General features: G+C 48.3%; 13 protein-coding genes, 2 long non-coding RNA genes, 1 other non-coding gene and 1 pseudogene across 42 annotated transcripts in view; 5 read left to right on the top strand and 12 right to left on the bottom strand.

The window, feature by feature from the left end:
- Nucleotides 1-88,787: 88,787 nt before the first annotated feature.
- Nucleotides 88,788-95,646, top strand: LOC123626133. 5 transcript variants are annotated; one of them, XR_006730753.1, is made up of 7 exons: nt 88,788-88,871; nt 89,023-89,143; nt 89,420-89,585; nt 90,584-90,687; nt 91,039-92,217; nt 92,440-92,701; nt 94,969-95,646. It is a non-coding gene; the product is annotated as an uncharacterized LOC123626133 (long non-coding RNA). The 5 variants fall into 5 exon arrangements; XR_006730754.1 differs by having other exon boundaries at nt 91,039-92,701; nt 94,969-95,155; nt 95,459-95,646; XR_006730751.1 differs by having other exon boundaries at nt 89,420-89,513; nt 91,039-92,701.
- A 16,472-nt stretch (nt 95,647-112,118) lies between these two features.
- Nucleotides 112,119-113,452, bottom strand: LOC123626134. The gene is made up of 2 exons (XR_006730755.1): nt 113,414-113,452; nt 112,119-113,120 (listed from the first exon to the last, which is right to left on the bottom strand). It is a non-coding gene; the product is annotated as an uncharacterized LOC123626134 (long non-coding RNA).
- A 69-nt stretch (nt 113,453-113,521) lies between these two features.
- ZNF664 (zinc finger protein 664) lies at nt 113,522-147,945 on the bottom strand. 12 transcript variants are annotated; one of them, XR_006730749.1, is made up of 6 exons: nt 147,407-147,525; nt 146,714-146,845; nt 134,798-134,891; nt 116,087-116,152; nt 115,633-115,993; nt 113,522-113,543 (listed from the first exon to the last, which is right to left on the bottom strand). XR_006730749.1 is itself a non-coding variant. In XM_045534995.1 (5 exons), the coding sequence occupies exon 5, from the start codon at nt 115,393-115,395 to the stop codon at nt 114,610-114,612; it is 786 nt and encodes a 261-aa protein (XP_045390951.1). In that variant the 5' UTR covers nt 115,396-115,993; nt 116,087-116,152; nt 134,798-134,891; nt 146,714-146,845; nt 147,927-147,945; the 3' UTR covers nt 113,802-114,609. The 12 variants fall into 12 exon arrangements, 10 of the variants coding, with proteins under 10 accessions (XP_045390951.1, XP_045390954.1, XP_045390952.1 ...); XR_006730748.1 differs by lacking the exon at nt 113,522-113,543 and adding an exon at nt 113,802-114,449; XM_045534995.1 differs by lacking the exons at nt 113,522-113,543; nt 147,407-147,525 and adding an exon at nt 147,927-147,945 and having other exon boundaries at nt 113,802-115,993.
- A 205-nt stretch (nt 147,946-148,150) lies between these two features.
- On the top strand, nt 148,151-175,785 carry CCDC92 (coiled-coil domain containing 92). Its single transcript, XM_045534987.1, has 4 exons — nt 148,151-148,237; nt 169,375-169,521; nt 170,078-170,119; nt 174,417-175,785. The coding sequence occupies exons 2-4, from the start codon at nt 169,392-169,394 to the stop codon at nt 175,187-175,189; spliced, it is 945 nt and encodes a 314-aa protein (XP_045390943.1). The 5' UTR covers nt 148,151-148,237; nt 169,375-169,391; the 3' UTR covers nt 175,190-175,785.
- A 617-nt stretch (nt 175,786-176,402) lies between these two features.
- On the bottom strand, nt 176,403-277,651 carry DNAH10 (dynein axonemal heavy chain 10). Its single transcript, XM_045534988.1, has 79 exons — nt 277,438-277,651; nt 273,909-273,995; nt 271,772-271,872; nt 270,586-270,694; nt 268,196-268,311; nt 267,787-268,006; nt 265,452-265,609; nt 264,202-264,432; nt 262,579-262,769; nt 261,566-261,764; nt 260,245-260,439; nt 259,430-259,600; nt 257,891-258,067; nt 256,944-257,069; nt 255,571-255,743; nt 254,976-255,127; nt 252,612-252,776; nt 251,820-252,027; nt 250,498-250,654; nt 248,920-249,396; nt 248,648-248,806; nt 247,814-247,930; nt 247,630-247,732; nt 246,105-246,283; nt 245,402-245,613; nt 244,519-244,672; nt 243,687-243,920; nt 241,426-241,548; nt 239,285-239,518; nt 238,194-238,417; nt 237,010-237,279; nt 236,722-236,905; nt 235,570-235,704; nt 234,772-234,924; nt 231,999-232,187; nt 230,633-230,779; nt 229,759-229,950; nt 229,436-229,554; nt 227,975-228,133; nt 225,714-225,849; nt 224,366-224,488; nt 223,243-223,377; nt 222,725-222,941; nt 222,001-222,120; nt 220,557-220,702; nt 218,230-218,382; nt 217,003-217,263; nt 215,608-215,780; nt 214,505-214,598; nt 214,034-214,201; nt 213,309-213,497; nt 211,241-211,412; nt 208,977-209,180; nt 208,264-208,344; nt 205,441-205,638; nt 204,760-204,921; nt 202,036-202,210; nt 197,044-197,225; nt 195,845-195,981; nt 194,728-194,945; nt 193,451-193,672; nt 193,073-193,220; nt 191,060-191,339; nt 190,172-190,401; nt 188,926-189,199; nt 186,685-186,789; nt 186,145-186,299; nt 185,500-185,654; nt 184,398-184,581; nt 183,067-183,267; nt 182,182-182,391; nt 181,989-182,084; nt 181,202-181,373; nt 180,640-180,771; nt 180,256-180,467; nt 179,994-180,161; nt 178,516-178,696; nt 177,293-177,438; nt 176,403-176,807 (listed from the first exon to the last, which is right to left on the bottom strand). The coding sequence occupies exons 1-79, from the start codon at nt 277,649-277,651 to the stop codon at nt 176,661-176,663; spliced, it is 13,776 nt and encodes a 4,591-aa protein (XP_045390944.1). The 3' UTR covers nt 176,403-176,660.
- A 1,416-nt stretch (nt 277,652-279,067) lies between these two features.
- On the bottom strand, nt 279,068-307,770 carry ATP6V0A2 (ATPase H+ transporting V0 subunit a2). Of its 2 annotated transcripts, XR_006730746.1 has the most exons (21): nt 307,409-307,745; nt 302,440-302,518; nt 300,249-300,346; nt 298,646-298,783; nt 297,841-297,929; nt 296,203-296,329; nt 293,989-294,071; nt 293,359-293,452; nt 292,389-292,601; nt 291,236-291,386; nt 290,846-290,982; nt 290,394-290,581; nt 290,200-290,290; nt 289,014-289,132; nt 287,949-288,159; nt 286,918-287,037; nt 285,506-285,625; nt 283,295-283,412; nt 282,034-282,205; nt 279,984-281,414; nt 279,068-279,895 (listed from the first exon to the last, which is right to left on the bottom strand). XR_006730746.1 is itself a non-coding variant. In XM_045534986.1 (20 exons), the coding sequence occupies exons 1-20, from the start codon at nt 307,523-307,525 to the stop codon at nt 281,309-281,311; spliced, it is 2,571 nt and encodes an 856-aa protein (XP_045390942.1). In that variant the 5' UTR covers nt 307,526-307,770; the 3' UTR covers nt 279,068-281,308. The 2 variants fall into 2 exon arrangements, 1 of the variants encoding a protein (XP_045390942.1); XM_045534986.1 differs by having other exon boundaries at nt 279,068-281,414; nt 307,409-307,770.
- A 2,537-nt stretch (nt 307,771-310,307) lies between these two features.
- On the bottom strand, nt 310,308-331,419 carry TCTN2 (tectonic family member 2). The gene is made up of 18 exons (XM_045534985.1): nt 331,282-331,419; nt 331,045-331,155; nt 330,539-330,627; nt 329,497-329,692; nt 326,458-326,558; nt 324,694-324,890; nt 324,100-324,226; nt 323,160-323,304; nt 322,041-322,106; nt 320,655-320,789; nt 320,331-320,408; nt 317,895-317,975; nt 317,196-317,307; nt 315,419-315,525; nt 312,561-312,717; nt 310,999-311,124; nt 310,774-310,862; nt 310,308-310,508 (listed from the first exon to the last, which is right to left on the bottom strand). The coding sequence occupies exons 1-18, from the start codon at nt 331,361-331,363 to the stop codon at nt 310,390-310,392; spliced, it is 2,118 nt and encodes a 705-aa protein (XP_045390941.1). The 5' UTR covers nt 331,364-331,419; the 3' UTR covers nt 310,308-310,389.
- On the bottom strand, nt 314,575-314,682 carry LOC123626309. The gene has a single exon (XR_006730797.1). It is a non-coding gene; the product is annotated as a U6 spliceosomal RNA (small nuclear RNA).
- Nucleotides 331,420-336,485: 5,066 nt separating the features above from the next.
- Nucleotides 336,486-353,072, bottom strand: GTF2H3 (general transcription factor IIH subunit 3). Of its 2 annotated transcripts, XM_045534983.1 has the most exons (13): nt 352,982-353,072; nt 351,216-351,295; nt 347,466-347,572; nt 345,855-346,021; nt 344,146-344,208; nt 343,209-343,238; nt 343,037-343,065; nt 341,585-341,659; nt 340,388-340,441; nt 338,038-338,106; nt 337,686-337,821; nt 337,545-337,581; nt 336,486-337,460 (listed from the first exon to the last, which is right to left on the bottom strand). In XM_045534983.1, exons 1-13 carry the CDS (start codon nt 352,992-352,994, stop codon nt 337,391-337,393), a joined length of 930 nt encoding a protein of 309 aa, XP_045390939.1. In that variant the 5' UTR covers nt 352,995-353,072; the 3' UTR covers nt 336,486-337,390. The 2 variants fall into 2 exon arrangements, with proteins under 2 accessions (XP_045390939.1, XP_045390940.1); XM_045534984.1 differs by lacking the exons at nt 347,466-347,572; nt 351,216-351,295; nt 352,982-353,072 and having other exon boundaries at nt 343,209-343,246; nt 345,855-345,872.
- A 96-nt stretch (nt 353,073-353,168) lies between these two features.
- On the top strand, nt 353,169-366,344 carry EIF2B1 (eukaryotic translation initiation factor 2B subunit alpha). Of its 2 annotated transcripts, XM_045534981.1 has the most exons (10): nt 353,169-353,272; nt 354,110-354,211; nt 355,379-355,515; nt 355,629-355,745; nt 357,476-357,588; nt 358,468-358,536; nt 359,563-359,638; nt 361,275-361,400; nt 362,139-362,351; nt 366,008-366,344. In XM_045534981.1, exons 1-9 carry the CDS (start codon nt 353,260-353,262, stop codon nt 362,301-362,303), a joined length of 918 nt encoding a protein of 305 aa, XP_045390937.1. In that variant the 5' UTR covers nt 353,169-353,259; the 3' UTR covers nt 362,304-362,351; nt 366,008-366,344. The 2 variants fall into 2 exon arrangements, with proteins under 2 accessions (XP_045390937.1, XP_045390936.1); XM_045534980.1 differs by lacking the exon at nt 366,008-366,344 and having other exon boundaries at nt 362,139-363,072.
- DDX55 (DEAD-box helicase 55) lies at nt 358,116-377,607 on the bottom strand. 2 transcript variants are annotated; one of them, XR_006730745.1, is made up of 15 exons: nt 377,425-377,599; nt 374,933-374,983; nt 374,752-374,838; nt 373,825-373,916; nt 373,683-373,745; nt 372,683-372,832; nt 371,442-371,631; nt 370,299-370,381; nt 368,259-368,390; nt 367,250-367,342; nt 365,960-366,074; nt 365,293-365,461; nt 364,448-364,740; nt 363,610-363,907; nt 358,116-358,945 (listed from the first exon to the last, which is right to left on the bottom strand). XR_006730745.1 is itself a non-coding variant. In XM_045534979.1 (14 exons), exons 1-14 carry the CDS (start codon nt 377,530-377,532, stop codon nt 363,731-363,733), a joined length of 1,803 nt encoding a protein of 600 aa, XP_045390935.1. In that variant the 5' UTR covers nt 377,533-377,607; the 3' UTR covers nt 363,172-363,730. The 2 variants fall into 2 exon arrangements, 1 of the variants encoding a protein (XP_045390935.1); XM_045534979.1 differs by lacking the exon at nt 358,116-358,945 and having other exon boundaries at nt 363,172-363,907; nt 377,425-377,607.
- A 2,947-nt stretch (nt 377,608-380,554) lies between these two features.
- Nucleotides 380,555-391,131, bottom strand: TMED2 (transmembrane p24 trafficking protein 2). Its single transcript, XM_045534978.1, has 4 exons — nt 390,834-391,131; nt 389,203-389,395; nt 386,131-386,238; nt 380,555-382,099 (listed from the first exon to the last, which is right to left on the bottom strand). Exons 1-4 carry the CDS (start codon nt 391,011-391,013, stop codon nt 381,975-381,977), a joined length of 606 nt encoding a protein of 201 aa, XP_045390934.1. The 5' UTR covers nt 391,014-391,131; the 3' UTR covers nt 380,555-381,974.
- A 15,853-nt stretch (nt 391,132-406,984) lies between these two features.
- On the top strand, nt 406,985-436,367 carry RILPL1 (Rab interacting lysosomal protein like 1). Of its 3 annotated transcripts, none has more exons than XM_045534975.1 (8): nt 406,985-407,531; nt 413,495-413,645; nt 417,586-417,704; nt 418,292-418,513; nt 425,771-425,943; nt 426,950-427,042; nt 433,822-433,845; nt 435,495-436,367. In XM_045534975.1, the coding sequence occupies exons 1-8, from the start codon at nt 407,223-407,225 to the stop codon at nt 435,637-435,639; spliced, it is 1,236 nt and encodes a 411-aa protein (XP_045390931.1). In that variant the 5' UTR covers nt 406,985-407,222; the 3' UTR covers nt 435,640-436,367. The 3 variants fall into 3 exon arrangements, with proteins under 3 accessions (XP_045390931.1, XP_045390933.1, XP_045390932.1); XM_045534977.1 differs by lacking the exon at nt 433,822-433,845 and adding an exon at nt 433,436-433,523 and having other exon boundaries at nt 435,495-435,582; XM_045534976.1 differs by lacking the exon at nt 433,822-433,845.
- A 2,536-nt stretch (nt 436,368-438,903) lies between these two features.
- On the bottom strand, nt 438,904-442,506 carry SNRNP35 (small nuclear ribonucleoprotein U11/U12 subunit 35). 2 transcript variants are annotated; one of them, XM_045534972.1, is made up of 2 exons: nt 442,389-442,506; nt 438,904-439,758 (listed from the first exon to the last, which is right to left on the bottom strand). In XM_045534972.1, exon 2 carries the CDS (start codon nt 439,753-439,755, stop codon nt 439,015-439,017), a length of 741 nt encoding a protein of 246 aa, XP_045390928.1. In that variant the 5' UTR covers nt 439,756-439,758; nt 442,389-442,506; the 3' UTR covers nt 438,904-439,014. The 2 variants fall into 2 exon arrangements, with proteins under 2 accessions (XP_045390928.1, XP_045390930.1); XM_045534974.1 differs by lacking the exon at nt 442,389-442,506 and adding an exon at nt 441,850-442,038.
- Nucleotides 442,507-450,246: 7,740 nt separating this feature from the next.
- RILPL2 (Rab interacting lysosomal protein like 2) lies at nt 450,247-468,823 on the top strand. 3 transcript variants are annotated; one of them, XM_045534969.1, is made up of 6 exons: nt 450,252-450,844; nt 457,540-457,691; nt 458,869-458,907; nt 462,230-462,340; nt 468,238-468,574; nt 468,807-468,823. In XM_045534969.1, the coding sequence occupies exons 1-5, from the start codon at nt 450,497-450,499 to the stop codon at nt 468,266-468,268; spliced, it is 681 nt and encodes a 226-aa protein (XP_045390925.1). In that variant the 5' UTR covers nt 450,252-450,496; the 3' UTR covers nt 468,269-468,574; nt 468,807-468,823. The 3 variants fall into 3 exon arrangements, with proteins under 3 accessions (XP_045390927.1, XP_045390925.1, XP_045390926.1); XM_045534970.1 differs by lacking the exon at nt 458,869-458,907 and having other exon boundaries at nt 450,263-450,844; XM_045534971.1 differs by lacking the exons at nt 458,869-458,907; nt 462,230-462,340 and having other exon boundaries at nt 450,247-450,844.
- Nucleotides 451,876-457,405, bottom strand: LOC123626209 (annotated as a pseudogene).
- A 2,567-nt stretch (nt 468,824-471,390) lies between the features above and the next one.
- Nucleotides 471,391-478,389, bottom strand: part of KMT5A (lysine methyltransferase 5A) — a 19,816-nt gene continuing 12,817 nt past the window's right edge. For 2 of the 3 annotated variants that reach the window (XM_045534966.1, XM_045534968.1), the window contains 3 exons: nt 475,337-475,396; nt 473,933-474,123; nt 471,391-473,327 (listed from right to left, as the gene is read on the bottom strand). In XM_045534966.1, the coding sequence (XP_045390922.1) occupies nt 473,117-473,327; nt 473,933-474,123; nt 475,337-475,396 (462 nt within the window). In that variant the 3' untranslated portion in view covers nt 471,391-473,116. The remainder of the gene's footprint in view (nt 473,328-473,932; nt 474,124-475,336; nt 475,397-478,389) is intronic. The other variant, XM_045534967.1, reaches the window with a different exon arrangement.

The raw sequence follows: 478,389 nt of genomic DNA, 5'->3' as shown, positions 1-478,389 counted from the left end.
GAGCGTAGCAGATGCAGAACCTTGTATGGGCGGCCTGCCCCCCGCTCCTGGGACCACACCCCTACACTGCTGGGGTCTGCTGCCGGGGCTGCCCAGGCGGCATCAGCTCTCTCCCACTGAGCCCTAACGATTCCCACCTCTCATGCATGAACGTCTGTGCCTGTGCACATGCATGTGTGCACACACGCACACACACGCACACACATGCACATGTACGCACACACACACATGCACACATGTGGCTGTGCTCCTATCCCCCTCCGAACACACAACCCAAACCACGTCCACAGGGAGAGGGTTTTCCGAGTGACACCCACGATGACGCACATGCAGCAGCGGCCCCGCGGGAAGCGTCGCATCTGTTGAGGGCTGTTTGCGGCCAGGGTGGCGGGCGTCTGGGCGGGGAGGTCTCAGGGGCGGGGAAGAGGTGCAGGCCGCTGGACCAGCCGCGGACGTGCGATGTTTTCCTTCTCGTGGCGGGATGAATGCAGCCTCAGACAGATGCTGCCCCACAGCTGTTTGTGGCAGGGGCCCTGCGGCAGGCCGGTGACTTTGAGGGGGGCTGGAAAGGAGTCTGACAAAGGGGCCACTGTCTTTGCGGGAGCTTGACATGAGCCTGGCGGAGCCCGGGCAGCGGGAGTTTGCACAGCTGCGGCCGGGAGCAGACGTGCGCTTTCAGCTGACCCGGGCCCGTGGCTTTGGGCATTAAACCCGACACTTTCCAGATGTACGGGGCCCTCCCTTTGGCACCGTCCACAAACATTCTGTCCCCAGGTACACGCACGCACACACACACACGCACACACACGCACACACGCAGCCGCTGGCAGCGGGGCTGTAAATGCCGCTTTGTGCTGCAGCCCCCGGGCCCCTCTGCAAACCCCACGCCCAGACCTTAGGTGAGGCCCCAGGCCGGGCTGGAAATTTACGAGCTGGATTTCAAAATAGTTCAAGTTCAAAGTCGGCTCAGCAGCAGCCGCCTCTCTGACCACCACCACTCTCCATACCTGGCTCCAGGCTGGGTGGCAGGAGGTGCTGAGCATGCTTTCCAGAAGGTTCTTGTCAACCCACATGGGGGTGAACCTGGTGGGAGGGGGCTCAGCAGGAGTTCGGGCACCGAGGGGCACCCCTAGCCGGCCGCTCTCCCTCAGTGCCCGTCGGGGCTTGAGCGAACCCCCGTGGCCCTGGGTATGTGGCAGGCGCAGGCCACAGCGGCCCCTGCCACAGCACGAGCCTTCGCCAGCCCCGTGTGCTCTGGAAATTGCTGTGCCCCGAAACACAGCCTTCTAGCTGGAGGATGGGAGGAAGCAGACGTGCCAGGGCCCCACGCTGAGGGGGGCCACGTGACGGCAGGCAGGCGGGACACGGGACATTCTCTCCACTCCAGGGAGGAGGAGGAGGAAGGGGAGGAGGAGGGGGAGGAGGAGGGGGAGGAGGAGGGGCAGGAGGGAGGGAGGGAGAGAAAGAGCAAGAGACCACACAGAGGGGCGACCCCACCCCTGTGATAATGACATTAGTCCATTCATGAGGGACTCTCGTGACCTAAACATTTCTTAAAAGTCCCGCCTCCTAACATGGTCACAATGGCAATTAAATTTCAGCGTGAGTTTTGGAGGGGACACACATTCGAACCGTAGCAGCTCCCCGCTCAAATCCGTCTGTCTGGATCCAAAACGTCCAGATTAAACAGCCCAGCCTGACTGTGAACAGAGGACGAGTATTTCCCGCCTAGAAGAGCGGCGCTTGGGGAGGGCCCCGCACTGGTCTCGCTGGAACTTCCAGAGCTGCCCGTGGGACCGGCGTCTGTGCAAACCGCGGGGCTGCAGGCGTCGCGACCCCCAGGTGCAGGGACCCTCCCGGTACCGTCCGCCCCTTCCCCACTCGCCACACCCTCCATCGCCTCGGGGACGGGAAGGAAGACGACAGAAGGAAAAGAAAGGAGAAAAGGCAAACAAAGCAATCTGGGGGCCGGCGAAGATGGCAGCACGTCTCCACGTAGCCTCCCCGCTGAGCCGGGTCTTTGAGGATCAGTGATATCTTAGTGATATGTGTGTGCCCGACGTGTGCCCCGCGCCACTCTAAGCACTTGGCACGTGTTACTCCACGTAGCCTCACCACGAGGTCAGCGCTGTCACTATCCCGTTTACAGGGAAGGGGCAGGGGGAGGGTGAAGAACACGTCCAGGGCCATCCAGTCTTAGGGCCGGGCCTCCGACCACACCCGCTCCCAGGACACTGCTGGCAACACGCCCCACACCCGCCTGCCCCGGGCACTTGCTTCACAGCATCCCTCACACGCGAGCAGGGCTGCGGCCCTCTCTGTTGCCACCGTCTAAATCTGGACCTATGAGGCCTCCCTCACACGCCGGCGGTGGAGAGAGGGAAAACAAATAAACAAGGAGGGCGGAAGCAAACCCTCTCCTGTTTCTTCTCATAAGGGCACTAACCCTGTTCACGAGGGCCCCACCCTCGTGACCTAATCACCTCTCAAAGGCTCCACCTCCGAACACCATCACCTTGGGGATTCGAGTTTCAGCGAATAAACTTGGGGAGGACACAAACGTTCAGCTCATGGCAGTCGTGGAATCTTTCAGAAAAACAATCAAAAAAGTTCTTTATTGAATTGATTAGGGTTAACCCTTTCATGTCCACTAACCTCCAGGGACGAATGAGGTGGCCCCCCAGATGCCACCGCAGCGCCCCGAGCCTCCCCCGTCAGCCGAGGGCTGCCACGAGCCAAGGACTGCTGGATGGATTCTACCCAGAGTCACCGAGGGCCACACCTTGACCTCGGACTTCTAGCTTCCAGAACCGTGAGAGAAGACACGTCTGTCACTTTGAGCCACCCAGTTTGCGGCACTTGTACCAGCAGCCCCAGGACACTCATGTGGCATCTGAGATACTTCACCATGCCCTCTCATGAACTGTCACCCACATGGACAGGGGGCAGCCAGCCACGAAGGTGGAAAATGCTTGGTCCCTGACGTTAGAGGTCCACTGTGGAGGACCAATGTCACCAAACGCCACCAAAAAGCAAACCTCAGGTCACTAGATTCCTGCTCAGCTTAAAATCCTGAATTGTTATGTCACCTGAACACAATCTAGGTCTGGCCCCTCAGAATGAGGGACTTCCACATGCCACAGGTAGGAGGCCACTTTCTTTTTTTCCATTTTTAAGAACTGTAGTAAAATATACAATGACATAAAAGTTAACCATCTTAGCCATTTGTAAGTATACATTCGGTGGCGTTAAGAACATTCTCGATGTTGTGCAGCTGTCACCACTGTTTCCAGAACTCTTTTGTCATTCCAAAGAGAAGCTCTGTCCCCATTAAAAACCAGCTCCCCCTGTCCCCCTGCTGGGCCCTGCTCACCTCTGTTCCCTTTTCCCTACAGATTCGCCTGCTCCGCACATGTCACATACACAGAGCCTGCTTTCACTAGGTGTGGTAGCTTCAAGCTTCCTCTGTGTCACGGCGCATGTCGGAACCTCCTTCATGACCCGGCTGAGCAGTATGCCACTGTGCCGAAAGACCGCGGTTTGTTTGCCCGTTCATTCGCCGACAGACACTCACGTCACTTCCACTTTTTGGCTCTCGTGAATGGAAGACCTTTGCCAATTGTATCGGTCGGTAAGACCCCAGCGTGCCACCAACTGCTTGGACAGTTTGATAAAACCTGTAGACTCCTCCTAAGAACAATGTTTTTAAACACATAGCATAAAACTCATAGGTTTACAAAGATAACGAACTGTACTAAACCAGTTACCACAACATTAAACAGACTTCTATAATAATACAGTAACTACCTGGGCTTCTTTATAGATGCATTAAAGAATACAATCTAGCAGCAGGTCTGGAACTTCTGTCACTTTGAAATAGCAACGAGAGGAAATGATATTTAGAGATACTTGCAAACGCTGTAATATGACATGCAAAGACCTCTGATTTTTTTTTTAACTGGGAACAAAGTCCCAGGCTCTGCTGATGACTGAGGTTTGTTGCCTACATGCATAACCGAGGGGAACATGTTACAGGCTGGAGAAATGCAGATAGAGGATTTTCCCCCATCTGAGTTCTTTGGCCCCCGGTTCCGAGCCCCTGTGCAAGGCCTCGAGCCTTGCTCGTTCCTGGACCCCAGGTGGGGACACGGCCCTGCAGGCCAGACCCTACTCGGGCAGCTTCCGAGGATGAGGAAGGCAAGCCCACAGCCTGACTCCCTCCCTCCTCCCGGCTCTCTCTGCCGACCCCTTTCCTTTCTTAGCCGGGGGAGTGGGTGGGCTTTTACCTCCTGCCTGCAATTGCTGCAATCGGGCTTTTTCAGGCTGGGGTGGAAAAATGAACAAGCCGGGCCTGTCCACTCCGGCCCCTTCCAGCAGCGATGAAGCCAGTTAGCGTGTGTGGAGCGCACGGTAGCGCCGGGTGCCCTGCTAAGGGCTGTCCCTGGGACGTCTCACTCCAGCCCCGCCGGCTTCCGAGGACGGGGCTACCGCGCCCCACCGTGCACGCAGGGGCGCAGGCGCGGAGTGTACAGCGCATGTGCAGGTGTGTACCTGGCCAAGGGGTGCACCTCGCTCCGGGGAGTCTGTCTGTTAATCGCGTCTGTACCCTGCGTTCCCACCCCCTTAGACACCCCGACCTCTGTGCTGCCTTCCTCCAGGGAAGTCCTGGCCCCAGTTTCAGCCCATTGGGGCAGAGCTTTTGTCCCTTGAGCTGACGCGACAGTGCTGACTCAGTAGCTTGCCTGTGCTGTCCCGGTCACCCGGCAAGAGAACCCAGGCCCTCTGAGGCCTCGGGGAGCAGAGACTTCCCCGGCCACACAGCTGGAGGACCGGATCACCAATCCAGATGTTTCGGTGGGAGGAGGACACAGGCAGGACAGCAGGCCGGCAGCCCGGGAGGCCGGATCCCTAATGAGACCAGGCAATTTCTAGGCAAATGGTGGCGTTCCCGGACGTCACCCTCACTGGCCACAAGAGAGCCACATAACATAGGGGCAGAGGGCACGAGTCCGGGGGTGCCAGGTCAGAGCCGGCCGACCCCTTCCCGACCCACCCGCTGCCGGGCGTGTCTGCACGCTCCTCCCAGCCTCTAAGTGGGGCCTTATTTTCTGTGCTTGGAAACCTTCCAGAACCCTCCTAAGCTGGGTCATTAAGTAACGAGACATCCCACCTTAATTTGCTCTCCGAGGAGACCAGATTGTGCGCACACATTCTTGTTCCCTCCCTCAGGTGCTTTAGCTGCTAAGTCAGTAATTTATTCCCCAGTAGCCGGCTTTGCTGTCGGTAAGGCCAGCCGGCCGCGGGGCCTCTGTGCTCCGGTTCCCCGTGAAACTTTTTAAAAGAGACCTGGAAAGAATCTGTTGGAGGCCAAAGGCGGGAGCAGAGGCACAGCAAATAGCTGAGCTCCCCCACGCCCCGCTGCTTCCCTTGCTCCCCAGGCCATTAAACACGGCAAGCGCTTGGGAATTAACACTCCACAGCGGGTGACGCGGGATGCGTGGGCTGTGCTCTCTGGCTCCCCCAGGCAGCACTTGTCATTTTACATTTTACAAAGGGTTTGGGCAAATTCTTAATCAGGGCTGGGATGTAGCAGGAACTCCTCAAACCAGGGGGAAATTGGCACGTTGGCACCCGGAATACCAAGAAACCAGCTCTTCAATCTTATCTTTTGTTGGAATTTTTTTAAAAAATAAAAACTTCAGATGATCAAGGAGATTTACTTATGTAGCAAAGAGACACGTACTCTCCACTGGGTTAGGAAAGGAAACGTCACCAGACGAAACGATGGAAGCCCTAGATTCCCACCAGAGTTAAAGTTATCCTGAATTTGGTGCTAATTATTCCTGTGCATTTCTTTCTTTCCTTTCTTTCTTTCCTTCCTTCCTTCCTTCCTTCCTTCCTTCCTTCCTTCCTTTTTCTTTCTTTTCTTTCTTTCTTTCTTTCTTTCTTTCTTTCTTTCTTTCTTTCTTTCTTTCTTTCTTTCTTTTCCTTCCTTCCTTCCTTCCTTCCTTCCTTCCTTCCTTCCTTCCTTCCTTCCTTCCTTCCTTCCTTCCTTCTTCCTTTCTTTCTTTCTTTCTGTTGAGACAGAATCTTGCTACAGTGCAGTAGCATCATCATAGCTCACAGCAACCTCAAACTCCTGGGCTTAAGCGATCCTCCTGTCTCAGCCTCCTGAGTAGCTGGGACTACAGGCACGCGCCACCACGCCCAGCTAATTTTTCTATTTTTAGCAGAGACGGGGTCTCACTCTTGCTCAGGCTGTTCTCAAACTCCTGGTCTCAAGTGACCCACCCGCCTCGGCCTCCCAGAGTGCTGGGATTACAGGCATGAGCCACCATGTCCAACCCAGGTGTGTTTCTTGAAACGTGTCTACATATGTATGAAAATCTCCCTGAAATCTATGTATTATATGTTTTTAAGCTGTAAAAATAGATAGATGGTATCTTAACTGTATCTATTCTTCTACAACTGCTCCTTTCCCTCAATACTATGATTTCCAATATCGTACAGTCCACACATTTTTACTGCTGCATAACCTCCCCCTGTATGAAAACACTGCACGTTATTTCTCTGTACCCCTGTTGACGGCTACTTAGGCTGTTTCCTGTTTCCATCGTGAACGATGCTCTAGGAATACTCTTGTCCCTGTCTCCTTGTTTCTCAAAACACAATTTCTCAGTATTTTTCAAAATTGAGGGTCATGACCATTCATTAGTATTGAAATCAATTTAATGAGCCATGACCAGCATGAAAAAAAAATAGAAAAAAGAAGCATTAACGTGCATCACACATAGGAAAAGTGTTATGTCATGAAACTTGTTTGAGGAGCCCTGCGCTCGGGAATAGATCTAGGACAGGGACTGCAGGGCACAGAGCGTGCACAGCTTAAGCTTTGCTGGATGCTCCTGAAATGCTTTGCAAAGGGTTATACCGACTTAAGCCCTGCTTTCATTACATTTTCATAGCTCCTCTTTACTGCTCTAAAGCATGAAGCTCACTAATGAGCGCCAAGACCAATCTTCTCGCCCCACAGAAGGCTGGAAACCGAAATCACAGCATCCTGGGCAGCATCACAGACCACAGAGATCAGTCTCCATAGCCATTAGCCAACCATATTTCCTGGACAATAGAGCACCCAGGACAAGGGGTCTTATCCCGAGAGAGAGAGAGAGAGAGAGAGAGAGAGAGAGAGAGAGAGAGAGAGTTCCTCTCTGGCCATGCCCTCTCTTGGCAGGAAGGCCGAAGGTCAGGGAAAGAGGATAACAATGACATGTACTTTTCCCATCACCAGCCCCGTGTTATCGCCACCTGCCTACAACCTACAACACAGGGAGAGAATTTGAAGGTTCAGCCCAAGCAACGCAATTCTCCGTTTAACAACACAACAAGAATCTTTGGAGAAATATCACTGAGCCCAAAGACTTCACAACATAACTTTCATAATGCCCAAGATGCAATCCAAAATGAATCAACAAAAAAAACCACAAACACGGGACCCATCTTCAAGAGAAAAGACAATCAGTGGAGACCAACCTTGAGATGAGTCAGATTTTGCAATTATCAGATAATGATTTTAAAGCAGCTATTAGCATTGCATTCAATAGCATAAAGGAAAGCACGCTCACAATGAATGGAAAGATGGGCAAATCTCATCAGTGCGATGGGAACTATAAAAAAGAACCAAATGGCAACCCTAAAACTGAAACATACAACCTAGGAATAAGACCATGGAGGTCAGTCTGTCCTCTCACCTGGGAGCAGGTAAACCAAGTTCCCTGTTGGATTAACTCCACCCCAGTGTTACAGAATGACTTGTCCTCAAGGTCAGTGGTCCCCAATCTTTTTGGTACCAGGAACCAGTTTCATGGAAGGCAATTTTTCCACGGACCCAGGGAAGGGGGTGGGGGGGATGGTTCTGGGGATGATTCAAGTGCATTACATTTATTGTGCACTTTATTTCTATTATTAGTCCATTGTCATATATAATGAAATAATTATACAACTCACCATAATGCAGAATCTAATGCCGCCACTGATCTGGCAGGAGGCGGAGCCAGGTGGTGATGCGGGTGACGGGGAGCGGCTGTAAATACAGAAGAAGCTTCACGGGCTCACCTGCTACTCACCTCCTCTGTGCAGCCCGGTTCCTAACAGGCCACAGTCTGGTACCACTGGCCCGGGGGGCTGGGGACCGCAGCTCTAGGGAATGTGTCTCAGTACTTCGCACAAACCATTTGCTCTGCTGGAATCTCTCCTTCTATGACCCAATTTTATCCCTAGAGAAATCAGACCAGTTTAATTTCCCCTTCCTGAAGCTTCCCCTAGCATTTCACTCTTCTCTCAGGCACCTGCTCGCTCCTCTGTGTCTGTAACAGGCATCAGTTGTTTCCACCTGCTCAACCTTTACTCCCTGTGCCTGATTTTCCCTTTGTGGGGAATCACTGCTTCTCCGCAGTCAATCCCTCCAGCTCCAGAGGGCCGGCTCCTCCCCCTGGCATCCAGGGGCCCCGGGGCTAGACCTGACCCTCTGCTCTGTTTCCAACCCACGGCCACCATCACTGGGTCACTGCACAGGGGTGTGGCTGAAGCCAAGCCAAAGAGAACCCCCCACAGGACTCTGCTTGGCATTTGGGGCAAAAGATTTTGCTGCTGGGTTCCTAAACAAGCATAGTACGAGCTGGGAGCAGCTGGCAGCCACCTCGTCACCTGTCTAAGAAGGACCAGCGTAGGGCGAAGCAGAACCAAGGGGTGGAGAGGGCTGAGTTCCTGACAGCAGTGTGTGAGCACCCATATCCAGCCACGCCTGAAGCCATCCGCCCTCAGATTTTTCAGTTAAGTGAGCCAATAATTTTCCATTTCTGCTTTAGTCGGTTTGAGCTGGATTTCTGTCACATATACCTGAAAAGTCCACGTCTGCTATAATTCCCGTAGCCCTAAGGACTTTCTGTTTACTTGTAGTGCTGACCCAGCAACAGTCCTGTGATGAGGGGTAGGGAACGTTCCAATTCAATTTGCATTGCAATACCTGGGACATGGCAGGACAGGCGGAAGGTTCTTAGTTGACCAAATGAACCAGCAAATTCCACGCATCTCGGTAAACTCGGTCCCTTCATTTTCAGGTGGCCTGGATGGTGCATTCCGTGCATTACTTTAGTCGGGTCTCGCAAGAGGTTGTCTTCCCCATTTCACAGCTGTGACACTGAGGCTCCTGGGTGTTCAGCGACTCACCCGAAGTCTTGCAGCTAATACGTCGCGGGGCAAAGACGGTGAGGCTGGGGTTTACCCAGGCAGCCGCGTTCCCGGCCATGGAGACAACTGCTTTACACCTGCTGAAACTGGGCTGAGAAGAGGGAGGTGTCATTATTCTATTTAAGGCAGTGCAGGAAATGCAAAGGAAAATTCAATGAAACGCACGGTTTGGACGAGAGCAAAGAAAGCGACTTGTTCCTCGGAGAGAAGAACACACCACTGCACGCCACAGCTCCTGTATCAGCCCCTGGGGCTGCCGCCACAAATGACCACAAATGCCACAAGTGGAGGGGCTCAAACAGCAGCGATGTGTGGTCCCGCGGCTCTGGAGGCTGCACATCGGGGACCCACGTGTCAGCAGGGCCACGCTCCCTCTGACGGTGCTAGGGACGGGCTGGGTGGGTGGCAGGCCTCTCTCCAGCTTCTGCCTCTGGGTCCACATTTCCTTTCCGATAAGGTCCCCAGTCCTACTGGATTAGGGGCCACCGTGCTCCAGCATAATCCTACCTTGACTAATTACACCTGCAGTGGCCGCATTTCCTGTCACTCGGGGGTACTGAGCCTCAGTACTTGCACAGATGAATTTGGGGGAGGCTCGGGATTCAACCCAGAACACTGTTCCTCACTATGGAATGACACCATGTCAACTTAAAAGAAAACGTTTCCAACGTATCCTTGTGGAGTACCAGTGGGTGATGGAAACTGAGATGAATTTGTTGCTCCTAATTTCTCTATACACGGTGCCAGTTCCCATGACATGCACGTGCACACACACACACACACACACATGTGTGCACGTTCATGCCCACACAAAGGTTAAATCTCCACAGAGCTACATATAGGGTTAAATCGCGGAGAAAAAGCATAAGTTGGAAAAACTGACTTTGGGTTTTAACCAAGCCCCCAATGTTTGTAAAACAGTCTGAGGATTTCAGGGAGCCCAGAGCCGGGCCAGCTCCCCGGCCCTGCCTCTCGGCTTCGCTCCAAGCCTCGCACAAGAGCCCAGTGTGGCGGGCGGACATCTGGGGCGAAGACACAGGTATCATTATTCTGCCCCTCCGCACTCCTGCCGGCCCCCGAACAGCCAGACTGCAGCTCAAAGCCAGAGGTGCAGCCAGTGGACCAGAGTGGCAAAGATGCCCCATTTCCCTAAGAAAATACCGCATTGTTCCTGCGCCGTAGCAGGCCAAGGGCTTGCCAGGTCCCGGCCGGGGGAGATCTCGCAGCGACAGGCCCCGAAGTCAGGAAGGGCGGCCCCAGACAGGCGTCTGAAGAAATGCGCAGATAGTTCTAGGCTTTTTCACTCTTCAAAACTTTGCTTCAGTTGAGAACATTCATTTTTAACTCATGTTTTTCTAGTTGGTGGAGCAAGCTGGGGTTTTGCCAAAGATCAACTCCAACTCAAGAATATAAACTTCTAGAGATGAAGGAGAGACTCTATGTGATTTTTTTCTTTTGTCGCCAGTATTCCTGGTAGGTTTTGGTTTTGGTTTGACCGGGCGGAGGAAAATAATTTCCACCTGCGACGCCCTGTAGGGCGGTTGAGATGCACTCACCGCCGTTCCTGCTTCCCTGGCCGAAATGCCTGTAACGCATCCTGGCCCCGCCGGGACCGTGGGCCTTGTCATAGTGCAGACACGACGTGGTGTTTGGTGAGGTAGATGCGGTGTCGTTGCCACTCTGCTCCACGGTTGTACCTGTGGATTTGAGTTCTCTGCCACCCTGTGCTGTGAGTTTGCGTGGCAGGCTGGGAGGTGTTTATTCCCCTCCCTGTTGAAGGCCTTGGCCCTGTGACCGGCCTTGGCCAGCGGGACGAGGGTAGAGTGACAGCTACTTCCACGGCCTCTGCTTCCGCCACTCCCAGGGTGTTGCCGTCCATTTGGCCTGAGCGTCAGCCGACTCTCGGGCCAGCGGTGAGCGGGCAGCAGGTGGTCCCAGCCCTCAGCCTCCGTCCGAGTTACTCTGGCCGATGCCCAGTGGCGCAGAGATGAGCTGTCCCCACCAAGCCCTACCGGAATAAATGCCAGCAAAGCCACACGGCTTCCTCCAGGCACATCCTGCGTGTGAGCGCCAAGGGGTAACAAGCGTCCTGCCGGAATGTCGCTTGAATCTGTTCCTCCCCCGATTCAGCCTCCTCAGCGACAGCTGCTGTGGTGCTCGTGGCTCCAGGAACAATCTGGAAATCTAAGTGGCTTAACAGGAGGGAAATGTGTTCCCCGTCCATGCTGGCCTGTCGCTCGCTTCCACATGGCTGTTCAGGGGCCCAGACCCCTTTCATACTGTGGCTCCGACCCAGCAGCCTCCACTGGGTCCCCCGCGTCCAGCTGGGAGACAGAGAGGAGCTTGGGGCTTCTCTCAGGGCCTTCAGGGACCAGGCCTGGAAGCGGCCATATTCTTACTGCTCACAGTCCATTGGCCACAACTAGTCACGTGACCCCACCGAGCAGCAAGGGGAGCTGGGAAATGTAGTCTGGGGGAGGGGCCCAGGATGGAGAGGAGTTTAGGGGTCACTGGCAGTCTCTGTCCATCAAGCCCCCAAATTCACTCTCTGCTCCACTGAGTGGCTCATGTGCGATGCCAGGATGGACAGGACACCCTTCTCCTTAGAATCCTTCCATGGCTTTCTTGTCACTTGCCAGACACTGACCCAGGTCCTGAAAATGGCACCACTTCCTGCCTTGCTGTTTCATGGGCAGCAACACCTGCCCACGCGGTGAGCGCCGCCCTCACCTCTCTTCCCCCGAGCCTGGCCACGCCCCCCCTGCCCCTGGGGGTCTCTGCTGCTCCACTCACCCCCACGGTCAGTGCCCCCAGCTCAGTCCCTGTCCTCGGGGTGTCCTCTTAGGAGATGCTCGTGATTCTGTCTCTGTCTCCAGACGGAGAGCCCCTGCAGGGCAAGGATGGGACTAATCCTCTCGTGTCTCCCTGCCCAGTGCCCGGCACATAAAACATGCTTTAAAAATGTCCATGGATTGACTGGAGGGGTGAGTTGGCTTCTCTCTTGCAGAAAAAAAAAATTGTGCCAGCCCATCCAAAGTGCCCCCCACACCCAGGTCCCCCTGCCAGGCCACAGCAGCTAGAGCTCCTGCCAAGGGAAGGCCTGACAAGCTTCTCATGAGCAGGGACCAGCAGCCCCACAAATTCTGTCCCCGTAATCTGAGTCTCAGCATTTCCGGCCAGGGACACAGAGGGAGTTGGTCCATCAGACCTGAAGCAGAAGCCAGAGACGCAGAGGGAGAAGGTGGCAAGCTGGGGCCACTGGCCGTGCAGCCTGGGTGGCTCGGGTGCTCGAGGGGACAGAAGCTTTGAGTACTATTATGAGTAGAATGAAACAATAGAGCAAAGGAAAGGTCATCAGAGAAGGGGGTGAGGTGGTGAGGTTGTGCAGGGATGGAGTGACAGAGGCCAGGTCCCCATGCTGGCGGGGGACCGATGACCCAGCCTGCTGAGATGACACGACACACATCTCTAGGGCCCCCAGCATCTCCTGGGCCCCCAGCTCCCCCACGGGCCCAGCATGCCGGGATGTCCCCTTTTCTGGGTCTCCGTGAGATTCAACTTGCCTTTGTTTTTGAAAGCAACATGTGACAGGCCAGTTTTCGGTTGGGAAACTGGTGAGGTCGGCTTTTACTCCTAGATGCCTCGGCCCCTGGGATTTGGAGCTGCTGGGAGCTGCTGACAGGGCTGGGAGTCCTTCCTCCTCCCTCACATTCAGAAACCAAAACCCTGTGGCCCGCAGCCTTGGAATTGGGTTTGTTTATTAATTTAAATTGGATTCTGGCATTTACTCATGTTTGTTCTCTCCATAAAGAACTTTTTATTTGGGTCCTGGAGAGCTGTATACTGCTTAGCGCATGTGGCATGCAAAAGGGATTGGAGGGGCTGGAGGCTCGAATGTTCCTTGCTCTCCAGTGACTGAGGCGTGGAGGGGCCCTGGACTGGCTCTGCCCCCACGGGCACCTCTGGCCTGCGGGCAGTTGGGGAGGGCTCCGCCCGGCTGAGCACAGCCGTTGCCAAACAGCAGGGTCCTCACCCCGGAGAGCAAGGAGGTCAGAGATTTCCAATGCAGGCACCTCCCACCACCTCCGGGAAGATGCCCAGTCTCAGATACCAACTCGGAGAGAGCCGGATTGTAGTAATTAAAAGTATTTTTAAAAGAGCATTCCTGACTGTTGTTGGTTTGGGTTCTTTTTTTAATTCTAAAGGGCAGAGAAGGATGAAACTGGGTACAGGGCCTTGGGCGCGGCGAGCTGAAAGTCAGTCGCAGGCGGATTTTTAGGGATCGTTTCAGTCCAGCGGCGCGGGCAGGAGTGGGGTTTGCCCGGGACCCCGAAAGGACGAAAGGATGAGTCAAAGCGAAGTAGAGAAACGCAGGTGGCTCCCACAAGCTGCGAACGGAAGGAGAGAAATCGGGCGTCGGTAGTAAAACAGGTACACACAAAGGTATTTTCCACCGTAAGAAGTGGGGACGGCCAAGCGTCTTTGCAGATGGAAGAGTTTTTCGGGGAAAGAGGGGGAGATGCTACAGAGGAGCGATGGGCGAGAAAGCAAAGCTTCAAAGGAAAGGAACCAGAATCAGATTCAAGAGTAGGCAGAAGTGAGGGGTCTAGAGATGAAAAATAACATTTAATTTATTTATTGAAGGCTTAAGATGCAGCCAGCAAGGTGAGAAGCGTTTTACACATTTTGTTTTTAATTTCAGCACATTACAGGGGTACAAATGTTTAGGTTACATATATTGCCTTTGCCCCGCCCGAGTCAGAGCTTCAAGCGTGTCCACCCTCCAGACGGTGAGCACTGCACCCCTTAGGTGTGAATATGCCCCTCCCCTCCCCCACCACCTGCCTGACACCCGATGAATGTTACTTCCATATGTGCACGCAAGTGTTGATCACCTAATACCTAATTTAATCCTCGTAACGTCCCCTGGACGTGGACACTATTATAATAACCACCGACCGGATGAGGAGAACGAGGCGCACGGAGGCGGGCACGGACCGGTTCGTGGCCACCCTGCGCGGATTCAGAACAGCATCTGACGTTGTCTCCATCAGTGGGGAAACATCTCGTCCTCCGAGGGTGGAGGAAGGACGCCCTAGAGCCGCACCCGGCCCACAGCAATCAAATTCAGACGCAAATGCGAGCCACGCGTGTATTTTAAATCGTCTAGTAGCCACATTAGCAAGGGTAAAAAGAAACAGGTGACATTCATTATGATAATTTATTTTATTTAGCCCAACATATCTGAAATATCATTTCAACATGTAATCAATACACACAAATTATTAATGAGATGCATTGCATTCTTTTTCCATACTAAGGGCTCGAAATCCGCCGTGTGTCTTGCAGTGTGGCGTGTCTCACTGTGGCTCCCACGTGGGTAGGCAGGGGGCTGGAGAGCGACTCCTTCGAAAAGTACTAGGCGATATCGTGGGGTCATAAAATAGGGAATCTGCTGGTTGGCTTCGTGCCCGAGACGTGTTACATAGTTTTTCTTAAATAAACTTTTGAATTGGAAATCTGGTTAGATTTACAAAAATGTTGCATCGTTGTGTGTCTTGAACTCCACACTCCTCTTGTGGCAGCTGAGGGTGTATCAGTGGCCCACAGGGGCCAGCACAGTCAGGGCTTAGGACTTTTGGGGTTTTGAGCAGTCAGACCTAGGCTGATCCAATTACTTGGTGATCAAAGTCGAAATTCCCCCCAAATTACTCAAGGAATTGAGACTCTATGGAACGTTCCAGAGTCCATGATGACAAAGGGAGTTGTAAAATGTCTGACTTGTGATTCATTTTTCTAAATATACCATACTGCCTCTCCGGGTGAGCAACACCCTCTCGGCTAACATTTCCTCCTGGGGTGGTGGCTGGGAGGGGGCACGGGACAGCGGGCACGGCAACAAGTGACCGGTGTCAACGCCACTCCGGCAGTCCTGAGGTGTCTGCCGACTTCCAACCGACTATGCCACCCTGTCCGGTAGAAACAGAATTTGAACTGCCTAAATAATTTCAGATTTTCTAGTGGTAGCCAAGTAAAAAGAAGTGGGCGAAATTAATTTTAATATCATATATTATTTAATCCAGTATATCCAAAATATTACCATTTCAACAGGCCATCCATATTTTAAAAAATGAATGAGACAGTTTACATTATTGTTTTGGTACCAAGCCTTTGCAATCTGCCCTACACTTTACACCTATGCATATGTGAATGGGCATGTTACATTTCAATGAAAAATTTGCAAGTTTGGTAAGTTTTGCAGTTTATTTAAAAAATTGTAAATTTTATTTTAAAAAGGCAGCTGAAAAGCTAGATTCACCTTCCAAAGTTGTTCCAAACAGACTTCGAAAGTTTTCTAATAACAGAATCAAGTACTGGTTTTTAAATTTAAGTTGACGAGAATTAAATTAAACTAGAAATTTGATAGCCACATTTCAAGTGTCCGGTGCCCACGCGTGGCCAGTGCTACCACAGTGGACAACTGCTAACAAGCTGGGCGCGTCCCCTCAACATCCGAGTTCTTCATTCCGCTCCAGCTGTGCCTCCTCGCCTCTCACGCGTCCGAGTAAACATTCAGACCTGGTTTTCTCATCATCTTCGTGTCCCCGCCTTGCACTTTTCACCCAGATGTGGCTCTGCCAATGTGGCTGGCTCAGGCCAAGGGCTTCCGCCTCTGAGACGGAGGTCTGTCTGGGGCAGGCAGTGCCGTTGTTTTTCTAGTGCCTGTCAGCGTGGGTCCCCGTGGGAGCCACTCACAGGGCTGTGATGTCAGTCCCGGATCCTCTGCCCTTAGGAGGGGCACAGGAGGGGAGGGGGGAATTGTTCTCTATGGCACCAGCCTGAATTTGTTTCCTGTCCCCCGCGTTGGCATTTGAACCGCAAGCCAGCACCTCTGTGGCGATGCTGAGTGTGCTTGTCTTGGCGTCGCCACTATGGGGCCCGCCGAACCTTGGTCGTACTGCTCTGAGCCCAGCACGCCTGCTTTCTGCTTCTGGTGGCTGGTGGGGACCCACTCACCAAATTTTGGGTCTTCTCTATGTGCCTAAATTAGAGTAAGCAAATAAACAAAAGGGGAAAGGGAGTTTTAGAAAATGTATCTATGAACCACTGAAACTTAATATACAACTTCCTCAGCCACAGGTACTTTCCTGGGGAACTTGAGCAGAGGCACAAGAAGTTTATCTTTGTGGCAGGGACAACCGGACCTGTTCTCAGCCTGGTGGACACTGCACAGGGGGGTCGTGCTACGACAGGACAGCAGTTCCCGATGTTCTCGAGAAGCTTTTCCTCTGGGACCACTTGTGGCACCCTTGGGGTACTTCAAGCATTGAGGCACTTTAAGGTTGGTTCATTCCTGTGATGGTGGCAATGGTGGTGGTGATGGTGATGATGGTGATGATGGTGATGATGATGGTGATCACAGTGGTGATGGTGGTGATGGTGATGGTGATGGTGATAGTGGTGATGATGGTGGTGATGATGGTGATGGTGATGATGGTGGTGATGATGGCGATGTTGATGATGATGATGGTGGTGATGGTGGTGATGATGCTGTTGATGATGGTGGTGGTGATGGTGATGATGGTGATGATGATGGTGGTGGTGGTGATGGTGGTGATGGTGATGATGATGGTGGTGGTGGTGATGGTGGTGATGGTGATGATGGTGATGCTGATGGTGATGGTGGTGATGGTGGTGATGATGGTGATGGTGGTGGTGGTGATAGTGGTGATGGTGGTGATGGTGGTGATGGTGGTGGTGGTGATAGTGGTGATGGTGGTGATGGTGGTGATGGTGGTGATGATGGTGATGGTGATGGTGGTGGTGGTGGTGGTGGTGGTGATGGTGGTGGTGGTGATGGTGGTGATGGTGGTGGTGGTGGTGGTGGTGGTGGTGATGGTGATGGTGGTGATGGTGGTGGTGGTGGTGGTGATGGTGGTGGTGGTGGTGGTGGTGGTGATGGTGATGGTGGTGATGGTGGTGGTGATGGTGGTCGTGGTGGTGGTGGTGGTGGTGGTGATGGTGATGGTGGTGATGGTGGTGATGGTGGTGGTGGTGGTGGTGATGGTGGTGGTGGTGGTGGTGATGGTGATGATGGTGATGATGGTGATGGTGGCGATGGTGGTGGTGGTGGTGGTGATGGTGATGGTGGTGATGGTGGTGGTGGTGGTGGTGATGGTGGTGGTGGTGGTGGTGGTGGTGATGGTGATGGTGGTGATGGTGGTGGTGATGGTGGTCGTGGTGGTGGTGGTGGTGGTGGTGATGGTGATGGTGGTGATGGTGGTGATGGTGGTGGTGGTGGTGGTGATGGTGGTGGTGGTGGTGGTGATGGTGATGATGGTGATGATGGTGATGGTGGCGATGGTGGTGGTGGTGGTGGCGATGGTGGTGATGGTGATGGCGATGGTGGTGGTGGTGGTGATGATGGTGATGGTGGTGATGATGGTGATGGTGGTGATGATGGTGATGGTGGCGATGGTGGTGGTGGTGGTGGTGATGGTGGTGATGGTGATGGCGATGGTGGTGGTGGTGGTGGTGATGGTGGTGATGGTGATGGTGGTGGTGGTGGTGATGGTGGTGATGGTGGTGATGATGGTGATGGTGGTGATGATGGTGATGGTGGCGATGGTGGTGGTGGTGGTGGTGATGGTGGTGATGGTGATGGCGATGGTGGTGGTGGTGGTGGTGATGGTGGTGATGGTGATGGTGGTGGTGGTGGTGATGATGGTGATGGTGGTGATGGTGGTGATGGTGGTGATGGTGGTGATGATGGTGATGATGGTGATGGTGGTGATGGTGGTGATGGTGATGGTGGTGATGGTGGTGATGATGGTGATGATGGTGATGGTGGTGATGGTGGTGATGGTGGTGATGATGGTGATGATGGTGATGGTGGTGATGGTGGTGATGGTGATGGTGGTGATGGTGGTGATGGTGGTGATGATGGTGATGGTGGTGATGATGGTGATGGTGGTGGTGGTGGTGGTGGTGACAGTGGTGTTGGTGATAAGCTCCCTAAGATGTGAGTTGCCCACAAGGACAGGTGGTGTCTTTCATTTTTGTTTCTCCAACTCAGTGTTCTGCTCAATGAGTGCGTGTCCAGTTGGAGGCAGATCCCGTAATTAAGTAATTAACTGGAAAAGAGGTTTGCCCAGAGCTATCAGTGAACTACACGGAAGACCAGGCCTAGGTCTGTAGCCTAAGTTAGGAAAGAAAATTAAAGTCTGACCGCACATAGAAAGAGAGGGAGAAGCCGGGCATTTGCGCCAGCCAATTCACCCAGCCACAATCCTTCTGGAACCAGGAAAGGACACGCAGCAGCCTGAATTCCAGCTCAGGTAGTCATCACAGCGTGTCGCAGAGTGATAGTGACCAAACAGCCAGGCGTGCAATCTGGAGGTCATCGGTCATCGTCTGCGATTACCCAGGGCCCCTCCCGAGGGAGGGCACACTTAGCTTCTTCAGTGGTTTCCAGGTCTCTGCAGGTACTCCGGTCATTTGCATATCGCCTCCGTGTCTCTGCTGTGTCAACACGCGGCTGAGGCACCGCCTGGACCTACACGGCACTACCCAAACCGCAGATTGGCAAACTTTTTCTGGCAAAGGCCAGGGAGTCCCTGTTTCAGGCTTTGTGGGCCAGATGGTCGGTGACGCCACGGCTCACTCTGCGCTGAAGCAGCCACAGTCCTGTAATATGCAATGCTGGGCGCGGTTCACGAAGTCTTATGGACCAAAACATGCTGCACACCGGGCCCTGGGCCGCAGTTTGCCAACCTGACCCATACTGTTGCCTACAAAACGTACTAAAGACTCATTGTTAAGAAAAATACAGTAAATTAAAGGAAAACTTCATATCACTCCCACAAATGGAAAAGCAGGAGCCCATGCCATGAATAAACAACTGAGAGTCTATTTGATGAGAGCAAGACACGGCTGTTAAATTCTACCCGGAAGAATGGACTGTGCAGAGGTTGGGGCCTGGGGCGTAACCTTTGCTGTTTTTTAAAAAAAGAAGGCAATTAGGAAATCCTCGAGAGGCATAAAGACTCGTCAGCACCAGGCTAAGTCCTTCTCTTCGTGATAATCCGGAGGATTAAAGCCAACCGGATCGGGGACAGCTTTTTCACGATGCGACTTGATCTCATTTAAGTCTGATCAATTTCCCACCTGACGCCACCTGGCTGCCCCCGGCAGTGCCTGTGTCTGAGGAACCTGCTTTTGTTTCTTGCAGAGCCTGAGCTCAGATGGTGGCGGGGCAGCACCCAAGCCGTAGGCGGCCAAGGCGATGCCGCCTGAGAGGCAGGGAGGCCCCCAGGGGACAGGGCTGGGGCTCACGCATTCGCCCTCCCGAGTGGTTACTACTGGTGACAGGCTCTGCTGGTGTGGACCTCGCTGGAAGGATGACCCGGGACACGGGCCCACCCTGGCACCTGGATGGCCATAAAAGGCCAAATTGGCCCCGCCCGGGGCAGCAGGCTGTCTGGTCGGCGCTGGTGAACAGTCCACCCGCCCGTCCTCCCAGATCCGCCGGGGAGGCGCGTAACCAGGCAGCAGACGTCGTAAAGCCTGAGCCCTGGGGCCCCAGCTGATCCCCGGGCAGGAGGGACCAGGGTTTCCATGGGCAGCCCCGGGACTCCTAAGCCTCACCCGGTCAGAGATAATAACCGGGACTGCAGAGCAAACACGGCCGGGCGGCCAAGTGCAGCGCGTGTTAGCTCAGGAGTTATCAGGGCGCTTTACTGTGAGTGAGTGAAACACTTGGTTCTGAGAGCAAACTCAGGAGCTGGGCGCGTGCACGCTGCGCAAACAGGTGGGGCGCAGGGGGAGGGCCCCGGGGACACGTGGGCACCAGGCCTCGAACGACTTTGCCCAGAGCTGCAGACATCCCTGGAAGGTTCTGTGGGGCTCATGAAACCTGGATATGGAAGATTTCAGAGGGCTCCAGGGGAGGGCGGAGCCTTGAGACCCCCGAGGTGTCCCTCTGCCTACACAGGGGTCTTGGGTTGTTCCGTCTTGTTCATCCCACTGGGAGAGAAGGAGACCGAGAGCAGCACCCGCTGTCAATGCAACGTGCCCGTCCCCTCGCGCTCGGCAGCTGCACGTGCAGGGGGGTTCGTGCCCTGCCCCCCCACGAGCAGCCGTGAGTGGTGACGGGTGAAGTTGGCCCCGTAGGGAGCTGACTCTAAGGGCTGTTCTACTCTGCCTTCCAGGGTTGCCCACTGGGTTGAGCCTCGTGGCCAGCAATGACCTGCTCTGCAAACTCTTCCTTTATTGCTGCCTTCCCTTCCCAGTCTCACTCCCCAACTTCCCTACCGGTGTTCCCTGGGATCACCTATCAAAATGCGCTTTGCACTCAAATCCTCATCTCATGATCTGCTGCCAGGGGAAGCAGCCCAAGGCACGGTGTTCACGGTAAACACAGAAATATCCCAGAACAGCTAGCTCACATGCCACCTTTGTATAAGTGAAGAGAAGGCGTCCCTTCCCTTGGGTGGACCCAGAACACATGCCAGAGTAAAGGGCTTAGAGAGCAGAGCATGGGCTGCATTCAGCTCCCATCACCCTTGGACACTCTTGAACAGTGAACAACCTGCCCAACCTTACACAACAGCCCTACATTGTTTTTTTTTTTTTTTTTTTACCTGATTGCATTTTCTTTTTTCTTTTCTTTATTTTAATTTTAATATTTTTGTCACCTGACTAATTTTTCTATTTTTTGTAGAGATGGGGTCTCACTATGTTGCCCAGGCTGGTCTTGAACTCCTAGCCTCAAGAGATCCTCCCACCTCAGCCTCCCAAAGTGCTGGGATTACAGGTGTGAGCCACCACACCCAGCTACATTCTTAAGTTAAAGGAAGAAGAGCTCATCTTCTTGAAGGACCAGGAGAAATGATTTCAAACGCAATTAAAAACAGTTAGAATGACCCCTGTGGTGTTGGATTGAAATCAGAGCATTAGTATGAACTCATGGTCACACATACAGAGATGGACAGACACAGAAATAAACGTAAGAGTGTCCATGCACGGATTAGTGCACAGATACAAATTCCTAGCTCTGTCCCCGAGAGGCCCAGAGCAGGGACACTCCAGTAGCAAAGAGCCCGCTTGTGCTCAGGTCCTGGTTGCCATGCACCGTTCTCCAACTAAGGCACAGTGGGCACCTGGGAAATGCCGGTCCCGGGCCTGGGCAGGGAAAGCGAAGAGGAACCTGCAGTGCCGGGACATAAGGAAGAGCTAAAAATACTGACAGCATCATGTCAGAGAGACACAGGAGCCAACTAAAAGAAGGGCCTGAAGCCCAAATCTGGGAAAATGTGAGCCAAGGAAAACAAATAATTATAGCAAGAGACTAAAATAAATATCCACGAGCCCACGCTGCTATAAATAAATGATTGATCTAACAAACGCAAGGGGGAGAAGGGACAGCGCTTCCTTGCAGGAGAATTCCAATAAACGAGTGCAGAAGGAATTACGGACTAGAAAATCACCACTGGGCAAATCTCACGGTACTGGTTGCTACGGGCAAGAATCGCTGGCAGGAGCTAAAACCAGTAGGTGAAAATATGAGGAGAGGTAGGACATTTGGAAGGTCTCCAAGTATCTCCCCATGCATCACTTATTCGTCACAGAGGGAAAACAGCAACTTTGTAGCGGAGACTCTTGGCAGTCACCACCTTAACCAAGGTGGACGTCCCCAGTGATAAAGTTAACACCATCCCTGGTGACACAGATTTAATATCCAGAAGGGCATAACATCACTTCTGTGGTATTCTTGCCTCCCCCCAAAATAACGTCAATGTGATCACGAAAAAACATCAGATCTAACCGAATTGAGGAACACTCCGTATAATCGGCCAGTGTTCTTCAAAAGCGTCAAGGTCGTGAAAGATACACACAGACCCGGGAACTGTCTCGGGTGGGAGGAGCCTAAGGAGACAGGGAAAGCTGGATTGGATCCTGGAACAGAAAAAGGACATTGGTGGGACAGCTGGTGACATTTGAACACAATCTGTCAACTGGTGAATAATATTACGTTGATGTTAATTTGCTGGTTGTGATCATTGTGCTAAAGACGTCAACATTACAGGAAGCTGGCTGAGTGAAGAGTGTACAGGAATTTTCTGTTCTGTTTTTGCAATTTTTTGTTAGTCTGAAATTATTTCAATGTAAAAAAGAAAAATAGAAATGTTAATTAGAAGCAGCCAGGATGTGATTCTTTAATTTCTCATAAGGAGCCCACGGGGTGCATCTGCTCCCGAGTGCTCCCCATCTGGGGCCTCGTCAGTCTCTGAGTGTCACCCGAATTGTTTAAGAACACGCTGTGATGTGAAACCCACGTGTCGTGTAGAAAGTGCTGGAAAAGGCAAAGAAACAAGAGAGGGCAGAGGATGGGAACTCAAGGGATGTCTCAGGGAAATGGGCCAGCAAAGACAGCTGCCAGTCATCACAGGTGTGAGCCTGTGTGGGTCTCCGGAGACGTCTGTGAATAAATGAATGAGAAACGAATGAATGAATGGCTCACAGCACTTGCACGTAGGTATTTGGATGTACGTATTAGAAGTAGACCAGTTACAATGTGAACCTTTTGAGGACCGGGACGACATTTTTCTATCACCGTAATGCTTAGTGAAATGACATATTGAATACTAATATTGCTACTGCTAATTATAACCGGACGCTGTGTTTTCTGTGGGGCCCTGTTGCTACATATGTGCTTCTCTCTTTATAGGCTTTTTGCCTGGAAGCCATTTTCCCAAAGTCGTCTTCTCAATGGTGATTGGCCTTGTCAACGTGATTGACATGTGAACTCAGCCACAGGGGGTGGAAGGGGCCAGGCAGTGGGGCCAGGATGGAACCTCATTAACTGTCCCCTAGAGGATGGGGACGGATTGGGTGAAGGAACGTCAGTGACAGGCTTGGTGGAGGAAGTCAGGGTAGAAATGGAAAACCGTATGGGGAAACCGAGGCATAAATGACCAGGGTATGGCCAACCCTGAGCCCCAAACCCTTAGGTCAGGTCCCCCTGCACGGTCCCTCACAACATGGCAAACATTTGCTTTGTAGCACTTGTCACAGTTGTAAGGTATTTGGCAAATGGCCGTCCCCTTCCTTGAGGATCAAATGAGCTCATGAAGATGCTTAGAACAGGCCTGGCGGAGAGCCAGGGTAAGCACAGCCCATCTCTTGGCTTCAGTTCTTCTAACGGTCAGTCGGGTGTATCCGTTATCGATGGCTTCAGTGCTGCTGAGTAACAAACAATCACAAAGGCTCAGCGTCATACAGCAATATGTGTCCACTGTTCCTGCATTTGAAGTCAGCTGGGGCTGCAAGGTGGCTCTGTGGATCCTGGCGTGGCTTGTTCACCTGCCCCAGGGTTGGCCGGACACTGGCTGAGTTGGGGGACAACTGGGTCCACTCAGCACTGCTGCACGTGTGTCACCTCCAGCAGGCCTGCCCAGCCACACTCTCAGGGGCATGGCAGAGGGCAAAAGAACAAGCAGAAACACTCAAGGTATCTCCAGACCCAGGCGTGGAGCCGACACGTAGTTACTTCTGTCCCATCCCGTTGGCCAAAGCCAGTCACCTGGCTGAGCCCAGAGCCAGGGCGGGAGGGAGCTGCAGACACACGAGAGTTAAAACCGCAGGCACACGCCACAACACACCCGCTGGAAGGACTAAAATGAAAATGACTGACAATACCAAGTGTTGACAAGGACGTGGAGCAACTGGAACTTCTACACACTGCGGACAGGAACGCAAAACGACACGTCCACACTGTGGAATTCCACCGAGCAATTGGAAGGAGTGGGTTACCGGTGCACGCAGGAGGATGGATGAATCCATAAAGCATTCTGCCAAGTGAACAGACCTAAACGCATGAGGCTACATATTGAATGGACCCATTTCTAGGAAACGCCAGAAAAGGCAAAATTATAGCAGCAGAGAGATCAGTGGTTGTCTGGGGCTGGGGGTCGGGTGAGGTTTGATTGCCAAGGGCCACGAGGGAGCCTTTTGGGGCCCTCTAAATGCTGCAGATCTTGTTTGTCGGGGTGCTTACATGGCTGTATACAGTTACCAAAATTCATCAAACTGTACCCTCAAAGCCCAGTAAGGCTGGAAACAAATAAGTTCTACAGCAAAGGACGTGGCCAGAAAAAGGGTGGTGAATTAGAGGCATCCCCGCAATTCACCACGGAGGGGACACAGGACACGCCGAGAGCTCCCCAAGATCCGCGAGGGTGTGTGCCCCAGAGCAGAGTGGGTTTGAGAACAGTGGGGCCCGTCCGTGACGTGGGCAGGGCCCGCGGCTGGCCAGGGCTCCGGGCTCCAGGAGGACGAGGCGGAGAACATTGTCACCTGGAAATCCTACGTGCTTAGAGCCAAGGGCTTTGCGTCTCAGCCCAGCTCCAAAATGAGCACAGATGACATGTCGGCCCATACAAACCCAGTCCCCCCCCACCTTCTCTGACAGGTTAAAATAAACCAAACCCTCAGGGTGTCCAGACTCTGCCAAAGGTCCCCCCATTCACCTTGTCACCCAGACGTGAAACCTCCAATTCCGCACTCGCGTTGGCGCCAACTTCCAATTAGCTGGGAGGGCTGACAGGGTCGCCTTTGAAATGTTTCCACAGCCTTTTTGTTCTCTGATTCTGCCCCTGCCTCCCGCCACTGCCCCCCACGTGCCGGCTGCAAGGGTGGCCTCCCTGCCTCGGGCGCTCCCCACGGCCTGGGGTGTGTGGGTCACAGGCAGAGTGACACAGGGAGCCGTGTCCCCTGGCCTGTCCCTGCGTAGGACACCCAGCGCCCCCCACCCCCGTTGCCACCTGGGCAAGAGTCCAGGCTCCACTTCAAAGCGCCCCGTCCCCTTCAACTTCCTGGCTGCCAGACACACCTACCTCATGCCTTCCTTCGTGACGATGGTGACATATCGCAGACGTTCCAGAAATGCATGCGTCACACGCACCCGTGCACCTCCCACCCGTGCTTAGGAGATTTGCGACCCTCAGGGCGCTGTTCTCTGATGGCGTCTGCATCCTACCCCCCACCCAACGCTGGCAGCGGCCACCCCTGAACTCGGCGTTCGATCATTCTCCTACGCGACTCTGCCAGGTCACCACCTGTGCACACATCCCCCGAGCAATGCATCTGCTGAGACTTTGCACGGGTTAGCACCCTGCGTGCGTGGCGTGGTGTCACGTGAGCCAGTCTCAGTCCGGCTTCCCCTAAAAGCAGTTCTGGGAGGATTTGGTGCGAAGAGGTGAGCCCGGGAAGCCCGGTGAGGGGCGGGGAACAGAGGGAGGAAGGGCAGGGAGCTCGTGGGGAGGGTCCACTGCGGGCAGGGCGTCCTGGGGCCCTGGAGACTGTGTAGGACACTCCTCAGCCTTGTCCCCCTGTGCCGGGAAGCTGGAGTGACAGCTGCCCCTGTGTGTTCAGTGCTCCCGTTGGTCCAGCCCTGCTCGCCTGGGCAGAGAACGTCCTCAGCTCGGACGAGTCGGGTGCCCGACGTGGAAGCTGCGGTCGCATATAGGAGCCGGGCACGGCGGCGGGGCGCTCGGGTGCGCCGAGGAGATGCGGGCACGGCGGCGGCGTCTGCCACAATGCTCTTCTGCAACCTGGTTTTCCCTCTCGACGTTGTTCTTCGCGATGTATCCACGTTGAGTGAGACGCAGCTCTAGCTCGAGTGTCCCTTTTGTTTTACGCTTTTGGAAATTTTATTCATTTATTTTGATTGTGGTAAAATACACATAATATGCAACTTACCATTAGTGGCATTTAGTGTATTCACAATGAGGCACCGTCATCACCTCTATCTAGTTCCAGAACATTCTCAGCACCCCCCAAGGAAACCCCCTCCCCATTAAGTAATCACTGCCCGTTGCCCTGGCAACCACCAATCTGCTTTCTGTTTCCACAGACTGACCTGTTCTGGGTATTTTATATAAACGGAATCATACGACACGTGGCCTCTTCCATCTGGCTTCTCTCGCTTAGCCTGATGCATTTGAGGTTCGTCCGTGTCGCAGCGTGTGTCGGGCTCACTGCTCCTCACGGCTGGATGACACTCCGACACACACACACACACACACACACACACACACCCCACGTTCGGTCCCCCATTCATCTGGATGGGCACTGCGGTCGTCCCCTCCCTTTGGCCATTGTGCCCAGTGCAGCCGTGAACATTCGCGTGCGAGTTTTTGCTAGAACACTGTTTGCCATTCCTTTGGGCATGTGCCCGAGTGGCACTGCCGGGTCGCGGGGGACTCTGTGTGTGACCTATTGAGGAGGCACTGGACTGTCCTCCATGGTGGCTGCAGCATGTCACATCCCCACCAGCCACGGACGGGGGCTCCGTCACATCCTCACTGACACTGGCCATTTTCTGCCTCTGTGATTCTGGCCGTGCCCCCGGGCGAGACGTGTACCCAGCTCACCGGTCGCTCCCCTCCTATTGATGGACACGCAGGTGACTTCCGATTTTTGTGACTCCCGCCACAGCGCTGTGAACGCCCTTGTACGTGACTGCCGGCTAGCACCCCCTGACTGTGGATCGGGCTTCCGTGTCGCTCCCATTCGGAAATGTCTTTCCCGCCTCCTTCACGCCGTTAATGTGAGGTCACATCACGTTAAAAAATGTGCAACAGCTCATTAATGACAATCGATATTGATTACATGTTGAAATGAAAATGCATTAAATATATTGGGCTACATCACGTATGTACTAAAATTAAATTTTCCTGTTTCTTTTTACTTTTTAAAAAATGTGGCTACTAGAAAATTTAAAAGGATGTCAGTGGCTTGCATTGGTAGCTGGTGCCTTATTTCTAGTGGACGGTGGTATTGTAGACCGCCCCTTGCCCCCGGCTCCATCCACCCTTCACATCTGCGGATGGTCTCGTTTGACTTTAAGATAAAACACAACACATCCATGTGGCTGTGAGGCCCTGTGGGGTCTGGCCCCTGCTCGCCTCTCCACACTCCTGTCACCTTCTGTGCCCCGCCACCCTGGCCTTCTTCCCTGCATGCTCTTGCCACAGGGCCTTTGCACATGCCATTCTTTACTAAGGATGCCTTTCCTTTGTCACCTGGTAACTTCTGTTCACTCCTCCAATGAGAGCTCAGTCAGACCAGGCTGCCTCCTACCAAGGCTCAGGGCCACGCGTAGCTCCCACACCCAGACCACGGCAAACTCTGCAAAGTACCTTCTTGAGCTCACTTGGTGGCCCTGGGAATCCCTGGCCCTGTTCCCCATCCAAGTGCCGGCCCTGCACATGCTCCCCTCGCCAGAGCTGGAGGAAGACGTGAACCAGGGGGCTCTATACCTGGGTCTCCAGTGTCTCTGAAATGCAATTTCAGCCCAAGAATAACAGTGGTAATAAGACGCTTCGTGTCAATTTTATGGACTGCAAATACCTTCCAGTTTGACCCTGAGGTCAGCTACAGGCCCTGGCAGACCTGGAGAAGCTGTCAAAATGTTTCTCGGCCTCTCTATTCTAAAAATGGCTTTGTCCTTGACTTTGGGGCTGGCCCCCGCTGGCTGCGGGGGGAGGAAGCAGCCTGTGCCACTGGGATGTTGTCGCCAGGGCTACGAGGCAACCTGACCAGCAAGCAAGCTGGAGCCGGGCAGCCAAACTGTCACTGTTGTCCAAGATCAGGACAGCTGAGCCACGCTAGGGACGTGCGCTTCTTTCAGGCCGCCAGCTCCGGGCGGAATCGATGCCACCCTTTGCGCAGAGACAAGGGAATCTTTTACGTGAGGCCTAAGGACTAAACGGGCGAGCTGTTACCCTACCTGTGCTGAGTGCAGGTGGAAAGACACAATCCCCAAATCAAGTCGCAGGCAGCACGGTGCCACCGCAAAATGCCCTGTGGCTCTCTTTTTTGCATTGTCTATTTTTTGAAAATGTTTTCTTGAAATAGGACACATACAGAAAAGTTGTACAGCTCCTACGTGCACAGCTCAGTGAGTGTTCGTGAGTGAACACACCACGTAACCCGCACCAGACGGAAGCTCAGCCCCTTCCCGGTTCCCCAGATGCCGTCTTCGGGGCCCTTCCGGGTCCTGTACAGACCCAGCCACCTTCCTGAGTCCTGACTCCACGGGACGCTTGCCGGTCTCCAAACTCTGCGTAGTGGAACCCTGCAGTGTGCGCTCTCGTGTCTCGCTCAACGTCGTGGTGTGTAGGCACGTCCTGCCGTGTGAAGCCGCCGCTGGGCGATTGTCGTTGTTCTCTGGCATCGCACGGCGTGAATCCACCACATTTGTCCTGTTTGCCTGTTGATAGATCTTTGAATGTTAATAATTGTCCAGTTCTGGGCTGTTACAAAGAGTCCTGTTAGGAATGTTCTAGTACGCGACCTCTGGTGGACATGTGTACACACTTCTACTAGGCGCACACCAGGGGTGGGACGGCGGGACCACAGGTGTATGTTTAACTTTTTAAGAAACCGCACAACTGTCTTCCAAAGCGACAGCGTCGTCCTACACTCTTGCGCGCAATGCACGAGGGTTCCGGCTGAACCACGCCCTTGCCGGCACTCGGCGAGGTCGCCCTTCTTATTCCAGCCATCCTTGCGGGCGGGCGCCGGCGGGTGTGCGTGTTAAATATCCGCAATCACAGCATCCGAGGATTTGGCAAGTTTCGAGGAGGGCAAGATTGCTTCCTCGGTTGCGGGGACTCAGGAAGGCACCTGGGGGACTTCTTCACATTTGCTTGTAATTCTAAATTTATTCTTTGAGAGGGTCACATACTCACGTGGTTCAGGCCTCCACACGGATAAAAGGGAACTTGATTAAACCACCCCAGGGCCATCCTTCCCTCCCGCCCCTTCGGCAGCTGCTCTCCCCGGGACAGCCCACCCGCTGGGTCAGGGGGCCCCTGGCCAGGCGCCCTGCCCTGGCCCCATCCTGCTGGGGGCTCGGGAGCTGTCCCTGTCCCGGGCCAGGGGAGCACAGGCTCACTGTCAGCTCGTAAACGTGTCCCTGGCATTTACAGCCAACGTTTGATGTCTCAAAGGAGCTTCTCTCCGAGCGCCCCGTTTCACGGGGTTATTTACGGCCCTTCCACTTGCCGTTCCTCCACCCGAGTTAGCTAGTTAGTTACTTAGTTAAACACACAAAGAGGTTTTTTTTTTTTGCAACTGCATTTGGCGCCAGGGTGATGAAAACAAAACAGGTATGACCTCATGGGTGACAGGAGTCTGGGCGGCAGCTGTGGTGGACTCCGGGACTCTGAGCTGGCAGGGTGGCCCTTCCTGGGTCGCTCTCTGGCCGGCAGGGGTGCAGGGACGGATTTGAGACCATGGGTGCCGGGGGCTTTCCGGTCTGATCACGAGGCAGCCTGGCAGTGGGCACACGGCCTGCACCGCGGAGGGGAACCTGCCTCTACCCACGACCTCACTCTTTGTGCCTCAGTGTCCACGCCTGCTAAATGGGACCACCACGGGAATTGCATGAAGCGATTCATATGATGTGCTTGGAGCAACGTCCGGCTGTACGAGCTGCTGGGGGGAGCTGCCGTCATCACAGCGGGTAAGGATAAACAAGACCAGTGAGGTTTTCTTTCTGAGGCGTTTGTGTTGGGCACGCAAAGGTTGTTGGGTGGCTGGCGACAGGATCAGAGAGACAGGGGGTTGAGCGGGCGGAGCCATGGTAAGCCAGGAGCAAGTCAAAGCTGTGACCAAGATACACAGGGAGAAAAGCAGGAACAGAGAGAAGCTGGGTCCTGGTGGTGAGTGTGCCGGCAGGGAAGCATCCTCACGACCTGCAGCTGAGGTCTTTGCACCTTCCTGGTAATTCCCAAGGGTTTCCCAGTCCCTACTCCCGAGAGGCCCTATGCCCCAGGGTTGCTGCACCTAGCCATGGAGAGTGTGCAGTATACATCCTGGGGAGGCGGAGTGCGTACATAAGTGACACAACTCCTGCAGTTGTGCAGTGTACAACATCGACAACCGTACACGACAGCCCTGACCAGGGCTCATCTTCTTGGCATTTGGTGGACTGCCAAACATCTGTTGTATATTTATTTATTTGTTTATTGAACACATAATGTTTAGGCATATTCAAACTGCCTGGCACTGTTTAAGACACTGGGTATTCAGGACTGAATAAGACATACATGTTCTCGGTTCTCATGAGGAGGGGAGACAGAAAATTAACAAGTAAACAAGGTAATTTCAGAGTGACAACTGCTATGAAGGCATAACGAAATGGTAATATGACAGAGAGTGACCTACAGGTGAGAAGGCTGTATTCATTAGGTGGTCAGTAAAGGCCTTTCTAAGGAAGGGACATTTGGTCATGGCTTTAAAGAGTGAGTAGGAACCTAACCTGTGAAAACTGAGGGAAAGGTGTTCCATGTGGAGGAACAGCAAGTGCAAAGGCCCTGAGGCATGAATTGCCCCAGACAGGGACTGACCATGAGGGGTTTACACTAATTGTGATGAAAAGCATTTGGAGAGCATTTAGCATTTATCATAGCCTTGCTATACTCCCATTACGTGAGCAAGCCAGGATAGGACTCTTTTCTCTGCAACTGAAATAGCTAAAATAGCACAGTTTGCTGGAATCTTAATATCACTCCTCCTCTCCACAAAGTCCATCTTCAGAGCAAATCAGGCCGCAGGAGCCTTCGCACTTGAGCCATGTCAGATCAGAATTACCTTAACCAGACTGGCTTTTATCCCAGATTATTTCAAGAAACCATCATGGGAATTCTATATTCTCATTTGAATTGTCCAGAGCAGTGTAGTTACAATGTTCTCGATCCCTTATACAAAAGCCAACATAAGAATTTATTTTAGAACTTGGTATTGAAAATAAACCAAGGGATTTCTGTTTCTTTCTTTCTATAGTGAGAGAGATGATACTTCCTGTGTTTCTCTTTTTGACCTGGCTACCAGGAAACTCGGGGCTGATTCAGAAGCTTCATCTTGGAAACTCTTAATTCTTAGGGTTGGCATAGTTATTGCTTCTTTCAGTGGACCTGACTTGCTATTTCTGTTACACTAATCTTTTTTATTTTGTTATTTAAAGATACTCTTTGTTCTAAGCTGCCTCAAGTTCTTTTTTAGGGAGAGGTGGAGATGTAAATAAAGACTGTATTCATCCAGGGTATAAGCATATGCAAAGGCTGGCTGACCGAGTTCCCTAAGATTTAAGGCTTGTAACTTCAAACATACCTAAAGAAAAACAAACATGAATTTCACTTCTTACGATTGGCTTTGGGGTTAGAAATGAAAACAAACATATCTCCTGGAATAGCTAATTATTCTCCCCTGCCCTGACATTCTTGGCTGTGTGTGAGCTGAGACAAGCCCACTCTGTTCCTGACGCTGCCTCCCTGTGTCTGTCCCCACCGCGTGACGTGAGCCTTCTAAAAGAGAACAGGGGCCCGGCAAGGAGGACAGAAACCAATTTCAATTAGAAAGTCACTCGTGGCTGGACTGACAGCTCAGCGAGCCACGCTGACAGTCTGGGACCACGTCGTATTTTCACGCTGCAAGGACGCTGAGCTCCGCGAAACGGCGGCGTGACTAACCGGGTCTGGGGCGGCCTCCCGCCTCTGTGTACGTCCGCTGGCTATTTCCCCAGCCGGGGCGCAGGCAAGGCCTGTCGCTGGGGCCTCTAATGAGCCGCTCAGAGAAAAGGCCACTCAGGCTGCCTGCGGGGCTGCCTGTCGCCAAGGGGACAGGCTGTGGGTGGCATTTCCTCTGGCACGCCATGGCACCAGGCTGTCCCTGCACTGCCGCCTCTCAATTCTCACTCCCGGGGAAGAGATTTGCTCCAGCAATTCCACTATACTCCCGAGGCTGCTATTCTTTTATCTTAAAAATGCCCAAAAAGATAAAAAAATAAATAAGCAGGCAAAGTAGAAGAATATGCCCAGAGTGCACACCGTTGGCGCTTAAGAAGCAGACAGTGGTTCCCGGGGTGTGGTCCCCGATCCACAGCATCACCTGGGAGCTCGGCCGCCCCCGACCCGCTGCGTCAGAAGTTCGGGGCTGGGGCCCGGCAGTTCACGCTCTGCTCTCACAGGCTCCAGGGGGTGCTGAGGCTCGCTAGGGAGGCAGGCACGCTGGGATCATGGAGGTGACGCTGAGCCTGGACTCTGGTCCCCAGGGGGCTGGGAGACGGGTCCCAAGCGGGAGGCGGGAAAGAGAAAACAAGTGTCCAGGAACATGCGGCCACGTTTTAAAACCTCCACCCTGATCATCAGAAGACACATGATTACACAAGAAAATTTCTGATCATGGTGAGTGCTATGAAAAAGGAAAAAAGAAGGAAGGGAAGGACAGGAGGGCAGAAAAGAAAGCGTCTGGGAGAGACCAGATTCCACTGCGCTGCGGTGGGTCTCCGGGGGCTGCATGTGCCGCCACCCCGGCCCCCAGGGCAGTGTCTGGAGACATTTCTGGTGGCGTGTGTTGGGGCAGACGGTGCTCCTGGCGTCTGGCGGGTAGGGGCGGGGTCGCAGCTGAGCATCCTGCAGGGCAGAGGGCGGCCCCCGCCACGACAAACATCAGGGCCTGATGTCCCGGGCAATGGATGAGAGGGACAAGATGCAGGAGGTGCCCTTGACGGGAGGTCACCGGGGCACTCACAGCCCCTGAGAGCTCAGTGACCCCCTGGGGACTGAGGAGCTCAAGCACCCCCCGTGGAGCCAGGCATCCTTCCCTCGGCCACACACAGACCCCCAAAGGAGAACTGGTCCCCTTCACACACCAGGGAGGGTGCCAAGAGCCACTGTCCTGAATTTCACCAGCCACCAACACCGACCAGAGAGCCAGCACGGCCACCCAGGCCCTGCAGACGCTGGGGATGAAATCCAGCCCTCCGCCACCACCTGTCACCTGTAATATCGGGAGGCATGGAAGCCGGAGAGAGCTGCGTGTGACTCTCACGTTCATTCTGCAGCTCGACGCACCCCTCCCCACCCGGCCCCGCCACTGGAGTCAGCCACGGTGCTGGGAGGCCTTTTACAAAAAAAAAAAGTGGACTTTTCCATTTCTTTCATTGCCCTAAAATCGTACGAACAGGCTCTGGCCCACGTTTGAACTTTCCGGAATAAGGCGATTATTGTTTTTCTCTTTTGTTTTTCTTGGTTACCTGCTGCTCGGTCGCTGGGCTGGGCCGTTTGGAATTTTTGCAGCAGGATTTCTAAGCCCGTTTGTCGGTTCTGGTCTGGGGTCACATGCGCTGGGGAGAGAAGCTTCCACGCCAGGTGGTCCTGCTCAGCCCCAGCGGGGCAGGTGTCCCCGGCCCCACTGGTGTCGAAGTCAGACTGCAGAGCGTCCCCCTCGGGCCGTCGAGTGGGCCGCGTGCAGCCCGGGAGTCGGTCGGAACCCACCGATGTCTCCATCCTCATCGTCTCCATCCTCATCGTCGCAGGCCTTGCAGCCCACGGAGGGGGAGGGACCCGCCCGACACCGCGCAGCAGAACGGTCTGCACACCTGCTCGGTGCTAGGCTTGGTGCTAAGGAGGGAGGGACCCCCCTTCCCCAGGGAAGTCGTCAGTCAATCATGTTTCATGGAGGAGTTTGATATAATAATAACGGGAACAGTGGAAAACAGCGATTACATGTGCAGCTCACTTCCTGTGTCACACTCGGGAGAGTCTGACGGGAGGGACAAGGTTCCCCGGAACTTTTGACCTGTGGGAAGAGACGTCACCTTTGCGGTAGAGACAGTAAAAAACACGTCACTTCTGGGAAAGAGGCGGGTGGAGACCTGGGCATTTTCCCCCACGGCTCTGTTCTCCACAGACAGTAAAGAAGTTTCCAGAAAGAAGAAACAAATGGTTGCCGCTCACCATGTTCTAGAACAATGTTCAAAACCCACTTTACATTCTTGTGAAAGAGCTGCGATGCTGACAAATCCTCAACTTTCTGGAAGGTGGACCGGGTTTTTGTAAACAGCCTAAAGTATGAAGGAGCTCCGTGCGGCGAGCAGGCGCAGTGATCTGTCTTGTTAATGATGTCACTATTAAGGCAGGGACAGCCCGGGGAGATTGATTTCCACGCGTGATTTATAGGCAGCCTTGAGAAGGAATTTATAAAGATGATACTCATAGCAGCGTCCTTGCTAGCGTAAGTGCAAAACACTCCAAGGTCATTACTTTGAAGGAAAACGCTTGTTTGAGTGAAAAGACTTCCTATATCGTTCAAAAAGTTGGGTTTTGTTACTTTATAGATTCTCTCGTGCTTTTAAAAATGGAAAAAAATTGCTATTGAGTTTCCTCTGATTATAAAAGTGTACGTGGATGTAATACATTGAAAAAAACAGCAGGGCACAAATAAGGAAGTGTCACCGTGTTTAGATTCCTAGTTAAAACGTCGGTGTGTGCCATTCTGGATTTTGCCTAATTTACCGACTTCTCATTGGGAAGTGGATCTCAGAAGAGACTTTACTTCCACGGATTTCTTTCTCCTTTGTTGTAACATGTAATTAGTGTAGTGAGTAAAGATTTTTCTTTTCAGTAAAAGCAAATTTTACGTTTATTTTCAAAACCCATTTTGAGCTCACCTTTAAGAAACAACGTGTTTCGCCTCAGCGTAGCGGCAGAATTGGCTTGTCTTTGTTTATCATTAGGACAAATGTTGGAAGGCGATTCTTTGGCATGTATTTCTTTTGAAATTGTTATTAAGATGGGAGGTTTTTTTTATAATATAGTTTCTACAAAGATAGATTTTTGATAGACCTAAATTGTGCATAATATTGTCTCTTCCTTACTCACAGTATTGGGACTAATTTGCCTTATAATTATTATTTTTCAACACCACGTTTAGGGATTGCATGGTACTAGCCCATCACGAAGATACGCCATAATGTGTACAACCATCACCTGCTGCTGTACATTTTAGGTTGTTTCTCTTTATGGAACTTTCTTAGAAACAAAAATGCATCAAGCACTCTTAGAAATAAATCTTTGTGCACATTGGTATGGACTGAATGTATCTCCCCAAAACTCATGTCTAACCCCCAGTGTGATGTCCTCAGGAGGGGGGGCGTTTGGGAGGTGATCAGGTCATGAGGGTGGAGCCCCCAGCAATGGGATTCGTGCCCTCATAAGAGGCCCCGGAGAGCTGCCTTGCCCTCCTTCCGCCATGTAAAGGCGCAACAAGACGCTGTCTGCAACCCAGAAAGGGGCCTCCCCAGGCCCCACCACGTGTGAGCAAAAGACGTCTGTTGCTATAAGCGACTCAGTCTCCGGTACGTGGTCACAGCAGCTGAACTGATCGAGACACACGTCTGTGTCATTCCTGAAGATGCATTTCTAGAAGTGGCACCAGGTAGTCAAAGATTACAGACATTTCAAAGTTTTGTTGTTTTACCAAATGATCTTCCAGAAACATCTCATATTCCACAACCATTGTGTACAGAAGGGGCCCGTTTTCCTGCACCTTTACCTAAACCGGGGGTCCACGGTTAAAAGCTGAGTTTGCCAAAATATCATTCTTGCACCACTACTGGGACGGAACCATACTTCATGTGTTTATAGGCAGTTTGTATTTTTATGTCTAAAAAGTTACATAAACAAATCCCTTCCTCTCTGTCCTTCACAGAGTCCTGGGACATGCCCCCTTACCTATGAATATCAGTTAATTGGTTGGATTTGGCCCAGTTTCCCCGAGGCTGCCCGGGAGACGGGAGGCCCTGGGCACACACTGTGGGCAGGAATCCCACAACGACGTGGCTCGAGTGGCCCACGGGACACGTTGGGCACCATGCTCAGGCCTTTACCAGCCTTTTCTCGTCTTACCCTCAAAACAACTCGATGAGAGCGATGACATTGTTTTGTCATTTTACAGGAGCAAACAGGGCGAAGTGACTTGGTCCATCGTGTGGCTGGTGCAAAGTGGGGTCTGGATCTCGGGGCAAGACAGTCTGACTGCAAACACCCCGAGATCCATCTTCCTGAAACCCTCATCTGTGACATCCGTGTCCCCCGTGGCGCACAGTGCATCTGCCTGTCAGTTCTGGACTCCTCAGAGTGACAAGCCTCCTTCCCAGCGCGGACTCCTGCTTCCCAGCAATATGCCCACGGGGGGCTCAGACCGGCTGATACCTTAGTCCCCCACTAAATAATGTGCCTCGTGCCTCGTCACTTCTGCACCCCCCCCCACACACCTTCCAAGTCCCCACAGCAATCCGGCAAACCTTCCAGAACCCAGAGCCGGCTCACTGCTTTCACGAAGCCAGGTCTCTCTGGAGCCCCACCTGCTCCTGAGGACTTCGGGGCATCTCTGCCCACCGGGACAGGGAATGTAGCCATGACACTGGTGCCACCCCAGCGTGGCGGCCTGGTTGGCTCTCGGGCTGGGAGCCCCGTTTTGCTAACCAGACGAGGAGGGGGAGGGGGAGGTTAGGCCAGGGGTCTCCCAGCCAGACTCAAGGAATGAGGACAGCTGGCTTTTGGCGTCCAGGTCACTATCAGTGGGATGACATAAGACTCCCTAGTGGCTGCCTTAGGTACCACAAACTGTGGGAGGAGCTGGAACCTACGTGTTAAATGCTTTTATCCATCCTGACAGGAAGGTTCTGGAAAAATACAAGTAACAGCAAATAACAGGAAAAACATTTGGTTATGAGAGCAGAGTCTACATCCCGGTGTTGCCCCATAGAACTGTCGGCAATGATGGAAATGTCCTAGCAATGTATTGGGACCGTCCAATACGGTAGCCACCGAACACCTGTGTCCACTGAGTCCTCGAAATGGAGAAGCCAAATTTTTAAAAATTTAAATTTAAATAGCCCCACGTGGCCAGTGGCTACTGCGTTAGACAGCATGGCTCTGTTCGGATATCTGAGCCTGGGACGGCAAGCTGGAATTGCAGAAAACTGCCGACTTGAGAATTTGATTCCCTGATGTAGATGTGTCCCCTTTCAAGGAATTTCACTAGGAAAATGTCCTTTTGAGTTTCCTTCCAACACCTTTGAAAAATCACAAAGACTTTATTTAGAGCTGCAGCTACAGAGCGTACTCATTTGGACTTGCATAAACACGGGTTTCCCAAGTTAGACTCATTATTGCTTAGGAAGTTTAAACCCATTGAAAGAAAGAAACCAAACCAAACCAAACTCTGAATGTTTCTAAAAATGTGCGCCAGCCTCAGTTCAAACGGGCAGCTGAAACATCTGAGCGACAGGATGACATCCGAGGCCGGCTATGGACGGCGTAGAGTTCTTGTTTTGCATGAATCTTTCTGATTTTCATTACGGAGGTTGCTTTTCATTTCCTTTGAAATAAGCACAGGGCTTCAGAGAAAGAACAAAAGCCACATTTTTCTTGAACTGGACCTGTTAGTCTGGGTTTGGGCGGACGAGTTCATAAGGAATTCAAAGCCTGAGTGGGTGAGGCTCAGATCCCAAATTTCAGCCTAGAACTATGCTCAGTCAAAGCATTTCTTTGTGGGGTGGGGGAACGTGGATGGGGGGTGGGGGGACACGGATGGAGGTGGGGGGACGTGGATGGGGGGTGGGGGAACATGGATGGGGGGTGGGGGGACATGGATTGGGGGTGGGGAATGTGGATGGGGGTGGGGGGAACATGGATGGAGGTGGGGGAACATGGATGGGGGGTGGGGGAACGTGGATGTGGGTGGGGGAGCAGGACCCGCCCCCCAAGCCCCCGAGTTTCTGATCCAGTTGGTCTGGGATGGAGCTGGAGAATCTGCATTTCTAGCAGGTCTCCAGGGGACGCTGAGAACCACTGGGCTGCACAGCTGCCGCCCACAGCAGGTGCCCACTAACTAACTGCTCATTAAGTGAATGCCTGAGAGCCGGTTCTAGAGTTTCAAAGGGGAGAGAGACGACTGTGTGTCACACCGTATGGTGTTTGACGTTGAACATGAGACTGTATCCAAAACGCCTCACCACGAACTGCCCCAGTGGTCACTTAGACCATTGCCCCAAGTAACACATTAATCTCCCTGGGGCAATCCTGGTGGTCGATGCAGTAGCTTTGTGATGGAAACAAGCTCAATGTCCATGAATTGGCAAACATAAATGAAATGTGATCCGGCGTAGAGTGGAATACTACGCAGCAATAAAAAGGAAGAAACTACTGAGTCACCCACACAACACAGATAAGCTTTAAAAACATGCTAAGGAAAGAAATCAGACATATAAGACTACATACATAATGGCTCCACTTATACGAAGCTTCTGGAAAAGGCAAAACTATAGATAGAGACAGAAAGTAGTCAGTGAAAAATCATGAGGGAAATTTCTGGGGTGATTAAAATGTTCTCACACTGGATGGTGGGGACGGTTGCATAATTGTATACATTTTCTAAAACTCACTCTGTAAAACTGTGTACATTTTCTAAAACTACACCTAACGTGAATGAATTCTATGGTTTGTAAATTACTCCTCAATAAAGCTGTTTTAAATGTTTACAAAAGCAAAACAAAACGTTGTGAAGTCTCGTGTGTTGTAAAATCATATGCCACCTTGGAAAATGGTTTAACAGCTTCTTAGAAGTTGCATGTACACCTCGCACACAACCCAGCAGCTCCAGTTCTAGGTATTTACCTAAAGAAATGGAGACATAGTCCCCACAAAGACTGGTACACAAATGTCGATGGCAATTTTATTTATAATCGCCTAAAACTAGAAACAACCCAAATATCCATCAACAGGTGAATGGACAAACTCATCGTGGTCTACCCATACCACAGAATACCACTATTCCAAACACTGACTTTATTCTAAAAAGCAATAAACTATTCATACATGTGAAAATATGGATGAGCTGGGCGTGGTGTGCACCTGTGGTCCCGATACTCGGGAGGCTGAGGCAGGAGGATCGCTTGAGCCCAGGAGTTGGAGGCTGCAGTGAGCTATGACTGTGCACTCCAGCCTGGGTGACAGCAAGACCCAGTCTCAAAAAAAGAAAAAAAAAAAGGATGAATCTCAGAATAATTATGCTGAGAAAGAAGCCAGTCGACGAAGAGTGCACACTTTATGTATGTGTGATTTATATGAGATTCTAGAAAAGCCAGATCCAATGGGGTGACAGAAAGCAAAGCAGCGATTGCCTAGGCTGGGGGTGGGTGGGGGACTGGCTGGAGCCGGGTACCAAGGAACCTCTTGGGGAGGCTGTGACATTTTGAATCTTGATTGTGGTGGCGCTCAGCTGGGCGTATATACATTTGTCCAAATTCATTCAACCGTGCACAGCAAATGGGTACATTTCATTACACGTAAATTATATGAATATTTTTAATAAAAATGATTTAAATTTAAAAAATGATTAAATCATGAAATTTAAATCCTGAACCATGACAAATCCTGTCCCCCAATCCTTCTTATTATTTGTTAGCTATGGAATTAAACAGATGTCCGTCTTTCTACGTTGGAGAATTACTGGGGCAATTTTTCTCATGGAGAGAAAAAAAAAATCAATAAGAGAACAGGAGGCATCTTTCCAAGGTTTCATTTCCTTCTGCCCTCGCTGCCTAAAACGTCTCCCAGGCAGGCCGAATCTGCTGGAGAAATGACCCTCAAAAAAAAAAAACCCGAGTTCCTCGCTTCTTCAGCAGGTGGAAATACGCCCGAACCCGCACACGGCTGGGTTCAAAGCAGGTGCTGAGTTCACTGCGGCTCCTGCTGTTCTGAGAGGGTTTCGATGTCCCTTGTAGAATCAGCAGAGGTCGCTCCCAGCTGCCTCGCCGCCAGCCTTTGAAGATGAAAAAGAACAAGGAGGTTGGAGACGCCAGGTGACAGGTGACGCAGGCAAGACAGTCACTTAGATGCTCAGCCGAGCAAAGGCCGCGTTCGGGAGGGACGACTTTCTGTGTCTGGTGTGTCGCTCCGGGCCCCGGGGGCGAAGCAGCGCGTTGACGCGAGTCTGCGGTGGTCACGCATGGCAGAGAGGCCCGGCAGTGGGTTTCGGGGCTGGCAGGGCTGGAAATGGACTTGGAATGGCAGGAAACCAGGCTGTGTGGTCTGGGCTTGGGAGTCACTGCAGACAATAGATTTCTGGCCCCAGCCCGGAGAAGGACTTTCACGGGGCAGTGTGTGTTCTGTTTTGGGCCACTTCGCCACACGGTGACATTCCCGGGTTTGGCAGGGCAGAGGCCAGGCTCTCTGGAGCCGCCTGGGCAGGGTTTCGGCTCAGGACACAGCTGTTCTGTCTCCCGCCCAGGACGAGAGCAAACTAGGAAATGGCTTCTTCAGGCCCTGCTCGCTCCAGGGCAGCTCCTGGTGGCCGACGAGGAGACCCAGGAGATGGAGGTTTGGGTGTCAAAGCGGCAGCAGCACCGAGCACAAATGCCAAAGCCAATGCCTCTAAGTGAGGTTTGTAGCTCTGAGATGAATTAGCAAGGCTTTGCCCTGGTACCTTGCAAAATGTACACCCTAAGATACTCACCAGTGGAAGGTGGTAGAGGTGACAGTAAGCCCGTTCTGAGCCTTGGATGCCACCTGTGCTGTGGGGACAAGCTACAGGTAGCCAGCAGGAGGAGAAGAGACCCTGTGAAACTGAGTCAAGTTACCCCAGCTGAAGCCCGGTTAAACCAGCCAGCCCCCAGCCAACTCCCCGGCTGCCCAGAGAGGCACGGAGTTCAGCTTAGCCAGCCCAATCCGAAGAACCACCCAGCTGACCCACGGACTCATGAGTTGTAGTAAATGGCCGTTGCTACAAACCATTATGCTTTGGGATGTTTTGTTACGCAGCACGTGTAACTGCTACGCTGGCCTCGGGAGCCAAGTGAGGAAGGAAGGTCTGTAGCACACAGCGCATGTGCTTGGAAATGTTACGCACAAAGAGAACAAGCCAGACAGGTGCAAAAGAAGTCATCATCCTGTCCTCACTGCCTGCCTTCACACTACCAGAACTTTGGTGATATTGCCTGTTTCTTTGTACCAATCTCACCCCGGGGCCCCAGACTCGAAAGGACAACATTATGGAAACGGCTGGTGGGGTTTCTCAACCCTGGCGGGGTGTGCAGGAGGACAGAATACATAACAGGCTCTGCAGGCAACTGGGACTGACCAGTGTGGAGTGAGGGGGGCAGCCTGGAGTGGGCATCTTACGGGAAACGCGGCTTAGTCTCCTGGTCTGTAACCACCCAGCCGCTCCCCCATCACACACGTCCACACCTCCCTTCCCATGGATCTGCCACGAGACAGAAAGCAGACACGGGCTCCAGGTCTCTGCAACAGAGCCAGAGCCAGGCCCCGGGGAGGCTTTGCCCGGCCAGCAAGGTTCACGCAGGGGACCGAGGGAACAAGGCTGCACTGTGGGCCCCAGCGCGGAGGAAGGCCCAGCCCGGCCGCTCCTAGGAGCTGGCACACGGCTGCATCCCAGAAGATGTGAAAAGCAACATTGTGGACGGGCTGGGCAGGAGGGGGCCCTGGGCGCCTCCCCTTCCTGCCTTCGAGCTCTCTTGATCCCGAAGAACCGCGGTGCTGCAAGAGAATCTGAGACCCTCCGCCCAGGCCTCTATCTCCAGGCAGGTAGGAGGAAATACCGCTCACTCAGCAAATATTGACCCAGCGCTTACGCACGCAGGGCCCTGTGTGAGGTGTGGCGGAGAATGCAGTCTCACAGTTTACTGGGAAGCCGGCCGACGGTGCAGGGCATTCAACAGACACTTCCAGAAAACATTCATTGCTCTACCCTGGGCACCGTGTTAGGGACAAAACGCTGAACAGGAAAGAGGCGTTTCCTGCATCAGGGCTCACACCGCAGCAGTGCGACAGAGACAACCAGCAAACACACACACGAGAGCATTGCTAGGTAGTGGTAAGTGAAGACAGCCGCCCTCCCCAGGTGACAGGCGGGCTGAGGCCTGGGGACTGACGTGCACTCGGCCCGGGTTCCCTGAGTGTTGACAGGTGACGGCCTCGGAACCGATCGGCGAGGGAAATTGACACAGAGCCCCGATCTCGCGGAACCGGCACCCGCAATAAACCATGACCTGAACATACACTCTAGTGCATGCTAGAAGGTGACAAAAGGCAATGGAAACAAGAAAAAGTGCAGCAGGAGGAAAGGGGCTGGAGTGCGGAGGCCAGAGCAAGCCCCGCTGGGTGACAATGGGAAGGATGGAGTCACTGGTATGTGGGGACAGTGTCCCAGTGAGCACAGGCAGCTCACAGAACTGTCAGAGGTACGATGGAGTGATGTCCTTAGCCGCCACTGGGGTGAATCTGGCTGCTTGTCACACAGTAGTGGACAATAGGAAAGTCAGACCAAGCCCACATCACCCACCACCAAACACCCAGCTCCCCCCACTGTGCTGAGCCACGTCCACACTCTGAGTTCCATAGGTGCAACTCACCTGTCCTTGGGCCACATGTCCTGCCCTCTACTCTCAGGGCCCTCCCTGCCGATCTCCTGCAGCGACTCTCCCCTGAGCCCACAGCGGGACCTGCCAGTGTCCGGGTCTGCCCCACCCCTGACATCTTAGACTCTGCTGTCCCCCGGGGTGGCCACAGCCTCTGCCTCCTGCTCCCCTCATTGCTTCAGCTTCTTCCTTGTTGGAACCTTGCTCTGTCTCTTCAAAGGCCCCCCAGCCCCAGCAACGCTTCCGCTGCCGCTGGACTTGGCAAACCTCTCTGGTTCTATCCCCTTTTCTCATTCCCACCGCTCCATCCTCAGAACAAGCCTTCCCCCGGGTTATTGCAATAACATCCCTCCTGGGCTCCATCCCTGGCAAGCTCAGCTTTCTAACGGCTGTGAGTGTGACCTTCCTAAGGCACAGACGTGGACCTCACACACACACACACACACACACACATACACACACACTGAAGATGTACAAACACCGGTGATCCCCTAATCAGAGTCATCAATGCATCTGCATTATAGTCCTGATCATATTGATTTGCCCTTGCTGTTTACTTGTGAGTCTCCCCCATTACACAGACCAAGAGCATCCTGAGGACAAAACTATTGCCTTGTCCATCCACAGCTTGGTGTGGCATCCAGTGTAGCTAAAGGTTTATCTGAGTGAGAAGTCAGCACACTACAGCCCACTGGCCAAGTCCAGCCTGCCCCGCTGGCTCGTGGCACGGCCCGCGAGCTCAGAATGGATTGTACACAAACATTTGCAATTGAGCTGATGATAAGGATGCTAACTTTGAACTTCAGTTCAGCAAAATGCTATCTCCCCTGCCTTCCGAAAAGAATTCCATTCTTCTCACTTGCAGACTTTTAGTATAAAACATTGTATTCGATTATGATTATTGTATTGTTAATTTTTTCAATAAAAAGTTCATGGAAATTTGCTCTACCTCTCGTTGTATGAGAGTCCGTGTGACACTGTGCTTGCTTTGGCAGCACGTACGCTCCAGCTGGAACGATGCAGACAGTGGAACCACTCGAACAGAAAGTCCAGTGTCGCGTGTTCTCGCTCATACGTGGGAGCTCAATAACGTGCACACGCAGACACACAGTGTGGGGTGAGGGACGTTAGAGAATCGGGAGCCTGGGAGGGTGGCGGGGAGAGAGAAAGACGAGAAACCACTTGGTGGGTACAATGTACATTACTCGGGTGACGGTTACACTATAAACCCAGACTTCACCACTTGGCAATCGATCTGTGTAACACAATTGCACTTGTACCTCTTAAAATTATACAAATAATTACAAAAAGTATCCATGTAATTTCCTTGATTTTGTCTCCTGGCTCTTCATGTCTAACATATTATTTGACCATTTTACGAAACAAGTTTGCTGACTATACTGTGAAACCTAAAATTTCAAGCGCTGCCCTGACATCTCCGAGCATCCCAGGGCCCCAGAGGCCCAACCTTGAGTTCTCCTGCTCCCCCCGATCACTCGCCACCTGACGGGAAAGGCCCCCTCCCACGCCATCCTCCACCTGACGGGTTTCCCCTCCCTGCCAGCAGGTGACATTATGCAAACAAGGCAATCACATCCTCCCACGGAACCGAATGTCACCTCGCTCTCTAGTTACCGCAAAGCCTGCCTCCCACGGCCCCTGCCAGTTCACCATGCTCCTGAGTGCAAACCCACATGGCCCTGAGAGCCACGGAGTGTCCTCCCCCCCAGGCTGCGATGAGTGAATGAATAAACTGCTGCCACCCTCGTCTGTCCAGCATCAGGTGTCGGGTGTTCCGCCTCCTCCCCCCACAGGGTGACTCAGAGGTGGTCAGAGACTGAGCCCTTGTCTAACCGAATGAATCTGCCTGACTCCGGAACCTGCTCCATTTCCCTGGCGCCGTTCTGCCTCCCTGCCCCCCACAGCAGCCTACAGGCCCCCCCCACCCCGTGCCCCTGCCGGCTCTTCTGACGGCCCCACGGCCTCTCCTGTGCGATCCGTGCCTGGCAGATAAACCGCCACATCCTGCCAGCTCCCTCTTAACTTCTTAAAAGCTTGACTCAGCCCCTCCTGTGCCCAGGCCCCTCCATCCAAGACAAAGAAGTGGCTCTGTGAGTGCTCTGGGGCTGGAGGCACCCGACGGCCGGTGTGTCCACACGCCGCGCCCGCAGCCGCCCGCTGCCATGAAAAGCCCCGTGTGCGAAGGCGGCCGGGTGCTTGCTTAAGGCACGGCCGCCAGCTTCCTTCTCAGCAGAAGCCTGACGGGTTTGCAGGACACCTGAGAAAATAAAGTTGGTGCTGTGCCTGTGGCGTGTTGATAAAGCGCTCCGGAGGGGGAGAGTCCGTGAATGCGCCTGGGTCTCGGGGACAGAACATTGGCCCTTTGTGTTTCCTTACGGCCCGGCGGCCGGCGCAAAAGCAACAAACAAAACTGCTCTCCACCTTGGCCAGCCCGAGAGAACCCGGGCAACCGCCGTGTTTATTCTGGAACAAATGCTGAAGGGACTGTTGTCTGCAACGTCGAAATCGTGGGCACTTATCAGCCCTGCCCTGCCAGGTCCCCGAACGAGACAGGCTACTCTGTGGCTGAGAGAAGAGCGTGGCGTGTTGCACGTTCCGGTGGATGAAGCCGTCGGGAGAGAACACTCCGGGAAGATGCCAGTGTCATGGGGCCAGGACGGGGGCCCTGGGACCCCATGTAGGTGTGTGGGGTGTGGGGGGGCTGGAAGGGGTGCAGGAGGAATGCAGAGAGGCGTCCCTGCTCTGCCATCCAACACGTCCCCCGGTGAAGGAGCGAGGCTGCCGTCCACGAGGGGAGCTGACCGGATGGCCCTGGTCGGGGGTTCTGCAGGAGCGGCCAGGGCAGGGGCCAGACCAACCCCGTGCAAGAGAAACGCAAGGCAAGCCACCTTTGTCCTTCTAGATCTTCTAGTAGCCACATTGAGAAACATAAAAAGTAACAGGTGAAATTCATTCTAACAACACACTTTATTCAACCCGATGTATCCAAAATATCATCCATTGCAATATACGATCAATATAGAAGAGATGAATGGGGTTATTTTAAGTCTTTTTTTGTACCAAGGGTATGAAATTCGTGTGCGTTTTGCACTTTAGCACATCTCAGTTCCAAGGAAACGCAGCTCAGGTGTCCCCATTGTCACTGTGGCTGGCAGCTCCCGCACTGCAAAGGCGGCTTCGGGCTGGAGCCGGAAGGTGACTTTGGAGGGCGGAGACTAGAGGTGGGAGGATGCGGTGGGGAATCTCAGAGAGGCTCAGACAGATGACAAAGCCTGAACTGGTGTCCCGTGGAATGGACGGATGGTGACGGGTTCCAATGACGTCTGCCGACAGCAGTGACTGCGAGTAGAACGTGTGAATGTGACCTCATGTGGGAAAACGGTCTCTGCAGATGTGTCTAAGGATCTCGAGCTGTGACTCTCCTGAATTCCCCGGGTGGGCCCCAATGGCAAGTGTCCCTAGATGAAGAGGAGCGGACACGCAGGGAGACACAGAGAGGCTGCAGGAGGACAGAGGCGAAGGTGGGAGTGATGCCGCCACAAGCCAAGGAGCACCTGGAGCCCCCAGAAGCTGGAATCGGCAAGGAGGGACCCTCCCCTGGAGCCTGCGGCCGGAGCGCAGTCCTACAGACACTGTGACTGTGGACTGTGGCCGCTTGAGCTGCAGAGAAGGCATTTCTGTCGCTGCAAGTGACCCCTTCTGTGGCCGTCTGCCACAGCAGCCCCCGGGGAACCAACACACCGGCCTCCCAGGCATGGGTGGTCGGCAGACTCCAGCCCTCAGGGCGCATGCGTGGGCGATGGTGACATCTCGAGCTGAGACAGGAGCCGGGGGTCAGAGGAGCTCAGGAGGGGGAGGGCGCTCCGTTTGGCCACCAGAATAAAAACAGCCGGCGCTGAGCAAACGCACATATACTGGGTGCTATTTCATGCGCTTCGTTTTTATCTGCTCCCTTTGTCCCCTCAGCAGCCCTCTGAGGTGGGCACCACTCTCATCTCCATTATGCAGATGAGGAAACTGAGGCACAGAAAGGGTGCCTTGCACCAGGTCACACCTCTGGCACATGGAAGAGCCTAGATTTGAACCCCAGCTGTTTAACCACGGTCACGCCTGTCCCCAGTGCGAGGAGGCTCAGGGAGGGACACACAAGGGACAGGCGTGACAGGGAGGAGGGGCTGGAGCCGAGACCAGCAGAGCTTGGATCTCCGTGGGCTGCCCGTGGCAAAGGACAGTTCTATCGACATGCACACTGAAGTCCCTCACACGGGTTCACAGCTTACCACTTTCCCACGTCCACAGGGCGTGACGGGGGGTGGTGCTCAGAAGTCATCGCTGAATGACAGGAAGCACCGAGGGACGTGGGGTGCAACTGCTGCTCCTGGCGAAGACCAGCCCCGACAGACCCGGCTGCAAGCAGGGCTGCATTTCCCATTTCCAGAACGCAGCCGGGGCCCCAGCTCCGCTCCCTCCAGGAAATCCTGTTTGTGCTATTTCAGGAAAATTGATGGCTTTTTTCTGGGCCTTCCAGGAGCCTGACAGATGGTCCCAGATTTGTGCGCTGTGTTTCCAGAGCGGCGTCCAAGGGACCCTCCAACGATTCTTTCCAGCGTGTCAGGCATTGCAATCCAGTGTGTTCCTCCAGCAGACATTTACTGAAAACCTGCGGTGTGTGAAGTGCACTAGGTGCCGGGAGATGAATCCGAACGTGTCGACTGGACGTGTTTCCGCACCGGGGCTCGTGGCAGCAGCAAGACCGCAAAGGGGACCCAGCGCCATCCCAGGGGGGCTTTGGGGTCCCCAAACAAAACACATTCATGAGTAGCTCCTCACATGTTACCCCACAACACACGCACACCCTCGCAATACTTTTACACAAGCGAGACCAGGTTGAAAGACGTGACCGTGGCAGCCTTAAAGCGGAGCAAAATCACCAAAGGACACAAAAACCAGGAGGAGAGGGAGCGATCTGCAAGCAGGAGCTGGGGGCCCTTCTTGCACCTGCTGGAGCCCCAGCTCCTTCCCCTGCCCCTGGGAGGAGGAGGAGGGGGAGGAAGAGGAGGAGCAAACCAAGTGGGGCGGGCAGGAGCCCGAAGGCAGGGACTGCTCTGTAGGGTGACAAGCAAGGAACTCAGAAAGTCCAGCGCCACATGACAAAAACATTCTGTGGCGATCAAGCCGGCAGCCACAAGCCATCGGCATCATATCTGTCACAGTCGCCATGGCTGACATAACCACACGGCAGCGAGAGAACAGTTTGGGGTCCCCCAGACCAGACCCCACAGCTGAATCCCAGCCCCACCTACCAGCTAACATCACGGGAATAAATGCTGTCTCTGGGCCTCAGTTTTCCCTCCTGTAAATGGGGGTGATAACGGCACCCACCTCACAGGGCTGGGTGGGTTGAATGTGGCAATGCACATGTCCCTGGCACATGCCGAGTCCCCTGCCAGCTCATACTCACTGTTGAAAGGCAGCCTCTTCCTTCCGGAAAATTCCATCTCAGCTCTCTTGGATGCGTCCAGGCAGAGGAGACCAGGAAGCAAGTCCCAAGGGCCACCTCCACCCCTGCTTGTCCCACCTGGTCCCCAGGGCCGCCTCTCCTCCGGCAGCTTCAGCCCAGGCCTGCTCCCAGGGAACGGGGGGTGAGGGGGGGGGTCCTGTGCTTAAGGTTCTCCATTAAGAAAACCCCAGAGGACTTTTATTCATGCAAGACATTTGATTTATTTTTTTTTTAAGTATTTTTCCCCAAAGCATTTCTTTAAGAAGACATTGTACTTTGGAAAGGTTCAATTAGTAGGGCAGGTAAAATGACCTGCTCCCCGGAGTCAACAATCGGTAACACTTCGCCACCTATGCGTGCTCTCTCTCTCTCTCTCTCTCTCTCTCTCTCTCTCTCTCTCTCTCTGGCTAAACCACTTTAAGGTGAATTACGGATACGACGACATTTCAGTTCTCAATATTTGGGCACTACCTCCAAGGAGAAACAAGGACATTCTTCTACATATCTGCAGCTCTTGTCTCATACGTAGGTAAATTAATAATAATTCCCTGGTAGCACCTAAGCCCCGGTCCACATCCAGGTTTCCCCAAACTCCCACGTTATGCTCCCAAATGATCTCTGAGTCGAGTCCATACCAGCAGACGTGGTGATGAGGTTCACCGGCCACGGGGCCAACTCTGGGTCTGACTTCAGCCTGGGCAGCAAAGAACTGTCCACAGGGGCCGATGTCGCAAAACCACGGCAGGCCACGCCCCCCCACGCGGTGCCTGGAGTCTGGGCAGAGGGAAATGTGGGGCATGGGGGGCGCTATTTCATTTTTCCTTATGACTTCAGTTGCCGGGGAACCCGCGTCTCGCACAGGCCTCGGCCCAACCCGCCGGCTACGAAACCAGACCCTTCGCTTCTGTTTTGTGTTAGGAAGGTAGAGCCCACGCTAAAGGGTACTTTTCTTTCCCCGCCTGTAGGAATCCAAACAAAATTCTTTGGTCATCAACTTTCTTTTCTGTGGCTGAACTCCCCTGATCCGCCACACCCCGCTCTCCTGCACGGCCTCAAATGGCTGCTCCCCGGTCCCCAGCCGTCCCTAACTGACACATCCAACACACACAGGCACACGCATGTCAACACACAGACACGCACGTGCACCGAATGCACAGGTTCCCCCGTCCAGGGACAGACGGAAACTCGGGCTCCCAGGCTGAGTCTTCCCACCTCTCCCTCCTCCCCCAGCTCTGCCCCTACCCCAGGTCTTCCCCCAGTGCCAATAAGCCCCCAGCACCCTCCCACCTCAGGGGAAGTTGCAGCTGCCAAGCTCTGGTGCAAACAGGCGGAGCTGGGTTCACAGCCTGGCAGGGGAGCCAGGCCTAGGGAACAGGAGGGACTCGGTGGTTTCATTGACTCAGCGGGCCCCCTCAGCCTTCTGCCCCCTCCCTGGACCCCCAACACTCTCCAGTCCGTTGAAAACAAGAGAACGCTGAGCCCTTAGGTGCAGCCAACATCCTGTAAAAGAAGAATTATGACAGACGCAGCAGGCCAGGGGGTGCGGGGTGCCGGAGGAGCGGGGAGAGTGGCTTAAGAGGGGCCCAGGCAGGCCAGGGAGGATGTAGGAGAATGTAGAAACTTGAGTCTACGTTCCTAAAGAAAATTTAATCCAAAACGGTCTCATTTCGAGTCCCCATCTTTGCATAAACTGTCCTAGTCCCTGTCTTTGCACGCGGTGGCCTGCAGGACACGTTGCAAAGAGTAGTTCAGGCATGTGGTGTGACAGGCACTTGCAGACTTGGCTTTACGGGGCTCTTAGCGGTTCAGGATCAGCTTGGGTACGTTACTGAACTGTCTCCCTCTTACGGAGCCGGTGACACTCGGCAGCCCTGAGGGAAGAAGTGCAGATGGCAGCTGGGGAATGTTCCAGTCCATTCCAGAAACGAAGGCGCACGCTGACTTTAATTCTCATTATTCCCAGTCGTTACATTCTAGGAAGTCGCCAGGAACAGTGACTAGCGAATGCCGAACCAGTGCCCCAGGGAAAACACAGGGTTACGTTGCCGCGAGCCTCTGATCACAATATTTCCACCAACCCGTCAGTGGGGGACGTTGTTTTCTGTGTCTCCGTGCAAGGACACCGTACTGAATACAGACTGTGGGCTCACGCACATTCAGCCCACAGCCAGGATTTCCGTAACTCGCGCCTGAATGAAGCGCCTCCAGCACATGCTCCACACGGGGCCACACCGCAGCCTCCTCACGCCCGGGCACACGGGACAGAACTTCAGCACTGCACGGGCCCGTTCTAAACGGCCCAATCACCCGCGAAAAGCACAGAAGTGCCAAGCAGATGACATCAAACAGGTGTGAGAACGACACTTGTCAGAAGTGTGAGAGCCGACACGAGAAGGCGGGGTCAGAGCTTGCGGGGACTGATCGGGCAGGAGTGGAGCGATTCTCAGAGACCCCCCAACACCCCTCTGTCAAGCTCTCAGCGGCCACGTGACCTGCTCTTGAGCGTCGGCAGCTGGGACAGACCCCTCGGGTTCCTGCTTTGTTCTACTGGGAACAAAATAAGAAAGAACGAGAAGTTCTTGGGCAACCGGGACCCCGCGGGGCTCACGCAGCTGGGCCTGGGGAGGCGCAGACGCAGCAGCGGCAGGGAGCCAGCGTGGCGCTGCCTTCCCGGCCCGGGCTTCCCTGGCGAGGGCGCTTTATGACACGGCGTGTCGATGGGTTTTTGGCCACAGTCAAAGGAGCTCTAGTCTCACTTACCCAGGGCGAGGCGGGAGGGAGGGCTTGCTGCAATGCGCTTTCGCTTTCATCAGCTGTGCCAGAGCCCTCGGTTGTGGAATTAATTACAGCCAATTATCTCCCATGTAACAGTCGGGCTCCGGCTTGCTGAAAGCCTGGGGAGGTGGGAGGAATCCGCAGCCGAGTGGCCCAAAGAGGCCTCCGTCCGTCCTTCCCACCACCCAGCCTCCTCTGAGTCTGCCCTTTGACCTCAGCACTCCCCTTTAAATAGATACAGCCTCAAATCGCTGCTTAAAAAGCCCCCTCCCCTCGAGCAAAGATTATGGCAATTAACCCACAAACACACGTGTCAGAGCCGCTTAAGATTAAACGTTGCCTGTATTCACCTCCCTCTGTCTGTGCTTGTTAACAAATGTGAGAAGGTCCTCTTAAAAACACACCTAAATCACAAAAACCATAAAACATGTAATGCAACCATCAAATAGCAAAGTGATAACAGTAAAAATAAAGGTCGTCTGTAACCAATAATGAATCTGTCTCTTTTCAATCACTTTATGTTCTTTGGAACATTCATGTCTTATTGCATTGGCTCACTCGCCTCATCTAGAACAGCAAGCGCTACCTAACGCAGCAACAAACCTTTAATCTGATACTGACTGTTTAGCAGATGAATCATCCTTATCACAGAAAGAAAGAAGGTTTTTCTGTCTCAAGGCTTTTCTCTCTTAATTTACTTTTTATCTTATGAATATAAATAGAGCATAAAAGCATATATACTGAGAAACTGCTGCTTTTGCCCAATCCCCGAACAGTTCCTCTTCTCACAGGCGATCTCCGTTATTAGTTCCTTTTGTATCTTTCTAGAGAGTTTCACACTCACGCAAGCGTGTCACGCTGCCAAGCCTGCCTCAGCCACAGAGTGCAGACTGGGCGGCTCCAACAACAGCAGTTTATCTCTCACGGTTCTGGAGGCTGGAAGGCCAAGATCAAGGTGTCGGCGGGTTTGGTTTCTCCCGAGACCTCTCTCCTTGGCTTGCAGATGGCGCCTCCTCTCTGTGTCCTCACGTGGAACATCACGTACCCCTGCTGTTCCCTGTCTTCTTAGGAGAACACCAGCCGTACTGGATCAGGGCCCCAGCCTCCCAGCCTCATGGCCTCATTTAACCTCAGGGACCTCCTTAAAGGCCATAGCTCCAAATAGAGTTAAAGATTCACGTTGGGAGTTAAAGATTCAGCAAATAAGTTTGAGGGGGATACGATTCAGTCCTTAACAACGAGCAAACATACCGATGTAGCTATAGCTGTAGATATAGGCACATATTCCTTTTTCCTTCTTCTCTTACAGATGGCAGTGTGCTTGCTATCCACATCTTGCTTTTTATAGTCAACACTCTACCTGGGAGATCTTTCCATATCGGTACATAAAAAGTTTTCTAGCTTTTGATGGACCGTAATTTATGTAATTAAGCCTTTACGAATGGACTTTAGGTTGTTTCCAATATTCGGCTGAGGAATAAGCTTCACTGTGCAACCTTGCGGACACGTCATTGTGCACCTGTGCGTGTCTCTGCAGCATAAGCTCCCGGGAGGGGCATGTGCATTCGTCATGTTGACGAATTGCCCCGGGTGGGGGTGAAGCCCCCCAGCCCCCCACCGGCAACATACAGGAGCCTCAGCTCTGCGCCTGGTCGTCGGCAGCACACACTCTGGCATGGGGACTTTGCCAGCCGGGTGGTGGGGACCTGGCAGCGCAGTCTGGTTTTGATTTGCAGTCCTCTTGTTGTGAGGGAGGCTGGGATCTTCTTCATAAATTCAAGGGCCATTCGAATAGTATTTTCCTGTGAATTCTGTCCATACCCGTTGCCCCTTTTCCCAGCGTGTTATTGTCTTTTTCATACCGATTTGTCTGAGACGGTGACCTGAAGCGGATGTTATTTTCAGTTTGTAGCCCAGACTTTTTTCCTAGCTTCTATTACGTCTGTCCAGGTTTTGTTCTGAAGAAGAAAACAGATAACAGGGAGCATCAGTGATCCGTTGTTAGACTCTCGTTTGTCCACGGCCCCACGGTGCGTGTGGTCATGAGCATCGTGTGCGGATAAGGTAACGTCCAACAGAAGAGGAGGGAGCTTCTTCCCACGTGTGAGGACAGCCTTCCACAAAGTCCCCAGCAGAGGTGACCTCCCGAGTCACCCATGACCAGGCCTAGAACAGTCGCTGATGAAGGGGACATGGTTGGCGTAGATTGACCAACATTCCCATCCTGCGGCCGAGGAGGGGCCAGTGCCCACCACCCCGCGAGGGCACAGGCTCACGGAGCGACGGGTTCTGCCAGCCTGGCAGCGCTGGACGGGGGACACGCTCCCGGTCTGCCAACAGTAGATTCCCCTGTGTTTATGGACGTCATTGATTCGGTTTTCGACTGTTTCAGTTGCGTTTTCTGCTGCTTCTAACGCGGATTTCCATTTCCTGGGTATGTTTTTAGTTCCCTGCTGGCCTTTCCAAGACACCCCAAGCTCCCTCGCTGTCCCTGTCCCCATTTTCGTCAGCTCCTTTCATTGCGACCTCACGTCTTAGGGTCTCATCGTTGTCTAATTCTAAGGTCACATTTCCTTGAATTTTATTGTGAACACACGACAGCTTTCTACAATTCACCACCGTTTCCTGCAGTAAATCTTCCGCAAAAGCTTGCGTTTCCTCCCGTGGGCAAAGTTCTCCATCTTTTCTATTGGGGGTCTTTTCATGCCACGTCGGGGTTTTTATGTCCTGCTGCTCTTCCTCGGATGAGCTCGGTGCGGGGTTTGGGGGGCCCTCCCTCACCCACCTGGTTGCCATTAGAACCCTCGTCGCGGATCTCCAAGCCAGAGCCGTGGCTGCCGCGACCCACCCCGGAGCCAAGTTCCCGGCGTCTGGCAGCCGTGATCCCGGAGGGGCTCTGCTGGCTCCGGAGGCATCTTCCTCTCGGGCTGCCTGGTTGCCGCCGATCCAAAGGGAAATTTATTCAGAGATAATTTGAAACAGTCTGAAGCCCTTCCCATGCCAGAGAGAGCGCATAAAACCGACAAGTCCCCCGAGGGTAGCACCGCCAGGGCTATTTCTGTCCTCACCCTTCCTTTCTTCCAACGTGACGCCCCTGAGAGCAGCGAGCCTGTGCGTGAACGAGGCCACGCCCGCCTTCCCACCTGGCGGCCACTGTGCCCCACGGAGCTTTGTCCTGGGAGCGTCTCGGGCGGGGCCTGCTATCCCGGTGGTGGCCACGGCGACCATTCTCCCTGATCCTTCGGGACTGAGGACGGACAAAGCGGTTCCTTTGACTCTATATGTGCATTTTCATTTTTGTTTCTCAAGAGTTCATTAAAGCTTTTCCCCTCTCTTGTTTGTTTGTTTTGCTAACATGCTAAGAGAAGAGAGAAAATAAATCATCAAGACCTTTGTTTTGCTCCATATGAATCTCCAGCTGGTTCCTATTTCGGGATCCTCTTCCTGTCAACATAACCAACTTCTGATGGCTCCGCAGGCAAAGCTGCTGGTATTTTTTTTTTTTCCCATTAAAAAAAAAAATTTCAAACAGAAGCCCCCAAATTGCTCCTTCCCCCAGGACATCCACAGCCCATCTGAAGTGCCATTTGCCCAAGTTCCCAAGGGTGGCCCTCGGGTGGCTCTCACAGTCACCAGCACACCCACACTCAAGCCCACAGCGTCTTGGTGGCAGCTGGAAGCTTCTCGTTCACGCTGTGCTTTTGGCAGTGCCCCTCGCAGCCCAGCCACATCTCCGGGTGGGGTGGTTCCGTCTCCCCCTTTCCTGGTCTCTGTTGGCGAATTTTCCAAGGCCGTGCGGTCGGGACGGGTCCACCGGCTGCGGAATCGTTACCGCCGGCCGTGAAGGCTGGATCTGCCATTGCAGCTGACCGCTGGCGTACATCCTCCTCCGGACCCGGCTGAAGTTGCTGCCTCCCGGCCAGCAGGGTGGCCACCTTTCCTCCTCCTCAGTCAGCCTCCCGGCCCCAGATCCCCCGTAAACCTGTGTCTCTGCAAAAGGAAGCTGCTGGTTTTATGCCAAGACGGCACAGCCTCCAAGGTCAAGGTTGGGTGCCGCACAGATGAAGGCTTCAGTCTCTGGGACTCTGTGAGTAGCCACTCCTACCTGCCTCGGGGTACTTGCTCAGTGCGTGTTATCAATGAGTGCATGGCGACGACTGTGGTTGATATTATAATTAAAAGACACTGATTTCATTTCCCAGCCCCCCAGGAAAAGCAGATGCCTTTAGAGAGAATTTATAACATATGCATATCCATAAAGCTTTTAGAAACCAATACTTTTCTTTTTATATTATACCTGATTTTCCAAAGATCACTACCTTATTTTCTTGCATATCCTTATGAGGTCAGAGTGACAATTTTTGTCCTCAGTTTACTCATGAGATCAGGAAACAGAGACTCTATTGAATAAAGGAAACATCCCCCAACAGGAGGGAAAGAAACGAGCACACATTGATCACCTTGTATGTCGTAGAAACTCCGAGAAGCACTTTCTCAACTGTTTTCATCTTCTGTCATTTAAAGGCTCAGATCAGAGAGGTTAAGTAACGAGACTAAAGTCACACAGCTAGTAAGAAATAGAGCTGGAGTTTGAACACAGGGATATTTGATGCTGAAGCCAGAGCCCCCTCCCTGAGCCACCTGAGCTCACCACGGTGGATGGATTTTGGAGAAAGGAGATGAAAAAGAAGTGAGTAGAAAAGTAGGCCGGGAGCAAGTGGCTCACGCCTGTAATCCCAGCACTCTGGGAGGTCAGGGTGAGAGGATCACTTGAGCTCAGGAGTTTGAGACCAGTCTGAGCAAGAGTGAGACCCCATCTCTACAAAAAATACAAAAATTAGCTGGGCATGGTGGCACATGCCTGTAGTCCCAGCTACCCGGGAGGCTGAGGCAGGAGGATTGCTTGAGCCCAGGAGTTGGAGGTTGCTGTGAGCTAGGCTGACGCCACGGCACTCACTCTAGCCCGGGCAACACAGCGAGACTCTGTCTCAATAAATAAATAAATAAATAAAAAGGAAAGTAGGCAGGTCAGATAAACCAGTCTCCGAGACTCAGGACTCAGGTCTTTGCCTGCAGTTAGACCATCGCGCCTGCCACGGAGCAGAGGGGAAATTCCCTTCCCAGAGGAAGCAAGGAACGAATTCTCTCCTAGAGCCGCCGGAAGGAACAGCCCTGCGGCGACCTTGATGTTGGCCCCATAATACCCATTTTGGACTTGTGACCTCTAGAACGTGGGTAAGATAAGTTTGTGTTGTTTGAAGCCACTGAGTTGGTGGCAACTTGTTACAGCAGCCGTAAGAAACTAGCACACACAGCCTCGCAGACGGAACTCGGCCACATGGTGTCAAGTCCCCTGGCTGGGTGTCCACAGCCCACAGGCCATGATACGTGGGCAGGTGACCCACGAAGGACATTGCCAGTGTCAGCCACACCAGATGATGTGACAAGTCCCACTTTGAGGTTGAAATACTCCCAACTAAGTTCACCTGGTGGCACCACCTTGCGGCCAGAAATCAGCCATTTTCCCTTAAGCAACAATTTCAATCCTTCTTTTAAAAAATTTTTAATTTTTTAAAGATGGGTCTTAATACGTTGCCCAGGCTGGACTCAAACTCAGGGGCCCACGGGATGCCTGCCTCAGCTCCCCACGTCGCCGGGACTCGGGGCTGCTCCCGGCCAACACGTTTTATACGAATTCTTCTGAGAAAATATTTCCCCCTTAGTTTTTCCACCAATGTGGTCAGGCTTCGGTCCAGGAAACAGAAAAAAAATAAAAGTATCACACTATTTCAGAATGCAAGAGAAATTAATTAAATCCAAATTTTCATAGAACGTTAAAAGTTGAACGCAACTCAAAACACACTCGAGATTCAGACTGGATTTCAAAACACGTTCTGAGAAGGCGACAAAAACAGAAAAAAAAAACCCTAAACGACTTTTCTTTAGACGGCTCTGCCTGAAGATACCAAAGGGAGCTCGAACGATCAGTGAGGGCGGGTGCGAAGGCGAAAAGAAATCTGGGGCCATCTCTTATTCTCGGTAATCCTGGGGCTCCACAGACACGTGGATGGCATGGAAGCCGGGAACCACGGCCGGGGATGTGGACCCGCAATTTGACACGGGCGAGGGGTGGCGGCCGGGGCAGGTGGTGCTGCTCATTTGCAAAGTGCGAAGAAAACGGAACAGTTTCACCCCGGGACCTGGCTGAGAACAGGCACCTGTCGCTGGAGCTGCTCTCTCCGGAAGGGATGTCGCCAGAGCTTCATTTCACACGGAAAAACGCAATTACCGTCTCGAGACCCTCCTGTGATTAGAATGTCTCTCTGGAGGACACTCGACCTCTTAAAAATCATGCCCGCAGTGGCCGACGTTTCTCGATTCTTTATTGAGCTGGTGGCCCGGCTGCCACGAGGCGGGTACAACCCGCCTTCTGCTCTCGGGGTGAGGGAGGGACGCCCAGCCCAGCCCACACTGTCTTCACTTCAACCGCCCCGTGCGGAAAACCCACTTGCCCACCGAAGGAAGTCAGTTCTCAATTATCCGCGGAAATGGAAGCAATAAAAGAGGCATAAATAATCCACAAAGGTGGAGATATATAATATTATTAATACTTCAAGTTCCGTTCCAGCTGGTTGTAGAATGCACTTAAGTCCTGCCCGCCCTCCCCCTGCCCCCAACTATACCATCTGGTGATATTGGCTACCTTAAGTCTTAAAAAAAAATTTTTTTTTTCATTTTTTAGAGACAGAAAGTCTCGTTCTGTTGTTGCCCAGGCTAGCCTCGAACTCCTGGCCTCAAGCGATCCTCCAGAGGAGCAGCATGAGCCTGGGGCAGGGCGTCTCAGCGCCCGGCACCCTGGAGAGAGCCCCGGTGCTGCCGTGCTCAGTCATGCCTGCGTGCATTCGCCAGCAAACGTTTACTGGGCAGCGTGAGGGCAGCGTGTGTGCCAGGTGCGGGGACACTGGGGTGCCTGGGGCCCCCTGCCTCCTACTGGGGACGAATGTCCCAGGCTCTGTTCTGAGCCACAGGGCATTCGTGGAATGCATTTAGGGGGAGCTTCCCACAGGGGAGGGGCACATCTGCTTCTTGTTTCTAAACAAGATGGTTGGGTTGGGGGCAGCAGGCCGAGGGGCTAGAAGGGGTGGACGATAGAGCCACTGGGCCCTCCTGGAGGGACGGGAGCTGTGGGGCAGGGGCCAGGGAGTGGGGCGGGGCTGGAGGGAGGCAGGGGCTGGCAGACAGGTGGACGGGCCAAGGGGCACGTGGAGGCCGGGCAGTCTGGAGTTTATCCTGATGGACGTGGGGTGGCTGTCAGGGAAGAATTTTAAGCAGGAAAATGACATGAACCACTCTGTACTTTAAAAACACTCTCCGAGGAATAAATAGTTCCCAAATCGTCAGTTTTATGTGTACTAGGATCTCATTCATATAAAAATTTAATATACTATAAATGTGGCATTACAAATCAATAAGGAAAGGCAGAATTAGTCACTGGTGCTGGGACAATTGCTTAGCTATTTGGGGGGAAAAACATGGAGTTGGCTCCTCAATACCATAAACCAAAATAAAATCCAGATGGACAGAAGACGTAAATGTAAAGTAACCATAAATCTCCAAAATAAGCAGGACAAAATAGAGGTAAATAATTATCTGATTTCTGGATGGGGCAGAACTTTCTAAGCACCAAATAGTGAACAAAATCTGAGAGGTTGATAAATTTGATCATCTTAAAGCAAAACCTCTGAAAATCAGATAATGTCACTAACAAAAGTTAAAAGCAAACTGGGGAAGAATATTTGTAACACTTATGAGGGATATATGATTGATATCCTTCATATATAAAAAGTTCTTAAAAATAAATAAGAAAAGGGCAATCACTCTAATTAGAGAAATGGGCAAAAGGGAAGCTCATGTTAATAAACGTATAAAAAAGGTTCACCTGTATCATCTGTATAATTAAAGATATGCAAAGATGTACAAATAAAACATCATTTTTAAAAATCTTACCAAACTGAGAATTTTTTAATGAAAAAAAAAAGCAGTATTGGCAAAGATGCAAAAAATGGCTACTCAGACTGATAGAGCTGTAAATTGATCTCTCTACTGGAAAAAATCTTGGTACCAGCAGACACCTCAAAAATATTCTCACCCTTGAATCCAGCAATTCCACTTCTAGAAATCCATTCTAAGGAAATAATCAGAGATGTAAGCAAAGGTTCACACAGGCAAATTACACTGCAAAATAGTAATGTTTCAAAATCAGAAACAAGCCAACATCCCAAAAAAGGAGAGTAAACAAAGAAGTCGTGGTATATTCATGTGTTTGAATATTATTAATATGTAGCTATTAAAATCACGTTTCTAAAGAATATTTAAGGACATGAATAAGCCTGAATATGAATTAAATAATATTATATGAAAAAGCTGGATATGTAATAGTAAAGATTCTATATGATTCACTAATTTCGTATTAGGAGAGACTGGAAGGTTATGTTGAGGAGGGTGATCAGCACCGGGCTTTGGAACCAGACCAGTTTCCAGGGACCCGCCCTGTCTACACTCCATTGTCTACACTCCATTGTCTACACTCCAACCCTCATTTTCTCACCTGTTCCTGTGAACTTGGTTCAGAACCACAGAAACAGGCCCAGCAGGTTCCACGGGAAGAAAGCGCTGAGGGTTAGTCAGACCTCGTGGCTCCGTCACACACTCAGAGGTGACATTAATCTGGACTGTTGGAGGGAGGCCCAGCTCCCTTGCCAGGTAATTTGTAAGCTGCACGGCCAGGAAGCATCTCTGCACCCGGGGACCGTAGGCTGCCCGGCCGGGCTGGGAAGGCCGAGCCTTCCTCGGGAGCGTTGCTGTCTTCCTTTCAGCTGCGAATTCAGCAGCGGCGTTTAATAGGAAAAACAGAAGCCGTGGGAAGAAGGAAGCTCTGGAAACAATATACAGTGCATGAGCCTTTACGTTCCAGCTGCTCCCAGGCAGGGGACACCCGACTGGCTCCAGGGCCGGAGCAAGACATGCACACGTGTGCTCGGCTCCCCGGGAATGTTCTCTGCAGACCAGGGCTCCCCTATTCTGGCCCCTTTTTCTTCCTCCCCTCGTCTCCTCCTGCCCTCTCTCCTCTCCTCTTATTAAATATTTCCTTCTCTGTTGTTGGTTCTTGAGTCCTCTTAGGGGACATCCCTTGGCACTGGGGACTGACAGTGTGGCATTCAAGGGCAAATGCAGCCCGGCTTAAGACACTGCCCGTCAAAGAGAAGAAGAATTGGTTATAACGACAACAGTCCCATTTGCAGCGTGCTAATTATGTGCTGGGCACAGGTCTAAGCACTTTACAATCGCACAAGGCAGAGGGCCAGCGCAGGCAGCATTCAGGGAGAAGGTCTGAGGAACTGAGCGACTGCTGCCTGTTCTGTTTCCATGGGGGGTCCTCGTGAAGAATCTCATTTCCTTCAGGAGGCTGGTGGAGGCTGGTGCTGGCGCTGTCGTGATTTGGGGATAAGAAGGAAGCAGCATCCGTCACGTTATAGGCACAGGCTGGTGAGGCAGGCAGCGTTGGGTTGGTAAGTATAGGATTCCACCTAGACCCCACTGCCGGACCAGCTGCCCCTCCTGCTCCCTCTGTCTGGCACAACTGGCATCATCGAGCTTTGCATCAGTTGGAATTCACTTGGTCGCGAATAACAAAAAGCACAACCAAAGTGCTTGGAGGATGAAGATGTGTATCATCTCCCTCCCTGCAAAGGCATCCAGAGGTGGAGCAGGGCCAGAGCTGGTTAATTCTGCAGCTCGATGACATCCAGGACTCAGGTTCTTTCTGTCTGTCTTCACTGTTATCTCCAGTCTCTCCTCGTGGTCACAAGACGGCTGCCACGGCTCCAGGCAGACATCCACATTCCACATCCAGGGAGGAATGTGGGGGCCATCTTGTCCTTGTATCTCTTTCTAGGGGCCAGGAACCCTTTCCCAGAAGCCCCCAGCAGACTTCTCCTCACATCTCATTGGGCAGGACTGGGTCACATGTCCCTGGCTAAGCCACAAGCAGGCAAAAGGGGTGGAGCCACATGTTTGCTTCAACCAATCGGAATTTTCTCATCTGCTGGAGGGAGGGGTGGACATGGAAGAAGGGCCCCTGGCTGTTGGGTTGGAAACCAACGTTTTTTGCCTTAAGCCTCCTCCTTAATGACACGTTCTCAGCCACCGTCCCTTACAAGGAGCCTTCGCACCAAGTCCACATTCGGCGTCCTTGCCGGGGAGGGAAACTACCTGTTCTAAATGCAAAACACGTGAAATCCATCTTTCCCCAAGCCTTTGGTCTTCCGCCTCGACAAACAAAGCTTTGCCCTGCCAGTCTGTATCTGATCGAGTGCCAATAACGGTGAGGTTAAAACAAAAAAAAAGGAGGCCCACATTCCTGGCCCGATTCAATTCGGAGATAACTACGCACAGACTTTCTGGGTGTTTCTGTAACGGATTTTGAGCTCGGCCTGTGTTTAGAGAAGACTGGTGTCACACATAAGCAGTGGGGTCACACAGAGTTTAGCCTGACTTAGAGGCAGGTCTGGAAGGGAGAGGGAGCCAGAGAAGGGGCCAAGAGAGCCAGAGAGATGCAGAGGGGACGATGGCAGAGGACTCAGCCTGGCCTTTTGTCTTCATCCGCAGACAAAGGTATGGAAATGTCACTCCAGAGAAAGTGACAGTTGAACACCTCACAGCATCCCCAAACATGTTACAGTATCACCCCACAATCATCCCAAATCCTCCCTGCAAAACCGCTTTTGCAAACTCTCACAGCTGGTCCTGAGTAGCGAGCTCAGCTCCGACACCAACCCCGCCATTGTTAAAAAGTCAGAATAAGAAAAAAATCCCGTCTGTGATGAGCTCTCGCCTTGTCCTGGGCATTGTTCTCCGGATTTTCTGTTTTTCACCTCGTTTGCTCTCCCCAAGAATGCTGGGAGGGAGGTGGCTGTGATTTTTAATGCTGGGTTTTCAGATGCTCACAGCAGCTTGGAGAAGCTGTCAAGTGACTCCGCTACCCAGGTGGTAAGTGGCACAGCCTGAAGTTTAACTGAGGTCTGTCTGTCAAACGATAATTATTTGCTGGCTTTTCGGCTGTCCCACCTCCGTGACCGTTCCAAGCATCTTCCTAGCACTGGAATATTTTATTAGCAGGGATGGCGGTGGCAGGGGGCAAAGACCACTTAAGAGGCTGGTTAGGCTGGGCGCGGTGGCTCACACCCGTAATCCCAGCACTGTGGGAGGCTGAGGTGGGAGGATCGCTTGAGGCCAGGAGTTTGAGACCAGCCTGGGCAACAGGGTGAGACCCCTGTCTCTACAGAAACATTTTAAAAATTAGCTGAGCATTGTGGCGCACATCTCAGCTACTCGGGAGGCTGAGGTGGGGGGGCGGGGGGGGGTTGCTTGAGGCTGGGAGATCAAGGCTGCAGCGAGCTGTGTTTGGGCCACCAAAGACACAACTGAACGCAGTGCGGGGTCCTAGACGGAGTCCTGCAACAGGAAAGGATGTCAGTGGGAAATGGGTGGAACTCAGATTAGGACCGTCATCCCCCTAACAGCGTCACATCAGCGTCCAGTCCCTGGTTCTGGCCCTTCTCCAGTGCTTGTGTGAGATTTCAGCAGGAGGGGAGGCGGACAGAAGGGTACATGGAAACTCTCAGTTATTTCTTGCACATTTTTTGTAAGTTTAAAATGATTTCCAAATAAAGAAGTTTTCTTAAAAAAAGGTTGGGGTCACTGAGGAGTGAGGGAACTGGGCTACTTATACATCAACTGCCTGGAGCCATGGGTTGAGGGTTTCTGGGGTCACTAGTGACCCCCCAAAGGGGCCTTCTAAAGTTCAGGGGAAAAGCCTTCGGGCGCTGGTGGCTGGAAGCTGATAAGAGCCCGGTGACCACTGGAAAGACACAAGTGGGACCCTGGCAGCGTCCACTGCAGACTGTCACTCTGAGCAGCAGCCCGGGGACACGTCAGAGACCGGGAGGTGCCTTCCCTGCAGACAGAGCCTTTCCAAACGCGTTTCAGTCTAACCCCCGTGCCCTCGGTCACCCGGCAGCGACCCCTGCCAGCATGTGCCCGTCGGCACGCAGGGAAGGGAGTCTGCCTGGTGTTCAGAACAAAATCCGGTACAAAGTTCAGTAGAAAATGACGGCTGAGTTAAAAACAAAAAACAAAACCATACCTCCATGTATTAGTGATGCCGTTTCAGCACGTGAGTGTGACCTACATTCCGACGTGACGATTGGTGATGATGCGTCGGTCTTTCTTCCCAGGGTGAATGGAAGAAGGTGCCCCCACTTCATTCCCGCCCCACAGACGGCAACCACGCTGTGCTGTCGGCTTCCCGCACACGGCACCCCAGGGCCCGCACTCCCAAAGGGACGCTCTTTTCCTTAGGAAAAGCCACCTTTTTTGTGGATCTGAAGGTACATTTATTTCGTTAAAGAAAGGAGTTCCTTCCACACGCTCCCAACCTCTGTTTTAAATTATGGCTCGGACCCTACTGCCAAACCTGTCAGGTATAAAGGGACTCACAGCTAAGTGCGTAAATAATTTTTAAGATTCCACAGGTAGTGATTTGGAAATAAGAGGGGTTTCATGCCTTTCCTTTTTTCTTTCTTTCTTTCTTTTTTTTTTTTTTTTTTGCCCCTGCTGGGATTACTAAGGAATTTAACATTGTTTTAATTTGCAACACAAGTCGAGTCTATTAAAACCTCTTGTGTCCTGAATATGAAACTTGCACTTACAGCATCAAGAAGCTTTAGGGTATTAAGTAATTGATTTAATTAAACAAGCACCTTTTTCCATCCTCGGGCCCCACCCTGAGTGTGAAAAGATCCTTATAAATTTCAAAGAATGTGGACACACGGGGTGGACCTGTGACCCTAAAAATCAAGGTGATCATTCACGCGGAGGTACCAGTGGACCAACTCCCGGGCGCCCCAGGTTTAGGCAAATTTGAGAGCCCTTCAGTGTCCTTATCTGATCACGACAGGGTTTGCTGAGCTGGCGGACATCCACTGTTTTTCCTGCCCAGAATCGTTCATTTCCTTCTAGAACAGCATCCCAACTTCCCGCTGGGGACCTGCGCCTGCCAGGGGCTGCCCAGAGAGCCCAAGGACAGGCTCAACGTGCAGAGATGAGGCCAAGAATGACAGGGAGAAAGAGAGCCCGGAACCGCATCCTGGTGACACTGGGGAGCCCCTACATCCACCGGTGCCCTAAGCCTATTTCAGGCACACAAGGCAATAAATTATTTTAGTGTTCAACCCAGTTAGGTTTTCCGTTGCTTGCAACGGAGAGACGTGAACGGATGTGTCTGGAACAGGAGCAGAGCAGCACCACACCAGTTAAAAGTGACTCCCTGGATGCGATGGTGCCGACCCCTCTCCTCACCCGCAGATGCGGCAGGATAGCTCCTGGGACTCGCTGTCCTGTGACCTGACTCAAGAGTGACTTTGGACTGTCACTTCCTCTCTCTGGAATTCAGTTCCCGAATGAGGAGGAGAACGTGGTCCTAAAACCCCACCTCCCTGCTAATTTGCTTGACTGTAATAATCATGTTACGATATATGTATACAGAATCATCATGCTGTGCACATTCATGTAGATATATAAATACACACACAATGAATAAACAAATACATAAATAAATCACCAAAAACAAATCTACCAGCTAGGGATGGTGAAAAGTTCATTATCTCAATCGTAGGGACGGTTTCATGGGTACATATGTCTGTCAAATGCCATCACATTGTGCTCCGTAAATATATGCAGTTTATTGAACATCAATTATACCTCAATAAAGCTATAAAGAAAAAAATATTTCTCAGTAATATAGATACCTGTAGATGTCCAGAAGCATCAAAGTTCTATAATAAATTAGGAATTTATCATTTTTCTTATGGTAATGGGAAAAAAATAAATTTAAGCATACTCTGCAAAAATAAAAATTTTTAAATAAAATAAAAATAGAATCCCACCTCCAGAATGATCTAATCTGGCTTTTCTTTTTTTTAAGACATAGGATCTTGCTACATTGCCCAGTCTAGACTCAAACTCCTGGGCTCAAGTGATCCTCCTGCCTCAGCCTCCCCCTGAATAGCTGGAACTGCAGGTGTGCGCCACCACGCCTGGCTCAAATCTGTGATTTTAGTGACTGTGAAGAGAGACCACAAACCTCAGGACACACACACAGAGTGGCTCGTCCCCAGTGGACCTCTTTGCCCCACAGACTACTCCAGGTTCCCTTGTAGGATCCGCCTGTCCCTGGAACCTAAGGACCAGGTGCCCCATCGGACCCTGCAATTGAGCAGGAAAAGTAGGACACTACTCACTCCACACGAAATCCCCCCACCACGTCTTAGGACGTCACCGGGAAGAGCAGGGGCCTGCATACCTAGTGATCCGTGCCTGGATTCCTGGGAGGCCACTGTGGAAAGTTAAAGCGAGTGCTGAACTTCAAGGGAAAGAGCTCTCCTTTTGGAGCACGAGAATAGTTGCAGCAACAGCAGCGCTTTGTATGTGGATGATATTCAATATCTTTCCAAGTGCTCTCTGGTTTTCCTACTTCGGTTTGTGTGCAGAGATCCAATAACCCTAATACTAATAACTGCTCTGCTTTCAAATATTTGTAACGCATATAATGCTCTCAAAAGACATCAAGAGGCTGGGTGTGGTGGCTCACACCTATAATCCTAGCACTTTGGCAGGCCAAGGTGGGAGGATCCCTTGAGCTCAGGAGTTCAAGACCAGCCTGTCTCTTCTAAAAATAGAAAATTAGCCGGGCACGGTGGCGCATGCCTGTAGTCCCAGCTACTCAGGAGGCTGAGGCAGGAGGATCGCTTGAGCCCAGGAGTTTGAGGCTGCAGTGAGCTATGATCACACCACTGCACTCCAGCCCGGGTGACAGAGCAAGACTCGGTCTCAAAAGAAAAAAGAAAAGAAAGAGAGAAAAGAAAAGAGAGAAAAGAAAAAGACATGGGGCATTAGAGAAACCCAATTCATGATTTAAACTTTTTTTAAACTGAGGAGAACAGGAATCAAAGGATACTTCTCTTTTTTTTACTTACTTCCAACTTTTTAAAACTTATTTTTTATTTGTATCTATTCATGGGGTACAGGTGCAGTTTTGCTAAACTGACATATTGCATTGTGGTGAAGTCAAAGCCTTCAGTGAGAATGACACTTCTTCAGCATTTACACACACACACACACACACACACACACACACAAACACACGCGTGCACACACACGCTGCACATGAGCATGTGTCCTGCACCACAGGAAGCCCCACGCGTGTGCAGGGACACCCCAGCCCGCACATCCACACTCCGCTCACCTCCCCGCATCAGCCACCTCTCGACCACCCCTCAGGCCTAAGGATGCTCACACCAGCTAGGTGGTCTGGGGAGGGGAATTCCGGGGTCCCAGGTACCGGGAGCTGTCTGGGGCCAGGCCTGGGAGGAGGATGAGGCGGGGAACCAAATTTAAGCAGGCGGTCACCCTCAGGCCACCCTGGTGCCTGCACCGCCTGGAGCGTGAGCGCCTCCTTAAATCTTGCACCCTGGGCTCTGTAGTCTGACCTCAGCCTCTGGGAGCTCTGGGCGGCCTCCTCGCCCTGGGCATGGGGCACAGCCAAGGGAGGGCCAGAGCAGGCTCCCCGATCCAGGGCAGCCCCCAGCCCCCAGCCCAAGTTCAAGGGCACTGCTGGGCCCAGGTACCGCCCTCCCATACACCCTCATAAAACAGAGTTTGGAAACCGCAGCCCTTAAATACACACGTCCCGCACAGCATCCCTCAGATAGCCTTTCTGGGAGCCCTGCCCTTGTTCCCCTGGGCAGAAGCAGGCCCTCCCCTCTGCTCTCCAAAACAGAGCTCTTTTCAGGCACTTGGAGCACAGTGGTTTCCTCCTACTTGGAAAAATAGAGTCGCAGCTTCTTCTGTCGCAGCCGCTTCAAAGGCATGGGGACAAATTGATTTTCCCAGGGCTTCATTAATAGCCCTGGAGAAGCCCTTTAATCTCCCGCATCCTGTTCTATTTCTAGGGATCTGTTTCTCCAGCTGTCTCCGGCCACTCACCCCCTTCCTGAGACCTTCCAGAAGGCTGGGGCGAGGTGGGGGGCCTGGAGGAGGAGACGGCCCCCTGGGTGACAGGACTTGGGGTTTTCAGGAGAAGGGCTGGGCCCGAGTGACACCTGCCACACGGTCAGATGTCCCCAGCTCAGTGTGACTCCTGATCTCACCTCGGGTTTGTAAAATTCTACCCTGCCCAGGACCTTGCAGCTGGCTCCTGTGTATGTCACACACATCATGTACCTGCCCAACCGTCACAGGAGGGATAAGGCATTTTAATGAGTGAAGCCAAAAAAATCAGCAGCAAGGCAGGGGCAGACCCCAGACCTCGAGTCCCCGGGGTCCGGTGCTGGCCGCCTGGGAGGCACCGCAGAGACCCCACGTGCCCCTGGCTCTTTTTAATGGCCCGTCCTGGGAAAGGCACACGTTAGAAAAGCAATTCTTTTTCTAAGTCAAATACCAATGCCACTTTCTTGGGACTTAAACAAAATTTGGGTGTGACAGCAGTCGGGGGCCTCAGGCCAGGCAGGGCCAGGGGCGGACGGAAGAGAGATGCCCGGGCGGGCGGGGACGGTCCCAGGCTGTGCTTCCCCATTTCTGAGCGAGCGCACGATTATTTCCACTGCGGTGCACAGACGACTGAGACGTTCAATTTTCCTACAGCGCAGGGAGCGGACGGAGACGCTTAGCTCTGGTTCATTCGTTTCAGTTCAGAATCTCTCTGGTTGGAAAACTCCAGTGGTTTTGTCTGGCTGAATTTTTTCTGCCTTTATTCCCTCCAACTCCCCAGGCTTCGTGCTCCATCTCTTTCTTTTCTTTCTTTTTTATCTCCTTAGTCTCCAAATTGTTGTTGCAAAATCATCCTTCGGTTTGGGGGTTCTGATTTCTGTTTCCAAACCCGCGTCAAAGCTCCTTCATCACAATTCACGCACGGAAGGGACGTGAATTCTTATTGAGACATCCAGGGTGCTACCAAGCACTGTACCCAGATCTGTCCCTTGGTGGGCAGGAACCCAAAGTCACTTACGTAAAGGGGGCTGTCCCCTCAGGGGAGGGAGAGGAAATGCGACTGGTCTGCAGAGATTATCACATTTGCTTCAGATCTGCGCAAATTCCAACCCTTCGCAACCTCCAGACACACCCCCGCGGACCCCCGTCCCGACCCCACAGACCCTCCAGCTCACAGCCCCCGAGACCCTCCAGCTCACAGCCCCCATCACTCCTGTCACCCACCCACAGTTTCTCAACAAGGAAACATGTGCGCTGGGCCACCAGCTTCCGCCATCAGAAGACAAGTGGGCAGTGGGCAAGACTGACTCCTTTTCATGCCAATTGCCTCCTTAGTAGAAACATAAAACAGGAAAAGAGTCTCTTTGGACGGAGGGGAGAGGCTGCAGGTGGGGAAGGTGGGGGAGAACCTGTATTGCGGACAATTGCAACAATTGCCATTTCCTGGAACAGAAGGTCAGACCTGAATCTCACCCCTGTATCGGCCACACTCACCCTTCCCCCGTTGAGCCTTCCCTTGGCGGCCACCCCCGGGAACACAGTCCTGTCCAAACTTCCGAAACCTCCTTTAAAATACGCTCAGTGTTCTGCTTAAATGTCAGAAGGCCACAGGGTCCCCACCCGGGGAGAGAGCGAGCTACTTAAGAACATTCTTATCACCGCCCCCTTCGAACCCACCTGCTATGGAACAAAGGACATCGGCAGTTCCCTCCGTGACAGACAACGTACACCGTGGGCACCTGACACGTTTGTTAAAGTGACTTTCCTCCTCTGGAAAACGGGCATAAAAATATCTGCTCTGCCAATCCAGAACTGCACGGTGCACAGAGACGATTGCAGCAACGCCGCACATACAGCCGACCCTGGGACCATGCAGGAGTCAGGGGCGCTGACCCTGCCTCACAGTTGAAAATCCACATATAACTTTGGACTCCCCCAAAACTTAACTACCAGTAGCCTAACTGTTGACCGGAAGCCTCACCAATAACATATGCAGTTGATTAACACGTATTTTGTATATCAGACATATCATGCACTATAGTCTTACAAATATTAAGCCAGAGAGAAGAAAATGTTATTAAGAAAAACCATAAGGAAGAGAAAATATAATTACTATTATTAAGAGGAAGTGGATCATCATAAATGACTTCATCCTCCTGGTCTTCACGCTGAGCAGGCTGAGGAGGAGGAGGGAGGGGGGGTGGTCTTGCTGTGTCAGGGGTGGCAGAGGCGGGAGAGGTGGAGGAGGAGGAAGGGGAGGCAGGAGAGGCAGGAGCACTTGGTGTAACTTTCGTTGTTGTAAGAGTGGGACCTACACAGTTCGAACCAGTGTTGTCCAAGGGACAGCTGTACTACCAACCTCAACGAGATACCTTTTTGTCACTAGCTTGGTCAGAATCTGTTGTGGTCACATATTGCCGCATACTAAGCAAGCCAAAAAAAAGTGACTTAACATAAGAGCCATTTGATTATATCTCACAGTTCTGTGGGTCAGGAATTCAAGCAGGGCTGGGCTGCGTGGTTCTTCTGTTCTAGACAGCGTTGACAGAGATCACTCAGTAGACCCCAGCTAGCTGACATGCTGGGCTAGAGTGTCCAAGAGAGTCACACACCTGGCACCTTGGAGGAGATGGATGGTCAACTGAGGGTCATGTGTGGTCAGCCCAGCATGGCAGGCTCAGGATAATTAGTTTTCTTACATGGTGGCTCAGGGCTCCAAGTGCGAGTATTCTCGTGAACAAAGTAGATGTTTCATGGCCTCTTATGACCTAGCTTTGGAAGTCATATGGAGTCACTTCCACTCTAATCTACTGGTCAAAGGACTCACAAGGCTACTCAGTTTACAGGGAAGAGGACCTAGACTCCATCTCTGTGGGAAGAGTGTCAAATAATTCACGGACATGTTTTAAAACTGCTCCACTGTGTTAATCATCTTCCTTTGCCCCTAGTGGGTTGGAAACTCCACAAACTAAAAGGTGGTCGTCCTGGAAGATGAGAGAGCATTTATCTCCATGCCGTGGCCCAGTCTGAATTGTTTTACACTTTTCCAAATGGAAGAAGGACATGGTAAGCTGAATCCCTGAAAAAATCTGTGACAGGTGAGTTAGTTCATGAGAATAGGCCCAACCAAGATGGGTAACAATCGTCTCATGTGCAATCCAGGACCCAACTGCTAGTGTTTAATCCCATCGATGGCCTCAGTTTACCCTATTGACAACTTTGAATGAAGCTCAAAAAAGAAGTTTAAAATACTGAATGAGACAATGAAAACAGAGCATGGGCACTTAACTGCAAAGATCAGAATGTCTCACATCACAGATAACCACAGCAATGCCTACGCTTTGTTCCTTTTTTGTCTTTCTTTCTTTGATTCCCTTTTGCTTTCTTCTCTTTTTCTTTTTTTTTTCATTTATTCAACAAATTTTATTGTGCAACTGCCAAGTGCTAAGCACTGGAAACATGGGGGCATGGGGTGCATAAGACCCAGCCCCTGCCCACTTGGAGCCCAGAGTCTAGAAGAGAGAACAGATAATCAAATAATCTAATGACAAGTGTATCGTTACAAACCAAGATCAATGCTCTGGAGCAGAGGTTGGCAAACTTTTCCATAAAGAGCCAGACGGTATTTCAGGCTGCGTGAGCCATGCAGTCTCTGTTGTAACTACTCAACTCTGCCCTTACAGCAAGAAAGCAGCCATGGATCATTCAGAAATGAATGTAGCAGTGTGCAAATAAAACTTTATTTACAAAACCAGGCAGAGGGCCAGACTTGGCCCATGGGTTGTCGTTTGTTTACCTCTACTCTGGAGGAAAGGAACCTTGTTCTATGGAGATGTACAGCAAAGAAACTGTATCTACTTTGGGATGCAGTCTTTCCCTGAGAAAGTGACTGTTAAGTAAACAGGCATGAATTAACCTGGTGACGAGGCACATGGATGGCGGGGAGGGAGAGTCATCGTACATTGGAAGGACTTTAAAAGGGTCTGTTTGGATGGAGGAGGGAAAAGGTCAAGGAAAGCTGGCAAGAAAAGAGATTGGGGAGAGGGTAGACTGTGGCCAAATCATGCAGTAGTCACGTTAAAATTTAGGGGGTTTTGATCCCAAAAGCAATGGAAAGCCAATACAGGATTTTACAAGTGAAAAAAAAAAAAAGATGTATGTGTAATTTTCTTTTCTCTTAACTAGGCTGCAGATTGACCTATTTGGATGAACTGGGGTTGCATTTTGTCACACACACACAAAATAATAATTCGTTAGAGAAGAGAACGTGAAGGTAACGCTAGACAGCTGGGGTGTCACGTTTACAACCTTGGAGCAAGGTCATAGAAACAGTCATGCATTCCAAGGGATCAAAAGGTACTTTTTCAAAGTATTAAAATGCTATTCATACGTAAGGTCTTATTATTATTCAAGGTTGGTACTCCAGAGGGGTTCCTTGCATAATTAACTAATTGGTCTCACATTTCTCACCATGGATTTTGAATTTTTTTTTTTTTTAAGTATTTGGCTTCAAAGGTTTTTAAACTATTCTGTTTCATGGTGTTAATTTTTCCATTGTCTAGACAGCTGGAGAGTCAGACAGGATTATCAAGAGGAAAGAGCCGATTTAAGACCAAAAGTCAACCTTCTCAGCCAATGGAATTTACATATTAATGACCACCGTGGCAGCTGTCAGAAGAAAACCTGTAAAAACCAAACCTTTCACGTTCGTGCATCTCTGAAATTTGGCATTGGGTAGGTACTTTGCATTTGTAATACACATGAAAGATCTTTTAATAAAACCACAGAAAAAAGAGATTGATGAGTGTGTGCCTCGTGGGGGTGGGGATGTGAGCTCAATTTTAAGGGATACATCAACCAATTTTCTGAAATCTTACAAGAAATAAGATGAATCCTAATGTCCTTGTTCAGACGGGGAGTCACACGGCCACCGTTCAAGCTTTGACAGAATCAAAAGACAGATGTGCCCACTGGAGTTGAGTCATAAAACCACAGGCAGAGTAGGTAGGAACCTCAGAGGTGACACTGCTTCATGCCTGTGTCCCTTCCATGTTCCTCCCAAAGGGGCATTTCACTCCTGCGAAGATCTCTGGTGACAAGGGATTCACTGACTTCCTAATTGGGATAGCTTCCTTCTAGAGACTCAGTATCTTCTTCCTTGAAATTCTTATTTGATAGTCCCAGATCTGACCTTTGAGGCCAGTGGAATATGCCTGGCCCCTCGGATAGATTGTTCTAGTGTCACACTCTCGTGTACAGATGAAACATTCTTAGGTTCATTCACTGTTTGCCCGAAGACACAGTCTTTTCATCAAGAGCATCCCCTCCGTTGGGGATTGTGTTTGGCTGCGTGGACAGGAACCTGGGTCCAGTGGCCGTCACCCTCCTGCCAAAAACATCACGTAGTTGCCCCCTGCAATAGGATAAACTCCACACTAGGTAACGTGGGTTGATATTGCGTGTAAGATACGCTGCAAATGCATAGCAAGTGCTGCACGAGCACTAGTTCTCACCCATTCAGGCAAGGTTTCATTCATAAGGATAAGAACGTGAACCAATGTGAAGTCCTATTCTTCATGACATGAGAAGTTCCTGCAGTTACTTCTTGATGTCATCAATGCCACAGGCTCCTTCTCTCTTCCTGCTTCCCTGTCTAGACGGGGGAATGTCCCTACGAGGTCACAAGATGGCTGCTGCAGCTCCAGCCCCATGCCCCTGGTTGAAGCAAGAAGACACAAGAGGAAGAAGCGGCGCTTCCAAGAGGAAAGCCAAGCAATCCCAGATGTCTCCTCTGGACGTCCACTTATAGCTTATTGGCCAAAACTGTGTCATGTGATCACCCCCAGGCATAAGGAAGCCTGGGAAGTGTAGTTTTATTAGCTGGAAAAGGGAAGAATGGTGTTGGGCAGACAACTGGTAGTTTGACGTTTGCTAAAAGCTCTTCTGATAATGTTCCCCTAGAAGTCAGGGGTCCAGAATTGGACACCATGTCCCAGGTATGGTCTATACAATCAGAATATTAAAATGAGATGGCTCCTAACTCTGGGCTTAGTTTAACTCACATGGACTTGGGCTGGAATTCCGACTCTAATACTTACTACCTGGGTGGTCTTTGTCAATTTATCTCCCTTTTCTAAATATCAGTTTTTCCACTTGTAAAATGAGAATAATCATGACACTTTGTAAGGTCTTCGTGGGAATTACAGCAAGATTGATTATGATCCATGACTAGCCCATGGTAGGTATGGCTAGGCACTCGATAAATGTTAGTTTTCTTCCTTTCTCTGGAGCCAAGCAAACTGTGTCCAGGAAGTGACGCAGGAACTTTCTAGTTTGGTTGTACCCTTTTCCCCTGATTTGGCACAAATTTCTGCCCCTTCATCATCTTTCCTCCCTTCCTTGTTGAACTGGCTCACGGGAGCTGATTGTTAAATTTTCAGGAATTTTGCAAGGCTGTTACTAAGCACAGCCACGAATCAAAATTAAATGAAATAAATTATATTAAAAACAAAGGTAACAGATACTCAAAACTCATCTCTTCACAATTATGTTACCACATTTTATTATTACCCATGCTCTTGAGGTTGTTTACGTCCACAGCGTCTGATTGGGGGAAATACTATATACTAGTGTGTTGCATGAAGCCCTTCCTAATGCTACATTCAGGGACATCACCTTGGTAGCTTGAAGTTGACCACGGTAGGAACATTTACACCATGGAAATTGGCAAATAGAGCAAATCAGGGCTCTGTTTATACTGGATGATTCCATTTATTTGAAGTTCTAGAACTTCAAAACTAATAGAAATCAGGACAGCGGTTGCCTGGAGTGGGGGAGGAGCAGACTGCCTGGAAAAGGGAACTTTCTGGGCTGCTGGAAACAATTTCGGTCTTGACTAGGGTAGAGTTTACACAGGCATATACATTTATCAAAACACATCACCCTGTACCTTTAAGATGAGTATATTTTATTAATGTATTAATATATTATACGACAATGATGTTGGTATAAAATAAACCTTTTTAAAACTAAGTGACAAAAAAAATCAGGGTGCAATATTGGAAATACAGTAATTAACTATATTAAAATAGAAAAACGGAAAGAAGGAAATATATCAAAGAGTTCATAGTACGGGTTTTATTCCGGGGTGATGGAAATGTTTTGGAACTAGATGGAGGATGTGATGGTACCACACTGTGAATGCACTAAGTGCCACTGAATTGTTCACTTTAAAACGGTTAGCTCTATGTCATGCAAACTTCACCTCACTAAAGAAAAAAGTGAATAGTCATCACCTCTCAGGGGAGGGGTTCTAAGTGACTTCTAGTTCCATTAGATCCTTTGAATTTTCTGCAATGAATGCTCATGAGTGTCACAATTATTAAATGACCGGGCATGTGATCAGTGAGCATCTTCTTACAGCCAGGCCCCTGCCACCTCCCCTTGCCCCATGGGGTCCTTCCACCTCACAAAGGCCGCCGGAGATTTTTCTGGTGTGCAAGGTGAAATGTACATTGCAGACATTTTCCCTGGAAGATGGAGAAACAACGGCCCCAGGTCCCTGCCTGGGTGTTGCAGGAGCAGCCTGCTCGGTGGAGGTTGCCAGCTTGTCTCTGTCGATGCAGAGTCGAGGCTAATGCGGGCGGGGACAGCTCTGGTTATTTCAGCAAAATGTCACGCAGCTGGGAGACAGGGCAGGGCTTCCAGCTCTGAATTGGTAGATGGGGGGCCGCGCCTGGGACTGGGACGGCATTCCTGGGGAGATCCCTTCATCGGGGGTGGGAGCAGCCCGGCGCAGAGCTCCACGGGATCTGGACCGGGTCCAAGCAGCCTTCGGCGGCGGCAATGGGCTCTGAGCGGAAACCCAGGGGAGAAGCAGGCCTAACGACAGCGCCACATTCCTGATCCTCACAGGCTCTGGGGCGGGCAGTGGGGGTACGGTCTTGGTAACAGGCAGCTCGGTTTCAGCAGGCGTTGCCCTGCGGGAAAACACGGATTTCTACAAAAGGGGCATTGTGTGGGCCGTGAAGTCTTTGCGGAGGCATCAATCTTGTGTCGCCCAGAGATGTTCGTCATGAAGACAGTGTCATGTGGCAGGGAGCTGTGGCGTCGTGGGCAAGCGTATGCATCCCGGAGGCAGGTGAGGGGAAGGAAGGGCATCAGGAAGCCAGGAGCACCGGGCCCGGTCCCCAAATAAGCAGCCACCCAAGAGAGCGCGTTTGAGATCTGAGAGAAGGGAACTCGCTGGAAGGCGAGAAGCAGAAAGACAAAGAACATGAAACAACTTCTGGTGGCTTCATCAGCAAGGACAAAACCCAAGTCAAGCTCAGCATGACCTTGGAATCAGTGGCAACTCAGAACTGCCCACGGATAACAGTTCCCATCCCTTACGGAGAAACACAGGGCACGTCCCCCATCAGGGGTTTCATCGGAAGCTCAGAGGGTTTTATTCCTAGGCAGAGCACTGGCAGGTCGGTAAGAAGAATGCAGCCTCTTCCCTCCTTTGAAGATAAAAAGACCTGGACTTACCCTCCCACCACAAAGCCAGAGCCCGTCTCCAGGGTGGCTGTCCCCACCCGGCCCAGAAACAGAGCCAGAGACCGAGGAGGAGGCAGCAACCGCGCAAGAGGCCCGTGGGCAGCTCCTGACGTTGGCGCCCCTGGGTTCTAACGGGGGGCAGGGGGTGGAGGCACCAAAAGGGGGAGTCAGTTAGCATTGGGACCAGATTCCGTGATCCAGGTCTCAGAGCTGTTCTACCTCCTCCCTCCGCAATGCGAGAGTCAAACGGCCCCAGCTGGCAGAGGACACCCGTGTGCCCAGGCGTCAGAAGCCCTGGCCCCTGGTGCGGCACCAACTGCTGACTATCACGTGACACTGGGCATTCGACCCCCCTGTGCCCCAGTTTCCTCCCGGCGCTTTCATCACCCATCAAGGTCACAAGGGCAAGTGCCACCGTTGGTGTTTTTCCTTTGTTTTTAGCATCCGGCTGAAAAACAGTCCCCCCCGTAGGACAGAATAAACCTCCAAGAGAAACTGTGGTCTTTGCAAACTAACAAGAGTCCTTTCAATAACTCAGCAGCTGCACCTTTCAGCCAGGGAGCAGCCAGCCGGCTCGTGTTTTTCCATTTGGGGGCACCGGGGTGTATTTGGAAAGAGAAGCCACTGGGCGGCACTTCAAGTATCCTCATTTTACACGCCTGGCTCCAAGCAATACATTGTTTCAGTTTGACTTGCTGAGCCCCAGGCAGGCTGGGCCACACCGGGGAAGGGAGGGAAGAACGTGGAGGGAGAGGGAGAGGAGGAGGGAGGAAGGGCCGGGTATTTCCTATAATGAAATCCAATCACACGGAACTTAGAAATGGCCCGTCTGCTCTCCCCCCACCGCCCGACTGTCCTTCCGCAGCCAATACCTTCTCCCCTTCCTCACTCCCTGCTGGCGGCGCCGTCCTCTGAGGCACCAATTCTGTTTCATCTGTGCTTTGAGACCCGGTGCTGATGAGTGGGCTGATTGTTTAATTTACTTCTCACCCGATCGCGCTCTCCTGGCCCCTCCAAGGTTAATTCCCGGCCCGACCTTCAGTCTTCCAGCTGCCCTCGCGCATCTCGCCATCAGCCCACCCGCTCTCGGCTAATCTCTGCCCCGCGCTGGTTCCCTCTGCTCGGATTATGAAGTGCCCGAGTCTCTGCGAGAGCACAGTGACGACCCCCAGCCCTTCTCTCTCCTCGCCGCCACTGCCAGCCTTCCCACAGAAGTCCTGGCCTCGCTGCCTTCTGCCTCCCCTGGCCCTGGCGACATACCTTTCCGCGATCTGTGTCCCCAGCCACCCGGGTGCCCTGCGCAGACCTTGGAGATCACCTGGCTTTGCAAACGAGGAGACACAAACCCGGAGCACACAAAGGGCCGGCCCAAGGTCACACGCATATTTAGTGGCACACTTAGGTCTAGCACCGCGCCATCCACGACAAACAGGACGTGGCCACAGATGCCATTTTAAATGTTCTAGTAGCCACATCTTAAAAAGTAAAAAGACTAAGGTTAATTTAATACATAGGTTTCATTTAACCTGATCTATCCAAACATCTTACCGTCTCAACATGTAATCAACATAACAAATTACTAATAAGATCATTGACCTTCTTATTGTTCCCTGAGTATGTGAAACCCGGTGTGCATTTTATACTTACAGCACAGCCACCTTTGCACGAGCCCCGCCCCAAGTGCTCCACGGCCACGTGAGCCTGGTGGCTGCCGGGAGGGACAGCCCAGCCGTGGAGCTCAAGAGCCGACTCCTAGTCCAGTGCTCGGTCTGCACCCTGCCAAGTCTGGTGGGGCCCTTCTGCTCTCTCTGCTTGTCGTGCCTGCCCCACCCGACTTCCCCACAGCACTTGCCCTTTACCCTCACCACCTCTGCCCACTCTCACCTCCCGTGACCCTGCGACCCCACAGCCTTTGGGTTTTCATTGTCACCTTCTTTCTGCCCCCCTCCCTGACTCCCCTTTCCTCTTGACACCCTATAAATGGGGTCATCCCTCCAGGTAAGTATATTTATATCAATGATAATAATAAAAGATCGTCTTCTCCATCATCATCATCACCATCCCCACTGCCATCATCACCACCATCACCACTATCACCACCATCGTGGCTTTCACTGCCATCGGCATAATCATCACCACCAGCACCATCATCATCCTCGATTGATTGTAATTCCTTGATGTGTTTCAGACCCGACTCTGCTGTTAGTCCCCCCGCTGACATCCTATCCTGGAGCAGGCTCTATGCCTTAGGCTTCCAGAGACGTCCAGCTGGTCTTGGTTCCCTCCACAAACCCCCCCACCAAAGCCTTTCCTTCCAGATCCGGCTTGTTTGCAGCTGTATCTCCCGGACACCGGATGCCACATCCATGGACAGATTCAGAAAGTGTAAAAAAGGCCGGATTCTCTGAAGTACCATCCAGCGGAAACAAAAGTCCTTTGCAAACAATTTAGCTGGGATAGCTTGCTCTCCGTGGCTGTGCATGCGCCTGGATTTGAGCTCTGGCAAGAGACTTTTCTTCCTCACCTGTCCCCATCCCGACGGGGCGGCCTTGCTTGAACTGTGCCCCTCAGTCGAGGCACCCCCTGTGTCCCCCCAGCCAAGAGCGGCAGTGGGCGTGTCCGGAAACCAGCAAGTACTGTCCCCCAGCAGCCTGGTTTCCTTCGTTTTTATGTACGACCTGTTTGGAAGCGAAAGAAAACCTCAAGTTCATTCACCCTCTGCTGTTGAACGTTCCAGAAAGGGCAACTTGGGACAAAGTGGGGTCCCCAGTCTTTTTCAGCCTCTGTGGCTCCTCCCATTGGTTTGGAAGCCCCCCGAGCCCCTCATGGATGGACAGACAATGTGTTGCTCGCTCTCCCCCGCTGTCCCCGCTGATTCCCAGTGCAGGACGCTGAGACCAGTGGAGAGGAGCCGCCCAGCCCCTGACGCATCCCCCCAACTGGTCAGGCCCAGGTCCTTGCCCCACACGTGACGCAAAGAAAGGCCCCTTTTAGAGGTGGAAGGGGCCGGAAGCTGCACATCTGCTCCAGTGACATCTCCGGAGCAGTCACAGACCCCACTTCTCCACCGGGACGGAAGACGTGGGTTCCCTCTGCTTCCCAGCTCAGCACCCAACACCGTGCTGGTGGTGGCCCAGGCCGATGCCCAGGCTGAGTGACTCAAAGAGCTGCTTCCCCCGGCCCCCACCGGATGCCGGGGCTCGTGGGCAGCTCGGCCCGCAGTCACCGCGTCACGGGAGGCTGCCCGCCTGACGGATGCGTGCAGACTGGCCACGGATCCATCTCGCTGCGCGTCTGGGCAGCTTTCTCATCAACTCCGTAATCAGAGCTCCGCACCCAGCGCGGGCTGAGCCCGCGTCAGTTCCATCTCCTCTCGCTTATTAAATGAAAATAAATGAAGACTGAATGCGGCAAGGGATGTGAGAGCACTTCAGATGGAGCCCCGCAAGGTCAAGCCCTCCTTCCTCAAATTCTTTGTTCCCCGTAGGCGCGCCTGGCGGGGGGCCCGGTCACAGAACCCAGGAATGAGTAGAGAAGAGAGGGCACCTCCGTCCGAAGGACATAAATATCAGATCCGTGTTGTTTGAGCAAGCTAAGAAACCTGAAAAGGGAATAAATGTAGAATGTAGCATGAAACAGTGAGCATGAAAGCATGAAGGGCCCAGTGACAGACAATCAGACACACACGTTGTGCCCATGTTGGTTTCCTGGTTCCGATGTGGCACCGTTGTCATGTGAGGTGTGACTGTGGGGCCGCTGGGCGCAGGGTCCCCGGGGCTGGCAATCCTGCAGCATGTTTGCAACTTTCTGTAATCCCTACAAGATTAACAGGGGTCCCCCCAACAAGGTGAAGGGCTTGTGAGAGAAGGAGGTGGGGAGGGGAGGGAAGGAATGGGAGAGACAGACCCAAAGAGGAGAGAGGGGGAGGGCAGAAAGACAGAGAGAGCCACCGCGTGCTGTCACTGGGTCACACGTGACAAACGCAGGGGCGGACGTCCTTGGCGGAGCACGCTGGGGCATCCGCTGCCTTTGGCTTTGATCCCCTGGTCTCTTCCGCATCCATCTGTGGCTTCCGACTGGTCTGAATTAAAATCTATTTCCAAGTAGTGCTTGGAGGAGCAGATTTGGTTGTTTATTCTGGGCCCACACCCAGTGGAAAAATGCCTTCTCCGCATTCGCCTGGGCTCCGGGGCCTGTTTTATTTGGAGAACAATTGAAAAGGATGAGCAGCGTTAACATGCACAAGCTGAGGCAGGGACGGCTGCATGTCCCCTGCGTGCGGCCACGTGCAGGGAGGAGCCGCTCGGGTACACGCCTGGCCTCCGGGCGCCGGATCCACGAGGCAAGATGCTACCGGGTTTGCTGGTTGTTCTCCAGTCAGGAGGTGGATCGTTCCAAAAGCTCCCAGACCGACTTCCAGCAATGCCGATCTGAGAAGGTCAGTTCCAAATTCTGCAGCCTAAGGTGAAGCATTTGACTGTTCTCAGCAAAAACTAGTTTTCTGTGACTTAGAGGAACACGGGCCCCAGAGGCTGGGGGCTGCGGGTCACGAGTGGTGGAAAATGGCTCCCAAAGCTCCATGTCTCATCTTAAAAAAAAAAAATCTCAAGCCTAAGGAGACATCTGTTTTCCTGACAGTGGGGAACAGAAAGAGGCATTACCCAGCCGTAACTTTCAGATCCTATCCACAAGGTAAATAAAGCATAAATTAACCAATTACAATAAAATACCGGATAAATGCCTCTGACAACTCCGAATTTCCCATGAAAATGTTTCCAGCTGTGACCCCTGGCTGGAGCTGCCAGGGCTGACGGAGGCTTGAGTTTGTTTATAAGGGATGTTTCAAACTCACTGTCCGGAACGCGGGGTCCTACACCACGAACTGGCAGAAGCCGGGTCTTCGTCTTCGTGCCCCAGGGGGCCTGTCCCTCCCTCCAACAGAGTCAGATAGAAGCAAAACGTTTTAAAAGTCACCGTCGAGGAGAGAGGTGGGCCTGGATATTCCCGGGGTGCCCCATTCCTGCACATCAATCAGAAATTTGCTTTTCATAAACTGGAAATAGATTCCTAAGGATGGAGCCGAGGGTTCGCTGAGGGTAACAGCCTTGATCTGGTGACAGCAACGGTTCCCCAGACACAGAAGGTCGAGTAGGAGCCTGGAGGGTGGATGGGCTCTGTCTCTCTCTTTTTTTTTGTAAATAAAGTTTTATTGGCACACAGCCATGCCCAATTGTTGACATATTGTCCACGGCTGCTGTCTTGCTACAAAGGCAGAGTTTAGTTTCGAAAGAGACCATATGGCCCACAACAATGAAGATACCCACAGCTTATGAAATGGGGTCCTGGAGGATCTGCCCTTGGCAGCTGGAATGAGAAAGGGACATGGAAGACGAGGTTTGAACTTGCAAAGGCGGCTAAGGTGCCAGTACAGCTAGGCTGGCCAGGGCACTGCAGGATAATGAGGAATGGTGTGACAACGCAGTCCTTACACCATCTGACGCACATGTATTAAGCACCTACGCTGCAAGACAAGTCACGAACTTAGAGGCTCAAAACAACACTCAGGAGCCCTCAGCTCTGTGGGTCGGGAGACCAGGCACAGCGTGGCTGGGTTCTGTGCTCCGGGTTTCGACTCACGAGGCTGAAATCGGAGCTGCATCCTTGTCTGCAGCTCGGGGTCCTCGTCTGCAGTCACGTGGCTGTGTCAGATTTCAGTTCCTTGGGGCTGTAGGACTGAGGTCCTCGTTTCCTTGGTGGCTGTCACCTGGGGGCACCCGCAGCTCCTTGCCATGTGGCCCCTCCATCTTCAAGCCAGCGACCGAGCACTCTTCGCACATCAAATCCCCCACCTGCTCCGAATCTTTGATTCCCTCCGTGGCTGGCTCGAGACCCAGGCATGGAGCACTCCCGTGTTAGGTCAGCCCCGGCCGGGTATCTCCTGTCTTAAAGTCCAGTGATTCGGGACCTTCACTGCCTCAGCTGCACCCAGCACAGCGTTGGGCTGAACAGTGGGAGAAGGTATGTGTGCACGGGGGGGCCGGGGTCTGGGGCACCCTCCAGTTCTGCCTGCCCCCCACCCCCGCCCTTCACCACCTGCAGAGCAGGGGTCAGCGGGCGATGCCTGAGGGGGGTAAACCCCAAAGTAGCCACAGAGCCTGCCCTTCAGAGGCACGGGGGCGACACGGGGGCCGAAACCTGAAACTGCTCCCAGGAGGTTTCCTGCAGGAAGCAGGGCCAGGAGATGGGAGTGGGAGGTGGGGCCGAGGAGCCCCCACCCCCCCAAATCGCTAGACCACTATTCTAGACTACTCGATCCTTTTAATTAGGTGGATGTTTTACTTTGATAATGATTTTTTAAAGAGGGTGAAGAAATCGATCCTACTGGATTTCTTTCCCTGGAGGTTCTTATCTCAGTTTTCTCGTTTGCTAAATTGCCCCCGTCCACAGCCATCTTTATGTTCCTTGCTCCACCCCGAGTCTTCTCATCAAGGCCAGCTGCCCCACCTGTGCCCTGGACCCCACGCCGTCCCCAAGCTCCCCCGGATGCTGCTCCCCCATCCTCTGCCAGCTCCCCAGCTCTGTCTGGGCCACCCCAGAAGTAGCTGCTGAGATCAGGGAGTGAGTGTGAGTACTTATTGGGGATAACCCCAGGAAGCACCGGCGGGGAGCTGGGAGGGGAAGGAAGTCACCAAGGGCGTGTGTTCAAGCAAGTTACCACGCAGGGCACACCTCAGAGTCAGCCCAGCCACGGGGGGCGAAGCCAGTGTGTTGATCCCCCAAGCCCCGATGTTGGTCAAGCTGCGGTGGGGCCTCGGGTCTCTGGCCCGCCATGTGCACCGAGGTGGAACATGCTCCTGCAGGCACTCGGGTGCCCACGGTGACTCGAGTGCCCACAGGGACGCAGGCAGGGCACCTGCAGTATCCATTGCCCCCACCCTCGGTACGGCCTCCCCTTCCACAGCGATGGCCCTGGGGCTTCCGTAACAGACACCCACAAACTGGGAACCTAACAGAAATTTACTCTCCTGGTTCTGCAGGCCAGAAGTCCAAAGCCCAGGTGTCAGCAGGGCCACACGTGCTCTGGAGGCTCCAGGGGAGATGCCTGCCCTGTCTCTTCCAGCCGCTGCTGGCCCGGAGCTTGTCTGGGCTTGTGGCTGCCTCACTCGGGGTGGCTGCCTCTGTAGTCACCTGGCCTCTCCCCTGGTGTCTCTGTGTCCAAATCTCCTTGTCAAGATACCAGCCATTGGATTAAGGCCCACACCCCCACCTGAGGGTCCACAGGGATGGGTTTGTGGCACTTGGTAGACGCCTTGGGTAGAACGGGCACCAGCCAAAAACCAGATTCCTGGGTGAAGCAAAATGGAAACTCGAACCATGATTACTTAGGCACTAAAAGAACACGGTGTCCGAAGCCCAGAAACATCAGGACGCCCTCCCTCTTCCCCTCCCTCCTTTTGTTCTCTGTCCTGCCTTGTTCCAGAAGGGCTTTGAGGCAGCTGACCGGGAAACACACACTGCCTCATGGCAGAGCATTAGAAGATGGAGAAGAAAACGAGAGAAACGACGGCAGAGACTCGATCCGAGAACGAGGCCCATGTTGCCCTGCGCACTGGAGCCGGCGGACACACGGATCTGACTCGACGTTTCCTAGGAGCCAGAGTGAAAATGAAAATCTGGTTGGTGACACAGTTCCACTCAGAGGGGCCCTGACAAAAGATGAGTCAATTGCTCAGTGCGCACAAGTGTTCTGAAAAAGAGAGGGGTACAAACTATCAGGGCAGATGTCCCCAAAGGCATCTGAAAGGGTGACTTTGACAGGGCAGTTTCTCCATCAACCACACCATGGTTCAATGCAGCCTGCTCCTTGCAAGTCAGTAAAGGCAATTAATTACAGGTTAGCGGTAATCACGTGAGTTAATTAATTGTGAAGGGAGACATGCCACAGTCCCGGGACAGCGCTCTCTGCAGTTTGCCTTAATCTGTCCAGTGTTAGACGGTACCGTCTAGAGCACTCTGCGGTCAGCAAACTGTGGTGGGCACACCAAATCCAGCCCACAGCCTGTGTTTGTAAATAAAGCTTTATCGGCACACAGCCATGCCCATTCATTCCTTAATGTATTGTCTGGCTGCTTTGGAGCTACAACCGCCTTGTTGAGTAGTTGCAACAGAGACTGTCTTGCCCGCAAAGCCTAAAGTCATTGCCATGTGGCCATTTATAGAAGCATGCCAACCCCTAGCCTAGAAGCATGGGAGGACCACACGCCCTTCAGGCCAACCCTCCACAAAGACTGTTCTCAGCCAAGTTCCTGATAGGCGTGTGGCAGCGAGTTTACGATCACACTCCCTGGCTAGTACCAATGTCTAACCACGTTCCTCTGAGTGATTTCCCACCTGCTGACCCTCCCCTCTGGCTATAAATGCCCGGCTGTCTTTGCCGTAGGCTGAGTCGAGTTCAATCTCTCGCCTGTGCAGTAGTCTCAGTCGGCCTCTTTTGCAACAGTCTTGAGCCTTCCTTGTCGTGTTTAACAAGTATTCAGTGAATATTTTTTTCTATTACAAAGTTAAATCTTCACAGATGTACGTCAGAAGTAGATCTTCCAACATCAGAAGGAAATCCAATTCTGGAGCCTCGGGGCCATCAGAACAGGTCGCTGCTGTCAACGTGGTAACTGGTTCCATCCGTGTATTCATGCCTGCTGCAAGCATGCTTGGAGTGCGCGCTACACAAAACAAAGAGGGACAGGACGAGGCTGCACAAGTCTAGGCAGTGACGTGTGTCAGAGTCCAATGCATGATGACAAGGGTATACCCGGGGCTGAAGAAGGACCCAGAGAACACAAAGGAAGGTGAGGCAGGACACTTCACAGAAGGGGTGACAGTTGAGCTGGGACTTAAATCCACAGTTTCGACGACTAGAGGGTAAGGTTCCAAAGAGAGGTTCTGCGGGGGAGGCCCAGGGTGCAGAGACAACACAGGCCGATGTGAGCTACAGCACGCCAAGGCGCGAGGGGGGCGTTCAAATCCTCTGCTTCCAGGATCCCAGAGGCATGGTCTCATTTTCAGATGAGGGCGGTTAGTCACTCCAGCTACCTTCCAAATAAACCTAGACGGAGAATAAAGACAACGATGGCGGAGGGCGTTGCAGGGTGGAGGCAGGAGCTTTCGCTGGCTCTTCCGATCCCAGCGTATTTCTCCCCGGAGTCGGCCCTGCAGGGCATCGCGATAAGCCGTCAAGCAGAACGTGGTGAAACAGCAGGCGATTTTCATTTCTTTTTTGTACTTTTTCACACACTTTTTTTTCTTTTACAAATATTGTGACTACTAAATAATTTTTTAAATTATTTATAATAAAGGAAAATGTGGTTCACATGAGGAGGCAGGTTGGGCGGGGGGAGAAGAAAGGGAGAATTAGGCCTTGGAGAAAAACTGATTTATGGATATTTCAAACTATGTTGAAATCCAAAGAGCTGAGAAGAGGTAGGTCTGACTGAAGTTGTCGCTCCAGGAGAGTGTGGGGATCATGTCACCTGCAAAAGCCTTTTGGCTCTTTCGCAGAGCCCGTGTAACCTGATTAGTCCTCTCTGCGTAAAGACAAATGCTCCGGGAGGCTCCAGCCCCAGGCTCACAGCATCCAAGCTCTGCTTTCCCTCCCTTTCCTCTTTCCTTGTTGCAGTCAACACAGCATTCCCGGTGCCGCCACGGTTCCCAGAAATGCAGCTTTCCACTTCCATGTTACACCTAACCATCTATTTTAAGACCGGCCCCAAAGGCTAGAAATCAGCTCACACTGGAACTTCTAGGAAAGATTTACTATTGGCTGCGAGGATACACAAGGGCTTTCAACTTGGCACCCCAAGCCAAGATTTTCTCATTTTCTTGGTGCTTAAAAAAAATCTGACTGTGAGGTTCAAGATTTTCGTCAAAATATGTAATGTTAATTCCATGCATTATACGGTCTCCAATAAATAATGTTGGAATGTTCCCCACGGTGGACTAGAGCCTCGGATATCCCAGGCCTCCCTCCTGAAACCACGTCCAAGCCTGCTGGAATGTTTGAATTAACAGCAGCAAAGAACCCGGGCCAGGCGCGGTGGCTCACACCTGCAACGTAAGAAATAACACAGAGATCCCCTGTAGCCTTTACCCAGTTTCCCCTAATGGTAATTTCTTACAAAACTAGGGGACTGTATCACAACCGAGATACTGACATTTGTACAGTCAGGATACAGAGTATTTCTATTACACGAGGATCTGTCATGTGTGTTCTACTTCCAACCTCTCCTTAACCCCTAGCAACCACTAATCTGTTCTCTCTATTCCTATAATTTTGTCGTTTTAATGTTATATAAATGGAGTCATACAGTTTGTAACCTTTTGGGATTGGTTTCTTTCACTCGGTACAATTCTCTGGAGATTTGTCCAGGTTGCCACATGCATCAATAGTTTGTTCCTTTTCATTGCCGAGTAATATTCCATATATCACATGCAGGTACCATGGTTTAACTACCCACACGTTGAAATACATCTCGGTTATTTCCAGTTTGGGACTATTCTAAATAAAACTGCTGTAAATATTCATATACAGACTTTTATGTGAATACGTATCTTCATTTATCTGGGATAAACAATGGAAGTGCAATTTCTAGCTCACAGGATAGATACATGTTTAATTAAAAAAAAAAAAACCAAACCCGAAACTGTTTCCCAGAGTATCTGTGCCATTTTACATCTCTGCCAGCAATATATTATATAAGTGACCCAGTTTCTCTGCATCCTCACCAGCATTTAGTGTTGCCACTGTTTTTTATTTTAGCCATTCTAATAGGTACGTAGTGATAACTCCTTGTGATTTTAATTTGTGTTTTCCTAACGGCTAATGATGTTACATATCTTTACACGTGATTATTTGCCAACTATAATCTTCTTCCTGATGCAGGACATTTATGATTTATTAAATCAGAGAAGAACCTATAAAATATCATATAAGGCATCCTGTTTTCACTCATATATTTATATGCCTATGTATTTATTACAAATACATATTTCCATATATGTTTATATGTATATATTTGTATAGCAAAAGGCCTAGAAAGGTGTGTGGCAAGGGAGGCAGCCTGGTGCAGTGGTTAAGAGCTCCGTCTCTGGAGGCTGGACCCCCCACTTGTAGGCTGCAAGACCTTGGTAAAGGTAACTAATCTTTCCATGTGTAGTTTCCCATGTAAAATCGGGATGATAGCGGTGTCCACTCCATGGCAATGCCCTGGAGGTCCAATGAGTTGATATTTGCAAAGCCCTTAATGACACCTGCTCTTAATGTTTATCTCTGGGTAGTGGGGTTTCTTTTTATTTTACTCAACTTTTCTCTATGGTGCACCACTCGTGTGATTTAAATAATTTGGTATTTTGATTTTATGTATCAGTCTCATGAAAGCCCTGGGGACTGGGGATTGGGGAAAAGGTCACAGAGATGTGGAATTGAAATCTTGAAGGAGGAGTAGAATTTCAACAAGAGGGCAAGGGACCCCGCCCCCAGTCCAAGCCCTCTTGCTGCTTCTCTCTTTCTCTTTCTCTTTCTAAATGTTGCTCCCCTCTCCCGTCTTGATGTCTGACCCCTTACAGAGAGGGAAGAGGTGACAGGAGCCCAGAAGCCGTGATGTGGCTGGCACCATCATGGCCATCTGGCGTCAGGCTCTCTGGACTGGGTATGCTGAAAGCTGAGCCCTTCTCTCATGCGTGCCTTTGTGGGGTCTCTCCCAGAAGCCCCCCTGGACCAGGCTGATGCATCTCTATTCTAACCGGTCAGGCCTTTCTTGGCCCTGGGATTCCTATGGCACCTCCCACTTTTGACTGAAGGCCGCGCAGCCTCTTGGTGAGGTGGCCTCTGTAGCAAGACCTAAGACAACCTCACACCGGCAGACATGCCCATGGCCCACTAGCTGGCCCAAGAGATGGCATTCAAGCACCCTTTACCCCAGCAAACTCTCGGTGAGCAGAACATCCAATACAGATACCTCACCCTAGCTGTGCCCAGAATAGCCTGCCAGCCCTCCTCTCAGCCTTTAAAGAGCCAGACACCAGGCCACTATGTCCCCATCTCGATGAGGCACGTACAAAGCTCTCTGATAGGTCTGACTGAGCCCCTCTCCCACTGGGAAGAGACAGGAGGGACTCAGAACAACTATATCCAAAAGAAATTCTCTTCTTTTGGTGTTGGACCATTTTATACCCTTGATGTGTGTGCGGGTTTATAAACACCCAATTTACAGACACCTCTGTGGAACATTCTGGCCACAGCGGCAGCCCCTCCTGTGGAATGTGGTGTCTGTTGTCCCTTGGTGCTTCCGCCCAGGCCTCCATGAACGCCCCTTACACCTGTGCCCGCCCATGCGTCTGGCGCTCACCTGTGGTAAAACGCGAGGCGGGAAAGGCAGGTCAGATCAGACAAGACCGTCCAACAGCGGAGGAGAAAGGGTCAGAAGGGCAGAGTGGGCAGGGCAGGGTGGAGGGGCGCTGGGCCTCAGGGGAGAAGGCCAAGGCTGGGAAGAGCCACGCGTGGAGGTGCTGTGGAGCCGTGGCAGACAGACTTGGGCCTCCTTTGGACCCAAATTCCCAGGTCCTTGGTACAGACCTCCTTGGCGAGGCCACACGCAGGGCTCACGCATCCACCAGGTACAGTGGCCACAACAGTGGCTCAAAATACTTGTAGGAACGCAACAAATATTTCATTTCTTTTGAAATCAGAGGGAAAAAACCCAAACTTTCATCAAAGATAATGCTCGAACACATCATATTAATAGATTTGCCACTACACCAATGCAGTTCTAAAACGTCTTTCTTCATTTTTTTTTTTTTTAATGGAGGAAGGGACCCACAAAGGCAAAAGCACCTAAAGCCCACGAAAGTCACGAGCGGCCCAACCAGCATTGCGCCTTTCACACCTTCTCCCTGAACACGCGGTTCCTCGGACGTCTGGAACCCTGACTCGGTTTCCCCTGCGGCCTTCGGTGCTGGGCCTCCGTCTTGGGCCACCGGCCTCTTGGCCCCGGGTCAGCAGCCGCAGCTGGGACTCGGTCCGCTGCCCTCACTACTCATGGGCGCGCAGCCACCCGCGCCCTCTGAGCACCCCAGCCTGAGGGGGTCGAGCCGCCTCTTCCTCTGCCCTCAACCCCTCCGGCTTCCTCCACCTACAGGCGCCGCCATATTGCGCTGCCGACGCAGCCACAAACGAGCCCAGGCGTCCATCCGGGCCTCCGCGTTGCCTGGCAACCTTCCCCTCCGGCCTGACCTCACTTCCGGGAGCCCCGCGCCGCCCCTCCGGCGCCCTCCAGGCTTGGCCTGCTCGCCGGACGCCGGTCGCCTGTGGCTGCGCGGAGTCGCGCCTGCAAGGTGGCCCAGCCGGCCTCCCCGCCTCAGCTTTGCGTCCCTCTCGCCCCGGCCCCCCCCTGCTGCCTGAAACAACAACAAAACCACCACCCACTGCCTCCCTTCTACCGGAGTTACCTCCACTGACAGTCCCTCTCTCTTTTCTTCTCCTCAGCCTAAGAACATTCTCGAATCTTCTCTATCCAGAAATCACATCTCTTGACCCAGATTTCCTCTCAAGCTAAAAGTCCTGCATAGGAAATCTCTAGCAGGATGACAAGATCGTGGATGCACCGGTTGCCTCTGCAAGGGGGCTGCGGGGCTGTGGGGCTGGGGGACTGGGGGGCTGGGGGGCTGGGGGCCTGGGGACAGAGAGCGAAGGAGGCCGACTGTGAACTGTCGCCACTGTATCTCCTTTTGAACGAGGCACCTAGTCAAGGGGTAGCCTTCCTCTCCCTGCCCTTCACTGCTAAGCAACCCCCTGGGAGATCTTTTCTTCAAAAATATCATTTTTCACGTGCCACATACTGCTCTATTCTTAGACATTTTGTGTGTCCCCAAATTTTCGACAGTATAAGGATGTCACAACCACCACCTTTGTATCCAAGATCTAGACCGTACCTCTGGTGATTTCCCTGGGATAAATAGCTGAAAGCGACCCACCAGGTAGATTCCTAAAGGTGAATTACTGTATCAAGGACGTTTCTCATCTACGGTGTCAAACTGTACCTCTAGAAGGTAGTTATAAACCCAGATGTCCACAGCAGTGCCAAGGAATGCCTTTTTCCATGCAGCCTCCCAGATTTGAATATTTTCAATCCTTGCTAATTTAATAAGTTAAAACATGTTGTCTCATGGTGTTAATTTGCATTTCTATTATTGCTGAAATGGAAATTTTGTTCAACTTTTCACTAGCAATTACTTATTATCCAATTATAGTTCCTCTTCCATAAATTGTCTATTCACATTTTGCTCATTCTTTTGAGGGGGGATCCTAGTCTTTTTAGTTAGTTCAAGCATTTTGTACTTTTAAAGATTAGACTCTTTAATACATTTGAACAACTATTTTCTAGTTCATCTTTGGCTTTTCATTTTTTAATGTATATTATTTTTATGTATACGTATGTAGAAATTAAATTTTAAGTGGCCAGTATATTAATTTATTTACTTAAGGATTTCTTGCTGCTTTTACACTTGAGAAGAAAGACGTTTTTATTCAGGGAGCACATAGACCCCATCAGCTATACTGTCTTCTAATTTATCCATAATTTTACTTATACACATATTTTCTTGATGCAACTAAAATTTATTTGGGATTTGGGATGAGGTGAGATTCTTACCGGATTTTTTTCTGAAGCATCAATTTTCCACAAACCACTTGCTATGTATTAACCAAGCCAGCCCTTCCATTCTTTGGGATGTGTCCTTTATTGTAATTAAACATATCAAGGCATCTGGTTTGAGCTCTCTCTTCTGTCCCTTGATTTACTTGTATATTCTTGATTTAATACCTTTTGCCATAATTATTATAGCTTTACAGTATGTTTCCTGTCAGTAGGGGAAGTCCTCCTCCCTTAGTCTTCTTATCAAATATTCCCACATACCCTTGACTATTTATTCTTCCTAATAAGCTTCAGGATCATTTTGTCAAGTTCCTAAAACTCTAATAGGTTAATTAGTTCAACTGATTCTATTGCCACATCGTTTTCTTTTTATTTGTGTTGTTACTCCTCTAGGACTTCCCATTGCTTCGCTGGTAAATAATTGATTTTTCTCCTGGTGAACTTACGAGTTCACCCTGAGACCCTGTTAAGGACGTCAGCTGGTATTTACAACACAGGTAAGCCAGCTCTTAGCCATTTCATTTCATTCAGCGAACGTTTCCTGACCCCTGCCGTGTGTGATGCTCTGTGTTAGGTTCTAGGGGTAGAACAGAGGCTGAGGCAGACAAGGTCCCTCCCAGGGTGCAGTGGTGAGACTTGGGTGGCAGACGGCGGAACAGTAACACCAATAAGCATGGCGAGTGTCTCAGTAAAGCCACACTCGGCAGACGGAGTGTGGGGAAGAGGCCCCCCCATTTCCACTGGTAAAAACCTATTCATCCATCTCAGTCAGGATAAAAGACGCTACTTGCTGTAACAGGCAACCCCAGCATCTCCGTGGCTTAGTCCTGCTTTTCCCTTTATCCTAGCCTGACGCTGGTGGGGCAGCTCTCCTGGGCGGCTCTTTCCAACATCCACGCAAGGATCTTGGCTTCCACCACTTACCTTGAACACACGGCCCCCACGTGGAAAAGGACGGATGTTGGACGACCATTCACGGGGGTGTTACAGAGAGGCCTAGAAGGAGCATATTGCACTTCCACAGCATCCAGCTGGCTGTGTCACATGGCCCAGTCACCGACCCTGACCTAACTGCCGTGCAGGCCCAGGAAGATAAAATGGGACAGAAGAGCATCCGGCCGGTCTCCGCAGCACCACCCTTGGAGGACCGTCCCCAGTGCTTCCAACTCCAGGAAGCACTTCCTGTCCCCTGATGGCACATGTCTCCCTATTAACACTTGTTCCGTGCCTTCCTGGTGACTGTGATGTGCTCAGCTGTTACAACCGTTGGTGACTCTGTCTGCCCTGTCCTCACCAGAGGGAAGCCTCTTGCAGGCAGAGACCGTGTCTAGGTCACCTTAGTGTCTCCACAGCATCAGCCCCGCCAGCAGGTCATAGGGGGCCCACATATTTATGTTGAATAGGAGAAGGCAAATTTCCATCACTGGTCTGAACAGCAGAGTAAAAGTTGGGATGTTCTTTTCCCATTCCTTCTCCCAGGCCACCCTGAGAGCCATTCTAATTCTAAAAATAATCACAATGGCTTTCAAAGGGGAGATTTCCATGTGCCTATAAAACCCCATCATTGACATTTATACCTATGTTCCATTTCTTTCCACAATTCATTATATTTTTCCACCCTTTACTTCCAGCTAATGGAAAGTAGATTTAAAAAAAATCAGCCAATGCATTACAGGAAAATTCTTGATCCTAGAAAAAAAACAGAGAGGGGCACTTGAAAGGAAGTGGGTGGTGCTGCTCTCCTGCATGCCGCGAGGCTGGAGGACCTTTGTTTCCGATGCGCTGTGTGTGACTGCCCCCTTGCTGGTGCTCGCCACAGCAACCAAGTCCTGGTCTAGCAGAGACTGAGAGAGGGAGAGAGAGGCTTTGAAGAAATAACCTTCACATGATGCATCTCCTGAAACGTCTGCACAGGAAACATACAAAGGGAGAAGGAGGAGAAAGAAACATGGAACAGATCTAGTTTTTTCTCAGTCGACACATCACGGGGAACATTTTCTGTCGTGTTTCCTTGTTCAGCATGGGAGGTGGGGTTTCCGGCCCCCCCCCTCCTGTCACCTGCCTTGATTTTTCTGAGAAGGCTCCTTCTACTCCCTTCCATCCCTTCCCATTAAGCTCCCTTCTTCCACTCTCCCTCCTGGAGTTATGGAGACCTTGACTTTTAGAGCTGGGAAAACACTAATCAATAGCTTATAGAGCGTTTCCATTTCATGGAGGCGCATCCTGATAATTCCTCTCCTCCCTTGCAGTTCAGAGCTTCCACCGAAGATTTTCAACTGAAACCACAGGACTGCAGAATCCGATTTGGGAAAAGGCTCTCAGCCAGAGACCTGGGAGGGGATTTCTGAGCTTGAAGGTTCCTTTCTAATCTTGAGTCAACATCTGCATGACCAAGGGCATCCCCGGAGCAGTGGGGTGTCTCCCCAGACACGGGGAGATGACACTTGGGATCACCAGTGAGCATTTCCACAACGCCTTTTCCTGTTCATCTCCTCCCCAACGAATGACAAGGTAGGGCAAGTATTTTTTTCACTTAAAAGAAAACCACATCTGTGGGAGACGAAATAATTTCTGAAGGCCGTCATCACGTTAGTGCTGGACCGGGGTTCATCCCTTGACATGCGCGTCCCTAGTGCTGGGAGCACAAGAAACGAACCCACTTCACCCTGCCCGCTATGAAAATCCCAGCTTCCCCTGGAGACATAAATACCTCTTGGAGGGGGAATCATACCGAAGAATTCATCTGATTTCTTCATCACGGGAACACTCAATCCCCGATGACTCGGCCTGGATGTTCTGAGAACCCTGTGTCTGCACCTCTGTCCGTAAACCAAGCTAAGGACACATTTCCATCCCTCAAATCCTGCCATTTCTTAGAAGTAGACAGATTTAGCAAGAGTTTTCTCTGTCCTCACTAAATATTTTTTCTACACAATAACTTTACTAAGGAGTGAAACACCAATGTCTTCATTTAACCCAGCCGTCTGGGTCAAGGATGAACTGGGCTGAAGCCATTTCATGAGAGAGGTGAGACAGCCTCTTCCTCCCATATCCTAGCATGTACTTAGAAATAGATTCCAACTCCAGCCCGACAGGGTCGTACTTCCACAATGTCTACAAATGCCACGAAGGAGATAATGAACAGGGGGGAAAAGTGTTTACTTCTTTAAGTTAGGAATAACCATACACACGCCTGTAATCCTAGCACTCTGGGAGGGCGAGGAGGGAGGATCATTTGAGATCAGGAGTTCGAGATCAGCCTGAGCAAGAGCGAGACCCCAACTCTACTAAAAATACAAAAATTAGCCAGGCATGGTGGCACGTGCCTGTAGTCCCAGGTACTTGGGAGGCTGAGGCAGGAGGATTGCTTGAGCCCAGGAGTTTGAGGTTGCTGTGAGCTACGCTGACGCCACGGCACTCTAGCCCAGGGCAACAGAGTAACACCCTGTCTCCAAAAAAAAACAAAGAATATATGTATAAAAAAGATAACTATACACAAACAAGCACACAGACACATACAGTGGCTGATGGAGACAGATGATGCCTAAAAACTAAACACCACTTCTTGTTACAGTTGTTTGAAATCCAGAAGATCTAGTTATTGGGTTTTCTAGCATCAGCCTGCCTCCTTAAGGGAAGGAGTCAAATAAACAAAACTGAATTCACACAGACCCCAAAATTAGTTGGGCTGGACTAAATTCTTAAGACCACACTGAAGTCCAAGTTTGTGGATACGCATTGCTCCTATAGCGCGAGGCACCAAATAGTATGTTTTGAGCGTGGAAACCGAGGCATACAGTGACGGTACAGAGCCAGGAACAGTCGCAGCGAAGTCTTACCTCTGGGGCTGGCTCTTATCACTCACTTTCCAGCCACAGGACAGAAAGAAATGTTTTTAATGTCACCTACTTATTAAACACATGTGCCCAATTTTGTGGTGACACTAGGAAAAGCCATTTTGCCTGGGAATCTTCTAGATTCCAAGTCAGTTTGAGGCCAGATAATGTTCTCAAGCCTCAAAGTAAAACTTGAAATTGTTTTTACTTATTCACTCAATGAACAAACATTTACTCTGATGGGCAGAGTTTTATTTTGTGAGAAGAGACTAACGAAAATGAAGATTTGCTGTCCTTGAGGAACCTTAGTTTACCTTAAGAGACAAAAACAAACATTGTCTTGATGACTTGAGAACAGTAACATTCAGTGTATCTATAAATGGAAAATGTATTTTCAAAGGTAACACTGTAGCCCTTGGGAATAAAAGAAGAGCAGTGCCCCGGCTGAGCAGGGTGAACCGCGGCCCTGGGGAGGCCAGGGAACGGGGGAGGAAACAGACATCTACAGAAGGAAAACGACACAAAGACCCCCAGGGGTCACCTTCCTGTCTCAGTCCAGAAATCACATTTGTACATTTTTCCATCCCCACTTCCAGACCTCTGGTTGCCACACAGCCCGGGCAGTCTGGGCTGCACCGTCCTTCACAAGGAGCAGGAATGCCTAGCTCAGCAGCTGGGGGACAGGGGGAGTTTGACCAAAGGTAGCTGCTGCCATCAGTATACCGTCGTCATTGTCATCAGGCACAAGCCCAAGGTCTGCTGTTTCACCTGCACCTTTCAGCAGACGCCTCAGGTCGCCCTACCTTTCCAGCAGAGGCGACTGCAGGAGCAAGAGGCTGGGTTTTAGCTGGAAGTTGGTTAGGCAGCAGGTCAGCATTTACTGAACATGGTGTGTCCCGTTTTCCCTTCTCCTCATCTTCCTTTCTGTGTTTCATTTGTTAGCGACGGACTCTGGACCAGGCACGAGAGTGAGCAAGATTAACGTGGCTGCCGGGAGAGCAGCGGCCGGGTGCAGGGTCTGGACCGCAGCCCAACAGCGGGGATCGGTGCTCACTGCTTTCTGGGGACAGACCAGAGTCCCAGCGCTGCGGAAGGTGCTCAGCTGACGTCTGGCTCTTCAGAGGGGGAGGTCAGTTGCTGTCGCAGATGAGAGGGACGAGGTCAAGGGCCCTCGGAAAGCACAGAAGGCCCAGAAATAACACCAAGAGTCTGTGCTGCCGGGACTGGAGGATGCTGGAAAGGAGAGAATGGAAACCTGCTCCGGCTGACCCTTTCACTGGCCGTGATGAACTTCTTTTAAAAAGATCGAAGAGCAGAGATGTTTTTAAAGGAAAAGAAACTCAGGGGCTGAGCTGGGAAGGACACTTATTTCAAAAAGCTTCTCTCCAGGTCAGAGAGCAGAAAGTCTTTTTGAAATAAGTGTCCTCCCCAGCTCGGCCCCGAGACGTGTGCGGGCGGAGCGACCGGGTCTGTGCCGTGGCGCCGTGCACCCCAGCTGCTCAGGCCCAGAGCTGCCGCCGGCGGGAGCGAGAAAACAAAGCGAGGTCTCTTCCTCTGCCCACTGACCGCCCTTGGGACCCTGGTCTACAAAAATAAAAATCGTCATCATCATCGTTTCCATTTTGGAAACAGACCAGCCTACTCTTGTGTTCACTAAGCTCCCCAAGCCTGAGTCCTGAGGCCCACTGTCTCTCGGCCTATGAAATGCCAAGTAGCAAAATCTCTGGACTCCCAGGTTCCCCACCTGTAAAGCAGGCGTGGCTGCACCCCTCCCTCACTGCATGGGTACGTGACAGAGGGTGAGTGAGGTTGCACGAGCCAGAAATTATCCTCAACACCCTCCCTTCCCCGTCTAACTGTCCCCAGTGCCCTCTGTACCATGGTCTCCAAGTATTCTTAATTGTGCATCCTTACCAGGACAAACAAACGAGCACAGCGTCAGCTGGGCCCTGCAGGAAACAGACACTGAGATGGAGTTAGGAAGGAAAGAGGTTTATTGCGAGTGACGCCCATAAAAGATAAAACGGAGAGGGACAGGCCTGGGCAGGGAGAGCCTTGGACGCCACTGGTCTTGGCCAGCCCCACCCGGTCTCCAGGCTGTTGGAGGAGTTCCCCGCTGCACAGAAATGGCCAGGGCCAGGGACACCTGCCATGCTTGGGTACGGCCAGGGCGACAAGGCCAGGGGAAAAGGCCCGTGGGATGTGGTCAGGTGGATTAGGCACGGGGGGTTAAGGCACAGGGGAATAAGGACAGGAAGATGAGGCCAGTGGGATATGGTCGGGGGTACGGCATGGCGGGATGAGGAGAGGGGACAAGGCCAAGGGAATAAGGAGTCCAGCACAGGAAATGCCCTTTGCAGTCGTGAGTCCTGCAGTGAACGTGAATGTTTCATTCAGACTGCGCGTCCTTCCCGGGCCCTCTGGAAGAGACACGCCTTCGTGTTTAACAGAAGACGTTTCCTACGCATCTCACCTTTTCACTGATCACCATTAAGTCACAGGCGGGGATTCTGGCGGAATCTGCTTCCACCTTCCCAGTCCCATATTTGGTCATGTCCAATTATGTTACTCCCTCAAGACTTCAATCAGCAACTCTTGTATTGTGAATTGAAAGACCAAATGTGCTTACAGAGAAACATATTAGGCCAGGTGCAGTGGCTCATGCCTGGAATCCCAGCACTTTGGGAGGCTGAGGCGGGAGGATCACTTGAGGCCAGGAGTTTGAAACCAGCCAGGGCAACATAGTGAGACCCCACCTCTACAAAAAATTGTTTTAAATTAGCTGGGCGTGGGGGCACATGCCTGCAGTCCCAGCTACTCAGGAGGCTGGGCAGCAGAGCAAGACCCTGTTTCTAAAAAAAAATAAGAAAGAAAGAAAAGAAATACATCAATTAAAAAGTGTTAGTACTTCATTAATAGTTATCTACTATAATGATGTATATTACATTGAACTCAGCTAGTTGGGGGAGAAAACATTCCTAAAAATCATTATCTTTGACTTTGAGAAGGATCCCAACCAAAGCCATCAAATCTCATTCTCCCACCGGCTGAACAAAGAACCCTCCGGGTAAAATGACACTAAACTTTTGGTTCTTATTCCCTTTTCCTGCCCTACCAGGAGCAAACAGTATCTGGCTGCTTTCACTCATTTTCCTTTTTCACCCTTTCAGAGTCCTCCCGATAAGCTGTCCTGCGGGTGAAAATGTTTTCCAGACAGAGGATAAGGTCGTTCTGTCCTGCTGCAAACGCGCCCGGCGCCCGCTGGCCCGGCTGCTGAGTCAGCGGTGTGGAGCCGTGAACCATCACTGATCGCTTCCGACAGGGGCTTCCCGGGCCACGTTGTTCGGCCTCCTTCCAAGTTAATTCTCTCTCTGCAAGTGTGGTGCTCGAGATGGAATGTGTTTCCTCAGTTTATGCACCCTTGTTCTGTTCTTGACATCTGTGGGTTTACATCTAAGGGCCAAATGGATTTTAAAAGTTGGACGATCCCATACAAAAGAAGGATTAACAGGGTCTTTAGGATTCTTGGGTCAAGTAAGTGCCGCTAACTCCCTCTCAACCACATGATACAAGAAAAAACTCAGGGACACACCAAAGCTCTGTGGGCAAGTTGAAAAAAATTAAGATTTCCCTTTTAATTGGCAAAGCAGAGTTAACTGGCTGGGCTTCTGTCTTACATAAGCACACCTGAGTCAAAGACAAGGGCAACCAGACACATCGGCTGAACCTGAGCATGGCGGCAGCTGTATTTTCTCCTCCGACCCCAGGAGGCAGCACTGTCATCAGCCCCATCGTCACACAGCTGACAGGAGATGGTGCTGGATTCCAATCCCCAGCCTGTGGCCGAACTGCCACAGGCAGTTATCTTTTAGGGATGAAAAAGGGATTTTTAAGGGGAATGAAAAACAAAGAAAAAATGTAAATTTGGGGGGAAATATTTGTACCTTTAACTTAATAAAGTGAGTGGGGGAGGATGGATGTTTACAGAAATCAGCGTGTGCTGACGGAGCTTGTTTGGAGGTTCTAGCAGGGGACCGCAGCTACTCGTACACCCTTGACCGAAGAACGGTCCTCCTCTATCGGGGAAGCTCGTCGTGCAGGTTTGGGAGGGACGCACGTGGAGCGGCGAGGAAGGAAGGGGACACCCACCTACCCAGCCAGATCACCTGAATCCACCCTGGTGATCCATGGGGTGACAGATGTCACAGCCAGATCACGCCTACAGCCAGTGTGTGCTAAGGGAAATCAGCCCATTGATGGAGGATCTAGTAGTAACTACAGGTATCACTTCGTTTCAATGGACCGAAAAGCATTTTATATTTTCATTTTAGTTTATAATACAAATCAAACAAACTTGTCCCATTGACTCATAATATCAGGAATGCTTTATGTTTGTATAAAAACGATCTGGTGCTTCCTCTTGCTTAAAATAAGTTTATTTATCTGTTTCACCACTATCACGAACCCATTTAAATAATCAGAATACTTTCCACTTTAAAAACACATCCCACTTTAGGTACTGGAATTTGCATTTATAGAGGATCTGATTAATGCCTGAGGCTCCTCTTAGTAACTTTCCATCCATCCCCGCCCTGGCCCTGCCAGCTGTCTCCACTGTATTTGGAGTGCAGACTGATCTTTCTCCCCTATTGCAACAGTCTTCACCTCTCAAAATAACCCTGAATAAAGTCTTCCTTACCGCTTTAACGAGCGTCAGAATAATTTTTTCTTTAACAGGCAAAACAACTCACCACTGACCCTACTTGGAAGCAGCTGAGTGAAAGAGTATTCATATCATGCAAAGGTATTCGACTTTGAAAACCAAACTTCAAAACAAGTTCCAAGAACATTCCAGAACGTGCCTCCTTTTCCTCCTCTCCCCAGGCGGTCTGGCTCCTTCCTGCAGGATTCAGAGGCAATTCTCAGGCATTCAGCCCAGAGCAGGCGGCCTTTCTCTGCTAATTCACCGCCACTCACTTCCCCACTGAGGACCCCCGCCCCCCCCATGGCATTCGACACAACAGATCCCGAATTCCCTAGCTCTGGAACACCTAATCCCTTTCAGCCTCCCTAAGCACAGCCTACGTTCCAGAACCTTCCAGCCACTCCACTTGCTCCCGGCATCATCGCTTCCTGGAATGTCCCAGTGCGAGCTCACACCCACATGAATTCCTGAAACTTCCCGCCGAGTTGTGCTGTGGCCGCCTCTCCTCCCTGCCGGGGCAGAGGAGCCATGAGGGCAGGAGATATTTCATTTCTTCATCACCCACAGTGCCTGGCACAATGCGTTAGATGTGGTGGGCATTCAGCAAATATTTACTGAACAACTGAACAAATGTCGACACTGAAGTCAGTAGAACGGGAAACACTGAGGGGAAAGTCTTAAAAGACTTATTTTCTGGAACAACGTTTTATCTTCTATTGCCGGCCCGAAAAATTTAAATCGGACAAAGCAAACAAGTGCCCCTTGTGCCTGCAGACTGGCAGCACAGCATCGCCAACAAAAATGGCCGCTCCCAGGGAGAGAGGGAGGGAGGAACTGGTTTAATGACGGAGTTCTGAGGTTTCCTGCCTGGAAACGCTCTTCCCTCGGACCACGGGCAGGGGCACCATTAAACCCTTCCAATCCTAGGCCTAAGGTCCGCACGAGTAGCCCAGTGGCTGTCACTCCTCTTCGCGCCCCCAGGAGTCAGGAGCTGTGGATGCAACAGAGAATCTGATGGGGTCCCTGCCACTTAATTAAGAGTCATCAGAAGCACCACAACTAGCTGCAATGTGGGGACTTTGGATTGTGGTTAAAATAAACGAGCAGTAGGAGACATTTGGGAGAGTCCCCAAAACGACCTGCAAACGAGTGATTATAGCAGCTTTATTCATAATCGCCGAAAAGAAAGCAGCCCAAGTGCCCATCGATGGGGATGGATGAGGAAGTGGTGGGACAGCCTCACCACGGGACACGCCCAGCAGTGGAAGCAGGGGCGTCTGAGACGCGCACGACGGGGATGAGCATCAGAGGCCACGCTGTGTGAGGGAAGCCTGACACCACAGTGTGACTGTTTACATGAGGCTCTAGAAGAGGTGATAAGAGGACCAGAACAGGGGCTGCCAGGGGTCGGGGGGCTTGTCTGGGGAGTAGTGGAACCTTCTGGGGTGATGGTAGTGCTCTGTATCTGGACAGGGACTTGGGTTAGGTGGATTTACGCATCTGAAGCGGAGGAGGACGTGCTCTCAGTGAGCCTGGGCGCCAACAGTTCGGGTTCTGGCTAGGAGTCTGGCCAGGGGGGAGTGTGCCTGTCCCCGCGGCTCCGGGCAGCCTTCACGACCTGCCCCTCCCGCCCCTCCTGCCGTGGTCACTGGCCTCGCCAGGTGTCTCCCTCAAACTCAAGACGTAGATGTCGCGCACCACACCCCGACAGTCGGCGGGTCCTGGGTCTCCCCTGCCTCGCCTTCCCAATCTGCCTCTCCCGGCTCCGCACACGTCGCACGCTCAGCGTCTCCCAAAGGGTCGCCGTAAGCCCCTTCGAGCCTCCCGTGCCCCCCTGCCCACGAGACCCCGTCCTGTCTCCCGCCAGTGCCTGTGGGGTGGAGTTTCGGTTTTAAGTGCCTTAGCATGGAGCCTCCGGCAAGGGAGAAAGAATGGGCTTCAGGGTCACCCAGGCCCGGCTTAGAACCCCGGCTCCATCATCTACCCAAACGGGGAATCTGGACAAACCAGTCAACCTTCTGTGCCACACGTCCCCATCTGGCAAACGGGCGTGCTGACACCTAGGCCCCGCTGTTGTTAGGACTGACTACCACGGTGCGGCAGCGCCCCCTGCTGCTAGAATGCCAGGATGCACAAGTGTGCCCGTCCGTATTTCACCGGCCCACAGCTCAGCGTTTAAAACCATTCAGACACTTCAGATTCCAGCAGTACTGAGGTCCTTACAGTTCCCCAAACACACGCTTCGACTCCATGCTTTGGTCCTTCGTGTAAATCAGCAGTTTTCAAGGCGTGGTCCCTCTAGCGGCAGCACCAGCATGCCCTGGGAACTTGTTAGAAACACACATCCCCAAGCCTTACCCCTGACCCAGCGAACCAGAAACTCAAGGGTGGGGCCCAGAGATCTGTTTTCCCGAGCCCTGCAGGTGATTCTGATGCATGCTTGATTTTGAGAACCACAGGTATTTATTATCTTCTCTGCTTAAAGTGCTTTCTCACTGTGCCTGTCAAGTGAACTCCTAGGCATCCCTTAAAACCCTCCTGCAGGAAGCCTCTCCTGACTCCCATGACCCTAGCCAGGGTGATTCATGCTCACCTCTTAACTACTGCTATATTTTGATTATACTTCTCTGGTTGTCTTTATGACACTGTGCTATAATTATTAGTTTGGAAGACTCTCCTAACCATAGGTAGCAAGGGCTATGTTATTATTCTTTGTATCCTCAGCGTCCAGCAAGGCAACTCTCACTTCTTTGGGGCATATACCCAGCAGCAACATTTGCTGGGTCACAGGGCAGTCTCGGGACACCTGGGTTTCGAGTTAGCTCTGTCCTCTGACTTTGGCAATGCACTGAGCACTCTTTCCAGCTCCTGTGCGTTAATGGGGATGGAGTACCTTTTTCCCTTTGAATTGCTATGACCATGCTGATGATGATAGGTTAAGACACAGATGTCAGCTTCTAAGATACAAAGATGGTTTAGGCCGGGCGCGGTGGCTCACGCCTGTAATCCTAGCTCTGGGAGGCCGAGGCGGGTGGATCGCTCGAGGTCAGGAGTTCGAGACCAGCCTGAGCAAGAGTGAGACCCCGTCTCTACTAAAAATAGAAAGAAATTATCTGGCCAACTAAAAAATATATATACAAAAAAATTAGCCGGGCATGGTGGCTCATGCCTGTAGTCCCAGCTACTAGGGAGGCTGAGGCAGTAGGATCGCTTAAGCCCAGGAGTCTGAGGTTGCTGTGAGCTAGGCTGATGCCACGGCACTCACTCTAGCCCGGGCAACAAAGTGACACTCTGTCTCAAAAAAAAAAAAAAAAAAAAAAAAAAAAACAAAGATGGTTTACATCTACACATCGTTGCCTCGAGGGGAGAACAGGAGGCAGAGAGAGAAGGAATTTTCCAACCACTGAATGCTGAGCGCCTTCCCAGTCTCTAAGCTAAAATCTGCTTTCGCAAGCTGCTGTGTCATGTAACCATCTTTTCCATCTTCTCGTATTCTCAGCAGAACTTTCTTTGCTTAGATCATGGTCACTGATGAAGCCCAGAGGGAACAAAGAGAATGGAAAGCCATGTTCATCCGCTGACCCACGTGCTCGGGATTTTTAGAGCCAAAAAGGATCGCTTTATCAACCAGCTCCCTTATTAGAGATAATTCTTGGCATGCTTCACCAAGCATTCTTTAGAGTTTTTTAAAACATTACCATTTGTGGTATGATTGATGTGCAATGGTCCGAGCCCTCAAAAGTGAGCCTATTTTTTCAATCCACAGCACAAATGAAGTAATGGTTTGTAACTTGAAGTATACACTAAACTGTCCATTCCATTTTATATCCTCCCAGAGAAACTGCCCGATGAAGTCACATCATGCTTTTTTTATAGCATACTCTTAGTATGAAAAGTCTTATTAGCATTATTAATTATATCTTTTTTACCTTGTAAATGAGTGATCACTAAGGAACTAGCCTTGCTATAGTTAATAAAACTTGGAAAGAATTTACAAAGAACTCAAATAAGAAGAAACAAAGTAAATGGAATCTGGTCATCAGGTTCAACATTTAAATAAGAAAGGCAAAACACAGAAAGAGAAGGGGTTAAAACTTGGGACCACAGAGTTTTATGATACCCACAAGCGGCTGCTTTTACAGCAAGTGTGGTGAGTCAGAAAAATGTTTTATAGACCAAAAAACTCTTTTAAAAGGAATTCAGAGAACAAGTGGAGGGTGGCAGTTTTTGTCCTTCCTTCCTCCCCCCCCCAAAAAAAAATGTTTAGAAATCTGTAAGAAGCTGCGTGTAGAGAATTACAGGAATCGGTAACGCAGCCTCCCACGTCCCGCCTCCCTCCCCACCTGCAGTAACCAAGGCCTTAATCTTCAGCCTCTGTAGTCACGTCACAGAACTGTCAGGCCTTTCAAATGCTCAACATCTCTTATTTCCTGTGGTACAGTAACTTTGGTGTTTAACTCTGCGGTGCTAATCAAATGTACCTCCTCCGGGGTTTTGTTTTGTCTTGGTTTAAAATAGACTAACCCTAATAAAGGCAAGAGCAACCCTAGTCCCAGTGAAAAGGTACAAACCAAATTGCTCTTCAGCCTTAACCTTGTCTTGTTTTGTAAAAGAAGAACAAACACCTCTCACTAGGTTGCGATTTTTAAAAATACCCCTATGCAAAGCACATCAACTCTTTAGTGTGTGACAAATGCTCAACTCTCCACGAGTGAATCAGCACCTTCTAGATCACTGTTCCTCGCAAAGGAAAAGGAAAATGAACCCCAGGTTGGCTTTTTTTCCATTAGATTATTGGCTCTTTCCCAGCCACCTACGCAACTCAAATTTGCTTAAGGAACGTAAGCTCATTTAATTGTATTATTGAAAACTAAATCATGAAGGCAAATAAAATATAATTAATTCTGCAGCAACATATTTTATTATTCCCTGCCTGTGGGGACTATTCAAGTCACTGCTTCCCACCATCCTTCTGTGTATTAAAATTGTATGTTAAAATTGTGTCAATACTCAGAGTCAGTTATCAGAGGGACCAGAGGACTTTGAGGGGCTTGTAAACTGTTCTGTGCATGTTCTCTGGGAGCGCCAGAGAAAGAATGAGATGAGATGCTGGCTGAAGCCGCAGTGCTGAGGAGCACAAATCATTTGACTGCGGGGCCCCGATGACAAATCCTCTTGAGATTTCAAGAATTCTCTGCACTGCCCAGTGTGGTGGCTCAACCTGTAATCCCAGCACTTAAGAGTCCGAGGGAGGAGGCTTGCTTGAGGCCAGCAGGTTGAGACCAGCCTGGGCAACATAGTGAGACCCCATCTCTACAAAAAAAAAAATTAAAAAATCAGCCTGGCATGGTGGCATGCAGCTGTAGTCCCAGCTACTCAGGAGGCCAAGGCAGGAGATTTGCTTGAGTGCAGGAGTTGGAGGCTGCAGTGAGCTATGATGATGCCACTGCACTCTAACTAGGGTGACAGAGCAAGACTCTGTCTTTAGAAAAAAAAAAGGGGGGGGTAGAATTCCCTGCTTTGAACACGTGAGGTTGACACCTTCTCAGGTTCTATTGTGGTTGAGAAACACATCGCAACGTGCACGGTTATGAGTGTGGGTCAGTGCAGACAGACGCAGCCTGGATGGCGTGAAGGGGGAAGGGCATTGCTAAATTGCTCTCTGTGAGACAGAGTAGGAATTATGGGATTTGGGAGAAAGCAAGTGGGTTAGGAAGGAGAGACGACGTCACGAAAGGAAAAGAGGCCCAACACCACGGTGGCAGGTTAGGGCCTGGTGGGAGGGCAGCTGTGGGCGCCCCGGGAACAGGGATGGCCAGGAACTTCAAGAACAGGAGTCTGCTGTTCAACACAAAGCTGCTGTCTGCAGACAGAACCCTTCTTGTTGCTACCAACACACACACGCACACACACACATGCACGCGCATTTGTGATGTCCAGGGAATGAAACCCAGAGCGGCAGGGTCCACGGAGTCAAGATGCAGAGCTGAGAAAAATAACTCAAACAGCAGAAATGTGTCAGCCATGGGCACCCTAAGAAATGGAAACACCCTGTCCCTGCCTCCAAAACAATGGGATTTCCCATCACATGAGGAATTGGGGTTCACGCTTATCTCACTTAAACTGTAAAGGAAACAGTGATGAACTTAACAAATAAAAATGCGACCATTCTTTTTTGTTCAAAAAAAAAAAAGAACTATCCTGTGTTGTTTACAAGACACACATCTAAGAAGCAATAACACTAAAGTTTAAAGGGAAAGGATCAAACATTTCAGAAAAGATGAGCAAACTCTGGGAGGGAGTAGTAGGGGCTTGGCCTTGCAAATATCAAAGCACACAAGGACACAGTAATTAAAAGTTGATATTTGGCTGGAACATAAATGTTATAGATCCAAAAAAAGCAGCAGATGAAAACATGGGAAGAATTTCCACCAACAGGAGACTAATGACATACATTAAGGTCTTCCATGAGGTGGGAAATGATGCCGCCATTGAAGAGGCAGGTCTGAATGCTGATAGCTCACGGTCACTGACAGGCGTTACTAATTGAAAATTAACCAGCCTACAGCACACCTACAGAATGCAGTGACGTCCTCGGGGAAAAAGCAAAATATGGGTTAGTAGATGTATGTGAACCAACACATTAGAAAGGCAGCTACTTTGGGGCAGGAGACCCAGGGGTGAGAATGGGTCGGGCTTGAGTTTTTGATGCTGTTTGGATTTTCTCATATGTGCATGTCATATCTTTCCCAAAATACAAAATTACAAAAAGATAATGTTAAGGGCTAAGCATATCTTAGGCAAACACAAGAAAATTATAAGTAAACAGTTTTATCAATGTAGAACTCAAGCAAACACCATTGAACAGGATGAAGACTGGTATTTTACACACGCAAAAGGTCCAACTGAAAACAAGGTCATGGGTATTTACAGGATGAACAGCACAGAAAGAGGAAGACAGGGAGAAATTAACCAAATCAGAAGCACAGTGGGAGAGAGTTTCCACAAACGCTTTTGAGATCAAGTAGAAAAAAATACAATACACAGGATTTGGATAATACAATTAATAAGTTTAAGGGTGTCTGCCCTTTTAGTACACAAGAATGTTTCATTTCTTTATTTGTCTAAACCAGATTAAGTCCCTCCCAAGTCCCCTCGCACCGGGTGGGCTTCCTGGGCAGTACCAGGGCTTACTCTGGGAGAGGCCCCTGCTCCACGCCATCCTGGGAGTGCCGAGAAGCTCGTGCTGAAATCTGTGCAGCCCACGCAAATGCTGGTGGCCAGCCAGGAGGGCCCTCCTGCCGCCAGGTCAGGCTTCCATGTGGACCTCTCTTCCCACGGGCACAGCCTGAAGTCCCATTCTGGACCCGTCCCAGCCCTCCCACTTTTGAAGCACCTCGAATAAGGGGGCTCAGTCCCCAGCACTCACGAAACCCCCCTCTCCTCCTAATCTTGGTAAACCCCCCTTTGCACTTCTATTTGTCTAGGACACCAGCCTCCCTCTTTTCCTTCTCCGGACCATTCCAGCCCGATTGTTACAACTGACTCAGAGACGGGGAACTTCCCCAGTAAAAAGCCAGAGAGTGAATATTTTAGGCTTGGGGTGGGCATTCAATTCCTGTCCGTGGCGACCACTCAGCTCTGCTGTTGCAGTGCCAAAGCAGCCACAGACAAGGCATAAAGAGGTTAGAGTGGTTGTTTTCCAATAAAACTTTACTTATGGACACTGACATTTGAATTTCATAAGGTTTTCACGTTCACAAAATATTTTTTGTTTTTTTAAAATCATTTAGAAACATAAACATTCTTAGCTTGTAGCCTATACAAAAATAGGAGGCAGGCTGGATTCGGCCCAAGAGCCATAGTTTGCTGACCCCTGAACTTGACCATTGAAAATAAAGGCTGTTGGTATTATCTCATGGGACTCTGGCAACTACAAACAAATTTAGAAAAAGAATAGCAAGATAAAACTAAAGAAAGGAACAGGATGTGATTAATGATAATAAGAGTAATGAATAAGACAGGAAATTACCCAGCAGAATTGATAATCAAATCCAGTGTCTGGTTCTTTGGGGCAGTGGAGGTAGGGGGTGGGAAACAGCACAATAGACATACCGGGGGCAAGTTCAACTAAAAAAAAAAAGGAAAATATAAACACACAAAGGAAGGTATTTCCGTTACCATCAAAATGCCAGTCAGACTTAAGAATTTAGAGTTACATACATCTCTAAAATATTATTTGAAGGTCTTCAAAAAAAGGATAATTTTTCTAGGAAACTATAAACTATCAAAAAAGAAAGGCGAAAAAAATCTAAACTGACGTGTGAGTCTTGGAAAGAGTGAAAGCACTGGCCAAGTTCAGCCAGTCCCCCCAGGGACCCGCGTCATTCTGGACGGTTCCGCCACTCTTCAGGGCTCCAGGTGATCGGTCTGACCATGAACATGGGATGTTACCTTGATTTCATACTCCAGGCAAGTGAAGTGGGGCACAGATATTAATCCACGTGCCATTTAATTTCTTCTAGAACAAGGAGATAGAAAGCTTCAAAATCCTTTTAAATGAGAGAACATAACTGAAGAATGTCTCTGAAGATTACAGACGCATAAATTTTCAAAAATTCACCAAAGGGTGGGCTATTCTCTGACCATAAAATGGGTTGTCCTTATTTTTCAAAACGACTCAGTACATTAACAAGTGGAAAGAACAGGAACATACAACGGTCTTGATAAGGCTGAAAAGTCATTTCATAAAATTTTAAAATCCGACATTCTTTTTGTTCTAGCTTGCTTGACTCCTTGGTTTAATCTCTTATCCAAGACATGAATTTAAGGCCATGAAAGTTTTTCCTCATTTCAGCCCATCCACGGGATGTCCCATGACATGCCATCACTGCCACTCATCTCTAACAGTTTGCACTTGCTTTGATGTCTTTAGTTGTGAAACTTGAGGCAGGGGGGTTCGTTTTGCTTGTTTTATAAAATCTCCAAGTGGACAGGATTTTTGGCTCTCAGTAACTTCAGTTTTTATTACATTATAGTCAAAGAATGTGGCCTGTGAGATTTCTACATTTTGGAATCTGGTAAGATACTTTCTGTCATAAAACATGGTTAATTTTTGTGACTGTTCCAAGAGGGTTTGTTGGCATGGAGCTCATTTTCAGCTGATGGATCAAGTCTAACGGTGCTAGTTAAATAGCTAGACCCATGTCTAGTTGATCTTCACATCCTGAGAGACGAGGATTAACATATCCTGCTGTGATTGGGAATTACTTTATTTCTCACTGTATTCTAAAAACTTCTAAATTATCTTTCAAAGCTATGTTGTGAGCCAAATAAAGGTACATAACTATTTATTTTATCTTAACAAATGATCCCTTTCATAAACTGAGGCTTTTTACCTTGCATTCTGTCTTGATTGGCAATACTATCACCACTCGCTTTCTTTCTGTTAGCATTGTGCTGATATATTTTTCCATCTGTTTATTCTCAGCCTTTTGTGTCATTTATTGTAAGTGGTCTCTTGTAATCAGCACATACACATATCTGTGGTGACGTTATAATTCAACTTGAAAATGTCCATAAATGGCAGAATTTAACCCATTCACACTTATTATGATTAACCATATGTTTAAACTTACTTCTACCATCTCACACTTTCCTGTTTTTCTTTCTTTTCCTGATGTTTGCTGGATCAAGTGAGCTGTTCTGGTAAGCAACACAGAGAATTCAGTTCTTCGCAGATGCTGTTTTCAACAGCGACACTATGTGGCCACAGCAGCCACGGGAGCAGGGCTTGCTGGTCTACCAGAGCCTCCACTTCACTCTCCACAAGGCCATAAACATGACTTACCCACCGGACTGAGTGCCTGTGGATCCTGACCTCATCTCAGAAAGGGGAGTGGGGACACACAGGGATGGAAGACTGCCAGGGCTAAGACAGACATTTTGGGGACAGACAGGGTGAAGGCTCAGGAAGACTAGCTTAAACAATCAGAGATGTTACCTACTTTGGTACTCCAGGTGAGTCAAGTGGGACACAGGAATCAGACATGAAAGAACACAATACCAGGCGATATGAACAGGTTTATTTGAGAACCTAAATACAACCACCCCAGCCTGGGGACCTCATTTCAGTTTTACAGGAAGGACTGCCTCCTCTGTAGCCAAGACACAGCCTTAGCTGTAGATCTAGTGTTTCCATTCATACAGCCAGTTCTTTCCACTCCCAGCCAGTGCCCTCTGAAGACCCAGTTGTCCTCACCTACAGACTTTGTACATTGTTCACGTAACTGTTCTTTTAAGCACGTTAAACCATCACACGGCTTACCCACTGAGCCCAGTGTAACACGTGCGTGTGGATCTTTCCATTTTATGCCAATGTCTTTTCCTTTCTTCACAACATAGCACAGCATTATTTTTTCTTCCATTCATCATACCCATCACCACTCGTTCCACTGACCCACGACTGTCTGGAACTCCAGGCACCCCTCTGCCTGAGGCCCGTTCCATGAGTAACTGCGTGGCTGGATCAGAAGGCATTCCTCAGCCAGCACTCCTTATCTGTGAGAGTCACAAACTTAAGGAAAGCCCCTTTCCTAGAAAAATGTACACACCAATACACACACAATTTTGTGCACAATTTGATAAGGTTCTAGACTTCCCTGAAAGCCGCCTACAGATCCTAGGTTTTAAACTCTCTGAACACAACCTCCCACCATAATTCATGACGCAGGGAGGACCTGGACCAGGGCCCACAGAGGACTGGCGGGGGAGGGACAGTCAGTCTCCGAGTGAGCCATTTCCAGCAGCAGCAGGAAGTGTAACTGGCAGGGTACACATAAAACCGCGTCTATAAAATACACACATTCAGCTAAAAATAAGAGAAATCTATATATATTGTTACTCTAAAAATGTATTTTATCTGCATATGCCTAAATCTGAACAATAAAACAGCTTTGGTATAGTAGTCATCGTCCATTGAGATGTAGGCCAAGTTCTCACTGGCAAGTACAAACAAAACGCCCTAGGATCTCTGGATTTGTTCATGTGTCCTTTGATACTTCAAAATATAATATGGGAATAACCAAAACAACAGTAATTAGTAAGTGCTAATTTACATATGATAAGATTATATTACCTATGTACACTGGGGTGGTAACAAAGGTACCCCAGCAAGGCCTGCCTGCCCCTTAGTGGTTTGCATAAACTTGGCTCAAAACTCCTTTAGCTCCACGGCCCATGCAAACATGCTCTCCCACACTTCTGCGTCTTCCTTGGAGCTCACTGTCCTATGACCACCCTGCCCCGGCTCCCGCATTTATTTAATTGTGGTGCTCATGCTCTGCCCATTTCAGACTGGACACAGCACTCAGTCCTTCCACCAGTTTCCATAAGAAATCCACTCGCCCAGAGTCCCTGGCCACTAAGGCTTCCTACACAAGAGCCCACGACGACGTTACACCACCCCAGCCCACCGGCTCCCTCCATCCTCCCTTTCCAAGTCTGTCCTCTGTTTTCTTGTCTCAGATGATTCAAGTTCTCTCTTATTACCTGGCATAATTCAGCTCTCTCCAGGTCCCACCCCCAATTTTAGATGACCAAAGCCATCACAGTGCTCAGCGGGACAAAAAGAACTCCACATAACATGACTTGTCTTCCTGAACACATTAACTGCCATGTGAGTTGTATTTAACTCATGCTAGTTTTGAGCCCAGAGCTTGTGAAGCACATGTAACTCACATGTCTCTTCACCTTGGGAGCCGTGTGAACTACTTTTCAAGTTGCATATAACTCACGCACAGAAAACAATAAAAAATGACCAGTTTTTCATTAAATTAGAAAGGATCGTTTTGTTTTTGAAGTTTTTATTCTATTTTCATAATAAAACGCCGTGGCCCTAAGGAAAAAATTTTTGCTTCTAGTGTGGCACTCAACGTGTCAACAGGCAACTGGGAGTAGTAATTTTTACTATATTGCTGAATGCTATGCACTTTATACATGCTTCTTCTATTTAGTTCTCCCACCTATCGCACAAGTTAGGTATTTTCAAAACCATTCTACAAATGAGCAACTTGAGATTCAGAAAAATTTAAAAACTGCATTAGGTCAGACTAAGTGCTATGTATCATCTTCACTTTTCCTTTTTTATCTCGAACCCATACAGCTCAGCTTAGCTATGCCGTTTACAGTTGGCTCCTGCCCACAGTGGTATCGACCTGTCTCACCTCTTCCCTCGTTTGATTTTACCACTGAGTACTTCTCCCAGCTGCTTCTGACATCTGCTTTCCATTCACCTCTTTTTTTCAAGTTCTTAAGAGTAACAGCAAATCATACAGAAGGACTGCTTGATAAATACTTTTAAATTTTGTGGAGTAGAACCAAGAGTTAGAAGGTACCTTGGAAGGCCCATGTGTCCCAGCTCACGCAACACAAAGGAATCCCTCTACAACTTCCAAGACGGCCTGATGAGCTGTGCCCACGTCCCCACGTGGCACTGGCTGCACGCTGGGCTCTGATGTGAAGAGTCCTTCCTATCTGAAAGATGCAATTCGCCATTTATTCAGGCTCCTGAATTAGAAACCGTGAAGTCATTCTTGACTTCCCTCTCTCTAAACCCTAGTGGGCACTAGGAGTGACCCCATCACAGGTGACCTCTCCTTCCCACCCTGCTCACATCAGAAAGGCTAGTTAGGGTTGCTCCCACCCGCGGTGGAGCCAAAATGCAGACGTGCCCCTCACAGCTAGTAGATACCACAGCCACTGTCAGACTGCGGCACAGAACACGGGCCACTGCTTCAGCCAGGAGCCCTTCAGGCCTTACGGGTGGGCTGCCGCGGCCAGGGACCAGAGCAGGCTGACGAGGGAACAAATGTGTAGGGGCCCCAGGGAGACGGAAATGGCCGACATGGGTTGCACAGGGAACATGAATTAGTTGCCAACATCTTAATATCATTAAACTTTGTGTAAAAATCTAGGTTGGTTTCTTCTTAAAAGAGCAGAAATAGGAAGGAAACTTAGGCCTGTACTCTACTGAGAAAACAAAGAGAAACAGCTGCGCAGAAGCAGCTGTCCTACCAACGGGGTGTGCTTTCTCCAGTCTGCCACAGACCTCCACTCTGAATTACTCCTGACCTAATTCAGTCATCTGTTAACTGCCTGGCTGTGACCTCTGGGCCAAGATGCCCTCACACCTTGGTTTGCCTGGGACAGTTCCAGTTCAGGCCTGTTGTCCAGACGTAAGGATCAGCATCACCTCTCTCCCTCTACTCTCAAGTGCCCAGTTTGGACAATATAACGTACAGTCACCCTACGCATAACGTACATGCCATTCCCCACCACACACACGCACAAACCACTGAATTCACACAACTACATGTCAAGCACAGAACCCTGTTATAAAGTGATTTTATTAAACTGATTTGGACATACTGTAGGTCAAATAATATTTTCTGAAGATAACAATTATGGACTTTAAAGCTCGACATAAAATTAGTAGCTTCAAAAGGGTTAGTCATATTCCCCAGTAACAGCATGATAAAATAATTCAACTATGTAGAAATATAGAACTCTAGGACTAGCTGGAAACTCGGAAATCATTTAGCCTAATGTCCTCGTTTTGAGAGAAAACTAGACTCAAAGATTAAGCGATTTGCCCAAACTCACATACCTAATAGTAATAAAGCTAGAAATCAAACCAATGTTTCCTAAAACTAAAATTCTATCAATGATATTTCAACTGGCTCTCTATCAACTAAAAGTCTAGGCTTTTCTCTAATGCTCCACACTACTGTGACATGAAAGAGTGATAAGACACTACAGTAAATCGTACTTGTGGAATTCTGGCCTGGAAGGGGCTTCAGCAAATAACCAAGCCGGCCCTCACGCGGTGAGAAGGAGGGAGGCTGCGCCGTGACTTGCCAAAGGCTGTCAGCAGAGACGTCTGCATTAACACCCAGATACTCATAAATTTATGCCCAAATCCCACCTCTAGTTTCACGGCCCACCCACTAAATCATGATCCTTTCAAATCTCCTTTATGCGCTGAGGTTTAGTTATACAAAAGCCCCTTCCAGTCAAACAGAAGAACTTAATTCAAACATGGAGAGAAAAATCCAGCTTTGTTTCAACATTCCGTGACTATTCTGAGTTAGTTCACTTTCCAGCCTCTGAGACAGTTGACAGATACCATAAAACCTGATCACCCATTTCAGAGCTTCAAAGATCCTTAATTTCCCCAAAGACTTCCTGAGCAAAAGGACTACATGTGGGAAATCAACGAAAATAGGAATGAGAAGAGAAACAAAACTTGGTTGCTTTTTTTTTTTCCTGTCATTGGGGACTTTTGGTCTTCTAAACATTCCTTGAGTTCCTCCACATGAGTTTTTAATATCTAGCAAAAAAAAAAAAAAAAAAGCCCTATGAAAGGATGCTGAGCACCTCAGTATCCCTCCTCCCCGCCGCCACCTCCACACGGGCGCTCCTGTCCCCAGGCACACGCCTGTGCTCTGCAGCGGGTGCTCCTCCTCCTCTGGCCCCAGCCCCAGCGCCACCCTTGGAAAGGCCTCCCTGACCGCTAGCTACTGCCGCCCCACCCCCGCCCACCCCACCGCTAAATCCTCACCCTAGTTTATTTTCTTCATAGCACTTAATCACTATTTCAAACTACATTAGTTATTTGTTTACTTGCTTATCATCTGTCTCCTCCACCAGAAGTAAACTCCATGAGAGCAGGGACCTCGTCTGTCCTAGTCAGTGGTATTCCCAGCACCTAGCACAGTGCCTGGCACATAGGAGGTGTTCAAATAAATATTTGCTGAATGAATGAAGAAAAGAAAAGAATGATGGATTAATAAGATGTTCACGCCTAAAAAGGAACTGACACGCAGTACTCAGTGGAGGGTACTAAGGACTCCTACACATTACTCCCAAGCTCACACAGAGACCAAGTATCCTTAGTGACTCCTCCACCGTCCGCCTGCCGTAATGTCTCCCTGGCCAGGGAGGAGCTCCACGCGTTACAAAAGGAGCCCGAGAGGGAAATTCTGGAAGAAAGTTCTCACTTTGCTTGCTGTTTCTTCCTCCCTATTTACATTCAGCTATTTCCAAAAAAATTCAAGTTAAAAATATGTGATGCGGCCACTAGAAACTAAGTCTGACTAACATGGAGACACAGTGATTAGCAGAATCCACAAAAATAAAAAACATTCAAGAAAAGTTCAAGGGCATGTATGTCTGCCAGTGATTTTTCTGACAGGCCAATGAATGGATGTTATGAGTCACCTAAAATCTAAAGTGAGATTTAATGCCATCTAGGAAGGGGTGGATATTTACGGGCATTTTGAGGACATAGAGGTAAAGTGGATTCAGAAACAATAGGATTTATGGAAAGATACACAGGGATGTATGCAAAGATAAACCAAGTGGTAACCTCAGAAATGCCAGAACACTTATCTTCGTGGGAGCTGTCCGTTTTCAAATGCATCACCAGTGTGCGGAATCAAGAGGAAGGAAGGGCGTGAGCTCCTGAAGGGGGTCATCTGGGAAAACTTTCATGTAAAGCATAGATAGAAGGTGACTCGGGATGCCAGGCAATGACCATGGTTTTCTGTGTAGCATTTCAACTATGGAGGCATTGTGCCAGAATCCACGACTGGGACCTGGCAGCCCGTCTTGGGCAGACATTCGGAGGCCGTCTCCAAAGTCAAGTTGTGGAACGCACCTGGCATGAATCAAAAAATCAACCTCAGGTATGCCTCATCAAAAAGAACGTTCTCCTAGGGACTGCTGTAAATATCTCTTGGGTCAATGTAGGTATATACAGGGTTTCCTTCCTAGTGGCACTTATGGGTTTTAAGATTTTTAACTCTTAGCAAAATGTTTTATATAACTGATATTTTGAGATGGTTTCTCTCCTTTGTGTGGACTCTCTGGTGGATGCAGAGGCTTGTACTCTGACTGAAGGCCTTCCCACACTCATCACATTTAAAAGGTTTCTCTCCCGTGTGGACTCTCTGGTGGATGCAGAGGCTGGAACTCTGACTAAAGGCCTTCCCACACCCACAACATCTATAGGGTTTCTCTCCAGTGTGGACTCTCTGGTGGATGCAGAGGCTGGAACTCTGACTGAAGGCCTTCCCACACTCATAACATTTATAGGGTTTCTCTCCCGTGTGGACTCTCTGATGCATGCAGAGGCTGGAAGTGTGCCTGAAGGCCTTGCCACACTCTTCACACTTAAAGGGCTTCTCTCCGGTGTGGACTCTCTGATGCATGCAAAGGTTTGAACTATTACTAAAGCCCCTTCCACACTCACTACAGACATAGGGTTTCTCTCCTGTGTGAACTCGCATATGAATCTGAAGATGGGAGCTCCAATTGAAGGCTTTGCCACACTCGTAACATTTATAGGGCTTCTCCACTGTGTGGATTTTCTTGTGTCTATTAAGCTTTGTTGTAGTGCTAAAATCCTTACCACAATCGTCACATTTATACACCTTCTCTCCTGTGTGGTCTCTCCAGTGAATATGCAGTTCCGATATATGAAAGAAACCCTTATCACACTTATCACATTTATGGGGCTTCTCAGCTGTGTGAATTTTCTGATGCATAAAAAGATCTGCTCTCTCAGAGAAAAATTCCCTACACATGGGGCACTTGTAGATCATTTTTCCTATTTGGTATCGTGATTTGGAGGAGAAAACTTCCTTACAACTACTATAGTTACAGAATTGTTACTTCGTACAGTCTCTTATTTGGCCATCTTGGCAGTCTATCTCAGGCTCGCTCTGTTAGGTAAGTTCAAGGTCAGCCTAAGCTTTTCCCTGCCTGTCTTTCTATGGAAGGTTTCTTCCTGCATAGTGTTCCTCACTCAGTACTATTATTGATTATAAAGTGACATTTACTTCCACATGAATTTTATAATTCATTAACGTAGAACTTCGTTTTAGATCCTGAGTTGTCAACATTCCAAGGGGCTCCCAAGGTGCAAACCTTTGCCTTTTCAAGCCCCTGGAATCTTCTTCTTGCACAGTAATCTTGTACTTCTCACTTCTAGAAAAAGGACTGTACAGTGTGTCCCCTGTGCCTGAGGGTGAGATCCCGCTGGTGGGTCCTGAGCCTCTGCAGCCAGCCCCTGAGCAGTCAGTACGGCATCCTGACCCCTGCACATCAGACAGGAAGCCTTTCCAGGAAACAGGCTCCTTGGGGCCAGGTGTGGTGAGCCTTGCTTCAGGGAAGTGCCTGCATAGGTATCACACCAGTGTCCTGTAACAGAAACATAAAAAAAAATAAATTGAATTTTGTCCAGAAAGCTGCTGTGGATTCCGTAATTCCAAATGTGACAGCAGGAACACAAACCTTCTCTGATTTTGAGGAAGATGCTCTCTTATCTTCCAGAAAGATGTGTCTCTTGGATTTGCAAGTCTGAAGAAAAGAATTTGTAGATATCATGCTCCTGTTTACAGCCCAAGTATATAATCCAGTTACAACCACTCACTGTGATTACCTGAACAACATCAAGGGTAATATTATTGAAAGAGGAAAAAATCCTCCAAAGACCCACATGTGAGTATGAAAAGCAGCTGTCCTGCACAAAGAAACAAGGAAAACTATTCCTACTTTGAACTTCAGAAGGTACAATGTTGCTACTTTTGGAGATAATGAACTTCAGATTTTGGAGATAAAACATCATATTTCGGTTGCCTTCTAGTGTATAGAAAGAATGAGTATGTGACATGTCAGTATCAAATGTCATTCCTCTGCTCAATCATCCCCAGTGGTTTCCCCTGATGTGTTTAAAATAAAATCCAAATCCTTAACTGAAAAACCAAGGTGCTGCATGACCTGGTCCCCTCTCCCACCTCACTCACTGTGCTTCCTGCCATTGGCTTTTATTTTCAGCTCTCCAACACCCTAAGCTATTTCCTGCCACAGGGCCTTTGTACATGCTTTTCCTGGAACTTGAACCACTCCCTCCCCAGTTTTGTACGAGGCTTTGCAAGTCAGCTGCCCTTCCCTTACCTAAAGAAGGCCTCTGGCTAGATTCTATTTTAATCTTTGATTCCTTCAAAGCACATACAACTTGGAATTATCTTATTTGTTCCTGGTTTTTCACCTGTCTCCTGTACTAGGATGTAAGTGCCTCGAGGGAGGAACTATGTGTGCTGCTCACTGTGATATTCTGGCAGACAGGAGGTGACAATTAACACTGCTGAGCAAGTGTGCACAGTACTGTAGGACACCCTCTCTCACCCCACAGATGTACATCCTGCTTCATTCTGGTACATTTCCCAGCACCTTATTGCCTGTCTTTTGATAATCTATAGGGGACAAAACAGACAACAAATAGAATGAAAAGGAGATAAAAGAAGAAAAGAAATCCCAAAATATCCAATCTGAAACTTTGAGATTTAGGACCATGTCTCAGCAATCTTCTCATTTCTTGTACTCTATACACAGTAATGCTTTATTCACTAAATGAAATCGATAGATCTTCTTAACACTTTGGATAATACGTTCCATGCAAAGACAGCACGCATGGGTGACTGTAGAGATTTCTTTAACATTAAAATGGCCAAATAAACTGGACTGCTTCTAGGTAGAAGTGTTAGAATTATGAAATTCAACTAGATGTCCAAAATTTCAGCAAAAATAGTCATATGTCTAGAAATACTATATATGCATCTATTCTTGGTCCTAGTAATGGTAATTCCAGACATCTATCCCAAAGATACATTGGCAAAAATAGGAAATGAGTTATGTACCAGGTTATCCACTGAGGCAGCTGCCTGTCACAGCAGAGTTGCAGGCTACTCAAGGCCCACCCCTTGTGGACTAGTTGAATCAACTACGGTACCTCCTCACAGGGAAACACTGAGTAGGCATTAAAAACAAAGAAGGATGAGGAAGAGCACTAGGCACTGATATGGACAGTAAATTGAGGTCATACTGTTAAGTAAAAAGAAAGTAAGGTACAGAATAGTATATATTCTTTTTCGCTAGTCTGCTTCTTAGGGAAGAGAACAGTAAATATTTTACGCTACTTTTTGAGCAAAAATCGAAGGGAATATGAATGTATTCATATCATATTTATATGTGTAAAAAAACACGGTGAAAGACAATCCAAAATTTAATGATTACCTATGGGGGAGGAAGGAGACAAGAATGAAGTTAAGACTTCTCTAAAAAAACTCTGTTATACAGTTTTGACTTTGGAAACATAAATGTTTATATCATCAAGAAATATAATTAAATAAAAACAAGTCCCTAAAATTTTAAAACAAAAGAGAAGGAACCTTAACTTTCATGTTAGGGACCTATCCACAAATGGCTTTTGAGCACAGTATACCGATTGTCCATACACAGAAGAACACATTCTATTGACAAATAAAAAGCTGCAAACAAATCAAACTTCTTTCAATAGTTTAACTGTTAGTTATAACACTGCTATGTTTTTATAAAGCAGGATAATGTAAATAAATAATTAATGTTGTTAGGAACCAAGATTCAATGTAAGAAAAATAAGATGTAAGTATAAAATCAAAGTTAAGAAAAAAATTCTGTAAGATAAAATTTCATTTAGAAATTATCAGTTTGAATTCATTTTTTTTAAAGCTCTGTCACCAAAAAGGCCTGGAAGCAATAAGAACAGACAGCAGTGAGCACATCTAGATCCCCCTTCCCCTCTTGGAGGGCAAGGGATCCTCGATAAAAGGCTGGCTGCAAGGCCAGAGCAGCACCTACAAAATGAGCCTGGGACATCTTGTTATGCCAGAAAGCAAGAGCCACATGCCCAAGCAACACAGAGCCAATGTATGTAACTGAGCATCAAAGGGAATAAAAAATGTAATCGACTGAGACACATTAAATATACAAATGCCCGGAGTTCCTAATCGGTGTAAGGGACGGGGAGAAAAGAGACAGAGAGACAGAGGCAAAGAGAGGGAGAGACCCAAGGCACCGGACAGAACTGCAGGTAACCAGGGCACCAACTTTTTACCTTGAAAATTGGCAACTGAAATAATGTAGCATCTACGCTATGTTTCCTCTATGAACTCTCCATCAAGACAGTGACACAACCCAGCTAATGTATGTGTACCCCTCATGACACACCTGATTCAGACCATGATAAACGATCTGTGAAAACGGGAACTAGAAGGCTGATCCAGAACTTGACAGTGCCAGGCTGTCATTACCTGAACCACTGGTCAATCTTAGCATGACTCAAAGAGGAACAGACACACACAAGTGACTCTGTGGGAAACACATAGCACCACCTGGAGACATTCTTACCAAGAGACTGAACCAGAATCTAATCAAGCCTCTGGAGCTAATTTCTACTTGAAGGAACTGCGGGAAAAGAGGAACTACTAAGAAGCAAGCAGCAAAATATCAAAAGGTAGGAAAGGCAGCCCGTCTACAGGACAACTGCCCTAGTTTTTGCAAGAAGGAAAGAGAATGGAAAAAAGAGGAGTGCTAGAGACCTGAGACAGAACAATCACATGTAACAGGAAGACCTTCTTGGAATCTGATGCAAATAAACCAACCACTAAAAGGAGACAGACGCAGAGGAAATGTGATTAGGGGCAGACATCAGGGACTGAAGGGGTATCAGATTACAAAGGCATATTGTTAACTGCCTGATAATGTCACCGTAGCCATAGAAACCAATGTCTACAGCTTTAGCGAGACATGCTGAAGTATATAGGAGTGAAATGACATAATGTCTCATGTGTCTTAAAATGCTTCAGCAAACAAACAAACAAAAAGGACAGACAAGGCAAATGTGGCAAAACCACTGTAACTGCTAAATCTGGGTGAGAAATAAATGGATGAATAAAATCGCCTTTCCACCTTTGAGTATGGTTGAAATTTTTCATGATAAAAACATTTGTTAATAGAGAGCAGACGTTCGTTCCTGCTCCTTTTTCCACGGCACACGCAAAGAGTGCAGTCCCCCAACAGCCAGCACCTCCCCGCCGGCCCGCCAGTCCTGGGCAGGGAAGGCCGCACAGCCGCCGTCTCTGGACAGCAGGGGAGAGCAGAAGACAGAGAGAGTCACGCTTGGTCCTTCCTCAGAGCTAACTCCACAGGTGTCCTCCAGAGCCCTCACGGGGAAGTGAGGCAGCCAGGGGCAGGGCACTCATCCAGACTGGCCTCGGGAGGACTCTGCTCAGAAGGCGACAGCGTCACACCAAGCTCAGCCATGGGATTCCCACGTGACCTCCCGCCAGAGTTCCTCTTGAGGAGGAATCGGGCACTGCCACTCCTTCCAGGTACAGCGCTGAGAGGCCTCTACAAGCCAGCCTGGTCGGGGGTGGGAAGGGTAATGTACATTCTGCAGGAAGAAGAAAAAAAGACAAAGCAAGAGAAACTCCAGCAAATTTTCCACATGACCAAGCAAAGACAAGAAAGGCAAACAGACAAAAAGGATCACCACTGCAGCCTTACCTAACAAGGCACCTGCCCGACCTTCCGCGCAGATAAAGGAGGCTGTAAACTCAGGCTCTGTAGCAAGCTACAAAATCCTACAGCCCCCACGTGCAGTGTTCCCAAGACTGACTCTCACTCCAGACTCACCCTACATCTCACGTTCCAAGGGGACATCCCACACCCCTTCTGACACTGCCAAGGGCAATGCTCAGACTCTGCACCTGCGACCTCAGGGGCAGGCCCAGCGGTCAGCGCACTCGACCTGCAAGTCAGAGTTCAGTTGAGAATTGAGAGAATAAACACTTGAAATCTAGCCCATCTGCCTCACATCCCACCTTCCACGGAAAAGGGCCTTTCCCCTCTCCCTGCAGCTTGTCAGCCCTGTGACACCACAGAATATGTGAATTAGCACCCACCTCTCAGCACAGTTAGAACTGAGAGACTAGCTAATAAAAAACTGATGCTGAGATTCAAGAAAGTAAAAAACTAAGTGTGAGGAAACTGTGTCCTGGAGAATAAATGCTCGGGACATGGCATTGGAAAGGGGATTTAGAGACGGGGACACAGGATTCACGGGTTGGCAGGAAGCTTGTTTTCCTTTGAGGGCTGCTCAGGCCAAATGCTGCTACGCCCAGAGGCAGAACTTCCAGGAACTGGGCGCCCTGGCTGGCACAGCCTACTGCTGTCCCCTCAACTCCGCTTCCAGGCAGGTCTGCCTGCAGGGGCAGGAGCCACTCTGGTCACAAGACAGGGGGCAAAGGTCAAGAGGAAGGTACAGACTGAGGACATAGACTTTTTCCCCCAACTTCAGCCTCTCTGCCCTGGGAAGCAGCTCGTGATGCTGTGCTGGGAGAGAGGATCGAATGTCGATTTAGAAATACGGATTATTTAACATGCCTTTGTATATGCCCTTTATATATTACTTCCTTTTACACAGCTGACCAAAAGTACAATTTTGCTTGAGAAAAAGAAAAGGTGGCCTCTAGTTTTTTAATGGATTTCTTGTTAAAACGATCCCATGGTTGTTCTCAAAGCAGAAGCAGCCGTCTCCAGAAGGCAGGCGCTGGTGAAGGGAGGGCCCGAGAGGGCTGCACACGGAGGGCAGCGTCCCCGTCACGGGAACGCCAGCTGTTTCCATACAGGCGGAGGTCGGGAAGCTGCAACTCACGTTCTAGAAAGCGGACTCTGAGCTGGATTACGTTCAATACAGGCTGATATGAAATCAAGACTAATCATCTTGATTCAGCAGGAGAGATAAATTCACTTACACACACAGCATGGACATCAGACACACACGCACATGCACGTGCGTGCTCAGCCAGCAGCCGAGCAGGCAGGGCTCGGCCCCGTCTGTGCTGTTCTGCACGAGGCCATGACCTCCACACAAGAACTGCAGAGGCCCACAGACCCGGAGTTGTCACCACCGCCCAGCAACTAACATCTCACAGCCAGACTGGTGAAGAAAGCGGCTTGCAGAAGGGCACAGTGCTGGAGAACAGCCCAAAGCCAAGATTTCGGATGACGTCTTCTTGGCGCTTGACGACAGACGAGAGAGAAACGGGCTGGTAAGAAAGCATGCTTGGCGTGGGGGTGGGACAGTGATGACTTTGCAAAGAGGAAGGGCAGTCGCTGTATGAAGTTCAACTGAAAGAATGGACAGGCAAAAGGGGGATTTAAAAATGTATTCTCACTTAGTCTTGGCACTTCAGGCAAGTACGTCACCTAACACTATTTTGCATCTGTTTTCTTCCCATATGATGGGGCTAAGGTAGATGCCCTGGCCTGTCACCAAATAAACAAACATTTTATAAACTATCATTCAGTCAAAATACAAAGGAACCAGCTTTGGAAACTAAAGGACAATCACATTATATATTTATTCCTTTTGAATAAATACAGACTCTACATTACTGGTGAGACTTCTAACATCTAACATGTGACCTGTAGTTGTCCAAAACCCGACTCAAGTAACACGCGGGCTTCCCACGTGAACAGAGAGAGGGCAGATGAAACAAGAACAGCACAAAGCGATGGTTTTTCAACCTGGGGTCAACTCCTATGGCAATGGGTCCAAAGGGGTACATGTTTTTTATTTTCTCTACTTTTGAATTTATTTGGGATTTTCTATAATAAAAACAAAGAAAACCAATAAGCCTTTGCTTACGGGATCCCTGTATGAAGATGTGAAGCCACAGGAAGGACGCACAGCAGCATTCTAAATCACAGAGCAAACTAAACTTTGCCTCCCCTGACACCATCAACCCACGCAAACCCAGCCCCGCCGTCGCACAGGACGATGCTGCTAACTTACGAGCTGCTAGCCATCTGTCCATCTCCAGGGAGACGCTACCCTTTGACCAGAACATCCCATCTCCCAGCTCCCTGACTCCATTAATCCGACTGAACCTTTCCGTTGCTCCCACAGGACCTCCGGTCTTCCTTCCATCTTCGTCCTACTAACGTGACCCTGTTTCCTGCTGGTCTTTACTTCCTGGCTTCCCTTCTGGCTCAGGTCCACAGCCCGTCCCTCCACTCCGGTCCACGGCCACGCCCTTGCTGTCACCCCCAGTCCCTGCACTCCCTCCAAAATCTGCGCTAAGCAACTCATTCCTGGACCACCAAGTGCTCCCTCCCCTCCAGCTAAGTGGCTCCACGAACTGCACTCTCAAGACTGCCCCCACGGCCTGACCCTTTAGTCCCTGTCCTCCCCTCACGTCTGGTCTCTCTGAGCTCTACTGCCCCTCCCCGTCACACTCTTTTGGTAACACCCCATCTTATTTAAACCCAGCTCTCCAACCATCTATGCAGGCACCCAAGCGGCTGGATAAGGCCAGCATTTATTTAACTCTTGAGCACAAATCTCAAATGGGCACTCAAGCCCCCACAAATTCTCCCAAAGTCTTCAGTACACCCACTTTCCGAATATTTTAAATGACTACTTCATACTTTTCCTTTCTCCTCAAACCTCCTGTATTCCCTCTGCCACCCTCGCTCATGGCTGTAACCTGCCAAAATAATTTATTAAGAAAACAAAAGCCATTGGATGGCACAGGGCCCTGCTCCTCACGAAGACCAGCCTCCCACTGCGCCCACGTCTGCATGCCCTGGCCTTCTCAGAACCCAATCCTGCGACTGCTCCTTCTCTTTGCCGCCATCACTTCCAGCCGACTGTCGGTCCATTCCCATACAAACATGTTCTAGTATCTCCCTTTTTTTTTTTTTTTAAGGAGTTTTGCTATGTCACCCAGGCTGGTCTCCTGGGCTACTCAACTGATGCTCCTGCCTCAGCCTCCCGAGGACCTGGGACTACAGGTGCACACCACCATGCCCAGCTAGCACCTCCCTTCTGGAAACAAACTTCTCTGGATCCCACAGCTGCACTCGGCTGTCAGCCCAAATACCTGCTCCCTTCACAGCAGACTTCTCAAAGAGCTCCAGCCACACGCCCTGCGCCCCTCCAGGCAGGTCTGTCTCCACGGTCCACTGAGAACAGCGCTCACCCAGGCTGTGAGGATGGGACCACAGGACACACTGGGACACCTTCCTCCCTAGCTCGGGGTACCACCCTGCCTCGCTGTCCCCACCTCACTCACTAGCCATGTGTTTCCCCCACTGCTGACTCCTCCTCTACACGCTGGAGCGCCCAGGGCTTTCTTGAGCCTACACCCCCTCAGTAACCTCGATGTTGGCTCCCAGGTTCTACCTCCAGTCCCAGACTACACTTCTGCTGACGGGCAGCACAGACACATCTCCAAACCCAGATCCCCTGGGAACGTTCCTTCCCCATCGCAGCAAACTGTACCGACATCCGCCCAGACGACTTATCTCACTCCTCTTCCCCCGCCCCCAGCGCCGGTCCAGGGCTAATCCTGCCTCCTCTGCACAGCACGCCCCGGTCCTGCCCCCACTCTTCCCTCCACGACCACAGCAAACCCCGCCCCGTCTGCGCCACGGCCACCTCCCACGGGGGCCGTTTCCACAGGCTCTCAAGCATCAGGTCTCTCTGCAGTCATTCTTGCTCCCTCGTAACTTGGCCCCTACCAGCAGTCACCCTCATGTTTTAAAAACAGAAATAAGAGAATGACACTCCCCTGCTTAGCCCTCCTGCTGCTCTCTGAAACGCACACCCCTCTTCACTGGCTCAAGTGGCACGTGGCCTGGCCGTGCCCACCCCAACCTCACCTCCCACTCACCACACACTGCGCGCCAGCCTCCCTCATCGCCTTTCTACTCTTCAAGCTTGCCAGGCTCCTTCGCACGACCCCCCGCCCAGCTCCTCCCTGGCCCTCAGAGAGCTGCATCTTCTCGACACCCAAGTCCAAGTGCAAGCGCCGCCTTCCCAGGGACAGCCCCTGCATCCCTCGGTTTAAGCTGATTCACCTCTCCAGCCTCAAGCCTCCCTTACGACATCATTCTGCTGTAATTTCTCCACCGTACTTTACCGCCTACTGCCTGGAACTATTTTGCTTATCTGGGCAGGGGCTTCCCTGTGTGTTGACCCCTCTCCCCGCCTCTGGAATGTAAGCTCCTTCACCAGCAGAAACTACAGAGAATTAGTGAGTCCTGTGAATGTCTAAAACCCCTTCATCTCTGCCTCCCAGGTCACTCAAGCAACAAATGTCTCCTGAGGGTCTGATCTGTGTCAGCTACCGCCGTCAGCAGTGAGCAGAAACATACCTAGCCCCTTCCTATTGCAAGCTACAGGCTAGTGGGCAGATATCCATCAAAGGTGTTGGCAAAGAAATGTCAAACTACAACTGTGAAGTGCTCCAAAGCAACCCACGTGGTTGCTCCGAGCGCCTCAGGCTTGGCTGGAGGTGAGGCTGACCTGAGCCTCAAGAAGTGATGGCTGAGCTCAGGCCTAAAGGAGGACTCTGTGCGGTGAAGGCAAGAGGTGTGAGGGAAGAGCACACGGGAGGCCAGGGAGCCAGGAGGACCTTGGTACCAGGGGAGAAGGGAGAAGCTAAGGATCATGATCCTTATCCCAGGAGCAATGGAAAGCCACTGAACAGGCTGGCTTTTGTCTTAAAGTTTGGTAACATCAGATTTGCATTTTTAATTGAAAACTCTCACTGAAGTACAGAAATTAACAGAGGAGTGGAAGGCAAGAGCATCTAGAGATGAACATGGTAGGGGATTACCTTGGCAGCTTGGGTTAGAAACGATGGAAATCCGGACTAAAGCAATGGTGGAGATGAGAGAAAAATAAATCTGACTTCGTGCTGGACCGATCACAATGGGTAAGGGAAAAGGAAATGCCAAGGCTGAACCCTAGGTTTTTATTTGAATAACTGGATGGTGACGGAGCCACTCGGTGAGACAGGAAACTCTAGAAAAGAGCAAGGTTTGGGGGTTTAGACTGTGAGCTCCATTTTAGACAGGCTTGTGGTGTCTGAAAGCAAACGTCAGGGACAGTAGCTGGATGAAAGGAAGTGGCACTGAGACAAGTGACTCTATAAGACAGAAACTGTAAGCCAGTAACATGTAGACGGTAACTGAAGCCCGGGGCAGGGCCAGGACAGCCTAGGAAGAAGGTGCGGAGCGAGCGGTGAAGAGGACGCCGGGACGGGGCCCACAGAAGCCCAACATGCGACGACGCAGGCACACGTGCTCTGTGATTCCACGCACACGGCGTCAGAAACAGGCACAACCAGCTGCTGCCGTTAGAAAGCAGGGGGGCTAACGCCTGGGAAAGAGCACGGGGGGCTCTGGAGGTCCTGGTCTTGTGGCATCTGAACCTGGGCACTGGCGTACCCAGGTGTGCTTACCTCACAGCCGTGGAAATTCAAGCCGTAGCCCTGCAGTTTGAGAACGTGTATGTTATACTTCAAGGAAAAGTTCAGGAAAGAAAAAATGGGAAGAATTCCCCTGAAAAGGAAAGACTAAAACTACAGGATAGAAAAATACTGGAAAAGGCAAATGGAGACAGGATCCAAATGGAGGGAGGAGGCTTAGCGAGGAGGGAGGACCCTCCTCTGGTCACAAACAACGGCAGGGGGCGGCACGCATGTGTTCGGGGTAGAAAGCTGACCCGTTGCCGGCTGCTGGCGGGAATCTGCCGAGGAGGGCGGAGGGGTGTCCGCGGAGCACAGAGGTGTGTGAGACAGCTGTAGGAGAGATTGCCAGCTGCGTGGAGGGTGTATTTGTCCCCAGGACTCAGTCATCCGGGTGCTGCATGGGGAATGCAGACAGCTGAGTTTCTGCAGGAATGAGTTTTTGTCAAGAGGGAATAATCAAAGGATGAAGGGGCCTTCCAGCTGGAAGAAATCACCACCTACCCCAATCCCAATCTCTGCCTTCTCGTGCTCATGGAGAAAAATCACAAAACCGCCGAGGTTTTCACAGCTACTGCCCTCAGCTGGGCCTTCCACGCCTCAGGAATGCGTATGTGGCTTCTCCCCAACTGGCCACGAAGCCACTGCACCCCTTCCGCATGTTCAATCCCCATCTGACCTACAGCCAACTCTCCTCTCTGCCCGGCAGAGCGCGCCCTCCAACTCCCACCAAACCACCATCGTGCGCACACCACGCGACGCCAGTCCTCCGTCCTCCGACAAACGGAAGAAGTGCCCATGTCCTATTTAAGGTTCATCTCAACACCACTCCTCTCCGGATGTCTGGACCGAGCTTTTCTTTATCTTGAATATATTATCTTAAAAGAGTGCTGGTATATAAAAATATAAAGTTGTTTTTAAATAACTACATAATCACTTTGTCATAAAAGTGAAGTGAAAATCACCACTTTCTTTGAGACAAACTGTTCTGACTGTAAGAACCCTACAAAGTATCGCATCTTTCTGCAGTATTATGGTTGCAGGCCTTCCTAGGACTCACTCAGTGTAAATAACCCCAGTCTGTAGTAGCAGATCTAACATGTCATTTAAATCTATTTCAACAGACAGCACATTAATTTGCTATCCACAGTCAGATCTATCAGAAGGTGTAGTATATAATTTTGCCACCCAAAGGGATAAGGGCACACATTCTGGGAAAGATAAAAACGAAAAAGAACAGGGAACGAGATATGTCTCTGCCTCCACCCTCCACCAAAAATAACCAATGAGTTGAAAGGGCCATGTGATTAATCTTCCCCACACGCACAGAGCAGGCAATTAACTGTGTCATGGGGGCTGGATAAGTTTCTGCAAAAAAGATGATCAAAGTGCTTTAGCTCAGGTGATGATACACTAGGCCAGTAACTCGAAATATAAAGAATCCAAAGCAACTTCTAGGTCCCTTAGCTTAAGGGTTTTACCAAAAGAGGAACCACATTCCCAGTTCCTGTAACACACGCCAGCTAGAGTTTGACATAGATAGGTGATGCTCAGAGAAACCAGCCCAGCCTGACACAGGCCTCGAAGAGAGGTGTTATGAAGGCAATGGTCCTGCAAGCTGACCTACAGGACACAGGATCAGAGCTGCATGCACACAAGCATATGTTCCAGAACCATTTACTCAGTAGCCAGTACCTGCTGGGCAGTGGGCCAGGCTCTGGAGAATCTGATACGAATGAAACAGACATGGCCTCGGCACTTAGGTGGCTTAGAGTCGAGGAGGGAAAGGCGATGGCTCTGGTAAAAATAACGCGTGGGGCTACGGCAGAGGCATGCCCCTGACACTGCAGCTGATGAACTGCAAGGAGACTTCTAGTAGAGTCTACTTCTAAGCTGAAGCCCAAAGGACGAAATGGAGTGGCCACATGAAGAACAGGAGGGAACAGCACATGTCTAGAGGTGATCGGGTGCTGAGCACCAGGAAGTAAGTGCCAGTCCAGCCGACAGAAGCTGGAGGCACATCAGGCAGGGCCTGTCAGCAACAGAAACACTTTATCTGGAGGGCTCAGGGCTTTGTTGGAGGACTTACTTTTGAGAAAACACAACCATTACGGTTGCGAGACACCTGGGATGTAGTGGTCTTCCTCGGAAGACCAATAAAGACCTAGAGATCTTCCTATGAAGTCCTATAAACTCAGGACTCTATCTTAGGAAAAACAGGAAGGCAACAAAGGGCTGGAAGCCTGTGGAGACTGTCACAGGTGCCAGAGAGTGAGGAAGGCCAGGACCCGTAAACATACGCGGAGGTAAAGTAAAGGCCCCAGTGGGGGATGAGAAAGCCAAGTTGCACAGTGAACTAGCTCCCGAGTGGGCTGACACACTGCACTTCCAGGAGATGCACCTGACCTCAGCACCCCTCCTGCAATGTCACATCACTTTCTGGAACACGGAGCAGTCTCTTTGGCTCCAGCACTCCCTTCCCAAAACCACACGAGGTTCCACTTAAAGTCCTCACCTCACTCAACGTGGGCTTCTCCCTTCAGAAACCCACACCGCATCTGAACCTACATCCAGAGCAGCCCCGACAGTCGATCAACAGCCAGTCCCCGTGTGCTGACTGCAGTGCCCCACGCTCATCCCCACGCTAACCTGTCAGTGCTAGGTGTGGGTTAGCCGGAGCTTTAAGGAAGAGAGGAAGAAAGGGTACTGGGTTGAATAGTGTCTCCCCAAAATTCATGTTCACTTGGAACCTCAGGATGTGACCTTATTTGGAACAGGGTCTTTGCAGACGTTATTAGTTAAGATGAGGTCATACTAGATCAGGGTGGGTCCTAAATCCAATGTTCAGTGTCCTTACAAAAGAAAGGAAAGGGAGATTCAGATGCACACAGACACTTGGGGAAGAAGGCCATCTGGAGATGGCAGCAGAGATTGGACTGATGCATCTACAAGCCGGGGAACGCCAAGGATTGCTGGCAACCACCAGAAGGTCGAAAGAGGCAAAGGATTCTCCTCTAGAGCCTTCCGAGGGACCTTGGCCCTGCTGACACCTTCATCTCAGAATTCCAGCCTGCAGAACTACAAGAGAATACATTTCCACTGTTGCAAGCTCCCCAGTGTGTGGAGCTTTGCTACGGCAGCCCAGAGAAACTATGAGAAGGACGTGGCATCCCCTCAGTAACATTTCCCCTCTACCGAACTCATCTCCGTCTGGGCTCTGCGTCGCACACAATGGGCATTGTTTATTCTTTTTTGACAGTGAATGGGCTGTGTCTCTTTCACACTTCACCCAAGCCCTTTCACTCTGGAAAATCCTGGAGTCATTTCACCTCTACTCACTTCAGAAGAAAGAAGGTGCATGTTTCATTTATATACTTTTACTCAAGAGACTGCATTTCATTAAAAAAATTTAATTTTTTCTTTCCTTTACAATAGTCTCACTTTTTTCTTCCATTTCAAAAGGAGACAAAAATCCATAAACAATACCTAGTCTTCTCCTCCCACACCAAGAAAGTCCCAGACACGTATACACTTCCGTGGTCGGCAGTGTGGGGAAGCGGGTGAGCGGTTTCGCAATTACACCGACTAGAGTGAATGGGGTTTTTGTACACAATGCATATAACGTGGGGCCCCCAGCCTGCTTCCGTCCATCGCACACAGGCAGGCTTTGTCCTGGGGATGCAGGAAGGAGCTACGTTCCCTCGCTGGCCAGGCACTGAGGACAGAGCCCTGCAACCTACTTGGCCGCAGCGGAAGCTACCCACCAATTATCAAGCCTCCCCCAACCAAGTTCTGTTCCATGTCCAGATAGAACACTCCTCCCCATTCCTGCCTGCTGCCCTTTGATTTTGTACTTCAAATTTTCATTTTATGAAAGTATCCTTTCCCATCATAGGCAAAGCCGTAATTTGGTACAGCTAAGAGGTTTGAAGACCTTCTGGAGGCCGCCAAGCTCGTTATAGACACAGGCTAAGTTTAAACTTGCTCTGGGAGCATTCTATGTCCGAAATCTTGATTCTCTATGCACCGCCAGCTGCCTGGGTCCACACACATTCTCCCCAAGTGCCACTGCTCCTTGTATAATGCTCAGCCCACTTAAAGCCACTTTCTACCCCAAGAAGCAGCAGTGTCTGCCAACGCATCATACTGCAGCACAAACTCTCCGGAATTCAAGTTCCAGCTCTCCTCCTAACAGTGTGATTTCATGCAAGTTGTTTAACCCTAAGACTCAATTTCCTCAAATACAACAGCAGCCTCTGGCCACCAGCTGCCAGTTGTGTGGCACCTCAGTAACACCTAACTGGTACTGAACGCTCCCACACCCAGGGCTCAAGCAGCAGCCAGCACCTCCTGCACGTTAACCATCATTCTCCTCAGTAATAACAGGAATAATTCCCCCAAGGGTTCTGAAGTCAATTTTTTAGGTTGATGAAAGGAGGTTCTGACTCTGAGCAGGATTCTCCAACTAAAATGGGGCCTAATCTTCTCCTTTCTGGAATGAGGTCAAACTTTTTAAAGATCTGCTCCTTTATTGACAGGTGAGGATTTTACATCACTTTTGATGCTACTGTGTGCATCCTCGCCACCAGCTGGCTAGAAAAGACTGCAGCGACCCCACGTGACTGCTGAGCACCAGCAGAGAACCCTGAGAGCAGTCCTGCCAGCCACTCTCCCAGCATCTCGTCCCCACCCTCAGACCACTGTTCCTGCTTGGGGGCCCAAGTGTCTGGACTCCACACCTTCTCCCCTCCCTCCTCCCCTCCCTCCTCCCCTCCCCTCATCACTGCCCTACACACCAAGTTCCAGGTTCCTCATGCTCTACAGACCGTAAGTTCTAGGTTCCCTGATTTCTCTCACAACAAACCAAGGTCAATGGCTAATGATATGGGCTCTGGGTTTTAATGAGCTATAAGGAAAGAGAGACGCTTTCATTTTGTCCTGGGGAAAATTGCTCTTTGCACGACTTGGCCTAATGACTCCTAATGGAGAAAAGATAAAAGACAAAAGAAGCTGTGTCTGATTTTTAACTAGAAATTACCACAAAGACTATGAAATTAGGTCCAGAAAAGGGCAACAAAAATTATCAAGGGAGTGATACCAAGTTTTCTGCTGAGTCTGAGAAAGATAAGTGTGTGTGTTATTAAGGCAATAAAGGATGACACAGGCCTACACTCCGTAGCCATCCTTCAGCTAAATCCTCTCCCCACACTGACCCTAAGAATGACACTGCTGGGTGTAACCCTCTGCTCTGCCACCTGCTACGCGATTGTGGCTGATCTGAGACTTATCTGCAAGTATGTGGACAGTAATGTCCACACACACTGTGCTGGGGGTAATTAAAGAACATTGACAAATGTGAAAGTACCTATCAGAGTGCCCACAGCACAGCTGAGGCTACATAAATATTAGTTTCCTTTTTCCCTTTATTTTAATTAGCGCATAACACATTCATTCATTTGCCAAGAATGTCACTTCACAGGCAGAGGCTTCCAAACACCTGATGATCTAATCTCCCTGTAATTAGGGTTCCTCCTCTGTTCAAAGTCAACACTGCTTCTGTACCTACCTGTGTGCCTGCTCCTCCCAGTTCCTACCCAGGAGTTCTTCTCTCTTGGCCTTCTATTCACTGGACTGCTTTTTAAAAAATCTGACTTCAGTGAGATTTCCTCAGTTTGCACTCCACTACTTTTTCCTGCTCTTCAACCCCACATACAGAAAGGCCTGGGCAATGGGACAGAATGATTTGCTTCAGTGATGGCCCCTATGTGAATTCTACTTCCAAGGCCTAAGTTAATCTTATCTATGCAGTAAATGTGTAACATGCACATGCACCAAGAACCGTAGTAATTTGGTGGGTAGGACACTAAACTTGTGGTCAAAAGGCCCAAGTTCAAATTCTTGATCTGGCACTCAAGAGCTGTATGACCCCCAGTCCCTTATTCTCACCAGCCTCAGTTTATTCAGCTACGAGGCAGAGGTCACGCAGCTGCTCGCTCCCACCTCAAACCACAACAGGGTCAATGCTTCTGTACTCGACCCTCCTCAATGAGCAGGAGCACTGACAGGGAGACCAAAACCAGAAAATCTTCTCAGGACACAATCGGATACCCAGAATGAGTCAACACACGCCAAGGACAACACGATGTAAGAAAATTCGCTCTTTCCTGCCTACTCTGCCTCTCCCATCCCTTCCCTGTGGCTGATTCTGGTGGACTGTCCTTCCCAGCTGGCCAGGGAGTTAGTTCCTCCTGCTCCGAGGTCAGGCCGGAACGGACTGGGGGAGGGAACGCCAAAGGAAGCACAAAGGCTTAGGACAGATTAGCTCTAACGTACGGGGAGAAACTGGCTTCCTCCTTCCACTGCTGGAGTAGTGAGTGCCAAAGGGACAAAATCCATGTGCAGGCCCTGGATGAAAAAGAACACAGGCTGGAAAGCTCAAGCCACCCTCAGGAAGAGGCCCAAATGCCTGAAGGTCGCAGGCAGCCCAGCCCAGCCCAGCCCAGCCCAGCCAACTAAAGAAAGCACAAAGACTGGGCCCTGGGGACCAGCCAGAAGCGAGAAGTGGGTGATTAGCAGGACTGTCCTCAGTGATGCTGGCAACAGGAGCAGCCACAGTAGTTGGCAGGTTAAAAAGTTAGGGATTTGAGACTCTGGCTATATTTTTAAGCATTTTTAAAATTGTAGTTAAAAAACACATGAAATTTACTATCTTAACTACTTTAAGTGTATAGTTCAGTAGTGTGACATACATGCATACAGATCTCTAGAACTTTTTCATCTTGCAAAACTCAACTCCTATCCTCACCCAACAATGCCCTTTTTCCCTCCCACCCACCCCCCAGCAACCACCATTCTGCTTTCTTGTCTCCGTGAGTTTGACTACTCTGAATGCCTCAGATTCTGGCTATTTTTATACCTGGGTCACAACTCACAACTTGTACTATTTGGCAAATGGGAGTAAGCACGTCCAGGGAACACGGATCTGTGGAGCAGGCTCACTCAGCAACCGAAAGTGCGAGAACAGCTGACTTCTTATGGCCAAAGTGTGATACAGAGATGACGGGAACCCTAAGGTCAGATAGGACTTGGTAATTACAACTTAAGATGTGCCTGGATGGAAATTTGCTGCCACCCCACTCTCAGAAAGGGCCAGGGAGTGGTTATAACAAATTACACAAGCTTTTCCACGGAAGTTCAAGCTGCTGACCTTACAGGACTGGCACCGGGAGCTGATCCAGTGTTACTCTGAAAACGTGTGCCATTACTGGCTAGTATCGAATTTGGCCAATGGTCTCAGCAAACACCCCTAATTTCTAGGTACCCTGGATGGAAATACGCACAGGACTGAACCAGAAAAGCAAAACACATGAACACTTTATTATTAGCTGGGCCTGTGACTCCAATCCCCCACGTAGCATTCCGTAAGTAAGGCTAGATCACACGGAAAATGCCTTTTCCCTACATGAGTGGCAACCTTGAGCTTGAGACCAAATTACATACTGGCATGAAGAGGATCTCATAAAATACCAGGCCTAAATATTCAGTCTTACCACCCATAATAAAGAAGGCTGGCCGAGGATACTTGAGTCAGCGAAGCAGAGAATGGGGCCAGAAAGAGACACAAGAGAGAACATTTGCCATTATGCCAAGGCTTCCAAATTGCCCCCAGCTTCCAAATAGTGCAGTTGCCTGGACACCAATCTAGCACACAGGACACAGAGAAAACAGGGAGGGCTGGTCAGGCGCTTCTCCTCAGGAGTGGCCCCAGCCTCACCACTCTGCCACGTAAAGCCAGAAAAGAGAGGACACCACAAACACGCGTGGGTTTAGCCTTCTAACTGGCACAGGAACTAGACCCACTAGGACAAAAGCCACTGAAATGTCCTTTACCTCACGGAGCCAATTCTCCTCATTGGGTAGGAAAGAAGTCAGGGAAGGGAGAAGCCCAGAGCCCAAGCAAGCAACCCTTGGCAGTGGGGGCAATGGTGAGAAGACACACGCTCCCCCCGGACGCCAACAGCTATTGGGACAAGGGTTTTCCTTTCTCTTGCTTCCCAGCTGTGCACAGAAATAATGCACAATTTTAAGAGGTATGTGAATCACAGACATCCAGACTGTATGATCAACTAGAGAATTCTGGATTTAGGTAATGACCAAATAAAGATGATGTTCTATACAAGATATATGTTGTCTTACTGGGTTAAGCCAAAGAAGGGGAAAAAAAAAATCATTAAAAAATGATCATGAATCCAAAGGCTCAAAAGAAAACAAAGGAGGAAAAAAACACTTGTGCTGGGAGCATAACGGCTCTCAGAATCAAGTTTGCACAGAGACTGAAGTAAAACCATAATCCCCAGATAAAACAACTTTCAGGAACTCATATTTAAGGAAAAGGCTGTTGTTCAGGCTTTAGAAAAAACACCAGAAACTTACAGAGCAACGAATTCAGCTTTAAAAAAAAAAGTCTGGATATCTTGGTGAAGACACGAACAATGCGGAAGAAAAACAGAACGGTACGAGATCTGAAACCACGTAAGGCCTCCAAGGTAGCAGAAAGAAATGGGACAAGCAGAGGGAATTTTAATAACCAATGCTTTACATGAACAGAAAATGAAGCTCCCGAGAAACAAAAAAGAGACGGGACAAAGATGCTTCTGCTGTCCGAAAGCGGGCCAAGGTCTAGCAGACACAAAAGCCAGATAAAGGCAAGAGTTTAAGGAAGAACATGAGGCAGGGCAGAGTTTCCTCCTCACTGAGCCCCAAAGGGTACAAGCTTAGCAAAAGCTCCAGAGGCAGTGTCAGTTTAAAATACTCCAGCGGATTCTCCATCTAGGATGAATGGTGAAACAAGGGGCAAACTTACCACAGTGACAGAAGTCCAAACCCCCAAAACATTCCAGAAGAAGAGGCAGAGACAGGGCCCACAGTGGCTGAAGGGCTACAAAAGCCTTAGGATCCTGCTGGACGGGACAAATGCAGAGAGAAAAGTAGGTTTATATTATTGAGAATTTAGGATCATGAAGTTTTTTGAAGAACTGGCTATTATAAATGCTGGGACCCAGCTCAGAAAACAAACCCACATATATCTGGGATTTATGTAAATTTACAGGAGTCAAGGCAGGGAGGGCCCAAGGGATGAGACAACCTGAGAAACCATAGCAAGGAAAACCCAGGCAGTCTGCACAACCTCTTCCAAGACTTAGGAATCCTCATGTCGTAATTAGCCGCCTGACAGGAACCTCATCCAAAGTTTCAGGCTCGCAGGTGTCAGAGGACGCAGTTTTTCGGCGACTACCCAGTCTCGAGCAGTGCTGAGGGAGCACACGCAGGGGTCGGGTCGAGGTTTCAGGTCCTGCCCCACCACACACTGCTGTGTAACCCTCACCTCACAGGCTAAGAATGGAGTCACGGAGATAACAAAGGCACCTGGCCTCATAAGCTTACCTTGTTAGGTAGTTTAAGGATGAAATAAATTAACCCACGAGAAGTACTTAAAACAGTGCCTGGCTTTTAAGGGCTCAACAAAGATTAGCTACCATTAATATTATTTATTCCATCTGTGACCTCCTTCCTCTGCTGTATTCTGTAATTGCTCAGAGTAGTTTGGGTATAGATTTCAAGATCTATTTTTAAGTTTGAGGAAGTTCACTTTTCCTTGGGAGGTATGACAATATATTAAGGGACTTAGATAGCAACAGCTGCCATATTTACATCCTTATAGAACGTTTACGTGTCGTTCTAATTGTTGTGAACCTGGGGACAGTGCTGAATGACGGTATGTCTACACAGCACCCTGGAACCCTGGGGGAAAAGAATGAGGTCAGAATTACCCAGCTTGCTACAGCTCTCTGCAGCTCCTATGTCAACTGCAGCAGACGTCACTAACATGACAGACAGTCCTACAGACTATGCTGAGTGGCCCTGCACTGTCGGAGACTGAATAAAACAGGAAGAAAAGGGAAAAGTGAAAATGCTCTCAACATATTTAGGGATTTTAGTTTCCCTGTGAAAACAAATGGTTGATGTAGAACGAAGGCTGTTACCAGGATATATTTTAAAGGGAAAGAATACAATTGGAGGCACTTAAAATGGCTTTGAAATTGGCTTTCTCTCCCTTACAGAACTGTACACACCGATTATGGTGCCTCTTTCAGAAATCTGATTCCCTCTCTCTCAGAGACCTGACCAATTCTGAGAACGAGGTGATTAGCTATGAGAGGAGGCTGAGAGGTGATAATGTGCAAAAAGACTGCAGAGGTCATGAGCAATCGCAGCAATCCAGGTCACGAGGAAGTAGAACCTAAAGGATTCTAAAGAAGAAGCTAAAAGGTAGAAAAAAGATATACACAGCAGGGGAAAAGAAGCCCGATGGAAGCAAGAGGAGAAAGACACAAAGAAATGAGAGGTGCCACGAGAGACCCACGGTCCACGGGGAAGACCGTGGCTTGTCTCTGCACTGCCTTAGTTCCTCACAGGGCTAGTTCACGTGCATCCTCACGACATACCCCCTTTTCCTAAAAGGATCTGAATGAATCTCTGTTCCTTTCAACAAAAAACTCCCTAACTGAAACAGTTACTTGAACTCCTCTTCAGGATGAAGTTTTCCCAGGAGGTTCCCCAGCCCTGAAACAGACAGATTCCTGGCAAGTCCACCCCCACCAGACGTGCCTAGTCACACCCGAGGTCTGCTTCCCAGCAGAACAGGGACGTCTCATCCCTCGGCATACAGGCATCGTCCCTAGGGCTTATGAGCATCTCAAGGGCCTATGAAAATGTTTGAGACCCAAAAAATATTTACTGGATGCAAAATATGAAAAGAAAATTGCAAAAATCAAAGTTAGTAAATACTAAATGTCTGCAACTAGTCAAATGAAGCTTAACTCACAAAGTCTCATATAAGTTAATTTTATGTTGGACACATGGGTGATTTTTTAACATTTGATACGACATGGTAAAGGCCTCCAAAGTTAAAAGAGCTTAAGGCCTTCAAAGGTCTCCAAACCAGTCTGACAGCAATGGACGTGTTTGGGCCGAAGCTGGAATCTGCCCACCCTACCTACTCCTTTCATGATCACACACTTTGAACAGCAAGTCTCACCACTCCACTGAGCGGTCTGAGGGAAGAGATCAATCCCACCTCACAAATTTTACATTAACAATTTTAGCACTTCTGATATGAGGAGTCTATTATCTTTTCTTAATGAAATATTTTAAATAAGTGAAGCCAAATAACTTCTGTTAGCCATCCTATTAGTTTTACCAAAAAGAAAAAAAATGTCATTTGTGATAGCAAATGATCCCACATATTTAAACTTCCCCCTCAACAAATCTCTCATGTAAGGAATTTCAAAGCCAACTCTCTCCTCCTCCTCCGCCCTCATATACCTCTTCAATTTTATTTTCTCTCTGTGCTTGTTTTCCCTTCAGCATTTAAACACAGTGCAAGAGTCTCCCCTACCTTGAGGGAAAACAGCATTTAATCCCATGCCTTCTCCAGCTGCCACATAAGCCTCCCCCCTCTCCCCACCCAGGCTTCTTAGAGACTGACTTTCCAGATTCCTACCGCCTCACTTCCCATTCATGCCTCAATCCACCACGTCACTGACGCTCCTCTCAACGTCAGCTTCCTCGTGACCAATGATAGGGTCCATCTTGTTCTTGATCTCACTGGATGCTACTGGCCACAGCCCTTGGCTCCTTCTGACTCCCAGGCCTCTGGTTCTAACTCTCGCTGTATACGCCGTACTCTCAGTCTGCTTGGTGAGTTCCTGTTCCTCCGTAAATACTAGCATATTCCCGTAGGTTCCATCTCCGCTCTCCTTTGCTCCCAATTTACATCCACACTAGTTCCAACCACCTCGCCCACTGGTTCTCAACTCTGGCTGGTGAACACCCTTGCTGGGAGTCTGATACAACTGTTCAGAATGCCTCCAGAGGGCACTCAAACACCTGCTCAGAAATCTGCATGATCTTTGCATTAAGGTCTTGCAAGCTGACATGAATTTCATTGTGGGTTACTACCTCTAACTAGATGCCAAGCACCGTGCAAATTTGTACAACCCGTTTTGTGCAGGTTCCCTGATTCTCATTGTGAGTCTAGCAGGGCCTCATCACAAGGTCCCCATCCTGTCATAGTGTGAAGATGCAGTAGTAAGTTATTGGATATTGATCAATTGAAAAACCTGGTATTTTTCTCTAGCTGATGCCTAGTACTCTGAATCAATGAAATATTCTTAAACCCCATCAGGCTCAATCCTAAACACACTTGAACTACACATCCAAAAATGATTCTGAAAGCCAGAAGGACATTAGGTATTTACTCTCCAGAAGAAAAAGGGTTCCAATTATTTTTATGAATTGTTCCATTGTTAACCTGTCAGAATTCATAATCTTAGGGACAGAGGTCTGCGCTAGCTATGAAGTCTTCCTCACAAGCTGTCACAATACCATGGAAGGAACGCATAGCAAAATAAGATGTGGAAATATGCTATGATTATTTTATGAACTTGCAGCGGTATGAAAAATAAATGAGCTCTAGAATAGATTTACTGAATTTCTTATAATGTATCAGGTGACTCAGAGACACTGCATATTCCAGAGTTAGAAAAAAGATGCAGAAATGCATTAGTGTTAAAAGCAATATAAATTATGCTTTTTTAAAATTAAACTTTGAATGCTTCTGCTATATCTCCAAAATTAAATTTTAAAAGAACAACAATAACAAAAAATCCTCTCTTCTTCCAGATTCTTACAAATGAGTAACCATAGCCACTGGTTACCCACCTTGTGAATCTCCCACGTGAATCAGCTCTGACACGACTTTTGACCTGCTAAATGACTTCAATTTGCCAAATTTAGTTTCATTCCTGATCCCTTTATCACATCTTCGGGCCATTTAAAACTGCTGCCTCTGCCCATTCTTGAAACTTCCTGACTTCCAGGAGGCCTCTCCCGAGTATGCTCACCTGCAAGTCTGGCCAGCCCGCCAGGCTCACACACTAAGTGAATGTGCTCTCACAGGCCCCTCTGCAAGGAACCCAATAATGGTGAGCGTGGAAACTAAGCTGAGCCAACCTGACTGTCCCCCGAGAACTCAGAATTGAGAAGTGGGAAGACTGGGTCTGTGAAGTGAGCTGGCAGGGAATACAGACTCAGGATGGCCTTCTGGAGCAGGCACTTGGGGTCACGTGTGTTAAATACAGCAGAGCGAGGCTGCTGAGACAGGAGCAGCAGAGCAGACCCACAGCGAGCAGAAGCAGGGGAAACGAAGGCAGAGCGCAGCCGCGCTAACTGCTGCCAACTTTCCAGAGGCTGGGCCCCAGCCAGAGCAACTCTGCACTCCCTGGTGTACTCAGTATTCCCCCTGCACTTAAGCCACTTCCAATGGATTTTATTTCTTTCAACCAAACGCTCTCTGGTTAAGACATCCATCCTCCTTCCTGTCTAACAACTCCTTCTGTTACCTTTGCAGGCACATCCTCCCCTACGTTTCCCTGCCTTGTCCTTCGTGGTACCCATGCCCCAGCTCTGCCTTGTGCACCTTTCTCATCCTGCTCTGCCTGTTCTCACCCACTCCCAGCCAGTAGCAAGGACACAAATAATTCCCAAATCTCTAGCCAACCTTCTAATGCCCAGGTGGCCACGTTCACACGGACGAAGGGCCTCTGCCTAGCTCCTGGTCTGCCTCTATGTGGAAGGGACTAGAACATCAACAGCAACAGCAATCACCCCAATGAGGCATACTCTGACAAGAATGTGACTGACAACAGGACCATTAATGCCAGAGAAACCTCCAGCATCTGCTCATATAGGCAGAGTCTAGCCTGATGGGCCCGAAAGACAGTCACAGTATTACTCAAATTCAGGGTCATGCAGCCTTAACTAATTCCATGTGAAAGACGTCAACAGTCCAGTCTGAGCTAGACAGATATGCGCCAATCTTAAAAAATTTACAGATGTACAATTAATTATGTTGCAAGAAAAATTTACCATACAGAAACAGTGATCTTAATAACAGAGCTCTATACAGTAGATGGTCCTCCATAAAGCAAAGCATACATGTGTATTATAAAATCATTCTGCGCAAATCTTCTGCAGGAAGAACCTACATGTTCTATAAGTCCTTTAAACTTATCTTGTCCAAAACTGAATCTGTCACCTCCTCACCGAAGTCTACAAAATTCCTATCTTAATTTGTTTTCCAATGCTTACAAAAGAATACCTGAAACTGGGTAATCTGTCAAGAAAAGAGATTTCCTCGCTATGGAAGCTGAGAAGCCCCAGGCGAGGGGCCGCATCTGGTGAGGGCCTTCTTGCTGCGGGGGACCCTGAGGAGTTCCAGGGCTGTGCAGGGCATCACAGGGTGAGGGGCTGAGCCTGCTGAGCTGCCAGCTCAGGTCTCCCTCCCTCCCCCTCCCATGCTAACCTACTAATACGTGAGTGGCAGGGCCCTCCTGACCCAGTCACCTCACCAAGGCCCCACCTCTCAGTGCTGCCACACTGGAGATGAGGTTTCAACGTGAGTTTTTGAGCAGACAAATACTCAAACCACAGCAATTCCCAACTACAGGAAATAGGTCTACCCCCAACTGCCCCAGCCAGAAACCTGGATGTCATCCACTCTCCTTCCCTTCTCCCTCCCAAATGTATCCCGAACCTCTCTACTCCCTCCACCCACACTGTCTGGACTTAACTCAGGCCATGGGTATCTTTCTTTGCAATACTACGAAAGCCTCCAATCTTGCTTCCCTCTAACCCATTATCCTCTCTAATATAACCTTTCTAAAATGTAAAATGGATTGTTCTTACCCTGCTTACAATTTCTCAAAGGGCTCCACTTATTTTCAGTGTAATTTTCAAATTTATTCACGTGGCTTTAAAAAAAAAGTACACACACCTCTTTGCCATGCAACTATCATATTATCCCAGATATACTTTGTTAAATCAAATGTTCCATTATAAATGTAATACAGCTACATATAATCTTGGTAAATATAAAAAGCAGATGTAAATCACCCAATATCCTGCCACCCAAAGTCTACAATTCTTAAGGTTTTCATCTAATTTCTTTTAGAGATTTTTTTTCCATGCATAGGTTTTACTGGAAGGTTGTTGCGTCTTAGAGTTTTTGTCATATGAATGCAATTGTGTATCCTGATTTTCTTCTATTTAACACTGTCGTAAGAATTTGAATATATTTTCTTCATAAACATTTTTAATGGCAGTATGTTATCCAGAGGATGTATCATAACCATTCTGCAAACTGCACCCTTAAATATAATTCTACAATATATATCTTTATTGCATAAAGCTCTTCTCTGTATTTAAAAATATTTCTCTGATGATTCCTAGATGGTTACTACACCAAGAAGTACATTAAGACTCTTGATACATATGGCCAATGTAAGAGTGTGCCATTTTTATCACATCCTTCTAAGTACTAGGTACTATCCTTTTTTAACCTTAATTTAGGCTGTTATGAAATTGGTGAGAAATTATAACGTATTCATTACAAAAGTAAATGTTCATTGTAAAAAGAAAAAAAAAACCCTAAAACAATCCAAACATGTGAAATAAAAAATCAGTCTCCCTTAGGCTTTTTCCCCAGAAGTAATAATATTACGTGTTTTCCATGTATTCTTCTAGACCTTTTTTCTATTTTTACTCAGAACACACACACAATTATTGTTCTGTGTCTTACCAAAAACTGGGATTACACATGCTTTTTGGCTCAATAGTATTTTCCAAACATCCACACAAGCTATGTCAATACATACAAATTTACCTCTCTTTCAAAACTACATCATATTCCACAGTATAGAGGTAACAAAATTTGTGTTTATCTTCAATTTTTCCTCATTATAAATGATGCCGCAATAGACTTCCTTCATGTTAACCTGTGTCCTCCTACGACAATATCATGGATTCCTTGTGTACCTGCTAGACCAAAGGATATGTGTTTTTTAATTTTGATAAATTATCTGCAAAAACTGCCATCTAAAAAGGTCGAACCGGTTTTATATTCCCAACAATGTTCAGGTTTTTTTACATCCTTGGGTATGTCCTGAATTTTTGCCTGATGCCTTCCACACTCCCTGGAAAAAACTACTTGTTTCAATTTCCATTTCCCTGATCATGAGTGAGGGTGAATTCCTCTTCACTGTTCTGACACTTTCATTTCTCAGAGAACTATTCATATCCTCAATTCATTTCTTAATTGTGTCTACTCTATTTATCCTTTACACATGTTACAGAAGCTTTCTTCCCAGTCTGTTACTTTGTAATGTCTTTCGTCATACAGAAATATCAACTTTGATCATGGTCAAATGTATCAATCCTTTATGATTCTAGGTTTTCGTCTTACCGAAGTGGCCTACCAAAAAACCGTATTTCCCAATATACCCTCCTACATAACAAATTCTCTTATATTTCTTTCTAATACTTTTACAAGTCTTTTTTTTAGTTAGTTCCTCAATCTATCTAAAAATCATTTTGTTTAGGGTGAATGAAGTAGGACCTTTCTTTCCAAGAGCCATTTATCCCTATACAATATACTGAAAATAATTTCCCAACTGTTGCAAAATGCCAACTTTATGCATAGTGGATTCCTATATATAATACGGGTCTGTTGCTGGGTCCCACTGTGCTCCGTGTGTCAGTCTGCCTGCTCCTGCGCTCACCATTTTATGGCAACATTACAGTGTGCTTTCACCTCTGGAAGAGCAACTTCCTCATCACTGTTTTTCCATTAGAAAACTGTTTTGGCCATTCTAGCACATTTACTCTGACAGAAGAATGTTAGAGGCAATTTATCAAGTGTCCAAAAATAATTCCCATTGGGATTTCAATTGTAATTACATCAACATTACAGTTTAACTTGGAGAGTACTGCAATCTTTACAATGATGTCTTCCCCTCCAGGAACATATAATATCTGCCCATTTTTAGGATACCTTTTAAATCATTCAGGTAGAAGCTTTACGCTTCTTTATAAAGCTTTGATACAATTATGTCTTATTCTTAAATGTTTTCTAGTTTTGTTGCTATTGAGAACAGAATCTTTCCTGTAAAAGTAATTACTAATTACTTGATCGTTAGTGAATTATGCAACTTTTCCAATGTTTAACAAGTTATTATTTCTATCCAGTGAACTGTCTAGTCATAACCCATAACCACTTGTACATAGATTTTCATTATCTTCTTAGTTGATTTGTATGAGATCTTTATATACTGAAGATATTAACTCTGCTTATCATTTGTCATAAATATTTTTCCACTCTGGTTTGACTACTAATCTCAGGGTTTTTCCTTTTCTTCTTAAAGAAGTTTCCATTTTTCTATATACTCTAATATATTGCTTTTATTATTTTCTCCATTGTTTCTAACAGTAGCAACTAGTAACAGATTTGAGTGCCCTGCAGGTGCCTGGCCTTTCTCTCTCTCGTAACACCTGCAAGATAGGGATTATTTTCTTCAGTTAAAAGATTCCAGTTTAAGTACCTCTGACTGTAATGCATGTTCTCTGTCCACCTCAGCATGCATAATGCCTCTTTCCAGATGTTTAATATTTACTTCCATTTTATTTAGACTTCGGGGCATTCATGATGATTTCTTTATCATTTATTACATTTCCACATAAAATAGTTTATTTCTGGGGTGCTGAATAGGTTCCAGAGACCGGCACAGATAAGATATTCTGCAGCCAATATGACACTTTTAATGAATGCAGTTCTAAAAGATGTTTAAATGTATTTGTCCCACCTTACCACTCATAATTATCCTGTCGAGTTCACCCCAAAATGGACATCTCCGTAACATTTAGACATTACAGCCAGGAACATGGCCCGTCTTTCCATTCAGGATACTTTCAGACCTCTCATGATACTGCACGGTCTCTCCATGGAGGTCACACTCGTTTCCACAAGGTCTTGCCTGTATGTTTCACATTTTTTGCTGCAATGTGGTCAGAGCCAGCTTTTTGTGTGGGGTGTTTTTTTTTTCCATTTTAGCTTCTGCTAGGTTATTTTTGGCATTCAGAAAGCTATTAATTTTATACATGCACTGTGTACCCAGTTACTTCATTAATTTTTTTGTCTAATGATTTTTCTGTTATTCTTTTTCTAGTCAATAGCATCTATAAATATTTCCCTTTTCATTTTAGATCCTGACTTCATTCTTACTTCACGTGTTACTGCTCTGTCAAACTTATAAAAACCATGCTAAATAATGTCCCAATTTTTAATTTGATTCTCTGATACTTTAGGCAACTAGTTTAATACTTACGTGTACTTTTTACATTACAAAAGTATCTTTTTTCTTCCTTTTATTTATTCCTACTTTTTTAAAATAAGAAATGAGGGTCTTTTTTTTTTAAATCAAACATCTGCTTTTACCTTGGTGTAGTTGGTTGTGTGAAGTCAATGTGAATTGCAAGGGAAAACCCACTCTCTCCTAGGCAGCCCTCTGAAATGGCCTCGTCCTCCCCACTGCCCTCCATCCCTACCACACCTGCACATGCAGCATGTGGCAGGGACTGCAGTGGTTGTTTAAAAATGCAAATCTGATTATGTCACCCCCCTGCTTAAAACCCAACCCTTATAATGGCTTCCGATTTCACTCAGGATAAAAATACAACCACCTTAACCTGCCCTACAAGATCCTATGGATCTGGCCTCCGGCCTAGCCACACTTCCCCTCTGCCCCGTACCATCCCCGCAGTCATTCTTTCAGTTCCTGAATGGCAAAAGCTTTTCTCCCCCTTCAGTGCCTTCCCACATGCTATTTCTCTGCCTGGAAAATTACCCCCCAGTTCACTCAACACTAACACCTACTCGCCCTTCCAATCTCAGCTTCAATCTTATTTTTACAAAAATGTCTTTCCTGGGCCTCCTCTCCCCAGTCTAAAATTTGGTCCCCCTTTTTATATTCTCTCATAGCAGGTGCTACTTAATTTTCACAGCAGAGGCCACAGTTTATGATTATACGTGTAATTGTGGGGCTGTATTTAATTTCTGATCCCCTCCCTCTCACAAATTATACCCTCCAAGAGAACAGGGACAAGTTAATTTTGCTGGTCACACTAAAGGTACTCATACTTACCTGAATGAAAGAAAAATATCTACAAAGCCCCTAATTGTATCTCTTACATGTTAAAATACTACCCATCACATCATTCAGTCAATATTCAAACTGCTAAAACTTTCTGATAATGCCTACAAATTCAGTAAGACTCTGTTTTCCCTGAAGGATGTGCAAACGAATCTGAATCTACTGCTGCCATAGAAAGTATACACACAATTTACATCTCTAGGAAATAAGTTTTGTTTAAATATTACAACAGAGTTTTATCTAGTGTTCAATTTGCTGATATGTTTATTCACAGTCAACTAATTTATATGCCTTATTTAAGACATGTAAAAAGCCCAAGGAAAAATGTGCTTTGCAAAATATTTTTTAAGTCTAATGTATTGTCAGTAGTTGATAATTAATGATAACAAAATCACGAATTAAAAAGCATTCAAAATTGACTATTTCTTCTATGATGTGATACACCTGGCCAAAAAATATAAATTATATTGCAAATAAGCAATTTTTGGATCACAAAGGCTAACAAAACCGATCTTTATAAACAACTTTATATTCTACCAAGCTTACTGAACCCTATGAAGTAGACAGAGCAGGTATTACTACTATTTACAGAAAAGAAAACTGAGGCTTGGAGTGATTAAGTGTCCTCTCCATGACTCCTAAGTGGTAGAGTCCTAACTACAAGAGGGGAGGGGTGGCAGCTCCCACATGTAAATTTCTTAACCAAAGAGAACTTTCTCCATAAATGCTTACTCCCTGTAATTAGCGTAGATGTGTGCTACCTTCACTAAAACTTCATCTCACCAGACAACCACCACCATCAAAAAGCTGTTTTAAAGTTAAAACTTCAATTGCCATCAACCTGGGAAATGGCAAAATAAACTACGGTACACTGAAACTATGGAACATGATGCAGCATTTCTTTAAAAATGAGTGAAACTGTTATATGCTAAAATTGACAGATGCAGTACAATACTACTTGTTAAAACAGTCAAAGATGACACAAGTACACACTTGTACAAGTATTTTTAAAGATTTAGAAGGATACACACCACACACATAATGGCCCTTATCCCTGGAGACAAGGGTTGACAGTCAAAGATTTTTGCTATCTCTGTGACATGTTCCTTTTTACAAATGCACTACTCTACTAATTTAAAATTAATTTTTAAATTTTAAATTAACTTGTGGACTGAACAGGGAGGTCATTTTTCTGCTCTAAAAAAAGTATGCATCTCTAAAGGAAGTAGAGGCCCTCTCTAACAGAGAAGACAAAATACTTAAGAACAGTTCAATCCTGTTAAAACATTAAACTGTCTCAACGTCACAAAACGTTCCTTTACGGAGTCAACAGCTAGAAAATATTTTTTCAATATTTCGTCTCCTTTGTTGCGCTAAGACAGTCAATAAACAAACCACCAACTAGAGCAGTACAAAGCAGGCTCCTAGAGAGATTTAGTTGTTGGAGTTCAGCAAGAAAGGTTTCACAAAGGAGCTGAGTTTTGAGGGAAAGGAGAGGTGATTTGCCAGAAAGATTAACCCGGATAGGAAAACGTCTGGGAGGGGGATAGATACATTGAGTTCATCAGAAGCAGGAGACAACAAGAAAACTGGAGTCAAGTCCTGGAAGAGATCAGAATTTCTTAGGATGTGGGAGTTGAGAAGGAACTCGACGGCGCTGCCGGCCAGTTTACCTGGGTGAGAATCCGGCCCTTGTGGTCAAACAATGGAGGCGTCCGGCGGCAGCAGGCTTCCGCGCTGGGTGCGCGAAGGGCTCCTCATCACCTGAGTGGGATGCCCGTCTGCCTCTGCCGGGACGGAAGGGGCTGTAAGAAACACAACACCGCACCATGCAGCGGGGCTTCTCCGCGGCACAGCCCGGCTCCCCGATCCCACGGCGCGGCCATTACCGCCTCTCCGGGGACCCGCCTGGAAAGGCTCCAAGGCGCGGCTCCACGGGCTTCGCAAGCTGTCGCGCTCCCCCTTCCCTCGGCTCCAACAACAATGGAGCGCGGCTCGGGAGTCCGGCTCCCGCGGGGCCTCCGCCCGGCCTCGCCCCTGCCCGCCGCCCACCCTGCGCCCCGCGCCCGCCGCCATCTGCGCCCCCCCAGCCCGCTCCCCCGCACTGCGGGCCCACGGCCGCCTTCCGGAGGCCCGAGGGGCGGCTTCGCTCCCCGGGGCCCGCCCGGCGGCCGCTCGGCTGCGGAGAGCGTCTCTGACCTTCCCTCCGGCTCCCCGAGGGCCGGCCGGGCTCCAGGCCCGTCCTAAGCGACGGGTTGTTTTTCTTTTCTTTAATCCGCTCACCCTCCTTCCAGCCCCCCGCCCGCGCCCCCGCCCCCATCCAGAAAAGAAATAACGAGACTACAGCTCGGCCGCCCGGAACTCACTCCAAGTGAGGGCAGCGAGCGCCCCAGGCCGCGGGCTCCGCGCACCCACCTCCCTCTTCTCCGGGGACACCTCACAGGTGCGCCTCCGAGCCGCGCGCGCGCTCCGCACGCCCAGGCGCCTCCGGGGGACAGCGCGCGTGCGCACGCACAAGGCGGCGAGCCCCGGGGGAGCGGGGGCCGCACGCATGCGCGCCGCCCGGCCCGCGCCCCCCGCCGCCAGCCTCCGCCCCCGCCCCCCAGCCCAGGCCGGGCCCGGGCACCCCCCACCCCCACCCCGGGCGCCCAGCGTGCGCGCTCCCGCTCGCCTCCCTCGCTCCTCCCTCGCCCCCCCGCCCGGGCCCGCGTTACCTAGGGCAACCGCAGTGCGGCCGCACCTGAGCTGTGCGCCTGCGTCCCACCGGCCAGACCCTCCCTTCCCCGCGGTCCTTCCCCCCAACCGCCGCAGCTGGGGGACGGGGGGCGTTGCCCCCTCCCGGCCAAGTATCGATCGCCTCGCACGCCCCGCCCCGCAGACACAGACCCGCCGCCGCGCCGGCGCCTCGGCCGCCAGCCGCCCGCACGCCCGCGCGTCGGGTCAGCGCCGCCAGGCCGCGCGGCCGGCCCGCTCCCAGGGTGCACCGCGGCCAGCGCTCGGGTGGGAGCCGGCGAGATGCGTGGGGCGGGCGGCGCCCACTGACCTCCCTCGGCGGCCCGGCCGGGGCAGGGCCGGAGCCGAGCCAGCCCCGCCCGCCGCCGCCCCGCCCATGGGTCGCGGGCCCCCGCTGCTGCCCGCCGGGAGGACCGCGCCGAGGCGGGGAGCCGCCTGAAGGACCGCGCCGGCCGCGCCCGCAGGTGAGGCGGGGCCCAGGTGTGCCGAGTCCGGCCCCGCTCACCTGGAGGCTCCCGGCGGGGACCCGAATCCGTGTAAATGACTTTAAAGCCCTCCCCGCAAGCGGCGGGGATCCGGGAGGAACGCTAGCTGTAGGGGTCGGCGGGGGTGTCCCCTTGCGGAGACAACTCTAGGGAAGACGAAGTGGGAGGAGGGAGGGTCTAAGTGAGGCGCGGGGACCCCCGCGCCCACTGCCTGCGGGGTCTTCCAGCGCCTTTCGGGGCGGGGGCGCCCTTGCCAGGCTCCAGTGCGGGGTGCGGACCGGCCGCAGCGCGCACCCACGCCGGCGCGGTGGAGAGGCGAGGCCGGGCCCGGGGGCCCTGCTGCCGGCCCCGGGGTGGGATCGCAGGGCGAGGGATCCGCATTGCAGGTGCCCCGGGAGCGCCCTGGGGCCTAGCCCGGCTTTGTTGTGCAAAGTGGGCTGGCTGAATCCACATCGCCTTTTAAATGCGTGTTACCACCCTGTGGTAGTTAGAGACCCTCCCTAGTAAGTAGCATTGTCTCCTGTCCTGTAACCCTTTACGTAAGTACACCACCTTTACAGCCCTTTGCTGAAGCTTTGATGTGGGCTTTAGTTTACCCTAAATAACGATTTGCTTGTGATTCGTGAAACGGAGCATAATGCACATATGCAGCAGAGGCTTGGCTGCTTCAGTGAGTTCCTCTAGTTTCTCTAACTTAGGTTTCATGCTGACCTGTATTGTTTAATTTCAAGCTTTGATATTTAGCAGTATGATCTAGTCCACTTAGGTGCCCTAAGAGAAAACATAACCCTCTTCTGTAACTTAGGTTGCAGTAATGAGGTTTGTAGCAAAATACAAGCTATCAAGCTGCAATACTGATACGTATTACACATTTCCAGAAACCTGTAAGAATGTTAAAACTAGAATTGCCGTTTTAAAACTTTTAAGTTTGAAATTTATTTAAAGAACATTGTTATTGTTTTGTTACGTGATTTTATTTGCACAGTCAAGAATTCCCCTGCATTTTCTCGCGGTTAAATTGTTAGGAAAAAGATGCTAACATTTAGTATGACTTTGATCTCCAAAGATGCTTTGAAATTTGCGTCTTTCCTTTGGCTAACTGTTCATCTTATGTGAAATATGTTCGGAAGACTTTAAGACATGTGATTATATATAAATATATATGCGTGTGTATATACGTGGGTGTTCACATACATACCACTGAAAAACCTTTCATTCACATGTATCTTATAATTACTCAGTAAATTTGGTAATATTTAAAGTCTAAAGTACAGGACAATTATTTGTGTATATCAGATTTTTTACTGTAACACATTTAAACATCAGTCTAACAAACGGTTTTTTTTTTGGAAATTAGATATTTTTATTAACTTTTTTAAAAAACAAATGAATCCTTTTACTTACAACAGATCATTCATCTTGGGTTCCTGACTCTTTCATCTGTTATATGTTGGATAAGTTGATTTTAACATCATTACCTAGTCAGTGGGATGCATTTGCATCAATACCGATATTAGTAACTGTTGGTGTTCTTAGGACACACAGCATTTTCTCATTTTGTGGTAAGAAAAGGCATGGATCTTTTTTCTTCTATCTGGAACAAGGTCAGCCATAAATAGTTCCTAAATGTAGTGGGCACACATTTGTTAACTAAGATTAATTATATCTACTGAATTTACTGAATTCCATATCCTTCAAGGGCACCAACTAGGTGCCTTTATATGCTTCACACACCAACACTGCAATAAATGTTTGAGTCAGATTGAAGTTCCAGACTAGTTAGGTAGGTACTAGCTTAGTGACACGAGTTTTCACGTCTTCAGCTGTGCTGTTTGAGCCTGCGGAAAGATTTGGGCAGGGTAGTAGATATGCCCTAATTGTCTACCATGAAGGGCTATCGTGCAGCAAAGGGATTTTATTTATTTAGCATAATACAGAAGGGGACAAGGAGTACTTATTGGAAGACAGATTTCACTGAGATGTAAATGCAAAAGTTATTTGTGATTAGAACTGGAAAGAAGGGGCTGCTCCTTCCCTGGGGGCTTTCCTTATATGCTGGTGTCCCACCTGGCATGCATGGCTGCTAGGAGGCCTCACAGGGGTGGGGGAAGTTCCTTCTGAGGGGCCCCCTAGGGGTTCTGCATTTCCCTTCTAGCTCTAGCTCTGTGGTTCCGTTCCCCCCCCCCCCCCGCCCCACCTCTCTGTGCTGGCTTCTACAGTCATGGGCATAGCAACATCCCCAGATACCTATATGAAGATTTTTACTGGGTTAGAGACCAGCCTGGTTCCAGAGATGATTCTAATCCTACTTTGCATTTGTACGGGTCATTACAGGTAATAAAGCACCCTCACATTCAATGTGTTGTTTTAAAAGACTCTTTTTAAATTACCTTTTTCTAGGAAGGCAGGCAGAGGAATCTTTTTTTGGGAAACTCTCTTTAAAAATGGGACGATGTCAGTCATTCTTTTGAGAGACAGGTAGTTGTGAAGGTGTATTGGTTTTTTTCTCAGCTGAAAATATTGTTTAGATGATACTGATAGAGATGATTCTTGTGCTTGCTCTGCGCGTTAGTTTCTGTTTATGTCATTACTCAAACATGACTCAAATTTCACAGCAAAAAGTCCAGTCATAGCCACCTACAGTAAGTTGTATTGATGTTTTCTTCAGTATGTCTGCATATTTTTTAAATATATGCTAGCAGCTGAGGGTAAAACAAAGCCAAGAAGTAGAATTACAGTGAACTGAAAAGATTGGGTGAATTGGAGCTTTGTGTTTGAAGAAGACAAAGATGTACCCCGTTTGTGCTGTAGCCGTCTTGGAGATGATTTTTATCAACAGTGGGAATGATGATCTATCCATGTTAATAAGCACTAGGCTACTGAGTGTCGATCTCAGCACATGTATTAAGGGGGTCAGTGAGGTTAGGACTCTAGTCTGTGGCCAGGGAGCAGAGCAGAGTTTTCTGTGAACCACCAGCATGCTCAGCACACCAGGATTGACATGGGGCAAGACGGCAGTGAGGCCAATGGAGTTAAACCAGGGTCTGACCTCTCCAATTTAGGAAGAAGTTAGAGAAAACAATTTTGAATTAATGTATACATGTACTTAATTTTTTTAAAAATCTTTTTAAAATAGTACTTTTGTTCATTAGCAGACGAGTTTGTCTCATGCTTTTGTGCCTGTTACCCATCTACTGAATTTGGGTGTGAGAAGTTAAGTAGCAAACACTGTCAAACTTTGTTTGAACAAGGAATATATCATTTATTTATACTACATGCATGAAGGAAAAAGAGAAGAATGTCAAGTTTTTCTGGCCAACCAAAAAGTAAAGTAAAAAAACCTCAGAAGTATTTATTGCTTCAGGAAAAAAACTCAGGTGCTACTTTAAATATTATTACCAGGACAACAAATTATCAATTAAGGCAATCAGTTAGAAAGCAACCTTTGTAGACGCTAAAAGTTACATTTAAAGCTTCTAGCGACACCTCTGAAGACATCACACAGACATCTTAAAAGACTTCTTTGTTAATCAGAAAACAGTTTACATTTTTATGCAAATCTCCACGCTAGAGAACAGACTAAGATTAGTACTTTAATGATTATTCCCAATTTACCACTCCATTAGAAGTAACTTTAGGAAACTCCATTGGTTAGCACCAAACAGAGCAATTCTGAGAGGCACATGGCTTATACTATAGGGGTGAAAAGAAGAACATTTTTAATAAAGGGACTATGAGGCCTATAATACTCTGCTTCTACAAATTTTCTCTTTGTTGCCTCTTTGGCAACACTTAAGATATTAAATATAGATCTGCAAAATTTCTGTTATCCTTAGCTCTTCAGATTTCCTTCCCAATGTATTTCTAAATACATCTCATGCCATTCTTATTTACTAGACAGGTAAGAGTTTATGAACCATCATTTTAAGCCCATTTCCTAATGTAACATCACTTAAGTATTACTGCTACATATAAATTATTCCCAGTATTATTACAATACTGTCTGTCTTAAAGTTGCACATTTTACCTAGAAATCATGGAGTTATACTCTGAAAGGGCCATGTATACTCTATACGTAGAGTATACATAAAAAACTGGTTTCCCAAAATAGAGTTTCATCTCTGACATAGCATAATTACCCTGGGATCTCCATATTTTTCCTAATGATTTCTGATCTAATTTTTCTAATGATGAACAAATGTAGGAAGTTAGGCTCATGCCGCAGCACCAATACCAATAACCAGGTGAAGGTACTCGTGTTAAATTTCTCCCTCAGTGGCTAGAGGAATGTGAGAAGAGACACACTTTCTAGAAATATTTAAGTCTTGCATACTGATAGGAAAGATGAAGGAAGGTTTGGGGTTTTTGTTTAGTTTTATGTTCCCATAGACAAGAATATTATAGCAGGGTTATCAGCTATGGCCCATCCTTGTCCAGGAGGGTCAGTCTTTGGTAGTGAATCATCTTTACCTTTCGGTTGTGTCCCCATAACCAGACCAGAAAGTTCTAGTGGAAGAGAGCAGCAGCTTCCAGCCATTAATTTGCTCATTGACTTACTATTGCTCTGGGAAGAGAAAGGGTTGTAATCCTCCTCGGCCTGGGCGTTGTGTGGTAGGGCTGCAGTGGGGAATTGTTTGCTGTCAAGAAAGGGGCCAAGTCAGTTTTTCACAGAAAGGTTTATCAGTACAGTAAGGCTACGTGGTATCAGGGTCCTGTTCAGAAATGACCTACGCCAAGCCCTGTTGTCTGAGGCTAAAGGCACCAAGCACAGGAGCCGGGGAAGGCCGTCCCTGAGCTCCGCCCATCACCGCGCCTGCAGCTGTTTCCCTGCCTGTCTCCCATTCCGGGCTGTGTGCATCCCTGCACGGCAGGGGCCAGGTCCAGTTGTTACAGCATCCTGGTACCTTACACGTTGCCAGGCGCATGGAGGCGCCTAGTGAATGCCGAGTGAATAAGGACTGGAGTGACGAAGGTTTTATTCTGAAGAGGTTACAGCTGAGCTGAGACTTGAAGGATGGGCAATTTGCATGGGAGGAAGCATTTCTGGTGAGGTAAATATGAATGAAGTTTTAGAAGTAACAGTGAGACCATTAAGCTATCTGACGTGGAAAGAACATTCTGGGGAGTGGTGGAAGACAAGGTTAGACAGAAAAAAATAAAACCTGAGTAAGTACGAAATCGTGTCAAAACGCCTAACATTTTACATACGCTAGTACTTTAAGAAAAGCTTTTCAGGCTGGGAAAAATCAAAGTATAGGCTCCGTGGTCACCAGGAAACTCTGTTTACAAAAAGGGCCATAATTTAAACTTTGTAATTTGCACAAATATATTGGAGAACTTAAAGTAATTAGTGTTGAGCTGGTAAATCTTAAAGTGGTTTTCTACTTGGAAAAGGTCTCTTCCAAAAAAAAAAAAAAAAACAATAACAATGAGTGCTGATGGTTGTTGTAAGCAGGTTAGAGTGAGATTACAGAAGCAGACCGGTTCCTCACCAAGACCCAGCCGAAGGTTACTCTTGCCACGCTGCCAGATTCTTTGTCTCAGCGCAGTCACCATCTTCCTCTCTTTCCTTACTCCCCATTCTGGTCAGCGGAGTGAATCATGGCACCAGTTGTTGATTTAAACAGGTAGACTCGAACTACATTTGAATAAAGAATTTGTCAGCATCGACATTTGTTTTAGTCTTCTGTATGGAGAAATTCCAAGCTCCTCCAGCCAACCAGAAAACCCTAAAAGTTTATGTATCTTCAAAAAGATGTCACATCAAATTATATTATTAAGACAATTATCAAGGCAACCAATTTAAAAAGCAAACTTCTAGAAGTTAAAGGTTATATTTTAAAGGATTTGGCAACAATCTCTAAAGCCGAGATGTCTTAAAATATTTGGTGTAATAGCAGAAAAAATTGTATATTTTTACACTCATTTCCACACTGAGTAGCAGAGTATGCTTGTAGTTAACAGAACTAGCTTCTTAACCAAGAAGAGTGTCTGCTTTTCTGCAGCTTTAGGAGAGAAGAAACATTTTCTCTTACTCTGAGGTCTTTTTCACACACAGCATTCTCAAGAGTAAAGCCCTGGAATTCTGTTAGCCCTAAGCACAAGAGTAGACCTGAGCAGCTCACAACTTAAAGAAAACGGCAGAAGAGAACTTTCACCAAATGGAATGTGGGATGAACAATGTCCTATCTTTGCAGAATTTGCACTTTTTCATGTTAGTGGGTTGCAACATTTCATCTTCATTAAGGAACAGCAATATAGTATATGGTTAAGAGCACGAGCCTCGGAGTCAGACTGGTTTGGGATGGTCCCAGCCCTACTTACTATGAGCTGTGACTTCAAGGCAGGCGTTGAACCCCTCTAAGCTCGTTGGCTGATGTGCAGAATGAGGATAATCATGTCTACTCCTTGGCGTGTTTACAACCTGTGGCATGTGGCACGCAGGCACTCAGCAAAAGGTGGTTCCCTGCTGACGCTTTCTCCCTCGAGATGAAGGCTGTGCTGCCACTGCAGGTACCTTCTACTCCGTCCTGTGTCTTCCCTGCCGGACTGAGTTCCCTTAGGTAGGAATTTGGCCTGTCTTGGGCAAAACCTCAGCTTTTCCCCATTTCCAATCTCTTCCATCTCAACTTTCCTGAGTAGCTTTCAATATGTAACTTAAATCTGACACTAGCTTTTCTATCTAACCTTGTTTTCCACCACTTCCCAGAATGTTCTTTCCATGTCAGATAGCTTAATGGTCTCACTGTTACTTCTAAAACTTCATTCATATTTACCTCACCAGAAATGCTTCCTCCTATGCAAACTGCCCATCCTTTAAGTCTCAGCTTAGCTCTAACTAACCTCTTCAGAATAAAACCTTCGTCACTCCAGTCCTTATTCACTCGGCATTCACTAGGCGCCTCCATGCGCCTGGCAACGTGTAAGGTACCAGGATGCTGTAACAACTGGACCTGGCCCCTGCCGTGCAGGGATGCACACAGCCCAGAATGGGAGACAGGCAGGGAAACAGCTGCAGGCGCAGTGATGGGCGGAGCTCAGGGACGGCCTTCCCCGGCTCCTGTGCTTGGTGTATATCTCATGAGGATTTAATTATGCATTGTTTTCTTTGTACTTTAGTGGCTGAGTCTCATATCCCCAAATAAATTGTAAGCGTAGAACTAAGTACACAGTGAGCACTTTGGAAACATATGCTGGCTTGATCTTTAGCCCCTAGATGCATATTTAACGGGAGGACTGATTGCCCAGCCTGTTGTATAATAATAAGCCTTGTAAACTTCAAAAAACAAATTAAAAAACAAAATCAATTATGATGTTAAGCTCCTGATGATTCAACTGCTTCCCAGGCTTTGCAGTTCATGGAACAGTGCATTTTTTAATTTGGCAACTCTAAAATGAAAATAATTTTCCTTTGAGTCAAGCAAAGTTAGCTTTATGGGAAACTCACTGCATTGTCCTCATTTTTCTCATTTTGACACAGACCAGGGAAAGCAGCATCAAAGCTCAGCGTCTCCTGAGTTTCTGAGCTTCTGAGTGCCACCGAAAAGTTCATAAAGCATGACCTGAGCCCTCAGTTTACCCGTGGCACAGCTACGTCTCAGGGCTGATGCTGTGCAGTGTCAGCACCAACAGTTTACATGGTTGGCTCGTTAACAGAAATACATTTTCCAGGGGTCAGTAAGCTACACCAAATAAGATACCTACAAAAGGTCCTAAGCAAGGCCATATTTTCCTTCCCACAGAAAAGAAACTTTGTTTAACTCTTGTATGGCTTGATAATTTTTTAGTCTTTTTATTTGAGAGCTTTCCCACTAACCCCAGTGCCCCTAAGGCATGCATATGAACTAGCTGTCCTTCCCTCTACCATATCCTCATGCCAGTAAGAGAAATTTTTCCAAGCTCTCTCATGCTCACCAACACAAAACAGTCTAGTACCTAACGAGGGGCATGGATTGAGTGGGATCACTAATTTTCACCTACTGTAGCAAACCCTTTTTTAAAGGGCCAGCTCCAGTTATTAGAGACATTTCTGATTCTAGGTGCTGGGGATATAGCAGGGAACAAGACAGAAAAGCGCTTTTTCTCTTAAGAGTTTACATGCTAGTAAGGTAAGAAAGATAAATGTCCTAGTTTTAGATAGTGGTAAATGCTATGAAGACATAAAATGGCCTAGTATGATGATAATGGCCGTTAAAATTGTTAAATTATGATCTGCAGGGCAAAGTAAAAAGAGGCCACAACAGATTCCATAATGGTTTGAGAGCAAATGAAACCTGTTTGTGTGACTCTCCATATTGGAGTGATAAGAATAGCAAACACACAATTCTAAGCATGGTTCTAAATGCTCTAGATCTGTACTGCCCAGTATGGTAGACACCAGCCACATGGGGGTAAATTTTAATTAATCCAAATAAATAAAATGAAAAACTCAGTTTCTCAGACACATGAGCCACATACATTTCAATTATTCAATGGGTACATGTGGCTAGTGGCTATATTATTGGACCACAGAGAATAGAATATTTCCACCATCACAGAAAGTTCTGTTGGATAGCCTTAAACTGAGTCTTCACAACACCTAATGAGGTAGGTACTAATTTCCCATTTTGCGGATAAGGAAAATGAGGCACAGGGAGTTATATTGAACATGCCCGAGGTTGTTTAGTTACTAAGTGGCAGAGCTAGGATTCAAACCGTGACAGTCTGGATCTGGATCCTGGGGTTAATCTCTACCCTGTTATGTCACTGTAGCAGCTCATGGATTGGGTGCATCTCCTCTGTACCGTCCACTTTCAACCGAACTACAACCAGTGGAGAACCTTACTTACCCCTTAGTAAAATCTTGGCAATGAATGCTTTAAGACTCAGCTAAAAGAATTTCTGAGTAAAGGATCAGATCTCATCTGACAAAAAAAATGTAGGCCTATGTTAGCGTAGTTTCTCCCTCCTTGAAAAAGGAAGAGGGATCCACAAAATACCAGGAAAATACCGAGTTTATGTGTAATCTCAAGGGAAATTATCTAAGCTCTCTGTGCCTGAGTTTCCCCACAGGTAAAGTTGGGGAAACAAAAGGTCCCTATCTCATAGAGCATGTGAAGATCTAAGACATGGCCTGGAAGCCTCAGCACAGGACCTGGCACACAGTGAACACTGACAGGTGGCAACTGCTGTCACTGTCAGCAGCATTGCCACTCCACTCTTAAATGGCCACGCTTGGACCGAACATTCCAGAATGCACCGAAAACACCAGAACTGGCCATTTCTCTCTGTGGGAAGGCAGCTCATCCTCACCTCCCAGAGCTGCACGGGAACTTCAGGTTCCAAACACTGCACGTTTTGGATTGGAGAACGCGCCTGGAAGGCACATGGCCGAGAAGGCGGCAGCCTTTGGAACTGGATTTGCATTTAGCCCGTGCACTTGTTAGTGTTTGCAGGTTTAGGCAAGTGTCTTTACTCCTCGGAGCTGCAGTTCTTTAAAAAATGGGTGTAATCACACCTGTCTTGCCTGATTGTTTCACGAATTAAGTGATTTTTATGAGCCTGGCACAAGGACACTTGGTAAATAATAGCTGTAATTACTGTTTTTACTAATGATTTTCAGCTTTTCATGATTAAAACATGCCTTTGAGTCTTTTCTGACCCGAGGCTGTGTTAGGACAGAATTGTCAAAACCAATCGCTGTTACCCACTTTGAAGTGTAGTGGTCACACCCTTGAGAAGCAGGGCAGCGCCAGCGGAAAGGCCTTGTGGGGCGTGTGTGTAGCAACTACGTCACTGGCATGGAAGCTGCTTCCCACTCTCCCTCGACCAGCGAGGACAGTGGCTACTATGTGTGACCTAAGGTGACCATCCTACATATTCTGAACACTAGGAGGAAATAGAAATCCCCCAGGCTCCGGACTGACCAATAGGCATCATCATAGTTGGATCAACTAGAAGCAGCTGAAACATCAACCTCAGAATTTTGGACTTCAAATGGGGAATGTCACTGTAAACCAAAATTGCTGAGTTCCAAAAATGTGGATACATTGGGTGCTTATTAATAGAAGTATCTAAATAAAAGTTGGCCCTGAAAGAGTGTGTCACAAAGCAAGGATTATAATTAATCCCATTGTGGGAGCATGAGGGCAAGCAGAAGAAGAAAACAAAGACAGTTGTACAAATGGCAAAATGTGACAAAAGTGCAAATGAAAAATAGTGACCTTTAACAAGGTGTAGCACAGTAAGAATAAGAAAGTACTGGATTGCATCCCATTTTTTGAAAAATCCTAATGAGTACATTACTTTCCCCAATTTCTCCTGCTCTCCTCCCACAGGTGATATGTCATCTATGAAATACGGTTGTCCTGCCTCCCATTTTACTCTCCTTTACTGGTTTTCATTTATTTCTACCGGGTTAATATACTAATGGCTATTTTATCTAAGATGATCCAAATTGGTTACAGAGATAAGCCTTAAAATAGCACACACAGAACCTGTTTACCTGGTGTCATTCTCACTCTGACAGCTGTGTCTGGACCTTAGAGTTGCTGGTGTATTATAAAGGACAGACACTCTTAGATGTTTTATGGGGAGTGTTTCTCCTTTCCTGGAACTTAATGCACAACCTCCTAAAGAACTAGAATATATGATTCTGGGAGTTCTCTCATGCCCTGACATAATAAAGCATGATTGTGAGTAGAAAGAACTTTATGGGAGCCAGTCTGAAATGTCATCAGTAAATGTGCCTCACTTATTGTACACACACAGGGAGCTTATGGAAAGGAAACTTTTAAAGAATTGAACATCCATGCTGGGGCTGGCAGATCACTAGATGGAAAGGCAAGGGTCAGGCAACGGTAAATGGACACGCTGAAGCCATCAAAAAAAGGTTCTAGGACATGAAGACCTAGGGAAATGGTAAATGCCGTCTTAAAAAATTGTTTATCTTTTAAAAATATTAGTACTTAAGCTATGTTATCCCAAAGAAATACATGTCCAGTAAAAAATACTTTATTATTGGTCACCAGAAGGTACGTAATGACTAAATGCCTGGTCATGGTGACTTGAGTTACTAAATTGACTATTGTTGGACTATTTTAGTAATGTTGAAGATCTCTAACGTCCTGCCTGCTTAAACTCTGCTGAAGTAATCAGTGTGGGCCCGTTTTGTAGACAGGCAAGTCAGAGGAGTTGACTGACTTTTGCTTGATCACATAGCCAAAGTCTTATGCTGTCCAAGATGACTTTGCTGGCACCAGGCAGAGCTCTTTCTACTATAACACAAGGATAAAGTCTCTTTTCTCTGTAGGTGACAGTCATCTTCTCAGATGCCCAGATTAGCAAAATATGGTTTATTATAGCTAATGAAACAATTGCCTCTTTTACTTTTGGTAAGTAGTAAAGGAAAAGTATGGCTAAATTAAAGTATATAGAGTTTCAGTTAATGCATAATTTTCTTTCTTTAAAACCTATACCATAATTAGGCAGACCCACAAAATGTATAAAAGAAGCCATATCAGTTAAGTCAGCTGAAATGGTTCGGCTGTTTGGCAGACCATATAGAGAGATATTTTTAAAGCAAGTGAACATGTCTTCTTGGCCTAGGAACTGCAGTTTATGTTTTGATGATCAAGCACGAAGATTTAAGAAATATCTCCTATTTCATTAGTGTGAAAAAACAATTTGGCATTTGGGGTCATTGTATCTTCTAGTTATCAACCAATAGACAATTAAAATAATCACAATCAGACATGGAAATAGAAACACTAATTAGATAGGAACTGCTTATTTTCCTTTCCATTAAAAGAAAATATCACTACTATTTGGTAAATTGTGAGATATTTATGTCCTTAAATTGTTGGCTCAGGATCATTTTGGTAAATGACAAGCTTGTTAGAAGTTCACAAATGACATTTCTATTGAGTTGCAAATGTTTCCAGCTCTAGCTCATGAAACAAGGCTATTTGAGTGATCGCCAAAGGACAGGCATGCTGGGTGCTGCCCAGAAAGGGCAGGAGGAGGCTGCAGGCAGAGCAGAGCCACCACAGCCCCACCTGGCACTTGGCCGCCGCCACCTCTAGAAGCAACTTCTCTCTGAGTGTCTCTTTGCAATAGAACGTGCTGAGCTGACTCTGCAGGCACATGCCCATGCCTGAATAGCAACCCCTCCTTGTTCTGAGGGTCAGGAGATGGGGTGCTGGTGGCCCCACCTCCTGGGGTAGGGTCTTCCACAGGGTACCAGCATCCTGGCTATTAGTAATCCAATCTTCCATGATGCCCATTGCACTTCCAGAAGTTACCATAGGGGACCGTGGGAGCTCATGCATTGCCTGTCTTGGCCTGCACAGCCCACTCAGAGACACCCTTAAGCAAACTGAAATACTAACGTGCTTTCTTGAGACATTTTCACACAGAGGGGCCAAGGCCTTATCAGTATACAGACACATGACGTAGTTTTTAAATAGAAGTCAAATAGAGACTCCTACAGTGTGAGATAATCAGAATGCGGAGAAACCCAGTTAATAAATCCATCATGTCGGCCTCCGGTGACTGCAGACTTCCCAGACAGGACACGTATCCTATTTCCATGTCTAATTGCCGATCTCTCTAATCACATCTATTATAACTTTAATGTTAGGCTGTACGTCCTTTCAGAAGGAAATGGCTGTCAGTGTCTAAAGAATTGTGGATGGGCCTTGTATTTTATGATGGATAATGCATGGGGGGGAGGTACCTAACAGTTCATCATTGTCATTTTCTACGTATCTTGGGGACACTAAATTGTTGCTTTTGTAAAAATTGCCTTCCCATTAATTCTTCTTGGTGCCTGTAAATGAGTCACAATTCTGGCAATCCATAATAACCTTGGAATAATATTATTGAAACATATGATACTACTTTGTTAGTGGATAATTAGTGATTAGCTTTGTTACAAGAAATAGCTTTTTAATTTTTTCTAACTATAAAGTAATATGTGTTCATCATTAAATAAGGTTTAGGTTGTACCAATAGAATTTTTAAGAATTAAAAATCACCCACAGTCCTACCATGTAGAGATAAATGCTTTTAACACTTTGGTATGTATCCTTCTAGATTTTTCCTCTACTTATCTATTCAAAAATGTGATGATATGCATATAGCTTTTAACATACTTTTTTAAAACTTAACCTATCATAGACATATTCCCTTGTCAATAACTCTACATTATTTTTAATTATTGCATAGTTTAGATGTGTCATGCTCACCCCTTATTGACATTCAGATTATTTTGTGTGGTGGTTATCTTGCAAAATACAAGACTTTTTTGTTTGTTTCCATTAGAGTTTTCCTTTTAGCTTTTAGAAACTTAACCTATTAAAAGAAAATGTCTGCTGCCTACCCAGAGAATAGGGAACCCCACAAAACATCTCCGTCCAAAGTTCTCACATTTGAGTGAGTCCAAATTTAGTTCAGCTACCACCTTTTTACAATAATGTGACATACTCTAAAGGTTTTATCTGAAAAATCTCATTTTATCCTCCCAGTCACTATGTCTTGTAGGTACTATGGTTATTGTTATAGAAGAGAAAGGTAAGGAACTTAGGTTGCAGTTGAATGTGGCCAAGTCAGAACTAGAAACCAATACTCTCTGACTCTGGTGCTAAGCTCTTAACCACACCCATTTTTATTAGGTTTTAAAAAAAATTCTTTAAGAATGATTAATTAGGAAGATTTTTTTGTCTCTTTGAAAAAATAGTTGCACCTTTGCCTTCAACATTTTTTGTTCCCATTTTGTAATGGTGTCCACTCTTTTTACCAAAATATTCCTGGAGTCATTGTTGAATGCTTACCCCTCCCTGAAATGATGTCCTTTTTCTTGCTGCCCTATCTTTTTGGGATTTTCGCATCACTTACTAGTTGAATTTCTTAAACACTTGTACAAGTAGGAATAGTAGGGTCCTACGGCGTAAAACAGTTTATTTATCCAGGGTATTGTGAATTCAGAGTTAACATTGGTATTCATTTTCAGAGATGATAAGGTTCCTTTCTTAAAAGCAGGCATTTTGGATTGAAAGGGGATGGCCTAATTAGCCTTGGACCTTTTTTTAGCCTCTCGTACAGTACTATAGATTGTTTCAAAGGAAGAAGTAGGTTTTACTGTCCCTCGGGGTGCCCTGCTCTGCCTACCTCTCTGCATTTGCTTCCCTAAATGGCTCCTCTCCAGTGAAAATGGAGGATAAAGGCCACCAGAAAATGCTTCTATTTGCTTTTATGTTTTCCTCTTTGAAAATACCTGGACTTCCTTTGCCAGCTCGTTTCCATACGTAGATGATGCTCAGGAAATATGCTAGTAGGACTAAGTGAACAACTTGGAGGTATATTTATAGAACTGCTGACCAATACTTATATAAAAATAATATAGCGCACCTGTATTGAGCACTTATTGTATGGAGACACCACACCTGCTTGCATTTAGCATGTAAAGCAGCCCTGTGAGTCAGGGCTCACGGTGATTCAGGTGACAAGATAGGATTCAGATGTAACCTCGGCCACAGTCTAACTCCTCAAGCGTCCGTACACTCTGTTCTCTTTATCTCACTGTGCTGAGCAAAGCTTCTCTGGGCCTTGGTTTCTTAATCATGAAACAAAGCGGTGGTTGGGTGGCTGCTTTTGCAGGTTTCTTTACCCTCAACATTTTCCGAGTCCGTGAATCTACTTAGAAAGTACCACCTCCCTGCTAGGAATCAGTTTATTCTCCTCTTACATTTAATCACTACAATTGCTGCCTTTGTTCCCTGGCCAACCTTCATTTTCTTGATGGGAGTGCTTAAGCTATAGGACACCAGGGCATACAGAAAGTTCCCCCGAGAAAGCCCTCAGAGGTCCTTGTGCGCAAACGCTGAGTCGCCGCACTGTGTTAAGGGCCAGGCAGCGGGGTCGGGCGGGCTTCTGCGAACGCACACAGGGGGCGGCAGGGCTCCAGTTCTTCCCCTCCGCCCGGCTAGGAGAGGACCAAATGTGAATGGGTTATAACTTATTCATGACTAGGATCTAAAATAGCTTGTTATAACTAATTCACAGCTACCACCTGAGTACTGGTGTGCTATTTTTTCAGATTCTAAAATTATTACCCGGTTTCCACAGGCTTTGTGTTCAGCTAAAAGATGGATTTGCTTTGGGTTGCTCAGAAACAAAGAAATTTCCCATTATTAAATGGTGAGACCCTTTACTACCAAAGATATTCCATTTTTTTTTTTTAGTCTAAGAAATGTAGGTTAGGGATACTTTAAAATATTGCTTCTGGCATGTCGAGAAATTATGGGATGAGGTCATGTCCAAATCAATGCTGCTGCAGTGCTTTTTGATTAGTGCAGTGTCATTCTGGTTTAGCTCTCTACTCAGTACCATTATGAGGTATATAAAATTATCTGAAGCACGTACGTAATGCATGAGTTCAGATGTGCGGGAAGGATGGGAGTTAATTAGGCTGGGGGGCGGGAGGTGGTTTGCCAAGAGTGTTCCAGACGAGGGAACAAGATGTGCAAAGGCCCTGTGTTGGAGGGGTGTGGCCAGGGTCCAGAGGACACCAGTGTCAGTGAGCACAGAGCAGGGAGGGGACCGGGTGGGATGGGGAGGGGAGGCCAGGCGACCTGGCAGGGCCTCTAGGGATGTGGGCTCGGTCCCAAGAGCATCAGAGGTGCCATGTGATCAGAGGAAGGCAATGTGTGTGCACAGGAGAGACACCAAAGGAAAAGGTGTATTTTGAAGAGGGGAAAAGATAAGTCTGGCTTTGGCTCCTCCCCACAGAAGCATCTGAGCGGCCTGGCAGCTGGTGGCCGAGCTGAGTGCTGCTTTTTCCCAGAACAGCCTTGTTGCTGACTCAGCCCCCAGAGGGCTCCTGTCAGCCTGGCCTTGGAGAGGAAGAGTGTGAGTGTGGCCCTGGCCCCGGGACAGGGCATCTGTGGGCACCCCACTCTCCAGGGTGGGATACCTAGTTCTTTGTTCCTAAGCTGGTCTTGCTGCTTTGTGAGGGCACTGGCTAGGCCCAGAATGCCTCACCCTCGCCCAGCTTCCTGGAAACCTTGGCCAGCACTACAGGCGAGACTCGTTAGCAAGTTGTTTGCTGCGTTGGGTGGTCCGCAGGGCCTTTTCGACTGTGTACTTTTCTGACCCACGGTCTAGACAGCCGGTGGAGCCTGCCCCGTGCGAGCAGAGCAGCGCTGTTCCGAGACGGCGCGTGGCCCTCCCTCCCGGGCCGAGAGCCTCCTGCCCTGCCAGGGGGCAGGCCCAGTGAGGTGGGGGCCCTTCTTCTCTCCATGCCCCTCCTTTAAAAGACAGTGTCACCAGGAAATGGCAGCAGTATCTCACCCCACTCCAGGAAGCTGTCTTGGCCAGGTCTTCAGAGCCTATCTCTGTAGAATTTGGAATGGAAAGCCTTTTTCAAATGTTAATTTTCTGAACTTGTAAACAGTAAATTAACAGAAATTTAACACCTAGTGAATTTACCACACGAAAAAATGTGTATGTGGCTTAACCTTTGAGTCATGATCAAGGTAACTTGGACAGCAGCTTTCACCCTCCCAGCGCCCACGTGCGTTGCTTCTGCCGGAGTTCTTTGGGACAGAAACTAGGGAGCTGTGCGTGTCACCAGCGTGGGGCTGGCCCTCTGGCTGCGGCTGTGGCGGGCCCTGCACGTGACAGTCACTGGGAACCCCATTCTGTGCAGCCGAGTGCAGTGTGTGTCTCCAAGGGCAGAAGAGGACCAGTGTCCAGGCCGTGCTGCCTTTGGTTGAGCAAATAACTGTAAAATTGCTGACGGCTCCCAGCAACGCTTAGAGACAAAATTGGATTGGCTCACGTCACAAGGCTGCAGCACAGAGAGCCCACAGTCTGTAGTGTGTGCCCTCGTGACACAGAAAGTGCAGTGTTTTGCAAGACGGCTCTGCGAGTGTCGTCCTCCCTTACTGCTGACCCGCGGCTCGGGCGGGGTCGCCTTTCTCGCCGGCCTGCATTATCCATGTGTGGTGGACGCCCTGCGTTTCTGCTTCCATCCAGCACACGGGCCGTTTCAGGGGTCGGTCATGAGTGCTCCTTCATGCCGCTGATTCCTAGAGTGTCTCAGATGCTGAATGAGGCCTCTCGGGACCAAGTCCATTTCTTCGGAATTATCTGCATCTCTCCGCGGTGTCGTCTTGGCCTAAACAGGATGCGTCCGTAGCTTTGTTCACATCACACTCCTGGAAGGATTAAATCGTCACGGTGATTACGTGTCAGCAGCGGCTAAGGATAGAAATTGGAGACATCACTGTCTTTCAAAGTGCAGCAACTCTTTCGCCCTCAGAAAGCCAGTAATACTATTGTTCTTTTGGGCTGGTTAGAAAATAATGTAGTAATTTGGATGCCATTTGGAGATGTGATTTGTTTCCTCAGCCCCAGGAGGGCCCTGTCTTGTCCAGGTGTGTGGTAACAACTGTAGAATGCCCTGCACGGATGACATCTCCACGTTGGACCCATTTAAGTCAGCATTGAGTGAGGAAGAAGGGGAGATGGACAGTGAATGTCACCAGGTGGGAGATCCTTGTCCTCCAACTGTCAGGACTCCAGTGGTGTCGCCAGAGCTCGCTTGCGCACTCTCTCCCTGCTCCCCTTGCCTTTCTTCTCGGCCATACTGTGTACCCACGATGGTGGGAAGCTTCAAGGACACGTTTTTATTTCTGTAGTTACCACGGTGGGTTAATGAAATAGAGTAGTTACGATTCAAAGTTGCTGATTTACCAAGGCAGTTGGAGTATGAATACTGGTTTAAATCATATTTAAATTTGTTACAAATGAAATTTAAGACCACACTAGGATTGGAATGGGGTAGCCACTAAGGTTACATTTTTACTCCCCTCCTGCTCCCCGTAGTAGACCATGGAAGCGGTTCCACGTGTAGGCACACCTCATTTTGTGCTGTCAGGGCTGGGCGAAATTGTTTTGAACTTCTAGGATATCTTAGTGTATCAGGTTTTCTTTGAGCAAGGCGTGCCTGCAAAGTAAGTGCCTAAGTAGGAAGCCCACAGAAGCAAAGGCTCCTCGGCCCTGAAGGTCTCGTGTCCTCTGGCGTCCCTGAGAGACTGACACCTGGGCTCGTTCGTTTAACAAGTGCTTGCCATGGCCCCTTGCGTGCCAGGCACTGTGCCGGGGCGGGGGGCAGCGGTGGGCAAACCTGAGTCTGCCCACCAGGGGATGGACTCACACTTAGGGACCCTCACACGAAGGCAGTTAGCTAAAACTGGGGACAGGGTGTGGCACGTCAGGTGCCGTGGGCTTGCAGAGCCTTGCGTAGTCTGGGGCCCAGGGGTTCCGGGAGGAAGTGAACTTACGCTGAGACCCAAAAGGTAAACAGAAAGGTGGGCTGCGGGAGAGAAGGGGCCAAGAAGGGTGTTCTGGGCAGAGGAGGGGCCGTGAGAGGGCACCACAGTGGGACGAGCACAGCCCACTGGGGCACTGGGAGCAAGGCTGGTGCCGTGGGGACCCTGGGGGTGGCAGGACCGGTCTCAGGGCTGGGCAAACCTACTCGATTCTCAGAGGTGTGGGAACCGTTGAATGCTTTTAAGCAGTCTTGAATGTTTTTTCCCATGTGTGTGGAGAATGGAACGGAGCCGGCCCGTGAGGACAGAGGGAGGTTTGTCTGCAGTGTTTCGGGTGAGGGTGATGGTGGCCTTGGGGAAAGTGAGTGGATTTGAGGCCAGTTTTGAAGATGGATCCCTGAGAAACCTCGATGGATTGGAAACAAGTGGCGTGCAATTCTGGAGTCAGGTGACTGACTCCCAGGTGCGCACCTGGGGAGAGTGCTCGAGGCGGGGGGCGGTGCTGAGCTGCTAGGCCTGTCCTGCTAGACCCGCTAAGTGCTGGATCAAATGTAAATTGTTCTTTCTCTTCAATGGCAAGCCCCTAAAATGTGGGCTCTGCATTTCCCACTAACGAACGGAATCTCAGATTTGAGCCTGTCCTTTTACAGTGTCGGCCTCGCAGCTCGGCTCCACTTCCAAAGCCCCCTTCAGATCCCGGGACCAGCGTTGCAGGTGAGAGGTGGACCCGGCGCCAGAGTGACTCAGGGCTGCTGAGTGCAGCGGGGGTCGTGCCCCGAAAGCTCAGGCCGCACCCTGGGTTCTTCCTTCCTTTGACACAAGGCTGCTGAGCTTGCACACGTTCCGCTTGGTGAGGGAAGGGCAAGGTCACAGGGGCTCACCTTCCACAGGGAACACGCAGCCCACGCGGTTCACTCACGAACTTGCCTTGGCCGCAGTTGGCTCCTTTGTTCCGGCCACGCGCTGAGCAGACAGGACGGGGAGCTCGGGGCCTGGGGGCTCCATCTAGAAGCTAATAGCATCTGGCCCCGCGGCCTGTCCAGGGAGTTTGTGGTTACAGCAGACAGATGATTTCAGGCAGACACTTCTTTCCTTGCTCCCGCCTGAAGGGCCTGCGGGATGGACACTGAGCTCCGGCACCGTCGCCAGCCGGGAGCCAGGCGAGCTGCAGGCCAGAGTCGGCCCTTCGTTGCACGGAAACTGGCCGAGCAAGGGCCCCGCGGTATGTGAGCAGCTCCCGTTGCTGGGTTCTGAGTCTGTTTCCAGGCTTTTCTAACTGCAGGCTGCACCGGAATGACCATTCTCTCTGCTGCCTCTTCACACACAAAAGTACGAATTTCTCTTTGGCAGATTCCTAGACACAAAATTGCTATTCAGGCAGACATCAGTTCTGAGGCTTCAGATAGGCTTTGCCGAGTTCTGCCTGTGGTGAGGCACACCAGTGAACGCTCCCACCAAAACTGAATGGTTTCCTGGTCGTCACTGCTTTCTCTTGTCACTTCCCCCTCACCCCCCCACCCCCGCCGACTGAAATGTCCTCTTTAGGGTGTGACATTTTTCACTCCTCTTCTTGAGCTTTGTCTCATTCTATTTCCTTCTTCCAGGCTCCCCTGGCATCCTGTGTCCTCTCATCTGAGTGACCTTGCGAGATGCTTTCGTGTGAGTGACGGTGTGTCCTAAGTTCCAGTTAGGAAGTGTCTCCAGCTCCAGAGCTAGTGTGCAGATACATCACTGGCCTGACGAATAATGAGGAGTGATCAGTATCGCTTGAAGTGGTGACAGCCTGGGTGTGTCACTGTCTCCAAAATCTTCCCATCCTGCCATGCTGCAAACGTGCCGCACGCAGTGTTTCCTTTAGGGAGGGTTCTCAGGCATAGCAGGTTAGAGAAACTGGACTCTGAGGCTCCGGATTTACAAGAATAATTAAAATAGTCCACATTTCATCCTTGGTATTTTTCAGTGCTGTGCAAGGCGTCTTGAATTACTCTGGTAGCTTTTCCAGAAAGACTGATCAACTTCGCCACATTTCTTGGGTTACAGTAAAGGCAGAGAACCTGAGGCCCCGCGCCAGCGCTGGATGATGGAAGCCAGGGTGGGGTGTGGGGGGGAGGGATTGGGGACGGATCCCAGACTCCTGAAGCCACCACGTGGCCCCATAACACGTGTTCTCGGGACGTTCCCAAGAAGGATTTGGGGCTCCTCTGCACCCTGTTAAGTGTGGGGGCTTCCCCGCCCCCTGTTCCCGCTCTGGCCTGCTCCAGACACTCAGGGGGGCTTCAGCCCCCTTCCCAGGTGCTGGGTTCTCCTGCGAGAAAGCAGTCAGGGGATCTTTCAGGAGTAGGTTTGGTCAGTCAGAGTCTGTTGAGTTCAGGTGGCGTATGGCGAGGAGAGGATTTGGAATTGGGGCCCCTGGATGTGAACCCTGCTCCGTACTTACTGGTTGTGTGACCCCCAGCCTCATCCACCTCTTAACCTGTTTCCTCATGAGCAAGTAAAGTAACTTTGGACTCTGTACTGGACATAGCTCACTCGTGTGCCAGGTGTGGTACTAGTGTACACACTAAGGTGCTCAGGAAGCAGAGGCTTCTGTCCCTGCACTTGGGCCTCACTGTGGTGACAGGAATGTAGACCCCCAAGGTCCTCGCCCTCCAGGCTCCATTGGTTTCCTTCTCTATCCCGGAGGAGTGCAGCCCTCCACATCCACAGCCCAGGAGGGTAGGCAGGGGGCAGCTCCCTCTTCCAGCTGACCACCCTGGGACCCTCGCTGTCAGGGACAGCAACTGGGGTCTGTGTTTCCCACAGGTCACCTGGATGTCAGCATGGCAGCCACCAACCTGGAGAACCAGCTGCACAGTGCGCAGAAGAACCTCTTGTTCCTTCAGCGGGAGCACGCCAGCACACTCAAGGGGCTGCACGCCGAGATCCGGCGACTGCAGCAACACTGCACAGGTATCCTGGGGTCGGGGGCCAGGGCTGCGGACAGACAGACAGCTGTGGCACCGCGGAGCCTGTCATGAGGCCGCAGTGGCAAGATGAGAAGCGGGCCAGGCCAGCTCTCGCCGGCTCCCCGTCCTCGCAGGAGCCCACGTGAACGTGTTGCATAATGGAAACGCACTGAGCCAGGGCTGCAAAGCCTTTTCTTGGCATACTGAGGACTTAAAGGATTAAAGTACAATGGTTAGAATTTACAATGCATTTTGGAAAGGACAGCCAAGATGTAGTATATAGAGCAAGCTGCTCGCTAATTTTGGATTGTTGGGATGTGTGTTTGGGGGAAAGGGAATGGGGGCTCTTGGGGGAAAGGAGGGTCCCCTCTTAACCCTAGTAAGGACAGTGGCCACTGATATCTTCTGCTGTTCTCATGCTTGCCTCTGGGGCTGCCAAACCCTGCTCTGTCTGGGCACGACTTGCTACCTAATCATGGGAATCGGTTGTGCATTCTCACAGCTGATGAAGGCTTTGAAATGTGCCATAACAGAACTAATGTATAAAATTTCCTTTTTAGATTTGACATATGAACTGACACTCAAAAGTTCTGAACAGACAGGTAAGAACTCCTCCCCAAAAGTTAATCACAGTATCATTCCCTTTTGTGGTTTGTGTTGGTACCATTTGTTTTCACTAGTTACACACTTAGAAGAAAACACATTTGCTATGATGGGTTTGTATGTGGCAAGAGCTCGCTAAGAACAGACGAGAAGGATGTTTGGACCCCTCAGTGTAGAAGTAGTTATCAGTGGGCAGGGGGATGAGTGACTTTATTTTCTTTTGATTGCTACATGTCTTTGGAATGTCTGTTATATGCTTTTCTGGATTTTTTGACTTCTCTACAATGAGTATGTGCTTCTCGTGTAATCAGGACATAAAAATAGATGTGAATTAAACGCAAAAGGTGGAAAAGGAGCGGCAGTGCTAGGCAGAACGCACCCCGCCCCCCGTCCCCACAGCTTAGCAAGGGGCCTGGTGAGTGCAGGTGCTCTCTAAACACCGGCTGGGTGAGTGACACAACACTAGGTGGCCCCCAGAGGATCGGTGACCATCTTTCTCTGGACTGCAGTCCCAGAAATACGTCCCCCAACCAGAATCCTCTAGAACATCAGGGAACCACAAAGCTGTTAGCCTGATGGCAGCCAGGGTTGAAGAGACAGAAACCTGGGCCTTCCCAGGGTCCTCTGTGCCTGTCGTGAATAGTGGGGTCCCCAGGACAGGGTGGAGAGGTAGAGGATGCAGAGTGCGCATTTGGGGCGAGATGCATCTTTCTAAATAGGCTTCACAAGGGCAGTTATTATTCATGAGAGTGTCCAATTCCTTGTAAAAGACATGGACTATTTCCAGAGTCTTGGTGTATTACCGGGCACCAGGTTTTCCATTTGTGTTGCTCATATTACAGTCTCCTAAGTGCTCCTTTCAGGAGCCAAGACATCTTTTTGTCTGTGTGTGGTAGAGAAGGCACGGTCAGACTTCTCGGGCCTTGGGACAGGAGCCACCCTCAGGAGTCCCGTGTACAGGAAGACCACCAGGGTCGTGTCCCGCAGCCCCTGAGGCCAGGACCTGGGCCTCCAGGAATTCAGCAGGAGATTTCAACCTGGAGTTGGGGGCCCCAGCCTCCACCCCTGCCAAAACCAAATCCTCGAAAGGAGCTATCTGTCATGGAAACCAGGATGTCCTCGCTCCCGTCCCTCTTGGCCCAGGCTAATCTGCAAAAGCACAGTTCCTGCCCTTTGGCTTCTCCAGTTGAGTTTCTCAACCCTGAGTCCCAAGGCCACCCGGCCACCTGGTGTGGTCCTCTCATCAGCAGCAGATCCCGAAGGTGGCAGTTTGCAGGGAGCATCTCACTGCTGAGGCAGCAAAAGCCCCTCAGGCGGTTCTGGTGGGGTGTCTGCCCTCCCCAGGGGTGAAAGTCATCGCTTTACACTGGTGCGCCCCAAACTTGCCCCATCCTAAGCCGCTGTAGATACAGGTCAGAAGTACAGACTCCTGGATTCCAAAAGTCTGGGAGGGAACCTGGGAATCTGTATGTTTAAAAAGTGCTGCAGGCTGGAGGCAGTGGCTCACTCCTGTAATCCCAGCACTTTGGGAGGCCGAGGTGGGGAGATCACTTGAGGCCAGGAGTTCAAGACCAGCCTGAGCAACATAGACACTGTCTCTGCAAAAGATTAAAAAATTACCTGGGTGTGGTGGCGCATGCCTGTAGTCCCGGCTATCTCGAGAGGCTGAGGCAGGAGGATCACTTGAGCCCAGGAGTTTGAGGCTACTGTGAGCTGTGCTCAGGCAGGCTGGGACATACTGCTTTCAGTGACAGAACAGTTGCTGCCATCAGCTCAGTGTACGTACAGCTTTGATGGGGGGAGAATGGAATTTCGAGAAAGGGTGTGTGTGTAGAGGAAGAGGTGGAGTGGAGCTTCCTATAAAAAGTGGAAAATTGGCAGAACAGGAGGTGCTGATTTGCAGGAAGGACAGTCACCAGAGAGCAGCTCTCCAGAGTCTGGGGACAGGAGCACCAGCTCCTTCCCCCAGTAACACCCGTTCAGTCGGGGCCAACAAGCATCAGTCCAAAGCCAAGGCCACCCTGGGAGAAAGCACAGCTAGGATGGTAAGGGACGGCCAAAAAGAACACCTGCTACTCGACATTAAGTGAGCCCTGGATTCAGGCTCTGCTCTGACTGGGAGTGGCTGTGTGGCTTTTGGCAAGTTCTTTAACATCTCTGAACCTTATGTCATCTGACAGCCCACAAACACGAGTCCCGCCTGACCACCAGGCCTTCTGCCCTCATGCACTGCCCCTCATCTGCCCCTCCCAGGACACAAGCAAAGCCCAGGGAGAGCCTTGTTCTCAAGTGTCCCAGCTGTCAGCCCTGCGCAGCCCTGGCTGGGGGGAGAAAAAGCCCAGATGTTCCCGTCTGGCTGGGCATAGGGTCGAAGGCCTGAGGTCGCAGACCGTCCTCCACCTGAGCATGAGGGTCCTGTGTCAGACTCGGATGTTGCCCCCCAGGCCTCAGGGGAAGAGCAGTGGGCGCCGAGCCTGAGCTGGTGTGCCCGAGCCAGGGTGGCCAGGCTCCTGGGTCTCACAGGTGGCTTTAGAGTCATGGGTTTGTCTCTCTGTCACTCTTTTTACCTCTGAAACTGTTTCAGAATCCATTTTTGTTTTGGGGGGAAAAAAAGCCTTATGAAAAATAGTATTGCAGACATCCTTTCCAGGGAAGTCATTGCTGACGTTAAGCACATGCACACACACGGACGTGGTTTTTAGAAATGTAAACGGTTACTAACTTGCAACGGTTCAACTTCTGATTTCTCGACATTATGGAGTGGTACGTATTCAGTGTGCTCCTCGCCTTACGATGGGGCTGTGTCTGGACAAACCCATCGTCAGTTGAAAATATCGACAATACACTTTTCACTTAATGGTATGTCAACTTCGATGGGGTGTATCGTGACATAACCGCATCGTACGTCGAGGAGCACCGGTGCGTGACTCACCTGTGGTGAGCGTGCCATGTGCACTCGCCCCGCACCAAACAGGTCTGCTCAGCTGCAGGGCCTGGAGAAGCTGCAGGTCTGGCGGACAGAATGTGCTCCAGAAGCTGCAGCCCAGGCAGGGGGACATGCGAGGAGAGACAGAGGCTCAGGGACATCCAGCACGGACCCTGGTGGTTTTGTCCAAGGATATGGGACGCATCTGAGGTTAGGTCGGAGACGGAAGTTACACTAAAGACAGAACAGGAGGGCAGGCTCGGGCGGCGGGGGTGTGGTTTGTGTGGGAGCAGGTGACACGGGACACACTGAGGAACTGGAGGCCGTCGGGCAGCTTGGATTCTATCAGGCAGTGAGGAGCCATTTGTGACCAGGGGAGCGCAACATCTAGAGGGTGAGCAAGCTTGCTAACTGCTAGATGGAGCGGAGGGAAGCCCGGAGGGGCTGGAGCACGGCCAGGAAGCAGGCGCAGGGATGAGTCTGCCGAGAGCTGACAGGCACAAGCAGAGTTGGGGAGGGAAGGGCTCGAGGTGGCTGTGGCACGCCTAGGTTCGGTCTGGCTGGGAAGATGGAGGTGTGGGAAGGGAGCGGCTGTCTAGATTTGAGGGACGTGTCTGGCATCACTGGGAGACACTGACTCGGGAGTGGACACTCAGGGTGAGTTCCATGTCAGCAAGGAAGACTCTGGAAAGGATGTCCTGGGGGCTGGGTGAGGAGGAAGGCCACCCAGGCAATGAGGACAAGCAGGCTGGTGGCACCGGGTCCAGCACCAAGGGTGCTAAGTGCAGCCAGCAGGTGTGAGGTATAGGCAGCTGGGGATAGGGCCTGCAGGGCACTGCAGCAGCAGAGGCGGTGGGGTGGCTGCCGTGTGCTGTAGGTGGGGCGAGGGCAGGCACACAGGGACGGCAGGAGCAGGCAGCAGCCCCTGGTGTCAGGGTGGGCGCAGGGCCAGGGACACCTCACTGTCTGAGCGAGAGGGTATGAGAGGAGACCAAAGGCAATAGCCTGACCTTCCTTCTCTTGGCTGCAGAGTTTTTGTGCTTTAGCCGTGGAGAATTCTTTTACATTTGAGTTTCAAGATGGCTTTGACTGTAGTAGGCGTTTGGTAACCACCACCTGAGCAGACATGGGGATTTGGTGCCAGTTCAATCCTAACTACGTGGTGGGGTCTAACACTGAGACTGGGGCTCGAACTTCAGCGTTTTTACAGTGGGCAGACATGGTCTCAGGCAGTAAGCTAGAGCTGCGGGCGCGGGAACGGGCCTGGCAACCCCCCGACCTCCTGCCCTCACCCCTTGCCTGCCCCCGGCCTCACGGCACCGCCTTAGTCTGGCGGGTCCTTCACTTGCCGCCTCGGCTGCTTCTTGTAGGAGATGGGTCTTCCCGAAGCAGCGAGCTCCAGAAGAGGTGTGAGGAGCTGGAGGCGCAGCTGAAGGCCAAGGAGGAGGAGAACGCGGAGCTGCTGCGGGAGCTGGAGCAGAAGAACGCGATGATCGCGGTGCTGGAGAACACGCTGCGCGAGCGGGAGCGCAAGTACCTGGAGGAGCTGAAGGTCAAGAGCCACAAGCTGAGCCTGCTGTCGGGCGAGCTGGAGCAGCGCGCGGGCACCATCGCCTACCTGACGGCGCAGCTGCACGCCGCCAAGAAGAAGCTCATGAGCTCCAGCGGGACCTCGGACGGCAGCCCGTCGGGGAGCCCCGTGCTGGCCAGCTACAAGCCGGCACCCCCCAAAGACAAGCTGCCCGAGACGCCGCGCCGCCGCATGAAAAAGAGCCTCTCGGCGCCGCTGCACCCCGAATTTGAAGAGGTCTACAGATTCGGGGCGGAGAGCCGGAAACTACTCCTGCGGGAACCGGTGGACGCCATGCCCGACCCCACCCCGTTCCTGCTGGCCCGGGAGTCCACCGAGGTCCACCTCAAGGAGCGGCCTCTCGTCATCCCGCCCATCGCCTCCGAGCGCGGCTCCAGCGAGCAGCACAGCCCGGCCCGCGACAAGCAGCACAAGGCCCACGTGGGGGTGGCCCACCGCATCCACCACGTGGCCCCGCCGCAGGGGCAGCCCGAGGTGGAGACGCTGGCGGTCGACCAGGTGAACGGAGGTAAGGCGGCGAGGAAGCAGCCGGGCGCGGACAGAACTGTGTGAGCCGCCGGCCCGCGCTGGCCACGCACTGTGAGCACTACTAGGAAAAACTCATCCACACTTTATTTTGAATCCCGTGCATGCCAAATTCTTTTCAGACCTGTCCACCGATTCTCCTCCTCTTGCCCTCTTACACCAAAATGTGACCGAGTCCCTGCTGCAGAATACGTATTTACCAACTGCCGTGGCCAAACGCCTGCGTGCCGATCGCTTGCTTCTAATCCCACCCCGTGTAAGCGGAGCGCGCTTGCGGCCAGAGCGCAGGCCTCGGGCTGCCTCGCTCCTCGACGTTCGTGACCTCAGATAGCCTCTCGCCCAATTATGAAGTCTGAGCACCAGGTGTCAACCTTGACCTTCCCCCTGGGCTCCAGGGCAGCCTGTCCGAAGCAGCCCCTGCTCCCTCCTGGAGCCCCCGTAACCTCCCGACAGACCTTTCCCAGGGCGGCGCCGAGCGCCGAGCAGCTGTGTGTGTAGCTCAAGGAACTAAATAAGATGACGTTGCTCCTCATAGCACCACAACCTGAATGTGTGTTCATATTTTTTTGTTACGTTTATCCAAAATGTTTAAGATCCCAACAAACTTTATTTTCTAAACCTGCCTTCTTTCTGTTTTTTGTGTCTTTTATTAAACCATCTGAGGGAGGGCTGGAAGGAGATTGTGGGAGGGGGAGAAATAGCAGGTCCCCAGCGGTGACTAGCACCTTCTCACTGCCCTGAGCCCTTCCTTGGAACATTCCGCCCTGTCTGTCCTCAGCCCAGCCGCTGGCCGGCCTCACGATACACAGTGGGACAGGGGGTCCGGTGGCCACTGGTTTCAGAGGTTCCGAGTCTGTGCCCCATACACACTCAGGTAGGAATTAAACTCAACCTCAGCAGCTGTACTGGCACCCTGGCAGGGCAGAGCCAAAGGCGCTGGGGCCAGAGATTTCTAGACGGGGGAGAGTCTGGCCACCTCTGCTCTGTGCCTGGCACCATCAGCCCAGCCTGCCACCAGCTGGGGGGCAGGGCTCTACCCGAAATCCCACCCCCAGCAGCCTCTGTGCTCTGAGTGGACAGCTCTTGCCAAAAAGGAGCATCTGCTGAAACAGACCTGGGTTGTCAAACAGCCCTGCGGAAATTTACATTAGGACTCTCACTCGGGCCAGTGACACGCCAGGCACTTCTGCTTAATCAAGTGTTTCCTCTGAGAACGAAAAGAAAACAACACATCTTGAAATGCTCTCTAGTATTTACTTTTTAAATATATAGAATCTTAAAAATAAAATAGTTAAAAAAAAAAAACATTTGGGTTAATTTGTATGGAAAGAGAGTTAGTTAACTGATTTCCAATGTAAGGAAGATCGTTGTCAGTCCCCACCTTCCCGCTGAGAGGCCACAGGAAACAGCAGCAGACATCACCGTCCTCCTCCAGTCCCCGCAGCATCCGCCACCAGCCAGACTCAGGATGCGTTATCCAGTTTTCTTTGCCCGGCGGTTAATCAGAGTTGAGGGTGAGGCACACCCCTTGTAGCACCCAGTGAGAAATGTGCTTCGTGGTAAAGAGATCAGCTTCAAAGACCAAGCCAACTCCCATGGCGTTCCTTCTCATGGAGGTGGTGTAGACAGGGGTCCGGAAGGTATTCTGCAGGGGAAAGGCGGGGAAGGCGTAACCTAAGGGTGGTGGGCCTTTGAGCAAGGCTGCGTCTGACAACACAGGTGTGGCCGAGGCTCTGCAAGGCCAGCCCCTGCCACCTCCATGGGGACTGGGCTCACGCAGACACACTTGTTAACAGTGGAGCCCAGCCAGGGCAAAGGAGATAGCACCTGCTGTCCACACCGGGTGTAACCGCCTTGGTGTGCAAACCCTGCCCGCAGACTTTCACAAGGGAAGGAGTCTCTCCTTAACCTAGATAGACCACAGGATCTAAACTTGAACCTGACATTTGTGGAATGATCACATATCTGTGCATCTTCCCGGAAGTGGCTCCACAGCTTTTATCATGTCTCCAAGGCTTCCCCAGCCCACAGAGGGTAAGAGCCCCCGTTTTAAAAGGCACAGCCATTGGCAACCACCTCAGCTGTCCCTGCCGTGGGGCCCGGTGCCAGAGCAGAGGGAGCTGGCCTCACCTGCAGCTTGAGGCGATGGGCTTCGATGGGGATGATCTTCAGGATAGGCAGGTCCACAACCAGCACCTTGGGTTTGCTCTTGACCAGACAGCCTCTCTCCACGTCCCAGTCAGCACCTTCCAGGTACAGTCCCGACACAAAGCATCCTAGAGACACCAGGAAGAGACTGGGTGTGTGCAGAGCACATGAAGAGCACACACAAAGGCCACTGACGAGTCCCCCTCCCCCTGGTGCCAAGGACACGCACAGCCCAGGCCTTTCTCCATCATTTCTGTCCCGCCCACCTTCCCTTTCCAGGGGGACAGCCCAGACAGGAGACACTGTAGACCCCATGACCTCCCCTATGGCCCCAGAGGTGGATGAGGGGTGTGTCTGCCCCCTCCCCAGGAATACGGCATCAAGGCAACAGATGCAGATCACCTGGGCCCTCAGGCTGCAAAGACAAGTGGCAGTCAGTGGGCACCATGGCAACCCCAGCTCCCCCGTGAGCCAAGTGGCCAGGAACTGGGAAGCTGAGCCTCGCGGGGAGAGAGTTGTCCCCGGGGAAGAGGGCCCGGCAGACACGCAGAGAGCAGCAGAGAAGAGGATGATCCTTTGGCCCCAGAGTGAGTGGCAGCCCAGACACTTACTTGCCAGTTCCCCCGAGAGCCAGCTGGACTCCTGCAGCTGGGACCTGGGAGACGCCCTGAATCTTTATGGAAAGCCCTGCTCCTTAAGCCAGCTCAGGAGAGCTCGTGTTCCTTGTAGTTAAATGGCCTCTAAGACAACATGGCCCCGGGAAACAGGAGTTTCCAGCTATCATTGCGCAGTCAGTAACCAGTGTCTAAGGGACCTGAAGTTATAGCATAATTTAATCGTTCCAATCAAGCTACTCCACACCCCACACTGCACTCTGGCTCCCATGCCCCTGGCCCCATCAACGTTCACAGGGAAGCCACCTGGCGACCTAATGCTTAGCAAGAGCAATTCTGGCCTAGGAGCTCACTCCCCACAAACGAGCAGGGTGAACACAGTTCAGATCTGCCCTGAGAACCCCAGTCTCAGCGGAGAAAGTGGAAGAGAAGCTTAGGTATTCACCCTCAGAGCTGTCAAGACACGGCAGCGCACAAACACGGTAAACATCTGCAGCAGCCTGACTCTCAGGCTCGTCCCTTTGAATAGAGGATGCCTCAGGGACAGGAACCCTAAATGAGAGCCTGTGGCCCGTCGCAAGCTCACGGTACCTTGTCCTGCCCGCTCATTCACTTCGTCTGCATCTTGGAACTTGGTCACTTGTGTGAACAAGGTGGACCGGTCCAGGGGCCATCCGTTCTTCCTGCAGGTGGCCTGCACCAGGGCCGTGAGGTAGGACTCCGGGATGTGCAGCCCCGAGAGCCACATCACACTGGGCTCACTCTCGGTGACCTGGAGAGAGGTGAGGGCGCGTGGTGGGAGCCCGGCACTGCCCTCTCGTGCCAGGGCTGATGCTGGCTCTGGATGAAAGACTTGTTTCATCCCGGTTGCAAAAAGATGGTGTCGGCACAGCTGGCAGCCCACTTGGGAAAAGCAAACCGATGCCAGATGGATCAAAGATTTAGATATAAAAATAAAACCACAAAAGTACTGGATCGGATCTCCAGTGAATGTTCTCATAGTCATGGAGTGGGAAATGCAAAGCCCAGAAGCCATTAAAAAAAAAAAAAAAAAAAAAGACTGATACATTAGACTACATAAAAATTTCAACCTTTTCTATGGGAAAAACAGCATAAGCAAAGTCAAGACTTGTGACAAGCTGGGAGAAACATTTGCAACACCAGCAGACAAAGGGCTGATGTCTTTGACACCCAAAGAGCTCCCAAACATCAATGGAAAAGATGGCGACCTCCATAAAAATGAAACTGAGATATGAAAAGACAATTCACAGAAAAAGAAACAAAACATAAGCATGTGGAGCACACTCAGCCTCCCCATACTTAAAGAAATCCAAAGCAAAACAGTGAGATACCATCTTTCACCTGTCAGGGTTAGGAATACACAGTGTCGCAGAGGGGTGGGGAGAGATCACTCTCGCATACTGTGGTTTCGACTTCTCTAGAGAGCCATCTGATGAGACCTAACAAAAGTTAAAATGCACACTCTCTGATCCAGCCTCACTAACGGAATTTACCCACGGAATATGCTCACATGTGTACTCACAGGCATGTGCACCAGAACGTTGTTTGTACCAGCAAAAAAAAAAAAAAATATGCTCACCGCCTAAATGTCCATTGGGCAGTACTCTAAAAGGAATGAGTTAGATCTTTATGTACTGATATGGACAACTGCCAAAGCTACTGTTAGATAAAATAATCAAGTGTGTATAGGATGCTTTAAAGTCTTAAAACCAGGCTCAGCATGGTGGCTCGTGCCTGTAATCCTAGCACTCCGGGAGGCCGAGGCAGGAGGATCGCTTGAGCTCAGGAGTTTGAGGTAGCAGTGAGCTATGATGATGCCACTGCACTCTACCCGGGGCAAAGAGAAAAGAAAAAAAGAAAGTCTTAAAAACAGAAAAGGAAAAATAGAAGATACAGATATGCTTATAGAATCTGAGAACATTTCTAGAGCACCCAATAAACTTGAACAGAGGTTCCCACTGGGGAGTGCGTAGAGGGGGTTGGGAGGGGGTTTGAGGGAGTCCACGTTGACCCTTGAGCCGGCAGACAGGCCGTGATGTATCACTCACCCACAACGTGTACTGGCTGAACCGCCGCAGGAAGTAGACCATCCAGTTTCCAAGGGACTTTAAGGTGTCAGGTGCAAGCTTTCTCCAAATATTAGGGATGCTCCCAATAAAAAGAGACCTGGCCACATCATCTAACTCACTGCTCATTCCAACTTCTCCAGCCAAGGCCTATTTAGAATCAAGGGCAAAGGGCAAGACTCTATCAGAATTCTACCCAGGCGCTGCACCGCGGCCGTCATTTACACGTTAGAAACACGCTCACCCTCTGAAGCTCGGCCAGAGACCTGGTCATGCGTCCCATGAGCTTGTTGAAGCGCTCCAGCTCCTGCAGGAGCACCACGGACGTGGGGGAGATTCCCACGCCGAGGTGCTTCCTCACCTGTTCCAAGTCAAAGACTTTGGGCATCTTGTTTTCTATGTCCTTGGCCACTTGGCCGACGTAATCATCGCGGCTGATGGCACTGCTGGATTCCCCTGAAACCAGGACGCTTTTTAGAGAAAGCAAGGCATCTGTGTGCAGCGTGGGGCCTCCTGGCTCTGGGAAAGGCACAGCAGTACGGGAAAGCTACGGGAACCAACCAGCAGCACCTGTGCAGACAGACGCCAGAAGCCCTAAGTGGACGAACACAGACCTCCGGAGACTCACCCGTCTGCGGCTGCAGCTCCAGGAGGTGAGACCACATATCTCGAGCCGCCTGCGTGTAATAGCCAATCTCGGCGTTGGAATGAAGGCCAAACACTTCAGGCGTGTTAGCAAGCGGCAGGGCCTCGATGGCTTCTGTAATCACAGAGAACGGAGGTGACGGCATCAAGCCACCTTTGATTGTGGAGGGCCCACAGCCTCAAAATCCCCACACGTGCAAGACTAATCTCCACTGATTAAAAACTCTGCACCACCACACCCAGTGCAGCTGTATGTCTGTCGTTTATGAAAATGGTTCAGTGAGCTTCCCAGTGGCCACTCTGCCCTTCCGGGTGGAAGTGCACGTATTACCGTGGTTCCAGGACTAACTCCGTCAGCTCTAAGGCCAGGAGGACCTGGTGGGCTGCCTGACAGGCTCAACAGACCCCACCTGGCCAGCCAAGGGCCCCAGCAGAGAGGGGTCTCGAGAGCTGCCAAGACAACTGCAGGAAACGAAACAGTTTAAATGGATCATCTCCCTTAGAAATTGCCTTAAAAATACTTCTTTCTATCTGAGAAATCTCACCAACGAATTTTTCCTTTACATCACCAACAGGGATTTTATAGTCCACTTCCTTGTTCCGGAAGAAGTGGAACGGCTGGAAAGTATCAAAAATGAAGTCTCCCAGGTACTCGTCCATGTAGATGGTCAGGATGCGACGATCAAAGCTGTCGATGGCCCGTCCTCCGTACATGACCTGAAACCGGAGGGGGTGAGGGCCAGCCAGGGACCGGAACCTACTGTGTGCACCCTGGGGCCCCCCAGAGGGTGAGATGCCGCAGCCCAGCCACTGCACAGCTCAAACCTGTCCACGCAAATAAACTTCCGGGCCAGTGTCCGCGAGAGGACTTGTCCACGGATCATGCTGAGGCCTTGCCGGCTTCCCCAGGAACGGAGCCCGGGGTAGTCAGCGGCCTTCACGAGGTCCCGGGGGCCCGGGGCCCTGGGGAAATCCCCCGAGCACACCAAACCACCAAAAGGCCAAACCCAAGACGCCAGCAGCCACTTGTGTCTTTGGAATTGATGTCATCGTCTGAGCACGTGCGGACCACCAGGGAAGCTTGCCCGTGAGCTCTGTACGAAGCAGCGGCCTCCACGCCTGACAACGTGCCCAAGCCTGGCTGGGCAGGTCCTCGCAGGGGACCAGCTCGCAAGAATCCAGCTCAGGGGCCGTCCGTGTGAACGGAGCTTGCGTAGGACAAAGAACCACAGGACCAGGTGCGAATTCCCGAGACCTGAGGGGCCTTCAGCCGGAGGCAGCAGGAACAAGAGGACGGCGAGGCCCCGGCGCCACCCTGCCTGGCGCTCCTACCTCTCCGATGAGGTACTTGAGGCTGCCCCACGGGATCCTCGGGTCGCACTGCTGGAAGGCTTTGGTCAGGTACGTGTTCAGGATTTCCATGCAGACCTGGAGAGGGGAGGGGAGGGCAGGCTGGGTCACGCAGAAGCGACGGTCCCGCCTGTCCCGACTCTGTGCTGGAGCGGCGGCAAGAACCGCGCCCCACCTGGAAGTCGGACTCGTTGAAGTCGTAGTACACGTTCCAGCCGATCTTGCCGAACTTCCTGCGCTCCAGCACCACGGCGTGGAAGAACGCCAGCACGTAGACCAGCGGCTTGAAGGCCGGGTGCGGGCACCGCTCCAGCGTCTCGTAGGAGACCTTGAGGTAGGCGGCCCTCATGTTCAGTTTCAGCCCGCTGGGCGGCTCCGTGACGACCTTGGGAAGGAAGGGAACAGACGGCGGTGGAGGGCGGAGGCCCCGGGGACAGCCGTGAGCAGCGGGCACAGTGCAGGCTCCGGCTTTTCCTTCCTCTTGACGGAGCCGCCTGTCCTCGTCCCCAACAGCCCGTCTCTCATCAGGGGCCCAGACCAAGATGTGAAAGGACTAGATGTTGTTCCAGCTCTGTCCCTGCTCGTTGAGGGACCCCGTGAAGATTCTTTGACCTTTCTGTGAACCGTGGGACCCTCAACTCTAAAAGGAAAGTGTAATAGTTATGTCCCCTCCACCTGCCCCCAAGAGGACGACAAAACCTTTCCAAAAGGACTCCCTGGAGACTAAACGAGGCACAGAAACCACTCGAAACTTGCACACAGCCACTGCGGGCTGAGGGTGGGCCTGTCGTGAGCCACAAAGAAGGCTTCAGTCAACGTGAAGTACACGAAGCTGACCCAGGGTCGCGAGGGACACGTGCCAAAGGCAAAGGCAGGCCTGGAGTCACAGCACCCAACTGAGACAGTGGCTCCCCCTGGAGGGGGGATGGGACTGGGGAGGGGCATCCACAAGGTTCCAGGCGCAGCCTGAGGTTTATCTACACCCACCCACCCACGGCGACACAGCAGCGATCTGAGGAGCGGGACTGGGGGTGCCCTGGCGTCTGTCCCGAAGCCAGACCTTTAAGGACTTCTGCAGAATCCCGATGGGGAAGCCGCGCGTGGGGTCCGTGGTGAGCCACAGGCGGAAGTCAGGGTGGGGCTTGGTGATCCTCTCCAGGGACTTCTCCAGGACTTTCAGCCACTTGACCAGGAGATGGCAGTTCTGCAGCATCAGCCACTGCCCGCGAGCCACCGCCGTCTCCAGCAGCTGCAGCGCCACCTGCACAGAGGGGGGAGGGGAGTGGTGGGGAAGCGTTGGGGACCCAGAGCCACACCGACCCTGGGTTCTCCAGAGACCCACTCCCAGCACAGAGTGTCACAGAGAAGTGACAGCCCACTTCAGCCGAAGCCAAAAGCAAGCCGGTGACCCTGGAGCTGCAGTGGGAGCCCTCAGGCGGCCTCTGGGTACTGGGCTGCCCGGAGGATGGGCGAGCGCCCCGCACCCCTTGGCCTCCACGGCCCCAAGAGCTGCAGCCCCTCCACAGGGTTGCACCTGCACCCAGAGCACCCCCAGAGCAGGGCTGCAGGGGACCAACTCAAACCCACGTGGGACTGTTCCCGCCACCTTGAGAACTTAAGGGCCCTGAGCAGAAAGAGCAATCGCAGTGTCCCTCCCCAAGTGTGATTCCAAGTACGGACAAGCTAAACACTCCCGCAAAACCCTGGGCGTTGAAATGGCTTAAAACTTACACGAATGCTGACACTACAATAGCTAATTTCAGTTTTGTGGTTTGAGAGAGCTGGCTCGGCCTGGCTGGTGCCCTTGGCTTAGCCACCCGGGTGTGACCTTCCTCCTGTCACAGGTGGGCTCGCAGCAGCAGGGGGCTTCCCGCAGCCTCAGACGGTGCTGCCGACCCCAGAGCCCTCGTGTGTGGCCACCACACTTGGCTTTTCCCTCGAGGCCTGTCCACGTCGCTACACTTGCGTAGCACGTTCCAACAGGGTGCAGCGTGCCACAGAGAGGCGGGGCTGTGGCAAGGAGAGCTTACAGGCCCAGAGGGACTTGGCTTGCACCACGGTTCTGTCCCCCACGTCCACTTCCTCAGCCATGCAGCCGGGGCAGTGTAACCCTGATCCACAGCAGGGACACTGCAGGGACGGGGGCAGGTGAGGACTGGTGCCAAAGGGCTTTGAAAACAGCGGGACACAACGATCACACGAGGTTCCGAAATCATCACTGTTATTAACGTTGTCGCCTTTCCAACCTTTGGTCGCTGCCCCGTAGATCACAGATGCATCCAGCTCGCGTGCGGAGTGGTGCTCTGGGCTTAAAACCAGGCTGACGCGTCCCCAACAGTGGCCAGGGACCTCACCCAAGCGTGAAGCTTGCTCCTTCCAACAGCAAATTACCTTTTCCTGACCTTGACCCATGGCAAGGAATTTGAGGCGGTTCCCTCCAAAGCCACTGCGCTCAGCTAATTTCATGAGGTCACTGGCGGGGTCCGAGCCGGGGCTCAGGATGAACACGATGGGCGAGTTTGGGGTGCTCTGCTCGAAAATGGCCTCGAAGCTGATCATCGGGGGCTGCACGTACCTGGCGGAAGACACGAAACCAGACAGCCCTCCCAGGAGGACGGCTCCCAGGACGGTCAGCGGGCGTGGGCCAAGCTGGGTGCCTCGGCTGGCCCTGCAGGTGGACGTGCCCTCGGCACAAAGCCCCGCGGTTCCGCAGCGGTGATTCCACAGGCGTGTCCCGCATGGTCTGCATGTTGACTTTTGTGGGCTTTTTAAAAAATTAGTTGCCCACATACAAAAATCGGGAGATTTCATGTAAAAATCTGAATTGCTAGCTTCCTTCGAGGAGTCAGAGGATTACCACTCCAAGTCCCCACTGCCACCTGGTATCAGTCACCAGGTGCTAAGGGCAGCTGCCCTCTGGCCCGGGACCCTGCCTAGCCTCATCCAGTCACTCGCAGCGTCTGCTGGCCGCGAGGGCGCATCTGAGTTTGCAACACCCCCCACCCCTGGCCACCTGTCTGGCTTCGTGCCCCGAGCTGGAGCTCCGCTGTCCCGGACCGTGGCCCCTCGGTACAGGCAGCTACCGGGCATGTAAAGTGTGGCCAGTTGCAACTGAGATGTGCTGTCAGTGTGAATTCACCCAGGATTTTGAAGACTTAATACCAGAAAAAAGCAAGTATAAAATATCTCGATGTTTGTATCGATCATACATTAAAATATTTTAATATATTATATATATTCAGTTAAATAAAATGTTATTAAAACTAATTTTACCCATTTCTTTTCTAATGTGGCTACTAGCACATCTGCAACACAGCTGTGGCTCACAGTGATTCTGTTGAGTGGCGCTCGCTGTTCTAGAGCCGCCGTCGAGCCCGGCTCAACGTCAGGGCCGTGACCTCCTCTCGGCAGCTGCCAGCTGGAGTCCAGGTGGAGGGGACAGTAGATTTTCTACCCCACGGGAAGGGGCAGATAAACAAAGCAGCACACTTACTTCTCTCCCATTGTTACGGTCACGTAGTCGGTCACCGCCCGATACACCCGGTCCACACGGAAACAGCGCAAAATAAGCAACTTCTGGAAAGGGGTGATGTTTTTATCATAATCCAAGGGGAATGGAAGCTGCTCGAGTGAATCCACGTCATACCACTGGGAAAAGCAAAGAATATTCATTGTGGTGTCGACTCAGAGATGACAGAGGCCCTCCCCGCTTTCACGTGAAGTTGCCAAAACCCCCTGTAAAGGGATGAGGATCTATGAACTCATCTGGTCGGGTCTCTCAGGCTCCACCCCAAAAGCCGTAAACTTCGGACAGGGAGGAACCGAGTCTCAGTCTCCAGCGCCCATCAGGGGACGTGGTGCAGGGTGGGTGCTCAACAAGTATTTCTTGGAAGGATAAATGGATGGATGGATGGACGGACAGACGAATGGGTGGACAGACGGATGGAAGGTTCTCCCGCACAGCTAGCTATGTTAGCCAGAGGAGGAGTCCATCCAGGGCGTTGGAGGGCACGGATCACACCCTGAGTGTGCCACTCGGAGGAGCACGTTCTCGTGCACGGGGGCGAGGCCGCAGGCTGAGTCTGGAGATTGCTGGCGGGTAGGGCAGGAGGGGAGGAGGGGGGGGACGGGAGCTCACCTCCTGCCAGACCGTCTGATGATTCTCAACATCATCAGGAAGTCGGCCAAAGTCGTCTGAAAACATTTCTGATAGAAGAATGATATCTTCCCATCCCTGGTCGGACAGCCACGCACAGGGCTTTTTCCGTTTGCTTTTCTCCAGAGAAATGTTTCCTAACGGGACAAGAGAAGCAATAGCCATTGTGCTGCCCTCGCAGAGCAGGCAGCCCAGTACTTTTTGGGAAAAGCCCACTTCCCGAGAAGGAGACTGGGAAGAGGAGGCCCCCGCTGGCCCTTGTCACCAGCAGTGACCCCAAGCAGGTGCTCGGCGTGGCACCCAGGCTCCGGGCAGCACCGAGGCAAAGGCTGGCCGCTCTGAGTCCAGCCAGCACCCCTGCCGAGCCTGGAGTCATCAACCGAAATATTTAATAAACCAGTGCTGTAGGAAGCCAAGTTTTAAGGAGAATTGTGTTGTTGGTTGCTTTAATGAACAAACTTACATACGTGTACCACGTGAGTCAAGGAAATCGGGAAGAATAAAATCAGGCAAATCCATTACCTTTTAAAAAGAAATCTAGTTCTTCCTGGGGGACTCTCCCTTCTGCTTGTTCTATCTTGATAGTCATATTAAAAGAAAAGAGTAGCTTGTGCTTCTCAAACAACCCTGCAGGGAAACACCAGATGGGTATTCATAAAAAAAAAAAAATCATTTTAAAAACTGAGTTGCTTACACACAATATGCTTAAATTTAAGAGAAATGAAAGGAAACACCCAAAGTGCGTGCATTTAGCCTTCTGTGCACCTAATGTCCATGAATATTTAAATGCAAAAAAGATGGGCTTGGCTGGGCGTGAGGGTGCATGCCTGTAATCCCAGCACTTTGAGAGGCCAAGGCAGGAAGAGTGCTTAAGCCCAGGAGTTCGAGGTTGCAGTGATCTGTGATCACACCACTGCACTCCAGCCTGGGTGACAGAGCAAGACCTCATCTCTGGGGGAAAAAAAAAAAAAAATGGGTTCAGCTTAGAGGTCACGCCCGAGCGCAGTCTATAGGGACATTCACTTGCATGCAACTGAAATGGCCATGTCTACGGGAGGTTCTCATCACAGCCTCCTGGGAAGAGCAGAGCAGGGTGGAAAATCAAGTGAGGACAGAACAGGGGCACAGAGCCAGCTTCTCCACCGAGGGCTGGTGGTTTGCCTGACTCAGAGTGTGAGTTCTTGTCTGTTACAGTCTAGAAGAGGTGCCGGGGAACTCTCTGTAAAGGGCCAGATAGTAAATATTTTTGGCTTTGCAAGCTAGGTGGCCTCTGTCATAACTACTCAACTCTGCATCATAGTGAGAAAGTAGCCAGACACAATATGTACACAACAGAGTATGGCAGTGTTCCAATAAAACTTTATTGACAAAAGGAGGTAGTGGGCCAGATTCTGCACTGCCGGCTGCAGGTTTGCAGCCTGTGTTGTAGAGGAAGAGCACTCCATCAGCACCCTGTACTGATGGAGGCAAAACACTAGATCTCTCCTTTCTTGTTTTTTAACAGAAGAAATATGTTTCTGGGGAAAAAAATGTGTAAGTCAAAATTTGTGATTTGAATTCTACTTTATATGCGTTAGGAGGGTTGGCTACCTAAGTGAGCCCTATAGGAACCACCTCTTTTCTGTCCAGCTGTTACGGGCTGAATTATATCCACCCCCCCCAACCTTCACCTGTTGAAGCCCTAACCCCCAGTGCCTCAGAGTATATTGTGTTTGGACACAGGGTCTTTAAAGATGGGATTAAGTTAAAATGCGACCATTAGCGTGGGCTCTAATCCGGTATCATTAGCATCCGTATGACAAGAGGGAAATTGGACACACAGAGAAACCACCAGGTTCGGTAGAAGACAGACTAGAAGAAAGGCCACATGAGGACACAGTAAGATGATCGTCGTCGGCAAGCCAAGGAGAGAGTCCTCAGCAGAAGCCAAATTACCAAAACCTCAATCTTGGACTTCCAGCCTCCAGAACTATGAGAAAATAAATTCCTGTCGTGTAAGCCACCTTGGAAAACAGTTTGGCATTCTTTGAGAAGTTAAACATAAAGTTACCCTATGACCTAGCAATTCCATTCCTAGATAATACCCACGAGAATTTAAAACATACGTTCACACAGAAACCCCAGCATGAATGTTCACAGTAGCGTTATCATAACGGCCAAGAAGCAGAACGGTCCTACTGCCCGTCACCTGCTAAATGGGCAAACAAAACGTGGTCTGTCCCGCAACTGAGCATCATCCAGCTATAAAAAGGAACGACGTGCTGGTAACATGCTGTGAGCGTGGATGGCCCGTGAGCACACCAGCTGTGTGAGAGACACCAGCCAGAACCGTCACAAATCGTGCGATTCCACTGATAGGAAATGTCCAGAGAAGGTCAATCCACAGAGACAGAAAGCAGATCAGCAGCTGCCAGAGACGAGGGCTGGGGCGTCGGGAGTGACCGCTAATGGGTGTGGGGTTGCATTTCTGGGCGGATGGAAATGTTCTGGAACTACGTGGTGGTGGTTGCACAACTCTGAATACCCCACAAATCATACAATTGTCCATTTTTAAAGGGTGAATTTGTGGTATGTGAATTCTATCTCAATAAAGCTATTTTAAAAATCAATGCTTTAAACATTCCTCTTTTTTATGAAGTGAATAGTGACACTCAAGAATGCCATTTGGCAAGTTTCCACGTTCACAGGTCGAGTTCCCCAAAGCCCCAAATCACACGCACCCACTCCGCACGTGCATCCCGACCAACGGGAAGGGGCCCCCACCTGTGCAGCCATAGTTATAGATGTTGAAGGTCAGCGTGTCCATGATGTTCTTCAGTCGCTTCATGAGAATGGAATCAGGCAGCGACTTCTTCAGGGACAACCCGAAGACCTCCAAGAAGGCGATCAGGGAGTACTGGTACATGGAGTTCACGAGGGCCATCTCGGACAGGACGAAGAACAGGATGGCCCCCCTCCTGGCGGCCGGCCGGTAGCCGTCCCGCAGCCGGTCGATGTCCAGGGCTGTCTTCTCCGCCAGCTTGAGCTTCTCCGATACCTGAAGAAAAGGCGCGAGTTACCCTGGAAACAGGAAGGCTTACAAAATGGGCAGAGGGCGGGAGTGGCTGGGGACAGCAAAGGTATGCCCGCCATGATCCAGGGCTGTAAAAGCCACCAGGAACTCCAGGGACCAAGGGCGCCCGCCCTCTTGTCAGACACGGTGCGCGTCTGTGATGTGTGCCAACTTCCCTGCACCCGTGCCCCCTTCTGCTAGTGACAGTCCCTGCCTTCACATTTCCAAGTACTCGCCTTCCCTTTTCATTCCACGTGTGGAGCTCCACCCCCACGCCAGAGGAGGAGCATGTGACCCAGGCCCAGCCCGTCAAAGCCTGGCATCCCCAGGCTGCGGGACTGGTTTGGGGCGGGCATGTGACTTAAGTGACTCTCAGGACCTTCATGATAGGAACAGGAAAAGATTCCCACATATCCCTTTGGACTTGAACCTGAAAGGACACGAGGCCAGACCTGGTCTTGTGACCATACGAGGAGCTGGCAGAGGATGAAGCCAACCCAGCAGACCCTGCCCAGACATGGACAGAAACCAAGACCGGATGGTATGTTTTCAAGTCCTGGATCCAGCCCTGCCTGAAGCCATCCCTGAACTTTTCTGCTTCCTAAGCTGATAACTCCCCTTTACATAAGCCGGGTAGGGCTGTGCTTTCTGTCATTCTCAGCTGAGAGAGGCTGACCCGGTGCACAGGTCCCTAGGAACACCTTTAGGACTCCCCTCCTCACAGCACACCTCGGTAGAGGTGGCCTTTTATCATCAGGCAAATCCTCTGGTGAATCAGGCCCGAGTCTGACAAGAGACAGGCGGGCGGCCCCCCAACCCTCAGCTACTGAGGTCGTGACCATGAACGAGCCCCTGAGAGCACAAAGTCTGATTTCCTCATTGAGCAGATGAGGGAACAGGCGCTCCGAGGCCACGTCCACGCCCCCCGCCCCGCCCCAAGCCACATGCAGTCTCCACCTCTGTGGCTTTGGACTTGGTCTCCTCCAGGGTCTGCACCAGCTCCACGTTGTCCAGCATGTTCCCCGTGGAGGTTGCCAGCTCCCGCAGGAGGGAGTCCTCCAGGTCCTTGAGCAGGTTCTTATTCTCGCTGGTCTCCTGGATGAGGTGCTCCCTCTGCTCCTCCAGCTCCCGCCTCTCGTAGGCCACCAGCACACTCAGCAGCTGGTCCTCCAGGCCCTTAAGCGTGACTGTGGGGACAGCGAGAGGTGCTCACCGCCTGTGGCCCCGACAAGCCGGTCGCTGTGTCTACACCTGCCCCGCTGGGCGGGACCAGCTGAGGGCGGGTCTGACCTGTGTGTCAGTGGCACAGGGACTCACGTCCTACCGAGATCACTCTAAAGCAGCAAAGTGACAAACATCAGACAGCAAAATGGTGACGCTGCTCTGCAGAGTGTGGACAAAAGCAGACGCACTAAAATAAAATCCAGGGCTCCCACATACTGGGGGACTCTAGTTTAAAGTCCACCCAAATCTAATCCACCTATTTAAGCAGCTGTGAGACAGCCCTAGAAAACGTGAGAGATGCTGTCTGATTCCTATTCCAAATGCATGACATACATTGAGATACACAGATACAGAATAACTTCCTGCCCCAGCAGACAGACGTCTGCCCCCGGCCAAGTGTGGATGCCCGAGCCACGGTCTGGTCTTGTCATGCCTCAGCACACGTCACCCAGGGCTTTCCAAAGGCCCCAAACATTCTAGGGGTTCCTCATCGTCACAAAGAGCTGACGAGTCAAGATGTGACCGTGGGACTGAGGTGACGTGCCACGAAAGCCTGGACCTCGGACTGTGGCGCCCACGATAAACACCTTCATTTGCAGGTGGGGTTCTACACATCCTCACCGGTGTAATTGATGACCATGGCTTTCCCAAACACAGACGGGCCGTATCTCGGATTGGCCAGCTTGGTGTTTAGGTACAGCCTGAAATTTGAATCGTAGTCCACCTCCTTGTCTCCCAGTATGATAAACTGCCGTCCTTGGGTGAATTTTATGTTCTTCTCTAGGACGTTGTCGATCACGGGATCGATGTATTCGTCCACGTCGTGGAACAGGAAAGGAGTGCCGTACTTTATGGACATCTCCAGCTGCTTGAGGAAGTCGGGGTCATTGAAAGAAGCAACCTGGAAGAGAGGACACGCAGACGCTGAAAGTCCAATACAGGGGAGGGAGCCTGGGAGCGGGAGCGAATGAGTCGGGAACTTGAGCGCAGGAAGAGAGAACAGCGAGGTGTGTAACCCAGATAAACCCAGAACCCACGCGGTTCAAGCTCAGAGCAGCACCTCATTCACAGAGGGTGCACAGGAAGGGAGAGGGGGTTTACTCGCCCACCCACCCCCCAGTAAGCTAGGCTCCTTCCTCCTCAAGAAACAGGGTCGGGGCTGGAATCGGACTCGGGGACTAGGAGTGACCGGCAATTGCAGAAGTCTCGGCAGGCTGAGGGAAGAGGGAGTCTAGGGGGACACTCCTGTGTTATGGATATTTGTCCCACCATAGCTATGTGTGACTGTTAGAGGCAGATGCTCCCCTGACCTTGGAACTCAAATGGACCTCTCCCAACAGCATGTAAATACCCAGGACAAGGACCAGAAAAATATAAGGAGAAGGTAAAACTGAAAGTCATTAATTTGTCCACTCGTTCAACAAAAAAGGATCGGGCCCCAGCAATTCCGCTCCCGGGTATATATCCAAGAGAACTGGAAACGCGTCCACATAGAAACCCGTACACGGATGTTCACAACAGCGTTATTCGCCGTGGTGGAAAAGTGGAAACCACCCAGTTATCCACCGACAGACAGACGGAGAAACAAAATGGGCCAAATCCAGACAAGGGACTGTTGTTCGGCCACAGGATGGAACAGAGCTCTGCCGTGGGCTCCAGCACGCATGAACCCCAGCGTGACGCTCAGCAGGAAGAAGCCAAACACGAATAGGCCACCTGTATGACGTGTCCAGACGGGCCCGTCCATGGGGAGAAGGTAGCTTGGTGGTTGCCAGGGGCTGGGGGGGCAATGGAAGAACTGGAGGGACGAGGGCTAGAGGAAACAGCTTTTCTCTCTGGAATAAAAAAATGTTCTGGAAATGGAGTCTGATAGTCATTATCCAACTGCACGAATGTACTAAAACCCACTGAATTGTAAGCCTTACATGAGTGGGTTGTGCCAGGTGTGAATGACAGATCAGTCACGCTGTTACACTCGCCCCTCCACCCCCTCCTCCCTCCGCCAGCTCCAAAAACGAGCCCGTGAGCACCCAGGCCGCCGAGCCCTGTCCTGGGCAGGCTGGACGCAAAGCTGAGGATGCCACGATCTTCGCCTTCACCTGCCACAGCCTGAGGTGCGCAAACGCGAGAGGAAAATTCAGGGTGGATGGAGCCGCCCCGGCAGACTCACAGGGTGGGGACCGAGGAGGGGCGGGCAGCACTGCGGGTCGGGCGGTGGCACTTGAGCTCCGCCTCGCTGGAGCCTTGGGGCCGTGCCGGGGGTGGGGGCGGGGGCGGGGGTTGTGCCGGGGGGTGGGGGTTGTGCCGGGGGTGGGGGCCGTGCCGGGGGCGGGGGCGTGCCGGGGGTGGGGGCTGTGCCGGGGGCGGGGCCGTGCCGGGGGCGGGGCCGTGCCGGGGGCGGGGCTGTGCCGGGGGTGGGGGCTGCGCCGGGGCGGGGGCCGTGCTGGGGCGGGACTGTGCCGGGGGGTGGGGGTTGTGCCGGGGGGTGGGGGTTGTGCCGGGGGCGGGGCCGTGCCGGGGGGGGGGGGCGGGGCCGTGCCGGGGGGGGGGGGGGACAGGGCCGTGCGGGGGGGGGGCAGGGCCGTGCCGGGGGCGGGGGCCGGGAGGCGGGGGCCGAGGGCGCGGGGCACCCACCCGCAGGTTGTTCTTCTCTTCCTTCCTCTTTATCCAGTTGAGCGCCTGCTGCTGGGGGTCGATGCAGAGGGGGAAGCGGCTGGCGCGGGTGGTGAGGATGCCGTTCTGAATCGACAGCTCGTCGGGGGGCAGCCCCTGGGAGCCCCACCTGCAAGGGACCGCCACAGGGACGTTCATTTTTCTCGCCAAGTTGTGAACCAAGGGCTACAGGTGGTGGGACTGGCCTTCCAGAACAATCTACCAATCTGCCCAGGCTGTCCAACCCTCCTCAGACTCCGGGGAGGGGAGCCGGGCCGGGTCTGTCGCCCACCCTGCCGCTCTGCGCAGCCGGGCCCCCCGGGTGACCCCCCAGCCCGCCGGCTCGGAGGCGCCACACACCGGCTGATCTCCACGTCGTCCGTGAGCAGGCTTTCCAGCCGGAAGGGCTGGCTCAGCGGGATGTCCCGCTCCAGGATGTCGCTCTGCCAGATCTCCTTGACCATCTCGTTGCGGAACTCCCAGGTGAAGGCGCCCTGGTAGCTGAGGAAGGCGGCGCACAGCAGGCAGTCCCCCAGCAGCTTGACGCGCCGGTGCAGCAGCTCGTCCAGGTCGTGCAGCCACCTGGCGGGCGCGGGAGAGGGAGGCTGCCGTGAGCAGTCGCCGTGTGGCCACCAGCAAAAGGAACGTTCTAGAAGGACCAGCTGGACAGCTTGCTAACATTTTTTGAGCTCTTCTTCCCTTGTAGAGAACAGAGAGCGCCACCTCGTTTGGCGGTTTCCCACCCCGGTGCTCCCAGGGTCTTGAAAGATTTTATTCAACTCCAGGGCTCAGCAGAACCCAGCATCTAGCAGGGGCCTCAGCAATGTCGGTGGGACTGAGGTTGTTTCTTAAGCAGTAATCACGTTGTTTCCAAACACTTAATCAGAGACGTATAAATGGCCCAGCAGAGCCAACAAGCTCGGCCCCACCTGACCGAATTCTGCCCAAGATAAAAGGAAGCGCTTGTTTCCTTTGGCCTCGTCTGGTAAATGTCCAAAGTCCTTTAGGTTCTAGAAATATTGAAAATTGTTTGTTTCCCACAGGCAAACAGTATTTTCCAGTGTTTTCTTTCTTTTTTTAATAGAAGGATGTGGCTGAATCCAGTGTTTTTGTGCCACGTTTACAGATGCCAGATTTGAGACTATTGTCACACCCAGTGGAAAAGCTTCCGCCAAAGGGTCTTGCCCTCGAGTATCGGACAGCCCCACCCACTGAAGCCTGAAGCCCAGGACTGGACACGCCACTAGGGCCCTCAGACGGCATCTCCGCAGAGACACACGTGGGCTCCGCCGCCAGACCCCTCCAGAATGGACTCAGGGGCAAAGGTCACCAAGATGGAAACATTCCCAGACCCAGGGCAGACGGCCAAATGCTGCTGGTTTCTCCCTGTCTCACTGCTACGCTTACTGCCTCCTTAGCCCCGAGAGGTCACTCAGCAGATAGCACTCGGTACCTAGTGAAAAAGGAGTCTACACAACGGCCATCGGCCACTGTAAACGTGGCAATAAGAAAATAAGAACTTGCCACGTGGTTTCCAATAAAAACACAATGGGGAATAAAGAATCGGCATGGCAAGGAACTCCGGTGGTGACGCGCGTTTACAAGCCACAGGGGGTGGCCCCGAGAGCCGAGCTGACCTGACGTTTTCCGAGCCCAGGCCCGAGATGAGCTTGTCTGCGGCGATCAGCCGCCTCTCCATGATCTCGGCCTCCTCCTGCAGCTTTTGCTTCTCCAGGATGGCCGCCTCGTACTTGGCCCCCAGGGCCTCCAGTTCCCTCTGGATGGCCGCCAGCTCGTTCTGGATCCGCGCCAGTTCCCGCTTCGTCAGGTAGAAGTTCCGCTCCAGCCTGGCTACCTAAGTGAAGACAGTTGGCAGACGGATGGGGACAAGGGCCATGTGGGGCAGGGGTCTCACGGCAGAACGTACGTCCACACCGGTGGCGTCTGTGCTGTCTGGGGTCACCGTGGGCTACACTGAGGCTTGCGGCCTCTTAGTTTCCTCTTCCAGTTTGTGACAAAAGCCCTGCACCCAAGGCAGCAGGTGTCTGCTTCTCATGTGTACTGAGGCCATAGTAAGGTGACTCTGTGGCTGTAAGTGAAAAACTCAAAGGAGCACATTGAAGATGATACCGGTCCTACTCTGTGTCTTAAGTTTTCTTAGACTCGGGTTCCAAGTGTTCTGAGTTATAAAATTCCGAGTTATAAGACAATGTCAAGTAGGACTCAAAATGATCAAATCAGCCTTATTCTCTCTGTATTCTGTCTCTATGTGTTACTTTGACCCAGCTGTTCTCGACTGGGGCCAGTTTTGCCTCCCAGGGGACACTTGGCAATGTCTGAAGACATTTCTGGGTGTCACAACTTGGCGTAAGGAGGGGGCTCCTGGCATCTAGTGGGGCGAGCCCAGGGAAGCTGCCACATCCCCTGGGACCCCCCCCCCGGCCGGCCCCCCCAGTGCCGACAGTGCTGTGGTTGGGAAACTCGGCTCTGACCCCAGAGCAACTGTGACACCTTTCACCCGACACTGTCACACATGAGTGAAAATCTTTCCGACCTCGGCTCTGTCCATCCACTTCCCACCTACGTCAGAGTTGTGTTTCAGGGTTGCCATTTACTGGGAGGCGGGGAGAAATTGTTTACGCTCTGTAAAGCCAGAGCCTTGCCAGGATTTTTTCAGCAAAGCTGTGAACACGTTAATTCTGACTCCAGATCGGTCTCTTGGCAGTGGGGTGTTGTGTCAGGGATGGGCGATACCTTCTCTCGTTTGGGCTTGATCTCTCTGAAGACGTCACAGTAGCCCATCACAGCCTCCACGAACTTCAGCATTCCCAGCCCGGCCTTGCTCACAGCTTCCATTTCTTCGATGGTGGTGTTGAGAGTCTTCAGGAGGCCTGAAGTCAAAAGCACAATCGTTTCTATGAGCGACAAAGCTTCAACTTGGGAAAATAAAATAGAAATAAACTGTCTATGGGCAAAGTAAGCGGAACAAGTTCCTGATTCCTCAGTGACGCCAGGAGCAGAATCCGGGCGGTGCTCCCGGGACCACAGCGTGGGCCGACCCACAGTGAGAGAGACGTGAATAAGGGACAGCCTGGGACGCCCAGAAGACCTGGGGACCCAGGGCATGATGGGGACTCCCAACTGGGCACCAGGGTAGCTCAGCACAGGCAGCTAACTGGGATCTGTCGACCATTACGGGTCACCCGTCACCTCCGCCTGTGCCCTCACCCCGGGAGTCATGTCACGTGAATGGAAACCCAAACAGTCGATATGCAGAGACAGGGAGTGCCTTGGGTTTTTGCGGTTGTTGTTTGTGTTTAATTTACTTTTGTTTTTAAGGGGCTGAAAAAGAGCATTTGATAATCAGGCTCTACACAAACCAGCAAACCCAGTATGAACTTGTGCTGCTGTTTGCAAAGGACAATGTCATTCCTCCTGGCTAAACACTGGCTCCAAGGGGACTCGGGGTCTCTCACCAAAGACGGAGGGGCTGGCTGTGGGCCATGTGGGCCTCTCCCCCCTGCCCAGGCCCAGGGACCTACAGAAGACTCTATACTGACGAGAGGGGCAAGGGGAGAAGTCAAGGTTAGACCGCCTCTCTGCACCACTGTGTGCGTCGGACGAGCTGCACAGAAGACAGGCTGGGCTGGGTCCCAGTGAGAAGCTCCTGTTTCCTGACCGGGAGAACTAGACCCAGCATGAACCTGGCATCCAGTGGCATCTGCTGCTACTGCCCATCCCCAGCCTTTCTCCCTGTTTTGCGTCATGGGCGCCATCTTCCTCTGGGGACAGTCAGTCTCCCATTCCCATCTGCAGGGCCTCGGTGGTACTATTTGACCCCAGGGGAGGGCCTGCCTGTGACAAGTCCCCTCCTTGCCCTCCACCCCTGTCCCAGAGACCAAGACGCCAAATTGAGATCAAGCCTGGCTGTTCCCGCATTTGACCACACTCACCTTTGATATTCTTAACCTGGCTCTGGGAAATGGCATCGAAATCGATCTCCATCAGAGACCTCAGGAAATTTGGGTCAGACATCATGCCTTTGGCGGTTTTCCAGTTGAGCTCTTTGTACCCCTTTATGATGAGGATGCACTCGCAGACCGTCTGCACCTGCTTCGGGGGCTTAGCAAACGACCTGGCGAGGGACAGAAGCACACACGGTGGCCCCGGGTGCAGTGGGAGCCGGCCTGAGAGAGCTCCAGGAACGACGGTTCACCTGGAAGTCGTTCGCTGGAGGTGGCACCTCATGGTAACAAACGGAGCCAGATCCCAGCACAGACTGGGTTTCCGGGTGGGAGCTGCCCCCTGAGGACAGGGACAGGTCCTGGAACCCAGCTGGGCCCCAGAGTCATGGGGGGTTCATTACAATACAAACCCAGGCTGCCCCCAGGCCGGGGCGGAGCCTGAGAATCTGTGTGTTAATTACACCCTGGGGTGACTCCTCAGACTGGAAATGGTGGCTGCTGTCATTGTCATCATCTTTTCCCATTTATGAGAAACAGGACTCTGTGTGCTTGGATGACAGCCTGGGAGGTCTGAGGTCCCCGCATCTAGGGCTCTTTCCAGGCTGTGTTGCCCCAAATTTGTTTCCTTTGGCTTTGACGAGATAAGCCCGTCACTCTGCTTCTCCAACACCCCAATGTCCTCGACCCTCCAGAGAACCAGGACCCCAGGAGAAACCTGAGACAGCCTTGGTGCAAAGTCCCGAGAAGGAACCGGGCCACCTCCCAGAGAGGGTGCCCGCTAGCTCCCGCGGCCGGGCCCCGCCAACGAAAGCAGCGGAGACAGAAGCAGGAGAACGATGCAGGAAAGACAAAGCAAAAAAGGAAAGGAGGGAAAGACGGCGAGCGGAGCAGGAGACAGAGGCCCCTGGAGTGCACAGATGCAGCGTAGGGAGACAGGCTGGAGCCCAGGCCCTCATGCCCTGCTCCAGGAGGCAGCTGGGGAACCAGAGAAGGAAGGAGGGACAGAGAGGGACAGAGGGAGACAGAGGCACAGAGTAAGACAGAGAGAGACTGAGACAGAAGGGAAGAGACACCCGAGCAGACAGCAGTCTGGAACCTTCTGCAGGGGCACCCCCACCCGCCCCTCCTGGCCCCAGATCCCCCCACTCCCTTGCGGATGGGAGCGGGAGAGGGAACCACACAGCATAAGGACAAGCCAGGGCAGCTGCCAGCAGGGAGGACGCCCAGACTTCAGCATAAAGCTGGGTGATTAAAGTAATGGCCCTGAGTCACCGGGGAAAGGTTCAATTATGCGGCGTTGACGAAAACTGCGATGCTGTCAGCCGGCTTTAAAAGGTTCCCTTCAGGGTTGATGAAAGCCAGGCCCGGCCACTGCTCTCTGAGTAATCAGGGGCAGAAAGAATCAGTGAGATACTTTCAGATCCAAGACAGAAAGAGCCCCCGGCCTGAGTGGTAGGGCCCTGCGCCCTTGGGCAAGTCAGGAACCAGCCAGGGGTCTCAGTTTTCCCATCTGTAACGTGGAGACACAGAACCAGAACCTTCGAGCTCCAAAATCCCATGCGTCTATAAAAGAGAAGTTCTCTGCGGTCAGCTTATAGGCCGTGCCCTGGGACCTCGTTTATCCAGAGACCATCCCGGTCCCCAATGCTGGATAACGGAGGCGTTGGAGAGACCGAGGTTGCCAGTCAGAGGAACAGAGATGTCCCGTTTCATCGGATTCCTTTCTTCTATCACAAAATAAACTCAGGGATGAGAAGGGGGGATGATATATTGCCCTCCCTGGAAGAAAACAATCATCACAAACCCCACCCCCGCCGGCTGCTGCTCCACGCCAGACACCCCAACTGTCCCTGCTGTTCCCTCAAGCCACCCCCTGTGGCCGGCAGGGCCATGACCGGGGCAGGTCCCACTGTCAGAGCAGCCAGGACCTTTCCTTCCCGACCTCCTGCGTCAGTTCACCGCGCTCGGGATTCCCGAAAACAGACTGTCGGCTTCGTGCGGCCGCGGCGCCGCCTGCCGGGCTCCCCGCCAGGAAGCCCAGGGACGGCGGAATGAATGAAAGGACGAAAAGTGGAACAGGAAGCCAGTGACAAAGGGAGCCTTTTATGCTTCCATGGCGGAGAAACATCCACTTCTAATCTTCACTGCTCCTCGTCTGCCTTAACGTTTAACGATGTCTACAAAGGGGGCTGAGCATTAAAGAAAGGAAGTGCTTTTTAAAGGAATTAATGGATTATGAAATTGCCAAGCGGTAAGTGCTGGCCCATTGTACTTAACATCCAGTGACCTGAAGAAAGCCAGACTGTTGTCATCTGGGAACAACCAAATGGGACCCGAACTCACAGGGAACCCTGGGAAAGAAATCCCCAGGAGATAAAAGATTTCAGCCATGAAGGTACAGAAAGAAACCACAGGGAAATTATCTTAACAGCCTTGCAGTGGTGAGGCCTAACTACGACACAATGTCTAAAAGCAACAAAATACAATATTGCCCAAATCTGCCACAGAAAAATAAACACGCCAAACACACACACACACACAAACCTCACCAACAAAGTCCAGCCGCCACTGACAAAAGCTGGGCCAATATTTGCGACTCGCGCGATGGGTAAAAAGCTAATCTCCCCGTTATGTAAAAAGGCTCTGGAGATGGATAAGAAGAAACAAAAAGCAACAGTAACAACCCAACAGGTAAACGGAAAAAGCACAGAACAGTTCACAGAAAAGGAAATACACGCGACTTTCACACACATTTTTCCATGTGTGGAAAAAGGGCCAGCCTCACTTATAATAAGAGAAATGCAAATTGAAACGGCACAAACACGGCTCCGACGAGCAAAATCCAAGCGCTCGATGGCGCCCTTTGTTGGTGAGGTCCTGAAAAGGCAGGTGCTGCGCACTTGGGGGTGAGAACGTAAATCAGCTCCGTCCCCACCGGGGCTCTGGCCGCAGCTGTGCACGTCACTAATGCACACAGCCCTGGACCCAGCAACCCACCTCCGGACATGTGTCCCGCAGGCAGCCCTGCCCAAGTGCACAGTGAAATACGGTCAGGTTTCATCTTTGCCACGGCGTTTGTAAAGGCAAGAGACTGGAGACAACGAGCTACGGGTCCCTCAGCAGCGGATGGTTAAATAAATCACGGCACAGCCATAGGACGGGATGTGATGGGGCTATTTTAAAATAGCAGGGAAGTTCATCATAGATCGACATGCAAAAGATCTTCAAAATGTATCACTAAGCAGAAAAGATGCGAAAAACGCATAGTGTGTTGCCATTTCTATGTAAAAGGAAGGAACAAGGGATTGACAGGTATCCCTCCCTCTCCAAACCTCGGAATCCAAAGTCAGGACCCGAAGAGACCCTCGTATACCTGGCTGCCTTGGTCATGCACAAAAACCCTCTGGATGGACACCTGGGAGGTGAGTGGCCGTGGTGACCTGCTGCACAGCAGGGAGTGAGCAAAGCCCAGGGAGGACCCAGTGGGGGTGGGGAGGCTTTGCCGGGTGCACTTCTGTGATGTTGGAACCACTTTGGCTTTCTCGGGGAGAGCCGGACACCTGTCCATAACGTCTGTCTCACTGCAGGGGACACATGTCAAGCTCTTCAAGTGATCCCATGGAACCCCCTCCCCCACACCCTTCCCTTCTTGGCTCAATGGGGGACTCACAAACCCCTCTCTTCAAATAAATCTCTTTTGACTCCCTGCTCTCAACAATGTTTTTATGCTGCTGACCTGGGAGCAGTACCGAAAATCACGGAACTCGTAATTGGGTATTTCCCTCGAAACCGTGTATGTTGACGGTCCGTGCCGCCACTCTGCTAGGCGTGCGTTTAGACCTTGTCCTGCCGACTCAGTCTAAACTGCCACCACGTGGTACTGAATCTGCCCATCCTTGAACCTTTGTTGGTCCCACACTTGGCAAAACACTACACTGAAACGACTGCTTGCTGACGACAGCAGCATCTCCAGGTGACCTGCCAAGAGTGACTCAGGTCCCCTGTCCTGGAAGGAGCTGAATTCTGTGTTCAATTTCGCATTTGTTTCACTAACAAGAAAACAAAGGCACGGCCTTCAACAAGGCGCGTTGCTCAGCACACACGGAAACGAGGAGAAGCGTGGAGAATGAGCACCATTCCACCGGGAGCCGTGGCAGAAAATCAACTACTGGCCCGGAAACGGGAGTGTCCCCAGCAGTGAGACCTGTCTATGGGGCCACAGGGATGAACCCCGTCTGGAAATGAGCACATGATGCGTGATGGGAGAGGGCACAGGCTCCCCCCGGGAAATCTGCACTGGACCAGGGCGGGCAGGCGGGCGGGCAAGGCTGGCGCGGGGACAGTGGTCCCTCCTGGGGCTTCACTCACGTCCCCAAATTTACCATCGAAATCCAGTAGCAGTGCCCTGGGGAGACCAGTCCGCAGGGAGAAAGCTCACCCGCCCACCCCACACCAGGCCACTCTCCCCGAGAGCAGACGAACCCTCTGGCTGTAGGGGACAGAGTCACTTTACAGATCGATCTGCAAAATGCTGGGGCCACAGTAACGACCCACTCTTCCACCCCGTGAGAGCTCATTTGGCTAAAACGGATCACGGCATCGCCCACCCGGCCACGGCGCATGGTGCACCTTCGCTGCACTATTTCCAGCAGGGCTTGGCCCCGTGTCGAGCACCCTGCCACGGGTTAGAGCAGACACTTGTTTCTGTGAAAGGGACCGATTTACAGCACTGATTCCTTCTCCGGAAGCCCCGTGCTGGAGGCTCTTTCTGTGAGTCCACGTGGGTTCGAGATCACCAGCCCTGCTCCCTACTGGCTGGGGTGGGGGTCTGGGGGGACAGCCACCGGGGCCCTGGGCCTCCCTGTCCTCATCTGTAAATGACGGCAATGACAGTGCCCCGTGGAGAGTGCTTAGCACGCAGCGGGAGCCCTTCCCAACCCCAGGTGCTGGCCAGGGCAGGCTGGGAGACTGCACGCTCACCTGATCTCCGTCACATCCGACTTGTCCAGCTTCTGCAGCTCCAGCTTGGCGGCCTCCAGGATGGGCATGACCTCGGCGAGGGCCATCTCGGCCTCGGCCTTCTCCACGGCGATGACCTTGTTCTGCTCCTCTATCTCCACGGCCTTCTCTTCCGCGAGCTTCTTCTTTTCCTCCGCTGCAGGGGGAGAGGGAGGTCAGCAAAGCCACTGCGTGCGGGGAGGGTGCACTTGGCCCTGGGCCAAGGCCGCGTGTGGTCCTCAGGTCTGTCTGCACCGGGGGTCTCGGGAGCCTGGCCAACGTGCCGTCCCCGGGCTCTCCTGGAGGGGCAGGAACCCTCACTGCGTCCCAGCCTCGGACCCCAGGCAGCCACTCCGACTCCAACCTGAAATCCAGTGACTGGGGTCCTTAGAAGACGGCCACGTGAAGACACACGGGGAAGAAGGTCATGTGACGATGAAGACAGAGATCGGAGTGACGCACTGATCACTCTGTGGCACAAGCCACGGAAGGCCAAGTACTGCCAGCAACCACCAGACACCGGAAGAGGCAAGAAAGGGTTCTCCCAGGCCCTGCCGATACTGGATTTCAGACTTGTGGCCTCCAGAACTCAGAGATAAATCTTTGTTGTTTTAAGCCACCGAGCTTGTGGTACTTTGTTATGATGGCTGCAGGACACTAACACAGTAGGCAGCCCACACACGCACCCCTGGGCTGCCGCGCTGGTAGGATGCCAGCCGCGTGCTGGGGGCTCCCGCATTCTCAGCATGGACAGGGCCTGCGGCCCGAGACGAAGCCCAAACAGAAGACACCAGAGCCACGGAAGGGAAGGACAGATTCCCACTGACACATCCGAGCCCCTAGATGCAGCTGTGCCTGAAGCCAGCACACCTGCAAATCAATGCATTTCCACTTTGGCTTATGTCACTTTAGCTCAGTTTCCAACATCTATAACCGAAATAGTCCTGATAGGGACAGGCAGCCTGAAGCAGAGATCCCAGATGAGGCTACCTTCAAAATTCCAAGTGGGAGCAAAGTGACCCTGGACAAGCATGATGGCATTAGGGAAGGGAAAACAGCCACAGATGGGAAAGCCACTAAACATAGGGGTGGCAAACAGGTCACCTGCCATCCAAACTCTAGCCTGGGCACAGGGGGAGAGGGTCTCTTGGTCATGAGGCAGTGGCTGCATCCCATTCAGTCCCCCCCGCTCCCTGCTGTGGCACCTGACACAGAGCTGCCGTCCAGTCGGTATCTGGACAGATGAGTACGTGAAGTAACAGCGTCCTGCTAGACACTCCCAGTTGCATTTTACATCCGAGGCGTGCGGACTCGGCAAGGGTCTCTGCATACTCATGTAAACCCACACAGGGGCACTTGGGAAGACAGAGTTTCTGAAGGATCAAAGCAAAGTGGAGCTGTGTGGGAAGGAGGCATCAGATCAGAGTTCTGGAAGAGGAAACACGGATAGGAGGACAGGGAGGAGGGTAGTCTTTGAGCAAAGCAAAGGGAGAAAAAGAATAAGTTGCTGCAGGAGTCACGTGGGCATGAAGGAATGCTGTGAGCAGGGGACAGGGCATCCTGAGAAATGAGCTGGGCCAGGTGACACAGAGGGACTGTCGGGGACCCTTCTCGGACTCACTGAGCATTCAGCATTAAAACAGGCAGCAGGAGTTGCCGTGAGTGACAGGGAAGGGATCCCTATCGGGTAAGTTGCTTCGGTTGCAAGCAACAGAAACCAACAACAGTGAGGTTAAGAGAATGAGAATCTGTGTAAGGGAGAGAGCAGCTCAGAGAGGGCGAAGATGCTGAAAGACATAAACGGGGCAGCCCCAGGGATCTGGGCTTGGACGCCCGATGCACAGTCGTCTCTTCACGGCACTGACATGGGATGAACGAACACAAGTTATCTTCGGTCTCACGTTGGCCGATGCGAAATGTGCAGTCCAGGAGAACCATCTGATTGGTTGCCAGGGTGGAAATAAGTCCCTCCGGACAGGGGACTTGGGGAGAGGCAGTCTGCCAAGGTCAAGTTGGGGCACTGTCACCAGAGTGGTGGAAAGTGGATGCTTGGTACAGTGACAGCGGGAGGATTGAACTGAGATCACACTTAGAAGGAACACGCGTGTGGACTGGAAGGAGAAGGAGGGCAGGCAGGTCAGGTGGCTTCTGCACCTGGGAGTTGGCCACACAGGGCGCAAATCAGGATTCTGATGATGTAAAATACTGGCAGGAGATAGGAGCCCAAAGACCTCGAGAGAAGGGGAGAGGCCAGGGAGCTGTCTCGTGTGAGCCCTGTGACAGGCAGACTCCCAGGAGTGGGACAGCCCAGGCAAGCACAGCTGCTCGGCCAGGGAGACCAAGTGCAGGCGCCCTGGAGAGAACCTTGAAACAGCTTCAGGGAGAACGAAGACAGCCCCACAGAGGACGCTACGGCTTCAGTCATCTCAACCCCAAGCACTTCGCTCACTAGCTCCTTGACGGTCAAGAAACTGACTTTCCCACACACCATCGAATCCTCAAGCTACATGCTCAGGGCCCTACGGGTGGCAGAGTCTCGGTGCCTATGAAGGGGGACAGGACTGGCTAGACGGGAGCTCAGAAAGAAACAGGAATCTAAGTGTCGGGATGCCACGCTCAGCGCCACCAAGTGACTTCTCAAGGACGTCCCCGGTGGAACCCTGTCCTGTTCGGGAGCGGGCCCGCCCCTCGCTGCCCCCTGCTTGCCTATGGTCGTGTTGGTGGCAATCTCCTCCAGCAGGGCCTCGCAGGCGGCGGACTTCCCCGCCAGCACGATCTTCTGCTCGGCCAGCTTCTGGTTCAGCTCGTCCAGCTGAACGGTGGCCTCCTTCAGCTTGTCCAGGCCGCCCTCCAGACGCTTGCACTGGGCTGAGGAGAGAGCACCCGGGTTCAAGGCTGCTGCTGTGCTGAACACACCTGGGCGAGCCAGCACTCACCAGGATCCAGCTTGGGCTCACCAAAAAAAAAATTCCTTTTTATGAGACGTCACGCATCCTTCAGCGCCGCCACTGCCATTCTGGGACGGCGCTGGGCACCATGAATACGTGTCGGAAAACAGCCCGTCCCTTGGCCAGCAGCCGGCGCTAGAGCATTTTTTTTTTTAAAGCCCTTTAACAGAGCACGTTGCATTGATGCTCTAATGAGACGGAAACGTCAAGCGACAAGGCGTACGGCCCAACACGAGATCAAACTAAGAGCGCGCCAGGGCCCTGCCCGCACAGAAGAATTACTCCAAAATGCAAAATCCAAAATGTGCTTTGCTTGGCCTCAATCCTGAAGGTGCCTCATCTTGCTAAGAAACATCTACATCAAGAAAAGATCCAGTGCTCGAACCCTCACTCTTAAGTGACAATGACCTCTGCTAACCGTCCCACCCCCAAGTCTTACCTATGTTATACTGAGTTTTCTCATCCAACAGTTTGGAGTAGGTATTAATAAAATCAAGGTAGTTCTTGGGAGTCACGTAGTTGCTGCGTCTCAGTTTCTGCAGAAACTCTTTGCTGAACTGGCCCACGGACTCGTGCACCAGAACAATGTGCTCCACCAGGGCTTCCGTCTTGTCCAGCGGGATCATGGGGTTATTGCCTGACGAAGAAGGGAGGGAAAAGGCGCCTCTTAAAGAAAGGAAAACAGCAGCTCCTCAAGAAGTTAAATACAGACTTAGCTCATGGCCCAACAATCCCACTCCTAGGTGTGTGCCTGAAGAACCGAAAGCAGGGACTCGGATTCCTGTACACCAGTGCTCACAGCGGCCTGTTCACAGCGGCCAAAAGGCAGAAGCAACCCAAGCGTCCATAAAACAGATGAAGGGACAAACAAAAAAAATGTGGTCCATCCATACAACAGACTGTTATTCACCCATAAAAAGGACCCAGGCACTGATTACGCCACAACACGGATGAACCTCGAAACCAGGACGCTAAGTGAGAAGCCAGACATAGGACAGATGGCGTGTGACTCCACTTCTATGAATATCTAGAATAGGCAATTCCCAAAGACAGAAAGTAGCTTAGAGGTTACCAGGGGCTGGAGGGACTGGGGGTGGGGAGTGATTGTTAAATGGGGACAGAGTTCAGAGTTTCGTTTCGGGATGATGAAACATTTTGGAAATAGACAGTGGTGGTGGTTGCACAACGTTAGGAATGAATTAATGCCACGTGGATGCTTAAAACTGATTAACATGGGAAATTTTGTTGCATATAGTTTACAACAATGAAAAATGACTTTAAAATTTTTTTTTTTTTTTTTTTTTTTTTTTTTTTTTTTGAGACAGAGTCTCACTTTGTTGCCTGGGCTAGAGTGAATGCCGTGGCGTCAGCCTAGCTCACAGCAACCTCAAACTCCTGGACTCAAGCGATCCTCCTGCCTCAGCCTCCCAAGTAGCTGGGACTACAGGCATGAGCCACCATGCCCGGCTAATTTTTTCTATATATTTTTAGTTGTCCAGATAATTTATTTCTATTTTTAGTAGAGACGGAGTCTCGCTCAGGCTGGTCTCGAACTCCTGAGCTCAAGCGATCCACCCACCTTGGCCTCCCAAAGGGCTAGGATTACAGGTGAGCCACCGCGCCCGGCCGACTTTAAAATTTTTAATAAAGAAAGAAAGGAAAAGAGCAGCTATCACTTATTGGCGACTTTTCTAGACCACAGCTGTGACCCGTGCTGTGGCAATTCCTCTGCTGACACAGGAAGCCGATCCTCCTTCCCACTGCCGGGAAGCTGCGTCTTCCCTAAAGGCTCAGACACGGTGGCAGAAGGGGATGGGATCTCAGGGGAGATCAGCACATCCCACCCCTGCCCGGGCAAGCCCACCCCTTCACTGCCGGGTCCTCAGCGCCCGCTCGTACCGGGCGAGACTTGGGCCTTCCCACAGATCTGCTGAAAGAATGAACGATTGCTCCGGTGCCAGGATTACATCTCTGGGGTCATCTGACAGTTAAATATATTCACCTCAGAGCACAGTATGTCTCAGATTAAAGTGAAGGAAGGAAAGTGATCAAAAGTGCTGATTCACCCACATTCTGCAGAGCTGATCTTGAGTTATACCAGGGTCGGCAAACCACAGCCCGAGGGCCAGTTTTACAGCGTGCATGAAAAACTCGGCCTCGCAAATGTCCACACCTTTGGGCACAGTCATCCCAATTCCAAGGAATACATTCTAAGGAAAAAACCCTAAGCAAAGTCCAAGCAGCGTTATGTACAACACTGAAAGCAAACCCGAGTGCTAGCCCTGGAAGCGGCTCACACCCCCATGAGAACCAGGGCACGTCTCTATCAGTGTTGGCAAACGGGGAACCCAAGGACAAAGCCTGCCCACAACCTTTCTTTGTAAATAAAGTTTTATCGGAACACGGCCACAGCCATTCGTGTACATATCGTCTGTGACTGCTTTCACGGTGCAGCGGCAGACTGAGTAGTTCCAACAGAGCTGCAAATATTAACATGTGCCATCTGGAACTCTACAGAAAAGCTTCCACCCCCTGAGTTATGCAATCAGAAAAGAGTCATTCTCTTAGCCCCCTTTGCCAAAAAACTATTATAAGTTATGACTTCTGCTTGTATAGACGGCCTATTTACTTATTTATTTATTGAATACATATTTACAAGTCACCCAGTGTCATTTGGCATAAATTTGGTCAAGTTAGGTCCAAAGAAAAAGATTTTTTCTAGAAGATCAAAGGACGTGCTTTCTTATTCAAAGATTTAAATAAATATCCAAGGCCTTAGGTGTTGGAAACTTTTGAGAGAAGTTCAGCGCTGGTTGATAATGTTTACCGAGAGGTCCGTGGGGCATGCTTGGGCTACCAGCACACTTTTTCTTCAAAAAGCCAACTAGTAAGAGTTGCAATTATTCAGCTTTGCAGTTGTAGCATTAAAGCAGCCATAGGCAGTATGTTAATTAATGAGGGAGTCCGTGTACTGATAAAACTTTGTTTACCAAAACAAGCGGTGGGCCAATTTGGCAGCAGGTCCTGGTTTGGCAACTCATGCTTTAGATGATACCTAATCAATTTTTATCCTAAATTGTCCTTGTAGGTCTCCTGAAATCCCTTTGGACTAAAACACAGTATAGACCGAAAATAAAGAGCCATCTGTCACCACAGGGGTTTCCAGTGAAGGAATTTCCTGGACCCAATTCAAAGACAGAAAAGCGATAATAAATCGCTTTGTTATACCAACAATGTAGTCCCCATGATAGCTGTACCTTACCTAGAAATGACTTAGCCACCGCATGCAGGGCTTGGGGAGGCCAGGGCATGAACCAGTCAATACCAGTGTTGTTTACCAGACCTTGAAAAGACAAGAGACGAAACAGATGCTCACTCTGCAGCCCTGCGATGGGCTCAGGAACTCGATACCATCTTTGGCAGCCCACAGATTGGCGAATGAGCTGGACGCGTCCAAGTCTCATTCATCAGAAGCCGTTTCTAGACCTTGGCACTATTGGCATTTGGGGCCGGACAGTCCCCTGTTGCAGGGGCCGGCTGTGCGTGGCAGGGTGTCTAGCAGCATCCCGGCCTCTACCCACTAGATGCCAGCAGTGTCCCTCAACCCCTCCCTGCCTTGTAACCACCAAAAACATCTCCAGGCACTGCCAGATGCCCCTGTGGGAGGCAAAATCCCACTCCTATTAGGAACCTCTGTCTCAGGGCAGGTACTGGCGGAACTTTCCAGGATGGAGGGAGCAGAGAGCCACCCTCCACCTGCTGTGGGCCCGGCGCCTAGCAGCGTGGGCAGGACATCACCTAGGCCTGAGCCCTGCAGCAGCTGTGAGCCTCGCCCCACCGTGTGGGGCCCACGTTTCAGCCCGAGGCTCGTCTCCTGCTCTACTCTCCAGGGGAACCTTGAGAGGTGGGGGGACCCCCGGCGCACACGCCCTGCCGTGGCAGGGAAACCGGTCTGCTGGCTCCGCTCGAGGGCACCTGGGAAATTTCTGCACCGGGTCCTCAGGGTGTCCCCGACGGGCGACATGCCCAGGACGATGTGCAGGTTGTTTGCACTTTTGTTCACGAAGAACTGCCACACGGACTCCTTGGCCGGCCCCACGCCTGCCTTCACAGCCTCTTGTCCGATCTGACTGAGGATGGACTCCTTCTCCTCTTCAGCGAAAAGCGCAGGTACGATCCCTAGAAAACAAAGACACGTGGGTGGTTTTCTTGTGTCTCGAGGTCGTTACCTCTCTAGGCACTGAGCAAAATAGCGGAAGCACGAGGTCACGGAGCTGCTGCTGCGGAGAAGGGCTGGGGCCTGACCCTGTGACCCGAGGCTCCCTCACTGCCCACGTGTAAAGCCCCTTGACCCTCAAGCTCCTCATCTGTAAAATGGGCACAATAAACACCCCCTGCTTACCTGGGAGGTTACTGAGAGCATCGAATGGTTCAGACAATGGAGGCATTTTACGCTGACCTCCTGCCTTACCACTGGGCACCTGGGATTTTGGCACACACCAGGTAGAAGTGCCAGCTTAAGCCAGTACATTTGGGCTAATTTGTTACAGCAGCCACGGGAACTAACACACCATCTGTCAGATGTCAGCTAAAGAGCCTCTTTCCAATGACACCTCCCTGTCCAAACTGAGATGGGTCCTGCCTGAATCCTCTCTCGGCACCTGTTCTTTTCATTCATAGCGCCTCTCGCGATTTGTGGTTGCTGCGTATTTCTGTGTTTTTGTCAATCAGCCCACACACATCCTGGACTCTCAGCTTCAAGGAGGGCAGAGGTCATGACCGTCTTATTCCCCACCCAATCCAGCATCTGGAATAAAGGCTGTGGAATCAATCCAAGTGGCTGACGTGGTCCCCAGCCTCAAAATGCTAACGGCCCAAGGAAACAGACATGACTTAAAACTCAGTGATTGAAACACAGCAAATACAGACTTTACAATGTGTGCCTTCCATTGTATTTAAATTTTGCATCAAAAGAAAAACACGATAAACAAAAATTGGATCTAGACAGTGACAGGCAGGCGGAAGCACTGAGGGGAGAGCGTGCCGATGTTACGGTCGACCTTGGACTGCATCGAAGAACAAGGCGCGTGGAGAGAGGGAAGGAGAGCCGTGCGCACGCGTGATCCAGCAAGCGCAGTAACGCGGGCATGGTGGCGTCTACACGCATGCACACAGGTGTTCGTGTGACATCCTTTCAGCCTCACCGTTGTCTGCGACTGTCTGTAACAGACTCACTGACTAACACAGCAATACGGTAAGGAACACAGGTCCCGAAACGAACAAGCGCTAAACGTAACCGGTCCCTGGGAAAGAAAAGAGGTCCCCGAACCTTCACGGGCCACCAGGCAGACAGGACTGTGACACGGCAAAGTGGTTATGAGCACAGCTATGATGCTCAAGGTCCCAGGTTCCAGTCCCTCCTCGGTGCCCTTGGACACGTTGGGTGTTATCACTAGCAGTTTCTTCAGCTGCCATAATTAACTACCACAAACTGAGTAGCTTAAAATGATACAGAAGTTTGTTCTCTGCCAGTTCTGGAGGCCAGAGGCCTGAGACCAAGGTGCGGGGCATCCGCCAAAGGCCGCAGGGGAGGACCGATCCCTCCTCGCCTTGTCCGGCTCCCGGTGGCTCCAGACATCCCTTGGCTCGTGGAAATCGCTGCCTTCGTCTTTGTGTGGCCTCATCCTCTGTCTCAAATCTCCCTCTCCCTCTTCTTACGAGAACAGCTGTCATTGGGTTTAGGACCCACCCTAAATCCAGGATGTCATTTCAAGATCCTTAATGACATCTGCAAAGACCCTTTTTCTCAATGACGTCCGTTCACAGGTTCCAGGAGGACCAGAGTGTGTCTTTCTAAGGAACCACAGCTCAGCCCTCCATGGCAGCCTCTGTGCCTCAGTTTCCTGGGCTGTGAAGCGAGGGTGGTAACGGTGCCTTCATTATCACACTAAGCGACGCACCGTAACTGCTCAGAAGGGCCCGCGGCCCGGGCAGCGGCACAGCGAGCACCAGCCACGCTGTGACTGTGCCGTTGCCACACGCACGGAGGAGATGCTCAGCACGGGAGGGCCCCAGGGCGCTCTGTCGTGTGTACAGCGAGGTGATGAGCCCTCTCCCACGGGCTGCCACGAGGGAGGAGCGGGGACACGCCTGCGCAGGATAGAGCCCTGTCTGCAGGTGGTACGTGCTGGGACAAGGACCTCCCCCTTCAGAGCTGAGTGGCGCCAGCCCGGCCGTACCTGAGGTCAGCATGTTGTTGATGAGCTCCAGGAAGCTCTCCTCGGCCACGTGGGCATCCGTGAACAGGAAGATCATCGTTTTGTTCTCGATCCCAAGTTTCAGATAAAGGTTCTTCAGGTCATCCCGGAAATTGTTCTCCGCATAGCCTCGGCTCAGCATGATCTCAAATACCTGCCGACACAGAGCACAGCGTCACCAAGCCACAGAGCACAACATCATGGCCACCTGCGGGCCTCCTCCCCTGCTGGCTGCATGCAGAGGGCACGGGGCCGTCCACACGGAGTACGTGGGTCTGGGAGGGCCTCCCTGTCACGAAGACGAGGCCCTCGGACCACCGAGAGGGACGGAAGGCAAGACGGGGGAGGTGGGAAGGAAGCAGCCAGGGGTGAGCCTGGAAGGAGAGGAAGAACACACACGCCTCAAAGTATGCTCAGCCACGTGCTGGCGTTGACATGAAATTGGATGAATTGTGGGAAGATGTGTAAAGAAATTCAGTGAGAAGCCATTCTAACTTCTTAAACTAGAAAATCCTATTTACACACAAAACAGATCTGAGTGTAAATAAGAACACACCTTTTCTGTTCAAGCATTTACTTTAGCTCAGAGGCAGAAGGGAACACCTCCACTGCGACAGGCAACCGTCATATTCTAGTAACTGAGATCTCTCTGTTCCCGCCCCAACCCTACGTACTCGCACACGCAGCCTCGCACCGGCCGGGAGACTCCAGGGTCCAGCTCTGTCCGCCGGCCCCCTCCAGCGGCTCCGGCACCCCTCTGCGCGAAAGCCTGCTCCCAGCCCACCAGCCCCCCGCCTCCCGGGGCCCAGCCACCCCGTGTGCCCTCATCCTCCTCCCAGCCTCTGTCCCTTGACACCCTCTCTGCTGGTCCTCCTCAAGGTGACATGTTGGGAAAATGCCTCAGATTTACACACATATTACCAAAGTTATATATACAACTTCTTCAAGATTCAGTCTCAACGCACGGTGCCAGCCCCCGGCTTGACAGGCCCCTGCGGGCGAGTCCCTTGTGGAAACCGCAGGAGGCATCCGTGCCGTTCTAACAATGGTCTGGAGAGACAGGACCCCGCAGACCCTGCTGCTCCGGCGGGTCCGCAAATGGCTCAACACGGAGCTGCCAGATGACCCGGCAACTTCATTCCCAGGAGCGCGCCCAGAGCAGTGAACACACGACACAGCCCTGGGAAGCGTTATGCCAAATGAAAGGCACTGAACACGAAATACCTCATATTATACGATTCTATTCATGTGAAAGTCTAGAACAGGCTGGTCTACAGAGACGGAAAGTAGGTTAGCGGTTGCTGCTTAGGGCCGATGAGGGTGCAGGGATGGGGAGAAAGGCACAGGGTTTCTTTTTGAACTGATGAAAATGTTCTAAACTAGACTGTGGTGATGGTTGTACATACCAGTGAATATACCAAAACGCACCAATTTGTACACTTTAAATGCATGAATTATATGGTCTTGAATTGTATCTCAAGTTATTTAAAAAAAAAAATTCTAGGCTCGACCCCGAACCGTGCCAGCCATGCGGATTCTGCAGCCAGCAACCTGCTGGCCTCATATAACGGCCCGCCAAGGTTTGGGCCAAGCCCTCCCCCCCCCAACGTAAGCACACACCACAGCTCACAGGCCTGGCTTGTGCTCGATTTTTGAGCTCGATTTGACATATCCTCCGTTCCAAAAACAATACAATACAGACGGTCCAACTTACCATGGTTCAACTTATGATTTTTCAACTTTACGGTGGGTTCGTTGGGGTACTAAATGCATTTTTGTCTTGCTATATTTTTGACTTACGATGGTTTATCAGGATGTGGCCGCATCACAAGCCAATGAGCATCTGTAGTTAGATGCTTTCGATATTCAGTAGAAATAATATCAAGCCAAAAACAAGAAACAAACAAACAAAAAAAACCCCCAAAACCCACCTCTATACTCTGTGAAAACACCATGGAATGACTTGCTGTCAACTGTTCAGTGGTTACGTGAACTACTGATGGCAGAAACCGGCACGCTACGCTTTTTCTCGGAGGGGCGGCGGACCCACCTCGCAGCCGGCTGTGAAGGCGGCCAGCCGCGCCAGGGACTGCTTCCCCGAGCCCCCGACACCCACCAGCAGGGCGTGGCCGCGGTCCATCCGGATGATGCGGTGTGTGCGGGTCAAGTGCTCCAGAGCATCGTCAAAGAGAACCAAGTTCATCTTGACGTTGCTTTCATTATACTCTTCCAGAATTTCCTGAATTAAAAAAAAAAAAAATTTAAAAGATCCCTGGATTGAAGGGGCGGACTCCCTGCTTCTATCCAGGAGAGATTAAGAATGGAGGAGAGAGTTTTCCGAGCATCCGCAGTCGTTGAAATAATCAGATCTTTGGGGTTCGCAGGACTCATCCGGCTTTCACAATCCAGATTTCGACCTGCTGGGCTCTGACTGGCCAGCAGCAAGCTGATGGGGGTCACGAGGCTCATCTTGTGCATTTAAATGAAAATGAATGTTAGGGAGCAGAGGAGCAGTCCCCAAACCTAGCTGTGCACCCAGGGACCCTCCGAGGACCCGATGAAGCCAATCTCAGGGGACAGGCCCAGGAGTCTGTTTGACAAACGCCTCGCCGGGGGCCTTCCCGTGTACCGCTGGGCGTGGGGACCCCTAGGTCAGACACAAGCCCACATCTGACACCCCGAGAAAAAGCCATGGCCGTTGCCTCCCGGGCACCCACGCCATGCTGGGCTCCCCCGCTCGGCCCTGCCCCTGGGAGGAGCGAGTCTCGCCCACACCTGGAACAGGGCCTTGGCCGCCTCGTAGTCCTGGATGTCTTCGTACACACGTAGCTCCTCCTCGTGCAGAGCCATCCGGAAGTCTCCGAACAGTATGGGATCCCTCATCACTGTCTCCAAGTGGTCGTGAAAATGTTCCGTAACCAAGCTTCTTATGTGCTCTTGTACCTTAAGACACAAGCCCACTTAAGGACCCAAACTCGACAATAGCACACTCACTAGAACTTACCAGGAAAAGAATATACGCTACTATTACCCAAAATAATTTGCATTTGATTTTTTTCCCAATTGCTACAAGGTAATTAATAATCAACCCACCCTCCTTTACCTCTCAACTTTTATTGTTAGTGTCTAGTTTTCTGCAATTAATGTTCTATATAAAAAAAGTTGTTTTTATGCTCGTTCGTTTTACTCAGCGGAGAACCCTGTGGTCAGAGTTGCCTGTTTGCTGGTCCCCGTCACTGTACTGACCAGGTGCTTGTCTGTTTCATTGATCAGCCGGTCGTGGAAGACTCTCAGGCACTCGTTCCTCCAGACCCTCACCATCTGGGCCACCGTCTGGAACCTGCAGGACGGAAGGGGCAAAGTCAGCCGCGACGTCCCCTGCAGCAGATGCTCACACAGGGCGCAGGGAAGGACCCGCATTCCTAGAGTCCTTTTCCCCCTAGCGTCACATTAATGGAACGTAAGCAGAGCCCGACAGATACTAATGAATTAAATGTAAAGACCACAACGTCATCACCCGTAACTTGTCCTACCGCGGGGGGTAGGCATATATCTGTATGTGGCGTAAATGACGTAAAGTAAGTACCTAACATCGCCCCACTTGCTGGAATATGTGAATTCAAAATCAGCATCAGGGCCACTGGCAGCTCCTTATTCTAAGAGCCAACTCCATTTGGCCCCAGTTCCAGAACTTTCCCTGTTTTCTGGCAAAGAGCCATCACACCCCAGCCAAAACACCTGCGGCTGGCCCTGCTCGAGTGCTACTCCAGACAGCTTCGAGGGCAGCCCCGAGCAAGGCTGGGTCCACGGAAAGCCCTTAACTCATTTTCCAATATTTCGTCGATTTGTAACATGAACCCACATGATTGCATTCTGCTTGCAAATCTGCATAAAGTAGACATTCACGTGAAGACGTAAGTCGAGTTTTAATGGGAAATTTTCTACACCCGGACTTAAATCCTTTCTGTTCTCCACTTACTTCTCCTAAAGACACACGCCACCACGTAGCAACTGGGAACAATTCGGTTGCGTGAAAAGCTCCAGGCAGGAAAACCCCAACTGCAGAACTGACGAGAGGTCAGCAAGGCAGTCCCCCGGGGGTCAGATGCACCTGTCCCCACATCAGCATTTCCGCTTCTCTTGGTCCCACCTGTCCGCCCCCCCAAGGGCTTACAGAGCATTGGGCCTTAGCCAAGCATGTGTCTATTTTCTTAGTTAACATAAGCAAAAACATCGGGTAACTAAGATGCACAGATTCATCGAAATCATCGGTAAGTTCTCTGTCTTAAAAGCATAAAAGTCATCGTCCTACCGACGGCAACTGTTTTGGTAAGAGAAACCAAACTCACCTCTCTGGGTTAGTGAGGACAAGACCGTTAAAAACCCGGGAGAGATCCCGAAGGTTGAAGATGTAATGGAACTTGGAAGGAGTGGGAGGCAGATCCTGAACGGTATTTCTGTAAAGTGCTAACGTGCAGAATGTCACCTTGTCACTCACAGCCACGATGCTCTCGTGAAATGTCTAAAAAATTAAAAGCCCATCAATAGGTGAATGGATGGATGTACAACAGCATATTATTTGGCCATAAAAAGGAATGAAGCACTGATAGGTGTTACAAGGTAGATGAACCTTGGAAACATCCTGCTAAGTGGACCAGACACAGAGGAGCACATGTAGGGAGACTCCCCTTTATACGAAAACACAGAATGGGCGAAGCCAGAGAGACAAAGGTAGGTCAGTGGTTGCCGGGGATGAGGGGGGGATGGGAGTAACCGCTGTTGACAACGGGCTTCGTTCTGGGGTGACGCCATGTTCTGGAATCAGTTAGTGGTGATGGCTGCACAACATTTTGAATGGACCAAATGCCCCCGAATTGTATGCTTTATACAATGGTTAAGTGAATTTTACCATTTTTTAATGGAAATTTAAAAATTAAGAGGCCAGAGAAGCTCATCATCTGATCTTTTATCTCTAGTCTAGATTTTCTCACTAGCTGACCAGGCAACGTGACGTGAAGCCAACACCCAAGCCAGCCCTGTCCGAGCCGTGTTTGCCTGGCGCAGACCTCACCGTTCCGAAAGCGAAAGCCCTCAGCCAGCGCGAGAGCAGGCGCTCACACCTGGCCCCTCTGTGCCTCTGCCTCACCTACGTGGTCCCCGGAGCCGCTGGGCGTGCGGACTCTGCTTCGGTAGGAAGTGTCAGGACCAGGTCACTGTGTAAATGAACGGGCTCCATTTGGGGGACCCACGTGAGTCGGAATGATCACAGCAGTAACAGTGTCCAGTGAGTATCTGCTCCGTGCTAGACACTGTAATGCACAGTTTTCTCCTCTCGCTCTCCCCAAGCCCAGCGAGGTGGGTGCCAGTGTCATCCCCGGCTCCAGGTGAGAATGGGGGTCGGGAGAGCTCGAGGAGCAGAACTGGGCTTGACTCAGAACCCCAGGTCCCCGGTTGGCTCACTGCTGTAACTCAGCGTGACATACGTCACTCAGGGCCACATCATGACTGCCATGGGCCCCTTCCCCCGTAAAAACACAGTAAAATTATATTTTATAACTGCATTGGTATAAAGATAGTTTTTTTCTTCTGATTTTGAAAGAAGTTAAAACATTTGCAATGGCCCTTGGAAGTGTCGTGGTCCCTTGGCATTGTCCCTGCTGTGCCTGAGGGCTGCGTCGGCCCCGCACACATTTCTACCCCACGCGAGGTCTTCCGGTTTAGACTTCTGATTACAATCAAGTTACCGAGGTGTGGCCTTTCAGGATGGAGGAGTAAATTAGATGCAAAGACTCCTCTGAAGGGAAGAGCACATTGAAGACGCTGAACAGCGAAATAAATCTCGGGTCGACCTCGTTGCGACCTCCGCCGGCTTTGCCCATGGCAGCGATGAAGCCGAGGTCGCGGATGCTCTTGCAGTTCAGCTCCTTCCCGCGGTCGTACAAGTAGCCCTTCTCCAGCAGCAGCTTCAGCAAGGCAATCGGCTGCTGGGTGCCGTACTCGTCCACCTCGATTTGTTTAGAGAAAAGAGAACAGTAGCATCGTAAGGCAGAACCCAGAGGCCTCCCCTGACCACCTAGACTAAAGCTCATCTCTCCTGCTGCTCCCGGAGCACCTGGTGTTAGTTTCACAGGGCTTCTCAGATTTTGCTATTATATATTCCTTTGTGGTTACATTTTTAAGTCTGTCTCCCTCAGTAGACTATAAGCTTCATGAGGGCAGGGAATACATAGGTTTTGCACATGCGTAGCACCAGCGCATAGGAGATGCTCTATAAATACGTTAATTAGACAGGTGGATGGACAGGTGGATGGACAGATGGATGGATGGACGGACAATTGAATGGATGGATGGATGGGTAGATAGATAGATGGAAGGACAGATGAACAGACGGATGGGTAGCTGGATAAACAGCTGGGTGGGTAGATGGAAAACAGAGGATGGATCAGCAGAACAGATGGATCCCAGCTTTGCACACAGCCCTTCTGGAAGATAGACTTTCAGGAAAAAATGGTTCTGTGAAATGATATAAATTTAAATTCCTGTATGCTAAGTGCAAAACTCTGTACTTCTCAGGCTCTCGCGCCAGAAACACACTCACCAAACAGCTAAAATTTTCCTCCCTTGGTAAAGCCAGAGGAATTCTTGGGAAGCGTCTGCCCTGGTGCTTCCAATGATATGAGGCCAAGAACAGGATTATTCTCTAAAGGAGAGCTCGTGTGGAAACCACCTACTCAAACTCATGCTGAACAGGGTGCAAAGGCGCCTACCAGCTGCTTTCCTCCTCTAGGAAACTAAGGGACACAGTCAGTGAGGGATAGGTCCCTCTGTGTATGAGCATCCCAGGAACATGCTGCCTGGCGGGCCTCCCACAGCCGTGCAGAGTTGAAGGGCGGTTCTCACACTCGCCCGCCTCCCAACACAAACACAAGCACCGTCTCGCCCCCTCCCTCCCACCTCTGAGCTCACAGCACCTTGGGCATGTTCATGTCGTCCATGAACACGAGCAGGCGCTTCCCCATGGGCGGCCCGTAAGTGTCCTTGGTTCGCTTTTCCACATTTGCCTCTAGATTTCTCTGGATATCCATGGACGTGGTGCGGGAGGAGAAATTGACCATTAACACAATCTGAAGCGGAAAGAGATGATTTGAAAAGTCGGCTTTTTCTGCGGGGTGTCAGCAGTAAATGTTTGAGCAGAAGCTACCACCTCTATTCTGCAAAGTCACTGGTCTCTGGACTAACCTTTGCATAACCCAGCATGGCTCTGTGCCCCATTATTTTTTAAGTGCTAAAGCAAGAATTCCTCTTCCCTGTGGCAGATTCTATGAGCCAATAACAAGCTGCTGCATGTGGGCCTTGGGGACAAGGTGGCTTTGCAGAAAGTGGACTAGGGGGTCTTGGCTCTGCACAGTTCTAGTTAAGTGACCTCCAAAGTCATTTCACCTTCCAGAGCCTCATTTTTCTCATCTGTAATGTGACTGTAATGACATCGGTTTGCACTTCTTTGTGGGGTGATTGTATCCTATGAGATGCAACACACAATGGCATTTGCAACATAACAAGACTCAAATTTAAACTACTAGCGTGCCGGCTGCATCTTCATAAATAGGTCAAAGACAGCATGAACACCCAGGAGTTGCTGGAGGGAAAGGGGAGGGAAGCCCCCCGGACTCTCATGCACGTGTCCTTGGACCCCTCCCCGTGCTGGGGGTGGTAAGAGCTCCCGGATCAGTGGTTCTCACCCTTCATCACGTACCAGCTGCACCTGGAGGGCTTGTGCCACACGGTGCCCGGCCCATCCCCCAGAATTGCCGCTGCAGTGGGTCTGGGGTATTTTAAACAAGGTATCAGTGATGTCGATGCTGCTGGTCTGGGGCACACGCTTTGAGAACCGCTGTCTCCTGTAGCACCCTCCAGCCAGGGCATCCACGTGCAGGTGCACATAAGCTGGACATGTTGCAAATGAATGTGCATCTGGTTAAAGCCAGCGTGTCAGATGCACCTCGCTGGGCCAGCGAGCACCAGCCGCAGAGTCCCGGGGACAGGGAGGGAGCTGGGAAGAAGTCTCCCGAACGTGGCTTTCCTGTGCCCAACTCCACAAACCCGCAGGTCCCCCAACTGTAAATGTCCCTTCTGTGCCAGCCACACAGACATCCTTAAAGCTAAATCCCCCATGTCTCCGTGTGTCGGTACATGCGTGGGAGAGGAAGAGGCACAAACCCAAGCGAGAGAACTGGGGGGAAGCGGAGGGAAAGGCTTCTCCCTGCTGAGGTCCCAGCAGGCCAGAACAGAATTGGAAGCTTAAACACTGAACAGGCACTAACACACAGAGAACCGAGGCCTCGCAGATTTGAGGCAGGCATCTGAGAGCCGGAGCTCCCGGAAATCACGGCAAGCCCCTTGGAGGAGCGGGAGTCTTCACTCGGTTATAAACATAAGTAAAGACGCCGTGCAGCCAGGCAGTTGGGGGGTGGGCAGGAGCAGGCCCACCTAGGGCGGTCCAGGGTACAGAGGAGGCACCTGCTTCCCTGCTGCCTCGGTACTCCCTGCCACAGCCACACTCCCATGTTCCCTGTTGTCATTGTGACACTTGTTCCCACTGCCCAAGAATCCTTCCAGAGCAGACTTGACAGGCTTGCTCACCATCGCTTGTCCTGTGCACCCCGCAAGCCCTGCGCCTGGCACACGTCAGACCCACCCGCCCCCACCATGTTGGACAAAGTGCTGGAGGAAGCAGAGGAAAAACCTGAACAGTGTTAGAAACCCCAAAATGATGATGCGTCCTGTGACAGCCTCCAGGAGGGTCCCCAGCCATCCTCGCCTCCAGGCAGTCATACCCTGGTGCATGTCCTGCCACACCGCACCAGGGTGGTTCTGGTTCTGCTTCTCTGACCCACAGAAAATAGCAGAAGTGATGGGAGGTGACATCCAAGGAAGGCCTGGTCATGAAAGACATCGTGGCCTCTGCTTTGCTGTCTGTCTTGGACACTTAGGAGGAAGCCAGCTGCCACGTCACGGCCACACAGCGAAGAACTGGGCCTCCAGGCCCCAACCACGGGAAATGCCATCTGGGAGGAGGACCCCCCAGCTCTAGTGAAGCCTCCAGGTGACGACAGCCCTGACCACCAGCTCGACTGCGACCCCGTGAGACAGCCTGGGCTGGAAGCACCCAGCTAAGCCGCTCCCAGATTCCTGACCCCCAGAAACCGTGAGATAATATAGGCGTCTGTTGTACTAAGCTGCTCCGTGCCGGGGCAGTTTGTTACGCAGCAGTAGATAACAAATACTAGTCATGACTTACGTTCGTTTCTTCATTCAGATTCTTGAGGAAGTTCTGGGTAGTGGCTGTCTTAGAAGTGCCAGATTCACCAACAAAAATAACAGGATGCTTAATTTTAACCATCTGTCCCAATATCCAGGTAGTCCGGGTGGTATCCACTGTATGAACTGTTAAAAACGCATTGAGAGTGGGCGATCGCAGGGACTCCAGACAGGGCGAGCATTTGGCAACTTGGGGCTTCACAGAATCTCTCAAATCCCATAAAAAGCGTCAGCACAAGCCCAGATGGGATCCCAAAAAACACAGATATGGGGAAACTTTCTTCTTAGGAGAACCTCCCACCCCAACTATTACTTCAATAGCTTTATTGAGGTATAACTTGCACATCATAACATTCGCCCGTTTTAAGTGTATGATTTGATGAGTTTGATACAGTTCTATGACTGTGATTGTCACCACATCCAGATTTAGAACGCCCAGACTGGCTTCGCTTGTTTGAGACAGAGTCTCATTCTGTCGTCCGGGCTAGAGTGCCATAGTGTCAGCCTAGCTCACAGCAACCTCATATTCCTGGGAGCTCAAGTGATCCTCCTGCCTCAGCCTCCCGAGTAGACGGGACTACAGGTGTCAACCACCATGCCCAGCTAATTTCTTTCTATTTTTGGTAGAGACGGGGTCTTGCTCTTGGTCAGGCTGGTCTCAAACTCCTGACCTCAAGTGATCCTCCTGCCTCAGCCTCTCAGAGTGCTAGGATTACAGGTGTGAGCCACCTTGCCCAGCCCCCAAACTGTTTTTAACATCTGATTCTGGTTTATACTCAGGATGTTAAAAACTTCTCTGTTGCTTACATCTCTCACACCCCTGCCTGCAGGGTTTGGTTTCCTGACCAACACCTTCTCCTGAAGAGAGTGTGAAACCACAAGCCAGGTCTGGCAGTGTTTAATCCTGATGCATTTGCCTCACCCTGTAAGCACAACGGACCAAGATCAGTCCCACGTTTTGCGAAACTATCCAGCACACACTCTGCAGACAGCCCGAGGAGCGCATCTGAAGTGCGGCTCAGTGTGGACACGCCCACCGCACACGGCTTTGCAGGCAGCGCTGTCTCCCAGATCCTGTCTGATTCACTCCCGCGTCATCCCTTCCTCGGGCCCTTCCCGCACGGCCAGCTCTGCAGGCTGAAGGGAGCCCGAGGAGACCGGGGGAAGCAGCGGCTCACCCACCTGTGGGACGGGCCTGCGGGGGAAGAGCCGAGAGGCGCAGCCACCGAGGATGCTCAGAGCCAGCAGGGGACAAAAGGAACCAAAGCTGCCACCCTCGTGGCAGGGCCCAAGGCTCACTCTCCTCAGTCCCCCTCCACCAGGGACTCAGGATGCCACAGAGACCGTGGGGTCTTCCTCACTTCCTCCCAGGACAAGGACCCCATGATCTGAAATCCGGGAACAGGGGCTGGACCGTCACTCACCCAGGATGTCGATGAATTTCCTCTCGTGAGAGTGGACATACTCTGGGACTAACGCGCTCCACGGGATCCACTGACCCCGCGTGCCATCGAAGTGAAAGTCATACAGGGTTGGAAGGTGACCTGCGGTGGATAGTGGCCTGTGTCACTGCGGTCAGAGACTGAGACACGCAGAACCAGTCCTGGCGCGGCGTGCAAGGAACGAACGCCGCTTGTCCGCGGCACAGCCCGACAGCGAGCGCTCCCGTGCTCCTCCCGCACGAGCCAGGCGCTCCGAGCACTGTGAACTAACGCCCCCGCGACTGGACACACACTGAGTGTTCTGAGCTGAGATCCAGGCGAGTGGCAGGCAGCCCCAGCGCCACGTTCTGCAGAAAAGGAAGCACGGGCCCAACCAGGGTGGGGCAGGGCAAGGGCCCGGGGCGGCTGGAATACGCAGAGTTGAAAGAGCTTAAACAGAGCGAAGGAAGCAAGTACCTAAGCTCAGGTGAGAAAAGGCTTAGGCTCATCAAGAAAGGTCACCCAAAGGGGCCAGGGCTTCTGCTATAGCAGTCGACGCACTTGAACTTCTCCGGAGGGTACCACCCGATGCTCTGACCAGAGCATGTTTCTCTACAAAGTCGAAACACGTGGAAAACCCATACAGACAGGAGTACGGAAAAGCAAGTTCACTCCTCTGAAAACCTAGCCAAAAGCACTCAGAGCAAGAAAACGGGACAGTTCCTACCTGGCAATTGCCCGGGTTTGGCCCAGACTCCTTCCGTATCGGCGGTGGGCAAAGAAGCGATGCTCTTAATACATTCGTCAAATCTGACCCTCCCGTCCTCGAGCAGGGCGGCCCCCAGAGAGCAGTACAGGGCCTCCAAGAAGTAGCACTCCAGCAGCTCGAGGTCCTCTATTTCCCCTTCTAGTAGCGAGTCCAGCATCTTGGTTAACTGGGTTACCTGGTTCACAGGAGAATACCTGGGTCAGTCCACACACTCCACCCACACAGAACAGCCCCAGCCATGCACACCGGGATCCCAGAGCAACGGGAACACGTGTCCCGCCATCTTGGTCAGACAGGTGGAGCCCAGTGTCTTGACTTGCACAGGGTCACACACACATGTTACACGTTAGTGTCCCCAACACTAACCCGCAATGTGACAGGTTACCCATCTGGCGTCTTCACCCCCCTTAACAGCCTGGTGCGGGTCTGTCTCAGGGAAGAATTCCTTCTCCCTCACAGCAGCCACCGTCTCTCACCATGTTTAGGTCCGTCTGAGGCACAATCGTCTTCAGCTTCTCTCCCCGTCTCCCATCCACTATCCCTTCCACGATCACGTCCATGAGGTAGGGCACGTATTTCCCGAAGAGACTGTCTAAGTTGCTTTGCTGCAGCTACAAAAGAGCAGGATTCCAAAGCACTTCCTAGGGTTTATTTATTTAAATCAAGTTGGCAGAAAGCTTTTCTTGTGAGGGTCAGAAACATCTTGTGATGAATAAGTTTGGCAGGCGAGGAAACCCTGATGCTAGAGCCTTATATTTGTAGAGATTTGCCCTGTACGATATACCTTCCATTTCATCAGGAAGCATTTCATTTTGCTGCCATAGGGTCTACCCCACCCGGGAGGGAGAACAGGTCCCATGTCACAGAAAAGGGACTGAGCGTCTTTGAGTTCAAGTGACCTAACCACAGCCATCCAGCAAAGTAGCGGGAGGCCCCTCTCCCTATCGAGGCATCGGCGACCACCCGGGATTGCGGGGTCGTCAGACAAGTCCCTCTCCCATAGGACAGTGCCTCGAATGGTCCGATCACGGTTCCCTTGGTCTTCTCTGCAGTAATGATGTCCTAGTTTCCAGTTCACCCTCAGCCTAGCAGCTCTTCTAGAGATGCACCCAGACCACCCATGTCACTTTAAGAATATGGTCATGGTGTCCTGAATGTGATCGAACCACAGCCCACACATGACTGTCGCATCCATCTCTGCTCCTTTAAAAGAAGCCTTATGTTAAGCACACTGTTTTTGTAAATAAAGTTTTACTGGTACACAGCCATGCCCATTTGTGCACATACTGTCTCTGGCTGCTTTCATGTCACAATGGCAGAGCTGAATACTTGCGAAAGAAAGCATACGGCCCACAAAGCCTAAAACATTTATTGTACTACCTACCCCTTTACAGAAAAGTTTGTCAGCCCCTGGTTTAGCTGTGAACTATCTGAAGTTTAATAAGCGTGTCCGCCATGCTTTCATTCGATTTGTGCTCAAGGACGTGGGCAGGTCGAGGGCAAGGTCATGGTCCTCAATTGCAACCATCCCTCGGGGCTACATCATCCAACCGACCACCACCACCAAGAACTTAAGTTCATTTTAGAAATAGTTTTCACCTTGTTTTGTATTTGATTAACCCACTTTTTCCAGTACGGTTCATATTTCAAGTTTTTAGGATCCACATAAACCATCCCACATCGAGAGACAGTTGCAGGGGAGGCATACTGCAAATCTCCAACCTGGAGAAATAAAGAGCATCAATCACATCTACAGCCGTAAACAAGATGAACTAGATATTTAAGGATCTTTTTCTTGTGCAAAGTTTTTACAACTGCACACAACCCAGGTCATATCAAAATTACAGCCTTCCTGAGGTTTTCATTTCAACACCTGGGTTTATGATGGGAAGATTGTGTATCTGTGATGTGACACCTTTTTAAGTTTTCTCTTACTATAAAATTAAAGTGAAAATGAGTATGTTGTAGAGTATGTGACAAAAACAGAAAAATATAAAGAACAAAATAAGTTACTGAAATCCCGCCACCCAGAAACAAATATCAGTTTGGAGTGTTTTCCTTTCAGTCTTTTTTCTTTTTTAAACACAGTTCAGATCAGGTAGTATAAAACTCAGTAAATGCACAGCTAAACCAGCAATGCTAACGAGCCCGTCTCTAGGAAAGAAGACATAGTTCAGTCTGTTAATCAGACAATGATAAGTGCAAATACTCAGGCACTGACAGATCTTGCGGGCCAATCTAGAAATGGCATTAATATCGAGTTAGAGGGAAAGCAAGCCCCAGGCCCACAGCTAGGAGACGAGCCGTCCACACTGCAAGCAGGAGAGGGAGCGCCTTAGAGAATAGCCTCCAGGAACTAAAGGGACTCAACAGAATACTCGATATGACAGAAAGTTTGAAAAAACAAACGAGGATACGATAAAGACAAATGGTGAGAGGGGGTAAAGGAAGGCAGTTACAAACTCCAGACAAAACAGATGGCTCTAAAAGAAAGTGAAGGTAATCACAACGTGCTGCTCGGCTTGGCGGTGACTACTTCTATCTTCGTGATAATGCAAACGCCATTTGCTGTTGACCAGTTTAACAATACACCGTTCTGAGGAGGGGAGGTGGCCAGTGTTATGAGAGATGAGTGATTCCTGTCCTGGCCGTCAGCCCACATGTCATGCATAAACTATAAAATGCACGGAGGGAGAAACAGCACGCCCTGCACGTTACTTGCAGATGCTATGGTAATCCTCAGGAAAAACAACTCAAAAATAAGTAAATTAATCACCCCTGGGATAAAGAGGGAATGCGGGGAATAAAGAACAGAGAGTTGTACTCGTCATAAACTCTCGTGCATTGGTTTTTCACATCATCTATATTTATTACTACTTTAATAAACATTCGGGTTTTTACTCAAAAGAAAGATGCATGTTCAAAAGTATTTTTTGTCACTACTCGCCTCGAAGAGCAGGGCGCAGTGCGCTTGCAGCCGAATGCGCTCGCCGTTGGCCAAGGTCAGCAGCCTGTTGTCGTCCATCACAGAGTTCATGTTCTCCACCCACAGGGCGTCCACGTCACCGTCAAATAAAATGTACCTGCGGCAACCACGGAAGTTTCCAGTTACGGAACCAGGGGTAACCCGCTTGTGCACGCTGAATGTCTCCTCCTGGGGTTTTCTAGGCAGGATCTGAGACACGGCACCCTGCTTGGTCCAGGCATCTGACCCACGGGGGACATAAAAACTGTTAGAGTTAGTTGCCAACATTTAAGAATCAGGGAACTTCGGCCCCAAGGCCTCCGTATTGAAGCTACGCGAGGCTTCAGCTTTGTGGCCAGGATGGGTTCCACCGCCGCAAAGCCCGGCTCCAAAGGATGGGCTCTGTCGCTCTGCTGTGTTGTGATGGTTCCATATGGCTGCTTCCATTTCACTCACTGCTATAAGTAGTTAGAGGTTTTTTGCAGCATTAACATTTCGCTTTATTTTCTTCCAGTATTTTTTTTAACGTTTTATTCTTAAATAATTCCAAACTTGTAGAGTTACCAGAACAGTACAAACAACTGCCATTTGCCCTTCAACCAGATTCCCCAGTTGTTGTTTTTTGCTCTCTCTTGCTCTCTGTCTCCCTGAATTTTTAGAGTCAGTTGCAGACATAATACCCTCTTTTTCTAAATACTTAAGCATGTACATCCTAAGAACAAGCACCTTCTCTTACATAACCACAGCACAATTATGAAATTCAGGAAATTGAACATTGATACAATACTACTATCTGATGCACAGTCCATATTCAAATTTCACCAATTATCCCAATAAAAGACTTCCTTTTATATTCACTGTAAGAAGACAAGATTCAAGCAACTATTCATCCCAGCACTTTGGGAGGCTGAGACAGGAGGATTGCTTGAGGCCAGGAGTTCAAGACCAGCCTGGGCAACATAGTCAGACCCAGTGTCTACAAAATATTTAAAAATTAGTTGGGCATCATGGTGCAGGCTTGTAGTCCCAGCTACTCAGGAGGCTAAGGTGGGAGGGTCACTTGAGCCTAGGACTTTGATGCTGCAGTGAGCTATGATTGTGCCACTCCACTCCAGCCTAGGCGACAGAGTCTCTGAAAAATTAAAATTAAAAAAAATGCTCAAACCATTGGGTGAAGTTTTGATGAGGAATGGGACATTTACATGGTCACAGGGTATCTCCCTACAGACTGCGTATCAACTGCAAAGGGGAAAATGAAATGGCACCTCAACCCGATAACCAAAGTTAAAACCACCAATAATGGTGCAAACCCACATCATCTGCCTCCCATGAGCTGCTGAGACGGGCACAGCATCACTCCTGCGTCATTCCTGCTAGAGGCCCCGCCTGAATCTAATTATGAAGCTTCTGACAATCAAAAGCTGAGACCATTCTATAAAATAGCTGGTGTGGAATCTTCCAGAACACCAAGGTCATAAAGGACAAAGACATCCTGAGGATTTCCTGAAGGATCCCAAAGAGATGACAGCTGAACTCAACGTGAGACCCTAGACTGATCCAGAATCGGGAGAAGTGCTACAAAGAGGTTTTCAAGGCCATTAGTTGGGACTTTAGACTCTTGTTATTTAAGGATTTTATTTATTGCTAATGGGATTTGACTGGAACATCAGATCAGGACGGTTCCTGAGTTTACCAGGAGGTATCACAGGAACAACTAGAAGCTGTCACTGCTGTGCCCACAGAGCACTTCCACGCTTGGCCTCCCCGCCCCGCACAGCACGTGACGGAGTCAGCGCATCGCCGAGCACGCCTGCAGGCGGGGGACAGTCGTGACCCAGGTCCCAGCACTCTGCGCCGCGCTCGGCTGGCCTGCCGTAGGGGGTGGGGACCCGACAGTCTGGCTGCATTTCAGGGCTGAGTCACACAGCCCGGGTCCAAATCCCTGGCCTTGGGGCAAGTTTCTTACCTCCACTAGGCCTCAGTTTCCCCCGTGGGAGCTGGGGACAGTCCTGGTACCTACCACATCACATTGTCAAGGAGGACAAACTAAGATCACACATAAAAAGCACTAAGTTGGTACCTGGCACTTCGTAAGCAGAGACTCCAGGGTGGGACTCTACGTCTGCTGGAGTCCAAACATGGAACTGCGATATACTCGTGCACTCAGTCCTGGCACAGTTTGTCATGTTTGGCTGATTTACATCAGTTAACCCGGGCTCTTTCCTACTTACAAAAATACTCACTTCCGCTCCTTCTTGTCCGTCGGCCTGTTGATCTCCCTGAAGATGCTGGACAGCACCCCATCCGTCCAGTCGCGGGTGGTGGGGTCCAGGATGCCGTAGAGCTCTATGACGCTCACGGCTTTGGGGTTCAGGATGTACAGCTTGGTCGTTATCCCGAGCCTAGATCAAAGGGAGGCGTCAGCCACGGTTCGGGCAAACCACACGCCTCAGCACGTCGGCCCGGGCTGCCCGTGTGAGGAATGAGATGTTCCGGATCCCGTCCAGAATTTAGAACACGGTCCACACGAACTCTCCCCCGGGCTTCCCGTTCGCTGTTCATGGTTTGTACTAAACATAAAGGAACCGCATTTCACCAAAAATGTGGCCCCAACACAAATGAAAACACAGCTTTTCCTGTGAAGGACACCAGGAAGCTCACTTTCACGTGTGTTTCATATTCACATATGTGACACTTGGGTAAATATTCCACAATTAAGGGTGTGTAGGAGACCATACGCATTCGCCTGGGATAACATAACAAGCCTCTGAATCACTGCTGTTCGAGCCCCGTATTCACAGGGCCATATCTGCTCTGTGCTGCCGACATTATAAATCGGGGAGACGGTGGGCTCCCACCACGATGCCCGTACATCCCGCCACGCTAACCACGTGATTAACTCAGCTAGAGAAAACCAAACACACAAACCACATGCTCGACTCTACAGACACACATAGGTCTGCGACAGTTCTGTAAATCATCTGTCAGTGAACTGATGGAATAACGGAATGCAGGACGACTCAGCTTAGCCCACTCAGGGTCATAAAGCCACCACCCACTGACTTTCTCACATGGAACATTTGAAGAACGAAGAAGAAATGACAGTCACTCGTTAGATTGTATAGATCATCTAGAAACGTGAAAGGCACAAAAATAACAAGGCTTGATTTAGAATTTTGCTGGGCTGCCGGCATCCGCCGAAGCGTTTCTGGAATGTAGCCACTGCATAGGGGAGGGTCCGTCCCCTGCAGGCCTCTGCGCTAGTCCACACTGGTAGTGAGGTCGTTTCCTCCTTCCAGCAGAATCGCCCCTGCAGGGCTGGTGATAGCAGAGAGTCTAAGGAAGTGACACTTTCCGGCCACTTGGATACCACTGTGGCATTGCATAGGTATAAAGAAGCAATCTGGACACCAAACGTGACTGCCGTTCATTTCAAAATATCCTATATAAGGTAGTTTGTGAAATTCTCATCTCACAAATCAGCCTAACCGTGTCTGACCCGCCAAAGGGTTGCTCTTCTGCTTTCTAAAACACGTGAACTCACTCAGAATGAAACAAGCAGAGATGCTGGGCTTTAAAGGGTGTTTAGGACATGCTGACCCTCCCAGGAAATCAGAGAGCAAAGTGGGACGTGGTGACGCTGCCACCAAACGTCTCCCGTGAACCCACCCAGCCACCAGGCCCCGCCACGAGGTCGCGCTCACCTGGTCTGGGCCTGACACAGGGTGTTAATGACCACAGACTTGCCCCCTCCCGTGGGCCCCACCACCATCGTGGTGTGCCGGGTCAACATGGTCTCGAACATCTGAACCACTTTGTCCACCTGCGGGACAAACATCGGCAGCTGGGTAAAAACACATCTTTTTTTTTTAAAAAAAAAAAAAAAGTTACAAAAGCAGTTTGGTTGAGATACAGTTCACACAGCAAAGGGTACCGTTTTAAGTGTACAATTCAGTGGTTTCTGGCACAGTTACAGAGCTGTGCGACCGTGGCCACAAGCACTCAGGGCACCCTCGTCCCCCTGCACCTGCACGGGCAGCACCACGTAGCCGCTCTCCTCCAGCACGCGCTCCACGGCGTCGTTGAAGTCGGGGTAGCGGACCCGAGGGCAGTCGAGCCCCGGGAACAGGTCGGAGATCAGGCCCAGGAAAAGGGGGACGTCCTCAAACACGAACTTGGGCAGGTTCATGTCTCGGAGGGCCCTCATCAGCACCACATCCTGGAGGGGCGAGACAGGGGGGTCGCCAAGGGAGTTCCGGCTGGAGCCCTCTTATAAAATGTAAAGTGAAATTTTATACAGTTTAAAAATTGCTACACATAGTTAGTATATACATATATAGTAAATAGAGAAATTATATATACTTTTCACTTTTTATATTAAAATTATATATAAAACTTTTACTAAAAATGAAATTTTATGTAGAATATAAAACTTTATAAAACAGAATTTATACGTAAGATGTAAAATTTCATATTCTTCAAAATTAAAAAATGTTTTAGATATGAACATAAAAATCTAAAATGAAATACATAAAATATACAATTTAAAAGTTAAAATTAAATATAAAACAGTGCAGCCATGGAAACGAGCAAAGCTGCTGCCCACAGCACGGCACTGACTGAGCCTACGCTTTGGAGTAAAATCAGCACAATTGTCCCTCTTGCTTTTGTTGCACTTTGGGAGGCCGAGGCAGGAGGATCACTTGAGCCCAGGAGCTGGAGGCTGCAGTGAGCTGTGATTGCACCACTGCACGCCAGCCTGGGCGACAGAGCAAGACCCCGCCTCAAAAAAAACCCACAGACCTTCCAGCCGAGTACTGACTGCACCCATCACCTTCACCCCAGTACTTATGCACACGATCCAGATGAAACCAGGGAACGTTCCAGCACACGGCCCCTACCTCCTTGAGGTCAGAGGAGCCTCTCTTCAGCTCGCCAGCCATCACCAGCACCGACTTCAGGGCCCTGAGTCCGAAATCGTAGTGGTGCTGCTTGGAGAGCTGCTCCCTGGCCAGCTTGTACAGAACCGTCATCTTCTTCGCCAGCGTCTTTTTGACAGAAAGGGAAAAACATCAAATCAAATGATGCAAAATCAACAGAACATGGTTACACAGATGCAAGAAAATGAGTGCAAAGGTTCCAGGGAAGCTGCTCTATACAAGAGCAAACCTGGTTTCTGACGCTCAGAAATTCCAGGTGGGTCCTTCGTTTTTAACCACGGCAAATTGGGAACGAATTTAAAAGAAACACCTGCCTTACCAGAATTCAATGACTCTCTTACAAACCTGGGGAAGATCTTAACCACCTTGATTTAAAGAACAAAACCTGCCGTAGTAATCACACTCCGAATACATACTTGTCTATTTTGACCTAAGCCCACTATTAAAGGTAGAACTGTTTTGAGGACAAGTCGGCCCCCCGGTCCGCTTCAAGGATTCAAAGCCCGCTGGTCCCCAAGGCAGGCGTGGGAGTCTCAGTCATAAAAAGTCAGAATAAGAGATCTCATCCCACTGACTCAGAGGCCTCACAGTGGGCAGCAGGTGCTTCCAATAAAGCACATATTGCAGGAAAGCAACGTAACAACCCTTTAGGGTAAAAGTGTTCTCTATTGTGTATCAACCTCCTGGAAATATCCATGTGCACACTTTTACAGATATTTTACAGAGGACCAAAGTTATTAAGAATTTTTAAATCACATACTCTCCGTGGTGTTATGCCGAGGGAAAGCCGCCCATCTCACAGGGTTACATGGGGTCTGGTGAGTCCAGACATAGACCCTTCTGGAAGTGCTGCAATTACAGTGACTGGGGAACAGCTGGGGGGCTGGCAGGCGTGAGATGGGAAGGGTGTGACTATTAAGGGGTGATAATAAGGGAGTTTGTGGCAATGGAACAGTTCTGTATCCTGACTGCAGTAATGCTCACTTGGTGCACGTGTGATAAAATGTCACAGAACTGCAGCTCCAGAGAGAGACAGAGAGAGAACGTGAAACCCGGTGAAATCCCAGTACAGCGCGTAGCTGAGTTCATGGCACTCGTGCCAAGCTCATTTCCCTGGTTTTGAGGATAGACCGCGCGGATGTGTCAGGTGCTATCGCGGGGAAAGGGCACGTATGTTACTATTGTTGCAACCTCTCGTGCATCTTCAATTATTCTGAAATTTTAAAAGAACTTAAGTGGTGGGGAGACAAACAAAGCAAAAACATTTAAAGAGCCACGCAGAGCTCACTCACGCGCCCTAAGCGCCCAGCCCGGAGGCGGAGCCCACCTTGGCCCAGAGGAAGCCCTCGGAGAACAGCATGATCTCGCAGATCTGCTGCAGGTCCGGCACGATCACCACCACCGGCCGGAACAGCGCCTTCACCGACTCGGGCAGCTCCGTGCGGCCCGCGTAGCCGGGGTTCATGGTGATGAAGATGCCCATTCGGGAGTCCAGGGCGATCTCCTGCCCTTCAAACTGCAGGACAGGAAGAACGAAAGGAGGGGTCGTGCGTGCGCCCGGCCCACCCCGGGGCAAGGGGCCTTGGGTGAGCCGCGTGGAGATTCATTTTCATGGCACGAGGCGGACGACACCATTTAGCTCCTTTCCTGTCCCAGGTGTTAAACACAGAACGCCCCCACCCCTGCTTGCCGAAGGCCCCGCTGTTTGAGGGGGCGGGACGAGCCTCAGCTAGCCCCAAACTCTGACCTGGACCCAGGGTCTCACACTGGAGAAGTGGCAGAGGCTGGGAAAGCATGAGCCTGGGAGTGGTACGAGGTGCTGTGTGACCCCCACAGGTCACTTACCCTGAGTCCGGAGGTGGCTTTCCTGCACGGCTGTGGCGACTGAACGAGGCAGCACAGGGGACGCCTGGCCCCCACCTCGCACGCGCACACACCGGTTCCCACTCCCCTACTTGTCAGATCTTTCCCACCCCCGTCTCCACCCCGCGTGAGCACCGCGCTTAATGCGATCAACCCTCCCCACATCAATTCCAGCTGCCGCCTTCAGGCCGCCCGTCTTGGTTCCTCCGACTGCTCCAGGGACCAACGACCCGCAGACATCGCTGTACTCTTAGCCTCTGCAGCCACAGCTGGGTCCCGACTGTCTCCCGGTGACCTTCGCTATTTCTCCTCAGTGTCCACCGGACAGGCGAGGACAGGACTTGCTGTTGCTGTGAGGCACAGGCTGCGGAGCCGGCAAGAGGGCAGCCCGGCAGACAGCTGGGGCTCTCCAAAAACCAGGCCACGGTCCTGTCCCCAAGTCCCCACTGAGACCATCCTCACCCTCCTCCGTATCCCGTGAGACCCCGACAGTCCCCCGGGAAAGAGCGGACGCCCCGCTGCTCCCCCGGAAACCTACGTGCATCACAGGTTACATTTCCCTCCCACAGGGGCAGTCAGCTCCGCCCCAAGATAGTTCAGAAGAACTAATTAAAGGGAAATGCATCCAGAATGTTTACTGGGGTCCGGAAAATATTTAACAGTATCCAGTTTACATAATCTCTTGAGAGTGACCCCTGACAACGTCTCTAGAGAAAGCAGGTGGGAAGCCAGGGCCACCAGCTCAAGCTCAATTTTGAATCTGACCCCCTCAATGGGGCTCTGGAGGATGTGTAGGAGTTTTCCAGTAAAGGGAAAGAAAGGACAATTCCAGATGGATGGGGATGAATATGGTGTCACAGGGTATGCTGTGACTGCAGAGGGAGTAGCCTGAGGTGACGGCGTGCAGAGCAGGCAGGGGCAAGGACAGAAGCGGGGCGGGGGGTGGGGCACGTAGGGACCACAGAGGGCCCCAGTGCAGGGAAATAGCCCAGTCACCCTGGTCCTATGTTGTCAAAGAACCCACTTCTGTCTGTGCTACCTAAATTATATAATAAGGTCGTGTTTCTCCAAATTCTGATCCAGCTTAATCTGATGTAATTTAATGCAGACCTCTCAAACTTGAGTCTGCAAACGTTTCCTTGGACAGAGATTGGTGAATTCCTAAAAATACAATTTTGTTTTGTTTTATTTGATTGACTGAGACAGGGTCTTGCTCTGTCACCCAGGCTGGAGCACAGTGGCGTGATCATAGCTCACAGCAACCTCAAACACCTGGGCTCAACCGATCCTCCTGCCTCAGCCTCCTGAGCAGTTGGGACTACAGGTACAGCCACCACACCCAGCTAGTTTTTCTATTTTTTTTTTGTAGAAACAGAGTCTTACTCTTGCTCAGACTGGTCTTGAACTCCTGGTCTCAAGTGATCCTCCTTCCTTGACCTCCCACAGTGCTAGGATGACAGGCGTGAGCCACCATGCCCGGCCCCCCAAAAATTTATTTTCAATTTGCCTTCTCACTTGGTGACATTAAAAATCCTACTCATAATAATGCCATAACTTTATGAAGGCAGAATTTCTTGTTCACTGTGATAATATGATTGAACAGAACATTAACTTTGTGAGTCAGGTCTTCTCAAACTTGGGAAGTCACCAAGAATATGTTTTTACCTTTATAGGGGGGCCCTGCACATCACTCATTTGAGAACACTGTCCCACCTGTCTGTAACTAATAGTTGTATGTCTGGAATTAGTTTGAAGTCCTTGAAGTATTAAAATCTTTAGTCAAATATCTTAAGAATGGAAAAGCAAACACCACAGGTGCGCACTATTGAATCGGAACCGACCAGTGAGCACAGCTGTGCACACAGGGCAGTGGCACTCAGCGGAAAGCAAGGCGGGCGGGCACACTCCAACATAGTGGGTAGCATGAGCACTATTTGGGTGACGGGCACACCTACTGCCAGGACCCAAGCGTTACAAAAACGATCCACGTAACCTCAAACATTGGTACCCCCCCTTAATATTTTGCAATAAAAAATAAAATAAAATCTTTAATCATCAGTGATGATAATTTGGGGAATCCCACCCAACTCAATTGGAAAACAAAAGTCTGACGCACCCTCTCCAGGAAGTCTGGTCTGGAAAGACAGCTGCACACCAGCTGACTGACATTGCAAAGGTCATGGGGCAAGTTTCCACCCTGGGGAGATGATCCGGGCGGGCTTCCCGCTTGTCCTCACCTGGAACGTGGTTAACTGATGGATCAGAGCGTTTCGGATCGTCTGGATCTGAGACGAGATAACTGAGAGCACAGAGGCGTCGATCCGATTAAACTCGTCAAAGCAGCCCCAAGCCCCGCACTGCGCAAGGCCAGAGAAAATCTTCCCCACGGCCTAGAGTGAAAGAAATGTCAGGACAAGGGCGATTTCCACCTTTAAAACTGCAAGCAACACATTTGTGGATACACTTTCTAAACCAAAGCAAACAACGAGATGGTCGGGTTGACAGTGAAGCAGCCAGCCAGCCACCCCCACAGATGGATCCTTCTGGCAAGACTTCCAAGCCCCTCTCATGGCCCAGCTCCCACTAGGGATTTTACAAATTGAGATTTTTGTGTAAAATGCCAGACTTTTGGCTTCTCTTGAAATGCTGTAAAATCTAGCAATGCTGGGACCACTTTCCCAAGTAGTGATAATTAATCAAACTGAGCGGCAACATTCCTTTAGAGCATTGTTCTCCACTTGGCCACAGACCCCACCACTCCCTATTGCCTCTGCCGGCTGCTTTACTCCTTTACATCAGCTACCCGAGCCCCGCAGGCCGGGAGGTCTGGGACTCCTGCTCTGCACGCCGCTGACAAAGCAGAATCTTTACACAGGCACATTTCAGTTCTGGGACTGTGGTGGTCAGAGGGTTTCTACCACATTCTTGCAGCTGTCACCATGTCATAGCGAGGTGAAATGCCTTCCTGCCATGTCCCACCCACTTTACGCTCTCTGCCTACCGAGACAGGACCCGAGGCGACAGCCCGGCCTTACTTTGTAATCCATGCCTTCGCCGCAGTTGGTTACGACGCAGAGCAAGCCCAGAGCTTTCGCCAGGTCCTTGGTGGTCTCGGTTTTGCCGGTGCCCGCTGGGCCGGCAGGGGCACCGCCCAGATGCATGGACAGCGCCTGCGATAAGCCGGAGGCAAACATGTTTTCTGACGCACAGAAGGAAATGGGGGTCACTGCCAAATTCCTTACCGTGACAACAGGTGCAGAGAGTGTGTGTGAGTGAGTGTGTGTGTGTGTGTGTGTGTGTGTGTGTGTGTGTGTGTGTGTAGACCATGTGATCATTAATTCTATGTGTCAACCTGACTGGGCTACAGGATGCCCAGACAGGTGGCCAAACGTTGCTCCTGGGTGTGTCTGTGAGGGTTAGACTGAGTAAGCAGACGGCCCCACCCAGTGTGGCTGGGCCCCGTCCAACCCCTTGGAGACTGACTAGAACACAAGGATGGAGGAAGGCTGGACTGACTGCCCGGCTGCCTGAGCTGGGACATCAGCCTCTACCCTTGGCGCTCCTGGTTCCCCATCAGCCTCTACCCTCGGCGCTCCTGGTTCCCAGGCCTTCGGACCCAGACTGGGGTCTACACCATTGGTTCCACACTATTGGTCAGACCCTCCGACTACAGCACTGGCTTTGCCCGTTCTCCACCTGCAGTCTGGGTCACAGGTGTGGCTCGCACACCTGCCCAAACCCTGCCTGGACAGCCACGTTATCTCATTGCCCTCCGTCCTGGACGGAGACACTCTCTCTATTCCAAGGCTGTTCACTTGGAATCTGGAATAAAAGCCGTCACAAGACGTGCAAAAGCATGGCGTTCTCGGCCCCTGACAGCACCCCCTTTGACATGTCGGCATTCTCCCACTGACCTCTGCCGACCCCCCCATTATATACGGACCAGTGACCCAGGGACTGAGCAGCCCATGCAAACTGTTTGGTGCCCGCCCCGAGGCCAACGCCCCAATGGTCCCCAGTGATGGGCACACTCACATCCCCACCCCAAACGGTGACAATCAGGTTATATTCCGAAGGGAACATCTTTTCCTGATCTCCCTTAACTATGTCAGTCGCCACCATCACACTTGGGGGAAAACGCACAGCCCCAAGGGACGCGGCAGCTGCGAGCGCCGGGCCACGGTCACCTGGGTCAGTGTCAGGTAGATGCGGTCGGTGAGGGGTGTGATGACCAGCCGCCCGTTCAGGCCCATGTACTCGTAGCCGTAGCCGAAGGTCCCCGTGCACTGCCGGATGTTCAGCTCGTCCGGCTCCCGGTCCCAGTAAAACCGCAGCTGACTCTCCCACTCGAACTCCCGCGCTTCCAGAATGCTGGGCGGCGAGAAATGCGGGGTCGGGTAGGGGGACCGTTGAGGGGGACCAGAGAACACCCAAGGGTCCGTTTTGAAACGCGGGTGGCCTCGGAAGACTCTCACCTGCCTCTTATGAAAGAATCCACGATGTCTCTGGCGTGCACGTCGATGATGAGCACGGTGTTGTACTTTTTCCTGTCGTTTCTGCTTAAGCGTGTGGTGATGCGCGTCACCAACTCGTCGATCTGCCGGTGCAGCTTCCTGCCGTAGTTCTTCATGGCCTGCTTTTCCCCTTCCTGCACTCTGCGGAAGACGTCCTCCACCTCCCAGGTCCACCACACCTGGCTGGCGGCCAGCACCACCATGCCCTGGTACAGGAGCATCCAGTCCACTCTGCGGAGGAAACGCACTTTTACAGACTTTGGCCGACCCAAGGATTCGCGCCGGAAACAGGCCCATCAGGGCTTTGTTTCTTTGCCCTGGACTGGGGACGGCAAAGTAAAGGTGTAGGTAAGCAAATGACAAGAAGATTCCTCTGCCTAGACAGTAAAATACCAGGCCAGTGACCGCCTCCAAGGAAATGCCGCAGGCTCCTGACTGCTTAAAAATACTGTAAAACTGTAAAATATTTCCGCACGGGCTTTCAGAATGACTTAGTATTGTGAGCTTATTGTAAAAATGTTCCAACAAAGAATTTCATAGTCTTTGACCACGCCCTTGTTGTAACTTCCTGAGTCTAACCCACCACTTCCGTTATCGCCAGACCTGATCAATTATAGACAAACACAGGAGACGAAGGAGTTGTGACTGGTGCTTCTCCCAAAATGCTTTCTGTGATAGAAGTCACTCTTCACCTTGCTTTTCTCATTTAATAATCCGTATGGACGTGCCTCTAGGTGAGTGCACACAGGGCCAGCCCAGTCTTCATAAAAGCTGCATTTTTCAATTCAAGAATGATTGATTAAAATTCATTAAATATTTTAGCAAAACTTTACATACACATAGTCGATCCTACTGAACCCCTGGTTGCTGTTGGTTCATAAGTCAGTGGTTCTCCCCGGCCCCACGTGCAGAGCTCCCGAGAGCAGGTGCGGGTGGAGCCCAAGAATTCGCATTCCCACCAGCTGCCAGGGAGCTCGCCTGCGCCAGGGGGGGCATTTGAAGGCAGCTCTCTGCCGGCTGGTTAGTAGCTACTGCGAGAAAAGAAAACCTGCTGTGCAAAGTCAGCCAATCTCCAAACCCTGGAAACGGCTCCGTTCTGCCCACCGACAGGCGGGAGCCGCCCACCTCCCCCCGCACGGCCTCACCTGCTTCTGTCCTCGCAGTATCTGAAAATGGCCTCCTTGGTGATGAGTCTGTTAGTCCTTCTCATCTCGTTCAGCACCGCCGTCATCCAGTCCTCCACGCGCCCTTCGGCCCGGATGACCTTCCGGAACTCCATGACTTCGCCCTCCGCTGAAATCATGGCGGACGCCAGCTTCTCCCCACTGTCCCCGTCGTTAAACCTCAGTGATGCTACGTTGTCGTACATCTGCAATACAGCGGCAGAGACCACCCTGTCATACTGTCACCGCGTTCTGAAATCAAAGACCAGCCCTCGACGCTCCCTCCTACGGCAGAGCTGCCGGGACGCGAGCCACAGCAACCGGCGGCCGGGGTCGCACACCGAATGTCACCCGGCTGTCTGCGCTCCACAGACAGGGACTGGGTGCTTGCGTTCACCCGGCACCGTGCGGGATCGGTGGTGGATTAAAAGAAGAAATGAAAAGAAGACAGACTCTCTAGCACTGCTGGCATGAGGAGGAATCCAGACATAGGCCCCAGTGGAGCGTGCAGGAGGAAGGAGGGTAAGGAAACAGCCCGGGCTGGGGAGTTAGACGTCAGTGGTGGATAAGCTTATTTAGCCACCATCGAAAGGCGGGCACTTTGCTAAGTACTTCTCAAATATTAACTCATTTCATCTTTATAACAACTCCACTGAAACAGGTAACTATGAGGGTTATGTCCATTTACAGACGAGGAAACCCATGCTCAGAGAGGTTAAGTAACTTGCCAAAGGTCGCACAGCAACTCAGTGGTGAGCCGGGATTTGAACCCAGGCGATCTGGTTCCAGAGTTCCTGCACTAAAGCACCATCCTCTACTGCCTCTCTGTTTATTATATTAGCCTTTGTATATGTCTGTATTTCTTTGGTTTCTCAGGAAAAAAAAAGTTTTGGACTGTGGAGAAAGAGCTGAGGCTGGTGTCATTCCAGACTGAGTATCGTCAGGCTCATGTTCAGAAGAAAACTCCAGCAGCAAAGCACAGTCCTAAACCTCAGGGTTGCGGAGCTCCTCGCAAAGGGAACCGGGGAAGCCCCACCTGCAGTTGGGAAGCTCGCGCGGGAGCCGGCGCCCACCTTTATCATGTGCTCCTGCACGCACAGCGGGTCGCTGCTGCCCAGGATGCTGAGCAGCTCGTCGTCGGAGATGAAGAAGAACCTGGGGAAAGCGTTTCTCTTCGAGTCCAGGTAGTCGTTCAAGCTCTTCTGGCACTTCTCCAGGCCCTCGCCGATGTTCTGCAGCTCCTGGAGGCGGTTCGGGGCCTCGCAGCAGCGCTTGATCACCGGGTCTTTCAAGGTCTCACCCATGATCTGCACGGGGACAGAAGGGCAGCGTCACGCAAGGTGAGCAGCGACACTGTTACTGTCCCCACGCAAGGTGAGCAGACACGCTATTCTTGCCCCTGGAACAGGCGTCCGCCAGGGCCCGGGCACACCAGAGAACAAAACTGACAAACTGCCCAGTGCCACAGCCTGGTGGGGGACCCAGGTGGCAAAAGCCATCAAATTTTCAAACAAGCACACCTATAGCACCTTCCAGCGTACTATACATGTAACTATTTCCTGGGGTTTTTCCCCATCTTCCCACTACAGGGCCAGCTGCTCGGTGAAGGCGCTGTATCTGCTTTGCTCCCTGCGGGTCCCGCCCACCCACGACAGGCCGCACACACAGCCGGCGCTCGGCCAGCAGCTGTTGCATGACCGAAGCCAGCGGCTGCACTTCCAACAGTCTGCACATATGCTATGGTCACTGCAGCGCTCGCTAGCCGGGCAAAAAACAAACAAAAAACAAAAGAAAGAAAGAAATCGCCGAAACGTCCAACAGCAGAGACACAGGTAAATAATCTGCTGCAAGTGACAACTTAGTTGTTTGTTTATTGAAATACGTCAAAAATGTTGAGTGAAAAGAGCCAATTATATTGGCAAGGAGGATGGTGCTTTGTGGAATCCTTCCTTATCGATACGTATCGGTAGGTTTACACGGGAATCGCCACTCTGGGAATCCACACGCTCAGCTGTTAAAATGATTGTCTCGGGTGGGGGAGTGGTAAGTATTTTTTTTCTATTTTTCTTGGCTTTCTTTTTTTTTCTTTGCTTTTTAAATAATTTCTAACTTCTTCTATAATGAATCGATATTTGCTGTGTATTTTTTTTAAGTTTTTCAAAAAAGAGCTTATGCAAATGGATAAGAAACAATTATCAACTCTAGCAGGTCGAGCGGACGGAAACGTGACCCGCCGCCCGTAACTGAACGGCACGACAGCACGGCTGAGCGTTAACAGCAGAGACTCGGCTTTGGGGGTGGGTGGTCCGGGTTACAGTCCCAGCCACGCTAATTAGTGGCAGCAGTGACGACTGCCACAGCCCTGTCTGGAAAGGATGTTAAAATGAGCGTACCCTTTCATGGGCAATTTGCCTTCCAACAATCTGTCTTAAGGTATTCACCCTAAATATGGAAAAAGCATTAGGCACAAACCCGCACGTTATTTATGCAAGCAAAGAATTCTGCTGAAACAAAAGGTCAAATGACTACAGAACAGTCAGCTAAACTAATGTCAACCCACTCACTGGAATAGCATATAAAGCCATTAAAATGTTTTCTCAGATGGCTTCATAATATGAAATGTTTCTCACAATATTAAGATAAAATTATAAGTTATACTAATTGTACGCAATATGATTATCATTATGTTTTTTAACCTATTCACATAGGAAAAAGATAAAAGGAATAAATTGACAAATTAAAGTGGTCCCATGAAGGTGATAGAACCATTTTTCCTCCTTTTTTACATTTTCAAAATTTTTTAAACAAGCAAATATTACTTTTATGATAAAAATAAATATTTAAAAAGTTTCAATGGAATATGCCAGCCACTAAATATCAAACACACATTTTCTTTCTTTTTTTTCTTTTTTAGAAACGGGGTCTTGCTCTGTCGCCCAGGCTGGAGTGCAGTGGCGCTATCATAGCTCACTGTAACCTCTAACTCCTGGTCTCAAGGGATCCTCCTGCCTCAGCCTCTCGAGTAGCCGGGACTACAGGCACAAGCCACCGTGCCCGGCTCTGAAATTTTTACTAAACTGATTAAGGTCATATACAATAACAGAAAAAAATTCAGAAGCTACTAATGGAGAAAATATGACATGCAAATACAAAAATAAAAATATCTCAAAGCACTGTCCTCCTCTCATGACCAAAACAGACGCCAGTCACTTGCCCTTTTAAATATTCTGTCGATGTTGTCAAACTTCTTGGCCTCATCCGGAAGTTGTGATCTTATATCTCCGCCAATAAAAATGCTTTCAAGATACATCCATTTCCTCTGAACCAACATCCAAATCTGTGAATGCACAAGACGTTCGTGTCAGCAGAGGTTACGGGCACCTCAAGGACTGTCACGCCAAGCCCCACCTTGACACAGGACAGATGCGAATCGACTCGGGCGGGAGGGGTTTCCAGGCGAGACGGCGGAGTGAGGACTCACGTGGCCCGCTCCCCCTCCACCCAGATGGACAGCGTGCCGGAGAACACATAACTAAATGTTTAAAACTACATGGCCACACTCAAAAGCAAAAGGAAACGCTCAATGCCAGCCCAGGACAGGGAGGAAATTTCTAGTTATGAGCAGCGGGTAGAGCCCCATGACCCACAGCCACCAAGCACAGGCCATGCAGAAGTCCATGAAAAAAGTGAGCCCGGCACCCCGTGCCCCGCAGTCCTGCTACTAGACACAAAAGGATTGAAAACAGGGACTCCAATAAACAGCTGTACTCGAATGCTCACGGCAGAACTGCTCACGACAGCCAAAAGGGGGACACCCCCCAAATGCCCATCAACTAGTGGACAGACAGACAAAATGTGGTTTAGGCATACGATCAAATATTATCTAGCCATAACGAAGTACTGATGTACGTGGATGAACCGCAAAAACATTATGCTAAGCGAAAAAAAGCCAGACACAAATGGCCACGTATTTTGTGACTCCGTTTATGTGAAATATCTATTATACAGTAGGTAAGTCCACAGAGACAGAAAACAGACTGGTGGTTGCCAGGGGCTGGGGGGGGCAGTGGGTGATGGGGAGGGAATGACAGTTTAATGGGTACTGGGCTTTCCTTTGGCTTGCTGAAAATGTTCTGGAACTATAGGTGGTGGTAGCACAGCGTGGTGAATGTACTAACTATCACTGAGTTGTGTGCTTTAAAATGGTTCATTTTATGTTACATAAACTTCACTGATTAAACAAAAATTTTAGCTAGCAAAGAAAACAGCAGTGCTGTATGCATATTCTACACCAGAGCTTCCGCTAATACAAAGTCATAGACAAATAAACAAAAGCAAGCCAAGGAAGCCCGGGCATGATGGGAGGCCCGGGCCGGAGTCACACTTCCAGCCAGTGAACCAGGCCGGGCATCAGCCCACCCAAAGCTCTGACTGTGGCCAGGAACGAGGTGCTTGCCTGTGGTCTGGGCAGGAAAAATGGCAGCCACCCGAAAATGGTGGAATGAGCCTAGGTTGCTCACAGAGGGTCTGGACTAATATTGTCCACAAAGGAGGAAGGCCCCAAAGCACCTAATGGAAGACTTTGGTGTGTCCCAATGTGACAAGCCAGGTTAGAGAGACTGCAAAAGCAGATGACAAAGTGATGTAGCACAAGGAAAAAACTTTATGTGCGATGAAACTAAAAATAATCAAAATCACACAGAGGAAAACCCACCACAATGAGAGATAGCTGACAGACACAAAAAAGGAGGAAAATTCTTGCCTGAGAAAATAAAAAGTATAGAGAAATCTGAAAAGGACTTTAAAATAAACACATTTACAATTTTCTTTTCTTTTTTTTTTTGTTTGAGACAGAGTGTCCCTTTGTTGCCCTGGCTAGAGTGAGTGCCGCGGTGTCAGCCTAGCTCACAGCAACCTCAAACTCCTGGGCTTAAGCGATCCTACTGCCTCAGCCTCCCGAGTAGCTGGGACTACAGGCATGTGCCACCATGCCCGGCTAATTTTTTCTATATATATTTTAGTTGGCCAGATAATTTCTTTCTATTTTTAGTAGAGACGGGGTCTCGCTCTTGCTCAGGCTGGTCTCGAACTCCTGACCTCGAGCGATCCACCCGCCTTGGCCTCCCAGAGTGCTGGGATTACAGGCGTGAGCCACCTCGCCCGGCCACATTTACAATTTTCTGTGTAACAAAGGATGTGAAAGCATCCTTGCAACAAGAACAGGACAGTATTAAAGAAGAACAGAGACATATAAAAAAGAACCAATTACGAATCTTGGAAACCAAAAATCGTTCATTGAAATTAAAAGTCAGATCAGCTCCTCTAATCATGCACTCTTCTCCCCAAAATAAACCAAGACAAAAGTATGAAAGAGCATCATTCATTTCTAAGCACAAAATATTCTCATATAGAAGTTCTTTCCTGCTATGAATTGGCTCTAATCCATTTTTTGGGGGGGGGGTCTTTTTCTCTCACCTCAATAACTTCCCCTATTAGAGAAAGTGTTTTTTCCCATTTGTGAACAGTTTGCAGAAAAGGCCCCACAAATCTGCTTCCTGAGATGCTTTGCAGGTTGAAAGTGTTGTCATCGAGGGACTGAATAATATCATCAACAGAGCCCAAAACGTAGCCTCGCTCCTGCGTGCCTTTGTAATACTTGACCACAGTGAATTTCATGTTTTCCCATGTGTCCAAGATTTCCTTCACAGCCTGGTCAGGAACAGAAAAAGAATGATTCAGACACACAAATCAGAAAGACAAACGCAACCCGACAGCAACTTCCTCTGCTTGACTTTGACTGGCAATTTGACCAGAGTCCTGGATCAGTTTCCTGAAAAGTCGAGATTCTGTCATGGCAAAATAGCCATTCATCAAGCATTTGCTGTGTGCCAGGTACGCGTGTTACATACTGCTACGGTTTGGACATTTGTCCCCTTCAAACCTGCTGTTGGAATGTGACCCCAATGCCGGAGGTGGGGCCTGGCGGGAGGTGTTTGGGTCACAGGTGCGGATCCCTCATGCAATTTTAAGTAGGAAAAGATATACAGTAAAATGTTAATTATAATTATCCCTAGGTGGTAGGATTATGAGTGGGTTTTTTCATTTTTCTACCACGAACAGTCATGACTCTATAATAAATAGATGCCAATAAAACTACAGGAGCAATAAAAAATGTAACTGAGGCAGAAATCCTATTTCTACAACGTGTAATTCTTTATTCCTAAAGCGACAGGTACGAGAGCAAATATCTCTTCTCTCTGAGTAAAAACAATGCTTCCTGCAGGCTGCTCGCCGGCCACGGTCTCACCTTCTCGATGGCGACCTCCTTGATAGCCGAGGTGACGATCTCCTTGAGGACGTCCGTGTGCCTGTGAAGTTCCATCGCAAACATGTTTTGCAAGGTGAACGTGTCGGTGGTTTCAAAATGGACGCCTGTTTTCTCCATCAGCTCTTTCCAGTGCCTGAAAGCGCATCAGCGTTACCCCTGCGTGCGGACCGCATTTAGGGGCCAGTTCAGTCACGGGACACGTCCCATTATGGAAACTCCTTTCATAGAATTCTGAACTATGAGGACATCAGTGGCAGTTTATTCCCCAAATTTCCCCAAGTCCCGCTGGCTAAACCCAGGGAACTGCACCCAGTAAGGTCCCACGGGCAGGCGACAGATGCCGTGGGTGGGGAACACACCCTGATCTCAACACCGTTTTTAAGAAGAATGCAAAATATCGCAGGAATCAATTTGCACGTCGGTTATATGTTGAAATAATGTTTTGGATGTATTGGGTTCATTCAGATATATTCTTAAAATTAGTTGAAGCTGTTTCACTTTGAGCTTTTAACGTAGCTGCTAGAAAACTGTAAATGACATGTGACTGTCATGATATTTCTGCTGGACAGGCCTGTTCTAGGCCCCTTTCTATCTATATATATTTTTTGATCTTCAAATGAGCAACTGCAAATGCTGCTTTATACCTGATAGGGATTATTTTTTTTAAAAGAATCCTTGTGGTTGATAATCTTATAGAAGGACTATTACAGAACTGTTTCTTGCATATGTATAGCAAAGCATCATTGCTGAAACTTTGTTCCTTGTCCCCAGATCTAAGCAAAGATAAGGTCCCGAGGGGACATGTTTTAAACTAAAAGTTCCTTCCACACTTTCCCATCAGCTGGCAGGGGACAAAACAAACCTGTCTCTTAGCGCCTCATGTTTCAAGTCAAGAAGTAAAGGAATGGAGTCTTTGAAAGCCTTCATTTTCGCTTCCAAATGGTAGGCCACTGACAGGTTGCGGACCTGCCGAGGCAGCTTTCTCAGAGCCTTGAGAAAACCTTCAATTCCGTCCTGGAGAAACTGCACGTTGAGGTTGGCCCAGAGGGTCTGAGACCATTCTTCCTTTGCAATCTAGAAATATGCAAGAAATGGTGCCATCAACAAGACCCCTTCGGAAATGTCACTTGACAGGAAGAGCAGGTTCTTACCTTGGTCACGTTCAGCTCTTTGAAAATATTATTACTGGCGGGTGTGGTGGCTCACTCCTGTAATCCTAGCACTTTGAGAGGCCAAGGCAGGAGGATCGCTTGAGCCCAGGAGTTCAAGACCAGCCTGGGCAACATAGCAAGATCCATTTCAAAGTGTGCAATTCCATGGCATCAAGTACATGCGCAAGGTTAGGCAACTCTCGCCAATATCTATCTAGTTCCAGAACTTTTTCAGCACCCCAAATGGAAACCTGTACCCATGGGCAGTCACTTCCCGGTCCCCTCTCTACAGCAAAAATGAGCATTGTTGCGAAATCTGACCCAAGCTCTTCACTATGGTGGCGTCGAAGTCCACGGGGCCTAGTTAAGCCCCGCGTTGCCCACGGTGGCGCTGGGCCTGTTGGGGACGCTCACCTTCAGGCTTCCGTAGAGCTCGTAAATCATCTTCAACCCGTTCATCTCCTTCTGCACCTTGAGCAGCTCCGGGTACATCGTGATAGGCAGGTCGAAGAGTTTCTCGGCGTTGGCCAGCTCCTGGCGGTTCTTTTCGTGTTTGGCCAGCTCTCTTTCGAACTCGCCTAGAAGTTCCACTCCTGGTAAATAAACATGAAGATGGAGGAATAAATAAAATTTTAAGGTATATAAAATTGAGCAAGAAGTCATGAGCAATGTACACAAATTATAATTCCATCCACATAAGCCACGTGGGAAAACAAACGTAGAATCACCAGACTGTCTCACGCCATCATTCTAACAGAAACCAAAGGCCAAGGGCATCTGCTGTCTCCCCTAGTTAGAAAATTCAAATTGTCACACCCAGAGCATTCGAGAAATGAGGCCATTTTAAAGGAATCTGAGCTGGTCTCCATCTGGTCTCCATCACCCATCCTTCGCTGCCTCACTTGAGACCTTTGTAACCGCACGGACAACTGTCCTACACACTCTGTTCACAATTCCACACTCTCTCTCCAACTCCAACGGCCATCGGGACCCTACACCACCACTCACAGTCCCCCATCCAAAAGGCAACCTTCCACTGTCTTCATGGCTGAGTAGAACTCCATGGTGTACATAGACCACATTTTATTAATCCACTCATGTATGGATGGGCACTTGGGTTGTTTCCACATCTCTGCAATTATGAATTGTGCTGCTATAAACATTCAAGTGCAGATGTCTTTTTTTATAGAATGTCTTCTTTTCCTTTGGGTAAATACCCAATAGCGGGATTGCTGGATCAAATGGTAGTTCTACTTTTAGTTCACTAACTGATCAACACTTATGTGCACATACGGAAGTAACATTCATCGGGTGTCGGGCAGGTTCGGGGGGAGGAGGGGATGGGTAAATTCACACCTAATGGGTGTGGTGCGCACGTCTGCAGGATGGGCAGGCTTGTAGCCCTGACTCGGGTGGGACAAAGGCAATATATGTAACCTAAACATTTGTACCTCCGTAATATGCTGAAATGAAATTTTTAAAAAAAACAATACACGAAGCAAGTTTAAAAATATACATATACAACCTTTTCAAGACGTCTTTTTTAGGCAGTTCTAAATAGACTTGTCCTGTTTCTTTTGAATCCCCAGCCATCTTTGGTTTTTACCAGTCTCATGGTATTTATCCAATTCTCTTTAGAATAAGAATGCTAGTATTTTTAATCTTATCACTCTTTTAGTCCGTGTGACTTGAAGGGCAGGGGACAAACATGCAGCAGTCAAGGTCCTCAGTCTAAAGGACAACCGTAACTGGAGAAAAGCAGTGAGAGCGTGGAAGGATACAGGCTGCGTTTATCAAGGCAGACGCTGGCGTCTAAGACGTCCGATCTGCAGCAGAAATCTCTGTCTCCCCGGTGGGAGGCCACACCGTTACACTCCTGTAAAATTCTTAAGCAAAACGTACTCAAGCCGCCCAGTAAGACCAACATGAATATTCTTACCTTTATCGAGATCCTCACCAACAGAACCAGGCCCTTGGCTGTAAAACCGTTTTGAAAACTCCTCTATCAGAGCCCGGTAGTTGGCTATTTCACCTCGAGTAATCTGAGGAAAACGAGGTCACATTAATTTAGCCCAAATACACTTTTCAACATCTTCACCCTGAAAGCGAAATCTGAAAGGTACCTCTGTGAACGTTCTCTTTATACCCCCAAGAGCATGTTCCACATTCACCGACTCGTTAAACAGATCGGACCACATGCTCTCGATATTTTCAACGAGTTCTCTCTCTGCATCAGAAGGCTAATGAGGAAAAAACAAACAATTCCACATATGTTAGACCTTCTCCATAATACCCCATATATCATACGCTCCCTTCTGTCTTTTATTCCCGTGGTTCATTCTAATACTTTGACCTGAGCTTTTAGCTCATTAATGTTCTATTCGGTTGTGTCTGATCTGCTTTTGCTGTTTCCTTAACTAACCCTTTGATCTTTTCATTTCAAGCATTGTAATTAATCAGTTCTAGAATTTACACTTACAACTGATTACTTAAAGTCACTTATTCAGGCCGGGCACGGTGGCTCACGCCTGTAATCCTAGCACTCTGGGAGGCAGATCAGGGCGGATTGTTTGAGCTCAGGAGTTCGAGACCAGCCTGAGCAAGAGTGAGACCCTGTCTCTACTAAAAATAGAAAGAAATTATATGGAAAGCTAAAAATATATATAGAAAAAATCAGCCGGGCATGGTGGCACATGCTTATAGTCCCAGCTACTCGGGAGGCTGAGGCAGGAGGATCACTTGAGCCCAGGAGTTTGAGGTTGCTGTGAGCTAGGCTGATGCCACGGCACTCTAGCCCGGGCAACAGAGTGAGACTCTGTCTCAAAAAAAATAAAATAAAAAATAAAGTCACTTATTCAGAAATGAATCTATGGCAGTGCACTTGAGAAGTATTTCTGAAAAGGGTCAGAGTAGCCAACCCAACTGTAAAATGCACAAGAAAACAGAAGTTGACTTACAAAGAGGTTATAGATCGCCATGGTGCGGTATCGCTCCTGGATATCCCTGTATCTTAGTTCCATGACTAAAGATTTACTTCTAATTTCTGCAATTGTGGCAAGGACAAACTTGAGATCCTCCAGGGTATTAGGGCTCTTCTTAAGGTTTTTGGCCAGGTGCTATAAACGAAAGTTCAAAGGACACTAAATACACATAGAAAAAACAGTTATCAGTACAAACGAAGCCCAACCTTCATGGAAAGTAGTTTCAATTAAACACAGCACTTACGTACCTCGATCTCTTCGTGCAGATTGTAGAGCTCCTCCTTTGCTGACTCGTTGAGAAGTTTTCCGAGGGAAACCACCCAGGACTTGGCATTTTCCTGCACCGTGTTTGCCAGAGGCCCGAGCTGGAGCCTAACGCAGTGCTCGTCCTTAGTTAAAGGGTAGCGCGTGACCTCGCTGGCTATCTTGGCGTAGAACTGCAACTTCTCATCATAGGCTGTGCAAGTGGGTTTCTTGGCAGCAAATTTCTCCATCACGATAGCCTTGTCCAATTTCCAGAGAGGTCGATACCGCTTCCATTTCTGCAGGTACTTCATGAGATTGACCAGAATCCTGTGGACGTTTTGGGGGATCATAACAGCTTGCTCAATTATCTGAGGAGTCACAGAAATGTCATTGTAAAAGCTCATTATGACAACTTCTTCTTCCTCCCCCTTCTGAGGAGGGCATTCTATGCAGCTGCCGTTCATCCAGCGCACAAAGTTCTGGCGAAACAAGAATTGGGGGAAAAGGTAGTATTTTAGTCTCTGTTTTGTCTCCCGTGTATGTATTAGTATTCAGTGATAAGTCTTGCCTAGTAATGGAAACCATTTTATTATTGATAAACTATGCTAGATCACAAAAATTACCACAGTAACCTTTGTTCCCCCCATCGAGAGATGGAGTCTCCCAAGGTGATGGTTTAGGAAAGAAAAAGAAAAAGGACAAAAAACAAAGTAAGAGATGGAGTCTATTTCCCCATCTTGGACCAGTCTGGTGACTTAACTTGACCCAGTGGAAAAGGGGCAGAAGTAGTTTACGCAAGTTCCAAGCCAAGGATGCAAGAAGCCCTGCAGCTTCTACTCTTGTGGCGTAGACATGGGAAAGGAGAGGAGACAGATCGGGTGTGTTTGGGAGACTTGCCGATGGGCTGGGTGTCACTGGGTGGCAGAAACAGAGGAATTGGGGACGGCTCCCAGGTTTCGGGCTCAAGCCACTGGGTTGATGTTGGTGCCATTCCCCGAAGTGGGAAAGCTGGGACAGGACCAGTCTGCAGGGCGGGAAAGGTCAAGAACTCCACCTTGGGCATGTCCAGGCTAAGGCCCAAAGGGGACGTTCAAGCGGACAACCGCGTGGACCTGGGCTGGAGGCGGGAGTGCGGCGGGGGCGGGTGCCGTCACGGAGGCTCTCAGAGCCGCAGGACTGGAAGAACAGGAGCGGCGCGTGGCCGACAGAAAGACACAGCACACAGCTTGGAGGGACAGAGCAAGAGAAAGTTCCTGTGAGTGCCCTTTTTATTTTCTCTCCATCGAAAAAAGACTTAAACATGTTTGTAGATTCACAGAAGAACCCAACATAGGAAAAGGGAAAAACCGAGAAGGCAACAGAAAGAGAGGATAACTGATTAAAAAAGAGAGAGAGTGAGCGAGCAGCCAGGACGGGCTTTGGGACACTCTGGAATTGGGGGCTCTACGGGGAGGCGCTAGGGAGACAGAGGCAAGAGCAGCCGCGTCCTCCACCTCCTGGTCACTTGCTTTGGATGGCGGGAGGGCGCAGCCACCTGCAGCGAGACGCCACCTGAGAAGCGACGGACTCTCTGCCGTTACCTTGGTGATCTCCACGCAGTTGCGGACGCAGTGGATGCACATTTTGTCGATCTCGTTGGCGTTCGGGTGCAGGATGATCTCCGGAGCCGTCAGAATGGTTTCCGTTTGGAACAGAGGGACGTTTCCCAGGATTAACGCATTAAAAGACTGCAAATTCCTAAAAGCGTAAATGCCAATAGCTGAGTGCCCGGGAGAGCGAAGTACACGGCACAGCGGACGGAGAGGACCGGGGTCACAAGAGTCACAGGTGAGGAGCCCACCCCAAGGAACCCCACGCTGTGGGGTGCGGCGGACAGTCCGGGCTGAGTTTCATGGTATTTTCTTGGTCCTAAATTTATACAAATAGTTCATTTCTACTTTTGGAAAGTCCAATGCCCGTTGGTTGGAAAATACTTAAATGACACCGATCACTTCCGGAAGCTGTTCGACTCTGGTTCAGGAAAAGGGAACATTCACGCCCCTCGCAACCTGCACCAGCCCGCTCTGTCCTCTCCGGGTCACGCTGGGGGTGACACTCGGGAGATGGGACTTCATTAGCCCCCAGCGCGGGGCCCCTGCGCTGCCCCTGCAGTAGTTCATGCGGCAGCTGGGGGAGAGACGTTTTAAACACATGTGACTCTCCCTCCCCGCGCTGAAAACACTCAGTAGCCTCCTCTTGCTGTCAGAGTGAAATGCAAGCCCTTGTCCTGCCTTCCCGGCTCTTTTTTTTTTTTTTTGCGAGGGGGGATTTTATTGTTGTTGTTGAGACAGAGTCTCGCTCTGTTGCCCAGGTTAGAGTGCCGTGGCGTCTTCATAGCTCACAGCAACCTCAGACTCCGGGGCTCAAGCGATCCTCCTGCCTCAGCCTCCCGAGTAGCTGGGACCACAGGCGCTCGCCACCACGCCCGGCTAATTTTCTGAACACAGACACACTATGTCTTTCAGACAGTTAGAGTGGCAAGAGGGATCATTTCCTGTTCTGAACGCTGAGGCGCTAACAAGAGTGTGAGCCCAAATGAAGGTCACCCCCTCTATCCTGTGAGGGCCCCTTCGGCCAGAAAGCCGTCTCCTGATTTTCATTTTGTACCTGGCCACCCTCTTTAACTGTCCGTGTACATAAAATATTTTAATCTAAGCACATTGTTTCTAAAACATGCAATAAGAAGATGAACTCTGAGCACAGTGGTCCCAGCTACTAGGGAGACCCAGGCAAGGAAACCCTCGAGCCCGGGAGCTCGAGGCTGCGGTGCGCTACCATCATGCCTGCGCGTAAACGCTGAGCTCCAGCCTGGGCAGCACAGTGAGACCCCGGCTCTAAAAAACAAAAAAGAAGATGCACTTACTTGAGGATGAGCTTCGTCAGGACCTCATAAATCCTATTTTCCCAGTACTCGTAGTAGGAGGCCAGCTTGGGGGCCTTGCCCGTGTTGGTGTGGATGACCAGACCCTCAGCTTTGGTCAGCAGAGGTCCGATGGCAAGATACCACTGGACCATGTGGTCCACGTCTCGGGCCCTTTCTCGATCAATGTGCTCAAAGAATTCCTTCACACCTACAGAGAAAGACATTTGTCACAGCTGTCCGCAAAGACAGGCAAGGACAGAGCTCAGAAAGCAGTCCTAACACCAGCCCTGTGTCTCGGAAATACATAAACAGCCCCTAACCTTGACCCGAAGCAGAAAACAAGTCAACACCAGAAGTCAAGACACACCCTAAGCAACGAATAAATTACAACTTGGGGATGCTCGTTACGTACGCGGAAGTACACCACATCCAGGAGGTGGCTTTTCTGTCTTTGGGCGATCTTGTTTTTCTTGAATTCCTTGTTGACTAGTCTAAGAATGCTTAAACTATCTTGTGTGAATGTGCAAATGCGAGCCCATAAAAGCACGACTCATTTTACTGTTACAACATTATCGACAAAAGTGCTACTGATTTTTCAGACTCAATTCTCAGCAATCAATAAAACATCACAAAAAGCAAGAATTACCCATGGTTCTTTCAAGGAAGATGACTGAGTTGCTTAGGAATGGTTTTATTCAATTCAGTGGTTTCATTTACGTACATGGATATAAAACCACAACCAGGAGGCTCATGGTTCACCGCACAACCGGAGCACCGAGAGGTCAGACCTACCTGGCAGCTCTTCCTCGCTTTTGGGCACTGGATATTTAAAGAGATTCATGCTCTCTATTAATGTGAGCCTGGAAGAAATGTCATCTGCATTCTTATGGATCTGGTGCACGAGAGACTCGAATTTCCCAATGGCCTGTTTGCACCGACTTATGTAGTCCCCGATGCCTTTGGAGAGAAAAAGGAAGAGACTGGGCTTCCGAGTCTGTCTCTCCACATGCCTCTCACCGACGTTACAGACATTAACACCGTCCCTCCACGGGGAAGACCCTGCTTAGTCCAACTCCCTTGGGCCTTGGAGGCGGCAAAGGGACCCTGCATCCCTAAGAGACCAGGACAAGGAGCCTGGTGCGCAGAATCACCAAGCAATACGTGTCTTCTGTTTGCATTTTGGCAGAGCCACGTGGGAGGCACACGGGGAGAAAGAGAATGCGCAGCCCTGTTGTCCCGTCGCCGGGCTCCCCCGACGCGCTACCCCGCACTGCCGGCGGCCTCCTCCGAAAGGCAAACAGCAAGAGGGTGAACGGTAAACCCGGGTTAAGCACTTATGACCAGTCTCACACTTTATATACTCTAAAATCCTCAAAACCGATAACAGGCTGTACTGTAAGCCATGAAACTATAACATTTTTAGGGGGGAAAAAAGGGAGAAAACCTTTGAGATCCAGGGTGAGGTGATGATTCTTAGACTTGCCACCAAAAGCAGGACCCATTAGAGGAAAAACTGACAAGCTGGATTTCTCCAAAATTTAACACTTTTGCCCTACAAACGACCCTCCTAAGAGAAAGAAAAGATGCTCTACAGAGTGGGAGAAAATATCTATAAACCGCACATCCAGCAAAGGACTAATATCCAGAATATTTAAGATCTCTCAAAACTCGACAGCGAAGAAGGCAAACGATGTAATTGGAAAATGGGCAAAAGACATAAAAAGACCCTTCCCTCAAGAGGACAGACAGACGACAAGTCAGCACGTGAGAAGATGCTCAACCTCCTCAGTCACTACAGAATGCAAATCCAACCCCCGACGAGCTGTCTTTACACAGCTCTCTGGGCTAAAAAATAGCGACCCCATCAAATGCTGGCCAGGATGTGGAGAGACAGGACCGCTCACGCATTGCTGACGGAAATGCAAACTGGCACGGCCACGCTGTAAAACAGGATAACAACTAAAAAATAAAAAAAGGAGCTAAGCTAAACATGCAACTACCACACAACTCAGCAATTGCACTCCTGGCCACTTGTCCCATAAAAGTGAAGACTCGTGTTCACACAAAACCCTGTACACAAATGTTTACGGCAGCTTTATTCATAACAGCCAAAACGGGAAACAACCTAGATGTCCTTCAAGAGGCGAACGGCTTAAACAAACAACGGTACGTTGATACCGTGGAGTACTATTTAGCAAGAAAAAGGAACAAATTGTCAGTAGATACAATAACTCACATGGCTCTTCAGAGAATCAGGCTGAGCGAGAAAAGCCAACCCAATAAAGGTTCTATAATACATTTCATTTAGATAACACTCTTGAAACGACAAAATTGCAGACATGGAGGACAAATTCACGGCTGCCACGGGTTAAGGAGAGGGAAGTGGGTGTGGCTGTAATCGCTGCAGTGTGGGAATGTTCTCTAGCTTGACTGTATCAGTGCCAGTATCGTGGTTGTGATCTTCTAGTTTTGCCAGCAGTCGCCCCTGGAGAGAACTGGGTAAAGGGCACACGGGGTCTCTCTGCAGTAATTCTTAACAACTGCATGTGAATCTGTAATTACCTCCAGATTAAATTTTTAATTAAAAAAGTAAAAGTCACTTTCTTTTTGGAGGAGAGCACATTGGGTCTGCAGAGTGTGACAACGGCCCCCCTCTTAGCATCACCGCACCTACAGCCTGGAGATTAGCTCTGAGTTCCACAGAGTGTATTTCATCAACCCTCAAAAATTATTTGATAACTGTATCTGTAAGCACACAAAAATTGTAACTCAAATAAAACAACCTAAAAGAATTTGCATCCTAACATCTAAAAGGCAATAAACAGGCCAGGTGTGGTGGCTCATGCATGTAATCCCAGCACTTTGGGATGCTGAGGTGGGAGGATCGCTTGAGGCCAGGAGTTCAAGACCAGTCTGGGCAACATAGCAAGACCCTGAGACTCCATCTCTACAAAATATTTTAAAATTAGCCAGGCATGGTGGTGAGCACCTGTAGTCCCAGCTACTCGGGATGCTAAGGCAGGAGGATGGCTTGAGCCCGGGAATTCAAGGCTGCAGTGAGCTATGACACTACTACACTCCAGCCTGGGTAACACAGCAAGACCCTGTCTCTAAAAAGGAAAAAAGAAAAGGTAATAAATAGAAAAATTATGTTACCTAGTGAGTTCCAGTTCAGCCTCTTATATCCAGTCCTAAAAACTCGGATTAATTCCTGGCCATGATCGTCAAGAAGAACAGTCTCCGCCTCAGTTAACGTCCCTATGAGCGCGTGGTAGTGATCCAACATGCGCTGTATCCCGTCCGTGTACCTGCACGGGGCCGACAGGCATGGACGTGAGGACGCGCTGAACTGAACTCAAAGCTTCTGTCTGTAACCAGTAGGTTACCAAAGACCACGAACCCGTCTACAACTGCGATCAAGACATTTGCAAAAATTTAAAACAATACCACTCTTTTCATTAACTTTTTGAAAAATACTACTTTTCAGCCTGAGCAAGAGCAAGACCCCATCTCTATAAAAAATAGAAAAATTAGCCAAGCGTGGTGGCGCATGCCTGTAGTCCCAGCTACTCGGGAGGCTGAGGCAGGAGGATCGCTTGAGCCCAGGAGTTGGAGGTTGCAGTGAGCTGTGATGACACCACTGCACTCTAGCCTGGGCGACAGAGGGAGACCCTGTCTCAAAAAAAAAAAAGTGTAAAAAGGTCCCAAGGCTAAAAAGTTTACGGCTAGTTTAAGAGAACGATCTTTTTACCTAAGGAATTTGTCTTCCTGGAGAGCAACATTTCTTGCTAATTCAGGGACAACGAACCCCAGCTGTTCCAAGTACTTTGTTTCATGAATAATTTCTTTGAGCGCAGGTGAAAAATTGATTGCAAAAACAGCTCCCTTCTCTGGAGTGGACAGCTCGTCGCCAGTGGAGGACAGCTGCGGAAGAGACGAGACAGCGGGAGAGACGTGTGGGGAGCCCAGAAGGCAGTTCCGGAAGCAGTCGGGTCAGGACAACCCAAGGTAAAAGCGGATTTGAAAAAGATAAATGCAGAGCCCTTGACTGGGGCGCTGGCTGGAACGGGCTGGAATACAGACTTCAGTGAGTAGAGTTTTTAAAGAATTCCATTTAGTTGCATTTGAAAATTGGGTGATTTCATATAAAAATCCAGAATTCTGGCATCCTTTGGAAAACTGGAAAGTCTAGTCGTATAGCAAGAATAGCCTGAAGTCGGGGAGCAGCTGCCCCTTTGATGTGACCTGAGCAGATCGGCTCCCTGCAGGGGCCACCCAGCCCTCTCCACTCACTGTGGTACCTACGTCAGAATTTCGGGGACCAAAGACCTAAAACTGCCAGGCCACATCATCCCTCCATAATAGCTGGTGTGCGTTTACTGAGCACCTGCTATGTGCAAGGCCCTGTGCTAAAGATAAGGATGAATCACATGGAATGGCATTTTTCTGTAGGTTATTAACGGTCCACTAGGCCGGGTGTGCTGGCTCACGCCTGTAATCCTAGCACTCTGGGAGGCCAAGGTGGGAGGATCTCATGAGGTCAGGAGTTCGAGACCAGCCTGAACAAAAACAAGACCCTGTCTCTACTAAAATAAAAATTAGCCAGGTGTGGTGGTACACGCCTATAGTCCCAAATACTTGGGAGGCTGAGCCAGGAGGATCCCTTGAGCCCAGGAGTTTGAGGCTGCAGTGAGCTATGATGACGCCACTGCACTCTAGCCCCAGCAACGGAGCAAGACCCAGTCTCAGAAAAAAAAAAAAAGGTCAACTGATAGCAGCTACTTCATATGTAGTTCAACTAATCCTTTACTTGTTTACATCATCTGATCCAACTCATTTCATAAACGGGGAAACTGAGGCTCTGAGTGAAGCCTCCTGCCCAGGGAGCCGGTAGGGCTGCCTGGGTCCAGCCCGGGTCCTAACCATGCCGTTCCGATAGCTCTGTTCTCTTTCCTTTAGGCCCCTCCTCTTCTTCCCTGTCACCCACTGCCCTCCTTTGTCTTTGATTTTGGAAATAGCTGCCAACTTCGTGAGTGTCAACAAATGGAACTTCAGGAAAATGACACAGACGCCATCATCTGACACGGCCACCACAGCTGGGGACAAGAGTCTGGCAATACGCACCTTGGTCAGGATGCTCTTCTTCATGAGGTTTGGGAGGACCTGCTCCGCAGTGACTTTCCACTGCTCGTACTTTCTGTCTTCATAGTCCTTCATCGTCCTCCCCACTTCCAGATATTTCTGTTTTACCTACCGAAGAATGCACGCAACGGTCATTCTGCCCTCGGAAATAACGTTTTCTCCTCTCTCTACACACACATATGTTTTTTTAAATAACCTATTAACACATTTTGAAGAAGGAAGTAGACAGATTTTCACGCACTATGGAGGGTTTGTGTGGGGTGGTGTGAGTTGAAACGTAGGCGGAAGAGCAGGGATCGGCTGCTGCAGCCCATGATCCAAGAACGGTTTTTACGTGACCATGGAACAACAATAATGCTTCATAACTTGTGAAAATTATATGATATTCAAGTCGCAGCATCCACAAATAAAGTTTTATTGGAACTCAGCCACGCCTGTCCGTACACGTATTATCTAGGGCTACTTTCATGCAACAACGGCAGGTTGAATAAAATATTTACTGTCTGCGTCTTTAAAGAAAAGGCGTGCTGACCTCTGCTATATACCAAACAAAAATCCATGGGTGCGGGGGAGCGATGGTACCCCAAAATAGTGGCCATCCTCAAGAGAAGCTGAAAATCAAGGGCAAGAAGCAGCTCACGTGACCAGGACCTGGGACGATGTCCTACATATTAAGGTGCCAAAGACAAAGAACACAGAAGGGAGTTTTAAATATGAGCCCTGAATCACAGACCACAGGGAAGACCCTGTAACTGGCAGGCGTGGATGTGAAAGTGAGCTGGTTCCCACACGGGCAAACCCTCCGTGGCCTCTGCAGGGTGGCTGCCACCCAGATCTAACGACGCCCCCGGATGAGATGGGGGAGACCGGCCTGTCTAGGATGAAAGTATTAAATACAGAAGCAGATGGTTCCGGCAAAAGCAACGTACTTCCTGTCCTCGGTCACCCTCCAGTATCTCCTCCACTTCCTGAAATCGCAGGATGGTGTGCTTGATTCGATAGAACAGGGACCGCTCCCAGCAGATAGCACCCGCCACCGGGGGCAGGTTCTTATACAGCGGTGGGTTGTCCTGGTTCTGGAGGAAGAGCTTATTAATGATGTCAATCTGAAAAGCAATCAAACGCACTCTGTAAGGGACAAACATCACCGCGTTAGCCCAGAAAGATTTGAGATCTGAATCTGTAAGGAAATGAAAATTGCTATGTCAAGAAATAGTCTATAGAAGAGTGTTTTTACTACTTCCTTATTATTTATTACTTTTTCTTATGCTCTCTAGCAATTTTTTTTCCCTTTGGTTTAACCTATGCAATGCTCCAAATTGCCTTAGAGCTAACAGACCTTCCACACTGTGTACGTGGGTTTGACTGAATTATTAGAAACCCTGAAATGTGTTCTAGACGGGACCAGTGGCCGACCTGCATTTTAAAAGAAGCGTTTCCGTGCTCTCAAGTGGGTAACCGGGTGTGGCATGCACAACAAGGGCCTCCCAGAGGTGGCGTCCCCACCCCCCGGACCTGAGACTCTGTCGTGCTACTCGGCAGAGGAGAACCGAGGTTGCAGACAGAGCCGCGGTTGTCAGCCGGCTGATCTTAGAGCAGATTATCCTGGGCTTTCTGGGCAGGTCCCATGTATCACAAGGGTCCTCAAAACAGAAAGGGGAAGGCAGAGGAGGTCACACTGATCAGATGTGAAACTATTGTCGCTGGCTTTGAAGATGGCAGTGTTCCAGGAACCTCTAGAATCCGGGGGTGGGGGGGGTGGGGAACAGGCTTCTCCCTCGAAACTCCAGGAGAGGCTCCAGCCCTGCTGACACCTTGATTTACACCCAGGGACACCTGCGGCAAACTTCTGCCCTCCAGGAATATAAGATAACCCATTTGTTTTAAGTAGCTAAGTTTGTGGTCATTTGTTAACAGCAGCAATAGAAAACTAATATCATACATTAGGAGACCACTGAAGGCTTTTATTTGATACTATATTATGTTGCTCTAATTATTCACATATTCTCATTTTATATTCTGAATAAGACAATAAGCATTTTTGTTTGTTTGTTTCTCCCACTAGATACTGATTTCTTCGAAGGCAAAAGCTATGTTTCGTTTCTCTGTGCCCAGCGCCATACTGGGAACACATGAGCGCTGAATATATTTTTCTGAATTAACGACACATACATAGATGAGCCTTGGACACGGTGAGCTTTGACTTCTACCATTGCCAAAATTCTTGCTAACTCACACAGGGCCACCGCAACATCAGCTACATAATATTATACTCCATAAATTGGTATCAACTTTCTCCACTACATAAACAAACCCACTTTGGGTTAACCTGTATTATGTGACATGCTTATTTGGGAAAATCCTACAGTTTCTCTGAATTCAAATGGGAAAGGCAGAAAATGGTTCAGTTGTTCACATTTTGCCAAGCGTATTTTCACTGCTCCGCCAGCCACCAATTTGTCAATTACCTCTTTGCAATACTGCACAAGAATATCATTAAACTTCATCATCATTTGTCGATTAATAGCCTCCCGTGAACGAATGTGCTTGAATTTTAAAAGCATGTCAAACGCTGCTTCAGCTGATCGAAGTGTCTTAAAAGATTCATCAATAAAATTTTTTGCTTCTTTCTCAATAACCTGCAAAAAAAAGTCAAGAAAAGAGCCCTCATGCCCTTGTAATTATCCTGCAAAAACAAAGTGACGAGAGAAAAAAAAAAAACTCAGTGGCTTGGGACAGATTTCTTATTGTACCTTCTCTGCCTCAGACAATTCCCCGGTTTTTTTTATTCTGTTGCCTTTATCCACACCGATCTGACCTCCTGAAACGCCCTTTGTTTCCTCAGCTCTGTCCCCCCCACCCCGTCCAGAGCGTCCCCAACCCCAAAGGTTGCTTCCAACTTGTTGCCTTCACTGCCCTCAACCCCTGACAAAACACAGTTTTCAAAAACCCACCGAGCCCTTTGTGATTCTCTCGCTGTATCTGGTTTTATTTTTACCTTGATTCATAAATAGCTGAATTAATATTGTATGAAACAAACATCACAGAAATGCTACTGGTCTACCTCAATGTAAACTTTTCCACCTGGGGAACAGGAGTGTGGGCGAAGAAGATTAAGGAATGTTCACGTTTATTTTCTGACTTCTGTATTGTTTCTGTTTTTTACAAATAAGGATGTGCTGCTTTTTGTGATTTAAAAAAAAAAAATCCTCAGTGCATCGCTACGTAACCCAACAAAATTAACGTGGGGAAACAAGATTGAACCGATGGACGTGTCACTTGCCATAACTTCGATCTTGAACTCATCCATCACGTATTTCCAGTAATGGGAGGACTTGATGCTGAAGGGGTCAAAGGTCAGGCTTTCCATGGGGGTGACCAGGCTGTCCACCCTGCACAGGACGTCATCGATGCGCTTGGGATCCCCTGTCACAGCCTTGAGTTCTGGACCGAATATGTTGTAAAATTCCTCCATAACCTGCCCAATCAAACAGAACCACGAGGAGGTTACAGTTTGGTGTTCTCACGACTATGCTAATTACAAATGGATGGCAGATCTAGAGTCGCTGAGGGCAACCTCCTCCGCGACTAAGCCCTTGGGTACTTTGCCCACGGCACCTGGGATAAGATCAGGCGCCCTAACGTAGCCTGCAAGATGCACAAGGTCTGCCCCTGCCTCCTCCCCCAACTTCTTCCCAGACTGCTTTCCCCCTGCCACCCTGCAACCACCCCAGCCCTCCTTCAGGTCCACGTTCCTCTCTGCCTCAGGGCCTTTGCATTGCAGTTGGAAGTGCCTGACTAGCTCCTACTCATGACTAGTTATCCGTTTGTTGTGAACGACACTTCTAGACCAGGTCAGGCCTCGATGCACGTGCCAGAGCACCCTCAGTGTGCTTTCCACAGCGTCTACCTCAGCTGCAGTGTGTGACTGTGACATCCACCATCTTCCTCTTCCCCTGGACGGCAAGCTCCACGCGGCCACAGCCCCAGATGTTTGCTCAGAAGGGCCCTGTGCTGGGTTTAAGGCTCTGCTATTACCGACTTGAAATTCTTAATAATTTGATCTCTGAACTTGTGTTTTGTCAATGAGGTGTGATGTGACGGGGGTACATGTGTGTGGGCAGAGGAGGTGACAGCAATCTGCCTGTCTGCCGTTCCATGGGGCGCTGCGCTGCCCCCCAGCAGAGACTTCCAGTGGGTCCGTGAGTCCAGCAAGCCCCTAAGCGAGTCCCAGCCAGCGCGTGGCATCTATGACAAGTGCATGGGGCACTGTCATTGAGGAATGCCAACGTGTACTGGGAAGACAGAGGGGAACTTTGCAAAGGACACGGAGAAGGAGCAGCCAAAGAGGTCCAAGGAACCAAAAAGCAACGGGGAGGAAGGGATGTCACCAAAGACAAGAAAAAGTTACAAAGGTCTGGTGTGCTCTGATGCATTCTGGCTCATTCTAGCACATTCTGTGTATTCTTTCTCCAGGCCCTTCCTGACACCCACCTTCTGCCTGGCTGGGAGGGGTCCACCGTCACAAAGCCAATGGCGTCCCATCGGGCAGAGCCCCACACTCCCTGGCCTGACGCGCCGCAGGGGAGGCGGCCCAGCCCTACCTGCAGGACTTCGTACAGGTCCCCACAGATGGAAGCCATGTAATCCGTCCTCTCGAACAGCCGCTTCCGGTCAAACTCCCACCGAGCCTCTCTCCCCGAGGCCTCGATCTTGGCCCGGATGTCGAAGTAGGCCTTTTTCCACAGCTTGAGGGTGTTCTTGGCGTCCAAGGTCTTGTGCTGCGCGCTCGTTCGGTTTTCTCTGCAAAGCCAAGAGATGGCGTGGCGGGCGGGACGGCGGGATGAGGGGACGGCGGGGCCCCGGGGGGCGGGGGGGTCGAGTCTAACCCAGGAGCCTCCCTGGTTTCCCAAGTGCAAGGGCAGGAAGCCGAGCCACGGCCTGTGCCGCGCTGCCAGCCGGCGTGCAAGGCTGTGCCGCTTCTGGCGGCTTTTCTCTCTGCGGCACAAGGAGGGCAGGCGGCCTTGGGTCCCAGACTTGGGTACCCATTTCACCTACATAGATTTTCTTTCTTAAGAAAGTGAAAAAAGTTCTCTCTGTCCCTCAACATCTTCCATCACCCTCTACATCTTCAAAGGCTGTTCCGTCTGAGGGGGGCCGGGGTCCAGGACTGAGCACACCCTGGCCCTCTGCCTCAGTCTCCCCATGTACAACTGGGGAAGAAAGTCCTAGTTAAAACAAAATTTTATACACCTCTCCACATAATGGAGTATTATTCAGCCCTGAAGAGGAATGGAGCACAGATACGTCTACACCATCAGTGAACCTTGAAAACGTGATGCTGAGTCCAAGGAGCCAGACCCCACAGGCCACATGTCACAGGATTCCCATACTGTGTGCCCCCAGTGTACGGGTCCCTTGCAGGGAGGCTGGGAGTGACTGCTACAAGGGACCAGGCTTCTTGGGGGGATGAAGCAAACGTGCTAACATTGACTGCGGTGATGGATGCACAATTCTGCAAATACCCTAAAAGCCATCGAGTTGTACATTTTAAATGCATGAATTATAGCTCCATAAAGCTTTCTACAGTCAATAAACAAACGCTGTGGCTTCTCACCGGAACAGGGTCCGCAGGTTGACCACCCTGCTGACCCGCTCGGCGATCTCCCAGGCGATCCGCTCCATGAGCGGGATCATCCTCTCGTCCTTGTTGTAGTGGCGGGAGATGATCCACACCATCCGCAGGGCACGCATCATGGACGGGATGGTGTCCAGGACCACATGGAAGCTCGAGCCGTGTGTTATGTTCTGAGCGGGGAGCGCGTGAGAGACAGAGAGAGAGAGAGAGAGAGAGCAGTGTGAGACCTCGGCCGGGCGGCTCCCACGGCTTGAGAAACAGCGCGTGCGAGAACTTGCACTCTTCTCCATTCCTGGAAGAAGCGTGACCACTCTGTTACCCCGAAACCACAGGCTCTGCCACGTCCCGACCACAGGGGCGGCCCTGGGGCGCGAGACACCGCATGGAGGGGGAGATGCCAGGGGCGCCCGATGGGCAGGCAAAGGAGCCCCCTTGGAAGGGGGTCCTCTGGCCCAGCCACCCGCGGTTGTCTCCGAAGCCCAGATGAACCACCCTGCTAAGCTCTTCCCAAATTCCTGACCCACAAAATCCGGAGACAAACACAGGGGTCGTCATTAAGAAAGTGGGAAAACAACCTGCAGACTGGGACCCTGCAAATCATATATCTGATAAAAGATTTGTATTCAGAATTTTTGTAGAACTCTTACAAATCAATAACAAGACAAACAATGGGCAACGATTAAAATAGACGGTTCACCAAAGATGCGGAATTGACAAGAAGCACACTAAACACACACCAAGGTGTTCTGTCTCACTAGTTATTAGGGAAACACAAATTAAACCACGAGGAGATTCCACTTCCCACCCATAAGAATGGCTTTAATCAAGAAGACAGACAGTAACAAGTGTTGGTGAGAATATGGAAAAACTGGAACCCTCACATATTGCTGATGAGAATAATAGGGGCGACCGCTTTAGAGAACAGTCTAGAAATTCCTCAAAAGGTTAAACAGTTACCACGTGACCCAGCTAGTCCACTCCCAGGCACAAGGATACTGAGAAACGTGGGTCCACCCAAAACCTTGCACACAACCGTTCCTAACAGCATTATTCGTAACAGCCAAAATGTGGAAACAACTCAAATACCCACCAACGGATGGCTGGAGAAACAAAATGCAGTGTTACTATATCCACGTGGTGGAATGTCACGTAGCCAGAAAAAGGAATGAAGCACTGCCACCTGCCACGACATGGGCGAAACTTGGAAACCGATGCTGTGTGACAGAAGCCGGACACGGGAGGATAAAAGCTGCATGATGCCACTTGTATGAAGTCCCCGGAGCGGTCAAACGCATAAGAGGCAGAACAGTGAACAGAGATCACAGGGGACTTGGGGGAAGCAGGAAGGGGGCGTTGGCATTTAATAGGTGCAGAGTTTCAGTTTGGGAAGACGACATGGGCTTGGATATAGACAGTGTTGTGTGTGCACGGTGTCGTGTATGTATTTAATGCCACTGAGCTGTACACTTGGAACTGGTTAAAACGATAAATATTATGCCATATCTATTTTATCTCAGTTTTTTAAATGCTGAATGAAGAAAAAGGAGGTGGAACCATGCGAAAGCTCACTGACAGCGGACTTTGCGGAGCGCGGCGGCCTACCTTGAAATGCCGCTCCGCGGTGGACAGGAAGCGCACGTTGTCCGAGGCCTCCATGTGCAGCTTGAACAGCTCGGTCAGCACCGGCTGCACGCTGGCCGGGAGCATGGAGCCCGCCTCCTTGATCACGTCCAAGACTTTTCTGACTACTGGCAGCTTTGTTTGCTCATGAAGCGCACTTAAGGTTGCATTTCTTTCCCGCCAGAATTCAATTTCGGCCAGAGGGCCATGACCCTGAGAGGTGACACGAACACACAAAGAACTCTCATCGCTGGCTCGAGGCAGACACCTGCCGTGGTTTCTTCGGCACTTGCTCCTTCCTCCCCAACCGCTCCGGTCCACACAGGGTCTCGGAGGTGGCCTTCCCACCGCGGATGGAGCCATCAGAGTGACCATCTCAGGGCGCCGGCTGGGAACACGAGGCAAAGACACTCCGCCTTTCTCTGGACAATGCAGTCTGCGGTCAGGGGGCCAGAAACTACTGCAAGTTGCCACCGTGAGGGAAACCAGCCTGAGGAATAAGCCCCCTCACCTCCCAGAGAAGAGGCTAGAACCAAGAGATTCACAGAGAAACACAGCTAAAGTCCTGATAAACCGTACCTGAAGCCAGCCCTGCCTCTGGACGTTTCAGTTATGTGGGGCAAGGAGTTCTCTTTTTTTTTTTTTTTTTTTGGAGACAGAATCTCGCTCTGCTGCCCAGGCTAGAGTGCCATGGCGTTAGCCTAGCTCACAGCAACCTCAGACTCTTGAGTTCAAGCAATCCTTCTGCCTCAGCCTCCCTAGTAGCTGGGACTACAGGCATGCGCCACCATGCCTGGATAATTTTTTTCTATATATTTTTAGTTGTCCAGATAATTTCTTTCTATTTTTTTTTTTTTTTAGTAGAGATGAGGTCTCGCTCTTGCTCAGGCTAGTCTCGAACTCCTGACCTCGAAAGATCCTCCCGCCTCGGCCTCCCAGAGTGCTAGGATTATAGACGTGAGCCACCATCCCCTGCCTCTCTTTCTTATTTGATCCAGGTGAGTTGGGTTTTGTGTTTCTGGCAACCCGAGCATCGTGACTGACACACAGTGTCAACTCTGTCAATCCAGGCAGGAATCTGGTAGCACACCAACATCAGAAAGTCCAAGAATGATATCTTGGGTGTGTTTACTTGGATGTTTTAAGGAAGTCACAAAGCAGTAGAAAAAGGCCAGAACATGCAGACCCTCAGTCTCTTGGCTCTATGGATCTTTGAACCCTGCACACATTACCTGAGGTGTCTTCTTCAGCTGGTCCTCAACAGCTGCAGATATCTGATTCAGCCAGTTTATCACACACTGCTCCAAGATTTCAACGGTTTCTGGGTCAGCTGCCAGATCAGACACCTCTCTGTCCACGCTGATGCTCGGCATTTCTAACTTGATCTCACCTAGTAGGACAAAAATGGCCAGTCAGCCACTGGCTTAGGAAAAATGATGCTAAAACAGTCATGTTCAGGTTTCTCTCATACATCAGTATAAGCTCTGACACATCCGTTGTCCTAATAATGTCCCTATCCTGTTTCTCTCTCATTAGAATGCAATTAAAACATTTTAGATAATTGCTCCAGTGTTAAGCTCCATGATGATGATTGAGTTATTAAGATGTTCCCAAATTTATAACCTAGTGACTTCCGTTTTTAAAGAATTGAACAAACAATCACAGCTCAACAGACATGTGAGGTAACCTTCAGGATGAAACAGAGAGTCAAAGATAAATCGGGGGCGGGGGGAATGACCTGAGAGAAATTGAGATAATACCAAGAAAAGGGAGAAATTTCCAAAAAGAAATCCCAACTCTTTGTCTCAGAGATTTGAGACACTATGGCATCCATCAAACAAGAACAGGATGCTATGAAAAAGGCACAATCAGAGACTAAGAGGTGTGACTATCAATCAGACGCGGGGAAGGTGAAAGTTGAGGAACACTCCAGGAAGGTACAATGCAAAGACAAAAAGATGGAAAACAGAAGAGATGAGAAAGAAAATCTATAGACATCTGTCCAGTAGGAATTTTAACAAGAGGAAACAAAGACAAATAGGGAAGAGCTACATAAAAAAAGAAAGACTGTATATAATGTATTATATATATGTGATACAGTCATTTAAAAAACTCACTCTGCAACAGATTACCTGGCATTTATGATAGAATGCATCTTGAAGAAAAAGAATAAAAGAGCTTTTTAAATTAACAGCCAGTAACCGACAAAAAGCTATTAGTAAATGTCCCATAAACAAAAACAAACTTCTTCCCCACAGTATTATGTAACAGGGGTCGGCAAACTTTTCTCAAAAGGCCAAACAGTAAATATTTCAGGTCCTGCAGGCCAAGAGGCAAAATCAAAGACAGAATGTAGGTGTTTATGTAGCCGCCAAAAATGTAACCATTTAACATTAAAAACACTATTTGTAGCCCACAGGCCATTACAAACAGGCAGTGGGCCGGATTTGGCCATAATGTTCTGACCCGTTATAGAATATTAATTCACCTGCTTTTCTGATTTTTAAATAATATATGCTAATTGTAAAAAAAAAAGTACCAAAGAAAAACCATCTTATTCTCACATCCTAGTCAGTGCCAGTCACCGATAACATTTCAAGGAATTTCCTGCCAGTGTTTTATCTAAAACACAAATGTATTTTTCACTCATCTAGTTTTTTACCCCAAGAACGAGGCACACAATCATGTTTAAGATAATAAGAAACGATTCTGCACATCTCTGCTATGTTATCCCAATTCTGGGAGTCGAGAAAGGGGAAAATAAGGAAAACACCAAGCAGAAATACCGGAAAATGGGTACAAGAGACAGGGCAAGAGAAAACTGCTTCTGGGGGGGAGAAAAGAACATTCTAAACGGAAGCCCCAAAAAACATCCCGTAACGTGTTACAAAAGGTTTGGATTTCTACATGTGTACAAAGTGGGGCTTGTTAAATCTTGCTTTTAAAGGAAGAAAAAAGGTTATTTTCCTAGAACAGCAATCCCATTTCACGGGCCTTAATAGTCTTGCTGATAAAAGCTCTTTTGTCTTTTCACAATGTAAGACCCTAAAAATACAGCTACCACATGAGACTCAGCTTCCTCCCCAAGCCAGCCTGTCGGCCTCCCTGTTCTCCCACGACACACAGTCTCCTACTGACCCAGGCTCTGGGACTCTGGCTGTGCCGTCCACCCCATCGAATGAGATGCAGACCGGCTCCATGCAATAGCAGCTGCTGTGTGCAACTTTCAGAGGAGGTCCAATGCCACCTCCTCCGTGAAGCTCTCCTTGACTTCCCCAGCTTGGTCTCCCTCTTCCAAACCCTACAGACCCTAGTATCTTTCTTAAGCTCTTTGTCCTGCCCTAGTTCCTAACGCACTGGATTCTAAGACACTTGAGGACAAAGATCACACCGTTCCTTTTTGTGTCTCTTATAATAATGATGAGCTCAGTTTCTTTCAAGCACGGGAGTGAGCATGTCAACAAGAATTATTAAAAATTAAATTCAAAAAGCTCCTGAACGCTTACATTTGCCTTCTTAAAGTAAACTCATCGTTCTTAACTCAAGAGGAGAAAGATGGAACCTGACCTTCCAGTTGCTGCATTGTTCTTTGAATGCCATTTGCAAATTTCTGGAGGTTCATTAAAAATTCGTCCCGTATTAACTGAACACTGTGATATTCTACGGTTTCCATGGGCATGCTGGGGAGGTCCATTTCAAACTTAAAAGGATCGGGGAACTCTCCAGGTGCAAGTACAAAGGTCGAGTCCATCTTGTGCTGGCTGAAGGACAACGCTGGCAAGAATACCTACAAAGCCAAGTTAATGACACAGTCACGCGATGTCGTTTTCAGTGATTCGTGTACTTACGTTGCCTCCAGCTTTGAATACTCTGTTATACTGAAGTATAAATGTGCCCACGACCCGTTTTGGGACTAAACGAATCACATGGCCTTAATCTCAGAAATGCTGGGATTCCTTCCTTTCCCCGTATTTACCTGACATACAATACCCTTCAGCAAATGAAGCACGTGAGCATTTATGATCCCGTACTCCAGCGCTTCGGGCATGATTTCCATGGCCTCCTTCATGTCAGTAGCTTCGGCGACTGCCTCTGAGTAGGAACAGAACAGACGTGAGATTGGTGCGGGAGTGGCCAACAGTCAACACTGGCTACAGTGCAGAAATCTCCTTCTGCTCATGTCACTGCAAGCCAAGTCCTGGTCACAGGCTCAGAATAGATGCTCCTTTTGTGTTTAAATGAATCCCTGGGCCTATGAGAAGCTGAAATAAATACAACACACTGTGGTTCTTTTTTTTTTTTTTTTTTTTTAGACAGGGTCTCATTCAGTTGCAGTGGTGTCATTATAGCTCACTGCAGCCTCAAACTCCTGGGCTCAAGCGATCCTCCTGCCTCAGCCTCCCAAAGTGCTGGGATTCCAGGAGGGAGCCGCCGCGCCCAGCCAACCCTGTGGTTCACGGATCAGTACAAGCAGCGCCCAGGAACTGTACACATTAGCTAACCTGGTTGGGGTGTCCAAAGCTGGACAACAGAAATAACTGGGGTTGCCTGGACATGTTTGCCAGGTTCCTTGCTGCTATGGCCTGGATGGCCCAAAATTCACAGTCGAATCCCCAGTGTGACGGTGTTGGGTGGGGGTGTGGGAGGTGATTAGGCCGGGAGGGCACGATGGGATCAGTGCCTTATAAGAGGGACACAAGGGCTTGCTCCCTCTCCCTCTGTGCTCCCCACCATGTGAGGACACGAGAAGCCGCCCTCCCCAGACACCGGATCTGCTGGCACCTTGATCTTGGACTTTCTGGCACCCAGAACTGAGAAAACTAAATTGCTGTTCAAGCCGCCCTGTCTGTGATTCCTCTTCCAGCCCCAGGTCAGACGTAGGCTCTGCCCGTCTCCACTCCCAACTGTTCCCTGGTTCGTCCCCAAAGCAGCTTTTGAGTCACGGGGTACACTTGGCAGCCACCTGCCCTCCCAACACACGAGGTTTTATTTCATATGTATCCATGTCACCCAGCCAAGCATCAGCCACCACGGCAGACAGTGCAAAGGGTCCTCGGACTCCTCCCTCCATCTGACTGGGACACAAAACGGAAGCACCACGCACAGACGTGCTGGAGTGATTATTTCACACATTTCCGTCGCACGCCTCTCCCCGCGTCTACGGAGAGATGCACTGTCGCTCGCCGAGCACGTTTCCTTATATTAAACACTCTGCACTTGAATTGGTTTTAAAGGACGGCCTAAGACCCCAGTGTGGGAAAGACCACTGCAGAAAGACAAGTAGAACGAGACCAAATGGCACTAACGTGGGGCCAGAGACTGGCGCCGCCCACCCGGGCCTCAGCTTTGCTGTTGATGTTCTGCAGGGGGATCAGCAAGAGTTGGGGGGTGCTCGGGCAGGATAGAGTGCAGTGGGGACGCCCAGAAAGTGACCCTGCAGGATAAACTTGGCCTCTGAGTGGCTCCTGCATTGAAATTGCACAGCCACGCAGAGAAGCCCACGAAAGCTCGTCTTATAACCGGGCGTCGCCTGGCTTGGAATCGTCCTCTGATTGTTGCAAGTAGAGTTAAGAACATACACGTACAGTCGGTTCTTGTTGTTCCTGGTAGTGACGTTCTATAAAGTCACCGTGACCAAGCACAGAATCAGAAGGCCGAACCCCGCTCCCAGCGGGAACACGGTGTGAGGTCCCTGGGAGTCGCTGTGCACTGCGCTTCCCCAACCCGTCAACACCTGACTCTGTTTCCTGTGCGCTTGTTTAAAGACCCTGTATTTAACACACAGCATTGACTCTGTGACATTGACTCGTGGAAAACAGCTCAATCACTCGTGCCTGAACGAAGCTTCCCTGACCCCCCTACTTTCTCCGTGGGGCACGTCGCAGCCTCCTGGCCCTTGGCAACACCAGAGAGCACCTCCACGCCGCGCTCAGGGGCCATGGAAAGCCGCAAAATCGCCAACAAAAAGCAGAAACATGCAGAAAGTACGGCACTGAATCGGTCACGAGAAGGACACCTGCTCGCAGGGTGACAGCTGAGACAGGAAGGCAGGGACGCCGTCTTGCTCAAACTCATCTGGGAACACGCGGCACTGGAATTTCTCCTCGCTCTGCCCACGTCCGCCAACGACCTCGAAAGTGTCACCAGTGTCGCTCGCAGGGTTACGAGCCAACATCGGTGAGCGGGCGACGTCACAAGTAAGGAACCCAGGAAAAATGAGCATCAACTCCATTCGTAAAAAGTTACGTTCTCAAGAAAATGTAAAAAGAGAAAGAAAGAATCATGCACTCACTCATGTACACACATAACCCGCCCCGCAACACACACACACACACACACACACACACACACACACCAGAAATATACCTTTGGTGTTTCGGAGAAAAAATACCACGTTCTGGTCCAGAAACTCCTCGGGAACAGGCGTGCACAGCATGTGGAGACACGTCCTCTCCACGATGGTCCTCACGCGTCTCTGCAACACGGGGAACAAATGTCGTTGCTGAGACACACCTGTTCACCCGAAGACCCTGACATTCAAGTACACCTGAGGCCTCCTCTCAGCGCAGGGGCAGATCTCACTCCCTCACGACGCCGCCAGCGCCCCGCATCGGAACCAGGGGCTACAGCACGGGACTAAAATGCACCCAGACTCTGACCTCTAAGCGCGACCCCTCTGTCGGGTGGCCAGCACAGCCACGCCCCAGTAAACTGACCTGGACAAAGTCCCGGCAGAGCTTTGCTAGGCCAGACCTAGCCACGAACCAGGTCTGAATTCTGTTTTGGGTTGGGGGGGACACATTCCTGAAGCAATTCAGGGCAATTTCACTGAGCACAGGCCAGGCTGAGTGACGTCCTAGTCTGAAACGCCGCCCTTGGGACGTTTGCAATGAAGCATTCGCTCAGCAGGCCTGGGTTGTCCAAACCCTCCACGTCCCCAGAGGTCTTCAGGCCTGGTCTTCAACTGGCTCTGGGGTGACAACTTCTAAGCTTCCGGAATGTCCTGCCTGATGTGAGTCGTGGGCTAAGCCAGATAGCCTGTTTTTGTTTGCCTGGAATCCTGGTCACGCTTGTTTCAGTTTGACCCCTGGGGGGGGGGTTGGGGGCTGGGGAAGCTGAGTAACTAAATTCAGCCGTGTGGACGCTCCATGCCTACGTGACCATCCCCCAACCCAAACCCTGACACTGAGGCTCGGGTGAGCCTCCCTGGTTGGCAATACTCCGTGTGAGTTGTCACCCACTAGTCCCTGGGAGAGGACAACGGGAAGCCTGCACCTGCTTTCTCCTGGCCCACCCTGTGCACCTTTTCCTTTGCTGGTGCTAATTTGCATCCTAAACGAGAACCATGAGTATAACAGCTTTTCTGGGTCCTGTAAGTCCTCCTAGTTAATCACTGAACCTGAGGGTGGTCTTGAGGACCCTTAACACGGGGTCCTGTAGTCTCCACTCCAACACGATGACTCCCGTGGAGGGACTATGTCCATCCCCTGACCGCCGGCAGCGGCGGCAGCACCCCATTGCCCCAGCGAGGGGGACCGAGGGCCGTGCGTACCTTGGTGGAGGGTTTTTCTGACATCTCTTTGTCCAGGTCTTCACTCTCTATGCTGGCTAAATACTGACCAAGGGAACCACTTTTCCACGACAAACTCTTCCCTGCAAGACATTATCCCGAGTGTAAGATGAAATAATCAGAAAGTTAGGTTTCCTATCGTCGAGACCAGGCAGGCCTGCATTTTGTGTCACAGCATATTGGATTCAAAAGGCAGGTCATCCAATAGCTACACGGACATTTGTTACAAGGGAAGCCTTGACGTACGTTATAACGGAAGACAGCCAGGCTGCGTTTTCACAGGTCGTCCACCAGAAATTGTGTGTGTGGCGGCGGGGGTTGGGGGGGAGTTTTCCAGCTACAGTGTCCAACATGTGACTTCTCTGAGATTTTTACTAAAAACGAGTTTATCATTAACACGAGGATTACAGCTAACCTGTAAGCATTGATGCCTTTTTCACTATGAGACTCAAAACTCGTGTGGGACAAAAAGAAACGTAGCCTAAATAAAATAATTGCATCTGGCCCGGGTGCGGTGGCACACGCCTGTAATCCCAGCACTCTGGGAGGCTGAGGCAGGAGGATCACTTGAGCCCAGGAGTGTGAGGTTGCTGTGAGCTAGGCTGACGCCACGGCACTCTAGCCAGGGTGACAGAGCGAGACTCTGTCTTAAAAAAAAAAAACAACAACAACAAAAAAATGATTGCATCTCTCTCAAGCCTAATGTGATCAAGGCGGATCCGGAAACCTCGTGGGGTGCCAAGTGTCAGCCCTGAGAGCGTCCCAGCGCGGCGACTACGGAGCGGGGAGCTTTCCCTGGAACTCAGCTCTCCCTCTGACGGGCACTGTGCGAAGTCACTGCTGCTTTGGAATCAACTCAACGTGCGGGGGCTGAATCCTCTCTGCCATCGGTTTTCTCATCCGTAAAATGGGACAGTGGTAACTACTGGGCAGGTTCTGGAGGATTCGATTCCAGCAAGGTCAAAGGCCTGACACGCTGGCCGGCAGGAGACGCGGTCCAGAGAGGGCAGGGTCATCGGGGCACTAGCAACAGACCACAGCAAACACAGGCTTACGAATGTACTTAATGCCACCTAGAAATGGTTACAATGGTAAGTTTCACGTTACAGCTATTTTACCACGATGAAAAGAAAAAGAACACTTAAGTGTGGCTTAACTGACTTTGTGGGAAAGGACTTCCCCAACCTTCCCTCCTAAGCAACCTCCCCCCACCCAGGTCTCTGCTGCTCACGGATTCATCGGTGCCACAAACCTCCCCCCACCAAGAACCACTAGGATAGAAAACTGGGTTAGAGCACGTTGCTAAGGTCACATCGTCACCACGACAGAGATGACTCCAAGCCTGCAGAGGATCAGAAATGTCACAGGACACCCTGTGCATATACAGCAGCAAGTCTGGTCCCACGTCCCAAGTGACGATCAGCAGACTCCTTGACTTAAACATCGGCGTGCGCTGGCGAGTCCCCTCAAAGAACCGGCATCTGTAGGCTGCACCCCGGCAGCCCTCGCCGCGAAGGAGAGCGTACGGCGTTGTCCCGCGTGGAGCAGACGCCGAGCGAGACCGGTGTCCTCGTGTCATGTGCTGTACTGCGCTGAAGTGTCCCCCCCAAAATTACGTCCTCAGAGCGTGACCTTATTTGGAAATAAGATCTTCGCAGATGTCATTAGTTATGATGCAGTCACACTGGATACGGGTGGCCCTAAACCCAACATGCCTGGTGCCCATGCCAGAGGAGAGAGGAGACGCGGGCACGCAGGGGAGGAGGCTCAGTGACGCAGCTGTGAGCTGAGGATGCTGCAGCCACCAGCTGCCGGAGGAGGCCAGGAAGCGTCCTCCCCCCTGACCTTCCGAGGAAGCAGGGCCCTGGTGACACCCTGAGTTTGGACTTCTGGCCTCCAGAAGTGTGAGAGAATGAATTTCTGCTGTTTTCAGCCCTCACGTTGGTGGCGACTCGCGAGTAGAGCCCCGGGAAACTACTGTGTGCATGTGTTACCGGGCCGGCTGTGTCCCTTCTGCCTGGCACCGAGGAGCAGCAGGAACCCAGGGCAGCGTGGCGGTCAACACCTGCACCCAGGGCAGGGTCCCCCCGTCCACCCACCCCGCACCCCTCACCCGCACCTTGCCATCTGTCCAGGGACTCCACCTTCGGAGAAGCCATCTCCTCCTCCGCGTCCTCCTCGTCGAAAGCAAGAGGTGCCTCACTTTCTTCACAGCCACATAAATGGAAAGAAAAGACAAAATGTCATTTTTCACTGCACGAAACACCTGCTGTGTTTGCTTTCCATGGAGCCGAGGGGTCGGGGCACGGCCCGCGGGAGACTCGTGCAGGTCACGGTCATACAGAAAGGGACCGGTCACTGCAGCCGGCTCCCGGTGACCGCAAGGAAGGTTTGCCCAAATCCTGCCAAGAGATGAAGGACACGAGAACGGTCACAGAGTCACCACCAGCCCAGAGGAAATATAAGTGACCAAGAAGCATAAAAAAGAGGCTCGTGGTTGTGCAACACTATGGACATATTTCATCGCGCTGAGCTGCACACTTAAAATGGCTAAGATGGTAAAGTGTATGTTACGTGTATGTTATCACAATAAAAAACTGAAGGGGAAAGAGGCTCCACCTCCACCAACATTTATATAAACATTAATATGAACAGAGTCAGGACGTGCATCCGCTATTCATCTATGACACTGGCAAAAATCTAAAAGTGTGACAATATCCAATGTCCGCAAGGCTGTTGGGGAGCAGGCACCTCACCCGCCGTCGCTGGGGTGTGACAGGCCGGGCCTTCCTGGAGGACAGTTTGGCAGGACCTGCCAGACCTGAATTGTAAATGTGCACACTCCTTACAGCACCAACTCCACCTTTATACATCCATCCTACAGAAGAACAAGAGCTTGCAAAGATAGGTGGATACTGTTACGTTGTCTGTAGAATGAAATACTGTAAAATGCTAAATGTCAATTAATTGGGGAATGGGTAAGTCAAATACGGTACATGTATATATTTAAAATCTATAGTGTTAGGTAGACCTATAGGTATTGACATGAACAAATCTCCAGGATATGTTGCCGGGGGGGGGGGGATCAAGTCACAAAACAATAAGCATAGTATGATTTTATTTATAGTTTTAGCAACTACATATGTATCTACATATTATCATCAAAAATATCATTATATATAGATACAGACAGACAGACATAGATAGGTAGGTAGACAAATGGATAGAGATTTAGAAAGGTAGGCAGGGAGACAGACAGACAGGTAGATAGATAGATAGATATTTGGAAAAAGAGCCGGCAGGGTACACACAAAACTAATAACAGTGGCTACCCATAGGAATGGCAGTAGGACTCGAGCTTAAGGGATGGTGAAGTGCTGCTTTTTCACTTTTTACTTTATATAATTCTATGTTATGTGAGTTTTTTAGAGAACATGTATCCCATCAATACCTGTGTAATTTTTTGAAATGTAAGCAAGTTATTAAATGATATGTGCAGTACGATTCCATTTTGTTATCTCAAGAAAGAGCACACGCACACCTGCTAAAACCGCCTCCTGGGCTAGCTGCTGCCAGGGAGGACACCTCTGTCCCCACCCCGTCCCCAGTGCCTCCCTGTCTCATTCCTAGCACTGTTAGCTGGGAGCAGAGAGAAGTCTTGACCAGGGGAGGGGCAGGAAAAAGGAATGACAGGACGCGCCACCCCACTGAAGGTCCTTGGGACAGAGCAGAGCCCCCCAAAAGGACCCACTAAAGCTGTTCGAGCGTCTTTGTGAGCCTGTGGGCCTAATAAGCAGAGAGTGAGTGACGACAACGAGAGATGCAGAGATGGGGCGGAGGTCCCTTCTTCCCACCTGGCCGGAGCCCAACGCCCAGCGCCACCTAGCACCTCCAGGCATGGCAGCTTCTCGCCAAGCAGTGACGGTGGGAAAGAGCCGGAAACAGAGGGGAAGACCAGGGGTAGAAGCAGCCGGAAACAGCACCCTTTAGCAGGTCCAGGAAGTAACCAGGGGACCCTCTGAAGTGAGACTGATGGGGACATCCAACCTAGTAGACATTTGGCCTAAACATGTGCCAGTAAACATAGAGCAGAAAACAGCCACCCCTCTAGGGCCTCTGCAAGCAGTTCAAGTCACGTGCATTCTTTAGGGTCTTTGTATGATTTTTTAAAGTGTACAAAATCTAGGTTACTGAAACTGTGGTGCATGTTGAGTGGTCAATCCTGTTCGTGTATTTTCGCATCCATAATTTCACTTGGTGATACTGGAAGAGCCTAAATTCAAGGTCCCGTTACAATGTAACGTCCGGGTCCACAGGCCTGCCCAGGGGAGTGAGAGACTGGAAGGTGAGATTCCAAAATGTAATCATGTGGTCATGTCTCCGAGTTCCACTGGCAATTTGTTATTGTTGTTTATTTGTGGTTTGGGATTCTTTACAATGAATACCTGTATTATTTTGTATATGTAAAGAATTCATATTTAAAATAAATGAATGTGGTCAGGCATGGTGGCTCATGCCTGTAATTTCAGCACTTTGGGAAGCCAAGGCGGGAGAATTGCTTGAACCCAGGAATTTGAGACCAGCCTGGGCAATATAGCAAGACCCCATCTCTTAAAAAAATTTTTTTAAATTAGCCAGGCATGGTGGTAAATGCCTGTAGTACCAGCTACTCAGGCCCCAGAGTTCAAAATAACAAGTGATCTCTGATTGTGCCAGTACACTCCAGCCTGGGCGATAGAGCAAGACCCTGTCTCTAAAAAAAAAAAAAAAAAATGAATAAACACAATAAAATAAATGAATGTGCCTAATATCTTTAAAAAAAAGTACACCTGGCCCCGCCACCCCACCTGTGAGAGGCCTGGTGTGGGACCCACAGGCCTCATGCACTGGAGGCTGCTGTGGACGTGGCAGTTCAGGACAGCTGTCCTCACGCTGCTGCGACCAGGCAACTTTTTCCGTGTCCTTCCTGCATTTTCCTGTCCCTTGTCCCAGCACGCTGTGCTGCCTCCTGCTTCAGCCCTGAGCTCCCTCCTTTCTGTGTCCCTGGCCTTTTGGAGCAGGCAGGCCTACCCATTGGGGTGGGGACCCCCCTCCACCGATGGTCTGCGCACCCTGTCACTGTCATCTTTTGCTATTAAAGATGCTGCCTTATTCAACATAAACATTTTAAATGTCCTGTAACTTTTCAAAGCCTCGCCTTGGCATTACTTCTCTTTTCGGCACACGAGGAGCCTCCAGAAACAGAAAGTGTGCTCCTCCCACCCTCCCCGAGACCCTGCGGCCGCCGAAGAGAGTGGGGGTGCCTGGGCGCCTGCCAGCACGGGACGGCCCTACCCGGCCACTGCGTGTCACCGGACAGTGAAGCCCACCGCCCACGTGGCCTTGGGCAGGCTACTTAACCCCCTCGGTGCCGGTGTGCTCCTGTGTAACGCGGGGACGCGAAGAACGCCCAGCGCACGGGCCGGCGGCCCGATACAGCGCTGGCGCCGCGGCCGCTGCGGAGCGAGGGCTGCGTGGGACTTGGCCGCGGGCTCACTCGGGGCCTGACTCTCCGGGAGGGCCGGGCGGCCGTGTCGCGGGTTCCGCGGCGGCCGCACGTGGCGGCGGCAGGAAGCACCTGCGCGGGCGGGCGGGGGCGGCGGGCTCACCCATCTCCACCTCCACCTCCTCGGGCACCACCGTGCGGTAGAAGAAGAGCGTGGCGGCGCCCTCCTCGTCGCTCCGCTGGTTGAGGAAGTGCAGCACGGTGTCCTCGCCCTCGCCGTCGTCGCGGTTCAGCAGGTCCTCGAAGATCTGCGGGTCGCTGAGGCCGAAGGCGGTGTACACGCGGTCGCGCATCCACAGCACCCGCAGGTCGTCCATGGCGCGGCGCCGGGCAGAGGGAGCCGGCGTCGGGCGGCGTCCGTGACAACGCGCTCCTAGCAACGGGCGCCCCGGCAACGGCCGCCGCGCGGGCCCCTCTGGGTCCCCGCCCGCCCCCACCCCGTGCCGCCGCGCGGGCCCCGCCCGTGGTCCCGGGGAAGCGAGTCCGGGCAGGCGGCAGCGCCCCCTCTCGGCAGCGGGGCGGGACCGCACGGCCAGGACCGGGCCTCGGGCCGCCGCAGCCCGGGGAAGGGCGCGACAGCCCGCAGACCTTGCTGGGCGCCGAGGCACCAGACGGGCGTCGCCTCCCGTAATTCTCACGACCCCCCGTCTGCAGGGCGCGCGCCCACCTTGCAGATAAGGAAGCTGAGCCAAGGGAGGTGGGAGACAGGGTCACGGCAGGAGGGGCGGAGGCAGAAGGGCACAGTGCGGATCCAAGACCGCAGAGAAGCAAGTACACGGGAGAGTCCCCCGAGGGCAAGTTCCTTCTGGTACAAAATCAGGGAAGGGGCAGAGCTCTTTGGCTTTGTAGCCAAGACAAAGCATAATCAAGCAAAACACCGGTTTTAAAAATATAAATATATTTATTTGTCATTAGTAAAAGGAAGTTCAATACTGATAGGAAGATGCAATTTGTCCTCTCATGCATTTGTGGAGCAAAACACGAACTTGTTCACTGTCATTTCCCCTCGAGAGGAGCTGAGCCCCTAGATGACTAGGCCGACCCTTAGAACCTCCTAACCTTCTTGTTAGATTTTCCCGTCAAGGACTGAGTGGAATATTCTAAGTATTTCTTAAAATTCTAAACCAAACCTCAGCATTAATGGCTTGACTGTAAGAAAACTGTTACTCCGAACTGCCTTATTCCCATCATCTTGAATTAAGATCTCTTAATAACCTTCTTGGAGATATTCCATATGGCATGCAAGCAAACCAGGCTTCAAATTTTTAATAGAGAAATTTGTTTTTAAATGCAGGCTGCAGAACAGGTGTAGATGTTATTTTTTGTTTTCCAAAATGAATCAGGCTCTAAAATGTCTGAATACTTACTTCGTAGGCATCACCAGTTACCTATGCTATAGATATTCTGTTTCTTATTAAACTACTGCAGGTTGAACACTGAGACCAGAATGTTATAAAATACCCATTCCAGAAATGAGGAAGGAGCAGCATTCAGCGAAAGAGTAGTCTTTTCAAAGTCCTGTCCGGGACAGCAAGTCCACAGGGCTCAGCACAACCCAGGGTCCCTCTCAGAGCACCCTGTGGTCCTTAACTGACCTCGATTGCGTCACTGCGAGCGCAGTCTCCACCCTGGCGAGATGAAATCAAATTCTATTTTACTGCAGAAATCCCTTGGGCTTTTATATTAGGACTCCAATAACATATGGCAATAAACATCTGAATGAAAACTGAAACTGTGGCTGTCATGACATTTATCTTTAGGAAAATAAAGAGATACCATCTAGTGTTATCCAGACAACTGACCATCTTTCCTCTGGGTACCTGCTGTCAAGGAAATGAAAAATGTCTCAAAAACTGGACACACAATAGGTTCTAGCAAATTGCTTCAATACAAAACAAAACAAGAACCACCACTCTGGGAGCACGACATCAGAGCCGATCGCTTTATAAAAGAAATAAAATCTCCCCTGGTGTCTACGAGATACCATATCAAACTATTTCCAGAGAATTCCTTCACAAAAGTTAGGACAATTAATTGGCTTTTCACCTAATTACATTCTGCATAACCACTACGCAGATTCCAACTGGAAAAGGACGCTTCACCCTGTTCTGCATCCCGGTAAGGTGTTCATTAGAATGTTAGAGTGGCGCCCATGACAATCACCAGCAGGGAGCCGTAGAAGATTCCAGCGGACGGACGCCATGTGTCCCTTGTTTACTAATCAGCTAATAGTGCCCTGAATGAAGTCTTGGGTTTCCTAAGGATGAAGCAGTTACTACTGATTTTATGATAGATCCTTGGAGTAAAGTAAGGCAAATGACAATTTGCGGGGGACATCAGGTAAAAAACAACCTTGAAATCTGAACATTACTTGGATTTCATATTCCCCCAGTAGAAGTGCCCAACATTACACCTGTCTGGGGAAACAAAACTTTGAGAGCAAAATCATTTCCAAGAGTTTCATCAGCACTGTTTTATGTTTGATAACTTGAGGGACAAGAAGCAGGAAGTCCCAACTGGCCGTGGATAACCTCTCATCCAGCAGCAGCACAGAGTCTTCACTGTAAGGGAGAAGGGCTAAGTTTAGAGTCGCGGCTGTGTCAGATGACGTTCAGCCCAGGCCTCTCCGCACACGGGCCTTGAACTGACCTGCGAAGATCTCCGTAAACCCCGTGCTGCCATAACGGCGCTTGTCACCAAAGTGCCAAAGTCTCTACTACTAATCAGGGTGAAGGAGCACGGGGGCAGACGGGCCTTTAACGTGTGCTACTCGAAATTTTAAGAAGGTGAAAATAATTATCTAAAATCAATTAGAGTAAAATATGAAAAATGAACACAATTTACAAGATTACGGTATAGATCCAAACATTCAATAAGATGCACTCAAATTCACAGAAAACTAAATGTCAAGTGAATCGATGAATTTAAACTAAGGATTATAAATTAATGGCGTAGTTAGAATTATTAATAGTTTTCAACTGATCTCAATAGTGTTTGAAGGTTTAAATTAACTCTACATACCTTTATCAGACCTTTATTTAGAAACAAGTCTAAAAACAAAAAATTATAATTATGCTGTTTTCAAGGATAAGTGCAATCTCTTCATGGTAAAATATCTTTATATTTTGTTATAAAAAATATACAAAATACTACTTTTTACCCTTCCTTCACTCAGTATAAACCCTTTTTGTTCAGTAACATCAGCCAAGCTGGTCACTAAGTTCAAATTATATTCATATTAGATCTTCTACAATCAAACTGGGTTTTAAGGCTCAGTACACAGCTTATCTTTCCAAACATACAATGGTCATAATTGGTTTTATGAAAGGGTAACAGGATAAGAGTCTTTAAAAAAATATACAAATGGGATAACCATTTGTTGTATGTTTTATAATATTTTATCCCATTTCCTGGAATTATTAAAACAAGACAAAATTGTAGAAACAATCCTCTGCTTGTAATTCTAGATAGCATATGATAAAAAACATTTGCATATTTTTTAATCAAGCAGAATAAATGTGGATCTTTTGATAATCCGTCATTAAATTTTTTTAAAAACCATGCTTACTCAGCAGTTGGAAAATATTATCTGACAACTTCAGATGACAGAATAACTTTGTTTTTTTAATAAAGTTTAAAGGAATCAAGTATCTAAGACCATTTTTTAATTAGCCATCCAAAATTGGCTTCTCTCCCCCAATCCTGTATTTTAAAAAACAACTTTAACATAACAGTTGGCATTAACTTATATTCACTCATCGTAAAAACCAAAAGAAATTTATATACCCAAAATTGATAAACTATACAAAATATTTAACATATGAGGAAGAGGTATATCTTACAGAATTATTTGGCTATATCATAAGGCAATCAATGAAGACGGAATTTTTCCTATCACAAGTTTGATGTAAGTGAAATTCTACAACATGATACTTCTCCATAAACTTGAAAGCGGGCTGGGTACAGCAGGATGATCATGCCACACTGTCGTCCTTACTAAACTTCGATGAAAGCAGACTAAATGAGAAAGGAACAAATTTGGTGCCTGCACCAACATAGAATTTGTTCTGAAATTCCACCCTAAAAAAAGAAAATTCACGTATTAATGGAAGATTGTGAAATAACATTCCTGTTTCTTAAAACATTTATATGTTAAAAAAAAATTACTGTGCTAGAATTGCTTCATGCCATAACATGCTCTCAGCACAAATATTTTTATTTAGAGGAACACCTCCCGCCCCCACGCTGGCTGTCCCAGTGTGTAACGGGAGCTGTCACTGATGCATCCTGCCCCTTTTGTCACACAGCCAGACACACAGAAGGCACACGCACGAGTAATTAGAACCTCTCTCTCCACTGAGGAAACTGGATGCACACAGAATTAATTTGATATATACTACAAAACAAAAACACATAAGAAGTGTTTTACAGTAAGATAAAGCAATCTGTCAGACCCAAAGTCAACTAAGAGTATAAAACACCTGCAATTATTCTGTAAGCAAAAACTCACAAGCATAAACAGTGATAACAGTTCAGAAACAAAATACAATTTTAACTCGGAAGATTTGAATACAGATCCCAAAGGCAGAAGGCAAGAACTAGCCTACGTCAAGCATTAGGTTTTGGGGGGTTCTGCGTGTTTAGGGGGAAGGGTTATATGTGTTTAGATAACAGTCCCAAGGCTGAATCTCAGACTCACCAGTGGAGGCGTATGGCGTGAAGAAACGCAGAAAGCCCTTCCATGACCAAGAGGATGAAGACGGTCAACACTGCGAAGAGAGCGATCACCGGGAGCAGCAGCAAGACCCCGTAGGTCGTGTCCACGCGAAGGCCCACGCGCATCAGCATGGCCCACAGCACGTCGGACAGCTCTGCAAAGGAAGCCGCGGGCTCGCTTCGCTATGTGCAGCTCCGAGCCACCACCCCATAAAATAACATACACACGTGTGCATCACGTATGTAACCTGCTTCTCAGGTAAAAGTTACCCAGTTCCTTAACTGTCGTCAACACTGAGGAAGACGTGGCATTCCGGAAAAGCCGGCGGCCCTCCTACCGGCGGGAGATCTCGACCCAGACCGGGTCGGCTCAGCGCCGTCGGGGGCAGTGCTGGCCCCGCAGCAGGCGCCAGACCCAGGCCAGGCTCTGCCCCGGCAGACAGACTGGGCGACCCCGCGCAGGGCACCGGCCTTCCTGGGCTCCGTCGCGTCCTCTGCAAAACGGAGATGAGGGAGCACAGGGGCCCCTCCCTGCGGGGCCATAAATCCCAGACCTTCCGCGACGCTTATAAAAACATCACTATAATTTAAAAAAAAAAACTCTCTGGCCTGGCATGTTTCCAAATGCCAATGTCTGAAAGAAGCTGGTGACTGGCCACTGGTCCCGACAGCAAGTGTGCTATGCACGTGGTCTGCGGACTAAAGCCCGAGCGGCTAAGTGTGTACTTTGCCCAAGAGCTCAGACGGCAGACGGTGCTGATGGATTCGGACCGAGTTGCCGCAGAACAGGGGTTATTTAACTCAACGGTGGAAACTAAATGCGTGCGTCATCGGACCATGCAGAGGGAGGAATGCCTGCAGTCAAAACTGTTAACCTGCACCATTTCAGGACTTGCTTAAAATAAATACTAATAAATATTCACACTTAGTAAGGCAGGACCGAATAAACTATCAGTAATAACAGTAACAGCGGAGACTGAACGTGTTTATGCCGGAGGTTCCCAGGCCTTCTCGGCCTCAACGCCCCTGGCGTCTCAGGGGCCATTTTCTCAGCACCCCTGAAAGAAACAGCCGGGAGCCCTGGGCACTCGCCGGCTAACGGCACGAGTTCGCACAGTGACTGAAAGACGGTGCCATGTTTCCCTCAAAAACTTAAACTACCTCACGGGGTCTCCCATGAGCTCACTGTGGCGCCACAGGTGTCTCAACACGGAGTCTGGGGACAGGTGTGAGCCGGAACTTACGTGCGTGCGCCAGACTGAGCGCCCAGAGCCTCAGGTAGGACGCGGTGTTGGAGATGCAGCCAAGACAGTACTCGATGGAGTGGATGACTTGGGTCATGAGTATTTCTCCAAAATTGAACTGAGAGAGATCACACACGTGTTAGCCTCACTGTGTCACACGCACTAGCCTCACTGTGTCACACGCACACTCCCACGGGTTAAGTGTGTCCCACCTTCAGGATCACAGGGGAAGAACTGCCTTCCGGAATGCTGGTGACAACACCCAGAGGGTGAGGAACAGGAAGCCCAAGGCTGAGTTCTGCTCCCAGCTCCACAAGACTCCCCACCCTCACCAGCCCCCCTTCCACCTCTAGCCTCAGTTTCCCCTGTGCAAACAGAGGGGCCGGACTAGAGGAGGTGGGCTTGCCACAGCCCAGGGTGCCAACACCCTTAGGTGGCCCAGCAGGGCCCCTGAGCTGGTCTGAGCATTACACAACATCTAAGGATTAAATGGCTGCTCACCAACGAGAGCGAAGGCTACTAGTGCCTCAGCTTAAGGATAAGAGAACCCTAAATACAGAGCCAAGACGGGAAAACTATAAAAGGGTCCCTGATAGTGACAAGGCTGCAAAATGCCAGCAAGATTCCAATGCTCTTTCCAGCTCTGCTTTCTGTTTTTCTGTGATCCTATAAGCCCAATTATTAATTGTCTCAAATTAAAACACTAAATTACATGATAACTATAAAACATTAACTATAAGAAATTTTGTTTGGTCCTCACTAAATGGCCAAAATAAGGTTTCCAAGAAAGGAAAGGTGCTTGTGGAGGACATGCTCTGCGTGTCTGCCCAGGACGGCACCTCCCTCTCTGGGGGGCTGCTACTTCCTCTGTCCAGCCTCGTGCCCAGCCCTCGCCACAGCTGCGATGGACTGAATTATGTCCCCAAAATCCGTACGTTGAAGCCCTAACCCCAGTGTGACTGTATTTGGAGACAGGACCTTTAAGGAGGTTAAATGAGGCCACGAGGGCGAGGCTGGCCCAGCAGGAAGCCAGGGCGCAGACACACAGAGGAAGGGCCACGTGAGGCTGCGGCGAGAAGGCAACTGTCTGCAGGCCAAGGACAGCGGCCTCAGGAGAAACCAACCCTGCGAGCATCTTGATGCTGGGCTTCCAGCCTCCAGAACGGTGAGAGACAAGCCACCCAGTTTGTGGTATTTGGTTACGGCAGCCCCGGCAGACAGACCAGTCACTGGTCCAGGGATGGCAGGTGGCCCCAGCCAGGCCAATCCTGGTATCTCCGTGGGGTTTTCCGTACTAGTCATGAGAGGTAGGAATGCTTTCCTCTCTGATTGAAAGACTGAAAAAAATAAGCCCAGGGCTACCTGTGGCCAGGGTTCCGACACCATGGGGCCAACCGGCTTCAGAATATAGAGCAAACTTACAAACAAAAAAAACTTACAAAGAAAAAAAAAAAAACCAACCAAGCTGTAATCATCCTGAAACCAACTCTACTCCTGTCTGACATGAGCCAGTAGATTTCCCTTTGAAATCAGAGTAAACTGGGTCTCTATGTCTTCTAACTACAGAAAGTTCTGGGCTGGGAGCAGTAGCTCATGCCTGTAATCCTAGCACTCTGGGAGGTCAAGGTGGGAGGATCGCCTGAGCTCAGGAGTTTGAGACCAGCGTGAGCAAGAGTGAGCCCTCGTCTCTACAAAAAAACAGAAAAATTAGCCGGGTGTGGTTGTGCACACCTACAGTCCCAGCTACTTGGGAGGCTGAGGCAGGAGGATCGCTTGAGCACAGGAGTTTGAGGTTGCTGTGAGCTGTGATGACGCCACTGCACTCTAGCCTGGGCAACAGAGTGAGATCTTCTGTCAAAAAAAAAAAAAGTACACACACACACACACACACACACACACACACACACATATATATAAATACTGACACAGGAACCTTTGGAGAGCAACGTTTGTGGCACCTTAAGTCACTTCAATCATAACTTGCAATGGTGACAGTATGAATCCCATTGTAAAAGTGAAACAACAAAATGACAACCCAAACTCTTGCATTATGACACCAATTGTATGACCAAAACAGCACTTGGAAAGCCTTGAGTAACTGTTGTTTTGTTTTGTATTTTTACACTGTAATTATCATTTTTATCATGACGATTATCTCTACAGAAGCTTGATTACTTATCTAAGTTTATCAACAGCAACGGGAAAGATTACCTCTTCACATGTCATTTCTCTACATCCATCTTCCATTTGGTTATGTCCCTCTTCTATGTCTTGGTTTCCCAGCAAAGAAACTTCTTCCTCACTATCTTTCCTTACAAGCGTGTAGCCACTCTAACAACCAAAAGAGTACACAGTCAGTGCCTATAACACTTCACGGTCGTGACAAAACCAAAGTTATACAGCCCCTTTGTTTCTCTTAATGATTCAGCTCTTTGGGAATAAAAAAGGTTCTTAAAAGAAAATAAGCACTTCATACCCATTAGGATAGCTGTTACCAACAACAACAAAAAAAACATAAAATAGTAAGTGTTGACGAGGATGTGGAGAAATTAGAAACCTCTCGCATTGTTGGTAGGAATGTAAAATGGTGCAGCCACTTTGGAAAACAGCATGGCCATTCGTCAAAGATTAAACATAGAATCACCATACGATCCAGCAATCCCACTTCTGGGTATACACCCAAAAGAACGAGACCTGAAGGGACATTTATACACCCGTGTTCACAGCAGCGCTATCCACAACAGCCAGGAGTGCAAACAATGCGAGTGTCCATCAGCGGACGGGTGACTGAACACGACGTGGTGCGTCCATACGATGGAAGATTATCCAGAGAGAAGGAAATTTTGACACATCCAACAACACAGATGAACTTTAAAGACAGTACGCTAAGTGAAAGAAGCTAGACACGAAAGGATAAACGCCGCACGATTCTACCTATGTGAGGCAGCTAGTCAGAGACAGAAAGTGGAATGGCGGGGACCAGGGGCTGGGAGGAGAAAGGAACAGGGAGTTAGGGTTTAACTGGGACACAGTTTCAGTTCTTCAAGATGAAAAAGTTCTAGAGATGGAGGGTGGTGATGGTTACACATTATGAATGTCCTTAATGCCACTGAATTGTACACTTAAAAGTGGTTAAAATGGTAAGCTCTACGTTACAATTTTTTTAAAAAAGAAAGAAAATGTGATACTAGACATACAGGAGAACAGTCTAGAAAGAAATTCAACAAATGGCAACTGGTTATAAGTGGGTGCTGGAACATAAGGACACTATTTTCTATATTTTCCACATTTTCTGTAAACTAGTTATATTATTTAAATAAAAAACACTTTAAAGAAAAAATTAAGAGGTAAGAACATGGAAAAAAACTTTTTAATCATGCCAAGCTGGACCGAAGGGCTGGGTTAAATTCCTAACAGGCTTGTTGCTCAGCAGGGGGGCCTGTCTCCACGTGCCCAGGACACAGCAGGCTGTCACCCAGCTTCTGCGGGCCCGGCGACACCAGCATTGTGAATGACGCAGTTTGGACTGGGGCCCTGTGAGAGGCGGCTGTTCCACCAGTCCTGCAACAGCTACCGGCAGACGCCACTCACGGTCACAGACGCGCACCCGAGCTCACACTTACCCGGCTCACCCCAAAGCAACTGCGCCCGTTGTGGAGCCATAGCAGAAAGAGTGGCTTTCCCAGGAAGAGGACAGGGACAGACAATGCCGTGACGACCAGCAACACTCTCTGGACGTGCTCCTGTTGGTGCACAAGGGGAGAAGAGCGACTGAAATGCAGGGTGCCGACGGCGTCAGCAGCGCTTGAGCAAATTGGCAGACATCAAACAGAACATCCCGTGCTGGGCACATTAAGTGCGGGTAGGCCGAATTCCACCTGCCAGCGTGCTGTCTTCTTCCTCCAAACACACAGCTGCATTCAGAACTGGTGAACACCACTAACGACACAGTGGTAACGTATTACTTTGTTTTAGGCCAGTAAGGAAATTTTAGAAAAGTTCTACATAGACTCAAACTCTAGCTACTCGTTTCCGGAGACACCGTAGATGGGAACATACACACACAAGCAGAATACCTTTTTATATCCTTGGTTCTGGGTTTTTGTTGTGTGGACTAGCAGGTACGTGCCAAGCACTCTTTAAAGCACTTTGGACATACTAGCTCTACACTGTGATCTGGCTCCTGTTTTTAATCCCATTTTACAGATGAGGAAACGGAGGCACCGGGAGGTTAAATAATCTGCTCAAAGTTCCATCTCGAGGAAGTGGCAGAGCTGGAACTCCGCGTGGAGCAGTCAGCCCGGAAGCCCACACTGTGACATCACACGAACGCGCGACTATAGAAAAGCCATTTTCCGAGAGGGCCCGTGTGCTGTGTCCCAGGTGCCCACTCTGAACTGGGCGCTGGGCAGCCGGCAGGAGCCCCCCGCAATGCATCTCCTTCCCCACACTGTCAGCTACTGAGCGGCAGCGAGTGCGTTCAGCCAGCCTGCCCAGAGCCTCACCCGCATCCCCTGGTGACAACGCACAGAAACAGGACGCTCCCAGGTCCCCTGGGAGGCCTGCGGAAGTCACCTGCACTCGCTCTGCTAAGCAGATGAGAGGCTCTTGGGAAACTTCTGGTAAGTTCATGAGGGGGGAAAAGGGTACTTACCTGCCCTGTGTAGAGCCCATTTACTTCACTGGCTGGGAATAAAAACATATTGATAAATTCAATCAGAATGCTAGGAGCGACTCGGGAGGTCTCTGCTGAAAAAACCAGCCACTTATAGACAATCATAAATATAAGGTATCCAAAGATGCAGAGCATGAAGAGAAGTTCTGGGATGGAAACCAAGTAGATATTGAACTTCTTCCGGAAATGCCTAGAAAAAAGAAGGAACCAGTCAACACATGAACAAAATCAGCCTACGTTACAAAGTAAAGAGTCAATTAATCTCAAATCTTTTGTGACTAAAAAAAATACAGCCAATTTCAGTACAACAGCATCTGTCTTGTGATGACCCGGACTCGTGTTCCAGATGCATCCACAAAGACAAAGAGACGCGAGGACAGCAAAACCACCGACGTGTCAAACCCCACTCATGCTTCCTTCCCTGATTCTTTTATTCAGAAACATTTGTTTCCTCAAAGCAAAGCTACAAATTATTAGTGACTCTGGGTCCAAAATGCCTCATTTTAAATTGTAAAAGTTTTCCAAGTTTCCAGTTATATTAAGATTTAAAGCTATAACTAATGTTATACAAGTTATGTTTAGAGATGAGAATGAACAGGTCTAGTTAGAGAAAATTGTATAATCTCTTACTGTTAATAGACTAGCTTTGATAAAGTAAAAACAAAAAGTTTTCTTATTTGTAACATAAAAAAGGAATATGCCAAAAATCACTTCTGGAAATATATTATGAATTTATGTGTTACGTGCCTGTCCCACCTGAATGTAAGCTCCATGAGGCCAAAAACTTTTTTCTGTCTCCCTCACTGCTGAACCCCTAATGCCTAGAACAGCACTTGTCACATACTATGTGCTCAATAAATATTTGCTGAATGAATGAATCACTTAAACTGCAAAAAATCTAAATAATCAAAACAGAATTCTATAAAGCAGTACACTACCATATGGGCTGCCCTTTAACCAATAAACAGTCTACCTGCAAGAAGCAAAGTTTAAGAAATACCAAACTTGGTTCATAAATATTGCTTTAAAAATATCTGTACTTACAAGTGGTTAAATATTCCCAGAATGACTCCAAAAGTCATGTGAATAATTCCTAAGATCACAGACATTTTCATTTTGAAAGAGTTTAGAAAAGTGAGGCGATTTGTGGCCAAGTTCCAAATCTAAACACCAGACAAAACAAAACAAAAAAATCTTTTAACTTCCTTGAAAAGGTGACACTCAAGAAAGTTCCTGTCTTACATTGAGGAGCAGCTCTAAATTTTAAAAAGAAATACTCAGACTTTTCTCATGATGCTTTCAATCTGAGAACCATTGATTTTTTTAAACCAGAGCCACAGACAGTTAAAAAACAATTTTCTCAATTTAAGCTCAAAGGATGCCAGATGGAACAACACGGCATTTAGGGACACGTGCCAAGGCAGCAAAACCAAATAGAAAAGCAAGAGCAAGAGTCACAGGAAGTTCACAGAGCCGAAGGTTTGCGCTGGCGCCCGCGGGGAAGGGCCGGGGCACTCTCGAGTCCTGGGTTACAGCCCGTCTTGGTGGGGGACACACAAGTACATGTGTTATATATGACATGTTTACACACGTGCTATATACTCTCTTGTATGTATATTCTGTAGTAAAGTTTAACTGTGAAAAAGATAAAAGCAGAAGTGCAGCACGTGGCGGATTTGAGCTGCTGGCAGCTGGCGCGCCAGAGTGGAACCCAGGCCATGCTGAGCTCCCCAAGGCAGCCCTGACCCCCAGGGTCCCCACTCCGGGTCCCTGATCACTGACTGTTTCTCTTCTTGCCTGAAAATTAATTCCTACGGTCCCCACCCCGGGTGGATTAGGAAAAGGGAAACAGGGCCTATTAGGACAGACAAAAATGTTTCTTTTACATCAATGGGTAAAAAAATAATTCACACATACAAAGAAGCAATCTAAGAAACAGGGCTCCTGAAGTGTCACGTCTCACTAGAGGAAAATAGGTCAGGAAAGAGGACAGAATGCAGCCCATCTCTCTGCAGACTTCTCGTGGTCGGGCACAGCCCCTGGCGTGCCAAATGGAGAGCGTGACGTTCCCGCTTGCTCTGCGAGTCCAGGGGCTCCACGGAGCACGGGGAACACCCTCCCCCTCGCACAAGCACATGTGAACCCTGCCCAAACCTCTAGGGAACCTTCTGGCACCTAAAACTGGGGGCCACCCCAGATCAAGGAGACAAGGGCAGGACAGCGCACTCACAGGATCAATGCCGAGAGGATAAGGGCCTCGGAACACCCCGGGGACACTGGGATCCAACTGCAAAACCCTGCTGTGCCTCACGGTGCTGTCGCTGTAACAGAAGCAGAGCGAGACGGCTTACTGCGGGGAGGGGGAAGGAATCTCAGAAAAATGCTTTCTGTACCCAAGACATGATTGGGTGACAGGACACTTACTTCCAAAGCACCATTTTCTTGTGCTCTGTGGGGGCGTGGCTGGAGCTGAACATGGCAGACACGTTCCACCCGGAGCCGAACAGGTTCACGGACTTGGAGAAGCAGTCGTTGTAGATGAGGCCGGTGTACACGGAGAACAGCCCCATGAGCAGCAGGATGTAGCGCCCGTGGAAGAACATTCTCATGATCTGCGGGGAGCAAAGCGCAACAGCAAGATATGGTCACTGGGGGACGTGCTCACGGGACAGCATCAGTCTGGTGCACGCTTAGCGGTCCCCTCAGGGCTTCTCAGAAAACAGCCCCATGCAACACAGTCCTGGCAGCTGGAGGTGACGGCCCCCAGCTCTCACGCAGCACAGCCACGGCCGACAGGTGACAGCTAATAGCGTCTCTCTTGTGGTCACTGTCCATGCTACCCAACCGGAAACGAGCTGGAGTGGTTATATTTTTACCTCCTGAGACTGGTTTAGTCTGGGATGGTTTTCATTTAACACCAGCAAGAGGGCAAATAAGAACATGACAAAGCCGTGTCCAAAGTCTCCAAACATCACAGCAAACAGAAACGGGAAGGTGATGATGGTGAACAGAGCTGTGGGGAAGCAAAGGGAAAGAGCCTTCAGACTCACGGCGAATACAGCGCAGAACACCTGACTTAACCCAATGACTCGCGATGATCCTGACTATCTCTAGCATTGCTAGGATAGAATTGTGAGGTTAAATTTAAAACATCGCACTAAACAAGGTGACAAAAAAGTAGCAGTAAGCCTATTTTTCCAAACATCTTTTACGTTCTCAGAGCGAGGAGACGCAGCAATGCCACGTGAAATGCAAGCATTTCCAACCTGGGTTCACTTCCCTGTAGCTCCCGACGCCATAGGCGTCCACGATGTTCTGAAAGCCCTCAGTGAACTTGTTGGTGCGGATGAGAGTCGGGGGTGTTTCCTTCGTTGGGATTATGTTCATAAATGAGGGGATTGTAGCACCACTCTCTCTCTGTCACACAAAAAGAGAAAAAGAAGAAAAAATTACTATCCAAGAAAAAAACTACTAGCAATATCTATCCAAATTAATCCAGCAGTTGCACTTCGGGGAACCTGCCCCACAGACAGACTTGTACACACAGGAAACATTCTAGGTCCAAGGCCGGGCGTGGTGGCTCACGCCTGTAATCCCAGCACTCTGGGAGGCCGAGGCGGGTGGATTGCTCGAGGTCAGGAGTTCGAGACCAGCCTGAGCAAGAGCAAGACCCCATCCCTACTAAAAATAGAAAGAAATTATCTGGCCAACTAAAATATATATAGAAAAAATTAGCCGGGCATGGTGGTGCATGCCTGTAGTCCCAGCTACTCGGGAGGCTGAGGCAGGAGGATCACTTGAGCCCAGGAGTTTGAGGTTGCTGTGAGCTAGGCTGATGCCACAGCACTCACTTTAGCCCGGGCAACAGAGCGAGACTGTCTCAAAAAAAAAAAAAAAAAAAAAACATTCTAGGTCCAGTGTCACACCCTGCAGTGGCATTTAACATTGGAAACTACCTAAATGACCAGGGAAGTAGTCAAATAAACCATGGTACATGCACATAACAGAATGTTAAATAGTTATTTTAAAAAACAGGGAAGTCTTATTAAGTGAAAATGATAGTGTGAATAGCACGCCTTTTGTGAAGAAAAGAATACCTGCTCACGTCTGCTTGTCTGCAGTTAAGAAACTCAAACATATAACAGCACCAAAATGATGATTATCTCTGAGTAGAAGAAATGGACACATGAGGCCATGTGGGTAAAGCCACCTCATGTGTCTGTCACGTTTTGACACTTCTTTTTCCTTTTAAACCATGTGAACGTACTACTTATTGGAAAGAGTAATTTAAACTGTATGCACACCCACACCCCCTCCAACAACTAGCTCCTTACTGGACGAAATTCCCATTTCCTTTAACTGTCTGAGCGTGTCGGGTCCGCAGTCTCTCAGCCCCGGCGGGGGAGCGAGGCAGCTTACCGAGCCCTCCTCCAGCGCCCGGCGCAGCTCGTGCAGATCCGCCTCGGGACACCAGACCTCGGCGATGAGGCATTTGTTAGTCACGTCGATGCTGCACATGTTCAGCATGTGGTAAATGGCTTTCATTTTCTTCACCTGGACGACGCGGGTGTAGACAGACTCGGCAGCTTTACACAGCACTTGCCGTAAGTAGTCCTCGGTCTTGTGGAGCACCTGGGGGAGAAGGCGCGGGGCTTGCAGGGTGGCCGCGTGCTTTGGTTTTTGTCCGCCTGGCACCCGACTTCCTTTAGGCGAATTTCTCCCTGTTGGCGGAGGAGCATTCCAGGCGCCTGTCTCTCCCTCCCGCCCCCAGCACCACCTGGAGGTGGGCGGGAAATCTAAGCTCAGCCAAGCATACACCCTCTTTCCAGAAGTCGCCTCCAGAGAACATGACCCCACGGACACAGGAGGTGGTTAGATGTCATCGTCACTGAGACAGCAGGATGGCCCACCTGGCTCCAGAGAGCCCCCGGGGTTCCTACCCATTCCCAAGCTTGGCCCCGCCCCTGTCAACCCTGGGAGCCACCAATGCCCATCCGGTCCCATCCCGCCAAGAAATCCCCTTCTGCTTAAATGAGTCAGTCTGTGTCGCGGCCCTGCCACCGGGAACCCTCACTGACAGCAGAAGCGGGAATGTAAATCGTACAGGTAAAACAATGCCAGCATTTCACACGTGGCCTTCTTGCCTTTTGTGATCAAGAACTACAATCCAACATACCAAAGATGACCAGGGAATCCATCTTAAAAACCCCATGGTTACTACCCAGGCTGCTAAAATAAAACTCCCATGAGGGGGGAGGGAAGCGACACTGCAGTCTCACTGGAACGTATGGATTTGTCCACATCCAAAATTACCCGTATCAAAAAAGCAAATGGGTTTGCAAAGGCCGTGCATCCCTCAGGAGGGAGGCGCGGTGTCAGCCTCACTCACAGTGTACAGATCTTGGATGCGAGTGTTCAGCCCCTCCTGGATCTCCTCCCGCTCCTCAGCGGTGTGTGGGTAGGGGTACACATGGCAGTGGTAACTGGAAGACAGAGGAGGATGTATCGTGCATCTGTCATCTCCCGGCAACCCTCTGGGAGAGACAGGTGCACACGTGGGCATGTGCCCGTGGTCAGGTGTCACACACGGACGCTCAGCAGACATCTGCTCAATGAAAGAAACTGAGCAAACTCGCTCTCGGATCCACATTCCACTCCTGCCCTCAGTGACACCCGGCAGCTCATTCCCAAGTCCAGCCTTCTGAGATCCAACAATATCCTTGGGCTGGGAATCATTAAACAGGTTTAAAACACAAAAACAAACACAAACCACACACACACACACACACACACACACACACACACACGCCACCGTTTACTCAGGGGCCACCTGAGTAATGCACTGGCAAGAGAGATGACAAATTAAGTGTTTAAGAAGGTATCACTGCAAGGAAATCATAACAAAACTAGCAGCCGTTGCGCTCAGCCTATTTCTCCTTGACTACAGAGAGATAGTAAAGGAAAATCAGAGGTTACTAAATATAAAAAATAAATGAAATGAAATGTTTCTTTTTCTTACCAATCACATATCTTCTTAACCTTGTGGCCAATCTGTTCTCCCCAAAAGGATATTAAAAACACATACCATTTTATGACTTCTCCCTACAAAGAATAAATAAGGGTAAGTATTACTTCTGTGTGTATAACTTCCAGAACTTTGGTAGCTCCAACACTGTCAAATAGTTCTTTCATTCATTCCATAAATATAGTCAATCCGCATCTGCAGACTCTGTAACTGCAAATTCGCCTACTTGCTAAAATAACCCCAAAATCAATACACGGAGCACTTTCACAGGCACATGCAGAGCAGCAAAAACTTTCAGGGACCCAGTGCCCACGTTTCCAGGTAAGGCCCAGCAAGGTGGAACTCTGCCTTTTCGTCTCAGCTCTGAGACTGCAGACATGTGTCCTGTTCTACACGGTCCATTTAGTGCCATGTTTTTCACATTTTTGTGCTTTTTGCTGGTGATTTCACCATTTAAAATGTCCCCAAGCACAATGCTGAAGTGTTGTCCAGTGTTCCTGATAACAAGGTGGCAGTGATGTGCCTAAGCCACTGTGTGTGTTGGAGAAGCCACCGCACTCCAGCCCCAGCAACAGAGCAAGACCCTGTCTCAAAAAAAAAAAAGTAGAAAATCTTATAGGTACATGGTTAATGAACAATTAACTGAGGAGGTTTCCCAGCATGATGGTCACTCAGGCTGAGCCTTCTGAAGATCATCTCACAGCCAAATTCCTCTTGATGTGTCAAAATCATTATGGGATATATATAAATCTTACAGCCAAAATTCCTGAGGCTAATCCAGAAGAGAAATACGAACTCTTTTCCGAAAATCAAGAAGCCCAAGCTCCTCTGCTACCTTCAATAGATCAGTTCATCCTCATTTAGAATAACAGTTATTTTTACCATAAAGTCTAAAAACGCACAGAGATTTTAAAAGGTGACTACGGCTCTGTGTTTCCCCTGCCCCTCCGCTTTCCCTCCTGAACAACTCGGCCCTAGAGCTGTGGGGCGTGTGCGGGACGGACACGGAGGGCGGGAGGGGAGGAGTAGCCGTGGCCCACAGCTGTAATGTGGGTGCGTAAGCGTGTCCTAGCGCTGTCGTGTGCGGGACGGACACGGAGGGCGGGAGGGGAGGAGTAGCCGTGGCCCACAGCTGTAATGTGGGTGCGTGAGCGCGTCCTAGCGCTGTCTCTGAGCGAGCAGGGAACAGCCACACCTCAGTAACAATGGGCACTCGGAGACCACATCTTCGCTTTGAAACACCAAGATCTCCACTAAAAAGAATGAGCTTCTTGGAGAAATGGCGGATTCCAGAGCTGTGTAAGGGGCATTCCAAGATGAATCTGGACATCCTATTATACAACAAAGCAAGGAGTGTTCTAACAATGACGGGAACATGGTAAAATGGATACAAAAGCCAGTTTGAATGGGCTCCATCTGGCCAAATCTAGGAGAATTTGAATATAAAAATAAGGAATATGGTAGGACAATACAACCCACTGAATAAAACAGGAAATAAATGAATAAGCTGAAAATCTGAAGAAGGATGAGATATTTACAGGTGCAAAGCACTTCTCCCAAAACACTTATTAATTACAAAGAAAAAAGAGTAACTTCGCAGTGGAGAAACCTAAGGCTACTGCCTTACTCAAGTGATCAAAGTGACCGTTACCAGTAATGGGACAAACGACACCAGGTGCCACCTGAAGGATATAATGAGAAGAATGCAGCCTCGCTTCAGTGACACTCTTGCCAAAGACACATGACCTGAATCTAATCGTGAGAAAACATCTGATAAATCCAAATTGAGGGACATTCTACAAAAAACACTGGTCTGTAATATTTTAAAATGTCAATTTTAAATGAAAGTCAAGGCAAGTCTGAGAAACTGTCCCAGAATGAAGACCAAAGTGACATGGCAACTAAATCTAACGTGTGATGCTAACTAGATCCTTCGCTGCGACAGTATCGGCACAACTGGGGAAACCTGAACAGGATCTGAGGCTCAAAACGTAGTAACATATCTACATTCCTCTCCTGATTTTGAGGGTCGTACGTGGCACTGTGGGAGAACATCCTTGATTTTAGGAACTACACACGAATGTGTCCAAAGATATGAGGCATCAGGCTAACAACTTAATGGTTCAGGAGAAAAACATTCTTCCCACTGTATCTCCAGCTTTGCTGTTTGCCTGTCATTGTTAAAAGGTGACTGTGACATTTACTCACTGTTTCAGGGTCTTCGAGGGATTCATCCAGTTCTGCATAGGTCACAATGGTGTAGCCTTTGCAGACTCTCCACAGCATTTTTTCAAATGCTTCAACTTTTCCTTGGTGAATTAAGCCAGACACAAATCTATGGAATAACAAAGCCAACCTGAGTCAACTGAAAGCAATGAATAGTATCAAGTTGCATTAAAAGAATGATGAAGACTTCCATTTCTAGCAAAATGGTGAAAATGGAAACCCTCCAACTGCGAAATATCTCAAATGCTGGATAAAATAGTTTTGAAACATCCTTTTAAATGTATAGCTGAGCTTATAAGAAAGAGAAACTTTTTGGAATCCAAAAATAAAACAGGGCCTCCTAGCTGTCCTGATTATTATACTAACCGAGTATCTTGAGGCCTAGAGTTTAACGCCAGCACGAGAGACAGAAGACACACACTGGGCCCAGAGAAGGTGCCAAGACAGAACTGAATCCCCCTCACACTGGGGCTTCTTCATGCCCGAAGGGCTACACCTTCAGTGAATGGGTGGACCAGAAGAAAATCCACCCAGCAAAGGGGGCTACAAGTAGACTTATTTATTTCGGTTTTGGTTCTAGATGGAGAGAGAAGTCCTCCCTAAGAATTTATAACCACAGGCCGGGCGCGGTGGCTCACGCTTGTAATCCTAGCACTTGGGAGGCCGAGGCGGGCAGATTGTGTGAGCTCAGGAGTTCGAGACCAGCCTGAGCAAGAGCGAGACCCCGTCTCTACTAAAAATAGAAAGAAACTATATGGACAGCTAAAAATATATATATAGAAAAAATTAGCCGGGCATGGTGGCGCATGCCTGTAGTCCCAGCCACTTGGGAGGCTGAGGCAGAAGGATCGCTTGAGCCCAGGAGTTTGAGGTTGCTGTGGGCTAGGCTGACGCCACGGCACTCTAGCCCGGGCAACAGAGTGAGACTCTGCCTCAAAAAAAAAAAAAAAAAAAGAATTTATAACCACAGGTTAAAATTCACTCAGGTTCAGTGCTTAAATTCACATTACTCGCATAGTCAAAAAACAAACCAACCAACAAAAAATCCCACGCTGAGAAACGATGCCAATGATTCCAGGTTGGTAGAGCACTCCCAGGTACCTGACAAATGTCAACACCGATTCTCTCTGGTGGAAGACTCCCTCAAACCAAACACCACTGAATTCCTTCAGATAAGGAACTGAAGAATGTAAGTTCATAATGATAAAAAAAAATTATCACAGCTCACATGAGGAAGTTACCATTAGTTCAAGTAAACAGAAGAAAGAAACCCTTAAAGTGCAATTAATAAAAAAATTACCAACTCAGTTTAACCCCTATGTTTCCACCAGACAGGAATTGATGCTTCCATGACCAACTATCCTAAGCTTATAGGAGTAACACTGAATGACATAATGTTGCTTCTTTCCAAATCATTATACCAAAAAAAGAAATGCCCACTGTATTTAGCTTAAAAGTCAACACAGCTGAGTAGTTCAGCCTAACAAGTACAGAAGTACAGTGTTTTCTCAAACAAATATTCACTTCCTTTCATTCAATCACGAGCTTTAAAACAGTCCCCATTCATCCACTCTACAGGAAGGGCAGTATGAGGTGTGACACCCAGTCCTTGTCACCTACCCCAGTTTTGCTCCCAACCTCTGCATACAGCTGTAGTCCAACAAAGAATCATTCTCTAAGGGAGGGAATTCTTCGTAAGTGGGTTCAAACTAGAAAGAGAAATATAAAACCAGTGTGTCTCATTAAAAGTGACACTTTATTTCTCATGTCATATTTCCAAACAAGTTTATACAGAACATCATATCTAACTACTTGGATCTGGGTGCAAAGGCCCTAAGGTAACTTCGACATATAACTCAGCTCTGATAAATAAAAAGATAATCTGCCCATCCACTATTTGTAAGCCATTTAAAGATATTTACATAAAAGAATAGTTATAATTTAAGTCATCACCTTCATTCAAAATAGAATAACTTTATCCGAGGTCAACTACTGTATCCAGTGAAACTAATTTCAGGAGGGACTTCTGTCTATATCAGCTCAGGGAAGTACTACTACTTGGACTAGTCTTTATTCTTATATAGATTATGTTTACTTCCTTTATTCAGCAATTTGGAAAAACCCAATTTTAGAGTTCAACTTCCACAGTTCAATTTTTCTCATGATCATAAAAAGATTTTTTCTACAGCAAACTAAAGCATTTTACAAATATTTAGTACTATTGTTGCTAAAACCAATCAATATAAGAAAAAGCTCCTAAACCTTTTTTTAATATCATATAATTCAACTGAAAAATAAAGCCAAGATCTAAATTTATCTCTTTAAAAAAGTAACACATCAATATGAATTAGTAACAAAACCCACAGGCTTAAGGGAATGGGATTGTTACAAAAGACATGTGTTTCCTCACGAGGTGTTGTGATACCTCTACGTTGCGTTTCACGAAGGTTTTTGTCACTCTCAGCATGTGTGTATACTCGATCAGTTCCAGCAAGTTCTTCCTCAGTTTCTCCTTGTTCTTGGTGACTTCTCTCAGTTCAACCTCGAGCTTCTGTAACTGCTCCTAAAACAAATAGCAGTTAGTTAAGAGTATCACTTAGTTCCAAGTGTGATTCTAATAACCTTTTTATAGTACACCAAAACCAGCCGGAGGTTTTAAAAAGCCACAATTTACGTTAGTTGGGCAGGGGTATGAAAACATGCAAAGATTTTAGGGGTTCATCATTTATCATTGCATATTAATTCAGGTAATTTCTGTGACATTCACACCACATATGATATAAAACATTCCGGAGGCTATGATGACTCCAACGACCCAAAGACTGGCTCTTTTCTCTAACCGTAGGTCCTGTCATTTCTTCTGGTTTTCCTCTGCCTGCTTATCCACTATCAAACATCAAAGCATCTTCCTCTGCGAGTCTACATTTCCTTTTATTTGCAACCAGAAAATGGTCAGATAATCTTTTCCAACGTATTTTTCTAGTCTCTAGCTTGAGTTTATGCACTTGCTCTCATACAACTGAGCATAAAAATTCTTGAGAACAAATCTTCTTTAAATAATTAGTTACATACTAAGCAACCTTAACAATACTTAAGTATTAAAACAATAGAAGCAGAAATCTGTAAAACAAATGGAGTCAATGAGAACTTGTATTCAAACAAATCACTAAACTTGCTACATTCATTACTTCTGCTTTGCCGTATAAAAACTATAAAGAGTAATCATTATGTTTATGATTATATCATAGCCGGCCAACCAAACAGGCCAAACCAGATGACTGCTTTCCACCCATCTGACCGTACAATCCTCCCTGGAGTCTATTCATACAGCAAATGTTGCATGACTTCCCCACAGATGAACAGAGCAGCCAGCAAGGGGAATGGCCTCGGTGACACAGCAGTAATTGTTTTAGAAGAGTTATAAAGAGCTCTTGCCTATTTCCCAGGGTGATGAACTATCCAATGATCAGCCTGAAGCCTCAGTGGATAATTCCCGGGGGTGGGGGTGCCGATGAACACCACGAGCCAGTGTCCTCACAGAGGGAAGGCTGTCAGCACACAAGCCAGTGAGCGCAGGGCGAAAGAATTCTGTTTGCCGCCCACCTGAAACAGCCCAGAGACTTCATACTACCTTCTACGAATCAGAGAGGGGCAGGTAGGGCGAGTTTAGGGGGACTGTGAAGGCACAGGACTGAAGCCTCAAGGGCTTGCAGGCGAGGCAGGCTAAGGCCTGGGTAATCCCAGAAGGAACTTTCTGAAACATTAAAAGCTCATGGACCAGATTTCATGGCTAATGCTCACTAGCCTCTGTTCACCACAACCTGGAGAGGAAGTGCATGTCTTACAGTGTAAGAGAAAACTGAATTATCATGAAAATTATCATAGATAATCTACTACTGAGGGTTAACCGTAATACCGTTCTTTAATTTTTATCCCATGGCTTTGAGAAGACAGAAAAACATTAGACAATATAAATAAGCAGCCCCTGAGATCAATGGCTTCAAACAGCTTCTTCAGAAGCAAGTTACCTGCATTTCTAGAACCTGCTTAAGAGGTGGTGCAGGAGGACTGGTCTCTCCCTCAGGAAGGGGAATATCAGCTCTGTTAATTTCCTGCACTAAATAAACTGTGAAAATAAAAGTTAAACAAATTAGATACAAAAACTTACTATGATACGTATCAGTCAAAACATTTTAAACCCCTACCTGTCCTGTCTGAATACACAAAATTCTTACTTGTGCCAACTGACCTACAGGTCACTTTTGGCAAACTTGTTTCCAAAGATCTACAAGAGAATGCTGCCTAGAGACACCAGCACGCAGTGACAAAATACACATGCTGGAGAAACACTCTCTGAAATTCCCCCCCTATTTTTTCCATTTCTAAAATTTTAGTTAAAGAACTTTTGAGTCACAGCTGTCTCTGTGTCTGTAGAATGAAGCAGAGGTCAGGGGCACACTTGCAAGTGCAGAAATAACCCAAGTGATAGACCTACGATAGTCCCCACAAGAGCCGGCAACTTGACTTTCTCTGCAGACGCCTGTAGGAAGAGGTGGGTGGCCGTTAAGAAAACCGTAACTCTTCCACCACAAGCACCCAGGGCAGAAGCCGGGCTCTCTTGCAACTCCCCAATTAGCCCGGATGCTGTGACTTAGGACAACTGCTCGCACTGCTTCACTATGTAAGCCAAAGACTAGATTCATGAAATTAATAGTGTACCAACCAAAATGACTCACTTTCTTTAGTTTATATTTTCAATTCCAGGAAACATCCTTTTCCTTAGGATGAAAGTCACAATACCTGGTGGTCATTACCAGACATAATATATCAGAAAAGTGTTACCAGTTAGTCTATTTTTAGGAGGGAGAGTGGGAGGAAGGGAAGGAAAAAAGAAGGGAAGGAAAAGAAAAAGAAAAGCAACCATGTCTTACCAACAAGATAGCAGAGGGAGCACTGGGTTTAAGAGATTTCTAGAAATGGATGCAAACTGTCCAATTTATACCTAAAGTTATTCTTTTTTTTTTTTTTTTTTTTTTTTAGAGAAAGAGTCTCACTATGTGGCCCAGACTGGCCTTGAACTCCTGGGCTCAAGCAATCAGCCCACCTCAGCCTCCCAAGCAGCGGGGACTACAGGTGCTCACCCCCATGCCCAGCTTATACCTAAATTTACTTGAGAGTTCCTGTTTTATTGTTTCAAGTCTGCATTCTTTTTGAAGCAGTTTAAACGACAGGAAGTCCTAGACATGTCTAACGCGCTATCACTCTTGCCCTGCCTTTAAAAACCTCGCTCCAAATACACGATTTGTCCAACGACTCACACAGGCTGCAAACACAGGCACATCTCAAGCCACACAAATAACCAGGACCTCAAGCAATATGAACAGGAACAGATTTCAGATGACTGGAAGTTTCTGTTAATTTTAAAAATCCTTGATTTAAAAATAAAGCCCACAATAATTATCAGCTATTAGAAATCATTCCAAGTCACAGTCTCCCTCCCCATCGTCCGCCTTAAAAAAGCAAATTCTGAACTTCAGCTTGTTGTCTGTCATTTTCTCTTCCATTTCAGTCAGAACTTCAAGGCTTGACTCGACAATAACTAAACTTAAAGATTTCAGAGATAAAGGAAGTAGCCTTGGGCTACTGAGTTTTAATGGTTAACAATCAGCACTGATCTAACACATTGGCAAAGGAAGACCTGAGAAAAAGAAAATTATTATTGATCAATCTATCTGCCATTATTTCCTGCCTCCCTTGTTCCTTGATACAATTTTAAATTAAGTAATATATTAACATGTATACAACGTTTTTAAGTTATAATAGACTACAAGGGATTGGTTAAAAAAAATCAGGCACATTAATACAATGAAATATTATACAGGCATTAAAAATGGTGATGGGCCGGGCTCTGTGGCTCACACCGGTAATCTTAGCACCTTGGGAGTCTGAGGCAGGAGGATCACTTGAGGCCAGGCAGGAGTTCAGGACCAGCCTGAGCAACATAGTGAGACCCTGTCTCTATAGGAAACTTTTAAAAAAATTAGCCAGGCATGGTGGTATGCACCTTTAGTCCCAGATTCTCAGGAGCCTGAGGTAGGAGGATCACTTGAGCCCAGGAGTTTGAGGCTGCAATGAGCTATGATTGCACCACTGCACTCCAGCCTGGGTGACAGAGTCAATCAATCAATATTAAGTTATTATAACAGAAAATAAACTTACCCAATATCCGCTCTAGTTCTTCACACCTCTTCACCTCACCGACAAATTTTCTTTGGAAAGAACTTACATTCTGGTTGAGCTGAGAAGAGGATGAAAATTTTGCTTTAAGTTTCTAAAATTTAAAAATATATTTTATTTAAAAAATAAATTTGGTCGGGCACGGTAGCTCACACCTGTAACCCTAACATTCTGGGAGGCCACAGTGGGAAGATTGCTTGAGCTCAGGAGTTCAAGACCAGCTTGAGCAAGAGTGAGACCCCATCTCTACTAAAAATAGAAAAATTAGCCAGGCATGGTGGCCTGAGCCTGTAGTCCCAGCTACTCAAGAGGCTGAGGCAAGATTGCTTGAGCCCAGGAGTTTGAAGTTGCAGTGAGCTATGATGACGCCACTGCACTCTATCCAGGATGACAGAGTGAGACTCTGTCTCAAAAAAATAAATAAAAATAAAAATTAAATATTGGCAAAATTTGGGGGGAAAATATACTTTCATATACTACTAAATAAGAGCATAAACTGACATAACTTTTCTGGAGAGCAATCTGGCAACCAAAAAGGCCTGAAAATTGTCCTTTGCCCAGCAATATCCCATGAAGAAATTTAACCTAAGGGAAGAAGTACCGATACAGACAAAAATGTATCTGTAAGAACATCAACCTCAGAGAAAGCAGAAAAATGATAACCCAAAAATCCAACAACAGAAAATTGGTTAAAGAAATTATACTCTGTATCCCTCCAACAGAATACTACTCAGCAATTAAAAGGAACTCCCGACACACGCAGCAACACTATTATTCCAAGGGCAAGAAGCCAGACATAAGAGGCCACATAGTGTAGGATTATTTATATGGAATGTCCAGAAAAGGCAAATCAAGAGGCAGAAAGTACACGAGTGGGGCTGCAGACCGGAATGAGGGTTACCTATAAATGAGTATAAGAAATCTTTCTGGGGGGACGGAATATTCTAAAACTGGATTGTGGTGATGGCTGTATGACTTGATAAACTTTCTAAAAATCACTAAATTGTATACTTGAGCCAGGCACGGTGCTCACGCCTGTAATCCCAACAACTCTGGAGTTTGAGGCGGGAGGATCACTTGAGCCCAGGAGTTCAAGACCACCCTGGGCAACATATCTAGACCCCATCTCTAAAGAAATACAAAAAATTTAGCTGGGTGTAGTGGCACACGCCTATAGTCCCAGTGAGCTATGATTGTGCCACTGCACTCCAGCCTGGGAGACAAAGTGAGACTTCATCTCTAAAAAATAAAATAAATAAATTATGTACTTGAATGGGTTATTTGTATCATACGCATCAGTAATGATGGATAAAAATTATGGTTCAGCCATGCAACTGATTACTCTGCACTGGTTTTTTTTTTTTTTTTTTTGGAGACAGGGTCTCACTCTGTCACCGTAGCTAGAGTACAGTGACATCATCATAGCTCACTGTAAACTCCAACTCCTGGGCTCAAGTGATCCTCCTGCTTCAGCCTCCCTAATAGCTGGGACTACAGGGTGCACCACCACACCCAGCTAATTTTTCTACTTCTTGTAGAGACAGGGTCTCGCTCTTGCTCGGGCTGGTCTCAAACAAATGACCTTAAGCCATCCTCCTGTTTCAGCCTCCCAGAGTGCTAGGATTACAGGCGTGAGCCACTCCACCTGGCCCTACTCTGCACTTATTAAAAAGGATGTTTTACATGATGAGGCATTTGATTATATGAAGAAACTTATTAAAATTTTCAGGTATGACAGTGGTATCATGGTTATTGTTTTTGAGTTCTTATCTTTCAGAGATACTTATTGAAATAAGAATTTATATATGTCGGATTTACTTCAAAATGATCTAGTCTGGGAGGGGACACGGGGTTGGGGGTTAAAACAGGGGGCCATGAGTTTACATTATGGGCACATGGGGTCCACTATACTCTTCCCTCTACTTCTTACAATACAAACCATAAAACGATAAAAAAAATCATAAAAGAATATTTAATAAAATTAGGACAATTAGTCATAATTTGTGTGAAAAGCAGATTAAGATATTTTCAATGTGTCTAACAATTTCCCAGATGATGAAAAATAAAGAGAAAAAAAAGATATTTTCAATGTGATTCCAATTATACAGAAACACACATACATGCACATTTTACAATATTATTAGAAAAATGTTTGTTCAGTATTAGCCAAAAAGTTAAAATGTTTATTTCTAGGTAGGGAATTTCCCACAATGCACATATATTACTTTTATAATTTACAAAATGTAATCATTCATGTTGAAAGCCATTTAGGATAAGAAGTTTATCTTTTATTCCACCCAGCGTTGGTACTGGGCGCTCTCAAGAAACGAGACACAATTTGATATGAAACTGCTCAACCTGAGAAGTGTCTACGCCAAATGGCTCAGTTTCTGTTCAGTTTTTTGAATTATTTTAAAGAATTAACCAGAAAAAAAGATAAAAATTCAAATTTCACTTCTGTTTGTCACCTCATTTATTTCTGAAGGTCATACTACTTTGTAGTAACCACTTCCAAGTTCCTAATGATTCAGACACGATCCATTTCCATAGAACTGAGAAGTTGGAAAGGAAGCTCTGCATCAAATGCTGTCGCCCATGGACACTACTTCTCAGTTTCAATTTTGTTTCCTTCAGTATCAAACACTACTTACCTCTAACTGTACAATAATGGTTCTATAAACAGAATCTTTATAAAGAGGTAAATTTCGGTGGCAATTTTGATACAAATATAATTGAATTTGACATATGCCACCGTCACTAGCTTACATACATTAACTGGTTTGTTTGGGTTTCTTTTTTTTTCCTGTTGCATGGTTCCTTTTATAAAATTTAAGTTTTGCTTTCTTTTTAGGGCAGCAAAGGCACCCTAATTCAAGGCTAACGGTATAAAGTATATTTTAATGCAGATTCATTGTAAGACACATTTAACCTAGAAAAACCCGGACAGAGGAAACCTGGTGCTGTTTGTGCTGATATTCACACCACTGGTCCTCCCACTTCAGCTAAAGGACCACAGAGGAAACCAGTTCTCAGCCTAAAGAATTGTTATAAAAGTGAGAGGACTTTCCCTGCACTGAGTCCTACTGGTTAGCTGAATGACCTTTCTTTTCCAAGTCTTCTCACTGGCTGTCACCATGGAAATCCTCGCCCTGCCCCTTTTCCCTGGCAAGGGTTACTAAAACAAAAGCCCTAATGAACCAGAAAAGACCGATGTCTGCAAAGTCAGTAAGTAACTCCAGAAAACAGCAGAAGCGTCAGATGTGACAATACTTTCTGCACTGGCACCTAGGATGCTGACAGTCAGCCTTAGTTTTATTTTCCTTTTGGAAAAAGACGAACAGCACTTTATTTTTTTTTTCACTGACTTTTAGTTAGAAAGGATCCTAAGTATACTCTACAACCTAATGTAATGGCACTTAACAAAACTTGAATCTCCCTGGTGATGAGAGCATTTGCTTAAATCTGCCACTGAAGTGTGGTAAGTATCTTGGCTTGAGTACAAACAGGATGGAACAAATACACCTGTTACAAAGAAAGGAGCCTGTTTCACTTGCACCTGTGGCCTGAGTCCTTCGGGTGCTCCTCAGGGGTCGGTGGAGCCCCTGCCTGGTGAGTGGGTGCCATAAGCTGAAATCCAAGTAACTCCAGGAACCAGGAGGAGCACTGCACCTGACCTGTACCCGAGTTTCTCCATGACCTCGACTTCGCAATCGCCTCGTGGGGCCAACCAAACATCACCGATGTGACATCTGAAATAGGGCTGTTCCTTTCTGAAATTAAAGACCCCTCAGAAAGACAAGGGGAAACAGCCAAGAAATGAAAGTGGTGGCCAGGAAAGAAAATCTTTGCCTGAGTGAATTTCCATTCAGTAAGTATTAGGTCCTGCTTAATAGTCTCCCATTCACACCCTGTTCTTTTCCTCAGAGCACTTATCACAGCTCATACTCAGTGTGTTTACTCTGCCTCCTCCCAGACGGTGAGCTCCAGGAACACAGGGACTTTTCCTCGCTCACCACTGGGTCCCCATGCACCAGAAACAATGCCTGAACACAGCAGGCACTCAATAAAACCTTGTTCATTCATTCAACAAATGCCTATGAATGCCAAGAAATGCCAGGCACGGTGACAAGTCTAGGGGAATCAGGAGTGAACAAGTCAGGCAAGGCCCTTGCCCTGCGAGGCTGACTGACAGTCCATGGTGGAGACGAACAATAAACAAGGAGATGGATATACAGACGCGAGTGTCTATTATCACACGCTGGGAGACAGCTCCGGTTCAACAAATAATGACTGTGCCTCCAGTCCTTAGACAATGGCATGTCCCTCACTACACACCAGTGAAGAAGACAGACGAAAACCCCCCTTCGCAAGGAGTTTACCCCCAGCTCAGGCTCTGTCTATACTCTCCCTGTTCCCTCCACCACCGACCCTCTTTCCCCAGATCTTCCCACGGCCGGCACCTTCCCACGCGGGTCTCGGCCGCAACACCACCTCCTCCGAGAGGCTTTCCTTGACCACCTCCTCCAAAACACCTCCCACCCAAATCACCATCATACCACACCGTTTTATTTTCATCATAGCAAACATTTTCTGGTTTACGCATCTATCTACTTCGTGTCCCGCCCCCCGCCAGCCCCGTAAGTTCCAAAAGGACAACAAGAGGCCTTTATCGGACCCGTCCTCCCCAGGCATTTGACGAGCCCCAGCCCAAGCTGACGAAGACCGCACGGAGGCGATCCCAACTAGCTCGGGCTGAGCCGCCGCGGCCCAGACGTCCGGCGACCCCGGGGCCAGCCCCCCGCCGGGCGGAAGCTCTGTCCGGTAGGCTGGGGCCTCAGCTTCCCCGCCTGGGAATCGGGGGCAGGGGCGGCCCCTCCCCGGGCGCTCGCCGCAGCAAGGCCCGAGCGCGGCGGGAGGTGAGGGCGGCCCGCGTCTCCCGGGAGACACTCACGTCTCGGAACTGCACCAGGCCCCTCTCGCCCAGGGCGCTGAGGCACTCGTAGGCTGTGCCCGACTGCAGGAAGAGCTGCGCCAGGCACATGGTCTCGCTCCGGAACAGCGACCCCATGGCGGGCTGGCCCGCGCCGCGGAGGGGCTCGAGGGGAGCGGCGCTCCGAGCCGCGCGGGCCCGCAGTCAGCCGGGGCGGCCCGGGCCTCGGGCTCTTCCTGCGGCCTGGCCGCGGCCCCGCACCATGGGGACCCGAGCTGCAGCGGCTGTCCGGGGTCCTGCCACCGCGGCCGCCGCTACCGCCGCTGCCGCCGCCACCAGAGAAGCCCCGCCCCCGAGCTGCGGCCGGTTCCGGTTCCGCCCCCGCGCCCCGCCCCCCGCCGGCCGACCAATGGGTGCCCGGGGTTGCGGCCGCAAGCCGCGGAGGCCGGGCCAACCGGCGCAAACCCGGCGGTCGGGGCGGCTGCTGTCCGCGCTCAGCCCGTGCCCGCGGGGAAAGCCGCTCGCTGGGCTTTGTGCAGCTGTCGAAGAGGCGCCTTCCCGAGTCCACATGCCGTGGAGTTCACCCGTTCCAGGTGCACAGTGGCGTGATTCTCAGGGAAGGTACAGAGTGTGCAGCCATCACCACGATCCCATTTCCAACATTCCCCATCGACCCCAGAAAGAGTCCTCCTGCGCGGATGCGGTCTCCCCTTGCCACGAGCCGGCCCAGCCCGGCGACCACCGAACGACGTTGTCTCGACAGTCGCCACCTGCAGACTCGTCCCGCCGACGGCCTGCCCAGCACCGGGTGCGCACCTGGCCTCTGCCGGGAGCACCCTCCCCGGCCGACCTCCCCAAGCCGGCGCCTGCCAGTCTCCCTAGAGAGGCGGCCCGACCTCCCCACCACCGTTTTCTTTCCTTCGCACCACCGGCCACCATCTGAAACCTGGTCTGCGTGCTTAGTGCCAGCCTTCCCACTAGGATGTAAGCTCTGCTAGAGCAGGGACTTGGTCTCGGGCACCGTAGGGCCTCCAGGGCCGTGCGCGTAGCAGGCCACTCAATACGAGTTCTTGAATGCATACATGAATGTATACACTTAGAAAGTGAAAACCATATGGTGTGCACCCCAGATCCCGTTTTCCTGACAAAGTGAGTTTTCCCTCCTTTAAGTACAAAAGGCATCCTGACAAAGCCCACAAAAGCAGGCTAAATTACCTGTCATTTAGAAATTTTAAGTTAATTTTCCAAAAATATCTTAAATCCAAAGCTAGTTACATTAGCTGCCATTGAAACACTTTCTGAATCACTGCAGGTAATCAATGGGTATTTCCTTTTCTTTGACAAAAGACAACCTTCAGCTCCTTCTATAGGGTGTAATCACTTCAGCCTACAGAGATCCAAATCAAAGAAAGAAGCAGAAGAGGGAGGACGCCAGTGTTTCCTCCAATACAACACAAACGGTGCTACTTGGGAGAGAGAAAAATCTGTCGTTAGTTATATGTTTAATATTTATTAGGAAAGATACAAGTTCAGACACATAGTGTTATAAATATTGGTTAATTTGGTAATTTCATTTAAAGAAAAGTTTAAACAACAGTATAGGTGATGCTAAGACACAGTAAGAATTGTGAAGGTGAGGCCAGGCATGGTGGCTCACACCTGTAATCCCAGCACTTTGGGAGGCCAAGGTGGGAGGATTCCTTGAGGCCGGGAGTTCAAGACCAGCCTAAGCAACACAGTGAGACCCTGTCTCTACAAAAAAAAAAAAGAATTTTAAATAATAAAAAAGTATTGTGAAGGTGAATTCAAATGGCTGAAGTTTGGACAAAAATCAACCCAGACCCCACCCCCTCAGTTCAGGATTGACCCAGACTCCTAAATCAGCCCTACCTTGGGGTTGGGTGAAAGCCCACCACCATCACAGAACAGATGCTGAAACTGACAGGGTTTCCATCTAGTAGACAATCATGATCTGTGCCTGATTGATTTATCTCCCTATTTAAAAATGAACTTAAGAGTGGAAGGAAGATTTGAAGCCCCCTGGACAACTCTGCAATGAAGATACAACAACATATCTTATGTGGTGCTGAAACATCAGCAGGCACTAAATTCAGGGTCTGCCTATGCTAAATGCAGTCTTGGCATATGTTTTCAGGGGCTTACACGTACGTACCCCTGGTTTTCTTTTACTTTACCCCGTATATTATTTTCCCTTCCCCAATCCCCACATCTTTCCTTATCAATTATTGTGTGCTTTTGCGCTGTATGCATTCTTAAGGCTTTATGCATTTCTTAATCCTTTCTTGGAATACAGGAAACTAATCAACACAAGTATATACAAAATTAAAGAAAAGATTAGCTCTTTCTGGTATAAGTAAAACTCCTATGACTTTAGTAATTTGTGAGAAGCTAAAATTTTTAACATTTATTTACCGAGTAGATCCTCTCATGCATTTTACTCAGTCCAGTGCAGTGATAAGAATGTTCACTGTAAAAAAACAAAAAAAAGAAAAAAAAAAAACAGTGTTCATTCGGCATTGTTTTGAACATCTGGATAGCTACATACGTGAATTAAACTCAGAGCACTTAATAAAAATTGTCTACAAAAATAAAACCTTTTGGCAGGGCGTGGTGACTCACGCCCATAATCCTAGCACTCTGAGAGACCAAGGCAAGAAGATCGCTTGAGGTCAGGAGTTCAAGACCAGCCTGAACAAGAGTGAGACCCCATCTCTACTAAAAATAGAAATAATTAGCCAGGTTTGGTGGCTCTTGCCTGTAGGCCCATCCTCGGGAGGCTGAGGCAGGAGGATCGCTTGAGGGCAGGAGTCTGAGGTTACAGTGAGCTATGATGAGGCCCCTGCACTCTAGTCCAGAAGACAGAGTGAGACCCTGTCTCAAAACAAAAACAAACAAAATAAAAAAAAAACTTTCATTTATTAAAATTTTACAAAGAGGCACATAGGACTATACCAAATCACAGAAGTAAGGGTCTATAGCCTCTAAGAAGTCAGACTCCAAGCTTGGAACATTCTGATCCAGGGGTTGCTGAGGAGCACAGCCAGCATGAGGCACAATACCAACAGTAAGCCTTTGGCAACACGCTGAGGATACGGCTCCCCTGAAAAACAATGAATAAAATTAAGCAACATTATTTCTTAACTCTTTTTGTAACTATGTAGGTAGAATAAAGCCAAAAATATTAATAGTGACAATTTCTAAGTGGCAATGTTAAAAGTAAATTTTTCTTCTTTTTAAAACTTTTCTTCTGTGTGATGGGAAAAAATTTTCTATACGTTTTAAGTTTTCTGTGATATTTATACATTTTTTTTAAATGTTTCTAACTGATATAACATACCTGATAACAGAAATCTGTCTTACCCTACCTTGATAATACTGGGTCAATGGATACAGAAGTTGCGGCCAACACACCTCATTTCTGTTACAGTCATACTCTGTAAAATTGACCTGGAATCTGCAAAACATTTTAGAAGGTTACAAAAACTACAAGTGAAAAGCATCAGAACTTGACTAAAGGAATAAATTTCCTATTTTCTAATATATATTTTTCTGCTTCCTAATAATGTCAACCAGGGCAGCAACTGGAGTACCTTGTCAGGGGGCGGGGTAGCTGTGCAGGTACTTTAATAAACTGGACTGACGCGCCGATAGGGAAAAGGTCGGTCTTGTTCTCACAGGCAAGCCCACACTGGTACTGCCAGTGCACCGAGGAGAACCTAGGAGGAAAAGACTATCAAGCTACACAGCCACCATTCACTCCTGTTCTACTAAGACCACCAGGTAACAGATACAACGAGGATACAAACTGAGGTTCTCTTAAGTTTTAAATTCTACCTGTGCTTTTTTATTCTTTGTATTATGTGAATTTTTACATATAGACACAAGGAGAGAGAAGAGTATTGTATAATAAATCTTCCAGGACCTACCACCCAGCTGTAATTGCCAGTATGTTGCCAGTCAGGTGCTATTAAAGGTAACTTGTTCCATCACTCTTTTGTCTTAATCTAATAATAATAAAAACAATGGCTAACCATTTACTGAGGGCTTTCCATGTTGTAGGCACAGAACTAAGGTATTAGACTTTATACACACCATCCTGTGGAATCCTCCAAACAGTACTACCGAGGTGAGTTTGGTGGTTAACATCTGTTATTTCTGCCTACGCAGCAACCCCTCTCCTGTCTTCTGGTAATTGTACCCCAGTTTTCCAATGGGGAACTGTCACTCCCCACTCTCAGTTCAGTGGACCACAGGGACTAGCCTGAATCTAGGGGTGGGCCCATCACCTGAGTCTAGCCAGTGACAGCTGTCTACTGAACCGGCTGTAGTGATTGGTTCAGAAAGGAGCACGTGACCCAAACTGAACCAATAAAATTCTGCCCAGATCCTTTCTGAGAAAGATGAGGAAAGAGGTGTTCTCTCCCCACTGGATTTAGTAAAGTGATGGAAGCCTGGAATTGCTGGTGTTCATCTTTGCCATCTCTTGAGGAGAACCTCCCTGAGGATTAAGCCAACACAAAGGGAAGAGGAGCTAAGAGAGGAAGAGAAAAAGATTCCTGACCCCATCAGAACCATGAACCATGAACTAGCTGTATGTGAATTTTTCTTAACTTGAACCAATGAACTCCCTTTTTTGCTTAAGTCAGTATGAACTGGGACCCTGTCACTTAAAACTGATAGCGGCATGGTACATAAATGTATGATCACCATTTTACAGATGAGGAAACTGCAGCTCAGAAGAGATTAAGTAATTGCCCAATGTCACACAGTTCATAAGAGGGAGAGCCATGAGTTGAACCTGCCTGTCTGCTGCCAATGTCTCCAGCCGCTGCGTGATAGTCTTTGATCAGCATGCCAATCACATCCGTGGATTTCAAAATATGCTCAGTGCTAAGCAGCCCTTTATTCACTTTTGTACTCCCTAAAATACCTTACAGCATCTCTTACCCAAAGCTTCATAAATACTTGTGAGAATAAGCTTCCACTATAAACACAGTTTATATACATTTCATATGTATATATAATCATAATACTAATAATTGCAACTTGTAAATAAACAATCAGAATCTAAATTAGCATTTCCCTCTTTGTTGGCACATCCTCAACTTTACTGACACTCTCTAAGCTACACTTTTCCAAGATGTGATCATACCTTGTCTCTACGCCAAGTATCTCCTGCTGAGTAATCCCTTCCACCAAGCCAGCGTCCGAGACGAGGATGCGGATATGCAGCTGAGCAGGAACATCCGGACAGATGCCGTTCACGCTGCTAACAGGCAGGTCTGCCCCTGTATCAGGGGCATCTACATCTATAGAAATGTTAAGTTATGCATTTTTGAAAAAATAATAAGTTTTCCTACAATGGCATGAGACCCCAAAAATGGGAAATAATATTAGAAAGCACATTAATGAGACTTTAAGCTCCCATAGGCTCTAGTTGCTTGTCACTCCATAACTGTGTTACCCTCTTGAAGCCTACAAGGCATATAGGCTGGTGCTAATTAACCAAAGTTGTACTTAAGATGTTTCCTTGTGTGTTAAATCACACTAGGAATTTTAAAAGTCCTGGAACTTTAAAAAGCCCTGACCCATATAATAAAACCATAAATCATGATTCAGTTTCCAGACTCCCCATTGAAATCCACCCAGCCTTTTAATAGAAAATATATAATTGCAGTAAAATGCCAAAAGTTATCCCATGCAATTGTGGTTCTAGCAAAAACGGTATAAGACATTTAAAAAATCCATACTAACAACTTCAATTAGTATGGATTAGACAGCTAAAAAGTAATTTCCTAATGTGTTGCCAGAGCAGTAATACAACTGGAAGAGAATAAAATTGAATGAGAAACTAATTTTCATTTATCTTGAAAACTGGCACTCAGGGGAAAAACCAGCAAAGTCAATGACAAGAGGTAGGGGCAGGGTCTGTCACCACTCTGGAGGGGTTTCTTTGCTCCTTCAGGGATTCTGAAGGTCAGTGACACTGTCTTCACAACATCTAATTTCCTCATACATGTGTCAACATCACTTCTCTTCTGTTTATTAACCAGGATCAGGGTTGCTTTTTGGCACAGACATGAAATGGAAGCTAACCTCTTCCACCTTGAAGGGAACACAATGTCATCACTTCTCTGATTTTGTACCTAACCAGCCTGGGCTCTGTCTGGAAATTTTCCATACTGCTTACTTCTCGAGTGCTTTGACTCACTCCTTCCCTCCATCCCTCAGGGGTCATTCCACAGGCCATCTAGCTGGCCTGGATGGCAGAGCCCAGGGCTTAATAAGCCTGACCTCTGGGTTCTGTTTGCAAAGAAGGCTCTAACTCTGGGCCTGGTGTCTTGGGCATGGGCTGGATCGGCAGATGAGAACCCCATGGCCAACACAACCCCTCCGTGAGTCAGAGAGTGGACCTATCACGCAATCCATGAACACCCAAGGGGGATGGGGGGGTCCTTTCTTTTCTTTTCTCTTCCTTCCTCCCAGCCTTCCACACTCCCTTCCTTCTTTCCCTCCCAGCTTTGAGATACAATTCACACACCATGCAGTCCACCCATTTAAAGTATACAATTAAGTAGTTTTGAATATATTCAGAGTTGTGCAACCATGACCAGGTTTGATTTTAGAACATTTTATCACCCCATAAAGAAACCCTACACCCATGATAGTTGCTCCCCATTTTCTCCCAATACCTACAGCCCCTGACACCCACTAAGCCGCTTTCTGCCTCTATCCATTTGCCCACACTGGACATTGCACATAAACGGAGTCATATAATACGTGGTCTTCTGTTTCTTTTTTATTTTATTTTGTTTATCTTAAATATGGAATACTAGGCCGGGCGCGGTGGCTCACGCCTGTAATCCTAGCTCTGGGAGGCCGAGGCGGGTGGATCGCTCTAGGTCAGGAGTTCGACACCAGCCTGAGCAAGAGTGAGACCCCGTCTCTACTAAAAATAGAAAGAAATTATCTGGCCAACTAAAAATATATATACAAAAAAATTAGCCGGGCATGGTGGCTCATGCCTGTAGTCCCAGCTACTCGGGAGGCTGAGGCAGTAGGATCGCTTAAGCCCAGGAGTCTGAGGTTGCTGTGAGCTAGGCTGATGCCACGGCACTCACTCTAGCCCGGGCAACAAAGTGAGACTCTGTCTCAAAAAAAAAAAAAAAAAAATGGAATACTTCATAAATTTGCATGTCATCCTTGTGCAGGGGCCATGCTAATCTTCCCTGTATTGTTCCAATTTGAGTTCTACGTGCTGCTAAAGCAAGCACAATATGTGGTCTTTTGTGTCTGGCTTCTTTCACTTAGCACAATGTTTTCAATCACTTCCTTTTAAGTTAACAAAATTGCTTTTATAAATTACAAAGTCAATTCTCAAATGCCTGTATTGCTGGTAATCAAAAATAGCAAGGCAAACTGAAGTGCACTAAAAATCTTCAAACCCTATTTGGACTTTTGGATTTTCTTTTTTTCTTTATTTATTTTTTTTAGAGATAATGATCTTGCTCTGTCTCCCAGGCTGGAGGGCAGTGGCTCAATCATAGCTCACTGCAGTCTCAAACTCCTGGGCTCAGCAATCCTCCTGTATCAGCTTCCTGAGTAGCTAAGACGACAGGTACACACCACTATACCCAGCTAAGTTTTTAAAAAAATTTTTTGGAGAAGGGATCTTGCTATGTTGCCCAGCCTGGTAACCAACTCCTAGCCTCAAGCTACCCTCCCACCTCGGCCTCCCAAAGCACTGGGATTAAAGGTATGAGCCATTACACCAGCCTGGACTTTATTTTATAAAGATTGTTAGCTCATCAAATGACTGGGCAATTGAACCCATGTAAATTTCCTCTTAAAAAACAAAAAAAAACCATCATGAATAAGAGAAGAAAGATGTGAAGAGCCTCCTGCCACGACAAAGAAAGATGACCTATTGGGTCAAGCTCTAATGCTAAACCACACTTGGTAGTCATAGCAACCAAGTCACACACCTTATTGTAAGCAGCTTTGACTTACGTATTATCTCGAGCCAGCCATCACCAAGGTCACTGTAATTGGAGTTGCCTCTCATTGCAACATGAGTCGCTTTTATTAATGAACCAAGTCTTTCAACAGCTTTCTCCCTGCAAGAGAGTGAGATATTTCTCAGCTCAGGACCAGCAGGCCCTGTCCTGAAGTCCTTTCCAATAAATGTCCAGCCTGTGCTTGCCAAGCGCCTACATAAAAAACTGCCAGAGGAACTGGCATTAAAAACTGGCTGGACATCATTCTTCCCTTCGATGGCCTTCCCAGGACGACCCCAAGCAGCTAGGGGAGGACACACAGAAGCAATCTTTTACTTTGGACTTAAAATGTTAGCAACTTACATGGGTATCATGTGGTTTACAGACTCCACTGAGCGTCACCAAACCTGGGAGGTGGTTAGGTCACATATCAAGTTACCAGGATAAATTCATGGGCCAGAGTGATCCAACAGTAAAAGGAACCTACAGTATTTCTAGCTAGAATTTTGAGTCATAAAATTAAGTGAAGTTTAAGAACTGGGACTCAGTGTCCCTCCTTTCCAGTAATGTCACTGGAGGGCACAAATCCGAACCGCAGGAGAAGGACAGTGAACTCGGGCCTCATAACCTGTGGTCCGACCTGCTGCCGATGGCCAGAGCAGGTAAATCCCCAGAGACAGACGCAGATCAGTTGCTGACAGGCTGGGATGAGGAGGAAATGCAGAGTAACTGCTCAATAGGCTTCCTTTCTTGGTGATGAAAATGTTTAGAATTACAAAAGTAGAAGAGGTGGTGGTTGCACAACATTATGAATATGCACTAAATGCTACTGAATTGTTCACTTTAAAAAACTAATTATGTTATGTGAATTTTTTTCTTTCTTTATCCTTTTTTTGTTTTATATTTTGTGCTTTTTTACATTTTTCTGTCTTGTATTTTTTTATTTTTTCCCTGCCCTTGCTATCTGATATTATGTGAATTTCATCTAAATTTTTTTTTCCCCAGACAGGGTCTCGCTCTAGCTAGAGTGCAGTGGCATCATCATAGCTCACTGCAACCTCACACTCCTGAGCTCGAGCGATCCTCTTGCCTCAGCCTCCCGAGTAGCTGGGAATACAAGCACTGGGCTACTTTTTCTATTTTTAGTAGAGATGGGATCTTGCTCTTGCTCAGGCTGGTCTCGAACTCCTGAGCTCAAGCAATTCTCCCACCTTAGCCTCCCAGAGTGCTGGGATTATAGGCGTGAGCCACTGCACCCAGCCACTTTCACCTAAATTTTAAATAAAAGAATGCATAAGCATATCCATAATATACTTTCCAAATGCCACCCATACAATTAAGTGGAAAGTTCTTCTTTCATACCATGTAACAGGGCTTATATATTCTTCAAATACTAATCACACCAATTATATCTTGCTCTGGCCCTTTTCACAGCTCTAGAGTATGAGGTTCCAATGATCTAAACAAACTTGGGCAGAGGAATTTCCTTAAAAAATATGGATGAAATTACTTTAGTCCCAAGAAAGAAGCTTTTAGATTGATGATGAGATCAACTCTAAATTGTATTGCAAGTTTATATTTATTCATTATTCACTATCACTTTTGCAGGATTTTTTTCCTTTTTTTCCCACATACATCAGACAAATGGTAAATCTCTTCATGATTGACTTTTACAAGTTTTAATTTAAACTCTAATTTTTCATATTCATGTTGTCTTTAACATTCATGTAGTGAATTAATTTTAAGCAAACCATTCAAATTGCAGATAAATTCATCAATGAAACACTCACCTGAGCTGAGTACAGTTTTCATTAATCCCAACTTCTAGTAAGCACCCCGATAGTGCATTTTCTCCAAATAAAATGGGTCTGAAAGTTGCTGATGTACACAAACCCCTTCCAGCTATAAAAGAAAAAGATTATCCTCTTATTATTTTTGCTAAATAAAAGTAGAAATTTACTTCAAAGTTTAAAGACAGAAAACAGTAAGTAGAAATAGTTTCCAGTTTTCGAAAACTAAGATCGTTGTTACTCTAATCCTTTCAAAGTGGAACAAGGGCGCCTTCCTGTATCAGAATCCCTGGACCTGATCCGTGCTTTGTTCAGAAGGTGGAATTGAACGCCTCTGGCAGATGCGGTAACTACCACTGATGGAAAGATTTTCCAGAGTTCAGAAAGTAGTTATTCTCATGTCCCCAGTTAGCACCATCTTGGGTTATAGATGACAATGACAAGAGATATCTCAAGATACTCAAACCTCACTAACAACCAGCACTTCAGGTGCAAACATTGGTAGCATTCCTTTAAAAAAAAAAAAAAAAAAAAGCTGTAGAAGCATGAAAAACCACCACTGCCGTTATTTGGCAGGATGTATCTCCCTGCTAAATAAACCAACTGGGTGTTAAAGTAGTTGATCCCTTGATTAAAATACGGTAATACTTCTAGCTCCCGTTTAGCACAGGGCTAATCATAATGCCCAGGCCGGATTACCTGACTGCCAAAGGTGAAAAGTTGTGTCATTATTCGTTCCATTGGCATTTAGGACTCGGACAGGCTTGCCAAGTTGGTAACCTAGAGAAACACAACAAATGAGAATTAGCACCTCTCCTCCTACATTCTAACACAGCAAGTGCCGTCTCATCAAATGATATAAAAGAGAAATGCACAATGAAAGAAAAACACCCTTGAGATAAGGACAGCACCTTCATTCGCTGTTTTGCTTTCCTTTAACAGACACAGACATTCATGTGATTTTTAAAATACATTTTAACACTAAAATCTGGAAGTGATGTTTCCTAATCCACGCCTCATACTCCAGTGATTTGCGTCTTCTCTCAGTTTTCTCTCTCTACATCTCTCTCTCCCTCTTTTCCTCCTGCCTTTAACTTCTCCCTTCCTCTCTCCCTCCTGCAGTAAAGATAGATTTCTTTAATCTTATAAAATGTTTTTAATTTTTAAAATTGTACATACTATTTGTCCATTTTAGCATTTTATTGATAACCATCTACAGTCTTTATTACTTCTTCCTACTTACTTTGTAGTTGAATTGCTCAATTTTCTAAGTTAAAGTGGAAGCTGATAAGGGTAATTTTCTCCTATTATAGGTTTTTTAAAGCTCTAAGTTTCCCTCTAAGCTTTAGCTGCATCTACTTTCATTCATCTGAACATACTTTGTAATTTCCCTTGTAATTTCTTGTTTGATCTATTAATAATATATTTTATTTAGAAGTGGTTGTTTAATTGTCATAAACGTAGAGATTTTAGAGATTCCGTCCTCTTACTGACTTCTAATTTAATTCTCTTAGGATTAAAGAAAAGTGTGTATATTTTTTCAATTTTAAGATCAATGACTTTCACCTTATGACCACCTATGTCTACCCCTATGAATGTTTAATGTGTGCTTGAAATGAATGTGTGTTTTTCAGTTGCTGGATAAAACTGAATACATACATATGTATATGTTAGGTAGATAGCTAGGAGGTCTGGCTGTTCTCGGGACAGGGTGCCCTGCTTTGGTGCTGTCTCAAGCAATTGCTCCACCTGGGAAGAAGGATAAGAGCTGACACTCCATTTTGGCGCTGCCCCACCCCTAATGCTGTCCGGAGCAACTGCTACACCTGGGGAACGAATCTGGGAATTCCCAAGCCCAGGCATGATAGGATTTAGAAAATGACCTAAAGTAACCTAACTGCAATTATTATGCCATTAGCCTGAATCTGCATTGTGGTTCACCCACACCCAGGGGGGCTTTCAGAGAGGGGGCTCATATATGCAGATGGAATTGAGGACACCTATTGGTCATTTGATAACATCCCACACATCCCGAGAGCCCACCCCCAGACTGGGCTAATAAAAGGAAACAATCTGAGAATTAAGAGAGAGAGAGAGAGAGCAAGTCAGTGAGTCGGTCTGTCCGTCTGTCTCTCTACTCGTGGAGACAGACCCATTTTGTTCTACAATAAAGAGCTGCTAGTGTGGGGGGAAAAATCTGAAAATTAAAAAGCAGGCATGAGTCAGTCTTGGATCTCTCGTGCAGAGACACATGAGCAGGCCAGGAACGAACACTTGCTGAATGATCAATACCACCTACCGCAGGAGCCTGTAAAGGAAACTGAAACCAAAGTAACCTTTCAGTGGGTCCATTTTCTAGTAAATCTGTGCAACCTCAAAGTCTGGTGTTAGGTCCTATTCCCATCCATCTCCTATTAATCCAACTTACAGTCTCCAACTTTTTACTATGAAAATGTTTGCATGTACAGAAAAGTTGAAAGTAATACCATGAACGCCAATATAGCCACACCTAGAATCAATCAGTAATCCAAATATCATTTTCACACACCATACTGGCCACATTGCATGTGGCGACTGGCTACCATGTGGGACTGTGCAGTCCCAAGGATCAGGCAGTCTGAGGCAAGGAGCAGGCCAAAGTGAATGAAAGAAACAAGTAGATCCTTCTATACCACAGCTCTACGGAAAAAGAGAAAAAAGAAACAAGTCTATAACACATCAGGGGGTGGTATATTTGCACATAAATACAAAACAGCAAAACAGCACAGGACAGGGCGTTCGGAGACCCCATGCAGTCTCACCATGGATCTCAGGCTAAGAACCCATCATCTGCAGCTCACTATTTCTTAGAAAGCTCATATTACCAACATGTTATACGCAGCATATCTCTCAAAAGAGCAGTACCTAAAGAGAAAGAATGCTTTGCATTTGCAGTAACTTGTTACTAGGTACAACACTCTCTATAAAAAAATTAAGTTGCTATCAGAAAAAGAATACAGTGACACAAAAGAGAATAAAGAAAAATTCAGAGTCACAAACTAAAATTCAAGAGTTACTTAAAGCCATCGTGATAATGCAGGAGTACTGAACTAAAATATGTTTGTAAGATCAATGATTGGTACATACACATCTTACCTGGATTTCCAGATGTTTCCTCTTCATTACCACTGTTATAGCCTAAGAATTTTACTGTAAATCTCTGTGTCATTATTCCTAGAAAATAAAAATATAATATGTACCATTTCACTAGGAAAAGAAATTATCCCCTGTAGTGTTATTTTCTTTACCTTAAAATTGCATTTTGACATGAACAAAAATACTGTCTCTTTGATTAAATCATAAATGCACATAAGAAACAAATCTGACATAGTTTTATATGCTATAATTATGAGAATCTTGAAGAAGGAAAACAAAAACACTTTAAGCTGAAAGCATTCTTGTTACCCTCATCAAAGTTACCTTTCTGGTGGGCATTAATTTCTGCCCAAATAATTTTGACATTTATTCCATGGATTGTCTTATTATTCCATATGAAAATGTAATGTTCTTCCACATTCACACGTTTGGAGGCTGATCCATTATTTAAAAGAATTTCTGCAAATACAAGAATATGTTTATTGGCCAGTCATGGTGGTTCACGACTGTAATTCTAGCACTCTGGGAGGCCGAGGCGGGAGGATCACTTGAGTTCAGGAGTTTGAGACCAGCCTCAGCAAAAGCAAGACCCCGTCTCTACAAAAAATAGAAAGAAATTAGCCGGACAACTAAAAATAGAAAAAATTAGCTGGGCATGGTGGCACATGCCTGAAGTCCCAGCTACTCGGGAGGCTGAGACAGGAGGATCACTTGAGCCCAGGAGTTTGAGGTTACTATGAGCTAGGCTGACGCCACGGCACTCTAGCCTGGGCAACAGAGCGAGACTCTGTCTCAAAAAAAAACAAAAACAAAAACAAAACTGAGAATATGTTAATAAATTAAAGACCCTCTTTGAGCTCAAGTCTATACTGGGTGGTTCTCTTTGCCCAGGTGGCCTTCCCCTCACACCCCACCCCTGCCCATCTCCTCGTGCTAACACAGCACGAGGAAGCCTTCCCTGGCCCCACCAAGCCAGCGTTAGCCGCCTCCTCTATACCATCATGGTACCCTGAGTGGCATTGGGCCCTTTCCTCTCACTTCCTTACCCCAGCACCTGGCTCACAGCTAGATATGGAGCAAAGTGCTGGAGATGAACAATGACAGAGTGTCAGCTCCACAGCCGCAGGGCCTGCTGGCCAGTGCCCTGCTGTACTGTAGGAACTCCACTCACATCTGACGAAGCAACGAATAGACTCGACAATTGTAACACATCAAAAAGAAACACAAATAGTCTCCTTCATTAAAAACAAAAAGTCCTGGTAAGATCAGCCAAATCCCAAATAACTTATTTGCCTTCATCACAATTGCAAATTATCAAAAAAAAAAAAAAGGAAGCAAGAAGTGAAAATGCACTTCTAAAGAATTCTTTAACTATCTGACAAACATTTAAGAAAAGGTTCACAATCAGTGCTTCTTTTGGTGGGTTAAAAAAAAGAAAAGAAAAGAAAAGAAAAGAAAAAGTTCCTAGAACAAGGGACTCATATAATGCAGGACTGTGAAGGCACTGGCTCAAGGTCACGGAAAGTGCTCCAAAGCAAGGCAGGACAGAGAAAGGAACAAATGAAATGCTACTGGGATATCTTTCTAACTGTTGTGAACCTCTTTAAGTTCTTTTAAAAAAATATATTTTACTCTGGGGCTATATGTTACTTATAAGAAATGACATATATATTTCTGTAGAAATTATATAAAAGCGTAACATTAAAATACCTGCATTGGTGATGAATTTGTCTAGGTCAGTTCTTGCCTCATAGATTACTTCTGGTATAACTATGCCTAAAAAGAAACATGAATTAATTCCACAGGACTCCATGGCCTACCATGATCACCGTTACTTACTCAAAGGAAAGCTTATCAACAAATGTGGCGACTGCAACTGTCCTTTGTGCCAACTACAGAACCCTCCCCATTCTTCAAACACCGTCAGTTGGGAATCCCACCCTTCTTAGCATCTAATTATAACTATGGAGGAGAATCCCAAAAGTCAGGGTTGATACTCTGGTGTGTCACTCTCACGTAAGAACAAACATGCAGTACACTGCTGTGTGGGAATGCAAACTGGCACAGCCACTGGAGAAACAGTTTGGTGGGTCCTCAAAAAGTCATATCACCATACGACAGGACAATTCCACTCCTAGGTGTCTGCCCAAGAGAAATAAAAACACACATCCACACAAAAACTTTCACACAAGTGTTCACAGTGGCATTATTTGCAACAGTCAAAAAGTGAACACAATCCACATGTCCATCAACTGATGGACAAACAAAATGTGGTCGGTCTATCCATACAACAGAGTATGAGTCGGCCATAAAAATGAAGTACTGACACACACTACAATGTGGATGAACCTTGGAAACATCATGCTAAACCAAAGAGGACAGACACAGAAGGCCACATTTTGTATGATTCTATCTATATGAAATATCTAGAATAGGCAAATCTATAAAGACAGAAAGTAGATTGGTGGTTTTGGTGGGGAGGGGAGAACGTTGAGTACAAGGGTTCCTTCTGGGGTGATAAAAATCTTCTGGAACTAGACAGAGGTGAGGATGGCACAACACTGGGAATGTACTAAATGTCACTGAGTTGTATACTTTAAAATGGTTAATTTTATGTTATTTGTATTTTACTTCACTTTCAAAAAAAGAACTAACATGCAGTATGCTCTTACGGAACTGATCTTTTTCCAAGGAAAACACTTTCCTCAACTGGCAGTTGAAATATTATTTTATGCTACCTAGTAGAAGTGATTTATTTATAATCTCATGAGACCAGCATTTATCTTAATGCTCAGGCCTGTGTTCTTTTTTCAAAGAAATGTAACGTACGTCTTTCCATAGCGCCACTCTTTATCTTCACATCGAGAACACCATCTTGTTCTTGGTGTATTTCCAAATCAGTAATGCATTTAACATCAAAATTCTGAAGAAATGCCACGGGGGCCTTCTGCACACACTGCCCAGCCAGAGACACCTGACGGTGAGGGGAAAACCCAACAGATTTATGGCCTGTCTTCTGATCATAAAAAATAGATCAGCATCTCTTAAAATTGTTCTTTCTGCACCCTGCTCCTATTGCTGGTCTAGTTTCACAATGGCTAGCATACTGACTAGTTGACCAACTTTGGTAAAACATCTGACTGATCAAGGTCTGGAAGCCACTGGTCAAGAAGTCACAATAAATATTATTTAATAAAAACAAAGAAAATCCCTTGCCCTGCTCTGTTTACTTTGCAGAGACGTGATTATATTCAACTTTATCTTCTCTCCCTCGTGACAACCAGATTTTTTTAATATCGTAAAAACAGAGAAATGGTTTAGACTCTCAAGCTTTCTTCCCACAAATATTTGCTCTTCATAATGTTGAACTCAAAAAAAAAAAAAAAAAGATTTCATATAAAACCTTATAGCCTAAAATTATTTTTCAAATTTCTGGAATATTATATAAAATAATATCTTTATAGCTTACAAGAAATTGGCTATTAAACTAATGGAAGTGAAGAATGATACTTCCATGGAAACTTATAGAAAATCTTTTGGTTTTATTTTGTAAGCTTACAGTGAGATTTAGCAAAGACATGATTAATCTAAAAGTGAATATTTTTTTTTTAAATCTGGAGACCATAAATAGTTACATCCCTGGAAGCCCATAGGAGAAAATAAGTAACTTAGGGAGAGACTCTGAAGAGCAGTATGAGTTAAATTAACAACAGAATAGGAAAAATAAGAGAAGCATCTATTACTAGTATGTTAAAATTGAAATGATTACCTGTGGGATAGTAAAATATGCCTTATCTACAGTCATAATTGGGTCTCCTTGTTTGTAACCAAAGTCTGAAAAGTCTTTTGGATCAATATGCAAATATCCTTCAAAGGAGGAGTCCTGCCTAGGGGAACTGTAGATCAAAAAGAAAGACCATCACCAATACTTTCAGTTACCCTCTGCTGAAACGCAATTCTTCCTTTAAGTTTTTCTTTACTTTTTTGATTACAAAAATGAGAGATAGTTGTAAACTTCCAACAACAGAGAACTGTAAACTACAGAAAGTTAAAAGTCCCCATGAGCCCACCACTCCTGCTACCCTAGAAAAGCACTAGAACTGTTTGCAGTACCAATTCATTTTCATCTCTTCATGTATAAAGTCTTAAGAATGTAAATGAAAACAAAAAGAAATTATTTTCAGTGAGGCTCAATTCTTTCAAATACTTAATGCAAAATAAATTTGCTAACCAAAGTCTAGAATTGCATCTTTGAGGCGTGGGGCCTCTGGCAAGGTGCTGGGGAAAGTGTGACCAGCCTAAGAGAGCCCACCGGAGCTGGAGGACAACGCCCTCTTCCAGACAGCCGCTCCTGCGAACTTACACGGAACCGTGGTAGAAGTAACCGAGGAAGGGCGTGTTGGCAAGGGACGACTGCACGCACAGGAGGGGAAACCACTCCGGGACGGGGCGCGTCCTCCCGGCGGAACAGAGCTGATCAAACAGAGGGTTGACATCTCCTCCAAACACGCCGGGGAAACAGGACCGCCGGAACAGCTCTGTTAACTCGGAGGAGCATTCCTTGAAAGCAAACGCAAAGGGGTAGTGAGACGACAAGAGCTTCCGCTGTGGTGGCGTCACGGTCCCCTGGCAGGGCGATGAACACCAAGGCCAGCGGGACACTACTGGGTCAGTGAGAAACAAATACAATCCCCGTCTCATCTAAAAGTGCTCTGTGTCCACAAAAAGTAAAATAGTTCTAGAATTTCTTTAGCTAATTCCCCAAATAAGCCTCCAAGTCAGGAACTTCAAGCCTTCAAGGGACCCACAGCTTTACTAGGGACATCCTACCTATGTCCCTAGTAAAAAAAAAAAAATGGGAGAAGAAAAGATAGTAAGAATAGACCCCAAATGGGGACTAAATCAGAGTAAACTTCCCTTTCGGACTGTTACCACCGTTCAAACCCCTAGCCCAGAAAAGCCTAAGAACATTCAGAGTTAGGGCAAACAGTCCATATTCCACAAGAACCCTCAAGGCCCTCACTAGATTACGACACAACCCAATTAATGTCATCAGGGAGTGACTTGATTCACGCATTCGCATACTCATCTATATTCCTTTTTTCACAAAGGAGAGAGAGAGCTCCAAGTTCAATTATGTTCTGAATCCCTTATTTATTGAAGGTAGAAAAGTAAATGATCTATTGTTTTAAACAAGAGCAATTCAAATTAAAAATAGATCATGTATAAAGTGATAAGTTGTGGTTATCTGAAGACGTATTTTGACATTTCTATTGATACCTGAATCAGATTTATGATGTGCTTTACTTTTTTAAGTAAATATAATTGTTACATAGTTAAGTATAATCGTTAGCATAAGAGTTACAACATTAATGCAGACCCTAAACTTTCCTTTTCTGTATTGTAAAACCAATCATGACACAGTATACTTAAAAATTTGCTAAGAAGGTAGGTCTTATATTAAGTGCTTTTACCACAAAAGAAAACAACCGAAAAAACCCGAAGGGGGTGGAAGGAAGGAGGGATGGATAAGTGTATGGTATTGATTGTGATGATGGGCTCCTAGGTATATACTTATCTCCAAACACATTAAGTCGTAGACCTTAAGTATCTACAGCTTTTTGTACATCAATTACACCTCAATGAAGTGGTTTAAGAAAATAAATTGGCATTTCCCCAGTGGGGGGAGGAAAAAACTCAACCAAACATAATCGCACTCATCTAGAAATGGGAGTGACTTGAGTACTAGTAAATGTTCTTTTGCATTTCTCATTCCTCTCAAATCTACATAAGAATTAAAAGTATGTATTTGACCTGGGACTAGGTGACGGTTTCTAAGAAATGACACCAGAAGCACAAGTAAAAAAAGAAAAATATTAGATAAATTAGACTTCATCAAATTAAGAAACTTTTGTGCTTCAAAGGACACCAACAAGGAGGACAACCTACGCAATGGGAGAAATTTTCTGCAAGTCATATATTTGATAAGAGACTGGGATCCAGAATGTATAATGAACTCATAATTTAACAAAAAGACAAGCCAATTTAAAAATGGGTGAAGAGTCTAAATAGACATTTCTCCAAAAAAGATAAACACATATCTAATAAGCACCTGAAAAGAACATACCTGGTCACAGCAGCAGCGAACATCACAGGCCCCAGCTGTTAAATTACAAGGACAAGGACCAAGAGGCTGATACACCTGGTTAGGAATAACAGTCACGTTCTCTGAAAAGTACATGTAACAGAAAAGTTCAGCTATGAAACACTCTGACAAAGCATTGTCACATTTTTGACATTCAAAAAAAAAAAGCTGAATCATCATGTTTTATAAATTACCATTATCAAATATTCCACATTGAGGAATGCCTGAAATGAGCTCTGCATAAAACATATCTGAGGCCTGCGCCTGCTACTCCAACAAAACCCAAATATAAGAAAACATGCTTGTTACAATGAACCAAAGAAGTCACAATTGATCTGATCTTGAAGATAATCGATTGACTAAAAGTTACAAATTAGGATAAATGTAACACACTGATTTTATTTTTCAATATGCTGAACAATCCTTTCATAACACACCCAGACCTTAAGCACTTACTCCTTCAAATCCATTACCTTTTCCTAGCAGACAGAACTGAAACCATGGCGACACTGCAGACAGCTTATCTGGAATCCATCGGATCACAAGATCCCATTTAATTATGCTACATGCTCGACCTCAAGACCCCCCACTTGCCATTGTAAATCCAAATCCTCACACCATGATTCTGTTTGGAGTGTAAGGAAGTTAACTAAATCTAAGGCGGAACCCTGAGGCAATTTTAGCTTGTGATAAATCAGCTCCTGGCAGCCAATTCGCAGTGCCTGCCACAAGGCTGGGGCCACTCCAGGCCATTCCCCATACTCAATCCTAGAGATCTTTCTAAAAAATACAAGTTAAGCTGCATTGCTCTTCTGCTAAAACCCATCCACTGGCTCCTGACGCTCCCTGTCTGGGCCAGGTACCCTGCGACCGGGCCCCTGCCCCGCTGTCCCAGGCACCCCCTTCCTGTTCTCCATGCTCTGGCTCCACCATCACCTTTCATGCCCTCCTCCTGGCTCTCCTCTCCGGGGAGAGCCCCTCAGCCCACTCTCCCCTCCACCGTCTGCTTCAGCGCCTCACTGCGAGGCCGTCCCCCGACAGAAAGCATGGCAGGAGCTCCCAGCTAGAGCCAGTGTTCCCCTCGCCGCCCCCCAATAATTACTCCCATTCTCAGCACTGTTTCCTCCTCGGTCTCATTGCGTCTGTTTGGTTACTTATTTTTTAAACTATAAGAGCTTAAGATGGGGATCTTTCCTTTTGTGCTGACTTTGAAACCCAGCCTAGCAAGCTGCCTGGCACACGGTGGCAGCTCCGTCAGTATAAGCTGGCTGGGCTACACAAATTTTGTAAATAGCTTTATTGAGACATAACTCACATACCATACAATTCATCCATTTAGAGTGTAGAATTCAATGGTTTTTGCTATGTTCACCAATGTCTCCAATTGTCACCGCAGTCCCTTTTAGAACAGTTTTGTTACCTCAAAAAGAAACCCCTCCCCCTCCCTACATGCCCCCCCACCGTATATTCACACAGTGGAATATTATTCAGCCATAAAAAGTAATGAAATACTGATAACATGCTACAAAGGGGATGAACCTTGAAAATATTATCTAATAAAAGAAGCCAGACACAAAAGGTCATATATTGTATGGTTCCATTTATGTGAAATATCCAAAATAGGTAAATCCCTGGAGACGGAAAGCAGACTGGTGGTTGCCAAGGGCTGGGGTCGGGGAAGGAATGGGGAGTGAGTGCTCAGTGGGAATGGAGTTTTACTTTGGGGTGATGGAAATGTTTTGGAACTAGATAGAAGTGGTGGCTGAGCCATATTGTGAATGTGCTAAATGCCACTGTGTTGTTGCTTTGAAATGGTTATTTCATGTTATATGAATTTCACCTCAATAACTTTTTAAAAAAAACAGAAGAGTGCTTAGGCCAAGCTTAGCACATATAAAGCATTCAATAAATGCTAACCATTGCTATCAAAAGCATCTACAGCTACTTGGGAGACTGAGGCAGGAGGATCGCTTGAGCCCAGGAGTTTGAGGTTGCAGTGAGCTACAAGGATGCCACTACACTCTACTCAGGGCAACAGAGAGAGACTCTATCTCAAAAAACAAAAAGAAAGAAAAGAAAAAGAAAAAGGGAAGTGGCAGCGAAGGCACTTGAAAGTAACAGACTTTTTTACTAAAGAGGACCACTTCTCCCTCCATCCCAGGTGGCCATAAAGCTGAGATGCCAGAGTTTGCTACAGGGGACAGGGGATATGGTGGCGGCACCTATCACAGTAGAGCCCTGTGGCACATCTAGTTGGAAGCTCTTTTGTTCTTAGAACACTGCCATTATGTGAAAGGGAGAATAACACAAAACCATTTCCTCATGTCAAAAACCGCATATATGTGTGCATAATGATATCTGCTGTGGCACTACAGTATCAAAAGCTAGCAATGATGTAAATTCCATCAGTAAGAGACCGGTCAAATACACAATGGTCTATCCACACAATGGAATACTATGCACCATTAAAAAGAATGAGGTGAACCTACACATATTTATATGTAACCATTGCTAAGTTATATTATTTTTTAAAAGGTACAGAATCATGAACTGTGTTATTAAGTATTACTGTGTGTGTGTGTGAGTGCTTTTTAAAGAAGGGAATACATGCTTCTATAAGGATAAGAAGTTAGCAGGCTGAATCTAGGAAAGGGAGCTGGAAGTCAAAAGCTTTCACTGAAAATCCGTTTTTCTATAAACTCATTCATGAGTTTTTCCTTTCCTTTTTTTTTTTCCATAAGATGGAGTCATGAGAATCAATGCACAGAAATAAATTTCACCTTCTCTCAAAAAGGATTTAAGATGGCTTACAAAGATCCAAACAGTAGAGCAAGATAAATCTTAATTAAATAAAAATACACAATAAAAACTTAAAATAAGAAAACTAAAAAAAAGAAAAGTAAGTTTATGGAGGCCAGACAGACTCAAGAGTGAAGGTGAGCACTTTACCAACCGCAGGCACGTACTTATCACACAGGTAAGTGTGACATGAATGCTTTGACGGTCAAAGACTTCACTTGCCTGAGGCGTTACGGGTCAGAGAAGAGTTGGCGTACATTTCCACCTGGATGAGTAGATGTGCCAAACAGGACGAACTGCGAGACGCTGAAACCAGAAGAGTTTGGAGGAGACACGGGGACTCGGAGACAGAATCTGTCTCATTAGAGGAACACCATTCCAGACCATTCATCAACCTTACTGTCACTTCCAGCACATCCTGAAAGGAAAAGATTGCTGTACTTTTAAAGCGACTCAAAGCGGCATTTATAAGAACACACAATGGAAAACACAATAAAAGCACACACTAGCCTCAGTTCATTTTATAAAAGGAGAACTGTATACAAAGATGATAGAGTTATCTTTAAGTACACTCCATAAATCTGGTAAGATACAATCTCTGATTCCTACTCCTTAATTTAGCATAAAAGCAAACAACTTTTGGATACTTACAGAAAGCTAAACCTAGGTCTGATAAATTAACTTAGTTTGTGTAGCACCTTTTTAGTTTTTTATCCTATAGGCAGATTAAATACACAAAAAAAGTCAATGCAAACAACCCCCACTGATCTCAGAACGACTTTGTAAATGTTCATTCCTAGGGTGCAGGCAGAGTTGATCTTGCTCATCCTTTTATCTCCAGAGTTGATGTCTTGCACATACTAGGCACTCAATAAACACTTATTAAATAGAAGATATTTAATCTCTCCAGGATTGTCTTTACACATGAACTCAGAGTTGGGCAAGATCAGTGGTTATGAAGCTTTTTTGAGTAGCTGACCCATTTGATAATATGATGCTAGCTAGTAAAGCTCTCATCAGAAAAATGCACATACACGCGGAATTTTACATACAATGTCATAGCGTTCACAGACCCCTGCAAATGCATCCAAGGACCCCTAATCATACAGTAAGGGCCCCGTGAGCTGGTTCAAAGTCTATCAGATCCCATAGCCCACAATTTAATGACAGTTCTGAGCGAGGAGAAAACTATACCTTGTCAAATCATGAGAGCACTGCAGAAACCCTAAACATGGGCCTACACGGGTTACAGAGAAGGTTTTACCTGTGGCCTTACTGCACTGGGGGTCACTGTCACACTCCAGTTTTCTGCCTCAGTGGTCAGCCCGACACAAGTTGGAACCGGCAAGACTCCTAGAGAAGAGAAAATCAGAATGCCAGGCACTATTGCCCAGCAGCGAAGGGAGTGCACTAGAGTCAGACTGCCTAATGTCTTTACAAGCCTAGGACGGGGCCCTTTACAAGCCGTGTGACATTGGGCAAGTGACAATCTCTCTGAAATTCAGTTTCTTCGTTTGTCAAATGGAATGAAACGTATTACTATTCTTATTAGGGAAATGAGGCGATGCATAGCCATGATGACTTCAAGCTTTCTCTTACCGAACCTGCCCGTCGGTCCCCTTTGGTCTGCAGCGGCCCCCATCCTTCCTCCCCACCCGACTTTGCAGAGGACAGAGGCGGGGGGCCCGGAGTATGCCACCTCGCCGCGCTCTTGGGCGGCCCGGATCTGGCCGTCCCCACCCTCCCCACGAGAGGGACCGGGCTCTTTACCCGCCTCGTCATGCAGCACGGCCAGGGTCACAGTCACATTCTCGGTGTCTCCGACGACTAGGAACGCGCTGACCGCAGGGCCCGACATTCGGATGAAAGAAGGGACGAAAACTAGGCGGGAAGGAAGGGCACAGGGCGGGGTTAAAGGTGAACTGTCAGTGCCTCGGGGGGGTGTGGCGGCCTCCTGGGAGTCCCCGCAGCCCCGGGCCCGGCAGGTCCCCGCCCCGCCGTACACACCCAGGTCCCCCCACAGAGGCCTCAGGTCGCCCTGCAGAAGGAGGAGGCCCAAAAAGAGAGCGGCCGGCGGCGGAGAGGCCATGCTTGGGCCTCGCGGGCCCAGCACCGCAGAACCGCGCCCGCCTCAGAAGCCGGGAAGCGCCAGGACGCGAAGACGCCGCCGCCGCCCTCCCGCCGCCGCCATCTTCGCAAGCGAGATCCCGGAGCTATGGCAACCACCAATCGGCTGCCGGCCAGGGGGAGCAACTTGTCGTGATTGGGCCAGCGGCAAGAGAGCCCGCCCCGGCCCAGGCCCGAGCCTCCCGGCCCCGCCCACAAGGCCTAGAGCGTTTCTGCGGCTTTTGTGGCTCAAAGTAAGAAGAATCGTGAAAAGGGAGGAATCCGTGTCCAGTTCAAAAATTGGAGTTTCCTCCCACTCGAGAGTTAATGCAGCCACACGGCAGGGGCGAGCCTATAAGCACTGGCTTTTAAACAAGAAGGGTAGGATTCGCGCCTTAATAAACTTCATTTTTATGGGGATTGTTTTGGGAGGGGGGCACAAAAAGGGATGAGGCTGCGGTGCTGTAATTAGGTAGCGCTGTTGGATTGTCTTTATTGTCATTATCCCATTTTTTTGAAGGGTTTTCTCCACCACTCAGAGCTCTCAGCACTCTGAAAGCAGATCCAATCAAAGAACACACAGGAGTTTTGCCCAGCAACAGGACAGATGGGAAAGTATCAGAATTCTGCCTGGAAAAAAATTTGTTTTTCTTATGTCAACAGCCTCAAAGCATTTCAAGCATTGTAATAGCCCGGGGACTGAGAGTTGAGGCTCTGAGATTTTGCCTTCCCTCCACAGATACTCTGTAGCTGCTAAGTGCCCTTGGGCAAGTCACTTAATCTCTCTAAGCTTCAGTTTCCTCATCTATAAAAAAAAGGATAGTAATAGCCTTTCCCTGTTAGGATTGTGTGAGGATTAAGTGAGGTAATATATATCTAATGAGGGTGGACCAATGCCTGGCATACAGCAAGCACTCAATTAATGCTCACTCATTTTGTGAGCTATTGTGTGTCCTTTAGCTGAGAGAACCCATGTACGGTGTTCAGCATACAAATTCCATGTGTGGTGTTGGCTGACAGACAAATGCCAAATAAATGTTTGCCATTATTACTCTCAATGTCCAGTCATATGTTAATCGATCAGCAAATCTAACATTATGAAAGGGTTCTGAAAGTTGAGGCTCTGTAAGGGGCCCTACACTCTTGCAAAATTGTGGGTTGCTCCAGTTGTAACATTAGCATGACACTTTCCCCTGCATCTCGGCTCCTCTCTGGGAAACTGCAAAGTGTTTACCTCTCTAGGTATCTGGGAATAAAACCTAGGAGAATGTTATTAAGAGGAAAGTTGTCAAACACTTCAATATTTCTGTTATTCCCCATCTGTCTTTGGCAGAATGAATCTACTAATAAAGTCGGCATGGCCAAACCGTAAAGCTTAGGGGGTAAATCCTCCAGAAAGAAAACATTTCTGTGAATAAGTAACCACAGCCTATTGTATTCCTCCCTCCAGGTCATTTCACCCACACTCACTCCTCACTATAAAGAATGCACGAAAAGGCTTCTGTAACTCCTTGAGTTCGCCTAGGATTGCTCTAGGTTTATGAATGATAGCTTGACCCCTCCGAGGCTCTAATGGGAAACTGAAACTAGCCTGGCAGGAGACTGAGGTGGGACCTGGTAAGTGGTGATCATGAGAGCAGGGGATTGGCTGGGACACCCTGGCCAAGGCCGCACAGGAAGGATGCTCCAACCACCTAGCTCCAAAGGGGATCCGACCTCGGGATGCAGGAGACAAGCCCGGGATCAGCAAAGGATGCCAATCACATGCTCTCCCTTTCACTCTTGGCTAAATAGCCCTGAAGTGCTATTTAACTCCCCCTGCATCATCTGTAAAATGGGAATTAAATAGTATATTGTGAGGATTAAATGACTTAATGTGTTTAAAATATAGAGAACTGTATTCAGTGCAAAATAAATGCTTAATAAATGGTAGCCAATATTATCATTATTCATTCAACAAATATTTCTTTGTCATCGTTTAGCCACTAGCAGTGAATAAAATGTACAAAAATCTTAACCCTCACAGGGGACATAAGACAATAAACAAATAAATAAAACACGAAGTGTGAGATGATAAGAGTTAATAGAGTAAAATTAAGACGGAAAGAGCTGGAGAGAAAGGTGACACTTTTGGGTGGTCAGGAAGGTCTCACTGAGATGATTGTTATCTCCATTTTACAGATGAAAACACTGAGGCACAGAGAGGATGTGTAATTTGTTCAAAGTGGCAGAGTCAAAGTCTGGTACCAGAGTCTGTGCTCTTAACCCTACAAGTCATTCTCAGAATCATATTTTAGGGGTGGAGTGCAACATGGCACCATTCCTACTACCACTCGCAACTGTAGGGGGAGAAAGAGACCGATTCTTGCAGGGAACACTGAAGGAAACTACAAGGAGAGATATTTTGGTTCAAGATATAAAGTTGTCTGATAACTAGAATTGAAATAGAAGGAGTGTCGTGGGAACATGGTGTCTAGGAGGCAGGGGAAGGCTGGTGGCTTTCTGGCAAGGCCCCTGGGCATGGACTGACTACGTGGGGACAGAACCTTCCCGCAACGAAAGCACATAGATGGTCTGTGTCTATTCCCTGGTGTGGCGACATTCCCTGGAGCATAAGAGAGGGTGGAAGAATGAGAAGTAGGCTTCTTGCTCAACTCTGGCAGGGAAAGTGCACTGGCAGCCCCAGCCAATGGGGACAAGCCCAATGTGGTCAAGGGGCAGCAAGGGCAGTGGGACTTGAGGGAGGTGACAGGAAGTGACAGGAAAGAGGAGCCGCAGCCCTGTGAGATCATGAAGGGTCTTAAGGCCAGAGTGCAGCGTTGCACTTTATTCTAAGCACAATGGGTGGAAGTGGGAAGTTTTAAGCAGGGAAAAGAACAGCTGTTTTAAAAGGATCACTGGCTCCTGGAGGGAGAATATTGGGAGCAAGAATTGAGGAATTAAAAACAGACGTCCACAAAAACCTGTATACACATGTTCTCAGCAGCATTGTGTGTTGTAGACAAAAGGTGGAAACCACCCAACTGTCCATCAACTGAGAACGAACAAAATGTGATGTACCATACAGTGAGGAAGGATCCAGCCATGAAATGGAAAGATGTACAGTGCTGCCACATGCAAAACCCTTGAAACATCGCTAAGTAAAAGATGCTGGTCACAAAAGATCACATAGTATATGATTCTATTTCTATGAAATGTCCAGAATAGTCAAATCCCAGGCTAGAGTACAGAGGCCTCATCTTAGCTCACAGCAACCTCAAACTCCTGGGCTCAAGCCATCCTTCTGCCTCAGCCTCCCGGGTAGCTGGCGCTACAGGTACATTCCACCACGCCTGGATAATTTTTCTGTTTTTAGTATGGTCTTGCTCTTGCTCAGGCTGGTCTCAAACTCCTGGCCTCAAGCGATTCTCTTGCCTTGGCCTCCCAGAGTGCTAGGATTCCAGGCATGAGCCACTGCACCTAGCCTCTTTTTGTACATGTTTAAACAGTGAGTTCTGTGGTCTGTGAATCTACTTCAATTACATGTTGGAGGAGTGAAGCCCATTAGGACGACCCGGCAGTAGTGCAGCCTCTCATCTGTGCAGCACGGGGCAATGCTAGTGTGACCCTGTCAGGCTCTGAGGCTCGTAGGAGAGAATAGGTTGTAAAGTGCTCAGCACAAGGCCTCACACGAGAGAAGTATTCCATAAATGTTGGCTCTTATAATAGTTGAAAGAATGAATGAATATTGAATGAAGGGATAATGATGAAAGCTTTTAAAAGATCCTTTATTTATTAGCACTATGTTGTAGCCTGGGTCCTCCTAGAAGCTGCTGCCAAGGTGGGATTAAAGTCCACTTATTAGGGAAGCTGCCTGTGATATGGGGACGGAGCCGGGAGCGCCCTCAGACCAGGCTGCAGTCCGACTCTGAGTGAAAAGCAAAGCGGGAGGAAGGAAGGACAAAGGGAGGGAGGAAAGGAAGGAATTTGGGTGGAAGCAGCTTAGATTGTGGTGTAATTCTCAGGGAAGTCTGGCCAGGCTGTGGCAGGTTCTCAAACTAAAGTTGCTGTCAGCGGGGCCTTGCCAGGGGGCCTTGGCACTCCCGTGCTGTCCCTGCTGGGAGCAGCCCGTGGGAGCCTGGCTTCAGAGTCAGTGGCTGGGGCCTCCGTCAGTTCCACCCCCAGAAGGTGGAGTTCTAAGAGGTGCATTCTCACGGCTGCCATACGCTGCCTTACCTTTTAAGGCACTTTACAGATTATAAAACATTTTTGCATCCTTTATCCCATATGACCCTCCCATGAGGCCACCAAGGCAAGTACGGTCTGGTCTGGGCATGTGTAGATTTCTACTGTCTCTGATTTGCATCTCTCGCTTACCCAGGGGGAACATTTCCTAAACTTCCTTTTAATAGAGGTGTTACAACCTTATCTAAGAGCTCCTAAGTCACAGTGTTTTAAATCAGTTAAAAATAAAACTGAAACAGAATTAAGAAAGTATATAAAACATTTCAAATGAAAAAGTAATAACAGAAGCCTAATTAGCTTGTTTGAAATTATTCATCTTTTACATATATGATGCTTTATTTCCTAGACATAAAATAGTACTTTTCATTATACTTAATTAGTATATGAAATAATATTATTTTTAAAAGACAGATTCTCAAACTCAAGAATTAACAAATACTTGCTAAGTGATCACCAAAGTCCTTGTACAATTTGTTAAAACCACAAATATAGAATATAAAATCTACTTGAAATCATCTAACCAAATACCAAATTATTTAAGATTCAGCTCATATAAGGAGAAAATTAAAATCTATTTACATACAAAATTTTGTACACAAATAGGTTTTTGTTAATTACTTTTATTTTTAATATTTTTTTGTAGAGATGGGGTCTCACTATGCTGCCCAGGCTGGTCTCAAACTCCTGGGCTCAAGTGATCCTCCCACCTCAGCCTCCCTAAGTGCTGTCAGTGACTTTTAAAAACAAGGCAGATAATAAATTAATCTCTCTCTCTGTCTCCTATTAGTAAAAAAAAATAAAAAATAAAAACAAGGCAAACCAGCCACTATTCCTTAAACTCTTCCTGCTGGAACTTAAAATGACATTTAATAATTTCAAGATTACATAGAAAAATAAATTTTTTATTGTTGAAATTACAAATAATTTTTTTTAACTTATAAAAGTTTTCGGTATTCACTCCAAAGCTTGTAGAGTACAGTTTCCAATATTAATGTATTTTTTCCCCCACTAAAAAAAGGAAGAATTCTATCTGGGAACAACACTTAACACAGAGTTCATTTTCCCCAGTAAATTCCCCGTGGAACCAGACATTAGCTCTCACAAATAAGCTCTTCACCCAACTGTTTGTGAAGAAAAATTTACTACCACACTAATGCACTTGCTCCTCTTACTCATGTAAAATCAGGTTTTGTAGGTATTTGGTGACAAACTATTATTATTTGCATAAAATTGTCCAAATATGTACTGATACCAGACAAAGAAAAATCTGATAATATCTGAAGCCAAATTTCAATTTAGACAATACGGATTTTATTTATATGACTATTGTTGAAGTTAACTGTTAAGATGTTCTATCGCGATTAATGCCATTACTCCATAAATAGTCCCTTTTCACAAAGATGTGTTCAAATTTCTCATGTCATACAATTCACAGTAAAGACCTATATTTTGGCTTCTAAAACAATCAGTCATGATAGGCTGACTTTGACAAATGATCATCCTATTAAAAAAATAAAAGCCACAAATTAGTGCTTTCTTTCCCCTTTCTGGACAAAAACCAGTCATGGAAGATTTTAGGATACAGTGCATAGAATGACTCCCTCAAACAAATCGGTCCCCCAGAAGCACAGGATGAGAAGGGTGTTTTGGGAGTATGTCCTGTAAGAATCTCACTACATTAAAAATTATCCTATACATATCTGTATTTTTTTCAGAGCCTTCCCAACAAAGACTCTGCCGTACAGTCTCTATTAATAGCTCTAAAAGATGGGGCCAATCATCATTCTCAGGCAGACACTTTCAGTTTCTTTTTCTTGGCCTTGAGTACTGGAGGCAGAGAGATCTTAAAGGCTGTCCTGAAATGACACGAAGAAGAAAACACTTTTGAATGCTCTACATCTCTGAAGCGTGAGCCACCCACACAACTCAAAGATACTTACTCGCACGTAGTGCAGATAGGGCTGAAATTGCAGAATACTGTAAATTACAAAAAATGAAACAGGGTGATTTAAAAACCACAGAGGTATTTTCTGCCCGTCCCCTGATAAAGAGAAAGAAAAAAACTAGGTACATGAACTTACTTGACAAACACACAGAACAGACGTAGCCGATTTCAATGAGATTTCGATGACAGAAGCAAGCGGCCCTGTAGTCAACATGAACTGGGGGTGGGAGGATTAACTGAGATCTCTGATCTTGATCGGGAAGAAACACCCACTGTAAAAAAACAAAAACCAAAAAAACAAGGGACTTTTATTTAAAATAAGGGGAAAAAATGACCTGAAGCCCGCCCTCCTCAGCTTTGAAACTCCAAGGCCACCCACCTACTCCTTTCTCCCGATTACTAGGACCCCCCATCTGCTCCTATTCATTCCCCAGCACATGGGCCACGTTGTACTCAAGCCATTAGGGTTGCTGCTGCTGTTTCCTTACCAGCAAATACTGCAGAAGTGAGGGCATCTGAGGCACCTTCAAGTACAGGCCTCCTGTGATGTCACAAGCCTGCAAGACACACAGAGGGCTCTCTGCCAAACTAGCACTTACTTCGTTTTTCCAGAGGGATGGAACTCTCACTGGTAATTATTCAGGTCTGCAAAGGGAGAGGAGGATGTGACACTGCAGATTAAAAGGGAACATTTTCCCAGCGTAAATGAGGACCAGAAACTTCCAGTTACTTCTCGAGATGTTCAAAATCTGTTATTCTTCCCTCTTGACCAATCCCTTTCACTTTTTGAAGACAGTGGTGTAGGAGTGTTTGCCCTGTTTCCCATTTGCTACTGACACAACTTTATTGTTGCCATATTTATTCATTTAACATATTTGAGATATCATATGCCATAAAATTCACCACTTTAAGGTGTACAATCCACTGGTTTTTAGTATATTCAGAGTTGTGCAACCATCACCACTATTTAATTCCAGTACATTTTCATCATTCCACCAAGAAACCCCACACCCATTATCAATCACTCCCCATGCCCTCTCCCCCAGACCCTGGCAGCCCTCGCTCTGCCTTCTGTCTCTAGGGACTTGCCTATTCCAGGCATTTCATAGGAATGGAATCACACAAAATGGGGCCTTTTGGGACTGGCTTCTTTCGTCTTATTCTTTTGGTTTTTTTCCTTACAAAGTCATCTACTCTGATGGCTTCTTTCATTAAGAATGTTTTTAAAGTTTATCCATGCTATAATGTATATCAGTACCTCATTTTTTTATAACAAATATTCCACTGTATAGATATGCCACAATTTGTTTATCTATTCATCAATGAATGGACATTTGGTTTGTTTCCACTTTTGAGCTATCATGAATATGGAGCTATGAATATTCAAGTCCAAATTTTTGTGTGGATATATGTTTGCATTTCTCTTGAGCTTATATATACTTAGGAGTGGAATTGCTGGGTCACATCGTAACCCTATGTTTAACTTTTTGAGAAAGTTCTACACTGTTTTCCAAAGTGGCTACAGCATTTTACATTCCCAGCAGCAGTGAAGGAGGGATCCAATTTCTCTATCCGCTCACCAACACTAGCTACCCCAGTGGTGGGAAGTGGGATCTCACAGTGGTTTTGATTTGCATTTCCCTAGTCGCTAATGATATTGAGCATCTTTTCATGTGCTCATTGGCCATTTGTAGATCTTCTTTGAGAAATAAATGTCTGCTCAGATTCTTTGCCCATTTTTAAGTGAATTATTTGTCTTATTGGTGAGTTTTAAGAGTTCTTTACATAATCTGAAAACAAGTCTCTTTATCAGATATGATTTGCAAATATTTTTTACTTGCTTGATGGTGTCCTTTGAAGCACAACTTTTTTTTTCTTTTAGAGATAGGGTCTTACTCTGTCACCCAGCCTAGAGTGCAGTAGTATGATCACAGCTCACAGCAACCTCCAATTCCTGGGCTCAAGCAATCAATCCTCCTGCCTCAGCCTCACAAGTAGCTGGGACTACAGGTGCAGACCACCATGTCTGGCTAATTTAAAAAAAATTTTTTGTAGAGATAGGGTCTTACTATATTGCCCAGGCTGGTCTCAAACTCCTGGCCTCAAGCAATCCTCTTGTCTTGGCCTCCCCAAATGCTGGGATTACAGGTGTGAGCCACCGTGCCTGGACTGATCGCTTAAGAAATATTTCTTATAGCCAAAAACATTTATCAAAAGCTTGGTAATTTCTTCAGACTTATTCAGGTTTTTTTTTCCTTTTTGATTAAAGTATTAATAAAATTCAGTTTTTGTTTTTTCTTTTTTTTTTAAGACAGAGTCTCATTCTCTTGTCTGGGCTAGAGAGCTGTGGCGTCGTCACAGCTCACTGCAGCCTCAAACTCCTGGGCTCAAGCGATCCTCCTGCCCCAGCCTCCCTAGTAGCTGGGACTACAGGCACACTCCACCATGTCCAGCTAATTTTTTTATTTTTTGTAGAGGACAGGGTCTGACTATTGCCCAGGCTAGTCTCAAACACCTGGCCTCAAGCCATCCTCCTGCCTTGGCCTCTCAAAGCACTAGGATTATAGGCATGAGCCACCACCACACCTGGCTGAAATTCAGGTTTTTAGTTTTGATTAAAAAACAACATACAACAGTGCTGCCCAAAAGAAATATAATGCAAGAAACATATAACTTATAATTTTCTAGTACTTCCATAAAAAAGGAAAAAAACAGATAAAATTCCTTTTAAATATTTTATTTAATTCAATATATCCAAAGAATTATCATTTTAAATTGTAATCAATATAAAAATCATTAATTTTCATAACCAACACCAAGCATTCTTTTAAAACATACCTGTTGTAGGAGCCCTGAATCAGAGTCTAAAACGCAGGCATCGATCAAAATATTCTGAAAGGGACATTTTGAAAATATTATAGGAATAATGACATTAATGAGTACCCTATACTGAGAACCTACTATGTACCCAGACTCTATTCTGAAAGTAGCTCATGTAAAATGCATAATGACTCTGCACAGCACGTATTTCATTTGCATCTGGCAGCTAAAACACCCAGAATATGGTGGGCTGTGGTCACAGAGCTAGCGGGTGGCAGAGCTGTGGTCACCCCACTCTGCCTGCCTCCAAAGTCTGTGCTCTTTTCATTGTATCATGTTGCCACTCTATGAGAATATTATACATGGCTACAGCAGCATTTTATATTAAAACTTAAATTTTTAGAAGGATTTCTTTCTTTCTTTCTTTTTTTTTTTTTTTCCCCTGGAGACAGAGTCTCACTCTGTTGCCCGGGCTAGTGCCGTGGCATCAGCCTAGCTCACAGCAACCTCAAACTCCTGGGCTCAAGCAATCCTCCTGCCTCAGCCTCCCGAGTAGCTGGGACTACAGGCATGTGCCACCACGCCCGGCTAATTTTTTCTCTATATATATTTTTTTTAGTTGTCTGGCTAATTTCTTTCTATTTTTTTAGTAGAGATGGGGTCTCGCTCTTACTCTGGCTGGTCTCAAACTACTGATCTCAAGCAATCCTCCTGCCTCAGCCTCCCAGAGTGCTAGAATTACAGGCATGAGCCACCGCACCTGGGTTCTTTCTTTTCTTAAAGGTATCAAAGAAGAAAGTGTATTTAGTCATAATTCATCTGAACATTTCAGTTATTGCAAAGTAAAAACACTGAATTTTTACACAGCTCACTAAAGTAAAGAGAGAGAAACTGAGGCAAGATTTATGCAGCAAACTGTCAAACTAGGGATTCTTAGCATGGGGTCCAAGGATGAACTAAAAGGAGTTACCTGAATATCATGAAACTATACACAAAACTGCATTGGCAGTCCCCACACTGTTCTGGGGACCCATCAGATTCTCAAGCAAACCGGGACCCAAAATAGAGAAATAACTAGTATACAGTATGGATTCTTAATTCCTAGCCCATTAATTTTTTCAGACTCTCTCTCTGAACAGGCCATTTAAAAAATAAAATTGATTCCTTCCTTCATTATGAAACAAATATTCTTTAAAAGGCAGGCTCTCAATTCACCTGTTTCTGTGCTGCAAAGATGACATTCATGAAGTTCATATACTGCAATGCACTGTCTTCTGCAGCCTTAATCACCTGAAAATTACAGTCATGTTAATACCTCTCGGCACATCCCTCTCAAATGTCTCATTCAATACTCCCACTCAAATGTCACACAGTATATAGTCAACCATGACCAACGTTATTTTTCCAATTTGTCTTCCCATTTATCATTATTAAATAATACCTAAAGCGTAAAGATGACAGCAAAATTTCTCCCTAAATCCTACTGTCCAGAGGATGAACATTCTTCTATTATAGAGCATCTATGTGGACAAGTATATACACTCACCCGCAGAATACACACACACACACACACAGAGGTTAACTGGATGACAGTCTACCTAGTGTTCTGCAACCTGATTTTTCAGTCCACAATATATAGAGGGGGGGAATCTTTTTACACCAATGAATTAGAATATATATTATGCTTCTTGCTGACTTCATAGATTTCCACTATCTATCTACAGAGGATATTTAAGCAGTTTCCAATTCTCAGTTTTAAATCATGCTGTGATGACACCCTCACATACCCTTTGCACAAATCCCCAATTACCTCCCGAAGATAGTTGGCAATTGCAAAATTGTATGCACATTTAATTTTGATACAGATTACCAAACTGCCCTCCAAAAAATTTTACCAGTTTATCCTCCCATGAGTGATATGGGAGGACCATTTTCTATAACCAATTTCTAACATCACTGTCAACCCCAGGAACTACCAGATTTTTCATTTGTGTTAAGCAATAAGCAGACAATGAAAATCTCATTATTTGACATTTCTTTGCTTCCTAGTAAGGCTAAACATATTTTCTTTCTTTCTTTTTTTTTTTTTGAGACAGGGTCTCCCTCTGTTGCCCAGGCTGGAGTACAGTGGCACAATCATGGCTCATTGCAGCCTCAAACTCCTGGGCTCAAGCGCTTCTCCCACCCTGGCCTCCCAAAGTGCTAGAATTACAGGAGTGAGCCATCGCACCCAGCCTATAATGTGTTTTAATGACTAACAGAGCAAACTCCCACTTATTATTCCCTTTCAGAAAGTTCCTGGCTATTCTTTTTGATTTATTCTTCCAGATAAACTGTTGAGTTTTCTTTCTTAAATCTTTCTACCCTGCCAGGAAACAAAAAAAAAAAAACAACCTTATTGATATTCTGACTGATATTGCACTGAATTGACAGTGTGGCTTTGGAAAAACTGACATCCAAGAATAAAATATGGCCCTCCATTTATTCAGTTCTTTTATTTCTCTCAGAATTTTAGTTTTTCTTCCTAATCAGTTTTACACATTGCTTATTAAATTAATTCTGAATACTTACCATTTTTTGCATCTATTATAAATGGGTCTTATTTCCCATTGTTCTCCAATTGTCTATAATTAAATATAAACATAGTATTGATTTTTTAAATCTTACCAATATCCGTGATTTCATTTCCTGATTATCTATAAAAAGATAAAAACAGATTACAATATGACTGAATCTCACTAAACAAATATGGTTTCCTAACCAACTTTTAAGCAGTCCACTACACACATAGTAGTAAAATAGGTAGGACTACAGTTCTCATAGAAAAACAGGCTCCTACCTTTGACTTCTTTGTTCATTCTGTGAATGTCTTAATTTCTTAGCATTAAGGAATATAAAAATATTATTTTATTTCATAAATATTTATAATGAACATAAAAATCACCTCAAATTTTAGTTAAATAAACCCAGCATCCACCTAGCTAAAAAAAGAAATGCCCCACTTACTGTGACAGATACACTAGAGTGACTGGGGGTTTTCAGTTACTAACTCTGCCCTCAACTGGGCTTTGTAACCTGATCAAAATATGATCTTTGTCTCAGAAGATTAAAATTACCACTATCAGACTGTCCTATTATTATCTACCATGTCCTAGATTTGAATACTAGGACCACAAGTAAATCAATAAGCCAATCGACTGCGGCAACAAATTTGAAACCATACTAAGATGATCAGATGACCCAAATCCGTCTGGAACAAAGGAATCACTCCATGTTGTCCAAAAGAATTTTTGATTACATAAGACTGAGAGAACATCAGACAAACAGATAAAATTGAAAATGCTTAGAAAGGTGTTACTGCCCTACACTACGTACAAAATAACCAGTTTGCCTGTAGAGAAGCAGCCACTCATTTATTAAGCTTCAGGGTCAGTAAACAGCTTTTAAAATCAAACACTGTTCCCAACTCCCATCTCTTATTTTGATAGATCCCCAATTTGTCAAAATGAGAAGCAAGGAAGCATCCTGAGGAGGCGCTGGGAGCAGGCAGAAGGACATACTGTAGACTCTGGAGTTTTCTCATTCTTTCCACCTCAGGTTTTTACAGCTGTCTTAAAAACATTTCAAAGCCAAGATAAACTATTTTTTTTATTATCTACCACTTTATTATAGTAATGCTTCCTATTAATGGACACTCAAGATTCTAAGAAATGTCACAAGTTAAGATATGTCTACTACAGAAGGCACCTTCTGTATCATTCAGACACCAAGGATACAGCAAAGGGCTTTGGCCAGGGATCCTGCCAGCAGAGTTTCTGTATGTTGACCCTTTATGTCACCTACAAATAACAAAAAAAAAAAAAACATTAAAAAGGGAATTTTTAAGTCCTGTCTTGAACTAAAACCACTTAGTACTTTCTTTAACTAAGTATGCTTTCGAACCAAAGCATTCTTGGAGGAAGCATCACAATCATCTGGAGCAGGGGCTCCAAATCCAGGCTATTGTGCCCTGCAGGGTACATTTGGCAACGTCTGAAGGCATATTTGCTTGTTACGACTGGGGGATGTTACGGCATCTAGTGGGTCGAGGCCAGGGACGCTGCTAAGTATTCTACAATGCACAGGACAGTCCCTACAGCAGAGTTGTCTAGCCCCAAATGTCAACAGTGCTGAGGTTGATTTAGATAGCAAGGGGTCAGATTCTGGAGATACTTCTGACGCTAAACTACTGGGATTTCATATCAAATTAGATGTTAGATGTGAGAGGAAAGTAGTCAAAAGTGAAAGCTTTAAATTTCAAAAACTAGGTGGATGAGGGTGACAGAAATAGGGAATGGAAACTGTGGCGTATTGAAGGCAAAGATAACAAAGCTGGTCTGGGCCACGTTAAGGAAACAGTGGGGCACTTAAATGGAGAAGTTTGAGCTTAAAAGAAATCCTCGGTTAGAGACAAAAACTGGGAAGTATTCATACATAAATGAGTGTTAAAGACAAAAGTGGATGAAAACATAAAAAGAAGAAAATAAGAATGAATATTTTAAGGGACAAGATAAAGGAAAAGTTAGAAATGGAGACTAAGAAATGGTTCAAAAAAGAGGAAAAACAGGTCAACAGGATATCCTTAGAAGCCAAAAAATATCTTTCAGGAAGTAAAGGCTGGCTCACACTTGTAATCCCAATACTTTGGGAGGGCCTAGGTGGGAGGATTCCTTGAGGCCAGGAATTAGAGACCAGCCTGAGCAATACAGTGGGACCCTGTCCCTACAAAAAAATAGAGAAATTAGCCAGGCATGGTAGCACGTGCCTTGAGTCCCAGCCACTCAAGAGGCTGAGGCAGGAAGATCGCTTGAGCCCAGGAGTTTGAGGTTTCAGTGAGCTATGTTGATAACACTGTACTCTAGCCCAGGCAACAGAGTGAGACCTGTCTCACAAAAAAAAAAAAAAAAAAAAAAAGAAGTAGCCAGGCATAGTGGCTTGCACCTATAGTCCCTACTACTCAGTAAGTTGAGGCAGGAGGATCATTTGAGCCTAGGAGTTCGAGACCAGCCTGGGCAACTTAGTGAGATCCTACCTCTAAGAAAAAAGGAAAAAAAATTAGCCGGCTGCGGTGGTGAGCACCAGTGGTCCCCAGCTATTTGGGAGGCTGAGGCAGGATGATCCTTTGAGCCCAGGAGTTTGAAGATGCTGTAAACTATGTGATCAGGCCACTGCACTCCAGTGTGGGCAACAAAGCAAAAGACCCTGTCTCAAAAACCGAAAACACCAAAAAAGAGGAGTAAAGGCTGGTCAACTGTGTCAAATGCTGTAGATGTGAGGCAAATTATACAGACTTTGATGAAAATGATTCTTAAAAAGAAAAGACAAAGAGTGCAAGTAGATAGTATAAAGAGATGCGAATCTTTTTACTTTATGAACTTTATGTGTCAAAGACCTCCAAAATCAACTCCATTTCCAAAATAACAGTAATTTTTTAAAAAGCTGTTACCCTTGGTCATTAGATCTTTAATCTCTTCAACAATAACTTCATTTGCTGCTGTTAACAGCTCATATTTTCCATCTTTACTCCCTGAGGGATTAAATTCAGGAGGAGGGTTGCCAAGGTCTCCAAAGAAGTCTCCGAGTCTGCCATTCTTTCCAGGATATAAAAATCGACTGAAACAGCAAAGGAAAAAAATCTAGTTACACCAGGATGTACTGCCTGCGCTCTTACTCAGGATCAAAATGAAATTCAAGCAGAGAAAACAAAATCACGCCACTTTTGGACTCATAAGATTCTACAATAAATTTCATTTTTAAAAAATGTATAAAATAGGCAAATTGGCAAACATTCGTCTACCACCACACATTTTAATGGTTCCAGTGTTTTCTGAACAACGAGTGGAGTAAAGAGGGTATTGGGTTATAGTCTTCTGAAATGCTTCACGGTGGTCCCCATACTTTCCTTTCTCAGATAACAATCAGAAGAGATTCCTACCAAATTCTAATTTACTACTAGTTTATCATTTGAGGTACATATTATCTACTCCAGTAATAAAAATCTGGTCCAAGGGTCCCTGAAAAGATTCTCTTGTGCTTCATGACTCTTAAGGTAATCACACAGAGGACACTTTTGATTTAAAGAAAAAGAAAGGAAGAAAGAAAAGTCTGGCTGTTATAGCTTTTACTGGTATCTTAACCTAACTAGCATCATCTTTTTCACCCAATTCTGAGAAAAATGTAGAGTAAGGATGGGAGTAGGTGCGTATGCTTGGTGGCCCGTGGCTCTTTCGCCCACCAGAGGAAGTAGCCCTAAGAACCAAGAAAATTTGAGAAGCAGCCACTAATCTCAGATAAAATATGTTGATAAGCAAGAGTCACTTCTATTGTGATGTGACAGTTAAGAGATGGAAGAACTGTATCTTACATGATGATTCAATTCTACATTTGGTGCATAACGTGACAAGTAAATATGGTCAAAATTATTCATGAAAACTCTCGCCATATATGTGGCCATATTTACACAGCAGCTGTGGGCTAATGGCACCATCTTGCAGTGAGTCTAACACAGCCAGTTTCTACCCCAATATTAGAAAAGATCACTGTTTCTTCAGTCAAGCACCAGATGGAATAGTTGGCTTGGGTTTTAAAGCCAATGTTCTAAGAAAAATCTTTATTTCTAAACACCAGAATGACCCCTAGAGCAGTGAAACAGTCAGGCCCTGAAAGGTAAGCAGAGCCCAGACTGGCTGAAGGGAAAACAGAATCACACTTCCCATCTTACCTGCCTTCTGGAGGAGACACAAATTGAAAAGACAGGAATGAGGAAGTACCTGCCCAATTTGATAGTTCTTTTTCCTATTTTGCCCAGACAATATAGTTCAATCTGTGTAAGTGACTCGTGCCACTGTGCAACTCTACTATCTATCAACTAACGAAGTTTTCAATATTCGTAGAATGACAACGTACATGTACTGGTTCTTGATGCTGTATCTGTTGTTCACTGGTATAGAAAAAATTTCCCTTTTACAACATGGACAGGGAACAATACGTGCCAACCGGCACAGAAAACTCATGAATGTTCAGCACTGAACAGGAAAAATAATCATAACGGTCATACCTTTCTTGAATGTGACTTGCTATGACAGCAAGTTTGTTGGAACGATTCATGAACAAATGGGAATTTCCCAGCACCATCACAGCATCTATGCATTTGGATAAAGTAAACTGTCGACAAAATCAAAGACATTGGAAAAACAAATTAGCTATACAAGTAACTGTCAGGTCTTAAAATTAAGACTTCATTTAAATTTTAGATAAATATTCACTGCTAAAAATTTATTCAGGAGCATAAACAAAAACACTCGAAAACTATAATTTTCTAATTTTACTTATATGACATCATTCCTTCATCAGTACAATATTCCCCAAATATTTTTTGCATAACATTTAGGGAATAGCAAACATGTCACATCTTCTGTGATAAAATTACAAGCAAACTACTGCTACCTGTGGAATGGATACTTAATACAAACTGAATAAACTGGAGATTCTTAAGAGTTTTCGATTCATTTATTCACTAAGTATGCGGATTGCCTGCTATATGCCAGGCAAAGACCCCATCTCTCATGGAGCTCACATTCTCACAGGTACTAACAGTATTAATAATACCAAGAAACATAAGTGGATATTTTTGTAATCCTGGAATAAGACCTGTTTCTCTTCAAGAAATAAATATTTCAAGTAGAAAACAAAACATTGGTAAATTTCAGCCTATTGAAGAAAAACAAATCTATTAAAATTTCCATATGAGAAAACATGATACAATAAACCAAAGTGAAAGGCAAGTTAAAAACTGGAGAAAAATACTTGCAACATATGACAAGCCATGGGCCAACCCTTTAATATAGAGTATCCACAAATCAGTAATTAAAAAAAAAAAAAAACCCCAAAGGGAGAAGTGAAAATGGCCATCAAATACACTAAAAGCAAATTGAGAGTGCATTGTGTTTTGCACATTATATTGACAAAAGATAAGACAAGGAGAGAGACTATCTCGTGTTGGCACAAGAAAAGAGGAATTCTCACACACCACTGATAAGAGCGCAAACTAAGACAGCCTTTCTGGAGAGTAACAGGCCAACACCAGCAATGTGCTGCTAAACGTTTAACCACTGGCTCCCTAAACAATTAGGTATACATACACACAAGTACATATGTTTAATTCAAATATTACTGATACAAAGGTTTGTAAAACATACTTTACAAATAATAATGAAATATGCAATACTCTTTATGGTAAATTCCATGTAGCCAATTGATTCTCATAGAATGCCTATGTTGACTTTTTCTGAATTCTTGTATTCATAGTAAATTCCTGGTTTCAACTGCAGCAGTATAGTTCTGACACAAATACTGTGTGATATTTTTGTTTTAAGTCATGGAGTAAGAGGAAAGTGAAACAATTACACTTGGTATAAACCAGGGGGCTTATACCAAGGCCACACGTGGCCTTTTAGGTCCTTAAGTGCAGCCTTTTGACTGAATCCAAATTTTACAAAACAAATTTTTTATTTTCATTAATACATTTTTGTTCATCTTTTATAGTTTTAGTTTTTAAAATGAATGTATTTAAAATACCAAAGAATAAAATAAGTTACCACAAAATAATCCTCCTAGATTGACTGGCACAATTATAACATTAGTAAGCCATAAGGGCTAAACTGACGGCTACTATGTTCTTAGTTCTAACTTCCCCAGCCTGACGGTGCCACCACCACACGAGGCTGGCTGGAGAGTTTATGGGGGTCCAGTACGCCAGTCTGTTATCAGCTTTTGACAACAGTGCACTGTGTTTCTCTTTGAAGTGGAATTTGTGAATAGTTGCACAACTCCACAGTGTATTTTAATTCTGTCTGCTTAACAGCCCATCATGTCAAAGAAGACCAAGAGAATCCTGAAGAAAACAGATTTTTTTAATGAGGATTGGGAATTGCAATATTATCTTGTTTCTGCTAAAGATAAGATGATTTGCTTGCTTTGTGATGCTGTAGTATCCACATTCAAGAAATTCAATGCTCATCAGCACTATAACACTCACAAGGACCACAAATATTTTAAATTAGAGGGAAAGGCGTAAAAGGTTGTATTGTAAAAATTAAAATATGAAAATCAAAAGCAAAGACAATTCTTTCAAGCAGCAATAAGACCTGGAAATAATGCCACTGAAGCAACTTATAAAGTAGTTGATATACTTGGGAGAAAAAGGAAACCATTCGGTGACGTAGTAATTGTGAAAGAATATTTATAAACCATGTATCTGACAAAGGACTTGCATCTAGAATATACAAAGAAATCTCAAAGCTCAACAGTTAAAAAAGCAAACAAACGATACAATTAGAAAATGGACAAATGATATAAAAAGACATTTCACCACAAAGGCCATACAGCTGGCAAATGAGCACATGAGAAGATGTCCAACATCAGCTGGCATTACAGAAAAGCAAACTAAGACCACAATGAGGTATCATTACACATCTAATAAAACAGCTAGCAAAAAAAAAAAAAATGACAACACCAAATGCTGGTGAGATGCAAAGAAACTGCATTTCTCACACATTGCTGTTGGGAATGTAAAATGGTACAGCCACTCTGGAAAACAGTATGGCAGTTTCTTACAAAAAAAAAAAACCAAACATATAATTACCATATGACCTAGGAATTGCACTCCTGGGCATTTATCCCAGGGAAATGAAAATTTGTGTCTACATAAAACCCTGTGTACAAATTTTCAGAGCAACTTTTTGTGTAGTAGTTCAAAACTGGAAACAAACCAAATGTCCTTCAATAGGAGAATGATTAAACAAAATATGGTACATCAGACCATGGAATAATACTCAGCATAAAAAAAAAATAATGTGAATTTAACCTGGAATTACACACAAAAAAAGAAAAAAGGAAAGAAATCATTACTGATACATGCAATGACTTGGATGGATCTCAAGGGCATTACATTGAATAAACAAAAGCCAATTGCAAAGGGTACCTACTGTATGATCTATTTACAAAACAAAATTATAGAGATGGAGAACGGGTTGGCATATTACCATTTACCAGAAGTTAGGGATAGAGACTAGAAAGATACAACAGTGACTGTAGAAGGTACAGCCCAAGTGAACTCCTTTGTAGTGAAGGAACAGTTCCACATCTTGACTGCAGTGGTGGCTACACAAACCTGTGCATATGATAAAAATTGTATAGAACTACACACACACCCACACACGCACACACAGATTAGTGCATGTAAAACTTGCAATTTGAATAAGGTCTGTAGATTGCACTGATGGTTTCGATATTGTACTATAGCTATATAAGATGTTATCACTGGGGGAAGCTGAGTGAAGGGTACATGGGATATTGTACCATTTTTACAGTTTCCTGTGAGTCTATAATTATTGCATAATAAAGTATTTCAAAATAGAAAGTATTCTTTTAAACACTACATATTGTATGGAATTAATACATGAAACGCCCAGAAAAGGCCATATAAAGACAGAAGGCACATCAGTGGTTGCCAGGAGCTTGTGGGTAGAAGCAGGAATTGCCTGCAAATAGGCATGAAGAATGAGGGAACTTTACTCAGTAAAAGAAATGTTCTAAAATGGAATTGCAGTATTGGTTACACACCGTCACAAATTTACTAAAAAAAAAAAAAAAAAAAATCACTGACTACAGTTCAGTGTACAGTATAATGGGTGGATTTTGTGGTATGCAAATTACACCTTAATAAAGACATTTTTTTAAAAAAAGCAATATAAACATACACTCAGTTAAGCCAGAACTATCCAAAGGCCTCCTCAAGCAGTTTTACCTGAGATTCCTTCAATGCTTGTTTTCCCCACCAAATTGGGTTGGTATCAACTATGATAACTAGAAGATTCAATTCATCTTCTGAAAATTAACAAGAAACAAAATTAAAAACATTAGCCTCATGAAAATGAATCAAAGCTAACATTCCCAATTCACAGATTAAATCTAGAGCCAGTACCACTACGTGCCTTTAAATGTTTATCATCCTACAATCGAAAACTAACAGAGGACCCAGTTCTTTCAGAGACTGAAGTGGGCCCTTAGCAAGCTCTTGCCTGCTTCCTGTAGAGAACGTAAACTCCACGAGGGCAGAGATTTTTGTCTGTTTTGTTCACGGCTTATCCTCAGCTCCTAGCATAGTGCCTAGCACATAGCAGATGCTCAATGAATGACTACTGAATGCACCCAGAGATATTTGCATTTTGCCTGGCCAAGGACAGAAGACACTGATTAGCCAATAACAGGAACCCCAGTGGTAGAATTTCAGGCATGAAGAATTAAAGGGAGACATCGGAGTCAATGTGGCCTGTTCCATCCAATCACCTAGCAGCAAGGCTAATCGTGGTTAGGAGCTAATTTTTAAAAGATAAAATCCAGAATGTAAAGCAATTTCTATGTAAATCATTTATTGTGAAAAGGAATTAGGCTACTCTCAAAAGTGACAAACACAACTAACCAGGCTACCTTAACACATTAATCATCTTCTTGAACTTTTTTTTTTGACAAAGGGGTCTCACTATGTTGCTTAGGTTGGTCTTGAAGCGATCCTCTTGCCTCAGCCTCCCAAGTGGCTGGGACTACAAGCGTGCACCACCACGCCCGGCTAATTTTTTCTATTTTTAGTAGAGACTGGGGTCTTGCTCTTGCTCACGCTGGTCTTCAACACCTGAGCTCAAGCTATCCTCCCACCTCTGCCTCCGAGAGTGCTGGGGTTACAGGCATGAGCCACCACCCCCGGCTCTGAAGGGATCTCCATTTCTATTCGTGCTCCCTACAATCCTTTTTCCACACTGCAGTAAAAGTCACCTTTTAAAACTGTAAATCAGATCGTAACACTTCCTTGCTTAAAACTCTACAACAGCTTTGTATTACACTTAAAAATAAAGCTCAACCACTTTATCAAGGCCCACAAGGCCCTATATGACCCGCAACTGGCTCGTTTTCTGATCTCATCCTTCTAGCCTTTTCTTCAAGACTCGTCAGGCTCTATAACTGGTAGTTTAATGTATGAATGAAAGTCTCCCACCTTCCTCTACCCCCAGGCTCTCCATTTCTTGCTTCTCAGTGTGACCGGGTGGCTCGACCAGCCACAGCGCCTTCGCATTTAAAAGGCACTTTCCCGGGACTTCGAATAGTCATTCAAGTCTTAGTTTCAATATCCCGCTCTCCCTTGGACTCCTACGTCCAGCAGCTTTCCTCCTCCCTAGTCAATCTACCACACCGTCCTATTAGGTTGTCTTCACAGCTCTTGTCACCCTTTGGAATTATTTTTATTCACTTGCCGATTGTCTGCCTTGCCCACTGGGCCGGAACCCCCACGAGGGCCCCTGTCTCCCATCATCTCTGCTCCAGCGCAGAAAATGACCCCCGGCACACAGGAGGCGATGCAAAAATATTCACGGAATGAATGGCTGGATACATTGGCTACTCCTCTAAAGACCAAACGAGTTCCGCCCAGCCCAAAAGATACGCTCCATTTGGCGGGTCCTGGCCAAGCCGAGTCCGCCCAGCCCTGGGGCCCGGGGTCCCGCCCTGCGCGACCCTCACCGTCTGAGACCATGGCGGCCCAGCACCTCAGCTTAGAGCAGGCAGCGGTCGGCCGGCGTCCGGGATCCTTCGCACCCCGACTTCCGGCGCCGCCAAGCGACGCGCAGGGTGGTTTGGCCCGGGCCGCGCGCCGTACCCCCGGCCCCGCCCCCAAAGCGCCGGAAGTGGAGTGCGGCGGCGCGCCGCGCGCTGTCAATCCGTGTGGCTCGCGGCCGGCGCGGTCCTGCAGTGGCGCGGGCGGCTCTGGGACCCTCGGGCTCCTCACTCAGAGGGGTACCATGGACGACAAGGGTAAGCCAGGGTGAGGTGGGACTGCTGGGCCTACAGCGGAGCCGCGCAGGGCTCACACCGAAGCTGGGCTCCCGGAGAGGTCGTTGTCGAAGTTCAGGCTGCTCGTGTGCATGCGATTCCTCTAGTCGTAACTAAGCCCCCCTTGCTGGTCTCGTATCCAGGCCTGGGCCCTGAGAGTATCCGCAGACACCTGCCCGTACACACGCTGCTTCCTAGCGCCCTCCTCCAGAAAGGCCTCCGCAATGTTGATTTCCTCCTATGTGAAGCAGGAGTAAGAGTTCCTGTCTTGTTGGATCTGTCACTCAAAATCAAAAGAATAAGGCATACTTAATGTGCTCATCTACTATGGTTATTAAAGGGTTTTATTAAGTGAAAAACAAGGGCAAACTAATACAATACCTCTCATGTAAAGGAATAAAGGGGGTGGGGTGGAACTCTCATTTACACACGTGTACATATGCGTGTATGTGAATAGACTTGCATTAGCATATGTCAGGAGGGGTGCAGGAAAAATTGGTAAGGTGGCTGACTCAGATCGTCTCAGAACTTAGGTCCAAGGATAGGGGGAAGAATGACTATTAATCTTTTGGTAGGGCTTTAATTTTATGCCTTGCACACCAATAACTTTTTCCAAATAAGAGATCTTGCAAACAGTAAAGTGGTGTCTTCTCTATTCCTAAAAGCTGATACTTTTATCATGTCCCTGAAACCAAATAACCCAAAAAGAAAACATTTCTTAAATTATTTTGCTTCTTAAGGTCAACAATCATTAATAAGCTCTCTGGCCTTACATCCTGCTAAATGAATTTGATGAATCACTTTTTCCTCTTTTCCCAGAGTTAATTGAATACTTTAAGTCTCAGATAAAAGAAGATCCTGACATGGCCTCGGCAGTGGCTGCCATCCGGACTTTGCTGGAGTTCTTGAAGAGAGATAAAGGTAAAGACGTCATGTGTGAATATTCTGGGCCTTAGGAGAGTCTTCTAATGACTCTTAAAAATGCAGAAGGTGAGAGATGGATGTTTACTTGCATAAGGTAATGCAGCCCCAGGCTCAGCTTCTGCCTTCATTTCATGCCTTTTAATCTGGAGAGAGCCCTCAGGTTATCACTAGAAGGATCCCCTTCCATAAATGAAATATACTTTTAGTCAAGTGACCATTTTATATCGAGTTAGCCATGAAGCTTAAATTACAGCAATAGTTCAGCTTTACAGATGTTTATGGGGCTTCCACCTTGCACCAGATTCTGTGCAAATACTACAGAGAATATACCAGAATAAATTCTATTAATATTACTCATTGTGATGTCATACCAACTCAGCATCCTACATGTAAGCATCTGGGCATAGCATGACACCCTGTGTAACCAAAATAGTAATGATAATAAGGCCTTCTTTAATCTGAACTGCTGGCCTAGAGACGTGGGTCTTCCCACTGTACTTACAGTAACATCCAAACACCTTTGCTCACCTACACCACCTGGCAGACCTCATCTGCTGCTGCTACTCAATGTCCTTCCATGCTGTCCCTCACTGAACTCTGCTTCAGCACTGCTGGCCTCTCTCTTTCTCATGCCAGGTTTATTCCCATCTCAGAGCCTTTGTGTTGTTATAATCTGTACTTGGAACTCTTCCCACTGGCTCTGGGGCTGGATCCTTTCTTATTCAGGTTTCAGTTTAAATGGCCCCCACTCCAAGAGGCCATCCCCGTTCAGTAGCCCCACATTGCATATCACTGCTTTTTTTGTTCTTCCTTACATATATCTGCATTTTACTTGTTTATTTCTTTGTGTGCTTGCTTATTGTGTGCTTCCTCTCCATCAGAGCAGAACCTGTCTTTTTTTTCCCCCCCCAAGAGATGGTGTCTTGCTATGTTGCCCAGGCTGGTCTCAAACTCCTGGCCTCAAGCAATCCTCCTGCCTCAGCCTCCTGAGTAGCTGGGATTACAGGTGTGAGGCACAGTGGCTGGCTTGTTTTATTCACTGATATATCCCTAGCATACAGTATGCACCCATTAAATATTCCCTAAATGAATGAATGAATTGCAGACCCAGCTAGGGCCTGTGATACTAAAATGAACATCACATTCCTCATTTGGTCATTCCAGGGGAGACAATCCAGGGCCTGAGAGCAAACCTCACCAGTGCCATAGAGACCCTGTGTGGCGTGGACTCCTCCGTGGCCGTGTCCTCTGGCGGGGAGCTCTTCCTTCGCTTCATCAGCCTTACCTCCCTGGAATACTCTGTAAGCCCCTGCCCTCCCTCAGGTTACCTTTCCACTTCTCTATTTGGTTACACATGTTCTCAGCTTTACCTGGATCGACCCTGCCCTCTCTCATTTTGCTCTTTTCTTCCCAGGATTACTCCAAATGTAAAAAGATCATGATTGAGCGCGGAGAACTTTTTCTCAGGAGAATATCACTGTCGAGAAGTAAAATTGCAGATCTGTGCCATACTTTCATCAAAGATGGGGCGGTGAGTAGATATCCACTATGTGTGGTAACTATTAATAGGAGCAAGGGCTTTGAGTCAGACTGCCTGGGGTAAAATCCTGGCTCTGCCACTTACTTGCTGTGTAGCCTTGGACAAGTTATTTAACCTCTCTGTGCAGTTTTTTCATCTGTTAAATAAGGGTGACAATAGTACCTACCTTACAGGGTTGTTGTGAGGATTAAATAAGATGGTATGCGTAAGGGCTCGGCACTATGTCTGGCCCATAGTAAGTGCTATATAAATGTAGATGTTATTACAAATCGTTGCCATTGTAAACACAAACACACAGGGAAAGACACTGGGACAGCATGGATGATTCTTGATTTATTATAATAAGATGTTTTACTAAAGAAGTATTTTTATGGTTATATATGTAGTAAATTAGTCTGAATTAAATCAACACAGAACAGCTCTTGTCACTGGTTAATATTGAGCATCTTCTTGATGCCAAGTCAGCACTGGAGATTTTCTTTTTAACTTCGTTTTAGATGCTATTACAGAGATGCAAAGGAAAGACAGGAGCTGCAGGTTAAGCCAGTCTCCCAGCAAAGGGGTAATAAAACTTTTGTAATGTCTCTCCCGCCGGCATCACATCCTTTTGCTACCTAAGCCTCCACTGACCATAAAATTATTTACTTGCATTTGACTCTTAAATCTTGTCCTAACCTTTGAAGTATGTTATTAAATGATGTAATTGATGTGACTGGAACTTGTACAAAAGCCAGGTGCAGACAAAGCCTTTTTCGGCCAAGTGGAGGCAAGGCTGTGACTGCCTCTCACCGAGGCCTTCTCCTTCTGCAGACTCACCGTGCTGTCCCTGTCCGCAGGTTCCGCTGGCTCCAGCGTAGTGTAATCTGTGCATACATCACCTGCAACGCACTGAGACTAAATTTGGAGCAGAGTTGCTCCAATTTGAACATGTAGATGAATCACCTGGGGGTCTTATTAAATGCAGATCTGGGCTCAGCAGGTCTGGGGCAGGGCATGAGACTCTGCATTTCTAACAAGCTCTCAGGTGAGGCCCAGAGAGGAGCTAGAGAGCTGCGTCTACCGTCTTGCACTACAAGATCCTTTGCAGTCTTCCACAGAACAGAAGTTCCGTATAAGTGTCTGCACATTGTATCCATGCCACACATAGGTTGTATTTACCCCAAACATGCTTATAAATTTTTTAAAACGAGTTTCTCAACATTTCAATGTTGGATTTTCGGCCCCTCTGGAAAAATCAGATGGTCTGGCAGCAGCAGGACCACATGATGGTGACCACATAACAGCCACTTGACGGAGCTGAGGAGTCCTGGCTGTCTACTTAGTCTTTGCACTTTGCTGCTGGCCCCACCCAACCTACTGCAGTGATTTATGCTTGTAAGCCCAAGTGTGAAAACCTCAGAAATAGGGAAACCAACCCAAAGGAACCTCCTGGTGCCTTCCGATATCCAGGCTTTTATGTCTCGTAACACTGCGTGGGGTTCCCGCTTCTACGTCTGCTGGGGGAAGCGGGACCCATGCTGTAGTCTTCTGGCAGAAACTTTCAGCTTGTAAATGGGCTGGAAACTCAGTGTACTGTCACGTCTCCTTTCTGATTATATAATAGTTGGTTTGTGAGGAAGCACACGGAGAAGCTTAGGGTGCCAGGCACAGGCATTACGGTGCAGACAGTATAGGTGATCACCGGGGAGTCAGCCTCTTTGACAAGTTTTCTCAATCCACAGAAAATACTGACTCATGCCTACTCCAGAGTGGTCCTGAGAGTCCTGGAAGCAGCCGTGGCAGCCAAGAAGCGATTCAGTGTATACATCACAGAGTCGCGGCCTGATTTATCAGGGCAAGTACCTTTCTGTTCAATTATTTGCCAGCAGTCATTTTGAACAGCAAACTGAGGCTGAGAGTCCATCATAACAGGAACCAGAACGTGCCCTCTCCCTTCCCATTTGTCAGCATCAGCAGTGCCTTTGACTGTGCCTGTTCCTGCCCCTGGGAGAATTGCTGTGGATTTGCAATAGGTCACGGTGTAGGATCTGGGGGTTCTAATCAGAGGAACCGCAAGGGATTGTGTTGATGGAAAGTGTTTATTAAGGAATAGGTGATTGCTGGGCACAGTGGCTCATGCTTACAATCCCAGCAACTCAGGAGGCTGAGGCAGGAGGATCACTTGAGGTCAGGAGTTCAAGATCAGCCTGGGCAACATAGCAAGACCCTGTCTCTAAAAAATTTTTAAAAATTAGCCAAGTGTGGTGGCAAGTGCCTATAGTCCCATTTACATGGGAGGCTGAGGTGGGAGGGATCACTTGAGCCCTAGAGTTCAAGGCTGCAGTGAGCTATGACTGGGCCACTGTACTCCAGCCTGGGCGATAGAGTAAGACCTTGTCTCTAAAAAATATAATAAAACTTAAAAAAAATAAAATAAAAGGAATAGGTAATTCATGTCTCCATCTCTCCAGAAGGGAAAAACCTTTCTCCTTTTTCCTGAATTTATACCTCTTACCCAGAGTCCCTAAGAGAATAGTTTTCCAAAATACATACTTTTTTAAAAAAAAACCCAAATTCTTGTTTCCTTAGTCCAGAGTCTTGGAATCTGCCCCTTAATCTATTAACTGAGTTTCAAGTTAACATGACTCATCACTGTCCAAATTAAGTGACTTATCATATATTACTATGGGAATTTCTTGGACTTTCTCTAATGTTCTCAAAATGTCATCTTCAGTAAGAAAATGGCCAATGCCCTCTGCCATCTCAATGTCCCTGTCACTGTGGTGCTGGATGCTGCTGTTGGGTAAGTGCCCATCTTCCCTGAGCATCATACCTTCCCTTGCCCAGCCCCAGGGTTGGCTCAGAGCAGCGTTTTCAGATTCAAGGTTTGAGTCCCATTCATAAAACTGCACTGGGCAGCATCCCACCTCTTAATTAACAGCTGCTCTAAGTCAGCAAGCTCATTGTAAGGTCTTGATAGTGTACACAAAAGACAGGGCTGTAGGACGCTGGGGAGAGTGGCAGTTTGTGTCCATAGTTTTATGGATCCAAGTGTTTGTACATTTTAAGAGCAAGATGCCAAGGCCAGTCAGGATCAGCACTTAGGATAATCGGTGCTCTCTCTTCCTTTGAAGACCCGGGCTGTCTCAGTGGCACACTGAGCTGCTTTTCTCACCCTGGCAGCTTCTCTTCTTAAACCAAGGTCACTGTTCCTGTGAATCCATTTGGAAAAAAAAAAACCAAGGTCACATCTTCCTGGGATTATCAGTGTATTTCACAAGAGAAAACAGGAGTAATAGTCTCTTGGGAAGAAAACACATAAGCTAGATGATGAAGGAAATTAGGAATGTGTTCAAGAGCAGGCATTTTGAGGAATCCTAACTGCTCTCTTTAAAAGGTGAATTGGCTTTCGCCCTACTAGAAGGATTGCCTAACACTTTGTTCCAACTTGAGTTCACATCAGCTTTTTAAATTTTCATTTTGTTTTTATTGAAGTAGAACAGAAACTCCAGAATACCACTCTAGTAAGGACAAATACTGTATCATGAAATTCTTGCTTCAGTTACACAATTACACATGTGTGCACATGCTGGGGGGGCAGTGTGGAGTGTGTCTTATTGTGGGGTCATGATCAAAAGGGGTTTTAATGTCCCTGATAACAACTCCAAGGGCCAATCGTCTCATGTTTTAAGTCCTCTTTTGAAAAAAGGTAGTAATGGGATGAACTTAGCATGATGAAAACGGAATACTGACCTTCGCAGACGGTGGTACTACTAATGAGCCAAGAAAAGCAAGCATGAAAAGTTTTTCTTTTTTTTAATTTCCTTAGCTATATCATGGAGAAAGCAGATCTTGTCATAGTTGGTGCTGAAGGAGTTGTTGAAAACGGAGGAATTATTAACAAGGTAGGAGCCTCAGCTCTTCCCAGTTCCTTGCTCAGGACTTGGAGATGTCTAGCTGACCCAGGACACCACAACAGGATTGTGTGTTGCGGTTCATTCCTCTCCTAATCCTGCTTAGCTTTAGGACTTCATCGTGGAATTGAACTGTTGACCAGTTCCCATGAGCCACTGCAGTGGTCAGATCTCTTTCTTTGAAGATTGATCGTAAATTAAGACAATGTCATTTATATTTATACAAAATGAGCTTTAATTAGAACTGGGGTTTGTTTTTTGTTTTCATTTTAATTGAACATATTCAACCTCTACATAATATTTTATTCCAATTTCTTTATCCATTGCTTAACCTGGAAAGGTTTCATGAAAGTTTTTCTTTTAGGTTTTTTAGTATTTTTTAATGGTAAAATATATATAAAAATAAAAATTTTCCATTTTAACCATTTTTACGTGTACATTTCAGTGGCATTAAATGTATTCACATTGTTGTGCTACCATTAGCACTGTTTTGAAAACTTTTCTACCTCTATCTATCTGTCTATCTATCTATCTATGGGACGAGGTCTCACTCTGTTGCCCAGGCTAGAGTACAGTGGCACAATCATAGCCCACTGCAGGCTTGGTCCTCCTGCCTCAGCCTCCTGAGTAGCTGGGACTATAGGTGTGTGCCACCACACCCAGCTAACTTTTTTATATTTTGTAGAGACAGCATCTCGCTATGTTCCCCAGGCTGGTCTCAACTCTTGGCCTTGAGGGAGCATTCCTCCTACCTCGGCCTCCCAGTTAGCTGGGATTATAGGTGTGAGCCACCATGCCTGGCTGTTTTGAAAACTTTTCAGTTTCTTCCCAAAGAGAAACTCTACCCATTAAACACTAATTCTCCCTCCCTTATCCCCAATAACCTCTATTTCACTTTCTATCTCTGATTTTGCCTATTCTAGGTACTTCAAATAAGTGGAATCATATAATATTTGTCTTTTTGAGTTTACTTATTTCACTTAGCATGATGTTTTCAAGGTTCATCCGGGTTGTGGCACGGGTCAGAACTTCTTTTCATGGTTGAGTAATAGTACATCATATGGATATGTCACATTTTGTTTATCTACTTATCTGTTGATGGATACTTGCCTTGTTTCTACCTTTTGGCCATTGTAAATAATGCTGCTGTGAACACTGGTGTACAAGTTTCTGAGTGCCTGTTTTCAATTCCTTTGGGTTTATATACTGAGGAATAGAATTGCTGAGTTACACAGTAACTGTATGTTTAGCTTTTTGAGGAATTTTCACAGTAGCTGTACCATTTTATATTCCCACCAGCAATGCAGAAGGGTTCCAATTTCTCTACATTCTTGCCAACACTTGTTATTTTCTATTTTTTAAATTATAGCAATCCCAGTAGGTGTGAAGTGGCATCTCACTGTGGTTTTGATTTACAGTGCTCTAACGACTAATGATGTTGAGCATCTTTTCACACACCTAGTGGCCGTTTATATATCCTTGGAGAAATGTCTATAATCTTCTTTTTAAAAACATCCTCTTTGACTCCAAAGCCAGAATTACATATATTATGTTCATACGCTTTCTGTTGTTTCTACTTGAAATGTGCTGAAGAACTCATCATTCTCCGTTCTCTCTGACTTCCCAGATTGGAACCAACCAGATGGCTGTGTGCGCCAAAGCACAGAACAAGCCTTTTTATGTGGTTGCAGAAAGTTTCAAGTTTGTACGGCTCTTTCCACTAAACCAGCAAGACGTCCCAGATAAGTTTAAGGCAAGAGTTTTACATATTTGAAGGGATACTGAAGTCTAAACTGAAAGCTTTGAAAAACTGCAGTGCTAGGAATGTTCCAGTAAGTTTTTCACTTCCCACTGCTATTTCCCCCAACATTTGGGATACAGAGATAAGTCGGTGGTTGGACAAATACATTTGCCGCAGAATGTCCGTCTTTCAGTCTCCCGTTCACTCAAGCAGCACTATGTGGGCTGAAAGGTGGGAAGATGGTGGTCGGGTCCCAGCTTCGGAATCCACTGTCTGGGCTCACTCCCATCTTCACCACTTACAAACCATGTGACCTTGCACAAGTCCTTTCATGGTAACCTCTGAGTTTGTTTCCTTATCTGTACAAAGGGATGGTGGCGTCTCATAGGGTTGTGAGGATTCTGAGATAAGCCAAGGAAGGGCTTAGCACAGAGCCTGGCATGTGGCAAGTGCTCTCTAAGCAGACTCTAACTGGTTACCTTGAGAGGTGTGGAGAAGTTAATCCGGCACATGAATGAGGGGACCTGTGACTTACACTTTTTGTTAAACTACAGCTCTTGGTGAGTAGCCACCATGATCTGGCTTGCGGGGGTGACCCTGCCCTCCCCACCAGCGTGCTACACAGCCAGCTTCCCCTGTTTTCAGAGAGCAGTCGCAGGCAGTAGCACACTGACTGCTCAGGCCAAGGCCCCACTGGTTCAGAGCCAGGAAGATTCCAGGCAGGCTAACGTGTGGTTCTTCTCTCCTCAGTATAAGGCAGATACTCTCAAGTCTGTGCAGACTGGACAAGATCTCAAAGAGGAGCATCCATGGGTCGACTATACCGCCCCTTCTCTAATCACCCTGCTGTTTACAGACCTGGGCGTGCTGACCCCCTCGGCAGTCAGTGACGAACTCATCAAGCTCTATCTATAACCACCAGGTCCTTTCCTGCCACCGTACACCTAATGTAATTGAGGCAGGGTGAGTAGCCACATGACCTCCCAATGAGCCAGGCCAAACTGAATTGTTTTTTGTGAAGACTTACGGACTAAGGCTTTAAAATCATAAATCTTGGAGAATCTTTCTTACTTATTTCAGTCCCATCTGAAATGTGGCCGTGGCCGTGGTTCTATAACCCAACCTAAATTGTGCTTACGGTTTCTAGAAACTTCCATGTTCAGTTTCCAAAAATACAAGTTAGATTATTGGCTACTGAATGAAAGGTGTGCCCCAGTCCACCTCCCTTCAAGCTGCCCTGCACTCCAGACTGACTTGCCAAAAGCATCCATAAAAGAGATACAGGCCAAAAAGCAGGTGTCCCTAACTACAGCCACATCCTCTGCAATAAATGGCTAATGGCTGGCCAGGACATGTTACACCTGGTGCCTTAAAGAAAGGCAAACAGCAACTGCTGAATTTGCATCTGGCTTCCTGTGGTGAGCACGACCCAACAGGATCAAGCCAAACGGAAAAACCGGGGTACCGAGAGAACACGAGGAAGGCAGAAACGGCATTCAGCAGTCGTAACCTGCATGGCTCAGCACTAATGGAGATGCCTTCCAGAGTATGTCAACTGAAATTCTGTATCTGTAAAAGATGTGCACTTAACTTTAAACTTGTTTGGGACCTAAACAGCTTTTTAAAATTATACTTGGGAACAAATTCAGCATCTTTTCAAATAAATTATATGAAAGATTTTTGATACAGTGCTGTATCAATTTGCAAGCTGACCGCTACAGTGTATTGGCCATCTTCATGACAACACTATGCAGCCACATTCACATACTTAAGATGCAGCCAATTAGAAGATTACACAGTTTATTTAACAGAAGGCATAAAAATTATAGTAACTTTCTATCCCAGAAAATCACTTGCTTCCTGTTTTGCAGCTACTCACCAGTAAACAGTACAGGGACTATTCTTAGAAGACCCTAGCACCTTAGCCACCTCTGCAGGTGCTCTGTGCAGAGCATCACAAGGTAGCTGAAGTCTGGCGGCAGGCAGGGACACCCTTGGGTCAGTGCCTAAAAGTACTAAGGAACTTTAAAAAGCCTAAAATCAAGTATATTTCAGTATCTGTGTGTAAAAAAATTATAACCTCAGGAAAAATGAGCTCTTTCATTTTAAGTGATCCATCAAGATAAATAAATATTGACATCTATTACTTATACTCAAATAATTTTACATTTTCTTCTGTTGGAATTCTTTAAGACTGCTATGTTTTTAGTAAAATACTCACGAGTGTGAGATCTCTCATTTCCCCAGTGTGGAAGGGTTCCCCAGTGTGGAAAGGCAAACGGGAGCCACGTGCTGAGTCTGGGGCCAGCTGTGCCCTGGTGGGCTTATCTGTGGCGCTGGCATCAGCCGTCATCTTCCAAATCTGAGATCCCTAAATCTGTCGTCTTGATTGTTCTTTTGCCACTTGTCAACAATCCCTTCTCAAATTCTTCTTCAGTAATTTTGCCTTTTTTAAACCTTTTCAAGAGCCTTGTGTCATTAAGTAGTTCCTCCATGTCCTCATCTTCGATATCAGAACCCTAAGTGCAGAAGAAACCAGCAAACTACTGAATTGCTTAGCAACAGTGTTCTAGTGAAATCAAAAAAATTTTTTTATGAGGCAAAGAATCTGTTGCCCAGGCTTGACAGCAGTGGCACAATTATAGCTCATCGTAACCATGAACTCCTGGGCTCAAGTGACCCTCCCACCTCAGCCTCCCACATAGCTGGGACTACAAGCATAAGCCACCATGCCCAGCTAATTTTTTTTTTTTGAGTAGTGATGGGGTCTTCCTATGTTGCTCAGGCTGGCTCTCAAACTCCTGGCCTCAACTGACCCTCCCACCTTGGCCTGTGCATGAGCTACAGTGCCTGGCCCAAACCAGCAATTTTTAATTGGGAACAATAAGCTCTTTGATCTATAAGCTTCCACAAATACAGCAAGTTCCCTGCCCTTGTTGCTAAGGTAATAAAGAAATTTGAGAGCCCCACACAATTCCTATTTGAAGATTCCATTACAATAAAATGTGTTCAGAATTCCAAGTTAAAATGTAAATAATAAAAAAAATTGCAAACTTCACCTCTTCTCTTTTCCTTTTCTCATTCATTTTTTTCTTCTTTTCTTTTTTGGCCTTCTGCTTTGACCACGCTTTATTTTTTATGAATTTTCTTCTCCCTTCATTTTCTGTTTTCTCTTTTCTTTGTTGCTCCAATAGTTTCTGCCTCTGCTTTTCTCTAATTTTATCTTTAAATGGAATAGTGTCTGTATTAACATCCACGGGCACAAAGTCTGGAAACTGCTTTCCTCTCAGTTCTGGCATCTTAGGCATCTTCAACAGGGCAAAACCTCGAGCGAGACTGGCAAGATCAAGGTCTAATTAAATCAAAACATAAGAGTTAGCAGAGTGCAGTGGTGCGATCATAGCTCACTGCAGCCTCCAACTCCTGGGCTCAAGCCATCGTCCTGCCTCAGCCTCCAGAGTAGCTGGGACTACAGGTGTGCACCACCATGCCTGGCTAATTTTTTAAATTTTCTTTAGAGGTGGGGTCTTGCTATATTGCCCAGGCTGGTCTCAAACTCCTGACCTCAAGTGATCCTCCCACCTTAGCCTCCCAAAGTGCTAGGATTACAGGTGTGAGCCTCCACACTCAGCCTCACAATATAATTTTTCTACAAAAAGATTTAATGGATTCACTTTAATTAGAATTAAAATAATTACATGTTTAGAAGGCAAAAGGGAATGAATATTCAGCAGCCAGTGGCTGGTTTATCCTGTGTCTACTCAAAGTTTAGAAACACTCTCTTTTAAATGTTTAGAAAATATTAATGCCTAACATTTTTATAAGACAAAGCAACTTCATCTTTGAAAGAGCATCAGGTAGTTAAGATAAAGACACAATTATGTGAAGAAAAAGTACAACTTACCCTTTAATCTGAAAATGAGGTTGCATTCATGCTTTGCATAAGCCTGGACATACGACACAAAAGCTTTCATGCCCTTTTCAAACACAGCTCTGTCGGCCAGGGCCATGGACTTGAGCTTTGGCAGAAGGTCAGCTGTGCTCTTCTGGAGCTTCATCTCCTGCAGGGGACACTGCACAGAGACCACATCCTCACCTCTGGCAGGCATCACCTCACCCCAGTGCTCCCCATCACAGCCACCCCAGTGCTCCCAGTCTTGAAAAGCAAAACAGTTCATTTTAATCTTAGATCAGAAGTCTGGAGCCCAAATCCAACCCAACTATTTTACTTGGTCCAAAAAGTATTTTAAATTTCTAAAAGAAAATTTACAAAGAAGATTTTGCATGATAAATCTTCCTGATCTGGTAGGAAAGTATGGCAACACTGGGTCCTTCTTCTCAAGTAGAACCTTTGCCTGGAGCCCAGCAGTGGCTGCAACCCCGTAAAAGGCTCAGTCACCCCACAACTGAGCTGCCCCCACAGCCTTAACGCCTGCCAGGGTCCCGCACTGACATCACCAGCCCGGCCCCTGGGAGTCTGCAATCCCTAATCTAAGTTTCTGACCATATGCCAGAGAACTCTGCAGCTACTCTGTCCCTGGTGTTCTATGTGAAAAGGGAAGAGAGCTTACTTTTTGGTTAATTGCAAGGAAATTGATGTATGACTCTTCCATGGGCAGGAGGAACACCAGGGCACTGCCACTGTGGCCAATGCGGGCTGTGCGGCCACAGCGATGCACGAAGGCACTGTGAGGACACAGGATGGGAACAGGCGCCCGGGTGAAGACGGCTGAGCAGAGCTCAGGCTCCAGCCACGCGACTCACATGCTTTGAGGAGCCACCAGACACCACAGCTCAGTGTGGACTCAACCACCTACTAGCGTGAGAAACAGAACAGCTGGCAAATTAAACAGACTTTGCAAACAGATAAGATTCTGTAAGAGTAGAAAATTTGAGAAACAAAAGTATAAAGAATAAAATTAAAATGACCTATAATTTCAGAAGTAACCATTATTTTCATTTGAGGGTTTATATTTATAGGCATTTTCCCACATTTGGAAGCATATATTAGGAATATATATTCACTTTGGAAAAAATAATTACAATTTTCATACATGGTTTTAAGTATTGCTTTTTTCATTTAAACATTCTATCATGCATTTTCTGTAAGAAATTTCAGTATTTGAAAATATCTTTAATTGCTGCAATATCCTATCACTTTCACCCAGGGAATAACCCAGGGAAATGAGTGGCTTATTCACTCATTTGCCTATTTTTGCTTTTTTTTTTTTTTTTTGAGACAGACTCTCGCTTTGTTGCCCAGGCTAGAGTGAGTGCCGTGGCGTCAGCCTTGCTCACAGCAACCTCAAACTCCTGGGCTCAAGCAATCCTACTGCCTCAGCCTCCCGAGTAGCTGGGACTACAGGCATGTGCCACCATGCCTGGCTAATTTTTTTTCTACATATATTTTAGTTGGCCAGATAATTTCTTTCTATTTTTAGTAGAGACGGGGTCTCGCTCTTGCTCAGGCTGGTCTCGAACTCCTGACCTAGAGCGATCCACCCACCTCGGCCTCCCAGAGTGCTAGGATTACAGGCGTGAGCCACCGCGCCCAGCCCTATTTTTATTTTTTAAGAGACAAGGTCTCACTCTGTCACCCAGGCTGGAGTACAGTGGTGTAATCACAGCTCACTATAGCCACGCCTAGTTAACTTTTTAATTTTTTTAGAGACAGGGTCTCACTATGTTGCCCAGGCTGGTCTTGAACTCCTGGCCTCAAGCAATCCTCCCACCTCAGCCTCCCAAGTAGCTAAAGTAATCTTCTGATGAACACCACTACATGTTTATCTTCTCAGAATTCCCATTTCATTAAGCTACATTCCTAGACAGAGAAAGGGCAGCAGCAGTGCACCACACTGTACCTTGCATTGCTGGGAGGGTCGTACTGCAAAACCCAGTTTACTTCAGGAATATCTATCCCCCGGGCCATCACATCAGTGCACACTAAAATCCCACTAGAAAATGAGAAAACAGCATTCTGAGTAAGGAGGTCACAGTCTTCTTCATCACCGTCAGTCTTTTTGTTTGTTTGTTTGTTTTGGTTGAGACAGGGGTTTGCTGTGTTGCTGGGGCTAGAGTGCAGTGGCGTCATCACAGCTCACTGCAGCCTCAAACTCCTGGGCTCAAGCCATTCTCTTGCCTCAGCCTCCTGAGTAGCTGGGACTGCAGGCATGTGCCACCGTGCCCGGCTAATTTTTTAATATTTTGTAGAGATGAGGTCTCGCTATATTGCCCAGGCAGGTCCTGAACTCCTGGCCTCAAGGGATTCTCCTGCGTCAGCCCCTCAAAGTGCTGGGATTACAGGTGTGAGCCACTGTGCCCAGCCAAGAGTACTTTTAATATAGCCAGGATGCTCAATGATTAAGAAAAACAGAAAATTATTATTTATGTGTACAAACAGAAACAAGTTATGGTCGCCTAAGAGACCACAAGTTCCCTGCCATGTAGTCACAACCCTGACAACTGATAGACAGTTTCCATCCCAACAAGACTAACAAGATTGCTCCTTTCTGCTCAATCATCCAATTGACAAATAGTCATCACAACCCTCCACTGGGCCAGGCGTGGAGAAAGCCGGGAAGGAACGTAATACCCAAGACTCCTGTCTGCACGGAGCCTACAATCCAACAGGGAGGCCCCACAACTAAGGCACTGACACAGCAAAGCGTAAAGGGGGTGAGGGCTGAGGAAAGGGTGCTCCGGGTGTTTATGCCAAGAAGACGTGATAAGCGGGTTCGAGAAGGAAGAGGGTCCCAGATAGCAAAGACAACACATGTGGAGGGATATGGACAAGGGGGAACAGGGTAAGTTTGGGGTCCTGCGAAAGTGTAGTGCAGCTGGAGGTCTACATCTCCAACAAAGCCAACCCACCTCTGCAATTTGCGGAACTCCATGAAGATCTTATTGCGCTTATATTTCATCTTTCCATGAATGCACATAATCTTCACACCCTTCACCAGGGCCTCCAGAGCCTTCCCGTAGTACTCCACACAGGCACAGGTGCTGTGAGAAGGGAGAGAGGCCTTAGTGTCATTGGCCATCTTGGTCCTTCTACAATTGGGGGAGCGAAGCAGCGAATGACAGGTGCAGCAGATGTGACCTAACTATGAACCCCCCTTGGGGGAATGAAGAGAGGAATGGCTGTGACTATCACCCACCACTAAGCTCCAGACCGGAAATCCTCTCAGCCAATGAAAGGTCAATCTTTTGACAAAAATCCCTCAAACATGAGATAAACACCAACGATATATTCTACCGTCTAAAGATGTTCTAGCAAGTGGACTCTCCCTGGGCTCCTGAGAAAGGAATTAAACTGAAGTAGTCATTCAGAACAAAACAATGACATCTTAGACACAAACAGTCTTGTAAAATTTTACAACACTCCTGCTTTTCCTTTGAGGAACTTCTTCCCTAATTAGCAGGATTTCCAAGGGCTCAGCAAAATACCCAAGTTACACCACTGAGATCCCTTCTCCTAGATATTTGGGACTTGGGGCTGACATCCAAAGACTAAAGGGGACTAGAGCAGGGTCATCCCAAAGAGTATGTGCCCTAAAGAGATGGCCCAGGAACTCCTGCCCAGGAACTCTCTGGGACACCCCGGATCCTGCCCTCCCTGGGGGCTGGGCACTCAACTTTCCCTTTGGGTCTGTGAGCTCCTTACCCAGCAACCTTCTAATAAAGTTCACCCAGAATCCCTTTTTTTTCTTACTCGGAAGGATTCCAAAGTGACTTCCCATCTTTTTGCAGATGAGGGAACTGAGGCTTTACCAGGGACAAAGAGCAAGTGGCAGAGCCAGAACCGAGGTGGGACTCCTCTCTGCTGTTCCGCCCACTATTCAGCTGCAGCACTCCAAGCTGGACTAACTCCCGTCTACTTAAACACCTCCACTGTGCTAAGTGGCTGCTACCAGATTCGCCATTGTTTTCTGCCACGAGTCACATGAGCTGTGTCACACAGTAAGGGTCACAACCCCACAGATCCTGAAAGCCATTTGGTGGGTCTCAACCAGCATGTCTGAAAGTTAAACGAGTAGAACAGAACAGAAAGCATCAGAATGCATCCCGAGTAGAGTGCACAGTTTTGTGAAACCTTTGTTTTATTTGTGTGTATTTGTGTGTGTACTGTGGGTCAGTCAATACAGATAATGTATTTTGTTTGTAGAATGACAGAAAAGAAACATAAAATGCTCTTGGTATTGCCAAAGATCAACACTTTCATATTTGGAGGAGAAGGAACAAAAAACAAACAAGCAGCCCAAAGAACACACACATCTGTTCCCATCTTGCCTTCCGACCACAAGACAAAACCCCACTGTGGCAGACGCCGTGGGTGGCTGATCAAATGCCATTCCCGAACACTTCTTCCTTCGCCTGCCTCTCCAGAGTCATTTTCTCTGCCGCTTCTGAAGTGAAGGGGTCTGTGTGACCCACTTTTGGGCTCTAAGGTGAATTCATAGCTGAAGTCAGCTAGGGCGAAGGGGTTTCTGAGAACATTTTTTGCTTTTCTGGTCCAAAAGGATGGGTATAGCTAACACTGCCTTCCACCCTCTGTGCCTCTCCTCCTCTACCTACCCTCAGTGCACACACGACAGGGTGTTACAGTGGACACCTGGAAACCAGGAGGTGACACACAGGAGGGAAAGGACCAAGACAATCACATAAACATTGACTCTGAAATTACTGAGACATCAAACCAATGTCAGAAACTGCCTATCTTTGAACTTCTTTTTATGGGAGGAAAACAAACTCTTCCTGTATGAGCCACACAGGTTGGGTTTTCAGTTATTTGCAACCAAAAGCATTCATGAGAGAACCATCCTAGATGGAATCCAAACCCAAGGGCCACACGCACCTGCGCATTCTGGGTGTGGCTGAACCTGACTCCCATGCCAGAGACCACAGGATTACCTGAAGAAGACCAGGTGCTTTTCCTGCTTATGATTTCGAAGAAAATGTACCAGCTGATTAAATTTCTCATCTGCCTTGCATACCTACAAAATGAAAAGGGAAACTACTAAAATAAAAACATTTATTGGCAACAATAATCTCCATGGCTATTTTTAGTTTTGGTCTTAAATTTTAAAGGACCTAATTTTTTCCATGAATAGGACAGACTTTAGTCAGAATGTTAACCAATCTACCTAGTTCAGAATAAACGTTAACATGTGCTGTTGTAATGGTTAATTTTTAAGTCACAAAATCATGGAGCTCGGAGAAATATAGTCACCTAATGCAACAGTTTCCGAATCCCAATCCCAATATACACGACAGCTGTAACACCAGCTCCAGCGCAGGTTTTCACAATGCAGATTCCTGGGCACAGCATACGGATTCTTATCCAGTAGGTCTGGGATTGGACCCAAGAATCTGTATTACTTAAGAGTTCTCCAGGAAATTCTGGTGCCAAGTTCAGAAGTCACTGCTCTAAGGTAAATACAGATTTCCAGAAAGGAATGTACGTAATTATCTGAAAGGCCTCCATGGAGACAGACCCCACTGTGTCTCTTAAAAATGCAATCAAGTCCTCCATTCAAACCGCCAAACTGGTGCCATTAAATTTACCTGAATGCATTCCTCCTACTTTTACCAAAAATTTTTTTTTTCACACAGTCTTGTTCTGTTGCCCAGGCCAGAGTGCCGTGGCGTCAGCCTAGCTCACTCACAGCATTGCTTGAGCAATCCTCCTGCCTCAGCCTCCCGAGGCTGCTGCTCTGTAGCCTGGGTGACAAAGCAAGACCCTGTCTCAAAAAAAAAAAAAGAAAACCCAAACACTTGGTCACTGGTCACTTGAGGGTAGCAGGGCCAGAGACACTGGCCTTGGAGATTGTGCTTAGAATACATTTATGCCCAAGATAACTTCCTTATTCACTCATTCAACAAGCAGGACCACCCAGACCATTTGTCCTATCTCTGTCCTCAAATGCCTTTTAAATGTGCCACAGGATCTCATTATATAAATTCACTTTCCTGTGAAGCACAGGTGAATCCCGAGAGCACGTGCCGTCACTACTGAACCCCAGGACTGAGCAAGAGGCAGGCCCAGGTGCGCACCATGTAGTAGTTCTCCAGGCGGGAGGGGGTCTTCTGGGTGCTGCTGGCTGCCACGCCCTTCTCCTTCACCGAGACCCGGACGGGGTTCCGGAGGCCTGCTCTCACCAGGTTCTCCACCTCCTGCGTCTGAGTGGCAGAGAAAAGGCCCGTTCGCCTCTGCTTTGGCAAAAACTCCAGGATGGTGTTTATGCTGAAAAAAGAAGGCTCACACTTAACCCCTCACTTACCAGCATAATCAAAACAGTGCTTCATGATACTAATAGGTATTTAAAAAGACTGAATAAGAAGTCAGCAAAATATTTACAATAGGCTGGGCATGGTAGCTCACCCCTGTAATCCTAGCACTCTAGGAAGCTAAGGTGGGAGGATAGCTTGAGGTGAGGAGTTCGAGAGCAGCCTGAGCAAGAGTAAGACCCCATCTCTACCAAAAATACAAACAATTAGCTAGGCATGGTGGTGTGCACCTGCAGTTCCAGCTACTCAGGAGGCTGAGGCAGGAGGATCGCTTGAGCCCAAGAGTTTGAGGTTGCTGTGAGCAGTGATGATGCCACTGCCCTCTAGCCGGGTTGACAGAGTGAGACTCTGTCTCAAAGCAAAAAAAAAATTTCCAGCAGATATTACTAGGAAGTGAGGTTACGGGCGATTTTTGTTTCTTCTTCATACTTTCATTTTTCCTAGGTTTCTCCAATGTAAACATAAATTTATACCTTTACAGTGAGGGACAATTAAAAGAAAAGAGTGAAAATTTTTTGAGACTAAAACCCACTGAATATAGATTTTTTTTTTAAGAGATGGGATCTCCTTCTATTGCCAGGCTGGAGTACAGTGGCCTGATTACAGCTGCCTGCAGCCTCAAACTCCTGGGCTCAAGCGATCCTCCCACCTCAGCCTCCCAAAGTGCTGTGATTACAGGTGTGAGCCACCACACCTGGCCAAGACTTTAAATGGGTGAATTGTGTGGTATGTAAATTATATCCCAATGAAGCTGTTTATTACGAACAACAACAACAAAGGCAAAACAAAACCATGAAGTCATGCATTTTAAGAATATCAAAGACAGAAGGACTGGAATTAAATTTGTGTGGTAGAATCTGAAGGATTAAACTACACAATAGTTTGAAACTCCAATGTGGTTAACAGAGACACTTAGTCAGTAAGTGGTAAAGGAATCCCATTTCGCTCCCCTTTTCTACCAGGATCACCCACCCACCCAAAGCCAGTGAAGTCCACAATCCAGTTACCTTGCCTCAAATCCCATGTCCAGAAGTCTGTCTGCTTCATCCAACACCAGGACATCCAGGGAGCGCACACAGCTGGCCAGATCCAAGCCTTCGGCCTTCCTTCGGAACATGTCCTCCAAGCGGCCTGGCGTGGCCACAACAATGTTCCCGCTATGGAAAGAAAGTTAACATCTACCATACTCTCTGGATCTTGGGAATACCGGTGATGGTTAATACCAGGTTTCACACCCCTAAAAGTCATCTAAGTCCCAGGGAAGAGAAAGATGACCAGGAGACTGGAAGAGAGTGCTGCAGGGTAGAGACGGCAAGCGTCATGAGGAGACAAGACTGGGTTCCGGGCTACGATCCAGGACCCACGGGCAAACTCCACCCCCAGTCCAAACCCGGCCTGCCGCCTGTCTGTGAGAAGCATTTCCTTGGCACACAACCACGCCCAGCCCTTCACATGTGGTCTGTCGCTGCGTTCACACTGCAACAGCAGCTGAGTAATTGTGACAGAAACCATATGGTCCACAAAGCCTAAAATATTTACCATCTATCTGCTCCTTTACAGAAAAAGCTTGCCAACCTCTGACCCACAGCAAGTTACTTGACCACTTTAGGTCCCAGGTAACTCATCTGTATAATAAAATGAAAGACTGACAGAATGAGACAGCCAGAAACTGGCAGACCAAGGGCCAGATGTGGCCCCACAGACTGGCTGACCTGCAAGAAATTCCTTTAAAATGTGGATCACGTGCCAACAGAATAAATCAGGGGATTACATGTACAAACCTGGAATCCCATCTTCTTTTCAAAAAACTCCAAACCTGGCAATTCTGAGCCCAGAGTCCAGCCAGGTAACTACCAACTGGAGGTGAGTATTGAGGGCACCTACTGGCCAGTTCCTCACAATCTGCCCCCCACTTACACTCACAGGTAGGCCTAAATCATACAACAATTTCTCTTAGGTTCAGTGCAAAGAACAAGCAAAGAAAGAAGTGGAAGCAAGTAAACTTACCCTTGTTGCTTAAACCTCTCAACATCTTCCCCAGGATTCCTGCCACCGATCCAAAGAATCTGGCTAAAACAAGAAACAGGTCTTTGAGCAAGTTGGGCAAAACAACAGCCACGGCTTAACAGCGATACCCCACCCAATTCACCTGAACTGTGGGAAGTGCTTCGTGAAATGTGCCAGGACCTCGTCTATTTGAATGGCCAGCTCTCGAGTGGGGGTGATGATTATGGCTCCAACCTACCCACGTGGACGGAACAGACATGGTTAGCCGCACATGGGACTCCCAGAGCTGAACACACAAGCCCCGCTCCTGCCACCTCACAGGGGAAAGTTCCTAGAGAAACAGCACTTCCCGGACTTTAGCTGCACCATCTGGTCATAGCATATACCAATTACTTTGAAGTACCATCACTGGTCATTATTCACTGCAATTATGCTTTGTACAGTCACTGCAAACACTGAGTTGGCAAATACTGAACCATTGCTCCTAGGGGAAATACAGGGTTAGGTTCCTGCCAGTCTCTGGGCATAACATTTTTGTTAACTGATCAATACATAACCTTGCTGTATGTTTCGTTTAAAGACACCGTGTTTTACACATATTGATTCATTCACATTGAACCCGTGGCCAAGAGCTCCATAACTCATGCCTGAATGAAGCTTATCTAACCCACACACTTCGTCTGCACATCATAACCTCCTTGGACTCAGAACACTATCTTGCACCTCAGCACTACATTACTACGGGGCCATTTTAAACAGCAAGATCACCAAGAAAAAGCACAAAAATGTGAAAAACATGGCACTAAAGAGACCACACAAAGGACACCGTGTACAGTCTGAGAGCTGAAATGAAAGGCAGCTCTGGCCACATCCACAAATGACCGTGAAAGCACCCCGAGCATCAGCTTGGGGGTTATACATTTTAAAGGGCAGGCAAATTTACAAATGTAGAATCCACAAATAATGATGTTGACTGCCTTTTAGTTATTCAAGATTTTAACCAGCTTCCTACCCAGCTGTGAACTGACTGATGACTAAGTGAAAATAAATCACTTTTGCAATTCCTCACCTGACTCTTTTTTAACTTCTCTTCCCTTCTCAGGAGAATTTCCAGAATGGGAATGACAAAAGCGAGTGTTTTGCCACTACCTGTGACCTGCAAAGGGAGAGGAAGTTTTCGTTTGCATTTTGTTCTCACAGTTCATTCCAGGGAAAACATGAGGACAGGATGATGTACACAAGGCACTCACCGCTTCTGCGGCGACATCTTTGTTTTTCATGAAGAGAGGGATGGTTGCAGACTAGAGAGAAATTGCAAAGCACCGGTTAAAGAATGCTATGAACTCACAGGCGAGACCCAAAGCCCTAGGCACATACTGGGTGCCCAAGTCACAGCAGACCCCACCCCATAGAGGGCTCTGAGTGACCAAGGCACCACTGAGGAGTTGAATCAAACATGCAACACAGACGGTGTGGTGGGGACAGCAACCTGAGCTGGGAGCTAACTGGGAGTTCTGGATTCTAGTCCCGTCTCTCCTGCTTTTCCACTCTGGACCAGGAAGCGGTGGAAGACATTGCGTGCTAAGGTCCTTTCTAGCTCTAGTATCACAGAAGAATGATTCAAATAAACCCTGTCATTTTAAGCATTGTGAAGTGCCTCCAGATTTTGAGAAGCCTGGCCATTTGGTCTCAGGTCTTGGCCTCAAAGTTGCTCTTGGTCCCCAAAGCCTGAGCTCACCTGCATCGCAGCAGATGTCATCCCTCTCCAACTGCCTCTACACCAGTGGTTCTCACCCTGGGTGATTTCTAACCTCCCAACGACCCAGGGAACACTGCAATGTCTGGAGACATTTTTGGTGGTCAAAACCCATGGCAGGGGGTTGCTGTCAGCTGGTGGGTAGATTCCAGGGGTGTTGCTACATCCTATAATGCCCAGGACAGCTCCCACAAGAAAAAATTTTCCAGCCCCAAATGTCAAAGTGGCAAGGTTGGGGACCCTGCCCTAGACCACTGCCATCCAATAGAAACATAACGTGAACCACATACATCATTTTAAATTTTCTAATAGCCACGGTAAGAAAAGTAAAAAGAAACAAATGAAATAAATGTTAATACAATACATCCAAAGTATTGCCACTCCAAAACTTAATCAATATTATTACAAAAATTAAGGAGCTATTTTCTATTCTTTTTCCATATGAACTCTTCAAAATCCAGTGTATTCTTTTATAATTAGAGTACATCTGAATTTGGACTAACTGTGTTTCACATGCTCAATAGCCACGTGTGTGTGGTGACCACTGTAGTGGAGGGAGAGCTCTAAGCAGTGAACTCCAATGGCAGAGACTGGGTCTTATCTACACTACATTCCCAAGGCAGAGCACAGGGCACCCCCAGTCTTTCTCTGCAGCCCTGCCTGCTTGCTCCACATCCTTCCTGGGACTCTTATGGACAGCTCCAACTCAACAGTTTAAAACAGAAGTCTGGGTTTTCCCTCCAAAACCTGTCACCCCTCCCAGACTTCCTCACCTCGGGAAATGGTAACACCAAACACCCAGGTACTAAGAGCAAAACCTTCGGGTCCCTCTAGATTCCTCTTTCATGACCCCCCCCTTCCAGTCTCTCAGCAACCCCAACGCTATCCTGAACCTGATTTCTCCATGTCCACTGCCTCCACTCCACCACCATCTCTCCCCTAACGATGGCCTCCAAACTGACCTGCCCCCTTCTCCACTCACCCCTTTAAAGGCCATTCTCTACACGGAGATCACAGCTCTTTCCTTTTTGTACGTTTCAAACCCATAAAAGATGGCTTCCCACTGCACTGAGAATAAAATCCAAACTCCTCCAAGACCCCGCACAGTGCAGCCCCTGCTTTGCTCAGCTGTTACACTACTCTCCATGCCACAAAGGTCTTTCTGTTGCTCAAAGCTCATTTCCAGACAAACCCATGGCATATGCACTGGCATTTCTCGAAGCTGGTATTATCTGCCCCCAATCACCCCACAGCCAGCTCCTTCTCGATCACTCAGGTCTCAGCTCAATGACAGCTCCTCAGAGAGGCCTCCCCTAACACACTACCACATCAGTCTGTTTTATTCTTTTATAACGACACCAGCTGAAATTATCTTATTCTTTTACTTCTTTCTGTAGCTCCTGCACTAGAAAATAAGCCCATGAACAGGAACCAACACTGCCTAAGGCCCAGAAGGACCTGATATATAGCAGGTCCTCAAGAAATATTTCTTGAACAAATGAATTAATTGGGTCAGGGTGCTTCACTTCGTGACACAGTAACAATAACGTTTTTATTGGGCGCCTATAATGTGCCGACATTGGTTTATTTCACCTACACAATGACCCTACGAGGCAGGTAATGTTATTTTCATCGCTTCACAGAGAAGGAAAATGAAGCACAGAGAGGTTAAGTCATTTGCCCGAGGTCTCACAGCTAGAGCGGGCAGGGCCAGGATGTGAACCAGGCACTAAGTCCCCAGCACCCAAGGGCGAGGTGCGGTGCGGTGGAGGCGAGATCCCGGCGTGGGTGCGCCGCCGCCGGGTCACTATCCCGCGTCTCATCGCGGGAGTCCGGGCAGCCTGGCGACGGGGCAGAGTCCCAGCTGGAGGGGCGAGAACCCCAGGGCTCGCGTCCTAGTTCGACCACCTGCCGGCCGTGTCCGACAAGCGGGTGCCTGCCCCGCTCCCAGCCTCACTTTCACAACTGGGCCCCGGGGACGGATACCTGCACCGGCGTCATGTACGGGAAGCCCAGCTCCCGCAGCGCGCCCAGCACCCGTGGGTCCAGCGGCACCGGCAGCGCCTCCCAGGAACCCTCCGTCACGTGCTCCATGGCTCGCTACTCCGCCGTCTGCGAGGCCGCCGCCACCCGGACGCCTCCAGTGCACTGCCAGCCAGCACTTCCGCTTCCGGCAGGTCCCTCGCCCGCCGGAAACCGCACTGCAGCGGCAAAGTTCCGCAGGGCTGGGAAGGCGCTCTCACCGCCGGAGGGAGGAAAAGTCGACCGCGGGAGCGGGGAAAGCGGGCGGCGGGGGCCAGGCCCGAGTAGTTTCCCCCGTCTTGCGCAGCCTCTCTGGCCCCCGGCGCCTTTCCACCCCAAGCAGGAATTTTGGCGGGAAGGATTCTGGCCCGGCCCCCCAGCTTTCTCCGCCAGTCGGAGGCAGGTGGCAGCACAACACCGCGTCCAGGCCAAAGGACAGCAGAGCTGGCTGGACTGGGCAGAGAAGTGTACCCCAGCCGCAGAGCCGCAGTTTGGTAGACGTGCAAAACAGGGCTGATGGTGGGGATCCAATGGCAGGTGCATAGTAAATGTTGGTTTACTCTCCAGGAAGTTATGATCAGCGTCCTAGACGAGAACGCTGTCTTCCCATTCCTGTGTTCACCATGGGCTCCTGGGCCATTCATTTGTCCACGCATACATTCATTCGGCAAGCTTCTATTGACCACTCATCATGGGCTGGGTTGAGGACATAACCCTCCCCCCAGCTATGTGCAAAGCTTGCTCCTGTTTGGGCTCAGAAAATGATTCCCCAAAATGGAGGCCTCAGAAGCACAAGTTTCTCTCTGACCGTTTCCTGCCCTCCCGTGTCTTCCCCCTCATGCTAAGGCTAGCCATAGAAATTAGAATCCCTCTTACCCAAGGAGGGTCATAGAAACCGGAACCTCCTTTTCTCCTAAGCCAGTCATTAAAACCTAAAAATACTGCTCTATAACTTTCCCTCGCCCTTCTGTGTAAAAACTGGCCATAAAGAAATTACCTAACCTACCTTGTTGTGATTGTAGGTCATAAGATCCCCATTCCAGAAAGGATCCTGGCACATACCTAGAAGGAAGGAATGCTGCACAGAGAGGCCAAGAAGAATTTGGACAGGCCTTGCTGGGTTTCCCCAGTCTGTTAGCATTAGATCACACTCTTTTTGTCTACACCGATGTCCATGCTTCATTGAACCTAAGCATAAAATGAATACTTTTCCCTGTGGTTCTAGGTAGTCATTCTGAAGGTTCCTGTGTCATGTAAAACCACAATCAAATAAACTTGTATGCCTTTTCTCCTATTAATCTGCCTTTTGTCAGTTGATTTTTCAGCAAACTTCAGAGGGCAAAGGGGACGTTTTCCCTTAATCCCTACACTCCTACAGCCCCCAGAATTTCTGAAATGTCACCTTCTCAGTGGTGCCTTCCTTTCCTAATCACTAAAACCCCTAGCCTGCTTCATTTCCCTCCTTAGCACTTACCAATAATATGCCATATAATTTACATATTTATTACATTCATCTCCTCCACTAAAAGATAAAACCCACAGTAATGGGGTCTTTTCTCTATTTTCTTTATCCCAGCGACTATAACTGTAGCACACAGTGGTCACTCAAATATTTGCGGGATGAATAAACAGGAATAAATAGTACTCATGCAGACCCTACTCATCTCAAACTAAATTAAGATAAAAGCCTGAGTCCTGAGAATAAAGAAAAAAAAAAAAAGATAAAAGCCTGAGGAAACATTTTCACCGACATACCCATCACATCCTCAAAACACCTCTGACAATTGTGATCTAAAGTGGGACAGAGGGCCAGGTGCAGTGGTTCATGCCTGTAATTCTAGCACTCTGGAAGGACAAGGCAGGAGAACTGCTTGAGCTCAGGAGTTTTTAGACCAGCCTGAGCAAGAGCAAGATCCCATCTCTACCAAAAATAGAAAAAACTAGCCAGACATGATGGCATGTGCCTGTAGTCCCAGGTACAGGGGAGGCCAAGGCAGGAGGATCGCTGGAGCCCAGGAGTTTGAGGTTTCTGTGAGTTATGATAGCACCACTGCACTCTACCCAGACTCTGTCTCAAAAAATAAAATAAAACGGGACAGACAGTTTTAAAAGTAAAGGCATGGGGAAACTGCATAGTTGTGTCTGCCTTTTTGGCTCTCCTACTTTTATTAGTCTTCTGAGCTTGGGACCCTTTCCAAGCCTGTTTCCTCAATTATAAAATGATTTCATCCAAGGTAATGGCCGTTTTGAGGCATAAATAAGATAGACCATGTAAAGTGCTTAGCACCAACTGAGGACATTACACAGTGCTCAATTAACAGCAGCTACTTTTGGCTGGGCGCAATGGCTCACGCCTGTAATCCTAGCACTCTGGGAGGCCGAGGCAGGTGGATCGCTCGAGGCCAGGAGTTCGTGACCAGCCTGAGCAAGAACAAGACCCCGTCTCTACTAAAAATAGAAATCTCTGGCCAACTAAAATATATATAGAAAAAAAAAAATTGGCCCGGGCATGGTGGCGCATGCCTGTAGTCCCAGCTACTCGGGAGACTGAGGCAGTAGGATCGCTTAAGCCCAGGAGTTTGAGGTGTTTGAGGTTGCTGTGAGCTAGGCTGACGCCACGGCACTCACTCTAGCCAGGCCAACAAAGCGACACTCTGTCTCAAAAAAAAAAAAACAGTAGCTACTTTTGTTACTAGCATGCCCTTAATGAAGCAGCAGAGGAGGAACAATTTAGATAGACAGAGATCTTGTCTCCGGTTTCACTTTCACTCTATGTGGGGGCCTTGGGCAAATCGTTAATCTCTCTTAAACCTATTTCCCACATCCATAAACCAGGAGGCTGAGTGAAAATAATTCAAACTTTTTTCCCCTCCAAATAAAAAAAATGCATAAGGTTTTAACACCAACCCATCTGAGTTTCCCGTGTGGAAACTAAAATTTGGTTCCTGTTTCCTATCCTCAGGTTTATAAAAATAAAAAGGAACAGGCATAATTACTCAGAAAACATGGACATGTCTCATTTCAAGTAAGAACAGAAAGTTGCTATTTAACAAATGAGAATTAACCATCAATATATAAAACACAGAGTACTGACTGTTTTTAAAAAGAACTGTTTATTCACTGAACCTGGGGCATATTAGATATACAACCAATTTTAAATTTACATCTTTTAATTCAATTTTCAAGTGTTTTCACACAAACACACAAATTGGCAAGCAACAGTTATCCTAAGGTGAAACAGTCACCTTATCAATAAACTGTTGCAAGTATTTTTACCCAAGGTTGAAAAATTGTTTAACCTGAACATGAAAACCTGTAACAAATTTAAATTAATTATATAAAAGTCATTACTTTTCATTTTCCCCTTGCAAAGATCCGAAAAAAATGTACAAGTAACTAATATACATCAGTCACAACATAATCCTGGATCATCCCCACACCAAAACCAGAGGCTCCTTTAATTTTAAACCCATCATCAGAGACCAAGAGAAAGTCATTTCACTTTATACAAAACAAAATTCACATGTGCCAAAAAAAAAAAAAAATCCAAGAGAAACAAAAACAAAAACCCTAGTGCTGACACTGATGTTCAGTGCCCTCGTCAGTGGCTCAAAGGCCACTGATCAAAAATAAAATAGTGGCTGTATATCACTGCTATGAAATCCAAGAGGCTTTAACCCTTTGGTATCAGAAATCCAGATTTTTCCAATTCCGTGAATGCACACTTCCTACGTGCCAAGAGTGGGAAGAGTGGATGTGCCAGCGTAGAAGGAAAATGAGCTACCGTTCACTGGAGCACCCGGCGTACTGGCTTTAACAGAGGCTTCTCAGAAGGTTAGGCACAAACCAAAAAAAATGGTTATTAGCTGCTTGTGTCTTCAATTTAAATGGAGGTGACTGAGTCCTAAGGTTCAATGTAAAAATTTATGGGGGAAAATGTATACTGGGGCAAGCCTTACCTTTAAAGGAAAAACAAGGTAACAAAGTATAAAAGTACCCAACCTGGTATCATACTCCAGTCAGAGAGCTCTGTCATTAGGATGGGTAGAAAACGTTAAGATTCAGACTGTTGCTTCTTATAAGGACTCAACACAATGAATCTTTAATGATTTGAACCACAGGATGAGGAAATCCAAAGAACGCAGTCATTTTAGTAAAGTACTATCAGGCTTTGTACTGACTTCCTGAACAAACTGCATTTTATTATAAAAACAAAAGGAAAAAGAGACATAATAAAGACTATACTCCTATATTTCATTTACAGTGTTTGAGTTCTGGAAGGACTTGTATAATGGAGGCAGCATTCAAATAAGAAATTATGCCAATCAAATGTCAAATTTTCACTATAACTTTCCTAAAAAGGTATTTTCCCCCAAAATCTATTAATCACAAAGAAACAGAAGCTGTGAATGTACAGTTCAGAAAATAAAAATGTAGAAACTAATGACATTATTGTGACCAAGGTGTTTGGTAAACAGTGAATTATGAGTTTGGGATCATCAGAAAAAGGCTTTTTAAACAACCCTCCGGACTTCAAAAAATCTCTTCAGGTAGTAGATCTGTCCCAATGTCATGGCAACTAGAACAAGAGCTTCAAAGAAGGACCAAAGGACCACTCTGCTGTTTGTGTTGTCATTGACTGTTGAGGACAAACAAACAAACAAATTTTAACAACTCCCCCCAAAAAAGCATAGGCATCATAAATTATCTCCTTGTCTTTACTCTGCATGAAAGTAATATCTTGCACACCATTTACAGTATAAATGCTACTCAACTGCCAAAGGAATTACTTCTCTTAAAACCCATCGTTAAGTTGAATATAAAGTTGAAAAGGCATTTAATACGTCTAACCTACTGAACATCATAGCTTAGCCTAGCCTACCTTAAACGTGCTCAGAACACTTACATTACCCTACAGTTGGGCAAAAGCATCTAACAAAGGCTATTTTATAATAAAGTGTTGAATATCTCATATAAAATATTGAACACTGTACTGAAGGTAAAAAAGAGAATGGTTGTATGGGTACTTGAAGTACGGTTTCTACTGAATGGGTACCACTTTTGCACCATCATAAAATCAAAAAATTTTTAAGTTGAAACATCATAAGTTGCAGACCATCTGTACTCTAAATAATGTTGTTTTGTCCCCAAGCAACTCAACATATTCAAAAGTAGAGATTTTTAGATTTAAAAGGGACCTTAAAAATTAGCTGAATATATAGCCAAACCCATTCTGCTCATATATGGGGAACGGAGAAGGAAAATAACTTGCTTAAGGTCACACTTCTAGGGTTAAAACCCAATCCAACCTTCCTTCTCCCTCACTACTGTAATGTCCTACATTATAATCCTTTTGGCCAAGTCAGAAAACTAGTTTAAAAAAAATTAAGGGATTATTTCAACATCACAGTTATCCAAAAAGCAATATTTACCAAGTCAAAATATGGCAATCTAAATATTTATTCAACAAATATTTATTGAGCACCTAATATGTACTTGGCATTTGTTCTAGATGACAGAGGTTTCTCAGTTACATGGACCAATACTGGCAGTTACTACTAGACTGTTAAAACACAAGACATTTATCCCACTCTCCAGCTAAGGATTTGATCCTTACAATAAAAGCTATGACTATCTATCTACTCTGCTCAATCTGTAACATTCAAGTTTCCAGTCAAACTCTTAAAAACCCTTAACTTCTTAAAATTACTATGTAGTTTTTTATTTTTATGCAAATGGTCAATATTAAAACAATTACAATTAGCCATATAACAGTATTAATCAGCTGAATAAGTGACTGCTATATTTTTAGATCTATGTATATCATTTATAAAAAGATTAATTAGGCTGGGCATGGTGGCTCACACCTATAATCCCAGCACTTTGGGAGGCCAAGGTTGGAGGATTGCTTGAGCCCAGGAGTTTGAGACCAGCCTGGACAACATAGCAACACCCCATCTCTACAGAAGAAATAAAAATAAATTAGCCAGTAGCAGGGGCACGTTGACTGTACTCCTAGCTACTCAGGAGACTGAAGCAGGAGAATTGCTTAAGCCCAGGATTTTGAGGTTACGGTGAGCTATGATCATGTCACTGCATTCCAGCCTAGCCAACAGAGTGAAACTCTGTCTCTATTTAAAAAAAAAAAAAAGACAAAACAAAAAAGATTAACTAGAAATGTAATAGCTACTATACTAATGATCACTCAATAAGAAGTGAAAAGCAATTAACAGGTTTCCAAGAGCATAACTTAAAATTACTTAAAAGCTGTGTGATTTTTTCCAGAGTAAAAGTAGACACATGCTGAAAAAAAAACATTAACTAGAAGTCCAGAAACCACCAAAATTTTAGTACTAATTCCATGACATGAACTTTACTTCTGCTAAAGACTTAGTAACAAATTTCTAGCATAACGTGAATGACTATCATTTTAAGGTTGTGTCTGAAAGGGGACTGGTTGAATAAATACTTCAAAATAGTAAGACACCATTAAAAGATGCTTTAGAGACACAGAAAAATGCTTTTCTTGAAGTGACACAGCTACTCAGGAAGCTGAGGTGGGAGGACTGCTTGAGCCCAGGAGTTCAAAGCTACAGCTCGCTATGATGGCAACTGTGAATAGCCTCTGTACTCCAGCCTGAGCAAAACAGCAAAATCCTTCATCTCTTCAAAAAAAAAATATATATACACACACACACATACACACCACACTCACACAGCTTTACTCATTTATGTTAAAATTCCTATTTCTCAGGAAAAAAACAGGCTAAAAGAAAACAGACTTAAATGTTGACAGTGATTATCTTAAATGGCAGACTATGAGTGATTTCGATTTCTTTAAGGTTGTATTTTCCAAATTTTCTTACGGAATATGGTAACCCTTTTTTCCCTAATTATAAAAGTTTATTATACTTGAGAAATATCATCTTCCACATGATCTCTTACTTATGCATATGAAAAATATTTCTCATCTTGTACTTGTAGGAAAATGTATCTTTAAGTTAAAACAGAACACGCTGAAGCATAATGACATAGGAATGTAGCCACATAGGAAAGTGGGTATATAAGACTGTGCTCATGCCACTCACATATTAGCCTAATCTAGAAGCAACACAGTATTATTACAACACTGTAGTAAAGAGAAAGTCTCTTATGTCTATGTCTGAGGAGCGGGTGTTGTAGGAAAATGTACAAAAACCAAACAACATTGTGGGAACGATTTAATTTGCAAAATTAAACTTAATACCTGAAAATTCAGTTCTAGAAATTGTTAACACTTTTACTAAACATAAATACATACTAAGCCCATTATTTGTGAAACAAATATGAAGAGTATCTCCCAACAAATTAAGGGTGAGAAAACAAGGCTGGAAGTCCCTACAGGCTGGAAGACGTGCTTCCTCTGGCTGATGTGTTTCCAAGAACTTCCTATAACTTTAAAGCCATCTGGTCTGAACTAGCTAAAACTGCAAAGCAATGGAAGCCCTTAACCCTCTTAGTTCAGTACCCTTCTAACCCCAGAATGGCCTGACCCCATGTGGGAGCAAGGTAACCAACAAATGGGTCCCCACAAGGTAAGAGAAAAAAGGCGGAGATCCCAGAGGGTGAGGAGGTTAAGAGTGGAGGCAAGGAGAAGGGATGGTGAGGGAGAGGCTAGTGTGTGTGTAGTTAAGTCCATTTCATACTCCACTCCCAAAAAAGTGGTGGTGGGGAGGGGGTTCTCCAGTCTCTTACCCACATACCTCATCTTGCCAAGGGCGGGTAACACCTGTGCTCTAGGTCCTGAAGGCTCAGAGTAGAAAAAATAGATGTAAGAGTGGAAAGAACAGAAACCACAACTTTAAGAATTCAAGTGTGTTTATCTCCTTGAGTCACTCTTCTCTCCACTCCCTATTCCAGCTCAGAACAAACATTCCTGATATAAAATCAACCTGCACTTACAAACAAGAGCTTGTTTCCAGTGAGATCTACTCCCAAGAACTACTTGGAGGATTAAAGACAATGAACAACCAATGTGGGCCTGGACCTAATAAATGGTATTTGGTCTACATGTCGATATGGTACCTTTTCATTTTAAATGCAAAAGCATAGTATTTAATGCTCTATCATGTACTAAATGGACTTTCGCATCCTACAAGATTCCAATAATCACTATTTACACAGAAAAATACTTTCCAAGTTCCCAGCTTACAAACTTGAGAACCCAAACTGATCTTCACCTAGTGACCTGCCTATACATTTTGGTGTTTTCTATTCCATTTTAGACAAAAGGTTACATCTCAGCAAATATGTTAATATTAATCACACTGGCATATAAGTTTCAGGGATGTGACTAAAAAACCACCATAATACCCATTTACAATGTTTTCCCCTTCTGGTTTAAGAAAACTATTAGCTTATTCCTTAGCTGACCATATATTTAAAAAGAAAAACCTCTTAAAAGCTTGTGCTGACTCTAAATAGCATATCTGGTTTAGAAGGAACATCCCAATAATAAACTACAAAGCTTTACAAATGGATATACTCAAAAAATATCTTTGTGTAGGTGCATTTTTAAAGTCAATGCTTTAGCATGGTGTTTACAAAATTTCCAAATGAGGAAAACACAAGCTGTCGGGTAATCCCACCTTCACCACCAGACACTGCTGCAAAGTTAAGGCGTCAACTTACTGGCTCTGTGTATCCTCTCCCGGACTTCCATGTACTCCTGTTCGTGCTTTACTGCTGTCATCGCCACTGCTAGCTCATTGATCATTTCTTCTAGCTTGTTCTGGTGAGCTACAGAAGGATTTGAAAACAGATTAGCACAAATTTGGCAATCCCTTTTTGAAAACTACTGATTAAATTAGAACAAAATTCCTCAGAGAAGGCATACAAAACAAGCTATTTTTAGAAATGGCTCAGATATCAATTTGGACCACTGATGTGAACCACTGATGACAATTTAATTCTCAAAACATTTTTTTAAAGTCCATTCCAGTATTCCAGAAACTCCTTTCAGACTAAGAAACTATACAGTGCTTACTAACCAAAAGAAAACAATTAACCCTAAGAAATTGCTCATGAATTGCTGCTGTTCACTCTACTGATTACTAACTACAGAGTAGTAAAACATCGAAGGATAAAAAAACAGCACGAAATAAATATTTAATATATGTATTTTTAAAAACCTAGTCCTACAAATAATAAAACCTACCCTTAAGAGTCACATAACTTTAATGTTAATTTAGGAGCAGCACCAAAACTGACTTTTAAACTCTATGAAGCCAAGCAGGGAAAACCAGTAAGACACTCTTGGGAAAAGCCACAGCAACTCGAACATTCTTCTGTGACAGTCATAGCAAGGGCTTCACTACAGTGAGGAACAGCAGGCAATGTAAGTAAAGAGACAAGCTCACAGCTGCACAAAGTTTTCAACCAGGTATCCTCTTTAACCAAAAATAAGTACAAGGCACTGCTCTGAAGAGTAAGCATATGTTTCCAGGTGGTGCTGTATTATGACAACGAACAAACAAGCAGCACAAGGGAAAATTCCCAGGGGTGGGGTGGGGTAATCTCTTCATCTCTGCCCAAGACTGGGCCTCATCTGGGATTCTAGATTACCACAAATAATCCTCAATTTCTTAGGAGAAGCCAAAGGACCTTATCACTAAAGGTAGTTGAACTGGAATCACAAGTCATCCCTTACCAGTTTCCCTTTGGAAGCCCCGTGCACTACATGGAAACTTTACAGCAGGGTTTCTGAGGAATGGCACTGTTGACATTTTGGACCAAATGTTGCTGTGTGTGTGTTGTGGGGAGCTATGTGATGTATTGAAGGATATTTAGCAGAATCCATGGCCTCCAGTCCCTACATGCCAGTAGCACCTACCCACCCAGTCTTGAGAATCCAAAATGTCTCCAGATATTGCCAAATGTCCCCTGGGGGGCAAAGATCATCCCAACTTGAGAACCACTGCTTTAGAGGATAGCTTGATTGGACAGGTCCCATTCACTGACATTAATAAGCAAAAGCAAGAATTTTAGATGATGTGTTAAAGGATTAAGAAGTTTAACATTCACATTCATCAGCCAACATTTTCTAACTATTTAAATAGGACCAATTTCCAGAAAATGAACAAGAAAAAGTCCTTCAAGACTCCTTATTCTCTTGAGAATTAGCCAAGTCCTACCCTGTAAATGGCCTAAAAAATGAGCACAGAAATTACTAAGTAGTATGATTCTCTAAACTATAAACATTTCAGAATATAACCAAACATTTCCCCTTCTTTATGTTAGTACTCTACTAACTGCTGAATATCTGGGACAAACATTATCATGCTAATAAAATACTATGGAATGTGTTGAACAACTGCTACCTTCCAAAACTCCTGGCATGCACTGTGGCAAAAAAAAACAAACACACACCAAATGTGTTGGCTCCTGGTAAGAACCAATCAGGGTTCACTACCGGTCAGCTGAGCAATAAAAAATCTAACTGTAACATATGGCCAAAAGAATTTTTGTCATCATATCTATCCATGGCTCCTAGAACTGCATTTCATATCCAACCAAGCTTCAAGTTAGAAACTTTTTTTTTCTAGGAGGCTTTTCTAGGATAGAAAATTTAATAATGGTAAAACAAGCCTACAAGATACTTTCTACAAAGTCAAAGGCACTATTTGCTATTAGCTATGTTTAATTACAACTTTTACTTGCCCACTTATAATTGAATCTCTCCATCCTTTGGTATGCATTTTAAAGAACAAAGATGTTACTATTGTACCAAAATGTCAATCACTGTGTTCTCAGTACCATTAATTTAAAATAATCTAAGCTGGGCACAGTGGCTCACGCTGGTAATGCTAACACTCTGCAAGTCTGAGGCAGGAGGATCGCTTGAGGCCAGGAGTTTGAGATCAGCCTCAGCAATAGTGAGATCTCATCTCTACAACAAAATAGAAAAATTAGCTGGGTGTGCAGGCACACATCTATACTCCCAGCTACTTGGGAGCCTGAAGCAGGAAGATCGCTTGACCCCAGGAGTTTTAGGTTGCTGTGAGCTATGAAAATGCCAGCTGCACTCTAGCCCAGGCAACAGAGCAAGACCTTGTCTCAAAAATAAAATAAAATAAAATAACCTATATCTCCTGTAAACCAGATTAAAAACCACCAAAAAATAATGTAATTAATTGTAGGGTTTTCTTAAGACAAAAAACACTCTTGTGCCAACAAGCTGAGGTTAGAAAAAAGAAAAGCAGAAATTAGACATTAGCAAACAAAAAGATGCAAAAAGACAGGATACTGTCAAAAAACAATTCACATACCATCCCAGGTATCTCCACCACCTACAGAAAAGCATAAAATATAAACACAAAAAAAAACAACAAAAAGTTTAGCTAAACTAGTCATGTACACAAAGGAGCAAATAAAGATGTACATACCAGGATTAGCAGATAAACAGAACAACCGTACTGAGATACATGTAACCTAGATGCTCACAAGTGCACAAAAGGACTAAGAAAATCTGTCCGAAAGGGCAACCATAAAGAATGAAAAAATAAACATTAACTTCCACAAACTTTGTTAATTAGGAGGCTTGCATAAATAAAAAGCATATTCCACAAAAGGTTTTTGGTTTTAAGGACAGTGAATGAACCTGGAATAAGAAAAAAATAAGTACTCTATTCAGATGTGTAAAAATGTATAGAATTAAAATTAGCTCTTCGGATGTGACATAAATCTTCTGAATGGTCACCTCACCTTCTGTTTCCATGTCTTGTCCTTTTGGAGCCTCCCCAATATCAATGGTGAACATCACTATCTTTGGAGTCATGGTGGACATCCTGTTACTAAAACAAAACTTATATATTCCATCCATGTGAGCAGCAAATGTGTATTTCCCACTGGACTCTCGATCTCCTTTATAAATTCCTTTATTATCAGGTCCTGTAATCTGGAAGCAGCAGAGAAACACAAAAAACGTCATGAAAGATTTAGCATCATAAACTTTCTATCCATTGGCAGTAGGAAATTCACTAAGAATATGTAACTTTCACTTAGCTCCACTTCAGTAACAGTGACCACTTTGGACTGAATTCTTCCACATAATAAAACAAGGGTGGGCTAGATCGCTCTCTAAAGCACCTTTCAGTTCTGACTACTTTTATGTCTTATTTGTTCAATTTAAACATAAACCCCTCGAAAACTGAAACCGCACCTTACACATGGTCTCCAACTGGCCTAATATAACCAACAAACATGCAAACATGGCTGATATCAAACCTTAAGGAAAAACAAAAAACTTTTTATGGATTTCCCGATTACTGCCAAACAGCGAAGGAATCTGCTTTATCTAAGATGCCTGAAGGCTTAAAGACTAGACTGGAAATTAGGAGATTCAAATTCTCATCCCCGTCTGCTACAAATCAGATGTTAGGCTGTGGTCAAGTTTCCCTTTTAAACCTTGTCACCTGTAAAACTTGAAGACTGGAAAGGGTGATATGTAAGTTCTCAGCTAATTCTAACTCTCTTCGATCCATCATCCCCTTATTTTTGCATTTCACCTGTAGTGTGTAGCTTGTGCCCAGCTCTACTGACATACACTTGTCAAATGGAAAATCCTTAGATTCAATTAGTCACGCTAGCAGGTGAGTTAAAATATTAATTTCATTTGGTTTCCTAAAAAAAAAAAATAGCAACAAATCATTTTTTTGGTTTGAAAAAAGATATAGGTGGAGATCAAGGGACTGTTTCATAATTTCCTGTTTCTCCAGATACTTCACTGCAATCCTTGCCCCTAAAATGCATGACCCCACTCCACATCTCTCCTAGGCAGAGAGGACTAAATGATGACCCTCTTGTAAAAGTGGGTAAACATTAAGGTTCTTTTCACGAAAAATAATCACAACGCAAAAATCAGCCTAGCATTTCTCAATAGCTTTCCATCTACTTTTCCAAAAGTTTCCATGCCACGTTCCAACATTAATCCGTAACGCGAAGGAAAGCAGCTGCTGACCGGATCGAGACCTGCCACCAGCTAACCGCGACTGCGAAGCGCCTTCGGACCCCGGAGCGGACACGCGGCGCCCGGGTGACAAAGCTCGGCGAGAGGTTCCAATGGGAACCTGTCGTTCAAGATGAGAACCCCAGGAAACTACGCAATGGCTGCGTATCCCGAACGGATTCTGAAGCCCGGAATACGGACAAGCGGCGGGAAACAGGGCCGTTAGGGGGTCGCCGGGACGGGAGGAGGGTGGCGGCCTGGGCTCCTCTAGGACTCGGACAGCGGCCGCCAGGCCCTCTGCCCCGGAAGGCCCCGCGCGGGCCCCGGGCGCCGCTAACCCCCGAGCGGCCGCGCGACCCCGCCTCGGCCGCGGGCAGCGCGCCCGCACCTCCACGTCGATGTCCAGGAAGCCGCCCTCGGCCACCTCGAAGATGAGGCCCATCTTGGTGCCCGAGGTGACCCGCTCAAAGAAGCATTCCTCGGCGTGCGCGTCGATACTGACAAAGTAGCCCGAGGCCGTGGCCAGAAGAGCGGCCAGAAGCACCAACAGTTCAGCAAGCGTCACCATGGTGGGGCTGGGGCCGAAGCCAGGACCCAGACTGCGGCCACCAGAGGAGCCACCGCCGCCGCCGCCGCCCCGCAGCCTTCTCAGCCGCCACCGCTTCGGCTCCGCCCCTTCCGGCTGCGCCACCCGAGGGGGCTGATGCGGGCGCCGCGGATTGGCGGGCGCCGGCAGCTGCCACGTAACGGCCGTACGGCGGCCGCCGAGGGACACGACCGCTCCGCGCGGCCCGAGCCCGGACGGTGGCTCCAAAGGAACAAAAATCCTTGTCCCCAGCGCTTTCGTTTTCAAACTAAAGTTCACGTGGCCCTCCCAAGAAAGTGACAGTGTCCGGAAGCCTCCCCCGCCCGGCGTAATGCCCTCTTAGGATTGTCCGGGAAGATGGCGAAAGATCTGGAGGCAGCATAGGAGTGGGGGAAGGAGAGGTGGGGCCGAAGCCAAGGGTTTTGAGGTTTTATGTTGGCTTCTCCCTGCCCTTCTGGTTTCCCAGACTGGGGAGGAGCGTGAGGAAACCACCTGGGGTGCTGGAAATGCCTTCTGCCTTCACCCGAGTGATGGATACAAGGGGTGTTGACATGTTTTTTGAAAATGAAGATGCTATATACGTAAGACTAATGCACCTTATTTTACTGTATATATGTAATACCTACCCTAACTACAAAAAAATATTTGCCTGTTCAAATTCCTCAAAATTTGAATTCTCCCAGTTCCCCGAAGTCTTGGTGCCTCTCCATATCCCTTAGCCCCTTGCCAGCTGCTAAGACTGTCTTTTCACCCTTTGCCGCCTGGCATACTCCTACTCATCCCTCAAAACTCAAATGTCACTTCTTACATCTTCTCTAAAATGTTGCTAGACATCCTTCTGCCAAATACTGGTCTCTTCCTCTGTGCTTACAGTGCAGACTTGTTCCTCCTGAATTATAGTTATTTACTAGTCTGCCTCATTCGTAAGGCACCAGCCTTGTCACATGTACACAGGCCCTACCACAAGGCCACAAAAGACCCGACTCATTACGTGGTAATTGGGTTCATTGAACCCATCTGAGACTGAGGGGCCTGGGTTGCCACTCCACTTTTGCACATAGCTGTGTGACCTCGGTTGTTTTCCGTCACCTCCCTGGCCTCACTTTCCTCATCTGCAAAAGGGGGGTGACACCACGTGCCTTGCAAGTTTAAGCGATTATTTCTTCAGAGACCAATAGGCAATAGGGGGCAGTAGTGGCCCAATATCCAGTTTCCTGCCGCAGGTTTCCAGAACCAGGTGCAGCTGGGGTGATGAAGGCTTCCTGGTTATGACAATGTACACTGGACCCCTGAACCACGCAGGCAATCGGGGCGCTGACCCCTGCGCAGTCAAAAATCTACTTATAATTTTTGCCCAAAAACATAACTGCTAACAGTCTACAGCTGACTGATGACATAAACAGTGGATTCACACATATTTGGTATGTCATTTATGTTATATACTTATAATAAAGTATATCTTACAATAAAGTAAGCTAGAAAAACAAAAATGTTATTAAGAAATCCTAAGGAAGAGAAAATATATTTACTGTTCATTAAGTGGAAGTGGATCATCGTAAAGGTCTTCACCCTCATCTTCACATTGAGCAGGCTGAGAGGACAAGGGAGAGGGGGGGTTGGTCTCTGTCTCAGGGGTGGCAGGGCAGAAGAGCTGGGTGGAGGTCGTCAAAGGGGAGGCAGGAGAGGCAGGAGACTCAGTGTAACTTTTATTAAAAAGAATCTACGTGTAAGTGGAACCTCACAGTTCAAACCCATGTTGTTCAAGAGTCAACTGTATTATTGAGCTCAAGAGTTCTAGTAGTGGTCCCCTCCTTCCCCATCTTCCAGACTGGCAGGGGTCCTGCCTTCCCTGGCGGGTCAGTTCTGTAGTATGACTCTGGGTGCCATCACTGGAGGGAGACTCAGTCTAGAGCCTACTCCTCCAGCCTTTCCAACACATTTATAAGCCCCTATTTCTCCATAATGAATCTCTTTCTGCTGATAATACCTACAGAGGTTTCCTACTAAAGTAATGGATACAACCCCCCACTTTTTTTTAAAGAGACAGCATCTCTGTCTCTGTCATCGAGCCTAAAATGCAGAGGCACAATCAGTTCACCGCAACCTTGAACTCCTGGCCTCAGCAATCCTCCTGCCTCGGCCTCACAAAGTCCTGGGATTACAGATGTGGGCCACCATGCCTGGCCCACTTTCTTTTTTTGATACAGCCCTTCTGACTTCCCAAGAAATCCAACTGTAGAAAAACGCCAAGAACAATTTTGTTTTTATCTAGAAATTCAAAGTTAATTCTCATTTTTGAACTGAATAATATAATAACTCCATCTGTCAGGGATTAAAATATGGGCATTTAGCATCTTAGTGGAACACAAGGTAGTGTATATTGTAGGGTTTTATTATATAAATCAGGGGACCCACATTCAAATGCCTTCAGTGATCAGGCAGTTTATGTGAATGAGAGACGGCACTAGCTTAGGCAATAGGGAAGATGGAGGATTGTGGCAAACTGGAGCATAGATGCCATGGCTAAATACATTCAATTTCAATTTTTGAAAACACACTGGTGGTCAAACCAAAGATGCAGCCAGAAACCGTCTGTAACTTTATGTTTTATATTATAAAAGTAACTATGATATCTAAAATTGGAAAAGAGACAAAGGTAACTAATAACAGTACTATAAAATAACCATTATCAACCACTTGATATAGTTCTTTTCAGTTGGTTTGGTTTGGGGTTTTGTTTTTTTTTTTTGTTTTGTTTTTGGTAGCCTTGTTGTAGCCATAATTTTTCAATCAGGTGTCTTTCAACGTTGCTATTTCAGGATTGGACATCAAATTAAAGGATCACAGGCTCTCAGGACTTGACAGGTCACCCACAGGAAACATGCACATTTAAGGTTATCAACACAGATTGATTGGCATGAGGTCATGTGCCATCATGTGCATGAATACATCCAACATGACAAACAGTTGCCACATGTTGGATACTTAATATCTGATGGATGATGAACAAAGCTTTCAACTGGGGTCTGGCCCAGAACCAACCGTGGTCACTGAAGTGCAATACAAAATGGGCTGTCTCTCCTTCCCTCCCTTCTTTTCTTACTTCATTATTGAGATACAATTCACATGCCATAAAATTCATCCTTTAACAATGTATTAAAACTTAGGGGTCCCGAGGGCAATTCTAAGAGTATTATGTAGAGTTCCTCATCGGGTGATAAATTTACCAGTAAACTGAATAAAACCTGAATTAGCTGACGCCATTAATAATAGGTGCCTGTTGGAGGAAATATTTAAAGTAGTAAAATTATTCACCAGACCCTGTTCTAGCTGGAGGGAATACAGTGGTGAACAAGACAGGCAAGGACCCTGCCCTTGAGCTAACAATCTAATAGATGGTGAGACAGGCATTTGACAGTTAAGACCTTTGGTTGCGAACTTCACCTAAACTAGCATAAATAAAAGGGAATATATTGGCTCAAGGTTACTGAAAAGTCAAGACATAGGTCTTGAACTATCGCTCAGTTCTGCTTCCCTCCCTGTGAGCTTCATTCTCAGGCTCTCCGTGATGGCAAAAGGGTTGCCAGCAGGTCCAGTTTTCAGTTTCCAAATTCAAGAACAAATATTAATTAGAAAGAGCCCAGAAAATGTCTCATGGGGTCTCCTTGGCTCTGATTGGGTCACATGCCCATCCCAGGACCAATCAGTAACTGCAGAGAAATCCACTTCTCTGATTGGCCAGGCCTGGGGGTGGTGCCAACTCACCGGAAGCACGTGGACTGGGCGCAGAGAAAAGAGTGATTTCTCAAAGGAAAACCTATGTATTAATAGATGATTTACCAAAGGAAGGGTGAACTGTTGCTGGTGGGAGAAACCACAGATTAATAAATCAAATTTACAGAGATTGGCCTGTAATCCTAGCACTCTGGAAGGCTGAGGCCAGAGGATCCCTTGAGGTCAGGAGTTTGAGGTTGCAGTGAGCTGTGATGATGCCACTGCACTCTACCCAGGGTGACAGACTGAGACTCTGTCTCAAAAAAAAAAAAAACCCCACAAATTTACAGAGATACTAAGTCATTGCAGAAATAATACCAGCCACAACTTCAATCATTTAGTTATGAAAGGAAAGTCCTCCGCACTGTATTAGCATATAAGGTGTAGTCTAATCTAGAGTGGGAGCTAAAGAAGTGTCCCTTAGGAGAGCGACAGTTGAGCTGAGGCCCAAAGGATTGAGGACTAGAAAGGAAACAGGAGAGGAGTGGGACAGGAAACGAACTCCATCCAGACACTTAGAACTGAGGTGTGGAGACCCTCAGTTTGGAAAGACATTGGTATTTTTTACTTATTTTATTTTCCTTTAATTTACCCTTTCATGAAGTTATAACTTAGATACAATAAAATGCACACATCTTAAGTTACAGCTCAATGAACTTTTACATATGCACAAATCCCTGAATCCACTACCCAGACCAAGATATAAAAGATTTGCAGAACTTCCAGAAGGTTCCACTTGCCCATTCACAATCAATTGCCACCTCCCACACAAAGTAACCACTGTTCTGACTACTATCACTAGACTGGTTTGCATGCTTTTAAAATATCAACTTCATTGAGGTATACCTTACATATAATAAAATGTACCCATTTGAAATGTACAGTGTAATGCATTTTAGCAAATAGGTACATACATAATCACAATTCCAATCAAAATAGAAACATTTTCTTCACTCTGGAAAAGTTTCCTTGTGCCCCTTTGCACTCAGTCCCACTCTCACCTCCTGCCTCAGGCAACTGCTGCTCTGCATTCAGCCCCTGTAGCTTAGTTTTGCCTGTTCAAACATTTCATACAAAAGGAGCCGTACAGCGTGTACTCCCTTGTGTCCGGACCAGATTATTTCTCACTATATTATGCCTGTGAGAGTCATTCGTGCTGTTGCATATAGGAATCATTTGTTATTTTTCATTGCTGCATAGCATTTCACTGTATGAGTTTATTTCTCCATTCTACTACAGATGGACATTCAGCTTATTTCTTGTTCTGGATGATTTCTGAGTAAAGATGCTATGGATATTTTTCTCTCCTTTCTGTTGGGTTTAAATCTAGGGGTAGAATTGCTGGGTCATAGGGGAGGTATAAGTTTAGATTTAGTAAATACTGCCAGTGTCAGCCTAAATAGCAGAGAGGGGCCCTCGAAAAGAAAATGGTATTTATTTGGGAATAGGCACTGCACTGGGAATAGGCATACCACAGTAAACTATGTGCATATTCAGGGAGGTAAAGGAAGACAAAGGTTTTTAAAGGAAAATGAGGAGGATTACATGATTGGAGATAATTATCCTTGGCTACAAGGATCAAAAACAAGGATGGCGCCAGTGCAAGGCTGGACAGGCAGTTGTTGGGCAGATGTCCTTGCAGAAGTATTTTCTTGGGTAAGGTTGCAAGGGCCTTTGTGCAAGGTTGTGGTTTTTGCAGGGTCTTTAGGGATAGTTTTTATCAGGCATTTATGCATAAGACCCTCTCTTCATGGGCTTCCCTGGGCTCTATTTTTCAGATTTTTTTTGAAAACTGAAAAAGGGCTAGTGTGGTTAACATGTGGGGAACAAGAGATGATGAGGCTGAAGAAGGAGAAGGGCCAGATCCCTCCCCAACCCCAGCCCCTAACGAGCAATGGGAATCACGGGAAGGACTTAAGTCAGAAACTGACATGGGCAAAAGTACATTTTGGAAAGATGCACGGCTGCAGGGCGGCACCGCCAGCACACGCCAGCACACTCCCGGGCCCTGCTCTCGGCAGTGGTGGGCTGCGGCCTTCTGCCTTCCGCCTTTTTGCCTAATTTATAGGCAGGAACGGAAGTACTGGGCAGATGAGGATGCAACATGTTTTGGCTACTTTTCATAAAGTTGTGAGAACCAAAAATTGTGTTGATTTGCACAACATTGTTTAAAATACCTCATAAGGCCAGAGACAGTAGCTCTCAGCATTTGGGGAGGTCAAGGTGGGAGGATTGATTGAGAACAGGAGTTCCAGACCAGCCTGAGAAACACAACAAGACCCCATCTCTATAAAAGGTAGAAAAATTGGCTGGACATGGTGGTGCGTGCCTGCAGTCCCAGCTACTTGGGAGGCTGAGGCAGGAGGATCACTAGAGCCCAGGAATTCGAGGTTACAGTAGGCTATGATGACACTACTGCACTCCAGCCTAGGTGACAAGAGTTAGACACTGTCTCTAAAAATAATAATTTTTTTTAAAAGTCCGAACCAGGAAACAGCCTGAATGAACACCAAGGGAGCAGTGATCGGGTAAATTACAGCACATTCATAAACAGAAAGCTCTACAATCGTTTAAAAGAATGAGGCAGGTATTATCTATTTTTAGAAAAGAACAAGTGGGTCTATATGTGCCGAGTTGGAAAAATGATTATAGGGTATTATTACCCTATAATAAATAAGCAAATTGCATACTCATATGTATGTCCTGTTTTCATTAAAAAAACAAATGTAGGTTTAGATATACACTACGTACATGCAGATAAATACGCATATTCTCAGGAAAAAGGATCAGGAAGCACACGGCCCAAACTGTCAACAGTAGTTACCTGGGGGTTGAAATGAGGCGGGAGAGGTTTCTTTTCAATACATAATTTTTCAAACAGTTGGATTATGGGAATGGCAGACCTAGATTCAATCATCCCACCTGCACGCCACCCCCCACCCCGGCCTCAGGGTCTTGCCTTGCCTCCGCATGAACAGCGACAGCTCACACTGGTCCCGAGGTTGGAAAGTGCTGCCCAGGGCCAGGGTCATTTCAGCTCCCAGCATTTCTGATTGTCTCAGAAGACCACAGGGCAAAGGACCGCAGCCACCTCAGCCCCCGGGAACCATCTAGAACCAGAAGGGTTCATCCAGAAATGGGAGGAGGACTAATGAAGGAGTGGCAGATAAATCGCGCACATTCCCCTATGTATCCCCTCCCCATTTTTCCAGTGGCCCCTTCTGGAATGTTCTGAGATTCATTGGTTTCATATGTCCTCTGCAGAGACATCCCATAAAACCGAGCAACCAGCTGAGTTCGTGCAAAGCTGAGCCACGTTAGTAATATCCCACCTTGAACTTGTTCCCCCTCCTTTCCCGCCTCCCTTCCCTTCTTCCCTCAGGCTGCTGCTCCAGCACTCTGCTCTCCAGGGAGGCCTGAGCTCTTAAGCTTCACCTCGGGCTCTGTTTTCTAGGGAATCCAAAGGCAATGGGTGACTTTTTGCTTTTTTAACATTTTTCTCTAAACATATTTTTTTTTTAAATGAAGAGCCCAACCATTAAGTGGATGAGAATCTTGCAGCAGAGAGGCAGTGCCAGGTTCACGCAGCTGTAATGAAAAACCTGCACAGACCTGGCATTTACAGGTGGGCAAATGCTTCTCTTTAGGAAGAAAATGACATTGAAATTCAGAGATTGTGCCCGATGCGGTTAAACTCCTGCTGCTGAGGTTTGATCTTCTCATTTCCCGAGATGGACTTGGGGAGGCTGATCCTCTCTCAGTGCCCTTGGTACAGGTGGGTGCTATCAAGCAGAAGTGAGTGCAGAACAGAACATGAGTCGTGAGTGACATTCCTGGTGTGTAAAGATGCAATGATGGCACCAAAATGATCCGTTACCACCTCAGGTCTGTGACACTGGAGGAGGAAGAGGAGAAGGAGGGGGGGATGGGGGAGGAGAAATGAGAAACCACAACAACCACAGAAAGTCGGGAGAGTGGCGTGGGTTGAGGAGTATTTGGGTGCGAGGCTGTTTCAGGTCAGAACTGGGGATCTCGCCCGAGGGACAGCACAGGTGAGGCAGAGCTGGGCTGGTGACGGCTCAGGCTCCTGAAAATGTTGCTGCTCATGAAAAAGTTCACTGGCAGCAGCACAGGCCAGCTACACTCAAGTGGCCTGAAGTCGCCTTCTAGCCCCAGTGTTTTCTCAGGCGCCTGTGGCCTGATTTTCCAGGAAGCAGTGACTTCTCCTTCCACAGAATCACCGCTTCTCTCTGCCACGTGCCTTGCCCAAGTGAGGAACCGTCTGTCATCTGCCCACAGCTCTTCCTCCTACCCCTAACCGTGGTGGTCCCCGGCACCCAGTCCTGAGAGTCCTCTTCCTACGATCTCCCCAAGAGCTTCTCCTTTCTCCAAATCTTCTATTTATTTTATTTTATTTTTATTTTTTTCTTCTGTTTCTTTTGGTGACATCAAATCTCTCTTCTTTTACCTGTGGCTGAAGCAAGACTTGTGGTCATCGCAGGCACACTAATAATACTTTGCCACTCCTTCAAGCCCATAGTTTTTATTAAAACAAACCAGAAATACCTCTTTGTATTATGAAAATTTTCAAATATTGCAGAGGAGGGAAAATAGTATAACAAACCTCCAAGCACCCTTCACCCAGCTTCAACGATTATTAACAAAATGGCGAGTCTATTTCATCTATAATCCCAACCATCCCACCTTCCCAGTGGACTATTTTAAAGCAATTCCCAAACATTATATTATTTTTTTCATCAATATTTCAGGAAGCCCATAGTCTTTAAATAGTTGTTCCATGTTACCAAGCAGACACGGGCGTTAAGTCCATGACGTCATTGTTCTGAATGAAACAAATCAGTGGGAACAGTCACAGCAAGTGTAAGCGTGGTGACAATAATGACAATAGCCATAGCTGACATCAACATAGCTCTTAGTCCATGCTAGCCTGTGTTATAAACATTTTCTGTATTTGAACTCATTTAATCTCGACAAAAGTCCTGGAGAGAGGTATGGTTGAGATTATTCCCATTTTACCAAGGAAAGCACTGAGACAAAGGAAGATTCAATGATGTGCCTGAGGTCAGACAACATTCCTACCACAGCTAATGTGAACTTGGCACGGTCCATTTCTGGTTCCCTCTCTGGCTCCTTGTCCCCCTGCCCCGCCACCCCCGCCGCCACCGCGGGCTCAGTCTGCTGACTCACGCCCAGCAGAGCTGGGCTGCCCTGGGCCCCACACACGTGGCTGTGGCCTCTCTTCTCCTGTCTGCACCTCCGGCTGCCCCAGGAAGCCACTCCTGACTGTGCAACACAGACTGGATTCAAGTTGGATACAGCATTGACACGTACGGTTTGTCATTACATACGTGTCACCTTTGTGCGGTAGGGGGAGAGTGAAATGATGGCTTTTGCCTGGCAACAACTTATGTTCGCCGTCAATCCTTTTGCGTATTTGCTTTTTCAAGCAGGTCCAGTACGTCCTCGCTTCACGTCAGTGACAGGCTCTTGGAAAGTGCAACGTTTTTTCAAACGTTGCCTGAAGAATCCAATTTTACGACAGGCTAATTGATAGAAACAAGAATTCCTACGGCCTATTTCTGATCACAAAAATATCACCAAACTTCCAAATAAAGACCAAAACACTTCTAACGTTAAACATGGAAATAAATGGGAGCTATCCATACATTTAAGAAAGAGTAAGAAAAACAAGATAATTTTTTAACCAATTATTCCAGTTCAGCGTTGCAGGTGGCTGGAGCAACCCGGCGGCTCAGTCAGGGACCAGCCCTGGACAGATGCCACCGCATCTCAGCACGCGCTCACACACACCCCAGCTCACTCACACTGGGCCCATGTAGATGCCCCAGTGAATCTAACGTGCACATCTTTGGGCTGTGGGAGAAAACAGAGTACCCAGAGCAAACCACAAGGTTGTGGGGAGAACATCCAAACATCACAGTGGCCCCAACCAGGCAGCGACTTTTCTTTCTCACAAAATCATGTTGAATGAAACAATATTATTTGACATCCTGGTGTATATGTTTTCCCTTAAAAGTTTTTCTTCAAGATGGTTTTGGGGTCAGAAAGTTGTCCAGGATTTTTATGAGGATTAACTAAGTTAAAATGGGCAAAATACTTAGAACAGAGCCTGGTACATATAGGAGCTATCCAAGCACTGATTTGGAAATCAGACTGTGCTAATTTACTAGCTAAAGATGTTCAGTGACTTGTACAAGTAACCTGACCTCTCTGGGCCTGTTCAGTTTCCTTTTCTGTAAATGAGATAATAAAACCTAACTCATTGGATTTATTTATAAAGTGCTTAGCACAGTCCCTCGCAATAAGCATTCAATAAATAGTTGCAATTGGCCAGGTACAGTGGCTCATGCCTATAATCCCAGCCCTTTGGGGGCCCAAGGCAGAAGGATGGCTTGAAGCCACAAGTTCAAGATCAGCCTGGGCAACATAGTGAGACCCTGGTGTCTACGATCAATCAATCAATAAAAACTAGCCAGGCGTGGTGGTGCACATCTGCAGTCCCAGCTATGTGGGAGGCTGAGGCAGGAGGATAGCTGGAACCCTCCTGGAGTGAGCTATGATGATGCCACTGCACTCTAGTCTGGGCAACAGAACAAGACTCTGTCTCTAAAAAATAAATAAAAATAAATAAATAAGTTATAAAGTGCTGGTACATGCTACCACCTGGATGAACCTGGAAAACACTACGCTAAGTGGAAGAAGCCAGACACAAAAGGACTCATGTTATATGATTCCATTTATAGGAAATATTCAGAATAGGCAAATCCACAGACACAGAAAGCAGATTAGTAGTTACCTCACGGTGGGGCCGGGGGAGGATGGAGAGCGACTGCTAATGGGTACAAGGTTGGGGCTGAAATGGGCATGAAATTCAGAACATGAAAATGCTCTGAAATGAGAGAGTGGTGATGGTTGCACAGCCTTGTGAATATATTAAAAACCATTGAATTGTACACCAGAAAAAGGTTATTATTATCACATGTGATACATCAGAGAAAATAAAAATGCTAGAACACACTACCACCAAATAAACTGAACTCAAATCTGATCAAACCTCTTTTTTTTTTAAATTTTTTTATTTTTTAGAGACAGAGTCTTGCTCTGTCGCCCAAGCTGGAGTGCAGTAGCATCATCATAGCTCACAGCAACCTCAAACTCTTGGGCTCAAGAGATCCTCCTGCCTCAGCCTCCCGAGTAGCTGGGACTACAGGCATGAAGTCTGCGCCTGGCCCGATGAAACCCCTTGATCCAACTACCAGTTTACAGAAAATACAGGGGACAGACAAACATGTTAAAGGACATCACAGTGATGAAATTAGCAAACTCCACACTGACATTTTTGTCTTTGCATTATGTCTGTTTCATCAACATAAATCGTGAGGCAAGGAAAAAAAATAGATGGAGGAGGAAAAGAAACTAAGGGAGATAGTAACCAATTGCAATACGTGGATATTATCTGGATCTTGAGTTAAATGAACTATTGTACAAAAAATAAATTGACGATTCAGACTCACGGAGGAAAAAAGAAGGAAAAACACAATAAATTGAGATAACTGGCATTTTGAACACACTGGATATTTGATAGGAAGAAATTACTGTTACTTTTTTCAAGTGTGCTGATGGTATTATTGATGTGGAGTTTCAATATGTTTTAGAAATACATATTAAAATATCCACAGGTAAAAAGATACTGTGCCTGGAACTCTTACAATTCACGTGTTGGTTGGTATACCTGGTTTCCTTGACATGCCAATCTCTTGATTCTCTTCCCCTTTCTTAACCCTCTCTTGCTCTATCAGAAATTAGTTTATTTTTGGTTTTACCTCCCTTACTCTCTATTTCCCATGAGAGCAGTAATCCTGTCTCTCTGGCATATGGCCAGATCCCGCAGGTTAGCAAACTACCTGGCACGTAGTAAGAGCTAAATGTTTAGTGAGTGAATGAATGAATGAGTGACAATGCAGGTCTTACCGCATCCGCTTCTTTAGCTCTGAGCTCTAGGTTCACCTTTCCAGCTGTCAACTGGACATTTACACCTACACCCATACGGGATATCTCCCCTCCCCTAGGTTTCAATGATAATAATAATTAGTAATAATAAACAACTATTTTATAGCACTTTGTGTGGCTGGTGTACCTTGATTCACTTAATAACCACAATTACCCTCTGAACTAGGTACTATTATCATCCTATTTTACAGAGGGGAAAGCAGAGGCACCAAGAAGCCACGTGACTTGCCTGAAGTCCCACACCTGGTCAGTGATGGTGACAAATTAGAGCACAGAGAGGTGGCTCTGAATGCTTAACCACTAGGCTTAACTGCCTCTCCTACTTTGTCACCATTCTCCTAAGCACTCAGATCACCATCTGGGGGTCACCTTGGACTCTTGCCCCCACAATTCCCTCCTTAATTTCCATCTCCCGCACCCTCCCACCCCTTCCCTGCCCCTGTCCTGAGGCACAGGATGCAGCTGGCACTGTGGCTCCTTAATCTTTGTCCCCCTCCCAGTGGAGTCTCGGTACATCTTTGCTGCCTTGAAGGACCAAGTTGCCCCAATTTGGCCATTTATTACCTTTATTATTTCTTCTTTCATTTACCATGTGCACCCACTGGGTTCAACTCCTGGCTTTGTCCCTCTTAGCTGTGGGACAAGTGGCTTATCCTTCTGTAGGTGACTGAATGGTGAACCCCTACCTGCCTCCCCCCCAAAATATATATCCTCCTCATAACTCCTAGAACCTGTAAATGTGACCTTATCTGAAAAAAGGGTCTTTACAGACGTGATTAATTTAAGGATCTTGAGGTGAGATCATCTTTGATTACCTGGATGGGCCCCAAATCCAATAACACATGTTCTTATAGAAGACACAGAGAAGGCCAGGAGAGGTGGCTCACACCTGTGATCCTAGCGCTCTGGGAGGCTGAGGCAGGAGGACTGCTTGAGGTCAGGGATGGAGACCAGCCTGAGCAAGTGCGAGACCCCATTTCTACAAAAAATAGAAAAAATTAGCTGAGTGTGGTGGCACGTGCTTGTAGTCCCAGCTACTCGGGAGGCTGAGGCAGGAGGCTCTCTGGAGCCCAGGAGTTCGAGGCTGCAGTGAGCTATGATGATGCCACTGCACTCTAGCCCAGGTGACAGAGCAAGACCTTGTCTTAAAAAAAAGACACAGAAGACAGACACGTAGGAAAGTAGGAGGGGTGATGTGGGAACAGGCAGATATTGGAGTGATGCAGCCACAAGCCATGGAACATGTGGAGCCACCAGGAACTGGAAGAGGCCAGGAAGGACCCTCCCCTAGAGCCCATGAGGGGATGTGCCAGTCCTGACACTTCAGTTTTGGAATTCTGGCCTCCGGAAGAGAGAAAAAGTTTCTGTTGTTTTAAGCCACCAAGGTTGTGGCAGTTTATTACAGTAGCTACAGGAAATTAATCCACCTCCCCATGCCCCCGTCCTTGTCTTAGAAGGGAAATAGTAACATGTCCACTTCGTTTGGGCTGCCTCGAAGATTAAGTGGGTGTAAAGTGCTTAGCCCATGTCTGCAGCAAGGAAGAGGTGTTTACGCCACGAACCTGAGGCCGGACTGCACAGTCGGACCTGGACTTACCTCTGCCAGCTGCCTGGCCTTAGATGAGTTGCCTAATCTCTCTGTGCCTCAGTTTCTTCACTTGTAAAATACGGATGTTGTAAGGGAGCAGTTCTCAAACTTTTTGGTCTCAGGACCTCTTTATACACTTAAAAACTATTGAAAGAGCTTTTGTTAGGTGGGTTATATCTATTGATATCTACTGTAATTAGAAATTTAAACTGATGCTTTTAAAATATATATATATATATACATACATATATATATTTTGAGACAGGGTCTCTCTCTGCTGCCCTGGCTGGAGTGCAGTGGTGTGATCATAGCTCACTACAGCCTCAAACTCCTGGGCTCAAGTGATCCTCCTGCCTCAGCCTCTTGAGTAGCTGGGACCACAGGTGCACACCAGTGCACCTGGCTAATTAAAAAATATTAATTTAAAAATAGAAGACACTTTAAAATGTTAACATAATTTTTTTTTTTTGAGACAGAGTCTCACTCTGTTGCCCGGGCTAGAGTGCCGTGGCATCAGCCTAGCTCACAGCAACCTCAAACTCCTGGGCTCAAGTGATCCTCCTGCCTCAGCCTCTCCAGTAGCTGGGACTACAAGCATGCGCCACCATGCCTGGCTAATTTTTTATATATATATTTTTAGTTGTCCAGCTAATTTCTTTGTATTTTTGTAGAAAGATGGGGTCTCGCTCTTGCTCAGGCTGGTCTTGAACTCCTGAGCTCAAACGATCTGCCCGCCTCGGCCTCCCAAGTGCTAGGATTACAGGCGTGAGCCACTGCACCCCGCCAACATAATTATTTTTTATATTATTATTTGGTTATTTTGAGAGATGCAGTCTTCCTATGTTGCCCAGGCTGGACTCGAACTCCTGCCCCCAAGGGATCCTCCTGCCCTAATAGCCAGGTTTGCAGTCATGCAATACTGTGCCCAGCTAACATATGTATTTTCTAATAAAGATAACTCTATGCTCCAAAATAAACAAAAAATACTTAGAACAGTGGTACCGTTCCGTGTTTCTGCAGCTCCCTAATGTCTAGCTAAATAGAACAGAGCTGGGTCCCCAAACCTGCCTTCTGCTTTCAGTCTCTCTGATACACTGATTTGTGTCAAGTATATGCAGAACATCTAGCCTCACACTGGGGCATAGCTGCAAAAAGTGACAACCTCGCAGAGACCCCTTGGCTCCTGGGGACTCTCAGCAGTCCTTAGGCCACACTTTGGGAACCTGTGGAGTGAGGATTAAGTGAGTAATATTTATAAAGCACTTAGAAGAATGCTTAGCACACAATAAGTACTACATAGTTTTTTAAATGTAAAGCAAATAATACATTTTAACTTTTTTTGAATTTTAATCAATATATGCAAGGTTGGGGTGTGCTTTATGGCTACAAGAGCCTTAAGATTTCTGCCTTCGAGGGGCTAACAGTCAGGTGGCGGAGGCATATTGAACCACATGGTTAAACTCAGGACGCGAAGAGTGATTTTGATGGGGCAAGCGGCGGACTGTGAGGTTCGCAGAAGAGGGTCCCTGACTCACGCGTGAGGGGACAGGAGGGTGCACGGGGGTTGTGGGTTCAGGGAGGGCTCTCCTGGGGGTGGGAGGGGGTCTGAGGGACAAGTGGGTTTAGCCAGTCCTAAAGAACAGGGGGTTTGGGGGAAGGAAATTGCTGGTGCTGAGATGCGAACGCCGGCCTCGAGCCACTGTGAACTGGTGTGTATGTCACAAGGAGCCGCTAATGGACGTGGCTCGGCGGGCGGGGTACCCGGCGGCTTTGGGGACAGAGAACTCTTGGACCCGTTGCCCCTCGCCTGGCGCCTCCGCAGCGCAGAGTCCGGCGTCGCCAGGTCCGCCTGGTGACCTGGTCGGCGGGGGGGGGGGGGGTCTGCGGGCGGGGGTCCCCGCTTTGTCCCCAGGATGAGCCCCATCCCGGAGTCCACCCGTGCCCCTCCGTTCCTCTCCCCGGCAGGCGCAGCTCCCCGGAGCCGCCAATTGCCCAGCGACACAAGCGCTCTTCGCCTCCCCTCCCCTCCGGGCCCGCCGCGACCCTCCCCGGCGGGGGGCGGGGAGGAGCGGGGACCGGCGGGAGGAGGGGCGGCGGCTGGCGGGAGGGGCCGCGCGTCCCGGGGTCTGGAGCGGGGCTGGGGGAGCAGCTGCGAGTCGGCAGGTTGGGGGCGCGGGGCCGGCGGGGACCTCGGGGCGCCCCCGGGCGGCAGAAGGCGGGCGCGCCCCTCGCCAGGCCGGGATCGGGGCGGGGCGCTTGGCATCCCCGCGGGGGGAGCCGGCCACCCGGCCTCGCCGCCGTCGCCAAAGTTTCCCGGAGGAGCCGCGGGCCGCCCTTCCTCCCCGGCCCCGGCGCGGGGGCGCCGCTGGGCGAGAACTGCTTCCGCGGGCAGCGGGGCCCCGCTCCGGCTAGACCCCGCGCCTCCATTGCGCCCAACTCGGATTCCCAACTTGGGAGGCGCCGCGGGCCTGCGCACGCGCGCGCCTTCCTCGCCTCCTCCTCCTCCTGCCCCCCTCCTCCTCCCCTCCCCCCATCTCGGGAGCAGGCTCGGGCCGAGCCGGGCGCCCAGACCCGCGGCCCGGCGCGCTGACCTCGGCTCCGGCCCGCCGCCCCCGCCCATGCCGACGCCGGCCGCCCCGGTGCGCCCTCGCCCGCGGGCAGGCTGAGCGCGGCCGCCGGCGGCGCCTGGGTGGGCCCGGCCCGGCGCTGCCCTCGACAGCGGCAAGTTTGGGAGTTGCACTAGTTTGCGGGGTGCGGGAGAGGCCGGGAGCACCGCCATGGACGAGGAGCGGGGGTCGGCGCTGGCGGCCGAGTCGGCGCTGGAGAAGAACGTGGCCGAGCTGACCGTCACGGACGTGTACGCCATCGCGTCGCTCGTGGGCCAGGAGTTCGAGCGGGTCATCGACCAGCACGGCTTCGAGGCCATCGCGCGCCTCGTGCCCAAGGTCGTGCGCGTCCTAGAGATCCTGGAGGTGCTGGTAAGCCGCCACCACGTCGCGCCGGAGCTGGACGAGCTGCGCCTGGAGCTGGACCGCCTGCGCCTGGAGAGGATGGACCGCATCGAGAAGGAGCGCAAGCATCGGAAGGTGGGTAGCAGCCTCAGTCTGCCCATCCGGGCAATGGGGCCGCTGGGACGCAAGGGCCCTTCAGCTCTGGGCCACTGTGGGTGCGCACACACGTGTACACAGGGACTAGACAAGAGGGGACTAGACTGGGTGAGAGAGGGAGGCCCTTGGCATATACCACCTGAGAGAGCCAGAGCAGTTCTCTGGAGTCAGACCTGAGTTCCAATCCCACCTTTACCATTTAGTAGCTGTGTGACACTGGGTAAGTTACTTGACCTCTCTGTGCTTTATGTCCCCACCTGTCAAATGGTGATCATCTTATAAGAATGAAATGGGATGACATAGGTTAAGTGCTTAGATACTACTGTTCTTTTCCAGAAATGAAATGAGCCCCTGCCCCCCAGTGAGACCCAAGAAGATGTGACACCAGGCCTTTTCTCCAGCCCACCCCAAACCCCCCCAGAGCAAGGGGAATGTGACATACAGGCAGTGAGCTTATACGGAGCCCAGTCTCTTGAGTTCATATTTGCAACTTTCTTCCCAGGGGCCCCCTAGTTGATTAACCTGTGTCCGGAGGTGCTTCCCCCTCCTTGATTGTATCTGTAATCCTCACAGAACTGGGGAGGTAGGAATTATCTTCATTTCACAGAAACTGAGAAACTGAGGGAAGAGTCGCGGAGGGATTTGTCCCAAGTTAGCGGTGAGAGGGTCCCAGCCCCAGTGTCTCCTCCTGGCGCTGTTGGAATTGGGGCAAGGGGGTGATTTGAGGCAGCTTTAAGGCTAAGCCTCTCCGCTGGGAACAGGAATCTGCCTGAATCGGGGCCTCCCCCTGGGCGGGGAGTCCGGTAGGGGAGTCCAGACGAGGTTCCTGGGGATGAGGAAGCGGGAGACGTGTGGTTTCCTGCCCTAACCTCAGCCCAGGGATGTTCCCGACAGGCCCTTCAGACTGAGAATGGGAGGAAACACCTTTCCTTGAGAGGCTGGGGTGCCTGAGCCATCTCTGGCTTGCTGTGTGGCCTCAGGAAATAAAATTGGCCTCTCTGAACCTCCCTGGCGGGCTGTCACCCATTATGTACTTTGATGATCTGTGTGTTTTCAGGGAAAATGGCCAAAGCTGGGTCTGCAGGCCTAACCTGAGGGCAGATCGTGGGTGGTTAACAGCACTTTTGCCAGGTTTCAATGTGTTTGTCCTCGTAGGTCTCTCTGCCCTGGGGTCAGGAAGGAAACTCAAGCTCCCAGGAGCTGGGCAGCATTTCCAAGGTCACAGTGGAAGCTTGAAAATGCTTCGGGCTGGTAATTAAAGATTCCTAGGAGCGGGAACTTTGGAGCTAGACAGCCTGGTTTCAAACCCCACCATTTGTGGACTGTGTGATCTTGGGCAAATCGGACAGCCTCTCTGTGCCTCAGTTTCCTCAGCTGTAAAATGGGGGTACTAATAGTACGGACCTTGTAGAATTGCGGTGAAGATTAATGGAGTTAATATATATAAAGTGCTCAGGACAGAGCCCGGCCATAGCAAGGACTTTGCAAATGTTAACTATTATTTTTAGGCCAGAGATACTTTCTCTGAGGTCCTTACAGGGTGACATCAGGGAGCCATGGCCACCCCAGACATCCCCCTCCTACCCCAGATGCCTCTGTCTCTCCTAGAGGGTCAAGGAGGGAAGGGACCTTTGGAATCCTCCCATGCAGCTGCCTCTTCTTAACAGCACTAAGGGGCTTGACCCAGGTCACAGCGGAGTCCTGGTACCAAACCTCCCCCCACCCCTGTCTCTAGTTCTGCCTGGGCTGGGAGACACCCTAGTGGCTTTAGGCTACTCGGCCTAAAGAGGATGGAATTCTCAGCCAGCTGCACTTGTTGCGTCTGGAACATCATCAGCTAGGAAGTAAACACCCACGAGCTCAGGGCCAGGGCTTGTTTATAAACATCAGCAATGACCTCTCATAGATCTGAGGACAGAATCCCCCATTTCCCACCCCAACCCCAGGCCCCTTCACTTTGCATTCTTGGGAAAGAGGAGGGACTCAATCTGATATTTTTCTTTTTCCACAGCCTCAAAGGCTCTTCAAGGTGATATTTCCACAGAAATCTTCTTAGCATGTCCTTGGTCTTGCTGTCTGCCCACCCTCCCTTCCTTCCTTCCCTCCCTCCCTCCCTTTCTCATTTAACAAAGAAGGCTCCAGTAAAGCACACACCCTCTCTTCCACCTACGCCCCCTCCCAGTAGACCCCCACTCAGTCACTTCTACTCGTCACTTAGACGCGGGCCACGGTCCTATCACGCTCTATATCGTTACTCAATCTGCAGCCCTGTTGACGGGCCACAGTGTGCCGAGTGCCATCCCCGGTGACACGGGCTACACGGAGAAAAGCAAAGCGTCACTGGTATCAGGCAGCGGGCGGGTAACAGGCTTTAGAAAGCAGCGGCTGGGCTGATACAATTGCAGATAATGTAAACGGCCTATGTTCACTCGCTCAGCAGATCTATTTATTGAGCATCCCCGTGTGCCAGGCACTGTTCTGGGCACTGAGGAGACAGCAGTGACCATGACAGATGAGGTCTTGGCCCTCACGGGCCTGACCTTTTAGTGCAGTGCCCGCCCATAGAAATACAACGTGGCTTGCCATGTTAATAAAAAGAAATAGGGGAGATTAATTTTAATATATCTTATAGAATTCAGTATATCCAAAATATTTTTATTTTAACATGTAATCAGTGTAAAACATTACTATTGAGATCTTTTGCCTTCTTTTCTTCCTACTACATCTTCAAAATCTCCTGCGTATTTCACCCTTACCCTGTGTCCCGGCTCAGACCAACCACATTTCAGGTGCTCAACAGCCACATGTGGTTAGTGGCTCCTCTATGGGATGGTGCAATTCTGGCGTAAGGAGGTAGATTTTTTTAAATCGGTTTATAAGTGCCATAGAGAAAATAAAACAGGGAGACTAAGACTAGGGTGGTGGTCTAATAGATGGGGCAGTCAGGAAGGCTTCCCTGGGGAGGTGACATCTGAGTTGAGATCTGGATGAAGTATAGGAACCAACCACAGAGAGCTGGGGGGAGGGGCATTCTAGGCAGAAGGCATGGCCCCAAGTGATCCTCTAGCCTCAGTCTCCAGAGTAGCTGGGACTACAGGTGCACACCACCACCCCCGGCTCTATTTTATTTTTTGTAGACATGGGGTTTCTCTATGATGCCCAGGCTGGTCTCAAACTCCTCGCCTCAAGCGATCCTCCCACCTAGGCCTTGGCCTCCTGAAGTGCTGAGATCACAGGTGTGAGCCACTGCCCACGGGCTTATTATGGATACGTGCAGATACAATGTAATGCAGTATTGTGGAGGCACGTGGATAATGTCCATATGAATAATACCGGATAAAGTTCAGGAGGTCAAGAGTCATAAATGGGTCTCACTGGGTTAAAATCAAGGTGTCAGGAAGGCGCCACTCCTTTGGAAGGCTCCTAGAGGAGAATCCAGCTTCGAGACCCTGTCTGCATTCCTTGGCTTGGGCCCCTTCCTTCATCTTCAGAGCCAGCAGTGTAGCGTCTTCACGTCTCCCTCTGGAGGTTAGAGCCACATTGTCCCTAACACTGACCCTCCTGTCTCACTCTTACAAGCACCCTGTGATTACACAGACCCACGTGGACAATCCAGGATCATCTCCCATCTCAAGATCCTTCACTTAAGTCACATGTGCGAAGTCCCTTTTGCCACCTAAGGCAGCATCTTCTCAGGTTCCGGGGATCAGGACATGGATGTTGTTGGGGGCTGTTATGCCCACCCCAGCCAGTTACCCTGGACCGATACTCCCTGAGCCGTGTGCTCAGCCTGTGCCGGGTGGGAGCGGAGAAGAGCGGGGTTGGAAGAGCCTCACTCTGCTCCAAGTGGAGCCTGCTCCACCCTTCCACTAGCCCCCTGCCCCCCCCACCCTTCGCCTCCCCTGGTGACCTCGAGCCAGCTGCTTGAACACTTGCTTGTAACTGCTCTTTGCCCCAGTGCGCCAGGCTTCCTGACGAAGGAGGTGGGATCTAAGAACTTATTTAGACGATGGACAGAAGCGACGCTGAATGTCCGGCCACCTGGCGGGCTTGTGACGGATTGTAGGAGGAACAGGGATTAGTACACACATCGTCGTTAGCACTTCCTGAGTGCCAGGCATACTCCAGGTGCTTTTTATATGTAGTGACCATTTATCCTCACAGCAGCCCTCCGAGGGAGACAATACACTTCTTTCCTCGTTTCCGGGGCACCCGAAGGTTGAATAACTTGCCCAAGGTCAGCAGGATGCAAACTTGGGTCAACAGATGCCAGCATCCATGCCTGACCCCACTGCTTCATCCGGTGGCAGCAGTGACGCTTTGTCAGCTAGTTCACAGTTGCACGAGATTCTTCGTTTTAGGTAACAGCTTTATTGAGTATAATTCAGATACCATACAATACGTCCATTTAAAGTCTACACGTCAGTGGTTCTTAGTATATTCAGAGAGTTGTACAACCATCACCACAATCAATTTTAGAACATTTTCATTACCCCGAAAAGAAAATTCATACCCATTAACAGTCAGTCCTCACTTCCCCCAGCACTCCGGCTCTAGATGACCTTCAGTCTGCTCTCTGTCCCTGTGGGTTTTCCTTATTGGACATTGCATATAAATGGGATCATACAATATATGGCCTATGTGGCTTCTTTTTTTGTTTGTTTGTTTTTTGAGATAGCGTCTTTCTCTGTCACCCTGGCTCAAGTGCAGTGGCATCATCACAGCTCACTGCATCCTCAAACTCCTGGGCTCAAGCAATTCTCCTGCCTCAGCCTCCCAAGTAGCCAGGACTATAGGTGTGCACCACCATGCCTGGCTAATTTTTCTATTTTTTGTAGAGACGGGGTCTCACTCCTGCTCAGGATGGTTTCAAACTCCTGACCTCAAGGGATCCTCCCGCCTCGGCCTCCCAGAGTGCTGGGATTACAGGCGTGAGCCCCCGTGCCCAGCCTGGCTTCCTTTCTTGGCATGTTTTCAAGGTTTCTCCATGTTGTAGCATGTGTCAGAATTTCATTCCTTTTCATGGCTGAGTATTATTCCATCGTATAGATAGACGACGTTTTATTTGCCCGTTCTTCCGTTGATGGACATTCGGATTGTTTCTGCCCTTTGGCTACTATGAATAATGCTACTGCAGACATTCACGTGCACAAATTTTTGCATGGACATATGTTTTTGTATCTCTTGGGCCAATCTTAGTGGTGGAATTGCTGGGCCCTGCGGGGACTCTGTTTCACATTTTGAGGAACCAGCAGACTGTTTTCCAGCATAGCTGCAGAATTTTACCTTCCCACCAGCAGTGTAGGAGAGTTCTAATTTCTTCATATTCTTGTGAGCACTTATTACTGTTTCTTTGATTCCAGACATCCACAAAATAATTGCACTTAGACTGATCTTACTTATCCTCGCATCCACCTTGTGAGCCTTTATGTTTTGGTTCCCAGAATGAGGGAAACTGAGGCTCAGAGTGGTTAAGTGTTGCTCAAGACCCCTTGGAGTGACACCCATATCAGATAGCTAAGGAGCCCTGGGGCACAACGGCCCTGTCGACCTGCACATCCGCCGGATCTTGGAAGCCTTTTTCTCCCTTGGAGAAGCAGGTGTGCCCTGATTGTCCAAAGTTCAGGGCAAGACCACCCCCAGCGGTGGCTGGGAATGTTAGGACCCCCGTAGCCTGTGGCCGCTCAGCCACACTCTTCTCTGTCGGTAGCAGAACCAGCTTTGTGGTCGTCCTTGGCGCAGTTCTAACGGGGCCAGTCCTGGCAGCATAAATGCAGGCATCGGCCCCGGGGAAGCACCTTCTCTTTCTTGCAGAGGTGCTGTAAGGGGCTAGCGGTGGCCTTGTGTACCCACCTGCCCCGTGCCTGGTTCTCATAGGGATGGGGACAGCCCTGCTGTCCCTGGACAGGCCGTGACCCCACCGCGTGCCCTGGCTTTGGCAGGAGCTGGAGCTGGTGGAGGACGTGTGGCGCGGGGAGGCGCAGGACCTCCTCTCCCAGATAGCCCAGCTGCAGGAGGAGAACAAGCAGCTCATGACCAACCTCTCCCACAAGGACGTCAGCTTCTCCGAGGAGGAGTTCCAGAAGCACGAAGGTAAGAGGGGGGTGGGCTCAAGGTGTGAGGAGAGGGCTGTTCCTGTTGTCGTCGTCACCCACGCCGTCAGTCATCACCGTCATCATGTGCCCTTAATGTGTCTGAGGTGCCTTCTGATGTCCAAAGCCTTCGGACTCCTGTTGTCATGTTGATTTATACCATAACCCTGCCTCGACTTACAGATGGTGACACAGGTTCCTTACACACTGTTGCAGATCCCCTGTATCTGTCAGGCTCCTGTCTCGGCCATGGAACACACGTTACACATGACAGAGACCCTGTGGCATGCAGAGGAGATGGGTGATAAACATGTACACAAACAGATGGCCTAGTTCCAGGTGGCGCAGGGGATATGATAGAAAGTGACTTGGTGGGGGCATCTTTATTTTTTTTTAATTAAAAAAAATTTTTTTAGAGACAGGGTCTTACTCTGTTGCCCAGGCTGGAGTGCAGTGGCGCCATCATAGCTCATTAAAGCCTCCAACTCCTGGGCTCAAGTGATCCTCCTGCCTCAGCCTGCAGAGTACCTGGGACTACAGGTGTGTGCCACCACACCTGGCTAATTTTTTATTTTATTTTTATGGAGGTGGGGTCTCCCTGGGTTGCCCCGGCTGGTCTCGAACTCCTGGCCTCAAGTGATCCTCCCATCTCGGCTTCCCAAAGTGTGAGGATGACAGGCATGAGCCACTGTGCCCCACCGGGGCATCTTTACACAAGGTCATCTCTGACTGCCTGGGTCCGAATCTCGGCTCAGCTAGATCCCAGGCTTGGCAGGATGATTTACTTTTCCATAAATCAGCTTCTTCAACTGTAAAATGTGGACATTATTGTAAGGATTAAATGAGTTAATATATGGTAAAGTATTTAGCACGTGGTAAGCACTAGATAAATATTTGCCATCATTTGTTTTGTAACAGCTTTATTGAGATATTATTCACATACCACACAATTCACCATTTAAAGTGTACAGTTCATCCAGCCGGGGCAACATAGCAAGACCCCATCTCTACAAAAAAAATAATAAAAATTAGCTGGGCATGGTGGCACTCACCTGTAGTCCCAGCTACTCAGGAGGCTGAGGCAGGAGGATCGCTTAAGTCCAGGAGGTTGCAGTGAGCTATGATTATACCACTATGCTCCAGCTTGGATGACAGAGTGAGACCCTGTCTCAAAAAAAAAAAAAAAATTATACAATTCAGTGGTTTTTAGTCTATTCAGAGAGTTGTGCAACCATCACCACAATTTTAGAACATTTTCATCACCTCACAAAGAAACATCATGCCCTCTTCACCCTAAGCTGTAAGAACCCACTGATCTACTCTCTGTGTCTGTGAATTTGTCTTTTCTGGACATTTCCTGTAAATGGAATCATACACTGTGTGGTCTTTTGTGTCTGGCTTCTTTTACTTAGCGTAACGTTTTCAAGGTTCATGGATGTTGTAGCATGGCTGGGTGCTTCGTTCCTCTCTATGCCTGAGTTATGTTCCATTCTGTAGATAGCCCACATTTTGTTTATCTGTTCATCATCGATGGACTCATGGGGTGTTTGCACCTTTTGGCTGTTGTGAACAGTGCTGCTGTGAACATCTGTGCTCAAGCTTTGTGTGGACACGTGTTTTCAGTTCTTTGGGGTATGTACCTAGGAGTGGAATTTCTGGGTCATACGGAAACCGTGTTGAACTTTGGGCATTTCTGCAGGGCACCCGGAGGCCTCTGGGGGTGACCTGGGAATTCCCCTGCCGGTCCCACTAAGGCCCCAAAGGCCTTAGGCACCCTCAGGCCACGGAGCCGAAAGCTCTGAGCTGCTTGCTTGGCATGTCACTCGCCCTGCGTGTGGGGGAGCTTTGCTTTGCTTCCACAGCTGCCACATCCCTGCTGGGCTTGTCATGAGACAGCCTACACACACGTGATTTAAGACGCACTCCAGTGGTGTCTAGCGTGGGTCCGGCTCCTGAAGGGTTAGCTCGGGAGGCCACTTGGCAGCAGCCCCCACTGGAGTAGAGAGACCAAGACCGGGCAGATGCCAGGCATGCCTTTCACGGTTATTTTTATTTTGCAAGGGAAACCATGGGAACACAAGGACAAAGGCACTTCTTCCACCTGCTAGAGGAACAGACATTGGCCAGACGGGGGGTCCCTGGGAGAAGGTGGAGCCCATGAAGTTGTGACCACGTGGCAGGTTCCACACTGAGAATGTGCTGGGCAGAGGCCTAGGGGTAGACTGAGGATGTAGGGGAGCAGCCGTCTGAGTCCTGTGCAGGGGCGTGGAGTGCGGTGCTCAGAGGAGCCAGCCCTGCGTGGAACAGTGTGGCTTTCCCAGCAGTTAACAGCGGGCGCTGCGCTCAGAGGGACCTTTGCAGTTTCCTGTATTTCAGCCCCTGGAAATCTCCAGATTAAAAAGCACTTCCCTGCCCCCTGTTTTTGGAAACGCATCTTGGCAGCTGGAGGGCAAGCTATAAAAACTACTAGTTAGCACATGCAGGGATGCATCACAGGTGTCCGAGCCATCGGGCTGGGGAGATGGGGTGCGAGATATGCTCAAGGGTCTGGAAAAAACACCTTGGGCTCTGGAGGAGCAACTTAGTCACCAGGGAGGAGGAAAACTGGCCACATGGTCATTTTCTGAAGGGCAGCACAGAACAGCACTGTGCATTAGAGACAGATGTAATTGTAACAGTTTCTAGTTGGCACATGAGAAAAAGTAAAAAGAAACAGATGAAAGTAATTTCTGTAATATATTTTACTTAACCCAGTAGATCCAAAATAGTAAGTATCCTTGCAACATGTAATCAATATAAAAATTATCAGTGGGCTATTTTGCATTCTTTTTTCGTATTAAGTCTTTTTTTTTTTTTTGAGACAGAGTCTCACTCTGTTGCCCAGGCTAGAGTGAGTGCCGTGGCGTCAGCCTAGCTCACAGCAACCTCAAACTCCTGGGCTTAAGCAATCCTCCTGCCTCAGCCTCCCGAGTAGCTGGGACTACAGGCATGCGCCACCATGCCTGGCTAATTTTTTCTATATATTTTTAGTTGTCCAGATAATTTCTTTCTATTTTTTTAGTAGAGACGGGGTCTCGCTCTCGCTCAGGCTGGTGTATTAAGTCTTTTAATGTCATATTCAGTCTTTGAAATCTGGTGGGATATGTATGTATATGTAGATAGTTATTTTTTACTGTGAAAATACACCTAACATATTACATAAAATTTATCACCTTAACCTTTTTTTTTTTTTTTTTTTTTGAGGCAGTCTCACTCTGTCCCCCCTGCTAGAGTGCAGTGGCGTCATCATAGCTCATGGCAACCTCCAACCCCTGGGCTCAAATGATCCTCCTGCCTCAGCCTCCCAAGTAGCTGAGACTACAGGAGCCACCACACCTGGCTAATTTTTTCTGTTTTTAGTAGAGACAGGGTCTCGCTGTTGCGCAGGCTGGTCTCAAACTCCTGAGCTCGGAGGCGATCCTCCCACCTCGGCCTCCCAGAGTACTAGGATTACAGGCCTGAGCCACCCAGCCTAACATCTTTTGTGAGAGAAAAGAACGTAAAGACGCTTAGTAACTGTGAAGAGCGCTGTGAATATGAGAAATGGGGGGTGAGGAGTGGGGTCAGAGAGACGTTGACAGGATGGGTGGGAGCTGGGGGCTACTCTAGGGTGGTCAGAGGAGGGAAGACCTCTGCGAAGAGGTGACATTTGAGCCAGCCATGGGGAGGTGAGAAGCGAGCAGAGAGGGAGTCCTGGGCAGAGGCCTTGAGGTGGGAATGAGCTTGGAGGGGCCAGGAACAGAGGGAGCAGGTGCTGGGTGGGCGAAGGGAGCGGTGGAGGCCGTAGAGGGTGAGGCTGGGGGCCACTAAGGCTTCAGTGTCAGTCTCGGTGGGAAGCCGCAGGGCTATTTCAGTGTGTTGGGGGGGTGGATTCACCTGCTGGTCCCACCTCCCCCACCCAGGCATGTCAGAGCGGGAGCGGCAGGTGATGAAAAAGCTGAAGGAGGTGGTGGACAAGCAGCGTGACGAGATCCGTGCCAAGGACAGGGAGCTTGGCCTGAAAAATGAGGACGTCGAGGCTGTAAGTGATGAGCCCTTAACCCACATCTACCCTCCCGGCCAGTAGGTACCAGCAAGAGACTGGATCCTCCACTCAGGCGGTTCCTTTCCCCCTTGGTCTCATTCTTTGGGCTCCATGGAGTGGGGGATCCTGCCTATGGCTTGGGGGGCCCGAACTTGAAACACAGCCAGGGAGGTCCAGAGGCCCCATCAGTCTCTGCTTTGACCCCGGGGCCTCCTCCAGCCCACCCCCCTCCCATCATGGCCTCTGAGCGACTTAGCAGGGTCCAGGCTGCTCCAGGAACCCACACATTGTCTCTGCCTGCATTAGGGAAAGCCGCCCCTTTCTCAACGCACGTTACCTCCATCTGTTAGGAAATTGCCATACTATATTAATGCTAACAAGACACTTATCTCCCATCTGCCATAAAATTATAGTAAATATACAAATTGCCCATCTCTGTCAATAGTCATGAGAATATGAACACATTTCAAATAAAGATGTCTACAGTATAAATGGCACACCTGTAGATGGTTTGCCCTTGTGCAGTGCACAGCCTGAGCCACTGCAGGTGGCAGCCCCACACAGTGGCCTCCCTGTCTCTATAGCTGCAGCAGCAACAGACACGGCTGATGAAGATCAACCATGACCTTCGGCACCGGGTCACAGTGGTGGAGGCCCAAGGGAAGGCCTTGATCGAACAGAAGGTGGAGCTGGAGGCAGATCTGCAGACCAAGGAGCAGGAGATGGGCAACCTGCGGTCGGAGCTTGGGAAGCTGCGAGAGAGGCTGCAGGGCGAGCTCAGCCAGAACGGGGAGGAGGAGCCTGAGGTGGGTGCGGAGGTGGGTGCTGGGGTGGGTGCGGAGGGGCTGTGGGAGGCGAGTCTGTGGGCTGGCTGCAGGCAGAGTTGCCTTGTGTTCCCTGTTATCTGTAACAAAATGGGAGAGAGAACCGGCTACTGCCTGAAGACACACAGCTGGGTAAAGGCAGAACTGAATCTGGAACATTCCAGCCCGGAGCATTCCACTTAGTGATAGCTCCTGGGCACCTGCCATTCATTCATTCCGATGACTGTTAACTGTGTGGCAGGCACAGAGGATAACATGGTGCGCTAGATACAGACCCGGCCCCTGTCCACATGGGGCTGACAGTTTAGAATGACAGACGCGTAGTCCAGACGTTAGGCGGTAATCACACACTACCACGTGACCGGCAGTCCCACTGCTGGGCATATACCCAAAAGAATTAGAAACAGGTGTTCACACAAAAGTTTTTACGTCAGTGTGCGTAGCAGCACTGTTCACGATAGCCAAAAGGTGGACACAACCTCCACGTCCATCAGTTGAAGAAGGGGTAAACAAATGTGGTCCAGCCGCACAGTGGAATATCATTCAGCCATAAAAGGGAGCACCGATTCGTGCTACAGCATTGATGAACCCTGCAAACATGCTGCTGCGAGAAGAAAGCCAGCCACCAAAGGCCACATGGTGTATGAGTCCAGTTATATGAACTGTCCCAAACAGGCAAATGCACAGAGACAGAAAGTCGATTGGTTGGTGAAGGGAGGAATGGGGGCATAACTGCTAATGGGCATAGGGTTTCTTTTGGGGGTGATGGAAACGTTCTGGAATTAGATAGTGGTGATGGTTGCCTGACAGTGCGAACGTACCGTCTGCGTGGATGGAACTGCCCACCGTAGCTGCAGTGAAAATCCAGGAAGGCCCAGGGCTGTGAGGTGGGCACCAGAGGTGTCTGCCGCATAAATGTGCCCCCGGACTGTGCCAGGAACACAGGGGCTGAGGCAGTTAATCCTTAGAGGGTTGTGATGTGGGTTTCATGGAAGAGCTATTCCTTAGGCTTTGTGTCGGTGTTGTTAATGCCAAGACCGTGACAGGTAGAAATGTGGAAAGTGGACATGCGGCTTCAGAAAATACACTGAACTGCTGGGGAGGCGCCCAGGGCTTGCCTTCTCTTCCAACAAACAGTATTAACTGTCTGAGGTTTGCAGATACTGTGCCAGTAATCTGGGGCACAGGTAGGGGAGGTAAGACAGACCAGCTCACAGGTGGGCTCAAGTCCCAGCACTCATTAAACATCCTGTGAATGCAGGCCAGTCACTTCTAGGTTTTCTGTAGCAACCTGGGATACACATGAAGGTAAGGGAGAGAAGTCTTGAAAGGGAGAGGTTAGGGCCTGCTTTTGGCTAAAAGTGATGTAAACCTAAATTAAAATGGCTTAACGGAGAGAAGAAAGGAATTTATTGGCTTTGTAACTAAAAGCTTTGAGTTAGTGATGGCTTCAGGTATAGCTGGTTCCAGGTGCCCAGATGATGCTGTCTGGAATTTGATTCAGACCTTCTCTTGGCTTTGCTTTCTTCCGTGTTGCTGTCACTCTCAGGCAGGCTCTTGGCTTACAGTGGCCCCTGGTACTCAGCCAGCTTAGCAACCCCAATGGAAAGAAACTGCCTCTTCCCCAAGAGTCCCAGCAAAGTCGGAGGGAATGCTCTCCTTGGCCCATCGCTGACCCAACTGTTGTGGCCAGATGTCTAGAATATGCATACCGTCCGTTCCCGAGTCACATGGCTGCCCCTGGTGGTTGCCAGCACAAGCCATATGGACTGGACGTGGGGCGTGGTCTTTCTCTGGAGGAAAATCAGTGACTAGACCCAAAGGGGTGTAGGGAGGGGTGCGGCCAGGCAGAGACAACAGCTGCTAGAGCACTGGGGCCGAGAGTGCCACCCAGAACTCTGAGCAGTGGGAGGTGTGGGTCCATTCACAGGGTTTCAGCGGGCGGGAGCTAGGATCGGCCGAGTTTCACGGAGGACAGTGTGAACAGCCAAGAGCTCAGGGCAGACATGGTGGTCAGGAGCCCTTTGCAATAACCCAGGCGAGAATGGTGAGGGCTGGACTCTAAATATGGCAGTGGGGCCAGGTGCAATGGCTCACGCCTGTAATCCTGGCACTTTGGGAGGCAGAGGCAGGAGGATCTCTTGAGACCAAGAGTTTGAGACCAGCCTCAGCAACACAGTGAAACTCCATCTCTCAAAAAAAAAAAAAAAAAAAAATTTAAATATGGGAGTGGGATGGAGGGGAGACCAGTGCCAACAATAGAGCCACTAGGCCAAGCTTGGGGAGGTCGCACCCTGCCCTCCACAGTGTACCCCTCCCAGCCCTCAGGCCCCACGAGGGCTCAGGCCTGTCTCCTCCTGGCCAGGGAGGGCCTGGTCCAAACCTGGGTCTCGAGGACATCACCCCAGCCACAAGACTCCCAGCTGTGTTCCAGATCTCTTTAGCAATGAGGACAGGGACATTTCACATGTTGGCCTGATGGCCTGTTGGTCTCAGCTTCCCTTTCTGGCAGCTGAGGCCATGGGGAAGAAACGGGGAGTAAAGTCAGGTTGCAGCAGTGACCGCTCCGCGGCTGTTTTGCAGCGTCTGCTCCCAGACTCAGGCTGGCTCTGCTTCCCGGCCTCGGAGCCGTGTGCGGTGCAGGGTGCTTGTCCGTCACACAGGGAACTGCAGGTGGTGGTGGCTGCTCCACTGGCTGCCATGTGACCAGGGCCCGTCCATCTCTTCGGTGGTCAGTTTCCTCGTCTGATGAGTGAGGGGAATGACCTTGACTTGACTCAGGAGGTTCACTGTGCAGCATGGCTGGCATAGAGGCCTGTGAGGTTGGAGAAGGGCGCAGGGACGTGGAGGGGCGGGCACAGGGCAGGGCTTCACGGCGTCCGGACAGGCCTGTGAGAAGGGCAGGACGTCCAGAGGTGGAATGAGGACACAAGCCCTTCCAGAAAGGGGGACAGCGAGAGCCAGACAGGAGTACGTGCAGCATGTGGCTGGGGGGGAGGGGTTCGTCCCAGGGCAGGATTCAGCGGGAGGAGGTGGGAGCCAGGGAGGGATCCAGAGCTAGAGAGGAATCTTCTCATCATTGCCCCACGATCCCTTCTGAGCCGTGTCACTGTCATTTCAGTGTCATCTCCAGTAGACGGGGTTCTCTATTTTTATAACATCCTTATTAAGGTATACTTCATACAACGTACAGTTCAACCGTTTAAAGTATTCAGCTCAGTGGTTTTTAGTTTATTCACTAAAGTGTGTGCTCATCACCACTATCTAGCACATTTCTCCTGCCCCAGAAAGAGACCGCCACTCATGACCGCCACTCATGTCCCCTCTGCCCCGCCCCTGGGCACTCTGGATGTACCTGGTCTGGAGGTTTCACCTCAGCGCATCCCACGACGTGTGGTCCTGCCTGGCTTCCCCAGCACGTTCTCTAGTTCCTCCAGCTCCTCATATTTTACCCAAAGGTTTTCCTGCCTTTCACCATTAGACATATAAATTCTTAAGAAAATGCAGTGGGCCCCCTGTCTGAAAGGCTTTAAATAAACACAGTAGGAAAACAGTAAAATTAACACCTATCTCCTGGATACCTCTGCCTTACGAGTTCTGATTTCTTAGCAGGTCTTTTTTAGAAAGTGGGTTCTGCCTGTGTGGGGAGAGCAGACAGGTGTGAGGTCTGGCAGGTAAGGCCGGGTTTAAACACGGGCTGGATTTATGCACGGTAGGCCAGCAGGTGCTGAGTGTGACCAGAGCACAGTTGTCCCCCCTTGCTGGGCCAGGGTCTATGGGAGCAGAGGGCGTTTTGATGCGCCTGGGCAGCGAGGAACATTCCCAGGAGACCGGGCCTTGGGACAGGTCCGGATCCATGATGTCACTGCCCTCAGGCCTCTGGACAGGTCCCAGTGCTTGTTAGCTGGTCTCTTGGGCCTCCCTGGGAAGCAGCTGGGGCCTCAGGGTGTCTCCCTCACGTGGCGCCCAGAGTGCCTCCTGGGACCAGCAAGCAACCCGAGGAAGGCCCCGGCTTATCTGGGATAACCCGGGCCACCTATGGTGCCTCATGCAGTAAGCCTAGAAGGGCCGCTGCTGATGGGACCCGACTGCTATCTCGGGACAAGCCTTCTTGGTCCCTCTCGGTCTGAACAGGCCAATCCTGGGCTGTCCATGGCACTGCAGCCGCTGCCTGGAGGCCTCCAGATTGGCCCGGGCTGTCCTTGCACTCGCAGGCAAGTTCCAGAGGTCAGGATTTTGCACACCTGGCTGGGAATCCCGCAGGGTCTAAGGGAATCAGGTCCCTTCTCCAGATGGAAAGAACTCAGGTTCCCAGGAAGCCCTGCAGTGTCTTGGGCAAGTGAAACCTTTCGGGGGTGAGCAGGGAACTGCTGCGGCTTTGAAAGTGTGTGTTCATAGAAATCCCCAGGTGTCTGGGTGGGAAGAGCCTTTGGAAATACGACTGGGTCCCTGAGGGCTAGATGGGGAAGTGAAGGCCCAGAGGGGAGCAGGTGGCTCCCCCAAAGGCCTCTTGGGAGGCGGGGGTTTAGGGGCTCCTTTGAAGGACTTTGCCCCGCCCCAAGGTGTGAGGACCCCTGTCCGATGGCCCCTCCCAGAGACACGGAGAGGTAAGTCCTTTGCCTGCTGTGAAAGGCAGGACCTGAATTGTCGGGAAGGAGGGGCAGGAGGGAGTGTGTGAGCCTGAGGTTTGGGTCCACAGCAGGGGCGGCTGCTGCCTACAGGGGTCCATGCAGGGAAGGGAAAGGCGGTGGGGGTGGGTAGCCACAGAAGGCACGTGGAAAAGGGAGCCGCTGCTACTTGGCATCCGCCCAATGTTGACATGGGGGAATGTGGGCCCAGGGTGGCCTGATCTGCCAATAGAGTTTTAGGACACAGTGAGGACCAAAGTGTGGGGGTGAGGGTGCTGGTGTGGTCTGAGGACCTAGTTTGCAACCTCTGGTCTATATGACTGATGCTCAGACTTCCTGGTGAGCTCCTACACATTCATCAAGACCCCATACACAGAGACCACACCTCAGCAACATCTCCCTTGATTCTCTCCAGTTAGAGTTGATGTCCCTGCACCTCTTTGATTATGTGACCTTGTAAACGTCTATTTATGTATATCTTCTCTTCATCCTCATCTGTTTGATTCTGTTCCGAGGACCAAGCTCAGCAACCAACAGGGCACAAAGTTAATGCTCAATAAATGCTGCATAAATATTAGACGCCCAAGGTCGCTTCTTGGTGAACCTGGGCAGGGGAAGAGAAGGAACTGCATTATTGCATGCCTGCTGTTTATCAGTCACTTGCTGTGTGTGGTCTTGGGTACAGAACACCCAGTACGTAGCTGTGGGGTGGTTCGGGGAGTGCCCATGGAGGCTCTGCAGAGAAAGCCGGACACTGAAGATGTCCCCCAAGGACACAGCCCACCTGCAGCTGTGGCATCAGCAGACGCTGAGAATACTTTCTTGGGAAATTAAATCCTCCAACATTTCCTCCGGAGTTCTTAGGTGGGAAGAGGCCCCACTCAGCTGCCCAAGCGGCTCCTGGGGGTGGTGGGTGGCGGTGTCAGTTTCTGGCTGCCTCGAGGCCCCCTCCCCTGCTGCTGCTATGGCTCAGCTGACGGGGCAGGGTCACAGGGCTCCCCCCACTCAGGCCTGCCTTGTGCTACTCTGTCACCTGATCTGCCACATGGGTGGTATCTCCTTTCAAGTGTCTTTTCCCAGAACAGCCCGTCCTAGACTCTCCCAGGATGTGAAGCATCTCGGCTCTGCCTCCTGGAGTCCTTTGGCCTCCTCGCCTTGTGGCACCATCCACACTGGCATTAGTCCCCTTCTCCCTGTGCCACTGTGAGCTTTTTCTTGGGGGCCTGGGGTGGGGATTCTATTTCCATCTCCCGTTCGCCTGGTCTGGAGCTTTTCCACTGCTGGCCTAACCTCTGTCCGCCCTGGGCGATCACAGGACATTGTGGCTCAGAGGTGTCGGGGACATTGCACTATCTCGAGAGTATGGGCCACCTGTAGATTTGGCCAGCTGAGTTGGAAGCAGCTTGCAAAGACATCCTTGCTATCCAAAAAATGGGAAATAAATGTTGCCAAGAATGTAGAGAAATTGGAACCCTCCTGCATTGCTGGTGGGAACGTAAAATAGTGCAGCCACTGTGGAAAACAGTTTGACAACTCCTCAAAAAGTTAAACATAGAATTACCATACGACCCAGCAATTCCACTCCTAGGTGTGTATCCAAAAGAATTGAAAACAGGTGTCGGAACAAATACGGTTCTTGGCATCGCCATTCGCAATAGCCAAAAGGTAGAAACAACCCCAATGGCCACCGAGTGAAGAATGGATAAAGAAAATGTGCTGTGTCCGTACAATGGAATAGTATTCAGCCATGAAAAGGAATGAAATACTGATTTGTGCTACCACATGAGTGAACCTCGAAAACATCCCTTTTGAGATGAAAAAGTTCTAGAACTAGATAAGAGGAGGTGGTTGCACAACATTGTGAACGTACTAAATGCCACGGAACTGCATGCTTTAAAAAGTGAAATGTTATGTGTATTTCACCACCATTTTTTTTAAAAGGCTCCCTTGCCATGGAAGGTGGGAGGATGGGTATAGATGTGACGTGGGGCAGGTCACTTAGCATGATGCTGGGGTCCACCAGTGTCACCTTCATTGAGGAGAAATGCCCAAGTGCACCCCCACCAGGCTTCCACCGAACTCGAGTCAAGAAGCCCAGAGCCACCGAGGGGCAGAGGCTCACCAGAAGGCCCGTAACAGATGGGAGAACGTGTATGGCTTAGTGTCACATGAAAAGGGAATCAAGAATTGCACGCAGGCTGTGACTCCAGCCAGTCTGGCCAGATTAGCAATGGTCTTAGTAAGAACACGAGAGGAGAACCTGGGAGGGGAAAGCAGGCAGATTTATGAGGGTGGTGGTATTCGATGTTTCTTCTCTTTGGCTGCCTTTTAACGTTGGTAACAAAACCCTGCGGCGGGTGGCGGGTGGGGAGGTGCCCAGACCGGGTCCGGCTATTGAGAAGGCGAACAATGAACAGGTGGCCGCGGGCTTCCACCTCCAGAGGGAAAGTGTACAGAACGTGAGCAGAGGCCGCCCGCGAGTGCTTAAAATAGCCCCCTCAGCCGGCTGCTCACACCCCAGGAGGTGGGAAATTCGGGCTCCATCGGGATACAGAGTGGGCGCCGCTGATGGCTGCCAGGAATTCATTAGCGGCATCTCTGCCTCCTCCAGATGGAGCCAGCTGGAGAGGAGTGTGTCTCAGACGCGGAGAAGGTGGCCATGGATCTCAAGGACCCCAACCGCCCCCGGTTCACCCTCCAGGAGCTGCGGGATGTGCTGCACGAGAGGAACGAGCTCAAGTCCAAGGTGTTCTTGTTGCAGGAGGAGCTGGCCTACTATAAGAGGTAAGTGTCCCTGGGATGGCCAGAGCTGGCTCCTCACTGAGTTTTTGTACAGTTACCTCCTGAAAAACAAGCATTTCCTCTGTGCCCTTTCTGGGTACCCTCTGTGGCCTACAGCCCTGAGCTCACAATCTCTTTCTGAAATGCCCAGAGGCGTTTTATGAATCAGAACTTTTCAGCCATTAGGAGGAATATGACACGTTGACACGTACCGTGTAAGCTGGAAGGACAGATGCACCAGATGTGGTCCCCACTCCAGAGAAGATAAGAGATGCACAGAAAGTACAATACCACCCATTTTTATTGGAACCCACTTGTGTGCCTGGCACAGGAGAAAGGTTTATGGGGCTGAGCTCAGTGGTTCACACCTGGAATCCCAGCACTTTGGGAGGCTGAGGTGGGAGGATCACTTGGGGCTAGGAGTTAGAGACCAGCCTGGGCAACATAGCAAGACCCCATCTCTACAAAAAATAAAATAATTAGCTGGGCATGGTGGTACGCGCCTGTGGTCCCAGCTACTTAGGAAGCTGAGGCAGGAGGATCGCTTGAGCCCAGGAGTTCAAGGCTGCAGTGAGCTACGATCACACTACTGCACTCCAGGCCCTCTCTCTAAAAAAAGAAAAGAAAAAGAAAAAAAAGTTACTGACTGTGCACTGGATGTTCAAAGATGGGAGAGATCACTTCTGGCTTGGAGATGGGGTAGAAATCAGGAAGGCTTCCTGGAGGAGGTAGCAACTGAACTGGGCTTTCCTGAAAAGAGGGTAGTATTTAGGTATGAGACATGTTGAGGGGTGGGTGGCATATTCTGGATAGAAGAAACCACAGAGGAGTAGAGATAAGGAAGCATTTTTAAGGACAGGAAACAGGGAGTGGTTCTATTTGGCTGTACTCTTCAGAATAAACTGAAAATAGAGACATGGGTCCCCATCAGACAGTACTCTTCTGGAATGTTCTAGTTCTCATGGAATGTTTTGACTTTTTAAATCTCATGCCTCTTATCTCCTTCCAGTGAAGAAATGGAAGAGGAAAATCGGATACCCCAGCCTCCACCCATTGCACACCCGAGAATGTCCCCCCAGCCAGAGTCTGGCATCAAGCGACTGTGAGTGATGCGCTTCGGCGTGCTGGGCTGCTCCTCACGCGGCTGACCTGGCGGTTCACTTGTCCTCTGACTTCTCCTCCTAGGCACCTGCTCCCAGAGCCAGGCTTGTCACTAACCATGTCCTACTGAGACGTGCTTAACCCTGGGGCACATGTGTCCTGGCCCCGGACTTTGAGTTCATCTCCCTACCCGAATGCTGAGTTCCTCCCGGGGGTGTCTGGGCAGAGAGGTGTGGGCAGGTGGGGGTGGGGGAGAGGCGGGGGCCTGTGGCTGGTGCTGAGGAGCGTGCTTGGGTATGTCAGGTGGGGCAGGGTGTGTCTCTAGGCTTTGAAGACAGCACATGAGGCTGGGCAGGTGGGGGGGGTTGTGCATCTTAAGGGCTTAGAACCCCAACTCTGAGATGCCTGGAATGGCCCTGGGTCCACCTCATCTGTGCATTCTCTCAGGATTCATCCATTTGGCCTTCTGTCTCTCCATTAAGTACTGACTGGTGCCTAGTACATGCGGTCAGGCCCTGGTTGCTGCAGGGGACACACAAAAAGAACAACCTAGTCCTTGCCCTCAAGTAGACTTGAAACCCCTTTGGTGGTTCTTGGCATCAGCAGATGCCTTTGAGATTCTGATGAAGGTTCGTAGACCCTCTCCCTGGACAAAAAAAAAAAAAAATTGCAAAATTTATGTACAATTTCAGGAGGTTCATAGACCCCTGAAGCCCTTCAGATAAAGGATTAAAATCTCTGGTCTAAATTAGCTGGGCATGGTGGCACGTGCCTATAGTCCCAGCTACTTGGGAGGCTGAGGCAGGAGGATCGCTTGAGCCCAGGAGTTTGAGGTTGCTGTGAGCTAGGCTGACACCACAGCACTCTACTCAGGGCAACAGTGAGACTCTGTCTCAAAAAAAAAAACCAAAAAACCTCTGGTCTAGTTAGATGGCCAGTATCTACTAAGAACCCACTATGTGTTGGGTACTGTGCCCACAGATTGTCTCGTTGAATCCTCACTATAGTGTTTTGAGCTGGAGGCACTGTCATCCCATTTTATAAAAAAACTGAGGCACCTGTCTAGGGTCATATAGCTAATAAGAGGCAGAGCCATGGTTCAAACCCAGGCAACCTGGCCCCAGAGCCCACATTTTGAACTCTGTGCAGGGTGGTCTTGTGCCTACAGTGTTAGAGCCCTGTGATCTCCCTTGTGAGGGTCTTCCTGGCTCTGAGCCTTCCGGTTCTACCCAAGGCCTGTTACGAAAGAGACCTCGGTTCTTTCCCTTGAAACCCAGCAGAAGCTCCATGAAAGCAGGGGCACAGGTTGGAAAGCCAGGAGTATTGTGTGCCCCAACCTTTAAAATCCAGTTATGTTTGGAAATTCTTAGCTGGTTCTTGCCCTGTGAGTTAACGCAATGCAGAATGTGTGTAGGTGTAACTGCTGGGCCCTCTCCTCTCAGAAAACGGTGCCCTATTCAAATTCTGGGCCCTGGTGGCCGCGGGAATGGATGACAGCTTCCCAGAGTGTGTGGGTCGATGCGTGACTCCCCTCCAAGCCTCTTGCCAGCTTTATTCGAGTTGCTTATTAGCTTGCCCCCAGATCCCTGCCGGACCTGGCAGGGAGCATGGTCCCCAGTTCTGGTTAAAGATAAATACTTCCTAGGGATGAAGTGGAACCAGAAAAGCTTCCTCTGGGTCCCAACACCATTTTGACCATTTGCAATTGAAACTCAACTCAAATAACTTAAAAAGAATTTGGCTAAGTAACCAAAACTTCCAGGCTGGGCAAGGTGGTGCACACCTGTAATCCCAGCACTCTGGGAGGCCAAGGCAAGAGGATCACTTGAGGCCAGGAGTTCGAGACCAAAAATTCCCAGGTTGCTCCAGCTTTGGGTCTCAGCTGGGTCCAGGCCGTTTCCTCCACCCGACGTAGTTTTCCTCCCTGTGGGCTCCATCCTCGGGCACACTGCCCACACTGAGAATGGCAGAGTGCAGCCCTCAGCTCAGGTCCTGTTTCCTTCCTTCCGTCTGGGTCTCCAGGTCAGGTTCCCTATTCCTGAGAGTTCCACAAAAGTCACAGAACCGAGTCCCGTTGGCTCTCACTGGGTCATGTGACCATTCCTAAACCAATCATAGGGCAGCACATTGATGTCCAAGTCTGTTTCCTTCTCACCCTTGAAGCTTAGAGTAGTTTCAACTTCATCTAGTTCATGGGGACTGGAATTAGGGGAAAGACAGGTCCCCAAGCAGGATCAGAGCACTAGACAGACAGAAATATGGGATAGCCATGGTAGCCTCATGGTGGGGGTGAGGAAGCTCTTCAGTTTTGATCCTGTGCAGAACTTGGTACCCAGGAAAACTCTCATCCTTGGCTAGGGTTTCTCATCAGCTGCCTGGGAAGGAACGAAATTGGCTTTGCCGAAACTCTGACCCACCCGCCAGCCCACCCCTGCATGAGGGTGAGCAGGGTCCAGCCTATGTGCTTCCGCAGCTGCAGCTCCCAGGTCTTTAAGAATCAGACTTTCTAGCACCTTCAGTTCAAGCGTGCCCAATTTACAGAGCCTCCGGCACCCACAGTCATATGTAATTCTAAAAATTCCTTCCAAAGCTAGGTTCTTCTCACTGTAATTTTCTCCTCCAGCCCCCTTTTTCTAAACAGATAATGAAGAGTTAGCTTTTGCAAATCTCATACTGGGTGAAGTCCAGAGGGAAGTTCTCAGAAGTAGCCAACAAATCTTTCCACTAGTTCTTCTATCCACACCTCAGTAGGCTGTGGTGTCCACCCTTCTTTCCCAGACTGTTCCAGAAAAGACCCTGGGGCCCCATTTTCAGAGCTTTTTCCCGCTTTAGGTTAGTTTCTGGTTGCTCAGCAAGACCTGGGGCTCTGAGCCTGGCAGGGAAGCAGCTGGGATCAGGGAGCCCGAGAGAGTGAGAGAGAGAGACAGACAGACAGACAGACAGGAGAGAGAGCGAGACCAGGACCTCCCATCCACGGGTGCAGGCGGCCAGGCCCGGGGCAGCCCGGCCTTCTCAGGGATGTAACTGAGAGAGCAAAGTGGCACAAAAGGCTTTTGACCAGCACGGGCAGGACACTGGTTGCCTTTGTCCACCTCGACTGCTGACTGGGAGCTGCATCCATGCGGCCTGCGAGCCCAGAGGCTGGGAGGAGCCTGGGCAGGGACAGACCTTCCCTGGCCGGGGCAGGGTAAGGAGGTGACAGTTCTTCAGATGGTTCTTAGCCCTTCCCCCTTTCCTTCCTTCACTCCTCTCACACCCGTCTAGGTCTCTGGTCTCTGCTGCGCTGCAGTCTGTTTAGTGCAGCTCACGGCCACTTTCTAGCTCAGCGCCATGGCCTGGACCAGTTTCTCCCCTCCCCCTCGTGCTGCAGCAATAAGTAACCACCAAGGAGGCCTGAAGGGGCTTCACCAGCGTAGAGCACTTAAACCAAGGTGTCTGCCACCCTGTCAGAGACCCGGGGCTAGGACAATTATCCCCATTCCTCAGATGAGGAAACTGAGGCCTGGAGAAGCCCACTGACTTTTTTTCTAATTTAAAAATTTTCTTTTCTTTTCATCTCTTTTCTTTTTTCTATTTTTTTTTTCGTTTTTTTTCCATTTTGTTTTTTGATTTTTTTTTGTTTATATTGTTTATTTTCTCTTGGTTTTTTATTTATAATTTCTTATTGGTTGTTTTTAATTTTTTTACTTTTTTGAGACAAGGGCTCACTCTGTCACCCAGGCTGGAGTGCAGTGGTGTAGTCATAGCTCACTGCACCCCCAAACTCCTGGGCTCAAGCGATCCTCCTGCCTCAGCCTCCCAGGTAGCTGGGACTATAGGTGCATGCTACCATACCTGGCTAATTTTTCAATTTTTTTTTAAAGTTGGGTCTTACTATGTTGCCCAGGCTGGTCTCGAACTCCTGGGCTCAAGGGATCCTCTCACCTTGGCTAACCCCCCACCCCCATCCCTGCTTCTTCATTACACTCCCTGCGGCCCCAGCTGTGGGCTGACTGCCCGGCCCCTTATCTCTCCAACACACCATGAGTCAGAGTCGTCAGACTCCACATTTCTGGGCTGAACTCGACAAGGGAACCAGAAACCCCTGCTGCCAGTGGAAACAGTGTGCCCAGAAGATGTTCCAAGAATAGCTTGTGATTGAGCAGCTGCTGGCCCGAGAGGACGGGCTGGCACTGCCTGGGAAGGTCACGAGGGAGTGCGGAGTGAGCTCAGCCTTGTTTCCAGCGAATGCCAGGCACCAGCGCCCCCCTTCGTGTGGGCCCCGTCACTCAGTCATGGTTCCACAGACAGTCACAGTTGCTTTCTGCAGGCCGGGGGCAAGGGGCTGATCAGAGACAGGAATGCAGGCGGCAGGTACAGAGGGAGGGCCGGGGACACAACAGGTCAGAACTGGCCTTGAAAACTGGAAAGGTTGGCTTTGGAGTAGGCAGCCACACAGGTGACAAGTGGTCATGGCCACCGTGCATTCTGTCCCTGTCCTCCTACCACCTCCCTCCCTCGCTTCAGCCCAGGAATAGCTTCTTCACAGCCACCCGTTACATTGCCTGAAATGCCACTGTTAGAACTTCCTTTGGTTTCAGTCCTCCAGGAATAATCCGTGGGGGGAAGATTAAAACCAGCTACAGTGTATCCACGACGTAAACTTTTGGCCAAAACAAGTGAGTCTTTTCATGGAAATGGCTGTTCCTCTAGGGTAGGCAGCTTCTGCAGGGCAGCACCTGCAACAGCAGGGGAAGGGGGCTGCCCGCTCAGCCCAGCGAGACACGCAGACAGCAACTCGGCGGGAACACTCCAGGTCTTCCTGGGCCCTGTGTCCCTCTCACCCCCGCCTCGGCCGCAAATGAAGTCCAGCATTGCCAAGTGGGCAGACATCTTTCCAGGAAAAAGATCCAGCCTGTGTCTGGGGCCACCTCCCTCGCAATGACTCCATCTTTATGAGTGCCCTGTTTGGGTGTCCTGGCAAAGGTGGGTGCAAAATGGTGTGGCTGGGAGCCCCTGGAAAGCTAACTGTGCCCACTAGCCTGGCCTCTGGGGATTGAGCCCATTCACTTAGCAAAAGGTATTCCACCTTCTCCGTGTCATCCTGAGACACCATCAGGGGTTCTGCAAAGATGCCACCTCTCAGCTACTCTGTGAAGTGCAACAAAGGTGATCCAGGGCCAGGCGCGGTGGCTCACACCTTTGGGTGGCTTAGGCAGGAGGATCTCTCGAGGCCAGGAGTTTCAGAGACCAGCCTGGGCAACATAGTGAGATGCTGTCTCAAAAAAATTAAAAACATGAGGCGGGGCACAGTGGCACGTACCTGTAATCCCAGCTACTTGGGAAGCTGAGGCTGGAGGACTGCTTGAGCCCAGGAATTCAAGGTTGCAGTGAGCTGTGATGGCACCACTGCACTCCAGCCTGAGCAACAGAGCAAGACCGTGTCTCAAAAAAGAAAAAAAGTGATCCAAACACCCAGAGAATCCCCAAACCTCATTTGAGACAATTATATCTTTTCCCAGCCAACCTTTTTTTAAAAAAAAAAATCATAGCTTTTCAAAATAAGCTCTGGTGGCTTGGTAGGAGTTTCGTCTTCATTTCCCCTGCCCAGGTGAGGCACAGTGAGCGGTCACTGTTGGCTCGGACCTGTCCAGAAGGCTGAGGAAGCGTCCTAGACGATCATGCTGGTTCTCTGCTTTAGTTCTCCCTGCGTCACACTTCATACGCTCACTCCTGGGCCTCACCTGGCCGCCTTGGGGGCATGGGGCCTGCAGCTCATGGCTAGCACGGGTGTCTCCACAGCCTCGCAAAGCATGTTTGGATTCCTTCCTTCCCACAACCACGCCTACGTTTTCAGCCCCTGAGAGCCACTCTGTCGTCCCTTGGTGGCCACCACATACTGTATCATTTTCTAGGGCTGCTGTAGTAAAGTCCCCCAGTCGGGGGTCCTTAGACAACAGAATGCACCATCTCACTGTTCTGGAGGCCAGAAGTCTGAGATCAAGGTGCCAGCAGGGTCACCTCCTTCTGAGGCTGTGAGGGCAGATCTGTCCCAGGCCCCTCTTTCCCGGTGGCAGGCTGGCAGGCTTTGGTGTTCCTTGGCCTGCAAAGCATCACACTGTTATCTGCCTCCATCTTCACGTGACTTCCCCCCATGTGCATGTCTCTGTCCAAATCTCCCCCTTTTATAAGGACACCAGGCATGTTGGCTTAGGACTCACCCTACTCCAGTGTAACCTCATCTTAAATAGTTACACCTGTAAGGACCCATATGACTTTGGAGGCAAGGGACACAATTCACCCCACAACATATGCTACAAGCGAACCCCTCAGCTGCCTCTGTCTATGGACTGCTTCTTTTTCATGCCTCCCCTGTTTTTATCTTCTCTGTGTCTATCTGTACTTTCTGAACCAGGATCTTTACAGCCATAATGCCCATGGTAGCCGCTGGACTGATAATAGATGACCCCACCCTGCAGCCTGTCCGACAACTTGTTTCCCTTGTAGGCACTGTGTGTGTGTGTTTGTGTGTGTGTGTGTGTTTCAGGTTTTGTTTGGGTTGTGCCTTTGGAATGTCTGCTACGGCTGCTGCTGGGGCTGGCCTGTCTCCTCTGGCCACTTTAGCTGCATGGCCGTCACCTGCGTGTCCCCATGTGAAGTGGGTGTCAGGTGTGATTTTCAAACATGCCACTCATTGCGCTCAGTCTGCACAAGCAACACCTCGGAATTCTCGGCTCTGTCACCGATAATTCTTTTTGTCTCTTCTGTTTCTGTTCTAAAACCACCTTGCCCATGATCCAGTAAAGAAGGTCCTTTAAGTGACGGGTCAGTAATCAACGCCCACTGCGGTCCCCGAGTGATACTAACACCGTGTTTTTCGTCTTCACGCCGGAGCTTTCTAAACTGCTTTGTTTTGCCAAGCCCTTGGCCATTTGTTCTGGTTAAAGAAAGAAAATCACAGGAGGGGACCGGTGTCTCGATGCTCTCTGGGGGCGAAGTGCTGAGTGGCTTTCCTGCTTACCTGAGTCAGGCAGAGGTGACGCGTAACGGTGATGTGTTGCTGCCGTATTTCTGGCCGGCTAATTGCCCCAGTTACCCTACGCAAAGAGCTCACAAATAACCCAGTGTGACAATCGTGCCTTCATTCGCCAGGACACGTGTGCTATAGAGAAAAGACACCTCAGTTGCTAGGGAGAATTTCAGCAGGTAAACCTGGCTTGCTTTGGCCTGATGATGAAAGAACACTTTATTCCTGGTAGGCGGCGACTGTAGGATCCAGTAACCCAGGAGAGTAAAACCATTTTCACCCAGAAGTGATTCAGACTAAACTCTGTGGGCCACAGCACTAAACGATGCTAACAGGCGAACGGACAGGGAACCAAAAATAGTTTATGTGAAGCTTTGATTTCTCGGTGGCTTCACTCCTATTCTTGTGCCCCAGGAAACATAGTGATTATGTTATATCTCTTACCAAGTTCAGAGCCAAAATTCCAAGAGTAAGAAGAACTTGGTGACAATAGAAGGAATCTTATTAAAGCCTGGTAGTACTGAAGGACAGATGGCAGCTTAGAAAGAGATTTTGGGAAATCCTCAGGTGGGCCAACTTCAAGTTCACCAGCCAGGGTCCTAGTCTAAGTTTACGTGATCTCAAAGTAGACCTTGTTTTAAAGAGGCCGCTTCGCAAGCTTGTGACTTCTGCCTTTATCTTATAGGCATCTGGCAGTTCTTTCGGAGCAATACACGAGTCACAGCTGTTTTAAAAAGACCTCCTGGGCTAATTAGCTGTTGCTCTGTAGCTAGTTACGGCGATACATTCCCAAGGCTTTCACCATTAAATCCATTACTGAAAGTCCAAATTGATTGCTTCCTAGATTCATTTGCATATTATATTCACAATGTTTATCGAATCAGAGAACCATGTGTACTGCGATTTACTTATTTTTTAATTGTCTTATTTTACTTAAATGCTTACTTTAGCCTCCTCCTAAGCAGTAAATGTCCATGAAATCTGGGCCATGGTTTCCTGACTGACATTAAATAAATACATAACTATTTAAATTGGAAATACTCAACTGCTTACATCAGAACCATCTTACGTTCCACATGGCTCTCAGTATCCCTTTCTCTGCATCATTAGGGTAATTAAAGAAACCCAGGCTTTGTTTCCAGGAGCTTCTTATTTCCACTGGTAATGGGAAGGACCCCCGTAGCGGCTAAGGCAGAAGACACCTCACACATCACCTAAGTGCATGCCTGCCCACACTGTGTGACCTCCAAGGTGCCGTGACCAAATGACATGCAGAGTCCCCCGCTTTTTCCTTAGAATAACTTTGACCCTCACCCCCAAAACTTCTTTCACACCTTGGTTTGCTCCCTCCCAAGTTTGCTGCTGTATGTCCCTGGCATTGCAAAAAACGCGAAGTGCACAGCAATGGGTTGGCTCTCATACCTGTTTCTGCTTTCCCTTCCAAAAGGTTTAGCTTCTTCTCCCGAGATAAGAGGCGCGTGACCAACACACAGAGAAACGTGCACATCCAGGAGTCCTTTGGACAGTGGGCCAACACCCACCGGGATGATGGCTACACAGAGCAAGGACAGGAAGCCCTGCAGCACCTGTGACCTTGGTCCCCACCCTCCGACCTGGACTGTCTACCGCCAGCACCTGCAGCTGAGCCTGCAGCCCAAGGGCCGCTGCCCCACACCTCTCGGTGCAGATGCACCCTCAAAACTGACCCCTCAAACTAACTGTCTGCTTTGAGGACGGATGTTGAAAAACTGATGCCAAACTCTAAAGAAATGTTTATTTATACCTAGGGTCATCACCGTTTATAATAGATGACTCAGATCCCTTAGGATATATATTTAATAATCCCATGAACTGAGGCCAGACTTTTGCATTAACTTCAGTTAAGACAAGCTTCTTCAAGCCAAATACATCACTTGCCACTGTAAATTGCTATTTGACTTGCTTTGTATAAAATTCTACGTGTAGAGGTTTTATTATCACATTTGACATACTTCAGTGGAAGGCAAGGAAAGGGTAGCTTTTCATTAGTTATGTTCATGAAATTGTGATGACAGTAGCATATTATATAGAATGTATCGATTGGACAGGCAGGGCCTCTGAAGTCACAGGATGAGCTGCTGGCCCAACTCAGACACAAAGCAACAGAAAATGTGGGTGACAGTCCTCCCACCCAGAGAATGGAGACAACTTTGCAAGAACCCTCGGTTTGTTCTGGATAATGCCTAGAGCATGTAGCAATGTTCAAGGCAGCGTGCCTTGGAATCTGCTGTGACTTATGCAGTACTAACCAAACAAAGTTGCTAAGGATGAGACACTGCAACATTTCTTGTGTGCTTTTTTTTTTTTCCTTTTATCATTCACTATGTCAAACCCTTAGTCCCCTTCAAAGAAGGCAAATATCCCAAAGCAGATTGGTTACGGGGTATGAGAGCCTCGGTGATGCAGGATGGCGGGTGGGGGAGACTGAGCAGAGTGAGGGTGCTACATAGGAAGATGGATTGGGGACCACACATCTGGCAGACTCACAGGGCTGCAGTCGCAGAGAGCCAGATGCCCTGACTGCAATTGGTGAGTTGGAGACTTGCCCGCATAACACTTTCTCTCCACCTGAGGAGCACCCAGGGTGCAGGGCTCAGTGCTCACAGATTGAGAGAGGTGGCACCTCCTAACAGCACTCAAGTATGTCTGACGGGTAGGGACACATTCTGCACAATCTGCCACAGTTTGCTAAGAAACCGTCAGGAGGATTTTCAGAATCTAGAACAGACTGTTTCCAGATTGCTGAAAAAAATGACCAGACAGATAACATTGTTGCTTTATCTTAGTGGTTCTCAAACCTGACTGCCCATTAGAAGTATTAGAATTTATTCTCAAAGAATCTAGAAGCAGGTATACTGAGGAATCCTCCCACCACTGCCACTTGTAGTTGCCCTTCCAAGAGGTAACCACTGTTGCCAGGTTCTTGGGTATCTTTCCTGAAAGTTTATACATGCCAATTACATTAAACCCACACACACGTGTACACATACACGTGTGTGTATAACTATTTTTTACATAAATGGCAGCATAATCTATACATGAAACAGTGGTTCTCCCCCAGGGGTGACTGCGCCCCCAGGTGACATTTGGCAATATGTGTAGACATTTTTCATTGTCCAACTAGAGGGGAAGAGGGAGCCTACTGTCATCCACTGGGTAAAGACCAAGGATAGCGTTAAACATCCTACAATGCCCAGTCCCCACAACCAAGAGTGAGCTCCACAACCAGCCCCAAATGTCAACAGTGCTCAGGCTAAGGAACTCTGGTCTATCGTACAGATGTGTAATTTACTAATGTCCATCCAGGCCCCACTGATGAACGGGTAGCTTCCTTCCAAATCCCTTACCCTCAAAAACCGTTACACACTTTCACACACATGTGGTCATCTACAGAATAAAGGAGAAGTGGAATTGCTAGGTCAAAGGGTACATGCCTTGGTCATGTTGATGGCTACTGCCAAAGTCCCTGCCATAAGAGCTGCACCATTTTTTTTCTCCTAAAGTTACCAGAGCCCATATAACACTAAGCCCAAATGTACAGAGTTGGGATCTGAGCATGTGTTTTTAAAATCCATCCACGCTCTGAGCTCACTATGTAAATACTGAAGTGGATTTGCTTTTTCTCCTGATATCTTACAACAATGCTTCCCTGATACAGGGCAGTCTTGTTTAGCTAAAGAACCTACCAACTCTGACCCACGACACACTTCTAGGAAGAACTCTGTAAATGAAATGTGAGTGAAATCAGAAAGGTGTTATTCCTGCAAAGGCTGTTTTCTGAGACTTGGGAGATACTAAAATTCTGTACTGGAAATGTGCAAAGGGCATATTTTTCCAGAACTGTTCTAACAGCTGACAGTACTTTTAAGATACACAGCAGGTTGGTTCAGTTCCGTAAGTAACACCATCAGAGACTCATCATTGTATGTAAAAACCTAGCTGTGTGAGTCTTGACTAGGTTTATTTATTCTGCATGAAACATCGTGAATGTTAAGAACACTGAACTGTCAAAGATACAACCATTGATAAGAAAAGCTAAATGTTACTTTTTTGAACAGTATGGTACTTATTCAAAGTCCTCAGAAGTTAAGGTCCCTGGATCAAGCCCTCGAGCAAACCAGAGGCCAGATAAGCAGGAAGGAAAAGCAAAATGAGTCTGTCAGATGCAACCACAGTCTCCTCAGATTCTCACCACTCCTCATTCCTCATTTTCATTTCACTCCCACTTCTGTTTAGCTGTGTCTGTTCAAAGGGCTGGACAACTACCACAGATCACAGCCCTGCAACTCTGGTTTTTAATTTTAAATGCCAGCCAGAAAAAGAAAAAAAAGAGTCAGCATTTCTAGCAAGAGCGGAGTTAACGTTTGTTCAGAGTAGCTGGTGGCCGCCAGGATGTGCAGGCTGGCCTCTGGGATTCAGTCTCTGCACATTCTCCTTGGATTCACTTTTCTATCCCATTTTTATCTCAATTCAGCAAACCCTTGGGCTATGGATATGAAGACCCACAAAATACAACTTACTCAGATTAGGATCCCCCCAGGCGTCACAGATTAGTGATTAGGTCACCTCCTCTTTTTGCCACACATTCACAATGATCATTTCTAACAGGGGAGGAAATTAAATTCTCTACTGCCAGGTTGAATGAGAGTGGTGGCTCCTTACATATGCCTCTCTGTACAGACAGGTATCAGCAACTACAGAATTGTTTCTTGATCCTATTAAACACGTCCTTAGAACTATGTGATGAAGACGATAAATTCATAACATCAGCCCGAACCAGGTTCTAGAATGGAAAGAAAACTGTTCCAAACCCCATTATCATCAGTAAGTTTTATTCAACCATTAGACTTGCGCTGCTTATACAGGCAAGCACCCGACACTTTTACTTACGCTGTATCTTCACTTAGGGGTCTGCTGTTTTGGGGCCCCTACTTGCTTCTATCCCTCTTCTCCCTCCCCTTGATCCTGTCTTCTCTGAAGTCCCTCTCTCTGTCCCAGTCATTTTCGTGCCACACCCTCGTGGGCTCTCTCTCTTGCCACCTCTTCTCCCGGCCCCTGTCGTGGTCTCGATCTCTCGTCCTTGAGTCCCAGTGTCTTTCTCGGGATCTAGACCGATCCCTTCTTTCCCTTTTTCCCTCCCTATAAAGGTCATTTTTAACAACTGGCAAATTAATAGGTTTTCGAAAAGGCCGATCCCGCCCCCCAAATCTCAGTTGCCCAGATTCCTTTTTCCCCCCGAGACCGCCTCCAAGTCGCCGAGGGATCCACCCTTTGAGAGTCCTTTCCAGTTCATAGTCCACAAATATCTCATGCTGGTCAATGACCAGGCCGTCTGCATCTCGGTAGGCTTTGATCACGGCACGCTCCTCCTTGTACTCTATGAAGGCATAGCCCTTGGAAAACCCGGTGACCAAGTCCCTCACCAGCCGAAGCCGCCGGATGTCACCATAGCGGGAAAAGACTTCCTTTAATTTGTCCTCTTTGGTTTGCAAGTTTAGTCTTGCCACAAACAAGGTGAGAAGGGGGTCTCCTGTGACGCCTTTGTTGGGGATGTATCGTGCCAGCATCGCCCGCCAGACCGCACGATCGTGTGGGTCTTCATCCGTGCCGTCGATGCTGCCAGCTTTGAGCGGATCATACTCCTTGGCAATGGGCACCCAGTCGTTCATGTTCTAAGAATGATAACAGCAAGCGTGTATGGAATACATGTATATCCACTCACAGATACTCATGTATCCATATGAGCCACTCATCAAACACTCAACAAGCCCATGAAGTAGATACCATTGTGCACCCTTCTTGAAGACAAGGAAGGGAGGGGATACCCACAGATGCGAAGGCCTCCCAGGTAGTAGGTGGGGGAGACGGTAGCAAAGCCAGGCAGTTGGGCTCCAGAGATGCCCCGACCCGCTCCTCCAAACACCCTCTCAGGAGGCTGAGGGCAGCGTGCTTGGATTTCATCCATATGTGTAGCATCTGGCTTAGCCACATAGGGCGATTACCAGCTACCCTATAACATGGCACCACACATCGAAGCCGGGTTTGCCTTTCACAGACTTTACACAGGAAAACCAGCCTAGGAACTGCTGCGGAAAATGGCCTTTTTAAAAACTCTACCACCAAGAATTTCAAACATACACCAACACAGAGAACTGTACAGTGACCCTCCATGAACTCCTCACCTGGCTCAACGAGACCAGCACACACGTGGGCAGAATAATCTGCCCCCAGATTATTCTGAAACAAATTCTAGATATTACATCATTCATCTATAAATTTTTCAGCAAGCACCACTAAAACATAACGACTTTTAAAAAACAAAACTATAAGTGAAAATGGTGATTTGAATGCAGCGCTTTGCAATAAACAGATAGTAAAGCTAAGACTACAGTGAACCAGCTGTAGGCTCTTTGGTTCAAAATGAATGTGGGATTTCTTCTCAGCTCCCTAGCTGATAATCCAGTCTGCCTCAGAGTGTAAGAATTTACTGCGATAGTAATTTTCAGCCAGCAAGCACATTGCAGTTGTCATTCCCTCTGATGCATGGTAATTAATTCATGTGAATCTTTGCTGGAATAGTAAGGTAAGCACACTGCAGTTGTCATTCATGCTGATACATGATAATTAATTCATGTGAATCTTTCCTGGGATAATAAAGTGCTTGCTAACATTTCAGACCCAGTAATGCCTATGTGACCTACTCTGTAAAACTTTAGAGGAATGCTGAAATATGTTACTTAAAAACCAGAGCTCTGTGAAAATATATGGTAGTTCTCATTTCTAACAGCAGCTTTCCATACATTTATTAAAATGATATCTGGGCCGGGTGTGGTGGCTCACGCCTATAATTCCAGCACTTTAGGAGGCTGAAGTGGGAGGATCACTGGAGCCCAGGAAAGGCTTCAGCCTGGGCAAAAGAGCAAAATGCTGTTTCCAAAAAAAAAAAGGATCTTTCCTTTTTTTGTTCTTCTGTTGATGGGTTATGTAGGAACATAGGAGGAGTGATTACTTAGGGGTGTACCGTGGATTTTTTTTACCCCAGTGAAAAAGTCAAACATCTGCAGAGTAAAATACAAAGTCAATGGCATTGTGCTCAAACCTCTCATTCTCAGCCTCTCACCATTTCCCATCCCACCTATAGTTAAACTACCCAGCATTGCTCCTCATTCCTCGAATGGTGCCCTAGTTCCCCAGCTCCATGACTTTCCCGAGGTAATATCCTCTGCTGGGAATATTCTCTTCCTTTCTGCTTCCCATGTCTACACTTGTGGAAACACTATTAGTCCTTCCAAGTCCAGCTTCAAACCCCTCCCCCATGAAGCAAATTCGTCTCTTCCACCCCGTTCAAAGCCTTAAGACTTCCTCAAACTAAAATAGAAGCGAATTACAAAAGGGATAAGCTTGGATTTTGTTATCTCTCTCACCCGCCTGCAATACGAACAGCGGATTTCACTGCTTCTCATTAATCTTTCTAGGTGTACTTCCTCCCTTGAAGCATTATGTTATGATTTCCTACAACCACCTCACTGGATTTTTACTCTCTCATTTTTTCATAAACGGGGGACGAGATTTGAGAGATGAATGGCCGGGGTGGAGGTGGGTAGGGCAATAACCCCTAAAGGACGGTCTGGAGGTCCTGGGCTCAAGCGAGCCTGCGCCGGACCCTCCCGGCGGCCGGGCCTGCAGAGCCGCGCCACCGCACCCAAGTCCTTCCACCTGGGCCAAACTTACATCAGTTAAATTTTGAGCTTTGGTATTCTCACCTGTAAAAATGTAGCTACACTTAACGATGTTTTTATGAAGATGAGATAATTTGGTGGCTATAACAGTGCTTTGTAATTATAAATTATTAACAAATAAAAGTTGTCTGGCTTTTTTTTTTTTAAACTATCCCCTTACTGGGTCTCCGGGAGAGCCGCTCCCCGCGCCGTCCGCCCAGCGGGAAACGAAACCGAAGGCGGCACCCGCAGGCAGGCCCAGCCACCGCCGAGCATGCGCAGTGCGCCTCGGAAGCAAAAAGCGTCTCTCGAAAAACCTCTACTCCCAATCCACCCTTCAGGTTGTCCGCCAACCATCCGGGCTGGCGCCCCCGGCCCCTCACTTTCTCGGGAGACGCCGGAAGGAAAGGGCCGCCGTTTTAACCCAGCGCTCGTCCACGCTCCCCTCACACAACTCCCAAGTCTTCCTCTCTGCCAGGTTTCAACATGGCGGCCCACAGAAGCGCGGACGCAACGTCCAGGCCGAATTCCCTCTTCCTTCTCTCCGGCGTCGGCCCCGCTCCCTCCAAGCCACGTCCACTCACCTCAGCAAAGCTCGAGCTCTCCTTCCCGCGGAGACAGGCGCCGGGCTCCACGCAAGGCGACGGCAGATTCCTCCGCCAGCCTCGGCCGCGCCGGACCTTTACATTGGTAGCAACAGATTCGCGCCGGACCTTCACATCGGTAGCAACAGATTCGCCACAGACGCTGGTTTCCTTTTTGCTTTTAAAAAAATTTAATCGCGTGCATTGAGCATTGAAGGCGTTAACTTCTCCAAAGAGAATGAGCTTTCGTTTTCCCTTTGATATTTTTTTACACGAAGAGAAATACTGCAAAACAATTGAGTTTAAATACTGTCGAATGTGCAGTTAGTCTGGGAGCTACGGTTTCTTCCTCATAAAATGCGGTTCCCATGAAGTTTTGTACATTTTCTCAGAGTTTTCCTAACTCCTGGATTTAATAAATTCGCTTTCCACACAAGTAAAACAGTTTTTTTTTTTCCCAAAGTGAGCTTCAGGCCACTGAAGTTAGAATATTCTGAGAGCTTGTTAAAAATAGCATTTTTCTGGGCCCCGCCATGAATCTATGAACTCAGAATCTCTAGAAATTTGAATTTTTTGCAAGACCCCAGATGATTTCTTTTCTTTTCTTTTTTCTTTTCTTTCTTTTTTTTTTTTTTTTTTGCGACAGAGTCTCACTCTGTTGCCCAGGCTAGAGTGCCGTGGTGTCAGCCTAGCTCACAGCAACCTCAAACTCCCGGGCTCAAGCAATCCTCCTGCCTCAGCCTCCCAAGTAGCTGGGACTACAGGCATGCGCCACCATGCCCGGCTAATTTTTTTATATATATATATATATATATTTTTTTTTTTTTTTAGTTGGCCAGATAATTTCTTTCTATTTTTTTAGTAGAGACTGGGGTCCCGCTCTTGCTGAGGCTGGTCTCAAACTCCTGACCTCCAGCGATCCACCCGCCTCAGCTTCCCAGAGTGCTAGGATTACAGGCGTGAGCCACCGCGCCCAGCCAAGACCCCCATCTCTAAAAAAATTTTTTTTAATTAAAAAAAATAGCCATTGTGGCTAGTGGCTACCACATTGGACAACGCAGATACAGAACACTTCCATCATTGTAGAAAGTTCAGTCAGACAGCACTGGGGTAGGACACTAACTACTATTCCGTGGAAAAAGAGCATGAGCCACATTTGTCATTGACATTGTTGTTGTTGTTTTTCTTTTCTTGAAACAAGGTCTTGCTATGTGGCCCAGGCTGGACTCTTATCTGGGCTCAAGCCATCCTCCCATCTCAGCCTCCTCAGTAGCTGGAACAGATGCTTCATTGTAAATTTCACAGTAACCACATTTAAAAAGTAAAAAGATACTCACCAAAAAAAAAGTGAAAAGAAACATGTGAAACTAATTTCAACAAAGTGTTTTATTTAGCCCAATATATCCAAAGCGTCACTTCAAGGTGTAATCAGTAGAAACATTATTAGCGAGATAGTTTACATTCTCTTTTTGGTGTTCAGTCTAAGAAATCCAGCATGTGTTTTCATACTTAATAGTTCATCTCAATTAGGACTAGCCACATGGTAGTGGCTACTGCATTAGCGCAGGTCTAGAAGGTTATATCAAACTGTTAACAGTTGTTAGACAGAGTTGACAGCAGGGTAACCACAAGGTCCTAGAGGGCCGAGGGGTTGGCAAAAATGACAGAGATGTTGGCCCAGCTGACCCAGTGGATAGAGAAAAGCGAGTCGTCTTGAAGCAGGACAGGCAGTTTATAGCCAATGGACTCTGGTAGACTGACGGAGATTGGCTGACACCCTGGAAAAGCCGAAACCAAAGAGCCTTTTGTTTTCTCTTTTTTCCTGTCTACACTCTGTCCTCACGTCCACTGCATTTCTGCTACGGTCTGTGGCTGATGACCTCAACATGAATTTTGACTGTTAAATGTTTTTGTTTGGGGAAGTAACTTTTGTTTGGAGGATGTTCTCCCATACGAGAATTGGGGCCTAGACTGTAAGCTCTTGCAGCCATCACATTTGGTCCTGGGCTTTGGTTGTTATTTCTAAATTTTGAGGTGCTTTGCTCTTTCTTGTGTGACCAGATAGCTCGTGGAACTCTGGGTCTGTGTGTGACACACGAGACTCAGAGTTGGACTACAGCTCCGGAGGTGCTGAAGGAGCCGGGTTGATTCTAGAAGACAACCCCATGCAGCAGCTGCTGAAGAAAGGACCAGACTTCAACTGGAAACATGGAAGGGGCTGCTCTGGCGAGGCCTGGTGAATCCAGAGAAGGGATGGAGGACAGTACTGTCTATATTTGGGGACTTTAATTTCTGTGTGAGCTGAGCACCGTGGCTCATGCCTGTAATCCTAGCACTCAGGGAGGCCAAGGCGGGAGGACCGCTTGTGCTCAGGAGTTCGAGACCAGCCTGAGCAAGAGCAAGACCCCCGTGTTAAAAAATAAAAATAATAATAAAATAATTTCTGTGTGACACCTAAGAAGGAGAGATATATTTTGTTCAAAATTTAAATTCCATGTGGTACACTATCTGAAAAAATATATATATACCTACTTAATAACATTTGAAATGTTTTATTTACAGTGAGTATATATTCGTGTGTTTCTTGTGTTAGTTGGGTCCTCCAGTAAGCAGAGGGTTTGGCCAAGCTAGGAGTGCAAGATTAGGGTGAGGGAGTTAGTGGAGGTTTATGGCCTGCGAGTCACCGAGAAGGAAGAAACAGATTGGGCAGAGAAAGGCTTTGGATGCAGGGCTGGCATCGCTGAATGGAAAGAGGGAAGAAAGCAGCTCAGGAAGCGAGGACCTCGGACCGCAGCACAGACCTGACCAACCCAGGAGGTTGCTCTAGAAAAGACTGCTGTTGTCAGAATTGTCCCCTTCTCTTCTGATGGCTGTGCAAAAAAAAAAAAAAGAAAGAAAGAAAGAAAAAAAAAGAATTGTCTCTTGTTGGGCAGAAATGCCCAGGTCCCAGTATCCCCCCGTGCTCAGCCACGGAGTGAGGGCTGCCTGGGGGAAGGGCGTCCTCAGCAGACTGGAAGGTGCTGTGGCCAGAGGCTGCCAGTGAACTGCACTGCCCACACTGACCGCCAAGTTCTTTCTTTCTTTTTTGTTTTGTTTTGTTTTTTTGTTTTTAATTATGGTAAAAAAAAACCACCCTAACATAAAATTATAATCTTAATCATTTCTAAATGTACAGTTCAGTAGTGTTGTGTATTTACATTGTTGTGCAACCAATCTCCAGAACTCTTTGATGTTGCAAAACCAAAACCCTGTCCCATTAAACAACTCCCCAGTCTCCCTCCCCCCAGCCCCTGGCACCCACCATGCTACTTTATGTTACTATGAATTTGACTGTTCTAGGGACCTCATATAAGTGGATTCGTAGAGGTACAGTATTTGTCTTTTTGTGACCAGCTCCTTTTACTCAGCATAATATCCTCGGGGTTCACACATGTTGTAGCATATGTCAGAATTTCCTTCCTTTATTTTTTTTGAGACAGAGTCTTGCTTTGTTGCCCAGGCTACAGTGCTATGGCATCATCATAGTAACCATCCATCATTGTAACCTTGAATTCCTGGGCTCAAGCAATCCTCCTGCCTCACCCACCTGAGTAATTGGGACTACAGGTGCACCACTATGCCCAGCTAATTTTTTTTTTTTTTTAACAGATGGAGTCTTTCTGTGTCACCTAGGCTAGAACCTGGGCTCTTGGGCTTAAGTGATCCTCCTGTCTCAGCCTCCCAAAGTACTAGGATTACAAGTGTGAGCCACCACATCCAGCCAGAATTTCCTTCCTTTTTAAGGCTGAATAATGTTCTATTGTATAGATATGCCACATTTTCCATTCACCCATTGATGGACACTTGGGTTACTTCCATCTCTTGGCTATTGTGAATAATGCTGCTATGAACATGGGGAGCAAATATCTCTTTGAGATCCTCTTTTCAATTCTTTTAGGTATATACTCAGAAGTAGAATTGCTGGATCATACAGTAATTCTATTTTTAATTTTTTGAGGACCCTCCATACTGTTTTCCAGAGCAGCTTCACCATTTTCTATTCCCATCAGGAGAGCACAAGGGTTCCTTTCCTCCATGTCCTCACCAACATTTCTTTTCTTTTTTCTTCTCTTTGTTTCTTTCAATAATAGCCATCCTCATTGTGGTTTTGATTTGCATTTCTGTAATTAATGATGTTGAACATCTTACCATATGGTTGTTGGTCCGATGAAGGGTGATTCAAAACGTGCATTTCCAGGACTGCTAGGTCTGCATATAATTAAATATTTATTACAAAGCATTTTTACAACCCAAGCAGATCTAAAGGGCAGCGGGGAGACAAGATATTTCTATAGACATTTCACACTAACAGAATCTCAAAGCAAACATTTAGCATTCCCTGCCAGGCCCTGAGCTCAGCTCACTGCATTCTCTCAGTGGTTCTGTAAGGGGGGTGCTGCGTTCAGGTGGTGGAGCCAGGGCCGACTCCATAATCTCCTTAAATGCCCTCCCACCCACCACTTTGAATAAACATATCACCGAAGTTTTTTAAAAAATGTTCTCTTCTGCAAACACACACTCAGAACAGGGCTCTGGGCACCACCCTTCTTGCAACTAGATTCTTTCCCTTAAATTTCTTGGGACGAAACCATTGACCCAAGATTACAGGCCTTTAAACCAGACTGGGAAATCTCCAAATTCCTTGGGGTATCCGTGCATGATTTAAGGGTAACAAGACTTGAAAATAATGTAGAGAACAGGGAGGAAGCCATACAGAGTGTACCACTGGAGAAATAAATGGCACCACGATATTCAGAAGGCCACAAGACTTACTGTGCTTGATACGCCAAACAGGCCAACGGAAATGTCCTATTTGTGGACATTCGCCCCCAAACATTTCCATTTTCATTTTTAATGTGTGACCCACCCACTTACTTGTTTTTTTTTCCACTTCACTTTTTCCTTTGTTTAACCATGAGTAGGGCATGACCGTATTTCGTGCCACCTTTTGCAGTCATTCTTTGGCTTCTACTCAAAGGCGGGGGGTGGGGTGGGGTGGGGAGGGCCGCTGCATACTGACTGCTGCACGCCTGTTTTAAATCTCAGGGGAAGAGGCTTTGAAATTATTTTTATAACTTTGTATGATGATGTATCACTGGTACTTTTCTTAAGGCTTTATTTTGGTGATAGAAATAGTTTATAGGCTGGGCACGGTGGCTCAGGCCTGTAATCCTAGCACTCTGAGAGGCCGAGGTGGGAGGATCCCTTGAGCCCAGGACTTTGAGGTTGCAGTGAGCTATGATCATGCCACTGCACTCTTGCCCAGGCAACAGAGCATGACCCTGTCTTCAAAAGAAAAAAACAAATAGCATCTAGCATATCATAAGCATCAATGGGTGTTGGCTACTATTATAAAGTGTTAATAAACTTAGATTCCTCGTAGAATTTGACAATCTGTTGCTAGGGAATCATGGCCTTTCTCTCTGCATTGGAAAATTATGAAAACAATTATGAGTTATAGCAGAGGTTCTTACAGTGTGGTTTCAGGACCAGCAGCACAAACATCACATCACCTGGGAACTTTTTAGAAATGCAAATTCTTGGACCCACTGAATCAGAAACTGTGAGGGTGGGCCTCCGTAATCTGTGTTTTAACCACCCCTCTAGCTGCAGTGAGCTATGATCACCACTGCACTCCAGCCTGGGCCACAGATGGAGACCGTTTCTCAAAAACAAAACAAAACAAAACAAAACAAGGCCTCTAGGTAATTCTGATGCATGCTCAATTTGAAAACAAGTAATTTCTCTTCAAGAAAGTGGATTCTAGAGCCAGACCACAAGTGTTCAAATCTTGGCTATGCCACTTGCAAGCTGTGTGATATTAGACAAGCAAATTATCCCCCACTCCAGGGCTCAGTTTTCCCAACTGTAAAATGGGGATAAAGATAGAATGCACTTCCGAGGATTGTTGTAAAGTGTTTAAAACGGCATCTGGCACATAGCGAGTGCTCAGTAAATATTGGTTATTGTTATTATAAACTCTTTTTTTTTCCCCCTTGAGACAAAGTCTCACTCTGTTGCCCTGGCTCAAACTCCTGGGCTCAAGCTATCCTCCTGCCTCAGCCTCCCCAGTGACTGGGACTACAGGAACGTCCCACTATGCCCAGCTAGTTTTTTCTATTTTTAGTAGAGACAGGGGACTTGCTCTTGCTCTTGCTCAGGCTGGTCTCGAACTCCTGGCCTCAAGTGATCTTCCTGCCCCAGCCTCCAAGAGCACTAGGATTACAAGCGTGAGCCACCATGCCCGGCCTGTTTTTAATTTTGATAGGGTCCAAAATATGTATTTTTTTTGTTTTTGCCTGTGTTTTTGCTATCATATCTAAAAAATATTGCCAAATCCAATGTCATGAAGCTTTTCTCATGTTTTCTCCAAAGAGTTTTATAGTTTTGGGTCTTAAGTTTAGGTCTTTGATCCATTTTGAGTTAATTTTTGTACATGGTATAAGGAGAGGGTCCAACTTCATTCTTTTGTATGTGAATATCTAATTTTCCCAACACCATTCGTTGAAAACCCTGCCCCTTCCCCATTGAATGGCCTTGGCACCCTTATTGAAAACCATTTGACCATATATGCAGGAGTTTGTCTCTGAGCTCTGTATTCTATTTTTTTTTTCATTCCCTTTCAGAGCTGAATAATATTCCATTGTATGGACATTCCATGTTTTATTTATGGTAATCATAATATTTTACCTCAGTATTTCATCCCTTGATGTTGTCACTTCTGTGATCTGTGGACTATTGAACTGTTGCCCAGGAACTTCGTTTTGACTATTAAACATCGACCCCTCAGAAAATAGTATCTGTTTTGTTTGTTTGCATTGCTTTTTATTTGTTTAATGCTTATAGATTCTCCACTGAGATTCTAGAACCTCAGCAAGGGGAAAATCGGGTCCATTGATCCCAAAGAAAGCTGCCAGTCCCTGGGAAACACAAGCTTCATTGCTGCACTTGCTGCCTACAACTGTTAAAACCTCTAATCAAACCTAAAATAACTCAAGTCTCCTAGGCCATACTGCTAATATTCTCAGCAATACCGATCCTGAGTTATGTGAAGAATGCTTTCTGATTTTCGAAGCAGTGATTTTTGTTTCGTTAATTACTCCTTCTACTCCTGCCCATAAAGCAAGGTGTCTGCTACGCGAGCAATTCCTCCACAATGCTCGTGGAAGAAAAGAATAAAGGATTGCAACTAACATTTATTGGAGTGCTTCTTAAGTGCTTGATCTGTCACACACATTATCTCACAACCTCATGTATGGCTCGCAGCAAGCCTACCGTGTAGGTCCTATGATTTGCCCCCATTTTACAGAGGAGGAAACTGAGGCTCGGAGGAGTTAAGTAACTCGCCAAGGTTACACCACCACTGGTTACGCGGAGGAGCCGAGGAACCATCGAAGTGAATATAGGGCAGGGATTCTCTATTTTATTGAGGATTAGAGTGAAGTCGGATGTCCCAGGTCCTGGTGACAACCTGCCTGGGAGCCTTGCAGAACCTCGAGCGCCCGGACCCCGCGGGCGCTGCCGACAGATCCGGGTCTCTATGCTGCAGCCCCCAGAAAACACCCTCGCACAGAGACCCGGATCTTCCATCACGTACGATCCAAATTCTATGGCTGGAAATCCTGAGTGTGCTAAGGGAGAAAGTCGTGTCGCTTTCGCCCTCTTTCTCCGACTACTCTGGGGAAACTCCGCCCGCGTCTCCACGGACGCGCGGCTTCCCCGCTGCGGTCGCCAGGGCGGAGCGCGGCGCGGCCCCTCCTCCCCGGCTCGCAGCGCTCCCCGCCGAGCTTCTCTGTTCCTCTTCTCGGCTGCCCTCCCTTTCCGTTGTCCCTTCGCGCCCCGAGCCACATCCTGGCGCCCGGCGCCCCGCGCGGCAGCCAGCGGGGACGGTGCGCCCGGCCTTGGGCCCGAGGGTCGCCCTGCGCCCTCCCCGGAGCCCGCGCCTCGCCCGCGCGCACGGGCCGGGCTGCGTCTCGGCGCCCCGAAAGTTTTCGGTGCCGGGAGGAAGTTGAACCTTCGGGGCCTCTCGGAGAAAGCAGCCCCGGAGGCTGCGGGGGGTCCGGGTGGCCATGGAGGAGCCCCCTCTGCGAGAGGAAGAAGAGGAGGTGGAGGGGGAGGAGGAAGAGGACGGCGAGAGGGACGAGGCCGGGCCCGAGGGGGCCCTGGGCAAGAGTCCCTTCCGGCTGACCGCCGAGGACGTGTATGACATCTCCTTCGTGGTGGGCCGCGAGCTGATGGCCCTGGGCAGCGACCCCCGGGTGACACAGCTGCAGTTCAAAATCGTGCGCGTCCTGGAGATGCTGGAGGCGCTGGTGAGCGAGGGCAACCTGACGGCCGAGGCGCTGCGCATGGAGAGGGACAGCCTCAGGAAGGAGGTGGCAGGGCTGCGGAGAGAGGGCCCGCCGGCCAGCGGGGAGGTGAGCGCGGCAGGGCGGCGCGGGGAGGCGCCCACGGGCGGGGAGGCCCTTCCCGTTCTTGAACGTCGAGCCCCTCGAACAAGTCACCGTGAATATCCGATACTCACCTTAGATGCATTGTGCGAGTTCACGTTTATTGAGCACTTACTAGGTGCCAGGTTCTATACTGGCGGCCCCGTCATCTTTGACCCTGTCCCAGGGCAGTGGTTCTTAAGCTCCAGCGTGCACTGGCGTCACCTCGAGTGGCCCTTACAACACACACTGCCAGGCCCCAGCCCAGAGTTTCTGACTCAGCGGGTCTGGAGTGAGACTGAGAATCTGCATTTCTAGCGCGTTCCCAAGGTACTGCTATGGGTCCTGGCACCAGGCTTGGAGAACCTTTGACCCAGAGTAAGAAACATTTTAACTAAAGAGAAACGAGTGCGTATTTCCACGAAAAGATGTGGACAAGGAGATTCACAGCAGCTTTGGTCACAATTGTGCCAAACTGGAAACAATTCAAATGTAACAGAATAGATTTTTAAAATTGTGGTCTATTCCTACAACAGAATACTACACAGCCATGAAGAAGAACAGAGAACTGATACACACAGCAGCGTGCGTGAATCTCACAGGCGTTACATGGAGAGAAGGAAGCCAGCACAAAAGAGGCCCTACTGTATATTTATATAAAATTCAAGAACAGGCAAAATAATCTTTAGTGATAGAAGGCAGAATGGCGGAGGAGGGCGCAGGAGGGAATTTGATGGAGAGCTACAAACGTCCCACGCCTTAATCAGGGTGTGGTTCTGCAGGTCTATACACATGTTAAAAATCATCAAGCTAAAAACTCAAGATTAGTGCATTTTACTGTATGTACACCACAATTTTACCAAATTGCATTTCACGTCACTATGCAGTATTGATGAAACAAGAGTTTCAAGAAACGATTTACCCTCACTTGCCACTACTCTACATGATGCACATAGTTTCTTTCCTTTTCTATTTTTTTTAAGAGTTCAGTTTTTTATGGAGTATGTTAGAAAAGAGGTTTAATCAACAAGACCAAAGGCCGTGTCATCATCAGATTCCTCACATTCTTTCTTGGCTTTCACTTCCTTCTCCTCAGCTGGGGAGCAGCTGTGGAGGGGGCAGGACCTCCTGCGGGTGCGCACCGGTTGCTGCTTGGGGCAGGTCCCCCAGCGCCTACATTGCGGCTGAGGCGGCTGATGTTGACATTGGCCAGGACCTTCGCAAAACAGCCAGGCCATAAAGGCTCAACATTTGCACCAGCTGCTTGCTTCAGTGAGGGTATCCTCCTCGTTGGGCAGAATGAGGCCCGAGTAGATAGCTGCCACTCGTGGTGCTGGTCGCAGGATGAAGTGAGAGCCTCACCCCAAGGCGGCCTTAGCTTCCTTGGAAGGACTCAGCACCTTGGTGGCAGGTGAGGAGAGGGAGCTGTTCTTTTTTTTTTTTTGAGACAGAGTCTCGCTTTGTTACCCTGGGTGGAGTACAATGGTGTTGGCCTAGCTCACAGCAACCTCAAACTCCTGGGCTCAAGCAATCCTCCTGCCTCGGCCTCCCAAGTAGCTGGGATGACAGGTGCAGACCACTGCACCCAGCTAATTTTTCTATTTTTAGTAGAGACAGGGTCTCAGTCTTGCTCAGAGCTGGTCTTGAACTCTCGAACTCAAGTGATCCTCCCGCCTTGGCCTCCCAGAGTGCTGGGATTACAGGTGTGAGCCACTGTGCCCAGCTGGGATTTATTCTATTTTTATGAGTTTTAAAATTCTTGTTGCAACTCATTAAATTAATTTCAGGACTCACTAGTAGTTCTCCAGCCACAGCAAAAAAAAAAAAAAAAAAAAGCTGGTGTAAGTGGACTATCCTCACACCCATTTTACAGAGACTAAGGTACAGAACAGTTAAGTAATTTGCCTAAGAACTTGCAGCAAGTAAGAGGTGAAGTCAGGATTGGAACTTAGAGACACTAGTCTTAATTAGGCCATCCTAAAATACAGACATTTGTGCTTATGTGTTGTACTGACATTGGATGAGTCACTGATGTGTGCTGGGCCCTGGGGCTATGGAAGTCAATTTAATAAGGTCCTCACAGAGCTCACATCTAGTGGGAGAGGCCAGACGCACACACCCAGAACCAGAACACAAGTTTGCAAACCAAAAAGTATGCAATAAAAGAACAACAGGAACAGGGTCGCTGAAATTCACATAGAAGTGTGAAGTTTTCCGGTAGCTTCCCTGGTAACTTTTATGTCACCTATTCCTAAGTCACGGTGGTGACAATTGTATTTTTAGATGGGGATTCTACTTTAGTATCCATCATGTGAGATGATTAAGTAGGATGACTAGTAGCCTGACTTTTGAAATTCAAGAAAAGTTAAATGACTTGCCCTAGGTTGCTTGGCCACATTCTGTGCTGTTTTTGCCCTGATCTCCAGGCACAGTGACATGAAGGAAGGACTGGGAACCCTGTGGTCTGCACAGGGTCTGGGTGATTTCCCAAATGGGGCAAAGTGGACAAGTTATGTCAGGCGACAGATGAGATGGCACAATTTCTTCCCAAACCGCAGCCTTGAGAATGGGGGTTGGGGGAAAGCATGAATTAAGAGAACAATTGTTTTTTGTTTTGTTTTTTTTGACACAGAGTTTCACTCTGCTGCCCTGGGTAGAGTGCAGCGGCATCCTCATAGCTTACTGCAACCTCAAACTCCTGGGCTCAAGCAATCCTCAGCCTCCCGAGTAGTTGGGACTACAGGTGTGCACCATGACGCCCCGCCAATTTTTCTATTTTTAGTAGAGACGGGGTCTTGCTCTTGCTCAGGCTGGTTTCCAACTACTGAGCTCAAGTGATCCTCTCACCTCGGCCTCCCACAGTGCTAGGATTACAGTCATGAGCCACCACTCCCAGACAAGAGAACAGATTTTTAGTGCCAGACAGTTTGTAAAAATATGCCTTGTTCTTATTTTCTTTCTTTTTGATTATTTTAAATTATTTTTTAATTGGTGAAATACAAGTAACAGAAACTTTACCATCTTAGGCATTTTCAAGTGTATAGTTCAGCTGCATTAAGTGCCATCAGCACCATCCAGCTCCAGAACTCGTTTACAGGCTCACCCAGCACTTTGGAGGCCAAGGTGGGAGCATCACTTAGAGGCCAGGAGTTGGAGACCAGCCTGGGCAACATAGACGAGACCATATTTACAGGAAAAAAAAAAAAAACTTAGCTGGGTCTGGTGATACACACCTGTAGTCCCAGCTACTCGGGAGGATGAGGCAGATCACCTGAGTCCCAGAGTCAAGGTTACAGTGAACTGTGATCAGGCCACTGCACTCAGCCAGGGCAACAGGGTGAGACCTTGTCTCTAAAAAACAAACAAACAAACAAAAAAACGAAAACCTCAAACTCTACCCATTAAACAACAACTCCCCACTTCTCCTACCTGCAGTCCCTGGTAACTACTGTTCTACTTTCTTTTTTTTTTTTGAGACAGAGTCTCACTTTGTTGCCCAGGCTAGAGTGAGTGCCATGGCATCAGCCTAGCTCACAGCAACCTCAAACTCCTGGGCTCAAGCAATCCTATGGCCTCAGCCTCCCGGGTAGCTGGGACTACAGGCATGCGCCACCATGCCCAGCTAATTTTTTCTATATATATTTTAGTTGGCCAGATAATTTCTTTCTATTTTTAGTAGAGACGGGGGTCTCGCTCTTGCTCAGGCTGGTCTTGAACTCCTGACCTTGAGCGATCCGCCCTCCTGGGCCTCCCAGAGTGCTAGGATTACAGGCGTGAGCCACCGCGCCCGGCCTGTTCTACTTTGTATATCTATGAATTGACCTACTCTACTGACTAGTGACTTCATCTATGTGGAATCATATTTGTTCTTATGTGACTGGCTTATTTCACTTTGCATAGTGTCCTCAAGGTTCATTCAGGTGGCATGTGTCAGAATTCCCTTTGTAAGGCTGAATAATATTTCTTGAATGTATATACCATATTTTGTTTATCCATTCATCTGTTGACGGACACTTGGGTTGCCTCCACCTTTGGCTGTTGTAAATAGAGCTGCGATGAACATGAGTGTACAAATATATCTCCTCGAGTCCTGCTTTCAGTGCTTTTGGATATACACCCAGAATTGAAATGGCTGGACCAAATGGTAATTCTATTTTTAATTTTTTAAGGAACTGCCATACTGTTTTCCATGGTGACTGCACCATTTTACATTGCTATGAACTGTCACAAGGGTCCCAATTTCTCCACATCCCCTACAACACTTGTTATTTTCTTTTTTTTTCTGACAGTAGCCATCCTAATGGGTGTAAGGTATTTTTTTTCTTTCTTTTTTTAAAAATTTAAGTTCAAACTTCAAAGGTACAAAATGTTTGCCTTGAAAAATCTCTCTCCTCATCTCTCCCCACCCCAGCCACCCAATTCCTCTCCCTGGAAAGGAATTTTTTTTTTAATTTTATTTTATTGTTTATATATTTATTTTATTTTTAATTATTATGGGTATATAATAGCTGTATATTAGAAAACATTTAAATGACCGATTTCTTGTGTATCCTTCCAGAGATACTTTATGCAAACACGAGCAGATATGACTATAATTTTCCCTTTTTTTACACAAATGGTATTATATATACTGTTCTGCCTCTTGTTTACTTTCAATTAACATATCTTAAAAGTTGTACCAAATAAGAACATAAAGAGCTTCCTTGTTTTTTAACGGCTCTCAAAAAATTGCATTGTGCGGTATTACCAGTTGTTCAATCTGAGGATTCTACACTTGGTGTTCACGGATTCACCAAGGGGACCGTGATTCCAATTCGAGAGGTCCGTGAACTTGCATGGGAAAAAATCTTCATTTTAATTTTCACCAACCTCCAAAGGAAATTTATCATTTTCTTCAATTTTGAATGTAAGATAACAAATCCCAGTTGTAGGAGCAGTGCCTGAAGTGCCAGCAATAGAAACCACATTTATTGTCATATATTATACTACACTACAGCATAGTACATAGCTCGAACTTTGTCTTTGTTCAGCATTTTCTCAAACTTAAAGCTAGGTTGTGTTATTTAATAAAGATGCAGCACTATTCGTCATACATTTGCTTTAAGAATATTTTGATAACTGTGTGTTTGCTTCGTTGGTGTCCTTATAATCCAAAGCATTTAGTTTTATACATTTACCACATCGCTCTGGGAAGGGATCCACGTGGTCTTCGCCAGGCGGCCAGAAGGGCCCGTGGTACCAAGAAAGGTTAATAATCTCTGCTTTAAGCAGTTTTCTACCAAAGACATTTCTTTCGCAATCATTTCCTCTTACCGCATGCAACAATGAATCACCCTGACGTATGCTGTTCGGCCCCCCGAGAGGCCAATATCTAGAGGAAATGAATCCTCACTGGGTGGAAGGAAAGGTGCGTCTGAAATTTTGATAAGTACAGTATTGCCACATTACACTGCAAAAGGTTAAGGAGATCTGGTGCCCTGGGTTATGAGCACAAGTGCCTATTTCCCCAGAGTCTTTACACCACGCAGTGAAATCCGCATCAACAGTGTTTTCAAATGTGCAGACCTTTGTCCGTCTGCTGGGTGAAACATGGTCACTCACTATTCACTGTTGCGTTTCTTTGTTTGTTTGTTTGTTTTTTCAGAGACAGGATCTTGCTATCTTGCCCAGGCTGGACTTGAACTCCTGGGCTCAGGTGATACTCTCACCTCAGCCTCCTGCATGGCTGGGACTCACTAGTGCATTTCTCTTGATAGTGTGCCTCATTCTCTTTATTACCTATAGAATATTCCAGAGTGTGGTTGTGCCTTAGTTTATTTAATTAGACTTTTTGTTTGTTTCCTTTTGTTTGTCTTTTTCTTTTTCTGAGACAGGGTCTCACTGTGTTGCCCTGGCTAGAGTGTAGTGGTGTCATCGTAGCTCACTGCAACCTCAAACTCCTGGGCTCAAGAGATCCTCCTGCCTCAGCCTCCCAAGTAGCTATGACTACAGGCATGCGCCACGACATCCAGCTAATTTTTTCTATTTTTTAGTCGAGACAGGGTTTCGCTCTTGCTCAAGCTGGTCTCGAACTCCTGATTTCAAATGATCCTCCCTCCTTGGCCTCCAGAGTACTAGGATTACAAGCGTGGGCCACCATGTCCAGTCTTCTACTCTTATTAATTGGCATTCTGCTGTCAAGTACAGGGTCTCCCTCTCCCCATTAATTAATTAATTTTTACTGTATTTTTTTTTAGGGACTGCGTCTCATTCTGTTAATTTTTATTTTTGTACTTTAAATATGGACTCTGAATTCTTTTATTTAATATATTATTTAATATTATCGATTCCTATTATTCATTTTGATACTCAAATTTTTCTCAGTTCAGCCAGTAGGAGCTCCTTCAAACTGTGTCATTTTTATCTGTGTCCATTTCTCCCATGGCGACATGTCCTGGGCTTGGTGTGTACTTTCTCTGCTCCAGTCCTGGAACGAGCTGTTCTCCGAGGAGCCTGATTCTCTTCTCGGAGAAGGGAACTCACAACTTTCACTTGTTTACCATTGTCCATGTACTTCCAACGGGCAACGTCTCAGCTCACAGGGTCCCCGGGAGCCACCAAACCATAGAACTTTCCATGCTGGAGCGGGTGGACAGTCCAGGTCCCCTTGAGGGAAGCAGTATCAGTGGTGTCTTTTCTTACAGGTAAACCTGGGACCAGACAAAATGGTGGTTGACCTGACAGATCCCAACCGGCCCCGCTTCACGCTGCAGGAGCTGCGGGACGTGCTGCAGGAGCGCAACAAACTCAAGTCGCAGCTCCTGGTGGCGCAGGAGGAGCTGCAGTGCTACAAGAGGTGGGCACCCCTGCCTCGAGGGCCCCACACCACAGAGCCAGTCCCAGCCCGCAGGTCCTTGCCGGGTTATGTGGTGGTTCTTACGTCCATTCATCCAATTTATTGGAGACCTACTATGTGACGGACACTGTTCCAGGCACTGGGGTACAGCAGTGACCAAAACAGAGGAAGTGAGTCCATGCCGGTCCATCGGGGGAGACAGGCAAGCCCGAAATAAACACACAGGATAATGTGGCAAGTGCTCTAAAGCAGAGGTCCCCGACCTTCTTGGCACCAGGGACTGGTTTCATGGAAGACAATTTTCCCACAGATGGTGGCGGGGCATAAGTAGGAGGGGATTGTGGTGTGATGGCTTCGTATGATTCAAGCGCCTTACATTTATTGTGCAGTCAAACCTCTCTGCTAATGATAATCTGTATTTGCAGCCGCTCCCCAGCGCTAGCTTCACCTCCTCAGCTCCACCTCAGATCTTCAGGCATTAGATTCTTCTAAGGAGCATGAAACCTAGACCCCTCGCACGTGCAGTTAACAGTAGGGTTCGTGCTCCTATAAGAATCAAAAGCCGCTGCTGATCTGACAGGAGGCGGGAGCGGCTGTGAATACAGATGAAGCTTCTCTCACTGGCTCGCGACTCACTGGTTCCTAACAGGCCCGGGACTGGTACTGCTCCACAGCCTGGGGTTGGGGACTGCAGCTTGCAGCTCTAAAGGATACACAACAAATGCCATAGCAGGCAGTGACGTGGGAGCGGCAGGGGCCTGTTTAGATGGGGTGGTCAGGGAAGACCCTCTCAGGGGACAGACAAGAAGAAGGCAGCCATGTAAAGATTTGGAAAGGCAAAAATGGAGCAGGAAATGCAGAGACCCTGAGGTGGGAAGCAGCATGGTGGCCAATTTGAAGGGGACAAAAAGGGTGGAACCTGGAACGCAAGGTAGAAGACACTGGGGATGTATGCCTCAGCCATGGGAAGGAGCTTAAATTTTATTGCAAGTGTAACGGGAAGTCATTGAGAAGTTCTGATCAAGGGAATGACAAGATCTGATTTACTGTTTTAAGAGATCAGGATGGTGATTTTGATAACTGAACTGCTTGGTTATGGAAGAGAATGTCCTTGTTCTTTGCAAATACACTCTGAAGTATTGGGCAGTAAAGGGGTAACATGTCTCTTACTCTCTAGTGGTTCAGAAAGAAGATGGATGGACAGATGGACAGACAGGTGGGTAGATGGATGGATTCATGGACAGATGGATAAATAGTTAGGGAATCTGGGTAAAGGGTATACAGTAAGTCCTTATACTAATCTCACAATTTCTCTGTTAAGTTTGAAATTATATAAAAATTAAAAGTTAAGAAAGACCACAGTGGTCCTGTGTAGAGAATGAATCGTAGGGCGAGCATGAGAGGCGGTAAGGAAGCTGGTGTCATATCCGGTTTGGACTTTGCCGTTTCCTTTTGTCATCACATGTTTTCCTTTATGTTGGTATTTATTGAAAAGGGGACTCTATGGCCGAATAATTCTGGGAAACGCTGAGTTAAACAAAGCACGTTTCCTTACAGGTAGGGGAAGGAAGGACCAAGGGAATACAAACGCAGTGTCCGCTAGTATTCAGTAATACCCACTGTGTACCAGGGACTCTGCTAAGTGTATCCCAGGCATCATTTCTGTTAGTACTTACAGCAAGACTGAGTTGAGGTGATGTTACCGTCATGGTGAGCTGAGGTCCAGAGAGGCTGGTACCTGCTTAAAGCCATGGTGGCAGTGGTGGGGACGTGACCTCAGACAGACATCAGAGTCTGTGTTTTTAATTAGCATGCCACATTTGGACCCTGAAAGTTTGGAATTAAGGACACACCCTGATCAAAAACAAAACAAAAAGCCCAAGTGGTATTCTTCAAATTCCTTCCACGTGGCATCTTTAAGAGAGCAGTAATAAGCAGACAGGTTCTGAGAAGCCAAATCCAAGAAGGCTGATTCTGCCAACAGGAATTTACTGTCTCCCGTCTGCTGAGGTTGGAACCATGTTGATGGAAAGACCTGTCTTCATCTCATTTAGTAAGCAGTTCAGACATAGGTAGTTAAAAAGGAATTGCTAAGCTGCTGGGCCGGGAGCAGCTTGTTAGCGAACAAAACAACACACTTTGTTTCTAGTTTTGCATTCCCGGAGAACAAGGGATGTGCACTTCCCATCTGGCACCAGTTTCTAGCGTTACGTATTCCGGAGGAACCAGCGTGCCAGCTGAGACGTTCTCATGGCAACTGCATCAATTTGCAGGTCCAAAGTCAGACTGAAAATATATGGATAATAATTTGTAATTACAGAGAGCTATGACAGGTTGTTTCCAAAGGCGGCCACAACAATATTCCCCACCCTGCGTGCCTTTTGCAAAGAGACTTTGCCACTCCTCTCATCAAGAGGTGGACCCTTGCAACTGGGAGCACAGGGACTGAAAATTTTTTTTAAAAAAGAAAAAAAAAGAGGTAGAGTCTATTTTCCCTCTCCTTGAATCTGAGCTGGCCTGTTGACCAATGGAACAGGATGTAAGTGATGATATTTAGCTTCCTAGAGTAAGGATTTAAGAGGCCTTGCAGCTTCCATTTTTGTGCTCTTGGAATGCTACTTGAGTCCAGCATGCTATGAGGAAGCTCAAAGTAGTCACATGGAGGGGTCACATGAAGGAAAACAGAGTGCCTCTGCTGACAGCCCCAGCTGTGCCCAGCCCCCATCCAGTCCCCTAACTGAATGCAGCCAAGTGAGAACCTCAGACCAGTCCAGCTGGAGGACCACAAAGCCAACCATAAGAAGCTAGGTACAGTGTTGCGCACCTGTAGTTCCAGCTACTCGGGAGGCTGAGGCAGGAGGATCACTTGAGCCCAGGAGTTTGAGGCTGCAGTGAGCTATGATTGCACCACTATCGTCCAGCTTAGGCAACAGAGCAAGACCTTGTCTCAAAAAAAAAAAAAAAAACAAAACCAAAGAAATAGAATCATCGTGGTGAGAGATCATAGTCATGATTGTTTTTAAGTCACCAAGTTTTATTTATGTAATAGTAGATGATGGAAAAAGGGAATTTTTAGATATTGCTTCTTGTTAAATATTCATATTATCATAATAAAGATCCACAATAAAATATAAAGAATACATTATTTAGTAATAAAAATTTAACATAAATATTAATATTATTATCAAATAAGAGCCTACTCTTTGCAAAACCCTTTTGTGAAGAAGGAAGAAGTATGACTTTGCCCTCTGACACTCACCCTGAAAGAGGTGTCTTAGCGTGGGTTACCCTAACAAAATACCACAGACTGCATGGCTTCTGTGACAGAAATTTCTTTCCTCACAGTTCTAGAGGCTGAAAGTCCAAGATTAAGAGCGAGGAGAGAGGGAGAGAGAAAGACAGAGATCCCACCTTCATGACCTCATTTAAACCTAACTACCCCCCAAAGGTCCCATCACCAAATGGAATCACAGTGGGGGTTAGGGCATCGACATGTGAAGTTGAAGGAGACACAATTCAGCCCAGACCAAGAGAGAAACAGTACGGGCATAAATTTACCAGTTGGCACCATAACAAAAGACCTAAGTGCATATAATGAGCTGTCCTGTGTCATACATTGAAATGTTTCCTTTTGGTCAGGCTTCTTTTGGTTGCAAGTGACAGAAATCCAGTTTAAACTAGCTTAAACACAAAATCACATGGTTGCGAAGGATCCCGGTGTAGCTCTCTCTCAAAAATAAAAATTGCAATAAGGCCTCAGGGCTGGAGTCAGGGACTCAGAGCCTCTGGTTCTCCTCTGTGCTTCTCTGTTTCTTGGCCTCCTTATCTCATATTGCAGACAGGCCTTCTCTGAATCTTAGGAAACAGACTTCTAGCAACCCCAGTGGAGTCAGTGAGAGAAAACAGGCTTCGTCCAACTTCTGCACATCAAGTCTGGGCAGATACACTGACCCTCATTGGGCCAGACCTCAGTGTCACCTGACCTCGATATCTTATCAAACAATATCAATCTAGCTCTTATCACCATCTGACTTACTATTTATACTTTTATTTTGCTTATTTTTCTTTATTTATTTACTGTTTCTTTCCGCCACTGGAATATAAATTGAATGAGAGAAAATGTTTTGTTCAGACTATATCTATAATACCTTGGTACAGAAGGTAGCTTAATGAATATTTGTTGAATGAATGAATAAGTGAGTGTCAGGCACTATGTATTATCTCATTTAACCCCCCAATACTAGGAGGTAGGTGCTATTATTATCCTCATTTTCCAAGAAACCAAGAGTTAATTCAGAAAATTTATGGTGTCATATTCCTAGGAAGTAAAGAAGCTTGAAGTACTAGCCAATGCAGTTAGATAAGAGGAAGGAAATAGGCATCAAATTGGGAAGGCAGAAGGAAGATTCTCTGCCTCTAATGTTTTCAATCATAATATTATTAACACAATAATAATTATTAAGACTCTTTATTTTCAAAGCTGCACAGATAAGAGGCCTGCAGTAAAACAACCCATTTATTTGTCCTCTTTTTCCCAGTGGCCTGTTTCCACCAAGAGAAGGCCCAGGAGGAAGAGAAAAAGATGCTCTGGTTACCAGGGCCAGCAATGCTGACAGGAACAAGGAGGAGAAGACAATCATAAAGAAGCTGTGAGTCACCTTGCTGTCTCTGTTGCCACTAAATAATTGCTAAAGGAAGTAGTAAGGGGCAAGAGGAACTTCTCAGGGCAGGGAGGCCCTGCTCTCCCCTGGTGGGAATCCTGTAGCTAATACGAAAAGTCAGTGCTTCTTGGCCTTTAGGCTAAGACCAAGTGAAAACTCAATGCCAGTGTATTACAATTATTATTATTATTTTTTGAGAAAAGGTCTTGCTCTGTCACCTGGGCTAGAGTGCAGTGGCATCATCATAGCTCACTGCAACCTTAAACTCCTAGGATCAAGTGATCTTCCTGCCTCAGCCTCCCGAGTAGCTGGGGCTACAGGTGCACACCACTATGCCCAGCTAATGTTTCTATTTTTTGTAGAGATGGGATCTCACTCTTATTCAGGCTGGCTCGAACTCCTGGCCTCAAGTGATGCTCCTGCCTCAGGCTCCCAAAGTGTTAGAATTACAGGCGTGAGCCACTGTGTCCAGCTGGTGTATTATAATAATATTCGCCAAGCAGTAATCTAAGTACTTGACATATATTAATTCACTGAATCATCACAACAACCCTAAAAGGCAGGAACTATTATTATCCCCATTTTACAGATGGAGAAACAGATACTGAGAGGTGAAGTAATTTGCGCAAGGTCACACAGATAGTAAAGAGTGCAGTCAGGATTTGAAGCCAAGGAAGTCTAGCTTCTATATTCTACTGACTCCCCATGATATAATAACAATAACCAAAAATAGTAATATTATTGTACCAACAAGAAAAATGATAAAAATTATTGTAGCTTACGGGGGAATGCTTGATCACTTCTCTTACCTCCAACTTTAGAACCAATCAAGAAAGCCAGGATGTCCAAGAATCAGCTTTGTTACTGGGAAAGCAGGTTTGTAGAACAAAGCCTGGACTTGGCGCTCAAATGGGACTTCCTACTCCTTCCCCTCCAAAGGGACTGACCCAGGCCTTCGTTCTCAGGGCCAGGGGCTGGGGGAGGCGGCGGGGGGCAGGAGCAGAGGGGAGGACACCTGTGGCCCAGCAGCAGCGGCAGCTCAGGAAGGAAGAGCCAGAGGGAGAGGAGGCTGTGTGTGCAGCTTGTCGGAGAGCAGAGTCACAATTCTTCCCGTGGGGGCAGTGGTTCATGTGGGGTCAGTATGGCAGGTGGGGAAATAGCAGATTTCTTCCCAGTATTGCCCAGACGCTGTAGGTTTTACTTTGATGGGATGAAGTAGGACTGGGGAAGAGAAAAGATAAATCCCCCTACTAAAGAGTCATCATAATTCCCACTTAATGAGCATCTACTATGTGCTAGACACTGAGCTAGTTTGCAAGGAGATTTGATATGTGCCTTCTCAGTTGCCGGGTGTCACAATAATTAGATGCGGCTTTCTTCCACCCCACGCTGCAGCAAGCAGTCTGTCTGCCTTGGTTGCTTTGAGAAAGTCTGTCCTAGTAACAGCTGACCAGCGTCTGGTCTCCTGGATGGAAACTGAGACGCAGCTTAAATCAGGGGTCTCAATCTCCAGTGCCTGCAGGGGCCCGGTCCTTCATGCAGATGAGTGATGGGGTTGTGGGGTAGGGCGGAGGCCATTTGTCCCCCAGCTCTGTCTAGCCAAGGGATAACATGCTGCCAGAGCTTCTGATTCTTGAGAGAAGCCAAGAAACCAGATTTGTTCATGGAATCTGATTTTCAAGTGCTGGCAAATAATTTAAGTTCAAACATAAATATCACGAGATCCAAATGAACCCCCACTGGAGGCTGCATCGGGGCCCCGGCTGCCTGGCCGCCACCTCCGCTCTCACCCCTTTCCTCTGCCTCCGAGGGAGGCCTGCTTGGCAGATGGCTGAGAGCACCTGGGTTTTTTCCATTCATCTGGTCGTGAGTCAGTCAACAAACCCTCACTGAGTGTCGATGGTGTGCCAGGTGTCATGCCGGGCGCCGGGGAAGAGGCAATGACCTGTTTTACAAGGGCTTTGTTGGCTTCCATTTCACAGGGAAATGCTTCTGAGGGATCAGAGATTCTGAGTTACCTTCCAGGGCAGATTTAAGATAGATGCCTTTGTTTCAAGAGAGAAGAGAAAAAAAAAAATTTTTTTTTTTTTTGAACCTCAGAAGCAGGGTTGAGTTCACAATTCCCAGCTCATGGCACGTGACCTTCATCGTTAGTGCAAAACCTCTTTCTTCTTGGTTGTGATTCATTCCCTTTTATCCCTTGATCCATTCTGCTTCCCAGCTCCCTCCCCCCAGCCACTCTAACATAGCATTTAAAGTGTATCTTTTTATTTGAATGCGTTCTAGTAAGTATATGTTATTCTGTGTGGATATGTGTATTTTTAATATATAACTGATATTTTAACACTTCATTCTGTTTGCTACTGTTTTTTTTTTTAAATACTAAACACTTTTTTTTATTAAGCATCCATATGTGTGTGTTTTTTAATTTTAATAGTATATTTTATCAACTGAACATATCCAAAATCACTATCATTTCAACATGTGATCACTATAAAAGATTATTATGATTATTACCATTTTTTTTTTTTTAGAGACAGGGTCTTGCTTTGTTGCCCAGGCTTGACAGCAGTGGCATGATCATAGCTCATTGCAGCCTCCAACTCCTGGGCTCAAGTGATCCTCCTATCTCAGCCTCCCGAGTTACTGGGACTACAACCGTGCACCATGATGCCCAGCCAATTTTTCTATTTTTAGTAGAGACAGAGTCTCAGTCTTGCTCAGGCTGGTCTCAAACTCCTGAGCTCAATGATCTGCCCGCTTCGGCCTCCCAGAGTGCTAGGATTACAGGCGTGAGCCACCGCACCTGGCCTTACTTGTTGCTTCTAACCCCAGGAAAATACTTCCTCTCCCTGGGGGCTGGGAGAGTCCCGGGTTGTCTTCACGCTCATCCATGTTCTCTTGTGGACCTGCGTGTGACTTTCCTAGAGTTATATACTTAGGGGAGAAACTTCTGGGTCACGGGCTCTATCAGCCAGGAGTGTGGCAAGAAACAAATGGCACAATTAAAGGGGAGTGGGGGGGGCACAAAGAGATTCAAGGAAGGGACATTTTACAGCTGTGTGAGCAGGGTTAAGGGGGCCAGCAAGGGATGAGATGCACCCGGGGCTGGCAACAGAGGGGAGACGTTACTACCCCTTAGGCCTGAAGGGGCGAGGGACGGGCACCGTGGGGGCAAGAGAGAAGTGAGACAGTGTGGCCTCCAGCAGAGGAACACAGCAGTGCTCCAACAAGGCCAGGCACGGAGGGAGCGATCTGGGGAATAAAAACTCCCAAAATGCTTCGTCTTGCCAGGACTGAGCTCAACCAGCAGCCAGAGCACGAAGGAGCTTGTTGACACAGTCCACGGAGCTGAGAGCAGGGGAGGGACGGATGGGCAAACGGCCCACGGAGTATGCACAGACTTCGTGTAATTAGCTAGTATCAGGCTTTCTGAAATGGCCGCTTGAAACTGCTTTGTTTTGCTGGGCACAGTGGCTCACGCCTGTAATCCCAGTGCTTTGGGAGGTCAAGGTGGGAGGATCGCCGGAGCCCAAGAGTTTGAGGCTGCAGTGAGCTATGATCACACCGCTGTACTCCAGCCCTGGCAACAGAGCGAAACCCTGTCTCTAAAAGTAAAAAGTAAAATAAATTAAAAACTAAAAGAAAACTGCTTTGTCAGGCAAGACCACCTGAAACCAGTTTCTTCATTCAACAACTATTTATTGGGAGCGCACCCCGTGCCGGGCATTGTTCTAGGAGCTGCGGAATCAGCAGTGAACAAGACTAAGTCCCCACATGGGGTTTATGTTCTAGTGCGAGAGTAGGAGAGTGAACAGCTGAAGACATAAATTAGCAGGATAATTTTAGACAGCCCTGAGCACTGTGAAGACAGTTAAATAGGGTCCTCAGAGAGAGAGAGAGAGAGAGAGGGGAGTACTTTAGATTAGGGGAGTCCTGGAAGGCTTCTGTGGGGAGATGACATTCGAACAGAGACCTGAAGGACAATAAAAACCTGAAGGAAGCGTGTTCCTGGCAGACGAGACAGGGGGGTGAAGGCCTGAGGCTGCAGGTGGCTCACAGGACAGATCACGCTGGCAGGGACAGGGAGGAGAGTGGAGGTGAGGGTGGACAGGTAGAAGGGGCCACGTCACGCAGGGCCACATGGGTCCCAGAGAGGACTTCGGGTTTTATTCTAGGTGCATGGGGAAGGCGTTGGAGGGTTTTAAGCTGACCGGATCTACACGTAACTCACTGGCTCGGGCTGCTCTGTGGAGGAGGCCGGGGGGCAGGGGAAAGTTTCTCCCCCAAGGAAGGGTCTGGCAGCGTCGTTTAGGATTTCCACTGGCTGAGTATCTTGTCGTAAATAAGGCTTCCGGAGGGCATAAACCGGTTTCCTTCTGCCTCCTCCTAGGGGAGTTCTTTGGGTCACTTAATAGGAATTTGAGCCTAATATGGCAAAAATAAAATGTTCTGTGCATGTACCGGCCTCAGGGCATGTGTTTAATGAGCGTGAGGCCACACTTTCTTGGTCAGATAAGCTTGTTTTGCTAATGGGAATGAATGAATGAATGAGTTTCTGAAGAAGTAGGTCATGCTGAGAAGGATTTTTGTTTTTATCCTGAGAACAGTAGGAGCCGTGGAAGGGTTTAAGAGGAGGAATGACTGTCACTTCTGCACTGTGGCGAGGTCATTCTGGCTGCGTGTGAACGGCTGGCAGGGGATGACGGGGAGGTGGCTGTTCTCCCTGTGGGGTGGCTGGGGCTGGGGGTGGCAGTAGAGGAGATGAGAAGTGGTGGGATTAGGAACATATTTGGGGTGCGATGACTAAAACATGGCAGATGGAGGGAGGAGTGGAGAACAACTCCCAGGTTTCTGGCTTGAGTGCCTGGGTGGGGGGGTGATATCATTTCCTGAGACAGGAAACGGGGGGTGGGGGGAGTGTGTGCAGGTTCAGGGGGACAATGGCTGAGCAGGCCTGCGTCTGCACGCTGGTCAGGGCTCGCCCCAGCCATCCCTGGGACAAGCTGCTGGGGACACCTGAAGGTTTGTTTCTGAGGGGACGCAAGAGCTCAGGTCCCCGTGAGTGATGTTTCACACCCCCGTGACCGTGCCTCTTTCTCATGACTGGAGATAGTGCTGGACTATAGGACATTGTGCCTCCTTTTCAAAACTTTGCATATTTTGGTAGTTGATATTTTGCGTATCTCGGTCATTTGGTCTTCATGTCTCAGGGAATAGCTTTATGTGTCTTATCCGTTTTATTCAGGGATGCATGTGTTCATCATTCACTGTAAAGATCTGTTTTATAATCGTAGGTAATGTCAAGAAGTTATCTCTTCCTCCACAATAAAACCTCCTCAAATTATTATTATTATTTTTGAGACAGAGTCTCGCCCTGTTGCCCAGGTCAAAGTGAAGTGGCATCATCATAGCTCACTGCCACCTCAAACTCTTGGGCTCGAGCAATCTTCCCATCTCAGCCTCCCAAGTAGCTGGGACTACAGGTGTGCACCATCATGCCTGGCTAAAAACCTCCTAAACTTAAAAAAAAAAAAAAGTGCTGGACACCCTCTCATAGTACAGCACAGTGGTTAAAAGTGTGGCTCTGGGCCCAACTCCTGGCTGCACGGCCACTGTGTGACCTTGGGCCTGTTACTTAACCTCCTAGGACCTCAGTTTGCTAATCTATAAAATGGGGATATTAATGGTCCTTCCCGCAGAGTTCTTATGAGTGTGAAATGAGCCAATCCATGTGAAGCACCTTGAACAGCAGCTGTCCCATAATAAGCCTGGAACACATTCTTGAGTCAACGGCCCGCAAGAGCTGTTTGCAGATTTTGCAGGGGTTTCTGCGCCCCTTCCTCATTCCCTTTGCTTATTCTGACCCCTCTCTCTCCACCCAGGTTCTTCTTCCGGTCGGGGAAGCACACCTAGATCAAAGGCCGTGACTAAGCAGCGCTGCCAGACTCCAGGAGACAACCCGCCAGGCGCCTTGTAAAGCTGTCCCTGTGCCACATGGACATTGCTCATCTGCTCCCGCCTCACAGCACATGGAGGAGGGAGGTGATGAAGGTCCCTTGGGATCACTTTCTCCCCGGCTGCAGAACTGGACACCCTTGAAGGTGTGGCCAGGGCTCAAGTGAACCAGCATAAAGAATGAAGAAAGCACAAGGAATGTGCACGGGGCCCACCTCCTGCTCCCACTTCAACACCCCCAGCTGCAGACGTGTGTGTGTGTGTGTTCTACCGACCTGCTCCCCGGGGGCGACCCTGGTCTTTCACATGTAGCCGCAGGGAGAAGAGAAAGCAGGAAAACATGACATTGATAGCCCAGTGGTGACTTCACTGAGTGAATATTTGATTTAGCAACCACAACTTTCTTTATGTGATGTTTGTATTAAAGTAAAATGACTTTTATACTTCCTGTATGTGTTTGAGTGGTCTCTGAGAGTTAAGATGTGTATGTGGGGAGCTGCGTGTGTGTGTGTGGTGCATGTACAGTCCACTGGATCTGAGGGATGCGCCACTTTGTGTCACTACAATGCTGCCAATTAGAACTTTAAGATGCTATTGATTGTAAGGCTCACGCTGATTTCAGAGATGTCAAGATGTAAAAAAATGTGCATTTAGGAATCAGTGAGATACGGTATATAGGGAAGGGGTGGCTGCACCTCGCAAAGAAACTAACAAGGCTGCTGAGCACAGTCCCGGAGGCCGTCCTCTCAGTCAATCACGCGGGCTCACCCAGCACGTTACGCCTGCTCTGAGGATTTTCTCATTTGTTCCTTATGACAGCTCGGTGAGATGGGGACTGGTACTGAGCCCCCCCCCCCAGTTTACAGGTTGGAAACTGAGGCTCTGGAAGGTCTAAGTATCTTACTCGAGGTCACGTAGCTAGGAAGCAGCTACCCCGATGCAAACGCAGGCCTGGTGCTAAGACCGGTCTCTTAGCTGCGAAGCTCCACACGCCCGGTCTCTGAAAAGTGCTGATTAATATCAGTGACCACAACTCACTGCATGCCTCACCTGCACCATCTTATGGACCTTCCCCATGTCCTCTCGCCGTACCCCTGGGAGACGGGATTTTATCATTGTTCTCACAGTACACCCAGGGAGGTTAAAGCACAATGGGGTAAAAGGATTGTCCAAGGTCCCCAGCTAGAAAGTAGAAGCAGCAGAACTTGAACCCAGGTAACCACTGGGTAACTGTCACCACTACAGTGCTGTAACCACTCCGCCTCCCACAGAGTCAGCAGTGTCTCTTGCCACCCCGACAGGGTCGAGTGGTCCGAGTCTCCTGATCCCAGCACCCTGTATGACGCAGCAACTCTGTTGGGTGCCCCCCTCTTAACTAGGGGAGGGCGGAGAATGTTTCTGCACCTTGGAGGTGAGAGCCAACCTGGCAGACAAATCTACGCACCCTGACTCCAAACCACACGCGGAAGCCACACCAACAGCAGTGGGATCACAGAACACCGTTCTAGAGTGGGGAGGGCTGCAACCTTGGCCGGGCTGCAGAGCAGGGGACACTCCTGGGTCAGTCTCCACGGCACCAGCCTTACGTCCCAGAGCCCCAGCTGTGGCAGCTGACCGCCCTGCTCCTGAGCCAGTCTTGCTTCAGTGTCCCCACCTACAGGGGGCAGGATGCCATAAAGTCTAGAAGCCGACGGAAGATTACTGTGCATTGCTATCTATAAGCCATTTACACGTATCTCTTGGATTTCCAGACTCAGGGGGCACCCTGTATAAATGCTCACATGCCCCCTGTTCCCTTGGGATGGTCACGGTGAGAGCACCTGCTCAGAAATGTCAAGACAAGACAGCCCCCGGTGGCTCTGGTACCCTAGGAGAGACTCAAAAAAGTTACAGCAAGAAATGCTTAGAGTGCAACTCTTGCTAAAACCAGACGCTGGGGCGTGGGCATGCTGCAAAGTGTGTGCTGGGAGCATTTCTCCTAGAGACGGGCCTGCTTAACCACAGATAACAGAGCTGTGGTGCCAGGTGGGCTCCGGCCACTCCCACACGGCGGGATTCCAACTACACACCCTGCGGGGGGAGGAACAAGCTTAGAAGCAGGTTCCCAAGCCAGATCTCAGGAGGCGTAAGAGGTGGTTGCCACAGCAATTGTTTTTAAAAGATGAACAAATTAAATACAGCAACTAAATATCAGAACTTGGAAGCACTTAGGAGCTATCAGTCCTGAGCACTGGTGAAGAGTGAATGGTAGAAACCACCCAAAGTTTTAATCTAATAGCTAACATCGATCACTGAGGGTTATTATGTGCAAGGCACTAGTGCAAGTGCTTTTGTATTAACTCATTAAGTCCTCACAGTCACCCTCTATTAAGGACTGTTCTTGTCTTCATGTTATACAGGAAGGTCAGGTTCCTGCCCAAGGTTATGCTGCCACGTGACCGGAACCAGAGGTTCTGTTCCAAGGCCTGAGCACGTGGCCACCAGGCCACACATTCCTCTCCGAGGTGAGGATATACCTGATGACCGACACCTCTGCGTGGCCAAGTGGGCACAGACTATTCCTATTTGATGGACAAGTTTCAGAGAGGGAAGTGCCCAAGGTCACATGGCCAGAAGTGGATCTCTTGCCTCTAAACCAAGGGCTCTGCCACCGTCCCAATCTGCCACCGCTGCCCAAGCGTGGTGGAGACACAGATCTGGGCTGGTAGGGGCCTTTCCCAGCATTAAGACCTGAGAATCAAGTCTCATAAGTTAGAAATGACAACGACAATTACAGCAGCTAAAATTTATGACGCCTGCTCCGTGCAAGGCACTGTTCAAAGGCTCAATATGTGTTAACTTTGAACCTCCACGAGCACCTACGACCCCCGCAACACACAGATGAGGAAACTGAGGAACTCAGGAGTCCAAGGCAACAGGCTCAAAATCCTATCGGCAAGACTTTCTGGCTCCTTTGGAGGTCATTCACCACAGTTTAGACTCGTGGGACGTGTGACCCTTTTGTAAAATAAAACAGAAAGTCAGACCCTACTTTTTTCTCCCTCTGCCTTGTACAAACAGAAAGACACACACAGGTGGCCTTGCCTGGCAATAAATATTTTAATTTTTCTTGTTTCATTTTTATGATGACAAATAATTTTCAAGTTTATTTCCTTTTTTGTTTGTTTGCTTAAATACAAAGCTAAACCACAAACAGGTACAATCAAGACATTTTATCTCACATTTACACACTCCCGTCGGATCCTCCTCCAATGAATTGGCTGACCGCTGACCAGGCTGGTGTGGGGCGGGGGGGAAGACTTTCTTAGGTAGCACCGTCGTGAGGCCTGGGGTGGGGGTGCATCGAGGACGAGGACAGGCTCTCACACCTGTCTCCGTTCACATTTACCTGGGACCAGGGCGAGCCGGAGACCCCAGCCCCCTGAGCTCCTGAGCCCCGGCCCCCGGGACTGAAGGGACAGTGCGTGAGAGTCGGTCCTGCTGAGGGAGGGAGGAGGAAGCCACCCACTCCTCCTGCCATCACAGTCGAGGGGAAACTTCAGCCTTATCCTTGATCCCTGGGGGCTGCTGGGCCCTGCCCGCTGCCCCGCACACCTGGCACCTTTCTCTGAGGCGGGCAGTGGTGGCTGGGGCGGGGGTCCGGGCTTGTGGGCTCACACTCCAGTTCACGGCTGCGTCTTCACAGGAAGGACACGGGTGGTCTTACAAAACAGAAGGCCTTGACAGCAGGCCTGGAACTTTCAACCCAGCAGAATCGGGGGTGTGTCGTAGGGATGGGGTGGGGGGGGGTGTCGGGTAAGTAATTTCTGGTCCCACTACAAAAACTTTATTTTTGATTAGAATAGAGTACCATCTCAAATCTCTTCTACAAAAACAAAAACCAAAAAAAGAAAAAAAAAAAAAACCCAAAAATAATGCAGCCACTTCACTCACTTCAAGACCTATATACATGTAAGTTGTTTTCTGTGGTTTTTCTTCTTTTTTCTTTTTTTTGATTATTTTTTTTTTTTGGTTTCTTTTTTTGATTTTTATTATTTTTTTTTTAAAATAAATTCAGTGTTCACATTTCTATAAAGAATTAACCCAGTTGCAGGAAACCCTGCCCTGGCGGTAGGTAAGCGATGCTTTCCCTGCCCATGTCTGGTTTCATTACCCACCCTGATGCTTCAAGGTGCCCAGAAAAGCGGCAGCCTATGGAAGAGTAAATCTGCGCCCGGCCCGTGCTCCCGGGCCACGGGGTCAGTAAGCTTTCAAGAAAGCAGAGGGGAAGACTAGCTTACTGTGAAACCTTTTTAAAAAATATTCATACACTTCAGTGTGCGCCTGTCGAGACGTCAGGAGAACAAGAGCTTGGGAACATCCCGTCCAGGCCGCTGGGAGGCAGCGTCTTCCTCGCACGCCGTCTCGGGACGTCGGGAGTGCGGGGACAAAGTCCTGGCTCTTCCACCGGAGGCAGGAGACTCGCCCGGCTTCCTGCTTCAAACATGACTCTTTCCTCTAAAACCTGTGCTGAGTCTTGGACTGCACGCACGGGAAGCACAAACGTTCGGCTTGTATGCAAAAAAAGTACAAAAACAACTAGAATATAAAAGTTTTGGTAATATAAGGCCATCTGTTCAAGTCCACCTTGGAAACCTGTAACAGATATTTAAATACTACAGTGAAAAGGCATCTTAATATATTTTTTAAAAACATCTGAAGTCATCCGCTAAGATTAAGTGTGTACAAAAAAAAAAAAATCAATTCCCTTTGAGGGCACTTTGTCCTTTGAAGAAGGGAGGGCGGGGCAGGGAGGGCGACGGCCGGCTAATGCTTCAGCCACGGGTAGGCTTCGATGGAGGCCTTGCTGCGGTCCCCATAGTCATACAAGAGCTCCTCCCCGGCCTCGATGTCTCGGGAGGCGATGAGGATGAGGTGAGGTACGCCGTCGATGTCGTGCAGTTTGGTCTGGCAGTTCCCGCACTTGCTGTGATTGATCAGCCTTCCCAGGCGGTTTGTCTCTCTGGTTGCGTCCACACTGGGGGGGGGGGTGAGAAAGGAGCCTTTTAACCCAGTCAGAGTCACGCTTACTCTCCACACTGGCGGGATGTCGATTCACAGCCGTGGTTTGGGGAAAGAGATTCAATTCAAAAGCTATTTTCGAGAGCCTGGAGAGGCCCTGGGCGGGGGCCTGGGGTGGAGGTCGGGGGAAGCCAAAGGGCTCTTTATGGAGGCACAGGAGGCGACTGTAGAGTTTTGCAAAATAAATAAATGGATAAAAATCAACGCCACCGGCCATCGCCAGGAAGGAGCAATTAGCGATTTCCAGAGCTGCTCTGGGCAAATGCCCTGAAGAGGGAGAGGCCAGCGAGCTGCTAAACAGGTTTTCATGTGACTAGTCGGGTCTGCTGCTCGCTGGATGAGACGATATCCAGAACAGCTCCCCTTCCAAATATTAAAAATGGGAAGAGTGTGTGGGGGTGGGGAGGAGGGAGCTGCAGCGCAGCTTTGAAAAAGGCAACGAGCACAAAACGAGAAGCAGGACCGACAAAGAGGTGCGGGAGCTCTCTGCGGCCCCAGGACCCTGGCCTGTCCTCTCTGCCTGGCTGATGGAAAAGCCACGCGAAGCCACCGCGGACTTACCAGTAAGTCTTGCTCAGATACTGGAAATAGTACATGTAGCAGCCCGTGGAGGGGTCTTGTGCATACAAAGCCTCCCGCTTCCTGGCATCGGTGATCTCGATGAGGTCCCCGTGGTACTCCACCACGAAGTCGCCCCGGGAGAACTGTTTGGTGGCTATCACGCCCCTGCCTTTGCCGTCGATGAGGTCAATCTGTCGGGAGGGGAGCAGAGCGCCGGTTCACAAGAGCAGTGGATGCTGCCACGCAGCTTCCCGGGAGCTCGGGGTTTACGCCACTCCTGACCGGCTTTGTTGAAATATGTCATGATTCACGCATGTTACATGTACGGCTGGATGAGTTTTATTAAACGTATACAGTTGTGCAACTATCAGCACAATCTAGCTTTAGAACACTTCCACCACCCCACAGATTTGGTTCCTGTGTCCATCTGCAAAGCACTGGCACATCAGATCCTCAGGAGAGATCTGCTAGGTGGGTGTTGCCCCATTTTACAGAGAAGGAAACTGAGGCTTAGACAGGCAGAGCCACGTGTTGAAGGCCACACAGCTGGGCAGTGGTGTAGCAGGGACTCAAATTCACACAGCTGGCCTCTCTGCATAGGTACCATGCTCTATGCCTCTCTTGGCGAACAGGACCCAGAATTCTGGGTCTTTCCTCCATTCCATAATTTACCCTCTCGTGTCTCTCTTCATTCTATTGGAGGGGGCTAATCGAGGGGCTCAGGACTTAAGTTTGGATCCCCCTCGGGGGCGAGAAGCAGCAGCTTTCTGATTCTTGGGTCCTAGGACAGACTCATCTGGCCACCGCTGTGGCCGAATGACATGAGTTTGAAATACACTAAGAGAAAAGCAGCTTTCTTGGGTGTTGTCATTCCCCGGAAAACAGTGTTTAGGGAAGCCGGACGGAACCAGCCACATGCTGCGATTCCATTTATGTCTCCTGTCCAGAAGAGGCAAACCCAGAGATAGAAAGCAGATAGTGGCTGCCGGTGGCTGCAGGAGGCGGGCAGAACCACTGGTAGTGGGCACAGGGTTTCTGTCTGGGAGGATGAAAACGTTCTAGAATTAGACAGGGATGATGGCTGCACAGCGTTGATGCACTAAATGCCACTGGATTGTATACTTTATAATGGTTAAAATGGTAAATGTTATGTCAGGGGTATTTTCACACAATTCCTAAAAAAAAGTTTCCCCAGGGTAATGCTTATATACAAGGCCCATTTATGTTTCCTTCATAAGACATTTCCCTAACAAGTTTTAGTAACTGGCTCTCTGACAGCCTACGAGAGTCTGACTGGCACAGTGGCCACGGGAGGGCTAAGGCCACATGGCGGCCACCCGGCTGCGGGACCAGGGGAGGTGAGCGCTCCAGCCCAGCCCCGACGCAGGCAATGCCACCCCTTACCTTCATGCCTTCTTCCTTCCCACTCTCGATCAATTCATCTATTCTTTTCCTTTCTTCCGACTGGGTGGAGAAGCAAGAAAAAAGAGCAGGATCAGCCTTCTCTCCAGGCCGTTCTGGGTCATTCCATGGCCTCGAGCCCTGGCCACCAGGGCCACGCCCACAGGGTCACAGCTGGCCTCCGTGACATCGGTCCCCAGTGGTGCCAAAGCTTCCAGGCACCTTTCTCCTTTTCCTATCAGCCCTATGTTGTGGATGATCTGTCACCTGAGGTTCAATTGGATTGGGAGGGACCCAGCGGTGGCCCAAGGGTAGAATGGGGCTTGTAGGTATGTTCTGTTTGGCCCATGCAGCATTTTAAAAAATGTCCAAATTGGCCAGGTACAGTGCCTCACACCTGTAATCCCCACACTTTGGGAGGCTTGGGGCGGGAGGATCACTTGGGGCCAGGAGTTCAAGACCAGCCTGGGCAACACAGTGAGATCCTGTCTCTACAAAAAATTAACAAATTAGCTGGGCATGGTGGCACATGCCTGTACTCCCAGCTACTCAGGAGCCTGAGGCAAGAGGATTGCTTGAGCCCAGGAGTTCAGGGCTGCAGTGAGCTATGAATTGGGCCACTGCACTCCAGCCTGGGTGACAGAGCGAGACCAAAGTGAGATTGTCTCAGAAGAAAAAAATGTACAATCTCTGACATCTAAAAAGCAGGACTCTGACTTCACATAAAATCAGCTATGACAGATTAGAGGCTACACCCTTGGAATAGGACATGTGTGTGCCACGTCCCTCCTATCCGAGGGCCCCTCCAGACGTCTGTTTAGGATCTCTGAGCTCCATCTCTCCAGAAGCCACCGCCAGGGATGAGAAGAGGACCTCCCACCTGGAGGTCAGTACAGCCCTGCGTCCCTCCCAGTGTCACCTCTTCCATAGGGCCACCCCTCCTGCTCCTACCTCCATCCCTAACCTGGGTTGCACTGCTCTGTTGGCGCACAGGACACTAGGGAGCAAAAGCGAACTATACAGAGACACACTAGAGGCCCCAGACCAGCGTGGCTCGCTGGCACGGACCACTGCTGAACCGGGTGACGCGTGTGGGGAGACGGCCCCGGCCGCCCAGCTCAGAGACTCCCCACGCAGAGCCCCAAACCAGCTCGCAGCTTCTCCAGTCACTCGGTCCACATCTGCAGTGTGCCAGGCCCTGTGATCCTGGGGACACTGCTGAACAGTGAACAGTGAGCTCAAAGACAGTCCCCAATCCAGCCACCTCCTCTCCGTGCCTGCTGCTGCCCCCCAGCCAAGCCACGGCCAGCTCGTCGCTCTCCCGGCTTCCACGCTGACCCTGCAAGCTCCAGTTCCACAAGACATGAAGGAGGTCGTGTCATTTCCCTGCTCAAAGCCTCCCAGTGAGTTTACGTAATAGCGATGCACCAATGTTGGTTCCTTAGTGGTGACAAATTTACCAGGGTACATTAACAGTTAACAGTGGGAGAAGCTGGGTGAGGGGCCCTATGGAAACTCCCTGTACTACCTTTGCAACTTTTCTGTAAGTCTAAAATTATTCCAAAATAAAAAATTATTTAAACAAAAGCCTTCCTCCAGCTTCCCACTGCCACTGAGATAAAATTCAAAATTTTTCCGATGGTTTAGAGGTTCTGCAGGCCACAGACCCTGCCGCCCTGGCCTCATCTACCACCCTGGCCCACGCGCCCACCCTCAGCCACAGCTGCTGGCTGGTTCACAAGGCCAAACTTGTTCCTGCCTTTGCACTTGCTGGTCCCCCTGCCTGGGGTGCCGTGCCCTGTCCCCTAGCTATTTGCCTGGCTTGATCCTCACTTCCTCGGAGAAACTTCCCTGACTACCATGGCTAAAGTACTTAAACTAGCCACCCTACCAAACCACTCTGTTTCATAAGATTAATAACGAAGTGCTATCCAAAATTATCTTGTTCTTTATCTTTTTTTGTTAATCACTCCACACTTGAATATAAGCTCCATGAGTACACAGAGGCCCTGTAGGGGCCTGATCTAGTTTACTGTGGAATCTCCTGGCCTAGAACAGTGGCAAGAAATAGGCCCTCCAAGCACCACCAGCACACACACACAACCGCCTTGCTGTGTGATCAATTCGCTGCAAGTGTGCAGAGTCGTGAGGAACGTGGTGGCCTCTGTAAATGGGAGCAGTCCCGGGAAAACCAGGGTGGCCAACTGGGGATTTTCCTGCTGGGACTGACCACAGCATGGAGGAAATGAGCTGGGGCCAGGCCGGACGCCCAGACGCACAGCCAGGGAGGCAGTCTCCCGAAGGCCAGAAGTTGGGGCATGCCAATAGCCAGCTCTGGGCTTCCTAAAGGGAACTCTGGCAGCAGCCCACAGCGGGGCCTAGAGGCAGATGGACTGGGAGGGACACAAGGTCGGAATGAGGGCAGGTGAGGAGGGCCTGAGCACAGAAGGAGGGGACCTTCCAGAGAGGGAATCAGCAGGTCGCTCTACGTGTCAGGCTCTGGGGCTGAGCTGGGGTTGAAGAAGCCAGGGCATTGCCAACAGGCATGGTTCCCGCCCCAGTGCTGGCTGCCACCCGACCCGAAGCCAGACCAGCCAGCAAAAGGGGCCCCCGCAGTGAAGTGCCAAGGGGTTCAGGGCAGCTCTCCAAGGCTCACCCTGTGTCCAATCCCTGCAGCCCAGATGCCACCGTGTTGCCTTGGACTTGAACCCTGCACCTAGACCCTGCCCCACCCACTGTCTTCAGGCTCAGCAAAGTCTCTGAGAAGCTGTGAATTTCAGTTTCACTCCTGACTACCTGGCCGATAGCAGCCTCTCTCGTGCCCCATGCGCCCCGGCCCAGAAGGGCAGTCAGGTCCGGACTGACCTCGTCCCTTAGATGGGGCCCAGCTGCCCTGCCCTGGGCTCTCTGTGCAGTAGAGAGAACATACTGGGTGGGAGGAGGAGGCAAAAAAGAAAAAAAAAAAAAAAAAAAGGAGACTACAGTGCCCTGGCCAGCCACAGCCCCCAAGCCCAGCCAGTCCTAGCCCCATCAGAACCAGCCAACACAGCCCGACT

Source organism: Lemur catta, chromosome 21, assembly GCF_020740605.2.
Source record: "Lemur catta isolate mLemCat1 chromosome 21, mLemCat1.pri, whole genome shotgun sequence".
Taxonomy (NCBI): domain Eukaryota; kingdom Metazoa; phylum Chordata; class Mammalia; order Primates; family Lemuridae; genus Lemur; species Lemur catta.
This window is presented reverse-complemented; position numbering and strand designations above follow the sequence as displayed.

Excerpts from the sequence above, each read along its gene's own strand:
- EIF2B1 (XM_045534981.1), top strand. Across the intron at positions 358,537-359,562 it reads GTGCTGGATGCTGCTGTTGG|CTATATCATGGAGAAAGCAG; the intron begins GTAAGTGCCCAT and ends TAATTTCCTTAG. Across the intron at positions 361,401-362,138 it reads ACGTCCCAGATAAGTTTAAG|TATAAGGCAGATACTCTCAA; the intron begins GCAAGAGTTTTA and ends TTCTCTCCTCAG.
- CCDC92 (XM_045534987.1), top strand. The coding sequence starts at position 169,392 with ATGGCAGCCACCAACCTGGAGAACCAGCTGCACAGTGCGCAGAAGAAC. Across the intron at positions 169,522-170,077 it reads ACTGCAGCAACACTGCACAG|ATTTGACATATGAACTGACA; the intron begins GTATCCTGGGGT and ends TTTCCTTTTTAG. Across the intron at positions 170,120-174,416 it reads CAAAAGTTCTGAACAGACAG|GAGATGGGTCTTCCCGAAGC; the intron begins GTAAGAACTCCT and ends TGCTTCTTGTAG.
- TCTN2 (XM_045534985.1), bottom strand. The coding sequence starts at position 331,363 with ATGGCCTCTCCGCCGCCGGCCGCTCTCTTTTTGGGCCTCCTCCTTCTG. Across the intron at positions 317,308-317,894 it reads TTTTCACCTTTGGCAGTCAG|CTGGAAGGGGTTTGTGTACA; the intron begins GTAATCCGGCCT and ends TTTCTTTTATAG. Across the intron at positions 310,863-310,998 it reads CTACCCCGCCCCCTGACAAG|ATTCCAGGTCAATTTTACAG; the intron begins GTACTCCAGTTG and ends AATGTTTTGCAG.
- SNRNP35 (XM_045534972.1), bottom strand. The coding sequence starts at position 439,755 with ATGAACGACTGGGTGCCCATTGCCAAGGAGTATGATCCGCTCAAAGCT.
- GTF2H3 (XM_045534983.1), bottom strand. Across the intron at positions 347,573-351,215 it reads AAGCATTGAAGGAATCTCAG|TTTACTTTATCCAAATGCAT; the intron begins GTAAAACTGCTT and ends TTTTGTCGACAG. Across the intron at positions 343,239-344,145 it reads CCTGGCCAAAGCCCTTTGCT|ACATTCACAGAATGAACAAA; the intron begins GTATCCTTGGTG and ends TAAGAAATTAAG.
- TMED2 (XM_045534978.1), bottom strand. The coding sequence starts at position 391,013 with ATGGTGACGCTTGCTGAACTGTTGGTGCTTCTGGCCGCTCTTCTGGCC. Across the intron at positions 389,396-390,833 it reads TCCTGGACATCGACGTGGAG|ATTACAGGACCTGATAATAA; the intron begins GTGCGGGCGCGC and ends TGCTGCTTCCAG. Across the intron at positions 386,239-389,202 it reads ACAAGACATGGAAACAGAAG|CTCACCAGAACAAGCTAGAA; the intron begins GTGAGGTGACCA and ends ATCCTTCTGTAG.
- ATP6V0A2 (XM_045534986.1), bottom strand. The coding sequence starts at position 307,525 with ATGGGGTCGCTGTTCCGGAGCGAGACCATGTGCCTGGCGCAGCTCTTC. Across the intron at positions 302,519-307,408 it reads GCCTGGTGCAGTTCCGAGAC|CTCAACCAGAATGTAAGTTC; the intron begins GTGAGTGTCTCC and ends TCCTCTTCTCAG. Across the intron at positions 287,038-287,948 it reads ATGGGCTCTACACAGGGCAG|GAGCACGTCCAGAGAGTGTT; the intron begins GTAAGTACCCTT and ends GTGCACCAACAG.
- RILPL2 (XM_045534969.1), top strand. The coding sequence starts at position 450,497 with ATGGAGGAGCCCCCTCTGCGAGAGGAAGAAGAGGAGGTGGAGGGGGAG. Across the intron at positions 450,845-457,539 it reads GCCCGCCGGCCAGCGGGGAG|GTAAACCTGGGACCAGACAA; the intron begins GTGAGCGCGGCA and ends CTTTTCTTACAG. Across the intron at positions 457,692-458,868 it reads GAGCTGCAGTGCTACAAGAG|TGGTTCAGAAAGAAGATGGA; the intron begins GTGGGCACCCCT and ends CTTACTCTCTAG.
- DDX55 (XM_045534979.1), bottom strand. The coding sequence starts at position 377,532 with ATGGAGCACGTGACGGAGGGTTCCTGGGAGGCGCTGCCGGTGCCGCTG. Across the intron at positions 374,839-374,932 it reads AAGATGTCGCCGCAGAAGCG|GTCACAGGTAGTGGCAAAAC; the intron begins GTGAGTGCCTTG and ends CTCCCTTTGCAG. Across the intron at positions 366,075-367,249 it reads GACCCTCCCAGCAATGCAAG|TGCCTTCGTGCATCGCTGTG; the intron begins GTACAGTGTGGT and ends GTGTCCTCACAG.
- ZNF664 (XM_045534995.1), bottom strand. The coding sequence starts at position 115,395 with ATGATCTACAAGTGCCCCATGTGTAGGGAATTTTTCTCTGAGAGAGCA.
- DNAH10 (XM_045534988.1), bottom strand. The coding sequence starts at position 277,651 with ATGGACGACCTGCGGGTGCTGTGGATGCGCGACCGCGTGTACACCGCC. Across the intron at positions 250,655-251,819 it reads CTGACGAAGCTCATCCTCAA|GAATTTGCAGTCTTTTAATG; the intron begins GTAAGTGCATCT and ends TTACGCTTTTAG. Across the intron at positions 224,489-225,713 it reads ACTGCGCCCTGCTCTTCGAG|GTTGGAGATTTGCAGTATGC; the intron begins GCGAGTAGTGAC and ends TTATTTCTCCAG.
- RILPL1 (XM_045534975.1), top strand. The coding sequence starts at position 407,223 with ATGGACGAGGAGCGGGGGTCGGCGCTGGCGGCCGAGTCGGCGCTGGAG. Across the intron at positions 417,705-418,291 it reads AAAATGAGGACGTCGAGGCT|CTGCAGCAGCAACAGACACG; the intron begins GTAAGTGATGAG and ends CTGTCTCTATAG. Across the intron at positions 427,043-433,821 it reads GAGTCTGGCATCAAGCGACT|TAAAGAAGGTCCTTTAAGTG; the intron begins GTGAGTGATGCG and ends CCCATGATCCAG.